This window comes from Macaca thibetana, chromosome 10 (assembly GCF_024542745.1).
Source record: "Macaca thibetana thibetana isolate TM-01 chromosome 10, ASM2454274v1, whole genome shotgun sequence".
Taxonomy (NCBI): domain Eukaryota; kingdom Metazoa; phylum Chordata; class Mammalia; order Primates; family Cercopithecidae; genus Macaca; species Macaca thibetana.
The window spans coordinates 52,110,615-52,592,927 of NC_065587.1; the positions used below are offsets into that span (position 1 = coordinate 52,110,615).

At 46.2% G+C, this 482,313-nt stretch overlaps 2 protein-coding genes and 2 non-coding genes across 13 annotated transcripts; 3 read left to right on the plus strand and 1 right to left on the minus strand.

Moving 5' to 3' along the window:
* The first annotated feature begins 42,304 nt into the window (after positions 1 to 42,304).
* Positions 42,305 to 172,677, plus strand: SULF2 (sulfatase 2). 5 transcript variants are annotated; one of them, XM_050745161.1, is made up of 21 exons: positions 42,305 to 43,366; positions 71,349 to 71,626; positions 90,658 to 90,897; positions 126,593 to 126,744; positions 139,227 to 139,396; positions 144,948 to 145,098; positions 146,362 to 146,537; positions 150,936 to 151,064; positions 152,625 to 152,681; positions 153,134 to 153,263; positions 157,383 to 157,578; positions 163,680 to 163,908; positions 164,043 to 164,139; positions 164,698 to 164,792; positions 165,817 to 165,876; positions 166,357 to 166,526; positions 166,768 to 166,910; positions 168,083 to 168,206; positions 170,361 to 170,394; positions 170,639 to 170,692; positions 171,706 to 172,677. In XM_050745161.1, the coding sequence occupies exons 1-21, from the start codon at positions 43,227 to 43,229 to the stop codon at positions 171,734 to 171,736; spliced, it is 2,856 nt and encodes a 951-aa protein (XP_050601118.1). In that variant the 5' UTR covers positions 42,305 to 43,226; the 3' UTR covers positions 171,737 to 172,677. The 5 variants fall into 5 exon arrangements, with proteins under 5 accessions (XP_050601118.1, XP_050601117.1, XP_050601119.1 ...); XM_050745160.1 differs by having other exon boundaries at positions 42,539 to 43,366; positions 170,370 to 170,394; XM_050745162.1 differs by lacking the exon at positions 42,305 to 43,366 and adding an exon at positions 43,389 to 43,585.
* A 531-nt stretch (positions 172,678 to 173,208) lies between these two features.
* NCOA3 (nuclear receptor coactivator 3) lies at positions 173,209 to 331,496 on the minus strand. 6 transcript variants are annotated; one of them, XM_050745124.1, is made up of 25 exons: positions 331,338 to 331,448; positions 244,728 to 244,806; positions 238,115 to 238,275; positions 236,516 to 236,603; positions 205,717 to 205,818; positions 203,927 to 204,099; positions 202,233 to 202,333; positions 200,220 to 200,394; positions 199,646 to 199,834; positions 199,372 to 199,473; positions 193,018 to 193,158; positions 192,456 to 192,603; positions 190,951 to 191,342; positions 189,903 to 190,774; positions 188,876 to 189,011; positions 187,466 to 187,660; positions 186,836 to 187,087; positions 186,607 to 186,733; positions 184,824 to 184,995; positions 183,410 to 183,703; positions 181,670 to 181,762; positions 178,861 to 179,149; positions 177,528 to 177,702; positions 177,031 to 177,172; positions 173,209 to 176,717 (listed from the first exon to the last, which is right to left on the minus strand). In XM_050745124.1, the coding sequence occupies exons 5-25, from the start codon at positions 205,797 to 205,799 to the stop codon at positions 176,706 to 176,708; spliced, it is 4,263 nt and encodes a 1,420-aa protein (XP_050601081.1). In that variant the 5' UTR covers positions 205,800 to 205,818; positions 236,516 to 236,603; positions 238,115 to 238,275; positions 244,728 to 244,806; positions 331,338 to 331,448; the 3' UTR covers positions 173,209 to 176,705. The 6 variants fall into 6 exon arrangements, with proteins under 6 accessions (XP_050601081.1, XP_050601083.1, XP_050601082.1 ...); XM_050745126.1 differs by lacking the exons at positions 236,516 to 236,603; positions 238,115 to 238,275 and adding an exon at positions 214,772 to 214,870; XM_050745125.1 differs by lacking the exon at positions 238,115 to 238,275.
* Positions 331,497 to 338,269: 6,773 nt separating this feature from the next.
* LOC126929976 (U6 spliceosomal RNA) lies at positions 338,270 to 338,377 on the plus strand. The gene has a single exon (XR_007717402.1). It is a non-coding gene; the product is annotated as a U6 spliceosomal RNA (small nuclear RNA).
* An 11,415-nt stretch (positions 338,378 to 349,792) lies between these two features.
* On the plus strand, positions 349,793 to 349,899 carry LOC126929982 (U6 spliceosomal RNA). The gene has a single exon (XR_007717407.1). It is a non-coding gene; the product is annotated as a U6 spliceosomal RNA (small nuclear RNA).
* Positions 349,900 to 482,313: the final 132,414 nt, after the last annotated feature.

Below are 482,313 nucleotides of genomic sequence, written 5' to 3' on the forward strand. Positions count from 1 at the left end.
TCACTCTGTTGCCCAGGCTGGAGGCAATGGTGCCATCTTGGCTTACCGCAACCTCCGCCTCCTGGGTTCAAACAGTTCTCCTGCCTCAGCCTCCTGAGTAGCTGAGATTACAGGCACGTGCCAACACACCCCGCTAATTTTTGTATTTTTAATTCAGATGAGGTTTCGCCATGTTGGCCAAGCTGGTCTCAAACTTCTGACCTTCAGTGATCCACTTGTCTCGAACTCCCAAAGTGCTGGAATTACAGGCATGAGCCGCTGCGCCTGGCCCAATAAAGCTTTATTCTATTTTAATAAAGCAAAAATGCGTAAGTGTGTAAGTGCGATAATATGCATGTATATTATCTTATAGGATCACTAAATAGGAAAATGTAAATGCTGCTTATCTTTGGTGTTTGAATCACTTGTGATTTAAAAGCTTGTTTTCTTCTATTTTTAAACACCTTTGAAATGAATTGTGACTTTGGTTATCAGAAAAAAATACTATAATAATTGAGATGGGAAAAAATCCCCACCTCTTGTTGAAACTGACTGGAGCTGGGAAAATGAGAGATTCCTCTGCAGGTGTCACCTCCCTGCCAGAAAAGTGGCCTTGCAGGACCATCCCCAAGCCAGATGTACCCCTTTCCCCTGGTCCCTGTACATGGCGTGAGGTCACAAGTCAGTGAGTGTCCTTCACAGAGTCTGACCTGCCAAGGTTGGGGGAAGCCAAGATCTAGTGACATTCAGAACCCGGGGGAGCTGAACAGCTGTGACTGTTCGTTTGCAGGGTGACCTCTCCCCTCAAAGAGCAAGAAATAACTCTCGTGCAATTTCTAAACATTTACAAGAGAGGATTTTTTAACTTTTCACTCCTTTATTCCAACTAGCACATTTGGAAGCATAAAGTGCACAAAGAAGACCTGCTATTTACAATCCTTTCCCCAAGCCAGCGTTAGATTCAAAAGCAGCAGATAAAGCTCATGGCTTTGATGAAAGGGGCACTTTTTTCATTGGAAACAATTAATACTGCTCCCCATTCTGGGGATAATTTAAAGAAAATAATTTGGAAGGAGATACGGCTTGATATGAAGCAAATAAACGATTTCAGATCACAAATGTAATCATTTGTTCTTGCTTTAAAACCAAAACTTTCAGAACAATCTGGCATCACATTCTCTTCTGAGTCTGTGAAACTCTGAATTCTGGTTTAGTCTGAATTCCCAAGGCAGGACTGAGGATAGAAAAGATTTGATGGCAGAACCCTGGTACTGTGGTTATCACATGGTTAAAGACGTAGGCTTGGTTAACCCACTGCACCTGCTTATGTATGAGGCTCACCTGAGAAGGTGATACTGACAAGCCCCTCCTATGGGTCTGAGGGCTCTTCACCAGGAGTGGAGCAAGGAGGATGGCCTCAGTGTCCCGTCTCTGAACACGTTTCGGGGGAGGGCTGTAGAGCCTGGACAGATCACCACTGGCTCCATGGGGAAAATTTCAGCAGCACTCATTGCCTGTGTCTGCTCTGTGCCAGGCTGTGCTCAGGGCTGGGATTTGGGATTCGCCAGGACACAAGGCGACGTGCCTCTGTCCTCACGGAGCCTCGGTGCTGGTGGAGAGGGACAGTGCAGATGTCAACCGCAAATGACAAGGCACTCGCAGGTAGGAGTCACCGCCAAGAAGGAAATGAAGGGTGCGTGTCGCTGACTGTGGCTCTGGTGGGGGCTACTTAAATAGGGCCATGGGGGAGGGCCTCTCTGAGGAGGTGACCTTTGAGCTGAGGCTTCACCAATCAGAAGGAAAAAGCTGTAAAGGGTCTGGGATAAATGCAACCTGAGGACTTTTAAAATAATGGAAGCTGTTCCAGCTCTTTCAGAATTTGTCCAGCACGTTTTCCGGTTGTCACTCCCAGGTGGGCTCGGGAAGAGGCATCTGTGCCCAGGTCGTGGCCTGTTTGTTGCACTTGGTTGGGGGATTCCCCATCTCCCACAGCCGTCTCCCCGGGGCCTGCTCCCAGGTGGGGTCAGGTTTTCACCAGAAAGCCCTCCATGCAAACAATAATAATAATAATAATTTGAACTAGTTGCCAACATTTACATTTTAGTTATAAAAATCTGTATTTTCAACTTCGTTGGAAAGTCAGACTATCTGACCAGGGCGGGCTGGGATCTGGTGGATTTCAGTTTCTGGTTAGGGAGGGTATTTGCGGGTTTGGCCCTCTAGCATCTGTCCCAGTGTGGAGTAGGGGTGGCCCAGGCTCAGGTGGGAGAACTGCAGTGGCCGAGGTCCTTGGCTGTCTCCAGACGGCGGAGGGACCCTGCCGCCTCCTGCTTGGGGTGGGCTGGGTTCTCTGCTGCCCCCCCTCCCAGCCCACACCCTCTTGAACTCCACTGAGACCACCCCCATGTGAGGCTGGGAAGGGAAACCTGCCTTCGTAAGTGAAATCAGGTGAAATCGGGCTATGAATGTGTCAGAAACTAAAAGGCCCTGTCACACTTGCAGCCAGGAAGACCGTCATCACAGCGGCGTGCAAATGACAGAGACACGTGGGACAGCGTCTGCCAAGAGACAAGTCAGGTGAGGGCAGGTCGTCGTGGAGGGAGGAGGGGCCCTCCCCGCAGCAGCAGCGCCATCCCGCAGAGAAACAGTCCCTTGGGGAGGGACGCGTTCTGAGGAAGCCCCGTGCTGTGCGGAGTGGGTGGTTTGAGGCCTGAATGCCGGGCACACGGAGCCGTCAGTGTCCCCATGGGAGCAGGGGTGCTCTCAGCCAGGAGATTGGGGTCCTTGGATGCTCAGCCCCTGTGTGTGTGCGAGGGGGTGGTCCTCTGCTCTGTCCCTTCTGAAGGCAGCCATAAGAGAGGGAGGCCAAAGAGCTCAGCGTCAGACGAGACTGGGTGCAGGTCCCACTTCCTGCCAGCCCAGTGCCTCTGAGCCTCAGTTTCCTCATCTGTATAGTGGGGCTAATCCCAGCCATCTATACTGCCTGCCTGCCATGTGCCAGGCCCTTTTTACACATCTTTGATTCCTTAAGGGCAGGGACTTTATTATCCTCCTTTAGAGTTGAGAAAGAAGAGGCACAGAAAGGTTAAACCACTTACCTGGGGTCACACAGCTGCTATTGCAGAGTAAAGTCTCCAGACTCAAATGGAGCAGTAAGCCCCGCCCTGGGCGCCAACAGGTGCTCCAGGAATGTCCGGTGCCATTTATCACCCTCATCACCTGCTGCGAGGGCTCGTCCCATCATGCAAACCCTGTGAGCGTGAAGTGAGGGGACATGTGCAGGATCGAGTGTACTGGTGGGTGACGTAACTAAAGTAATAACCACAGGATGATATTAACAACCCATATTAGTGCTACCAGCAGCCTCATCTGCCTGCTTCTCTGGGCCCAGGATTGTCTGCAAACTCCCAGGAGCTGGTCCTGAGTGGGTCAGAAGAAAGGTCTGAGGTTATGGGAAGGAGCAGCTTGCCCAGCTCATGGCCTGTTTTGTGCATTGGGAGTCCATGTCCCCACAGCTGTCCCCCAGGGCCTGCTCCCAGGTGGGCTCGGAAGACCCCAGGGCTGCATGGCTTTAGGCCAGGGTTCTGCTGGTGCTGTGTGTCTGTGGGAGTGACGCCCCCACTGCACAACCCTCTTGTCCTGCCAGCTGCTGGACACACAGGGCACGAACCCTGAGACCACGACCTCTGCAGGTCCCGGGAGGCAGAAGTTGCAGTGAACCAAGATTGCACCATTGCACTCCAGCCTGGGTGACAAAGTGAGACTCTATCTCAGAAAAAGAAACAGACATTTATGTGAGACAGTCTGTAGAGATTTGAAATGCAACATGATCCATCATGCGGAGTTTTTTATAGAGAATTAATTGTTTCAGTTCAGTGTCAAGGGACTTAAACTCCTCTCTTCACTAGAATTTTCCAGACCGCTAAGGGGACATATGTAATAGTCACCTGCATCACGTGTAATCAGGGGCCCATATGAAGAAGTGAAAGGTTCCTTTCTTCCATGATTGTTTTTGGTGAATTTAGCAGTTTTGTATTCATCATTCAAAATGCATAGGCCAGGAGAATGCCCCGTACCCGCGGCTGCCCACCCTCCCACTGCAACTAACGTAAGCCAGCAAGCAATGGCTGTTGATAAGGACACAACGGTCATCACCACATTTTAGGGGTTTTTGTTTGTGTGTGTTGTTTGTTTGTTTGTTTGTTTTGAGACGAAGTCTCACGCTGTTGCCCAGGCTGGAGGGCAGTGGCACCATCTCAGCTCACTGCACCCTCAGCCTCCCAGGTTCAAGCAATTATCATGCCTCAGGCTCCCCGAGTAGCTGGGATTACAGGCGCCTGCCACCACACCCAGTTAATTTTTGTAATTTTAGTAGCAATGGGGTTTCGCTATGTTGGCCAGGCTGGTCTTCAACTCCTGGCCTCAAGTGATCTGCCCACCTCGGCCTCTCAAAGTGCTGGGATTGCAAGTGTGAGCCACCACATTCAATCAACATTTCAGGGTTGGTTGTTTGTGTTAAAGACAGGGTCTCTCTCTGTTGCCCCGGCTGAATGCAGTGGTGTGATCACGGCCCACTACAGCCTCAACCTCCCAGGTTCAAGCGATCCTCCTGCCTCGTTCTCCTGAGTAGCTGTGAATACAGGCGCATGCCACCACTGCTAACTTTTGTATTTTTTGTAGAGATAGGGACTTGCCACGTTGCCAGGGCTGGTCTCAAACTCCTGGGCTCCAGCGATCCATCCACCTTGGCTTCCCAAAGTGTTGGAATTACAGACAATTCAGTTTTTTAAAAAATCAAAAAAGCATGACTGGATACAATCAGGATTTCAGCAGAAGCAGAAAATATGGGAATGTCAGTGAGCAAATAAGTGCAGAGAGAACAGGGGATGAGAAGAGGAATGTGGGAAGATAGGAAGTACTGGGCAGAGATGAGAATGGGGATGGGCTGGGGATTAGGTCTGGAGTGCAGGCTACAGTCAGGAAACCGAAAGCTGCCCAAAGTATTAAGATTGCCCAAACTAGAAGCACATGAGGCAGTTTTCAAGAGAATAAGGAGCAAGAAATCATTAAACTCACTTACCAGGAGAGACAAGAGACCGTGGGAGTAATTTAATGAGAGAGGCCTTGACACTGCAAAAAAATCTAAATTCATTCTTTGCCTGACTGTTCACCAGGGAGGAGGAGGAAGCGGTTGCCTTCAGAAACCATAATACATTTTTTCTTACTGAGGCAAAATTTACAGAGAGGAAGAGATGGGAAAAAGAAGAAACTGGGGTGATGGGAAATGGAGCTGATTTATTCTTGGTGCTGGAGCGGCAGTTTCTCTAACACAGATAAACTTTAAAAACCAGCTCAGACCCATCCCTTGAGCCCTTGCTGGTCCCTCTCCACAGGTCCCAGCCCATTCAGAGTTTTTAAGGCAGCTGCCAGGCTACTGTCAGCTTCCTGGGACCTGTGAGCCCCTCTTCGCCCAAGCTGGCAGAATCCCTGCAACTCATGGCTCCGTGAGATCTGAGTGCCTGCCTCCACTGACTGATTCCCTGGGTGGATTTTCTTCTGGTGGTCAGAAACATATATCAATCTTTTCCAGATTTCTGGCATTACGTTCTGTCATTTGGAGTACAGCTGATTCTTGAACAACGTGGGAGTTAGGGGCACCAAATCCCATGCAGTCAAAAATCCCCGTATAACTTTTGACTCTGCAAAAACTTAACTACTGACAGCCTACTGTTGACCAGAAGCCTTACTGATAACATAGTTTTCGTATGTTAAATGTATCATATACTGTATTACCACAATAAAGTTGGCCAGAGCAAAGAAAATGCTATTAAGAAAATCATAAGGAAGGGAATATACATTTACTCTTCGTTGAGTGGAAGAGTGGAAGTGGGTCATCATAAAAGTCTTCATCCTTGCCTTCTTCACATTGAGTAGGCTGAGGAGTGGGAGGAGGAAGTGGAGGGGTTGGTCTAACTGTCTCGGGGTGGCAGAGGCAAAAGAAAATCTACATATACGTGGTCTCTGGCAGTTCTAACCTGCGTTGTTCCAGGATCCATTGTATTTGTTACCCAGTGGGATGAAATTAAGACAAATTAAACACAGGTAAGTCCCATTTCAAGAAGTCCAATACATAAAAATCTGCCCATAGAATACTCAAATGAAACAAATGAAAGAGACCCAAGGCTTTTTGGATCCAATTTCCTCAACACTGAAGAGGAGAATGTGGCCCTCCGAGAGGCATTCAGTTAGACTCTGTGTGTACTGGGATTGCTGTTTCTTTATCTAGGGTCTGGGCACAGTTGTGTGTACCTGGTGAGGATTAATTGAAATTTACTCTTATGATCTGGCCACGTTTCTCTTCCTCTTCTTCTTCTTCTTCTTCTTCTTCCTTCTTCCTTCTTCTTCCTTCTTCTTCTTCTTCTTCCTTCTTCTTCCTTCCTCCTCCTCCTCCTCCTCCTCTTCCTCTTCCTCTTCCTCTTCCTCCTCCTCCTCCTCCTCCTCTTTTTCTTCTTCTCCTCTCTTCTTCTTCTTCTTTTTTTTTTTTTTTAATAGAGATGAGGTCTCACTATGTTGCCCAGGCTGGTCTCAAACTCCTGACCTTAAGTAATCGACCCACCTCGGCCCTCCAAAGTGCTGGGGTTACAGGCGTGAGCCACCACTCCTGGCCTGGGCACTTTTCTTATGTATGCTATAATTCAATAGTTTTTACTCCCAGTGGGATTTTGATTGAGGAAGAGCAAGGCTTTTTTTGTTTTGTTTTGTTTTTGAGCTGGAACCTCGCTCTGTTGCCCAGGTTGGAGTGCAATGGCACAATCTCGGCTCACTGCAACCAACGTCCTTGCACTCGGCATCCCAAAGTGCTGGCATTACAGGCGTGAGACACCGTGGCCAGCCTGAGCAAGGCATTTTTTAAAGGTGAGCCACCCCCCTGCGAGGGTGTTTGAGCCACTCCCTCAGGAACCACCCATTCCTGGTTCTTTCCCATGGGATTTCCTCCAGCCTCTGCTGCTCTGGCTTCCCCAGCTTCCCACTCCTGGCTCCTCTCCTACCCTCCTGCTTTGTCATGTCCCCTCCAGATCCCCCAAGGACCCTGCCTGGGCTGGCCCTCCCATCCCAGAGTCCCCTGTGGCCCCCACTATCTTGGCTCAGGGAAGCCTCTTTCCCAGACAGGCCTCTCCTGGCCACCACCCCACGCTCCCTCCCCGAGATGGCACACGTACAAGTTCTTCGCAGACCCCATCAGAGCCCAGATTTCTTTGGTGAAGATGTGACTTTGCACAGATGAACCCAATCTCTTGAAATTTCATTTCTGGGCTGCATAACCCAGAGGCAGGGCAAAGCTAACATCCAGACCCCCTGAAATTATTTAGAGAAGGAAAAGAAATCTTGGTCGGTCATGGTGGCTCACACCTGTAATCCTAGCACTTTGGGAGGCTGAGGCAAGCGGATCACATGAGGTCAAGAGTTCAAGACCAGCCTGGCCAATATTGCAAAACCCTGTCTCTACTAAAGACACAAAAATTAGCCGGAAGTGGTGTCACGTGCCTGTAGTCCAAGCTACATGGGAGGCTGAGATGGGAGAATCGCTTGAACCCAGGAGGCGGAGGTTGCAGTGAGACGAGATCATGCCATTGCACTCTAGCCTGAGTGACAGAAAGAGGCTCTGTCAAAAAAAAAAGAAAGGAAGGAAGGGAGGAAGGAAGGAAGGAAGGATCAATCTACCTTAGAGCCCAGGAAGAGAACAAGAACAGGCCAGGCGGACAGTGACCACTGGCATTCCCCGGTCAGTTTTCCACCCTGCGGCCTCCACGGTCTTTCTCCATCCAGCTCCACGCATGGTCACTCTACTGCGTAAAAACCCTCCAGCTCCTGAAATGGAAAACTACACTTCCAAAGCAGCGTGCTTCCATCACTAACTCCCCAAAAACTCCCTTCCACACCCTGTGCATATTCGATGCTGGCTCTTATCTTTAATTTCCTCTCCCCATTTTATCTTGGCTTATTTTGTTTTTCTTGTTTGTTTTTCTCCTATTTTTTAAGAACTCAGTACTTTTACCATCGCCCTTTTGAAACTCTGGAGCAATACAGGCGTTTAAGACTATAAATTTTCTTCTGAGTACAGCGCCAGCCGAGTCCCTCAGGCGCTGGTGTAAACTATTCTTGTTGTTTTCTAGAAACCCCATGCTCGTTTGGGTTTCTGCTTTGATCTGGGAGTTATCTGGGAGAGAATTCCCTCCCCAGTAAAAGGCACTGTTCTCAGTGTCCCATCAATGCGCTTTGACAAATGGGTCTACTCAAGGAAACATCATCCCAATCAAGACACACAGCATTCCTAGCAGGGCTATCTTCTATTTTATTTATTTATGTATTTATTGAGACAGAGTCTCACTCTGTCACCCAGGCTGGAGTGCGGGGGCATGCAATCTCAGCTTACTACCTTTGTTTCCCGGGCTCAAATGAAAGCTCCCACCTCAGCCTCCAGAGTAGCTGGGGCCACAGGTACACGCCCCCACATCTGGCTAATTATTTGTATTTTTGGTAGAAATGGGATTTCTCCATGTTGGCCAGGCTCGTCTCGAACTCCTGAGCACAAGTGGTCTGCCTGCCTCGGCCTCCCAAAGTGCTGGGATTACAGGCATGAGCCACCACATCTGGCCAGGGCTATCTCTTTACCATTTATTTTAATGTCATTTGTAATGATGAGAGTGTGGCCTATAACAATCTTTATTTTTAAAGTTTCATAAAGGTTTCTTTTGTATTCAAAGAAAGAAAAGAAGGGAATGATTTATTAAAAATTCTTAAGCATCAAATATCCTCACCCTTGTGTACATTTCCAGCTCTGTTTCTGTATCCCTTCCATGAACTTCCTCTTCACTGCGCTCCTAACCTGGTCTATCCGTCCTTAAACTATAGCTGTAATCATGCCCCAAACACTCCCCCTCTTTCAATAGATTGCGAGTAGCTGAAAGGTCCTGAGGCCACGTAGTTTCCATCTCTGTGTCCCTGCAGCTAGACCAGTGCTCAATGTGGCAGAGACGCTCCACCAACATTCACTGAGTACAGGTGAATTAAATACACCTGTGCCCTGGGGGACCCAGGCAGGAAGGCAGGTGGTTCAGAGAACCCTTCCTCTAGCTGCAGCCTCATCTCTACCTTGGCTCCATTCGCAGCAAGATATTTCAGATTCTTCTTCAAAGAGCCTGAATAATTAAGGGAAAACATTCTAACATTCACCTATTGCCTTCTCTGCCAAGCCCCAGTGGCTTGAAATAAGTAAATCATTTAAACCATCCCATCCTTGTGTCTCAGGGAAGGTGGTGATAGACAGGGAATCGATAGATTCAATCAGGGGAGTGAGAAGCACGCGGATAAAGGTCCCCAGCCAGGGCCTCGCTGGGGCCCTTGGGGCTGGAGATGCCTCGGAAATCCAATCAGGGCTCTTCACAGGGGACATCACCGCTGACCGTCTCCGCATTCTTACCCCTGAGCTGACTGAGGCTCCCTGCCTAGAGACAGACACGTGGACTCAGGAAATAAAGACTCTAAGTCTCCACTTACCCCAGAGCTCAGCCTCCGAGGGCTGTGCGGTGACCTGCTGGGAGGAAGGGACAGAGGCCACACTGGGGGTGGCACATGGGTGGGACCCGGTCCTGCCCGGCTGAATGTCCCCCATGCTTTTTCTTTTGCCTAGGCCACCTGGACTTTAAGGACACTCACATGACGCCCTCATGCCCCAGCTTTCCAGTCCGGCAGCACCCTTGACTGTGGCTGCCAGGCTCTGTGCCATCTGGCCCCTGCCTGCTCTCCTCTTTCACTTCTTCTGCCTTCCTGTCTCACTGGCTTCTCTCTGCTCCTTTTTTTTTTTTTTTTTTAAGACAGAGTCTCATTTTGTTGCCCAAGTTGGAGTGCAGTGGCTCAATCTCGGCTCAGTGCAACCTCTGCCTCCTGGGTTCAAGCAATTCTTGTGCCTCAGCCTCCCGGGTAACTGGGATTACAGGCGTGTGCCACCACACCAGGCTAATTTTTGTATTTTTAGTAGAGACTAAAGATAGTTAGGGTTTTGCCATGTGGGCCAAGCTGGTCTGGAACTCCTGGTCTCAAGTGATCCTCCTGCCTCAGCCTCCCAAAGTGCTGGGATTATAGGTGTGAGCCACCACGCCCGGCCTTCTCCTACTTCTTTGGACCAGGGGCCTGCTTCTCCTGTCAAGCCTGTGTGATGCTAGCCCCCCTGCCTGGAAAGCTCTTCTTCCAGCCCTGCATCAGCCCTCCTAGCTCAGGAACTCCCAGAGGATAAACAAGAGATGATTTGACAGAGCAAACGGGGCTAGCAGTAAGATCGCTGAATCCTGTAGTGGTTCTTTGCCAATTCTTCAATCACCTCAAAGAAAACACCACGATATGGTGCTGATGTGCCTTTAGCTCCTTTCCAGACCTTGCATTTCATCCTTTTGAACAAAGAAAGGACAGGCCCCGGGCTTCCTGCAGAATGAAGCACCTCTGTTTAGGTTTATTGCTTTTAGTTCTACAGGCATCATCCTTTTGCAAGCAAGAGATGCTAGTTTTCTATTTACTCTGGTGATAGAGTTTTCCTTTTGAATTAAAGTTTCTTAGTAAAAACAAAAATGGTGTTGCTAAGCAACATACACTGATGTTAGAGTTGGCAGAAGTGGCCAGAGGACCGGGGCATGGATGAAATCACACTCCTGGGTTGCTCCAAAGTGTTCAGTAGAATGTGCCTCTAGCAGCTGCTTGGGGATGTGGAACTTGGAGAGGTGAAAAGCAGAAGCAGCCCACAATGTGGTTGGATGGAGGGACCCTTGCAGAAGCGAGAAGGGCAGCTGTGAGATGCAGAGTGGAGAATTCGACCTCAGCAGAGGCCAGAAAAAAAGAGCTGGGAGGAGCAGGAAAAATGTCAGCTCCGTGAATGGCAGAAATCTTGACGATGATGATTTTGGACATCCCATGTGCCCAGGATTGAAACACTGGGGTCACATTAAGATTCTGTGGTCCTTTCAAGCCGGAATTGTTGGTCATGTGAACAAATTTGCAGTGAAAATAACAGCCACCGATAACTCAGGCAGGTCAGATCCCCCAGGCTATGGATAAACAGTCATGCCTGAGTCAGCCTCTTTCTTGAACTTTTTTTTCCAGTTACCTGAGCCAATAAATCCACCTTCGCCTTAGACCATTGGGGTTTAATTTTTCATCACTTAGCAGACAAAATAATCTTAACTTACAGAAACCACAGAACATAGGTACAATTACTCTTCCATTTTACAGAAGAGGAAACTGAGGCCCCACCTCCTTCTGTCTTGATCCTTGGATTTTTGAGACTGTTGCCTTCCGCTTCATCCCAGACATCTGACTCCTGTTTCCTCCCATCCAAAGAGAAGAGAAAAAGAGACAATGTTCACACCCCACTGGCCATGTTTTGGTCACAAGGAGGCCTGGGAAATGTAGTCTGTATTCTAGGCAGCCGGCCTCCCTGCTGCCAGGAGGGATACTGAGGTCATCCAGCAATCTCTGCCACAGCTGGGTAACCCCAGCCCTGTCCCTGTCCCCCATGGGGCAGGCTTGAGTGCAGGACAGAGGACCCGCAAGCCCCACACCAACCTGACAGGGCACCTTCATCACACGGCCTGGCCAGGTCATCCCCAGAGGAGGACAGCACGGAGGTCTGGGCAGGACCAAGGCTGTGGACAGGCCAGAGGGGAAAGGTATGAGCAGTGATGGGAGCAATATCCAAAAAGGCCCCACCCCTTTCCTGGGTGCCCAGAGAATCCCCGGGTCTCCCTCAGTGCTGCAGGTTCCTTCCCGCATCAGGCACCTGAGACAGATGCTGTGGTGAGAAGACCCCGTGGTCAGTCACTCTTGCATTGGATGGGAAACTCCTCCCTTTGAATGAAATGCTAATTGTAGCCTCCATGTATGCAATCTGTTACCTGCTAAAAATATGCTGTCTTATTCTTGTCTGCACAGGTGCAGCTGAGTTGGGGGAAATCATGCTGTTTTTAGCACTGGTGTAAGCAGACAACTGAATCCTAGACTTTGGGGACGGTGTCTGCCTGGGAACTTGTTTCTAGGAGTGTGACCAAAGTGAAGGGCCAGTCAGAAGAGGTGCCACAACCCCAGGGGCACAGCAGGGCAGCGCTAACGGTGGGAGGAAGCATCTTCCAACAGTGGTATCGGCCTCACAGTGGAGGCAGCCTCAGCTTCCAGGGCTGACAGACATGTGTCATCTTGGCAGGAGGGAGGCTATAAAACAGGCACTGGGGGAGCACAATGGGGCCCCCAATCCACCCAAGAAAGCCCAAAAACAGGGATGTTGGAATGGGATGGAGAGGAGAGGGTCCCGAAGACAGAGGAGGCAGGTATGGGGAAGGATTGAGAGATGTCATTCATTCATTCATTCATTCATTCATTTTACAAATATTTATGGAGTCCTACCACATGCCAGGCACTCTGCTAGGTTGCTGGGTTGAAAGGGACAGATAGATTGCTGCCCTCATCTTTATTACAATAATATTTCCACACATATTGAGCCAGAAACTGCCCAAGGCACTAGAGACACACATTGAACAAAAACCCCTTCCTGGAGCTAAAATTCTAATGGGGGAAGGGGGGTCTGATGTCCCCTCTCCCGAGAACAAATGAACACGGAAATGATGACAAGTTGGGGACTCCCATGGGACCCTCCCGTCCCTATCCCTGGGTCTCCAGTTCAGCCTTCGAGGGTCCAGGGGGTGTCAGCTTTCCCACCTGGCCACATCTGCTGCTCAGTTTGTCTCTCATGCTACTTAAAGGCTCAAACCAGCATCCTCAGCCCTGATGCGCCCCCTTACTCTGGTGGGAGCACAATCACAGGATGCAAGTAAACCAGATGTCGAGAAAGGTGAAGACCTCCTGGATCTAGACAAGAGGAATTAGTTGACTGAGCCAAATTTGCTCACAACACCTGCATGGGAAGCAGGTTCTCTGGGTTCAAATCCCAGCCCGCTGCCTACCACTTACTAGCCATGTGACCTTGGGCAAGTTATTTAAACCTCTCTGTGCCTGAGCTGCCTCGTCTGTAAATTGAGGATAATGATAGTTCCTGTTACATAGGATTATCAGACAAGTTAAGGCAGAAAATACTAGTGAAGTGCTCGGGGCGCCGTCTGCCCATGGGAGGCGAGGGTTTAAAATGTTAGGCATCATCACCCTCATTATGGTTGCATTGAATTTTATATTGATTATTGCCTTTATATTGACTAGTTCTTACTATTACTGACTGGTTTTATATTGAGTGTCATATGGCATCTGATCACATTCTCATGACCTTCATTCCTGGCCCCACAGTGTCATGTGTTTGTTATAATGGGATCAATTCCATTCCCTGGATCCGACCTTTCCCTGCAGAAACGCAGGCTGGGAAGGGAGCTCTGAGGTCATCCCCCAACTTTATCACAATCAGCAGCCACAGATGTCCCTGAGCCCAGGGCAGGTGCTGGCCCATCGTCCCACAGGTGGTTGCACTCTATGCTCTACAGAACATGTCCTTCTCATTCCAACTTCCAGCATCTGCTGACCCTTGCCCTGGCCTCCCCTCCTGCTCACGAGCAGCCCCTTCCCCACACAGCAGTTAGAGGAATCCTTCTCATGCTGAATCAGCCCCAGGCACCTCTCTGACCGCAACCCTCCAGTGCCCCCCTCACGGGACAGATGGGTCAGGCCCTGCCCCCCCCCAGCTCCTGTCTGTGCCCACGCTCCCCTCACACCTGCCCTCAGTCCCTCCAGCCTCCCTGCTGTCTCCAACCACCACCTCCTCTTACTCCCAGCTTGTCCCATCTCAGATCCTTCTACCAGGAGTGACCTTACTTAAATATGCCCGCTCTCCGCTGGCTCCTCCTCATCAGACAAAGCAGGTCAAGTGACACCACCTTAGGAGCCCTCCCAACTCCCAAGTCCAATGTCTGCTGCACTCTCCCATCTGCCATGTCACTCTCCCTTGCTTCATGGGTCTAAGATGGCTGCCAAACTCCAACCATCACACTGACATTCCAGATAGCAGGAAAGCACACAAGATAAAAAAGAGAATACCTCTCTCTTTAAGGACACATCGCTAAAGTTGCACATGATGCTTTTGCCTACTTTCCCACTGTCTAGGACTAAGTTCCCTCACCATGCTTAGTTGCAAGGGGGCTGGGAAATGTAGTCATGACTCTGGGTGACCATAGGCACAGCTGATAGTCAGCAGTAGTTCTATTACTAAGGAAGAAGGGGGAACAGCTGAGCTATTAGGAAACCACTTGGACTCCCTGCCACTGCCACCTACCGGCTATTTCACCTTGGGCAGGTTACTGGGGATCTTTGTTGTGAATATCAGATTTCACATCTGTAATATAAAATGCAAACTCACAAGATCCAGCCTGTTCCGTCCCCTGTATCTCCTTGCGGTCACACCTCTTTCCACTCCCCCGCCTGATTCACTTTGCTCCTAGAGCACGGGACTCCTTTGTCTCAAACGTGCCGAGCTCATCCCTACCACGGGGCCTCTGCGTTTGCTGCTCCCTAAGCAAGGAACTCTCTGATCATTTTTCCAAACTGGCAAATTACACACACAAATTAACCATCTTAACACTTAACAATTTCTAAGTGTACATTTCAGTGACATTGAGTACATTCACACCACTGTGCTGCTATCACCACCATCCCTCAACAGAACTTTTCATCTGGCAAAACTGAAACTCTGTATCCATTAAATACTAATCCATTCTCCTTCCCCTCAGCTCTTGACAGCCACCATTCCACCTTGTCTTTATAATCTGACTACTCTAGGTACCTCCTATAAGTGGAATCATACCGTATTTGTCCTTTTGTGACTGGCTTATTTCATTTAGCATAAAGTCCTCAAGGTTCATTCATGTTGCAGCATGTGTCAGAATCTCCTTCCTTTCCAAGGCTGAGTAATATTCCATTGCATGGATGCACATTTTCTTTATCCATTCATCTGTCAATGGACCCTTGGATTACTTCCATCTTTTGGACATTGCAAATAATACCACTATGAGCATGAGTGTACAGATACCTCTTCAAGTCCCTGCTTTCAATTTTTTGGGGTATATATCCAGAAATGAATTGCTGGACCACATGATAATTACATGTTTAATGTTCTGAGGAACGGCCATACTGTTTTCCATATGGGTATACAATTATACCCCCATGGCATACCCCTATGGTATAATTCCATAGGGTAGAGCCATAGGGGTGTACAAGTGACATTTCCATCAATAGTGCACAAGGGTTCCAGTTTTCCAACACCCTCACCAACACTAGTTTCTGTTGTCTTAATAGTAGACATCCTAATGAGCGTGAGGTATCTCATTGTGGTTTTGGTTTGCATTTTTCTAATGATTAGTGGTGTTGAGCATCTTTTCATGTGTTTATGGGCCATCTGTGTATCTTCTTTGGAGAAATGTCTAGTCAAGTCCTTTGCTCATTTTATAATAGGGATTTTTGTTGTTGTTGTTGAGTCGTAGGAGTTTTTTTTTTTTAAATATCCTGGATATTAGCCCCTTATATATATTTCAAACATTTTCTCCCATTTCATAGGTTACCTTTCACTCTGCTATATCCTTGGATACAAAGTGTTTAATATTGCTGTAGTTCAATGTATCTATTTTTTTCTTTTGCTCTCTACACTTTTGATTTCATATTCAATAAATCATAGCCAAATCCAATGTCATGAAGCTTCTCCCTTATGTTTTATTCTAGGAGTTTTATAGTTTAAGGTTTATGTTTAGGTCTTTGATCTATTCTGAGTTAATTTTTACATATGATGTAAGGTTCTTGTGCATGTAGATATACAGTTTTCCCAACACCATTTGTTGAAGAGACTGTCCTTTCTCCATTGAGCGGTCTTAGCATCTTTGTCAAAGATCATCTGCCCTACATGTGAGGGTTTAATTCTGGGCTGTCTATACTGTTCCCTTGGTCTACATGCCTATCTTTATGTCAGTACAATACTGTTTTGATTACTGTAGCTTTGCAGTAAGTTTTGAAATCAGAAAGTATGATATCTCTAACTGTTCTTCTTTTTCAAGATTACTTTGGCTATTTGAGGTGCCTTGAGATTCCATATGAGTTTTAGTATAAATTTTTCTATTTCTACAAAAAAATTAGAATTTTGATCGGGGTTGCATTGAAATCTGTAGATCATTTTGGAAGGTAAGGGCATCTTAACAGTATTAAGTCCTCTGATTCATAAGCATCACCACCTGGTGTCTGCAATTAATTTTGTCTGCTTTAATTTTTCAGCAATTTTTCTAGTTTTTTATAGTTTTTGGTGTACAAATCTTTCGCCTCTTCACATTTATTCCTGTCTTTAATTCTTTTTGATGCTATAGTACATTGAATTGTTTTCTTAATTTCCTTTCCGAATTGTTCATGTTCACTGATTTTTGCATGCCGATTTTATATCCTGCAAGTTGTCAAATCCACTTATTAGTTCCAACAGGGGGGATTTGTAGAATCTTTAGGGTTTTCTGCATATAAGATCATGTCACCTGAATACAGAGATAATTTTACTTCTTCCTTTACAATTTGGATGCCTTTTATTTACTGTTCTTTCCTGGTTGCTCTGACTAGGAGTTCCACTGCTATGTTGAACAGAAGTGGTTCTTCCACTAGTTTTCCCTCAGTAGATTCCTTCTCTGCATTCGAGTCTCAACTCAAACATGGTCTCCTAACAGAGAGCCATCCCTGATGCTTCCTAGTCCCCAGTCCCTTGCTATCACATCAACACACTTTATTTTACACCACTTAGTATGATCTGAAATTACACGGTGTATTTGTTTAATTGTTCATTTCCTATTTTGCCTCCTGCACGGAGGCTCCACGGGTACAGGGACCTATCCTTCTTGCATGCCCCATGCCGAGGATGGAGTCTGGCACAAAGACTTTCCTTGATAAATGTTTGTCGAATGAGTTGGTCAAAGATGGGACTGAGGCACCAGCAGATGTAGGCTCCCACGCCCCTGGCAATGCTTCCTTCTCTCAAGAGGTTTCTTCTCTGCCTGCCCACAAAAGGTCTTCATCCAAATAGGCTGATTCCTCGCCATCCTCTACAATGGCTCTGAGCAACTGCAGTCGGTCATCTGAGTGGGGATGCATAGCAGTGGCCCAGGATTGGAGGTGCAGAGGACATGCCTTTCTTATCAGAGATAGTCCTAATAATAATATCATATTTACAACCCACTTCACAGCCTGCATGTACTTAAGCATCTGCCATCCCTGAAAGAGAAAGATAAACAAAAATTGAGACATTTAGGCAGAAAATGAAGGGAAGATGAAAAGGTTTAAAAATGAGCAAGGGATGCATTTTCCAGCATTGAATGAGAGCATAGGTTTCTTCCTGGTTTCAAGATAAAAGAGGATACCTGAAGGAGAAAAACACTCAAAAAAGGTGATGCTTTATCCTGAAGATTAGCCCACAGCAGAGTGTCAGGGAATCTGTAGTAACGAAGACTCTGGGATAAATTCTTTTAAATTAAGCAGCAGCAGGAGAAAAGGCAGCAGCCCTGAGCCTCGACTTTGGAACGTCCTCCATCTGTCTGCGTCAGTCATCAGCTGGCAGAGTGGGTGCATCAGGGGGAGCCAGGGCCATCGTTCCTCCCCTCAGCCCTTTCTGCTCTCCGTTTAGGGATAACCAATGTTTTATGGCTTGTCTCTCAAGAACGATTAGAAGCAAAGCTGCCCATTACAGGCTAAATCTCAAAGCGCTCCTACAGAAATCTCACTTCCTAAGCCCAAAGCCCTGATTCCGGGCTGCGTTTTGACCAGGCTCATGTGTGACCCTGACCGGCACCAGCAGACGACGATGGGCTGACACACACAGCGCTTACCGCCAACCGGAGACTGCAGTTCTGAGCTCTCCGGGTGCATGAACTTGCTTAATCCTCACTGAACTCGATGATACTATTGGGATTCAGCTCACAGATGAACAGAGCCGGGCTGGGCAGAATCAATGCTCCCTGGGCCCACGGCTGCAGGACAGAGGAGCCACTTCCAGGACCCCTGGCCAGCACCAGGTCCACACCACTGACCACTGACCACTGACGGTGCTCTTGACAGAAAAGGGGCCTCGGTGACAGCCCCTGATACCAATATTGCTCCAGATGCCTCTTTCCAGGAAAAAGTCCTCTTCTGAGACAGTGAATCCAGTGAACCAGACTTTTCCAGAGCTCTCAGAATTTTGGCTGCATTCCCACAGTTAGAAGTGTTGGAACCAATTTGTTCTAAAGAGAGTATGGTAATCTCTATGAAAGCCATCTATAACCACCCTAACATGAAAGAGGGACATTCAAAAGGAGATTTCTAGGAGGGAATTAGCAGGAGGAGACACTTTGGCCCAAGACAAGGAGCAAGGCTTCAAGAAACCACCGGCAGAGGCTGGGCTACTCTCCAAGCAGGGCTACTCTCCAAGCAGGACAGCATCTCTCAGACTATTCTTCCCCAAGAGGGCTGGGAACCTCCGCAGGCAGAAGTGATGCTGGACTGGACCCATCTGCGAAGGGGTCTGCTGAGTGGGGGTTCCCTAAGGCTTTACATGGGGCAGGAATTGAGGGTGAGGTTTGCAATAAGGGGTGCATTCCCAGCATCCCAGTGTCTGAAAAGCATGCAGTATGGAGCCCCAGGGTGTCTCTGAATGCTCCTCTCCCCCCGCCCCATATACCTATTTTATGTCAGGTACCGTTGAAGCAGATCCTGAGAGGAGGACCTTCATGCAAGGACTGGATCTAGGATCTGCACCAGGGAAGATGAGAAAGGGGTGGGGAGAGGGGATCAGGAAGAGCAGGAAGCCGGGTCAGGGTGTGGCCTTAAACCAAGCCCCTTAGGGAGGGAGGCAGGCTTCAGCCCACCCTGCAGGGGAATCCAGCCCAGGGTGTGAGTCACAGCCACTCCTTGTCCTGCCTCAGGGCAGGGAGCTGGGCTTCCGGACACCTGCAGTTCCAGACACAACGAGCTCTCTGTTGAGGCAAGGCAGATCCAAGAGCCCCAGGGCTGTCCTCTCATGAGAGCCAGAGGTGCGGCCCATGGAGGGGAAGGAAGGTACAGCCACCAGGGCCAGGCGGTGAACACAAAATGAAGAAGAGGATCCCAGGGCATAGGGGCTGGCACCCCCGCTGGCCGCTCCTTATTTCTCTGCTCACTGCCTGTGGGACCCTCAGCCTGTCACGCGCCCTCCCTGAGCCTCAGTTTCCCCAGCTCCAGAGTGAGAATCGTCATAACTGCCCTGACCTCCAAGGGCTGCCATAAAACCAGGAGAAACTGGCCAGAAAACCGGGCACAGCTGGGACCAGCAGTGGGCTCATTAAGAAAGCTAAATATGCTGAAGTGGGAAATCCAAAAACAACCCGTTTACACTCACAGCTTTATGCAGTTAAAAGAAAACACGTAACTCTCCTATAATTGGCGAATATTTCCATGCCAGAGCTAATGACTTTCTTCATAATGTGGGCCTGCTGTTGGATTCTCCCATTGTCTTTGTTCTTTATATAATTCTACAGTGTTCAGTTTTGGCTTCTTTGAAGTGGAATGAGGGCATAAAAACACTTGCCACGCAATCTGAGTGCAGGATCCTTCCACACCGGCATTGTCCAATAGAAATAGAATGTGAATCACAAACGTAATTTAAAATTTTTCAGTAACAGCATTAGGAAGAAAAAAAACTAAAAAGAAACAGAATAAATTAATTTCAATGTTATATTTTATTTAACCCAATATACCTAAAATATTATTTCAATATACAATAAATGTAAAAATTAAGGTCCTTTACATTTTTCATTCTGAGTCTTCAAACTCTGGTGTGAATTTTACCCTTCCAGTGCACCTCCATGTTTATCAGATATACTTGACTTCTATTTCAATTTTGGAAATTTGACAGCTGAAACAGTGGATTCACACAAACCACTTTCCCCAAACATATTTAAAAGCTTTCCAATAATGGAATCACATATCAGTTTTTAATCATTTAAATTAATTACAATTGAACAAAATTAAAAATTCAGTTTCTCAGTCACATCAGCCACATTTTTTAAAAAATATTTTTTTAATTAGAGATGGAGGCCGGCGTGGTGGTTTATGCCTATAATCCCAGTACTTTGGGAGGCTGAGGCAGGTTGATCACCTGAGGTCGGGAGTTCGAGACCAGCCTGACCAACATGGAGAAACCCCATCTCTACTAAAAAATAATAATAATAATACAAAAAATTAGCTGGGCGTGGTGGCACACGCCTGTAATCCCAGCTACTCGGGAGGCTGAGGCAGGAGAATCACTTGAACTTGGGAGGCAGAGGTTGTGGGGAGCCAATATCGTGCCATTGCACTCTAGCCTAGGCAACAAGAGAGAAACTCAGTCTCAAAATAAATAAATAAATAAAATAAAATTAGAGATGGGGTCTCGCTATGTTGACCAGGCTGATCTCAAACTCTTGGACTCAAGCTATCCTCCCACCTCGGCCTCCTAAAGTGCTGAAATTGCAGGCGTGAGCCACCGCGTCCAGTCACATCAGCCACATTTAATGTGCTCAGTAGTCACACGCAGCAATGACTATTTCTTTCAACCCCTTTTTGTTGTTGTTTTTGTTTTTGTTTGAGACAGAGTCTCTTTGTTGCCCAGGCTGGAGTGCAGTGGCACAATCACGGCTCACTGCAACCTCTGCCTCCTGGGTTCAAGCGATTCTCATGCCTCAGCCTCCCGAGTAGCTGGAGCTACAGGTGGGTGCCACCACATCTGGCTAATTTTTTTTTTTTTTTTTTTTTTTTTTAGTAGAGATGGGGTTTCACCATGTTGGCAAGGCTGGTCTCAAACTCCTGACCTCTCAAGTGATCTGCTCGCTTTGGCCTCCCAAAGTGCTGGGATTACAGGCTGTCCCACCCAGGCTGGAGTATAGTGGCACAATCATAGCTCACTGCAGCCTCGAATCCCCAGGCTCAAGAAATCTTCCCATCTCAGCCTCCCAAGTAGTTGGGACTACAGTTGTGCATACCACACCCAGCTAATTTTTTTTTTTTAAGTAGAGACAGAATCTCCCTATGTTGCCCAGGCTGGTATTGAATTTCTGGGCTCAAGTGACCCTCTGGTCTCAAGTGATCCTCTGGCCTCAGCCTCCCAAAGTGCTGGGATTATAGGTGTGAGTCAGTGTGCCCAGCCTGCAACAATAACTATTATATTGGGCAGTTACTGGGCAGTTCTAGATATTTTTCCGATCTCTTTTTCAGCTTTTTGCCCTTAACAGATCTTTCCAGACAATTCAACTTGGTTTTCATAAAAACAGAGACTCTCTTTCTTTTTCCCCTCCTAATTATCAATTTGCTACATTTATTAAGTTTTGCAATTGCAATGCCAGGTACATCCAGAGTAAACAAGTTTGGGAACAAAACTCCTGAATTTCAGCAAGCAAAAAACATGATGGGCATTTCAGAGAGTAGCAGATAGCCCCACGTTGTGGGCTTGTCCATCTACTTACAGAGGAACGGAGGACTTGGAAGCATCAGGGGAGTGAGTTAAGGGAGCTGCACAGAGAAGATTCTACTCTGCATTTAAAGCTCCAAGTTCAGTGAGTGGCATGCAAAACATAATTGTTGTCATCTCTGCTAGTATAAAACCACACCAATCCACCAAAGCCCTGCTCAGATAGCTGCCTAACCAATATCCTTCTTCACATTCCACCTCCTGACAGAAGCCTGACTTTGTCCTGGTGTCTACCTGTTTCCCATGCAGCTCCTTGGTTCAGGGGATGCTGACATGGTCCTCAGCTTCAGGGTCATCCCAATTAGTCTACAGTGATTACATTCAGCAATCTCCTAGTTATTATCAGTGGTCCCAGAAGGGACACATGGCCCAAGATGGCCAATTGTACTGAAGACAAGGAGTACATCCCACACTTGAAGGAGTGATTTCTGTCTCAATGCCAGGGGACCTGTGATAGGGACAGGAGGCAGAGAAATTCTGGGCAGAAGAGGGCGGTCCCCAGCAAGGGTCCTACCCTCAAACCTGGAACCATGGCCCAAAGTGAGAACATGGATTCCTGTTTTCTGATTTGAATGTTGCCTTTTCCAAAACCACACACGACACGCCCACCCCTCACCCTGTGTCACAAAAACCCCAGGCTTCTCCAGCAGAGAAGAGAAGTAGCTGGATGTTGGAGAGAAGCAGCTTGACTTCAGAGGGGCGGCTTGACGGTGTTGCTTCGAAGAGGAGTCCCCAGCGGGGAAAGATTATCTTCCCTCTCCATCCCTTTTCCATCTCCCCTTTCATCGGTAATAAAATCCTCCATACTCACCGCCCTCCAATTCTTTCATGTGACCTGATTTTTCCTGGATGCCAAACAAGGGCTCAGGTGCCACAGGTGTGGACACTAAAGGCTGTCACACTGACCCTCTGTTCTCCCTGGTGGAGAGCAAGAACCTCATGCAAAAAGGCAGAGGGCCCACAGAGCTGTTTGACACTTAAGCCATCTGCGGACGGACAGCAAAGCTGAAAGAGCACTGTGACACCTCCTTGGGGCTTCCGGGTTTGCAGGTACTCCCCCTTACACGCTGCCATGGGGCCTGCACAGAGTTTGCATCTGCCAGCACCCAAAGGCACTCGCCGCAGCTCCTGAACCCGCTCACCTACATGCTCCCTCCCACAAGGGGTTGAGCGCAACAGCTTCTAGTGAGTAGAGTTTGCCCTGCTGGCACCGAAGTGGCTGGGTAGCTCCAGCCAGCCCCCGACACTCCAGATCCCACCTGTGAAGGGGTCGGGGAAAATTTCCTGCTTCACCTGGACAAGAAGACATGTGATCCCAGTTGCTGGTGGCAGCTACATTGTGACATCCCACAATAGGCAAGGGAGACTGGTGGTGTTGCAGAGCCACTGAATCAACCCACCCTGAAGTCCACCTCTCTCATGGGAGATAACATACTCCCTCACCGTGTAAGCCAGATTCATGAGGGGTTTCAGTCACTTACAGCCAATAGCAAGCTGACTCACATACAATCCCTCCTAAAAAGCCTTCTCTGACTCCCTTCTCTGGACCCTGGGACCTTTCTCACTGTACCAACCCACTGCATCCTGCCTGCCACTTATGTCTGTGTGTTTCTCCCACCAGCCATGGGCCCACTGAGAACAAGCTCTGTTTCTTCACTCTTCTCCTTAGCCCTGGGTTCTGTGCTTAGTAGGTGCTTTGTAAATCCCACTGCACAAAAACATATTTTATTGTAGTTGCTTTAGAAAGTTGGATAGATGGGTGGAAAGCACCCTTTTGTTTTCTGTTTTTCAGAAACTCACCGATGTGATGTAAACTGCTCTGTTAGACAATACTGTAGTCCTTCCATGCCAGTAAAGACAGGTTTTAAGATGCTTTATTTCACTGGGACAAACTGCATGTCCATAAAAGTCCCATCCGTCTTTCTCCCACTTGATGGTATGTGAAGACTCAGTGATTTCCTTCCTGCGATTAATATCCCTCTTTAACTTTCAAACTCCCTTAAACAGATGTAGTGCTCTCCCACAAACCCATCTGGACAGGTGGCAGCCACGTTAAATCTCCTGCATGGGCCTGCAGCACTCGGTATTCACGGAATCTTCTTCCATTCATTCTTTTTTTTTTGAGACAGAGTCTCACTCTGTCACCCAGGATGAAGTACAGTGGCGCGATCTCGGCTCACTGCAACCTCTGCCTCCCTGGGTCAAGCCATTCTCCTGCCTCAGCCTCCCTCTCAAGTAGTCCGGCTAATTTTTGTATTTTTAGTAAAGACAGAGTTTCACTATGTTGACCAGGCTGGTTTTGAACTCCTGACCTCAAGTGATCCACCTGCCTCGGCCTCCCAAAGTGTTGGGATTACAGGCGTGAGCCACCAGGACCAGCTTCTTCCAATAATTCTTTTTTTTTTTTTTTTTTTTTTTTTTTTTTGAGGCGAACATTCACTCTGTCGCCCAGGCTGGAGTGCAGTGGCTCTGTCCTGGCTCACTGTGATACAGTTCCAATGAGGGAGGAACACCAGGGCTCTTGTCTCATGTCGAATTAGATAAGATGACACAGACACACATGGAGTGGTTTTAAGGAGCAGAGAGTTTAATAGGCAAGAAGGGGCAAGAAGGAAGGGAGTAGGAAGAAGCTCCCCTGTACAGAGACAGAGGAAGGTGGGGGCTCCAAAGCTGAAAGAGGAGGTCCCCACCTGCATGGATACCAGCTAGGTATATATACAGAGGTTGGAGGAGGCGGTATCTGGTTTGCATCAGGTTCAGGGGATCGGTTTGACCAGGCATGTCATTCACAGCGTAGTCCACGAAAAAGATGGCCCTCCCACCCTAGTCTTGCAATACAGGGCCATGATGTTCTACACACATGGGGATGTGTGGGGGCGGCCATGTTGCCAGGAACAGGTCAGGAAAAGGCAAGAAGGCTCAGAAATCTCCATGTTTGGGTGCACCCACTTTCTAATGGCTGACATTTGCATATCAAAGGTTGCTGGCCTGGTTCTAAGAGCCCGGGCTTTATGAGAAACTTTTCCGGAGATGCTTTAAAAAATGAAAACTTCCCAAGGACCCTTTTTCCTTTCTATCTGCCTAAAATAATTTCTTAATAACTGCTACCACAACTGCAAACTCCGACTCCCAGTTTCAACCAAATCTCATGCCTCAGCCTCCCAAGTATCTGGGACTATGGGCGCATGCCACGACACCCAGCTAATTTTTGAATTTTTTGTTTTTTAGTAGAGACGGGGTTTCGCCATGTTGGCCAGGCTGGTCTCGAACTCTTGACCTCAAGTGATCCACCCACCCCAGCCTCCCAAAGTGCCGGGATTACAGGTGCGAGCCACTGCACCCGGCCCCATTCATTCTTTCCCCACAGGTGCTGCCCAGCCTTTCTAGACATGCACCCCCACCATTAGAATAGAATCCAGGTGGAGTCTTTAAAAGAGAAACTAATACTGCCCTGGGCAACTTTACGTTAGGGAAGAATGTCTTGGATTTAAATCAAAGATTAGTGTTTAGGGTCCTTTCTGCAGCTGGGCAGGGACCCCAGAGACTAAGGGTGGAGACACTGCTTGGCCTCAGGGTCACCCTTGGGCATCAGGGTCACATGGTGCACACTCCTGCAGGTTTCTGCAGGTTTCTGATGCCCCTTGTCTGCCCTCCAAGCCGTTCACTCCCATTTAAAAAAAAAAAAGGTGCCTACATCCTTCTGGTGATTAGGCCAAATCTTAGAGTTAGCATAACCCTCCTTTCTCTTATTTCTCCACATCCCATCCATCTACCAAACCTGCTGGCTTTAGCTTCCGACGATGGCCACCATGTGATTGCCTGGCCACACCACTCTGAATACAGAGGCCCAGGCGTCCATCATCCCTTCTTGACTGTGGCAGTCGCCTCCTTGCTGGTCTCCCTACATCGACTCCCTGCATTGATCCTGCACTATCCATGCTTACAGGCAGCCAGAGGGATCCTTTTAAAATATTAAGGCAAAATACATCAAGTCCTCTGTGCCAAACCACCCCCCATCTATCTCAGAATATGACCCAGATGTCTTTGCCATGACCCGCGAGGTCCTCCATAACCTCAGCTCGAGCTCTTCTCCTTGTTCCCTCCGCACTGATCCTCCTAGAACACACCCAGCACACTCCACCACAGGGCCTTTGCACATGCGGGTCTGTCTGCCTGGAAACTTCCTCCCCCAGATGTGCACACGGAAGACTCCTTTAATTCCTTCAGGCCTCTGCTCAAAGGGGGCACATCTCAGAGAGGACTTCCACACCCCCCAGTGTAAAGTAAACCCTCCAGCCACTTGATATTTCACGTATAGGTGCACATATGTCTATGTGACTGTACTTGCCGGGGCAGGCTATACTTGTTGTTCACTGCCCCTTCCACCCCGCCAGCTCCCCGAGAACAGGGCCGTGGTCTGTTTCATCCACAGTTGCATTGCTGGTGCCTAGGGCGTGCCTGGCATGTAGGAGCTGCTCTGCAAAGAGCTGAGAGTGCTGCCTCCGCGGAGACCTCGGGGAGACAGACAGAAGCTGCCTGGCCCAGGGCATCTGATTCCAGGGGCTGGACTTCTTGTCTGGTGTCCCTCCAGGAAGAGTCCCTAAGAGAATAAGTTGTACTTTATCTTCTCAGCACAAAGGATTTTTCTGTAATTCCCTGGCCATGGGAACCGTTCCAGAAGCCAGAATCACCAAGCTTGGCCGCACTGAATACACTTCCTAGAACAAGATTCAAATGGTCGGGTCTGCCTGTCTCCAGCAACCCAGTTCCTGGACAGTCGCCACAGGCAGCTCCCCTGTCCATCAGAACAGAGCTGGACAATCAGGGTGGGGAGCTTGGTGCATCTGAGGGTTCATCTCGGGCCACCCCCGCTCCAGTGAGGAACCTGCAGGCCAAGGAGGGGACGTGACTGGCCACTGAGGGTGTTGCAGGAAGATCCAGGCCAGGATCGGCTTTCTCCCAGGCCAAAGTGCTTTCCTGATGGAAGTTTCTGGAAGCCTTCATCCAATTCCATTCTCTCACTCTTCTTGCAAGTCAGCAGGGTAGAAGCAGGGGCAGCAGTGCCCCACTTGGCAAATGAAGAAACTGAGGCACAGCCAAGGTCAAGGACTCACCTTTCTTCAGAGTTCATTACTGTGGGGCCCCCAGTGAGCGGTTACAGAGTGGGTCCTGAGCCATGGCCTGGGGTGGGTCCTGGCTCTACCACTTTCAAGCTGAGCAAATTGCTCACCCCGTGTGCCACCGTTTTCCCATCTGCAGAACAGGTAATAAGCATAATTGACCCGTGGCTTTTACGATCACAATGAAACCCAGGCATCACCAATGGGAGGATCCCAGCCCTGGAGGCAGATGCCAGTTCCACCCCATCCGGCCCTCTGCCCGCCCGCCAGCTCTGAGGCTCCCCTACCCCTCTGCAGACGGAGGTAGCGGCAGTGCCTCCCACACAGGGCAATCGTGAGAATTCATGATGGTGTTTTGTTGATTCGATGTGTTTTTGATGCTTCTTGTTTTGTTTTGTTTTGTTTTGTAAATCAACTAGAGCAGTGCCTCCACACAGCAAGCACAATGTAAGTATTTGTTAAATAAAAATATAGAGAATACATGTAAGGTGCTTAGACCAGTGTCTGATGTGAGTGATGCTTGGTGAGTTTCAGCTGCTCTGACTTTTAGTGACAAGGACCAGAGCATGAGTCGTCCTGACCCTCCTGCTTCCCTCCCATCCATGGTAACCCCAAGGCCACATCTCAGGCTCTCAGGATCGCCCAGACACCGTTTCTTCTTGAAGATCACCTTGCTGTCTCTGCTCCCATATCCCACTGCCTGCCTCCTCCGGACACTGTGTCTCCCACACACACACACACTCTCATGCCCACACATACACACTCTCACACACACACACACATACACATTCTCACACACACACAGGCTCACACATTCAGTCTCACACATACACACACACACACAGGCTCATACACACATATATACACACAGGCTCACACTCACATATACAGGCTCACACACATACACAGGTTCACATACACCTACACTCACACACATTCACACACACACATTCACACAGGCCCCAACACACCTACACTCACACACATTCACACATACAAACAGGCCCCAACACACCTACACTCACACACATTCACACACACATACACACAGGCCCCAACACACCTACACTCACACACACATACACACATACACACAGGCCCCAACACACCTACACTCACACACATTCACACACACATACACACAGGCCCCAACACCTACACTCACACACACATACACACATACACACAGGCCCCAACACCTACACTCACACACACACACACATACACACAGGCCCCCAACACACCTACACTCACACACATTCACACACACATACACACATACAGGCCCCAACACACCTACTCTCACACATACACACATTCACATGTGCATACACACAGGCTCATACACTCACATACACACATTCACACATGTACAGACTCACACACACCCTCACTGTCATGCACACAATCACATACACATTCATAGGTGCACATATACGCACACTGTCACCCTCTCACACGCACACGCGGCCCCTGAGGCACGTGCTACCCACTGTGTCCTCTCTGAAGCTCCCCCCAACTCAACTCACTGCCCAGATGCTCAGCTTGGGGGCTGCCTGCACTGCCAGGACTCGGCTGACGCCCCAGCCCAAGGAAGCTGCTGGGACCCGCCCCTCTGCTAGAAGACAAAACGGGCTGCACAGGCTCCTCATGGTCTCCCTGCCCCACCCACTCCTGGCTTTGTGCCCTTCCCAGCAGCCATAACCAACCCCAGCTGTCTGCTCAGGCCTCTGGTGCCTCCCCAAACCCAACCCAGAGACCCTGGCAGTGCTGTCACCCTGTAACCAGGCACTCAAAGCAGTGTAGAACTGCCCCCAGGCAGGCTGGACTCTGGTCTCAGTCAGAACCCAGAGAAAAGGTGAACGCCACAGACTCCACAGGGCAATGGAAAGAAATGGATGGACGAGTGCAGCAGCTAAAAGGGGGCAGCTCCCACAGTGCAGCCTGAGCCGTGGAAGGACAAGGGCCACAGTCACACCCGTAATCATCCTTCTCTCTGCTGGAACACCTGCTTGTCCAGAGTCACTCGAGGGGTGTCAGGAGTGCCGTGGAGGAGGAAGCTGCCGTCCGCTCTGCTCTTTCTCTGGCTCAGTGCAGACCATGGGGTCTTCTGAGACAGCACCAGGCCAGGCTCAGAGAGGGCCAGGACTCTGTTCCCACAAAGCACTGGGGCTGGTGGTGGACCACCCTGTCAACAGTCAATAGCACAGCACCAGGATGAAATAATCCTGGAGTGGGGGCAGCCCCAGCAGGAAGCCCTCAGCTCCCACTGGGAGTGGGGGCAGGGTGGGGTTGGGGACTCCGGTGGGGTGGGGAGGTGGTGTTGGAGTCAGGCCTCCAAGCATGAGCAGGACATTGAAAACAAAGGAGGGAGGAGGGGTGGGGTGGGAACAAAGCCAGAGCCAAGAATGTACTTAGTGGGAGTGAGAAGGGGACTTTGGTGGATGGAGTGGACAAGGAGAAGTGAGAACCAGGTTAGAGAGAGGCTGGAACCCAGGGGGCAGAGGCCTGAGATGCCCATGGCAGAGCGTGCACAGTGTCCCCTTGATTTAGGCATTGCCTGCTACCTGTCTCATGGACGGCAGCCTGGGATGGCATTGAACACTTTAAAGATCAATTTATTTTTTAAGTATATAAATTTATTTTAACAGCAAATTTTATATGCTTAAGTTTATTGGAAAAAATTAAGTAGAAACCAAAGCAACATCATCAATTGCAGCTAGGTACATACAATTGCCTACCGAAGACTCTAGGCCGAAGGCTGGCTCTTTCTTGGTTCCAAATGGAGATGAACAGTGTTGGAAAGGAGTTAAGACATATTAGCACCAAACTGTGACTCTTCTCCTTGAGACGATGGGCTGGCTTTCTAACCGTGTGTCTCCATGTTACATCAGGAAGATCTGAGTCACATAGTGTCACTTATCATCCCCAGGGGAGCGGGTGCTGTTTGTGCCCTACACATAGCCTGGAACACTCCAGCAGGCTCAGAGTCACTTCTAACTGCCAATATCTTCTTATTTTTGCCTGCAGGCTTTTGTCCATGACCTCAGCAGGCCACTCTACCCACACCTGTGGCAGGTGGGAGGTGCCAGGGGATTAACACTCACCTCCAGCAACCCTCAAATAATAACTCATAGGAGTTGGGGTATAAATACCCCCGCTCCCTCCCTCCTGGAATTCCTCTGTTGTGTGTGATTTCTCCATGGGACTAAACTCCAGCTGTCCTCTGCACTAGCTGGCTTAATACCACGCCCTGAATTGGCCTCCTCCCTTTCCTGTCACACTTCCTAAAGCCCTGCCAGAGCTTCCTGAGGTCACCTCTCAAATAAACTACTTGCTCTCAAATTATTGTCTGAGTATGCACCTGGGACAACCCAAACTAAGGCATCAACCATCAGTGACATTTGTCCCACCCACCCTCAAAGTCAGACCCCAAATCTGAGAGATTCAGTCCAAAGAGACCCAGAGGGCAGCTTGGCTCTTATAACTAGATGAGAAATCAACCCAGAAGTAGCCTGCATGGCAGTTTATAATGGGAGGGGCTGGATTTTTCTGTGAAATATTTTCATATGGCATTGATTACTGAGAGTGAAACTCGAACGAAATCAATCAGATCTACAGTTGGAAAAGCTCACTCTGGCTCCTGCCGTGGAACGTGGATGTGGGTGGTGCTCTGGTCTGCACAGGGAGCTGGGTCAGGTACCACTGCAGTTGTCAGACGTAACACTGGAGGAGACTGGCAGGGGTGGCCGCCCTTGGCAGGTATTTAGGAAGGACAATCACAGGGAATTTGAAATGGATTAAGCCAGGGGAGGAGATCGAGGAGGAGGTGATTTCTGACTTATAATGGATAGAAGTGGCAGTTACTCCAAAGACAAACACAGCAGGAGAAGCAGGTTTAGGAAGGAAGGTCAGGAGTTCAGACCCAGGAACAATGACTTGAGTTGCCTTCAAAACACCCAGGTGGAGATGTCAAGAAGTCTGTTGGATAAATGAGACCAGAACTCAAAGGAGAGACAAGAACAACAGTGACCATCAGCCTGCAGACATAAATGAGGGAAACAGTGTGGATTTTAAGAGGTGCGTATGTATGTTTCTTTTTTCTTTTTATTTATTTATTTATTTTTTGAGACAGGGTCTCACTCGGTCGCCCAGGCTGGAGCACAGTGGCGCAATCATGACTCACTGCAGCCTTGACATCCTGGGCTCAAGCAATCCTCCCACCTCAGCCTCCCAAGTGGATGGAGCTACAGGCACGTGCAACCATACCCAGCTAACTGTTGGTTTTGTATTTGCTTTTGGTCAAGACAGGGTTTTGCCATGTTGCCCAGGCTCAAACTCCTGAACTCAAGTGATCCACCAGCCTTGGCCTCCTCCCAAAGTGCTGGGATTACAGGCGTGAGCCACCAGGCCCAGCCATGTTTCTTAAAAAAAAAAAAAAAAAAAAGTTTAATTAAAAAATAGTTTATTATTTCATTTGTATGGACATGGAAAAAAATGTTGAGTTATGATAAAATACACAAACATAAAATTTACCATCTTAAACATTCATTTATAGACACTTGAGTTGCTTTCACCTTTTGGCTATTGTGAATAATGCTGCTATGAGCACAGGGGACAAATCTCTCTTCAAGTCCCTGTTTTCATTCTTTGGGGTATATACCTAGAAACTGGACGGCTGGATCATATGGTGATTCTATTTTCAAGTTTTTGAGGAACTGCCATATTGTTTTCCACAGTGGCTGCCCTCAAACGTTTTACATTCCCGCTAACCGTGTATAAGAGTTCTAATTTCTCCACATCCTCACAAACACTAGTGATTTTCTGGTTTTTGATAGTAGCCATCGTAAAGGGTGTAAGTTGGTCTGGCCAAGGTTTTTGAACTGCGGATGTCACAAAGGTACACGGCAAGAAAAGGACTTACGTAACATCATCATGAGCCAGGGAGATGTTCTGGTCGTACCTACATCATTATCAACCTCGCGAACCTGGATCAGTTGGGGATGCTCTTGGCTACAAGTAGCAATGTTATGAAAGCATTTGCTGTCTTATTAATAAGAACTCCCTGGGCTGGTTCTTTTCTGCTCAGTCATGCTCAGCTGATTGGTGACAGTGACATTGGCCTTCCTGGCCATAGGTTGACTCTTCAATGCCATGCATATGTGCACCCAGGACCACACATAGAGCAGCAGCAAGGGGGCATGAGGCAGGGTCTCCTCCTTCCAAGATTCTGGCCTTTTTAACAGGAAGAAAACAACTTCCCCAAAACCCAGCAAATACTTCCTGACATCTCATTGGCAAGAACCAGTCAAGTGCCCACGCATATGACTGGTACAGGGTAAGAGGTGCTGGTTACAACAGAGATGGCTGGGCCCCACCCACAGAGTTTCTGATTCAGTGGGACTGGGAGGGGGCCCAAGATTTGGCATTTCTAACAAGTTCCCCGGTGATGCAGATGCTGCCAGTCCAGGGACGACACTTCGAGGACCACTGGCTTCAGTGATCTTGAGCTGGGTACCTGACCACCCAAACCAATCGAAGGGAAAAAGGAGGTAGGTGGTGGTAAAAGTCAAGACTTTCTGTCACAAACTCTGTGGAGCTCACTTGTATCTTTTTTGCCCACTGGACTCTAGGCCCCCTGGGAGCAGGGGGTCACGAAGGTCACCTTTTTGGGCCTTGGGGTCTTGATACAGTTACTGTGACTTGGTGGCAACTTTAAACAAACTTTTCAGATGAGTTGATAAATGAACACCTCACCAAAGATGTCCAAGGCTGCTGCACCCTCAGGTCACCTTGATCAAAACACCTTCCCGGAGCCCATGCAGGCAGCCTCCAAAACACAAAGCAGGCTGGGCGCGGCGGCTCATACCTGTAATCCCAGCACTTTGGGAGGCCGAGGTGGGTGAATCATGAGGTCAGGAGTTTGAGACCAGCCTGACCAACAGGGTGAAATCCCGTCTCTACTAAAAATACAAAAAATTAGCTGGGCGTGGTGGCAGGCGCCTGTAATCCCAGCTACTCAGGAGGCTGAGGCAGGAGAATCACTTGAACCCAGGAGGTTGCAGTGAGCCGAGATCGCACCACTGCACTCCAGCCTGGGTGACAGAGCAAGACTCCGTCTCAAAAAAAAAAAAAAAAACCCACAAAGCAGCCCCTTCCCTACCAGGATGGCAGCTCCCCTACAAAGCAGCTCATGTGTTTTCCCTGTCAGCCCGTCCTCCAGGAGAGTCTGGCTCCCTGCTCTGCAGTGACACTGCAGGGTCAGAACTCAGCCCATGGATAACCCAAGAACAATGCCTGTTTGGGGGTCTTCACTGCTGACACAGAGAGCCTGTGACCATCGATCCCAAATAGTGTCTGTTAATTGCCCACGGGGATGTGGTCCCTTGTTGAAGTCAAAGAAACGAGCCCTTAATTCACTAATCGTCTAAACAGACACCACCAGCTGAGAACTCCTATAGCCCGGCGTGTGATGCCTTATGACCCTGAGTGAATGCAGCTGCAAACAGGCAGTACCTGTTACATATCCCTTATCCACAGGGGAACCTTCTGGAAAGTTGCTAGCATGGAATATGATTAATGAAGAAGAAAACACCTTATCCTTCTGTTCTGCATTCACACTCATATGTGATCCACACAGTGGTCCTGAAAGACTCCAAGGTTGAGGGAGATCTGGGAGCCCGTTTACCGGTGAGGATGTACTATTCAGAGCTGATGTCCCGTATATGTGCAGTGAATATTCAATCAGCAGGAGCTGCGATACTCATAAATCGCTCACTCTGAGGTGAAGGGGAACAGACTAGGATAAGCCAAGTTCACCCTAGAGGCCTCTGCTGCAAGCCTGGTTGGCAGCCCAGCCCTTGTGGGTACCAGGACCTGCCAGAGCCACAGACAACCGGATATAAGCACAAATTGATGAGTCACCCAAGAGCTATCGCAGGGTGAGGACAGACCTGGGTGCCAAGTGGGCAGAGATTCCACCGATGCGTGGCAAAGGACTGGGCTGTGATGGACAGGAGACACCTCTCAGGTCAGACTCACGTGGCAAGTCAAGGTCCTGCTGGAAGGCAGGCAAGGAAATGCTCCAGCGGGAGCCCAGCAGAGACCAGCCCTGGGTGCTGATCAGGACCAAGCTGGCCCCAGCCTCTCTCCAGGGTCTGCACAGGGCTCAGGGAGCTGCGCCAAGGTGGAACAAGAATAGAGGCCGGGGGCGGTGGCTCACACCTGTATTCCCAGTACTTTGGGAGGCCGAGGTGGGCAGATCACTTGAGGTCAGGAGTTCGAGACCAGCCTGGCCAACATGGCGAAACCCCTTCTCTACTAAAAATACAAAAAAATTAGCCGGGCGTGGTGGCATGCGCCTGTAATCCCAGCTACTTGGGAGGCTGAGGCAGGTGAATTGCTTGAACCAGGAAGTCAGAGGTTGTAGGGAGCCGAGATCACACCACCGCACTCCACCCTGGGTGACAGAGCAAGACTCCATCTCAAAAAAAAAAAAAAAAAAAAAAAAAAAAAAAAAAAAGAGTCGAAGCCCTGGGTCCTCTTTTCCCCTGGTTAGCCCTGCTGTGTGTTCTCGGGGGTGGTGCTTCACACCTCTGGGGACAGTGAGCCTCATGTACCTGACTCTGGGCCATGCAGTGGCCAGGCTGGGTCCCCTGACACCAACTGACTCCCCTCCAGCAACCCCAGTTCCCAGCCCCCATCCCCCCAAACTAACCAGGGTAGATAGGATGTGTGCACTGAGGAGTGGATACAGGGCTCTCTCCAGCCAGGTGGAAATGGGACCAACCCCTCCCTCCTTAACCCCTCCCCAGACACTACCTACAGCCCAGATGGGCTTTGGTTCACCTCAGCAGCTGGTGTCCCGCCCTCTCCCCACCACGGCAACCAAAACTGCTTCTGTGGATGCCTATTGGCATGTTTTGAAGTTACCTACACATTTATTTCGGGGTCAACTAGTCCTGAGCACCTCTGGGGAAACCTTATACCACTTCCCCGTTCCCCCAGGACTCCCCAGGGAGTGGGAGTTCTCAACCCTGGTGCAGGCTGGAGCCACCTGGGGAGCTTTGAAAACCACCCATGCCCATGAGGGATGGAATTGGGGTGATGAAAATGTTCTAAAGCCGGATTATGGTAATGGTTGCACAACTTGGGAAATTTAAAAATCATTCAATGGTACACTTAAAATGGGTGAATTTTATGGTATGTAAATTATACCTCAATAAACTTGTTTAAAAAAAAAAATACCAGGCCGGGCGCGGTGGCTCAGGCCTGTAATCCCAGCACTTTGGGAGGCCGAGATGGGCGGATCACGAGGTCAGGAGATCGAGACCATCCTGGCTAACACGGTGAAACCCCGTCTCTACTAAAAAATACAAAAAACTAGCCGGGCGAGGTGGCGGGCGCCTGTAGTCCCAGCTACTCGGGAGGCTGAGGCAGGAGAATGGCATGAACCCGGGAGGCGGAGCTTGCAGTGAGCTGAGATCCGGCCACTGCACTCCAGCCTGGGCGACAGAGCGAGACTCCGTCTCAAAAAATATATATATATATACCGAGGCCTGTGTCTGTCACTGAACCATTAAGTCAGAAACTATGATTTGGGGTCTGGACTGAGACTCCTGCTCTGGTGTCACCGTGGGGACATCTCTTTCCACTGCCACCATCACTCACTCACCCTGGGAGAACAGGAGTGACCCCCCCTCAATCCCCACCCTGCCCCCCTATTGATGGGCGTATCCATTTCCTAGAGCAGTTATAACAATAACCACGAACTGGGTGACTCAAAACAGCAGTAATTGACTCTCTCATAGTTCGGGAGGCCAGAAGTCCAAAATCAAGGTGCCAGCAGGGCCACACTCCTCCAAAGACTCCAGGGAGGATCATTCCAGCTGCAGGTGGCTGCCGGAATCCCTGATGTCCTTGGCTGGCAGCAGCATCACTCCAGTCTCTGTCTCCTCCTTCACATGAACTTCTTCCCTGTGTCTCTATGTCCCCACTTTCTCTCTCTTTTTTTTTTTTTTTTTTTTTTTTTTTTTTTGTGAGAGAGTCTTGTTCTGTCACCCAGGTTGGGGTGCAATGGCGCAATTTTGGCTCACTGCAACCTCCGCCTCCTGAATTCAAGTGATTTTCCTGCTCCAGCCTCCCTAGTAGCTGGGATTACAGGTGCACACCAAGCCCAGTGGATTTTTGTATTTTTAATAGAGGTGGGATTTCACCATGTTGGCTAGGCTGGTCTCCAACTCCTGACCTCAAGTGATTCACCCATCTTGGTCTCCCAAAGTGTTGGGTTTACAGGCACGAACGACCACGCCTGGCCCCCACTTTCTCTTCTTAGAAGGACACCGACCATTGGATTAGGGTCCCCTCTAAATAAGTATAATCTCATCTTCACCATCTGTATCTGCAAGGTCCCCAGTTCCACATAAGGTCACATTCTGAGGTTCTGGATTGGCATGAATTGGGGTGGGGGGACACTATTCCATCCAGTACAGTGGAAATGCTAGCCGAGTCAACTGTGTTCAAGCCAGTCATCCCATTACCTATATTACATACACACTTTCCTGGGTAGACTACCTTATTTATTTCCAGTTAAATGCAATTTTTATTGTCCAAATTTCCAACACTTCTCTTACTTTCCTAACTGGAGTGCAGTGGTGCGATCTCAGCTCACTGCAAACTCCGACTCCCAGGTTCAAGCAATTTTCGTGCCTCAGCCTCCCGAGTAGCTGGAACCACAGGCATGTGCCACCACGCCCAGCTAATTTTTGTAATTTTAGTAGAGATGGGGTTTCATCATGTTGGCCACGTTGGCTAAGCTGGTCTTGAACTCCTGACCCCCAGACAATCCGCCCACCTCAGCTTCCCAAAGTGCTGGGATTATAGCCAGGTGGGATTGTGAGCCACTATGCCCAGCCCTAACTCATTTTTTTTTTTAACGCAGCTTTAGCTGAAAAGCATCTTTACCTACATGCCCCTGCATATGGACATCCAGTACCAAATATTCTCTTTTAAAAAATGTACAGGCTGCTGGGTATGGTGGCTCATGCCTATAATCTCAGCACTTTTTGGGGCCAAGGCAGAAGGACTGCTTGAGCCCAGGAGTTCAAGACCAGCTTGGGCAACGGAGTGAGATATCGCCCCTACAAAAAAATCAAAAAAATAGCCAGGTGTGGTGGCCTGCACCTGTGGTCCCAGATATTCAGGGGGCTGAGGTGAGAGGAACATTTGAGCCCAGAAGGTTGAGGCTGCAGTGAGCCATGATTGCACCACTACACTCCAGCCCGGGCAACAGAGCAAGACCTTGTCTTAAAAAAAAAAAAAAAAAAAAAAAAAAACTACAGGCCAGTAATAAGGTAAAATTCACAACAGAGTCTACCTGCCAAAGTGGAGTGGGAGAGAATCCACAGAGTCAGACCCTTGGCAGCGGGTTCACTCTCATTTAGCAGAGAGAAGCCTCTGTTTGTCCTCTTCTCTCCAGGTTCCCTGCCTCGGCTCCTGTGTGAGCTTCCAAGGGCTGGTCTCAGGGGTGAGCATCAAAATGTTTAACCACAGGCCCTGACCCATTAGCCCAGATGCCTGCTGTAAACAACCAGAGTGTTTTCCAGGCAAATGTTGACCTAGCTGGTCTCACGCAGGGCAGCAGCGGCGCTTCCAAGAAGTTCTCCCAGGGGCGTTACGCTTGGAGACAGTTTCTGTGCGAGCCTGTGAACAGCCAGTGGTGCTTAAAATCATGGGCCTCTGGCCAGCCTATTCAACATTAATCGTAAGTGCTTAAGAAAGGTTGGCGTTAGATGCCAGACACTGTTCTAAGCTCTTAGTATATAAGCTCATTAATAACTCACAGCAGTCCTAGAAGGTGGAGAGATGATTGTCATTGTCCCTCTTTGGCAGGTAAGTTTAAGGGGCAGAGGCCCACAGTAACAGTTGGTGTGTGGTAGCACTGGGATTGAAGCTGTGTGGAGTTATCTCTAAAAACTAGGGTTTAATCCCTCCATTTTACCACCTCTTCTGTTTGAAAACATCACATGTAGGATATTCATTCATTCGTTTAACAAGTATCTATTGAATTCTACTCTATGCAAGACAATGTTCTGGTCACTGCAGCTACAGCAGTGAAGAAATGGACACAGCCCCTGCTCTCCTGCAGGTAGCGTGGGATGGGGAGTGGGGAGGGGGACATAGACCGCAGTCACAGACAGAAAATAAAAACAGAATTTCAGATAGCGGTATGTCATAGGAAGATGCTAAAATGGGGAAGGGAGGAGTGATTGGGAAGCATTTTTAGGTGAAACAGACAGGGACAAACTCTCCCAGGAGGTGACATCATGCTGAAACCTGAGTAGTGAGAGTTTTTGGAGCACAGTCTGGGGAGAAAAATGCCAGGGAGAGGCCACAGAAAGTGCAAAGGTCCTGGGGCAGGAAAAGGCTTGAGGAACGAAGTGAAAGATACCTTTGTGTTTCTGTGAGCAAAGGAGTGATCATGGAATTACTGTTCATTTCCTTTGGTGTGATAATAATAGGGAGGTCACCTGGGAAAACAACCGATTCTTAGGAGATGCCTGCCCAACTCCTGAGGGGTAATGTGTCATCATGTCTGCAACCACCTCTCAAATGTTTCTGCAATGTATAAAGCACACATGGCAAAATATTAGCAACTGTTGATTCTAGGTGGAGAGTGTAAGTGTGTCCACCGTACCATTCTTTCAACTTTTTCATGTGAAATTTTCATAATAAAAATGGAAGCAAGACAGCAGAGAAAGATGTTGGAGTGCCAGGCAGGAGCAGGATCACGTTTCCATCTAAGAGGAGGAGATTTTAGGCCTAGGAGTGACATGATCTGGTTTCCTTTGGCATCATTGCCTCCACTGCCCTGGATTTCAAAGTCTGGCTTTGCAGACCACGAAGTGTCTCTCTCAGGAGCACAAGACAGCATGTTTCCAATTCTGATTTAGTGAACACTCATTGTGTACCTTCCAGCCAGGCATCGTGTGTGCCTTTTACCTTTATCAATCTCACTTAATCCACATGACAGCCAGCAATGTCCTCGATATTATCCTCATTCGTAAGATGAGGAAACTGAGGCCTGGGAAGATCAGCCAAGGAGGGGCCAGACAGTGGAGGCATAGCCTAGGTTCGTTAGAAACCTCAGCCCTGGGGGAGCCCTAAGTCATCATTCCACTTTTACTAAATCACCATCAACATTCATCATAATTGATTAATTAATTATGATCAAAGCTTAAAGGTGATTTTTCTGAAATACGATTGCAAAACTAGACGCACTGTTCCAGAGAGAGCCCTAAAGTGAATTGCACTAATGGTCAAATGGATCCTGCTTTTCCCCCTGAGACAACTATCGTCCAACAGAGTTCCACACACTCTCCCTTGTCCACCGAGATCTGCAGCTGTGCTGCCTGGGGCCACATTACTCATTTTAATACTCAATTGCACATTTACTGATGCTGTCTGTGTGCCTGGATTTCATCACATCGCAAAATAGGTGGAACCCACATCTTTAATCTTTCTTGCCTGCTTATCCAAAGGAAAACCACTAGTGTTGTAAGCAACTAGACAAATTGTCCTGTTATCTGTGTTCTTAGAACAGTATCTTAACTGGAGGCAGCCCTACTGTCTTTCACTGGTAAGAAATGAGAATAAACATCATCATTCTTTGAAATCACTCATAAGCAGCCCCCAGGAGACTGCAATTATACCCGTTTATAATTCTCCTCCCTCCCAAACTAACCCTTGATTCATAAATGTGCACTTTTCGGCGTCAGGCGTTAGAATAAATTAGACTATACAATTATGTGTAATTAAAGGGGAAAATGGGTACCGTGCTGCAAAGATTAGCCGTGTTTTGCTGAAGTAAAGCATGTCTGTGTCAGCGTGCTGGCCCAGGGAGGCAGCATGAAATACAATTAATGTTCTTCTTACTTAATGGGGGTTTATGGTACTGTTTTTCATTATCACAGTATCTCAAGAAATATAAACAGTTTTTCTCTAACGCAACTGCATTTCTACTGACAACACAGCTTGGGTCTAAGTGAAAATTCAGCAGAATTAACCACAGATTTATATTGTTATGGATGATCCTGGAATCTGTATTTTAAAACCCATGCAAAACTCTCTGCACTCAGGAGCTGAGAAGCTTGATCTCAACCTCCTGAGAGTGGTTCTGCAGCCTCTTCTGCTCTTGTAGAAGCAACTTACAGCCAAACTTTTGTGCATTATTAAAGCCACCTGTGTCCCAGTTCTACGGCTCGCATTCCCAAGCCTCCCGTCTGCAGCCATGTTCCTTCTTCTAACGTTTCTCCTTTACACGCCAATTTGCTTGAGACATGTTAAAAGCTTGACTTTTACAACCCTCATAAAATCCCATCGACTCCAACCCAAATCCAGCCAGAAGTGCTCAGACAATCAGATTGAGTTTCAACCTCTTGATAGAAATAAAGAAACACATAGCAAGAATGATTTTTTTTTTAATTGTTACATATGAGTCAAGGGAATAAAACAGCAACTCCGGCCTTGCAAGGGAGATAGAACCAGACGGGCGTTCTGCACAAAAGAGCTGCCAAGGAATCTATAGAGGGAAGAAACGAGGCATGGAGGCGTCAAGAGAAAGGTCCCCCTGAGGTTAAATCAACAATGCTGGGGAGAATGGGGCGGCATGAGGAGCTTGAAAAGCTTGATCGTCCAGCTAGGATGGTCAGGATCATACCAAGAGATGTCATGGGGGATGAAGGACATGGGAGGAGAAAGGCTGTCTCGGTGTGGGTGGAGGTGGCAGGGGCTGGAGTATCAGGAGGCCGTGGAGGTGCCCAGGATTCTGCTGAGCCCCACCCAGACCAGGCTGCCAGGCTGGGGGACATGTGAGCCCTCAGGGCCCCTCACGTATCCCAGACACCCAGCTCTGAGCTCCGGAACGGGCCTCCAGTCCCACCTGCCTGGAAGGACCTGGAAAACAGGCTAAGGCCTTGAACCCAGAGGACAAGAGAGTTTGCTGGGAATTATGGGAAGAAACATGGCCAGAGGAGCTTTGCAGACCCTCTGACCTCATGGGTGTCTGAGCCAGTAAGTTAAGTCCAGACTAAAACACGTGACCCATAGCACCTGCCTACAATGAACACACACACATACATGCTCGGACACACAGGTACACATGCATGCACACGCAAAATCTGTCCCCATCTACTTAAGGAAGGATAAGGGGCCAACATAGACATTACCATGTTTGGTAATGTCCAGCAACAATGGAAACAACATATCCAAAAAGATAAGCAAATGCCACATGTCCGCCAGGCCCACAGCCCCAGAAAGGACTGTAAGCTTCCCCTCTCTGACTGGGATTACCTGATGAGCAGAGGAGGATGGAGTGAAACATTGTGGGCAGGATCCATATGGGTATGAGAGAGCCACGTTCAGGAACTCGAGGCCCAAAGGGCATAGTGTGGTAATGCAGTGGGTTTTTTTTAAACTTTTTTTTGCTGTGGAAATTTCCCCACCCCTGAAATATTCTCCAGAACCCAACATAAAAAGTAGGAGGGAGGCAGATCCCATTCCTGGGCCTCCCTCCTCCACCCCAGGCCCCAGATGCACCCCCAGGGGTCTCTGAGGACCCGGTAAGAAAACTGCTTCTGCAGTGGGGTACACGTCCCAAAACCAAGGACAGCAAATGAGGTGAAATCCCACTGGCCAAGTTCTTGACTATAGGCAAGGCCCTTTATCTCTCTGAGCATCAGTTTTCTTGAAAAGATTGTCAGGAGGATTACATGAGACGACCTGGTGGAAACAGCCATTGACCGCAGAACCTGCCGGAGTTGCACTGTCCAGCATGGGAACCCTGAGCCACACGTGGCTGGTCCCAGTTGAGATGCGCTGTGAAGTTTAGATTGTACACCGGCTTACAAAACTTAGTAGGAAAAAATAATGTAAAAATATCTCATTAATAATTTTATATTAATTATATGAAGAGAGCGATTTTGGATATTCTAGGTTAACTATATTATTAACATTAAAACTAATTTTACCTGCTTTTTTCAGACAGGGTCTCACTTTGTCACCTAGGTTGGAGCACAGTGGAACAATCATGGCTCACTGCAGCCTTGACCTCCCAGGCTCAAAGTGATCCTCCCACCTGAGCCTCCCGAGTAGCTGGGACCACAGGCATATGCCAATATGCCCAGCTTAATTTTTGTATTTCTTGTAAAGATGGGGTTTCACCATGTTGCCCATGCTGGTCTTGAACTCCTGAGCTCAAGTGATCCGCCCACCTTGGCCTTCCAAAATACTGGGATTACAGGCGTGAGCCACTGTGCCCCGCCCTCACCTGTTTCTTTTCACTTTCTAATGCACTACTAGAAAATTCTAAATTATATATATGTCCTTCTACAGAGATGAGGCGGAGGGAGAGGGGTCTCCATTATTTTTTGGTCTATGATGGTGAAGCCTGACATTCTGTCCCAAGGCGAAGAAGGTGGGAGCTGATCAGCCTTATCAGTGATGCCAATGGTAGGGCCAGCACCTGATTTGGAAAAGCAAGTTCAAGGTTTTTCTGATTTATTTAGGCTCTAACTTGATTGGGGTGGCTAACAGAGGTTATGGGGAGGAGCCTAGAGCCCCAAACCCAGACAGGAGATCCGATTTGAATTTCAGATTAAAAAATGAATAATTTTTTAGTACTAAGTTCCTCCCCATAGAGGTCTGTATTTGTTAAGTCTCTGACAAGTCTAGCATGGAGGATCACACCACAGAAAGGAGATGCTAGGTTGAAAAGTAAAAACATCCTAGGATTTAAGAGCATGAGCCTGGAGCTAAGGCCTCTTGGCTTCACAGGATCCACCACTTATAATTGTGCAATCTTCGGACAGTTACTAAACCTCTCTTGGTTTCCATGGTAAAACGGGCATAGTAACTTACTGTGTGAGATTGTCACAAGGTTTAATAAGTTACTGCTGCTTACAAGTGCTTTCCTACAGCGGCGTCTGTTTCCCCTTAGCAAGCAACTCGGCTGTGTGTTCTGCAGCTGCTGGTGGGTTCTCTGCTCGCTCTTTGCCCACCCGCGTCAGGCCGGTCCCCCTCCGGCCTCTTCTGTGGCGCGAGGGACAGCGGAAACCGCGGTAGACAGCACCCCCTTGAGTCGAATTCCTCCCCTTTCGGAAGAAGCCGGTTTCTCTTTTCTTTGCTACTCCCGGGCCATTTCTGGGCAACAGCTGCTATTTTCACTTGAGCCCAAGTTAGTTTCTCGGGGAGCTCTGGGGCGCGCACGGGCAGCTCGGTTTGCCCTGCGATTGAGCCGCGGGGTCGCGGCCGGCGCCGGCCTCTCCAATGGCAAATGTGTGTGGTTGGAGGCGAGCGCGAGGCTTTCAGCAAAGGCAGTCGAGTGTTTGCAGACCGGGGCGAGTTCTGTGAAAGCAGATAAAAGAAAACATTTATTAACGTGTCATTACGAGGGGAGCGCCCGGTCGGGGCTGTCGCACGCCCCGCGAAACACTTGGCTCCCTCCAGCTCCGAGAGAGGAGAAGAAAGCAGAAAAGAGGCAGATTCACGTCGTTTCCAGCCAAGTGGACCTGATCGATGGCCCTCCTGAATTTATCACGATATTTGATTTATTAGCGATGCCCCCTGGTTTGTGTGTTACACACACACACGCACACACGGCTCTGGCTCGCTTCCCTCCCTCGTTTCCAGCTCCTGGGCGAATCCCACATCTGTTTCAACTCTCCACCGAGGGCAAGCGGGAGCGAGAGTGTGTCGGGTGAGTGTGCGTCTGTGTTTCCCGGCGAGGGTGCGCGCTCGGCGCCGGGAGCGCGGCCAGCCGGGTCCGGAGGCATCCAGAGGCCGAGAGCCGCCGGGACCCCAGCTCTGCGTCCACTGCCCCGTCCGGAGCTGGACTTCGGGGCCGGGGCCGGGGCCGGGGCCGTGCGCCGGGGACAGGCAGAGCCGGGTCGCGGGCCGCGCGTCCCCCGAGCCGGAGGTAAAAGCGCTCGCGCGCGGAGGGCTAGAGGAGGGCACCTTGGCTGGGCCCCCCGCGCCCCGGGCCCCCGCCGTCCGCTGCTCCCGGCCCGACGCTCCCCGCCCCGAAGCGCGCCCGCCTTCCCTGCGCGGAGGCCGGCGGGCAGGGGGCGGCAGCGCCGTGCCAAGGGGCTGGCTGGGGCAGCGCGGCCGGCCGGGCTGGGGCGATTTAAGAGCGGTCCGGGCGGGGCGCGGAGCCGGACTTTGGCTTGGGCGGCGCGCGGGGCGGGGGCCGGGGGCGGCGGCGGCAGCGGCGGCGGCGCTGGGGGGCGGGGAGGAGGCAGGAGGAGGAGCAGCCGCGCTCGCCGGGGGATGCAGCGGCGGCGGCGGCGGCGGCGGCGGGGCGGCAGCGGCAGCGGCAGCAGCAGCAGCGGCGGCGGCGCGGAGTCCCCTGCGCCCCGCGGCCCGGCCGGGCTGCGGCAGAGGCGGTGGCGCCCCGCGCCTGGTGAGGCCGCCGGGACCGTGCGCGCTGGTGAGTGGGGCATGGGGGGCAGGTGGATGGCTAGGGGACGCGGGGCTCGGGCGGGGACTCCCGGCGGCCGGAGCCTTCCCCAGCGTGAGCCCGGCCGCTAGCGCCGCCCAGGTGAGCTGGGGCCGGTCCCGACCGCCCGGCTCCGGCCCCAGTGCTGCTCGCGGAGGTGGGACCCTGCAGGCAGGAGGGAGGCTCCGGCGCCGGCCGGCCGCAGGGGGATGACCTGTTTGACCCCGCTGGCTGGCTGGGCGGGCGAGGACTTCCCGCCGCGCCCCTGACCCGCGGACGCGCCACACCGAGCCCAGGCGGCCCCGGGGGAAGCGCGCATGGGCCCACCGTCCGCAGGGGCATGGCCTTGTTGACCCTTGGGGTTTAGACCCAAGGGACCGGCTAGAAGCCAGCCCACGTGGGGCTTGTCCGGGCAGGACTCGGGGAAGCAGTGGGCCGGATCTTCAGAGTAATTGGAAACTCGCAGACATCGAAAGGGCAAACAGGATCGAAAAGGCAGACTTCCTCCCAGGCCAGGGCAGAACCAGTTTCCATCGCCTGGCGGAGAGATGCTCCCCTCTTCGGCTCCTCGGGGTTTCAGAAGTCTAGCGGTGAATTCTAGGAGTGCACTTTTCCAAACAAACATTCCGTATAGTAGTTCGTTCATTCGTTCTACAAGCATTTCTGGAGCACCCCCTCGTGCCAGGCACCGCGTTCTGTTCCAGGGAAACGCGGCTGAACAGGATCTGGCTCCTGCGCGCCAGAAGCTGCCGGTTCACTTGGAGGGCAGCAGGGTAGAGAGATGCCGTCTTGGGGTGGAAGATGGAAGGGGAAGCCTGCAATCCTAGTTTGCACACTGGCCTCGGTCCGCAGCTTCCCACCTGCACGCTGTAGGCCCAGCACACAGTAGGAAGAGCAAGCTAGACCTGCCTGTGACGACCCCCTCCTTCTCCCCCTCCTTGAAAGCTTTGATTCATTCCCTGCCCCCCTTTCTGGACAGTCTTCCTGCAGCTTGTTTTAATCACTTTTTGAGTTAAAAGTCAATATTTAATTAACCAAGTAATTACATTCAGCTTACGTTTCAATCTGGGTATTCGCTCATCTGTGCATGTTGGGACTCCCGCCCTCTCGCTCCTCCATCTGTCCCCTGCATGTTTCCCACAGGGTCCACCCCCACTTTTGGTGCGGAGACGGAGAGGCTGCGCTGGAGCAGGTTCTCAGGGGGAGACAGGGAGCAGGTGAGAAGGGCTTTCTCTGGAGGACACCCCGGATCTGCGCGCTCTCCGGATTTCAGCTTGTAGTGAATAGTGAAGGGGATTTCTTGACTGAGCCTCCGCCTCCCATTACAGAACCACCAGAGGGTTCTAATTAAATTAGAGCCAATCGTTAAGTATAGGAAGGGGGTGGGGAGGACAGAATGAAAGCCCCTTCCCTATAAGAGATGTTCTCCCAGCTTCGCCTGTCCCACATCATAGAGAAGAGAAAACTCGTCCAGACAGCCTGTCAGGTGTGTAATTTAGCGTTCTAATAAGCAGCTTGAAAGGCGAAGGTGGTGGGCTTGGCGGATGGCATCTTGGACCTTTGTACATGAAGGCCTCTTCCTTCCCTGGCCAAGTTTATGTACATAAAAGCCGTGATGTTGGCATCACTGCTGCAGCCGAGAGTCAGTGTGGGTTTGGGGTTTGAGCTTTGTGTGTACTTCTTGGGTTTTTTATTTGAATTTATGGCTTTTTCTGAAACCCTAATAACATGTTAAAATTTCAAACTTGAGAGTAGAACGATGGGTTGATTGTAAAAGTCTGGTCTTGGAGGAGGACAGCATAGCAGTGTGTGTGCGTGCGTGCACGCGCATGTCCTCAAGTTCAGCTGCTGTCCAGAGAACCCAGTTGATACACAGTTTCACACCTGATTTGGGACATAACATTTCCTTCTCACTTTTTCTGGCACTGGTTAGTTTATCTGCTTGGACCTGCCTCAAGAGGGCAGCTGGGTTAACCAGGCAGAATATCACCCAACTCTGTCAAGCTTTGGCCATTATCTGATCTTAAGACTTCAGTCCTGCAGAAGGAGTCCAGAATCCTTGTCCTAGAGAAAAATATCAGCATTTCTGACCAGCTTGTAGTTAAAAGGTTTAGTCCAGACTTAAGATAATTGATAACACTTAAGTAGTTTTGTATGGGCCTGATCTGAGGCATTGATCTAAGCCCTGATATCTCACTCATTAAATCCACCCTATGAGGTAAGTACTGCAATTGTTACCATATTAAAGATGAGGAAACTGAGGCACAGAGGTGATTGTGACTTGCCTACAGCTGGTCACAGGTAGAGCTGGGATTCAAAAGGCCCTCAAGCTCCAGGATCCACTTGGAACCACTGGGCTCTCCTCCATGACCTTGGCCTTTGTCCCAGATGTAGAAGAAACACATATGCAGGGGAAGAAAACACCTTCAGACAGTCAAACTTTGCAAAGTCGAAGCCCTTCAACTTTCCATAAACCCCCACCGTTCACACAGAGAGTCACGGGTTTGTATTTGGGGTTTTTTGCCCCAAGGAAAACATGTGCCTGCCTGGTGCTTTTTCTTCTGCTTGTGAGCAGACACACTCTCCCCTCCCCCAGTCAGAATGCAAAGGGAACATCAAATGCAGCTGATGGAAAAGCCAGGGGAACCGAGATGAAGATTTCAGCCCACTCAGAGCACAGGGGCCAGAGGGCGAAAGCTCTCCTAGAGGTGAGACCTTCCTGTGGTTGGTGATGGAGTCTCACTGGCCTGGCCCTGGGGGTGGTGCCAGGGTGCTCTGTGTCAGGCCTGGGTGGATGTGGAAAATGGGGGCGTCTCAATGCTGACCTGCAGGTGAGGGGGGCCCTCCCTGAGACCTGCTTTCCCTGGGCCTCCTTGGAATGGGCCTTGGTGGAGATTCTACAGACACCCCTGGCCCAGCCGGATTGAAGGCACTGTCTAATTGGGAGAGCATTAAGATCATTATAATTAATTGGCATCCTGATAAATGGCATGGTTGCCTAATTGGGGTGGTTGCTAGGGAACGAGGACTCACTTGGAGCCTAAAGGGGAAGAGGCGCTGGGCTGGCCACAGTTGGGTGTCAGGGTACAGAGCCAGCGGTGAATGGACCGGAAGGGAGAGCAGTCCATCCGCGTTTACTGAGCAGCTGCTGTGTGCAAGTTGTAAATGGAATATCAGTTAGGGGTACTTGCCTAGAAGGACTGTAAAGTAATCATTTCTTTCCCTTACAAGCAACCGAAAAAGAGAAGAAAAAAACTCAAGCCAGATTAAGGAGAAAAGAAGGGGACTTACTGGTTTTCATAACCAAAAGTCCTTAGGTGACTAACGCTAGCTTCAGACACAGCTGGACCCGCAGCTCAGGTTTTGTCGTGAGAATCCATTCCTCTCCACCGCTCCTCTGCCTTCCATGGGGCTGGTGTCTCTCTCCAGCTCTGGGGCGGGTAGTCCCTGGCAGCTGTGGGCACCATGGCGAGGAGAGCCAGACTGCCTGGCTCCCTGCCCAGCAGTGGGATCTGGGGCGTGCTACTTAACCTTTCTGTGCCTTGATGTTCTCATCCAACAAATGATGATGATCATAGCACCTGTCTCCTGCTTGTGGTAAGCATGAAATGAGATGATCAATGTCAAGTGCTTAGCAGGGCATCTGACCCAGGTGAGCCCTCAGTAAGCATTGACTGTTACCGTAACTTAGGTGTCAGATGTCATGGAGCAGAGGGGTCTCATCCCCTCTAGAGTAAGCCCAAAAGGAAATAACAAGCCTCCGATCTGGCAACGCGCACCCGGGCCCCATGGTTCCCTCTGATGGGACTGTTTTTTTGTCCAAACCAGTCACTGGCTGAGGAAATGAGTTGCCAACAATCAGCTTAAGCCAGGCTCACAGGCCTCTCCCTGGAGCTGGATAGATGCTGATTGCTGAGACCCCAAACCCTGGAAGGAAACAGCAGGGGGAGTCCCCAGTGAAAGGGAAGCCTGGATGCTGGAGAGGCAAATGGCCAATGCCTATGATGGTGGGCCACTCATGTGAGCAATGCTGGCCAGATGGACCCATCTCCATTTTGGCCATGGTGGAGACCAGGGAAACACGCTGCCTGGGCAGTGCCTCTCCCTCCACCAGGGCCAGCAGACATCAAAAGCCTGACTTTTCTGCCTTACTGTCTGAAGGATAGGGCCTGGCCTTGATCCTGTGCTTTCTGGGGGCCAGGGGCAGTGTTTGTCCAACCTCCCACCGTGAGAATCATCTGGCAGTGTTTGTTTGAAAAGGCAAAGACCAGACCCTGTTGAATCAAACTTCCAGGGAGGGTCCTGGATGCTGGGGGGCATGACCAGTGTGTCACGTGTATATTCTATACCGGCAGGAGAGTTTGGGGAAGAGGGCTCTGGAGCGTGGGCCTCTGTCTTCCTGTCTAACGCTGGGGCTGTCAGAAGGCAGGGAAGATGCTATAGTCCTGGCATGGTGGCTCATGCCTATAATCCGAGCACTTTGAGAGGCCGAAGTGGGAGGATCCCTTGAGGTCAGGAGTTTGAGACCAGCCTGGCCAACATGGCAAAACCCCGTCTCTATGCCTGTAATTCCAGCTACACAAGAGGCCGAGGCACCAGAATCGCTTGAACCCAGGAGGTTGCAGTGAGCTGAGATTGCACTACTGAACTCCAGCCTGGGCAACACAGTGAGACGCAGTCTCAAAAAAAAAAATTTAAAAGAAAAATGACTGCATGATGTGATGGGGTGGGAGGCAACTTTAGGCAGGCTGTCAGGGGAGGCCTCTGTGAGGATGTGACCTTTGAGCTGTGACCTAGATTTTAGGAAGGAGTCCACCTTGGAAAGATCTGGGGGAAGAACATGCCAGGTAGAAGGAACAGCCAGTGCAAAGGCCCAGAGGCAGTGGGAGAGGCCTGTCCCAGACACCTGCTCCAAACACAAATAGAAATCAAGTGGGGTAGTCCGGGCGCAGTGGCTCACACCTGTAATCTCAGCACTTTGGGAGGCCGAGGCGGATGGATCACTGGAGGTCAGGAGTTCAAGACCAGCCTGACCAACATGGTAAAACTGCATCTTGGCTAAAAATACAAAAATTAGCTAGGCGTGGTGGCATGTGCCTGTAGTCTCAGCTACTTGGGAGGCTGAGACATGAGAATCACTTGAACCTGGGAGGCAGAGGTTGCAGTGAGCCAGGATCATACTTCTGCACTCCAGCCTGGGCAACAGAGTGAGACTCTGTCTCAAAAAAAAAAAAAAAAAAAAAAAAAAAAAAAAAAGTAGGGTAGAGGGTCAGGAGTAAGTGGGGGAGGGCACATCGGAGATGAGAAATACAGGCCTTGCTAAGAAATTTTAGACTTCATTTTTAATAAAATGGATAACTGTCTGGATGTAGTGGCTCACACCTGTAATCCCAACACTTTGGGAGGTCAAGGCGGGTGGATCACCTGAGGTCAGGAGTTCAAGACTAGCCTGGCCAACATGGTGAAACCCCATCTCTACTAAAAATGCAAAAATTAGCCAGGCATGGTGGCACGCACCTGTAATCCCAGTTACTCGGGAGGCTGCAGCAGGAGAATCGTTTGAACCCAGGAGGTGGAGGTTGCAGTGAGCTGAGATTGCGCCATTGCACTCTAGCCTGAGCGACAGAGCAAGACTCCCATCTCAAAAAGAAATAAAAAATAACATGGAGAATCATTGGAGGGTTTTAAGTCAGAGAATGATATGATTTGTGTTTCGAAAAGATCCTGCTGGCTCCTGTGAGAGGCATGCTATGCAGATGGAAGTGGGGTCACCAGGACTGTTAGGCATCTGGGAGGGCCCGAGAGTGGCTTGGACCGTGGTGATATCAATGGAGATGGAGTGAAATGGGGATTGGAGATGTATTTTGGAGGTAGGGCCCATAGGACTTCCTAGTGGATTGGATTACAGAGTGAGGGAAAAGGCTTTGATTCTCATCTGAGGGTGATTTTGACACCCAGGAAACATTTAGCACTATCCGGAGACAGTACAGGTTGTCCCAACTGGGACATCTAGAGGATAGAGGCCAGGGATGCTGCTAAACTTGCAATGTACAGGATGACCCCACAATGAAAAATGATTCAGCCCAAATATTCGTGGTGTATCCTGCCAAGGAATCAAAGGTGACTAGGCAGCCTGGTGCATGGTGATTGCTAAATAGGGAAGATAGGAGAGAAGGTTTTGGGGGGAGGAGTGATCTGGAATTCCGACGTGGAAATGTTGGGTTTGAGTTGAACCCCACCTGGGTGTCTGGAAGCTCAGTGGGTGGTGAATGTGGATGTCTGCAGCCGGTCGGGGCTGGTAACCTAAGTTTGGGAGTTATCAGCACATCGATGTTATTTTAAGCTGTGGGAGTGGACACAATCATCCAGAGAGAATGTGTTTTGTTTTCTAGTGTGGTTTTCTCCCCCCGACCTCTCCCCAGTGCCCGTCATGAATCTATTTGATGAATATTTTTAGCACATCCCACATGCTCACCTCTCTGACGTTTCTAAGAAGTTCCTGAAGGCTCGGGCTAAGCCTCCCCTTTTCTATTGCCTGGTTTCTCAGTGATTAACAGAGCTAAATATTCATTGCTCTGCCACAGATGCCCCTGGGAAGTTGCTTAAGGTCATGTGGGATCTCGGGCCTCATAGGCAGCACAATGCCTTCTGGGTAGAACAGCTGTTGGCGAGGCCTTCAGAGCTTCTCCTCCAGCCCAGACCAGGACTTCGTGGAATTCTCTAACCAGAATATTTTGAATTCCCCACGTTCTCTTAATATGATTCCAAAGCACACATTGCCCAGTGGCCCTGGCCTCTGCCATGGAACATCATCTTATAAAAGACCTGGCCCATTGCTCTGCATACCTGGGCCCAGCTTGCATCTTAGATGAATTCTATCCCAAACTCAGAGTTGTTATGGCTGTGTCTTGTGTGTGTAAGTTGGTGGACAGGGCAATCCCCAGGGACCAGGAATAGTACCAAAGATGTGTTTGGCCAGGTGGAAGCCAGATGTGTTAGGGGAAGAATGTGGCCAATAGCTTTTCTTATTGGCTCGTGGTCAGGACCCCAGTGGGTGACTTGACCCGCCCCAGTAGCCAGAGAAGAGGAGCTTTTTAGTTTTTGAGACAGGGTCTTACACTATCACCCAGGCTGGAGTGCAGTGGCCCAATCTCAGTTCACTGCAGCCTCAACCTCCCAAGCTCAAGTGATTCTCCCACCTCAGCCTCCCAAGTAGGACGGGACTACAGGCACAGGCCACCACACCCAGCTAATTTTTTTTTTTTTGGTAGAGATGAGATCTTGCTATGTTGCCCAAGCTGGTCTCAAACTCCTGGGCTCAAGCGACTGTCCAAAAGTGCTGGGATTGCAGGCGTGAGCCACCCTGCCTGGTCTGGAACTCTTTGAAAAGAGATTGAAAACACTGTCAGCTCACAGAAGCCTGGAGAAGTTTGTGTCTGGTGAAAATCAGACCATCTGAAAGCCACAGTTCTGGTCTGCCCTCGAGACAGATACTATCCACAGACTTCTGATTGCAGTCCACTTATCTGGATATTTCAAAGACCAGGAAAGCCTACTATAATTCTTAGTAGCTTAGAGTCCTGATCATTTGAATGTGAACTGAAATGGTTTCATTGTAAGGAATCACATTTCTGACTGACAGTGGCTTATGCCATAGAAACATTTAATTCTCACATAACACCAAGTCCAAAGCAGGGGAGTCCAGGGGTTGGTTTTTCAGTACAACAGTGTCATCTAAGGTCCCAGGATCTTTCAAGCCTCTGTTCTGTCTTCATCATGTCTTTGGCCTTGTTGCCTCATCGTCCCAATATTGCTGCCACAGCTCCAGATGTCGCATCTCCCTACAAAGTGAGACTATAGGGCAGGACTCCTTGCTGTCTCTCTTTTAACCGGAGAGTAAAATCCTTGCCAGAACACTCCCACCCTAGCAGACTTTGCTTTCTGTTTCATTGGTCCGGGGTTGGGTTTTGCTCTTACCTCTAAATCAAACACTGGGAAAGGGCCTGGCTCCTTCCGATCCTTTGGATCTCAGCTCAAATGTCACCTCCCTAGAATGCTGGAAGGACAACCCGTTTTATGTTGATAACACTTAGCACTCTCTGGAATTAGCCTGGTTTGCCTATTTGTCCTTTGTCCTCTCTCCCCTCACTAAAAAGTAAGCTCTGTGCTTGTAGGGACATCGTCTGTCTTGTTCATCCCTGTATCCGCAGTACTAAGAACCAGGGTGGCAATCTGGATACTAAGTAAATATTTTTTGAATGAAGGAAGCAAGAAGAGAAAGAGGCTTGGAGAGCTACAGGCAGATCTGGCTTGCGTGTTTGCTGGAAGGTGACTGCTCAGGGCAAGGATGTCAAAAACTGTTAGTCATTTGCAAAAAGCTAAGCGGGTGGCTGGGAGGATTGGTTTCACACACAGTCACTTGCTCCCCGGTGCCAGAGCTGGGGTTTTGTGCTAGCATTGCTTGCAGAGGAGGGATCGTCCCCTTTATGCCACAGCAGGGACCTCACGGCCTTGCAGAAGGGCTGGTGGAACCCCCCACTTCTGATGACTCTTGGGCCAAGCTAGTCTTCCAGGTCAGTGGTGTGACATTCTAATGAGGGCTCTTGAGTTGAATATTTCTGCATTTGCCCTTGAAAAGACAGCTCCCTTCCCTAAATTGTCCCTTCCTGAAAGAACAGCTGTCACAGCCCAGGAGACCAGCCTCTTTAATCTCCGCTCCCCAGCCTACCCTCCTGAAAGCTCACATTTACCGAGCACTTCCTACAGGCTAGTGGTGGTTTAGGTGCTCCATCCTTTGAATGTGTAACTACTCAGTGATGCGGGGTAGTTACAGCCCCGTTTTGTAAAGGAGGAAAGAGACACAACGAAGTCTCTCTTTGCTCTGCCATGCTGGTAGAACAGGACATCACAGGCCGGCTAACCAGGGGCTCTGTGCAGCTCACGGACATGTTTTGTTTGAACCTTTTAGAAAGTTGTCAGATTTTTAACAACTACGAGATTTCGCATTTTAAAAATCTGGATTTTCAGCTCCTCCTGAAAAATGGGGAGATGGGGTCCCCACCATTCCCTATAGCCTGAGATTGTGAACCAGTTCATTTGACTTTTTTCATGGCATTTTTTTTTTTTTTTTTTTTTTTTTTTTTTTTTTTTTTTTTTTTTTGTGTTGTTTTTTTCTTTCCCTTCTGTTTTTCTCATTGTGGAGCAATATTTCTCTGTTCTATCTCTACCGAAAGTGGCCAGATGAGAGCTGAAGAGGAAGGGGGGTGTGCGGTTTTCTTATGGGTCCACTTCACCCGATTACGTTACCTGCCCGGCCCGTGTAGGCATTTGGGTTCGTCTCCCATTGTGATACTTTGTACCAAATGGCTACACTTCCAGGGACATTGTTTTAAGTATCCCTAGACACTAACAATGTGCCTTGCAAGTGTGTAGTAATAATAATGTCTGATATCTACTGATTACTTTTGCCCAGCATTTCATCATCACAGCAAGCCTTTGAAACAGGGCCTAATATCATCTTCACTTTATAAGTAAGGAAACTGAGGCACTGTGTGTGATGCCCTCACTAGAACAGGAGGTCTTGAAGCTTGTTCATCTTTGTACCATTTGTGCTAGGCTTACTGGCTGTTTGAATGAATGATTAAAGGAATGAATGAATGATGTTCTCCTCCAAATGTTCTTTGGCCCAGGAGGTTGAAAGTCTTAACCTCATAGTCATTTGTGACATTTCTGTTGGGGGAATAGTCTCTGATCAGTGTCACTGAGGATTCTTGGGTTGTGTTTCTGCTGTGTAACAAACCACTCCAAACTCAGTGACTTAAGGTAGCAACATTTTATTTTGGACGATTCTGTGGGTTGACCAGGTGGTTCTTCAGCTATGATATCAGCTGGCAGATCTAAAACAACCTCATTCAAATGGCTAGCAGCTCTTGCTGGTCACCAGATGGGAGCTCAGTTATTCTCCATGTGGGCTCTGCCCTGTGGCTGCTTGGGCTTCCTCACAGTATGGCAGGCTCAGGGTAGCCTGATTTCTAAGAGTACAAAAATGAAAGCTGCGAGGCCCTCTTAAGGCGTATCCACAAAACTGGCACAGCATCACTTCTGCCACCTTCTCTTGGTCAAAACAGGTCACAAAGCCAGCCCGGTTTCATGGGGTGGGGCCCACACAAGGGTTTGAATACCAGGCAGTGTGGCTTTTTGGAGTCCACCAAAGTACTCATTCATCACAGACTGCAAGTAGCAGAGCCCAGCACTTGCTATCTCAAGCTGAAACAGGATTTACTGGGGGGCTCAGGAAAGGACAGGGCAGGAACTAAGGAAATTCTGGGGACCCTGGTGCACGAGTTACTAGCAGCCGCCCGAAGGAGGGTTTCCATCCCAATGCGACAAATGCACCCCTACTTTTTCTTTCTGCCCTTGACACTTTATTTGACAGTTGGGGACATGGTGAGAAAGTCTGACTGACTGACCTTGGTCACATGATCATCCCTTGGCAGAGAGGATGGGGGCATCTTGGCAGAGGGGAGGTAGGCCTCAAAAGGAAGCTGGGGTGCTGTCAAAAGAAGGGGACCAGATGGACAAAAATAGTTAGAAATCTCTGCACTGCCCCTGCATAGGTGACTTCACCCCTGGCAGAGCAATGAACATTTCAAAACGAATGAATGGACTTTGAAAGTCCGGTATAAGTGGAATGCGCAAATCTGTGTGGCAGCTTCTCCAGCTCCAGGGCCCCATAGCTCAGGTGCTGTTGGGGGTCTGGAAGCTGTTCTCCACTTTATGGGGCAAAGTCAACTCCTAGAACCCCTGCCATGCCTCGATATCCCCCTCCAGAAGATGGCAGTTTGCTTCTGGCTCCTGAGAGGAGAGCATGCGCAGTAATGAGGGACCTGGGCTCAAGGCCTGCACTCCCTCCTCCCAGACCCCGCCTCGCCAGTGAGACTGCCTTCCACCCCCACACCTGGTGACACCCAGTGAGTCCCCCCGGCAGGGGAGGCTGCTAGTCGGCAAAACTGATCCAGACTCATCCCAGCTCGCAGAGCCTCTGACCCAGGCTTTCCTCCCACTTGCCGGGCTATTTCCGGCCGCTAATTAGATTGCACAGCACGCCACGTTGGGAAGCCGACCTGTCGTTCCAAAGGCACTCCACTCGCATCTCCAAATGTAGCGGGTGATTTGGTAAAAGTTGCTTCTGACTCCTTCTCCCGGCTTCTGAAATAATTGTAAGCATCGGGCCGTTTCCAAGGTGAGCTAATGAGCAGCTCATCTGCTAATAGCAGGGGCAAGCTGGCTGAGGATGGCACGCTCGCCTGTGGATTGGGTGAAAAGGAAAGTAGTAATTGGATTATTAATACCGAGCCGTCAAAATACCTTTTATTCCTTTTATGTTCTTCTCGAAGGAAACGACAATCTCTAGAAACATAAATACATGTTCTGTGGGGGTAAGCAGGGCTAGGCTAAGAAAATGTGGGGCTGAAAAGGGGGAGGGGGTTAAAAAGGTAGAATTGTCAGTCCTCACTGTGGCAGTCTACACTGAGAACCAGCCCACAATTAGGCGTGAATAATGACTCTGTTCAAGTCCGACTTTATTGCTTTTGGCCAAAGGCCTTTTGCAGAAATAACTTTGTAACTCCCTGCCAGGGAAGCTTTTGTCCACAGCTGAGACAAAGGAACAAAGAACAGAGGTGGGAATTTCTGTATCTGATTTCTACTTCCTCTAAACAGCCAGAAAGGACAGCGGGTGTGGCCTACCCAGAAGGCATGGGCTGGGGCAAAGGGGTGTCCAGCCTCCTGTGGGCCACACTGCTGTGCTGGGCTGTACCTTGTTGGTTTCATTCTGCACATTTCCACCCCAGGGCCTTTGCACTTACTTCCTCCGTTGCGTAGAAAGCATTTTGCCCACAACTGGCTTCTTGCCCACCTCTGCTCTCAGCTCAGATGCCACTTCTTATGCCACCTCCTCATCCCAGAGAGGCCTTTCCCAATTTACTGTCCATCCTATCACCTGACAACTTCCTCCAAAGCTTTTAAGACAATCTGAAATTCATCTTCATTCATTCATGTTCTCTTCCACCAAGGTGTCACAGCTCTGTGAGGACAGAGGCCTGGCCTGCCTTGTGGCCACTGCTGTTTCTTAGCATGTGGCACATAGTAGGTGCTCAGGAAAGATTGGATAGCTTGGAAGAGTTGCACATAGCTCCCAGGCCAAGCTCCAGCAGGGCTTTATGGAGCCCACTCAGTGTTTAAAATAGAAAGTTTTTACTTTGGAAATGGCATTTCCCATGTAGACCAAGCTCCACCCCGTCTCTTATCCTAAATCTAGGCCACTTCACTCACTCAGGTCTCCTGCCCGACCCTTGTAGGCATTTGCATTTTTGTCCCTGCTTTAGACAAAGGCCACTGTAGACATATCTCTCTCCAAAGGTCACCAGACAACAGCCAGACTTCTTGCAATGCCAAGTCTTGTGCCAGACCGCTGGCCTCCACCAACCAGGTCCCACTGACCGGATCGAGGTGTAGTCTTCATCTTAGCAGTCCACACGCAGGGCGTAAATAGTGTTGATCTCATCATGTGCAGGTCATGGCGGGAGGAAGGTCTGGCAGGAGACCTGAGTGAGTGAAGTGGCCTAGATTTAGGATAAGAGACGGGGTGGGGCCTGGGCTCCATTGGAAATGCCATTTCCAAAGTAAAAACTTTGAACTTTTCCTTTTTCCCTTTTCTTTTCCTGGTCTCCTCCTAGCCTCTGGGTCATCAAGGGGGGAATCGCATGAACTCCTCCTTCATGGTCTTCAAGGAGACCTACTCCCACTGTAAAGGGAAGCTCAGAGGCCTTGGCAAGCAGGAATGTAACCACAGTGTCATTGCCTTTGCTTGTACTGTTGCCATCTAAATATGGCAGGGGTTCTCACCTAGGGGCAGTGTTGCCCCCTAGGGGGACATTTGGCAGTGTCTGGAGATAATTTTGATTGTCCCAGCTGGGGTGGGTGCTACTTGCATCTCATGGACAGAGGTCAGGAACGCTCCTGAACACCCTGTGATGAACAGCACAGTCCCCCCATCGACGAATGACCCCGCCCACAGGCCAGTAGTGCCAAGCTTAAGAGACCCAGGTTTATGGCAATGGGTGCTGGTTCCACCAAGATAGACTTTTCTTTCTAAATAAATTTACTGAAATAAGAAAGGGAATGAATGAATGAATGAATGAATGAATTTAGGCCCAGATTTGGGTATTCTACTTATACCAGACTTTAAAAAATTCATTTATTTGTCCTGAGACCCTGGCATATGGGAGGGAGCACAGAGGGTAACCATCAGCCCTGTCGTCCCTTTCGGAGCAGACCGGGCTGTACTGTTTGCCTCAAATCAGGAGCCCCTGCCCTGGAAGCCTCCATCTTGCCAGAAACTTCCTGGGAGCCGCCTGTAAAAAAAAAAACAACTCTAGCAGCAGTTGATTCTGGCCCAGGAGAAGCTGTGTTATCCCAGGCAGAGTTCTGGCAGGTTGGGAGATGTTTCCAGGTCTCCTGCCCAGCCAGGCATGATTAGCATCCTTCCAAGCCTGGCCCCGGAGCCCTGGCCCAGCACCCCCATTGGAAGCCTGCAGAACCTCATCATCACCGCGCCACCCCCGCCCCCCGGCCCCCTTGTGCCACTGACAAGCCAATACCTGCCTGATGAGAGGGGCTCCCAGGGCCAGCAGCCTTCCCTCCTGGACTCCAGGGCAACCTCCATGTTGACGGCGGCTTTGAGCACAGGGCTCAAGGACAGAGCCTGAGTTGGAAAATTTCTCGCCTCTGCAAAAGGGAAGAGCTAGGGGAGGTTGGGGCCTTTTCCCCAAATTAGATCTTATTCTTCTGTGGGGTTTTCTGGGTCTGTTAGGTGGCTTCCCTTCTACTTAAAAATAAGCTGGGGGTGGTTAAAAAATGGGAAGAAATGTTTCCAGCGCACACAGAACTGAGCAGATGTGTTCTCCAGAGTAAGGGGGAGAGGTTGTTGCTGCGACTCTGGCTCCCAGTACGAGCCCTTCATTTCACCCTTCTGCCCTGCTCAGAACCCCCTGGACCCGACATCGTGCCTTTAACCCCCTTGGGTCATGTGAGAAGGAACAGTGGGGTTGGGGCAATCTTCAGGTCACCCCAGGACTTTCCCAGGCTCAGGGATTCTTTGAAATGGGCTTGAGCACAAATGCCCAGCCTTGACAGCAGGGATGGACAGAGGCTGACTCAGATCAGGTTTCACTTCCTAAGAGGGAGGATGTACTACAGGGGAGGCCCATGTGGCCCCAGGCCTGGCCAGCCTCTGTGACCTAGCAGGACCAACTGTTTTCCAGGATGGCCACATGGTACCCTGCAGACTCATCCATGGTAGGACCTTGATGCTCCTCTGTTGAGAGGTGGGTCTGTGTCCCCTGTCCTTGAATCTGGCCAGACGTGTGTAGCCCTGGTGGAAGGAACACCATGGGACAGCAGAAAAGATGAAGATCACTGGGACCCTCGCTGTTGTGTAAGAAATCAGACCCTACTGCAAGGCCGCCATGCTGTGAGGAAGCCCAAGCCACACTGAGGCCACATGGAGGTGCCCACTCTACAGCCCCTCCCAAGCCCCCAACCGACTGCCAGCAACAACTGCCAGACAAGCCAAGGCCTGGCTCAGCCTTCTCAGCGGTGGCCTCAGATGTTACAAAGCAGAGACCAGCCCTTTCTGCCATGTCCTGCACAAGTTCCTGATCAGGAGCCTCTGAGAATAAAAGCAGGATTTTAATTCACTAAGTTTTGTAGTAAATTGTTACACAGTATTCTTAGTAACTGGAGCATTCAGCCAATTCCAGTGTTCCCACCGTGCAGTTATTCATTCATTCACTGAACAATACCCAGAGACTGTCCACCTCTCCCCTTACCTGCTCCCACCTGGTCATCTCAGTGGCCTCCCTGTGCCTGGCCTCATGCCCTGAAGTCTGTGCCCCTCACATAGTCAGAAGGATCCTGTTAAAACCTACATCAGGGCTGGGCATGTTGGCTTACACTTGTAATCCCAGCTCTTTGGGAGGCCGAGGTGGGAGGATTGTTTGAGTCCAGGAGTTCAACACCAGTGTGGGCAACATAGTGAGCCCTCATCTCTACCAAAAATTTAAAAAGTAGTCGGGCATGGTTGCCCTCACCTGCAGTCCCAGCTGCTTGGGAGGCTGAGGTGGAAGGGTTGCCTGAGCCTGGGAAATGGAGGTTGCAGTGAGCTATGTTCTTGCCACTGCACTCCAGCCTGGGCGACAGAGCAGGACTCCGTCTCAAAAAAAAAAAAAAAAAAAAGAAAAACTACACCAGATCACATCACCCACAGGCTAGAACCCCCAGCCCCCCTCACTCAGCTCCGTGCTGCCATGCTTGTCCCCTTTCCGGTCCCCGCTCAGGCGTCTTCCTACTTCAGGACAGTTGCACTTTCTGTTCCCTGTGTCTAGGATGCTCTTCCCCTAAATATCCACAAGGCATGTTCCTTCCCCTCCTGCAGGGATCCACCCAATTGTCGTCTCTCAGAGAGGCCTTTGCTGCCCACCCTATTTAAAGTTACACCCCCTCACCCCCTAGCACTCCAGCCTCCCTCTTTAGGACTTGATCTCCTTGGTACACATTGCCTCATACGCTGTGTAATTTATTTTGGTGTCTGATCCATGAAGAATTGTTTCTCCTGATTCCCAGCACTGAGAATAGGGCTGGGAGCATAGTAGGTGCTCAGGAAATCTCGGTTGACTACCTGGAAGAATTAGCACGTCGGCTGTGCCAGGAGCTGGGATCATGGCGTCGCACAACCAAGAGACAGCCCCTGCCCATGCAAGCTTCTGGTGAAGGGATGATCCTCTATAAAGTAAAACTCCGGCCAGGTGCAGTGGCTCACGCCTGTAATCCCAGCACTTTGGGAGGCCAAGGTGGGCAGATCGCTTAAGGTCAGGAGTTCGAGACCAGCCCGGCCAACATGGTGAAACCCCATGTCTACTAAAAAAAAAATATACAAAAATTAGGCAGGCATGGCCGGGTGCTCATGCCTGTAATCCCAGCACTTTGGGAGGCCAAGGCAGGCGGATCACGAGGTCAGGAGATCGAGACCATTCTGGCTAACATGGTGAAACCCCGTCTTTACTAAAAATGCAAAATTAGCCGGGCATGGTGGCACCTGCCTGTAGTTCTAGCTACCCAGGAGGCTGAGGCAGGAGAATCACTTGAACCCAGGAGGTGGAGGTTGCAGTGAGTCGAGATCATACTCTACTGCACTCCAGCCTGGGCGACAGAGTGAAACTCTGTCTCAGAAAAAAAAAAAAAAAAAGAGACAGATGTGGTGGTGGGTGCTTGTAATCCCAGCTACTCAGGAGGCTGAGGTGGGAGAATCACTTGAACCTGGGAGGTGGAGGTTGCAGTGAGCCAAGGTCACGCCACTGTACTCTAGCCTGGATGTCAGAACGAGACTCCATTAAAAAAAAAAAAAAAAAAAATTCTCAGGCCAGAGAGTAAATATGTTATGATAAGTTATGATAAGTGCTCTGAAGAGAGCAGCACTGGGACTGGGGTGGGAATGACAGAGCAGGGCCTGCTTCAGGGACGGAGGGCCAGGGAGAGCCCAAGTCATAGCCAGAGTGGCCAAGTCAGGTCCAGAGTTTGTGATTCCCACACCCAGGTTCCTTCCACTTTTCCACACCGCGCTGTTATCAGTTGTCAAAGAAGGATGGGCGAGTTGGCCCTCAATAAGGCAGAGAGTTGGGCACAGGCCGAGGAGGCCTAGCGTGGGCTGGCAGGCCGTGCCTTGAGGCCTCTGTTCACACAGGCACAAGGTGGCCAGGAAGCCACTTGAGTCAGCCGTCTGCCTCCAGCCTGCTTCCCCGTTTGGGTTCATTTGGTTGCAAGTGACAGAAAGAGCAACTAGGAATGACCTAATTGAAAAAAGGGAATTTCACTCCTGATCCTGAGTCAAAGTATAGGGAAACTGACCTACAAAGAAAACAGAAACTACTTAAAGAGGAATTTATTGGGCCTGAAACAAAGAACCCAACCCAAATCTTCCTCTTTCAGGCTTGGCTGGATCCAGGTGTCCAGTGCTGTTAAGTCCCAAGTATGTTGCATTTCACAGCACTGCTCTGTTCTGTGTGTTGGCTTCATTCCCGACCCCACTTAAGACAAGGTGGTGTCGCTGTCGTCCCTGATCCTCACATTGGAACCACATGGAGTGAGTTAGCCAGTTGTAAAGACTGGATGCCTCTTCCTGACCAGTCAGGCCAAAGCACCTGGATGACTCTGGCCCGTCACTGAGGCAGGGGGTGGGGAGGCTCTGATTGGCCCAGGTCTAGGATCCCACGATCTAGCCTTGTAGCTCCGGAACTGGAGCCTAATTTGAACTTTGTGGACCAAGGATGGGGAGAAAAGGATCCCCCAAGATTTTTTTTTTTTTTTTTGAGATGGAGTGTTGCTCTGTCGCCCAGGCTGGAGTGCAGTGGCATGATCTTGGCTCAGTTCTCCTGCCTCAGTCTCCCAAGTAACTGAGATTACAGGCACACGTCACCACACCTGGCTAATTTTGGGTTTTTTTGTTTTTTGTTTTTTGTTTTTGTTTTGTTTTTGTTTTTTGAGATGGAGTCTCGCTCTGTTGCCCAGGCTGAAGTGCAAGTAGCACAGTCTTAGGTCACTGCAAGCTCTGCCTCCCAGGTTCACGCCATTCTCCTGCCTCAGCCTCCCAAGTAGCTAGGACTACAGGCATGTGCCACCACGCCTGGCTAATTTTGTATTTTTGGTAGAGATGGAGTTTCACCGCATTAGCCAGGATGGTCCCGATCTCCTGATCTTGTGACCCACCCGCTTCAGCCTCCCAAAGTGGTGGGATTACAGGTGTGAGCCACCGAGCCCGGCCTAATTTTTGTATTTTTAGTAGAGATGGGGTTTCACCATGTTGGCTAAGCTGATCTCGAACTCTGAATCGCAAGTGATCCACCCGCCTTGGCCTCCCAAAGTGCTGGGATTACAGGCGTGAGCCACCAACCCAGCCTCAGATCCCCAAGAAAATTGGGAGCTGTTATAGAAAGGAGGTGAGATAATCCTGGGTGTCCCAAACCTAGCAGAGAACACAAGCCAGCATTTATTGGGCACTTGCTGCATACAGATCTGTTGCAAGGCTCCGTGCATGTTAAAGCATCCACTCTGTAGGCAAGTGCTGTAAGCGTCGCCACTTCCCAGATGAAGTCACTGAGAACACAAGAGGTTCAGACCCTTGCCCAATGTCTAGGTAAGTGGTGGAGCCGAGATCCAAACCCGGGCAGGCTAGCTCCAGATCGTACCCCTCTTCCTACTCAGCGTGTTTCCTGCTGCATTTTCCCCCAAGTAAGTATCAGGCTATTTTCTTGCCTCTGTCCACTTTGTCAGCTCCGTGAGAATCAAGAGTTTTGTCTGTTCTTTTTTTTTTTTTTTTTTAACGGATCATGAAATAGCATAAGGCAAGTAGCAGATGCTCAGGTATTTGAGGGTGTGAATTATATGGCCTGTCAAACATCTACCCACTTGACATACAAAACATTTTGGTGCTCAGCTTCCTAAGACTTGAATGTATTGTTTCTAAATTTCCTTTGTGCTCCGACTTTAATCCATGGCCACTCTGTTCACACAGCTTGCCTGTGGTTTGCCATTGTTTCCAGTCCTCTTTTCTGATCATTCTCACATGTAGCTGGAGTCTTTCAACTCCAGCTTTTCCTGTGTTGATTTAGAATATCACTTCCAGGAGGGCAGGGAATTCTCTTTTCACTGCTTTATCCACAGTGCCAAGAACTGTGCCTGGCACACACGAGCCTTCAGGCATTTCTTGTTACATCAGTAGTTAGGCAGGTAACTGGGTTCCTAAGCCCTGCATTTTTGGTCTACAATCTTTATGCCCCTAATTTCCTTTCCAGATCCTGAGCCTTTGTCTTGAAACCTGATCTTTCCGTCCCGCCTCTGAATGACCCTTCTACTGTCCCCTGCCCTGTTCTTGAAAGCCGGCTTGGTTCTCTGCCTCCATTTGGAATTCCAAGAACAGGCAAGGAGAGCCACCAGATGGCCTGGACCTAGGTAGGGGAGACAGGGAGAAGCTGTGGCCCGCAGGTTACAGGAGCTTCTGTGCTTTCTTTGACAGCCCCAAAGAGGAGAAGGCTGGAGAAAGCCTGGGGCCAGGAAGAAGGGGAGACACAGGGGAGTGTACGGTTTAACAGATGTGCGTGTGTCATCCCCTGTCTAGACAGCTTCTGGGTTTGTGAGATTTGGGACCACACTTCCCCACCCCTCCAGGGGCCTCTCTCTGTTTCCTCTGCCTGCTCTTTGCCCAAACTGCTTCTCCTGCCTGAAGCATCCTGTCTTCTACCCTCCTCTTCACGGGCTATCCAAATCCTGTGGATTCTTCAGAACTTTGCTCCTATTAGGCTGCTCAGAGTTTATGCTAAGTACTCCTCCAGGAAGCCCTCCCTGACTGCTCCAGGTCAGCAGTTTCCCCTTTCCTCTTCCTGTTTATGCAACACACTTAACCTCAGTCCCTTGTGTCATTTGTTGCTTTCTAAGTCAGCATAAGTGTCAAAAGAGTAGGCTCTGGGGTCAGAATGTCTGTGTACAAATAGTAATACTGGCTTGCTTGCTTTATCTGTCACTTGGAGGTGGCACATCTAAGTGAACCTCCCAGGGGACAGGGAAGAGTGGATTATTGTTGTAATTGGGCAGGATTCTCCTTTCACTGAACACTGTGCCTCACATATAGCAGGCCTTTCATAAATATTTGTAAAGTAAATGAAGGAAGAAAGAAATGATCAGGCTCTCTGGACCACCTGAGGAGGCCCCCATTTCTGTTGTGGGGCTCTGGCCCCAGCCCATGGGACGTATCTGCGCACCCACAATTTCCTTTCTTCCCACCTCTCGTAAGTGTTTCCCGTCTGACCAATGCCACCTTCTGCCTCTAGCCTGTTCTTCCTCTCCCACCACCTCAGCTACCTAATTATTACCAAACTCTTCTCTCTCCTTCTCTTATTGGATTTGGGGGTGGAGAGAAGATGGGAAGGGAGGACCAAAGGGACAGTATGCAGCACCCATGCTGCATGACACTGGGCAGGTTCTGGAGCTTGTCCGTGCCTTATCTTCCTTGTCTGTAAATGGAGCATCCCAACTCACAAAGTTGTTGTAAGGGTGACGTGAGTTCACACACTAAAAGTGCTTAGAATTGTGCAGGGCCTGTCATGTTAGCTATCCTTCATCGTTGTTGTTCTAGGGTGTTTCCTGTGTTGGTCGTATATACAGTAAGAACACCTGTGGCCTCAAAGCACTAATAGGGGTTGTTAGCAGGAGGCGGGAGATCATTCTTTGTTAAGCCGGTAAATATTTTGAATGCCTGCTATGCCCCAAGCACTGTTTTAACTGTTGAGGATATAGATCTGAACACAATGACAAAAACCTGCACCTTCATGGGGCTGATACTCTGCTGGAGGACACCCACAAAGAAAGAAAGGAGCTAGTTGTGAGAGGGGATAAGTGCTACTGGGGAGGGCATAGATTTCAGTTTTAACCTGCCAAGGTGAAATTTGAGCAAAGACCTGAAGAGGGGGAAGAAGGGATGATGAAGATAACGTGATGAAGGCTCCAGGCAGAGAAAGCAGCAAGTTCAAGGGCCCTGGGGTGGCGTGTGCTAGCATGTGCAAGGAATAGTACAGAGACCGTGTGACTGGAGCCAGGTGTGCAAGGGAGAGAGGGGAAGGCAATAAGGTCGGAGAGGTGATGGAGCAGGTTGGGTGGGTTCTTGTAGCCTCTTTGGAGGTTTTTTGGGTTTTACTCTACGTGGGATGGGAGTTCTTGAAGGCTGTTCAGTGGAGGAAGGCAGGCCCTTGCTTTTGTTTTAACAGGATCTGTCTGGCTGCTTGATGGAAGCGACGAGGTAGAAGCAGGGAAACCAGTTAGGAGGCTGTTGGAATCCAGGCAGGATTCTCCTATCACTGAACACTGTGCCTCATGGGAGGCCCTTTATACATGCTTGTAAAGTGAAGGAAGGAAAAGAGAAATTATCAGGCCCTCTGGACCACCTGGGGAGGCTGCTAGGTCTGTTATCGGGCTCTGGCCCCAGTGCATGGGACATATCTGCACACCCACAGTTTGCTTTATTCCTGCCTCTCGTGGACGTTTCCCGTCTGACCAGTGCCTCCTCCTGCCTCTGGCCCCTTCTTCCTCTCCCACCACCTCAGCTGCTTGATCATTCCCAAACTTCTCTCTCCCCCTCTTGTTGGATTTGGGGATCCTCAGAGGAAAACAGCCTATCTGGGTCTCTAAACCGGTCTGGATGAGGTCCCGGGTGTTTGTTCACTGCTGTGGTGTGTGGCATTGGGAAGGCGGGGGCATCAGTCACTCTGAGACCAGTTTCTTTCTGCAGATCGGCAGAGAAGTTGAGAAGTAAAAATGATGTTTCGAAATGCTCAGGATGTTAGGTGTTTCCAGAGATGTCTCCTGGGCTGGGGAGCCTTTGCCAAGGTCCCGGAGAAGATTCAGGATGGAGAGGAGGAGCCAGAGGGACCTGGAAAGGAGCTGGTGGGAAGGAGAGGTGTTGTCCACGGCAGGGAAGGAGTGGCAGGCGGCTGGTGCTGCATGGGTTCACTGGGTGCTCTCTCGGTTCAGCCACTTTGAATATTTTACCAAGAAGAAGGAAAAAAACAAGGCAGAATCCCTTGTGTCATCTTTAATTGATTTCTTCAGCATCCGGAGAGAGACTGGCACGAGGCCAGGAGAAGTCCGAGCCAGGGGAATTCATCAAAAATCGACCCACTGATGACTTGATCTGATGAAATAATTAGCTCCTGTTATTCTCTGGCTTCTGGTGCCAGAGCTTTGACTTCCATCCAGAGGATAGCGGGTGAGAGCTGCCCAGGAGTGGGGGGTGCTCTGAAACCAACATGGGAGCCAGGAACAAAGTCCAGCTGACTGTGCCTCGGGCTCCATCTTGACCCAGCCCAGGGCTCCCAATGAGAGACAGGCTTATGTTATTCATGGCTGTCTCCAGGCCTTGGCCCTTCCCAGCCCCCCTGTACCCTGGCATCACAGGCCCAGGGCCAAAAAGGCCCTCGGAGGGAACCTGGCCACCTGGCAAATGAGGAGACAGCCTGGAAGACTCTTAGGAACTTGCTCAAAGATCTGCTTCCAGGGGGTCCTGGTTGAGCTGCCCAAATCGGGCCAGACTAGGTTTGAACCCGTGCTCTGCCACTTACATACCCATATGATTGTGGGAAAGTGATTTTAACTCTGTGCCTCTGCTGCTTCATCCATAAAATGGGTGGAATACTGACGGCTGGGTGTGCATATTAATTGGGTTGACACCTGCAAACAGCTCAGAGCAGAGACTGGAGTGTGCTGCAAGCTTTCACAAAGCTCCTACGAGGATTGGTTTCTGGGTTCAGAGAGTTACTATTTGTAGGGTATCCCATCGGAATTCTCCCAATATTAGCACTGCACTTCTGTGTCTCTGAAGGAACGTGAATGTGCACGCTGGCTGGTGCACCCATAGTTTCAAGTGCAAAGCATGCCATAGTGTTTCCCGACGGAGGGACATGGGCCACTGATAATGTATTAGGCTGTTTTCACGCTGCTGATAAAGACATACCCGAGACTGGGTAATTCATAAAGAAAAAGAGATTTAATGGACTCATAGTTCCACGTGGCTCACAATCATGGTGGAAGGCGAAAGGCACGTCTTACATGATGGCAGACGAGGAGATGAGAATCAAGCGAAAGGGGAAACCCTTTGTAAAACCATCAGGTCTCATGAGACTTATTCACTACCAGGAGAACAGTATGGGGGACACCACCCCCATGATTCAGTGATCTCCCACCAGGTCCCTCCCACAACATGTGGGAATTGCGGGAGCTACAATTCAAGATGAGATTTGGGTGGGGACACAGCCAAACCCTATCGGATAAACAACATGGTTGGAGGATTACTCTGATTTGGGGTGGTTCAGGGACTGATTCAACGGCTAGAGCTTGTCTCCTTTTCAGCTGTCTCAGCCTCCAGTTACCTCCAGCAGAAAGTCTCAGATGGTGCTAATGTGCTTTGACTCCTTTCAACACCTGCTAATCTCACTTTAAAAGAGAGAGTGAGCACGGGGGCACGCGAAGCCTGGGACGCTATTTGAATCAAGTTCCACTGGTTCAGCTTTCTTTGACTTTCATTTGTACAATTAGCTCTACAGGGAAGCGATGTCCACTTTCCATGTATCTTTGGATAGGAAGTTTTCTTTTCCCAAAACATGTGTTTGTATTTTTATTTTGAAATGAGGCCATTTAAAGAAGCACATTAAGCAAATAATCACTGAAGGGCTCTGCAGATTCAGCAGAAATCAGGGCTGTGGTCTTTGAATGGAAAGAGTTGGGAAATCTGAGTTTCGTGATGAGAAGCCCACATTGAACGGTGAGGGAAGGCAGAATTCTCATCCCATCCCTGCCATCTTCTCTCTGGGTGGCCTTAGGACAGTCATGAAGCCTCAGTTTTCTCTGGAGCTAATAATAGTACTTGCAGGAGGGAGCCTTGGTGGAGGTTGAAGGAGATGCCACAGAGTGCCCAAAGCAGGACAACTGCAGTGGTAGGATCAATCTAATAATGGTTTACACTGTGGATTATGTATTCCAGTCAGTACCATGGCCAGGCTCTAGTCCCAGCACACTATATCAACACATTTAATCCTGCACACCCATTTCATAGAGGAGAAAACTGAGGCACAAAGGTGCTAAGTTACTAGCTCAGGGTCTTTCAGCAAGTAACTCCAAAGTCCATGTCCTTAACTCTCACACCACGTGGCACAAAGCAGGTGCCCAGCAAACAGTCGCCGAAGTGGCTCTGGCTGTCATGAGGTGTATGTTTCTGCAGATGAGAGATTGAGAAGGAAGCTGTTGTTCGCCCTCTGGTCCCGTGAAACTCACAGTTCTCATGTCAGACAACTGCACTGAGTGTGTCCCCAGCTCCCCTGAAATTGTGACTCTCTCTCAGAGCCATTGGGAAGGAGGCATTGAGCGGAGCCTGCTCCCTGCTTCCAGGGGAGGTGCTAGAAGGGAGACATGCTGTCCTGGCCAGCCTGACACAGGATACAGGTCCCTGAATGAAGTAAATTAGGATGCGCATCGGGGCAGCTGGGAGAGTTGATTGAAAGCACTATTTTCAGAGGCAGGTGGGCGAAGGGAGCAAAGAAATGATGCTGCACCCAGGAACTGGTAGCAAAAGGAGCCCTTACTTTCCCTAGACTTGATGGGGCAAGAGGAGGGAGAGGTGAACTCAGAACTGGGGAGACAGTAGAGCCTGGAGGTGTCCCCAGCAGGAGCTGCATCCACATGCAGAGACACAAAGACTACTGCCTGGGGAGCTACTGCGTGCGGGAGGGAGAAGAAATACACTGACTTCCTACACCTCCCATGCTGCAGCCTCCCAGCCGGAAGCCAGAGAGCAGGGATGTGCCAACCGCACCATTGATAGAGCTCAGCCTCCCAGGGTCCCAAGCAGAGTTGAGGGAGAAATGGAGCAGGAGGGACCCTTGCTGGGATTTTTCAACCATAGCACTGCCCAGAGAACACAGTGGCCAGCTCCTCGTTGGTGTTCATAGAGGGTGGCTGGGGCAAGGCATCACTGATGGACACCTCTGAGCCATGTAGACCCAAGGTATGGCATGGGCCTGCCAAGTCCAGCGTCCCTCACTCTGCAGAACTCAAAGGACCTTAACAGAACCTCCATTCCTTTATTTACCTAAGTATTTGTTTGTGCCAAGGCCTGGAGACAGCCATGAATAACATAAGCCTGTCTCTGTCCTCAGGGAGCTGACCCCCTAGTGGGGAAGAATTGGACAATGAATAAGAAATTGCAGGCCGTAGTAGTGATTACAAGAGAAATAAAACCGGTTATAAAATGCAGAGTGCCTGGGTTGGGGGCCCCGCTTTAAATGGGGTGGTCAGGGCAGGCCTCTCTGAGGTGATGACGTTTGCTCTTTTGACAGAAAGAGCCAGGAGTACAAAGCAGGAGCTTTTGTTGTTGTTGTTGTTGTTTTCGAGACAGTCTCACTCCGTCACCCAGGCTGGAGTGCAATGACATGATCTCGGCTCACTGCAACCTCCATCTCCCAGGTTCAAACGATTCTCCTGCCTCAGCCTCCTAAGTAGCTGGGATTACAGGCGTGTGCCACCATGCCCAGCTAATTTGTGTATTTTTAGTAGAGATGGGGTTTCACCACATTGGTCAGGCTGGTCTTGAACTCCTGACCTCAGGTGATCCACCCACCTCGGCCTCCTAAAGTGCTGGAATTACAGGCGTGAGCCACCGCGCCCAGCCGCAGGAGTTATTTTTTAAAAGAGCAGGTGCAAAGACCCTGGGGCAGAGAGCAGTTTGATTTGTCCATTCAGCAGAAAGAAGCCAGTGGGGCTAGAAAGGAGAGGTCGGGGAGAAGTGGGCAGGGGCCAGAGCTCACGGGCCCAGGCAGCCCTGTCGAGAAGTTTGCATTTTATCCTGTGAGCCATGAGCAGCCAGGGAAGGTGCGACAGGTGAGCACAGGACTGGCACTAAGGCGAGGTGAGTGCCTGGCACTTGTACAGCCTGGGAGTGAGCACCCCCTTCAGTCTCCACCTGCACGAGGCACGGTGCCCTCCCCTGCCCAGTGCTGGGATCTGATCTGTGTTTTAGGAAGATGCCTCCGGCTGCCCTGGGAAGAATGGAGGATGGGGGCAGGGAAGAGGGAGGCAGGAGACCCCTCAGGCCGCCTTGCAGTCCCCAGGAGAGGTGAAGCAGGCAGCACATCCCCCTGCCGAAACCGGAGCCCTTTCTGAGCCTCTGAGTCATGACTTTGAGCTGATGGCCGGGGTTCCTCCACGGAGGGCAAGGACAAACAGACCCTTTCAAGGTCACAGCGATACGGCTGCCCCCATGGCGTTTGGCTTCCTCCCGGCGCATCTGCAGGCTGTGGCTGTCTCACTTGCACTCTCGTTTTAAATAAATGATACCAGAAGTCTATATCTGGATAGGACTTGAAGGCTCATTTCCTCAAGAAGTGAAAAAATGACCGCAGAGAGCAAAGAGCAGGGCGAGATTAGAGACCTGCTCGAGCCAGAGTCGCGTCCCCACCTCCCTGCACCCACCTTTGCTGGTGACCTAGTCTGACCTGGGGCTGGGGGGTGACTGAAGGCACAGTGGCCCGTGGCAGGTCGTTCCCCTCCACGTGTTAGCGCTCAATTTTCTCTATTGTCATTTCGTTTATTCTGCAACTTAGGCTGGGCATAGTGGCTCCCACCTATAACCCCAGCACTTTGAGAAGCCAAGACGGGGATCACCTGAGTTCAGGAGTTCAAGACCAGCCCGGCCAACATGGTGAAATTCCATCTCTACTAAAAATACAAAAAATTAGCCGGGCGCGGTGGCGGGCGCCTGTAACCTCAGCTTCTGCAGAGGCTGAGGAGGAGACTCGCTTGAACCCGGGAGGCAGAGGTCGCAGTGAGCCGAGATTGCGCCATTGCACTCCAGCCTGAGCGACGAGCAAAACAAACAAAACAAAAAACTAATAGGAATACCTTTTTACCCAATTACAAGATCCCTTAACAAGGGGCTTTCAGGCACATCCCCAGCAGACTGAAATCTTACAATGGCCCTGTCTACCCATTTTATTCATGGGGAAACCGAGGTTCCAAACGGACTTGCTCACGGAAAAAGTGAGCCAGTGAGTGGAAGATCTGGCACTCAAACATGCCAGTTGTCCAGCCCAAAACGTCCAGCTCCAGGCTCTCATTTAAAGCCCTGATTGAATCCCCCACTGACAGGGAACTGCAACTTCATCTCCCTCACCTCCGTACCCCACGGTGTGGGCAGATACAAGAGGACGCAAATAGTCACTCCCTGAGACCAGCCCGCTGCTGCTCCTCTCCCTGGGGATGATTTGGTGGTGGAATTGGGTGGATTATTCAGAGACAGCTATTATCTGACTCGGGTCTTGGGCTGCCACCAACACATCAGAGGCTCACTGGGTCCAGGGAAGAAATTGTTTCTGCAGCAGTGGCCACAGAAGGCTTTTCTGCCCGTTTGTTGACCAAGCAAATTGTAAAGACTTTGCTAACTTCAGCGGAGTTGAGTTTTCACTCTGCCATAGCCACCCCTGTTCAAAGAAACTCCCATTGTTCATGCCAGCCACCGTACAAATCATTATGCAAGAATGAGCAGCCGGCAGCCTTGACGTAAATATTGACCTGATTCTTCCTCCTCCTCTAGATCTGCGAGTAAAGAGGGACGAGGGAAAAGAAACAAAGCCACAGACGACGCAACTTCAGACTCCTGCATACCAAAAGAAGCACCAGATCAGCCAAAACAGAAGATGGGTCCCCCGAGCCTCGTGCTGTGCTTGCTGTCCGCAACGGTGTTCTCCCTGCTGGGCGGAAGCTCGGCCTTCCTGTCGCACCACCGCCTGAAAGGCAGGTTTCAGAGGGACCGCAGGAACATCCGCCCCAACATCATCCTGGTGCTGACGGACGACCAGGACGTGGAGCTGGGTAAGCCTCAGGGCCCCAGGGTGGCACCTCGGCCTCTTGGCGCAGGGTCCCTGGGTTAGGCTGAGGCTCCTGAGGCGAGGTGGTGGTGTTGATTCGTAGTGGTCATTTTTGAGTTCGTTGAAACCAAGACATGGCACCCACACGTGTTTGGGGTCACAACTGGGTCCTCAAGGTTAGGGGTCTCTACCCTCCTCCAGTTGCAGAACCATTCCTGGATTTCTCCAAAGAGTTAAAGAGAACAGGCTGGGTGCGGTGGCTCACGCCCGTAATCCCAGCACTTTGGGAGGCCGAGGCGGGTAGATCACCGGAAGTCAGGAGTTTGAGACCAGCCTGGCCAACGTGGTGAAACCCCGTCTTTACTAAAACTACAGAAATGAGCCGGGCATGGTGGCACACGCCTGTAACCCCAGCTACTGAGGAGACTGAGGCACAAGAATCTCTAGAATCCAGGAGAAAGAGGTTGTGGTGAGTGGAGATCACTCCACGACACTCCAGCCTGGGTGACAGTGTGAGACTCTGTCTCAAAAAAAAAAAAAAAAAAAAAAAAAAAAAGGATGAAACATGAGCCTGGAACCAGATTTTGGAGGCTCTTGTGGGTTGTGGCAAAGACTGCCAATCATTGATCCCATGAAAGGTGGTCCCTCGGCCTCCATCCATTCTCAAAGGATAACAGCACGTTGTTGGTGGCAACAAATGTAAAGGTTGACTAGGTTAGCCTTGACAACCTGAATTTGTCTTTTGGCTACCAGCAAAAGGTAATTTACATAAAACCAAGCTGTTCCTTGCAATGCTTTGTATTAATGATCACAAGTATAGACTTTTTCCTCCGGGAGCTTCTCAGTGCAAGAAGAATTTGTAGCGAGGAAGCAGTCAGAGCCCAGAGCTTTTATTGACCATATGACACATAGGATACCTATCTCCTGGCAGCATTTAGAATGAGGTAGATTTGATAACTATGGGGAGTCTGCAGACTGTGGCCAGAAAGGTGTGTTTTGTTTCTTGCAGAATTTTGCAGAGAGGTCTGGCAGGCAGCACCTGGACCTCAGAGCTTCTTGATCTGACGTTGTGTAGCCCCCACACTGTTTCGGTTGTAGTCATGCCTAGAATTTCCGATGCCCTGCACGTTCGTTCATTCATCCAGCAGATGTTTATTACGCATTTGTTCCATTCAGTGCACTGTGTCAGGAGCCAGAGAACTGGGGGAGGCTCATTCCAGGTGGGGAGAACAGGAAATTCAAAGATACTGAGATAGAAATGAGCTCGGTGGTTTGGAGCCAAAAACAAAAAGTGCCAGGGAGCCGGAGTGGAGGGAGTGGGGCCATGATGGAGAGAGATGAGGCTGAGGAGCCAACTTGGCCCGGGTCGCACCAGGCCTTGTGGCCATGGTGGAGGCTTTGAGTTTGATTCTTGGTAAAATAGACATGGATGAGGGGGCCTTAAGAAGAGGAAGGCAAGGCCGGGCGCAGTGGCTCAAGCCTGTAATCCCAGCACTTTGGGAGGCCGAGACGGGCGGATCACGAGGTCAAGAGATCGAGACCATCCTGGCTAACATGGTGAAACCCTGTCTCTACTAAAAATACAAAAAACTAGCCGGGTGAGGTGGCGGGCGCCTGTAGTCCCAGCTACTCCAGAGGCTGAGGCAGGAGAATGGCGTAAACCCAGGAGGCGGAGCTTGCAGTGAGCTGAGATCCGGCCACTGCACTCCAGCCTGGGCGACAGAGTGAGACTCCGTCTCAAAAAAAAAGAAGAGGAAGGCCGTGACCTCAGTTAGGTTCCAACAGGATCCCCCCAGCTCTTTTGATGAAATTAAATTGCAGGGGTAAGGGCAGAAACAGGACACCCATTCAGAGGCCAATGTCGTGATAGGGCAGTGATGATGGAAGCTCAGACCTGGGCGCGGAGACCCGATCCCACCTGATGTATGTTTGGGAAATAAACAAATCAATGGGTTAGGTATGCGGGTTAAGGAAAAGAGACATTTCAAGGGCAACTCCTAGTTTGGGGCCCGAATCAACAGGTGAGTGACTGAATACCCACTCTTAGGAACAACACATTTTTGCAACATGATCCAGCTAAGTCTCATGTCTGAATCTCACTGAATTTTGCCTGTGACTTGTGAATAAAACCAGCAGTGTATCCAGATAAAAAGAAACCAACTGCATATGCAGATGTAAGGAAACCAACAGTGTATGCACATACAAGGAAAGGAGCCACGGATATGAAGTAGACACAGGAGCAAGGAGAACAAAGAAAGCCGCGGCTGACTTAAAATACAGAGATTTCTTCTCTCCATTTGACAGATGGAAAAACTGAGGCAGAGAGAAGCCACTTGTCCAAGTTTGCAAAGCTGGAATGTTATTAAACTTGATTTGAGCTGGGTGCAGTGGCTCACATCCCAGCACTTTGCGAGCCTGAGGAGGTAGGATCACTTAAGGCCAGGAGTTCGAGACCAGCCTGGGCAACATAGTAAGACCCCATCTTAACAAAAAATATAAAAATCAGCCAAGGATGGTGGCACATACCTGTAGTAGCAGCTAGTGGGAGGCTGAGGTGAAGGGATCACTTGAGCTCAAGAGGTCAAGGCTGCAGTGAGCCTAGGTCACACCACTTCTCTAGCTTGGGCAATAGAACAAAACCCCATCTCAGAAAAAAAGAGAAAAACAAGATTTGAACCCAGAACACGTGATCTTAGCCACTGCTCTGTTTAGTCAGATTCCTGGGGTGGATATTGAGTTGTTTTCAGATTGGTAGTGTGTGCGTTTGTTAGTTTTTCACTGTTACAGATATTGTTGCTGGAAATTTTAACAGGCATCTTTGCGCAGGCAAGGGAGTGCTTCTGAAGGATAAATTCTAGGAGGTGGATGCCGTGGGTTTAGAGCCCCTGGTGTTCAGTGGCCTGTGTCAGCTCTTGCCCAATAGCATTACACAGCATAGATCAGGGCCTGCAAGTCTTGCCCTCTGCAAACAAGCCAGACCTCTTCTACCAGCAGCACTGGGTTTCGAAGGAGACTGAGCCTCCTTCAGGAGGTGAGGGATGGGAAGGTGGTTGTGGGAGGAGCATGATGGGCTTTTTATAAACCACTAGACAGACCCAGATCAATAATGCATGCCCCAAAAAAGCCCAATACATTATCTCACAGTCTGCTACAACTGGCATGCAGCGGGTGGTCCTAAAAAATTTATCATTTGCTATTTTCTGCTCATCCGTGCAGCAGTTCTGACAGCCCTCTGGACTGGAGACTTCTCAACTGAGATAATCCCAGGATTCTTTCCAGTCCCAGGACAGAGAACAGACGTCCATCCTCATTAGGGTCCTGTTGGGAGGACTGGTGCCAGATACACAAGATGAGGGACTTGTTCTGTTTCCTAATTGCAAGGCTCGGGGGTCGGAACTGTACCACGTATATTCGATTTTCCTTTCCCTGCACGCATTTGATTCCCTGAGCTGTCTTTTGAAATTGTCAAATGCCCAGGGGAACTGCTTCCAGGGCCATACTAGTTTGTAAGTGGCCTAAATTATCATTACATGTTTAGAGTAGTTGGGGACATCCCTGTGTCTCGGTGACCCTCAGAGACCAGCGGACTTCTGCTGGCCTTCCGCTCCAAAAGAATAAGAGGGAAGCACGTGGAGGTGAAGGTCTCGTTTGCAGACGTCCTTTGTTCAGGGAGGCTGTAGAATCTGTGGGCTCTGCCAGGGTTTACTGGTTTAATTTGATCTAAACCTCTGGGGAGCCGCTGGGGCTCTGACAGGCTCTGAGACACCAAGAGGATTAAGACATGATTCTGGCCTGGAGCAAGAGAATTTTTGCAGCATCCCAGTTCTGATGTATGACTTGAGAATTTCTTTAACTGGACTTATTTTTGATGCTTAAATATTATTTTAAAAGAAACCTCCAAATTCTGACTGTAAAGGAAAAACACAATACACATTGCGTTCGGTAAAGGATCACTGCAAAACCAAACACAGTGAAAACCAAGTAGTGTTTTTAAATGTCAGCAAGATGCTGCCTCCCACAAAGCTGGTGTGGCTCTGCTGTAATGAGGGCGATGGGCAGTTTCAGAAGCAGTGTTAAAGGTGAAGTAGCACCTGCCAGACTTTCTTCTTGACCTGATCAGCAGGATAGAGGCTAGAAAAGAGAAGAACTTTCTCAAGCTTTTGATGTGAGAGCCCCACTTACATGGGCACCACTTGGTGGTGGCCCTTGTGTCAGAGGGTTAAGGATACAGCCAGACTCCAAACCCCAGAATATCGGGGTGGATTCCCTAGTGCTCATTTTCCTGAGTGTTCACACCAGGCAGAGATGGTTGCCTTTTAGGGGCCCCTCAGATGGTCAGATTTGAAGTGTGCCCCGCGAGACTACATGCAGTGTTTGCATTTCTTTTTTTGTGTTTTGTTTTTTTTTTTCTTTTTGAGATAGAGTCTCACTCTGTCACCCAGGCTGGAGTACAGTGGCGCGATCTCGGCTCACTGCAACCTCCGCCTCCTGGGTTCACGTGATTCTCCTGCCTCAGCCTCCCAAGTAGCTAGAATTACAGGTGCCTGCTACCATGCCCAGCTAATTTTTGTATTTTTAGTAGAGACGGGGTTTCACCATGTTGGCCAGGTTGGCCTCGAACTCCTGACATCAGGCAATCCGCCGTCTTGGCCTCCCAAGATGCTGGGATCACAGGTGTGAGCTACCACGCCTGGCCTAATGTTTGCATTTCAGAAGAATTCTTTGCCTTTCAGAACATCTTTATTTGTTTATATTTTTTGAGACAAGGTTTCGCTCTGTCACCCAGGCTGGAATGCAGTGGCGTGATCACTGCTTACTGCAGCCTCAACCTCCCGAGCTTAAGCAATCCTCTTACCTCAGCCCCCGAAGTAGCTGGGACTACAGGTGCACACCATCACATCACACCCAGCTAATTTTGGGAGTTTTTTTTTTTTTTTTTTTTCTCTTTTTTTTAGAGATGGGCTTTTGCCATGTTGCTCAGGCTGGTTGCAAACTCGTGAGCTCAAGCAATCCGCCCCCATGGGCCTCCCAAAGTGCTGGAATTACAGGTGTGAGCTGCTGCCCCCAACCTTTCAGAACATCTTTAAAGGAAAATACTCTGAGCAAAGTTGCAAGGGTAAGAGGCTGTCTCATTAGCCACTGGGTTCAAATCCTCACTCTACCATTGACTGTGTGCCCTTGGGAAAGACTTGCCCTCTCTGTGCCTCAGTTTACTCATCTATAAAGTGGAGATGATGATCCGTCTCCCTGGCATTCTTGTGAGGACTGAATACCTGGCACCTGTCATGTGTGACTGTTTGCTCTCACTTGGGTTGTTAAAGCCATCGTCTGTTAGAGCACCCTGGGCCAATGCCACGTGTTGTTTGTCTATAGCAAGCTTTACATATCAAAATGACATTAAAATCTAAGTGTCTCATGGCACTGAACAGCAACATTATGTTAGAGTCTCCTCTGGCTGACAGTGGGGTGAGTGCCGCCCACACTCATGCAGGTGAGCCGGCGCCCACTCTGCCAGGTATGTGTGAGCCTGGCATGGCGACATACCCCATAATTTGAGTGGCAGTTGTCCATCAAGTTTGCCATGGGTTCTTCTGCTGTTACTGCCTCTGCCGATGAACAGAGTTGCACCATCATGGCTTGCAAAAAGCAACTGAGTGGTGGTTTTGGGTCCTGCAAATGTACCAGGGGAACCAGCATTCCACTGGATGTTAAAAATCCCTGTGTCACAACCACTCTTTGTCAGCCTAGATTCTCTCAGTTACGAGTGATGTAAACTCAAGCAGGATTGAGGAAACAAAAAGGAGACTTTATTGGACTCATATAAGTAAGTCCAAGTATACACTGAGCTTCAGGTGCAGTTGGATCCAGAAGCTTTGTCTCTGGATGGCCTCTGTTCCTCCATCTCTCCCTGATCTCAGCTTTCCTCCAAGTCAGCTTCACTCTCAGGCCAGCTCTCCAGGCAGCGTTCCTGGCATTGCTAGACCCACATGAACACCATACAGGTGCAAACCATCCCTGTGGAAAGAGCTTCTCTCACCTAGAAGACGGTCCCCAAATTGAGTCTTTCTGGTCTGACACTGTCTGGGACTTCTGGTCAACCAGATTCAGGGGAATGGAAAACAATGGTTGGCCGGATGGAGTCATGTGCGCATTCCTGGAGCCAGGACTGAAGCCAACCCCACTTGAACCACGAGGACTGGGATTGGGATAGAGCAAGTTCCCTAAAGGAAAATTCAGAAGCTGGCGCCAGAAGAAGGCAGGTAGCTGGTGTGCAGTCCATTTAGAGAGATGCTTGTGACACCCTCACGTGGCACTCTCTGAAGCAGCTGCTCAAACTGGACCAGACTCATTCATTTAGCAGATGTTTCCTGAGCACCTACTGTGTGCCAAAGGAGATCCAACAGCAAACAAACTAAACAGAGCTTACATTCTTAATATAAGAGTTAACAAGACACATCAAATCTATAGTACACGAGAGAGCAGAAAGTGAGGAGGAGAATAAAGCCAGGAGGGGAAGCTAGGAGGGACGATCAACCAGAAGAAAGGTGGAGAAAAGAATCGCTGGGATTTTCTATAGGGTAGTCTCATTGGGAAGGGGAAATCTGAGCAAAGGAGGTAAGGAAACCAGTCAAGGGGGTTCCCTGGGGAAGAGCACTCCAGGCATAAGGAACAGTGTGTGCAAAGGCCCTGAGGCAGATACTGTGCCAGCAGGCTCAGAGCAGCAAAGAGGCCAGAGCAGTGTGCACAAGGACAGCAGGAAGAGTGAGCGGTAATGGGGAGGTGGTGGTTGGATGGACCGTGCAGGGCATGAGCCTTTGAATGGGAGGAGGATTTTGGCTTTCTGAGTGAGATGGACACAATAGAGGACATTGAGCAGAGGAGGAACACCACCTGATTTGTGTCTTCCAAGGACGCCTCTAGAAGAGTGGACTGAATAGGTGTAATGAGAGCAGGGTGTCCAGTAAGGAGTCTACTGCAACAGTCCACGTGTGAGATGAGCCCAGTGAGGAGTCTGTTGCAATGGTCCAGGCATGAGATGATGGCGGCTCAGACCAGAGTGAGGAAAGTAGTAAGTGCTGATCATAGTTCAAAGGTAGAGCTGATACAAGTGCTGCTGATGGAACTGATGTGGGATGGGAAAGAAGAGTTGAGAATGACTCCAAGGTTGTGGCCTGAAAAACCATGAGAATGGATTTTCTGTGTATACAGATGGGGAAAGCCATGGTTAGAAGCTCTGGGCCGGGTGCGGTGGCTCAAGCCTGTGATCCCAGCACTTTGGGAGGCCGAGATGTGCGGATCACAAGGTCAGGAGATCGAGACCATCCTGGCCAACATAGTGAAACCCCATCTCTACTAAAAATACAAAAATTAGTGGGGCCTGTTGGCAGGCGCCTGTAGTCCCAGCTACTCGGGAGGCTGAGGCAGGAGATTTGCTTGAACCCGGGAGGCGGAGGTTGCAGTGAGCTGAGATCGCACCACTGCACTCCAGCCTGGCAACAGAATGAGACTCCGTTTCAATCGATAAATCAATAAACCAATCAGTAAGTAAAGAAAGCTCCGTTCTGGACCTGGGAAGTTGCAGGTGCCTGTGAAAAGCCAACAGGAACTGTCCAGTAGGCAGCCACATCAGTCAGACGTTGACGAGAGAGGCCCAGGCCTGGGTGGGCTTAGAGTAGGGGGAGGGTGGGGATCGTATACAAACTGTGTGCTTATTTGTGCTTCGCTGAATCTGAGACTCTTCCCAGATCCTGAAAGTTGCAGGGATCCAGCCTGGAGACCTGTCCTGTGGGAGAGGCAGGCTTTTGAAAGAGAGGCGTAGCAGAGGTCTGGCCGGCCTCCTGTTCTCCACTTTCCATCTGTGAACACAAGGAAACCACACCCTGTGCCACTGACTGATATCCAGGAGATCAATTCCAAATCGCAGGCTCAAGTACTCTCTGTAGGGGCCAAATGGCTGGAAGCCCAGGACAACATGCCCAGATTCCAGATGCCAGATCGGTGCTAACTTCCAGCTCAGCTTCTCTGAGATCCCACCTCCTGGCCTTCCTGCCACTGATCACTAGAGGAGGAAAAACATGTGGATGCAGGTTATCTCAGAAAGAAGAGAGGCTCATTTGGACCCACACTGGTGTTCAGCTTGCCAAGCACATTCCTGTAAGATGATTTTTTTTTCAATTCAGCAACATTTGAGAGATCACTTGAGTTCTGGAAGTTAAGTGTATCAGGATTAGATTTGGCTGCATGTAAAAGCAAACATAAAATAACACGGCTTAAACAAGACAGAATGATGCAGATGTCTGGAGGTAGGCAGTCTAGGACTGGCTTGGTGGCTTCAAGGTTATCAGGGACCCAGGCTCCTCCTCTGCCTTTCTGTTCCATCATACTTAGTGCGTAGCTTCCATCTGCAAAGTCACCTTGTGGTTAGAACAGCTGCTGGAGCTCCAGCTGTCACAGCCACATTCTAGGCAGCAAGAAAAAGGAAGCAGAGGCAGAAGGGCAGGATACAGAAAGAAGAACCCACTTCAGAAGTCACATGCAACACGAATAGATCTTATTTACTTAGCCACTTGATCTCAGCAAGAATTATAAAGCACATGCAAATTTGAATCATTCAAAGGCGGTTTAAGTGTTTTTTGCTAAAGTGTGAGCAAGTGTGAGGAAACTACTAGGGCTAATGCAGTGTGCCCCAGGCTAATTAGCATCAGTGGGACAAGAGGTTACTGGAACCCAGAGGCACAGAGGGTCACCTCACAAGAGCTGTCACCCTCTGTTGGCACCACAGGGAGGAAGGTGGAGGAATCTGTCTGCCAACCTCACTTTCTTCTTTCGCTATTCTCCTGCCAGGGGCCCTTGTCAGTCAAATCCAACCCAGAGCCCAGGGAGTGAAGGGGCTTGTTGAACCAGCACCTCCAGGCCAGTGCCCTGGGGTGGAGAACTGGACAGAGGGCAGGGCTGGAAGGCCACAGGCAGACTCCTGGCACATCTTTGGCCATAAGGGAATCTGGGAAATGTTTCCTCGATGGGTGCATTGAAAATAAAGTCAGGGCCTGATCAGAGGAAGAAGGGGAAAGAGATACTGGTGGGCAACTGAGGGTCTCAGCCACACCAGAGATCAGGAGCAAGTGTCCCAGCGAGGACAGCTCCTCCAGCAGTGGGAGGCGTGGCTGTGCGGCCGAACACCGGAGAGACCTGCGTCATGAGGAGATGTTTAGATGTTCACGTGGAAACCCGAGGCAGAAGCACGGCACATACAAGAGCCCTGTGGCAGCAACAGGTTTGCCAGGACCTTGGAGGAGGGCAGCAGGACCTGGGAATGAAGGGGAGGAGGATGGGGAAGGGGGCAGAGAGCAGACAGGGGAGACCCGGTGGTCCCCTGCAGGCTGTGCAGCAGGGTCTGGATTTGATTGCAAGCCCGATGGAAGGACCCCGGAATGTTCTGAGCTGATCAGCTATGCGTGCGTGTTCTCAGAGGTACACCCCAGCTGTGGGTGCAGAGGGTGGCCCAGGGACAAGAGCGGAAGCAGGGAGATCAGGTGGTGGTTGCAGCGGTCCAGGTGGGAGATGCTGGTGGCACGGAGCAGGACGGGGCGCTGCAGAGCGAGAGGGGTGGGTGGATTCCGGCGCTGCTTGGAAGGTCGGCAGGGTTTGCTTGATGGATCGTGAGTGGGCGGGTGAGGGAATAGGAATCGGGGATGACTCCTAGGTTTTTGGCTGAGCCGTTGGGCAGATGGTGGTGCCATTTACAGAGATGGGAAGGCGGGGGCAGGAGGAACAGATTGGGAGAGGTGGGGAAGGGTGGACATTAAGCTGCTTTGCAAACGTCACCCACCAGGCCTCTGGCTGGGGGGCAGCTCTGCGTAGCCTCTTCTGAAAAGTGGGGAAAATACCCTGGAAGCCCTGCCCCACTGAATAAATATCCCCTCCCAGGGATGGTGATTGTAGCCTTTCGAGTTAGAGGAATATTTCTGGGTGGAGCTTCTCCGAGAGGAAATGACCAATCATTGCAGAGCCCCATCAATTACACCCAAGCCCTGCCCTTTCCCGTGTGTGCCCTGCCCTTTCCCATGTGTGCTCCGCCACCTCTCTGCTGTGGTTGACAATTACCGTAGCAGAATTTTCTCCCAGGAACTTCTACAACCAGAGGCAGCAGAAAGCAATGGAGAAAAAATTAACTGCATGGTCTCTCTGACAACTCGATGCTTATTAATAGAATCTCAGTCCTGCCTCTTCGACATCTGCTTAATTGATTTTGGGTTTAGGAACCGATTTGGAGGCTTGGCTTTTCATAGCTGAAACCAGCAATAACATTTGACTTTATTTTGTGACGTCCAAGAGTCAGGAATGGCTCACCTTTGCACCATCAAAAGAAAAACAGCCTCCTCTGAGCAACAGGTCCCCGGAATCCAGTGTCATTATTCTGGATTGAGTTACTGGCACAGCAAGAGTTGCCACCGGCAGCAGTGAACACATTACTAGGTGAAAAATAAGAGGTTCCCTTGCCCAAGTGTGGCTGCCGATTTCTGCTGTTTGTGCCCCAGGCTTTTCTCTCCCCTTTGCTAGAGACAGAGCTATTCTGGGGCAGTTGGTGAGGTCTGAGGGGCCCAGCCTGCTGCAGCCCTTTCGCACATGTTGCCTTGGGCATGGTAGGGAGCTCACAAGCTGATCCTACAGCATTGCAGACATTCCAGGGACACTTGAGGGCCAGGAGAGGGCTGCTGAATGAATTCCAGCCTGTTAGGTGGACACCAGTAGCCAGAGGACAGTGCAGGACACAGGTTCTTCCCCATCTGTGGCTCGACCTTATAGCCCTCTTCATCCCCTGCCTGTCCAGGTCAAGGCTCTGTTCCAACCTGTACCTGACCCCGCAGCCTCTCGGGAAGCCTCCCCACTGAATGCCTGTTCTCTGCAGGTCTCTGGGCCCCAGTAGACTATTACCTTTGCAGATTTATTTAGCTGCTCCCTTCACTTGGAATTGAATCAGCTAAGGGTTGCAAACTCCATGCCCACCGGGCCAGGGAGGTACTGGCAAGGAGGAAGCAGACATGGTAGGGGCCGTGGAAGACTGGAGGAGGACCTTCTCAAGTGGGCCTTCGCTACTCGGGTCCAGCCCACTGTGGGCCCATCAAAGCCAGATCTTTACATTTTTCAAGCAAAGCCAGAAAGCTGAATTGATGTGAAATCTCACAATTTAAGAAAAAGGCCATTCAATTTTTAAAATCCTTTCCTTTTGGGCAGACCTAAATCAAACACACATGCAGACAAGATTTAGTCTAGAGGGACTCTGTTTTTTAACTCCGTGTGAGACGATACTTGTTGAAAAGCTGACATGCGGCCAGGCGCGGTGGCTCACTCCTGTAATCCCAGCACTTTGGGAGGCCAAGGCAGGTGGATCACTTAAGGCCAGGAGTTCAAGAACAGCCTGGTTAACATGATGAAACACTGTCTCTACTAAAGATACAAAAAATTAGACAGGCATGGTGGTGGGAGCCTGTAATCCCAGCTACTTGGGAGGCTGAGGCAGGAGAATCACTTGAACCCAGGACGCAGAGGTTGCAGTGAACTGAAATCATGCCATTGCACTCCAGCCTAGGTGACGAGAGAAACTCTGTCTCAAATAAATAGATAAAGCTGACATGCATTAAGTGCTTTCTGTATGTCAAGCATTGAACTGAAAGCCATATATATATATACATATATATAATTTTTTTTTTCTCAAAACTCAGAACAACCCTGAGAAGGAGGCACTGTTATTCTCCCTGCTTTGCAGATGGGGAAACTGAGGTGCAGGGTGGCTAAATCATTTGCACAAGGTGCCTGATTAACAGGAAGTAGCAAAAATCAAGATTTGGACCACTCACCCCAAAGGCACCATCTGTAGCCCGCGTGTCCGCTAAGAATGTTTACTCTTCATTTACTCACACAGAAGCACCGGGAAGAGCAGCAAAAGGCAAGAAGGAAGGGGATGGCATGATTCTAATCAGCACAGTCCCGAGAAAGCCTTGCTGAGAAGGTGATATTTGCAGAGACCTGAAGGCAATGAGGGACTTAGTCTGGGCTGAGGAGTGGCAGGTGCAAAGGTCCTGAGGGAGGAACATGCTCGGTGTGTTCGAGGAACAACAAAGAGGTCAACATGACTGGAGCAGAGGAAGCTTGAGAGAGAGAGAGAGAGTGGTAGGAGTTGTAGTTGGAGCGAGTGAGTGTCCAGATCACTGAGGACCTTGTAGAACAGAGGGAGGACTTTGGTTTTTACCCTGAGTGAGGCAGGCGGTCACTGGAAGACAAAGGGCAAACGAATATGATGATCTCACTGACTGTTTTAAAAGGAGTCCTGGCCAGGCAGGCACGGTGGCTCATTCCTGTTATCCCAACACTTTGGGAGGCCAAGGCAGGAGGATCACTTGAGCCCAGGAGTTCAAGACCAGCCCGCACAACGTGGTGAAGCCCCATCTCTACAAAAAATACAAAAATTAGCTGAGTGTGGTAGGGTGTACCTGTAGTTCCAGCTACTCGGGAGGTGGAGGTGGGAGGATCACCTGACCCTGGGGAGGTCGAGGCTACAGTGAGCTGTGATCACACTACTGCATTCCAGCCTGGGCAGCAGAGTGAGACCCTGTCTCAAAAGAAACAAAGGCCTCTGGGCACCAAATGGAGAATAGAAGAACAGCTTAGGAGCCTACTGCAATAGTCCAGGCAGAGAAACCAGTGATTCGAATGAATTTAAGTCAATGTCCTGAGTTTACTGACTCTGCCTTTTTCTCCCTGCCCCATTCTTCCTTCCGCTGCTTTCCCTGGGAGGCCCTGCCATCACAGACTCTAATGATATGTCTGTAATTTTAAGAAACTAGTCATAGGGAGGATCATCTCATTAGTTCTACATCAAAATCACCCAAGTTGGGGGCTACAGGGATTTGTCTAGGAAGGGTGTGGGGTGCCCCTGCTCCCAGCTGAACCAGGCCTCCAGCAGATATGAGCCACCTAAGCCTCAGGAATGGCCAAAAAAAAAAGGAGGGGGGGGGGCGGCTGGGGTCATGTTTTAAATCCTGAAACTCCCTGGCACCTTGCTAAGTCCCCATAGATAGTGTTTGCTCTGACTTAGACCTTTAGAAGAGCAAATTCATTCAGCATTTCCTATGACACTGGCAACGTCATCATCTGTGGCAGGTCAGCAAAACATTGATTTTATCACTGATGGACTTACTGGATGGTGCATCAAAAAAAAAATATATATATATATATGTATATATATATAACTCGCACCTTAATTCTCTAACTCAACGTAGTTAACTTGGATTGAGATTAAAGGGTTTTTTCTTAAATCACGTTAAATAAAAATATCAAATGATAGCACAGGGGTACACAGGCCCCCAAAAAGCCACCTTGAATGGGGAGGCAGTTCAGGAGTGTCATGGGAGAAACCGCATTCTGGCCATTGGGTGGTTTGGGCCCCCAAATTTAAATCCCAACCGATGGGGGTGGGGGTGAGGCCTCTCCGGCCCATCGGAGTCACAGAGGTGTCAGAGTGAGCTCACCCTCTGCCCGGTGTAGTGGGAAAGTTTGGTCATGGAAAGAAACCGGGTCTGTTTTTGTCTGCATGTCCCCAGGTTTATGTTGGACGGAAGAAGTTGAGGTTGGCTGGCCCGGCTGTATTGAAAAGCTTGAAAACTGGCCTTTTCATTTCTGTGTGGCCGTGTCGTTCAGGTCCTTCCCTCCCATCGGAGCTGTCCTTCTGCATTAGGGCCGGGGCTGGGCAAGGCGATTAGATCATATGTTTTTTTGTGTTAGAGATGTGGGTTTACACAGCCTCGTCGCTATAGCAGCTTTAATAAAGCAGGTTACTGTCCCCGAGGGGAGGCTTAGCACATAACACTGCCCAGGCACAGATGCTGCTGTCATTCCGGGGCACTGTTGTCCTTTACTCGTGGATTGACGCAGCGCTCCTCCGCCAGCTGATTTGGGAAGGGTGAGTGCTGGCCAGGAGCACCCCACAGCTCGCTTCCTCTGGAATGAGGAGGAAGGAGATTTAAGCATTTCAAGACCCTGGATCTGAGCCCATTAAAAACAAGAAATGTCTCTGGAGGCTGTTCACTGTTTGCCAAGGCAGCACTGGGGGCTGTGGACTGCAGGTGATTTCATCAGGTGATGGCCTGCCCTGCGTTTCGTTCCAGGAGAAGGGTCTGACCAGTCGGATGGGTGGCCAGCTTTTGTCCTTTCTGCAGGTTCTGGAGACCGAGAGAGGCCGAGCTGTCACTACCAGCTGCTTCGTCCTTTCTCCTTAGCGTTTGGGACCAGAGAGCAAAGGATCGATTCCACTTGGGGTGCCCTGGACTCATGCATTTAAGAAACATTTATGAGCACCCGCTACGTGCCAGGCACTGTTCTAGGTTTTGGGGCTAGAACTGTGGAGCCATCAGAAGTCACAGGGGACAAAAGACAGGATCAGTAGATAAATACATAAAAGTATATCGTGTGTTAGATGATGAGTGCAGGGTTGAAAATGTCAGGCAAGGAAAGGAGTAGAAAATATTGGGGGCCAGGGAAGGCTCCACGGAGAAAGGAACTCTAAAGACAAGAAGGGGGTGAGAGCACCACTGGAGGGCTCTAGGGGAGAGGTGTTCCAGGCGGAAGGAACAGCAGGGCGAAGGCTCTGGGATGGGAGCACGCCTGGTCAGTCTGCAGACAGAGGGGAGGCCCCTGCGGCTGCAGAGAGTGGGCGGAGAGGGGGATGGGGTTAGGGAGGGAGGGAATTGGGTCCCACCACTCTCTGTGGATGGCCTGAAGGAGGCTCCTCTGAGTGAGCAGGAGCCCCGGAGAGTGTCAGGAGAGGAGACTCTGGCTGCACCATGGGGAATAAGTGACTGGAGTCCAATCAGGAAGCAGTTGGCCTGATTTCAGGGAGAGAGGATGATCGCCTGGCCCACAGGGGAGGTGGCAAGGGTCTGACCGTGGATGCTTACATTGAAGAGAGAGCAACAGGCTTTGCTGATAGATTGGATGTGGGAACTGAAAGATGGGAGGAACCGTAGCCAAGATGATTGCCCGAGTACCCAAAGGAAAGGGGAGTGGCTTTGGGAGGAGCTAGAGGGACGGTGACATCAGGGCTCGGCTGTGGGTGTGGCACTCGAGGTCTAATGGACAGCCAGATGACATCAGCGGATGTCAGGGTTGTACCAAGCCACATATCAAGGGATGTCAGGTCCCGGTTGTACCAAGCCAGTGATTGCTAAATTCTAATCATTCCCTCACAATTTTCATCATATATCTGTATGCCACTTGTACTATTACTTACTTTTTAAAAATTGGCTGTAATTGTTTGTTGTTGTTTTTAAAAGAAGGATTTCTACTACCCTAAAGGAAAAGCTGAGGTTACTTGCCCTAAATAGAAGGAAACCAACTCATGCAATTAACCTAAGTCAGTGCCACCCCCTGCCTGGAGCTCCAAGCGGCCTTTCACACCACCAGTGTCCCTGGTGTTTGGTGATGTGACTCTGTGCCGCCCCACCACTGGTGTGCCTGATGAAGTCACCACTAGGTGGCCCCCTTCTGGGTCACCAAGGGACCATTCTGAGCTTAACTGAAGCCAAGAGGGAACCAGGAGCATGGGGACCTCGCTGTACTTCCTCAGGACACTGTTACCACCTCCCGTGTGACAGCAACGTTTTGTGAATGTGAAACTCAGCACCCCACCTCTCCTGGGTTTGAGTCTTCTCTGCCTGCCCAGCTGTGCAGCCTTAGCCAGTCATTCAGCTCCCAGGTTCAGTTCCCTCTTCTGTAAAATGGGCCATTGGCAGAATTAAGTGATGAGTGTCTTCAGCCCTGCCATAAGCATTCCGCCAGTGATAGTCGCCACTATTAAGTATAATGATTATTGTTGGCATAGAAGACTGCCCTCTTCCCCAGGAATAAGTTGGAGCGCTCTCAGTTCCCTAGGTATACCAGAAGGTTGCAACACCCAAGCGTTCAGGGGTCAGGCAGGTAATGAGAGTGGGTTCAGGTGGCGTAAGACTGTAGGGAGTGCAGGGGAGTGTGGCAAACTGGAGAGCAGATATTCTGTGTGATGCTATTAATATCAAATTTTTTAAATCCACTCTATAAGACACCAACACACAGATCTGTGGACATCAACTGGTTTGGACTCCTGAGATATGAAAACCCAAGAGTGTAAGATAGTATTCGATGTGTTATTGTAGCTGCTGTCTGTTGAGCACATGATGTGCCAGGCACTGTGCTAGGCAGTGAACAAAGTAGGCTGAGTCCCTGCCCTTGTGGAGTGCTCTGCTGAAGGCAGCAACACACAAATAAGTGAAATCAAAATGACTTATGTTTGAGGACAGTAACTGCTATGGAGAGACACGGAGTGGGGAAGCAGAGTGGAGAGTGCTATGGGTTGGGGGAGGCAGTTTCAATACAGGCCAGGGAAGGGCCTCTCCAAGAAGATGGTGTCTGATCAATACTTTGAAGAAGACAGAGGTAGCCCTGTGACTGGAGGAGTGGGAGCATCCTAGGCTGGGGGTACGGCTGAGGCAGAGACCAGGAGGTGGGAGGGCAGCCAGTGTGCAATCCTGGGACCTCAAGGGCAAGACCTTGGTGCCTTGATTGGTGGTAAAAATTGAAAGTAGAAGCAGCTGATTGGTGAGCAGAGGGCCCTCCCCAGATCCCCAGGAGGCTGTGGTGGGTCTAATGTGTGTTTTCAGGTCTCTAGGGGGTTGCTAGGTGAGTGGGATCACAGCCTTCACATGCCTGGTAGACCCTGTTTTGGTTTCCCACTGCTGTCCTAACAAATCACAAACTGAGTGGCTTAAAACAACAGAAATGTACTCTCTCAACAGTTCTGGAGGCCGGAAGTCCGAAATCAAAGTGTTAGCATGGCTGTGCTTCCTCAGAAGGCTCTAGGGGAGAGCCCTTCGTTGCCTCTTCCAGCCCTGGGACCCAAGGAGTTCCTTGTTCCTTGGCTTGTATGTGCATCCCTCCAGTCTCTGCCTCCCTTTGAATGTGGCCTTCCCCTCTGTGCCTGTGCGTCTTCTCCACTTTGTGTCCTATGTGGACACTTGTCACTGGATTTAGGGCCCACCTGGGGAATCCAGAACAAATCTCACCTCAGTATCCTCAATTTAATTACGTCTGCAAAGACCCCCTGTATTAAGTCTGTCTTCATGCTGCTGATAAAGACATACCTGAGACTGGGTAATTTAGAAAGCAAAAGAGGTTTAATGGACTCAGTTCCATGGGACTGGGGAGGCCTCAGGATCATGGCAGAAGGTGAAAGGCACATCTTACATGGTGGCAAGCAAGAGAGAATGAGAACAAGCAGAAGGGAAAACCTTTATAAAACCATCAGATCTCGTGAGACTTATTCACTACCAAGAGAACAGTATGGGGAAAACCACCCCCATGATTCAATCGTCTCCCATCAGATCGCTCTCACAACACGTGGGAATTATGGGGGCCACAATTCAAGATGAGATTTGGGTGGGGACACAGCCAAACCATATCACCATCTTTCCAAATATGGTCATGTTCACAGCCTCCAGAAATTAGGACATGGTCTTATCTTTAGGGGACGGGGGCACCATTCAACCTGCTGCACACCTTAAGAACTGCAAGGAAAAGGGGAAAATCCAGGGATGGCCATAGAAGGAAGAGAGAGGATTTCCATGGAATGTTTCCATCAAATCACTAAAGGTCTGGGCACCAACCACAGCATACAATTGAGCATGCACTTGTCACACCTATGTTGAGTACACACTGTGTGTCACACGGCAGCAGTGCTGAGGATTCAGCACTGAGTGGAGCACACGGCCTTTGCCCTCCTGTGACTGTGGCCTGCACACAGTAGGGCTCCCACACACGTTCATTTGCTTCCTTCCTTCCTTCTTTCCTTTCTTCCTAAGTGTCTTGCTCTGCTTACAGCTTGGTTGAGGAACAAGAGCAGGCATGGCCAGACAACGTGGTTCATGACTGTAATCCCAGCACTTTGGGAGGCAGAGGCAGGCAGATCACTTGAGGTGAGGAGTTCAAGACCAGCCTGGCCAACATGGCGAAACCTTGTCTCTACTAAAAATACAGAAATTAGCCAGGTATGGGGGCTACTTGGGAGGCTGAGGAAAGAGAATCTCTTGAATCTGAGAAGCAGAGATTGCAGTGAGCTGAGATCATACCACTTCACTCCAGCCTGGGCAACAGAGCAAGACGCTGTCTCAAAAAAAAAAAAGAAAAGAAAAGAAGAGCAGGCATGACTGAAACCTCAAAGCCTGGGGTATGATCAGTACTCAGGACACATGCTGCAAGAGTGCTCAGGACACACGCTGCAAGAGTGCTCAGAGCTCTCAATCCCCGGCGGCCAGGGTGGTGCCAGAGGCTCCTTACGAGAGGTGTACTAGGCTGATGGGTTGGATTTGGGGTGAGGGTTGATGGGTTCCAGGCTCGAAGAAACATGTGGACAAGAGGCCAGCAGGGTCTGTGGCTGATGGCAGGGCACCCCAGCCAGGGAATACTCAGGGAGAAGATTTGCCACCAGGTTGGCATGACCAGATCAATAAGAGCAAACAATTCTTGGGAAGGTTCCAAAGAAAACAAAGTATAATCTCCCCTCAATTTACATGGTGGTTGGTTTCGGAAAGAAAAAACAAAAACAATGTTCTGTTTAAAATTTGTAGAACAGTTTGATTCCAGTCTCAGGTCATTTATAAACAGGTTTTTACCTGCCCTGCGGGTAGAGATGCAATTACAGTACAGGACAGTGACAGTACAGGCGCTTACAGTCACGCGCCTCCAGCACCATTGCAAAATCCTCCAGACTCCAGACCTGGACCGCAGGAGTGTCCAGGCAGACTCAGGACCCAGGGTCCTCCCTGATGGTGCCGGTCGGTCCCACCGTGCAGCAGTGGCCCCGTCCACAAATGCCACCAGTGGCCCCTGCCCCATAAGTCTGCAGAATGTGCCCGCTCCAGACCTAGGGATGCCACGGTGAGAGTCCCCCCAGTGCCGGTGCCCCCCGGGTCTCCTGCCCTGCGCCTCACTTCCACCTTCACCTTGCAGGTTCCATGCAGGTGATGAACAAGACCCGGCGCATCATGGAGCAGGGCGGGGCGCACTTCATCAACGCTTTCGTGACCACGCCTATGTGCTGCCCCTCGCGCTCCTCCATCCTCACCGGCAAGTACGTCCATAACCACAACACCTACACCAACAACGAGAACTGCTCCTCGCCCTCCTGGCAGGCGCAGCACGAGAGCCGCACCTTCGCCGTGTACCTCAATAGCACTGGCTACCGGACAGGTGAGCAGGGACGGGGGTGGGTGCAGGAAGGGAGAGACAGCCGAGGCGGGCATCCCTGGGTGTGGTCCGTGCGCCACTGCGGTACCCGAGATGATTGTGGATAGCCCCTAGAGCAACTCTCTTATAATTTCAGAGTTGTGCATTTATTTCTGTGTGTATTAGAGAAATATAGATGTATTTGCCTACAGTAGTGATGCCAAGTGACCTTGTCAAAGGAATTTGAGTTCCCCCCCAAAAAAGTGAGTCTTTTCAAAATATGAATTATAGTGCAGAGAGGCCACAAGGTGCCCGTGCGTGAGTTTGCATCCTCTGTTAATTGTTATTAAGCACATCAGGGACTGTTGTGTTGACTTCAAACCATCAGCTTGGAAGAAGGTTCCAAAATATGGGGGTGGGGGATGGGAATTCGTGGAGGGCAACAGATATGGGGCTGTGTGGTCACTCTCTACATGGCGGTAACCAAGGTGGTGCAGAAGCTGACGTGGTGGTTGACTGTCCACACACCCGGTAAGTGTCGTCCTCGGTGGAGGGTGACCTGGTTCCTGTTTGCTTATCCTGCAGGAGGTCTTTGGTGGGCTCTGAAGGCTCACCTACCAGGCTGGTTGTCTGAGGTAGAGATGCAATTACAGTATAGTCACTTACCTCCAGCCCTATTGCAAAACCCTTCAGACTCAATTAATTTAACTTGCTTTAATTAAAAATAAATAAATACTCCCCACCTTGGGTAAGAAGCTGCGGCAGTTGTGAAATCAGATACTGTGGTTCAGATGTTGCAACCCCAGGAAGTTGCATCCAAGTGACAAGGGGTTTGTTTGGGTGGGAGTGCCGCAAGGGAAGGATGGATGCCTCCTTCAGCCCTGTTCACAGCCCTGAACCTGCAGCCCTCGAGGCGGGGCAGCTACCTCTCAGATACACATTGTGGGCTGGCAGGGATGCTTTGGGGTGGGGAGCAAGCCAGTAAGGTGTGTCTTCTTACAGCCTCATCCCACAGCCAGAATCACCTAGAAAGTATGTTCTGCTGAGAACTAGGAAGGCCTCGTTCCTATACCTTGTTCCTGTATATCGTGCGTGCCATTGTGCAAAATCAACCACCTGTTGGTTCCCCTGAGCCTCTGCAGAAAGCCACATGTGTCAGAGGTTACCATGCCTAGATGGTTGGAGGGCCTGGATATTGCTAGCAGAAGCAGGGCAGGCAGGCCCGCAGCAGAGCAGTGGGCCCTTATTGAAGATGCACCGGCAACTTGGGTCCAGAAAGTACAGCCATGCACTCAAGAGTGACAACCTTGAAATGTTTTAAAGTCTGAATATTTCACTGAAAATATTATTTTAAAATATGCCGGCACAACTTACTTTCTGTTTAATGTATACTGGGGGCCAAAAAAAGTATGTCTGAGGGGTGAGTATGTGGCTCACAGACTCTCTTTCCACAACCTCTGGGTGAAAGGTCTATAAAGAAACCTTTCGTTCTGGATGCCGGCAGATCAGTAAAGACCCTAAACTTGTTCTCATCAATCCCCCTCATTTCACAGCCAGGGCCACTGCGGCCCAAAAAAGAGACCTGCCCAGAGGTGAGGTGTTTGTGGCATAATCAAAATGGAATGCAAGATCATGGGAACTCAGAGGGGGCGTGGAAATCGTATTCATCAGACTGAAAGGAAGCTCACATGTTCTGTGACATTCTGAGGGCCAAGGGTGGGAGCTTAAGGCTAGTGTTCCAAAATCTTACAGACAACTTGAGAAAACAAACCATCTGAAGAATAAACATTCTCTAAAGTGGATTTCCCAAACTTGTGCTTGAGTGTACGCAAGTCACCAAAAAGCTGTCTCCCTAAAGAAGTGCTTTTATTCAACTATGCTTCATTATTATACCCTCAAGAAGACTGGGAGCATAATGTCAAGTGTAAAGAGCCAGACACAGAGAACATTTACATGTTTGTAAAACTGCCGCTGAGAATTTTATTCATTATATTTAGAATGCCACTCTGTACAAGGAATCCCATCTTACTTTCAGAACTCAGGACCCTGAAAGCACCATTTAGTCTGATGAACTGGTGTACTCCTGGTTATTAAATAGTAAGTGCCACATACCCTGTAGACTTTCCCTCTTTGCCTTGGCAGCTAGGAAGCTCAGGTTTGAGTTTGATATTAGGTTGTTGTTTAAAGTGGAAATATTTTAAAGATCCAACTGTATGATATGTCATACTGATCAGTGTTGACTAAGAAAAATGACAAAAATCTATAACGACTTCAAAACCTTCTAGATTATTTTTTCCTTTTAGATTGATCTGTACATACATATTAGAATATATTGTAAATTTTTAATCCCTCAGGGACCAAAAATAAATTGTTCCTGCTGAGTCTTCAGCCATATTAAACCCTGTGTTCATGTGGCCACCTGGCAAAGTTGGTTCAGTTGGATTTAAGTTTGGCCGTGTGTGTAAGAGACCGGGAGTGTCAAATAAAATTCCAAGTTCTGGTGGCCCTGATCTATGAAGTGGTCAGAGACTCAGACTCCCTTTCTCCTTATTTCCCATTGGTGAGAAACAAGTCACATGGCCATGCATGGCTGCGAGGGGGCCTGCGAAATGTAGTCTTATTCTAGGTGGACATTTACCCTGATGAAAATTATTTTACTGTGGGAGAAGAAGCAAATGGATACTGAAGGACAAGTAAAGTCTAGGCCACCCTAACGGTTATTAGACTTTTGTGTTTGCGATAGTCATTTGAATAGAGGAGATCAGCCCAAACTAAGGAAGACTGACCCCAGAAAAATGCTACTTAAGTGGACCCACATTTCATAATAAATAGTGCTTTTAATGTACTTAGTAAGGTATTTGATCCAGAAATGAAACTACGATATTTCAAGAATAACTCTGTTATGTTACGTCTCTTTTTTTCTTTTTTTAAGACAGAGTCTTGCTCTGTCACCCAGGCTGGAGTGCAGTGGCACAATCTCAGCTCACTGCAGCTTCCGCCTCCTGGGTTCAAGCGATTATCCTGTCTCAGCCTCCTGAATAGCTGGGATTACAGACGCCTGCCACCACACCGGACTAATTTTTGTATTTTTTATAGAGATGGGGTTTTGCCATGTTGGCCAAGCTGGTCTCAAACTCCTGGCCTCAAGTGATCCACTTGCCTTGGCCTCCCAAAATGCTGGGATTACATGCGTGAGCCAACACACCCGGCCCTCTGTTAGGTTGTATCTAATGATATTTAACAAAGATTGGGCTCTAGCTGTAACTAATGAGTTGATTCTTTAAGCAAGTGAATTGATGAAGTGTAGGGAGGAATATAATGTGTTTCACAAATTTAAATGGATGGCACAAGATGATATCCTTTACTTCACCAGGGACATTTTTGCAAAAGTATTTGAGATTTGATCAGTTTTTCCAAGGGCCTCTCGTAATTCTTTGACATCTGAATCTTACCCTGTGAAGTGCATCTCATACTTCATCATCCTTTTCAATAGTCTCTTCTCCTTCATGTAGTATCTTTATAGACCAGGTAATTATTCGTCAGTGGATTTGCATGTGTTTTTTGAGCTATCTTCCAGCATCATCTTAATTAATTTCACAAACCCTGCATCTTTTAAAAGATTTGCAATTTCATTTTGCAGTGATCTTGCTTTGCATGGCCCCATGTTTGCAATGGAGATTGACAAAGGACAAAATGAGAGAAGCTAAGTTTAAGCAGGATAAATATCAATTTGTTCATGAATATTTCTCTGTATGGCTTCTTACAACTTGGGGGATTGGATCTCAGATATGAATACCCTTGGAAGGATCAATTTCATCCTCAGGTTTGTTTGTTTGTTTGTTTGTTTGTTTGTTTTTGAGACAGGGTCTCACTCTGTTGCCCAGGCTGGAGTGCAGTGGCACAATCTTAGCTCACTGCAACCTCCACCTCCTGAGTTCAAGCGATTCTTCTGCCTCAGCCCCCCCAGTAACTAGGATTACAAGTGCACGCCACCACGCCCAGCTAATTTTTTGTATTTTTAATAGAGACGGAGTTTCACCATGTTGGCCAGGCTGGTCTCGAACTCCTGACCTCAAGCAATCCACCCTCCTCAGCCTCCCAGAGTGCTAGGATTACAGGTGTGAGCCACCATGCCCGGCCACATCCTCAGTTTTTACAAAGGTTTTATAGTCATCCTTTAACACAGTTCAGCAGTTGAAGTGCCGTTGCCCCGCCTGTGATCACTTATATACCCGCAAGTCAAAGTTGTACAGTGTTCCCAGAATGAGACACCTCCCAGCTCTCTGCAGAGTGGTTGAGGGCATTAGCTTTGCCTGGGTTCGAATCCAGTCTCTGCTGCTTTCTGGCTGCATGAACTTGGACAAGTTATTTAGCCTCTGTGTCTTGGCCACCTCAGCCACAGTTAATAATGTCACTTAACTCATGGAGTTTTGTGAAGATGAAATATATTAGAACAGTGTCTGGTACAGGGTCATGGTAGGCACTTGGGAAATTTAGCAATGATGGTTGGGTGCGGTGGCTCGCACCTGTAATCCCAGCACTTTGGGAAGCCAAGGTGGAAGGATGACCTGAGGCCAGGAGTTTGAGACCAGCTTGGGCAAAACAGCGAGATCCCATCTCAATTTTTAAAAAACAACAATAAAAAAAAAAAATTTAGCAATGACGATGACGATTTGCACAATCACACAGCCCACCTCAGGCCAGTGTTCTGATTAATGTCACGGTAAGTTGCGCTCACGGATCAGCATGTGTTCAGCCTCTCTGGTAATCAGCAAAATGCAAACGCAGCCAACAGTGCATGATCACATCCCAGCCATGAGCACGGCAAATACGAAGAGACCCCATCGCACCACATGTTGGTGAGAATGTAGGAAAACAGGAAATCACATGCACTCAGCAGTATGATGGCAAATTGTTCCCTCCACTTTGAAGAGCAGTTTGCCAATTCCTGGCAAAACTGATAAAGGGCATCTCCTTCCACTCAGCAATTCTACTGTAGCTCTGTTCCCCTCGATTCTGAGGAGGTGATGTTGATGTGTGAGCTCTGCTTGAGCAAGGGAATGCACTTCCTGGCTGCCCTGTTTGCTCTTGAAGATGTGTGATGCTCATGGCAATAGATTGCCTTTAGATCCAACGGACAGGAACCCCGACTGCAGCTGGCTTCAAAAACATTGAATTTTTTGCTCCCTGAACAAAAGAGACAGGCCAGGCAAGGTGACTCACGCCTGTGAGCCCAGCACTTTGGGAGGCCAAGGTGGGAGGATCACCTGAGGTCAGGAGTTTGAGACCAGCCTGGCCAACGTGGTGAAACCCTGTCTCTACTAAAAGTACAAAAATTAGCCAGGCGTGGTGACGTGCACCTGTAATCCCAGCTACAAGGGAGGCTGAGACAGGAGAATTGCTTGAACCTGGAAGGCGGAGGTTGCAGTGAGCTGAGATCGCACCACTGCACTCCAGCCTGGGTGACAGAGTGAGACTCTGTCTCAAAGAAAAAGAAGGAGAAGATACAGGCGAGTATCAGGCAGAGTCGGATCTCATGGTTTATGAGTATCATGATCATATCACAAGGCTGGAGGTCTGGAGATGGTGGCTGGCACTCCAGCGGCTCTGTGCCTCCTTGTCCACGTCTGGCAGGAGCAAGAGAGCATCCTTTTCCAGAAGGCTCAAGGCATGAGATCCCTTCTGATTGGACCACCCTGAGTCACATGCGAGCCCCTGAGCCAGTCATCGTGGAAAGCACATGGATTGTACCAACTCGCCCAGCCTGGGTCACCCGCTCGGCAGCAGCAGGCTGAGTCCCTTTTTCCCCAGCACCTGGACTGCCAGGTAGAAATCAAGGGCTGCTGGAAAGGATAAGGAAAAGCATACTGGAGTGCCAATCACAATTTTACTACACTGCCTTTAGCAAAAACACAAAAAACAAAAAGTAACATCAGCTGGCCAGACACGGTGGCTCACGCCTATAATCCCATCACTCTGGGAAGCCGAGGAGGGTGGATCACAAGGTCAGGAGTTTGAGACTAACCTGGCCAACATGGTGAAACCCCGTCTCTACTAAAAATACAAAAATTGGTTGGGTGTGGTAGCAGGTGCCTGTAATCCCAGCTACCCGGGAGGCTGAGGTAGGAAAATCACCTGAACCCAGGAGGCAGAGGTTGCAGTGAGCCGAGATTGCACCACTGTGTTCCAGCCTGGTGACAGAATGAGACTCTATCTCAAAAAAATAAAATAAATAATAACAATAATAATAATAATAACATCAACAAAAAGCCAACCTTTTCCAGCCCTTTCTGGTGAACTAGATTGAAGTGCCGTTTTCTCCCCATTGGGATAATGCCTTTCTCCGTCCACACCTGAATCTGGCAGTTCTGAGATTGTTTCCCGACCCCAGCTTCTGCCATCTGGTCCAGGCTTTTGCAGAGATGGTGGCGGGCCTTCTGCCCTTCTGCATCATGTTCTGAAATGCACCACGGGAGCAGGGAGTACATCCTCCTCATAAGACCAGGCCTTGCCAGGGCTCTCGGAGCCTGTTTTGGGGTTTGGCCCTGAGCACCCCAGTTATTTTCACTCTTCTCACCCAAAGCTGGGTAGAGAGGTCGGCTGAGGACTGGAACCTGGCCATCAACCTTGGGCAGCTAACCTTCACTAGGGGCTGGGGGGCCTCTGTGCCCTGCTGACCCCTACCATGGTGGGACACGTGGGGCACCCCATCGCCCTCTCACGTGGGAGGATGGAAGGGCGCCTGCTGGGCATTTTGGCATCCCCAGCGAAAGACCTGCTGCCGTGTGTAAGTGAGACTTGTCTTTTCCCTAAAGTGGTTTCATTCAGGACCACAGGGGCAGGAGGGCTGCTGCGTGGGCCATCCTCCTCTGCGATGCTATAAAGGGGCCCCACGCCCCTCTTTCCCTGCCATTCTCTTGGGATCTGCCCTTAGCCCTTTGTCCTGAACCCCATCCACCCTGGTCGTTCTGCGTCCTGGCCATCGCCCCTGGAGCTCTCCCCGGCACGTCGAGCCTGAGTCCAGCATCCCTTCCTGGTCGTGCTCCCTCCTCCCCGGCGCCTCTTCACAGGCTTCTACCCGGCACCTCCAGTTTTCCAGTTGCTCAGGCCAAAACCTTAGTGCCATTCTTGATTTTTTTTTTCCTATTCCTTTCACACTCCACATTCAGTCCAGCAAACCCTGTCAGCTCTGCCTTCAAAATACGCCCAGAGTTCCCTCTGCTGCCACCAGCCCATCTGCATCACTGTCTTCCCCGCCTGCCCTGTTCCAGGTTTCTCCTGGGATTCCCCCAGCTTCCGCCTTTATGACCCCTTGGTCTGTTTTCAACACAGCCTAGTTCAGATGTTCTTTAACCTCTGGGCAGAGCTCTCCTTGGCTCCCACCTACTCAGGGTAGAGGCCCCCACAGCCACCTCAGGGTCCCAATGATCCTTCCCTTCCCTTCGAACCCTCTCAGCCTCCTGGTCTCCCCTCAGTCACTGTGCTCCAGCCACAGCTTCTTAAGCAGTCAGCCACGCCTGACACGCACACACTCATAGTACTTTGCACTTCTTTCCTTTTCTCGAAACTTCTGCACATCTGCACTTTCCTCATGTCTGTGTTCCAATGCTGCCTCCTCAGAGAAGCCTGCCTTGACTACCCCATGCCTCCTCTTTATCCCAGTTTTTCCCACCAGTGCCCCCGTCACCCCTGAACACCACTGACTGTGTATTCTGCCCATTTGTCTTGTTGATTGTCTCGTTTCTAAAATGCCAGCTCCCAGGCCGGGCATGGTGGCTCATGCCAGTAATCCCAACACTTTGGGAGGCTGAGGCAGGTGGATCACTTGAGGTCAGGAGTTTGAGACTAGCCTGACCGACATGGTGAAACCCCATCTCTACTAAAAATACAAAAATTAGCTGGATGTGGTGGTGCACGCCTGTAATCTCAGCTACTCGGGAGACTGAGGCAGGAGAATGGCTGGAACCAGGGAGGTGGAGGTTGCAGTGAGCCGAGATTGCACCACGACACTCCAGCTTGGGTGACAGAGTGAGACTCCATCTCAAAAATAAAATGCCAGCTCCCTGGAGGCAGGGGCCTCTGTTCTGTGCCCTCGTGGGTCCCCAGGCCCACCCGATCGTAGGTGCTCAGGAGACCTTCCTAGGATGAGTGGTGACTGAGTCTCCACATTCTGTCCCAGCCAGCAGCCCACCCCCATCTCTTCCACACTCCTTTCTCCTCTCCTGTTTCTCTCTCTCCACCCCTACTCCCACCATCTCAGCCTTTCCTCCTCTTTCTTCTCAGCCTCTCTGTACACCCAGGGAAGAGAAGACTGAAATTTTTCCCGGGATGCCGTCCCTGGGCCCCTGGTGCAGCTGTCCCTGCCTTCACAATGGCAGCCTTCTCTTTGCTTGGCTCTTCTCCTGGGTTTGCTCCCTGCTCTCTTCCTCTCCCCTCGAGTGCACACAAGTGTGCATGCACACACACACACACACAGCTCCCTTCTTCCCCCGGTCCAGCTGCCTCTCATCTGCCCATCTTCCCTCCCCCTCTCTGGCCTGTGGGGGGACAGCAGAGCCTCTCCATTCATCCCGTGGAGTGTATCCGCTGCTCACAGCAGGGAGCCTTCCTGTCTGTCTCTCTGCACCGAGGACCCAGCCATCCCCACCGTGGGGATCCAAGTATCCACGGGATTGCACAGCCCCTCTTGGGACCCAGGCTGACCCAGCATGTCCTCGACAGGCACGGATTTGCCACCTCTGTGCACATCTTCAAGAGAAATTTCTTCCTCTAATTTGATAGTCCCTTCCTTTCTCCAAGACCTCAGATTTCAAAATAAGTGAAGCGCTTGTTTTAAGCAAGAGTCTAAAGAATTAGACTCTGCCTTAAGCGCCCTTGTGACTTTGAGCTGAGACCTCATCCCCTCTGGGCCTCAGTCTCCATCTGTGCAGCAGTGTTGTGACATACAAGCACTCGTGACCCAGTGCCTGTGATAAGACGCCACCCTGAGCGACACATGACCTGTGCCCACAAACCCAGGAGGAGAGGTTCCCTGCGTCGTAAGAGGAAGTGGCCACAGGGAAAGAGGAAGCTGGTGTGAGGCCAATGGGGCAGGGTTTCCATTTGTTTCCAGCAACACCCTCTCTGACCCAGCCCCTTAGCAGGTGTATCCACTTTCCTAGTGGACCACAGACTGGGTGGCTTAGAATAAAAGGTGTTTTTCACAGTTTCGGGAGCCAGAACCCCAAAATCAAGCATCATCAGGGCCACGCTTTCCCTGAAGGCTTCAGGGGAGGGTCCTTTGCCCCTCGAGCTCCTGGGGGTTGCTGGGAATCTTGGCACCCCTTGGCTTGTGGCCGCATCACCCCAGCCTCTGCCTTCATCTTCATGTGGCCGCCTCCCTGTGGGTCCCTCTCTTGCTGTGGCCTGCTCCTCTCTGAATCAGTGTCCAAAGTTCCCTCTTCTGTCAAGACACCAATGATTACGCCCGCTCTGATCCAGCGTAACTTCATCTTACAACACCGTGTTACAAACACAAACACAAGGGTGAGCACTCTCACAGTTCAGGTACGTTAACCCCCCCTGGGCAAGCCGATGACTTGAGCATATCTCTTTTGGGGAACCCGGCAGTTCATGTGGCCGCCCTCATAAAGGCTGGTAGCCTTCCCTTCCCAACCATGGTTTCTCTCGGAATCTCCACCTGCAGTGGGCATTGAAACAGCTGCGGGGTCAAAAGTGAGGGAAGGGGGACTGTGGTGACAGACATGTACACCCTGTCTCCTGGGCCTCAAGAAGCTTCCAGGGGGTTTCAGAGTGCATGAGACCTTTTGCAGTCCTCTCCCGGGTGCTAGCTGCGATTCCCTGAACATTCTGGAATGAGTTAGGCTGGAACCACGTGAACATACAGAATGTTTCCATTGGCACAGAAAGGACTCTTGGACAGCATGAGAATAGAGTCTATGGCTGGGCCTGTAATCCCAGCACTTGGAAAGGTCAAGGCAGGAGGATCTCTTGAGGCCAGGAGTTTGAGACCAACCTGGGCAACATAGTAAGACCCCTATCTTTACAAAAAATTTGAAAAAAAAAAAATTAGCTGGACATGGTGGTCCATGCTTGTAGTCCCAGCTACTTGGGAGGCTGAGGCAGGAAGATCACTTGAGCCTAGGAGTTTGAGGCTGCAGGAAGCCATAATCACACCACTGTACTCCAGCCTGGGCAACAGAGTGAGACCTTGTCTTTAAAAAAGAAGAATAGAGCCTAATCAAACGAAATCTTTTGGGAGTAGGGAGTGACACAAAGCTTTGAGAAGGGGCAATAAAAATGCAGGAGTGGTGGCTGTCGAACTTTAGGCAAGTGCTTTCCATGATTCCTCATCAGTAATCCAATGTCTTCCTTGTCATCCCTGCATTCATTTCCCCTCATGCTCCCAGTACCTTGATCTGTCTTCCCAAACCTTCCCGGATCTCGGGTCAGGGTCTCAGGACAGGTTCCTGTTCTCCTAGCAGCAGGTACCATCCATCCTGGGCCCACAGGTCGTGCCAGCCCACACAGCGAGTCCTTTGGGAACCCATCTGTGCCACAGGGGATTTGAGCAAATGAAGGGAAACTGAGCTCCTACACGGAGGCTGGGAGTGGAGCTTCCTCTGCCATCCCTGTGTGAACCTGTTCCAGCCTGGGGGCTCCAAATGCACAGAGGGCTGGGCAGGTAGCCCAAAGCAGAGAGGCAGGCTGGGTGGAGAGGGGGTGCCCAGATTTCAACTGTAGACTACTATTCACTCTACTTTTTAAGAATGAGCAACTGAAAACAGGCAGGCCCTCAGCAAACACACCTGAGGGATGGATGGTCCTCAGGCTACCAGCTTGCAAACTTCTTTCTAAGCTGGTGGTTCTCAAGGGAGCACACCGCCCCCTAGGGGCTAAACTCTGTGACAGCATTGCCGGTGATGGTGAAGGATTTGACTTTGCTGGCTTCCTGGGGGTGGGGACTAGGAAGGACTTTGATGTCCTGCTCTGCACAGCAGAGCCCATGTGGCCCCCACATTGCATTGTATTCCACATAGCTTCTGAGTTTCCTACCACATCACTCATATGGGTAGATTGTTTTATGTTTATTGTCGCCTGAGCCTTGAACCTATGTCTGTTTTGTATGTAAATACTGCAGGGTTTTTGCATATTCCCAGGAATATATGGAACAAGAAAATGGAGTCAACATTATACTTGAGTGCAAAACTTTCCCAAGAGTCATTCCTTATTTCCGAAAGTCCCATCCCCGATGGCAGTGCTACCCCAAAGGATTTGAATGGCAAATGTCACCCGCCCACCCAGCTGCCCTTGTAACTGTCACATTCTCAGTGAATCTGTGTCTAGGTGCAGGCGTCTGCCTGACTACTCTGTTGTATCTTCTTGATGGATGTGCTGGGGAAATTTTATATTGAAATTTATCTTCATTATAAATTGCTTTCCTTTTATTTTTCTTGTAGATTGCAGTTAGAGCTTTATATTGATTTTCTGGAAATGACATGCATAGGTAGCTTTTGTTGCCTATAAATTTCCTTTCAAGAAAACAAGGTTGCTCTACAAAATATTTGTCATAGAAATGGGAGGTCAGTCTAATGGCGCTGAGAACAGCTCTTTGAAGGATCCAGGTAGTGTCAGATTCCTCCAAGGCGATAATTAAATATCCGTTGAGTGACAGGCCTTGTTCTGAGGGTCTGTTGTGGATTTTCTGCCCCCCTCTAGCCCATCTCTCTGAACAAAACCACACTTTAAAAGGCACAAGACAGATATTTAAGATACAGCTTGTCCTGGTGGTGACTCAGCAGGCAATAAAACCTGTCACTAGAGATGGAGCCCTCCATGCCCAGCTAATTGAGTTTCCAGGGAATGAATGGGCCTCGTCCTCATTTGCGGGAGCTGCAAGACCCTTCTAGGGAGCGGATGGCTAGGGCCAGCATTTAATTAGGCACAGGCAGTCCGCCCTCCATGCCACTGACACCCAGAGCTCCGCCTGGCCCTGCTACAACCAATCAGCAGGACCTTGGTGTCCTCTGCAGCCCAGTCTTCCTCGATAGCTACAGCCTTGCTAAAAACAGGCAGGTGGAAGACAGGAATGCATGGAGCAGCAAGACAGAAGCAGCTCTCGCCTCTCGCCCTGGTGATCTGCTTGTCCCTGTTTGTCCCCAGCAGCTGACCATTCCTTATCCCCACCCACAGCCAGAGGACACTTTTAAAAAATGTAAACCTAACCCATCGCTTCCGGCCAAAAACCTCCCATGGCTGCCCACTGCTCTTTGGGTAAACTGGCATCTCCTCGTCAGGGCTGCCAAGACCTTGCTTGGCCTGGGCCTGCTCACCTCTGTGTCCACATCTCCTACCTGTCCCTTCCTTGGTGACAGCACTCAGGCTGCCTACCCTCTTTGTTCCTCAGAACTTCCAAGGTCATTCCTGCCCCGGGCCCTTTGTACGTGCAGTTACCTGTCTGGAGCACCTGCCCACAACCTTTTTGGTACATGCAACCAGTTGCGTGGAGGACAGTTTTTCCACGGACTGGGGGTGAGGGATGTTTTGGGATGATTCAAGTGCATTACATTTATTGTGCACTTTATTTCTATTATTATTACGTTGTAATATGTAATGAAATAATTATACACCTCACCATAATGTAGAATCAGTGGGAGCCCGAGCTTGTTTTCCTGCGACCAGATGGTCTCACCCGGGGGCAATGGGAGACAGTGACAGATCATCAGGCATTAGATTGTCATAAGGAGCTTGCAACATAGATCCCCCGCATGCACAGTTCACAACGGGGGTCACGCTCCTATGAGAATCTGCTGCTGATCTGATGGGAGGCAGAGTTCAGGCAGTAATGCGAATGGGAAGCGGCTGTAAATACAGATGAAGTTCGCTCACTCACCTGCCACTCACCTTCTGCTATGCAGCCCAGTTCCTAATAGGCCACAAACCACTACGTGTCTATCTGTCTGCAGCCCAGGGGTTGGGGATCCCGGATCTAGAGCATTGTTCACACACCGCGGAGAACTTCCTCCACCCATTCTCTCTTCCTTCCTGCCCTTCCTGTGTCGGTTAGTACTCCTCACCCCCGTCGTTCTCGATCATGACACCCGGCTTTATGTTCTTAGGATTTCTCACGCCCTTGAAATTATCTTACGTGTTTGTGAACTTTTTTTTTTTTTTTTTTTTTGAGATGGAGTCTCACTCTGTCACCCAGGCTGCAGTACAGTGGCATGATCTTGGCTGACTGCAACCTCCACCTCCCAGGTTCAAGCAATTCCCCTGCCTCTGCCTCCCAAGTAGCTGGGACTACAGGCACCCGCCACTACACTCGGCTAATTTCATTTTTTGCTTTTGGTTTTTTTTTTTTTTTTGAGACAGAGTCTCACTCTGTCGCCCAACCTGGAGTGCTATGCCATGATCTCAGCTCACTACAGCCTCGACCTCCCAGGTTCAAGTGATTCTCCTGCCTCAGCCTCCCGAGTAGCTGGCATTACAGGTGTGTGCCACCACACCCAGTTAATTTTTATATTTTTGGTAGAGATGGGGTTTCACCATGTTGGCCAGGCTGGTCTCGAACTCCTGACCTCAAGTGATCCACCTGCCTTGGCCTCCCAGAGTGCTGGGATTACAGGCGTGAGCCACCACACCTGGCCAATGAACTTATTTTTTACATGTTTTGTTTGCTGCCCATCCAGAAATAGCACCAGGCAGGTATTGGGTACTCAGTAAAGATTTGAACAAGGCTAGGCACGGTGGCTCACACCTGTAATCCCAGCACTTCAGGAGGCTGTGGCGGGAGGATCACTTGAGCCCAGGAGTTCAAGACCAGCCTGGGCAACAGAGAGAGACCCTGTCTCTACAAATAATTTTAAAAACTGGCCAGGCATAGTGGTGCACACCTGTGGTCCCAGCTCCTTGAGAGGCTGAGATGGGAGGATCACTTAAAAGCCCAGGCTGTTAAGGCCTGCAGTGAGCCATGATTGTGCCACTGCACTACAACCTGGGCAAGTGAAACCTCAACTCAAAAGAAAAAAACATTGAACAAATGGAGAACTTTTGGGCCCTAGGCTTGAAGTAAGCAAGAAAATGAAAACAAAATGGAATTTAAATTACTATCTCATTTATCCAGCATGAAGAAACATAATTGAAATTAGTTCAGGCAAACTCCCAGGTCCCAGTGCACAAACGCTGTCAGAACCCTGTCTTTCTGCTTCTTGGGTTTTCTGTCGTTTGGGTTGGCTTTATTAGGAAGGTTCCCTCTTTGTGATGGCAAAATGGCCCCCACAGGTCCATCTCCCCAGTCTGGTGACCCCAGCTGAAAGACAGGCCTCTTTCCAAGGGCTCCAGCAAAAGTTCCAGGGAAAGCTCTCATTGGCTCATCTAGGGTCCTATGTCTCTTTCACCCAATCACAGCAGCCAGGCAAAAGGAGATACACTGATTGGCCAGGCCAACATCATGGGCCTGGTCCAGGAGTCAGAGCTAGAAAGGGCCTCATCAGAACATGTAAGGCTGAGAAACGGAAAAGGTTGGTTCCCTCCCTCTTTTTGGTAACTGAAGGCACAATTATGAAAAGACAAGAGAATGGATTCTGGGTGGAAAAATGAAACAGATATCCACTATAGAAACCCACATGCAGGCTGGGCACGGTAGCTCACACCGGCAATCCCGCACTTTGGGAGGCCGAGGCGGGCGGATCACTTGAGGTCAGGAGTTCGAGACCAGCCTGACCAACATGGTGAAACCCCGTCTCTACGAAAAAAATAAAAAATCAGCCAGGCGTGGTGGCACATGCCTGTAATCCCAGGTACTGAGGAGGCTGAGGCAGGAGAATTGCTTGAACCCAGGAGGCAGAGGTTGCAGTGAGCCAAGATCATGCCACTGGCGCTGCAGCCTGGGTAACAAGAGTGAAATTCTGTCTCAAAAAAAAAAAAAAAAAAAAAAAAAAAAAAGCTTCTCCTTAAAGGACAAGTGGGAGGAAAGCGTTTCTCCCAGCCCCCAGCTTGCTCTGTTTCCAACATAAGATGCCTCCTTCGTGCGGAATCATGACCCCACCTTCCTCATTTGTTTTCACACAGCTTTCAGTTCAGCAAGGTCCCATCTCTGGCATCCAGAACTTTTACAGCATTGATTTATCACTTCGTGCAGTGATTTGCATTTAGTGTTCTTTTTTTCAAAAGCAGAAGAACTCAACTCAGGCTGTAACCTTGCAAAGCAGCACAAAGTTAAAAGGATCCAGTTACAGAGTATCAGAAATACCCCAGCCCTGAGAGCTTTGGAGCTCTGGGTTTATTTAATGTGTTTCTTCTCAGCCCTGCCTCCTCAGCCAATTTGTCTGCCAAAAAAACAAAGACTTCAGTCCTGTGGCATTTCACATCTAATATTTATGCTGTTCTAGAATTTGCAAAAGGGCTTCCTTTTCATTTATCACTGTTCCTTAGGAGCCTCCAGCTCCCCTGCTAGGTTAATAGGATTGTTCTCTGCTGCCCAGACCAGGAGCCCCAAGAAGCCAAATGACAGATGGTCAAAGTGGCCCAGTGGAGGACTCTTCTACTGGTGTCAGGGTTAGGATCAAAACTCAGCCTAAACCAGCTCAGCTTCTATTTTGCAACCCTGGGGGCCAAATATGGATCTTGCAAAATGGCAGCTGGCAACCTGAGTCTACACTTCAACCCCAAATTTCTATCAGAGTTACAAGATGCTTTTTAAAATCTGGAAATTTCACCAAAAATATCCAGATTCCAAACTTCTCTTAAAAAAAAAAAAAAAAAGATGATGATAGGCCGGGCGCAGTGGCCTGTAATCCCAGCACTTTGGGAGGCAAAGGTGGGTGGATCACTTGAGGCCAGGAGTTCAAGACCAGCCTGGCCAACATGGTGAAACCCTGTCTCTACTAAAAATATAAAAAAATTGGCCGGGCGTAGTGGCGTGCACCTGTACTCCCAGCTACTCAGGAGGCTAAGGTAGGAGAATCACTTGAACCGGGAGGCAGTGGTTGCAGTGAGCCAAGATCGCACCACTGCACTCCAGCCTGGGTGACAAAGTGAGACCCTGTCTCAAAAAAAATATATATATATATATAAGGTCACGAGGTCAGGAGATCAAGACCATCCTGGCTAACACAGTGAAACCCCATCTCTACTACTAAAAAATACAAAAATAAAATTAGCCAGGCATGGTGGTGGGCGCCCATAGTCCCAGCTACTCAGGAGGCTGAGGCAGGAGAATGGCATGAACCCGGGAGGTGGAGCTGGCAGTGAGATTGCGCCACTGCACTTCAGCCTGGGCAACAGAGCAAGACTCTGTCTCGAAAAATAAAACAAAAATTTGAAATGATGATGATGATGATGATGATGACATTGCCATTACTGGTAACATTCCTGCATGGTGGGGGTCAGTAAACTGTGGCCTATAGGAGTCTGCTGCCAGGTTTTATAAATAAAGTTTTTTGGAAGACAGCCACCCATTAGTGTAGGTACTGTCTGTAGCTGCTTTGGCTCTATGGTGGCAGAATTGAATCGTTGCAATGGAGACCTGATGGCTGCATAGCTGAAAACTCTTATAGTCTGGCCCTTTGCAGAAATAGTTTGCTGAGCCCTCCTAAGTGGGGCTAGCCCACGGGATTTGTGTCACAGGTACCCTCAGGACTTATTAGAATATAGGTAGAGTTGAGGGTACTTCCGTCCCTAATTAACAGTGGTTTAGAGATGACAGGTGCTTATTTCTCTCCCATTTGACAGTTTGGGCATAAACAGCTTAGAGATGATGTGGCAGACAAGGTGTTGGCTCCCAGCCTCCTGATGGGTGATGATTGGACGGCGTTCCATCATCCTGTGTGATCGTCCTTATCTAAAGCCAGCATCCCATCCTGTCCGCATCCAGCCAGCAGGGCACAGAAACTATAAGAGAAGGCCACTTCCCTTAAGTCACGCACCACCTGGTGTACCCCTCCAGTTCACAGAAAATACAGAGAATTACAAAGGAAGCCAATTATATCAAAACGGTTGTCAAAATATTTTACAAACTGTGATATGTATGCTTCTTTACACATAAAATGGCACGATGAAGCAGTTATTTAATGGACAATTGATAAGTCTGGTAACTTCTATGATTTCGAAGTAGTGCTGACTCATGATATTGCAGGAAGTCCCATGTTGACTGCAAGGTGATAGGAAAATATCCGTGATTCCCATTGGTGACGGAGTCTCAGGGACCATCATTCATAATTGAAGGGGATGCTAGTTACAGGTGGATGGAAAAAAACAAATACGTACTTTTCCCATTCAATTTCAGGAAATTATATCTTGAGACAACCGATTAAGAACCTCTTCCTCGGGTGATCTGATTCGATTCCACGGCATTAAATGCCATCTAAATGCTTACAGCTCCTCAGTTTCTAATTCCAGCCCAGACCTTTCCCGTGAACCTGGTCTGTTTCCACCTGCATGTCTAACCTGAGTCTCAAGGTTAATGTGTCTGATTTCTTTATCAACCCCCTTCCCCAACTCTGCCCCTCCCAGTGTCCCTTTCCTAAATAAGGGCACATCTGTCCTCCTTGTTGCTCAGACCAAAAACCGTGGAGTTATCCTTGACCCTCCTTACTTCTTTCCCATGCTACATCAGCAAATCCCATTGGTTCCACCTTCAAAAATAGCCTGGAACCAACCACCCAAGCCCTTCGCCTACCGTGAGTCCAGTCATTACAGTCCGTCTCCTGAATGACTGTGAGAGTCTCCGACATTCCAGTTCCCTGCCTCGGACTGGCCTGAACTCTAGGACAGAAGCTCCAGGAAAGTGCAGGGGTTTTGCTGCTTTGATTTTTTTCTGTTTTGTTCACTGGTATCCCCAATGCCTAGAACCATCCCAGCCACATAGAAGTCCTCCTTTAATGTTTACTGATTGAATGAATGAATATATAACATCATGATCAATAATATTATAATAAAAACAATAACCATTTAGAGGCAGTTGACATATTTTCTCATTGAATCTTTCCCAACAACTTTGTCATGTAGGGATATTATTATTATCCCCATTTTGCAGTTGAGAAAACTGAGCTGGAAGGCAGAGGTAGCTGAACTTAAACCCAGGCTGTTGGCTCCAGAGCCCATGCTCAACCCTCAGCCCTGCCTGCCTCAGAGGATAAAAATCATTTCTGAGGCCAGGCCAGGTGGCTCATGCCTGTAATGCTAGCACTTTGGGAGGCCGAGGCGGGTGGATCACGAGGTCAGGAGATCAAGACCATCCTAATCAACTAGGTGAAATCCCATCTCTACTAAAAATACAAAAACTTAGCTGGGCGTGGTGGTGGCGTGTGCCTGTAGTCCCAGCTACTCAAGAGGCTGAGGCAGGAGAATCGCTTGAACCCGGGAGGTGGAGGTTGCAGTGAGCCATGATCGCACCACTGAACTCCAGCCTGACGACACAGCGAGACTCCATCTCAAAAAAAATTACCTCTGAAACCCTACACTTCTGGAAAAAGTGATCTGGATAATGACTGTGGCTCCTACCTGTGTCCCCCACCTATGCTTCAAGAAAGGCAAAGTGCTCGGGTCCTGAGAATGACCCTCCCTCAAAAACCCACAGCTGGATGAATTCTGGGAGGATGCAGCGTGGGAAGATAACCTCAGTGTGGAAACTCCCTTTGCCTAGAATTCTGGCAGAAAGCTCTTCGGGGATAGTCTGAGCCACATCAGAGAGGAAGAGCTCTCGAAGGCTGAGTCCCATTTGTGTGTGTCCCCACCTTTAGGCATAGGGCAGTCCCTCTGCTGTTCCCTCTTCCCTGGAGGGTTCCCTCCCCCTCCACATCCCCATGGATGGGACGTACTCTCGTCTGTGGTCACTGGAGTCCTGCTGAGAGGCTGAACAAGGTCGTCACCAAAAGCCAGGTGGAGACAGACAACCTGGGGTTGAGCCTCATGTCAGCTCTGACACTTGGCAGTTGTGGGATGTTGGGTGAAGAGAGGACTTTGCCTCTCTGTGCCTCAGTTTCTCCATCTGTAAAATAGGGACCAAAAAAGGATCTACATCACTGGGATGTTGTAGATCATCGTCTAAACCAGTGGCTCTCAAAGCGTGGTCCAGGATCTCTAGACTCAAAACTATTTTCATATAATACTAGGACACTATTTACCTTTTTACCCACATTTTCCTTCTGGTAGCCAGTGGAGTTTTCTAGCAGGTTCATAGCATATCTAGTTATCTAAAAAGGATTAAAATACCCTTCCCTTTTCCATCTGCATATCCATGTTATTTTATTTTTTAGAAATCAGGTCTCGCTTGTCACCCAGGCTGAAGTGCAGTGGCACAATCACAGCTCATTGCAGCCTCGAACTCCTGGGTTCAAGTGATCCTGCCACCTCAGCCTCTCGAGCAGCTGGGAATACAGGCACACACCACCACAACTGGCTACATATTTTTTTTTTTTTCAGTTTTTGTAGAGATGAAGTCTCAGTTTGTCACCCAGGCTGGTCTCGAACTCCTTCAAGCAATCCTCCTGCCTTGGCCTCCCAAAATGCTGAGATTACAGATGTAAGCCACTGTCCCTGGCCTCCGTCTGCATATCTGTGTGAGGCTGGATTTTTCATGTTAACCAAAATAACATATCTCAGCAGACTGAATGCCAAAACAGATGTAAGAATCCTGCTGCCTTCCAGTAAACAAGACATTGAAGAGATTGGCAAAAATGTAAAACAGTGCAACTCTTCTCATTAATTGTATTTTGTTTGGGAAAAATAAAGTTATTTATCTTTTTTTTTTTTCAGGATGGAGTCTTGCTCTGCTCTGTCACCCAGGCTGGAGTGCAGTGGTGCGATCTCAGCTCACTGCAACCTCCACCTCCTGGGTTCAATCAATTCTCCTGCCTCAGCCTCCCAAATAGCTGGGATTACAGGCGCCCACCACCACACCCAGCTAATTTTTGTATTTTTAGTAGAGACGGGGTTTCACCATGTTGGCCAGACTGGTCCTGAACTCCTGACCGCATGAGCCACCACACCCAGCCTCTATTTATCATTTTTTAAATGTATGCTAACAAGTAGTGAGTTTATTATTTAAATGAGTGAATGAATATGTTTTAAATTTCTCAGTTTTCATCTCTAATATAATAACTGTCACTAGATATAACCAACATAAACAAGACTCTGGGTTCCCTAATAAATTTTGACCATATTGAAAAGCACTGCTGTTGCCTTACACTGACCTTGAGTGCTTTTTTGGTTTTATAACGCACACCCACAAATGGAAGTCATGTCCCATGTGGGCCAAATAGATCCAGGTTCAGCCAACCAAACACCATACAATCAAATAGGAAGATAACAGTTTAACCATTCTACCCACTCCTCCACTCGCAGAGGGTGTGCACTGGATGATAAAAAAAGAAATCTACGTTCCCAGCCAGGCACAGTGGCTCACGCCTATAATCCCAGCACTTTGGGAGGCTGAGGCGGGTGGATCACTTGAGGTCAGGAGTTCAAGACTGGCCTGGCCAACATAGTGAAACCCTGTCTCTACTAACAATACAAAAATTAGCCAGGCTTGGTGGCGAACACCTGTAATCCCAGCCAGTCGGAGGCCGAGGCAAGAGAATCACTGGAACCTGGGAGGTGGAGGTTGCAGTGAGCCGAGATTGTGCCATTGCGCTTCAGCCTGGGTGACAGAGTGGGACTCTGTCTCAAAAAAAAAATTTTAAAAGTCGACATTCCCTCACTCAGCTATGCGTCCCACAGGCCTCCCATTACAGGGTGTTCGTTGGTTCAGTGATTTACCCATTTATTCCACAAACGTTCGTTGAGTTATCATTGCTGACCAAGCCCTGTTCTAGATGTGGGGACACAGGGGACAAGGGACGCAGCAGCCCCTGCCCTCATGGGGCTGGTACTCTTGTGGGAGAAGCACGTGATTAAAACTAGAAGACAGATAAATGTGACCGGTGAATAAATATGTGGAGAAGCCATGTCAGGGGAAAGGGGAGAGCCTGGGCAGTGTGGGGAGATGCCATTTTAATAGGAGGGTTAGGATTGAACCCCAGTAAGTTAACATTTGAGGCTGGACATGGTGGCTCACGCCTGTAATCCCAGAACTGAGAGAGGCCAAGGTGGGCAGATCATTTGAGCCCAGGAATTGAGACCAGCCTGGCAACATAATGAAACTCTGTCTCTCAAAAAGAAAAAAATACAAAAATTAGCTGGGCATAGTGGCTTGTGCCTGTGGTCCCAGCTACTTGGAAGGCTGAGGTGGGAAGATAGCTTGAGCCTAGAGAGGTTGAGGGAGCAGTGAGTCCTGACCGTACCACTGCACTCCAGCCTGGGTGACAGAGTGAGACCCTGTATTGGAAAAAAAATAAAAATAAAAAGCTTTGAGCAAATAGCTGGGAAAGGTGAGGAAGCAGCCCATGCAGGTATCCGAGGAAGGTGATTCTTCCAGGGAACAGCAGAGGCAAAGGCCCTGGGACAAGAATGAGCTTTGAGATTGGGGTGCTGGTAGGATAGAGGGAGACCATGGAACAGGAGGCCAGGGGGAAAGTGGGGGCAGAGGCAGTCAGGGAGCGGGACAGGAGACAGTTGTAGGACTTTGTAGGGCATGGCGTGGATTTTGGATTTTAGTTTAGGTGGATGTGGAGCCGTTGAAGGGCTTTGTAAGAGTTGGGGGCTTGAACAAATTTGCGATTTAATAGGATCCTTCTGGCTGCTGTGGAAGGTGGGCTGAAGGTGGAGGGAGGAGGCAGGAGGACCAGGGAGGAGGTTCCAGCAAGATCCAGGCAGAGGCAGAGGTGGCTTGGACCAAGATGGTGACAGGCGGATGATGGGAAGTGGTCAGACCTGGATGTGTCCTGAGGGTGAAGTTGCTGGGACGTATGTGAGGGAGGACAGAGGATCTGAAGTCCCCCCCGTGGTGCATAGCCTTGACCCACTGGCATTGACGGATGTATGGATCACAGGGTGAAAATCAAGAGGCCGGTGTGAAGTGCTGGTTTGACACCAAATGAAGTGATTTGAAGGAAATTACTAAGTATGCAACGGTCTAAATGATACATAAAAATGGCCAAACGTGCGTGAAAGGCACACGGACAGCCGGAATTTAGATGATGCCACGAAGGGCAAAGAGCCCGTTTTGTTTCCGCAGACTCTGTGCATGTGAAATAGCACGGGTCTGTTTCAGGAAGGATGGACTTTCCACAGGGTTCTGCTTCATTTTTCACCGACCTTTCTGAATTGCTTTGGCAAACACTGTTTATTGTCATTGGCTCAGCTCCACGCTCCGGCCCATCTCTGCTAATAGATGTGTGTCATGCTCAGCCGACTTCGCTGTGCGGCATGAACACTCCTCCCCAAGCTCATTACTGGAGTCTCGGAGGGGCCTTGCCATTTTCCAAAACGGTGTCACATCTGGTTTCTAACAACCATTTTTATTTCTCCAGAGGCCCAAGTTTTCATCCCCCTCCCTGAAAAAGGAAAGCAGGCTGGATTTTGGGAACTCACAGTTCCTTTTTTGGGTTCGTTTTTCTTTTTGTATTTTTATTATTTATTTATTATTGGGTTTTTTTGTTGGTTTTCGTTTTGTTTTGTTTTGTTTTGTTTTCAGAGACAGAATCTCACTCTGTTGCCCAGGCTGGAGTGCAGTGGCACGATCATGGCTCACTGCAGACCTGAACTCCTGGGCTCAAGTGAGCCTCCTACCTCGGCCTCCCAAAGTGCTGGAATTACAGGCGCCAGCCACTGCGCCTGGCCCTTTTTCAGAGTTCTTACTGCACAATCTCATTTGCTGCTGCTCCCATTTTATAAGAATTCACTGAGGCTCAGACAGGAGCACTCACTTGCCCAAGGAGTCAGAGTCCTCTGACTCTGTAAACCAAGCTCTTGAAAGCCACACTGCACCCCTGTCGTTACTGGCACGTTTGGACAACTTTTTAAACTGTGCACTTTACACAGTTTCACAACCTTGGCACTGGTGACACTTTGGGGCCGGATCATTCTTTACTGGGGGAGGAGGGCTGTCCCATGCGTTGGAAGATGGTCAGCAGCATCCCTGGCCTCTGCCCGCTGATGCCTGTAGCACATTCCCCCACCCCCACCCCCAGGTCATAGCAGTGAAAAATGTCTCCACACACTGCCCAATGTCCCCTGCAAGGCAAAATCACCCCTGGTTCAGTGTATTCTGCACACAGACATGTGCAGTTGGCAGCCCTACCTGCTCCGTTGACCCGTTTTTTTTCAGCACGCAGCACTGTCCTGCAGACACTATAATAGAAACTCCTTCCTTTCTTCTTCTTTTTCTTTCCCCTCCCTCGCCCCCCCAAGACAGGGTCTCGCTCTGTTACCCAAGCTGGAGTGCAGTGGCAGGATCTTGGTTCATTGCAGCCTCTGCCTCACTTCCTGGGCTCAGGTGATTCTCCCACCCCAGCCTCCCAAGTAGCTGGAACTACAGGCGTGCACCACCACACCTGGCTAACTTTTTGGTTTTTTGGTTTTGGTAGAAACTGGGCTTCTCCATATTGCCCAGGCTGGCCTCAGACTCCTGAGCTCAAGCAATCTGCCCATCTTGGCCTCCCAAAGTGCTGGGATTACAGGCGTGAGCCACCACGCCTGGCCTAGAATCCCTTTCAGTAAGACATGCGGTTGCCACCTCTTCTGCCCTCCTGGGCGAGGGGTGTGAGGCTTGCAAGAGGGCGCCGCCCTATCTTGCACGTCCTGTGTACCTCAATCAAGTCCACCTACCAGCCCTCCTGTCGGCCGCTGCTCACCGTATGCACACTCTGGGCCAGGTACTGGGCTGGGGCTACAGTGGCCAGGCACGGCTCCTGCCTTACGGACCCCACACCCTAGTTGGGGAGATGAGGATAAACAAGAAAACAAACGCATCTATAGGATGATTTCAGAGTGCAGAGTGCTGTGGAGGAAATAAACAGCCCGGTGAGTATAGAGGGATGGGTGGTCACAGGCAACTTCTCATCTGACCTGAGGCGCCACTGTGAGGAGGAGGCAGCCCGTGTGAGAGGGAGGAGCAGGTGCCAGTGCCCAGCGGGGTAGAGAGCTTGGCTCATAGGGAGCATGAGGCCTGGAGAAGTCGGAACAGGGTGAGCCCAGCAGCGCATCCCTGAAGGGAGATGGCCTGATGGCTCTTGGGCTCAGAAGGGTCCTCTGGCCATTTGGGGAAGTCGGGACTCTGGGAAGGCTGCGGAGGCAGAAGTCCAGTTGGAAGTTGGCTGTGAGAAGGAAACAGGTGAAGAAGCAAGATGCATTTCTGTCTTTTTGGGGATTTTATACCTTGTGTATATGTATATGTTGTGTATTCGTGTATGTGTGTATATGTGCTTTTATTGTATTTTCATGCATTGTGTATGTATGTACATGTATATTCATGCATTGTGTATATATGAATCTTGTATATCTATGCATGTGCGTATATGTGTGCCATATATTCATGTATATGTGTATTTTTATATGTCATATTCACGCATTGTGTATGTGTTGTGTGTTCATGCATGTGTGTGTATGTGGTGTATTTGTGCTTGTGTGTATGTATTCATGCATGTGTGTATATGTATGTGTTGTATATTTATGCATGTGCATAGATGTATGTGTGTGCTGGTTCCAAAATATGAGGACAAATTGCCAAATCAAAGTGAATAAATATTTAATGAAATGGTGTCGCATGATTCAGCGAGTCAGCTCTGGAACATTTGGACTCTTAGAGAGTTGTTTGTCAATTACCTTTAATGTAGGGTGTGGGTGGAGATGGTGTGGGATGAACATGTACCGAAAGTTGCTGATGTCCTTAAAAAAGCCCTGTTGATATTTCCAGCCAGATGGCCCGTCGTGGGGGAGAGAAAGTCCTCCGAAAGCAGTGCGTGCCGTCTGTCTTGCTGGCTGCCTCTTGGGAGGCCCCTAGGACAGATCAGGTCCTGTTTCACCCTTTGCATGCCTGTCAGCTCATCCACGTGCACAGCAGTGGGTGGGGGTGCACTGTCGACTCACTCATTGCCAACAACCACAGGGGACGAAGTCCTTTGTGGTCCCACAGCTAGGAGGTGGCAGATCCAGGATTCAAACCCAGACAGTCTGACTGCAGAGACACTTTGGCCGCTCTGCCACATCACCACCTGTGTTACTAGGAAAAGGGAGAACTCATGCTGGGAGGAACACCTTGTTCCTACGCCGGCCCGGCATGGCGGGGACATGTCTGCAGCAGGGAGAGGTGGCCGAGGTTCCCAGTGGTTTCTGGTTGCAGGAGCCCTCTTTCTCACCCATTGCCCTTGGCTTGCTTAGTATCCCCAATGATGCCTTGTGTGCCCCTGTGCCGGGTTTACCACCAGCTAATCTCAGTCCCTGGTCGCCACAAGACACAGCTTTCACAGACCACAAATGCAATTATTACAAGGCAATTTCAGTTAGATTTGGGGCTGGAAGAGAAAACAGAAGGGTCTCCTCCTCCCATCAGGCTCCGAATCGTTCCCCAGGAGCACTTAACTCAGACAAATGGGGAAGCAGCCGCGTGGAGCCTCCACCGCAGAGCTGCCTGCAGGGGAAGTGGCCAACCTGCTGGGCCATGAAACAGGGTGCAGGAAGGATTGGGGGAGCTAGTGATCCCCTCCAGGGGGGCAGAAGGACTCCATTAAGCCAGATGTTAACAGCAAGAAGTTGGCTATAACAGGGGACAGGCCCGTTGGTGGATAATGAAAATACAAACCTTAGTAGGCACTTGCTGTGTGCCGGTTCCAAGCAACGTACAGCCGTGTGTCACAGAACAATGGGGATACATGCTAAGAAATGTGTCGTTAGGTGATTCTGTCTTTGTGCGAGCATCATGGAGTGCACTTACGCCTGAATGGCGTAGCCTGCTACACACCTAGGCTCTGTGGTGTGACCTATTACTCCTAGACTTACAGACCTCTACAGCATGTGACCCTACTGAATCCTGTAGGCGATGGTAACACAATGGGAAGTATTTGTGTATCTAAACATACGTGAACGTATTAATAGAGTACAGTAAAAATATGGTGGGTATGGTGGCTCATGCGTGTATTCCCAGCACTTTGGGAGGCCAAGGTGGGAGGATCACTTGAGCCCAGGAGTTCCAGACCAGCCTGGGCAACATAGTGACACCCCGTCTCTACTAAAAATTAAAACATTAGGCTGGGCGCGGTGGCTCATGCCTGTAATCCTAGCACTTTGGGAGGCTGAGGCGGGCAGATCACCTGAGGTCAGGAGTTCAAGACCAGCCTGGCCAACACAGTGAAACCTTGTCTCTACTAAAAATAAAAAAAAAATAGCTAGGCGTGATGGTGGACACCTGTAATCCCAGCTACTTGGGAGGCTGAAGCAGGAGAATTGCTTGAACCCAGGTGGCGGAGGTTGCAGTGAGCTGAGATTGCACCACTGCACTCCAGCTTGGGCGACAGAGTGAGACTCCATCTAAAAAAAAATAAAAAACATTAGCCAGGGGTGGTGATGTGCATCTGGAGCTACTCAGTAGGCTGAGTTGGGAGGATCACTTGAGCCTAGGAGTTTGAGCTTACAGTGAACCATGATAACACCACTGCACTCCAGCCTGAGCAACAGAGCAAGATCGTGGCTCAAAAAAAAAAAAAAAAAAAAAAAAAGTATTATAATGTTATGGGACCACCATTGTATATACGGTCTGTCATTGACCAAAATGTCGTCTATACATATATTAGTTCTCATAGCAACCCTCTGAGGTAGATACTATTATTAACTCTATTTGACAGCTGGAGAAACGGAGGTATTAAGAGGTTAAAAGACTTGCCTAGTGACATAGGGCTTTCAATGTTGTAAAATATCTCCAGGAACTCCTTTAATGTAAAGGGTTTTCTTTTTTTGTCAGCAGCATTTCCTTAGGAACATCATCCTTTTCATCACAACTTCTTCTTCATTTATGTCGCATAAGTCTGCCTTCAGCTAAGCTCTTCTGTCTGTGTATAGAGTCTGTCAAACAGTGACACTGTCAACATTCCCACGGTCTGCTTCCATTTCTTTTACAATTCCAATTTACTTTAAAGTTTCCGTTTCAGCATCTTTTCATTTCTTTGCTGCACTTTCATCTCTGTTGGCCAGTTCTCTCCCTCACGATCCACTTTTGTAAACTGCCTTGTAGATGTGTTACTGAGTGACAAGGAGGTCACACCGCTACACATTTTGCTGTCTGTGCACGAACTGAATCACAGATGCACAGCAACCAAACACCTGTAACAGGCTTTGTGAGGAGCCACATGCTGGGCCATTGATCACAATGTGCATCGGTCATACACAGCAACCTGTGCACTGAAGGGTGAGCAATGGCATTTGTCCTTTATGCTGTTCCTCACAGTTAATCTACAGTAGTAACTAAGTTTAACCCGTGTTGCAGGGGACTGGTGTTATTGGACTGAACTGTGGAAGCTAAAGTTTGTGCTTATTGGAACCATGCAGAGCGAGTGATCCTCCCAACTCAGCCTGTCATTGGCTGCTGTTCTTGTCGTCATTGTCTTCCTCATTACCATCCTCATCATTGTGTCATTGTTGCTTTTCCTTTGCACCACAGAGCCCCATGCGCTATCCTACCCAGTTTAGAATCTACCTCTGCTTAGCTGTCATCACTTCTTCCAGGTTACCACTATCCTATTTGAAATTCCAAAGGGATCCTTTATTGCACACGGGGAATTTTGCTGTACACCAGGGGTTGGCAGGCCCTTTCTGCAAAGAGCCACATAGTAATTATTTTAGACTTGCACCCCCACCTCTGCCACCTCTGTTGCAACAACTCAACTGTGCCATTGTAGTGTGGATCCAGCCATTATGATGTGTAAACAAATAGAGTGGCTGTGTTCCAATAAAGCTTTATTTATAAAAGGCAGCAGACCAGATGTGGTTTCCAAACCCTGTGCAACACTAAGCATCGTGGGCCTTTTAATTGCAGGTGAAAGAACTCAAACTAAATTAAGCAAATAAAACAACACAAAAGTGTAGTGATGGGGTTTATGGATTTGCATAACTCAGGGTTTCTCAACTTCAGCACTAGTGATATTTTGAGTGAGATATTTCTTTATTATGGATGCTGTCTTATGCATTATAGGATTTCTACCAGCATCCCTGGCCTCTGCCCACTGAATGCCAGTAGCAGCCCTTCAGCACCAAACTGCGATAACCAAAAATGTCTCCGTTGCCCAGTGTTCTCCCTAATTGAAAGACACTGATAAACTGAAAATGCTAGCATTAGAAATGGTTTCAGGCCAGACACGGTGGCTCACGCCTGTAATCCCAGCACTTTGGGAGGCCGAGGTGGACTGATCACCTGAGGTCAGGAATTCAAGACTACCCTGGCCAACATGGCGAAACGCCTTCTCTACTAAAAATACAAAAATTAGCCGGGTGTGGTGGTGGGCACCTGTAATCCCAGCTACTTGAGAGGCTGAGGTAGAAGAATCGCTTGAACTCAGGAGGCAGAGGTTGCAGTGAGCCGAGATCACACCACTGCACTCCAGCCTGGGAGACAGAGTGAGACTGTCTCAAAAAAAAAAAAAAAAAAAAAAAAAAAAAAAAAAAAAAAAAGTGGTTTCAGGTAAGAGTGGATCCCCAGGGCCCCAAACCAGCATCTCTCTATCTCTTGTATCTCTGTATCTCTCTGTCTCTGTATCTTTCCCACCTCCACTTTTTTCCATATTGCTCACACACACACAGACTCCTCTTCCCTTTTGGTGGCAAGATGGCTGCCAGCAGCTTCAGTTATGTATCCCACCATTTCCAAGCCCTGAGGAAGAAAACCTTCTCTCTTCTAGTAGCTCCCTAAAAATCCCAGGGCTGACTCGCTGCAGTTGGCCCAGTTTCGGTCACATGCCTTTGCCTCGACTAACCAGTTTACCCATGATCACCAGGGGAGTGCAGTACTGATGGCTCAGTCAAGGATTTGCACACGTTCCTGGAGTCAACAGTCAAGCTCAGCCTGTGTGACTTAAATAAGGAAGTGCCAGTGCCCAAAGGATGACAGAGCCAGGCGGGTGAAGCCTCCACCTAGTGCCGGGCACACAGGAGGCAGTAAGTGCTCTGGCCTTTTAGCAGATGCCAGCCCTGGTACCCAGGGGCAGACACCAGCCAGCTCATTGTCAGTGGCCTTTCCTGGCCTGCCATTAATTCCGCTTAATTTGCCTGCCACATTGTCCCACCCCCACGCCAGCCCCCAGCTTGCCCCTCCTCTTGTGCTGTCCCCGCCTTGAAAGCTCAGCGAATCCGAGCTTCCCGGCACCAGCCACCTGCCACAATTTGGGCTGGGCTTTTAATCTTGGTTTTAATTCTAGCTCATTCTCTTGGCTGTATTTCCCAGCCCGGGAGCCCCAGGGCCCATGCTAATTTGCTTCTCCCACCTCCACTGGTGCCGGAATAACCATTTTTAAAAGTGCCTTGGGGAAATCTAATCAAATGAGAGCAAAATCTAATTTGGCACTAAAAGCCTCTGACTGAAACTCTGTTTTCTGGAGCCTAGTGGAGACTGAATAATACACCCTTTTGGGGCTTTTAAGGGTTGGGGGTTGGAGAAAGGAAAGAGACGTGAAAGGGGAGATTCTAGCAGAGGAAACAGCTTGGGACATGCTGACATCTGTGGCACTGAAAAGAATGGGCAGGAGTGAGCTTCCATGGGCAGGAGGAGGACCCGCACCCACTCCCCACGAAGAAATTCTCATCCCAGCAGCCAAGCCAAGAAGCTGAACTCTAGCATTCATCAGAAAGACCTTGGCCCAAGTCTTCAAGAACCAGTGGCTTCAGTGGGTGGGGACTTGGAAGATGTGGGAGTGTAGCGGGAAACCCAGTTCCGCAGTGGGGAGTTCAGTGAAGCTTTTTTCTCTGACTTTCGGTTCACTTTTCTGCAAACTGAGGGGGTGAAAATCTGTGCTTCTTAAATGACTTGTGGTCTGGGCTCCTTTCAGAATGTGTCAAAAGCTGTGGACCTGTTTCCAGGAAAATGCACAAAAGGCGAAATCTGGCATGCAATATTCCAGGAGAGGTGTGGACCCCGCCACTCCTCAAGACAGTCTCCAGGACCCTATGGGATCTGTCCCCTCTTCCCTGCAATGCCATTTCCTCCCTCCCTCACTGTCCCCTTGGGTTCCAGGATGCCCCCGCACTTGTACCGGCCTCAGGGCCTTTGCACCTGCCAGTTCCCTCTGCCTGGAGCAGTTTTCCTCCTATCCCCTCTGACTCGTGTTCTTCAGCCCAGCGGGGCCTCTCACAGCACCGTGTGGGGCCACTCTGTCCTGTCATTCTCCCTTATTTTCTTCATCGCATTTGTCACTGTTTCCCACTAGAACATTAGCTGCACGAGGGCAGAAGGGATCCTGGTGGTCTTGTTCACTCCTGTGATTCCAGTGCCTGGGACAGCTCCCTGCATACCATAGGTGTTTAATCAATACTTGCCGAATGGATATAGGCATGCATACCTTCCCTAGGGCAGTGAGACCTCAAATTCAGCAATTTCCAGTGCCACCATCATGATGTTTACCATGCCCAGTTACACTGATTCTATTAACGTTTTACTCCAGATTGTTTCACCCTGGACTTCAGTTGTTTCAAAAGGAATCTTTTACATCACTGCCAGTATTGTTTGCTCTGAGTAGAAAGTGTCGGGGCTCTGTAGGGGGGGGTGTAACCAAAACGCAGGTAGTAAGAGCGAGATCTGGTATAAGGAAAGTGATTTTTTATTCCAAAGCTAGCTTAAGGGAAGAAGTACAGTCTTCCTGCCTTAAGAGTACTGCTTTGCTTTTAGGAGCAGAAAGGAGGTGCTTTTAAAAGGGAGCCTGGCATGAATGGCACACAGGGGAGGAAGTGAGTGCTGGGGGGTCCGCATATCTCACTCAAGTACTTCATCCACCGGGAAGTCAGCTGACAGCCACTGGTGCCTTTGTGGGTGGAACTAGGTTCTAAGGGTGGCCAGAAGCTCTGCACCTGGGAGGGAGTTTCACAGCAGGCATACTTTGGGTTGTAGATGGACCATTGTCTCTCGAGGCAACCTCCTGGTGAGTAAGAGTTCCGCTCCGGAGCCTCTAAGCGGGTGATTAGATGAACTTGGCCTGAAGAGACTGTCTGGTGTAGGGGAGGTAAAAGGTTATAATTGCATTTCTAAAGGGCAAAGTGGGGCATAGGGGAAATGGAGAAAAAAGAAGAGTGAAAAATAATAAAACTCTGCCAGGCGGGGTGGCTCACACCTGTGATCCCAGCGCTTTGGGAGGCCAAGGCAGGCGGATCACCAGAGGTCAGGAGTTAAAGACCAGCTTGGCCAACATGGCAAAAACCTGTGTCTACTAAAAATACAAAAATTAGCTGGGCGTGATGGTCACGCCTGTAATCCCAGCTCTTCAGGAGGCTGAGGCACGAGAATTGCTAGAACCTGGGAAGCGGAGGTTGCAGTGAGCTGAGATCACACCAGTGTCCTCCCGACTGGGTACAAGAGGAAGACTCCATCTCAAAAAAATAATAGTAATAACAATAATAAAGCTCATTTTTTTCTTAGAAAAATGGGAATACCAATTTATGAGGGGGCTTATTTTACCCTCTTCCTTGTTGAGGTCCTGAGCCGATTAAGAAATCAAACCCGGGAGTCAGCAGATGCCAGTCAACACTGCACTCCGATGAATCTGGTGAAGGCTAGGTTTGAGGGCATGGCTTCCTTCTGAGGGCGTTTGGGCTTCCTGACTAAACTCCGAGTGTGACGGACTTTTTACTCATGCTGGTCCACACCTCTCCTCCCTACGCGGACAGGACAAGCCTCCTGAAAGCTAGCACTCCCTGGGGGCAGTTCAGTCCCCAGAGGAAAAGCACAGGAAGGATTGGGCTACCCATGCCCACTTTGGCCCTTCAAACCCACCAGACACATGCTAGGGGTTAGCAAACCACAGCCAGTGGACCTAACCAGGCCCTCCATTTGTTGTGGTAAATGAAGCTTTATTGGAACATAGCCCCGCCCACTTGTTTATATCTTGTCTGTGACTTTTTTTTTTTTCTTTTTAACAATAGCAGGGTTTAGTAGTTGTCACAGAGACCCTTTGACCCTCTGGACCACAAAGCCTAAAATATTGACTATCTGGCTTTTACAGAAAAGGTTTGGTGACCTCTGCTGTATATTGTCCCCCTCGGAGGAGGTGCAGGAGAGCATGGAGAGAGGCCAGGAATGTTACAGGAGTGGAGCCCCCCACATGGAGGGCAGCGTCAGAGGTGGGGGTCAAGGTCACTAGGCTTAGGAAATCTGGTTTCCTGACCTACATTTGGTCTCCAGGGGCCTTCCTGGCTCTCACAACATGGCTCTAAAGACCTGAAGGGTGAGATGCTAGAGGGTTGGACCATAGACAGGTTTATTTAAATAAGAGAGGGTTTCTCAGCCATGCACGATGGCTCACGCCTGTAGTCCCAGAACTTGGGGAGGCCGAGGCAGGTGGATCACTTGAGGTCAGGAGTTCGAGACCAGCCTGGCCAACATGGTGAAACCTCGTCTCTACTCAAAATACAAAAATTAGCCGGGCATCATGGCACACGCTTATAGTCCCAGCTATTCAGGAGGCTGAGGCAAGAGAATCCCTTGGACCCAGGAGGTGAAGGTTGCAGTGAGGCGAGATCACGCCATTGCATTCCAGCCTGGAAAACAGAGACCCTCTCTCCAAAAAAAAAAAAAAAAAAAAAAAAAAAAGGGTTATTGGATTAGGGGCTGCTGACATTTTGTCCTGGCTCAGTCTTCGTAGCGTGGGGGCTGCCATGCGCGTCGGCGAATATTGAGCAGCATCCCTGGCCTCCACCCACCAGATATCAATAGCACACCAAGTTGTGATGAAACCAAAAATGTTTCCAGACATTGCCAAGTGTCTCCTGGGGACAGAGATTACCCACCTTCTGGCCAAGAGCCACTGCTTTGAGGAGCTGGATGCATTGAGGCATCTCCAACATTCCAGGTGCCAGAGAAAGAGAAGTGCAGGCCTTTAGCTTGCCCAGGACTCTCATGCTGCCTCCCACTCCATCAGTGACTCCCTGACACCTAGCCAGGGACGCCCAGTCGCTGTTTAATTAGGCACCCACCACCTAATTACATTTCACTCTGTGAAAACTGGATATGACTCAGAGACTGCAGCCGGTTCCCCGCCTCCTCCTCTGCAGAACGCCAGGTTCTTCCCGTTTATTTTTGCTCCATCCTCCCACAGAAAGGGAGGTTCCATCCTGGACCTTACCCCTGAGGCTGCTAGGGGATCCTCCCTTCCTATTTTCACCTCTCCTGTGTACCCAGATCCTTCTAGGAGGTGTTTCATCAGCTCCTCCCTCTGGAGTGGTCACCTCCCAGCCCTGCATGGTGGGCGAGTTATTTAATGAAGTGCTCCCCTTTGCCTTGTATTTTGGGAGTTCCAGAATCCCGCTGCTTGGGTTCCTAAGGGGTCTTCCCCCTCCCGGAAAGTGTCAGACATCTCCCAGGTCACCAGGAAAACCCCTGCAGAGGGAGCCAGCTCCATCGCAGCTCTCCCACGGCCAGGTGGCTCTGTACTTTCTCCAGGGACACTGGTGGATGGGTTGTCCTCTCCTCTAGGGGCACCAGAGCCCCATCCCACCCACTGTCCTTCCTCTGGGGGTTCACCTCCCCGGCCTTTCTCTTTTCATCCTGAGTTCTTAGCTGAGTGCTCACATGCACAAGGCCCAGCGCCGAGCTTCTGTTAGCAAGATCTCCTTACATCCCTACAACTGCCTGGAACGCTCGTGTTCTGTGCTCTCAACAATACTCGTCAGAAATTTCAGAACCGTGGCGTCCTCATCTAGAAAGAGAGGACTAGAATAGGATTGCTGTCTCTAGTCGGCAGTTATTGTACATGCAAACCAGGCACCATGGCTCACGCCTGTAATCTCAGCACTTTGGGAGGCTGAGGCAGGCAGATCGCTTGAGCTCAGGAGTTCAAGAACAGCCTGTGCAGCATGGTGAAACCCCTTCTCTACAAAAACTACAAAAATAAGCCAGGCATGGTGGCATGCGCCTGTCGTCCCAGCTACTCGGGATGATGAGGCGGGAGGATCACTTGAGCCTGGGAGGTTGAGGCTGCAGTGAGCCGTGATGGTGCCACTACAGTCCAGCCCGGGTGGCAGAGTGAGATGTGTCTCAAAGAAAAAAAAATGTACATGCAAAATAAAAACAGAAGAAGACCATGAAGAGGACTTGTCTGTCTCCTCATCACAGAGAGTTTTTAGGCACATCCCCTTCCCGATGAATTAGGATGATTTTCTTTAAGCTTTGTTGTTGATGTAACGCATGCATGTGGAAAAGTGCACGGCTCCCAAATGTCCAGGCCAGTGAGGTGTCACCAAGTGAACCACCTGCTCTAGCAAGACACAGAACAAGACCATTCATTAAACACCCCTTGCTGCTCCCACCCACCATCCCCCCCGTCTCCAGGATACCCACTGTTCTTATTCTAACACCATAGGTTAGTTTGGCCTGTTCTCATAGATGAGGTCATATGGCATGTATTCTTTTGTATCTGGTTTATTTCTCTTAACATTCTTAGGTTGCTGAGATGCATCCCTGTTCTTGAATGTAGCACTAGGTCTTTCATTCAGGTTTCAATGCAGCCTTCCATTCTCTAAATACGCAACAATTTCTTTACCCATCCTTTTGTTGATAAACATTTCATTTGTTTCTACTTATTTACTATTACAAATGTGCTGTCATGTCTTACACCTGACTTTAGGTGAATGTACGAATACTTTTCTATTGGGTAAATACCCAAGATTTAAATTGCTTGGTAGAAGTTATCAATGCGTTCAAATTTAGCAGACACGGCCAAAGAGTTCCCCACCGTGGCTGGACCAGTTGGGGCAGCCACCCAGTGTGTGAGGGCTCAAGTTGTCCCATATCCCCACCCATACTTAGTGTTGCCCATTTTTTTAATGTTTGCCATTCTGGTTGCTGTGTAGTAGACAGAATCCAAGGGATCCACAAACTTCAATGGGGAAAAATAATTACAGTCTCATTTTCACTAACCTATAGCTGAAACTTAGCATTTGCTTCCAATATGAGCATAGGCCATAAACCACAGTATGTTGGCAGAATCTATAGCTTTGTCATCTGTAGAAACCAGTATTTTAATATCCCATTGCAGTTGTTGCAGATATCACAAAATCAAATATTTTCACTTGTAACTGTTTTGAAATGATCACAGTCTACAAGGTTTTAAAAGACACAGTAGGCCAGGTATGGTGGCTCATGCCTGTAATCCCAACACTTTAGGAAGCCAAGGCAGGCAGATCACCTGAGGTCAGGAGTTCGAGACCAGCCTGGCCAACATGGTGAAACCCCGTCTCCACTAAAAATACAAAAAATTAGCCAGGCATGGTGGCAGACGCCTGTAATCCCAGCTTCTCAGGAGGCTGAGACAGGAGAATCGCTTGAACCCAGGAGGCAGAGGTTGCAGTGAGCCATGATCGTGTCATTGCACTCCAGCCTGGGCAATAGAGCAAGACTCCATCTGAAATAAAACTCAAAGACACACCGTATAGCAAATGCTTTTGGTGTTTTGATAACCGTATTTCCAAACAATTGATTTTCTCTGTAACCCTATGTCTTGTATTCAATGCATGTAATAACATTGGAGAAGGGATCCATTGGCCCCGTGTGCCAGGGGGCTCCATGGCAGAGCAGGTGTGCATACTCAATACAATGGTTTAATAAACATCATCAGGCACTTTCTCACGTGGCCTCCTGATCCATCTCTCTCCACAGCTTTCTTCGGGAAGTATCTTAATGAATACAACGGCTCCTACGTGCCGCCCGGCTGGAAGGAGTGGGTCGGACTTCTTAAAAACTCCCGCTTTTATAACTACACGTTGTGTCGGAACGGGGTGAAAGAGAAGCACGGCTCCGACTACTCCAAGGTAAGCTGCGACCTTTCCGGCCTGGGAGAGACCGTGAGGCCCAGCAGTTAGGGGCCCAACTCGGGAGCCAGACTACCTAGGTTCAGATTGTGACTCAGACACTTAAAAGTGTGACCTTGAGCATTTTACATCCACCTCCTCATTCTCAGTTTTTTCATCTCTCAGCCAGGCACAGTGGCTCACACCTGTAATCCCAGCACTTTGGGAGGCCAAGGTGGGCAAATCACTTGAGTCCAGGAGTTCAAGACCAGCCTGGGCAACATGACGAGACCCTGTCTCTACAAAAAATACAAAAACTAGCCAGGTGTGGTGGCACATGCCTATGGTCCCATCTGCTGGAGAGGCTGGGATGGGAGGATTGCCTAAGCCTGGGAGTTTGAGGCTGCAGTGAGCCAAGATCTTGCCACTGCTCTTGGGCCTGGGTGACAGAGCAAGACTGTGTCTTTAAAAAAGAAAAGAAAAGTGGGCCGGGCGCGGTGGCTCAAGCCTGTAATCCCAGCACTTTGGGAGGCCGAGACGGGCGGATCACGAGGTCAGGAGATCGAGACCATCCTGGCTAACACCGTGAAACCCCGTCTCTACTAAAAATACAAAAAACTAGCCGGGCGAGGTGGCGGGCGCCTGTAGTCCCAGCTACTCGGGAGGCTGAGGCAGGAGAATGGCGTAAACCCGGGAGGCGGAGCTTGCAGTGAGCTGAGATCCGGCCACTGCACTCCAGCCCGGGCTACAGAGCAAGACTCCGTCTCAAAAAAAAAAAAAAAAGAAAAAAGAAAAGTGTATTCATTTCTCAAAGAATAGTCTCTGTTTCCAAGAGTTTGGTTTTTTAACATTTTGCCCAGACAGAATATTCTTACAGAAAGTACATATACAGAGTGTACCACTCAAGGGCTTGTTGCAAACTGAACGGACATGTGTAACGAGCACCCAGGTAGGCCAAGAAGAGAATGTCACCACCGCCCGCAGCAGTCCCCTCACGGAATTCCCCCCACTCGACAGCCCTCCCACGAGCATAACGATGATTCAGACTCTTAGCGTTACAGATTCTCTCTGCCTCCGGCTTCTCTTGCTTGGTATTATGTTGAGTTCATTCTTGCTGCCCAGCATTCCGTCATGCGCTTATACCGCAATTTGTTTATTTATTCTACTTTCATTGGGCATTTAGGTATTTCCAGTTTAGGGTTATTACACATAGTGCCGCTGAGCACCGTCTAGAACCTAGTTCCTGGTGAGCACAGGGGTTCGTTTCTGTTACACCCGCTCCTCACAGCAGCGTTGCTGAGCACAGGGTGTGTGCGTGTTCAGAGTGAGTGGTTCCTGCCTAAGCACCTGCTGAGGTGGCTGATCCTCAGTCGTCGTTTTTTCTATTTTTAATTTAAGATGAATTGACATGAGGTAGCACGCACAGATCTTAAGTGGACCGCTCAGTGAATTTTCACATACGTGTGCATCTGTTTCAAATATGCGTGCATCTGTCTCACCACGGCTCCGATCAAGACGTACAGCATTTCCGGAAGACTCCCTGGGACCCCTCTCCAGTCATGAACCCCACCCTGGGGATGGCATCTACTCCGACTTCTGTCACCGTGGATTCGTTTTGGCTGTTCTAGAACTGCACCTAAATGGAATCGTATAGTCTGTTCTCTTCTGCGTCTACCTTTCTTCACCCAGTGCGGTGTCTGTGAGATCTGTATTTATCCCTTCAACAACTCATGGATATTTGGTTGTCTCCAGTTTGGGTCTGTTATAAACTGCCATGAACATCCTTGTCCATGGCTTTTAGTGGACATATGTGCCCATTTATTTTGGTTACACGCCCGAAGAAGAGTTGCTGGGACATAGGATGTGTTAAGATGTTGCACCCGGCCGGGCGCAGTGGCTCATGCCTATAATCCCAGTGCTTTGGGAAGCCGAGGCGAGTGGATCACTTTAGGTCAGGAGTTCGAGGCCAGCCTGGCCAACATGGTGAAACCCTGTCTCCACTAAAAATACAAAAATTAGCCCGGTGTGGTGGCGAGCGCCTGTAATCCCAGTTACTCAGGAGGCTGAGGCAGGAGAATGGCGTGAACCCAGGAGGCAGAGATTGCAGTGAGCCGAGATCGCGCCACTGCACTCCAGCCTGGGTAACAGAGCAAGACTCCATCTCAAAAAAAAAAAAAAAAAAAAAAGGTTGCACCAGTTTACATTCCCAACCAGAAATGGGAGTTGCTCTGCATCCTTTATCAGCACTTGGTGGTGTCTTTTTTGTCAGGGCTGCTTTGCTGGGCGTGTAGTGGTGTTTCCTTATGGTTTTACCACAGAGGCTTTTGAGGATCACATGAGTTAATACATGTAGAACATTAGAAGCACCCCCTTGCACGTAGTAAATACTCAGTATGTAGTGGCTTAGATCAGGGCAACAAATATTTTCTGTAAAGGGCCGGATACTAAATATTTTAGACTTGACAAGGCTTACAGTCCTGTTACCACTGCTGAAGTCTGCCATTATAATGTGCAAGCAGCCATGGGTAATATGCAAACAAATAAGCATGGCCATGTTCTAAGGAAGCTTTGTTTCCAAAAACAGGCAGTGGACCTGCTTGGCTGTAGTTTGCTGACCCCTGGCTTAGATGAGGAGGAGGAGGAGGAGGAGGAGAGGCTGACGGTGAGGTTTCATCCAGATGTCCCATTTTAAAAGAAACATAGAAATGAACAAATCTTCCTGCCCCATCCGAATCATCAGAGTCAGCTCTGACATCCCCCCACAGCTGGTACATTCTTTCCCCAGACTGGCTGCCAAATCCATCCTTCTTTCTCTTTTCCCCTCCACACTGCCACCAGTCCTGGGCCCTGCCTACTGTGACTCCCCAGGTTAAAGTCACTAGAGAACAGGCAATCACTGAAAGAGGGTAGCAAGCCGGGAGTGAGTGGACAATAGGGACTGGTGGGGACTGTGGAGAAGGCGTCTGTCTAAAAGGGGCAGATCGGGCCCAGGTAGAACTGTGGACCCAGACGGCCAGTTTTCCTATTTTTCGGCAGAAGCTGCAAATTTGTATTTTTTACCTATGAAATCTCCTGATTGGTAAATATTGGCAGCTACTTCAGACTCTTCTAAAATCCTGCATGAATTGAGCACGCCTGACCCACAGGCCTGCGGCCCTTCAGCCCATCATGTCATTATTCTGCCAACACCCTCCAGGGACTGTACAGTGAGTTTCACATTTGGAGTCAGTGGGATCAAGCTCAGAGCCCCAACCTGGACACATATTACGTGATCTTGGACATGCTGCCTACTCCTAAGAGCCTCAACTCCCAAATCTGACAAACGAGCATACGCTTGCATACTTAGTCATGTGCACTTCCATTTACTGAGCACCTACTGTGTACCAGGCACCCTGCTGGGTGTTTAACATGTAGTACTTCTGATACTCAGAACAATCATATGAGGGGAGTGGACTAGTCAAACTTGATTCCATTATTCATTCACCACCCCCAACAAGTATTCATTGAGAGCCTGCTGTGTGCCAGGCACCATGCCAAGTGCTGGCTATTCCAGGGTGAATGAAAACAGACCCAGCCATGGTCCTCCTGGAGCTCACAGTCTGGCACATGAAGATGTGATATAAACCATTAAGTGATGTGCACACATCATTAATGCGCACACACACACACACACACACATCACACCCATCTATTTTGTCATCCCCAGTATGAGCCATTTCAACCTACAAGCTTGCTGGTTATTACAGTCATCTTAGTTGTTGTTTTTTGTTTTTGTTTTTGTTTTGAGACAGAGTTTTTGCGCTTGTTGACCAGGCTGGGGTACAATGGTACGATCTTGGCTCACTGCAACCTCCACCTCCTGGGTTCGTGTGAGTCTCCTGCCTCAGCCTCCTGAGTAGCTGGGATTACAGGCATGTGTCACCACGCCCAGCTAATTTTGTATTTTTAGTAGAGATGGGGTTTCTCCATGTTGGTCAGGCTGGTCTTGAACTCCCAACCTCAGTGATCCACCCACCTTGGCCTCCCAAAGTGCTGGGATTACAGGCGTGAGCCACAGCACCCGGCCACTATAGGGTAATTTTTTGTAATCAGACTAGGCGCTTGCAGTTGTTTATGAACAGAAATTTAACTCCCATTGGCTTAATCAAAGAGGAAATATATTCACCTGTTTAACTGAAAACCAGCTGTAGGGGTATCAGGCATGGGTGGATCCAGGAGTTCAAATGAACCCCTATGGAGTTGGTTTCCCTCTACTGTCAGCTCTGTTTTCTTCTGCTCGGCTGTATTCACAGACGCTCTCTCTCCTCCTGGTAGCAATGTAACCTTCCTTACATCCTCCCAGTTTCCTGGCCAGCTGCAGGCGTGGGAATCTGTCTCCCAGGATTCCCAGTGAGTCTCAGTGCATCTCATTGGCTCTGGATCAGTCCCATGTCTGTCCCTGAGCCAATCAGTGTAGCCGGGAGGACGACTGGTTCCCTGGACTATAAGTCACATGGTCCACTCCTGAGCCAGACGTGGGGGTAGCAGGAGCTCTACCCTGGAACCTTGGCTGAGAATAGAGCCCCACATAAGAATGGAGTTTCCACCAGGAGAAGGCTGACTAGGTGCTCAACGGCCAAAAAACACTCTGTCCCGCTTCTGTTCTGGAAACACCGGCACACATGGAGATCCCTCTGCCTCTGACAGGTCATCCTCGGCTTCCCATAAGTCTGATGGGTCCAGGCCCAGGGGGCAGAAGCCGCCTTCCGCCTGCCCTCAAGTCTTACTCTGCACATAGTAGGCCTGCGGCCTCCCAAGTGAATTAATTCCAAAGTTCTGATGAGGCAGTCCAGCATGGACTCCTTGGAATATAAATTCCAGTCCCAGGGCTAAGCACGCTGTTTCCCTCCTCCCAGCCTCAGTGCAGGCGGATTCTCTAAATATCCTGAAAAACACATTCCCTCCTTTTTAAAATTCTTCACCACATCCACGCCTCGTCTCAGAGCAGCCCAATAATCAGGTTATCCCGGGGTGCTCAGGGTTCTTTTGGGGCTAAGCATGGGGACATAGAACGTCCGTCCTTTTGCCCAGTGTCCCGCCCCCACACATCTCCTCGTGTGAATGAGAACAGCCCTGTGAGAGAGGCGTGAGAGGATTCCTGTCCACACCCCCCCAGTTACCAGGGGCCTGGGAACAGACGCTCTAACAGGGATGTGGTCAGAGGGCGGGACGGTGAAGTCAGAACTGGCTCGGGTCCAGGGTTCAAATCCTGAGGGTAGCAGTGGGCAGCAGGAGCCCAGGTGTCAAGGGAACAGGCGTGAGCCCGGGGTTCCAGCCGAGGCAGAGCTCAGGAGCCCTGTGCCCTGGGCCCTAGACTCAGGCAGTAAGATGCCTCTGGCAAGGCAGAGCGTCACTGCTGGCCTCGGGGAGGGGCTTGTTGAGAGGCCCAGGCAGGGAGGAAGCTCAGCCCTTCGTAAGCCCCCCTCAGAAGGCCTCTGAGGACTCTGTCCCAAGTCACTAATCCTCAGGTGGGTACATGCCACCAAAGGAGTCCAGATGTCAAGGGCGGACAGAGAGGCGGTGGTGATGAGAAAACAGTGCTACAGGACAAGCACTAAAGGTAGAAGAGGGTTGGAGAAGGGAAGACAGTTGTTGGTGGGAAGCGAAGTGAGAATGACCTAGGGTTGAGTCCCCCGAAGAAGCTTCCAGGTGGCTGGTCAAAGCAGGCCTGGGTGTTGGGTGACTCTGCAGGGAGGTGATGGCAGTGCACAGCCAGCCTGGGGGCAACCCGGCAGATTCTATGAACTTAAATGTGCCCCACCCCTTGCCGCAGCATGTACACTTCTCTGTCTGTCTGGAGAAGCCTCAGTCATATGCAGGAGATGGCGTGACAGAGCAGTTGGTTATAGCTTTGTTTGTTACTGAAAGAAATCGGCAAAGTCCACCAATACACGAAATAACTAAATGACCATGAAGCATCCCTCCCCTGGAAGATCCTGGGCAGGATGGGGCAGGTCTGCCTTATGTCCTGAGCCCAGCAGGCAGAATGGGAAAAGCGAGTTCCAGAACTCCGCAGGTCCTTAATGAAATGTCACCTCACTTCAGCCTTCCTGGACCACCTTGTATAAGGGCACCCCCACACACACTCCTTACTGCAACACATCACCATCTGACATGTTATACGCTGTGTATATTACTGATTCATTTGTAAAGTATCTGTCTCTTCTCATAAGAATACGAGCCCCTTGAAGGCAGGAATGCTCATTTGTTTTGTTCACTGCTGTATTGTCAGATAAATGAATATGTACAGTATGCTGCGATTAATAATATAAAAAGATGCATTAAGTGATACTATAACTTACCTAATAAAACACTGGAAAGGTTATTCTCAGTAGGGGACAGAAGAGCCAAGGTTATGGGGGTGGGTGGGGGGTCAGTAAGGAGTAATCTAATCAAATGAGACTTCACTGTCCTTTGTACTATTTTAATTTTCACAAAGAAACTGCAGGCATATGGTTCTTGGGGAATAATGACTAACACTCATTTAGACATATCATGTACCAGATACTGTTTGAATCATTTTACATAAATTAACCCATGCGTTTCTCACCATAGTCTGTGAGGTATATACTGTTAGTATTCCCAACTGTCAGATGAGAAAACTGAGCCCCAGAGAGGCTAAGTAATGTAACCAGGCCACACAGCCTAGTAAGTGATAAAGCAGGATTCGAACCCAGGCCATCTGGCTTCAAAGTCCATGCACTAAACCACAGCCCGTGGGCCCAGACTAGTGGTTTTTGTATGGCCCCTGAGCTAAGAATGGTTTTTAATTTTCAACTAGTTGAAAAACAATCAAAAGAAGAGCAGTTTTCACATGGTATATACAAAAAAGCAATGTTATTCAGCCTTTAAAAAGAAGGAAATCCGGCTGGGCGCAGTGGCTCATGCCTGTAATCCCAGCACTTTGGGAGGCCAAACCAGGTGGATCACTTGAGGTCAGGAGTTCGAGACTAGCCTGGCCAACATGGTGAAACCCCGTCTCTCTACTAAAAATACAAAAATTAGCTGGACATGGTGGTGCATGCCTGTAGTCCAGCTGCTTGGAAGGCTGAGGCAGGAGAATCGCTTGAAACCGGGGAGGCAGAGGCTGCAGTGAGCCGAGGTCGTGCCTCTGCACTACAGCCTGGCCGACAGAGCAAGACTCTGTCTCAAAATAAAACAATAAAATAAGGCAATCTTATGATATGCAGCAACGTGGATGAACCTTATATGCTAAGTGAAATAAACCAGACACAGAAGGACAAATACTGCATGATTCCACTTACATGAGGCAGCTAAATTAGTCAGACAATAGCAGCAAAAAGGAGAATGGTGGTTGGCAGGGCCCAGGGGAGGGGGAGCTGGGGAGTTGCTGTTCAAGATGTATGAGGTTTCAGTTATGCAAGATGAAACAGTTCCAGAGATCTGCTGTACGACATGGTGCTTAGAGTTAACGGTTCTCTACTTCACAGATAAAACTTTGTTAAAAAGCATACCGCTCGTGGTTTTTTACCACAATAAAGCTTTTAAGAGTAATTTTCATGACGTGAAAAATATATGAAATTAAAACTGCATCCATACATAAAGCTTTACTGGAGCACGGACATGCCCATTCATTTTCCCGATAGCTGCTTTCAAGCCACAATGGCAGTAATGAGTAGTTGCAACTGAGACGTGGGGTCTGCAGAGCCTAAATATTGACTATCCGACCCTTTACAGGAACGGTTTGTGCATACTTGCTCTAAACCACTATGTATGCTTCTCATTAATAATTTTATCTGTGTGGGGGAAAGAAAAGATGGACCTGACCCAAAAATACAAAGGCCTTGGCTGCAGCTCTGGATGTATGGCTTATTCGTTTGGGGACCTCACTTCCTTATCTGTAAAATGGGTATAATGTCCACTTGTGGAAGTTGCTGTGACGGTCAGCTGAGCTAAGATATTTCATAATACTAAGAGCGTATGTTCATTCGTTACAAGTTGTCTGGAGCCCGAGGAGCCGCTGCCACCCACACGTGCTGCCTTAGCCTTGGAGGGAAGCCCGGTGCTGAGTGCCCACTCGAGGGAAACACGCTTTTGCCTGGGGCTGAGGCTGGCAGTCTCCGCAGACACTAGCTGCTCAGTCGGTGAAGCTTGTGGATGCCTGCAGGAATCACCTGGGGCTCAGAGGGTGCCTGCCAGAGGGAGCCAGATGCACCTCGGGGTCCCGGCTGTGGCTTCTCAGCCCTGTGGAGCTGCGCAGGCCAGGAGCTCCTGGGTAGAGCCTGACTCCTGGGCGCCAGATTCTGGAAAACACGCCTGGGCCTGCGTGGCCCCCACCCGTCTCACCCTCCCGCTCGCAGCTCTGAATTTCAGAGTCCTTCCTCATGGCTCTCCCCAGGCACCCCAAACACAGTTTGCCCATATCTGAACTCGGCCTTTCGCCCAGCCCAGGCCTTCTCTGTACCCTTCCCTCAACTGCCCAAACCAGAGACCAGCAGGGGTGGGGTCACCTGCCCCTCCCACCCCCCACGTCCACCCAGTGGCTGTGTCCTGGCTGCCACTGAGCGTCACTGGATGCCACCCCTGCCACCCTGGCCCAGGCCCCCAGGTCTCTCCCTTAGATACCTGGGTGTGACTGAAGCCCTGTGGCTGGAGGGATGGGCAGCTTTTTTTGGCCCACCTGGCACTAACTGCCTGCCGGTGGAGCAGGGTGGCAGCTTTAGAGGCAGGTGTGTCATGTGGCATTGTGGAGCCAGCAGAGGTCGGGGAAGACTCAGCCAAGGAGTGGCCACTGAGGAGGACAGATAAGGAGGGGAGCTCTCAGACATGGAGAAAATCTGCCTCGCCACCAAGACAGTCCTGATTCTTAGTTGAATGGTGACAGAGAGCTGGCTGTGCACAGGACACTGTGGCAAGAGCTTCACATCTATTAGAGCTTTAACCCTCCTGTCAGCCTCGAGAGGCAGGTACCATAATCACGCCACACACACTTCCAAACATGAGACTCTGGGAGCCCCTGACCTACCCTCCTGGCTCTCATTTCTCCCCTGGCCTGAGCCATTCCCTGGAGGTAGCCAATATCCTGGAGCTTCTTCCCACACGTACCTTTATTATTTCATCCCATATGCAGATGTCTCAAACAATGTACAATGCTGTGTGTGTGTCCTTAGACTTTTCATGAATGATACCATATACAAATCCTTCCACAACCTGCTTTTCTCACCCAATATAACGTTGTAAGATTTATCCATGTTTGATCCGTGTTCATCCACGTAGCTCTGTTCTTTTTCACTGCTTTGTAATCCCATTGTGTATCTTCTCCTAGGAATGGAGGTTAATGGTAGCTTTATTTTTAAAAAAGTTTAACCACAGCCAAACAGGCATATAGTTCTAGGATGAAGTAGTGAAGATGAGTCTGTTATGAAGAGCAATGGTGGCTTCCCACCCCACCCCACTGGCGGGGGGCAGCAAGTGTCTACTACTGGCAGTTCCACCTCGTTCTCATGCCATTTCTTGATTTGACCCCTTCAGGCCCTGACTGTTGATGTCAGGGTACAGAGCTTTGCACCATTTTTAGATCCACTGTAAGTTACCTTTGTCATTTTAAGAACTTTTCTAATACCTTTAGATCATGTTCCAAAACTATAGCAGCAGCTCTTTGATTTATGTAACATGTATTATTTTTATGTAATACATTCTATAGAGCCCCCTTATAAAATTGTTTTTACTCCCCAAAATTAATCCATAAACAATATTCAAGGACCAATATATAAAGTAGCAAGTAACTTTCTCTGCTTCTCTCCTCTTCCCAGTCTTCAATCAGCATTTTGATATCCTTCCAGATTTTTCCTTGATGCTCAAAAATACATGAGGTTAGAGTTTGGTTTCTCCTCTTCACCCTCCCTTCCCTCTGCCCCCACAAAAAAAAAAGAATGTTTCTGGGTTTGACTCTGTTGCTTGCTCTTAGCCTTAACCATGTGTCTTGGACAACTTTACACATCCCTTTTTAATGTCTGCACAGCATTGCATAGTATGGAAGCAATGCCACCAGGTGTGTTGGCTCATGCCTTAATACCTACACTTTGGGAGGCTGAGGCAGGAGGACTGCTTGAGATCAGGAGTTGGAGATCAGCCTGGGCAACCACTTGCTAGCTGTATCTACTTGGGCTAACCACTGTTAGATACTCAAGACTGTCTGTAGAGACCCTGTCTCTACAAAATAAGAATAAAAATGAAAAATTAGCTGGGTGTGGTGGCACGTGCCTATAGTCCTAGCTACTCAGAAGGCTGAGGCAGGAGGATCACTTGAGCTGAGGACCTCAGGGTTACACTGAGCTATGATTGTGCCACTGCACTCCATGTCTCCTGAGCGACAGAGCAAGACCCTGTCTTTAATATGTACTTGTGTGTATAATATATATGCATGTATACTATTAAACATATATCCTCCTGCTGGTCACTGCAATGTTTTTGTTTTATAAACAATATTGCAGTGGCCATTCTTGTGCATATGGATATAGTGGATGAGTGTACCTGAAAGAGTGTCTGTAGATGTGTGAATACATCATAGTATATGTATATATGTTGTATACTTCAGGGTGGAAGCTGTAGCCACCTCTTCACCTTTTTTTCAGGAAAATGATCACTTTTTTAAAGTAATTGTTTTGGGCAGAGCTGCTTTCTAGCAGAGGGTATGTTTGAAGAACGCATTACCTTCAAGAAAGATTAGCAGCTAAATATTTACTAAATTCAGGAAGAGTTGTATGGGTGCTATGGCTTATGTCTGTAATCCCAGCACTTTGGGAGGCCAAGGTGGGAGGATCACTTGAGCCTGGGAGATGGAAGCTGCAATGAGCCATGATTTCACCACTGCACTCCAGTCTAGGCAACGGAGCAAGACCCTGACCAAAAAAAAAAAAAAAAATTAAGAGTTTAGGCAAATCTCAACTTCTTAGCAGAGCTTTTAAAGCCTCCAGTTCTGGCTATTTACTTTTTCTCCAACTCTTCTCTCCTCTTGCCCAATATGTAAGTCAGTTCCTTATTTTCCTGGAGACATTACTGCATCCCCATCCCTTTTTTTTTTTTTTTTTTTTTTTTGTGCTGCTCCTTATATCATTTCTGCATTTTACCCTCTTTCCAAGGAACCAGTTGCCATCTGCCCTCTTTTCTATTTTTAGGACACATGGCAAGCACATTCCTGCCTCAGAGCCCTGTTATCTCTGCCTGGAACTCTTCCCTGGATCAGTGATTCTCAATCCTGAATACCCATTAGAATCCCCTGGGGAGTTTTTTAAAAGTCTAATACCTGAGCCAAACCACAGGCCAATCCAACCAGAATCTCTGGGGGTGGGCCCAGGTATCAGTAAGCTCTCCAGGGGATTCCAGCAAAATCCAGTGACATATATCTTCCTATGCCCAGCTCCTTCTTATCATTCAGGTCTCAACTCAAATGTCACCTCCTCAGAGAGGACCTCCCTGACTGCCCCAGCTAAAATATGCCCCTCACCTCAGCTCCCAGTTACTCTTTGTTACATTTCTCTGTTTTATTATATTTCCTTCATCTGTCACACCTTTTAACTACCTTGGTTCTTTATTTATACACGTGTCTACTCCTGCCCCACTGTAGGCACCCCAGGAACTTAGGGATATACCCACCCTGCATGACAGTGTCCCCAGAGCCTTGAAAAAACTTCAGACTTATGAGCCAAGACTCTGTAGTGCTGGGTCCAACATTTACTAGCTGTGTGCCATTGGGCAATTTACTTAGCTTCTCTGTGCCTTAATTTCCTGTTCTGGTAAATAAGGATTATCATCATACCTACTTTCTATAGTTATGTCAGAATTAAGTGAGCAAATACAGGTAAACACAGAACAGTCCTTGGCACATCGTAAGCACTCAGTACTGTTAGCTATTATTCTTTTAATATCTCTTTTTTTTTTGAGTCAGCACCCAGGCTGGAGTGCAATCATGCAGTCTTGGCTCACTGCAGCTTCCACCTCCTGTGTTCAAGTGATTCTCCTGCCTCAGCCTTCTGAGTAGCTGGGCTACAGGTGCTCACCACCACGCCTGGCTAATTTTTGTATTTTTAGTAGAGATGGGGTTTCACCATATTGGCCAGGCTGGTCTCAAACTGACCTCAGGTGATCCACCCACCTCAGCCTCCCAAAGTGCTGGAATCACAGGTGTGAGCCATCCCACCCAGCCTATTCTTTTAATATCTATATTGAATGATATATTGCAATTCCTGCCCTGTTCTCCCTACCCACTTCTCTGCTTTATCTCCAATGAGCTTAGCACCATTTGCATCATTTGTCTGGCATTTCATTTATTTTACTTGCTTATTTCTTGTCTGTCTCCTCCCTAGACTGTCAGCTGCACAAGGGCAGAAATTGTTTTGTTCACTGTTGTGTCCCCAGTGCCTAGCACGGTGCCTGGCATATAGTGGACACCAGTATGAATACCTGGCTCCTCACCTGTTCTCCTTTCTCTCCTCACCCCCCAGGATTACCTCACAGACCTCATCACCAACGACAGTGTGAGCTTCTTCCGCACGTCCAAGAAGATGTACCCGCACAGGCCAGTCCTCATGGTCATCAGCCATGCAGCCCCCCACGGTCCTGAGGATTCAGCGCCACAATATTCACGCCTCTTCCCCAATGCATCTCAGCACATGTAAGCCTCAGCACTCTGCCTGCCAGAGGCACTGCTTAGCATGAAGGGGGAGGGTCAGGCTTTAGCAACAGTACTGTCACCACCATGACTTCACTGTGCCTTCTCTCTAATCCTCCTGGTTGAAAGACCCCAAGAACATGCTGCTTGTCCACGGTGAAACTGGGATGCCACTCCAGACAGCCTGGCCAACAGACCAAGGCAGGAGAATTTTTAACTTGGGGTACACGGCCTCCCACCAAGAGGTCTGTGGATGGAACTGTGTAGAATGGGTTTCCATTTAATGCCGTGTGTATTTTATTTAAGACATCTAAAAACATTCTTTTGAGTAAGGGGTCTATAGTTTTACCAGACTAATTATTTGCCACCATTTATTGAGCCGTGGGCTATGTAGCAGGTGCTGTGCTAAGCCCTTCACATTGTGTCCAGTCCCTGAATACTCACAATGACCCTTGGTGTACCAGTTATCTATTGCCATGTGACAAGTCATCCCAGAATCTAGCAGCTTAAAACAACAAACACAAATTACCTCATGGTGTCTGTGAGTCAGGAATCTGGGAGTGGCTCTTCTGAGCTCCTGGCCCAGGGTCTCCCGAAGTTGCAGTCAAGGTGTCAGCTGGGGCTGCAGTCACCTGAGGCTTCACTGGGGCTCAGTCCCATGGCTGGGCCTTGCCACATGAGCCTCTGTCCGTAGGATGTTACAGTGTCCTCACAGCATGATAACTGGCCTTGCCCACAGCAGATGATCAGAGAGTGAGGCCAAGAAGGAAGCCGCAGTGTCTTTTACAACCTAATCTTGGAAGTGGCACCATCACTCTGCCACATTCTATTGGTCACACAGACCAGTCCTCCTACAACATGGGAGAGTCTGCGCAGGAGTGTGAAGGCCAGGAAGTGGGGATCATCGAGGGCCATCTTGGAGGCTGCCTGTCACACTTGGTGTTCCCATTTTACAGATGAATAAACTGAGGCACAGAGAGGTGAGGTAACTTACCTGAGGTCACCCAGCTCTAAGTGGCAGAGCCAGGATTCAAGTCCAGCCCCTACTTCTGCTTCCCATGCCTCTGCCCACCCCTGCAGGCCTCCATCCAGCTGGCTGGGAAACTTCCTGGAAAGTTCTCCTGCTTCTCTCTGCCTCAGACCACCCCCAGCTTAGTGGTAACTCAGCAGCCCTTGCTGTGACATTCTGGGGCCTCAAGGATGGGGCGGTTTGGAATCTGCCTGAATATTCAGGTTGTTTAGCTTCATTACAATCGGAATACATTGCCCTCCTCAAGCCCCTCCTGTGATTACTTTTTGACAGCCCTCGAAGCAGCTCAGAGAGGGTATGAAAGGCGCTGTTCACCTTCCCATCCCGGTCTCTGGGAAGCAGGCTTTGACAGATGATGATGAGCTGGGTCCCAGGGGCTGCAGCATTGCTTCTGTGCACATCTGTCTGGCTCCCCCTCCAAACCCAAGCCCACTCCTCTCCCCCCAAGCAGGCCAGCCTCCCCCAGCAGCTGGCACCCTGCCCCATCCCCACTTAGAACTCATCCCTGCAGGGGATGGAGGCCACTCAGCCCTGTCTAAGGGAGAAGCCGTGGGTGGGGGAAGGGACACTTTGCTTTGGCAGCATCTCTAAAAGAGGTGCCAGCTTCACCCCAAGCAGCAGCGAGCAGCGCCGGAATTTTGTGGTGGAATTGTTTGACATTGCCTGTTGGTTTATTTTCCCTTTGAAATGAAAATTACAGAAATTGAAAACGAGCACTGTCTGCTCTTATGTGGAGAAACCCCCTTTGCCTTCTCAGGGGCATGTTTGGAAGGCTCTGTTATCTCTGGGGTATAATCATTTCCAGAAGAAACCAAAAAAAGAGAAAGTTCGGCAACTAGGATGTTTAATGATGACAGTCAAGAAGGGGTGGGCGGGGGACAGAGCCGGGGCACAAGGTTAGAGCACTGGATCTTTCTGTCAGGGGTCTCCTATCCCATCTCTCCCCTAGAAAGCTGGCACATGCCCTGTCCTGGCACAGGCCTTATGGATTCTGTCAAAAGTTGGTAGGTGGTGGTACCATCCACCCCACAGACCCCAGGGCCCTGCACCCTCCCCATGCACCCTCACACACACAGTCACATACATACGGACACACACAAAGACATGCAAATACAAGCACACAGAGGCATACCACACAAGCAGACACCCATGCAATGAAACACACGCAGTCCTGGGCAACTTAGTGAGACTCTCTCTCTACGGAAAATTTAAAATTAGCCAGGGGTGGTGGTGCACACTTGTAGTCCCAGCTACTGGAAAGGCTGAGGTGGAGGATCGCTTGAGCCTGAGAGGTCAAGGCTGCAGTGAGCTATGATTGTGCCAGTGCACTCCAGCCTGAGTGACAGAGTGAGACCCTGTCTCTTAAAAAAAAAAAGAAACATACACACATGCAGACACACACAGAAATACACAGTTACAGACACACACACAGACATACACACATGCAAACGCAGACATAGGCAGAAATACAAAGATACACACAGGCAGGCCCGCAGACACAGCCCACCAGCCCTCAGAGCTTCCCTGCAAAGGGCGCTGATTGTGGCTTCAAGGGCTTTGGGGCGAGGGGTGTCGGGGCTGCTGCTGAAGGCCGCAGACACACAGTGGAGGGGCTGTGAGCACACCACCATCTTTCACTGTTTCCCCAGCAGAAGGGAAGGGGATGCTCTCCTTCATGCCCTTTCGTGAATACACCAGACATTCCTGAGATGCTGGAGGAGGTGAAGTTTTCAGATCTTTGTTGAACGGGCAGCTGAGCCCATGGGAAGATGCTGACATCCTCCCTTGTGGAGCCTGGCTTGACACAGGCGACTGGCAAGCTGGCGTTGACCCCAAGCTGCACCCGGCTTTGCTGCCTTCTGGCCTCAGTGTCCTTCTCCAAAAGCTCTGTCTCAGAGCTGGGGCTGCAGGAATCGTCATCCTCTGAACAAACTCACCCCTCCCTGTTCTCAAGGGCTGACATCAGCCTGACTTCTCTTGGATTCAGGGATGATTGCTGAAAATTGCATCCTGGAATCCAGGCCCTTGGGCCTGCGGGACCAATTTTCCCACACGTTGGGCTGTGTGGGACAGAGAACATCTCTGTCCATCTGCTGCCCCCAGCAGCCTCCTTTCAGTTCCTTGGTGGGACAGATCTGAGAGGGGAGCTGAGCTCGTTCCTGGGAACGTTCTACATGGCAGTCAGGCCCTGAGACGGCAGAGCCAGCCCGCAGAGGAGCCTGGCCGTTCTGTAATGAAAGGAACGTGGGCCCTGATGGATTTAGTGGCGGGAGGCTGCAGATCAGCCAGGGGCTCAGAAAACCGAGTCCAGGGGAGCCTTGGAGACAGTGACTCACCTCCCGCCTTACATAGCAACGGTGTCCACAACTGCCAAGCTACCCCAGCGGCAGCGTCACAATGTCTGCCCTGGACGATCACGATATTTGAGACGCTGCTGAAGTCCCAACGAGCCAGGTCGGAGGGAGACATGTCTGTGTCCCTCTGACCAGGCTCGTTTTTCCTCTTCTTCTTTGCGGGAGCTCCTTGCCCCCGGAACACCCACTGTGAAAAGCGGTGGAAACTCAACCTTTACTTCAGCCTTGACTGAGAAGGGGAGCCAGATTTGCAGGGAACCTGGCCTTCAAGAACCGTCAGACCCAGGGCGAGGAAGCCCACTTTTTGTGAGGCCTTAAACAGTGCTTCCTGTCAGTGGTGCACCCCACCCAGGAGACCCCCACATGCTGCGGTTTTCAGTAGCTCAGATCCGGGGGCCCGGCATAAACCGAGGTGGCAAGGAGGTGCTTTTGGTTTGCTCACAGTGATTCCTCTGGTTTTGGTTTAATCTTCCATTGACTAACCAGGAAGCAGAGAGGGTCAGAGAAGTTTGGGGACCTGCCCGCTGTCTCACAGAGTGAGTGACAGACCCAGTGTACCTGACTTCTGCCGTGGAGTCACCTGTGATTACTAATGACAAAGGGATACACCAGTGATAACCTCTCGCGAGCAGTCATCACGCACTGGCCATGGTTAGAAGGGCTCCCCTTACAGCCTCTCCCTCAGTGCTCACAGCCATCCTGGGAACTGGCACTGTCTATATTCTCCTTGGGTAGGAAGTGAGGGAACTGATGCCTTGGGAGGGAACTAACTGGCCAAAGACAGAACTGGGGTTCAAACCCCAGCAGCTGGTATGGGTCACCACTGCTGTGATATCGTCATAGATACCTGCCTGGGGTCCCTCCCTCCCTCATGTCACAGGTGCTCAGACAGAACTTTGCCCCACACACTCCTGCTGCAAGATTAAGCAGCATGCCAGGCGCAGTGGTTCATGCTTGTAATGCCAAAACTTTGGGAGGCAGAGGAGGGTGGATCACCTGAGGTCAGGAGTTAAAGACCAGCCTGGCCAACATGGCAAAACCCATCTCTGCTAAAACTACAAGAATTAGCCAGGTGTGGTGGCACATGCCTGAAGTGCCAGCTACTAAAGAGGCTGCGGCAGGAGAATCACTTGAACCCAGGAGGCGAAGGCTGCAGTGAGCTGAGATCCCACCACTGCACTCCAGCCTGGACGACGGCGAGACTCCATTTCAAAAAAAAAAAACAGGCCGGGCGCGGTGGCTCACGCCTATAATCCCAGCACTTTGGGAGGCCAAGACAGTCAGATCACGAGGTCAGGAGATGAGACCATCCTGGCTAACACAGTGAAACCCCATTTCTACTAAAAATACAAAAACATTAGTCAGGCGTGGTGGCAGGCGCCTGTAGTCCCAGCTACTTGGGAGGCTGAGGCGGGAGAATCGCTTGAACCAGGAGGTAGAGGTTGCAGTGAGCTGAGATCGCGCCACTGCACTCCAGCCTGAGCGACAGAGCGAGACTCCGTCTCAAAAAGTAAGAGAATGTGGCGTGTCCCAAATGTACACATTCAGGTGCCTTCCTCACAATTCTGGCCTTACACATATAACTATAACTTATTTAATTTTTAAATCAATTTCTATTACTTCAAACTAAAATCTATTGCAAACGGATATTCTGTGGTCCTACCTTAACCACAATAACTGCCACCTGCCATTCCCCAAAGGTAACTGCCATCTACCAAAAATAGGTCCAAGGCACACAAAGCAATGTTACGGAATTCGAGTTGGGTGCTGGTTCCTGATGAAGGCTCTGAACTCGACTGTCTTCCGTTTTTTTCAAAAGGGAGATGAGCAAAGTCTAGAGAGGTGTTAAAGAAACACTAGCACCAAACTGAGACTTTGCCCTGAGAGAACCGACAAGGGACTGGCTGTCTCACTTTGTCGCTCAAGATCACTGAATGCTGTGCCTCTTAGGAGCTTCCCACATGCACACTTCACATGTGGAGAAACGCTGAAACAGGGTTTGGATAAGCCCCTGACATGCCAATGTCTCCTTTCCCACCAGGGCAGCACAGCTGGCCCTGGGCTGCAGACACAGCACAGGGTGGCTGCTGACCCGGGCGGATCTGATAGGGGCCAGGCTGGGTCCAGGCTGTCCCTGGCTTTGACTGATGCGTATGTCCTTGCCCACCAGCACGCCAAGCTACAACTATGCGCCCAACCCGGACAAACACTGGATCATGCGCTACACGGGGCCCATGAAGCCCATCCACATGGAATTCACCAACATACTCCAGCGGAAGCGCTTGCAGACCCTCATGTCGGTGGACGACTCCATGGAGACGGTAGGCGCCCACTGCATGCCTCTTGGTGGGCGTGGCTCCGAACCCCCAGCCAGGCCAGGGCCAGAACCTCCTGGCCCTTCAGGGTTTTCCTGGAGGAATGGAAATCAAAGGCAGAATGAAGGGACCGCATGCTAGACCTGGGGAGCAGCTTGGAGCGATCCAGACAAAAGCCTCTTCCTTCATGAAACATATTCTAGATCCGTGCTGCCCAGTACGGTAACCATGTATGCTAGTTATATTTTTTTCCTGCTATTTACATTTTTGAATACCTTTATTGGGATGTAATTCATATACCATACAATTCCTTCCATTAAAGTGTGCAATTCTGTGGTTTTAATACACCCAGAGTTGTATAACCATCACCACATCCATGTGAGGACATTTTTCTTACCCCAGAGAGAAACCTCACAGCCCTTAGTCACTACCCACTAAATCTCCCTCACCCCCAGCCCCAGACAACTGATGATCTCTTTTCTGTCTCTATAGATTTGGTGTTCTGCACATTTCCTATAAATGGAAGCGTACACGCTGAGGCCTCTGTGCCCGGTGCCTTTCTTTCACTTAGCGCCATGTGTTCCAGCTTCACCCCTGGTATCCCATGAATCCGTCCCCCTCATTCCCTGTTATTGCTGAATAGTACCCCGTTGTATGGGTATTGTCACATTTTATTTAGCCATGGCTATTTAAACTGAATACAGTAACATTATAAAGTCAGTTCTTCTGTCACACAAGCCTCATTTCACGTGCTCAGTAGGTTCGTGCATCTGGAGGCCACCGTATTGGACAGTGCAGACATTTACACGGCCACCAATGCAGAAAGTTCTGCCACACGGCGCCCTTCCAGATGGCAAGCTCCTGCCACAGGCTGCAGCCCAAGTTTCACTCATTTCATTCATTCACCCGATAGCATTTATTGAGTGCCAGTGTACGTGAAATACAGCAAGCAGGGAACAAAATGACAAAAGTTTCTGCCCTAATGGAGGCAGCATGGCATGCCAAGGCAGGGACACAGACGATCCACAGATAAGCAAAAGAGATGGAGGCCGAGAAGGGCTGCGAAGAACCGTGGAGGAGAGGGCAGGCCAGGGAGTGACGGGAGGCAGGAAGGTGCAGTGACAAAGGGGACAGCCCCTGGGAACGTTAAGCGAAGACCTGAAGCAGGGGAAGGATGGGAACTGAGATCTCAAGCCCCTGTGACCCCAGGTCGGAGACAGGTCAGGCACCCGGTCCCCACTGCCCCTTGCCTCCTTGCCTGTGTTGCAGATTTACAACATGCTGGTTGAGACGGGCGAGCTGGACAACACGTACATCGTGTACACCGCCGACCACGGCTACCACATCGGCCAGTTTGGCCTGGTCAAAGGGAAATCCATGCCGTACGAGTTTGACATCAGGGTCCCGTTCTATGTGAGGGGCCCCAACGTGGAAGCTGGCTCTCTGTAAGTATGGCATCCCCCAGGGATCCAGGGGGCCCCTGGGCCCAGCTCAGGGCTGCAACCGTGCAGCCCAAACCACACCCTGGGTGGCACACAGTTCTGACAGATGAACCCCAGGGCCAACGGAAAGCAATTATGTCATGCATTTCATACCCCTCTGCTGGGGAAAGAGAGGCCAGGGCCGTGAGCACCTGTGGAAGCAGATTGATTGTGGTGTGGCTGTATGCCAGGAAATCCAGGGAGCTGGGCTGTATATGTGTGTGCGCGCACACGCGCGTCACCAGCAGGTGGGAACGGCGCTTGGATTTCTGTTCCGGGCTGTATACGTGTGTGCGTGCACGCGCGCGTCACCAGCGGGTGGGAACGGCGCTTGGATTTCTGTTCCGGGCTGTATACGTGTGTGCGCGCACGCGCGCGTCACCAGCGGGTGGGAACGGCGCTTGGATTTCTGTTCCGGGCTGTATACGTGTGTGCGCGCACGCGCGTGTCACCAGCGGGTGGGAACGGCGCTTGGATTTCTGTTCCGGGCTGTATACGTGTGTGCGCGCACACGCGCGTCACCAGCGGGTGGGAACGGCGCTTGGATTTCTTCTGGGCTGGGCGGCCATTGGGCCTGGAGGTTGTCAGGGAGGAATCCCGGACCTCAGCACAGGCAGCTGGTTGTCAGCCGGGATCAGCTGAGCCAGCTCCGGGCAGCAGCACAAAGGGAAATGCTTTTCCCCGCCCATCCTTCCTGGAGGACCACGTGGGCCGCAGCCCTCAGCCAGCAATTCTCCTTGGGTTAACCTTTGAGATGACACGTTCTGGCAGCGAACATGCTGCGTCTGGGGCAGGGGAGCGGACAGGCCGCTGTTCATGGCAGCAGCTTCCTTGGATCGGCTGGGATATTATGGAGACTGGCTCAAATGGGGTTTTTGAAAAGCAGATGTGTTGCTATTAAGACTCTCATTTGGTCTGACTTCTGCCCATGCCCAGATGTGGGAACACACACCCAGCACTCACACAGGGCTGGCTGCAGAATTCCTTCAGAAGAGGCATTGACAGTGCAGTGTGGAATTCCAGACTGACATGTTCCCACTGCCTTGGACATTTTGCGAGAATTCCAGGAGGCAGGCTGCATGAGTTCAAGGCCAGAGAAAGTGATGACTGTCTGTTGACCTTATCAGATCATGCCCGTCTTTGGCTCTCAGCACCTCCCCCCGGAATAAGAGCTGTAATAACGAAAGCCCACGCGTATGGAGTGTCTACTCTTCAGGGCCTGGTCTAAGAACTACATAATGATTCACTGCAGGCCGGGCCCTGTGGCTCACGCCTGTAATCCCAGCACTTTGGGAGGCCCAGGTGGGCGGATCATTTGAGGTCAAGAGTTCGAGACCAGCCTGGCCAACTTGGTGAAACCCTACCTCTACTAGCTGGACATGGTGGCATATACCTGTAATCCCAGCACTCAGGAGGCTGAGGCAGGAGAATTGCTTGAACCCGGGAGGCGGAGGTTGCAGTGAGCCGAGATCATGCCACTGCACTCCAGGCTGGGCGACAGTGAGACTCCATCTCAAAAAAAATTAATAATAATTCATTGCAGCATCACAACAGCCCTGTGACGTGGATGCACATAGTGGCCCCGTTTTACACCCAAGGCCACTGAGGCACAGAGAGGTTAAGTTGCCTGAGGTGACAGAGCAAGTAAGGGAAGGGGCTGGGGCTTGAAGCCAGGCAGTGTCTATTCCCATGTGCCACACCTGTCAGAAACCTCAAACCATCCCTGAGAACAGAAAGCATCTGACCCACTGAGGGCTCTACAAACACTGACACTGGGGGTTTGGTCAGCCTTGGCATCTGTGATCTGACTCATAGGACCCAAAACCACATCCCACATGGTCAAGAAAAAGAGAGTGCTCATGTCAGGTTTGGGACCAAAGACACACAGTATCTGTCAGCCAGGACTCCTTTGGTTGCAAGCAGAAACGACCTTTGAACCAGATAAAGCATATAAGATAAAAAAGAACGCAGTAACTATAGTTGCTGAAAAATCCATGCACAGCTCCAGCCTCAGGCATGGCTGGATCCAGCAGTCTTACAATGCCACTGGGAAGCTCTCATTTCTTAACTCTCAATCCCACTTCCGCTGAATTGGCTTCATTCTCAGGCGGGTTTTTCTCCTTATGGCAGAGTCAGCAGCTCCAGATTTTCAGCCATCCTGTTTAGGAAACCAAACTGCTTTGAACAGAAGACCTGAGGCTGACTCCCACTGGCCTGACTGAGGTCACGTGTCCTTCCCTGAACCAATCACTGTAGCCAGAGGTGACAGAAACTGTTGAGTGACCAGGCTGAGTGCATTGGGCAGTGGGCTCTGAATGGGGTCAGGTAGTTCCTACAGAATGAGAAGCTGCGACAGAGCAAGGCATGGGTGCTGGCCAGGAAAAGTGACCGCTGTCCTCCTTCCCCTGAGCCTGGGGGAGCAGGACCACTGGACAAGCTCAGCCCCGTCGGCTGCTGGCTGCTAGGTTGGGCAGAGTGCCCGTCGCTCAGCAGTCTTCCCAGCTCCCTCGCCTCTGGATTCAGTTGTAGCAGCTCACACTTCGAGCCCCCCATGACACAGCTTTAGCCCATCTTCCCCAGCTGCACACATGCTTGGCAGCCTGCCCGATGTTCACAGGGCACTGGAATGGGGAGAAATGGGGGGTTAAAGATGTCAGAAACCCCAGGACCCAGGCCCTGCCCCGGTCCCCAGGGGACTAGCAGGGAAGGCACTCAGGCGCTCTGACGGGTCTGTCCACCATTCAACAGGTCCTGGGGCCTGTGCTGTGCACACCCCTCAAGTCCCTTACCCTACACTGGGAATGTCAGCCAGAAACAGGAGCCAGGAGAGGTGGCTCATGCCTGTAATCCAGCATTTTGGGAGGCCGAGGTGGACGTATCACCCGAGGTCAGGAGCTCGAGAGTAGCCTGGCCAACATGGTGAAACCCCGCCTCTACTAAAAGTACAAAAATTATGGGTGTGGTGGCACATGCCTGTAATCCCAGCTATTCGGGAGGCTGAGGTATGAGAATCGCTTGAACCCGGGAGGTACAGGTTGCAGTGAGCCGAGATCGTGCCACCACACTGCAGCCTGGGTGACAGAGCAAGACATCTCTCAAAAAAAAAAAAAGAAACAGGAGCCGGGAAAGGTGGCAGATGTATGGAACTCACTTAGCCAGTATTTACTGAGTAATGTGTGTTCTAAGGGTGTAAGTCCTGGAGATACAGAAGTGACCACCTGAGCCAGCCTTCCTGCAGCTTAGAGTCTACCTGGGCAATAGACAATAAGCCAGAGAAATAAGTAAGATATATAGCATATGAGACGGTGATGGGTCTTCAGGAGAAAGATAAAGCAGGGAGGGCAGGGAGGGGCGCAATTCCAAATAGGGTCCTCAGGAGGGCCTTGTGTTGGGTATCTGTGCTGCAGAACAAACTGCCACAAACTCAGCAGCTTAAGACAACACATGTACAAACTCACAGTGTCTGAGGGTCAGAAGCCGGGACCCAGCCCTGCAGGGTCGTCTGCTTAGGCTGAAATCAAGGTGCCGGCCAGGGCTGCGGTCTCATCCAGAGGCGTGACTGGGGAGCACCCGCGTCCCTGCTCACGGGGCAGGTCAAATGCAAGCAGAGGACTTGAACCCATGCAGTCTGCCTCCCAAACTGCTCACCGTCCAGCTGCTGATTTAGAGGGGCTTGCTTCTTCAAAGTCAGCAAGGGGAGAAAGAGAGACCAGAGCAAGACCACTAGCAGGATAGAGTTGACTATCTCATAACACAACCACGGGAGTGACAGCCCATCACCTTCACGTCCCGCTGGTTGGCAGCAGGTCCGGTTTGGTCCCCCAGGGACAGGGATCCCGGGGATCACTGAGGCCTGTCACGGGCCTCCTTGGTAATAGAGCAAAGAACTAAAGGGGTGAGGGACGGTGGCCCCTGATCTCCAGGGAAAGGACATTCCAGGCAGAGGGGACAGTAAAGAAGAAGGCCCTGAGGCTGGACTGTGCCTGGGCTGTCAAGGAACAGCAAGGAGCCAGTGTTTGCCCCAGAGATCCAGGGGAAGGGCTCGGGAAGGGCCAGGATTTGGGCTGGCTGTAAAGGCAGGTCGCCTTCACTCAGGAAGTAGGGACAGGGTGGGGCTGTCAGCTCACCGCATGGCATGTCTGAGACGCAGAAGCTAAGTGGGGGGCGAGCGCAGAGTGGGGATTTGGCTGAATCTGGGCCGCAGAGGGGAGCTGCTGAGGCTGAGGTGCCAGACTGCAGCTTCCATACCTGCAGATGTCAGCCCCCCACAAACTGCTGCCCACCTACCACCGCCCACCCCTCGAGCGAGGCTGAGGCACCACCACCCGAGTGGCTGAGTCCCCGATCTCCTGCCTCCCCCAGGAATCCCCACATCGTCCTCAACATTGACCTGGCCCCCACCATCCTGGACATTGCAGGCCTGGACATACCCGCGGATATGGACGGGAAATCCATCCTCAAGCTGCTGGACACAGAGCGGCCGGTGAATCGGTGAGGAAGGAGCAGGGCAGGTGCGGGGGACTGGGACACTGGGCTCCTGACCTGCAGGAACTCAGAGCAAAACCTTGTGGGTCTAGAACATGGGGTCTCCAAGGGTTGGGAGCTGGGGTTCTCAGGTCCCCCCAACCGCTTAGCTGCTGTGGGAGAGAAGCATTCCCCTCTCTGAGATTCTGTCTTCCTATCTGGAATGTGGCCAAGGTGACCAGTTGGGGACCTTCTCTGAACCAAAATTACACAAAGCTTGAAATGGTAGCAGCAGTGATCGTAGGAGTTGGTGCTAACTGCATGGCGATTGTGTGTGAGGCCCTGTTCTAAGTACTGTGCAGGGGATTCTAGGAGTTTGATTCTCACAGTAACCCAGCGAGGTGACGTTATCATCATCCCCATTTTGCCAGTTTGGAATCTGAATCCCAAAGCGATTGAGTGACTTGTCAGAGGTATCCCAGCAAGTCTGGATGTAGCTCTGGGAATTCAGATGCTGACTTACCACACCCCATAACTTTAATGCTGGAGGGTGTGATGGGAACATATTCCAGGTGTCAGAGTAGGAACCGTGAGGGTGAGCAAGTCAGACAGGTGGGAGGTGGGCTGAGTCAGGGCGGGGAGGCTGGTGTGGCCACAGTGACATCTGGTGGCCAGCACTCTAATAGCCACCAGGTTCCTGGCCTCCAGGTGCTACTTCAACTCCTGGCTTGCACCTCCAGCAGCAGAGCCCTTCCTCTGTGGTCTCCCAGAGGCTCCAGCCAGGCGAGCACTGTGTGCCCACATCTGGCTGCCCTCTAGGGGGACCGTGTCCATTGAGGCTCCTCCCTTGACTGTGAGGCCAGGCGAGCTGTAATGGTATAAAATGGACATGTTTGGGGACACTGGCCTGGGAGTCAGGACACCTGGGGGACAGGGGACAGGGTGGAGGCTTCTCCTTTCAGCTTCAGAGTCCCCATCTAGGAAATGGAAATGACCAGGTGGCACCGGATGAAACCCACAAATTACATACATGCAACTGCAAAGCACCAAAGAAGAAAATACCCCACAACCCAATGCAATGAACCCGACATCAAGACAACCACTGCGCCTGACGCTGAGCTCAAGACAGAGCTCAAGACGCTGAACCACTGCGCCTGACGCTGAGCTTGAGACCCTGAACCACTGCGCCTGACGCTGAGCTGGAGACAGAGCTCAAGACGCCAAACCACTGCGCCTGACACTGAGCTCGAGACAGAGCTCTTCCAGCTCCGGGAGTTGTTGGGCTTCCTGCAGGGGCGTGAGATGTGCGCGCGCACACACAGTTACTTGGGTGGGACTTACAGTGACTTTGACCTGGGTCATTTCTGCCCTGTGTGCCTCCAGACCCGAGTCTCTGGGGAAGGGGTGGCTCAACTCAGGAGGGTGAGCAAGGCTCTCCAGTGCCCGGCTGGGCGCACTCGCCACAATTGCTGTCCAGGCTGACTGTAAACCAAGGCTGACTCCTGGTGCCGTCCCTGCTCCTGGGGAAATAGGGGGTCGTGGGAAGCCCTCACGTTGTTGAGAAGCAGGATCCGTGCTTTTTTCCAGGTTTCACTTGAAAAAGAAGATGAGGGTCTGGCGGGACTCTTTCCTGGTGGAGAGAGGGTGAGTGCCGGGTCCTGGCAGGGACACCCCTGCCCACCTCCCTCCCTCCGCCCAGGGCAGCAGGGAGAATCGGGCTATGATGGTGCCTTCCAACAGTGGCTCTGAAGTTGTGTCCAAAGGCCCCTAAACACAGAGCCCATTCACTGCTCCTATAGACGACACAGAATTGGGGTCTGAGGTCACGCATACCCTTTTGGCATGTTTTGTCCAGCCTCTACAATGTCTTCAATTTATTTAAGTTATTGCCAACTCATGCGATTTGGGAAGTTTCTTATAAAATGCCAATCTTAAGTTTCCTAAACATCAGGAGACCCGGGCAGGGTGGCCCTGCATCCTCCACTGTGAGGATAAGCCAAAGCCGAGGGGGCACCCCTCTAGGTGGGCACACGTGCCTCCGGGGCTCCTCCAGAGCTGAGAGGCCGGCCCCGCGGCTCCTCCTCTCTGCCCCACAGCAAACTGCTACACAAGAGAGACAATGACAAGGTGGACGCCCAGGAGGAGAACTTTCTGCCCAAGTACCAGCGTGTGAAGGACCTGTGTCAGCGCGCTGAGTACCAGACGGCGTGTGAGCAGCTGGGACAGGTAAGAAGGCTCCCTTCCCTCCCGACCGCTCCCCCTCCTGACTGCAGCCAGCCCTGACCTGTGGGGCCCTGAGAGCCGCTGAGCCAGCAGGGCCAGGGCCTCCCAACGGGTAGCCCTTTGCTGTCGTGTGATGCCCAAGATGCAGTTTGGTGATGCAGGATGATGCTCATGATAAGTGATTGATTTCTCAGCAGCCTTTGGACCCTGACCGTGTCAGAGGCCAAGTGTCCCATGAGTATGCTGTGTGCCCTTAGCACCTCTCTAGCCCTTGCCAACCCCTCTTGCACTGAGGCCCCCGCAGGAGTTAAATTAGTTTATTTTCACCGTGTTCGCTTTGACAGTATTGTCTTTGTGACTGGTTTTCCTTTTACAGGAGTAATAAGACGTGGCTTTTTAAAATAAATATATGTAAGTTTTTAAAAAGTGAATTGGTTGCAAGAGAAATATTAAGGCAATTATGGCCAGGAACAGTCAGTGGCTCATGCCTGTGGTCCCAGCTACTCCAGAGCTGAGGCGGGAGGATGGCTTGAGCCCACATGTTGGAGGCTGCAGTGAGCTGTGATTGCACCACTGCACTCCAGCTTGGGTGACAGAATAAGACCCTGTCCCTAAAAACATAAGAAAAAAGAAAATAATCTGGGAAGTATTCAGAGGTAGCAGAAACTGACATGCTGGGAAAGCCTAAATGAGGCTTTTCTGAGGCTGGAAGGCCAGGGCAGGCTTGGAGAAGGAGGGTCAGGGGAGGGGCAACCCCAGCCAGGCAGGGTGGAGAGGGCAGTGGAGATGGTGAAGCTCTGCCTTGGCTGGCCCCAAGGGGTGCCGGAGGTGTGTCTCTGTCTTGCCTGTCAAAGACTGGGACTTTGAGCTGGGGCTGGAGTTGCGTGCCTGTTCACCAGTGAGAAAAAGCAAAACCAGGGCCCTGGTGTTGAAGGCCAAGGCCGGAGGTGGATGGGTTTCTGATGGACTGCGTTTGAATGACTCCATCTTATCAATGTACATAGAATTAGTACAGGCTCATACAGGCCTGACTGTGCCTCCTCACCCAGTGTGTGTAAACCACAGACCCCACTTAGTCACGGAATTAACCCGTATCTGCCAGCAGGCAGGAGCTGTGGATTTCATCCCTCCGTTGTACAGCATGAACGCGTACCTCTGCTTGCCAGGCGCTGTCCTGGCGCAGGGCTACAGCCTTCAATATGCTCAACAGAAACTCCTGCCCTCCCAGAGCTGACGTTCTGGAGAGAGTTCAGCCTTGACTTTGTACCGAGCTCCCAGAAGGGGTTCTGATGTTAGTTCTGGGCTAAAAGAAATGAAATGAGGAGGCCAGGAAGCCTTTGCTCCCACCGCCCCCCGGCCAGGGAACGCTGTCAAGTCCCCCACTGGTTCTTTCTGCATGTCTCCCCTGACCCAGATCAGCGCTTGGGCAGCCAAAATGACCTCTTTGCTGGGGCCAAGAAAGAGGAGGTATCAGCATTTTCCAAACATCAGAGCGCACCACTGAAACCAAAGGAAGACAGTGTGAGGGCGTGGTTTGGGCCACATAGCCTAGGCCAGCTGGGAGGCAGCAGCCCATGTGCCCAGACCCAGCCCCGGGGCTGTGGGGATCCCAGGCCCAGACCTCTGCCCGCCATCCCAGGCAACGGCCCTGCTCACAAGCCCGCACTCCCCGAGTGCCGTTGCCACATCTCTGCTTGTGCTGTGCTTCTGGAACGCCCTGCCCAGTGTAGAAGCTGTACCCTGTGGCCCGAGGACGCCTCTTAGGGGGCCTCACGCCCAGCCATAGCATAGCCTGGGGTACCTTTTCTGTGCTACCCCACGTGCTAGATGTTCGTTTGTCCTTCACTGAACAAACATTCCCAGGAACCAAGCTCTTGTGCATCTGCCTGTCTCCCGGTGACACGGGGACACTAAGGGCAGGGCCCAGCTGGAATTCATGTCATCATTCCTAAAGCCCAGATCAGGGCCTGGCCCGGGCAGGAGTAAATGTGCCCTGGACACCTCGTAATGACGACCATCACAGGCAACACTGAGTGTGAGCTCTGCCTCCAGCCACCCTATCTGGCAGGTATGTTCTCTACACGGGGGAAACCGAGGCCCAGGGCTTAGACAGCCTGCCCACAGCCTCACAGCTTCAAGTGGTGGAGCCAGGATTTGAACCCAGGTAGTCAGGTTGCAAGACCTTTGTTCTCAGCAGCTGTAGGGACCCAGAGTCAAGCCGACACTGGCCCAGCCCTGTGGGGCTCACACACCACCCCCCCCAGGAGAGCCTCGGGACAGGGCATGCGGACACGGCTTCTCCATGAGTAGTGCAGGAGCAGCAAACACTTTCCACACAAGGTCAGACCCGTAAACAGTTTGCGGTTTGCAGGCCACACATTTGTTTTTGTTCTTGCTTTTCACAACTCTAAAAATGTACAATGTAAAAACTGTTCTTGGTTGGCAGGCCATACAAAAACAGGCCGTGGGCTGGAGTTGACTAGAAAGAGGGCTGCAGTTTCCGACCCCTCAAGTCGTGCCCCGGCTGAATTTGTCAGGTTGGAAGGGAGAGCAGGCAGTGGGGAAGGAGAATTCCAGGCAGAGAGAGCTAAGTGGACGGAGGCTGCTCGCCAGTGTGTACAACTCAGGGCTTCACGCAGAAGTCAGAGCCCTGGCTTTTCTTGAAAAATCAGACCTGGGCCTCTGGGCCTGTGCTGCCCTCTGGCGACAGTCAGATGGGTATAGCCAGTCACAGTGCTCACTTTATCCTCCCCAGGTCCCCCAGTCCCTTCTGGGCCGGCCTCATTCAGGGCCATGCCTGCTGGCCCATCAGTCTCCTGCACTAAGGAATCCAGGTTGCTGGAAGGGCCTGCATGCGTTGAAGGGGGTGGGAGGGTGGCAGGGCGCTGTGAATGCAATCAGAGTCAGCCTCTAGGTGAGAACAGACGGCGGGGACGGGGACAAGATGAGCAGGTGAAAGGCAGCAGGGCCTTCAGCGGTGGCGGGGGGTGGGCTGTGTAGCAGAGAGTTGGGGGGGATGGTAGCACCAGATTCCACACTTTTCCTTACAGCTCTTGCACCTCCCAGTTGTGACCCAGGACGCATCTCTCTACCTCTGTGTGTCTCCTATTGAAGCAGCACAGTAATGACAGCACCCGCCTCGTACGGTAGTGGGAGGTGTAGTGAGCAAGTTAATATTAACACACGGTGCTTGGCGCATGCTGTGTTTTATGCTGGAGAGACGCAAGGGAATAGATCTGATCCGTGGCCTGGAAAGGTCACTTTGGCACAGAATAGGCCCTCAAGAGTCACTGGGTCAATGGGCTGGAGCAGGTGTGGACAGAAGGGAAGAGAATCCAGTTTACAGGTGGTTGCAGAATCCCACGAGGGGATCCAGGAGGCTGGACCCGGGGAAGGGAAGAGGAATCAACACGAGAGATTTGGACGGTGATTCTGTCTACATTCAGCTTCTGAGCACAGGCCTGGAGTTGAATGCACACGTGGAACCTCCGCACACAGCACTGACCGAGTCCGGGAAGGTGGTCGGGGAGACTCCTTTCGCTGGAGCAGAGATGGGAAGGAAGAGAAGGCTCCAGCAGCAGGAAGGGCTGGGGAAAAAGGCATTCTAGGCAGAAGGAGCAGTGAGCGCCAAGTCCCTGGGGCAGCAGCCCACGGGGGATACTGGAGAGAGGGCTGGGGCTGAGGGAGCGGAGGACTCACGGGTAGGCCAGGGCCAGATTGCAGAGGGTGTTCAGAGACTAGTATGAGGAGCTTGGGTCTTGTCTTAAAGACAGTGGGAGCCATTGAAGGGTTTTAAGTAGGAGAGTGACATGATCCAACTTGCCCTTTAAAAAGATTCCTCTGGCTGCCACGTGGGTGGATTTTAGGAGCAGACAGAAGCGGGCAACCGTGAGAGTGGGGGACCGTTGGAGGCATCTCGTGGGGGGATGATGGTAGCTCTGCCCAAGGTTCAAGCAGCGGCAGTGGAAAGAAGCGGCACTTGGAGACAGCAGACGTGGGGCTCGGTAACAGCTGGATGCAAGCAGGGAGAGGGATGTCTCCAGGGTGGATGGGTGTGGCAGGGGAGAGGTGGGTTTAGGGGAGCAGACGAGCAGCTGGCCAAGGCCCTGGCATGTCTTGCAGAAGTGGCAGTGTGTGGAGGACGCCACGGGGAAGCTGAAGCTGCATAAGTGCAAGGGCCCCGTGCAGCTGGGTAGCAGCAGAGCCCTCTCCAACCTCGTGCCCAAGTACTACGGGCAGGGCAGCGAGGCCTGCACCTGTGACAGCGGGGACTACAAGCTCAGCCTGGCCGGACGCCGGAAAAAGCTCTTCAAGAAGAGTAAGTGTCACAACCTGGCTGAGTGGGACAGCAGGAGAGAGAGACCGTGCCTGGGGAGCCCATTCATTCACTCAGACAATTCCACAGAGACTGTCGCCTTGCCAGGTGGTGGTCTAGGGGCTGGGGACACCGCCACACGTCCTCACAAGCCATGAATTCTAGTGGGGAGCGGTAGGAATACACAGATAAGGCCAGGCATGGTGGCTCACACCTGTAATCCCAGTACCTTGGGAGTTCGAGACGGGTGGATCACCTAAGGTCAGGAGCTCAAGACCAGCCTGGCCAGCATGGTAAAACCCCGTCTAAAAATACAAAAATTAGCCAGATGTGGTGGCTCACGCTTGTAATCCCAGCTACTTGGGAGGCAGAGACATGAGAATCGCTTGAACCTGGGAGGCAGAGGCTGCAGTGATCTGAGATCGCACCACTGCACTCCAGCCTGGGCAACAGAGCAAGATCCATCTCAAAAGAGAGATAAAAAAAGGAAGAAACACACATACAAGGTTCTGTATTGATTGGCTGGTGAAAATGCTAGGACCAGAGGTTCGCAGGAACTCAGCTGTGTGCTTCCCCTAGGAGCCATGGTTCAATGTTCAATTAGTTAGTGCAGTGTTTGTGGTGACTTTATAGAACTACTCTGGGCTGGGCGCGGTGGCTCACACCTGTAATCCCAGCACTTTGAGAGGCCGAGGTGGGCAGATCACTTGAGGTCCGGAGTTCAAGACCAGCCTGGCCAACATGGTGAAACCCCGTCTCTACTAAAAATACAAAAAATTAGTTGGGCGTGATGGTGTGGGAGGCAGGAGAATCGCTGGAACCCGGGAGGCAGAGGTTGCAGACAGCTGAGATCACACCATTGTGCTCCAGCCAGGGTGACAGAGACTCGGTCTCAAAAAAAAAAAAAAGTAAATAAACTACCCTGAAGAACAAGAATAGACTATACTTTAGTTGAGTGGGGAAAAGCCTCATCCAGCTAAAGAAGGGTCTACACCTTCATACCTCATGCTCGGCACGGGCCGGGGAGAGGACAGGCAGACGGAGGCCAGGGCGCAGGCGGAGGCCAGGGCGCAGGCGGAAGCCAGGGAGCAGGCGAAGTGGAGACAGGCTCTTCTAGACCCAGCCAGAAGGCCTGGCCGCCACCCTGGGCTATCACTTCACCATTCTGAGGCTCAGCTCCCACCATCAAATAGGAAGAATGGTCCCTGCCTGACTTTCAAACAGGAATGAGCCTGTGCCCTGAAAATGTGTGGAAGCGTCGGGGTCCGCCGGCTAGAAATGTGCCCTCTAGGGCTGGGCAGCTTCCCACACAGCCCATTTCTCTGGCCTAAGGACAGTCAAAGTCTGATAGATTTCAGGTGTTGTTTTAAAAACAATTATGGCGAAATACACATAAAATTTATCATCTTAACCATTTTTAAGTATCCAGTTCAATAGTGTAAACTATATTCACACTACTGTGCAGCCTGCTAAACAAACTTTTCATCTTGCAAAACTAAAACTGTCCCCATTCAATGTCGTCTCCCCATTCTCCCACCCTGCTCCCACCCCGTTCTCCCCCCCCTTCTCCCCTCATTCTCCCACCCCGCTCTCACCCCGCTGTTACACCGTTCTCCCACCCCGTACTCCTACCCCGCCGTTATGCCGTTCTCCCACCCCATTCTCCCACCCCCCTGTTATGCCATTCTCCCACCCCCCCGTTCTCCCACCCCGTTCTCCCACCTAGTCCTCCCACCCCGTTCTCACCCTGTTCTCCCACCCCGCTCTCACCCCGTTCTCACCCTGTTCTCCCACCCCGCTCCCATCCCGTTCTCCCACCCAGTCCTCCCACCCCGTTCTCACCCTGTTCTCCCACCCCGCTCTCACCCCGTTCTCACCCTGTTCTCCCACCCCGCTCTCACCCCGTTCTCACCTCGTTCTCCCATCCCGCTCTCACCCCGTTGTCACCCCGTTCTCCCACCCCACTCTCCCCCCCCACTCTCCCCCCGTTTTCCCACCCCGCTCTCACCCCACTCTCCCCCCGTTCTCCCACCCCACTCTCACCCCGCTCTCACCCCGTTCTCCCACCCCACTCTCACCCCGTTCTCACCCCGTTCTCCCACCCCATTCTCCCACCCCCTCCCACCCCATTCTCCCACTCCCTCCCACCCCGTTCTCCCACCCGGTTCTCCCACCCATTTTCCCACCCTGCTGCCACCCAGTCCTCCCACCCCGTTCTCCCACCCCACTCCCACCCAGTCCTCCCACCCCTTTCTCCCACCCCGCTCCCACCCAGTCCTCCCACCCCTTTCTCCCACCCCGCTCGCACCCAGTCCTCCCACCACGTTCTCCCACCCCGCTCCCCCACCCTGTTCCCACCCAGTCCTCCCACCCCGTTCTCCCACCCTGCTCCCACCCAGTCCTCCCACCCCGCTCCCACCCAGTCCTCCCACCCCATTCTCCCACCCCGCTCTCCCTGCATTCTCCCACCCCGCTCCCACCTGGTTGTCCCACCCCGTTCTCCCACCCTGTTCTCCCACCCTGTTCTCCCACCCTGCTCTCATCCCGTTCTCCCACCCACTCCCACCCTGTTTAACCACCCCACTCCATTCTCCCACCCGGTTCTCCCATCCCGCTCTCCCACCCCACTCTCCCATCCTGCTCTCCCACCCAGCTCTCACCCCTTCTCCCACCCCATTCTCAGCAACCACTCTTCTACTTCTCTATGAGCTGGACTGCTCTAGGGGCCTCATGTAAGTGGAATTGTACAGTATTTGTCCTTCTGTGGCTGGCTTTTTTCTCTTCGCATGTTCTCCGGGTTCATCCACATGGTAGCCTGTGTCAGAATCTCCTTCCTGACCGGGCACAGTGGTTCACACCTGTAATCCCAGCATCTTGGAAGGCCGAGGCAGGCAGGTTGCCTGAGCTCAGGAGTTCGAGATCAGTCTGTCCAACATGGTGAAACCCGTCTCTACTAAAAATACAAAAATGAGCCAGTCACGGTGGTGGGCGCCTGTAGTCCCTGCTACTCAGGAGGCTGAGGCACGAGAATGGCTTGAACCTGGGAACGGGAGGTTGCAGTAAACTGAGATCACGCCGCTTCACTCCAGCCTGGGTGACAGAGCAAGACTCTGTCTCAAAAAAAAAAAAAAAAAAAAATTCCTTTCTTTATAAGATGGATGATATTGTGCCACAGACTAATTAGAGATTGAGGATCGAGGTCTCCGACGGCAGACGCGGTGGTCTCCTCTGGGCCATCCGGCCAGGCAGCAAATGTCCTCATCGTGGAGCAGATAAGTCTCTTTCTGTAACAGCCCAGCCACTGCCGCAAACAACGCTTCCCAGCTGATGATCCTCTGGTACCTTTCCTCACCAGCTGATTAGGAACTACTGCATTAACTTTTCTAGCTGAATAGGATGATTGGTTTCCAGATTGGATTACACAGCCAGCATCTCCTTGCTTCAGTATGTGGCACAGTCGATAATCTTTAAATAATACAACATCTTGCAGGGAGAGATTCAGCTGTTTTCCCCCTTATTAATGCTTAGAGGAAAGAAAAATACGTAAAAGTAGCCGAGAGTCAGCTCAGCCCTGGTCAGAATCCTCATGTGAGTGTAATGTCAGAGCCGGGACCCGCGCCTCTCGGCGGCCCCGTGATCCTCACCTGTACAGAAAGGAGCAAGCCTTGTGACCAGCCAGAGAACAAGTGTCCTGAGGAGGAGGAAGATGAGGTACAAAGGCCCTGTACTCACAATGAGTGTGGGGGGTCCCAGCCACAGAGAGGTGACCGGTGTGGCCAAGAGTGGTGAGAAGCACAGTAGGCACGGGCAGCCACATCACACAGGGGGTCACTGGCATGGAAAGGCAGGGAGCGGGCGTAATGGTGAGGTTTCGGGGCTGCGCGGCATCACCTTAGGTGAGGACGTCAGCTGCAGACAGAGTCCCCACCCCCTGCAGTAGCTGGTCCATACCAGCTCATCAGGCATGAATGCTTCAGTAGTTCTGTTTCGTGCCATCCTCCAAGGAGCCCTTGTAGGGTAGGCACCATCCTAAGAAGTTACCCAAATCGCCGGGGCCACACATGTGCTCAGGGGTTTGCACCTCAGCCATCCGATTGCAGAGTCAAAGCTCTTGGCCACCGGCTTATGAAGTCCTGTCCCATGCCCTGTTGGTGTGGCAGGAAGGGGACCTCCGGGACTCTGGACATGGACACAGTGAGAGAGACAGGGAGAGCAGGTCGTGTGGCTTCGGTACAGGAGAGGAATCACACAGGACCGGCAGACCGCGGCTGTGAAGGGCCGGAGAGTAAAGGTCGGGGGCTTTGCGACTCAGCCCTGCAACTGCAGAGGTGTAAGTGAACGCGAGCCGCTGTACCCAGTGAAACTGTATTCGCAAAGACAGATGGAGGCTGGCCTGGGCCCTTAGGCCATGGTTTAGGGACCCCTGAGTCTAGAGCTGGGAGATGGAGGGTGGAAAGAGACAACGCCACTCACTCATAAGCTGACTGGGACTAACGGAGTGAAGAGGACACGCTGGGTCCATTTCCTGAGCCTCGGGGCAGGACCTGCTCGGCACAGGGAGCATCCTCGGCTCTTTGTGTACACGCGTCGAGAGACTCAACCGAGGGAAGGAAGTGCCCAGGAGAAAGGCCCAAGGCTTTGCCGGAGAGGGGAGGCCTCCCCTCTCCCCTTAGGATCCTTCGGCCCTTGTGACTATGATGCAAGGTGTCTGAGAATTAAAAGATACAAAACATCCCCCAAGAGTGGCCATGTGGGAAAGGGAGCCCTTTCCTTCCTTCTTCCACCGCCTTCCGCCACCACCTGCCTCCAGCTGGTCCTCCTTGGTCACCATCTTGGGGTCACTTGGGATCCAACAAAACCTGGGCCACTAACTGGCTCCAGGCCCTTCTCTTTAAATGAGGCACATCTGGAGAAGAATGACAACTGCAGTGCATGCATGCTGAGGCCACACTTGTGTCAGGTGGGCAGAGATTTAAAACAGAAAGGAGTGACGGGGGCTCTGGCCAACAGGGACGACAGTGGGCAGCCAGAGGGGCCACCCGTCTCCGGCCCGTCCTGACCATATGGAACTGTGGGCCTGTGAGACATGTCTCCTTTCCGGAAGCTGGAAATCTGGATCCCTTCATCACCGCCACCACCTCCCTTTTTCTTTAATCTCACCAACTCAGATTTGGTTTTGAGACATAGAAGATACAGGCTACCTGGGGTGTCACTTCAGCCTGCACGCCTGAGTTTTCAGGGTCGGAGCGTATGCAAAAGCCCCTCTCGGCCTTGTCGCCGGCCCACCTGGCACCTGCCTACCACCTGATGGGCAGCCTCCAGCTCCCTGGGACTCACAGAAGCTAAGTGGTTTCCCCAGTCCCCGTCCATATATACACAGAGACAGGCACTGCAGGGCCCCTTTTTCCCCTGTTTAAATCAACGTTTTTATATCCATGATATTTTTTTCCTTTTTAATTGAGGTGAAGTTCAGATAACATAAAACTTACCATTTTTACAATTGTATACAATGCAGAGACATTTAATAGGTTCACAGTGTTGCACACCTCTACCTAGTTCTAAAACATCGCCCCAAAAGGGAACCCTGTACCCACAAAGCAATCACTCCTCAACTGCCCTCTCCCCCAGCCTCTGGCAACCACCAGTCTTCTTTCTGCCGCTATAGATTTACCCATTCTGGGTAGTTCCTATAAATAGAATGTAACAATATGAGCCCACTTTGTGTCTGGCTGCTTTCTCCCAACATGCTTTTGACATTCATCCGCGCTCCAGCGTGAATCAGAACCTCACTTCTGGTTCTGGTCGCATATTCCGTCGTACAGATGATGTACCGCCATTTGTTTACCCGCAAGCAGCTCTTGCTTGAAATCCTCTAGAGTCAGTGGCTTCTTGGCTCCAGGACTTCAGTTTTGCCGGCGTGATCGCCTTGAGGCCCTCCCCTGCGGTCCGAGCAGGCGGGTAGATTTCACAACCCCTCAGGTCACAGGCAAAGCTGAGCCTCCTGCTTGGAAGCCCGGCCCTATCTTAATGAAGGACCCACTGCCCAGGGAGCCTGGCCAGCCTTTCCCGCCTCCCTAACTCCGCCACCCCTCTGATGCCCACAGAGTACAAGGCCAGCTATGCCCGCAGTCGCTCCATCCGCTCAGTGGCCATCGAGGTGGACGGCAGGGTGTACCACGTAGGCCTGGGTGATGCTGCCCAGCCCCGAAACCTCACCAAGCGGCACTGGCCAGGGGCCCCTGAGGACCAAGATGACAAGGATGGAGGGGACTTCAGTGGCACCGGAGGCCTTCCTGACTACTCAGCTGCCAACCCCATTAAAGTGACACATCGGTGAGTGTCCAGGTGGAAGTCGAGGGTGAAGGGGACAGGACAGACCTCAGCAGGGGCTTCCCACACCTCTTGAGCCCCTGGGCTGGGCCCCCTCCACCTCCTCTGAGCCACACGTGATCCCTTCTCTCAAGCAGGTGCTATATCCTAGAGAACGATACAGTCCAGTGTGACCTGGACCTGTACAAGTCCCTGCAGGCCTGGAAGGACCACAAGTTGCACATCGACCACGAGGTGAGTGGAGAGCGGGAGAGGAGCGTGCCGTCAGCCACCAAGGGCCTGGCAGGACCCCCGGCTTATGGTGGGAGGGCAGTGAGGCCAGACCCAGGGAAGGGGCTGGAGAGGTGAAGTGAGGTCCCCACAGATTCCTCCACCCAGGGATAGGCGTCAGTCCCAACATGAGACAGCTTGCTGCCCAGTCTGTCTGAGGGAGGATGGCTTAGCCACGTTGTCCCCCTTTTGACTTACAAGAAGTCTACGCTATGATGAGGCCTTTCATCAAGCCCAGGGGAGACACTGGAGCCGCCCTCGGGGCTCAGCAGGTTCCTCCGCAGGCCAGGCCAGGAAAAGGACTCGGTTCCCTTGCAAGGGCTGGCCGGAGGGGAAGGTGGGCTTCCTTCAGCAGGCAGAACAAGTCCTCCCCACCCAAACATGCCAGTGCTGGCCCTGGGGCCCGGGCAGGGCAGGCTGCCACTGCTGAGCAGACACGGCAGCGTGGGGGCGGTCACCAGGCCAAGCCTTTCTTGTCCAGCCGTAAAGGTTTCAAGGCCTCCTCTCCTGCCCCTCCCTCAGATTGAAACCCTGCAGAACAAAATTAAGAACCTGAGGGAAGTCCGAGGTCACCTGAAGAAAAAGCGGCCAGAAGAATGTGACTGTCACAAAATCAGGTGAGGCAGTAGCACAGGGATCTGAGACCCCACCCTCCTACAGGACAGTTCAGTTCATCCCCTCTCGTGATTGACCCCTTTCATTTTTTTTTTTTTTAATCTTTTTTAATCTTCTCCCCTCATGGCATTAAAAAAAAAAAATCCATAATTTACATCCCTATTGTCAGCCAATGTGGCACACGGAACCGTTCCTCAGCCAGGCTGGCGCCCAGATTCCAGTACTGCTGGCAAGAGACCCGTGCTGGCTGTGCAGAGCCGGCTCCAGGCCGGAAACGTGCCTCTGCCGATTGCCCTTTCAGAAATCCCCCACGTGGTCTGAGGTCCATGTTCCCGGCTCAGGGATCCCCTGGCCCAAAGGACTGAACTCTAGAACAGCTGTGTCCAGTAGAACATTCTGTGCCGATGGACACGGGCTATGTCTGCACTGTGCCACGCATGGCTGGTGCACACTTGAAGTGGTGGCTGGTGTCACTAAGGAGCCGAAATTGTTATTTTGCTTAATTCAAACTGAAGTAGCCACCTGTGGCCAGTGGCTCCCGTACTGGACAGCACAGCTGCAGAAGCCCTGCCGTCTTCCCAGAAAGTCTTGCAAAACACAGGCTCCCCTGTGCTGGCCCCGACCAAGCGTGAGTAGGCAGGGCGGTGAGGGAACCAACCTCACGATGCTGAGGCTTTGACGTGTACAATTAACCATCACAAAAGGAAAGGAAAAAGGATGCTGAGGCTGACGCACCTAAAGCCAGGCCCAGTTTCTAGTCGTGGCTAAATTACAACTAACCCGACCTTCTAAAGTCTAGCAAAATCCCAGGAAGAGTCCTGGCTCATGCCTGGAGAATGAAGCCACCCAGGCAGGTACCTGCTGCCCTGGGGATAGGGTTGTACCCTCCCCACTACCATCCCAGAAGGAGGAACAGGGGAGTGGGGCAGCAGCAACACACGGGAGTCCCAGAAACCACAGTTTGTACCTGCCAGCGGAGCCCTCTGAGCCACTCCTGAAGCCTGGGGCTGGGGGGGTCTGTTACAGCTACCACACCCAGCACAAAGGCCGCCTCAAGCACAAAGGCTCCAGTCTGCATCCTTTCAGGTAAGGGCAGCTTAAGGTCCTGGGGAAGAGATGCAGAGGCCTAGCATGAGGAGGTGGCCCTCCCTTAAGCTAAAATACAGAAGAAAAGGAAAGAAGTCCAGGCCCTTCCCTGGGAAGTCTGCGGTGGCCCTCAAAGAGGCCTTATTTCCCAATCAACACTGTAAACGGGGTTGCGGCAACTCCACCAAGCAGGGCAGGACACAGGAAGGAGGGGAAAGGGATGCCAACAGGAGTCCCAGTAGCTGCCTGGCTCTGTCCCCAGCTCTGTGCCCCCTTGGGAGTTAAAGTAGAATGACAGAAGATCCAGGTTCTAGTCCCGGCTCTGCCTTGGATCAGCACTGGGACTTGGAACCCTGAATTGCTATGCCCGTGGCTGTTGGAGAAGCCTCAGCCCAGCCCCTAGGTGGACAGGAAGAGCAGAGACACGGGGTCACTGATCCCTCAGAGGCCCAAGGCGTGTGTGGCCCTCTGCGCCCATAGGAAGGGTCTGCAAGAGAAGGACAAGGTGTGGCTGTTGCGGGAGCAGAAGCGCAAGAAGAAACTCCGCAAGCTGCTCAAGCGCCTGCAGAACAACGACACATGCAGCATGCCAGGCCTCACGTGCTTCACCCACGACAACCAGCACTGGCAGACGGCGCCTTTCTGGACACGTGAGCAAGCCCAGGGCAGAGGTGGACAGGCTGGGGCCCGGGGGGCCAAGAAACTTCTCCACTCAAGTGACTCAAACCTCTCTCAGAAAGGGGGTCCCCGACACCAGGGGTCCACAGTGCTTGGGACAGCCTCTTGGCATTTGATGAACTGGTTTCGGGGGCTGTCCCTGACGGGAATCACTGTTGGCAGATGGGGCTTCCTCCCGCAGGCACTCAGGACATGCTCTCTCTTCCTTGCCAGTGGGGCCTTTCTGTGCCTGCACCAGCGCCAACAATAACACGTACTGGTGCATGAGGACCATCAACGAGACTCACAATTTCCTCTTCTGTGAATTTGCAACTGGCTTCCTAGAGTACTTTGATCTCAACACAGACCCCTACCAGGTACAGACAACCCGAGCTAGAGAGATGGGGGTATGGGTTACCCCAGTGCTGCCAGGTAGGCCCCCCCCAACCTCAGGAAGTCATGACAAATTATCCAAGTCCCACTGAGTCCCTGAGCCACTGGGAGTAAGTTGTGAAGCCGCTGAGATTGGGGGATTCCATGTTCAATCAGCCTTTTTTGCCTCCATCACCCTGCGTTTTGCCTCCGTCACCCTGCGTGTGTAGTATATGTGGCTTCTTCCCTCTAACTTAACATGCAGCATTCAACCAGGCTTTGCCGGAACTTGTGAAGACTCCTAAAACTGTCAAGCCGTAGGATCAAGCCAGATATTACCCACTGCAGGGCCTGCACGGACCACGCGGCTAATAGTAACACACTGCACCAAGCACTCTGCTAAGTGCTTCCGTACAGTAAGCCATCTAAACACACACACGACTCATGTGGCTCAGGACCACACAAGACCAGAAGGAGCAGTGACATGTCTGGTCATCGGAACATGTGGGCCCTTGTACAGGGACAGTCACTGCTGAGCTCCAGCACTAGAGCTTTCCTGTCCTGTGGCCTTGGTATTGCCCAGGCTTTGACCTTTCAAGAAAAGCCTGAAATAATTTTTTAAATGAAATCTGATGTTTAAATATCAGCAGCACAAATGCTTTAATTACTATATAGGTGTCCAGTCTCCCTCCTTAGATAGGTTCACCCTCATACTTTACCAAAGGGGTAGGTTAAGTCCGTCACCGGTAGCTCCCAGACTACACAAGAACCCAAGTCACTTACCCATCCTTTCATCAAATGGCTGCTTTGCAATCAGGAGGATTGCAAATCTGAATGAAGGCTGCTGATAAAACCAAGACTTGGAAGGCTTTCTTTCCGAGCTTGGGAAGTCTCCTGACTAGTGGCTGCAGAACTCCAACATTAAATACAGACAGACATGGTGTTTATTCTCCTGAGTTTTCATTCTCATTGAGAGAGAACCTGGTGGGACTCGAAGCCAAAAAGTCACCTAACTCTTCCAAATGCTGGCTCTTGCAGAAGTTGAAGTTGGAGTAAGCAGGTCACCAGCCCCTAGCACCTTCCACCTGCCTGAAATATGTCCCCTGGTTGGTAGAAGAAGGGCACGGGGAGAGTCCCTGTACTTACCTTGTTGACAGACTACCCTTTTTGCAACTAGCTGATGAATGCAGTGAACACACTGGACAGGGATGTCCTCAACCAGCTACATGTACAGCTCATGGAGCTGAGGAGCTGCAAGGGTTACAAGCAGTGTAACCCCCGGACTCGAAACATGGACCTGGGTGAGTAGGCACCGCAACATAGGGCCTTTGGAGAGCAGGGTAACCAAAGGAAGGGACCCAGGAGGTGGTGTCTACCCCAAGAATGAGCCCGAAATCACCAGGCTTTGGGAGGTGATGCAGTTCCAGACGAGTCATGGGAGCCCCTGTCCATAGCAGGCAGATGGCCTTTGACAAGCTGTGCTTCCTGAGAGAGGAACACCTGCATCAGCTGTCCAGGAAACACACGGAATTCCCTCGTTTCATTTCCTCCCTTTTGTTCACTCATGCATTCAACAAACATTTCCTGAGAACTCAGACCTGAAACCATGGTGACTAAAGATGACCCCATCCTGGCTGACTTGTGTGGAGCCGGTGTTGTCCTAAGAAGAGCAGTCCACAGCGGGAGGCCTCTGGCTTGTATGGAAAGAGTAAAACTGGATGGTAGAATCCAGTGTGACTGGGGAAAGGCACCACTTAATAAAACCAGGGTCAGACCTCTGAACTGAGTACTGAAGAGTAGGACGCAATCGACCACTGAGAAAACGTGGAGGGCTGGCGTTCCAGGAAACTTGAAGTGTGAGGAGCAGAAAGCAGCCTAGGTGGTACAGCCAGCACAACTGAGGCCAGTGGAGAGTGGCAGGAGGGCATCAGGCTACCCTGTGAGAGGCCATGGTAGAGTTTAGATTTCATTTGAGGTGTATCAGGAAGCCAATGGAGGGTTTTAATCTGGGCACTGGCATTGCTAGGTGGAGAATGGGACTTTATGGGAGCAAACAGCGAAGATGGCACAGTTATCCAGGGAGAAATGATGGTGGCTTGGACTAGAGGTGGGAGCAGTGAAGATGATGGATTTCAGATTCAGGTGGTGAAGCCCCCCAGTAGAATATGGTGATGGGAGGTGCAGGATTAGGAGTCCCAGGTAAATCCTGAGTTTTGTTTGGGACAGGACAAAATCTGCAGTTTTAAATCTAAAATGCCAACTAGATAGAAATTTTAAGATGAAAAAAGCTGACCAGGCATGGTGGCTCATGCCTATGATTCCAGGGCTTTGGGAGGCTGGGGTGGGAGGATACTTGAGCCCAGGCGGTCAAGGTTACAGTGAGCTATGATAGCGCCACTGCACTCCAGCCTGGGAGACAGAGCTGTCGCCCCATCTCTAAAAATAAAAGTAAAAAAAATTAAAGCTAAAAGAAAAATGAAGTTCACTTACTGGTGAGAGAGAGTGGCCTAAAACCTTTGATATTTGAAGTCCCTTGGGGAAGGGACTGTGTCTAGGAGGACGCCTGGAGTTCATGTCAGGAACATGGCCACACAGCTTAGGAGGAAGAATTCAGATGCCACAGTCAGCTCTAGTTATGAAGAGGGCAGAGCTACTGTGTTTACAGAAGATGTTGCACTAATACTTCCTGGTGAGGAGCCTGATATGATTGGAATTTTCACTAGTGGCTTCCTAACCTCTGCCACTCAAGCGCTGCTACTCTTGTGATCAAAGTGCAATGACATATAAGTCACTGTGTGCCAGGCTGTGTGCTGAGCGTTTTACATGTGTTAGCTGATAAGCTTTTGAGGTGAATCTTCTTATCCTCATTCTATGGAGGAGTAAAGTGAACAAGGTGGGCTGACCCCAGAGCCCACACACTCGATCCTGCCATGTCCTCAGGAAAACTTCCCCAGAGCCCACACCACCCTTCATTTGTTCTCATAATGAGGGTGGCGGGGAAGTACTAATGCACCTTTCCCTAAGAAAACACTTGAATCCATTTCGTGTTTTACATTAATGCCTTGTCCAGTACACTGCTGTTCTCGCTATAATCTGTGCTTGGTAAACATGAGCTATTGCTCCCTCCTGCACTTGGTCAGGGCTCTTGGCTTTCTGTCCTCTGGAGCACAGATGTTCAGGCCCGCGTCTACCTCCCTCACCATGACTAAGGTCAGCACTGAATGAAGCCGTCAGGGTCCTGAAACTGATCGTGGTGACTCTGGATTTTAGGCAATCTACAAGGCTACCTAGGAGACTTAGGGCAGGTTCCCCTCATAATTCCGTCTACTCTTGAATAGGGAATACTATCAACATCATGGGATTGTGACAAAAAAGTGTAAGATGGTTTTCTGGTGTGTTGGGGTAGCTTTGCCTAAACTATCTGCTCCTGTTTTTATTATTTCTCCTTCATTTAGGACTTAAAGATGGAGGAAGCTATGAGCAATACAGGTATTTCTTTTTATTATTAAAGCCTAAACAAAGTTCTCCTATCTTGGCCCATCCTTCAGTCTCATCTCTGTGAGTCCGCACCTGTTATGTTGAGACACTGCCCTTCCTCTGGTCTGCCCGAGACCAGGATCACCCACCAAAGATAGCTGTCACCTAGGAGACCTTCTTTGTATAGTTCTTTGGGGACTTTTTCTTTCTTGGTGATGGTTAACATTCATTCTCCTTTTGACACTTGAAAACTTAGGCAGTTTCAGCGTCGAAAGTGGCCAGAAATGAAGAGACCTTCTTCCAAATCACTGTGAGTTGAGGAACCAGCTTACAAATAGAGATCTGGTTCTGACTGCTTCATTTTGCCAATGCTATTCTATTTGCATGCCATTTCTTACATACCATCCTTCATTTGTTCTCATAATGAGGGTGGCGGGGAAGTACTAATGCACATCTTTCCCTAAGAAAACACTTGAATCCATTTCATGTTTTACATTAATGCCTTGTCCAGTACACTGCTGTTCTCGCTATAATCTGTGCTTGGTAAACTTGAGCTATTACTTAGAGGTTGAGAAGCATTTAAATATTACAAACTGCCAGGCATCTTGAAGGCTATGGCTGCAAAAGTGCTAACTGGTATACAACATCAGCAGTAGGATGGCCTCATTAAATGGTTTCCAAAAAGCCCATGCTACAGCTACAGACTCTCACTCCAGTGCCATTGGAGGCTGGCAGGGACTGAGACTGGCAACCTGGAAAGTTCACCTCTATTCTAAAGGGAGCAGGCTAGTTTGCTCCCTGCAGGAATGGACTGAGGTTTGCCAGATTTTCTAATTCACTGACCAAATCCAAAAATGCAGGTATGTGTGAGAATTCTTTATCATTATCATCTCATTTGACATTAAGTTAACCATGTGGGCAAACTACCCTCCTTGGTGAGCTGCCATTTGCAACCTCTGGTCTACTCATTTATTCCTTTATATGCATATAAACCTGAGTGGCTTTAATAGGACATTAGTAACAGGCCACCTAAGCCTTTCTTTGGTGCTTCTAGAATTAAGGTACAGAATCTTTACATATCACAATCTCCTTAGCCACTATTCTATCCAGATCCTTAAATGCCATCCTTGCCAGGCATTGAGTGTATAAGTAAACAACTAAAAATTGAGGTGACTAGGTGGTAGCAATCCCTTTCTAAGTAACCTAGAAATATTCATTCTCAGCAGCCTTGAAGCAAAGCTTCCTCAGCTATAGGACTGATTAGGAAGTCATGATAAAGACCGTGATAGCTAAATGCTAAGATGAGTTTGTTTCGTTCTTTAGGGGACAACTGTGGGAAGGCTGGGAAGGTTAAGAAACAACAGAGGTGGACCTTCAAAAACACAGAGGCATCAACTGACTGCACAGGCAACGAAAAACCACGTGGGTGATTTCCAGCAGACCTATGCTATTGGCCAGGAGGCCTGAGAAAGCAAGCACTCACTCTCAGTCAACATGGCAGGTTCTGGAGGATAACCAGCAGGAGCAGATAGAACTTCAAGAAGTCCATTTTTGCCCCTGCTTTTGCTTTGGATTATACCTCACCAGCTGCACAAAATGCATTTTTTTCGTATCAGAAAGTCACCACTAACCCTCCCCAGAAGCTCACAAAGGAAAACGAAGAGAGCGAGCGAGATTTCCTTGGAAATTTCCCCCAAGGGCGAAAGTCATTGGAATTTTTAAATCATAGGGGAAAAGCAGTCCTGTTCTAAATCCTCTTATTCTTCTGGTTTGTCACAAAGAAGGAACTAAGAAGACAGAGGCAACGTGGAGAGGCTGAAAACAGTGCAGATTCGACAATGAGTCAGTAGCACAAAAGAGATGACATTTACCTAGCACTCTAAACCCTGGTTGCCTCTGAAGAAACTGCCTTCACTGTATATATGTGACTATTTACATGTAACCAACATGGGAACTTTTAGGGGAACCTAATAAGAAATCCCAATTTTCAGGAGTGGTGGTGTCAATAAACGCTCTGTGGCCAGTGTAAAAGAAAATCCCTCGCAGTTGTGGACATTTCTGTTCCTGTCCAGATACCGTTTCTCCTAGTATTTCTTTGTTATGTCCCAGAACTGATGTTTTTTTTTTTAAGGTACTGAAAAGAAGTTGATGTATGTCCCAAGTTTTGATGAAACTGTATTTGTAAAAAAAATTTTGTAGTATAAGTATTGTCATACAGTGTTCAAAACCCCAGCCAATGACCAGCAGTTGGTATGAAGAAACCTTTGACATTTTGTAAAAGGCCATTTCTTGGGAGTTTTTTGGTGTGTCTGTTTTTTTAAAGTATTCAAGATACTACCAGTCAACATCTTTTTGGAAGAAAATGCCTTTGGGTTTAGAAGATTTTCTTAAAAGGGGAGTAGATGGTTGTAGATTGACTAAAGTCTACCACACTTCAAGGGACTACAGGTAAGTCTCATAGTATACCAGCTTTGCTACTTCATTTTTTAAAAGTATTAATCAATTGCAAAGAAATTCACCTTGGCCAACCCTTCTTTGTATATCAGGTCATCTAACCTGATACAAGTAGTTGACAGATTTCAGCTATCACCAATCCAACCCATTTCTCATTTAACAGATGACAGAGATAATCCCTAAAGCACCCACATTTGTTTCAATGCCCCCAACAGGCCAAGGCTCTCTAGCAACTCCCTAGTGGCGTTTTTTAACTTCAGAAACTGTTACTATTATTTGAAATAGACTTCCTTAATCTTCTTTACCCTTAATCCAACAGGGATTTAAAAAAAAAAAAAAAAAAAAAAAAAAAAAAAACTCTTTAGGCTCCAATTTTAAATAGAAACCTTTATTTACAATGACATCCAAAATGGTCAGCAAAGCAGTCACAGCTCACCATCCCCCATAAGTCATTTCATGTGGTTTCGATTCTTTGCAGGATAAAGAATAATTTCTATTTTTTTTAAAGCAACACAATGTAAACTTGATTGAAACTGAATTCATTCTCAAGAGTATAAGTCAATTCCTGAGAATTTAAATATTGCTCTCATATTTCATTCTTCAAAATTCCATATATTAGAAAGGAAGAGAGAAAACACCTGCTCGTTTATTAACAGTGTGCCCCTGGAGTTGAAAACAATTCTTATTCCTCTGATTAAATCAGTCCTTGAGGTTTTGCTCCTATGAACCTAATTGTGAACAAAACTCACAGCTTCTGCAAATAAAAAGGGAACTGGGCAGGCATACATGTAACTGGCAATCCATTCTGTTTACTTTCAGCTGCACCTACCTCTGGATCAAAGAACTTCTAGGACATCAAGCCAATTATCTTCTGTAATACCCTACCCCTAATATAGATACCCCCAACTCACCTCAGATATTAAATACTGATAACTAAGTAGCACTGTTATTGATATTTACACCTTTCAATCCAGATGCAGTTTAGAAAAGTGGCATCATAATACGAACATTAACAATGTAACTTCCATTTATTTTTTAAAGGAAGAAACATGTATCTCCTTTATATCATTCTAATCTTTATAAAATATATATATTTTGTTTATATATCTTTGGATTCAGCAAAAAAAAAAAAAAAAAAGTAGGTACTGGAAATATCCCACATTCTAAAAGCAGATGAAAAGATTATACTGTTCACCCAACAGATACCAAGGTTTGAAAAAATGGGGGGGTGCTGGGGTGTGGAGAGGTAGCAGGAGTACAAAGAATTATCTAAAAAAGATAAAGGGCAATACAGGTAAAAACAAATTATCTCAAAGACTGCACCTATTAAAAGAAAATCAAAATCTTGAGTTTGCACCAAATGAACAAGTAGAAAATATAAAAACTTATAATAAACTTCATTTTTCTACCATATAAAAAAGGGAGTGCTGCCTTCCAGTTAGCCTGCAGCCAGGTCTGAGGAAAGGATTGCAAAAAAATTTATTATTTTTTTTTAATAATTTTTTTAAAGTCAAGAAAGGTAAGAGCACCATTCTGTTTCTCCCCACACACATCACTTAAAGAAGGTTCAGACACAGTTGAGCTGAAAAACACAGAGACAGACTGACTTGGTTGTACCTGTCTCCAAACAGGAGAGTATACTATCTGAAAAGCACAGGCCACTACAATGGAAGTTTCCAGATTTACAATCTTAAGATATATTTTGAAGTTGGTGGGGGGAAGAGGGCAAACTCATAATTGTCTATACTGCTTTGAAAATAAGATCCACTCTAGTGGTGGATCTGGAAATAATCAGGATTCACTTGTAAGCATATCAAAGATATTAAATGATCTTACCTTCAGAGACATCTAGAAAGACTGACTAAATGTGTGAAATTCTTAAAATTACCTGGCTCTCAGTTATTGCTAGAAAATGACACCAAGGCTAGCAGAGACCTCTGAAATTCACAGACATTCAGAAACCCAATTCCTTCAACTATCTGAACCAAATGAAGTAACCCAGATAAAGGGAATTAAACTTCATGTTTCCCTTCCTCCCAACTGACTAAAACAGGTGTCAAAGAGAGGCAACAGCGGAAAGTGGCAGGGGGCAGAAAAGGGAGGGGTTTCAAAGGTGCTCAGTTAGACTGTGGCTCTGAATCACAGTCAAACTGGCTGTTCTGGGTACTGAGTTCCTTAAGGAGTAACAGTGACACTATTCTAATCCACAGGGACATAATGAAAGCATCACATTAGTATAATGAGGGGACAGCTGAGCAGACACCAGAAACCACACCAAGGATTCTACTCGAGATCAATGTGGGATTCAGGTCTTAGCAACCAAAATCTGAAAACGCTCCTAAAGGGGATGAAAAGGTAACATAATTGAACATACACACACACACACACACACACACACAACTCATGAATTGCTATTATTTCGAACTGCTTAAAATCCAAAAGATTCTCTTCAATCAAATTGCTCGATTTTTTTAAATTCCTGATTTTTTTTTTTTAAGTTTATTTCCCCATATCTATTCTTTCCCCCCAAATTAACAAAGTGCTTAGTTCTGGTAGAGGAATTTTTAAAAAATTAAAATGCCTACATCTAAACAAATAATCTCTTTAAAAAGCATTTAGATTAAGAGATTGAAAAGCGAGGCATCTAAGGCCGGGGGGTGGGGAAGGAAAAGCTGGGGAGCACTACCTCTCCGCCAGGCCACGGAAGTCAAGGGGTGTCTCTTCCACTGGTAGCCTCTCCACACACAGCTTACTGCAATCAACAGTGTTAAATATTTAGCTTCACAAACTCTGTAAAAATGAGTTGTTGTGACCTACAAAAAAAGGTATATACATATTTTACATAATACAATATCTTAAAGGTCATATTTACAAAAAAGTCTATTCACAGAAACACTGCGAGATTCTGATTCAGAATGCAGTACCTGGCCTTGGGTTTTCAGAAGTTTATTTTCAAAAAGCATTATTGCTCTACCATATAGGCAAAGGGTGACACCAGTACTTTAAAAAAAAAAAAAAAAAAAAAAAATCATAGTTCTTGTCCAACACGTAAGTGTAGGCAAAAACCAGGAATGTGTTTCACTATTCCCTCAAGACCTCAAGAATATTGCATTTATCCATTACTTTTTAAATAAAGTGCACTCAGCTGCACATTAGCATGTGAAAAGTTTGCTACTGCTGCAATTAAATACTGTCATCTCATTTCCCTTCTGCAAAGCCATTTGGACATCCATGACAGTTCCTGGAGGTGAAGTATTACAGGACATGAACGGCAAATGAAAACCTTCATTAGGAGAAAACCTAGGACAAATAATAGGGACAGAGCAACTCAACACCATCAGTAAAGGACAATTCAGAATCACCAATTCCACTGGACAGAGGGTCAACACAGAACTACTTGGTAGTGACAAAAACACCTGAGGGCTGGGACTATGCTCTTTGTCCAATACTGCAACTAGAGAAACCAGATGTTCTAATCTCTCTTGATTTGTCCAATGTTCTCTGGCCCACCTATGTGTATTTAAGAGACTTTGGCTAGCAAGGCAGAAAAAAGTGACACAAAAGTTTTATGATCAGTAGGACTCCATATCTCCAGAATTATATCCCTAGGAGGTGGAATGCCAAAAAATATTTCTGTTTTGAACACCATGATACACAGCAGGAGGAGAGGAGAAAAAAAACAGGTAGATACTGCCGTTCGGCTTAAAATCCAGTCCTGCTCAAATGACATCACTTAAAATACCCTTGATGGAGCTCAAAGCTGGTCCTTTCTTCAAAGATAGATGCCTGGAACAATGATTCCTTCCCAATAATCCTAGTGCAGTGTCATTTGTACAGTGGTTTCCTTAAGAGGTCCTGGTGCAGAGATGTCAGCAGTATTTCTGTTAGCAACCAGAAAAACTGAGTAAAACACATGCTTTACACAACAAAAAAATCCATGCCCACATTCATGGCTTACAGTGCAGCTCTGGCTGAGTGATTCAGGTTCCTGAGATCCCATCTTACAATGCAGTTTGACTTACCAAAAGTATCCAATGGCCCAATGCCTTCAAACCAAGTTTTTTCAATTACTATATTTAAAGTTATACATTCAAGTTAAAATATACCTAGGACATTCTGATTATAGCTGAGGCTTTAGTTCTATCCAGAGAACAAGAAAAACTTTTTGAAAAAGGTAAGGAATCAATTTCATACCTGATCAGGGCCCATAGGCATGCCAGATATGGGCATGGGGTTCATGTTCATCTGTCCCATGTGACCACTGCTGCCATTCATGTGTACCATACTATACACTGCAGGATTCCCCTGGTGGGCAAACTGCTGCTGGGAAAAGGAGCTGTAAGTAAAGAAACGGTAATATTACCTCTGGAAGTCACTTTAGTGACAAAGGGCATGCCCACAGAAACTACTACAATTGTGTCAAACATTGCTATACTTAAGCTGGGAATGTCAGAGAGAAAACTCCCTGACAGCCTGTGATCCATTTTTCACAGCTTTCTGTACTAGATACCCTAATAGATAATGTGCATGCTTGAAGAACTCTCAAAATGGCCAAGCCAAGTAACACACCTTCTAATATGAACCCAGTCCTTTCAATCTCTCCATACAAAAAGGCTTGACTGAAAATTACAGTAAGTTCTTCGACTTCTGGGACTAAGATGTGACTAACTTTAGAAGTCACTGTTCTTTACCTGTTCCTGGCCAAATTTCCTGATGGCCAGCCCTTCATTTCTGAGGACTGATAGATGGATGCAGCCTGGGGGTGTTGCATCATGGGATTCTGGGAGGGACCCATTCTTGACGATATCATTGCACTGGGAGGACTAGACACTCGACCAAAGGCTGGATCTGGTTGTTGTCCCATTCCTTACAAAAATAAAACAGAAGAAATAAAAATGCCCAAATGCCTTCTCCTTAGAATATCAGATTTCTGTAGTAGTTTTATGTTTTTTTTTTAAAGCGGGGGAGGGTGGAGGGAAGTGGTAAGTATAAGATACAGAGTGCTATAAGATGCTGCCCCCAGGTATTCTAGATTCTCACCAAGATGACAACTAGAGTAACAGGCTTACTACAGAAAGGAGCACCATCTGGATCACTGAAAGGTCACAGTTGCTTCAATGGGCTTTCTGCAGAAAACAGACTCCGTATGAACTCACATCACTCCATCCCTCTTTAAAGGGCAGGGGAGTTACAATCCTCAGATGACAGGGCTCCCCAGTAGACACCTTTATCCCCACCATGTTCCTGGAACCTCTCAAAGGCTGAACTGAAGAGGTATCTGCATCACTGTAATTAATAATAAATCCAGGGCCCGGCACGGTGGCTCACGCCTGTAATCCCAACACTTTGGGAGGCCGAGGCAGGCAGATCACGAGGTCAGGAGATCGAGACCATCCTGGCTAACATGGTGAAACCCCGTCTCTATTAAAAATTCAAAAAAAAAAAAATAGCCAGGGGTGGTGTGATACACCTGTAGTCCCAGCTACTCGGGAGGCTGAGGCAGGAGAATCACTTGAACCTGGGAGGCAGAGGTTGCAGTGAGCCAAGATTGCACCACTGCACTCCAGCCTGGGTGACAGAGCAAGACCCTATCTCAAAAAAATAATAATAAATCCAAGTCACCTAGAAAATCAACGTAAAAGTCCACAAAGTGCATTCCTCTCACTGACTTGACCAAGCATTCAGAGATCAGAGAGTTCTACTATACTGGAACATGTAAGAAGGGGCAAGGGGGACAACTTTGCAGTGTTTCTTCCAAATTAAGAGTTTGGGGACTCTTAATGAGTGGGACTGAAAAAAACAACACCTGAAAAAAAATACTCAACTATGACAGGATACACCTGTCTCAATTACCTGTGTGCTGCAGCATTTTTGTTTTCCAATAGTTTAAATTAACTTTGTTTTCCTTGTGAAGTAAAGAGGGAGTGAATCGTATTTTTTTCTTTCATGTGCAACAAATGTAGTGAAGCTTATGTCCTTAGTAATGTTAACTTGGAGAAGGCATATTTACACCGTCAGATTTACCATAATTTGGTTGATATGGAAACTGTTGCGGCGGAGCTTGTGGCATTGCAGGTCCTGCCAAAAGCCCATCCATGCTGGGGGAAGCAGTCACATTAGGAGGTGGGCTGAAGGCCTGGGTTTGCTGCTGCTGCTGCTGCTGCTGCTGCTGCTGCTGCTGCTGCTGCTGCTGTTGCTGTTGTTGCTGCTGCTGCTGCTGCTGCATCATCATAGCCACCCTCTGTTGTCGGAAGTGATGACTTAGCAGCTCTCTGCTGCGTTGGGCGACCATCTGAGCATTAAGAAAACCCTGCTAATACCCAAGAAAGAGTGCAATTACATATACATAGCAAGAACCTGCCAGTTGCATACATACAGTACCCCCACAATACACCAGGTATAAGACAGAAAACACCCAGGGTCTTTTTTTTTTTTTTTTTTTTTTAAACAGGGTCTTACTCTGTTGCCCAGGCTGGAGTGCAGTGGCACAATCCTGCCTCACCGCAACCTTCACCTCCCAGGTTCAAGCGAGTCTCCTGCCTCAGCCTCCCAAGTAGCTGGGATTACAGGCATGCACCACCACTCCAGCTAATCTGTGTATTTTTAGTAGAGATGGTGCCTCACCATGTTAGGGAGGCTGGTCTCAAACTCCTAACCTCAGGTGATCCACCTGCTTCAGCCTCCCAAAGTGCTTAAATTACAAGTGTGAGCCACTGCACCGGCCAAAACACACAATTCTTTACATAAAAGCTTTTGGACCTGGTGCAATGGCTCACGCCTGTAATCCCAGCACTTTGGGAAGCCAAGGCGGGGGGATCACTTGAGGTCAGGAGTTCGAGACCAGCCTGGCCAAAATGGTGAAACCCTGTCTACACTAAAAATACAAAAACTAGCCAGCCACCGTGGTGAGCACCTGTAATCCCACCTACTTGGGAGGCTGAGGCAGGAAAATCCGTTAAACCCAAGGAATTGAGACTGCAGTGAGCTGAGATCGTGCCACTGTACTTCAGCCTGGGCAACAGTGACTCTCTCAAAAAAAAAAAAAAAAAAGTTTTCTGGCTATTGCAGGGGAAGGAGGGAGGGAGAACTGAAGAAGGACCTGAAAATTATTTGGGGTTAAAAGACAAAAGACAGGCCGGGCACGGTGGCTCAAGCCTGTAATCCCAGCACTTTGGGAGGCCGAGACGGGTGGATCACGAGGTCAGGAGATCGAGACAATCCTGGCTAACATGGTGAAACCCCGTCTCTACTAAGAAATACAAAAAACTAGCCAGGCGAGGTGGTGGGCGCCTGTAGTCCCAGCTACTCGGGAGGCTGAGGCTGGAGAATGGCGTGAACCCGGGAGGCGGAGCTTGCAGTGAGCTGAGATCCGGCCACTGCACTCCAGCCTGGGCGACAGAGCGAGACTCTGTCTCAAAAAAAAAAAAAAAAAAAAAAAAGACAAAAGACACACTGTCAAGCTTTAACATGACCAGAAACATTCCACAACGTGAGAGAACATTTAGAGGTAGAATCTGAAGACAACTTTTTCAGGAACTATGAAGGACAACTACAGGAAAATGAGGATTCAGTGTGTTGGGGTGGTGGAGGGCTAAAACATGAAACAAACAAAAAGATGGGGTTATACTTAGATAGCAGGGGTCCACCTCAGAAAATCTTGTACTTTCTTTAAACTTTCAGAAAGAGGTAGGAGGCAAGGAGAAGCTGTCTGGAGGTTCAGAAGGTGACATAACCAAAGTACAACAAGGAAGCTGATTTGGGCTCTACTAGCTACGGATCATCTCCAAAAAGCAAACTTTTATCATCTTTCTGTAGGGCATTCTAGCTCAGCTTCCACAAGAGGTTTCATTATCAAGAAAATGTAAATATCAGTACTTCCAAGTAGGCATAAGACAATGAAAATCGAGCATTTCACAGTTGTTTTTTAAAAAACAATTATAAACAATATTTCAAACCACAGTAGGGGACTGCTGTATGGTCATCTGCCTCATGCACATTAAGAAAACCCCTCAATACTGTCTCCACCACTGGCTAGAAGTAGAAGGGAATTTTAATATCCCCTCCTACTACAGGAAACAGGTCATCTCAGAGGCTATCACTGAGAACAGGATTATGTATTCTTTATTTTCTTCTTTATAATTTCAGAATTTTACCCAGTGTGCATGTTGTTTCATAATCCAGGAACAGAGGAACATTTACAGGTTATTTTAAATTCCTAAAAAGCCATGTGATAGCTGTTCTCACAGTATAGCAACCGATCACAAAGGGAACCAATTAAAAAAACACTAATCTATGGTTTTGTGTTTTTTGTTTTGTTTTTTTTTTTGAGATGGAGTCTCGCTCTGTTGCCCAGGCTGGAGTGCAGTGGCCGGATCTCAGCTCACTGCAAGCTCCGCCTCCTGGGTTTACGCAATTCTCCTGCCTCAGCCTCCTGAGTAGCTGGGACTACAGGCTCCCGCCACCTCGCCTGGCTAGTTTTTTGTATTTTTTAGTAGAGACGGGGTTTCACCGTGTTAGCCAGGATGGTCTCGATCTCCTGACCTCGTGATCCCCCCGTCTCGGCCTCCCAAAGTGCTGGGATTACAGGTTTGAGCCACCGAGCCCGGCCTAATCTATGGTTTTAATGAAGAAACCTCTCCCTCCTCTGATTCCTCCCAGTCACCAGCCAGAGAGAAGAATGGAAGAGTTGAAAGTCTTTAATACGACTGCTTTCTTACACAAGAAATTCAGAATTACCTTCATTTGTTTAACAAACATTTACTAAGAGTCAACCACAGGCCAAGCCCTGTCCTGAGCACAGAGCAATGCATGTGGAGAGGCTCATCATCCTCACCTGGGGCTGCATCATAGGCCTCATCACGGCAGCACCACCAGCAGTAGGGTTTTCCATTTTCAATTCAAGTGCCTGTCTGCTCTGATTCAAAAACTGAGGTGAGACAAGTTGGTTAGAATGCAAGGAGAACATGTCAGTCTGCCAACACAGCTTTCCAGACCCTCAGCACCAGCCAATGAGGTAATGATATCTCCAAACACAATAACCTGGCTAAGTCACATCTAAACTAGTACTTTCACAATGCAAAAAGGTCAATGTTGAAAAGTCTTAGGCTAGCATATGATGGGCTACTGTTTGGCATTGGGGAAAAAAAGGTAAAGTGCAATTTTGTAGCTTAAAGAATATCTCCACACCTGTAATCCCAGCACTTTGAGAGGCTGAGGTGGGCAGATCACTTGAGCCCAAGAGTCTGAGATCAGCCTGGGCAACATGGAGAAACCCCATCTCTACAAAAAATTAGCCAAGAGTGGTGGCACACTCCTGTAGTCCCAGCTACCTGGGAGGCTGAGGTGGAAGGATCACCTGAGCCTGAGAGGTCGAGGCTGCAGTGAGCTGTGACTGCACCACTGCGTTCCACCCTGAAACGCTGTATCAGAAAAAATAATAATACATAAATAAATTATATATATACACACACAGCAGAAACTCAAAAGATTTATAAAGTCAGGCTTTCTCTGGGATTATTCGGGCACATGGGGAAATACCTTTAAGTTCATCAGAGGAATTCTGAATAAACTCCATTAGCTTTCCCTAAATGACTTTTAGTGAAAAGAAATGGCAGAAAGTAAAATGAATGCACTAACACAGCTTTTCTGAGTACCTAAACTGACTTTTAAGAATACTTATGCAATGGAGAGTCTCTGGCTCTTTGGATTCCAAACTCAGGCATTTGGCCGTACACGGTGGCTCACGCATGTAATCCCAGCACTTTGGGAGGCTGAGGCAGGAGGATCACCTGAGGTCAGGAGATGGGCCTGGTCAACATGGTGAAACCCTGTATCTACTAAAAATACAAAAACTAGCCAGATTTGGGTGGCTCCCCAGCTACTCAGGAGGCTGAGGCACAAGAATCACCTGAACCCAGAAGGTGGAGGTTGCACTGAGCCAAGATCATGCCACTTGCACTTCAGCCTGGGCGACAGAGCAAGACTCCACCTCAAAAAAAAAAAAAAAAAAAAAAAAAAAAAAAAAACTCAGGCATTCATCTACTTATATGATTTGGTTCCACCACATTTAATAACTCAGTATGCTCAAGACATAAACAATTTATAAAAACAATTAAATTTTAAAACATTTCTTGGGGACTAAGAAAACAATATGGTAAGAAGTCATATTTTAGAATATTAAAAGACAGCTTTAGAAAGAAGAGGTTCCATTTAAAATGCTGAAATCAAGATGGTTTAAGTATTTGGTTATTAGTAATAAGGATTTTTTTCAAAAAAAACTTATCTACCTTTAAGACTACAAAGTCATCAAGTAACATTTTTCTTCCCCAAGAGCAATCCTTCCTGACTTTTTACTTTTTAATTTGTAAAATGGAATATTCTCATAGTATCGAATTCCAACACAACTACTCCTTAACAAGGAGCCATTTGTACAAACAAAACCTTACACAGAAGTAAAACAAAAATAATTTCTTTAGTTGACAGGGATAGAGTGCACCAGTAGTAAGAACACTGAGAAACACAGTCTGAAAACAACAGAAGGAGAAGCCAGAGGGAAGAACACATGACCGGTTACCTGCTGGCCCTGCAGCCTCTGCTGAAGCTGCATTCTAAGTTGCTTGGGGGTGTTTGTCCGGGGTCTCATGATGTTGGCTCGCGGGTGCATTCCTTGGAGAGGAAAATTGCCTTGCTGGTTCATCTGATTCATCATAGAGTTAAAAGATGGTGATTGTCCCTGAAGATGAAAGCCTCCTTGCATTGGAGGCCCCTGTGCTGGGTACGTCTGTCCATATAATCCTGCCTTCTGATCCATCATTACTGCTGCTTCTTGGCCTTGGAAAGCATCCTGTTTGGGTTCTAATGCCTGTCCCTTAAACACAACACATAAAAGAACAGTGAAGAACATCTACGAAAGCAACAGAAGTCAAATGCTCTAAAGAAGGTGCAAAAAAAAATCCAGGTTCTATGTCACTGGTATCCCCGAAGGTGTACACAAGAACTGCTCAGCATTTCCCATCTGCACTGTGACAGCATTTGCCGCATGGCAATGTACATATGTACATATCTATTTCCCCAACAACGACTGATAGCCCCTGATGATCTTTCCTGCTTACTGTTGAATGCACAAACCTATAGAGTGGCCCCTCCATAGCCTTTAATAAACAGTCATGGCCGGGCTCACACCTGTAATCCCAGCATTTTGGGAGGCCAAGGCAGGTGGATCACTTGAGGTCAGGAGTTTGAGACCAGCCTAGCCAACATGGCAAAACCCCGTCTTTACTAAAAATACAAAAGAAATTACCCGGGCATGGTGGCGGGTGCCTGTAATTGCAGCTACTCGCAAGGCTGAGGCAGGAGAATCACTTGAACCCTGGAGGTGGAGGTTGCAGTGAGCTGAAATTGCGCCACTGTACTCCAGCCTGGGTGACAGAGCGAGACTCCGACTCAAAAAAGAAAAAACAGTCACTACAGAATGTGTCTTTCAGAAATACAGATTTCTGAATAGCATGTTTTCATAAGGCTGGGTATGTAAACAGGAACAGGAAATGATGATGTTAGGATGTTCAGATTGGCCATTGTAAACAAGTATTGTTTAAACGAAAAAAAAAAGCTTGCCTCATCAGAATACACATGGCTTGGCTAAGTAGTAGAGAAAGATAGTTATAAAAATGAGAACTTTTAACATGAATAAAAGGTCACACTTTAGTAGTTTCACTAAATCATTTCTACAACTGCCAAAAATAGTGGGGTGTTGAAAGTAATATCACAATCATAAGTATATTTTCCATTTTAACATACTAATTGAGACCAAAAAAGTGTATTTTCCAAATTTAATGCTGGTGTCCACGAATGTAGTAATACAACACAAGTACTAGGAAAGAAACACACAGGTATTCTTGTTTGTGGCTTCATGAATTTGTACACACACACGCATGCACGCACACACACACAAATACACACTCTCCTACTTCCATGTTAATGCAACCTACCTGATTGACAAGTTCAGGGATTCCCAAAGCTCTGTCAATTTCTTCCAGGCCTGTGGCATCTGTGTTGCTGAGAAGAGTGTGCAGCTGGTCCAATAATGCTCTTTCATCACTCTGGCCTTCCAGGTTGGAAGGTGGCCCGACAAGATCATCCAGGGAATTCCTAAGAAGGGGCCTAGAAAAAGGCTTGCAATCAATTTCAATGGTGCTTTTTTGTTTCTAAGAGTAACAGATCACAGCAACCATGCATAATATTTTTAATGAACAGTAACTCAAATACTACAAACACAAATAATAAACCAAGTGGTAAAAAAGAGTGAATGGCATCAATTTAAGTTTAAGGCCCACAATTTAGAAATTGCACCAGGCCACTTTAGACCACCATATATAGCTTAAACCCCCAATCCCACCACCAAAATGTAATTGCCAAACCCTACGCATCTGGGATATAGCAGAAATGGGGGCCAGGGGAGGGTAGGGAAGGATGGGACAAGATACTCCTCACGAAAACAATGAAGAAGGAGGTAGTAATTATAATACTTGAAAATTAGCAAAATCAAACGAGTAAAAGAAAGGATAGAAATGTTGAGCTATCACTGACGTGAGTCTGCAGAAATCCCAAAATCACTTTGTCACACTTGGCCCAGAGCTCATATTGGCAAGTGTAACACAAACCCCATACACCCACAGCAAGTTGCCTCAGTTCTCCAACACATACAGGGGCATGAAGTTAAACATTTATCCTGCCTCAGAAAAGTTCTGTTAACTTGAAACTATTTGCTCTCTACTGACTAGAGAAGCATTCAAATAAATTCATATAGTTACATCACTGTCTGCTCAATAGATCAGTTCATTTTAGTTTCCTTGCTTAACTTACTGTAGAATTCCCGTTAGAGCTGACATTGACAGTGGCCTCTTGCATGCCACTTAGTAAATAAGTTACTAAGCTAAATAAAAATAAAATATCAATGAAAAATAAAAATGAAATACAATCTACAATTTTTTTTTTTTTGAGACAGAGTCTTGCTCTGTCTCCCAGGCTGGAGTGCAGTGGCGTGATCTCAGCTCCCCGAGTAGCTGGAATTATAGGCACCCGCCACCACGCCCGGCTAATTTTTTGTATTTTTAGTAGAAACGAGGGTTCACCGTGTTAGCCAGGATAGTCTCGATCTCCTGACCTTGTGATCCGCCTGCCTTGGCCTCCTAAAGCACTGGGGTTACAGGTGTGAGCCACCACACCCGGCCTACAATCTTTATTTTATGAAAAATTTTAAAGATGCTATATAGTTCTTTCACTGTCGTCACTGAAATGTTTAAAATAATTTTAGAAAACAATTAGCCAATCCTTAAAATAATTTTCTCAACAGGCAGCAGGTGGTTGGGGAGAAAAAAAGGTTTAAAAAAAAAAGTGTAATTTTCTGGAAAACTGAGGCTAACCCTCTGAAGAATATAAAACCACCAGAAACACATACTTATCTTTTTTCCCCTCCTCATGGGACTAGAGAGAGAATCATCTCACAGAGAGGCTCTCAGATGTTTGGCCACTGAATGGCCCTAATGGCTGGACAACATGGTTGTATCTCCTCCCTCTCCTGTGAATGCCACATGCACTGCTTACTGCCTCAGCCTCATTTTTACACAGTTACATGAGAAATGCCCAGCTGGCAACCAAGTACCTCAATTACAAGGAATTCTCATTCTCTCTCACGTTTGCTCCTGTGCTCCAACTCTTTTCTAAACTACCCAATGCTGAGATTTTCTACAGAGTTACAAAATAACGCCCCACCTATTTTGAGTGCCATGAGGAACTTGTTCTATTGACAACATGCCATCGGGCCAGGAACCCAGTTGGTTAGATGCTGCTGCTTGGCCATAGGGATTAGCCCCCATTCCCATGGGGAGTTCACCAGGCCCTGGGGGAGCAAAAAGAAAGCACAAATTATCAAATAAGAGCAAAAATTATCCTGAAACATCTAACTTTCTTTCTTCATGAAGGGAGCAGGGGGGACACTTACTCATTTGAAGCATCTGTTGCTGTTGCTGCGGCTGCAATATTGGTCTTGCACCTGGTATGCTATTAGACCGAAGAGGCAACGTGGGCATAGAGCCACCCACTGCAGGTCTGGGTAAAGAAGTATTATAATCTCCTCCTGGTCTTCCCATGGAGTTTGAATTCACAGGTTCCATTCTGCTGGCCTTTGAGTTTGGTAAGCCCCAGTCTCCTGAGGAAGGAGTCTGAGTCACAGTCACATTTCTGTTTGGTCCACCTAAAACAGGTAGCCATACTTAGGTCTTTTCCATATTATAATGAAATCCTTCTTATACCATATGAGTACAGCCATTATACACAACATCAGCCTTGACAAAACAGTACTTTGTCATGGTAAGAAAAGGGCTGGCCAACTGTGGAGACATAGGCCACTATTCTCATGTATTCAATAGGTTGGAAAATGTCATAGACCAAAAGACTCTTTAAGAGTTTACATAACCAAGACATAAAATAAATGAAGGATACTCATGGAAGAAACATACTAACGTTATTCAAAAAGTTATTATTTACTCCCAATTATTCAGATGGCTTAAAGTATTTTAAAGATGCTTTTCCCAAAATAAATTAATCATAATTCTAATTAGAAATAACATACCCATACTTGAGCCATAATTTTCCTGACTATCCATCATTCTTGGATTCCCACCTAACATGGGTTGCTTTGGTAACATGGGGAAAGCACTGATATTTTTCACTGGAGGACTTGAGCCAACAGAAACAGGACTATCCAGAGACACTGCTCGGTTATATGGAGGACGAATAGACTGCACAGACTGTGGACTTTTCAAACCTGTTGAAAACACAATACAAAAATATTTATTGGTGATTTAATACATAAATAATCAAGTACAAAACACAAATACCACCACGCCCCACCCAAGAATATCTTTCTTACAAAAACAAACACTGTCTTCCTTTTACAAAATAAGTACCAGCCCTCACCCAACCACTACCACCCTCCCCCCACCACCAAAAAAAGGTCTCATATTCCAAATAAATTAGAAACAACAATTCTCCAGGTCAGCTGAAGTACTGAGAACTCTTCTGTAGCCTGATATGGTCACTGATATTCTGCTTCACTTAATATTAAAAAATTCACAAATGTTCCAAGCTCCTAAAGGTTCTTGCATATTTGTACTTAAGTATACTGTTTATAATTTTATAATCAACTTAACCAGATAAGTTGCCTTCTGATCAAAAAGAAATAAAATGTAAAATTCCCTTCTAACCTTCTTTTTTTCCCCCCACTCTAACTGATCTATCCATTCTAGTTTAGGAAATAATGCTACTGAAAATGAATAATGACTATTCTGAATGATTGTGAGTGCCGCCTTTTCAATTGATACACACAATATATCTTTCTTTCTTTGTGACAGAGTATCACTCTGTCACTCAGGCTGGAGTGCAGTGGTGAGATCTTGGCTCACTGCAACCTCCGCCTCCCAGGTTGAAGCGATTCTCATACCTTAGCCTCCCAAGTAGCTGGGACCACAGGTGTGAGCCACCACGCCCGACCTACCTTTGTTAAATAGATGAAGTAAACACACAGCAACAGGAGAGGGGCTAGATAAGAACCAGCAAACACCAAAGAAGAAAACTATCTTAATTAAGTGACAAGATTCTGTTAAAACACCAAGGGACAAGTTTTAATCTAGAGTTTGAGTTGCTTTTTAATCCAATTCTCTATGGCTAAGAAAAATATATGCCCTAGTACCTACACTACTCACCTGGAATAATCAAAGATGAACATTTTTCTGTAAGTGCCATGATTACTGGCATATTAGTTAGAAGTGGGAAATTTATTTTAAAGTAATTTTAAAAAAACAGGAAAATGTCCAAAAAGCTTTCTAAAGCACATACAATATAAATTAGTACAGAAAACAGAGGCAGAATACATGTTCTGAAGTTATAAGTGCTATTTATAACCTGGTCTTAGTGTAAGAGTGTTTACAGATACGCAGAAAAGTTTCAAAGGCGGCAAAAACAAAACCTAGTTCATTCTTACCCACAGAATTAGTTCCTTGAAACACCTGTTGCTTAGTCCCCAGATGACTACCATTTGAGGATATGGAATTATTGTAAAAGTCAGAACTAGTCAGATCACCAAGAATAGCATCTAGATTATCCAAGTCTCCAGATCCCTGAAAATAAAGTTTTAAAAATTAACCTGTGTACATTACTAGACACACAGGTATAAACATACCCATCAGAAAAAACGATATATGAAATAGAAGCAAGTAAAATACAAAAATTACCTACAATGATAATGCCCACCTTAAAGGCCAGTTTATTATGACCCCCATCTCTAATCTTCCTCCTATGAGATTAAATCACTCAATTTGGTCCTTTCAAAGGGGCATTTTTTAAATTGACACAAGACATTTAATTCTCAAACTGTAGAATATTTTGCAGGTAACATTCACTAGCAATGCATTGATAATTAGCTAACAGATATCTGCATCTACATATACCTTCTGAAAATAAGTGTGATTAATAATAAAAGGGGCAAGCTGAGATGTTCATAGGCATGCTCTAACAAGGACTTCGGTCAATGAATTTGGTGAACACTAGGTTAAGCCCACATTCTAACTTTAAGCCTTTCATTTGCTCAAGTGCATATTAATATATCCTGTAAGTTTGGGAAATGCTTATACAGAATGTCATCTTATACATGAAACTTGATTTTACCTTAAAATCAAAATTATGCTGCTTAATACAAGTTTGTTTTTTTTTTCCTGATTACTTCTATCATTCTCTTAATGACCCAATCTGCCCATTCCAGCAATAAACACCTCCATGACAAAATTTCATAGTGGCTACTAAAGAGTTATATTCGCATCTTAAAACATACACATCTGTTATTTCTAAATTACATCATAATTTTACTGACACCCAAAATAATTACAAAGAAATGGCAGCTAAAGATTTAACTTTCTTTAAATAAACCTAAAATCGAAGAATTTGTATATTACATTAAATTTCTAACAGAAAAATGATGAAATATGAGCTGAAATATACAGAAAACAAATTACCTCTTCACTTGTCTCTGTCTTAATTTTAGGGTCTTTCTCTTGACTTGAGCTAGGAATGGTGGAGCTGGTGCACTGACTTATTTTATTATCCACTCCTTCCACTTGGGGCTGTAGTTCTTTAGAGAATGCATCACTAGGATCATCCCTGTCCAGCAGGTATCTAAGAAGTGCATTATTCTCCTTCTTCTTAGGACTTAGCTGCTCCTGCTTGACAACATTTCCGTCCCCACAAGAAGTTATACTGCTGGTGTCTTTCCCAGTGGCTTCTGCAGTAATCTTGGCTACTTCAGCTGGTGAATTCCCATTCTGCAGCAACTTGTGCAAAATCCGGTGCTTCTCTTGTAACAGTGACCCATGCATATTGGATGTAGAGGATACTCCTCCAGATGTAGAGGAGGAGACTCCAGAGGGGCTGGTGACACTAACAGAAGATTCTTTACAACTTGAATCTAGCGGGGAGTTGGTCAAGGAGGAATGACCCCGGTCATCAGAAGAACAGGTAAGTAACTGCAGTAATTTTTTGTGACCTTTGCTTTCCAAAGGACCCCTTTGATTCTCTGACCCCTCAACACTGCTCTCCTTACTTTCTTTGTCACTGAGGTGATCTCTGCTATTTGACTGACACATTGAACTCTCCACTGGATTTTGGTCGCAATAAAAGCCCAGCGGACTCTTGGAATCCTGATTGCTTACTTTACTTGGTTGGGTTATATTCATATTGGGAGAGTTATCCAATTTGGGGCCTGGTGATGACAGAGTAGATAAAAGAGAAGTCCCTACACCCTCACTGATGGCTTGCAGGGCACTGAGAGAGCTGCTGGAAAAGCTGTGGTTCCCACTATTGCCAGAAGATCCCATGGGAGACTGCACACCTGAATTTGAAAAAAATTTAGGAAAATAATTAGACTACCAGTCACTGTAACAAAATACAACTTAATTACTCAAAGTTTATATTATAAAAGAGATTAACTTTACAAGAATTACAGTAGTATGGAAAGAAGAATTACTTAAAAAGAAAAAAAAACAAAGGAAATGTCAACATAAATACCTGCAACAGGAGAAAACTGATGTGAGGCTATCTTTGGACTCCCACGATTACGAGGAGAAATCATGATATTCTGCTGGTTTGGGGCAAGACCAGGACTTCCATGTGGGGGGCTACTCATGCTGAGCCCATAGTTGTTGTTCTGGTAGGAAGATGGTGATTGCATGCCTGGCCCAGGGGTCAATGAGGCTATTGTACTGGAACCCCCATACCTAGCTCCACTCATCTGCCCTGTGGTGCTAGGGTCTGCCAAGCCATAGGCCCTGCTGCTCGGCATCTGTAAGCCTTGGTTTGGCGACATACTCATGCTGCCTACTGAACTGTTGCATCCAGCCATAGGTGGTCTAATCCCTTGTCCAACAGGATTTGGGTTTGGTCTATATCCATTCTGTTCTCTGCAAAACAAACATCAAACTTTTACTAAAAAATTATAAGCATGCATAAAAGCCTTTCATCAGATTTAAAATAAAATAAAATTTTTAAACACCGGCCAGCTACAGTGGCTCACACCTATATTCCCAGCATTTTGGGAAGTTGAGGCAGGAGGATCACTTGAGCTCAGGAGTTTGAAACCAGCCTGGGCAACACAGCAAGATCATGTCTCTACTAAAAATTTAAAAATTGGCCAGGCATAGTGACACACATCTGTAGTCCTAGCTACTCAAGAGGCTGTAGTGGGAGGATCGCCTGAGCCCAGGAGTTCGAGGTTGCAGTGAGCTGTGATGGCACTACTGCACTCCAGCCTGGGCGACAGATCAAGACCCTGTCTCTTTTTAATAAAAAAAAAAAAGAAGAAGAAGAAGAAAGAAAGGAAGGAAGGCAGGGAGAGGGAATTTAAAAAATGGGATGAATTAACTACCCAGGAACTTAACTTTTTAGGCAACATTCCAATACCTAGTGACAATTCCAGTCTACGTATCGATCAATTATTTACCTAATAACATTTTTCAGTAAGCCACAGAATCTATATGACTAAGACCACTGTAGTATTATGAAAGACCAACAGCTATGTTAACTGGAGTTTCAGGTGGGCTTTATTAGAGTTGCCACATTATCTAGGGCTTCACCTGGAGGTACCTGCAAATTATTCAAGATAATTAATGGGTGAATATCCTCCCCTTCATGCATTTCTTATTTGCCACTACCAACACTGACAGTAACTACCTTTATTCTTAAAATGTAGCCTCAAATTTTAAATGCAGTCCCCAAAGCAAAACACATCATCAGAAATGAATGGCAAGACATGTAATCAGATTTTATATGCTCTTTTATCCACCCTTTAGCCTTCCCATCCCCTAACTTTCCTGTAAAGTATTTAATAAATAATCACTTTCACATAAAAATAACCTTAAACAAATCATAATCCAGGAATCTAAACTCATTTCATCAAACCCAATAACCTTCCTAAGTTTTGTCTCATTTTGTCCCTTCCTTTTTTACTTTAATAATAAAGCATTTTGAGAACACTGCTGCATTTCATATTACAATACACAGTAATCTATCATTACCTCTGAAGAAAGTGGGTTGAGACAAAGCCATGTCGATCATTTGTTACAGGATTTCGGAAGAGTTTGCTTTTTGTCTGTGCAGTCACTATAGTTCCATCAGCCAACGAGAATCGATATACTGGGGTTTCTGCATGGCCATTAAGATAAGCTGTTGGGGAAAATATCCCATCACTGGTAACTACAGTCAGCAAAACAAATATATATAGGAGGGGATAGGGAGGAAATATACTTCAAGTACAACATTTCTAAAAATCCAAGGAAAGACTGGATCTGCACCAAAATTATCAACAGGGTGAAATAAGAACACTCAGGAATCATTTTTCTACCCCTCACCAACAAAACAGCAGCAACTACAGCCATGTGTATACCAAACATAATGACAAACAAGATCAAGAATCAACCCCAAAACCAGGTATGGTGGTGTGCACCTGCAGTCTCGGCTACTCAGAAGCTGAGGCAGAAGGATCACTTAAACCCAGCAGTTTGAGTCCAGCCTGGGCAAGATAGCAAGGCCCTGTCTCTAAAGAATAAAATGATAAAAAAGAACCCCAAAATTCTTTACCTTCTTGATAGTGACGTTTCTGGGACCATGACTGCCCATCATTTAGACTAAAAAATCTCTGAATACACCTTCGGATTATATCTTCAAAGCCAGGCCTCATGGAGGATCTTAGTGAATTTGTATCTATATTGACAACCTTCCCTATTAAACAGAAAAAGGAAAAAAAGAGTTATATCCAGCCCACAAGTATTTACCGGCTGCCTACACATGGCTTAGCACTGGAGAATAAAATAAAAGATATTAAATCTTTGCTCCACCTTCTCTGATCCAAATTTCTACTACATCCAGAGCTTTTCTCCTTAAGACATAGCACCACAGGATTCTCCCTACAAGTTCTGCTAAGGAGTATAATAATACATTTGGCCTTTGTCAGATTTCTAGCACAGAGCTCCTATCTAAAATCCTCAGAATTTCCTGAGTAATAAAAGTATTTTCAAGTTATTCATAAAGAGCCCCTTCGGAACACACCTCAATTTATGCTAATGAGGTGACTTAGGTTGGGGTCTCTAGATCACCTCGGGATGGAGCTGGTATCAGAAAAACCAAGTAATTAAAGGATTGGAGGCCGGGCGCAGTGGCTCAAGCCTGTAATCCCAGCACTTTGGGAGGCCGAGATGGGCGGATCACGAGGTCAGGAGATCGAGACCATCCTGGCTAACACGATGAAACCCCGTCTCTACCAAAAAAATACAAAAAACTAGCCGGGCGAGGTGGCGGGCGCCTATAGTCCCAGCTACTCGGGAGGCTGAGGCAGGAGAATGGCGTAGACCCAGGAGGTGGAGCTTGCAGTGAGCTAAGATCCGGCCACTGCACTCCAGCCTGGGCGACAGAGTGAGACTCCGTCTCAAAAAAAAAAAAAAAAAAAAAAAAAAAAAAAAAAGGATTGGAACTTTCTGTTAGTAGTTCCACCTACTAACCTCCAGGAATGGGGGATGAGGGAGGAAGGAGAGCCTGGTGATTAAATTCTATAAAAAAAACTCTTGGCCGAGCACGGTGCCGCACACCTGTAATCCCAGCACTTTGGGAGGCCAAGGCAGGTGGATCACGAGGTCAAAATATTGAGACCATCCTGGCCAACATGGTGAAACCCCGTCTCTATTAAAAATACAAAAATTAGCTGGCCGTGGTGGCGCGTGCCTGTAGTCCCAGCTACTAGGGAGGGTGAGGCAGGAGAATCGCTTGAACCTGGGAGGCGGAGGTTGCAGTAAGCAGAGATCACGCAACTGCACTCCAGCCTGGTGACAGAATGAGACTCTGTCTCAAAAAAAAAAAAAAAAAAAAAAAAAAACTCTTGGGCCAGGAACAGTGGCTCACGTCTGTAATCCCAGCACTTTGGGAGGCCGAGGCGGGCAGATCACAAGGTCAAGAGTTCGAGACCAGCCTGGTCAACATGGTAAAACCCCGTCTTTACTAAGAATACAAAACTTAGCTGGGCGTGGTGGTACGTGCCTGTAATCCCAGCTACTTGGGAGGCTGAGGCAGGAGAATGGCTTGAACCCGGGAGGCAGAGGTTACAGTGAGCCAAGAAAGTGCCACTGTACTCTAGCCTAGGCGACAGAGCAAGACTCCGTCTCCAATTTAAAAAAAAAAACAACAGGCCGGGCGTGGTGGCTCAAGCCTGTAATCCCAGCACTTTGGGAGGCCGAGGCGGGTGGATCACGAGGTCAGGAGATTGAGACCATCCTGGCTAACATGGTGAAACCCTGTCTCTACTAAAAATACAAAAAACTAGCCGGGCGCGGTGGTGGGCGCCTGTAGTCCCAGCTACTCGGAGGCTGAGGCGGGAGAATGGCGTGAACCCGGGAGGCGGAGCTTGCAGTGAGCCGAGATCGCGCCACTGCACTCCAGCCTGGGTGACAGAGTGAGACTCCGTCTCAAAAAAGAAAAAAACAACAACAACAACAACAACAAAAAAAAAAACTCTTGAACAAGAGATTTGATGAGCTTCCAAAGGATGAACACATTAAGGTGCTGGGAAGGTTATAAGCCCAGAAAGGGCACGGAACCTCCAAACCTCATCCCCACCCCCTAATACCTTGTCCTATATATTTCTCCCATTGAGCTATTCCTGAGTTGTATCCTTCATAAGAAACCAGTAAACCTGAGTAAAGCATTTCCGGATTTCTTGAGCCATTCTAGCAAACCATCAAACCTAAGGAGAGGATCAGAGGCCCAATTTATAGCCAGTCAGTCAGAAGTACGGAAGGCCAGGACTTGCAACTGGCATCTGAAGTGAAGTACAGGCAGTCTTGTGGGACTGAACCCTTAAACTTATAAGATCTAATGCTAAACCCAGGTAGAAATTGTCCAAACTAAAACTGTAGGGCACCCTGCTTATGTCAGACAGAGCACTGGTTTAGTGGAGAAAAAAATACATCTGGGGTCAGAAGTGATGTGGGAGTATAGAAAAACAGTGCTTTCCCAAATGCTGTACAGAATTTATGAGTATATCACACAAACTCCTTTTACTTTCTGAATGTAGTGACTATAACATGTCCAGATAACCTTAAGTTCATTTTCGTGTAAAGGAAAAAAATAACATCTATGAGGACAGTTGTTTGTCCAAACAGATTCTGTCCCTACAACTATGAAGCAAGAGAAAACACCTGCTTAAAGAGCCAGCAGGGACAATTCTTTGCATCTGAGATATGATCGCATTTTTGTACACTTAATACCTAAACTTAAGAGGGTTAACCAAATACTCATTTCTACAATGCTGGACGCTTCTGACAACTTTTGCTTAATATCAAATACAGTGAAGACACCAAATATACATACTCAAAAATACCATGGAATTAAAGAAGGTTTCATGACAACAGATGGTCCTTAAAAAATGTCTAGGCCTTTTCACTCTAAGCAGCTGGCAAAAGCAAGTGCCTTACAAAAAGTCGCAGAATGGGAGCAAAGAAGAAAGTGGTTAATCCATTTTCTAAAAAAGACTGGTATGATGTGAAAGCACTAGCTATGTTTAATTGGTAACAAACTAGTCAAAAGGGCTCAAGGAACCAACATTGCATCTGATGGCCTAAAGAACTGTGTTTTTGAAATGAACCTTGCTGATCTGCAGAATGACGAAAGTGTCCTTAGAAAATTCAGACTAATTACTGAGGATACACAGGTCAAAAACTATGTGACCAGCTTCCATGGCTGGTCTTGGATCAGCTTCAAGGCCTTTTCTGTATCTTTGAATGCAGACAGAATGATCCAAGCCATAATAACTGGTCACACAGTTTTTGACCTGGACATCCTCAGTAATCTTTTCTGTGACAAAATATGCTCCATGGTTAAACATGGCAGACTTCACATGAAACTCCTGCTGATGTCAAGATTGCCAATAGTTATCTGTTTTGTCTGTTTTGTGTAGGTTTTACAAAGAAATGCAATAATCAGATCTAGGCAATCTCTTATGCTCAGCACCAACAGATATGCCAAATCCCAGTGATGATGGAAGTCGTGACCCAAGAGGTACAGACAAATAGCTTGAAAGAAGTGGGCAATAAACTGATTCCACACAAATCAGGAAAGACATAGAAAAGGCTTGCCCAGGCCAGGCGCAGTGACTCACGTCTGTAATCCCAATACTTTGGGAGGCCGAGGTGGGCGGATCACGAGGTCAGGAGTTCGAGACCATCCTGGCTAACATGGTGAAATCCCATCTCTACTAAAAATATAAAAAATTAGCCAAGTGTGGTGGCACGTACCTGTAGTCCCAACTACTCGGTAGGCTGAGGCAGGAGAAAAGTTTGAACCCGGGAGGCAGAGGTTGCAGTGAGCCGAGATCGCACCACTGCACTCCAGCCTGGGCAACAAAGCAAGACTCCATTTCAAAAAAAAAAAAAAAAGGCTTGCCCATGTATTTATCCTTTCTATGACATCTTCATTAGAAAGGTAAAAATACGGAAGAAAACCAAGTTTGGTTTGGGAAAACTTATGGGGCTTCATAGTGAAAAGTAATTCTGCAAAAACTACTGGATATTTAAAAGGCACTAATATTGATAAACCACCAGTCCAATAATCAGTTTAAAATTCAGAATTTTAATGGTGACCAAAAATCTTATTAGTAGCAGGGGGAGAGCAGGGAAAAGGGACAAATGCATTCCAGGAAAGAGTAAATACCTGTACACTTGTGCCCAAAATAGAGAAGATTTGTCCTCAACCACCTCCCCTGAGTTTAGCCCTGGGCCACATGACAAATACAAAATAGATGTTCATAAAAAGTTTATTATATGAAACACATCAGGGACAGAAGATAAAATATATCCAGAGGTCAAAACATGTATTGTGTTGAGTGCAGTAAGCCTCCTATAATATAAGAGATACCCGTGGAAGGCATTAACTGTAACTACGGTAAGTAGGATCTCAGTTTTAAATGATGTTAATCACACAAAGCATTTGATCTTTCTTGCTTGGTAATATTTTTCTTCATCATGTCCTGTTTTCTTTCATGCTTGGTAATTTCTAACTTTTGTAATAAACATGTATTGCTTTTATATACTAATGAGATAATTTTCAAAGATGCTAAACTGCTTAAAGATGTTTTATTTAGTATTTTCAGTAACAAATGTAAAACATGGCTATTCAAGTAGAAAATTAACACTGCCAAACCATAAGACATGCAGAGAAAGACCCACTCTAAAAACATAAAATAATATATAAAAATTGCTGTCACTATGTTTATCTGAGGTGAGTTAATACAGAGAAAATGTTCAAATATAAAGTAATATACGGCCGGGCATGGTGGCTCATGCTGTAATCCCAGCACTTTGGGAGGCCGAGGCAGGTGGATTACCTGAGGTCAGGAGTTCGAGACCAGCCTGACCAACATGGTGAAACCCTGTCTCTACTAAAAATAGAAAAAATTAGCCGGGCATGGTGACAGGCACCTGTAATTTCACCTACTCGGGAGACTGAGGCAGGAGAATCGCTTGAACCCAGGAGGCAGAGGTTGCAGTGAGCCGAGATCATACCACTGCACTCCAGCCTGAGCATGACAAAGCAAGACTCTGTCTCAAAAAAAAAAAAAAAAGTAATATCCATCAGCGTAAACAGATTGTACTTTGAATTGTCAAAATAATTCTTTGCTACTTCTTTTTAATTGTGAAAATTAATCTCAAAAAGCCTGAAGATAAGTTACTGAGTATGGCATAAAATGGCTGAATGACTGCAAAAATAGCAATATTTCTTTAAAAATATTCTGTATTATGTATATTATATATGCATATTACAAACATACACATACATATGTAATAGCGATAGCTATGTTTTATGTTTATGTATACCTACTCCAGTTTTATATCACTTGGTAAAGGTCCACATTATAAAATTAGTGTTACACAAAGCAAAGAATACAGGCTAAGTCAGGCAGACAGAGCTATAAATTTTCTTATTAGCCATGATCTTGGACAATAACCCAATCTCTGTTACCAAGCCTCTGTTTCTTTATCTCTGAGATGGGGCATATATGACAAACCCTTGGCATCCTCATTTACACTTAGGTGACCATAAGAGTAACCCCGAAGGTAAATAAAAATAATATTGCCACAGTGCTTAATTTCATTAATGCATCTTACCAATCACAATGTCTTTAATTTTTTATTTCTATGATTAAAAAAGGCAGACCAAGACTGAAACTCAGGTTGACGTCAAGAATGACTCCCAGCCAGGCACAGTGGCTCACAACTGTAATCCCAGCACTTTGGGAGCAGAGGCAGGCGAATCACTTGAGGTCAAGAGTTCGAGACCAGTCTGGACAACATGGTGAAACCCCATCCCTACTAAAAATACTAAAATTAGCCGGGCATGGTGGCACGTGCCTATAGTCCCAATTGTTTGGGAGGCTGTGGCAGGAAAATTACTTGAACCCAAGAAGTGGAGGTTGCAGTGAAGTAAGATCACACCATTGCACTCCAGCCTGGGTGACAGAGCAAGACTCCATCTCAAAAAAAAAAAAAAAAAAAAAAAACTACTCCCAATAATTCTCATTAAATTACCTGTAATTTTTTTTAAACATGTTTCTTTATGACAAATAGGCTTGAAGTTAGAGTAAAGAAACACTAAATTCTGATGCAAAATGCCATTTGGAGAGAAAACCAGGTGCCCCTAAATTTGTTTTTTTTTAATTTATTTGGGGGATTTAAAGTGCCAAACATACCCAACTCAAAATGCCAAGAATTTTAGTGAAATTCTTTTAGGGTTGCATAAGAAACATGAAAAATGATACACATAAAGCACTCATTGTAGTAGGTATACATTTTTATGATAGTACAGATTAAAAATAGTAACATTTACAAAAATTTCCAAAATAAAAATGTACGTATACACACATACAGAGAGAGGGAGGGAAAGAGTTTTTACCTGAAAGATCATGTCTGGTAATAAAGCTCTCAGGGTTTGATGGAAATGCTCTTTCACCTGTAGTAATGCGGCGTGCCACACAGATCATACAAGATTGCAAATCTATAATAAAAAATTCACCCTGATAAGGATTATGCTTAACTTTTGGATATGTATGTTCAATAGGCAAGCAAGGACATGGAATTCAGTAAGAAGAGTTATAACAGAAGTTTCAAAACTCCAAGTACGGCTACTATTTGTTTCCTGAACATCCCAAACATATGATAGCTCTTACCTTCCCCTTCCTCCATCATAGCTCGTGGCTGAGACAGGGCAAAGCACTGCATTGTTTCATATCTCTGGCGCATTTCAGGACTGGCGTTTATGTCTTCCAGAATATCATGTGGTGTTTTCATCAACATACGGCAATTAAATGTATGGCTTTTTTGTCTCTGGGTCTCATTTGTCCAGGAAACTCCATTAACTTTGGAAAACAAATTGAAATGACATTTTAAAAAGCTTGTAACTCATTCTATGACCATTATCAAGAATTCAAGCTGCATTTTCTCATTATGCATGTTTTCCATAGTTATATCTATACTAACATTTCAGGCTGGCAATATACAAAACATATGAATAATTTCAACTTTAACAGAAATCTCACTGCATATTTTGTAACTATATGCCTCTTAAAATGTATACCAAATTTTTAATTCACTGACACCATATGTCAAAATTTTGCTATTAAATCACATGCCTTTCTACCCCTCATTTGATGGCTGGACTTCCTAAAAGATACATTCAATTTTCTAAGAAATGGTCAAGGAAAAAAATTTAACCTATTTAGAAAATACACATTAAAAGCCTACCTGTAGATTTTGGTAAATTTTTAAGAAAATCCTTTCTGTCTTCTTCATGTAAGATATTGTAAACACTTGTGTTAACCAGGTCCTCTTGCTTATATTGCAGGTATTGTGTGACATTTTCTGACACAAATACAATGTTTCCATCTCGATTCACCACAAATAGGAAACCATCCAATGCCTAAAATAGGATATGTTAATACAGGCTGTTATTAACTGAATTGTATACTCCTTCCTCTAATTCTTAAATTGAAACTCCAACCATCAACATAACTGTATTTGGAAACAAGACCTTCAAGGAGGTAATTAAAGATAAATGAGGTCATATGGGTGGGGACCCTAATCCAATATGACCGGTATCCTATAAGGGGAGAGAAAGACACCAGGAATGTGCATGCAGAGAAAAGGCCATGGGAGAACACAGTGACAAGAAATGGAGAATCCAATCCTGCCGACACCTTGATCCTGGACTTCCAGCCTCCAACACTGTAAGAAATAAATTTATTTGGTTTAACCTACCAAGTCTGTGGTATTTTGTTACAGTAGTATCAGCAAACAGCAGCCATAGTAATAAGCAAAATGTGTAAAAACTACTGCTGACTTAATTACTGCAAACAACTATAAGCCACCATTACTACTAACATTAGCACCATTATTACAGGCCTTATTGGGGGGGAAAAAAAAGAAGAATTGGGGGTGGCAGAGTGTGTACATAAATATGTTCAGCATGAAATCTGAATTAATGTCTAATCTAATTTTTAAAGAATTATATCTTCAAAGGAGCTTTTAAAAGTGAGAAAAGCATCCTTAGCTCTTCCCATTTTTTCCATTTGATGCCAAGTCAAGCTACAGAAACTGCTACAGCATTCCTTAATGAGAATTTACAAAGACGAATTTCACAACTGATCAACTAAAAGTAGTTGGAACAAACTACCTGAAACAAAAAGAAGTTGACAAGTTAACTTTATGAAGGGCTTCAGCCCCTAAACAAATACAATGCACATATTTAAGTGTTAACAATTCCTCAAGAATATAAAACCAAAGCGTGCCATGTGATTAATCATGCAAAAATTCACCAAAAATGTCTGAGCTAAAACGTACAGTCATCATCCCCCGGTATCTGTGTAAGATTGGTTCCAAGACCTTCCAAAGACGGCAAAATCCAAGGATGCTCAAGTCCCTGATATAAAATGGTGTATTTGCCTATAGCCTATGCATATATATTCCAATATAATTTAAATCATCTCTAGATTACTTATAATACCTAATACAATGTAAATGCTATATAAATAGTCATCACACTGAAGTATTTTTTTATTTTTTTTTTTTTTTTTTTTTTTGAGACTGAGTCTTGCTCTGTCACCCAGGCCAGAGTGCAGTGGCGCAATCTAGGCTCACTGCAAGCTCCACCTCCCAGGTTCACGCCATTCTCCTGCCTCAGCCTCCTGAGTAGTAGCTGGGACTACAGGCACCCACCACCACGCCCAGCTATTTTTTATATTTTTAGTAGAGACGGGGTTTCACCATGTTAGCCAGGATGGTCTCAATCTCCTGACCTCGTGATCCACCCGCCTTGGCCTCCCAAAGTGCTGGGATTACAGGCGTGAGCCACTGCGCCCAGCCATATTTTTTATTGTTTTAACATTATTTTTTATTTCTTCCCCAGCCTCCAAATCTGCAGTGCAAAACCCATGGATATGAAAGGGCCATTTGTACCCAAATATCTCTGTGAAATTACAGGTTACCTTTCCTTTCCTGCTTCTTTATATTTTTATGTTTGTATATGTGTGATTTCTCAATTTGCAACTATATTTTTACTAGGGGGCCAAGGCTTCCTGAATTATGTATATTGTAAATTTAAGAGCATTTTACCATCATATTCAGAATACTGAATTGTCTCAAAGAAAAATGTTTTCTTTTTGTTCTCATTTCCTAACCAAAATTTATTCTTTTTTTATAACTTTATAATAAATCAAACTGCAACACAGCTTACTGGACAGTTAAAATCTTTATACTTGCCTGAAGTAAAAGCGGTCCTAAGGAGTCTTTATCAATAACTCCCTGCCCTGTAGAAGATACATCGGCTTTTTGAACATCATCATCATTGGAAATAGTTTTTCCTGAAAAGACAGAAGGTGGTATAACAAATAACACACTTATCAGTTATAGATTAAATCATCTTGAAATAGTCCCCAGAAGAGACATAAAGATACACATGCACATGCCCATACATACATACAAAACGTTTCCTCATAAGAGAATGATGCTACAATATTATAACATCAAAACTAAACTTCATAGTTACCCAGGAAGCCAGAAGATACCTAAATTGTTTCACTACTAAATGTACTATCCCACAGCTTCCTGAAAGGGAACTAACAAATGACAGGGAATTGTCTGTTAACCATTTCTAAAGAGCATAGCTGGGCCGGGTGCGGTGGCTCAAGCCTGTAATCCCAGCACTTTGGGAGGCCGAGACGGGCGGATCACGAGGTCAGGAGATCGAGACCATCTTGGCTAACACGGTGAAACCCCGTCTCTACTAAAAAATACAAAAAACTAGCCAGGCGAGGTGGTGGGCGCCTGTAGTCCCAGCTACTCGGGAGGCTGAGGTGGGAGAATGGTGTAAACCCAGGAAGCGGAGCTTGCAGTGAGCTGAGATCCGGCCACTGCACTCCAGCCTGGGCGACAGAGCAAGACTCTGTCTCCAAAAAAAAAAAAAAAAAACCATAGCTGGAGGCCTGGTGCAGTGGCTCACGCCTGTAATCCCAGCACTATGGGAGGCTGAGGCAGGTGGATCACCTGAGGTCAGGAGTTTGAGACCAGCCTGGCCAACATGGTGAAACTCCGTCTCTACTAAAAATACAAAACTTAGCTAGGCGTGGTGGCGGGTGCCTGTAATCCTAGCTACTTGGGAGGCTGAGGCAGGAGAATCTCTTGAACCCAGGAGGTGGAGGTTGTAGTGAGCTGAGATCACACCACTGCACTCTAGCCCGGGTGACAAAGCGAGACACTGTCTCAAAATAAATAAATATATAAATAACAAAAAGCACAGCTGGTCAACACATTTGTCTACTCCCATACTTGTTAGCCTCTACCAGTTGTAGTCTCTACCCAAACAAAGGAGCAAAAAGGCAAATATAGCAACAAGTCCCTTCTAAAACAGGGGTCCCCGACCCCCAGGCCATAGACAAATATCAGTCCATGGCCTGTTAGGAATGGGGCCGCACAGCAGGAGGTCAGCAGTGGGCAAGTGAGCAAAGTTTAATCTGTATTTACAACAGCCCCTCCCCATCGCTCACATTACCACCTGAGTTCCACATCCTGTCAGCTCAGAAGCAGCATTAGATTCTCACAGGTGTGCAAATCCTAATGTGAACTCCGCATGCGAGGGATCTAGGTTGTGTGCTCCTTATGATTCTCTAATGCCTGATGATCTTGTCACCCCCAGATGGACCCGTCTAGCTGCAGGAAAACAAGCTCAGGGCTCCCACTGATTTCTGCATTATGGTGAGTCGTATAATTATTTCATTATATGTTACAATGTAATCATAATAGAAATAAAGTACACCACAAATATAATGCACTTGAATCATCCTGAAACCATCCCTTCTACCACGTCCATGGAAAAACTGGCTTCCACAAAACCAGTCCCTGGTGCCAAAAAGGTTGGGAACCACTGCTGTTTTAAAAGACATGAATGTTTTTATTACCTTGTTCTTTTATTTGACGTATCTGTCTTACTGTTTCCTTCAAAATCGCACATTTATCTGGTTTGACATTGAAATTGTCAATATCACTAAGATTGGCAGATATCAGCTCAGCCAATTCTTCAATATATTTACTTTCCTGCTCCCGTCTCCGCTTTTCACCACTGCAGGTAAGACTAAGGGAAAAAGGGTAGAGAGGGAGGAAAGGAGACATAATACATATCACAAAAGAGCTGTTAGCAGAATCAGCCCCTATACAACACTATTACCTTTTTTTTTTTTTCCTTGAGACGGAGTTTCGCTCTTGTTGCCCAGGCTGGAGTACAATGGTGTGATCTCAGCTCAATGCAACCTCTGCCTCCCGGATTCAGGCGATTCTCCTGCCTCAGCCTCCCTAGTAGCTGGGATTACAGGCATGCGCCACCATACCTGGCTAATTTTTGCATTTTTAGTAGAGATGAGGTTTCACCATGTTGGTCAGGCTGGTCTTGAACTCCTAACCTCAGGTGATCCACCCGCCCTGGCCTCCCAAAGTGCTGGGATTACAGGTATGAGCCACCACACCCAGCCTATTATTTTCATATGTAAACAAACTAAACTCAGCCAATGTAAACTATCAAAAATGCTGTCTTGGAGAAGCAGTACAACATAATAGAGATTCACGTAAACCTAAATCCAGTTCCATCTTTGTTAGCTAGGTGGCCTTGGGCAGAGTTAGCCTCAGTTACTTCATCTAGAAAATATGAATAAATAATCTTTACTTCTTAGAGATAATAAAACAACTAACAAATAATAACAAAAACACTGGTAGCTACTTACTGATGATGAAGTTTTATTCATCATAGATTGATATTTTTCAACTATCACATTAAACCTCAATTGACACTGACTTTGGCAAATACTTTAAAAGCTATGGAGTAGTGTTGTATAGATTACATTATTTTGTTTCTAATTTTTAAGCTTCTCATTTCACTTGGTAAAAAAAGGATGCAACCTAACAAATGATAAAATATCAACTTATAACCCATTCTTAAAAGACAGCAAAGATTCTTACTTATAATAACTGTCAGGCCTCTGAGCCCAAGCCTGCATGTTTACATCCAGATGGCCTGAAGCAACTGAAGATCCACAAAAGAAGTGAAAATAGCCTTAACTGAGGACATTCCACCATTGTGATTTGTTTATGCCCCACTCTAACTGATCAATGTACTTTGTAATCTCCCCCACCCTTAAGAAGGTTCTTTGTAATCTCCCCACTCTTAAGAAGGTTCTTTGTAATTCTCCCCACCCTTGAGAATGTACTTTGTGAGATCCACCCCCTGCCCAGGAAACATTGCTAACTCCACTGCCTATCCCAAAAACCTGTAAGAACTAATGATAATCCCACTACCCTTTTGCTGGCTCTCTTTTCGGACTCAGCCCGCCTGCACGCAGGTGAAATAAACAGCCTTGTTGCTCACGCAAAGCCTGTTTGGTGGTCTCTTCACATGGACACATATGACATAACCTTGGTCATCTATTTGTAACTCCTACCCCGCCCTCCATTCAGAAATTCTTATAGTATCACAAATTGTTAATATTCTACCTTCTATCTGAATCAGCAATAAAAAAAAAAACTTCTATTACATCAGAAAGATGTCCATCTCATCAGTAACACTCTATTTACCATGAAGTGAAACCACCAAAAAATCTAACCAGAGAATGTAAATGACCAGAAGTTAAAATGTTATCCTTAAACAAAGGCAGAGGGAGGAGAACAAGTGTGGTAAAGCACCAGGAAATAAGTCACCTACCCTTGTCCTGGAGCATCACATGGCAATTTGTGTTTTCGTGAATCAGTGGCCAGTGGATCCAAGTTTTCTCCTAATCCACTCATCTTGAATATACATCAGCAACTAAGAATAATTAGAAATAAGATAAGCACATTAAAAAATATACATGACTCTATGAAGGTGTTTTATGACTGAATGCATCTTGTAATTCAGAACTACTTTCTTTAAACAGATAATTCCCAATATTCTTTTTCATAAATGCCTATACTGAAAACAACCTCAGATTTCACATTCTAATATAACTATGCAGAATGTATGTACAACTCCAAGTCAGAAATGTTCCTCAAGTCCTACTAAAAATGTGTCTCTTGCAGGGAATGGTGGCTCATGCCTGTAGTCCCAGCACTTTGGGAGGTCGAGGCAGGTGGATCACCTGAGGTCAGGAGTTTGAGACCAGCCTGACCAACATGGTGAAACCCCATCTCTACTAAAAATAAAAAATTAGCTGGCCATGGTGGCGGGCGCCTGTAATCCTAGTTATTTGGGAGGCTGAGGCAGGAGAATCACTAGAACCAGGAGGTGGAGGTTGCAGTAAGCCGAGATGGCACCACTGCACTCCAGCCTGGGTGACAAGAGCTAGACTCAAAAAAAAAAAAAAAAAAAAAAAAAAAAAATTGACTGATGGAAAAATAGGATGCTTTGGTTAAAATTTCATTGATGAAGAAGATAAATGTAGAGTACTTCTTGTTGAGAAAGATGAGCAGGCTTTAATACTCAGTAACAATTTAAGACATCTACTAAGCTCTCATTTGCTAAGAATTTTTTCTGTACTAAACTCTTGTTTAGAATAAGGCATTCACTGTTATAAAGAATTACATGTCAACCAACGAACCTCAACGATTCTAAACTATTTTTTACTTATTAAAATGCATCTTGCGTTCCAGCTAAATTCTGAGACATATGTTGGAGGACATAAATTTCCACTAGGTGGCAGAATGCTACCAGGAAGGAAGACAGATTTATAAAAATGAAAATTTACTCAAGATGCTGATCAAACTTCAAATGTGTAGCTTTAAAAAAAAAATCAAAGCAAAAAAACACAAAAAAAATTAAAAATTAAAATCACAATATAAATCAGAAAATCTAGATTGTAACATTGTCTTTACAGATGCACTAAATATGTATTAATTACCAAGAAAATTCATTCTATAACTTTGGTTGTAAAACGGAAAGGCTAAAAAGCTGAGATGATTTCAATATTTGCTTTTTTCCCCATGACAAGTTTAAATGGAGGACAGAAAAATACTTAAAATAACCTTTATTAGTAGTGGCTCACTATTATGACTTTAAAGCACAGTCAGATCACACAATCTTGGGGGTATTGTATTTTAAAAAAGACAAAGAAAGTCTGTAAACAGTCCAGATTTTAAAGGAAGCTATAAGAAAATACAACTAAATGCAATATTTGATCCTAGACTGAATCCTGTGCTGGAGGTAAGAAAATGCTATAAAGAATATTATTGGATCAACTGACAAAATTAGAATATGGACAACTGACATAAAAGTATGTTGTCAATATTAAATATACTTAAGTTGATAAATGAACTATGGTTATTTAAGAGACCAATATTCTTAGTATAATATTTGGGGTAAGAGGGTATTACATATGCAAATTATCCTCACATGGTTAAGAAAACTTGCATATATAATGAGTGAGTTGAATAAACCTGGGAACCAGGACAGGCAGGGCAAGGATGAGGAAGGGAGTTGACACTAGGTGAATCCTGATGAGGGGATAAACTGAAAAACTCTTCATACTATTTTCTTGCAACCTTGCTTTAGTTTAAAATTTTCCTCAAATAAAAGAGTTTTAAACTTAAAGGTATGTTCAGTTTTGATTTTCCAATTTTCATATTTAAAAAGAGTATCTCAAGTAATCCCAGTGCTTTGGGAGGCTCAGGCAGGAGAATCACTTGAGTTTGAGCCCCATCTGTTCAACACAGTAACACCCTGTCTCTACAAATTTTTTAAAAACCTAAGCCAGGCATCATGGTGTACACCTATAGCATTAACTACTTAGGAGTAAAACATGAAGACTGCTTGAGCCCAGGAGTTTGAGACTGCAGTGAGCTGTGATCACGCCAATGCACTCCAGCCTCGGTGACCAAGTGAGACTCTGTCTCTTAATAATAATAATAAATTAAATAATTAAAAAGAACCAGGCACAGTGGCTCACAACTGTAATCCCAGCATTTTGGGAGGCTGACGCGGGTGGATCACAAGGTCAGGAGTTCGAGACCAGCCTGGCCAATATGGTGAAACCCCGTCTCTACTAAAAATACAAAAAGTAGCTGGGCATGGTGGCATACGCCTGTAGTCCCGGCTACTAGGGAGGCTGAGGCAGGAGAATCGCATGAACCCGGGAGACAGAGGTTGCAGTAAGCTGAGACCCAGCCACTGCACTCCAGCCTGGGTAACAGAGAGCGACTTCATCTCAAAAAAATAAATAAATAAAATAAAAATAATAGTGATTCCATTCCTTAAGTACAAAAATAGAATAATTCTTGCTATGTCTCTATAATTGGTTTTATATTTGTTTCATTCAAAGGTTATTTTTAAATTGAATGGCAAACTATCCATTGAGTAACAACTTTTTTTTTTTTTTTAAGACAGGTTCTTACTGTGTCACCCAGGCTGAAGTGCAGTGGCACAATCTCAGCTCACTGCAACCTCGGCTTCCCAGGCTCAAGCAATCCTCCTGCCTCAGTATCCCAAGCAGCTGGGATAACAGGTGAGCACCACCACGCCCAGCTAATTTTTGTATTTTTTGGAGAGAGGGTCTCACCAAGTTGCCCAGGCTGGTCTTGAACTCCTGGGTTCAAGTTATCTGCCTGCCTCAGCCTCCCAAAGTGCTGGGATTACAGGTATGACCCACCACACCCAGTCTACATTTCTTTATTTTAAATATGTAATTTATTCCACATTCTAGATATTATTTCCTTACTTTGGCTTTTGTCTATAAGCTGAATCCCTGAAACAAATGGATAAACTATTCGGTGGATAACAGCACTTCTTTAATTTGAAATATATAATTTCGCCTATATTCTCAATATTATTTCCTTTCTTTGGTATTAAGTTGGTATTAAATATAAGGGGTCTACCACGTAATAGGTGGTCAATAAATGTCTTGAATAAATATTGAACACATATAAAAGCAACATTCAACCTACTAAATCATAGTATAGAATTTTCCTTTATTCTGATCTATAACAATCATTCAGTGCAATCCTACTGCTTTAAACTCTTTAAATGTTTACTTCTACAGTTGATATACAGTGTTATAATAAATTCTGGCAGCATAAATTAAATCAATAGAAAAACTAAGCCATGACAATCTCTTAATATGCAAAAAAATTAATAAGTACAAATATCAGTTTAAACCAGAAACGCAGATCATTTGTGTTAAGTCAATGTTTATGTGCATATAATGAAACCTAAATATGTCTACCTATATCCATAGACACATGCAGCTTTTTCTCTTGATCTCACAAAACAAGCTACACTGTACACATAAGCCTGTGCCATCTTCCTGCTACCAGACTTACTCCTTCACAGAGTCAAACCTAATTATCCAAAAAGGTACTAAGGGAAGGCTGGCAGGGGTGCCTCATGCTTGTAATCCCAGCACTTTGGGAGGCCAAGGTGGGCGGATCACCTGAGGTCGGGAGTTTGAGAGACCAGCCTGACCAATGTGGAGAAACCCCATCTCTACTGAAAATACAAAATTAGCCAGGGACGGTGGTGCATGTCTGTAATTCCAGCTACTCAGGAGGCTGAGACAGAATTGCTTGAACCTGGGAGGTGGAGGTTGCGGTGAGCCAAAATCGGGCCTGGGCAACAAGAGTGAATTCTGTCTCTCAAAAAAAAAAAAAAAAAAAAAAAAAAACCTAAGGGAAAATAACTTAAAATCATGAAAAAGGTGCTTACCCAAACATGAAGGTATAATTATTTAAGATATAAAATATTTCTATCTTATTTTTGTTTTGTTTTGTTTTGCTTTTGAGACGGAGTCTCACTTTGTCACCCAGACTGGAGTGCAGTGGCACGATCTCAGTTCACTGCAACCTCCGCCTCCCGGGTTCAAATGATTGTCTTGCCTCAGCCTCCCGAGTAGCTGGGATTATACGTGTGTGCCACCACACCTGGCTAATTTTTGTATTTTCAATAGAGTCAGGGTTTCACCAAGTTGGCCAGGCTGGTCTCGAACTCCTGACCACAACTGATCTGCCCGCCTCAGCCTCCCAAAGCGCTGCAATTACAGGCATGTGCCACCATGTCCAGTCTCTATCTTGGTTTTTCAGGAATAGGTTGGGTAGATTTGTAGTTCTTAATTAGACATGGACAAACCTTAGGTACATTACTGTATAACTGTATAAGACACCACAATGTCTAAGAATAAATGACAAATTGTTTTACAACAAAAAGCGAAGTAGAGCAAACATCTCCTGAATTTCATTAAACTAAAGAAAAAGCTCAATATGAGAAATAAAAAAGCATTTTTGGTCCCCAAAGTAATAATTTCAACATATACAATATTATATTCCTGAGCACAAATGACTATGACAAACCCTTCAGGTAGTTTTCTATTTGGTATTAATCTTAGTTATAAACAAAAAATCAAAAATGGCATTTGTTTTAGTTGCCATACCTGTTGTCTCCTTCTCATTGGGGGGATGTTAGTTTGGTAGATTACTCATTTTAAGATATAAAAGGTAAATGTCTAGCACACACTAGATCTAGATCACTTTCAGTCAACAGTCAAGAATGAAGATGAGAGAGGGGAGCAAGGCATGTACCAAGACCATGAAGTTCTTAACCGGTAAGAAACATGGATCAATAACTGCCTGAGACTAGCTTACAGTTTTACATCTTAAATTACAACCCATCTAGTTTGGAGAATATATGGAGTTGATAAAATCCATCTTCAAAGGGGAAATAATATAGCACAACAGTCTCACAGTAAGTTTGATTATAAGAACAGTCTAGGCCAGGCGCGGTGGCTCACACCTGTAATCCCAGCACTTTGGGAGGCCGAGGCGGGTGGATCACCTGAGGTCAGGAGTTCAAGACCAGCCTGGCCAATATGGTGAAATCCCATCTCTACTAAAACTACAAAAATTAGCTGGGTGTGGTGGCATGCACATGTAGTTCCCACTACTCGGGAGGCTGCGGCAGGAGAAAAGCTTGAACCCGGGAGGCGGAGGTTGCCAGTGAGCCAAGACCGCTCCACTGCACTCCAGCCTGGGTGACAGAGTGAGACTCTGCCTAAAAAAGAAAAAAAAATAACAGTCTATTAACATAAAGTCCCTTCTTAATTCTGACTCCCTACAATTAGATATTATCACCGATAGTTGAATATAAAAGAAATTAGGGCCTATACTTGCCCCCAAGTAATCTGTCCTCCTGAAGTTATATCATACATCCAACTGTGAGATGCATCCATATTTTGAAGTTTCCACTGCACCTCTAATGCACTTCCAAGAAGATACACAATCCAGTCTCAGAAGCCTTTTCAAGCCCCTGGCCCCAAAGTATTGAAAAGAACTAGAAGGAGGAACTTCTCGTTTTATCAGAATTCAAAGGCTAAAACCGAGTCAATCTTTCAATATAAACTCTACTACCCAGATCCATAAGCCATTTTTACAACTATTTTCCTTATCTAAAATGTTTCTACTAAAAAAAGTTCTATGCTACACTACTTAAATGTATTAAATATGGTAATGCACACTAAGACTGCATTTTAAAAAAGGCTGGGCGGGGTGGCTCACGCCTGTAATCCCAGCACTTTGGGAGGCCAAGGTGGGCGGATCACCTGAGGTCTGGAGTTCAAGACCAGCCTGACCAACATAGTAAAACCCCATCTCTACTAAAAATACAAAATTAGCCAGGCGTGGTGGCACATGCCTGTAATCCCAGTTACTTGGGGGGTTGAGACAGGAGGATTGCTTGAACCCAGGAGGTGGAGGTTGCAGTGAGCAGAGATTGTGCCACTGCACTCCAGCATTGCACTCCAGCCTAGACAACAAAAACGAAACTCGGTCTCAAAAAACAAACAAACAAACAAACAAAAACCTGCATTTAAGCAATATATTCTATGCAATTACTTTTTTTTGGAAGGGGGGTGCAGTGGTGCAACCTCAGCTCACTGCAACCTCCACCTCCCGGGTTCAAGCAATTCTCCTGCCTCAGCCTCCCAAGTAGCTGGGACTACAGGCGCCTGCCACCACCCCGGCTAGTTTTTGTATTTTTAGTAGAAATGGGGTTTTACCATATTGGTCAGGCTGGTCTCAAACTCCTGACCTCAAGTGATCCACCTGCCTCGGCCTCCCAAAGAGTTGGGATTACAGGCGTGAGCCACCGCGTCTGGTCACAATTACTTTAATGTAGAATAGTAACAATTAGAATACCTTTCAATGCTATCAAAATCTAATGCTATTTCTATATTATATGAAAAAGTTCAAAGTATATCCATAAGATTTAAAATGAACAAGTATCTTAAAACAACTGGATAGAATGTTTCCTATAAATACTATAGGCCTTTCTATACGTAACATTCAAGCTATGGAACATGCTGAAGCTTAGACATCAACGGAATATATAATAAATTGCTAGAAAATGAACTTTCATGGAATAACTAATTAAAGCTAAAAAGCAGCAAAGGATTATACCTGCTAGCTCAAAAACCATGAAAATTTTGGTATTAGGCTTAGCAGCACTTATCAGCTTTCCTTTTGGTTATTTGGGATTAAGACAGGAGGGAAAAAGTTTGATTATACTCAGCAAATTAGCCAAATGGACAAGGATACAGGAAATACTCCAGGTCCAAAAGGAAAAGATATCAATCAACACTACCAGTGTTCATTAGGCATGCAAGAAGTTATTTTGGGGGACCTAAGAAAAGCTATACTGTGCCAAAACAGGAGATGGGTTATCCAGTAAATCTAAATTGACATAGGGACCAACTAAAATGGTTTACTTTTCCTGAATTAATAAGGGAGAAATGAGGAGATAATTTTGTGGTAGTACAATGCTAGGCATCTCACATACACTGGATAATTTATTTACCAGGACCCTCCAGAGTATGTATTACTACAATAGTCCCATTTTACAGATAGGGAAATGGCTAAATAACTTTCCACTAGATCACACACAGACTCTGGATGGCAGAGCTAGAACTACAATATTTTTTCAGACTTCATAACCAACAAAATATGTATCAAATGTTTCTTGGGCATTTTATTCCACCCCCAAACACCACCAAAACAAGCCATTTATACCACTGAATCACACTATAGCCAACCAGTTAGCCAGAAAATTTCTCAGCTTATCAGTAAGAACACTGAGAGGTTATGACAGCCATAGTTTAGGGGCATGCAGTATTAGGGACAGAGGCAAGGAGTTGCTCAAGCTTAGCAGATACTAATGCTCCCCTCAAGCACCTTACCTAACCATTACCCTCCAAAGTCACTAAACTGCCCTTTGTGGTGTTCTAATATTACCCATGACCCTTACTTCCACTTGAGATGGTCAATGGCTCACATAGCAAAAGGAAAATTTGAGATCGAAAAGTACAAACTATACCCTAAAATGGTCAGTCAAGTATTGTTATTCTTTGGTTTGCTATGATGAAATGGTGGAGCTACTTGACTATCCCAGCAGCAATTTAGTTTATCCATGAGGCTTGTTTCCCTAACTTATATAAGGTATGATTAAATACACTAATTAGAGAGAGGTTTGGTGTATTTCTTGAGAATCACAGTAACTTAGGGAAATTTTTTCAAACAGCTATGGATCTGAACTGGTTTATTAAAAACTGCTTCAAGCAATATGTAAAGCAGAGACTGCTCAAGTCAATCAGAAAAACAAGTTCTTGAGAAGAATGAGACAGTCATACATAAAAGTTCTACCCAAAACTCAAATTCCAAATTCTCAAATTCCTAATTAGGCAACTTAGAAAATAACTACCACTAGTTAACACAAGGGCTTAATTTTACAAGGTTTTTTTCTCTACCCTAAAAATATCAGTAAGTTTCTTAATCTTCTTTCAATCCGTCATTCATACCCTTACAAATAAAATAAGAGGAGCTCCCAGAGAACTGGTACCATGGAGAAAGAACTGAAGACAAATATAACATGTGTGTGTAAGGGACAGGAGAAGGCAAGGAAGAGACAAGTTCATAAACATGGAACTGTTATAAAAGCTTCCTCCTCAATTGGATGACTCTTCCAGTTAGTATCTCCTATCTTTGTTTCCTTTCAGTTCTGGTAAGGAAGTTAAGAGCTCTGAGGAGATAAGCAGGAGAGGAAATAAAATTTTTTTTATTTTTTTATTTTTTTTAAGACAGAGTCTTGCTCTGTTGCCCAGGGACAGAGCAAGTGGCAGTGGCACAATCTCAGCTCACTGCAACCTCTGCCTCCCAGGTTCAGGCAATTCTCCTGCCTCAGCCTCCCAAGTAGCTGGGATTACAGGTGCCCACCACCACGCCCAGCTAATTTTTATATTTTTAGTAGAGATGGGGGGGTTCACCATCTTGGAAAGGTTGGTCTCGAACTCCTGACCTCATGATCCACTGGCCTCAGCCTCCCTAAGTGCTGGGATTACAGGCGTGAGCCACTGAGCATGGCCTACTTATTTATTTTTCTTTTGCTTCCTCATCCTCTGCCAGAGAGAGTGAAATTTTTTATATCCTTTTGTTTTGTGGCTAATTTGCTATAATGTTTTGTAGGATAAAGTATAACAACACAATCCTTTTTTTTTTTCCCCAATTTAATTCCATTTCAGCTCAAACATTTTGCATGCCCAGAATCATTTTAGGCCCAGAAAACAGAGATAAATGTCACTACCAACTATGAGAACTCTCAGGCTAGCAGAACAGGAAAAGAGAAAAACAATTAAATTGGATAAGTGTTTAAAAAAAAAAAAAAAAGGAATCGTATGAACACAATGAATAGCAAAGCTAGGAGCCTACAGTTTTTAGAAACAAAACATAAACATGGTATCTACAAGAAGAACTACCTTGGTGGAGACATATACAAGAAAACAGTACAACCTCAGTTCTTGGTAATTTCTTCTCCACTATCTTTCCTTTATAATGTCAGCATATTGGGTGAAGGGCTAGCAAGAAACAATAAAACATCCAATTTTTAATATATAAATTGAACAGAAAAGCATCTGAATGTAAATTATTTTATGCACAAGGTTCCATTCTCTCTTCCTTTTTGCTTATTTATGTTCCAGTTTAAACCTGATGACGTTGAATTCAAACATAAACTCCCCAGAGAGTAGAGTGCCAGAACTGGGCATACCAATTAGCCAACTCAGGTGTTAGTTGCAACTGGAAGCTTGCTGCCAAGAGACTTCTCAACCTCTACGTGAGCAACAGAGTTGAAGTTCACAGATATACACTGTACAGAGGGAGTTAAGGAAGCCAATTCCATCTAAACCTAAATCAAATTACCCTCTCCTGACAGCATACTAACTAGCTGGGTAACTCTTGTTTTAAAGGTTCCACTGACTTCTACAATTTAATACACTGAACCTATCTCATATACAAGAACAGACTTAAGTCTGAGCTTCATAAACTTGAATTTGGCTTCAGTTTAATCAACCTGTTACCAGTCATACTTCTTCCTCATCAATCACCACCAGCAACCACCAAAATGATTTTTATACTAAAAGTTTTTAATAAAGGTAACTGAAACATTTCCTTTATTTTAACCTTAAGTCACTGTTTTTTTTTTTAAATCTTTCCCACACCGCTTTTCCATCTAGAATATTCTTGCCCTTCAAGATTAATTTGCACCTCTGGTAAAACCATCCCCAACTCTCCCAATTAGACAAAGTTTTCCCTTCTTTATCCTAAGCATTTTCCATACTTTTACTATAACATTTTATATATTACACTATTTCTGTCTCTGCTTCCTACCTTGTAAGCTCTAAACCATTGTATAAACTTGTATGTAACTCTATTTTATTACAAACTCTTTTTTTTCACTACCACCATTCCTCTTCTCTTTTCCAACTCCAGTTCTCTTTTGCCTTCCCATCAGCTATACTTTTGACTAACTCCATATCTTCTTAAAAGACACAGAAGGTTCTCCTTTTACAGAGTTAAAAAGAGGTAATTTGGCTGGGCATGGTGGCTCACAGTTGTAATCCCAACACTTTAGGAAGCCAAGATGGAAGGGCAGCTTGAACCCGGGACTTCAAGACCAGCCTGCGCAACATGGCAAAACCCCTTCTCTACAAAAAATACAAAACATTTAGCCGAGCATGGTGAAGCACACCTGTAGTCCCAGCTACTCAGGAAGCTGAGGTGGGGGTATCACCTGAGCCCAGGAGGCAGAGGTTTCAGTGAGCCAAGGATCGCACCACTGCACTCCAGCCTGGGCAAAGGGAGTGAGACCCTGGTCTTGAGGAGCAGAAGGAGTGGGGCTTGTTTTGTTTTGTTTTTGAGATGGAGTCTTACTCTGTCGCCCAGGCTGGAATGCAGTGACACAATCTTGGCTCACTAAAACCTCCGCCTCCCAGATTCAAGCGATTCTCCTGCCTCAGCCTCCCAAGTAGCTGGGATTACAGGCAGCCACCAGTATACTCACCTCATTTTTGTATTATTAGTAGAAACGGGGTTTCGCCATATTGGCCAGGCTGGTCTCGAACTTCTGACCTCAGGTGACCCACCCGCCCCGGCCTCCCAAAGTCCTGGGATTACAGGCATGAGCCACTACGCCCGGCCAAGGAGGAGATTTTTAAAACCCCAGTATTGTGTACCACTTTTTACCTCTGGGGTTTGTAGTTTAATTTTCCTTCGACAGACATAAATATCTCTACATCAAAAGTAGTATTTATACCTAAGTTTGTCCCTGTGGCATATAATGAAAATATAAACAGCAGAGGAAGAAAGAGAGAAATAAAAATCAAAGATTTTAGCCATGCTAAGGTAAGTGAGAAAGAACTGGATAAAGAAGAGTGGTGGGGAGGGAGAAGTGGGTATGTGCACAGAGCAGAAATGAAACCTGATATAAATTAAATTAATAAGCAATAAAGATGTAAAGGAGAGATGATCACAGCATGTGCCCCATTCTCTTCTAATCTATTCTTTCCATCTACCTCACAGAGGAAAAGACAGTATTGAGAAATAAATGTTAAAGCTTAAGAGGTGACAACATTAGCCACCTGGTAACCAAACAGCTGAGAGCAGCAAGGATGGTACATAAAGTGTACCATGGTACACTAAGTAAACAATGAAGAGGGGGAATGGTAACCATGGTCAAAAGCAAGACAGATAAATACTCCTAAACCAGAGTGCTTGTAGAGTAAAAAACAAAATAACACACTTCCCCCTATAGTACTAAAGTTAGCCCTGTCCAGCAATATCAAAAATAGAGGATACAATGAGTTTGCTTACCTGCAACACTGATATTACAAAAATTACCATTGTAGAAATAAATGTAAAGCTAATAAAAGACTTTTGAGTTAATTTTTCAAAGAAAATATACTGAAGGTAGAACACAGACAGAGATGTCCTTCTTATAAAAGCAAAGAGGTTGGAGCAGATCTGTAACTCTAGCAACACAACATGGCAAGTCTGACTCACAAGACTTCCTGAATAGGTCATCATCTGTACTGCTGCTTAGTCTGTGGCTCAGTCCTTTCTTTCCTGACCTCACAGCTTGTTACTCTTCAACAATTATTAAATAACTTTAAATTCAAAATAATCCTTTTTTAAAAATGTTTCCGGGCCAGTTTCAGTAGCTCACACCTGTATCCCAGCAATTTGGGAGGCTGGGGCAAGAGGATTGCTTGAGCCCAGCAGTTTGAGACCAGCCTGGGCAACACAGTGAAATTCTGTCTCTGCAAAAACACCAAAATTAGCTGGGCAGCATGTGCCTGTGGTCCCAGCTATTCAGGAAGCTCAGGTGGGAGGATCACTTGAGCCCAGGAGGTCAAGTCTGCAGTGAACCATGATCACTACACTCTAGCCTGGGGGACAGAGCAAGACCCTATCTCAAAACAGTAACAATAATAATAGTTTCCACATCCCTAGAAGTTACGTGTCTGATAACAGAATTTGTCTTTTCAAGTAAATCTCTAAAGCCATTATTCATCTGATGACAACAATACAAATAATGAATAAGAAAATATATATCAAAAAGTTAAAAAATAAAAAAAGCTTTCAACATTATTTGCTTTCTGGAGGGTGAGTAAAAAGGTTAAAAGGTATCAAAACTGAAACTCAATAAAACACTTGACCCTCTCCATTCCTCTCTAAAAAATAGCTACAGTCTTATGTGGAGCTAAACATTTACACCATTAGGTCAAGATTGCTTCAGGGAAGAAATCTGCAGAAACTAAAAATATAAAATACTGAAAACAGGAGGAGAAGTACATCATTCAATTTTTGTTTTTTCTTGTTGCTATTCAAATGTTAGTTTCATGATCCACAACTTTTTTTTTTTTTTTTTTTTTTTTTTTTGAGACGGAGTCTCGCTCTGTCACCCAGGATGGAGTGCAGTGGCACAATCTCAGCTCACCGCAATCTCTGCCTCCTGGGTTCAAGGAATTCCCCTGCCTCAGCCTCCTGAGTAGCTAGGACTACAGGTGTGCACCACCATGCCTGGCTAATTTTTTGTATTTTAGTAGAGATGGGGTTTCACCATGTTGGCCAGGATGGTCTCAAACTCCCGACCTCGTGACATGATCCATAACTTTAAAGAGCTTTTTTTCTGTACTTCACAAAACCTGCCTATCCATGTCTAGTAAATGAAGCTGGGGGCACCTCATTGCTGTTAGAGAATATTTGAGGCAAGAAAATATTATGAACTTCTATAAAAGCATCCATACACCTAAACTGGTTAAAACCAAAACCTGCTTCACCAAGTATCTTAAGAGTGGTCACTGTTCAACATATTGGGTGTCATCCACATAGAAAAAAGAAATAGTATCCCCTATGCTAAGTGCTTGGTGTGGATGAATTGTTGATCAAAACAGGTATTTTTGCCTTCAAGGAGCTGATGACTCAGTGTCAGGAATTAACAAACTAGTAAGTAGATCATCAGAAATTGTACTATATGCTACAAAACGTCTTTATTTAAAATTAATGGCTGATCTGTGACTCAGAAACAGAAACAACTGAGTACCAGACAGAGCCTATAATGTTATACAGCTGTTCAAAGTCCTAAATCTCTATAGTAGGTATGTTTCTTACTAATAAAAGAAGTATATTCAGGTTAACAACTAAATGCCCCTGAAATTGGCCAAACTTCAGATTGGTTAGCTCAGACCTCCTCTGTATTTAAGCAGCACAGAATAGAGGCAGTTGTAGCAGGAACTGGGTGTGCTATAAGACACCAAATACAAGGTGAAAGGTTTAAGTCAATTGCTTCTAGAGTTCCAACCAAATTAACTAGATTTCAAGCCTTTTGATCTCAGGATTCCTTTACCTCTTAAAAACTGGAAACCTGTAATAACTTCTGCTATATGGGTTATGTCAGTATTCACTAATATTAGAAATTAAAACTTAGAAGCATTTGAAACATTCACTTTTTTTTTTTTTTTTTTTTTTTTTTTTTTTTTTTTTTTGTGGAGACAGGGTCTCAGCTCTCACCCAGGCTGGAGGGCAGTGGTGTGATCACGGCTCACTGTAGCTTCGATCTGCTGGGCTGAAGTGATCCTCCCACCTCAGCCTCCCAAGTAGCTGGAACCACAGGCATGTGCCACCATGCCCAGCTGGGTTTTTTTTAATTTTTAGTAGAGACAAGGTCTTGCTATGTTTCCCAGGCTGCTCTCTAACTCCAAGGCTCCGCCTTGACCTCCCAAAGTGTTGGAATTATAGGGATGAGCCACCACGCCAGACTCATTCACTTTTTTTGTTTGTTTTGTTTTTTGAGATGGAGTTTTGCTCTTGTCACCCAGACTGGGCTGGAGTACAATGCCGCAGTCCTGGCTCATTGCAACCTCCACCTCCCCAGTTCAAGCGATTCTCCTGCCCCAGCCTCCCAAGTAGTTGGGATTACAGTCGCCTGCCACCACGCCCAGCTAATTTTTGTATTTTTAGTAGAGACGGGGTTTCACCATGTTGGCCAGGCTAGTCTCAAACTCCTGACCCTCAGGTGATATACCTGCCTGGCCTCCCAAAGTGCTGGGATTACAGGCATGAGATGAGCCACTACACCTGGCCCTCATTCACTTTTTAAAGCCCATCGTATATTAACGTAAGTAACAATTTTTGCCAAAAAAAAAAAAAAAATTCTGAAACAATGAGAATTACACTGTTTACATATTTGCAAATAATAACCTGACTTACTAGAAAACAGTTATTTACTTCTGCATTCAATCTGGCACAATGTTATCTCAATTTAAGGATATAAAGAAAATCTGGCCTCACAAAGACATGTACTTGTAAAAGGAAAGACTATTTTAATAACCTTTTATAAGTAATTATGGATATTTCTTGATATTACACTAAAACAAGTGGTAATTTCTTAAAGATGAGTTTTATAGGAGAGAAAAAAATAATTTTTCCTCTACCCTATCTGAGTTCCTAGTTGGGTCAGACTCCTTAACAAAAGACAAAATAACAAGAGAAAATCAGAAATATAATAAATATACCTCACATATCCATGAGAGATACCCAGAGAAATGAGTAATGTCTTTTCATTTCTAAGAGGTGGCTTAGAATTCAGACTTCAGCTGAAACAAATAAAGAAGGGCACAGGGGCTGGGGAGCAATGGTTATGGAGAGGTGACCAACACCAAGAAAAGCATGGTAAACAACAGTAAGGCTTGTTATACAGATTTAAGTCTATGCCTTCTCCATTAGTAAGTTTCTAGTGATTGAGTCATCCTTTTCCTGGTAATGAGGAAGACACCCTTACAAGGGAGATTTCCTTTATAGATATAAATTTTCCCTTACAAAAGCGTAACTTCTACTCTGTTTTCAGAACTTCTCCTGTGTCTGCTTCTCAAAATAATGCTTACACCAAACAGGCATATTTTAGGGTGGCATATTCTAGTCTCCTACAGTTGCAAAGTAGAATCTGAAACCATATAAATGAATTTTCATGCTGTCTCATTAAAATGCACTGGGATCTAACTTGCACTCTGAACAGATCTTTAACCCATGCATCACCGTATAATCAAACACTGGGTCATTTAGATAATACTGGTTCACTGAGTTAAAGTAGATCTTCCAAATGCTGGTACATCTCATTACACAACTTTTTAAACCCATATTCATTAATGTCATCACCCATCTCATCAGGAAAGTAATAAAATGCTGTCATGCTCAGGGTGGCAGACTGAAGTTTACTTACTTATAATTTCACTTGAAGCTCAAATGTTATCACTGTCAACCAATACAGTCAGATGTTTTCCCTGTAGTGATAGGTTCACCTCACTCAGTTTCAAGACAGTCTCCAAATAACCAAGACTCAATAGCCATGGTTTGTCAGTCATTCAAGTAAAAATGGTGTTCCATGAAAAAAGTGGATACTTCAGTTCACAATGCAAACAACTGCGCAAGTGCTGTTCCTGGAGACAGCCATCATACTTTGGTAGGCAGAAGTCTTTGTGCACATTTTCCATTCTCATCACACAGAACATTAAAACAACAGTACTTAAAGGTACAGTGAAAGGTACTTAAGGAAAAAAGTGAATGAGGGCCAGGTGTAGTGTTGTTGCTTCATCATGGACAATCCTCAGATCCTCAGTGGAAAACTGATTTTTTTTTTCTTTATGAGCCCATGGCAGTGAAGAATGCAATGTCTACCTAAAAGCAGAGTCTGGTGCCACTGCCTTAATTCATGGTAAGGTGTCAGCAATTTTATGCATCACTGCGTTTCCACCATCAGTGCAAACACCAACAGGATGAAAATAGCAAATAACACATTAGCGTTATTATGAGAACAGTCCTAACCATGTAGACCCCTTAAAAGGTTGTCAGAGACTACCAGGGGTCCACGCACCACACATTGAGAGCCACTATATTAGATTAAGGTTGGGGCTGAGAGCCTGAGACTGGGTCTGGCTTCTCCAAGATACTCCACGTTCATATAATAAATATTTTAGGGCCAGGAGCAGTGGCTCATGCCTGTGACTCCCAACACTTTAGGAGGCTAAGGTAGGAGGGTCACTTGCCAGAAGTTCAAGACCAGCCTGGGCAACGTGGCAGGACCCTGTCTCTACAAAATACAAAAAAATTAGTCAGGTGCGGTGGTAAGTAAATAAAGCAAGTAAGTAGATAAGTAAGTAAATAAACAGATGCTTTAGTATCTACTATCTGCAGGTCTATATAAACAAGCCATGTTGTGAGATCAAAAGAACATGAAGATTTCCTGACAGGATGACAGAGAAATGCTGTTATCAATCAGCAACACCTTATCCCATTGCTCCAAATATAATAATGACAGATAAAACACGAATTCTGTATTAACTTCAAAAGACACAGTTATGCTCAAACATGACAAATATATTTGTGGACCACGACAGAGGGGAAACATAAAGCAATAAATTAGTAACTCCATGAACCCAACTGAGCTCCAAGACAAGAAACAAGCAAAGGCAGTCAGGAAATCAAATTATGCACAAGATAAGAAAACCAAAAGCAAGGCTCACAGGTAAAACGAAAAAATCTCATAGGTAGAAACCAAACAAAAAACTCATGAAAGGAAGGTGAAAAAAGGTATTATCAATAGCTAAAGTTATTATTTCAAACTGCCACAGGCAGTTGGAGAGGAAATAAAAAGTACTCTAAATAAAAGGTACTCTATATATATATACATATATATGTCTCATACACATACACACACACACACAAACAAAACCTAACTAATGCATATCACTGACATTGCAATAATACCTCAGAATTAGAATCCTAGATCTAGACTGAAAGCATGGTGGAAACGTATGAAGGCAACAAAAACAGAGGTATAGGTGACATACAGAAAAGAACACCAAAATAAAGGAAAAAAAATTAATTTCCCACTCAGCATATAAACTATAGACTAAATTTCTAAAGTGTATTTAAAAACAACTAATGGGCCGGGTACAGTGGCTCACACCTGTAATCCCAGCACTTTGGGAGGCCAAGGCAGGCGAATCACAAGGTCAAGAGATCAAGACCATCCTAGTCAACATGGTGAAACTCCGTCTCTACTAAAAATACAAAGATTAGCCGGGCGTGGTGGCACGCTCCTGTAGTCCCAGCTACTCAGAAGGCTGAGGCAGGAGAATCGCTTGAACCAGGGAGGTGGAGGTTGCAGTGAGCAGAGATCTCGCCACTGCACTCCAGCCTGAGCGACAGAGCAAGACTCCGTCTCAAAAAAATAAATAAAATAAAAATAAAAAATAACTGAACTAAGGAAGATAGTCAAGAAATTCATCAATATCAACAGATGAATTCAATGCTCACTAAAAATCTTGAAATTAGTTTAAAATAAATGTTTATGATCCTTAATGAGATAAAGAATTGGCCAGGTACAGTGGCTCAAGCCTACAATGCCAGCACTTTGGAAAGCTGAGACGGGAGGCTCACTTGAGTCCAGGAGTTTGAGACCAGCCTGGGCAACATAGCAAGCCCCCATCTCTATTTTTATAATAATAATTGAAAGCTATTAAAAATGATAAAAAGAAACAGAAGAATGGATGTTAAAAGAACTTATAAATAATTTGAAAAGATGGTATCATCAATTATCTGTGGCCAAACTCTAGACAGACATGGGATACTTGTCTGAAACTAAGAATCAATAGACAAGGTTAATTCCTAGACTGGACACACAAACACACATCATCAGTGAACAAGAAAACGACGGATCCAACTCAAATGAAGCATCGTGAAGTAAACAGGGAAAAAGAATACAGACTTGACAGCTGATTTGAGCCCAGCATGATCTTACCAAATTTACATCTCTGAACCTCAATTTCATCTTCTCTAAAATGGACATCCATCACCTTTACAAAGTTGTTGAAAGGATTAAAAACCATAGATAAAACAAAACCTCAGTGATGTCTGGCAAATGGTAGGCTCTCGAAAAATGGCTCCCTCAAGAACCGTATGATTTACAAACAGAATCAAGGTTATTAAGAAAAATGGAATTTGGCCTCTTAACTACAAAGTAACTAGGCCTACAACCTAGTTTACAATAAAAGATATTCATGTTTCCTAATTCCTATATTACTGATACGGACAAGAGACAGGGAAATAATGGGTAGGAGGCGGTTCCCTGGCAAAGGCCCTACTCAAGTCTGAAAACCCATGACCCCTAAATGAGAACTAGCATTCCTGTTTTCATGCCTAAAAGTTGCTTTTTGATCCACCACGCCCCCACATAAACCCCAAGCCCCTGGCTCCACAAGGAGACAAACAGAAGAGCAGAAGAACCGCAGAATGGCGCGGCAGAGAAAGAGAGAAGAGAAGGAACATCTGAACACTAAGAGGAGTTCGGCTGAGGACGGTCAGAGAGGATATGGGCCACTGGATGGCCAAATTCCAGGGGAAGATCATTTTCCCACTCCATCCACTTTCCAGCTCCTCATCCATTCCACTGACAGCCAGCTCCATCACTCAATAAAATCCCCACATTCACCATCCTCAAGTCCATGTGTGATCTGATTCTTCCTGGATGCTGGACAAGGACCAGAATACCAAGAAAGCTCTGAGCTGTTTAACACTTAAGCCGTCCATGGTCAGCAAAGCTAAAAGAGCATACTGTAACACATGCTCACTTGGGCTTCGGGAGTTGCAGACTCCCACCCCTGGACACTCCCATGAGGACAGAGCCCAGAGGCACTCGCCCCAGATTCGGCACCTGCCCGCATGCATGCTCCTCCTCCCAAAAGGGGTTTGAGAGCATGGAACAGATGAGCCACAGCCCTGTCGCACGTCCTGTGAGGGGGGTCAGGGAACTCTCTCATTAGCTGAAAAAATTAAGCAAATTGTCTAAATTTTGGTGCCTACAAGAGAATTCAAGAGATGCCTCATGCTAAGATCTTCAAATAAAGTTTTGGTAGTGGTCTTGAATTGTTCTTATGTCAGGCATTTAAAATGTTTTCTAAAAATCTCTCTGATATCATACATTTCTTTGTCAAAAGAATTTGTAGAAATGGAACTCTTATTAGGAAAGGCATTTTGGTTACAAGTCACTAAGGATTACTTCTTCCTCAAAAAATCATGTTAACGTTCATAACTGATCGCTCTGCAATTTTTTTTATGTAAAGACACTGGCAATTTAGCCTAAAAAAAGTCTCTTCACTATTCATCACTCTTAATAAGATGGCTTCCTTTCTAACCGCCAAAAGGAAAATGGAAAGAAACTCAGGCTTCTCATATTTCAAATAAGAGAGAGCTACTTATGGAAACACCAACAGTTTAGATGGTACCTTCACACCACAAACTAGACTTATCAAAAACCTAAGTAAAAATTCTCATACACAAAAATAAATTTCAACTTTCTTCTCAGCGCTTAGGAATCAAAGCCTTAAACTACTGAATCATGTCTAGAAATGAAAAGACAGTAGGATTACAGCTGTGCATGGCCAATTTATCTTCTGAAGTCAAAGCATGTCTCCTGTTACCTTGCAGCAAGTCAACGTGATCTGCATATCAATATATCAAATGATCACAGTATCTGAAACCGATACCAACCACAAAAGGTGTTATTTTAATTAACAAGTTGGCAACATTATGAGCTTTACAGTTTTTTCCTACAATTCTTTTTGAATTATCACAATTTAAAGAAAATTTTTAAAGGCTAAGAACCCAGACTTACAATTATGCCATTCCAATTCTATTTATGTCACCCTCCAGTAAAACAGCCCTATAAATAGCTTTGCAAAGAGAACAGCAATATACTAATAGTTGGCTTAGAAAAAAAGTTAATTTCTACAATTTAGTTTTCTACAATAGGACAAAATTTTATGGTAATGAAATTAAAGAAGGGCCAAATCAAACATTATATAACAAAAGGGCTATCTGGAATGTGTTACATTATTTGTAATAGCACAGAAACTATAAAAGATAAATTCCACGTAAATGAATTAAGTAGCCTACACTGCTGATCTTCCAAGTGCTTGTGTCCTCACATAAGTTTAATATATTGAGCTCACTAAAGATTTACACTTAGTTTTTTGTATTAATGACAAGCAATACATGATGGAAAATATATTTAAAGCTTAGGAACATATGTTGAGCATGTGTGCACATGCAAAGCTTTCAAAGTTGCTTTAAAATGTGAAAATGAATATGGCTCCCCCTGTTATCCTTGATAAATGTCAGCTGTCATGTACTCATGTCCAATACATACTGTTTTTCACAGAGCAGAGACCCAGAAAAGGCAATTTTGAACCTACCAGCTGCATGTAATGGTTATACATAAGCAAATTCTATTTGAGGTCAGAAGTTTAAAGGTTTTCAGTATCAACTTCTAAATAATGCAGGCTTTATATGTTAAACATTACACAGATTCAAAAGCATACTCTAATTAGAAGTTTTTGGAAACAGACAAAATCGTAAGAAGGCAATTACTCTAAAAGTTTGGCACATGAGAGACAGGGTTATTTATAAGAGTGATACAAACTGGACTATTTGTACAGCAGTTCACCTTTTATTAGATTATTGAGCTGATATTTAGGCCAATTCTATTTCTTAACTAAGTTACAAATTAAGTACTATAAAGCTATATTATTACCAATCTAACGATTTTCATGTCTATATCTGAAAGCTTAGCAGAAAGTAAACCGCCGTAACCTTTGGTCTTTGCTATGGTTTGAATATAGTTTATCTCCACAAAACTCATGTTGAGGCTTGGCCCCCGATGTTGTGGTATTCGGAAGTGGTGCCTTTAAGAGGCAATTAAGTCATTAAGATGGATTAATGCCTTTCTCACTCCCTTGAGTTCTTGCTCCCACAGGTTTGGACTAAAGAGTGGGTTGTTATAAAGTGAGACCCCGTCTTGTGTTAGTAACTTTGCACATGTCTGCTTCCCCTTCCACTTCTCCACCGTGGTGTTACGACATGGCACAAAGCCCTCACCAGAAGCTGACCAGATCTCAGACCTCCCAGATTCCAGAATCATGTGCTAAATAAACCTCTTTCTCTTTCTTTTATAAACTACTTAGTTTCTAACCCCAGAACACCAGAACACTAGAACACCAGAAAACAGACTAAGACATTCTTTGACTTTAATAATAAAATACAACTATCAATAGGAATTGTCTTTTGAAAGCATCCCCTGTAGAGTATGTGACCTATACTCAAAATAAATTACCTTTTACAGTAAGTTGTCATATGAGCAACACTAAATTCAAGATAGAATTTTTGCTTTTTTTTTTTTTTTTTTTGCCGGGCACAGTGGCTCATGCCCATAATCCCAACACTTTGGGAGGCCAAGGAAGGCAGATAGCTTGAGCCTAGGAGTTCAAAATCAGACTGGGCAACATGGCAAAACCCCATCTCTACCAAAAATACAAAAAATTAGCTGGGTGTGGTGGTGTACACCTGTAGTTCCAGCTACTTGGGTGGCTTAGGTGGGAGGACTGAGCTTGGGAGGTGGAGGCTGGAGTGAGCCAAGATCACATCACTGCACTAGAGCCTGGGTGACAGACTGAGACTCCATCTTCTCCAACCCTCCCCCCGCACCCCTGCCAAAAAAAAAAGACATTTAAGCTTTTAAAATTATAAATGCGGCCAGGTGCGGTGGCTCACGCCTGTAATCCTACCAGTTTGGGAGGCTGAGGCGGGGAGACTGTCTGAGGTCAGGAGTTTGAGACCAGTCTGGCCAACACAGTAAAACTGTCTCTACTAAAAATACAAAAGTTAGCCAGGTGTGATGGTGCACGCTGGTAATCCCAGCTACTCGGGAGGCTGAGGAAGGAGAATCACCTGAACCCAGGAGGCAGAGGTTGCAGTGAGCCAAGATCGTACCACTGCACTCCAGCCTGGCAATAGAGTGAGATTCCATCTCAAAAAAATAAAAAATAAAATAAAATAAAATAAAATAATATATATATGCATTAATAATCTCCTACATACTACCATAAAAACAAGTTACCTCCACATTTTAAATACAGTATCACTAGTCAGCAGTCTTCCTGCCATAGAAGATGACATTCTTAAAAGTTTAAAAAGTATATACAAAGGAAGTGAGAGAATTAGCCATCAGATCATCTCAAGTAAAATAATTGGAGCTTTTCTACTTGTAACTACTGCACTTAACTAGTACTAAACAGCAGATCTACCACGATTATGAATTTTTTGGTGAATTTTTCTAAAACTGTAGTTATAAACTTGAGAGCAAAAATTGATTTCTGGAGGCACTGCGCAAGATAGCCATAAGTATCTCACAAATGTTTAGTGGACAAATAGGAAAGTGGAGATGGATCGGGCATGGTCTTTTTAAGAATACAATCTTTTCAATGTAAACTTTCTTGACAAATGAAAAATATATGCTGCTGGAATTCAAATTGACTGTATAATTAAAGGATGACCTCTATAAAAAGACTGAATAAGGTTCTTTAAAAATTGAAGTAAGTGCAATTAACATGTTATTTTTGAAATCTAACAACGTTTGAGATACGAAATATTTTGAGATCAGTGTCATGAGGAAAGTAACAATATTTTTCTGTAAAATTTCTTTATGAAATCATAGTGCTCTTAGCAGTTTTGCATACATCAGCTAGATTCTTTAACAGCTTTACTGAGATACAATTCACATATCATATGCTTAAAGTGCACAACTGGCTTTTAGTATATTTCAAAGTTGTGTAACTCTCACTGTAATCAATTTTAGAACATTTTCTTTATTCCAAAAAGACCTCAACATCCCTCAGCTGTTACTACCCCCTGCTCCCATTCCCACCCGCTCAACCTCATATAACCCAATCTTCCACCCATTCACCCCTGCGCTTGGCAACCACTTACGTATTTTTGTCTTTATGGATTTACCTATTCAGGACATTTAATATAAATGGCATAACACAATATCTAGTTCTTTGTGACTGGCTTCTTATACTTAGCATAGTGTTTTCAAATACATCGACATTGTAGCACATATCGGTTCAGTCAAGCCTAGCTTAATGACAGGGATACTTTAGGAGAAATGTGTCTTTAGCCCATTTCATCATTATGCAAACATCACAGAGTGTCCCTTAACAAACCTAGATAATACAGCCTAAATCTAGGCTATACAGTATAGCCTACAGCTCCTAGGCAACAAAACTATACTGCATGTTAATATACTGAATACTGCAGGCAAGTGTAACACAATGGTATTTGTGTATCTAAGCATATCTAAATATAGAAAAGGTACAGTAAAAATACAGTATTATAATCTTATGGAACCACTGTCATATACATGGTCCTAATTCTTCACTGACTGAAACATTCACTGTTACATGCTACATGACTGTACTTCATTGCTTTTTATTTCTGGCTAATACTTCACTGTATGGATACACCACATTTTATTTATCCACTTATCAGCTGATGGAAATTTAAGTTGTTCTGCTATTACGAATACTCTTGCTATGAATATTTGTGTATAATTGTGTGATTATGTATATTCTTAAATGAGAAATCATGAGCACTAATAAAAAAATAGGTTTCAGCCAGGTGTGGTGGCTCATGCTTGTAATCCCAGCACTTTGGGAGGCCAAGGTGGGAGGATCACTTGAGGTCAGGGGTTCGAGACCAGCTTGGCCAACACGGTGAAACCCTGTCTCTACCAAAAACACAAAAATTAACCAGGCATGGTGGCATGCACCTGCAATCCCAGCTACTCAGGAGGCTGAGGCAGGAGAATCACTTGAACTCAGGAGGTGGAGGTTGCAGTGAACCGAGATTATGCCACTGCACTCCAGCCTGGGTGACAGAGCGAAACTCCATCTCAAAATAAAATAAAATAAAAACAGGCTTGATTATATATGCCAATGATGCTTCCAAAGTTCTCTAGCAAACAGTAAAGAAGCCAGGTTCTCTTTTTTTCTTTTTTTTTGAGACAGAGTCTCGCTCTCTTGCCCAGGCTGGAGTACAGTGGCACGATCTTGGCTCACTGCAAGTTCTACCTCCCAGGTTCATGCCATTCTCTTGCCTCAGCCTCCCAAGTAGCTGGGACTACAGGCGCCTGCCACCACGCCCAGCTAATTTTTTTGTATTTTTTATTTTGTATTTTTTAGTGAAGACGGGGTTTCACTGTGTTAGCCAGGATGGTCTCGATCTCCTGACCTCGTGATCCGCCTACCTCAGCCTCCCAAAGTGCTGGGATTACAGGCATGAGCTACCACGCCCAGCCAAAGCCAGGTTCTTTAAAAACATTTATTCTAAAAATCTAAAAACCAACCATGGAATCTTAACTATGATTAATATATTAACGGGCTCTAATGGTGAAAGCAGACAACACGCAAGAAGAGATGGGTAACGTAAGCAGAGAAATGAAAACTCTGAGGAGGAATCAAAAGGGAAGGTTAGGCCAGGAGCAGTGGCTCATGCCTGTAATCCCAGCACTTTGGGAGGCCAAGGCGGGTGGATCACCTGAGGTCAGGAGTTCAAGACCAGCCTGGACAACATGGGGAGACCCTGTCTCTACTAAAAACACAAAAAGTAGCTGGGCATGGTGGCGAGTACCGTAATCCCAGCTACTCGGGAGGCTGAGGCAGGAGAACGGCATGAACCAGGGAAGCGAAGCTTGCAGTGAGCCGAGATCACGCCACTGCACTTCAGCCTAGGCAACAGAGCGAGACTCCACCTCAAAAAAAAAAAAAAAAAAAAAAAAAGGACAGGTTAGAATCAAAAACACTAACAGAAATGCAAAATGCCTTTGATGGGGTCATCAGTAGACCAAACATAGGAATGGAGAACAGTGAGCCTTAAGATCAATACAAACTCCCAAAATTGAAAAAGAAAGAGAAAATGAAAAAGAAAAGAATATCCAAGAATAGTGGGACAATTATAAAAGGTGTAACGCACACAAAAAGGAAATACTATTCATATGAAATTTTAGAAAAGGTAAAACAGTAGTGACATAAAGCAGACCAGCTGGAGGTTTCTTCTGGTTGCTAGGGACCAGTGGAGATGACTGATTGCACAGAGGCACAAAGAACTTTAGGGAGTGGTAGAAATGTTTCATATCATGACTGTGGTGATGGTTACATTTGTCAAAACTTATTAAATTGTAAATGTAAGGTTGGTAAATATTTTGTATGTATATTATGCTTTAATAAAGTTTTTTTGAAATCAAGTACTTAAGGAAAATTACAGTGCTTATTGCTAATCCTATGATAAATAAAAATTGGTATGAAATAACTTAGCTAATAAAACAAGAAACAACATATAAAACATTTCACTAAGAAAATTTACTTTTGGCTTAGCATGGTGCCTCACACCTGTAATCCCAGCACTTTAGGAGGCCGAGGCAGGTGGATTGCTTGAGCTCAGTTCAAGACCACCCTGGGCAACATGGCGAAATCCCCATCTCTACCAAAAATATAAAAATATTAATTAGCCAAGTGCGGTGGCAAGTGCCTGTAGTCCCAGCTACTCGAGAGGCTGAAATGGGAGGATCGCTTGAGCCTGGGTGGCAGAGACTGCAGTAAGCCAAGATCATGCCACTGCAGTTCAGCCTGAGTGACAGTGTGAGACCCTGTCTAAAATTTAAAAAAGGAAAGAAAATTTACTTTTTCTAAAGTAGTACCACTACACTGAAAGTAAATATATTAGCAGTTAAAATCAAGGTTTTAAAACTTTACAGCAATAAAAATATTTTAAACAAGATACAAAAAATGATCATTGCAATGCTGTTCATACTTCAAAAGCTAGATGAAAATCTAATGTTTATCAATTGCAGATTTGAAAAATGAATTCTAATGAAGCCACGCAAAATAATACAATACAGTGGTCGTAAAAATGAATTATACACAACATGGCTGGATCTTACAATTTATAAAGCCACCACATTACATCCATTTTATTTTTTTAAAACTAATAAAACAAAAAAAAACTAAACATTGTTCAAGGGCACATCCAAATGAGACTTTTTCAAAGTTTTTAAAATAAAGTTAATTATTAACTCAAAGACAGCTGTGACTTCAAAGATAGAAGCAGGATGACTTCAGGGAGAAAGATTCAGGGAGCAGGTACACTGAACAAACTGACCGTCCCGTTCTTCAGTTCCAGTAGTGGGTTCAAGAGTAGCCTTCAAAGTATACTTCATAATTCAAATAATATATACTCTTTATTTATATAAAATAATGCAGAATTTTAGTGTTTAAAGTAAAAAAATCACTATGTGAACAAATACTTAATCTAACATCTGAATGAGGTATTGTGATAAATGCATTCCACTTATTACTCCCATTTAATCCTCCTTACAGCCCTATGAAATGCAGAACAGTGAGTAGATGAAAGTACACTTCAACATTATCCCTACTTCACTGGAAAACACTGAGAAATAGAAAGGTAAACTCAACCCAAAGTCATACATCTAGTAAGTGGTGGAGCTAGAAATTAAATCGAAGTCATTCTAACTTCAGAGCCAAGCTTTTAACCAGTCCCACCAAAAAATAAAAAAAAATAAAAAAAATAAAAGCCTTATGTCATGGCATCAAATGTTTTACTTTTTTCATGGAATCTCAGTAAAGTCACATCACTTACAGCTATTCTAACAGTTTGGATAGAACTGGCCTTACTGGACTTCCCAACAATAAATCACTGTTTTCCAGCCACACCAACTGGAAGCTCCCACCAGTCTAAAAAATTTTCAAACAGTTATAAATCACGGTCCTTTGCAAGTAATCGCCAGCCAAGGACTGTAGATTCTTGATCTATCCCTATAGACATCTCCTTTAAAAAATCATTTTAAGGCCGGACGTGGTGGCTCACTCCTGTAACCCCAGCACGCTTTGGGAGGCCAAGGCAGGCAGACCACCTGAGGTCAGGAGTTTGAGACCAGCCTGGCCAACATGGTGAAACACCGTCTCTACTAAAGATAAAAAATTAGCTGGGCATGGTGGTATGCGCCTGTAGTCCCAGCTACTCAGGAAGTTGAAGCAGGAGAATCCCTTGAACCTGGCAGGCGGAGGTTGCTGTGAGCCAAGATGGCGCCACTGCACTCCAACTAGGGCAACACAGTGAGACTCGGTCTTAAAATAAAATTAAAATTAAAATTAAAATAAGTCAGTTTTTTTGTGTTTTTTTTTTTTTGAGGCGGAGTCTCGCTCTGTCTCCCAGGCTGGAGCTCACTGCAAGCTCTGCCTCCCGGGTTCACTCCATTCTCCTGCCTCAGCCTCCAAGTAGCTGGGACTACAGGCGCCCGCCCCCTGCCCGGCTAATTTTTTTTTTTTGTATTTTAGTAGAGACGGGGCTTCATCGTGTTAACCAGGATGGTCTCGATCTCCTGACCTCGTGATCCGCCCGTCTCGGCCTCCCAAAGTGCTGGTATTACAGGCATGAGTCACCGCGCCCGGCCTAAAATAAGTCAGTTTAAAGGCCGGGTGTGGTGGCTCACGCCTGTAATCCCATCACTTCGGGAGGCTGAGGCAGGCGGATTGCCTGAGGTCAGGAGATCAAGACCAGCCTGGCCAGCATGGCAAAATCCTTAATCTACTAAAAATACAAAAATTACCCAGGTGTGGTGGCAGGCGCCTGTAATCCCAGCTACTCAGGAAGCTGAGGCAGGAGAATCGCTTGAATTCCGAAGGCAGAGGTTGCAGTGAGCTGAGATCGCACCACTGCGCTCCAGACTGGGCGACAACAGCAAAACTCTGTCTCAAAAAAAAGTCAGGTGTTCTGCCCGCCTCAGCCTTCCAAAGTGCTGGGATTACAGGCATGAGCCACCGTGCCCAGCAATATCATCATGTTATAAAGACTTTTATCTTTTTTTTTTTTTTTTTTTTTTTTTTTTTGAGACAGAGTCTCCTTCTGTTGCCCAGCTTGGAGTGCAGTGACACAATCTCCACTCACTGCAAACTCCGCCTCCCAGGTTTCAAGCGATTCTCCTGCCTCAGCCTCCTGAGTAGCTGGGATTACAGGTGGCTGCCAACACTCCAGGCTAATTTTTTTGTATTTTTAGTAGAGACGGGGTCTCACCATGTTAGCCAAGCCGGTTTCGAACTCCTGACCTCAAGTGATCTGCCCACCTAGGATTCCCAAAGTGCTAGGATTACAGGCACAAGCCACTGTGCCCAGCCAAGACTTTCATCTTCTATCTGACTGGTTATCATGCATCTTGAGTGGTGTAGTAGCAGTTACCAGATAACTAAAAGGTTCTGTAATGTAGAATCTGATACATCAATCGTAGAAAACTAAAGCTGGAAAGAACCTGAGATTATGTGTAAAACAAGTGAACTGGTCATTATGAAGAAAATGATGCCAAGATAAGACTACTACTCTTTCTAGTTCCCATCTGGCAACATGTGTTTTCTGGCTTTAAATATGAGAGGTGTTATATCCAAGGCAAAATTAACAAATGTTGATTTTTATACATAAGACAATACAAACCTAAAAACAATTCACTTAAGTTGTTTAGTTTTTAAGCAATCATTGCTTTATAAGATTTCTATTATTTTGGTTCATATTTTAATTAGAAGGCATGAATGCAGAATTTATAATTAAAATGTTTATCTTTAAACTTTAGAAATTTAATTTCAAAATAAACTGAAGGAGAAATATAAATACAGTTATTACAACTAACAATGTCATTCTTATGCCAGTAATTCTTTTTCCATACTAATTCTCTAATAAGGTTATAACAGAACTTTAGAAATTAGAATTTTAGGAAAATGTTTATATAAAGGCACTTGATAATTATCCTGGCTTAGTAATGCTTTCATTCCTTTACCAAACTTTGTAATGTTCTTATTTTAACTAACATGACACAAAAACTGGTTTTAAAATTTGTCAGGAAGTTAAATCCATCAACTCAAGAGGAGGTACTCCAAAGAGTTAATTTCCAAGACAATGAATGATACTGCAGTCTGGGATTCCAAAGTCTTGATTTTAAAACGTCTGTGGTGGCCATCTGTGGTGGCCGGGTGCAGTGACTCATGCCTGTAGTCCCAGCACTTTGAGAGGCCAAGGTGGGTGGATCACCTGAGGTCAGGAGGTCAAAACCAGTCTGGCCAACATGGTAAAACCCCATCTCTACAAAATACAAAAAATTGGCAGGGACATGGTGGCAGGCGCCTGTAAACCCAGCTACTTGGGAGGCTGAGGCAGGAAAATCGCTTGAACCTGGGAGGCAGAGGTTGTAGTGAGAGGAGATCACACCGTTGCACTCCAGCTTGGGCAACAAGAGCAAAACTCTGTCTCAAAAAAACAGTCTGTCATTAGAATTAAATTTTTCTGTTGGGTAACCACAGACATACTTTCACTGCTGGAGGAATGTCATCTAAAAAGTTAGTTCAAGGTATTACTGACTTCAGGATACTTAAATTCTTCAACTGAAACCCATTTTTTAAATGAGAAGAACTTCAATTTTCTGCAATTCGACAATGTTGTTAATTAAGTAGCATCCCCTACCAGGACCACCACTCACACCAGTAACAGTATGAACATTTTAAATGACAGCAACTTATTAGAAGATAAAGTTCACTGAATTATGGAAAGAAAATGGTCTGTAGTTTGTAAATAATCGAGTTAGGTTCTAATTTCAGTTTTGCCACAAACTAGGTATATAACTTTAATAAACCTGTTACCTTTTCTGAAGCCTCTATCAACCCCAACACAGGGCTGTAAGAATGAAACAAGAGGTAAAAGTATTTCACTGTTGAATAGTGCTTAGAAATTGAGTTGGCAGAGAAAGTCACTGAACTTGAAGGGATATCAAAAGAATTATCCAATTTGAAGAAGAGAAAGAAAAAAGACTGAAGAAAAATGGGTAGAACTTTAAGGACTCATAAAAATATCAAATGGTTGGCTGGGCATGGTGGCTCACACTTCTAATCCAAGCACTCTGGGAGGCTGAGGCAGGGGGATCACCTGAGGTCAGGGGTTCAAGATCAGCCTGGCCAACATGGCTAAACCCCATCTCTACTAAAAATACAAAAAAAAAATTAGCCAGGTGTGGTGGCAAGCACCTGTAATCCCAGCTACTCAGGAGGCTGAGGCAGGAGAATCACTTGAACCCATGAGGCAGAGGTTGCAGTGAGCTGAGAGAGCACCATTGCAACTCCAGCCCGGGGAACAAGAACGAAACTCCACGTCAAAAAAAAAAGCAAATCAAATGGTCTAACAAGTATGATTGGAGTCCCAGAGGAAGGAGAATTAAATTGAAGCAGAAAAAGTACTTGAAGAATGGCCAAAACTTTCCGTATTTGATGAAAACACAAATTTACAAATCCAAGAAGCTCAAAGAATACCATGCAGGATAAATACAAAGAAAACTAGACCTAAATACATAGTCAAACTATTTTAAACCAAACATAAAAAGAAAATCTTAAAAGCATCCACAACAAAAAAAGACCACACATACTGAGAACAAGATTAAAAATCACCTCTTCAAAAAAAGGGGCGGGGGGGGTGGTTACAACACAACAGAACAACATCTTTAAACTGCTGAAATAAAAAAATCATCAACCCAGAATTTTCTATCCAGTGAACCAAACCTTCAAAAATAGAGTGAAAGAGAGACATTTTCAGATAAATAAAAGTTGAGACAATTAGTGATAAACAATTCTGGAAATGAAATTATATCCTTCAGGCCAAAGGGAAAGGGGCATCAGATGAAAATGCACATCTATAAAGATGAAGGAAGAGTACCAGAAATGTCTTACTGTCAAATGGGTGACGGCTTCTGCTACTCTCTGTCTTCCTTTGAGGACGCGTATGCTATAATTTGTCTTCAAAGGACAGTCGAAGATTCTCATGGAAAAGACTATACAAATCAAAGTACCTTTAAATATTGATAATTTATGAAACACTCTGGACAATGAATTACTGAGCTAACATTTTTAAGTTTTAAAACTATACTAAAGGACAAAATGTCTGGGTATCTTATACATCTAAGCAGACAACTTAAAAGTGACTACAGAATAAGACTAAGAAAAACAGAATTAACTGCACAGGACTAAATGAACTAGTGAGAGAAATTTAACCAGTGATTTGTTTCACACTACGGTTTTTTTCTTTTGATTTTTTGTTTTTTGTCTTGAGACACAATCTTACTCTATTTCCCAGGCTGGAGTGCAATGGTGAGATCTCAACTCACTGCAGCCTCTGCCTCCCGGGTTCAAGTGATTCTTGTGCCTCAGCCTCCCCAGTAGCTGGGATTACAGGCACCCGCCACCATCCCCGGCTAATTTTTATGTTTTTAGTAGAGAGGGATTTCACCATGTTGGTGAGGCTGGTCTTGAACTCCTGACCTCAGGTGATCCACCTGCCTCAGCCTCCCAAAGTGCTGGGATTACAGGCGCGAGCCACCATGCCCAGCCGTTTTTTGCTTTGTTTTGAGGCAGGGTCTTGGTCTCTTGCCCAGGAGGGAGTGCGATGATGCAATCACGGCTCACTGAGGCATCAGCCTCCCAGGGTCAAGCGATCCTCCCACCTCAGCTTCCCCAGCAGCTGGGACCACAGGCATGTGCCACCATGCCCAGTTAATGTTTTTATTTTTTATTTTTGTAGAGATGGGGTCTCACTATATTGCCCAAGCTGGTGTTATTTTTTAATATTCTGTTTTCTGATGGCTATATGAGGAAGCCCTTTTCCTTTCTTCTTCATCTACCTCTAGCTCACAATTTAATATGTTATGTTTTTGTAGGAAAATTTTTAAATGGCATTTGAGTGTGGTGGTGCATGCCTGTAGTCCTAGCTACTCAGGAGGCTGAGGCAGGACTGCTTGAGCCCAGGAATTCAAGATTGCAATGAGCCACGATTATACCACTGCACTCCAGGTAGGTCAAGAGAGTAAGACCCCGCCTCAAAATAAAGTAAAAATTGAGTCTATTTTTCATGTTATTAACGTTATTTGCATATGCTTAATCAAATTCCATCAGGACAAAGGTAAATAAAATTTACCAGAATGACTGGACAAATCGTTGTACAATCAAGGTCATATACTATGTGTTATAATTAAGAAGGATATAATGATATAATGTCACATAATTATAATATAATGGTATGACAAGTCCAGCAATATAACAAAGACAGTAGGGCAGGACACAGTGGCTCATACCTGTAATCCCAGCACCAACACTTTGGGAAACCAACGCAGGGGGATTATTTGAGCCCAGGAGTTCAAGACCAGCCTAGGCAATATAGTGATGCCTCACTTCCACAAAAAAATTTCAATAAACATCTTATAAATTAAAAAAATTTTTAAAAAGAAAACAAAGATTGTATATTATACAGGAAGTCAATGCCTATGGGCGTGGTACCTGTTCTTGGTTTACAGGAACTAGCTTCACAGATGGAAGGTCACTTAGTAGCAGCCAATGACTCAGTAAATTTAGGGAACCTGGACAAGAGATGACTTCATCCAAATTCATAAGTATTCCAAGTGAAATCTGGTAGACAGGGTATTATATTTGCTTCCTAGCTTCGGGATCAAAGAACAAATAAAAGAGGCATTAAAAGTTCAAGTCAGCCAGGCACAGTGGCTCATGCCTATAATCCCAGAACTTTGGGAGGTCAAGGAGGGTGATCACCTGAGCCAGGAGTTTGAGACCAACCTGGACAACATGGCAAAACCCCATCACTACTTAAAAAAAAAATTAGCTGGGCATAGTAGCAGGCACCTGTAATCCCAGCTACTCGGGAGGCTGGAGCAGGAGAAACACCTGAACCGGGGAGGCAGAGATTGCAGTGACCTGACAGTGCACCACTGCACTTCAGCCTGAGTGACAGAGCGAGACTCTGTCTCAAATAAATAAATAAATAAATAAAGTCCTGTAATCAGACAACACATATGGGCATAAGGATGGCACTGAATAGAGGCCTGAGACTTTGGCAAATATGGTCAATTAATCAAGTTACCAAAGCAAACCAAGAAAAAAGGAACATCTTTTTTACAAATAGCTCTGGAACTGGATATCTATAATTTAATCAAAAGTTGGTCCTCTGGCTGGGTGCAATGGCTTATACCTGTAACCCACACACTTTGGGAGGCCAAGGCAGGTGGATCACCTGAGGTCAGGAGTTTGAAACCAGCCTGGCCAACATGGTGAAAACCCGTCTCTACTAAAAAAATACACAAATTAGACGGGCATGGTGTTGGGCACTTGTAGTCCCAGATACTTGGGAGGCTGAGGCAGGAGAATCCCTTGAACCCGGGAGGCAGAGGTTGCAGTGAGCCGAGATTGTACCACTGTACTCCAGACTGAGAGACAAGAGCCAAACTCTATCTTTTAAAAAAAAGGTATATTTTATGTTCTGTAAATGTTACTACAATTAAAATGAATGGGAAAGATCTCTTTGGCATGACAGGGCATTATTTCCAGGAGATATCAGTTAAGTAGGGGAAAAAGCAAAGTGCAAAAGAGTATATATAGTATGCTATCTTTTGTATAAAAAATAAATAAAACATACAGATATCATCAAAAAAAAGAAACAGGAAGGATAAGACAGAAAACGTTTACGTTTGTTACCTAAGAAAACTGAAGAAAAATGGCATGGAAGAGATACAAAAGCAATGTATGCCTTTTGTATAATTCTGACTTTTGAAAGCATGTTATTATTCTATATATTACAAAAATAGAAATCAGAATGAGAGGCAGCATAAGCAAACAAGTAAATAAATTTAATTTTGTTTCAAATGAATACCTTAACTAGATTATACAGAAAGTAAGGTGGGAAGTAAAAGTGGGGAGGAGGTCGGGCGTGGTGGCTCACTCCTGTAATCCCAGCACCTTGGGAGGCAGAGGCAGGCGTATTGCCTGACATCAGGAGTTGGAGACCAGCCTGGGCAACGTGGTGAGACCCTGTCTCTATTAAAGATATACAAATTAGCTGGGTGTGGTGGCACGCACCTGTAGTCACAGCTACTCAGGAGGCTGAGGCAGAAGAATCCCTTGAACCCAGAAGGCAGAGGTTGCAGTGAGCCGAGATGGCACCACTGCACTCCAGCCTGAGCAACAGAGCGAGACTGTCTCAAAAAAAAAAAAAAAGTGGGGTGGAGAAGGGGTATGGAGGGCTAATCCAAGCAATTTAAATTTTAACTATTTACTCTCTGTCTTGGGTAAAATTGGGAGGTGGAGAAGAATTACAGACAAATGCTCCACTCATTTTCAGTCTGTTTATTGTAGTGAAATGAAAAAACCAATTCTGAAATTATTTTAGATATATTAGAGGATTAGGCAAATGAGTAAACGTACCACATAATAAGAAGGGACATAAAAATAAAAAATGGGGTACAAAGAACCCTGCAGACATGGAATAAAGAGGTACATACTGATATAAACTCATGATTTCTAAAATACGTATATCAATGTTTCAATGAACACTTGTGCAGTCGGCCCTCTGTATCCATGGATTCTGCATCCACTGATCAAAAATACTCAAAAAATAAATTGTAAAAAACAATACAACAATAAAATACAAATTAAAAAATACAGTTTAACAATAACCTACACAGTATTTACTCTCTGTTACATTCTTTTAAGTAATCTAGAGATGATTTAAAGCATACAAGAAATTGAACATGGGTTACATGCAAATACAATTGCTACTTGATAGTTTAAAGAACTTGAGCATCAGCAGATTTTGGTGCACACAAAGGGTCTTAGACCCAGTCACCCTCAGGTACGAAGGGATGACTGTATGAGTATGTATATGTATGTGTATGTGTATAAGCATGCATATTATTTTCTAGCTCTATCCACTAAAAAGGCCAAGATGAGAAAACAGCCCAGAATTAGTGAGGACAGCTAGCACTCAGAGAGATCCTGGTCTCTAAAACTTTTATTCCCCACAAGGACACAGCGGCCCACTTACAGGAGTTTCACTAGGCCAAACTTCTAGGACAATTTGAGCACTAAAATAATTAAGCAGGGTAAGTGAATCATAAACCATTCAAAAAATAGGAATTCATGAATCCATAACCAATAGATAGGGCTACTGATTACGGAATACAGCCAAGAGCTGACAGGTAATGTGAAAGGAATGCTGGAAAGAAAAAAATGACCATTTTGCAATCATCACAATAAAAGGCTGGATCAGACAAGAGTCAATGAATGCTAATTCTAGAAGAAACTGTGAAAAGAATCAGAATATCTACATTGTTTCCCCACAGGCTGTTTACTGCTTGGCAAAAGAGAGGGCGAAAAAACCATACAGTGGAGAAATCTGGCAACACCTTGGCCAAGGGATCAAAATTTGCATCACAATAAGGGACAGATGGACGTCATATGACTCCATCTCAGAGTATCACATTACCGATGTAGTATTCCTGCCAAGAATATGTAACATCTTCATCTAATCACAAGGAAATTTCAGACCAACATAAAATGAAGAACATCTCCATTGAAGAGAGTAAGGGGGTTAGGGAAGGGTTGTGTTCTCAAAAATGCCAATGTCATAAGAGATAAGGAAAGGCTGTGAAAATATCCCAGGAAAAAAGAGGCTAAAGAGAAATAATAACTGAATGCAGAACCTGACCCCAGACTGCAGTCTATACGGGAAGCATAGAAAATGCTACAAGAGACTTCCTTAGGTCAACTGACAAAACTGGAATATGGGCGATAGATTTCATCAATGTCCCATTTATGAAGTTATTAACTGTACCATGGTTATATAAAAGAATTACCCTATTTGTAGGAATACAACAGAAGTATTTGGGGAAAGAAGCATAACATATGTAATTTACCCTCAAATGGTTAAAAAAAAAATTGTGTGTTTATGTGTATGGAAAGAGAAAAGAGAGTAGGACGGCACAAATACAAATAATAAAGCAAGTGGGTAAGTCTGGATAAAGGATATCCAGATGTTCTTTACACTATATTTTTGCAACTTTTGTAAATGTATACTTCCAAATAAAAGGAACTAAAAAAAAAAAAAATTGGCCGAGCACAGTGGTTCACACCTGTAATCCCAGCACTTTAGGAGGCCAAGGCAGGTAGATCACCTAAGGTCGGAGTTCAAGACCAGCCTGACCAACATGGTGAAACCCCATCTCTACTAAAAATACAAAATTAGCTGGGCATGGTGGCGGGTGCCTGTAATCCCAGCTACTCGGGAGGCTGAGGCAGGCTTGAACCTGGAAGTGGAGGTTGCAGTGAAACAAGATTGCACCACTGCACTCCAAGCTGGGTAACAAGGCAAGTCTGTCTCAACAACAACAACAACAACAAAAGAAATCTGTGGAGATAGTTCTCTGCTATGTTCAGAAGAATGGGTATATATCACAATTAACTGAGGGATTTCATAGGGAAATTACAAGACCTAAGGCTGGTAACTTGGATAGATTCTCAGATAAAGTACCATTGGAAATGTCAGAGAAGGGAGTTTGTACTTTTTTTTTCTGTAAGCCAAGGAAAGGTAGCACAAAACTTAGAGCACAACATAAGCTTGGCTAAAAGTATAAATTTAGGAAAATCTAGCAAAACTTTGAGTGGACAAGGAAGCAGTAGAGACAAGGACAAACACCCTCATGAAATTATGGGGTCTTGGCCTCAGAAGCTAAAATTAGGAACAGAAAGTGCAACAAATACAGGACATATGAAACTAGAAAGCCAGATAAAGCCTGCTTACCAAATGTATCAGAGTGTGGTGGGATTCAAAGACAACTCAGATTTCAAACCTAGCTAACCAAGAAAATGACGAGATTACTAAAAGAAATTTAGCTAAGCAAAGCATGATTGCTTTCTCGGCAACCAGGCAGCTTTTTCTATTCTCATTTTTCCTATTCTGATATAATATTAGAAGTTAAGAAAAGGGGCAGATGCAGTGGCTCACGCCTATAATCCCAGCACTTTAGGCCAAGGCAGGCATATCACTTGAGGCCAGGAGTTTCAGCCTGGCCAACATGGTGAAATCCCATCTCTACCAAAAATACAAAACTTAGCCGGATGTGGCAGTGCACGCCTATAATCCCAGCTACTTGGGAGGCTGAGGCATGAGAATTGCCCAGGAGGCAGAAGCTGCAGTAAGCCGAGATCACACCACTGCACTCCAGCCTGGGTGACAGAGGGAGACTCTGTCTCAAAAAAAAAAAAAAAAAAAAAAAAGTTAAGAAAGGGGTTAGATGAAATGTTATTTGCCGCACAAGCAATCTGGGGAAATTTGTCTTCACAAGGTGAAACAGTAAATATAAGTTGGGGCTAATTCAGATGTTTGACTAAATGCCATTAAAATATTCACACATAAGGAGGGAGGATTTCTTCTCTTCCCCCAAAATTATGTTTGTATATGTATGTATATACATATATACGAATACCATCACCCTTTGTATGACACATTGGAATTGCACTTGTTCTGTTACATGCAGATTTTTCTCTACTTCTGCCATGCCTAAGACAGTAGGACCAACATTTCCTCTTCTTTCTCCTCCTCCTCAAGCCTACTCAACCTCACAAGAAGAATGAAGACCTTTATCATGATCCACTTAATGAATAATATATATATTTCCTCTTCCTTATGACCTTTTTTTTTTTTTTTTTTTTTTTAAGGGATGAAGTCTCGCTCTGTTGCCCAGGCTGGAGTACAGTGGCATGATCTCAGCTCACTACAACCTCCACCTCCAAGGTTCAAGTGATTCTCCTGCCTCAGCTTTTCGAGTAGCTGGGATTACAGGCACACGCCACCACGCCCAGCTAATTTTTGTATTTTTACAAAAATGACCATGTTGGCCAGGCTGGTCTCAAACTCCTAACCTCAGGTGATCCACCCACCTTGGCCTCCCAAAGTGCTGGGATTACAGGCACGTGCTACCACGTCCGGCCATGACTTTCATTTTTAATTATTTATTTATTAACTTATTTTCTAGAGACAAGGTTTCATACTGTTGCTCATGCTGAAGTGTAGTGGTGCAATCATAGCTGACAGCAGCTTCAAATTCCTGAGATCAAGCAATCTCCCACCTCAGCCTCCTAAGGTAGCTAGGACTACAAGCGCACACCACCTTGCTGGCTAATTCTGTGTGAGTTTTGTAGAACTGGGGATGTTGCTATGTTGTTTAGGCTGGTCTCCAACTCCTGGCCTCAAGTGATCCTCCCGCGTCCGACCCCCAAAGTGCTGGGATCATAGTTGTGAGCATATAAGTGAGCTACCATGCCCAGCCTCCTCACAATTTTCTTCATTTTTTCTATTTCTTTTTGGATACAGGGTTTCATTCTGTTGCTCAGGCTAGAGTGCAGTGGCACAATCACAGCTCAGGCGCTGCCTCAACCTCATGGGCACAGGCAGTCCTCCCACCTCAGTCTCTCTAGTGCCAGGGACTAAGGCACAGGCCACTATGGCCAGTTTTTGCATTTTCTGTAGAGATGGGGTTTCGCTGTGTTGCCCAGACTGTTCTCCAACTCCTGGACTCAGGTGATCTAACCACCTCAGCCTCTCAAAGTGCTAGGATTATAAACATGAGCCACCGCACTCGGCCATGATTTTCTTAATAACATTTTCTTTTCTCTAGCTTACTTTATTATAGGAATACAGGATATAATACATGTAACATACAAAATATGTGTTAATCAGCTGTTTATATTATCAGCAAGGCTTCTAGGCAAGAGGAGGCTATTAGTAGTTAAGTTTGGGGGGAGTCAAAAGTTCTGCACATTTTTTACTGAATCAGTGTCCCCAGTCCTCAGTTGTTCAAGGGCCAAGTGTATATATATACATATGTATTCACTCAAGTACTCTAAGCTCATTCAAGGGCCAAGTGTATATAAATACATACGTATTCACTCAAGTACTCTAAGCTCATTCATTTAATAATCATTAAAGAGAAAAACATGAAGCATAAAGTTTTAATTAAATCATATATTAAAGAGGAGGGTAGTAACTTCAGAAGGTTGAAGACAAAAAATTACAAAGGATCAAATCAAAGTCAAGCTGAATTACCTGGCTAACCCGTCAAAGGATGTCCAAGCAGTTTATTTTTATTGGTCTCTGAGTCCACCGTCCAGCAAGTATTTTGATCCTGAGGACAAAAAAAAAGAAGAGGGATTGAATTTCTGTCTTTTCTTCATTTAAGCATTATGATTAGTCACCCACAAATTAAGTCTTCCGGCCAGGTATGGTGGCTCATGCCTGTAATCCCAGCACTTTGGGAGGCAAGGCAGGCAGACCACTTGAGGTCAGGAGTTCAAGGCTAGCCTGGCCAACATGGCAAAACCCCAACTCTACTAAAAATACAGAAATTAGCCAGGTGACGTGGTATGCGCCTGTAATCCCAACTATTTGGGAGGCTGAAGCAGGAGAATCACCTGAACCTGGGAGGCAGAGGTTGCAGTGACCTGAGACTATGCCACTGCACTCCAGCCAGGGTGACAGAGCGAGACTCTTTCTCAAAAAAAATTAGGTGTTCCCATTTTTCCCTTCCCTGGACATACGGAACAAACAAAAGCTATCAAGTACACCACCTCTTCCTAGAAATTTGAGTAGATGTCTTACTGTACCATAAAATCACTACTTCTGTTTGAAAAGTCAAGCATAGGGTCAGGCACAGTGGCTCATGCCTATAATCCCAGAACTTTGAAAGGCTGAGGTGGGAGGACCACTTGATGCCAGGAGTTCAAGATCAGCCTGAGCAACATAGCAAGACACCATCTCCACACACAAAAAAATAGAAATTAAGAAATTAAAAATAAAAGTCAGGGCCAGGCACAGTGGCTCATGCCTGTAATCCCAGCACTTTGGGAGGCCGAGGTGGGTGGATCGCATGAGGTCAGGAGTTTGAGACCAGTCCAGTCAACATGGTGACACCCCATCTCTTCTAAAAATACAAAAAAATTGGTTTGGCGTGATGGCATGCGCCTGTAGTCCAGCTACTCGGGGAGGCTGAGGCAGGAGAATTGCCTGAACCAGGGAAGCAGAGGTTGCAGTGACCCAAGACCATGCCATTGCACTCCAGCCTGGACAACAAGAGCGAAACTCCATTTCAAAAATTAATTAATTAAAATAAAAGGCATGGCATATATAATATATACTCTGTCAGTCTGTAAAAATGGATAATGCAAAATGGAGGTGGTGGAGACCAGATCTTGAAAAGTGATCAAAACAGATGGGTACTCTGACCTTGTGGGGGTATTCATTTGTACAAAATGAGTGCTCAACAGAGAATAAAGACAACATTAATACCCTGGCAGAAGCAAATGTTTCAATGCCCTAGTCCAAAAATTATCAGATGAGGGAGGGATGGATAAAGCAAACAAGCAAGAGCCAGAGGAACGGCTCAGATGTTTTCTTGCCTTGTATAAAAGGATGCATTTTGACCACCGAAACAAAATATTAACGGGGAAATGAGAAACCGTTCTTCAAAATAATCTGCAATAAAACACATGAACATATAAACAGCAGGCTTTTGCACTTGAAGAAATGGTATGCAGGTTCTGCTGCGATAAATAAGTGAGCCAGTAAGAACATTCACTTTACCTTATGAATTTCCAAATTTAACAATAAAGCAACAATCTGATTGCCACTAATTCCAATGGTATCAAACCAAGATAACAACCATAATTACGGCCTAAAGTTAAGAGCTTTCATGCTGGAATTGGTAGATCTGTTGGTATGGGGGAAAGGAAAAATGATATATTCACAAGTTACAAGTAACATACATATTAGAGCCATGGCCATTCCACGTAGTGTAGTCTGCAGACAGTGTATGGGGAGAGCCACCCACAATCTAGCTGCATTATGGAAAGGTCTGTTGTACTTCTGAAACTAAAATTAGAGGGGAGAAAATCAGTGAGCAAGGAATGGGAGGCACATTACATGTGGCTCACAAAGGAAAAAGAGAACTCTAGGTAGTGCCGGGTGACTATCCCTTATGCAAAACGCTTGGAAGCATAAGTGTCTTGGATTTTTTTTTTCAGATTTTTTAAATATTTGCATATGCATACTGAGATAGCAAGCAGAAGAAACCCAACTCTAAACATAAAATTCATTTATGTTACTTATACACACAGCCTGAAGGTAATTTTATATAATTAATATTTTTAATAATTTTGTGCACCAAAGTTGTAGCTTTTTTTTCTTCTTTTTCTTTTTTAGACAGGATCTCACTCTATGCCCAGGCTGGCTGGAGTGTGGTGGCATGGTAATGGCTCATCTCAGCCTCGACCTCCGAGGCTCAAACAATACTCCCACATCAACTACCCAAGGAGCTGGGACTACAGGCACACACCATCATACCCAGCTAATTTTTATATTTTTTGTAGAGACAGGGTTTCACCATGTTGCCCAGGCTGGCCTCGAACTCCTGAGCTCAAGTGATCTGTCTGCCTCAGCCTCCAAAAGTGTTGGGATTACAGGTGTGAGCCACCATTCCCGATCGAATGTGATGTTTTTTTAACTTAAATTTTTATGTTATCCAATTTAATTCGTGTAAGATGAAGGGAGAAAAGGTAGGCAGAACTTCTGTAAAGCACTTCTAAGATCTTCTGGCCCTGTTTTAAATCAGGTTTCACTTCTAAAATGGTTCTGTTTTTTCCTTAATTAGGAAAGAGGAAGGAAGGTCATGGAGTGGGGTTAGCACCTAAGGAACAAGAGAGGTGGGATAAGGAAAAGATTTTTGGGGGAGATGGGGGTGGAGGATGGAGTTTCACTCTGTTGCACAGGCTGGAGTGCAGTGGCATGATCCCAGTTCACTGCAATCTCTGCCTCCCAGGTTAAACGATTCTCCTACCTCAGCCTCCCGAGTATCTGGGATTATAGGTGCATGCCACCATGCCCAGCTAATTTTTGCAGAGAAAGGGTTTCACTACATTGGCCAGGCTGGTATCAAACTCCTGAACTCAAGCAATCTGCCCACCTTAGCTTTCCAAAGTGCTGGGATTACAGGCATGAGCCACCATGGCAGGCCAGGAAAGGAATTTGAGTCAGAAAGTATCTAGTAGCATAATGGACCTGGGATAGCCAGGCGCGGTGGCGGGCGCCTGTAGTCCCAGCTACTCGGGAGGCTGAGGCAGGAGAATGGCGTGAACCCCGGAGGCAGAGCTTGCAGTGAGCCGAGATTGTGCCACTGCACTCCAGCCTGGGCGACAGAGAGAGACGCCGTTTCAAAATAAATAAATAAAATTAAAAATAATAATAATAATAATAATAGACCTAGGAAACAATTACTGCTGCCTAGTGCAGAAGGTGATGAGAGGGCCTAGATTAATACTCCAGTGTTACAGTGCTGGTTTTCACACTTCTCAAAGGAAAGCTGACCCTGCCAATCTGCACCCTTGGACCCAAATTTTAACTGCTGGACTCCCAGGTGGAAGATCATGTAAAGTCAGCATGCCCAAATGAACCAAGAATGCAACCATGGGTGGAATCTAAATGATCAAACTGAAGAACAGCGAATGAATGAGAGCAGACACCACATGGCAAGACAGAAGATCCAACCAAATCAAGCCTTGACATCACCCCACGGCAGGATCCACTCAGATCACACCTCATTACTCTCCAAATATAAAACCTGCACCCAAACTCTAGCTCAGAAAGGCAGATTTGAGGCCAACACCTGTCTCCTTACACAGCAGCCTTGCAATAAACTTTTCTTCCTACAAAAACTTGGTGCTCAGTGTTCAGCTTTCCGTTGCATACACAGGAAAAGAGACCCAGTTCAGTTCACTAACATAAAGACAAGCCAGGTACAAAATTCTCCCCTCCGAGGAAGTGTATAGTTAAACCAGAGAGATTGGCAAATAGTCACAGAACAATGATTGGCTTGCCTACCAGGAACCTGGAAAGGTGTACTACTATATACCAGGATCCTGTAAGTATGGAACTATTAGTAAACTTGCTGGTGAGTTAAACTTGTCTGGAAAAAAGATTCTGCAAATGCAACAATCCTAGCAGATTTCTTAGGACAGTATTTTTTTTTCTTTATCAAAAACAAGATTATCCCTTTTCACAATTCAGATTTTAGTCAATCACACATACAAAAACCAAATCATACTGACATAAAACTAAATGTGACAAGTTCCAGAAACATTAGATATCTGAGAAGGTGACAGAGACATTAAATTTTCTAGTAGAATTAACAGTTTACTGATGAGATCTACATTACCAAAACCTGCATCACCAGGCCAGGCATGGCAGCGCACACCTGTAATGCCAGCTACTTAGGAGGCTGAGGCAGGAGGATTGCTTGAGCTCAGGAGTCTGAGTCCATCTTGGACAACACGGCCCCTGTTTTAGTTTTAGGTTTTTGTTTTATTTTAAACCTTCATCACCAGAGACCTAAAAGGACATGGGGGGAAATCAAACATCAAATTAAGCCTTGTTAATAGCTAGTCTGAGAAGATGTGCCTCAAGGCCAGAACAAAGAATAAAACTGGGGGAGAGGAGTTGATACACAGGAAAATCCAAACTATGTAATATATAATGCTTGGAAACACCAACAGGGCAAAAAGCAGCCACTGAATATTATAAACATGTTTTTCTTTTACTGTTGAACATGGAAAGGGGCAAGGATTCCACAATCATATTAAACCCATTGTTCTTTCCAAGCTCCTGCTGGCACTGCTCCCAGGATCACCTTCCTCACTTCCCTAAAATCATAGAAAAGGGGAACCACTGTCATTGGGAAAAGTCAGCTGTTGCCCAATAATCTTCAAAGTACTACAGAGTAGACTGGTTCACCAAATGAATTTCAGGTTAAAGATTGCATAATATTAGCGTTAAATTTAACATCAAAATCCAACACTTTTGCGATTGGGATTATTTATCAACTGATAAATATCTTCGATCAAAACTCTGACCACAGCTTTCACTAGTAACAATCAACTACAGCTAATCTATAGCTATAATGAAAGGAAAAGACCAAATGCAAGTTGAAAATCATATGAACATTTCAAGTTATATAAAACGGGGCTGGGTGCAGTGGCTCATGCCTGTAATCCTAGCACTTTGGGAGGCCAAGGTGGGCAGATCACCTGAGGTCAGGAGTTCAAGACCAGCCTGGCCAACATGGCTAAACCCCACCTCTACTAAAAATAGCTGGGTCTGGCGGCAGGTGCCTGTAGTTCCAGCTACTCAGGAGGCTGAAGCAGGAAAATCGCTTGAACCTGGTAGGCAGAGGCTGCAGTGAGCTGAGATCGTGCCACTGCACTTCAGCCTGGGCAACAGAGCAAGACTCTGTCTTAAAAAATAATAATAAAGTTATATAAAATGGACCACATTTTTTGAAATACATAAACTTAACTCAGTTTAAGAATTTTTTTCTCAAGCCTGTAATCCCAGCACTTTGGGAGGCCGAGGTGGGTGGATCACGAGGTCAGGAGATCGAGACTATCCTGGCTAACATGGTGAAACCCCGTCTCTACTAAAAATACAAAAAACTAGCCGGGCGTGGTGGCGGGCACCTGTAGTCTCAGCTACTTGGGAGGCTGAGGCGGGAGAATGGCGTGAACCCGGGAGGCGGAGCTTGCAGTGAGCCGAGATCACGCCACTGCACTCCAGCCTGGGAGACACAGCGAGACTCCGTCTCAAAAAAAAAAAAAAAAAAGAATTTTTTTTTCCCATTACTTAGTCCATTATTCTATGTTCAATTAAGTAAAAATGTATTTGCTTCCCAGGAGAACATTGGTAAGACATTTATTACAATCTTTTTTAAATACTATAATCTTCTTGATAAGGGAGTGGGGGACAAGGAATTATTTCAAATTACAGCATATGCATGTCTAGTAAAATAAGGACAGGTATTATCACGTATCTTGAGATATATACTAGAAAGAATCAAGCTGACTTATAATTTATTCTACATATTTAATAAATTAAACATTTAGTTCTATACCGAATCAGCCTGAAAATTCACAATAACACAGTGAAAACAGACGCCTTGGCTTCTGAAAACCTAGATTTTGTAAAGTCCTGCTTCTTGAAATGATCTTGTGTTAGACTTTAATTTGATTTCAATTAAACGCTTGCAGTGTATCTATTAGATGTCAGGCACTGCACTGACACTTGGAAATTAAGTAAATCACGGTCACTGCCATCAATTAATTAGGAAAAGGGAAGCAGGTATAAACAGACACTAAAGTTCCTAAAATGAAAACTATGTTCACTCAGTAAGCATCTGCTAAGCATCCATGTGCCACATTGTGCTAGACACCATGGATAAAAGGAATAATTAAAAAGACCCGAGTCCCATGAAAGCATAAGGAAAGAATAGAGAAAAGCTACCCTGCCTTTTTCATGGGGTTGTTGTGTTAAGCACTATTTACATGTGAAAGCAAGAAAAATCCAAAACCATTTATCTCAGCCAAAGGGGGAGGTATTAATTGTACAATTTCTGCAATTATATCCAGAGTTGTCATAACCAAAATGCCATTTGAGTTTCTTTATAATAAAAGGCAAAGGAGAAAAAAACTTCTATGAAATGGCCATTTGTGTAAAAATTACATAGGGATACAGGAAACATAAATGGGGTATTTAAAGGTAGTTAATACTGAAAACTTATTTTTAATTCAACACATCCAGGAAATCACACCACATATTTTTGCTTATACAACGATACTATCCACTGATGAACTATGGCACTAAACTAGCCTAAATTTTATTTAATTCGCTTTAGATTAAGGAGAAAACTTAAAAATCTGGTTGGCAGATTAGTATAACAGGCCCGGTATCTTTGGCTGAGTTGAAGTTACCAAGAGTTACCAAAACAGGCATGCAAGCAAGCTGCTTGCTTGTGCTTGTTCTGCCTCTCTCTCCCCGCCACTTTGGAAAAACTGCATGCAGTGCTGCAGGATCACACAAAATAAATACAGGAAAGAGGGTGGGAGGGTTGGGTGGGGAAGTGAGCAAAGCTCTGGGCTCCACCAGTGGAAGGCGTTCCACAAGAATTGCTACAGGGTCAAAAGTTTACAGTGGTTTCAATTTCACCTTTTAGCAGCCAATCAGGAAACACAGGCTGCATGCTGACCCCTCCGGCTACAAATGAACATTAACTCATTGGCTACCAGGATTGCACATTTTCCTTTTCTTATAAGGCTTTCCCTTCTTTTTCTTTTTTTTAAGGGCAGGGGAGTGGAGAAGGCAAAGAACATAAGTTCAAGGTGACAATTTTATTCAAGACAACATATTTTACACAGGTGTTTGAGGGGAGAAACGATCAAGTAATTATCTTCTTTCTTCTTAAAATCTGAGTTTATCCTGTAGTATCTAACAAACCAATTATTAATGCTAGTATCAAGACAAAGAATGAATTGAGGCAGGTAAAGAAGATGGATTTTCCTCCATGAGGCTGCAATTCTACGAACAATTTATAGGATGGTAAAAGATAATACTGGTTGTGTATCCAGTAAATGCTTTAAAAGTAACTCAGATAAGACATCTAACTTAAGGATTCGCCTATACCCCAATTTTCTTATTTGCATAGATTCCCTACCCTCTCCTCAAACCACTACTATACACATGCGATGTTCCTCTATCCTTTTCATAATGTGGATCCACAGAAAAATAGGCAGAGCTCCTAAGGTTTAAATTTTTTTTCTTCTATTTCATTACCTGGGAGTAACTATATGATAAACTCAGGAGTGAACCATTTGGCATAGGTACAACTGCTCCCTATTTATGTAAATTTCTTCAAAATGCAGAAACCAATAAACTAATCCATTAAATAATATTTTCAACACTCTATATTTAACATTGAGCAAGGTTAAAATGAAAACCTCTACTACATACACCTTAACCAGACTACATTTAAAAACTAGATGCCTTTGAAGCACCACAGGATAAAAGTGAAATCGCTGTATTAACTGCTCTCCTATCAAAATGATTAGTCAAATCCTAATGAACACACTGTGAATTTGTAGTTAGCAATATTTCTCTCTCTGACACAATAGGCAGTTGAATTTTAATGGACTCATCGACTTAAATTTACCTTTACGTTTAGAATACCCTGTAGGCACCATCATTGCCTAAGAAAACGATTTCATGTAAGATATTAGTTCTTATCCAAACCAGCAAAGTAAGACCCCCGTTCTTTCTGAATACAGGAAAGTAAGCAAATATACAGAAGTGTGTTACTTAATACAACTGCTGAAGGGTTCCAAAATAACTTCAGTGTTTAAAGTTTATAAAGCAATATAATGTCAGTTAAGATAGTAAATAAACTCGATGCTGATAGTTTTTTCTTAATTCAGCATTAAAAGAAGAAATTTTCTAGTAACAATTTCCAAGCCTTCGTGATTTAAAGTTTATGCATATTTGGCAATAAAAAGTCTACTTTAAAACAGACCTAGTTGTTTTTTCAACATGGCTTGCAAAAGCTTTCCATATATGTATATATAGATATATATTAAATTAGGGGTTTTCTGTATATCTTTTTACAAAATGGCCTCATTTTGAAGGAAAATGGATGCGATAAAATTTTACATCAAGTCAGCATGTTAGCAAGAAGCTTTTTTGTGTGTTCTGAATTTGATTAATACAAGCCAAGGTCACTTCCTGAAAGATGCCTAGCACTGCAGCTGCAGGCAAACTAGGCTCTAGCATAAGGCTGGGGGAAGGGAATGGGTGATGGCATTATTATTAACACTCAGATAGGATTCCATCTCCAGCAGCAGCTACTGGGGGGAGTGGGGAGGTTGGGGAAGATCCCAGAGTTCCTAGTATATTAACATTAAAATATTTCCATTCCTTAATACTTAAAAATAGAAATGTAATTAAATATATAATGCTAATGTCAAAATTGTATCAGATATCCTCACTGCTACAATGTACAAGAACATTTTACATAATACTATGCAAATCATTTAATGCCAGACATTGTGTTGAATGCTGAGTTTACGCTAAAGCATTCAGTTTACACTGAAATAAACTCAACATTCAACACAATGCTAAGCATGACCTGTACTTGTTATGCAAAGCGTATACAAAGGAAGATACAGGCCCTTGAAGAAAACAGAATCAGATTCAAATTTCAAAAACCAAGGGTGGCATAAAAGTTAATGAAGGTAGAAACTTAAAACACAAAAGCCTATATTGGAAAATATTTGATAAAGTTTTGTTCTGAAATTCAGTTTAAATTTTCATTTCACCAACATTAATACAAACATTACTATGCCTCTATGCTAAAAAATCAAAATATACATAGTAGCAACTAGAAAAAACCACTTCCCTGAATAATTAATAATTAATAATTTATTAACTAGCTACAATGCAGAGCTAGGAAACCATAGTAATTACTTTGTTGTACTCTGAGGTTGTTTACACATTTCAATTCATTGATAAAATACCAGGTATAGTCAGGAAATCTACATGTTCCTTGTAATTTTATATATGTAATCTTAGAAACATTAAATTAATTTTGTGTGCCTTTTTCCTACGCACCAAATGGGGGTTATACTTTAACCATGATATTCCACAGAGACAGAGAAGCAGCAAGGCACTGCTGTATTTTTAATGGTTGTATGACAAATGCAAAATGTGGCCTTTTTATCTTGTCTGTATGTTCAAATTTGTTGTTTCTATTTTCTACACAACTTAATAATATAATTTTGTCACTCTGTTGTGCTCCCCACCCTTTTTTTGAAGTTTGATTCAGTAATTTCAACAAAAAAACTGAACAAATGATGTTAGATGCTCAAGTTCAAACAAACTGACCACTTGAATTTTGGAGGTCAATGACTGGCAGGAAAAGGGTTGTTATTTAATGGCTAAGGAGCATTCTGTATGTGCAAAGGACTTCTTAAATCATTTTTAAAGAAAAGGAAGGCAACAAAGTAAAAACATACTGTGAGAAGTCCCTGAATTCAGATAATCTAATCGCTAGGTGTGGCTAAGAAAGGCACTTCAAAAAGATCCCATCACATGCTCTTTTGAAATAGGACAAACCTGAAAGACAAAGGGTAAAATTAAATTAGTTTTTCATACTCCCTCTCCCCAAGACACCTGTGAGGCAGTGAAGAGGAATGAATTTTTCTTCAATTTTTCCTGGTCCCTACAGGCATACCTCATTTTATTGTGCTTTACAGATATTGTACTTTTTACAAATTGAGGTTTGTGGCAGCCCTGCTTCAGATAAGTCTACTGGTGCCAATTTTCCAACAGCATTTGCTCACTTTGTATGCCTCCCTTACATTTTGTTGATTCTCGTATTATCTCAAGAAGGTTTTTCATTATTATTATATCTGTTACAGTGATGTGTGATCAGTGATTTTTTTTTTTTTTTTTTTGGGACTGAGTCTTGCTCTGTCACCCAGGCTGGAGTGCAGTGGAGCTCACTGCAAGCTCCACCTCCCGGGTTCACGCCATTCTCCTGCCTCAGCAGGAGTAGCTGGGATTACAAGCGCCTGCCACCACGCCCGGCTAATTGTTGTATTTTTAGTAGAGACGGGTTTGACCGTGTTAACCATGATGGTCTCGATCTCCTGACCTCATGATCCGCCCACCTCGGCCTCCCAGAGCTGAGGCTACAGGCGTGAGCCACCACACCCGGCCTTCCTTTTTTTTTTTTGGAGACAAGAGTCTCGCTCTGTCACCCAGGCTGGAGTGCAGTGGCCGGCTCTCAGCTCACACTGCAACCTCCACTTCCCGGGTTCAAGCAATTCTCCTGCCTCAGCCTCCCCAGTGGCTGGGGTTATAGGCACCTGCCAGCACACCTGGCTAATTTTTGTAGTAGAGACAGGGTTTCACCATGTTGGTCAGGCTGGTCTTGAATTCCTGACCTCAGGTGATCTACCCACCTCAGCCTCCTAAAGTGCTAGGATAACAGGTGTGAGCCACCGTGCCCAGCCTGTGATCAGTGATCTTCCATGTTACAATGGTTCATTGTTCTGGGGCACCATGCACTGTGCCCATATAAGATGGTGAACTTAATCAGTAAATGCTGTGTATATTCTCACTGCTCCAACAGCCATTCCCCATCTCTCTCCCTCTCTTCAGGCCTCCTTATTCCCTGAGACACAACAATATTGAAATAAGTCCAAATAATAACCCTATAGTGGTCTCCAACTGTTCAAGTAAGTAAAAGGAAGAAATGCACATCTCTCACTTTAAGTCAAAAGCTAGAAATGGGCCAGGCGTGGTGGCACACACCTGTAATTCCAGCACTTTGGGAGGCCAAGTCGGGCAGATGACTTGAAGTCAGGAACCCGAGACCAGCCTGGCAGGTGAAACCCCATCTCTACCAAAAATATAAAAATTAGCCGAGTGTGGTGGCGCAAACCTATAACCCCAGCTACTTGGTGCGCTAAGGCATGAGAATCGCTTGAACCCGGGAGGCGGAGGTTGCAGTGAGCTGAGATCGTGCCACTGCACTCCAGCCTGGGCAACAGAGCGAGACTGTCTCAAAAAAAAAAAAAAAAAAAAAAAAAGGCTAGAAATGATTAGGCTTAGTAAGGAAGGCACATCAAAAAGCTGAGACAGGCTGAAAGCTAGGACTCTTGCACCAAACAGCCAAGTTGTGAATGCAAAGGGACAAATACTGTTTTTATTTTTATTTTATTTTATTTTTTACTAGATACTGGGTCTCATTCCATGGCCCAGGCTGGGGTGCAGTGGTGCAATCACATCTCACTGCAACCTTGAACTGCTGACTGTTCAAGCGATCCCCCTACCTCAGCCTCAGAAAAAGTTCTTAAAAGGAAATTAAAAGTGCTACTCCAATAAACATAGGAATAACAAGAAAGTGAAACAGCCTTATTGCTGGTAAGAATAATGTTTTACATGATCTGGAAAGATCAAACTAACCACAATATTCCAGAAGCCAAAGCAAGACCGTGACTCTCTTCAATTCTATGAGGGCTGAGACAGTTGAGGAAGCTGAAGAAAAGTTAGAAGAGGTTGCTTCATGAGGTTTAAGGAAAGAACTCATCTATATAACATAAAAATGAAAGGGCCAGGTGGAGTGGCTCACACCTGTAATCCCAACACTTTGGAAGGCCAAGGCAGGCAGATCACTTGAGCCCAGGAATTAGAAACCAGCCTGGGCAACATGGTGAAACCCTGTCTCCACAAAGAACAAAAAACTAAGTCGAGCATGGTGGCATGTGCCTACAGTCCCAGCTACTCAGGAGACTGAGGTGGGAGGATTGTTTGAGCCTGGAGGCAGAGGTTGCAGTAAGCTGAGACTGCACTACAGCACTACAGCCTGCAGTCTGGGTGACAGAGGGAGATCCTGTCTTTAAAAAAAAAGAAAAGAAAGAAAGAAAGAAAAAAAGAATTACACTGAATCTATTCTGCCTATGCATTATAAATGGAACAATAAAGCCCGAATGACATCTGTTTACAGCATAATTTACTGAGTATTTTAGGTCCACTGTTGAGACCTACTGCTCACAAAAAAAATTCAAAATACTACTGCTGGCAGGGCACCGTGGCTCACGCCTGTAATCCCAGCACTTTAGGAGGCCGAGGCAGGTGGATTGCTTGAGGCCAAGAGTTTGAGAGCAGCCTAGGCAGCACAGTGAAACCTCATCTCTACTAAAAACACAAAAATTAGCCGGGCATGGCGGTGTGTGCCAGCAGTCCCAGCTACTCTGGAGGCTGAAGCACAAGAATCACTTGAACACAGGAGGTAGAGGCTGCAGTGAGCCAAGATCACACAACTGCACTCCAGCCTGGGCAACAGAGCCAGACTCTGTCTCAAAAAAAAAAAAAAAAAAATTAGCCAGGCACGGTGGGTCACACCTGTAATCCCAGTACTTTGGGAGGCTGAAGTGGGTGGATCACCTGAGGTCAGGAGTTCCAGACCTGCCTAGCCAACATGGTGAAACCCTGTCTCTACTAAAAATACAAAAATTAGCCAGGTGTGGTGACACACGTCTGTAATCCCAGCTACTTGGGAGACTGAGGTAGGAGAATTGCTTGAACCTGGGAGGCAGAGGTTGCAGTGAGCCAAGATCATGCCACTGCACTCCAGCCTGGGTGACAGAGCAAGACTCTGTCTGGAGGGAAAAAAAAATAATTAATACACACACACACACACACACACATATATATTACTGCTCATTGACAATGTACCTGGTCACCCAAGAGCTCTGATAGCAGTGTACAAAGAGATTAATGTTGTTTTCATGTCCATTAACATAACATCCGTTCTGCATTGCAAGGATTATGGAGTAATTTTAACTTTCAAGTATTACCATTTAAGACATATTTCATAAGGTTACAGCTGACACAGATAGTGATTCCTGTGATGAATATGGGCAAAGTGAAATCTTTCTGGTAAAGACTTACCATTCTAGATGCCATTAAGAACATTTCCGATTCACGGGAGGAGGTCAAAATATCAACACAAATAGGAGTTTGAAAGAAGTTGATTCTAACTCTAACGGATGACTTTGAAGGGTTCAGGATTTCAGTGGAGGAAGTAACTGGAAATGTGGTGGAAATAGGAAAAGACATGGAATCTGAAGATGTGACTGAATTACTGTAACCTCAAGATAAAACTTCAACAGATGAGGAGTTTCAAGGAGTTGCTCCCCCTTTTTTTGGAGACAGGGTCTTACTCTGTTACCTCGGCTGAAATGCAGTGGCGTACCACAGTTCACTGCAGCCTCAACCACCCACGCTCAGGCAATCCTCCTGCCTCAGCTTCCTAAGGAGCTGGGACTACAGGCATATGACACCACACCTGGCTAATTTTTGTATTTTTTGTAGAGATGGGGTTTCACCATGTTGCCCAGGCTAGTCTCAAACTCCTGGGCTCAAGCGATCCACCTGCTGGGATTACAGCTGTGAGTCACCACACCCAGCCTTAAGGAATTGCTTCTTACAGATGAGCAAATAAAGTGGTTTCATAAGATGGCATCTACCCCGGTGAAGATTCTGTGAACATTGTTGAAATCATAAAAAAGGGCTTAGAATATTACACAAACATAGTTCTTAAAGGAGCAGCAGGGTGTTTCTTTTTTTTGGGCGGGGGGGGTGGTTTTGAGACACAGTCTTGCTCTGTCAACCAGGCTGGAGTGCAGTGGTGCGACTCGGCTCACTGCAACCTCTGCCTCAGCCTCCCAAGTAGCTGGGACTACAGGTGCCCGCCACCACGTCCAGTTAATTTTTTGTATTTTTAGTAGAGATGGGGTTTCACTGTGTTAGCCAGGATGGTCTCGATCTCCTGACCTCGTGATCCCGCCCTCCTCGGACTCCCAAAGTGCTGGGATTACAGGCATGAGCCACCGCGCCCGGCCAGGAGTGGCAGGGTTTTGAGAGGATTGACTTTTGTTGTTGCTGTTGTTGTTGAGACAGGGTCTCTCTCTGTCACCCAGGCTGGTGGCACAATCTCAGCTCACTACAACCTCCACCTCCCCAGTTCAAGCAATTCTTGTGCCTCAGCCTCCCAAGTAGCTGAGATTACAGGCGCCTCTGCCATGTCTGGCTAATTTTTGTATTTTTAATAGAGACAGGGTTTCACCATGTTAGCCAGGCTAGTCTCGAATCCCTGACCTCAGGTGATCCACCCACCTCAGCCTCCCCAAGTGCTGGGATTACAGGCATGAACCACCGTGTCTCCAGCCTTTAAAAAAAAAAATTATTTATTTTTTATTGGGGGGCAGTGTGGGGTGGGGAGACAGGGTCTGGCTCTGTTGCCCAGGCTGGAGTGCAGAGGCACAATCTTGGCTCACTGCAACATCTATCTGCCTCCCAGGCTCAAGTAGTCCTCCCACCTCACCCTCCCGGGTAGCTGGGACTACAGGTGCATGCCACCATGCCCAGCTAATTTTTGTAACTTTTTATAGAGATGGGGTCTTGCTGTGTTGCCCAGCTTGGTCTCAAACTCCTGGGCTCGTGATCCTCCTGCCTCAGCTTGGGAGGCTGCGGCAGAAGAACTGCTTGAACCCAGAAGGCAGAGGGTATAGTGAGCTGTGATCGTGCCACTGCACTCCAGCCTGGGCGACAGAGCGAGACTCCGTACCCAATGCATTCCTCACTTGTCAAGGAAAGTAAACTCAACTGGAGCCACAGCAGCTTGTTGCCTGGTCTTCTCCCAGGACCAATGCAGCTTCTGTGCCAAAAATAGAACTTGAAAGGAAATACTGACTATAAAACAAAAGGAAACAAAATAGTGGCCTGTATGTCTTCTTGTTCTGCCAGAGTTGTTTTTAACAAAAGACTTAAAAGCCACCAGGTATGGTGGCTCATGCCTGTAATCCCAACCCTTTGGGAGGCTGGAGCAACACTTGAGGCCAGGAGTTCAAGACCAGACTGGGCAACACAGAAAGACCCCGTTTCTACAAAAAGAAAATAAAATAATTGCCCGGGCGTGGCGGCTCACACCTGTAATCCCAGCACTTTGGGAGGCCAAGGTGGGTGGACCACCTGAGGTCAGGAGTTGGAGACCAGCCTGGCCAACATGGTGAAACCCCGTCTCTACTAAAAATACAAAATATTAGCCAGGCACGGTGGCAGGTGCCTGTAATCCCAGCTACTTGTGAGGCTGAGGCAAGAGAATTGCTTGAACCCAGGAGGCAGAGGTCGCAGTGAGCCAAGATCGTGCCATTGCACTCCAGCCTGGGCAACAACAGTGAAAATCAGTGTCAAAAAAGAAAAAAAAGAAAAGAAAAGAATTAGCCAGGTGTGATGACATGAACCTTTACTCCTAACTACTTGGGAGGTTGAGGTGAGAGGATCACTTGAGCCCAGGAGTTTGAGGTTGAGTGAGCTGTGACTGCACCACTGCACTGCACTCTAGCCTGAGCAACAGTATAACATCCCAGCTCTTAAAAAATAAAAATAAATAAAAATAAATAAAAACTCAAATATTTTCTGTTACATCAAACGGGATAGACTGGCTATCATATAATTTTAAAATTCTGTTTAAAAAAAAAACAAAAAAACAAAGTACAACCAAGCGCAGTGGCTCACGCCTGTAATCCTAGCACTTTGGGAGGCCGAGGCGGGTGGATCACAAGGTCAAGAGATCAAGACCATCCTGGCCAACATGGCGAAACTACATCTCTACTAAAAATACACAAATTAGCTGGGTGTGGTGGCACACACCTGTAGTCCCAGCTACTCGGGAGGCTGAAGCAGGAGAATCGCTTGAACCCAGGAGGCAGAGGTTGTAGTGAGCCGAGATCACATGACTGCACTCCAGCCTAGCGACAGAGACTCTGTCTCAAAATACATACATATATACATACATACATAGTACTATACCATGTAAACTGTTAGTATTAACAACATATGCATATGTTTACTCCTTTTTTTAATTTCTACTTTTTCTTTTTTGACAGTCTGCTATGTTGCCCAGGCTGGCCTCCAACTCCTGGGCTCAAGCAATCTTCCTGCCTCAGTCTCCCAGGTACCCAGGACTACAGGTACACACCACCCTACCCAGCTGTGCTTACTCTTTAAAAAGCACATTAGGGCTAGGCGCAGTGGCTCATGCCTGTAATCCCAACACTGTGGGCAGCCAAAGCGGGTTAAGTGCATGAGTTCAGGATTTCAAGACCAGCCTGGGCACATGGCAAAACCCTGTCTCTGCAAAAAATACAAAAATCAGCTGGGCGTGGTAGCACGTGCCTGTGGGCCCAGCTATTCTAGAGGTTGAGGTGAAAGGATCGCTTGAGCCCAGGAGGTTGAGGGTGTGGTGAGCTGAAATGGCACCACTGCACTCCAGCCTGGGAGACAGAGCAAGACCCCATCTCAAAAATAAATAAATAAATAAATAAATAAATAAATAAATAAATAAATAAGGTGATATAGATAAGGGGGAAGAAGAGGGAGAAGAAAGTAATTTCAGGTCTGGGAAGGGCTCTAGAAGATACAACATTTAATCCAAGAGCTGAAAGGAACTAACCACACAGACTGTTCCAGACAGATAGCACTATTATCTATTCATGTTAATTATTGTTAATCAATTATCTATTTTATTATCATTATGTCTATGTCCAATAGCCCCAACCTTCTTCCAAATTCCACCCTGGGACTCACACTGTAGACCAATGAGAACTGGGAACAAAAAGGGAGGGGTGGGAGAGGCCAGGCACAGTGGCTCAAGCCTACAATCCTAGCACTTTGGCAGGCCAAGGCAGGTGGATCACTTGAGGTCAGGAGTTCGAGACCAGCCTGGCCAACGTGGAGAAACCTCATCTCTACTAAAAATACAAAATTAGCCAGGCATGGTGGCACACGCTTGTAATCCCAGCTACTCGGGAGGCTGAGGCAGGAGAATCCCTTGAACCCGGGAGGTGGAGGTTGCGGTAAGTCAAGATTGCACATTGTACTCCAGCCTGGGCAACAACAGCAAAACTCCATCTCAAAAAAAAAAAAAGAGAGAGAGAGAGAGACATCCAGGGGCCTCCCCCTTATCTGTCTTATTTAAACTCAACTCAATAGATGGCACGTATCTGGTTTCCCAACCTCACAACAAATTAAAAGGGAGAGACTATTAGAAGCAATAAAGTACTGAAAACAGCAACAAAGTACAGCTAACTGACTAGCAAACAGTGAAGGAAAACAGGAAAAATAAAATAAAAAGCAAACACAATCGGGAGGCCAAGGTGGGTAGATGACTTGAGGCCAAAAGTTCAAGACCAGCCTGGCCAATATTGTGAACCATATTGAAAATAAAAAAAAAAATTTTTTAAGTAAAAAATAAATGGCTGGATGTGGTGGCACACGCCAATAATCCCAGCTACTTGGGAGGCCACTGCACTCCAGCCTGGGTGACAAAGAGAGACTCTGTCTCCAAAAAAGGAAAGCAAACACAAATATTCTAAATTACATTTAGAGAGCTAGACTCAAGTTATTTCCACCTAAAAAGAAATAATCCTGTTTAATTCATGAGGTACCAAAGGTGTCCCCACTGTGGGAAAAACAATGCTCTTCATTTGTGAATCGTTCAGAATAGATTAGGTATACTTAGACAAAGTGTGAATATGCTTAAAAATGTCCATTTCCATGGGTTAAATTTTTTTTTTACAAGTGTTATGCCTTAATGGTTGTGGTTTTAGCTATCCACAGCAACCATTTCACTATGGACTTCTCTGTACCTTTCTCCTCTATTCTCTACTACTCCCCAGTGTGGTGCTTATAAGCAGGGGAATGGTCAAAGGGCAAGCAGCAAAAGTTAAAAAACCATGGGACTTAGATGATCAACAATGTTTAATGGGATTTAAGGTAAGAAGTAGCTTCTCCAATTATGACACGAAATCCAGACACCTAAAGAGACCAGTACATTTGAATACCTTTTTTAAAACAGCATAGGTTTCATATATTTAAAAAATCATACCATAAACAAAGTTAAACATCAACTGGCTAAATATGGCACAATTTAAACATCAAGATAATAATTATAACCTATCCAATAAACTAAAAATTCATGAGTCCACAATAAATATGAAAATATATACAAAGATTAAGTTCTTGCTTATAGTAGAAAGTCAAATAATAAACACAGAAGGAATAATGGAACTAGAAAATCCCCCATTTGTCCAAAATACTAACAACTGAATCAGGAGGCAAGAATAATCAAAGGAATCTAAACTAGTAGGTAAACCTTTACAGAATAAGTAGCTTGTTTCCCTAATCAGTCAAAATGCCACAGGATACTTTACAGTATCTATCCACAAGTAACTTTATAGTGGAGAAAGTAGCAGACACCACTTCAGTCAAAGTTAACATTGCCAGTAGCAGGACTAAACAACATGGTGAGATGGACTGAGAAGCACACATCACGTCTATGTGTTTTCTGACCCCAAAATGCAGAACCTGAATCTAAACATGAGGAACACCACACAAGCATGGAGGAATTTTCATAAAATAACTGATCTCTACTCTCCAAAAGTATCAATGTCATGAAACAACAAAGATCAGAAAATATCTCAGATTAAAGACCAAAGAAACAGAATGATGGAATGCGTGAACCTGGATTTCTCTTCCTATAGAGGATATTATTAGGACAACTGGTGAAATATTATCTATAGAGTAGATTATTGCATCAATATTAATTTCCTGATTTTTATAATTGTAATATGATGAGTATTTAGAAATAAAGGGGCATCCTGTCTGCAACTTAGTCTCAAATGGTTCAGAAAAACATAATTTTATGCATATATTTTTTAATCAAGATAAAAAGAAGGCAAATGTAGTAAAATGTTAACATTTGGCGAATGTGAGTAAAGGGTACCCAGAATTATTTATATAAATGTCATGCAACTTTTCTGTAAGTTCCAAATTAAGGAAAATAAAAATTTGCTTAAAAAAAAAACCTGGCCAGGCTCACGCCTGTAATCCCAGCACTTTGGGAGGCCACAGCGGGCAGATCACAAAGTCAGGAGATCGAAACAATCCCGGCTAACATAGTGAAACCCCGTCTCTACTAAAAATACAAAAAAATTAGCCGAGCATGGTGGTGGGCACCTGCAGTCCCAGCTACTCAGAAGGCTGAGGCAGGAGAATGGCGTGAACCCGGGAGGCAGAGCTTGCAGCAAGCCAAGATCACGCCACTGCATTCCAGCCTGGGCAACAGAGCGAGACCCTCTTAAAAAAAAAAAAAAAAAACTTTGCAAGGCCAAGGTAGGCAGATCACCTGAAGTCAGGAGTTTGAGACCAGCTTGACCGACCAGACTGACATGGAGAAACCCCGGCTCCACTAAAAACACAAAATTAGCTGGGCGTGGTGGTGCATGCCTGTAATCCCAGCTACTCTGGAGGCTGAGGCAGTAGAATTGCTTGAACCTGGGAGGCAGAGGTTGCAGTGAGCCGAGATCGTGCCATTGCACTCCAGCCTGGGTGACAAGTGTAAAACTCCTTCTCAAAAAAAGAAAAAAAAGAAAAAGAAAAACACCCTATAGTTATGTAAACATATAGAAAGAAAACATCTCTGGTGTATAAACATACAACAAATTAAAGGTTACGCTATGTAAGAGCTTTACAAATTAGTTAGAAAAGACAATCTACTAAGAAAAATAGATAAGAAAAGACAATCTACTAAGAAAAATGAACAAAGAAGCAGAGTAGGCAATTTACGGTAGTACAAATGGCCAGTAAACACATGAAAACATGCACAACCCTTCCAAGCATTCAGGAAATGTAAAATAAAGAAAATGGCACTGTGGCAAAAATTGAAAACTTTAAATGCATATATCCTTTAGACTCAACAAGTCCATGGCTAGAAATATAGCACAAGTACATTAAGACACAAAAGATGTAGACACCACTGAGGCTTTAACAAAGATAAAAAAATGTAACAAGGATATTCACTACAATATTCTACCTTAAAAAAAAAAAAAAAAGAGGGGAAATAAATAATGAGCATCAATAGGGGAATATAAACTCCAACTTGATGCAAGCTCCTTGAGGTGAGAGATTTCAGTTCGTTCTGTTTGTTGAATATATCCCCAGTAACTTGCACATGACAGGTACTCAATAGTTCTTTGCTGAATTAATAGATAAATGACTAAATAAAGGACATCCAACAACGGTATATTATATAGCCGTTGAAAATAGTGCAGTAAATGTCCATATACAATCACCTAAAAGGATGCTGATGCTACAATAACTGAAAAATAAATGCAAGAAAAATAACACGATTCTTTTAATGTGTGAGAACAATGTTTATATAGATATATCTGCTTATACTTGGGGGAAAAAATGGAGAAAGGTGCATGCTTTTTTTTTTTTTTTTTCCATTTTTTGAGACAGGGTCTCGCTTGTTCCCCAGGCTGGAGTACAGTGGCACCATCCACTGCAGCCTCACCCTCAGGGGGATTCAAGCAATCCTCCCGCTTCAACCTCCCAAGTAGCTAGGACCACAGGCGCATGCCACCACACCTGGCTAATTTTTGTATTTTTGTAGAGACAAGGTTTCATCATGCTGCCTAGGCTGGTCTCAAACTCCTGAGCTCAAGTGATCCTCCCACCTCAGCCTTCTTTTTTTTTTTTTTTTTCAGATGGAATCTTGCTCTGTAGCCCAGGCTGCAGTGCAGTGGCACCATCTCGGCTCACTGCAAGCTCCACCTACCAGGTTCAAGAGATTCTTGTGCCTCAGCCTCCTGAGTAACTGGGTCTACAGGCACCCGCCACCACACCCAGCTAATTTTTTTGTATTTTTAGTAAAGATGGCATTTCACCATGTTGGTCAGGCTGGTCTGGAATTCCTGACCTCAGGAAATCCACCTGCCTCGGCCTCCTGCTAGGATTACAGGCATGAATCACCGTGCCTAGCCCCACCTCAGCCACTTAAACTGCTGGAATTATAGGCATAAGCCACCACGACTGGCCTGCACTCAAATTTAATATGCAACTGAATTGAGGGCATGGTTTAATTACTGTATCACTTTTTTCCCTAACTTCTTAGAGCAGTTTTAGGTTCACAGCAAAATTGAGCCCAAGTACAGAGACAGCATATCTATTCCCTCTACATATGCATCTCCTCCCCGATCATAAACACCCCCTACCAGAGTGTTGAGTTTGTTACAACTGGTGAAACTACACTGACACATCATCATCCAAAATCACTGACTTTTAAGTGGTAAAATTACAAATAATTTTGCATTGTAATTTTTAAATAAAACAAAAATGATGCCATCAAAAAACTTTTTAAGTTCTACAAAATGTTAAACTCCTTAATGTAATATAAAAAGGATACATTAGGAAAACAATTAGTAACATCCAGCAGTAGTCTCTGATCCAGAATCTACTTCCAGTACTCTAAACAAAGAAGTATGAGAAATGCAGACAAAGCTTGTGTATCCAATGCTCACATAAACATTACTTTTAGCCAGGCGCGTTGACTCACGCCTGTAATCCTACCAGTTTGGGAGGCCCAGTGGAGAGGACTGCTTGAGGCCAAGAGTTCAAGACCAACCTGGCCAACATAGCAAGACCTCATCACTATTAAAAAAAAAATTACTTTTAATAAAAGTAGCCTCTAAAATATTATTAAAAGTTCTGCACAATTACATGTAAAAGGATACAGAAACATATGGAGAATATATAGAAGAAAAACAAGAATTTAGAAAATGTAACAAAATGTTAATCCCCACAATTACCAGTAGTACTTTTTCCTGCTTTGAAAGTATCCCAAATTTTCCAACGTGATTGCTATGCTTTTATAATCACAAAATAATAAAAGGTTTGTGGCACAGTTGTGATTTATCACTCTATATAAACATTCCTAGGCCTTTTTACATTCAAAATACCAAACCCTAACTAACTCCTTAAAGCTAGATCCCAAATCCAATTCCTCACCCTCATTTGCCAACACAAATTAAAAAAAAAAAAATCAAGACAGAGAGACAGATGGCAAACAAGTATATTAAAAGATAATCCACATCATACGTCATCAGGGAAATGCAAATTGAAATGATGATACTAATACACACCTGTTGGAATGGTCAAAATCTAGAACACTGACAATACCAAACACTGGAAAGTATGTGAAGCAACAGAAATTCTCATTGATTGCTGGTAGGAATGCAGAAGCCATTTTAGGAGACAGTTGGGCAATTTCTTAAAAAACTAAACATATTCTAACCAGCAATCATGCTCCTTGGTGTTTTACTCAAAGTTGAAAACTTACATCCTACACACAAAAACCTACACACAGGTGCTTATGGCAGCTTTATTCACAATTGCTAAAACATGGAAGCAACCAAGATGTCCTTCAATAGGTGAGTGGATAAATTGTGGCACATGTAAAAAATGGAACCTCATTCAGCACTGTAAAGAAATATGCTATCAAGTTATAAAAAGACAGGGAGGAAAGTTAAATGTATATTACAAGGCAAAAGAAGCCAGACTGAAAAGGCTACATACTTTATGGTTCCAACTACATGACATGTCAAAAACAAAGCAAAACTATAGGGACAATAAAATGATCAATGGTTGCCTGAGATTGTAGGGAAGCGGGGAATGAATAGGTGCACCATAGGTTTTTTAGGGTAGTGAAACTACTCTGTTTGATATTTTAATGGAAGGTCACTGTAAATTTCCCTAAACTCACAGAATATAGAACATCCTATGAATTAACCCTAATGTAAGCTATGAACTCTAGGTGATGATGTGTCAGCGTAAATTCATCAACTGTAACAAACCCACCACTCTGGCAGGGAGTTGTTGATAATGGAGGAAGATATGTATATATGGGAAATCTCTGTACCCTCCTCTCAATTTCCCTATAACCTTAAACTGCTCTTTAAAAACATAGCCTAAGCGAAGTGCAGTGGCTCATGCCTATAATCTCAGCACTTTGGGAAGCTGAGGCAAGAGGATCACTTGAGGCTTGGAGTTTGAGACAAGCCCAGGCAACACGACAAGACTATCTCTATGAAATAAAAAAAAAAGAAAAAAAATAACTGGGTATGCTGGCACAGGCCTGTAAGTCCTAGCTTCTTGGGGAAGCTGAAGCAAGAGGATCACTTGAGCCCAGGAATTTGAAGCTGCAGTGAGCTATGAACATGCCACTGCACTGGAGTCTGGGCAACAGATCAAGACCGTGTAGCTTTAAAAAAAAAAAAAAAAAGTCCACTTTAAAAAAAAAAAAAAATTGGTCAGTCCCAGTAGCTCATGCCTGTAATCCCAGCACTTTAGGAGACCGAAGCAAGCAAGCAGATCCCTTGAGCTCAGGAGTTCGAGACCAGCTTGGGCAACATGGCGAAATCCTGTCTCTACAAAAAATACAAAAAATTAGCCGAGAATGGTGACTGCACACCACTCAGGAGGCTGGAGGCTGCAGTAGGAGGATCGCCTGAGCCCCAGAAGCCAAGCTGCAGTGAGCCAAAATCACACCACTACACTCCAGCCTGGGTGACAGAGACCCTACCTCAAAAAAAAAAAAATGAGGGATAAGACTACATATTGGGTACAGTGTACACTGCTCGGGTACACCTAAAAACTCAGAAATCACCACAAAAGAACTCATTAATGTAACCAAAACCACCTATAACCCAAAAAATTTTGAAATAAAAAATGTTTTTAAATCAAAGCAAGCCGGACTATGAGAAAAATGTTTAACACATCAAGAATTTACATTCCAAGATATACAAAGAGCTCTTCAATGACAAAATGGTAACACAAGAGACCGGTTAAAAGATGGACAAAAGACACCTCATTGAAGATATACAGATGGCAAATAAGCATACAAAATGCTGAACATCATCTGTTATTACAGGACTGCTAATTAAAACAATGAGATACTGGCCGGGCGCGGTGGCTCAAGCCTGTAATCCCAGCACTTTGGGAGGCCGAGACGGGCGGATCACAAAGTCAGGAGATCGAGACCATCCTGGCTAACACGGTGAAACGCCGTCTCTACTAAAACATACAAAAAACTAGCCGGGCGAGGTGGCAGGCGCCTGTAGTCCCAGCTACGTGGGAGGCTGAGGCAGGAGAATGGCGTGAACCTGGGAGGCGGAGCTTGCAGTGAGCTGAGATCCGGCCACTGCACTCTAGCCTGGGTGACAAAGCAAGACTCCGTCTCAAAAAAAAAAAAAAAAAAAAGAGATACTACGACATACCCATTGGAATGACTAAAATCTAAAAAACTGACAATACCAAATGTTGTGAGCATGCAGAGTAACAGGAACTCTCATTCATTGCTGGTGAGAATACAAATGGTACAGCCACTTCGGAAGACAGTCTGGCAGTTTTTCACAAAGCTAAAACCTAGTTTAACCATAAGATCCAGCAGTCACACTTCCAGGTATTTATCCAATTGAGTTGAAAACATGTCCTCATGGCCAGGCACAATGGCTCACATCTGTAATCCCAGCAATTTGGGAGGACAAGGTGGGCAAATCACTTCAGGTCAGGAGTTTGAGACCAGTCTGGCCAACAGGGTGAAACCCTGTCTCTACTAAAAATACAAAAAGCCAACCATGATAGCGCACACCTATAATCCCAGCTACTAGGGTGGCTGAGGCAGGAGAATTGCTTGAAACCAGGAGACAAAGGTTGCAGTGAGCCAAGATTGTGCCACGGCACTCTAGCCTGGGCGACAGAGCGAAATTGTCTCCAAAAAAAATTAAGGCCAGGTGTGGTGGCTCACTCCTGTAAAACCAGCACTTTGGAAGGCCAAGGTGGGTGGACTGATTGAGGCCAACAGTTCGAGACCAGCCTGGCCAATATGGTGAAAGCCCATCTCTATTAAAAATACAAACTTGGCCAGTGCAGTGGCTCACGTCTGTAATCCTAGGATTTTGGGAGGCCGAGGTGGGAAGATTGCCTGAGTTCAAGAGTTCGAGACCAGCCTGGGCAACAAAGTGAGACCCCCGTCTCTACTAAAAATACAAAAAATTAGACAGGTGTGGTAGGGTGCACCTGTAGTCCCAGCTACCTGGAAGGCTGTGGCAGGAGAATCACTTGAACCTGGGAGGCAAGAGTTATAGTGAGCTGAGATCACGCCACTGCACTCCAGCCTGGGCAACAGAGCAAAAAAAAAAAAAATTACCCGGCGTGGTGGCGCATGGCTGTAATCCCAGCTACTCGGGAGGCTGAGGCAGGAGAATTGCTTGAACCCGGAAGGCAGAGGCTGGGGGAGCAGAGATCGTGCCAATGCACTCCAGTCTAGGCAACACAGTGAGACTCCGTCCAACAAAACGTAACATAAATAAGAAAAACATGTCCACACAAAATTTATATGCAAATGTTTATAGCAGATTTACTTATAACCACCTCAAACTAGAAGCAACCAATATGTCCTTCAATAGGTGAATGGATAAGCTGTGGTACATACATACAATGGAATATTATTCATCAATAAATAGAAATGAGTGATCAAGTCAAGACACGGAAGAACCTTAAATGCAAATTGCTAAATGAAAGAAGCCAGTTCAGACTGGCTATGTACGGTATGATTCCAACTATATGACATGTGGTAAAGCCAAAACTGTAGAACCAATTAAAAGGCCAGTAGTTGCCAGGGGTTCCAGCGGGGAAGGGAGGAGGCATTGATTGGTCTGAAGTACAAGTAACTTATTGAGAGGTGAAACTATTCTGTATGATACTGTAATGGTAGGTATATGATACTATGCATTTGTCAAAGCCCACGGAATTGTAATACAAAAGAGTGATCTTTAATGTAAACTATCGAGTTTAGTTAATATTGTATTGTATCAGTTCACTAATTATAACAAATGTACCACGTACCACGCTAATCCAAAATATTAACAGTAAACAGGAACTCTGCACTATCTGCTCAGCTTTTCTGTAAATATTAAATTATTTTATAAATAAAATCTATTGATTTTTTTAAATCATGAGTGGCAAACAAGATCCACTTGATAAAGCAGTATACAGCACACATTAAGTCATCAACTTTTATGATTTGTTTTTATAAATGGGTTGGATTTCATAGAACTTTCAAAATTAAAGATGCAGAATTCTTACACCACATATTTATTTCTATATCTAATGTCACCCAATGCTCCCAAGAGGAAAAGTAAAATGAAAATTCTTCAAAGACTTAATGCAATCTCTGGGTCATTAACCCAAACATGTCTGGTTCTCAACTGCACACTTTAACTTGCTCTTTTTTATACTTAATCAATGCTGGTGTTTCTTTCAAATTCTCATACAGGCCAGGCACGGTGGCTCACGCCTGTACCAGCACTTTAGGAGGCCAAGGCAGGTGGATCACCTGAGGTCCGGAGCTCAAGACCAGCCTGGCCAGCATTACTACTAATATAAAAATTAGCCAGGAGTGGTGGCGCACGCCTGTAATCCCAGCTACTTGGAAGGCTGAGGCAGGAGAATCGCTTGAACCCAGGAGGCGGAGGTTGCAGTGACCCGAGATCGCACCATTGCACTCCAACCTGGGCAACAAGAGCAAAACTCCTTATCCAAAGACAAAAAAAAAAAAAACCTTTATCATCAAATATATAAGTATCAGACTGAATATATAACAATATTCTGAAATTGACTTGATTATGCAATGAAAACCTCCTTCCATAAACTTGCCTTGACAACTATACTAACTTTGATATCACCAAAACATGTTAGAGTTACAGACTGCTGGCAATTCACATAAAAATCATACAGCTATCTTACAAAGAAGTAATTTATCTTGTAAAATTGTGAAGTATTCCGATATTTTTGGATTAAATACAAAAGGCACAAATATATAGCAAAAATGAAACAATAACCTTATTATCAAGAATTAGGAAAGAAAATATTTTAAACCAGTTTCACAGGTAGCTCCTTCTTCCCATGGATAACCTGACAGGCAAGGTGGGGTGCCTCAGAGGCCTGTAATCCCAGCACTTTGGGAGGCCAAGGCAGGAGGATAGCCTGAGGCCAGGAGTTTGAGACCAGCCTGGGCAACACAGCAGGATGTCATCTCTACACGGAAAAAAAAAAAAATGTATTAAGTAATAAAGCATAATTTGACAGTAGCTGGGTAGATTCACAAATAAGGAAAGCAATATTGACCCTGCCAATTTCTAATAATGACAAAATCTGCAAGTACTAGGTGAGCACTTAAAGTACTGTCACTTATTATACCAGTATCTTTTGAGATACATGTACAAACAGAAAAATGGCACTTTTAGCACAGGTTTTGGAGAGTAGAAAAACTTGCACTGAGGCCTTTTTTTTTTCCTATTTTCTTTTTTTTTTTTGAGATGGAGTCTTACTCTGTCACCTAGCCTAGAGTGCAGTGGCACAATTTCGGCTTACTGCAGCCTCTGCCTCCTGGGTTCAAGCAATTCTCCTGCCTCAGCCTCTGAAGCAGCTGGGACCACAGGCATGCACGCTCAGCTAATTTTTGTATTTTTAGTAGAGATGGGGTTTCACCATGTTGTCCAGGCTGGTCTCGAACTCCTGACCTCAGGTGATCCTCCCGCCTCGGCCTCCCAAAGTGGTGGGATTACAGGCGTGGGCCAGCGCACCCGGCCAAGGTCATTCTTTAAAGCTCCAAAATGGGAAAGTACGTTCAGGCTTTTAAAGAACGGCACTAAAAACAATCTCATATGAATCTCATATGGCAATAACACTTAAGAGTTTTGCAGTAAAATAAAACTGTTAATTACAGTAAAATACCATTAAGTTATCAGGAAAGCATTTCATGACACAGATAAGGAAGAACTCTAGAAACTGTGACTGTCCACTCTGATGAAGCACACCCTCAAGTTTGTTAAGATTCCACTTGTGACAAGCAGGAAATCTTAGCATAATAAAAATATTCTAAGCAGAATTAAATCAATCAGGCTATTTAGCTAAATTAGAGCCAATAGATTCATTCAGATAAAAACCCAGGAAAAAGCCAACCCTCTAAGTTCTATAACATTTTAAATAGAAATAAACTGGTTAACAAAAGCCATTTACAAACAAATCAATGGAAAGCAACAGCAAAATAATAATATTCAAAAATAAGAAAACCTCAAGTTGAATGATACTGAACCAGTACAATTGTTTAGCATGTAACATATCCCATAATCAGGAATAGCCCAAAATCAACTTGCTTCCTTTCAAATCACCTAATATTTGCTTATCCCTATAATTTAAAAGTTTATACCATACCTAATGTAATCTGGTTAAAATCTTTTCTTCAGCAACCACGATTTACCAAAAAGCTTAAACCATTTTTTTAACCAGAACTGTTCTGTTTGAGATCTAGCTTATATTCATTTTTAAAAAGGAAGATAGAGTACTTGTCCAGAAAGACTTTATTCAGTGTTTCTCTAAAATGCCTTATATCAAAATCTAGATTAAGAAAATCTGGGCCGGGCGTGGTGGCTCACGCCTGTAATCCCAGCACTTTGGGAGGCCGAGACGGGCGGATCACGAGGTCAGGAGATCGAGACCATCCTGGCTAACACGGTGAAACCCCGTCTCTACTAAAAAATACAAAAAACTAGCCGGGCGCAGTGGCGGGCGCCTGTAGTCCCAGCTACTCGGGAGGTTGAGGCAGGAGAATGGCGTGAACCCGGGAGGCGGAGCTTGCAGTGAGCTGAGATCCGGCCACTGCACTCCAGCCTGGGCGACAGAGCGAGACTCCGTCTCAAAAAAAAAAAAAAAAAGAAAAAAGAAAATCTGGGTAGAACCACATATTAACTAATTTTTATTAGATGAAAGGTTGTGCTTTATAAACAATCCCAAATAACTTCTACCCATTTTGTCACTCCAATTATTTTCACTCACCACTTTAAACCCAGAAAAACATGTTATTTAAATTACTCTAAACTAGACCCTACCATAAAGAGAAAGAAAGGAACAAACATTTATTAAATTTCTAAGATGCACACCATTTCATTGTCCATGGATGAGAACTAAAGTTGAGTTAGAATAATTTGCTCAAGGTCTCTCAACTGATAGAAACAAGAATCACAACTCAGAATAGCTTAAATTCCAACTTCATAAATTGTACTATCCTCCCTCCTAATTTTAATTGTACTAATCACTGTGATTATATAAATTTGAATTCTAAAATTACCCAATAGCAACTATTTTGCAATACTGGGGAAAGAAGGGACACAGGCAGAAAACAAGTTCCCAACAACTATCCAGAACTAACCTTTTCAAATATGTAACCAAGGAATCTTAAAAGTCAGGTCCTATCTCCTTTTTTTGAAACAGTTGTGCTCTGTCGCCCAGGCTGGAGTGCAGTGGCGCAATCTTGGCTTATGCAACCTCCACCTCCTGGGTTTAAACAATTCTCCTGCCTTAGCTACTAGGGTGGCTGGGATTACAGGCACGCAGAACATACCAAGACCCAGTCTCTTTTTAATACTTTTTTAAATCAAAAAATAATAAAACCAATTCAGTTAATCCGTCCTTCCTATAGTTTAGTCTAGAATGATGCCTCTCAAAACTAAGAAGCAGAAACACCTGGGGGTCTTGTTAAACATATTCCTGGGCCCAAAACCCAGAGATTACAACTCAGCAGGCCTGAGGTAGAACCCAGGAATTTGAATTTCTAGTATCATCCAGATGATACAGATACTGTAAGGAAATAGACTACACTTTTGAGTAGCAGTGGTCTAGAACAAATCCTCCGATAGCTCTCAAATATCCCAGCCTGAAAAACACTTCCACCCTTTCTCATACTTACTACTTGCTCACTGAGAGTCTCTCAATCCACAAATACTTTTGAAAGTTTCAACTAGTTCTGTCAACTCCATTTCTCAAAATATACCAACTGAGGTTAAAGATTCAAATAAATCATATTTAGAGCAAAATATTACAGAATAAAGTCTTCAAAAGGGATTGGATAAGCCTTTAATATAGTTAAATATGATATGTGGCCACAAAAAAAGAAAAAATATCCTATAAGACACCAAGAGCAACACTGAGTTGACAGAAGACCTGGATTCTGCCACTTCCCATCTGACCTTAGGAGAAAACATGAAGTAATTTCACAATCTGTCTTTAACAGCTTTTTGTACAGACTTATATGAAAATTCCATATTTATGTTCTCATAATGGCAATCCCCAGATGACAAAAAAACATGTAAAACTGAGAAACAGTAGGTTAGGCTTATAAACTCTATCAGTACCAAGATTATCTATTTTATTCATTTATACATTCAACAAATAGAGTTGGCCCTTGAAAGACACAAAATTAAAATGTGCATATCCAGGCAGACACAGTGGTTCACCCCTGTAATCCCAGCACTTTGGGAGGCTGAGGCGGGTGGATCAACTGAGGGAAGGAGTTCAAGACCAGCCTGGCCAACAGGGCAAAATCCAATCTCTACTAAAAATACAAAAATTAGGCCAGGCACGGTGGCTCATGCCTGTAATCCCAGCACTTTGGGAGGCCGAGGCAGGCAGATCACCTGAGGTCAGGAGTTCAAGACCAGCCTGGTCAACACGGCAAAACCTCATCTCTACTAAAAATACAAAAATTAGCTGGGTGTGGTGCAGTCTCACTCTGTCACCCAGGATGGAGTGCAGTGGTGCAATCTCGGCTCACTGCAACCTCCACCTCCCTGGTTCAAGCAATTCCCCTCCCTCAGCCTCTCCAGTAGCTGGGATTATAGGCGCAGGCCACCACGCCCAACTAATTTTTTTGTATTTTTAGTAGAGACGGGGTTTCACCATGTTGGCCAGACTGGTCTCGAACTCCTGACCTCAAGTGATCCACCCGCCTCAGCCTCCCAAAGTGCTGGGATTACAGGCGTGAGCCACCACGCAGAGCCTGAAAAGATTTTTAATGCAGATGAAAGTGCCCTATTCTGGAAGGAAAAAAAGACCACAAAGGACATTTATCTAGTAAGAAAGAGAAACAAGCATCAGGATATAAGGCAGGAAGAGACAGGCTAACTCTACTGTTGTGTACAAATGCAGTAGGGTTTATGATCAGGACTGCCCTCATCTAAGCTGCTGCTAATCGCCACCTCCCTCCCCTGTCCCAAACATTGAAGGGAAAAGATAAACACCAGCTGCCAGTCTTTTGGTTGTATAAGAAGGCCTGGAGTATAAGAAGTCTTTTTCTGGATTGAATCCATCAATGCTTTGTCCCTGAAGTCAGGAAATGCCTTGCCAGTAAGGGACTGCCTTTTAAAGTTCTTTTACTATTGGACAATGCCCTGACCACCCAGAAGCCTATGAGTTCAACAATGAAGGCATCGAGTTGGTTTACCTGCCCCCAAACATGATAACTCTAACTCAGTCTGAAGATCAGGGGGTCATAAGGGCCTTTAAAGCTCATTACACATAGTGCTCTATGGGAAGGATTACGGATGCTATGGAAAAGAATCCCAATAGAGAAAACATCGTGAAAATCTGGAAGGATTACACCATTGAAGATACCATCCGTGTTACAGAAAATGTTGTGAAAGACATCAAGTCCAAAACAATAAATTCCTGCCGGAGAAAACTGTGACCAGATGTTGTGCATGACTTCACAGGATTTACAACAGAGCCTATCAAGGAAATCATGGAGGTTGTGGATATGGGGGGGGGAAAAAAGTGAAAAAAGTAGGGAGTGAAGAGTTTTAAGATATGGATCTTAGAGAAGTGTAAGAGCTAAAAGACATCACACACCAGAGGAATTAACAGAAGATAACTTCATAGAGATGAGGGCTTCTGTGCCAAACAATGAGGAAGATGACTTAGAAGAAGAGTGTCAAAAAAGAGAGACTGACATTAGACAATCTGGCAGAAGGGTTTCAATTATTCAAGACTGCTTGTGACTTCTTTTACTGATAGGGACACTGAAACTGATGCAAACAGTAGAAGAACTGGTAGAGTTCTTTGCATCCTGCCAAATTTCATGTTTTAAACCTAACCCCGACAATGTGACTGTATTTAGAGATAGAACTTTAAAGAGGTGATCCTATTCAAAATGAGGTGACTAGGGTGGCCTTAATCCAATATGACTGGTGCCCTTGTAAGAGGAAATTGAGGCCGGCGCGGTGGCTCACACTTGTAATCCCAGCACTTTGGGAGGCCGAGGCAGGCAGATCATCTGAGGTCAGGAGTTTGAGACCAGCCTTCTCGACATGGAGAAACTCCATCTCTACTAAAAAAAAAAAAAAAAAATCAAAATTATCTGGGCGTGGAGGCACGTGCCTGTAATCCTAGCTACTCGGGAGGCTAAGGCAGGAGAAATTGTTTGAACCCGGCGGGGGAAGGTTGCAGTGAGCCAAGATTTCACCATTACACTCCAGCCTGGGCAACAACAGTGAGAATCTATCTCAAAAAAAAAAAAAAAAAAGAAGAGAAGAGAGAAGAGAAGAGAAGAGAAGAGAAGAGAAGAGAAGAGAAGAGAAGAGAAGAGAAGAGAAGAGAGAAGAGAAGAGAAGAAAGAAATTTAGACAAAGCCATATACAGAGAGAAAACCATGTGAAGACACAGAGAGATGTCAGGCATCTACAAGTCAAAGAAAGAGGCTTTAGAAAGAAGCAACCCTGCTGACACTTTTGATTTTGGGATGCCAGCCTCCAGAAGTGTAAGAAAATAAATTTGTTGTTTAAGCCACTCAGTCTGTGGCACTTTGTTATGGCATCCTTAACTAGACGGGTTTGTAGACTAAGTAGTATATTTCTAGTTGTAATCATTAGTTCAAGTTAAACATGAAACCACTAAGGATTATACTCATTTGAAAAGTCAGAAACCTAAACATCTAAAGCCAGAGTCAGAAATTATATCTCATACATAACTTTATCAATAAACTGAATTATCTATATTGTTCTGGCTATGGCTGATTTGAAGGACTATTAAGTTTCTATGTATTATCTGACTATATCACTTAATTTGAAGGAAAAGATGTACTTCTCAATTTGTATATATGCACCTATTTACAGATGGTCCTCTCAATATTAGAAACAGTCTTGATTAAGAGAAACACAGACTTTGGAATCAGACAGGTGGCGGTTTAAACCCCAGTGTGTTACCATTTACTAGTTATGCAGCCTTAAGCAAGTTATTTCACCTCTCTGACCCTCAAATTCCTCAACTGTAAATGGGGATGAAAATAATCTTACAGGATTATCAGGATTAGAGAAAGTCAAGTTAAGCACCTGACACAATTCCTAACACATGGTGGGCACTCAATAAATGGCTGCTATAAGATCATCATCCAAAGAAAATAGGCATGAGAAAAGTAGGTGTCACTGTTGACAGGACTGTAAGCTATTAAAGCTTTCTGAAAAGCAATTTTTTTTTTTTTTTTTTTTTTTTTTTTTTTGAGACGGAGTCTTGCTCTGTCCCCCAGGCTGGAGCGCAGTGGCCGGATCTCAGCTCACTGCAAGCTCCGCCTCCCGGGTTCAGGCCATTCTCCTGCCTCAGCCTCCCGAGTAGCTGGGACTACAGGCGCCCGCCACCTCGCCCGGCTAGTTTTTTGTATTTTTTAGTAGAGACGGGGTTTCACCGTTTTAGCCGGGATGGTCTCGATCTCCTGACCTTGTGATCCGCCAGTCTCGGCCTCCCAAAGTGATAGGATTACAGGCTTGAGCCACCACGCCCGGCCTAAAAAGCAATTTTGAAATATCCAACCAAATATGAAAGATATCCCTTGGACATCCACAGACCCAAAAAATTTGACTTTCAGGAATCTGTTCTATGAGAATATTTGCAGGAGTGGGTAAAGATGGGAGAAAAACGATGTTCTTTGTGGCACTGTTTTAACAGCAAATAGCTGGTTTATTATTAGACTATATGAATATATTCATATAGTCTAATAATTCATATTTGCCATTATTTTTTAAATGAAAAAGATCTCTATGTACTGACAAAAAGATGGCAATGGCAGAGTAAGCACAATGTGAGCCAACAAAGTAAAAACTGTGTGTTTGTATATGCAAGGAAATGGGTATGAAAGGATTTAATTCTAAAGCTTTCACTTTTCACATATATTCTACTTTGTAAACGTTTAAAAACAATGTTTTAATAAACAATGATGTCCACCATCTTTTGAGACTATAATGCTTTCCTAGGCTATAAAATGGGACATGTTAAAGAAAACTTCACCAGCCTGGCCAACATGGTGAAACCCCATCTCTACTAAAAATAAAAAAAATTAGCCAAGCATGGTAGCAGGCGCCTGTAATTCCAGTTTCTCAGCAGGCTGAGACAGGAGAATCACTTGCACCCAGGAGGTGGAGGTTACAGTGAGATCACACCACTGTACTCCAGCCCGGGCAACAGAGTGAGACCCCATCTCAAAAAAAAAAAAAAAAAAAAAAGGGAAAAGGAAAGAAAACTTCAAAGAAAAATACACCACACATTAACCCTCCCTTCTCATTGAAAAAGTCCAGAGTCTACATTAAGCCCAGGTTCAAAATACCGCAAAATCAATTTCTACTCTATATTCTTTCAGCAGCTATTTCTACAGTCAATTCTAACCTTATAGAGTTAGTCACAAACATTTTAAAAACTGCTAATTATTTGCCACATAAACAGTCCCATCATAAAAACTCTTCCCCTTCTTGTTCCAAAACAGCCTGGTTAAATATACATGTGGAATACAAAATAACTTTAATAGGCTTGGCATAGTGGCTCATGCCTGTAATCCCAGCACTTTGGGAGGCCGAGGTGGGTGGAATGTTTGAGCTCAAGAGTTCAAGACCAGCCTGGCCAACATGGTGAAACCCTGTCTCCAATAAAAATCCAAAAATTAGCCAGGCATGGTGGTGCGTGCCCATAGTCCCAGCTACTCAGGGGGCTGAGGCAGGAGAATCGCTTGAACCCAGGAGGCAGAGACTGCAGTGAGCCAAGATCACACCACTGCACTCCAGCCTGGGCAACAGAGGAAGACTCTGCCTCAAAAAACAACAAAAACAAAAACAAACAACAACAACAACAACAAAAACTTTAATAGTACCTAAGGAAAAACAAAATAAATCTGCAACCAAAGTCAAAGGAATCAGTTTGAAAGCTTCAGCATTTTAGACTGGTATGAACTACAATTCTCCCCATTACTGAAGATAATCCAAATTTTACTACACAGAATACTGACACTGGAATTATGGATGGTCACAACAGAAATGGAAATACCTTGTTTTACAAATGAGAAACATGAACCACAACAAGTGACTTCACCAAGTTCACACAGTAAAAGAAAGATGGAAGATCAGTGCAAGGGCCCTCGCCTCCCAGTCCAATATTCTTTTTTCTAGATCATGTTGCCTAACATCATAGCTTACAGAGTTTTAGATCTACACCTTTTTCCAAATAAATTAGCAAATATAGCATCAGATAAGATACTTGGCCTCATAAATATGCAAAAATGAAACAAACATTAGCTGGCATATACTACCTCGCATATTTGCAACAATATCTATAGAGCTTTGCATTCATTGAAATTTCAAGAGTGTACGCATGTTCTCACTCATAGGTGGGAACTGAACAATGAGATCAGTTGGACTCGGGAAGGGGAACATCACACACCAGGGCCTATCATGGGGAGGGGGGAGGGGGGAGGGATTGCACTGGGAGTTATACCTGATGTAAATGACGAGTTGATGGGTGCTGACGAGTTGATGGGTGCAGCACACCAACATGGCACAAGTATACATACGTAACAAACCTGCACGTTATGCACATGTACCCTAGAACTTAAAGTATAATAATAATAATAAAAGAAAAAAAAAGAAATTTCAAGAGTGTAAAAATATCTCGATCAGACATTGCAAAGGTGTCTGCTCTATAGAAGCAGAAATGAAAATGCTTTGGGAGAACCAATTCATCCAATTCCCCTGAAAGCAGAGAAACTAGTTAGATTCTAATTAGCTAAAAGACCAAATTTTCAGGCCAGGCGCCGTGGCTCACGCCTGTAATCCTAACACTTCAGGAGGCCAAAGCGAGTAGATCTGTTAAGCCCAGGAATTCAAGACCAGACTGGGCAACATGGTAAAACCCCATCTCTACAAAAATTAGCTGGATATGGTGGTATGTGCTTGTAGTCCCAGCTGCTCGGGAGGCTGAGGTGGGAGGGTCCCTTGAGCCCTGGAGGCAGAGGTTACAGTGAACCAAGCACTCCATCCAGCCTGGGTGACAGAGCAAAACCCTGTCTCAAAAAAAAAAAAAAAAACTAACCATGTATTTTGAAAAGCATGTTTTTGTTTCAATCACATTTTTCCTTTTTACAGTAATGCTTTTCATCTCTGATTTCAAAGTCACCTTTCATCCTAATGAAGACATATAGCTCTGATTTTTCTCTCTAGAACAAGACCCAGATGAAATATAGACTAATGCAAAGGGGAATTTCTTTTCATATTTTCCTTTACTGAAAACTGGTTTGATAATAACAACAAAAACCTTTAATGAACAGCTTTTCTGGTATAATGTTTGTATATAACAAAAAAAAAAATTGAAACCTAGAAAGTAAGAACAAGGAAAATTAACAGCAGTATGAGACAAAGAATAGATGAAATAAAAGCTAGGTAGATAGTAGATCTCTGCAATCTGGTTTGGGGAAACATAATGATCATCCTATTCTTATATGGACAAGGGCTTAAGCAACTGGCAACTTCAAGCTAAGTTTACTAGAAGAAAAAATAAATCCTAAGAAATCTTTGCTCTTAAATCAAAAAGCAAATATTGAGGGAAATATGTTTAGATATCTTCAAACATAACCATAATAAAATTACGCTGCTGCATTTTTAAAAGTCAGAAATGGAATAAAATCAAAGTATTACAATATGGGCTATGGCTAATTTATAGATTTTCCATTAGCCTTCTAATCTGGCAGGTTAAAACTCAATATTCAAAAAAATACAATTTATCAATACTGACACAAAATGCTGTTTATAAGTATAATTTTGCTAGATTTGCTTCAGTAACGTGATGTGATAATTAACTTCATTTTATCAATTGAGTGTTATTTTTCCCTTAACAAAATCCAAATATTCAGGGCTATGAGTGATGAGTGACCTTGAGACAGCACTTGGCAAGCAGTCACCATGGCAACATTACCACAAAAGTGCCTCATCCTCAGCAAAAGGGCCAACCTGGTGCATTAGGATTTAAAAACCTAGAGATATGGAGCTTCCTTAAAGCCCAAAAAACAACAGTAAAATTAAAATTTTTTAAAAACCTAAAAATTTAGTTTTAAAAAATATTTACATTAACCTTTCTATTTTAGCCTTCCTATTTATTCCTCATGGAAGGATACATACATATTAAGTTATCTTAACGTGAAATATTGAACCATATAAAAATTCTTCTTTTCCCTTTGTTTCCTATGTGGGCAAAATAAATTGCTATGGCATAAACAAATGATGTTTTTCCATTTTTTTAAAAATACATGTTTAAAATTTTTCCAAAGAATCACCACTGTTTTAATCATCTTTTACTCACTGTCAAAAAGAAACATTCATCTTAGTTGGAAAATTTCTCTTCCAGCCTGTACTTTCATAAAGAAACATATACACACCCTGGAGGGGAGGGGTCTTAAAATTTCAAATACAAAATATGCATTTGTAATTCTGTTTATAAAAACAAGAAATGTAAAGATCTTTAGTGTGTACAGTTATATGTCTTTCCTTCAGACATAAATTAAGTCGGTTGCTGTAGAAAGTCTACTCCTTGAAAGACAGGAATGTGTCAATTCAGGGAACGTGTCATTACATCACCAACGCAGCCAGCACAGAGACTGACAACAAACAGGTACCAAAGGACTTGAATGTTTTTGCTCAAGTACCTACCAGAAGATTCTTGAAAAACTATGGGCCCCAGAACATTTGCAAGTTGACATTTAAATTTTTCATCAATTTAGTTACAAAGCAGTCACTTCCAAGATATTATGAGTATTAGCATTTTAATAAGCTGTTATATCATTCTCATGTATTGAAAAGAACCTAGATCACCATCTTAGTCAGAAATTTTACAACTCTTCCTTTTTCCTGAAATATAAAATTTCCATTCTTCTTCCCCAGAATTTAACCATGAGGAAATGCCATTTTACACTTGAATGTATTTTATTATCCTATATCTGAAAAAAAGATATATAAACTGAAATAATTAAATTCCACCTGATCATGAGGTCTAAGTGTTGAAAAACATCTTATTCTGAGTTACTATGATCATTATTAGGATGTAATTGTTCAAAACATAAACATATTACAAATTTGGGTAATATATACATAAAAAATACACTTTTCACTGTGAGTGAATCTGTTCAGCTACAACGGGCAAGGTGTTTTGTCCCTCTCCCACCACCAACATGCATTCATTTTTTGTAAGATTAAAAAAATGTGCTGACATGAGTAGATTAAATACATGGAAGGAGTTATGTGAAAGCAATGTCGTTCAATTCTTTCAGTATAATCTTAATTACAAGATAAAAGTCTCAGTGAACTACCATCAAAAATTATGTTTTCATGATCTCTCAGAGAGCAATTTGATTAACTCCCACCTCAATTCAGATAAAAACACACTTAGAAACCAACTAATAGGTCGTTTGTTAACCAGCCATTGAGAGTCATTCACTTTTTAAACTCTGACACCAATATTTCCAATTGCCCATGTGTTTCAAACCCCCCTAACTTTTTTTTTTTTTTTTTTTTTTTTTTTTAACTGAGACAGAGTTTTGCTCTTGTTGCCCAGGCTGGAGTGCAATGGCACGATCTCAGCTCACAGCAACCTCCGCCTCCCAGACTCAAGCAATTCTTCTGCCTCAGCCTCCCGAGTAGCTGAGATTACAGGCATGCACCTCCACAACCGGCTAATTTTGTATTTTTAGTAGAGATGGGGTTTCTCCATATTGGTCAGGCTGGTCTCAAACTCCTAACGTTAGGTGATCTGCCCACCTCGGCCTCCCAAAGTGCTGGGATTACAGGTGTGAGCCACTGCGTCTGGCCTTCAAATCCTTTAAAAAAAAAATTGAAATACAACACAGTAAAATGGGAGACTTCTTACTTTCTTTTGGCAGTTAGAAGAATAATTGTAAAAAGAGACATCTGGAGAATAAGGCTCTGCAAGCTTTCTCAGGCCAACTTAAAAATTTAAAAGAACAGCCAGGCACAGTGGCTCGCACCTGTAATCCCAGCACTCTGGGAGGCCAAGGTAGGCAGATTGCTTGAGCTCAGGAGTTTGAGACCAGCCTGAGCAATATGGTGAAATCATGTCTCTATAAAAAAAATTACAAAAATTAGCCAGGCATGGTGGTGGCATGCACCTGTAGTCCCAGCTATTTAGGAAACCTAAGGTAGGAGGATTACTTGAGCCTGGGAGGTCGAGGCTGCAATGCCTTGATTGTGCCACTGCACTCCAGCCTGGTGACAGAGGAAGACTCTGTCTCCAAAGAAAAAGAAGAAGAATTTAAGAGAACAAAAGGTTGTGAATCTGAAAACCTGGAAACTGATCTCATTAAATCATCTGTGCTCAAGCCTCTAGATCCAACCACCACCAATTTATAGAAAATACAGAAGATAGACATAGATATAGATATACTTTTTTTTTTTTTTTTTTTTGAGACAGAGTCTTCACTCTGTTGCCCAGGATGGAGTACAGCGGACAGATCATAGTCTGCTGTAGCCTCAACCTCCTGGTCTCAAGTGATTGCCATGTCTCAGCCTCCCAGGTAGCTGGGACCACAGGTACCTGTCATCCTGTGCCCAGCTAATTTTTTTTTTTTAACCACACCATGCCCAGCTAACTTTTTAAAAATTTTTTGTCAATACGGGGTCTTGCCATGTTGCGCAGGCTGGCCTTGAACTCCTGGGCTTAAGTGATCCTCTCACCTCAGCCTTCCAATGTGCTGGCATTTACAGGCAAGACCACAGCACCAGGCCTAAAAACTTTTTTATTACAAAGTTAATACATGTTCTCCACAGGTGATAGAAAAGTAAGGCTAGGCGTGATGGCTCAGGACTGTAATCTAACACTTTTGGAGGCTGAGGTGGGAGGATCACTTGAGCCCAAGAGCTCGAGACCACCCTAGGCAACGTGGTGAGACTCCCATCTCTACAAAAAATTAAAAATTTTTTTTAAATAAAGTTTTTACATCTTTGAAGTTTATGCATTACATCCAATCCAAACAAAGAAAACACTAATTTAACAAATGTTCTCAATAATAACTCACTAATAATTTTTATAATTCATTAAATGGTATTTTTAAGAAGCCCTTTAAAATGCTAATTGATTTTATCATAGTCACCAAATGAAGACCACACAGATATTATTTCACATCTTGTGCCTAATAGCATTACGCAGAACACAGTGGCCCTTCTTGGGGAGACTACACAGTAAACTATCATGACATAAATCCTTTCTAGATTACTGCAACTCTCTTGATTTGCTGAAACAGAATTATAAAAACATTGACATAATATAGACATACACTTTTTTAAAGGCATTTGTCAATTGCATGTTAATGTCTATTGACATGTGCCACGCCTTCTCAAACTGCCACTGAAAAATGCAGTAAAAGAGACTATTTTATTTTATTTATTTGATTTGATTTGATGGAGTTTCACTCTTGCCACCCAGGCTGCAGTGCAGTGGCATGATCTCAGTTCACTACAATCTCTGCCTCCCAGGTTCAAGTGATTCTCCTGCCTCAGCCTCCCGAGTAGCTAGGATTACAGGCGCCCGCCACCATGCCCAGCTAATTTTTTGTATTTTTAGTAGAGAGGGGGTTTCGCCATGTTGGACAGGCTGGTCTGGAACTCCTGACCTCAGATGATTCGCCTGCCTCGGCCTCCCAAAGTGCTGGGATTACAGGTCTGAGCCACCATACCTGGCCTAGAAATGAATTTTTTTTTTTATTTATTTATTTATTTATTTTTTTTTTTTTTTTTTTTTTTTTTTTTTTTTTTGAGACTGAGTCTGGCTCTGTCGCCCAGGCTGGAGTGCAGTGGCCGGATCTCAGCTCACTGCAAGCTCCGCCTCCCGGGTTCACACCATTCTCCTGCCTCAGCCTCCCGAGTAGCTGGGACTACAGGCGCCGCCACCTCGCCCGGCTAGTTTTTTGTATTTTTTAGTAGAGACGGGGTTTCACCATGTTCACCAGGATGGTCTCGATCTCCTGACCTCGTGATCCACCCGTCTCGGCCTCCCAAAGTGCTGGGATTACAGGCTTGAGCCACCGCGCCCGGCCCTGAATTTTTTTTTTTAAAGGAAACTTTTTTTATTAGGCTCAGAGAGTAAGGAAACAAACAAGAAATTATCTTACATATATGACAAGTGGTAACTCACAATTCCTCTACATTAATAAACCACCCTAACTTTATTCAACCAATTTCAGAGTCAACTTCCATCTTAAATGGATTTCCAGAAACAGTCCTAGCCTAAAAACACAGGAAGCTAAAATAAAACCAACAAAGGCTGAGCGTGGTGGCTCACACCTGTAATCGCAGCACTTTGGGAGGTCGAGGCAGGTGGATCACCTGAGGTCAGGAGTTCAAGACCAGCCTGGGACTAAAAATTAAAAAATAAAAAATAAAAAAAATTATCAGGGGGTGGTGGCAGGCGCCTGTAATCCCAGCTACTCAGGAGGCTAAAGCATGACAATCGCTTGAACCCAGGAGGTGGAGGTTGCAGTGAGCTGAGACCATGCCACTGTACTTCAGTCTGGGTGACAGAGTGAGACTCCATCGTAAAAAATAATAAAATAAAAATAAAACCAACAAAGACTAGGAACTTTCCTAATGTACTCCCACCACAGGGTTTAAAAAGAAATGACATGCTATGACACAGAAAAACATCTTAACACCACAGACAGGGATGGGAGAATGGCTTTAGGAGGACATCATCCTTTCAAGGAAATACAGGGTATAGTTATTCACTAGACAAACGAATGATGAACATCTACCATATGCCAGGCACTTAGATTTAAGTGTTTGAGATATATCAGTGAGCAAGGGGGACTAGGATTCTTGTTCTTGTGGAGCATATGCTTTATAATTAAACACAATAAATAAGTAAAGTATTAATATGTTAGAGCATTCATGCTATAAGGTCAGAGGCTCCAGTATTAAATAGGGTGGTAAGAGTGGGCCTCATTAAGAGTGTAAGAATTGAGACTTTAAAGAGATGAGGAACTTAATCAGATATATGACAGAAACAACATTCCAAGAAAGGGCATACCCAAAGGCAAGAATGTGCCTGCACTGGATGAAGAACAATACTGGATCAAGAATGAACAAGGAAGACAGGAATGATAGGTGAGATCAGAGATACAACAGAGGCAGCCCAGGCGCGGTGGCTTACGCCTGTAACCCCAGCACTGTGGGAGGCCAAGACAGGTAGATCACCTGAGGTAGGAAGTTCGAGACCAGCCTGACCAACATGGAGAAACCCTATCTCTACTAAAAATACAAAATTAGCTGGGCGTGGTGGCGCATGCCTGTAATCCCAGCAACTTGGGAGGCTGAGGCAGAAGAATCATTTGAACGTGGGAGGCAGAGGTTGCAGTGAGCCAAGATTGCACCACTGCACTCCAGCCTGGACAACAAGAGGGAAAGTTGGTCTTTAAAAAAACAAAACAAAACAGAACAAAACAAAAAAACAGAGGCAAGTCACAGAGTCTCATGGAAACAAAGTAAGAACTTTCATTGCTACTCCGGGTGAAATAAGAAACCTCTATGTAGTCTAAAAGAGAGGACTGACAAACTAGTTTAGGATTGTAAAAGATCCCTCCAGCTATTATGTTACTAACAGGCTGTAAGGAAACAAGAGTAAAATGCAGGAAGACCTGTTAGGATGTTATTACAATAACTCACAGAAAATGTTGGTTCAGTGGAATTATTCAGATGTGGCCAGACACTAGATATATCTTAAAAATAGCAAGGAGATAAAAGAGTAGTCAAGGTTTTTAGGCCTAAGCAACAGCAAGAATGAATGACCAACAATGAGAAAGAAAAGGCTTTAGTGAAGATCTTACAGGGAAGATGATGAGATTGGTTTGGGACATGTTGTGCTTCAGCTGTCCATTAGAAATCTAAATGAAAAGGTTCAGAGGACAGTTGGTTATACAAGTGAGGAAACAAAAGAGAGGTTTATCTCACATAAACAATATACAGACCTGGTGCAGTGGCTCACACCCATAATTCCAACACTTTGGAAGGGTGAGGTGGGAGGATCACTTGAGCTCAGGAGTTCTAGACCAGCCTGGGCAACATGGCAAAACCCCACCTCTACAAAAAATACAAAAATTAGCCAGGCATGATGGCATGCACCTGTAGTCCTAGCTATTCAGGACACTGAGGTAGGAGGATCGCTTGAGCCCAGGAGGTGGAGGTTGCAATGAGCCATGATCACACCACTGCACTTCAGCCTAGGCGACAGACCAAGACCACATCTCTATATATATACCACATATGATCCAACATATGTACAGTAGGAGTCCCAAAGAAGAAAACCAAGGCAGTAAGACAACAAAAACAAAAAGCAAAGAAAAAAAACCCAACACTAAGAAAACCTTCATGACATCGAGAAAAAGACAAAAAGAAGAGGGGAAGGAAGCTTGAAACTATTAACACATATTGAAAAGAGACCACCAACACCAATAAGACTACAAAGACTACACCTGTAATCCCAGCACTTTGGGAGTCCAAAGCAGGTGGATCACCTGAGGTCGGGAATTTAGCCAACATGGCAAAACCCTGTCTCTATTAAAAATACAAAAATTAGCTGGGCATGGTAGTACGCACCTGTAGTTCCAGCTACTAGGGAGGCTAAGGCAGGAGAATCCCTTGAACCTGGAAGGCAGAGGTTGCAGCGAGCTGAGATCCTGTCACTTCACTCCAGCCTGGGCAAACAAAGTGAGACTCTGTCTCAAAAAAAAAAAAAAAAAAAAAAAAAGACTACTAACAAAAAAATCCTGTGGACATCTAAACAATGACAAAAAAAAAGGCTACATTGCTCAAAGAAAAACAGGTCGACATGATACCGTAACAGCTATGCTCTGTGCCAGAAGACAGTGGAATGACATATTTCAAATACTGTGGAATAGAATTTTATCATCACCAAGCCAGACAAACTTTTTAAACATAGTGGAACACAAGGAATACTGTTCCCATAAGCTCTTCCTGAGGAATTTATTAGAGAAAATGAATTCCAGATGACCCAAATAACTGGAAAGTCCATATCAACATAAAAATGGTAGTGGGTATTAAATAAATATTTATCTGTAAAAACCTGAATGGGGGTTCTAAGTGACACATTATACTACATAATGACTATATGTTCCAACAATGTAGAGAGCACAACTATCCAAAAACTGAAGTATGAAGAGAAAAAAAAAAAAAAAAAAAAAAAAAAAAAACTGATTACTTGATAGTAACTGAAAGAAAAAGATATTACTTTAAATCAAATGCCTGGGAAGAAAAAGTTACTAGGTAATTTCAATAGTATTCAAAGTAAGAAACCAACAGAAAATAACCAAAAAATGTGGGGAGGGGGGTGCCCACTAAGTCTATTACATAAGAATTTTAATATAAAGGCAACATCTAAAACAAAATACAAACTTCGTAAAATTTTTTAAATACCCACAACAATGAGTCAGGCATGCTGACACATGCCTGCGGTACCAGCTACATAGGAGGACCACTTAAACCCAGGAGGTTGAGGCTGCAGTAAACCTTGTCAGCACAACTGCATTCCAGTCTGGGTGACAGTGAGACCCTGCCTTAAAAAAAAAAAAGTAGTATTGAATAAGGACAAATAAAGATATATTATCATGGACATGCTACACCTAACTGAAAAAAAAAAATACTTGAAAAATTACAAAATAACTCCCCCCCCAAAAAAGGGAGAGATTAATAAAGAATAGAATTGGATCCTGGAACAGAAAAAAAAAAAAAACACAATCGTGAAAATTTGACAATATGTGCTACTTAGTTAACAGTATTACACCAGTGTTAGCCTTAGTTTTGATCACTATAACATGGCCATGCAAGTTATTAAATTGGGGAAACCTGGGTGGAGTATACAGGAAAACTCTACTATTTTTGCAACGTTCCCAAAAGTCTAAAATTATTTCAAAATAAAGTTTTTTTAAAAACTTTGAGAAAAAATGGTTCTTTTAACACAGGAGAATACTAGTAAACCAACTTGTTATTTTAAATACTAGTAAATAAAGAGAGTCTAACATAATCCCATCTTTCCTATGTAAACTGTACCCACACGAGGTAACCAAATACTTGATTAGAAAAAGTTTTTCTTGGCTGGGCACAGTGGCTCACCGCCTGTAATCCCAACACCCTGGAAGGCCAAGGCAGGCGGATCACGTGAGGTCAGGAATTCGAGACCAGCCTGGCCAACATGGTGAAACCCCATCTCTACTAAAAATACAAAACTGAGCCAGGCATGGTGGTGCACACCAGTAGTCCCAGCTACTCAGGAGGCTGAGGCAGAAGAATCACTGGAACCCAGAAGGTGGAGGTTTCAGTGAGCAGAGATTACACCACTGCACTCCAGCCTGGGCAACAGAGCAAGACTCTCTCAAAAAAAAAAAAAAAAACAAAGAAAAAGTTTTTATTTACAGTATCTGCTAATATTAACAACTCAAAGGAAAACAGGTATGTGTCTTCTGATAAACCACACTCCCTGGGAAGTAGTCTCACTGTAGTAGCCAGCACCAAGATGACATCGCCAGCGACACCCATCTCTAGGTATTGATGAACTTAAGCAGTCCCCTCCCACACTGTATCAAAGTTGGTCTATGTGACCAAAAGAAAAGTGACAAGCTGTCACTTCTGAGGTCATAAAGGCATTTCAAATTCTCTCCTCCTTTTCTCCTTCTCCCTGATCACTAGCTCTGGCAGTACCTTTAGGACACTCAGGCAGAAACTGAGACCTCCCATCAATGGCCACTGAGTAAGCCACCTCGAAAGCAAATCCTCCAGCCTTTGTTAAACCTTCAGATGACTGCAACCCATTGAGAGCACTAAAACCAGAACCACCCAGCTAGGCTACTCCCAGAGTGCTAACCTTCAGAAACTGTGGAAGATAATAAATACTAAGGAGTTTGGGAGGTTTGTTTTGTTTTGAAACAAAGTCTTGCTGTCACCCAGACTGGAGTACAGTGGTATGTTCTCAGCGAACTGCAACCTCCACCTCCCAGCTCAAGAGATCCTCCCTCCTGTCTCAGCCTCCCAAGTAGCTGGGATTACAGGTATGTGCCACCATGCCTGGATAATTTTTGTAGTGTTTGTATAGATGGGGTTTTGTCATGTTGCCCAGGCTGGTCTCAAACTCCTGGGCTCAGATGATCCACCTACCTGGGCTTCCCAAAGTGCTGGGACTACAGGCGTGAGCCACCATGCCTAGCCAATTTTTATTTTTTAGAGACAGGGTCTTGCCTAGGAGTTGCCTATTCACAGGTGCAAACACAGCTCACTGCAGCCTCAAACTTCCAGGCTTAAGCAATCCTCCCACATCAGCCTCCTGAGGTGCTGGGACCAATAAATGCTGGTTTAAGATGTCAAGATTGGAGACAATTTGTTACGCAGCAACAGATAATTAATACACTTGTCAAAAATAACTGAACCAGAAACTGATCAAGACTTGAAAGCTAACTACCATTTTAAAAAGAGAGAGAGAGAGGACAGAGGGCACAATGAAAGACCACCATAAAGATATACTCCACAAAATCCAGACAGTAAGAAACTCTACAGGAAGCTAGGCATGGTTACTTGTACCTCTAATCCTGGCACTTTAGGAGGCCAAGACAGGAGAATCACTTGAGGCCAGGAGTTTCAGAACAGCCTGAGTAACAAAGCAAGAGCCCGTTCTCCACAAAAAAGAAATTTTAAATGTAGCTGGTATGGTGGTATGCACCTTTAATTCCAGCTACTTGGGAGGCTGAGGTAGGAGGATCGCTTGAGCTGACGAGTTTGAGACTACAGTGAGCTATGATCACAGCACTGCACTCGAGCCTGGGTGACACAGCTCTGCCCCTCCCAAAAAAAAACTCTACAGGGCAAAAAATAATTTGATAAATTGGAAGGAAAAAAGAGATGGAAGAGAAAACCTATACTAACAGAGACTTAGGATGCATAAAAACCAAACTGCAATGTCTGCATCTTGTTTGAATCTGATTCCAACTAATTAAAAAATGAGAAGAGAGAACTAGAAAACTGAATAGTGACTGTGTATTTGACACTACTAAGAAATTAATGTAGTTTTTCTAGATGTAATAATGTATAGTTTGCTTCTTATGACAGGTGTATCTTTTATAGATACTTAAGGAAATTATATAATTATATAATGACTAGTCTTTGCTTCAAAATGGTATGAAGGATTACTGCCAGTAATCCCAGCACTTTGGGAGGCCTTGCAAGGCAGGAGTTCGAGACCAGCCTGAGCAACAACCTAGAAAAGCCCCAACTCTACAAAAAAATTAAAAATTAAACGGGCACAGTGACACACACCTGTGGTCCCAACTACTCAGGAGACAGGTGGGAGGATCCTTTGAGCCTGAGGAGACAGAGGGGAGAGGAGCAGGGGGAAGGGGAAGGGGGGAGGGAAGCGGAATAGGGGAGGGGAGGGGAGGGGAAGGGAGGGGAGGGGAAGGGAGGGGAGGGGAGGGGAAGGGAGGGGAGGGGAGGGGAGAAGGGGGAGGGGAGACAGAGAGAACATTAGTGATACAAAGGGGATTAATGCTTGTTTCCACCCTTTAGAAGTTAATCATGAATGCTGAAAGTCACAAAAAGTAACCTTGGCAATGACTCACAAAGTACAACTGATTGTAAAAGTGGCGAGAGTGACACTCAAGGAATTTAGGGACAGGGAGTTCCCCTTTCTTTTCACTCAAAGATTTTTCTTCTAAAAATGAATACTTTCTCCATCTATTTGATACAATAGAAGCAAACACATGTAGAAAGCATGATCTCCTTTTCTCCGGGGTAGTAGCTCCTGCACTCTCATATGGAGAGTTTAAAAAATTAAGATACAACAGTTCACGTTCAAACAGTTTGCAGTTCCATTTGTAACAAACATTAATACGATTTTAAAGGTAAAGTAAATAAGCTCACTAACTGAAAATATCTCCCAGGAATTCATTTACATCCTTCCCTAGATTACCCCAGCCCCAAGCAATCATTTCTTCCTCTGAACTCCAAAAGCAATTATTTGTACAATTTATTTGGCAATTAATCCTTCATTGCCTTGTTAAACCTCTTGCATTATTCTCTGAAATGTTATTTAAATCTTCTCTAGTTATCTAACTTTCATGTTTCTTTCTCATCTCCCCAAACAGACTATAAATTCCTTGAGAAGAGATAAGACCTTATATTGTTTTGTATACACACAGACACACAGAGTAGCTAGCACAGAGTAAATTCAAAGATATTTGAGGTTTTTTTATTTTATTTTTTTTTTTTATTTTTTTTTTTTGAGACAGAGTTTCATTCTTGTTGCCAAGGCTGCAGTGTAATCGTGCTGTCTCAGCTCACTATAAACTCCACCTCCTGGGTTCAAGCGATTCTCCTGCCTCAGCCTCTCAAGTAGCCGGATTACAGGCACCCACCACCATGCCCAGCTAATGTCTGTATTTTTAGTCGAGACGGGGTTCCTGACCTCAGATGATCCGCCCTCCTCGGCCTCCCAAAGTGCTGGGATTACCGGCATGAGCCACCACGTCCGGCCAAGAAATTTGATTTTAAGGAAAAATAGGAAAAATCAATTACAAAGAAAATGCTTAAAGACATGCCAACTAAGTATCTTCAAGCCAAAGTTGACAGGCCAATGTACTATTTTATTTCCTTGACTCCTAAGGCAATGTAGGGTGGTAAAAAGGGCACGGCCTCTGAAATCTGAGAGACCTCAATCTGGATCCTCTACGTGGACAGCTTATGTAATTAACCCATGGGCTTCAAGTTCCTCCTCTCTCAAATGAAGATAGAAACCTCTAGAAGGTTTCATGATTGCTAAATGAGAGTTTATGTAAAACTAGTATCCCTTAAATATTTGGGGGTTTGTTCATATTTTTACATCTTTAAATTCAGAATATGTCATGCTATTGACAGTATCCAATTATTTATTTGGCAGTTTTACATTTTCTTTCCCAGTAGTACATAAAATAGGCCGGGTGCAGTGGCTCACACCTGTAATCCCAACACTTTGGGGGGCCGAGGCAGTGGATCACTTGAGGCCGGGAGTTTGAGACCTAGTAATACGTAAAATAATGTTGTGTTCTATAATTGATGGTATCCTAAACTTGATGAAATTTAGTAATAGCTAGCAGCATCCTCAACAACTCTGGCTTCATCTCCTCCTTCTTCCCTCACACCCACTGATAAACTATCATATGGACAGCAAACAAGCTATAATATGGAAAAACCACCAAATCCATTCAAAGAGCTTAGTACTTTGCCATTCAGTGTGTGCTCAATAAATAAAAACCTGCTACTGCTACTCTAAATTTATTCAGCAAATATTTGAGTACCTACTCTGAGTCTGCCACCATTCTGAGCACCAAGGATACAGCAGTAAACAAAACAGATAACTCCCAGCCCTCAGAGTTTATGTTCCATTAGCACAACTTTTATTTTATTTTTTCCTAGAGACAGGGTCTCGTTCTGTCACCCAGGCTACATGCAGTACGATGACATGACCATAGCTCACTGCAGCCTCAAACTCTTGGGATCAAGCTACCTCCTACCACCTTATCAAGTAGCTTATCAAGCCCTTTATCAACTAGCTGGGACTACAGGAACATGCCACCACGCCTGGCAGCACATACAAATTCTATGGCACAAGAAATGAAAAGCCAAAATTCACAACTAAGTCAACAGATTGTCCCAAAGGCTGAAAAAACTAAGCAACCCAAGAAAGATACTAAAACACAACTTAGGCAAACCACTAAGGAAAACCTTACCCAAAGGCAAAGTGAAGTCTTGAAATCAATTCATCCAAGGTTTTGCTCTAAGTAAAAGGTTCAGGAAAAAGTAAAACAGCCAGAACAGATGCTGAAACTTAACAGGGAAGAGGGAGAATATAACATCTTCTCCAGTTTCTGAAAACTAAACATCTCTCACATTCATCTGAAAGAGAAGAATAGTGGCTGGGCGCAGGGGCTCACGCCTGAAATCCCAACACCTTGAGAAGCCAAGGCGGGCGGATCACAAGGTCAGGAGTTCGAGACCAGTCTGGCCAACATGAGGAAACCCTGTCTCTACTAAAAATACAAAAATTAGACCAGCATGGTGGCACACGCCTGTAATCTTGTAATCCCAGCTACTCAGGAGGCTGAGGCAGGAGAATCACTCGAACCCAGGAGGCAGAGGTTGCAGTGAGCTGAGATCACACCACTGCACTCTAGCCTGGGCGACAGAGTGAGACTCTGTCTCAAGAAAAAAAAAGAAAGAGAAGAATAGTAATAATGCTGGTTATTTACGAAACACAAACTTCTTTCAGGAGGCAGAGAAAATTATGTTTTTAAAAATTATCTTACATGTTCACAAATCATTTTTCCAAAGCTCTTCCAATTGCAGTTACAGACTGGAACATCAAACTCTCTTAAACAGAATGTTACAAGCTCGGGTTCACCACTACTCTCTAACCCAAATAAATTAATATTATTCTTGCTTCTAATGTGGTGCCTTAAAAAACCACATCATGAATTACTATAGCAGTCCAGACCCAAAGACTGTGTCAAGTCAACTAAAGATCATCTAAATGGGACATTTTTAATCATCTTGGGTTTTTTTCCCCCAGAGTTGGAGCTTAAAAACCTATTAGTCCAGGCGCGGTGGTTCATGCCTGTAATCCTAGCACTTTGGGAGGCCAAGGTGGGTGGATCACCTGAGGTCAGGAGTTCAAGACCAGCCTGGCCAACATGGTGACACCCCTGTCTCTACTAAAAATACAAAAATTAGCCAGGCATGGTGGAAGGCGCCTGTAATCCCAGATACTCAGGAGGCTGAGGCAGGAGAATCACTTGAACCTGGGAGGTAGAGGTTGCAGTGAGCCAAGATCGAGCCACTTTAGTCCAGCCTGCAAGAAAGTGAAGCTCTGTTTCAAAAAAAAACAAAAAGGCCAGGCACATTGGCTCACATCTGTAATCCCAGCACTTTGGGAGGCCGAGGCAGGCAGATCACAACGAGGTCAGGAGATCAAGACCATCCTGGCTAACATGGTGCAACCCAATCTCTACTAAAAGCAGAAAAAATTAGCCGGGCGTGGTGGCAAGGACCTGTAGTCCCCAGCTACTTGGGAGGCTGAGGCAGGAGAATCACTTGAACCTGGGAGGCAGAGGTTCCAGTGCGCTGAGATCGTGCCAACTGCACTCCAGCCTGGGTAACAGAACAAGACTCCATCTCAAAAAAACAAAAACAAAACAAAAAAAATCTATTAAACTCTTTGGTTTTTATAGGTGGTCATTTGTTGAAGTAGCTAATTTGACAGTTTTACATTTTCTTTCCTAGTAGAATATAAAATAGGCCAGGTGCAATGGCTCACACCTATAATCTCAACACTTCCCCCCAGATTATCATAAAAATGTTTGAGTTACATTCTATAACCTTTCTATAGAAAAACACTCCATTACGACGTAGAAGTGGTGACCACAGGCAAAAGTAAATACACTCAATTTACTTCTCAGATAAGTTATTTACAACTCTACAAGTAAAGAACTTAACTGAAAAGCACTACTTTTACCAACTTTCCTTCTCCTTGTCTAAAAGATTCAATCCCTTCCAGACCAAGGAAATGTAGAGAACTCAGTTGTATACGGATAGATACCATATCCTATAATCCAGACAGCATCTATAAATATGAAGAACTTCTTTGCTGAAAACAAAACATGCCGGGCGCAGTGGCTCACGCCTGTAATCCCAGCACTTTGGGAGGCTGAGGCGGGTGGATCACAAGGTCAGGAGTTTGAGACCAGCCTGACCAACATGGTGAAACCCCATCTCTACTAAAAATACAAAAAAACAAAACTAGCCAAGTGTGGTGGTGCACACCTGTAATCCCAACTACTCAGGAGGCTGAGGCAGGAGAATTGCTTAAATCTACGAGGTAGAGGTTGCAGGGAGCCGAGATTGCGCCACTGCACTCCAGCCTGAGTGACAGAGCAAGGTTCTGTCTCAAAAAAAAACAAAAAACAAAACAAAACAAAAAAAAAAACAATGAGGCCAGGCACAATGGCTTCATACCGGTAATCCCAGGATTTTGGGAGGCCCAGGCAGGAGGATGGCTTGAAACCAGGAGTTTGGGACCAGCCTGGGCAACAAAGTGAGACCCATCCTATTTTTAAAATAAATAAATAAGAACTCAAAGCAGAGACATCAATCATCACTTAATAAAGAGGCAAAGAGCCCCTACAAGCTTTAGAATGACAAAGGCATGACAACAATTTGTTTTGCGGTAAATGATAACACAATATTATCCTGTAAAAGGAGACAAAATATATAGTCTCCTATATATAGGATATATTGTCTGCACCAAAAAATAAGCTCCTTTTTGGGCAGGAACCTTTTCTTGCAAAACTTTCTATCTCCTAGGGTGCTTTGCATATACCAGGTAAGCATTAACGTCCATTGGCCAGATGGTGGGGAGCTCATGCCAGTAATCCCAACACTTTGGGAGGCCAAGGCAGGAGGATCACTTGAGACATGGTCAATGTAGCAAGACACTATCTCTACAAAAAAAATTTATCATATTAGCTGGGCATGTAGGTGTGCACCTGTAGTCCTGATACAGGAGTAGGGCAGGGAAGTAAGTGCTGGGTAGAGAAGGGTAGGGTCCACAGTGAGGGCTCCACCCTCGGGCCTGTGCTCACGGACCTAAGTGTGAAAAAGCATTTCTGTTTTCGCACCCAAAAAGTTGCCTTTTGGCCTGCCATGCCCCCCATCCTGTGCCCATATAACTTTAAGCAGACACACACACAAGCGGCTGGACATCGAGAGGAACAGAGGAGCAGAAGAGTACACTAACAGACACCAGCAGACGCCAGCCAGTCATCTACATTTAAGTTGATGTGGAATTTGGTAGGGGTGGTCGGAGTAGAGTCCGGCCACTGGGCAGCCCAACTCCAGGGGAATACCAGCTTCCCACTCCATCCCCCTTATGGCTCCCCATCCATCTGCTGAGAGCTACTTTCACCATTCAATAAAACCTTGCACTCGGCCGGGCACGGTGGCTCATGCCTGTAATCCCAGCACTTTGGGAGGCCAAGGTGGGCGGATCACAAGGTCAGGAGATCAAGACCATCTTGGCCAACATGGTGAAACCCCGTCTCTATTAAAAATACAAAAATTAGCCGGGTGTGGTGGTGCATGCCTATAATCCCAGCTACTCGGGAAGCTGAGGCAGGAGAGTCGCTTGAACCTGGGAGGCAGAGCTTGCAGTAAGCAGAGATTGCGCCACTGCACTCCAGCCTAGCAACAGAGCAAGACTGTCTCAAAAAAAAAAAAAAAAAAGCCTTGCACTCATTCTCCAAGCCCGTCTGTGATCCAATCTTTCCAGTACACCAGGGCAAGAACCTGGGATACAGAGAGTCCTCTATCCCTGAGATAAGGCAGAGGGTCTAACTCAACTGATTAACACAAGCCACCTACAGACGGCGAAACTGAAAGAGCACACTGTAACACAAGGCCACTGGGGCTTCAGGAGCTGTAAACACTCAACCCCAGATGCTGCGGTGGGGTCAGAGCCCAAAAACACTCCCTACCACCTGCCCGTCTGCATGCTCCCTCTAGGGGTTTGAGCAGTGAGGCATGGAAGAAGTGAGCCTAGCTACTTAGGAGGCTGAGGTGGGAAAATTCCTTGAGCCCAGGAGTTTGAGGCTGCAGTGAGCCATGATGGTGCCACCGCACTACTGCACTCAAGTCTGGCAAGAAAGCAAGACCCTGACTCAAAAACTAGTAATAATAATGCTCATTATTTTAAAAGAAAAAAAAAGAAACAAGCCTGGGCAACACAGCCAGACCTTGTAATGATTCTTACACTGGATGTAAGGAAAATAACTATCCAAACATCTTTTTTTTAATAATTAAAAAAAAAAGAGATGGAGTCTCACTCTGTCACCCAGGTTGGTGCAACGGCGTGATCTCTGCTCACTTCAACTTCCATTTCCAAGGCTCAATCAATCCTCCCATCTCAGCCACCTGAGTAGCTGGGACTACAGGTGCACGCCACCACACCCAGACAATTTTTTGTATTTTTGGTAGAGATGGGGTTTTGCCATGTTGCCCAAACTGCTCTTGAACTCCTAAGCTCAAGTGATCCGCCTGCCTCAGCCTCCCAAAGTGCTGGGGTTACAGGTGTGAACCAGCTCATCTAGCCCAAACACCTCATTCTCAAAAGACATCAGTCATCTAAAGTAAAAGCAGACAGTTACTTTAGATGGCTTTGAGGTTTTTTCATATCTTGTTCTTAAGCCGGAAAAACGTACAATCAATAGACATTTTCTGAATGTCCACAATGTACTCAGAAAGTTACAGGTCCCTGAAAAGATTCAAATTCAGCATGATCCAGTAAAAGGATGCTCACTACCCAGTTAGGGAGACTAATGCTAGTGAAACACTTGTTATATATAGTATCTTGTGGTGGGTACCAAGTACCAAGTTGGACAGTACAAACTAGAAGCCTGGTAAAAGAAACAATCACAAGTTCATGCTTTGGTTTCTCTGTAGAGCAAATAAATCTTTTGCCTTTTATTTAAAAAAAAATCACGAGTTCAAATGGACAGGAAGGAAACAACAAAGAGCCTTGGATGGGTAGTTTGACAAGAAAATGAAGCCAAACAATTCTGGCTGCTCAAGCCAAAAACTTTTGAATTATGCTTGATTCTTCTCAGGGATAGCTCTTTCCCCCTCTCCCCCACTGAAACCATCACAAAATCCTGTTGGCTCCACCTTCCAAAGAAGATACATACAATCTGATCACTTATCATCTCTCTTGCCATAATCATAGCCTAAACCAACATGGATTACTCTAACAGCCTTCTAATAGGTGATCCTGGGTTTTTTTTTTGGTGTGTTTTGTTTTTTCATTTGTTTTTGGAGAGAGGATCTTGCTCTGTTGCCCAGGCTAGAGTACAGTGGCATAGCCACAGCTCACTGCAGCCTCAACCTCCTGGGTTCAAGCAATCCTCCCAGCTCAGCCTGCCCAGTAAGCTAGGACCACAGGCACCTGCCACCATGCTCAGCTAATTTCCCAATTTTTCGTAGAGACAGGATCTGTGTTGCTCAGGCTGGTCTCAAACTCTTGGGCTCAAGCAATCCAACCTCCTCAACCTCTCAAAGTGCTAGGATTACAAGTGTGAGCCACTGCACCTGGCCTAGCTCTCATTGCTTCTACTCTTGCACTCTACAGGCTACTCTTCATAAGACTGCTAGAGGGTCTTATGAAGACCCTGACAGAGTTCATTTGCTCTCTGCTAAACCCATATACTGTACAAGGTACTGCGTATGTGTACAAGAACGAAGAAAAAAAGACTGGAAAGATATACATACATAATCCATAATAATGGATGATGCGGTTACTAGTAATCCTTATTTTCTTTGTACTTTTCTGGATTTTCCATGTTTTCCACATAAACATGAATTAATCACCTTCATAACCAAAGAAAAAAGAAAAGCTTTAATTTGAAGAGGAAAAAGAAAAAAAAAATCAATGATTTTCTTGTTTTTTGTTTTTTATTTGAGATGGAATCTGGCTCTGTCACCCAGGCTGGAATGCAGTGGCATGTTCTCGGCTCACTGCAACCTCCACCTCCCAAATTCAAGCGATTCTCCTGCCTCAGCCTCCTGAGTAGCTGGGATTACAGAGGTACCCACCACCACACCCAGGTAATTTTTTTTTCTTTTTTTTTTTTTTTTTTTTTGAGACAGAGTTTTGCTCTGTTGCCCAGGTTGAAGTCCAGGGGCACAATCTTGGCTCACTGCAACCTCCGCTTCCCGGGTTCAAGCAATTCTCTGCCTCAGCCTCCTGAGTAGCTGGGATTACAGGCGCCTGCCACCACCTGTGGCTAATTTTTTTGTATTTTTAGTAGAGACGGGGTTTCACCATGTTGGCCATGCTGGTCTCAAACTTCTGACCTCAAGTGATCCGCTCGCCTCAGCCTCCCAAAGTGTTGGGATTACAGGTGTGAGCCACCGTGCCCAGCTAAAGGATCTTTCTGGAATAACCAAAAATACAATTAAAAACCTGCAAGAAGCCAGATATGGTAGCTCACACTTGTAATCCCAATACTTTGGGAAGCTGAGATGGGAATATTGCTTCAGGCCAGGAGTTCAAGACAAGACGAGGCAAAAAAAAAAAAAAACAAGACCTTGGCCGGGCGCGGTGGCTCACGCCTGTAATCCCAGCACTGTGGGAGGCCGAGGCGGGCGGATCACAAGGTCAGGAGATCGAGACCATCCTGGCTAACACTGTGAAACCCCATCTCTACTAAAAAAAAAATGCAAAAAATTAGCCGGGCGAGGCGGCGGGCGCCTGTAGTCCCAGCTACTCGGGAGGCTGAGGCAGGAGAATGGCGTGAACCCGGGAGGCGGAGCTTGCAGTGAGCCGAGATCGCGCCACTGCACTCCAGCCTGGGCGACTAAGCGAGACTCTGTCTCAAAAAAAAAAAAAAAACAAGACCTGTCTCTACAAGAAAAAAAAATTTCTTTAATTAGCTGCATGTGTTAACACTCACCTGTAGGCCAAGCTACCCATAAGGCTGAGCTGGGAGCCCAGCAGTTCCAGACCAGCCTGGGCCTGGGCAATATAATGAGATCCCATCTCAAAAGGAAAATAATGGAAACCATGCATTTATATGCTATTATGCTATTTTTTTTTTAATGATTTTTTTTTTAAGCTGAAGTCCTTACAACTGTCTGCAAGGCCTCACTGTTACCTCTCAGATTTCTCTTGCTACTTACCTCTTTGTTCACTGTCCTCCAAACACTGTGCTCCAAAACACTGGTCACCTTGCTGCTCTTCAAATTCACTAAGAATGCTCCTAACAAAGGGCCTTTCCACAGGTAGCTCTCTCTACACAGAATGCTCCCCATCCCAACCTTACCCCAACCCAATATTCTCAGGGCTTACTGACTTCCTGGTGTCCTTGTTTAAGTATTGCTTACTCAGCAAAGCTTACCACGATATCTAAAATGTAAACCCTCCAATACACACAATACACACACACAACACACACACACACACAAGTCCCCCTACAAAGTTTTTTTCCCATAGCCATTCTGGTCACTGGTATATTCCTAACATCTACGGAACAGCCAACACATGGCTAGCACTCAATAAATCTTTGCAGAATAAATTAAAGCATGGAAGAAGAAATGAAAGTTAAAGGATTTTGAAGAGTGTGAGGATGTACATGTTTGAGGGGTCAACGACTAAACAAAAATCAATCTGACAGTAGCAGAGAACACATGCAGAAAAGAAGCTTCCAAAGGTAAAGAAAAGACTTGGTTAACAGTGAGAAACCAGAAAAAGTGAGGGACCTGAAGGATGGAAAGTTGACAGAGGTAAAAAGGTTACAAGCCAGATAGAAATTTAGGCTGAGGGAAGGGATAAGACAGTTGCAGACTGAAGGAAAGTTGAGAAGGGGAAGTGCATGAAGAGGTCAAGAGAAAAGTTATAGATACAGGAAAGGTCAAGAGGAAGGATGATACTGTACAAGGGAGGAGCAGATCACAGGGAAGGGGTGGAGAACACTGTTATGTCACAACACTGTTCTTGCTCAAATCTAGCCCCTGACAGTCCAGAAGAGAGATACTTCTGCATTAATATGGCTTTACTTCCAAAATGTAAGTGATGTGCAAGTGTAAAAACACACAAAGATATCTATAATACATCTGTTTCATCACTTTCAACCCTTAAATTCCTCTCTGCAAAAGTGCAGTTTAAAGGCTAATTTATAAATCTTGAATTACTCAATTTCTTTTTGTTTGTTGGTTTGTTTGAGACAGTCTCGCTCTGTCGCCCAGGCTGGAGTGCAGTGGCACAATCTCGGCTCACCGCAGCCTCTGCCTCCCGGGTTCAAACGATTCTCCTGCCTCAGCCTCCCAAGTAGCTGGGATTACAAGCGCCCACCACCAAATCCAGTTAATTTTTGTATTTTTAGTAGAGACAGGGCTTCACCACGTTGGCCAGGCTGATCTTGAACCCCTTACCTCAAGTGATCCGCCTGCCCTCAGCCTCCCAAAGTACTGGGATTACAGGCGTGAGCCACTGCACCCAGCCAAATTCCTCAATTTTATTCCTTAATACCACTGTTAGGCATTAGCCATGGAAAAGATGAAAGATGAAACAGGGTAGATAATCACAATGTATTTGTAATCTACTCTTCACCTTACTGCTATGCCAGTTTACAGATCTAGGCAACCTGGACTTACATCATTAGAAAAATTGGATAATACCATGTTTGCCTTTAAATTTCAAGGAGCCAAACAAAAACACAGTATCAATTTTAATATAAAGTCTACTGACATTTTAAAAGATTAACAGGAACCTAAAGTAGTTAAAATTGTTGGCCGGGCACAGTGGCTCACACCTGTAATTCCAGCACTTTGAGAGGCCAAGGCGGGTGAATCACTTGAGGTCAAGAGTTCGAGACCAGTCTGACCAACATGGTGAAACCTTGTCTCTACTAAAAATACACAAAAATTAGCCGGGCATGGTGGCGGGAGCCTGTAATCCCAGCTACTTGGGAGGCTGAGGCAGGAGAAATGCTTGAACACGGGAGGTGGAGGTTGCAATGAGCTGAGATCGTGCCACCACCCTACGGCCTGGGCGACAGAGTAAGACTCTGTCCCAAAAACAATAAAATAAAATAAAATAGTTAAATCATTAAAAATGTATTGAATCAAACCAAAATATTGAGCTATGCAAATCTTTTTAAAACTTTGTTTCAATTTTTTCCTCTGCTGGGCGCGGTGGCTCACGCCTGTAATCCCAGCACTTTGGGAGGCCGAGACGGGCGGATCACGAGGTCAGGAGATCGAGACCATCCTGGCTAACACGGTGAAACCCCGTCTCTACTAAAAAATACAAAAAACTAGCCGGGCGAGGTGGCGGGCGCCTATAGTCCCAGCTACTCAGGAGGCTGAGGCAGGAGAATGGCGTGAACCCGGGGGGCGGAGCTTGCAGTGAGCTGAGATCCGGCCACTGCACTCCAGCCTGGGTGACAGAGCGAGACTCCGTCTCAAAAAAAAAAAAAAAAAAAAAAATTTTTTCCTCTATACAAATCCTTTTAAAACTTTAATTTACTCATCATTCTTCTGTAGTATAAAACCCTGTAAAATTTTATGTATGCAGCACTGTAACTAAAAGCATGATTATATATCTTCTCAGATACATAATCTACTGAAATAAAACAATCAAAATCATCTAAAAACAATCAGGAATTTTGGAATCAGAAGTTTTTAAAATAATTTTACAATTTCAGTGTTTACGGCCACACTATTCTGGCAGAGATGAAACAAACATACAATACCTTGGATGTGAAAATACATGCACTGCTCATTAAAAGCTGGCCAGATGCCATTTTATCACTGACAGAGTAGCTTCAAATTCCACTCAGAGTGCAACTGCAGTTGCAATGAATCCAGCAGCATAAGCATGCCTGCATGTTATTATGGGAAATAGTGGAAAATTTCACAGGCTGACATCCAGAATGTCTGCGGTTCTTTTTCATATTTCTTTCTTCCTGCAAAGCATTTAATAGACCAGAAATTAAGTTTTTTTAAAAGGTGGAAATTTCCACTGTTTCTTTTTAAAGTAGCCTTCTTAAATGTAAGTTGTAAAATGTTTCAAAATTCCAGAATGAGAGAAAGAATAATTCAGACAGAAAAGAATTGTTTATCATCTTCACCTTTGGGTGAGGGGACTGTTAAATAAATTGAGGTAAGGCCAGGCGCAGCGGCTCATGGCTATAATCTCAACACTTTGAGAGGTTGAGGCGGTGGATCACTTGAGGTCAGAGTTCGAGACCAGATCAGCCAACATGGCAAAACCCCACCTCTACTAAAAATATAAAAATTAGCCAGGTGTGGTGGCATAAGCTTGTGGTCCCAGCTACTCGGAGGCTGAGGTGCAAAAATCAATTGAACCCAGGAGACAGAGGCTGCAGTGAGCCAAGATCGCACCACTGTACTCCAGCCTGGGCGACAGAGATTCCATCCCAAAAAAATTTTTTTAGAGGCTGGGCGCGGTGGCTCACACCTGTAATCCTAGCACTTTGGGAGGTCAAGGTGGGTGGATCACCTGAGGTCAGGAGTTCGAGACCAGCCTGGCCAACATGGTGAAATCCGGTCTCTACTAAAAATACAAAAATTAGCTGGGCGTGGTGGTGCCTGTAATCCCAGCCACTTGGTAGGCTGAGGCAGGAGAATCACATGAACCCAAGTGGTGGAGGTTGCAGTGCTGAGACCATACCACCGCACTCCAGCGTGGGTGACAAGAGTGAAACTCCATCTCGGGGGGGAAAAAAAATTTAATAAACAAACAACTAAAGTGAGTTGAGTATCACCCTGAGTAAAAAAAAAAAAGTGTCCGGCCAGGCACGGTGGCTCACACCTGTAATCCCAGCACCTTGGGAGGCCAAGGCGGGCGGATCACCTGACGTTAGGAGTTCGAGACCAGCCTGACCAATGTGGAGAAACCCTGTCTCTACTAAAAATACAAACTTAGCTGGGCGTGGTGGCTGTAATTCCAGCTACTCGGGAGGCTGAGGTAGGAGAATTGCTTGAACCCAGGAAGCGGAGGTTGCAGTGAGCTAAGATTGCACCATTGCCTGGGCAACAAGAGCGAAACTCCATTTCAAAAAGAAAAAAAAAGAAAAAAGAAAAAAAGTTTCCAGGTAGATACTTAGGTAATATAGTGTTACAATAATTTAATATAAATGCTAAATGTGACAAACAGCACATTGTAAAGCTGATTTTTTTTTCTCATTAGCTTATACAGCAAGCATTCAAAAACAGTAGAACAGTTACCCATAGAAAGAATAAAGAGAAGACAGTATGTGTACATACTTGATGCAGAAAGAATATATTCTACACTAATACAGGTAAGCCATAAAGATTGAGTTTTTCACTGAGGGTTAGAGAGGGAACAATAGCAAAAGCTCGTAGGCAAGATTAAGTGTTTTTTTTTATTTTGGTAACTTTTCATTAGGTTTATACCAGACCAATATATTCACTGTTTTTCATTTTAGTTTGTAATAATAAATAATGAAACAGACAAGGAATTATGTATTCATTTTTATTAGAGACATAAAAAGATTAAGCTCTAAGCCATTTAAATAAAGAAGACCTTATCATGTTTAAGAATGTACATGGCCGGGCGAGGTGGCTCAAGCCTGTAATCCCAGCACTTTGGGAGGCCAAGACGGGCGGATCACGAGGTCAGGAGATCGAGACCATCCTGGTAACACGGTGAAACCCCGTCTCTACTAAAAATACAAAAAAAAACTAGCCGGGCGAGGTGGCGGGCGCCTGTAGTCCCAGCTACTCAGGAGGCTGAGGCAGGAGAATGGCGCAAACCCGGGAGGCGGAGCTTGCAGTGAGCTGAGATCCGGCCACTGCACTCCAGCCCGGGCTACAGAGCAAGACTCCGTCTCAAAAAAAAAAAAAAAAAAAAAAAAAGAATGTACATGCTCCAGATTAACAATCTAGATTTTCCTTTCCATATATATGGATTAAAGAATGCAGTTTGTAGTATATGTTTGCATAACTATTATTTTGAGCTTTAAAACACTTGCTATTCCTCAAAATATACATAAGACCAAGAAATGGAGCATTACTACAAAGACTCAGCTGATCAATTAGGATCGTACCACCAAAGCCTAGGAGAAAATATCTGCAAACCATATCTAACAAAAGATGGATATGGAGAACATCAAAAAAAAATGAGTTTTTTTCCTAAGAACTCAGTTTTTTCTAAGAATTCAGGAACAGAAAAGCAACCTGATTTTTAAGACAGAGGGGAAGGAGAAAAGGAAAGGAGGCAAAAGATTTGAACAGACACTTCACCAAAGAAGCTGAATGAAATTTCAAACTAAAATCACAATGGGATACCACTACATATCTACCAGAATGGCTAAAACATAGGAGAATATTAATACCAAGTGTTCGTGAGATTATATAACTGAAACTTGGCTATATTGCTGGTGAGAACACAAAATGGAACAGACAGGTAAACAGTTTCACAGTTCCTTATAAAGTTAAACATACATTTACCATATGATCCAGCAATTCCACCTCCTAGGTATGTGTCCAAGAAAATGAAACCTTCCACCCATGCTAAGGTTTATATGCAAATGTTCACAACAGTTCTATTCATAATAGCTAAGAAATGTTGCTCAACTGGTAAATAAACTGCCATATATATTGTCTATATACTATATTGTATACTCAGAAATAAAAGAAGAACTCCTTATATATGCAACAACATGAATGAATCTCAGGAAATTAGACTAAGCAAAAGAAGTCTGACACAACAACAAAAAAATACATAAAGAAAAAAAGGAAGCCTGACACAACATACTTTATGATTATAATTACATGAGATTTATATGAAATTCTACAAAAGACAATAATATACTAAAACAAAGCAGATCATCAGACCTGTAACATTTTAATACTTGCCCTGAACATTGAGAACAAAACAAAGATGTCTACTCAATACTGTACCAGAAGTACTCGCCATAAAATACAGCAAGAAAAAAAAAGGTATACTGACTGGAAAGGAAGGAATAAAACTGTCTTTATTCACAGACATGATCACCTATATATATAATCCTAAACTCACTACATAAAAGCTACTAAAATTAATTTAGCAAAGTTACAATACATTAGACAAAAATACAAAAATCAACTGCATTGCTATATACTAACAATAAATTATTCAAATTGAAATCTAAAAACCAATACTATTTATAATCCATTAAAAAATATGGAACTGGCCAGGAGCAGTGGTTCATGCCTGTAATCCCAGCACTTTGGGAGGCCGAAGCAAGTGGATCACCTGAGGTCAGGAGTTCGAGAGCAGCCTAGGCAACATGGTGAAGCCCCGTCTCTACTAAAAATAAAATTAGCTGGGCATGGTGGTGCATGCCTGTAATCCCAGCTACTGGGGAGGCTGCAGCAGGAGAATGAGGCAGAGGTTGCAGGGAGCCAAGATCGCGCCACTGCCCTCAAGCCTAGGCAACAGAGCAAGACTCCGTCTCAAAAAAAAAAAAAAAAAATATATATATATATATATATATATCTTACTGATAAATCTGACAGAAGCTTGATAAGATCTGTACACTGGGGGAGACTCCTCTTTTGGCTTTGGAGCCCCCTCCCTCTGTCTCTGTACCGGGGAGCTACTTCTTTCTTCTCCCTTCACTTCTCCCTTCACTTATTGCCTATTAAACTCTCTGCTCCTTAAAACCACTCCACGTGTGTCCATATCATTTTATCTAAACTGGCAAGACGACCAAGAACCCTGGTGTTCCCCCATTCATCAGAGCCGTATCATTTTGGTGCATGGGCCAGGAAAGGAAATTTAATCATCAGAGTGGTGAGTATGGAATGGATTTCAACTTTAAATCTGTCCTTTAATTTCAAGGCTCTCTTCCAGCTACCTTGTCACCAAACTTTCTTTCTCTTTCTATCCTCGGTCTCTTATCCTCTCTCTGTGTGTCTAACACGCAGGAGTCCTTACAGTTCAGGGAAACAGGTATGTTAGAAAAGATCGCCAATCACGGCAGGCAGTAATTCAATAAACGTCTCTCTCTCTACATTCTGGCGAGCACATGGTATTTCTAAGCTACCTAGTAGAAATCAGGCTCTAGGCCTCTTCTGGGAACAGCAAGTTTCTGCTTTTACCAGTTAGGAGTAAAATGTCTTCCATAGACAAATTTTAGTCTCAATATTGTCCCACTGACAGGAAAATGACCATTCGGTTCCTACGTTCCTTTAGGCCATCTATTCTGGCTCCTATTAAGACAGTACTTAATTAGTAAGGGGATTTTAAGTTCTGAAGTTAACCGGAACCGTTCTTCTTTGGGTAAATGCTTTAGCATGGGCTATGGAAATTACCTACCATAACACACTTGTGGGAATTGCTGTCCTCACTCTACTATTTGCAATAGGGTTATACATGGTAGCACCTTCTAACTGAAATATTACAGAGTTTCCACTGCTGTAGTATTTTGCTTAATTATTATCCTTGAAGCAGGGATAATAGTTGACAAAAAAGGAAGCATGAAAGTTTTATTATCGCTGAGTCCGCTAAGACTTTTTATTGGGTTTAGTAATGTAGTTTTAAATGAAACATGCTACTTTGGGATTAACACCTCTAGTAAAGTAGAGGAAAATCTACAGGTACTTAAAAATGAAAATTGACAGGCTCAGGGAAAATGCTGGCTTCAGCCCCGAGTGGCTACAACCCCCCTTTAATAAATTCCAGTCTTCTTTATGGAATTGGTTAACCCCTTCATTAAGCACTCTCTTGCTTATACAGTCTTATATTGATACTTGGACCCTATATACTTAATACTATAACTCGAATTGTTTCTTCTCGCCTAGAAGCAATCAAAGTCCAAATGGTGCTGTAAACTGAACCACATATGGACACGCCAGCCATCTTCCAAGGACCCTTAGATCAACCCCAGGAGGAGCCCTAGCTGCTGTTTCCCATTCGACGCCCCTTTTCAGCAGGAAGTAGCCAGAAAGAGTCATCGCCCAAAACCCCCTAACAGCAGTTAGTGTGGCATCTCCACAGGGGATAATGTTGTAGGAAAAGGGATCCTTGGGAAGTGTTCGTGGGGTTTTTTGTTTGTTTGTTTTGGTCTTTTTTTTGAGACGAAGTCTCGCTCTATTGCCCAGCCTGGAGTGCAGTAGCGCGATCTCGGCTCACTGCAAGCTCCACCTCCCGGGTTTACACCATTCTCCTGCCTCAACCTCCCAAGTAGCTGGGACTACAGGCATACGCCACCACGACTGGCTAATTTTTTGACTTTCTGTATTTTTAGTAGAGACGGGGCTTCACCATGTTAGCCAGGACGGTCTACCCATTCCCTGACCTCGTGACCTGCCCGCCTCGGCCTCCCAAAGTGCTGGGATTACAGGTGTGAGCCACTGCGCCCAGCCAAGTTTTCGTTTTTTTTAAAGCATCTCTGGAAAAGTTTCTTGTAAAGCCTCAGCTCTTAGAGCCAGGCCAACAACCTTTGATATGCAAATACAGACCATTAGAAACTGGGTCCACCTAAACATGGAGATTGCCTCAGCCTTCTTGCCCTTTCCCCACAAGTTCTGGCAACATGGCCTCCCCCACATATCCCCATGTGTGTAGAACATCATGGCACCCCTGTATTTGCATATTAAAAGGCTAGGGTGGGAGGGTCAGCTTTTTCACCGGCTATATGAATGACCTGTCTAGTCAAACCAATCCCCTGAGCCCTATGTAAATCAAACACTGCCTCCTCCAGCCGCTGCATATATACCTGGCTGGTATCTATGGCAGGCGGGGACTTCCTCTTTTGGCTTTGGAGCTCCGCCTCCCTCTGTCTCTGTACGGGGCAGCTTCTTCCGTCTTCTCCCTTCCTTCTTGCCTATTAAACTCTCTCCTCCTTAAAACCACAAACAAATTAAAAAAAAAAAAAAAGGCCAGGCACAGTGGTTCATGCCTGTAATCCCAGCACTTTGGGAGGCCGAGGTGGGCAGATCACGAGGTCAGGAGATCGAGACCATCCTGGCTAACACGGTGAAACCCCGTCTCTACTAAAAATACAAAAAATTAGCCAGGAATGGTGGTGGGGGCCTGTAGTCCCGCCACTCGGGAGGCTGAGGCAGGAGAATGGTGTGAACCCAGAAGGTGGAGTTGCTGTGAGCCAAGATCGCTCCACTGCACTCCAGCCTGGAAGACAGCGAGACTGTCTCAAAAAAAAAAAAAAAAAAAAAAAAAAAAAAAAAAAAATCTGTACACTGATAACTACAAAACACTGCTAACGGAAACTAAATAAGACCTAAATAAATAAAAAGATATACAAGGTGTTCATGGAAACAAAGGCACAATACTGTTAAGATGTCAATTCTCTCCAAATTGATCAACTGATTCAATGCAATCACAATCAAAATCTCAACAGGTATTTCACAGAAATAAGCTGATACTAGCAATTACATGGAAATGCAAAGGGCCTAGAATAGCCAAAACAACTTGAAAAGGAATAAAGTTAGAAGAATTACTCTATCTGATTTCAAGACTTCCATAATCTATATGGTATGGTACCAGAGTGTTGGATATAAGTTCTAAATTTCTCTTCAAAGAAAATGTCAGTGTGTTCAATTCTTTGCCTTCTACTTTTAAACTTAACTTCCTTGCAGAGCAACTTTTTTCAATCACCTGCTCCACTCTGACTCACTCCGATTACCTGCTCCACCCTGACTCATTCTCCACCTTGACTCATTCCTATTTCCTGCTCTGCCATAGCCATTTTTCCCGCCAAACCACTCACCCCATCTCTCTCTTTAAATTAGCCAATCGGAATTAATTTAGCCTGTGCAGTCTAACCCTAGCCAATAGGGGAAGGACACAGCGGCAGAGGCCATGTGAGTCAGGAATAAGAACCCCTTCCCCTCCCTTGTCCAGGTGTGCGCTCACCATTGCTCCATCTGTGAGGGTGCACCCTTCTATAAGAGTAAATTGCCTTGCTGAGAAAAAAAAAAAAAAGAAAATCTTATATTCGAGTGCTGTTTATTTTGTGGCACGGAAACTTTATACCAATTTGGGGGCTCGGCCGTGATTATATTCCCCTCCAGGGGCAGTCTCTGGTTCTCTCTTGTGAGGAGGTGCACCCCACCCCCTTGTGGCGGCCTCAGGGGTGAGAAATCAGGACCCACCCAGTGCAAGGAATAACCCGGGCTTTCAGCAACGGAAAGAAACTGGCCGGCAACCTAGGTAAAAGATCCTCACATACTGCGGCAATAACTCTGTGCACAGACAAAGGAAGGAGAAGCTGTGGGAGCCAGTAAAGTACTTCCTTGGTGGTCAAATTCTGGAGGGCTAAATGTATGTGTGCGTGAATGATCACAAACAACCCTACTTGCGGTATTGTTCGTGTGGATGATGACAAATCCAGACGGAGTGAGTGGGTACCCTCCGCGGTTCCCTAGCTACCTCATATGGCTTAGGGCAGATCCTGCTGTGGGATTTATACCAGTACGCTAACGCTAAGAGGGGCCTAATTCTCCCTTGAAGGAGCAGCCAGAGAGGACAACACAAGTGCGAAGAGCGCAAGGGATCTTCAGAGGGTAAAAGGGAGGAAACAGGTCAGCCTTCCAGGGCAGCAAGGTAAGACACCCCCTAGATTGAGGGGTTGAGCCTTCCAGGGCAGGCAAGGCAAGAAATCCCTGGTTTGAGGGGTTGAGACTTCCGGGACAGGCAAGGTAAGACATCCCTGGTTTGAGGGGTTGAATCTCACACAAACTTCTGGTAGTGAGGAAAATATTCAGAACTCCCCTTTCCTTTCTTCTCAGGGGAAGAAAGAGTAGCTCCACTCCCACTGGTCCCTCCCCTAGGGGAAGGAGAAGGAGAGGGGAGAACAGTGGCTTAAGTGGCTGTCAGAGGCAGGGAAAGACCAGCAGAGAGGAAAAAGAGAGAAACAGAGGCAGAGACACAAAGAGACAAAGAGGGAGTCAAAGAGAGAAAGAGAGAGAAGTAGTAAAGAGAAAACAGTGTACCCTATTCCTTTAAAAGCCAGGGTAAATTTAAAACCTATAATTGATAATTGAAAGTCTTCTCCCATGACCCTGTAACGCTCCAATACCACCTTGTTGTCAGTGTAAACAAGGGCATAATCCAAAAGCACTGAAGCCACTGACAACCCGTGGCCTTTTCTTTTTTTGGCCGGGCACAGTTGGTCACACGTGTAATCCCAGCATACTGGGAGGCTGAGGCCAGCAGATCACAAGGTCAGGAGTTTGAGACCAGCCTGACCAATATGGTGAAACCCAAGCTCTACTAAAACAAACATTAGCCGAGCGTGGTGGTGGGCATCTATAATCCCAGCTACTTGGGAGGCTGAGGCAGGAGAACTGCTTGAACCCGGGAGGCAGAGGTTGCAGTGAGCAAGATTGCGCCATTGTACTCCAGCTTGGGCAACACGGCGAGACTCCGTCTCCACAGAAAAAAAACTTTTTTTTTTTTTTTTTGACACAGAGTCTCGCCGTGTTGCCCAAGCTGATCTTGAACTCCTGGTCTCAAACAATCCTCCCAAGTGGGCTCACAAAGTGCTGGAATTACAGGTGTGTGCCACCATGCCCGGCTCCAAATTCCTTAACCTGATACTCAGTTCTTATCACCGTCTTTTTATCAGTCTTTCAGACTTTTTTCCCTTGGTTTCAGACATGCTGTTTTTTCTCCGTCTTCTCCCTTGTTTCTCCACTGCTTTCTAGTCTAGCTGTTGGGCCCATCTCAGGTACCATCTCATGTAAGTAAATTTACCAGAACACAACTACTAAAAATATCATTTCTTTTTTGTTTTTTGAGACGGAGTCTCGCTCTGTCACCCAGGCTGGAGTACAATGGCACAGTCTCAGCTCACTGTAGTCTCCACCTCCTGAGTTCAAACGATCCTCCTGCCTCAGCCTCCCGAGTAGCTGGGACTACAGGCGCGCACCACCACACCTGGCTAATTTTTGTATTTTCAGTAGAGACAGCATTTCACCATGTTGGCCAGGATGGTCTTGATCTTCTGACCTCAAGTGATCCGCCTGCCTCGGCCTCCCAAAGTGCTGGGATTACAGGTGTGAGCCACCGCGCTCAGTTTTTTTTTTGAGATGGGAGTCTCGCTCTGTCACCCAGTGTGGAGTGCAATGGCACAATCTCGGCTCACTGCAACCTCCACCTCCTAGCTGCAAGCGATTCTCCTGCCTCAGCCTGCTGAGTAGGTGCCTGCCATCACGCCCGGCTAATTTTTGTAATTTTAGTAGAGACAAGGTTTCACCATGTTGGCCTGGCTGGTTGCAAACTCCTGACCTCAAGTGATCCGACTGCCTCAGCCTCACAAAGTGCTGGAGTTACAGGCATGAGCCACCGCGCCAGTCATTTCTTATATGAATCTTAATCATGTGCGTGTGAGTCAGTATTTATTGATTGGTAGGGTGGATTCAAATTGTCTATTTCTTGAAGGTAAAGAGCAATCCTTTTATGAGCTTTAAAAATCCTCTACTGGCCAGGCGCGGACTGGTCAGGAGTTTGAGACCAGCCTGACCAACATGATGAAACCCCCTCTCTACTAAAAATACAAAAGTAGCCAGGCTCGGTGGCACATGCCTGTAATCCCAGCTACTCGGGAGGCTGAGGCAGGAGAATGTCTTGAAAACCTGGGAGGTGGAGGTTGCAGTGAGCCGAGATCATGCCAATGTACCGCAGCCTGCACAGGCAACAAGAGCGAAACTTTGCCTAAAAAAAAAAAAAAAAGAAAGAAAGAAAGAAGAAAAAGAAAATCCTCTATTATTTTTTTCAATTATGTTTCCTTTTTTTTTTTTTCCCCCAGTTATGTTTCTTTTAGGTGCCCCAAAATGCTTGGTGTTTGGATGTGAAAGTTCTAATTTATTTATTTTGAGGCAGGTTCTCCCTCTGTTCCTCAGGCTAAGTACAGTGGTGAAATCATGGCTCATTGCAGCCTGGAACTCCCGAACTTAAGCGATCCTCCCACCTCAGTCTCCTGAATGGCTGGGATTACAACAGGTACGCATCAGCATGTCCCGTTAATTTTTTTTTTTTTTTTTTTTTTGGCAGAGATGGGGTCTCCCTGTGTTGCCCAGACTTGTAATGAACTCCTGAACTCAAATAATTCTCTCACCTCGGCCTCCCAGAGTATTAGGATTACAGGTGTGAGCCATCATGGCTGGCCTGGATGTGAAAGTTTTTAGAATTCAACTCTCAAGTCAGTTTTTCTACCTGGAAATGGAGTTAAAATTAAATAATCCTAGGGATTTGTTTGGGACCCGTGTCTCCCTCATACAGTTGTCCCAGGAAAATCATTTCAGTCTTAGTGTACATTCCATGTTTTCTAAATTACCCGAGGACTGGACAATCCTTCTTTAAATCATTTAAATGTTTTTATTCAGTACCACTGTTTTTCAAAGAACTGTGCTAAGTATTGTGACTGTTAGAATCCCTTTGTGATCTAGAAGTTTATAATCTAGTTGAAAACTAAGTATAATTGGCCAGGCGCGGTGGCTCACGCCTGTAATCTCAGCACTTTGGGAGGCCGAGGCAGGCAGATCACCTGAGGTTAGGCGTTGAAGACCAGCCTGGCCAACACAGCAAAAACCTGTCTCTACTAAAAATACAAAAATTAGCCCGGTGTAGTAGCGAGCGCCTATAATCTCAGCTACTAGGGAGGCTGAGGCAGGAGAATCGCTTGAACCCGGAAGGCAGAGGTTGTAGTGAGATAAGATCACACCACTGCACTCCAGCCTGGGCGACAGAGCAAGAAAAAAAAAAGTGAAGAAAATATAATTGCATCAACATAAGCAGGTGGTTCAGAAGTTCAGAGAAAGAAAAGTCCTTTTCAACTGGATTAGGGAATACTTGGAGAAGATGGAATAGAACTAAAGGAAATTGACTGCTGCTTCAGTTTCTTCTCTTTCCCATCTCTTTTTACTCTGTACTGTTTCACTAAAGTAAAACAAATTATAAGGTAATTTTTTTTTTTGAGATGTAGTCTTGCTGTCACCCAGGCTCGAGTGCAGTGGTGCTATCTCAGCTCATGGCAACCACCGCCTCCAAGGTTCAAGCGATTCTCCTGCCTCAGCCTCCCGAGCAGCTGGAATTACTGACATGTGCCACCACGCCTGGCAAATTTTTGTATTTTTAGTAGAGATGGTGTTTCACCATGTTGGCTGGTCTCGAACTCCTAACTTCAAGTGATCCGTCCGTCCAGGCCTCTCAAAGTGCTGGGATTATAGACGTGAGCACTGCGCCTGGCAATTTTTTTTTTTTTTTTTTTTTTTTTTTTGAGACAGGGTCTCACTCTCGCCCAGGCTAGAGTTCAATGGCGTGATCTTGGCTCAACCTCTGCCTCCTTGGTTCAAGCAATTTTCCCACCTCAGCCTCCCAAGTAGCTGGGACTACAGGTGTAGTCCATGCCTGGCTAATTTTTGTATTTTTCTGTACAACAGGGTTTCACCATGTTGGCCAAGCTAGTCTTGAACTCCTGACCTCAAAAATGATATGCCTGCCTCGGCCTCCCAAAGTACTGGGATTACAGGCTTGAGCCACTGCGCCCAGCCTGCTTGACTGCCTGAAATCTCTCATTGTTATCTGTTGTCTAAAATTCGAAACTAAACTTCGCATTGGGCTCCCAAAGATTTTCATAATCTGACTCTAATTTTCATTTCAACCATCATCTTTCTAATTCTATGTGTGTATCTTATTTATACTTCAGTTGCTTGATAGTCTAGACTCTTGCTCTGTCTTCTACCCTCTTATTCCAGTAAAATTCTCTTCCCTGTGTCCTGATCTACATACATTTCAGTTCCTATTCCTGGGTATAAAAGATAAAAGCTGCCATTTGTCTTTTAATACTTTATTTTGTTAGAGCTATTTTAGGTTCACAGCAATATTGAACAGAAGATACAGAGATTTGCCATATACCTCCTGCCCGAACCCACATGTAGCCTCCCCTATCACCATCCCCCCACCATGTTGATACATTTGTACCTACATTGACCCATCATCACCATCCAGTGTACAGTTCACATTAGAGTTTACTCCTGGTATTGCGCATTTTATGAGTTTGGAACAATTTATAATAACATATATCTACCATTATAGTATCTATCATACACAGTAGTTTCATTACCCTGAGAGTACCGTGCTCTGCCTACTCATTCTTTCCTCCCCACTAAACTCCTGGCAACCACTGATCTTTCTAGTGTTTCCAAAATTTTGCCTTTTCTAAGATGTCACAGTTAGAATCATACAGTATGTGGCCTTTCCAAATTGGCTTCTTTCACTTAGTACCGTATATTTAAGTTTTCTTCACATCTCTTCATGAGTTGATAGCACATTTCTTTTTAGTACTGAATAGCATTCCATTGTCTGGATGTACCACAGAAAAGCTACCATTTATTGATTGATGATAATATTGGTATTAAGGCTGAGAGCAATGGCTCACGCCTGTAATCCTAACACACTGGGAAGCTGAGGTGGGCGGACCACTTGAGGCCAGGAGTTCAAGACCAGCCAACATAGCGAAATCCCATCTCTACTAAAAAATAAAAAATTAGCTGGGAGTGGTGGTGCATGCCTCTAGTCCGAGCTACTCAAGACACTGAGGCATGAGAATCACTTAAACCCAGGAGGCAGACTGCAGTGAGCTGAGATCATGCCACTGTACTCCAGCCTGGGTAAGAGTGACCCAGTGACCTGTCTTAAAAATAAATAAATAAAAACTTGGGTGCGGTGGCTCACGCCTGTAATTCCAGCACTTTGGGAGGCTGAGGGGGGTGGATCATGACATCAGGAGTTCGAGACCAACACAGTGAAACCTCATCTCTACTAAAAATACACAAATTAACCAGGCATGGTGGCACAAGCCTGTAGTCCCAGCTACTGGGGAGACCAAGGCAGGATAATTGTTTGAACCCAGGAGGTGGAGGTTGTGGTGAGCCAAAATCATGCCACTGCACTCCAGCTTGGGCAACAGAGTGAGACTTGGCCTCAAAATATATATATATATAAAAAATATGTATATATATTTATATATAATATGTATATGTTTATATATATAATATGTATATATGTTTATATATAATATGTATATATTATATATACATTATATATAGCTATTAAAAGTTGCTATTTGTGTGTCTGTCCCTGGGTATATTAAGCATATTAAATGCTTAATATACATTATATCATTCATAGTCCCAGTTTTCCAAACCTCTTTTGCTGTAGAATTTTTTTTTTTTAACACAAATGAAATCTTATACAAAACACTATTTAAACTACAAGAGGACAGGTGTGGTGGCTCATGCCTGTAATCCCAGCACTTTGGGAGGCTGAGGCAAGCGGATCACCTAAAGTCACGAGTTCAAGACCAGCCTGGCCAACATGGCAAAACCCTGTCTCTACTTAAAATATAAAAATTATGGCCGGGCGCGGTGGCTCACGCCTGTAATCCCAGCACTTTGGGAGGCCGAGGTGGGTGGATCACAAGGTCAGGAAATCGAGACCATCCTGGCTAACCCGGTGAAACCCCGTCTCTACTAAAAATGCAAAAAATTAGCCGGGCGTGGCGGCGGGCGCCTATAGTCCCAGCTACTTGGGAGGCTGAAGCAGGAGAATGGCATGAACCCTGGAGGCGGAGCCTGCAGTGAGCCGAGATCGCGCCACTACACTCCAGCCGGGGCGACAGAGCGAGACTCCGTCTCAAAAAAAAAAAAAAAAAAAAAAATATATATATATATATATATATATATGCCAGGCATAGTGGCACGCACCTGTAATTCCAGCTACTCTGGAGGCAGAGGTTGCAGTGAGCTGAAATTGCACCACTGCTCTTTAGCCTGGGTGACAGAGCGAGACTGTCTCAAAAAAAAAAAAAAAAAAAAAAAAAACAGCACGCCTGTGATCCCAGCAGTTTGGGAGGCCGAGGTGGGCCAGATGACTTGAAGCCAGGAATTCGAGACCAGCCAGGCCAACATGGCGAAACTCCATCTCTACCAACAATACAAAAAAAAAAAATTAGGTAGGCGTGATGGCACATGCCTGTAATCCCAGCTACTCTAGAGGCTAAGACATGAGAATCGCTTGAACCTGGGAGGCAGAGATTTCAGTGAGTCGCGATTGTACCACTGAACTGCAGCCTGAGCAACAGAGACTCTGTCTCAAAATAAAAAAAAAAAAAAAAAAGATTTGTTACAAGTTTATTTTTGAAATCTATACTGTTTCTTCAGTATAAATTTCAGAGAATGAGACTGTTGTGATATGTAGAAAATTTGAAATTGGGTTATGAAGAACTGTTATGGATCTAAACCCATCTCTGCCTCTATTTCTATATTAAGAAAATATTAACTTAAAGAGAGTTGCAAATGGTCTCAGTTAAGAAAATATTTTTTGAAATAAACTACAGGTACACATCAGATCAATTTAAAAGTTATCAAAGGGTATACAGTGGCTTTCTTAGCTGCCTCCTCCCCTGCACTGCAACCATTGTTACCCTAGTCTAGGCATACATATATAGAGAGAGAGTTTAAAGTTTTTAAGTTTAAGCATTTCTGGCAAACTTTAAATTGACGTAAAACATATAGTTGCTTAGAAATTTCTAATAATTACACTGCATTCCATTGTATGGTTATATCATGATTTATTTAGTTTCATATTATTTCAAACAAAACTGGAAGTAAATATACTCATATGTATTCGATGGTAAGTAAGCAGCTTCTCTGCACATTTGTGTACAGGGTAGTGTGTGGACTTAAGCTCGTATTTCTCTTGGGTGGAACCCAAAAGTAGAATGGCTAGGTTATATGCTAGGTGTATAATATTTACAAATTTATTTTATTTTTTAAAAATTTTTTGAGACAAGAGTCTTGCTCTGTTTCCCTGGCTGGAGTGCAGTGGCAGGATCTCGGCTCACCGCAACCTCTGCCTTCTGGGCTCTTCTCATGTCTCAGCTATTCTCATGCCTCGGCCTCCCGATAAGCTGGGATTACAGGCACGCACCACCACACCTGCTAATTTTTTGTATTTTTAGTAGAGACGGGGTTTTGCCATGTCGGCCAGGCTGGTCTCAAACTCCTGACCTCAAGTGATCCCCCTGCCTCAGCCTTCCAAAGTGCTGGGGTTACAAGCATGAGCCACTGTGCCCAGCCAATATTTACAAATTTAAAGAAACTGCCTACTGTTTCTCAAAGTGATGGTACCATTTCACATTTCTACTAGCCACGTATCCATGTATGATACAGTTCTAGTTGTTCACATTCTTAGCAACAGCTGGTATGGTCAGTCTTTTTAATGTTACCCCTCATAGTGGGTGGATAGTGGTATCTCGCTGTGGTTTTCAGTTTCCCTAATGGCTGATGTTGAGCATCTTTTTTCGTACTTACTTGCCATTGGTGTACTTTTTTTCTGTGAAGTCTCTGTATATATTTTTGCCTTTTTTGTTTGTGTGTGTGAGACAGAGTCTCGCTCTGTTGCCAGGCTCGAGTACTGTAGCGCTATCTCGGCACACTGCAACCTCCGCCTCCTGGGTTCAAGCAATTCTCCTGCCTCAGCCTCCTGAGTAGGTGGGATTACAGGCGCCTGCCACCACGCCCGGCTAATTTTTGTATTTTTAGTAGAGACAGGGTTTCACCATGTTGGCCAGGATGGTCTCGATGTCTTGACCTCGTAATCCGCCCACCTCAGCCTCCCAAAGCGCTGGGATTATAGGCATGAGCCACCAAGTCCAACCTCTTTTGCCTATTTTTAAGTTTGATTGTTTTTATCTTATTGAGATGTAAATTAGTTATTTTTTCTAGATGAAAAACTTTTTGTGTGTTTATATTTTGTTTTTTGTAAAAATTATTTATTATTTCCTTTTTTTTTTTCATAGGATTGGGTCTCACTACATTGCAAAGGCTAGTCTTTAACTTCCAGCTTTAAGTAGTCCTCCTGCCTCAGCCTCTCAAAGTATTGATATTATGGGCATATGCCCCAGGACCCAGCCTGATTTTTTTTTTTAATTTGTATAAATTTATGGGGTACAAGTGTAATTTTGTTACATGCATAGATTGCCTAGTGGTGAAGCCAGGACTTTTAGGGCATCATTTACCCAAATCACATACATTGTACCCATTAAGTAATCTCTCATCATCCCCCTCCTCAACCTTCCAAGTCTCTTGTCTGTTATTCCACACAATAGGTCCATGTGTAGCATAGTTCCCACTTATTTTATTTTTGGAGATGGGCAGATCATGATGCCAGGAGTTCAGATCAGCTTGGCCAACATGGTGAAACCCCGTCTCTACTAAAAACAAAAAAATTAGCTGGGTGTGGTAGTGCTGCCTATAACCCCAGCTACTCAGGTGGCTGAGGAAGGAGACTCACTTGAACCGGGGAGGCAGAGGCTGCAGTGAGCTGAGACAGTACCACCGCATTCTAGTCTGGGTGACAGAGCGAGACCCTGTCTCAAAAAAATATATAGATAGATAGATAAATAGATAGATAAATAAATATGTATCTATATGTATATATCTCAAGATATACATATCTAGTACCACTGCACTCTAGCCTGGGTGACAGAGAGAGACTCCGTCTCAAAAAAAAAAAAAATTAGGCATGGTGGTGTACACGTGTAGTCCCAGCTACTTGGGAGGCAGAGGCAGGAAAATTGCTTTAGCCCTGGTGGTCAAGGCTGCAGTGAACCATGATCATGCCACTGCACTCTGGCCTGGGCAACATAGTGAGACCCCATCTCAAAAAAAATTTTTTTTAAATGTTTAAATCTTATTCTTCAACGTGCTGTACCCTGATGGCCTGGATAAGTAGTAGTCCCTTGCCTCCTCTGAACTTCTCTACAATCTCTATAGGCGAAACCAACTTATCACTGATTGCCTTGTACTGAAGGGATGTGAGTACCTGATTGATTGTGCACACTTGGAGGTCACAAACTTTGTTAACTCTCACAGTTCCTTAAATAGTAAAAGCATAATAATCACTGATTAAGTATGTCTGTGCATTGATGAGTAGGTAACAACCACCAAGCAGCCGCAAATTAAAGATGATTGAAGTTTAAGGCCTCAAGACTTAGAATAGTGGTATGAAAACTCAGTTTAAGAAAACTCACTATGCTGGGCACGATGGCTCATGTCTGTAATCCCAGCACTCTGGGAGGCCAAGGCAGAAGGATTGCTTGATCCCAAGAGTTCAAGACCAGCCAGAGACACACCCTCTACATGAAACAAAAACATTCGTCTACACAAAACTTAAAAACATCAGCCAGGAATGGTGGCATGTGCCTATAGCCACAGCTACTGGGAGGCTGCGCTGGGAGGACCGCTTGAGCCCAGGAGGTCAAGGTTGCAGTGAACTGTGATGGTGACACTACACGCCATCCTAGGATGACAGCAAGACCCTCTCCAAAAATTAATTTTTAAAAGTCACATGTAGATTACTATATTGTGATTTGGGGAAAAGAAAAGGGAAATTGAAGGTTACTGCGCAAGTTCATGCTTATAGTTTTGCCAAATCTTAGAACCCATACACTCAAGGCTTCTACCATTCTACATATGATCATGTACTCTTTTTTTTTTTTTTTTTTTTGGAGCCTTGCTCTGTCACCCAGGCTAGAGTGCAGTGGCGCAATCTTGGCTCACTACAACCTCTATCTGCAGGGTTCAAGCGATTCTCTTGCCTCAGCCTCCCAAGTAGCTGGGGTTACAGGTGCCCACCACCATGCCCAGCTAATTTTTTTTTATATTTTTAGTAGAGACGGGGTTTCACCATCTTGGCCAGGGTGGTCTCCAACTCCTGACTTCATGATCCACTCACCTCGGCCTCCCAAAGTGCTGGGATTACAGGCGTGAACTACGGCACCTGGTCATTATTGTGTACTTTTAAAGTCGCTTTCCGGATTCCATTTTACTGACTCCTGATGAAAGTAGTTTTAAACTTAATATGGTAACCGTCCTGTCTTCTTATATGACAAAGATATCACTGACCCTCCAGTGATGTAAGATGTGTGGAGTTATTTTTCTCACTGGTGGAGTTTCCTCACTGGTAGATTTTCCTAGATGCAGTCAAATACTATTCCAACTGCGGTGAAGGCAACTACCTCAGTTGAAATTAACGCATTGTCATAAAACACAATTACCACCAAGCAAGCAAAAGGAAACAGATGAGCTGGGATGGAACACAGAGTGTGTAGTAGACTAAAGGGACAATTTGATAAATAGTACTGAGTAAATCTTATAACATTTTCAAATAAAATTGCCAGATTTTTTAAATAGAGATGGGGGTCTTGCTATGTTGCCCAGGCTGGTCTTGAACTCCTGGGCTCAAGCAAGTCTCTGGTCTCAGCCTCCCAAATTGCTGGGATTACAGGCATGAGCCACTGCACTCAGCCCAAAAATTGCCAAATTTCAATCTGGAAACAAACTCAAGCTGATATAGCTACTCTACAAGATGACTTAAATTCAATAATCCATTTCAATGACAGCAATTTCACTGAGAGTAAAGAAAATTACATTTGCTTTTCTTACACCAGAAGGAGGGGGCTGAAAATCTCTCTCTCTCTCTCTCTCTCTCTCTCTCTCTCTCTCTCACACACACACACACACACACACACACACACACACACACACTTTTACCCACTTATAGCATATACTATGATGAAGTCAGGAGATTAAAGTCCCTTTTGAGACAGGGTCTCATTCTGTCACTCAGGCTGGCGTGCAATGGCACAATCACAGCTCATTTCACCCTCGACCTCCTGGGCTCAAGTCATCCTCCCAGTTCAGTTTCACGTGCGGCTGGGGACACAGGCGCACATCACCATGCTCGGCTAATTTTTTTCCTATTTTTTGTAGAGACAGGGTCTTACTTTGTTGACCAGGCTGGTCTCAAATTCCTGGGCTCAAGTGATCCTCCTCTCAAAGTGCTGGGATTACAGGTGTGAGCCATGGGACCCAGCCTCTAAATTCTTTATGAGTCAGCACTGAAAGCTGCATCTAACTTCACACCATTATCTGGTATAAAGAGCTTAATTCATTTACGTTCAATCAATAAAATTTAAATAAAAGACCATTGTACATATCTATATAATGCCTTAAGTTTATACAATTGTATAAAATAAGGAATCTTGGAAGATCATACAGAACACCCTTTGTTTTAAAATTTTAAAAACTGGCCTAAAGAGATTGATTTGCCCAAAGCTTATAGTACATGCTTACAAATTACTCTCAACGCTGCCCTAGGTAAGTTTTTTCAAAGTAACAAGCTAACAAAATATATTGATCAGGTACCAAAAAGGAAAAAAAAGAGTTTCACTGTAGATTTCTTTTTAATTCAAAGTTCTGTTTTGAAACTGAACATATGATCATGCTGCTCTTTCCACCAACAGCAATTAACTTTCATTTACAAAGATGTCAGTTAGGACATTTAGATTATGATACACATTTTCTTTCAACGTAAAAATAATATGGCTTTAGATTTCATTTAAAACAGAAGGGCAAAGAATATTTACTCCAAAAGTGCCCCCTTTTTTGTTAAAACCCTTTCTTCCCCTCCCCATGCTTTCTCCTCTTTTGTACTAAAGTTCACAAATGCATGAGATGGAGGAACAATACCACAATACAACTGCAGGCTTCCTGCCTACTAGTCAGTCATTATTCTTAAGTCTTGAGAATTTTCAAAACACTGCTTGGGTTGCTTTGAAATTCCTTCTTTCAGATTTTCCCTCTTTCATGGAACATCTATTTAAAAGAATGACTTCAAAAATGTCTTGCTGCACCCAATCGAAATTCTCTAAACAAACTAAAAATGCCAGCCTTAGATATGAAGGTGGGATGTAAATACCTGAAGCTTGGCAAACACCAATCTAGTTAAAAGTACAAGACAGAAAGAAGTATATTTCTGGCCAGGCATAAGAATAGTCTTTTTCTTATATGTATATAAATTAAGCTTGTTTCTGAAAAGTTTCATATTTATATGCATAGTATCACAAAGTTAAAAACTACATCATTACTATCCTTTTTTAAAAAAAATACAATTTATAGACCTAAAAATCTCAAACTACATTGATAGCTGAGGAGAAAAGAGCTAAGTCAATTATTACTGACTTAAATTTCAAACGAAAATAATGTACATTCTTTTGTTTTGTTTTGAGGCAGAATTTCGCTCTTTTTGCCCAGGCTGGAGTGCAATGGCGCGATCTCAGCTCACCACAACCTCCACCTCCCGGGTTCAAGTGATTCTCCTGCCTCAGCCTCTCGAGTAGCTGGGATCACAGGCATGCGCCACCATGCCTGGCTAATTTTTGTATTTTTAGTAGAGACGGGGTTTCTCCACGTTGGTCAGGCTGGTCTTGAACTCCCGACCTCAGGTGATCCACTCGCCTCGGCCTCCCAAAGTGCTGGGATTACAGGCGTGAGCCACTTTATTTTTTTAAAGTTGTTGGCCAGGCACAGTGGCTCCCACCTGTAATTCCAGCACTTTGGGAGGCCAAGGCGGGTGGATCACCTGAGGTCGGGAGTTCAAGACCAGCCTGACCAACATGGAGAAACCCCGTCTCTACTAAAAATACAAAATTAGCTGGTGTGGTGGCACATGCCTGTAATCCCAGCTACTCCAGAGGCTGAGGCAGGAGAATTGCTTGAGTCTGGGAGGCAAAGGTTACGGTGAGCCGAGATCATGCCATTGCACTCCAACCTGGGCAACGAGAGTGAAACTCCATCTCAAAAAAACAAAACAAAAAAAAAGTTGTTGGGTGCTCTGAGGATCAGGGTTTAAAAAAAAAAAAAAAAAAAGCCGGGCGCGGTGGCTCACGCCTGTAATCCCAGCACTTTCGGAGGCCGAGGCGGGCGGATCACAAGGTCAGGAGATCGAGACCACGGTGAAACCCCGTCTCTACTAAAAATACAAAAAATTAGCCGGGCGCGGTTGTGGGCGCCTGTAGTCCCAGCTACTCGGGAGGCTGAGGCAGGAGAATGGCGTGAACCCGAGAGGCAGAGCTTGCAGTGAGCCGAGATCGCGCCACTGCACTCCAGCCTGGGCGACAGAGCGAGACTCCGTCTCAAAAAAAAAAAAAAAAAAAATGTTGTTGGGGACAGAAAAAATTAATAGCACCAGTCACCTGCAAACCTGGGGAATTTCCCATTCTTCTGACCACACTTCGATGGTGGTAGTGCTCACTAACAAACTTATTAGGTTGTTGACATAAACCAAGAGCTACTCAAAAACATGGTGTGGAGGGGGTGATATACATGCTCTGCCACTGCCCAGCTCAACATGCGTTCTTTCCTTTTTAAAGGTAAAAGCATTAAAAAATGGAAGGTTCATGAACAACTTGCCAAATTGTTACAATAAATTGAAATTTTTTGAAAATCTCTAACACCTCTAACAAAAAGACTGTTTTAAACAATATTTAATAAAGTCTAATCCCAGTACAACAAAATAATTTGGCCAGTCCCCCTGGAGTTCGTTATAATGGGATTTAACCTGTATACTCAACATTCAATTAACCATAAGGCTTATCCTAATTGAGGATTATGCTGACTTCTGCAGTCCTTTCCCATCTATCCATCTACCACTCCAACTCAGCTGCCATAGCCACCAAAAGCAAAGCCCCAGGGAGCAGATTATCCATTACTGTGTGATACCCAGGCCAATATTCCCTTTTCATCATTATGTGGCTATCAATAGTTAAATTCAGTAATCTAGTCACCCTGGTTTCCAAAAAGTAAAGCTGCATAACCCTCACTCATAGCCTCTAACCAAGGAAATTAAACATTTCAACAGAATACCTTTTCATAGGAGTAACAGATGAAAAATGTCACACCCTTTCCTAGAACATATCAATAAAAAAAATTAAGAGAAAATTTTTAAAAGACACAGATGTTCCTAAAAAAATATTTAAAAAGCCAAACAATTGCTCTTAGAATATTATTTTAAATGGGTAAAACCTGTTTGCCAGTCAGGTCAGACTCCTTTCCTTTGCCTTTAGGCCACAAAGTTTACTACACAGTTAGTTAAATAAACCCTATTACTGTGCCCCCCACTGTAAATTGACCTAGGCTGGCAGTACCTACCAAACTGAGTTAATGCTAACATAGGTATTGGCAGTATGCAGCCTAAGAAGATTATCCAGTTTGTGGATAAATCAGCCTTCTACACACTGCAGGTCTCCCATTCTACTCCTGCTGTGTATCTTCTGGCCATTTTCCTGTTCATTTAAAAACTCTCCACCAGAAGGTAGGAAAGGGAAGGGCAATTAAATTCAATTCCATAATTTGTTAAGGGGCTGAAAATAAAGTTAGGCTCTGGATAAATTGCATCTTTAACCCAAAATAATCTTCTCCCAGAAACCCTCTCAGAAAAACGACGGACAAAATGAATTTACCTAGCAAAAACACGACCAAACTCATGGCATATGCCTCATTACCGCAAAGCCCCTCCTCCACCTTAACTCAGACATGTTTATTTTGTAACCCCTCCCCAACCCCAAGAAGCACTCATAAAATGGGAGAAAATGGGCCGGGAGCAGTGGCCCAAGCCTGTAATCGCAGCACTTTGGGAGGCCAAAGCGGGTGGATCACCTGAGGTCAGGAGTTCAAGACCAGCCTGGCCAACATGGTGAAACCCCATCTCTACTAAAAATACAAAAATTAGCCAGGCATGGTGGCAAGCGCCGATAATCCCAGCTACTCGGGTCGGGGCTGAGGCACGAAAATCGCTTGAACCTGGGAGGCAGAGGTTGCAGTAAGTCAAGATCACCACTGCACTCCAGCTTGGGCAAAAGTGAGACTCCGTCTCAAAAAAAAAAAAAAAAAAAAAAAAAGAAAAAAAGGAGAAAATGCCTACACTTTACTGCAGCACTCAATCTCAAAGCTATTCCTGAGAATCCAAACCAACATATAGTCCCCTTGTTTTTCAATCTTTTGAAGTATGAGAAAAAAAGAAGAAAAAGTTAACATATATTTCCAATACTAATTTTCTGCTCTCAGAGCTTTAACTGCTCAATAATGCTTAAAAAAAAAAAAAAAAAAAATTATACCAAGGATGCAAACCAAACTGGTACAGGTAATCTCTTCAATCATGATCAACAAGTCCCGTTTTTTGTTTTTTTTTTTTTTTTGTCCTAGATAGCTTTACAGGGTAACAACTGTATTAAATTGTGACAAATTTGCTGTTGTAGACCAAAAGTCACTGGCCGCTATATGCATTCTAAACTTGCAACAAATTAAAAGTTTTCAAAAGTACTCTACCTCCTCTGGCCAAAGTGTGAAATTAAATAGTTTTTAAAAATGCAGGCTGGCGTGATGGCTTACACCTGTAATCTCAGCAATTTGGGAGACCAAGGCAGGTGGATTACCTGAGGGTGGGAGTTTGAGACAAGCCTGGCCAACATGGTAAACCTTATCTCTACTAAAAATACAAAAATAGCGGGGCGTGAGGGCGCACGCCTGTAATCCCAGCTACTCAGAAGGCTGAGGCAGGAGAACTGCTTGAACCCAGAGGTTGCAGTGAGCCAAGATCATGCCACTGCACTCCAGGCTGGGCAACAGAGCAAAACTCCATCTCAAAAAAGAAAAAAAACTATCCCTGCCTGCAAAAACAAACCCCAAAGCCATTTATTTTAACCATCAATTTGGGATAGGACAATAGCAGAGTTTTTTAAATCTTACCCTATTGTCCAAACTAAAAATTTATTTTTAAATTATTTTTTAAAAGACTTTTCAATTACAGTACTCCAAGTTAAAAGGAATTATTCCAGAATCATACTGTTAATGCACAAGACTGAATTTTTTTTTTTCTTGCAACAGAGTCTCATTCTGTCGCCCAGGCTGGAGTGCAGTGGCTCAATCTCGGCTCATTGCAACATCTGCCTTCCCAGTTCAAGCCATTCTTCTGCCTCAGCCTCCTGAGTAGCTGGGACTACAGGTGCTCGCCACCACGCCCGGCTAATTTTTGTATTTTTAGCAGTAACGGGGTTTCACCGTATTGGCCAGGCTGGTCTCAAACTCCTCACCTCGTGATCCACCTGCCTCGGCCTCCCAAACTGCTGGAATTACAGGCCTGAGCCACTGCGCCCAGCAGGAAGAACTTAATTCATTAAAAAAAAAAAAATAAAGAGAGAAAGAAAGAAAGAAAAGCCACACTTAGCTTTTATCTTTAAGAAACTGCAAGAAACCTTATTTCTTATATCCCTGCAAGAAACCTTATTTCAAAAGACCATCAAGAAGACATTAGTAAGCAACCATTTTTAAACTACTTTTTATTTGCATATCGCCTAGAAAAAGGGTCCCAGGTGCAACAGTACTTCACTCCTTACTGAATTTGAATTTATTTGCTTAGGAGGTGGGTGGCACTTTTTAGAAATAATTTGTATACAAAGAAGGAAATGCACAGCATAATCATTTTCAAAATATAGTGAAATTATTTAATATAATCTTTAACAACCTAGCTCTAATATCACTGAATTTCCTTAACAAATTGTTAGTGTTGGCAAACTGTTAAAACAACGATTCTGAAATATAAAAATATAAATACTGCTATTGATGCTCAAGTCGTTGTACATTTTCAAAGCCTTTGTAGTTAAATACGGTAGAAACATCTCCTATAATTGCTCTAGAAATATTACAGCCTCCTGCTTAGTCCACAATCCCCATCTTCTATGTGGGAAAAGCTGGTATATGCCTCTTTTATTTTAAATGCTGATTGGACAATTAAGTCATTTCTATCTATATATAAAATGCCCCTATAATTTAGGATCACAGGCAATTTAGATTACTGCTCATTTAAATGCAGAACCTGAAGCAACCTCTAGTGACAGGAGCTATAGTGTTCAATATCATTTTACATGTTACAAGCAGAGGCTTCATTTTACATACAAACAATGAACCCTGGCAGAGTTCTTTATCCTAAAGCCCCACAGATTGTTATTTCTTTAACGGTATTAATAGATAAGGTGACATAAAGAGTAAGTTCAGAAGAGCTTTTTCCAATAGCTGTCAACATTTTTTTTAAGAGAGCAAAAACAGTATTCCCACATTTTCTGTTTCTTCTGTTCATTTTATTTCCCTGCTTTTGGTATCCAACAGAAGTGGTTTCAAATGAAAATCTTAAAATAATTATTCCAAAGACCAAGGATATTCTAAAAGCCAATAACAGTCTTCGCCTCTGAGAAGGGGAGGTTTGGCGTGAAAGAGATTTCACTTTTCAGTGTGTTTGTACCTTTCCAATTGGATATCATGCGGTAGAACCGTATTCTTAATGAGCATACATTTAAAATATTTCCAAGAACAAACAATTCACAAACTTACAGGTTTCCATTAACATTTTCGTTTGTGCAGCATTCGCTGAAGACCTAAGCTTTTTATTCCTCCAATCACCTTCTCAACAACCTGCTGCAACAAATACTGAAGCTTTTTTGCAGCCAGGGATCAGTCAGGCAGATCCGAGGCCAGGCATTTAAATCAAAGAGATGCAGCAATCTTACTCAATACTACTACCACTCTCACACATCTCATTCAACTCCATTTCTAACCACTGCAGCAAGACAGCTGGTACTCTCCTTCCTGTTTCTTTACCGTACAGGTTTCATAACAAAAACAGGTTGGTTTTGAAGCCCTGCTCAAATACTGCAAAAAGGAAGTCTTCGCATTCGGGAGGGGGGAAAAAAAAAGTTTCGACTTCGAGAGAATCTCATAGCTTCCCTGTCATTCCATTTGGGAATCCCAAACTCCTGCTAGTGAGGTAGATGCTCGCTCTCTCACGGCTGCTCTCTCGGTTAACTTTCCCACCCTAGATGCCCTCAAACTGCCTAGGAAGCCACTAAGTCTCCCAACGACCCATGGCTAGTTTTGTTAAGGCAGGTACAAGACAAGCAGTTTATTTAAACCATGACGAACTGAGTCGATGTTCGTAAAATAAGAGACGGGGAGCAAAAAAAAGTAGTAATAAAGACAGACAAACCCCAAATTTAATCAACCAACTTCCCACTTGCCATTTCCCAGCCTTCACACCAGAGGTAGTAAAACGCCTTTTTACCGAGAAAACTAAGAACCTACCCGAGCCCAACATGAAAATTCCGCGGACAATTCGTGTTAAAATATTTTTTAAATGCCCAAGTGCAGGAGGAAACACAGCAACCAAATCTCACCCGGCTGGGAGGCTGGGGTTGGGGGGGGGTCCCCGCGGCTTCTCCCTCCCGTGCTTCCCAATAGCTGCTAAGGAGCCGGGGCAGTAGGAGGAGGACGCGGGGAGCTTTCAAAAGGGCTGCGGGAGGCAAGAGGAAGAAAAAACTTTACGGACAGAAGGGGAAAGTGGGCCCCTGCAGTCCCCCCGCAAACTCCTCGGGTGACCCCTCCGCGCGGGGACCCCCTCGGATCCCCAAGCCGGCTGCCACCCAGCCTCGTCTCCCATCGACCGCCGCGGGCCGCCCCCCGAGCTGAGGGGAAGCGGCGCGGCCCCGACACCCTGAAACTACCTCAGTGCGTCCCCCGGCCGGCGCGCCCCTCAGTGTCTCGGCAGATCTGAAGCCGCCGGCTCTGGCAGCCTGGGGAACTCGCCCCTCTTCCCTCCGCCTCGCACTCCACGCCCTCGCCTGCCGCCGCCTCCTCCTTTATCTCCACTCACCTCCCGCCGCCATTTTCCTCGCAGCTCAGCTTTAAATCGGAAACTCGCCGCTCAGCCCGCAGCCGCCGCCGCCGCCACCGACTCAGCCGCCGCCGCTGCCGTCGCTGTGGAGGGGCTGAGGCGGCAGCTGAAGTCGCCGCGCGGGGGCCACTGGGATATGTAGTCCCGAGGCCACGCCCAGCACTACCGGTCCCAGGGGGCCTTGCGCGGCCGGCCCAGGGTTCCAGCGTCCCCACCCTGGCTTCCGCGGCGGAGGGCGTGGCCACGTGGGATCGTGCGGCAGCTTTCGTCCAGCAGAAACTGGGAGCTGCCTCGGGATCCGGAGAACCGGAATGCAGCCCTAGCCCTGCCCTTAATTTTTTTCATATTTGCCTTCGTCCAGTAATACCTAACATTTGTGGAGCGTTTCTGGTATGCCAAGCACGGATCCTCAAAACAAGCATCCCTTAGGGACCATGATCATCCTCATTTTTCAGATGAGCGAACTGAGGCACAAGGTCGGAAGCCACGAGGCTGTTCCTTAGCTGCTGAAGTCGCTGGATGAAATGTTGTTGGGCAGCAGTATATTCACGGTATATTTAGTCCCGAAGTATCATCCCACAGCGTATTTATGACTTACAATAAAGAACAGCGTATTTATGCTTTAAAATGGAGAGATCTGGCAGGCACCCCCTTACCCAAGTGATGGAACTTAGCACCACCAGTAAATGGGTCAGGACTGTTGTTATGTGTCTCCTAATATGATGCAGTGAGGAAAGCATATTGCTACCTCTGTCGTATTCTTGCCACATACACACACACACAAAGCTAACCTTAATCTAACCATGAAAAAATAAACGAATTCAGAATATGGGACATTCTACAAAACATCAAGCCTGGAGTCTTAAAAATATGACAGCATGAAAGAGGTGAAAACCAAACGCAATAGGTGAGACTTGATTGGATTCAGGATGATTTTTTTATGTAAAAAGAATCTGGGGGGCAATTTCAATGTAGACCGTGTGTTAGATAATATTGAATCAGTATTAGATGTGTTGAGTGTGAATAAAATAAAATAATCTGACCACTTACCCCCTCCACGGTCAGCACCACCATTTCCCACCTGGACCGCTGCAGCAGCCTCCTCGGTGTTCTCCCTGCTTCCCTCTTTCCCCTTAGAGACTATACTCAACACAGCAGCCAGAGGGATCCTGATAAGAATCAAGTCAGTTTATGTCCCTCCTGCAAAATTCTTGCAGTAACCTGCAAAGCCCCGTACAGCCTGTCTCTTGCCCTCCCCTTCTCTCTCTAAACTCATCACCTTCTTCTCTTCCACTCACTTCTGTAATTTAGCTACAGTGGACTTCTTGGGCCTCTCCAATGTGCTTAGAACACTCTGGCCTTAAAGATCGTGGACTTGCTATTTCCTCTGCCTAGAACACTATTTTCCCAGAAAATTCAAATAACGCATTCCCTAATCTCCCCACGGTCATTGTCCAAATGTCACTTCTTCAGTGAGGCTTTCCCTAATTGCTCTATTTAACTTCCCGCCCACTCTGATCCCAGCTTTCCCTACTCCTATTCCTTTCTTCCTTTTCAGAGCATGAATTACCATTAAAATCACGATATATTTCTGTTTACTTATGTTATTTAAAATATCTCATTTCCGCCAGGAGCAGTGACTCATGCCTGTAATCCCAGCACTTGGGGAGGCCAAGGCAGGCAGATCACCTGAGGTCGGGAGTTCGAGACCAGCCTGACCAACATGGAGAAACCCAGTCACTACCAAAAATACAAAATTAGCTGAGCATGGTAGTGCATGCCTGTAATCCCAGCTACTCGGGAGGTTGAGGCAAGAGAATCGCTTGAACACGGGAGGCAGAGGTTGCGACGAGCCGAGATGGCACCATTGCACTCAAGCCTGGGCAACAAGAGCGAAACTGTCTCAAAAAAAAATAAAAAATAAAAAATAAAATAAGTAAAAATTTAAAAATTTAAAAATAAAATATCTCATTTCCGGGCCTGGCACGGCGGCTCACACCTGTAATCCCAGCACTTTGGGAGGCCGAGGCGGGCGGATCACCTGAGGTCAGGAGTTCCAGACCAGCCTGGTCAACATAGCGGAAACCCCGTCTCTACTGAAAATACAAAAAATGAGCCGGGTATGGTGGCAGGCGCCTGTAATCACAGCTACTCGGGAGGCTGAGGCAGGAGAATCACTTGAACCCAGGAGGCAGAGGTTGCAGTGAGCCAAGATCATGCCACTGCACTCCAGCCTGGGCCACAAGAGTGGAACTCTGTCTCAAAAAAAAAAAAAAAAAATCTCCTTTCCACCAGGGCACAGTGGCTCAGGCCTGTAATCCCAACACTTTGGAAGGCTGAGAGATTGCTTCAGCCCAGGAGTTCAAGACGGGCCTTGGCAATATGCAGAGACCCAGTCTCTACAAAAAATTTTAAAATTAGCTTGGTGTGGTGGCACCTGCTTGTATTCCCAACTACTCAGGAGGCTGAGGTGGGAGGATTGCCTGAGTAGGGGAGGTCAAGGCTGCAGTGAGCCATGCTTGCACCACTGCACTCCAGCCTGAGCGACAGAGTGAGACTCCATCTCATATATATATATATATGTGTTAAATAAAAATAACAAAATACTGTGTTAGATGCTGAGAACCCAGAGATGAAATGCTCACACCTGTATGGCCTTTTGCCTCAGCAACTGCACCTGTCTCCTAGCTACTCTCCTTGCTTCTCTCCCATTGGTCCTCTATAAGGCACTCCCTATACAGTAGCCAGAGGGATCCTTGAAAAATCATGTATTACATCATGTTACTTCCAACCTAGGCCAGGTGCGGTGGTTCACACCTGTAATTCCAGCACTTTGGGAGGGCAAGGAAGCTGGATCACTTGAGGTCAGGGGTTTGAGGCCAGCCTGACCAACATAGTGAAACCCCGTCTCTACTGAAAATACAAAATTAGCTGGGCATGGTGGTGCACACCTGTAGTCCTAGCTACTTGGGAGGCTGAAGCAGGAGAATCTCTTGAACCTAGGAGGCAGAGGTCGTAGTGAGCTGAGATCGTACCACTGCACTCCAGCCAGGGCAACAAGAGTGAAACTCCATCTCAAAAACAAACAAACAAAAAACAAAAAACTTCCAAACTAGACAGCTTCGAATGGCATCCCATTGCATTTGGGATGAAACTCAGACCCTAGCTGGGTGTGGTGGCCCACACTTCTAATCCTAGCTACTCAGAAAGCTGAGGTGAGAGGATTGCTTGAGCCCGGAAGTTCGAGGCTGCAGTGAGCTATAATTGTGCCAGTGCACTCCAGCCTGGGTGACAGAGTGAGACCCTGACTCCATTAAAAAAAACAAACTACTCTGACCCTAATTGATTTGGTCTCTGCTCCCCTCCCTGATCTCAAGTGATATATCTCTCCCTATTTCTCACCCCCTGTCACACTAACATTCCTGAACACACCAAGCACATTCCTGCCTCAGGACCTTGCACCTGTTGTTCCTTTTATCTAGAATTTTCTTTCCTCCTGGCTTGCTCTCTATTGCCATTCAACTCTCTGCTGCAATGTCTCGTCCTCACATAGAACTTCTAAAGCACTAAACACACACACAGACACAAACACAGTCATATTACCCTGCTTTGTCTTCATAATGATTCATACCATATACCATCTGAATTTTTTTTTTTTTGAGACGGAGTCTCGCTCTGTGGGCCAGGCTGGAGTGCAGTGGCGCGATCTCGGCTCACCGCAAGCTCCGCCTCCCGGGTTCACGCCATTCTCCTGCCTCAGCCTCCCGAGTAGCTGGGACTACAGGCGCCCGGCACCACGCCCAGCTAGTTTTTTGTATTTTCAGTAGAGACGGGGTTTCACCGTGTTAGCCAGGAGGGTCTCCATCTCCTGGCCTCGTGATCCGCCCACCTTGGCCTCCCAAAGTGCTGGGATTACAGGCACGAGCCATGGCGCCCGGCCACCATCTGAATTTTTTTAGAATTTTTTCTTTTTTTTTTTTTGAGATGGAGTTTTGTTCTTGTGGTCCAGGCTGGAGTGCAGCGGTACAATCATGGCTCACTGCAACCTCCGCCTCCCGGGTTCAAGCAATTCTCCTGCCTCACCTCCCAAGTAGCTGGGATTACAAGGCATGCGCCACCACGCCTGGCTAATTTTTGTATTTTTAGTAGAGACAGGATTTTACCACTTTGGCCAGGCTGGTCTTAAACTCCTAACCTCAGGTGATCCGCCCGCCTTGGTCCCTCCAAGTGCTGGGATTACAGGTGTGAGCCACCACGCCTGGCCATACTTGAACATCTTATCTGAAACCAGCAGTAGATCTGGAGAAGATCAATCATTTTATCCTGTCCTCTCATTACCCTATTCCAAGATTCAAATTCCGAAAAGTAATCTATTCAATTGATCTAGCTTGGGTCATATGTTTTATATGAAAGGAACTCCAGACAGGTAACAATGGTAACTAGCCTGCTTGCAAATTACTCTCAAATGATTTAGGGAGAAGAAATGCACACACACAGGAGAGAGAGTACAGGTGAGCAAATGTGGCAAAATATGATCAATTAGTACATTTAGGTTTAGGGCACATAGGTTTGTTTTTTTGGGGTTTTTTTGTTTTTGTTTTGTTTTGTTTTTTTGAGGTGGAGTCTCACACTGTCGCCCAGGCTGGGGTGCAGTGGTGCGATCTCTGCTCACTGCAATATCTGCCTCCCAGGTTTAAGTGATTCTCCTGCCTCAGCCTCCCGAGTAGCTGGGATTACAGGTGCCTGCCACCAGGCCCGGCTAATTTTTTGTATTTTTAGTAGAGACGGGGTTTCACTATGTTGGCCAGGCTGGTCTTGAACTCCTGACCTTGTGATCCACCCGCCTCGGCCTCCCAAAGTGCTGGGATTACAGACATGAGCCACCTTGCCCAGCCTTTGTTTTTATTTTTTTGAGATGGAATCTCGCTCTGTCACCCCGGCTGGAGTGTAATGGCACAATCTCGGCTCACTGCAACCTCTGCCTCCTGGGTTCAAGTGATTCTCTTGCCTCAGACTCCCAAGTAGCTGGGATTACAGGCGTGCACCACCACGCCAGGCAAATTTTGTTTTTAGTGGAGACGGGGTTTCACCATGTTGGCCAGGCTGGTCTCAAACTCCTGACCTGAAGCAATCCGCCCGCCTCAGCCTCTGAAAGTGCTGGGATTACAGAAGTGAGACACCGTGCCTGGCTGATTTTTTTTTTTTTTTTTTTTTTTTTTTTTTTTTGAGACAGGGTCTCACTCTGCCACCCAAGCTGTAGTGCAGTGGCATGATCACGGCTCACTGCAGCCTGGACCTTTTGGGCTCAAGTCATTTTCCTGCCTCAGTTTCTGTCCCTACCGCTGTCTCCCACATTCTCCCCTCTTTCATTGTGTGAGATATAGCGAGATACCCTAGTGCTTAAGAGTGTGGGCTTTCCAGGAGTTCAAGACCAGCCTGGGCAACAAAGTGAGACCCCTGTCTCTACAAAATTAGAAAAATGATGGCCAGGCGCAGTGGCTCTGCCTGTAATCCCAGCACTTTGGGAGGGCCAGGTGGGCAGATCACTCGATCTCAGGAGTTTGAGACCAGCCTAGGCAACATGGCAAAACCCTGCCTCTACCAAAAAAAAAAGCAATTAGCCGGGTGTGGTGGCATGCGCCTGTAGTCTCCCAGCTACTCAAGAAGCTGAGGCGGGAGGATCACCTGAGCCAAGGAGGTTAAGGCTTCAGTAAGCCGAGATCGCGGGGCTCACTGTCTCAAAAATACATACATACATACATACATACATACATACATACATACATAAATTAACCAAGTATGGTGGTGTGCACCTGTAGTCTCAGCTACTGGAAGGCTGAAGCAGGAGGCTCACTAGAGCCCAGGAGGTCAAGGTGATTATACGCCACCCTGGAGTCTAAAAAAAAGAGAGAAAAAAGAAAATGTGGGCTTTGACACTCACTACCTAACCTGCTAAGCTGGTTCTGCTACTTACAAAGCTGTGTGATAGTGGATGGTTACTTGAACTTTCTGTGCCTCCATTTCCTAAAGTGAGAACACTGATAATGATAATAATAACAACAACAATAATGCTTATGTCATAGGGTATTAGGATTAAATAGAACAAGATAGTGAAAGCTCTAAAAGCAGTGTCAAGCACAGAGCACTCAAATGTTAATAATGATAATGTATGGCAGTTCCAAACTTGCTTTGTAGGGGTTAATATCCAAGGGTTAGTAACAATGTTCTCCTCCCTCACCCCACACCACATTTTGCTTCATTATAGTAATTACAGTGTGAAATTTCCCTGCAAGTGAAAATAGATTCCTTGGGTAGAAGCCTAAACCCTGCACATGCCTAAAACTCTGTTTCAAAATACCTAATCTGAAAACGAACTGGCACAGCCCCAAGCTCCACCCTCAGACTGTACTCTGAACCATTTTCTCCCTGGGAAGGACACACAAATGAGGGGGAAAGAGCAGAAGAGAGAGATCAAAAAATGCAATTTAGGGTAAACAAATACTTGACTTCTTGTTTTGCTTAAAAGAGGAGAAAAACACCCCTGAGAAGAATCATATTTAAGGCAAATTTTTGGTGGTAAAGAGCAGCCTGAGCTTTACAACCCAGAGTCGCCTTGTTCATGCCTCTTCCTTTAAACTCAAATCAGGGTTTGGCGACCTGTGATTTTTGTGCCAGAGATGACACATGAGCCCGTTGGAATTGGCACCTGGCCTGACTGCAACAGACTTGTCCTGCTCCACAACCTGCAAATGACTCTGCAGCTGGAAGAATTTGAAGCCCAGCTCATTTTTGTTTTGTTTTTTCTTTCTAGACTTACATATTAAACATATTTGCTTTGGAAGAAAAAATCATTTGCTATCAAATGCTTTAAAAGCACCCATTGTAAGAGGGCTAAAATAAAAATAAGCGCTATGCTCATGTTGGCAGCACTTACACTAAAATTTAAACAATACAGAGAAGATTAGCATGGTCCCTGCACAAGAATGACACGCAAATTTTGTAAAGCATTCCAGTTTTGGGGTTTTGTTTGTTTGTTTGTTTTTTGAGATGGAGTTTCGCTCTTGTTGCCCAGGCCGGAGTGCAATGGCGCCATCTCGGCTCACTGCAACCTCTGCCTCCCGGGTTCAAGCCATTCTCCTGCCTCTGCCTCCCAAGTAGCTGGGATTACAGCCGCCCGCCACCACGCCTAGCTAATTTTTTGTATTTTTAATGGACATGGGATTTCATCATGTTGGCCAGGCTGGTCTTCAAATCCTGACCTCAGGTTATCCGCCTGCCTCAGCCTCCCAAAATGCTGGGATTACAGGCGTGAGCCACCGCGCCCAACCCCAGTGTTTTTGTTCTTTTTTGTTTTGATTTTTTAAGTGTTAACAACAATGTAGAGAAATTGAACCATTTGTACACTGTTGGTGGGACTGTAAAATGGTACGCCATTTTGGAAAATTATTGGGCAGTTCTCCAAAGTGTTAAACAAACAATTGCCATATGACCCATCAATTATACCCCTAAGTATATACCCAAGAGAATTGAAAACATATGTCCAGGCCGGGCGCGGTGGCTCACGCCTGTAATCCCAGCGCTTTGGGAGGCCGAGGCGGGCGGATCACAAGGTCAGGAGATCGAGACCACGGTGAAACCCCGTCTCTACTAAAAAATACAAAAAATTAGCCGGGCGCAGTTGTGGGCGCCTGTAGTCCCAGCTACTCGGGAGGCTGAGGCAGGAGAATGGCGTGAACCCGGGAGGCGGAGCTTGCAGTGAGCCGAGATCGCGCCACTGCACTCCAGCCTGGGCGACAGAGCAAGACTCCGTCTCAAAAAAAAAAAAAAAGAAAACATATGTCCATGCAAAATCCTGCACAGTAACATCCTTAACAGGTTTGCAATGTAATTGATTGATAATAGCCACAGGGTTTTCATTTTTATTTTTTTAAAGCTAGAATCTTAACTTACCTTATACATTCACCTCTGGCATAGATACTGTTTTCATGCTGCAACATGTCTACTCCTTCCATGTTCCTACTCTGTAAGTACTAAATCATTGGAAGAGGGTTTAGCCTCTCCAATAAGCTTACTGTCATCACTTTAAAACACTCTTTTTTTTTTTTTTTTTTTTTTTTTTTTGACAGAATTTCACTCTGGTCGCCCAGGCTGGAGTGCCATGGCGCAGTCTTGGCTCACTGCAACCTCCATCTCCCAGGTTCAAGCAATTCTCCTGCCTCAGCCTCCCAAGCAGCTGAAATTACAGGCACCCACCACCATGCCCGGCTAATTTTTGTATTTTTAGTAGAGATGGGGTTCCACCATGTTGGCCAGGTTGGTCTTGAACTCCTGACCTCTGGTGATCTGCCCGCCTCGGCCTCCCAAAGTGCTGGGATTGCAGGCGTGAGCCACCGCACCTGCCCTCCAAATTCATGTTTTAAAAAAGGAAGTGTTTTATTCCAGAGCTGGAATCAGCCAACCTCTATATGATGGGATACCATGAGTCGGCCAAACTCTATATGATGGGATACCATGAGTCAGCCAAACTCTATATGATGGGATACCATTTAGCCAGTGAAACATTATGAAGCTGCTTAACATTCAGCAGTTAAAAAAGATCTCCTAGGCCGGGCGCGGTGGCTCAAGCCTGTAATCCCAGCACTTTGGGAGGCCGAGGCGGGTGGATCACGAGGTCAGGAGATCGAGACCATCCCTGGCTAACATGGTGAAACCCCGTCTCTACTAAAAATACAAAAAACTAGCCGGGCGTGGTGGCGGGCGCCTGTAGTCCCAGAGGCTGAGGCAGGAGAATGGCGTGAACCCAGGAGGCGGAGCTTGCAGTGAGCCAAGATCGCGCCACTGCACCCCAGCCTGGGCGACACAGCGAGACTCCGTCTCAAAAAAAAAAAAAAAAAGATCTCCCAAATACTTTACTTTTTTAAAAAGTTGTGGATACATTGTAGGTGTCTATATCAATGGAATACATAGGATGTTTTGTTACAGGCATGCAATGTGAAATAAGCACATCACAGAGAATGGGGTCCAGACATTTTAAGTTTAAAAAAAAAAAAAAAGGTAAAGCAGTGTGTACAACGGGCCTTTCTTTGTGTTACAAAAATATATATATATAGGCCAGACACAGTGGCTCACACCTGTAATCACAGCACTTTGGGAGGCCGAGGCGGGCAGATCACCTGAGATCAGGAGTTCGAGATCAAAACTTAGCCGGCCATCTTAAAAAAAAAAAAAAAGGCCAGGCACAGTGGCTCACACCTGTAATCCCAGCACTTTGGGAGGCCAAAGTGGGCGGATCACGAGGTCAGGAGATCAAGACCATCCTGACTAACACAGTGAAACCCCGTCTCTACTAAAAATACAAAAAAATTAGCAGGGCGTGGTGGCGGGCGCCTATAGTCACAGCTCTTTTGGAGGCTGAGGCAGGAGAATGGTGTGAACCTGGAAGGTAGAGCTTGCAGTGAGCTGAGATGGCGCCACTGCACTCCAGCCTGGGCAACAAGAGCAAAACTCCATCTCAAAAAAAAGAAAGAAATACAAGTGTCAATACTGAATCACAATGTGAAATATATTTGTTGCTGTCTGTGATTCAGTCAAAGGCTTGAAGACACTGAGCTAGGAGGGTGAGTCTTTGGCCCCCACATTCTTTTTCATGACCTCAAACCTCTGGGCCAGGCTTGGTATATAGAACTGCAATCCCAATTCGTCTCAAGGGTAAAGTCAAGAGAGAAGTACTGCCAGTGGGAAGGCCATGGCTTCTGAGGTGTCGTTTCTGAGGAACTGACTTAACCCTTGCCTTTTCCTAGAGACAGATAAATGTGAGGAGTTGCCATTCTTCAGCAAATATCTTCCCACCCTGGCTTAGGAGCTATTACATTTTCTCTCTTTTTTTTTTTTTTTTTTTTTGAGATGGAGTTTTGCTCTTGTTGTCTAGGAGGGAGTGCAATGACACAATCTCGGCTTACCGCAACCTCTGCCTCCCGGGTTCAAGCAATTCTCCTGCCTCAGCCTCCCGAGTAACTGGGATTACAGGCGTCCACCACCACGCCCGGCTAATTTTGTATTTTTAGTAGAGACGGGGTTTCTCCATGTTGGTCAGGCTGGGCTCAAACTCCTGACCTCAGGTGATCCACCCGCCTTGGCCTCCCAAAGTGCTGGGATTACAGGAGTGAGCCACCACTCCCAGCCCATTTTCTTTTTCTTTGACAGAGTCTTGCCCTGTCACCCAGACTGGAGTGCAGTGTTACGCAATCTCGGCTCACTGTAACCTCCGTCTCCCAGGTTCAAGTGATTCTCATGCCTCAGCCTCCTGAGTAGCTGGGATTAAAGGCGTGTGCCAGTATACATGGTTAATTTTTGTTTTACCATGTTTGCCAGGCTGGTAAGGAACTACTGACCTCAGGTGATCTGCCTGCCTCAGCCTCCCAAAATGCTGGGATTACAGGCATGAGCCACCATGCCCAGCCAACATTTTCTTTCCTTTCCTCCTCTTTTCCTCTTTCCTTTCTTTTTTCCTCCTTCCTTTTAATTATATTATTTATTAATTTTTTATTTTTATTTTTTTGAGACAGAATCTCAGTTTGTCACCCAGGCTGGAGTGCAGTGGTACAATCTTGACTCACTACAACCTCCACCTCCCAGGCTCAAGCGATTCTCCTGCCTCAGCCTCTCGAGTAACTGGGATTACAGGCACATGCCACCATACCCAGCTAATTTTTGTATTTTTAGTAGAGATGGGGTTTCACCATGTTGCCCAGGCTGGTCTTGAACTCCTGACCTCAGGTGATCCACCCGCCTCAGCCTCCCAAAGTACTGGGATTACAGGCGTGAGCCACCACGCCTGGCCCTTTTTTTATTGTATTAGAGACAAGGTCTCACTCCATCACCCAGGCTGGAGTACAGTGGTACAATCATAGCTCACTGCAGCTCAAACTATTCCACTGCTTCTCAGGCTCCTGAGTAGCTGAGACTACAGGTGCATACCACCACGCAGAGCTAATTTTTAAAATTGTTTGTAGAGACAAGATCTCACTATGTTGCTCAAGCTGGTCTTGAACTCTTGGCCTGAAGTGATCCTTCCACCTTGGCCTCCCAAACTGCTGCTCACACTTTGATTACAGGCGTCAGCCACTGCACCCAGCCTCTTCATTTATTTTTAACTTCTACAAAGGAAATGAGATATAAGTCCCTCAGCCACTCACTTCCTCTTCCAGAGGAGCCACCATTGCCAGTTTCTTAGGTATTATTTAAGAGATGCATTTACAAATAAACACACACACACACACACACACACACACACACACACATATTTATATACATTCTTTTTTTTTTTTTTTTTCTGAGATGGAGTCTCCCTCTGTCACCCAGGCTGGAGTACAGTGGCGTGATCTCGGCTCACTGTAATCTCTGCCTCCCGGGTTCAAGCAATTCTCCTGACTCAACCTCCCAAGTAGCTGGGATTACAGGCGTGTACCACCATGCCCAGCTAATTTTTTGTATTTTCAGTAGAGATGGGCTTTCACCATGTTGGCCAAGCTGGTCTTGAACTCCTGACCTCAAGTGATCCACCTGCCTCGGCCTCCCAAAATGTCAGGATTACAGGCATGAGCCACTGCGTATGGCCTATATATATACATTTTTGTAACACAAAAAAGGCCCATTATACACACTGCTTTACCTCTTTTTTTTTTTTTTTTTTTTTTTTAACTTAAAGTATCCGGACCCCATTCTCCATGATGTGCTTATTTCACATTGCATGCCTATAATGACATCCTATGTACCCCATTGATATATACACCTACAATGTATCCACAACTTTTTTAAAAAGTAAAAGTATCTGGGATCTTTTTTAACTGCTGAGTGTTAAGCAGCTTCATAATGTTTCACTGGTTACATGGTATCCCATCATATAGAGTTTCGGGGGCATTTAAAGGTTGGCTGACTCCATCCCTGGAATAAAACACTTCCTTTTTTAAAAAATGAATTTGGGGGTTAGGTGCGGTGGCTCACGCCTGTAATCCCAGACTTAGGGAGGCCGAGGCAGGTGGATCACCTGAGGTCAAGAGTTTGAGACCAGCCCGACCAACATGGTGGAACCCCTGTCTCTACTAAAAATATAAAAATTAGCCAGGCGTGGTGGCAGGTGTCTGTAATTTCAGCTACTTGGGAGGCTGAAGCAGGAGAATTGCTTGAACCCCGGGAGGCAGAGGTTGCAGTGAGCCAAGATCATGCCATTGCACTCCAGCCTGGGCAACAAGAGCAAAACTCCGTCTCAAAAAAAAAAAGAAAAGAAATAGTGTTTTAAAGTGATGACAGCCGGGCGCGGTGGCTCAAGCCTGTAATCCCAGCACTTTGGGAGGCCGAGGCGGGTGGATCACGAGGTCAGGAGATCGAGACTATCCTGGCTAACATGGTGAAACCCCGTCTCTACTAAAAATACAAAAAACTAGCCGGGCGTGGTGGCGGGCGCCTGTAGTCTCAGCTACTTGGGAGGCTGAGGCAGGAGAATGGCGTGAACCCGGGAGGCGGAGCTTGCAGTGAGCCGAGATCACGCCACTGCACTCCAGCCTGGGAGACACAGCGAGACTCCGTCTCAAAAAAAAAATAAATAAATAAAAATAAAAATAAATAAATAAAGTGATGACAGTAATCATTATTCCAATGATTTAGTGTTTACAGAGTAGGAACATGGAAGGAGGAGACATGTTGGGGCATGAAAACAGTATCTATGCCAGGGGTGAATGTATAAGGCAAGTTAAGATTCTAACTTTAAAAAAATAAAAATAGGCCAGGGGTGGTGGCTTACACCTGTAATCCCAGCACTTTGGGAGGCCGAGGCAGGTGGATCACCTGAGGTCGGGAGTTCAAGACCAGCCTGACCAACATGGAGAAACCCCGTCTCTACTAAAAATACAAAATTAGCCAGGGTGGTGGCGCATGCCTGTAATCCCAGCTACTCCGGAGGCTGAGGCAGAATTGCTTGAACTCGAGAGGTAGAGGTTGTGGTGAGCCGAGATCACGCCATTGCACGGCAGCCTAGGCAAAAAGAGGGAAACTCCGTTTCAAAAAATATATATATATAAATATATTTTATATATATATATATATATAAAACCTTCTGGGTTGATCAATCAACTACATTGCAAACCTGTTAAGGATGTTACTGTACACGTCAGTCATGATGTCTGCCCTACTTACCCACAGACCCTTCTAAAAACAGGGCAGAAGTCACCTTCTTTGGTACCATGTGACTGGCAACTTCTGCTCACACCACAGCTGATTGAGTCAGACATGGGCATCAGCCCCAGGGGCAGCCAATGCATGGGCAGGGCAAGTGATTTATGAGATGGCTGGACCCAGAATATCTGGCCCAACAGGAACCAGGTTGACCTGTGAGATGGCCACTTGGGATGAATTTAAATTAGAAACTCTAGAGTAAATCAGCTAGTTAACAAAAGGATTTGAAGCTGAAGGAATAAAAGATATATAAGATAGGAGGGAGTAGGGTGGGAAATGAAAGAACAGAAACTGAATTTTCAGAGCTAGGAGGCAGAGAAAATATACTAAAAAAAGCTCAAAGGTGGTCAATTTCCAGCAATACAGCAGATTAGATAGCCTGAAACACTTAACCCCACCCGCAAAAACATCTGGAAATTCTGAGTAAAAGATAACAAGTACTCTTTTACACGAATCACAGGGTTCACAGGAAAGTAAGGGAAATCCCCCATGTCAAAAAACAAGAATGGAACTGAAACCCAACTGGCAGTGTGAACTGATACTATACCAGGGGAGGAGGTGTCACGGGTCTCAGAAAGCAAAGACCTCCGACTGAAATGCAAATACAAGGGCAGGAAATCAGGCCTTGGGGCTCATATAATCCGAAATTACAGCACAGAAACCATCCTTCTGGAGCTAGGAGTCAATTCACCAAGCAAAGGTGTAGCTTCAGATAATAGCATGTTTGCACAAAAGCCATCGAAAGATGAGCTAATAATTATTAAAGATATAAAAGAAGGTACCAAAATATGCAAACAGAATAATATTATCAAAAAAAAAAAAAAAAGAAGCAGGTTTGATAAAGAACCACGCAGAGGGCCGGGCGCGGTGGCTCACTCCTGTAATCCCAGCACTTTGGGAGGCTGAGGCGGACAGATCACGTGGTCAGAAGATCAAGACCATCCTGGCTAACACAGTGAAACCCCGTCTCCACTAAAAATACAAAAAATTAGCTGGGCATGGTAGCAGGTGCCTGTAGTTCCAGCTACTCGGGAGACTGAGCCAGGAGAATGGCCTGAACCCGGGAGGCAGAGCTTGCAGTGAGCCAAGATCGTGCCACTGCACTCCCCAGCCTGGGCAACAGAGCGAGACTCTGTCCACACCGAACAGAGGCCGAAGGAAGCTGGGAAGAGGGAGGAAAGCAAACAAGAAGACCCCTGGAGAAACAAAAATAGAGAAAGTAACTGAGTTCCATTAAGGGCGGAGCTTTAATTTTGCTGAAGGTAGAGTGAAGTGCTGCAACCTTGCTATCAAGGCAACAGAGCTCCGGGAACCACCTTAGAGTCCCCAGCAAGCCTTTTTCTTTTTCTTTTTTTTTTTTTTTTTTAACTGAGTCTCATTCTGTTGCCCAGGCTGGAGTGCAGTGGCACGGTCTCGGCTCACTGCAACCACCGCCTCCTGAGTTCAAGCGATCCTACTGCCTCAGCCTCAGCCTCCCAAAGTGATGAGATTACAGTACAGGCGTGAGCCACCACACCTGGCCAAGCCTTCTTCCTCACTTGTCTGTTTGACTAGTGCTTACTGAATGATGTGTTTATTTCCAATTGCTGCTGTAACAAATCACCATAAATTTAGCAACTTAAAACAATGCAAATTTACAGTACTGGGTTGGGCAAAAGTCTGAACTGGCTCTTTTTTTTTTTTTTTTTTTTTTTTTTTAATTGGAGACAGGGTTTTCCTCTGTTCCAGGTTAGAATGCAGTGGTGCAATCATGGACCACTATAACCTTGAACTCCAAGCGATCTTCTCACCTCAGCCTCCTGTGTAGTTAGGACTACAGGCACATGTCACCAAACCTGGTTAATTTTTCTTCTTATTTTTTGTAGAGAGGAGATCTCATCCAGGCTGGTCTCAAACTACTGGGCTCAAGCAGTCCTCCCGCCTCAGACTCCCAAAGTGCTGGGATTATAGGCATGAGCCACTTAGCTCTCCCAAAGTGCTGGGATTATAGGCTTGAGGTACTTTGGTAAATGCAATCGAAGAAATAAAACAGGGTGGTGTAAGAGAGACTAGGTGCTGGTGGGGCTACTGTAGCATATCAGGTCAGGCTCTTGAGCATTTGAGGTAACAAATAAATTATGAGACGATGGTAACCCTCCAAATGTCTGAAGAAGGCCGGGCGAGGTGGCTCACACCTGTGATCTCAGTACTTTGGGAGGCTGAGGTAGAAGGATCACCTGAGCCTAGGAGTTCCAGACCAGCCTGGGCAATATAGCAAGATCCCATCTAAAAATGACCTATAATGGCCGGGCGCAGTGGCTCGTGCCTGTAATCCCAGCTCTTTGGGAGGCCAAGGCAGGCAAATCACCTGAGGTCAGGAATTCGAGACCAGCCTGACCAACAAGGTGACCCCATCTCTACTAAAAATACAAAAAATTAGCCAGACACGGCGGCGTATGCCTGTAGTCTCAGCTACTCGGGAGGCTGAGGCAGGAGAATCACTTGAGCCCTGGAGGTGGAGGTTGCAGTGAGCCGAGATTGAGCCACTGCACTCCAGCCTGGGGGACAGAGTGAGACTCAGTCTCAAAAAATAATAATAATAAATATAAAATAAAATATAAAAATGGCTTATGAGAACCAAAAAGGGTTGGGTACAGTGGCTCACACCTGTAGTCCCAACATTTTGGGAGGCCAAGTCAGGCGGATCAGTTGAGCCCAGCAGTTGGAGACTAGCCTGGGCAACATGGCAAAACCCTGTCTCTACTAAAATACAAAAAATTAACCAGGTGTGTTGGTGCACACCTGTAGTCCCAGTTAGGAGGCTGAGGAGGGAGGATCACTTAAGCCTGGGAAGCAGAGGTTGCAGTGAGCCGAGATCGTGCCACTGCACTCCAGCCTGGGCAACAGAGTGATGTACCGTCTGAAAAAAAAAAAAAAAAAAATCAAGGAGATCAAATGTCAATTGCCCCATAGAGATAAATCACAAAGAATAGATGAATATGCCAGGCATGGTGGCTCACACCTGTAATCCCAGCACTTTGGGAGGCCAAGGCAGGCAGATCACGAGGTCAGGGGATCAAGACCATCTTGGTCAACATGGTGAAACCCGGTCTCTACTAAAAATACAAAAAAAATTAGCTGGGCATGGTGGCACACGCCTGTAGTCCCAGCTAATTGGGAGGCCGAGGCAGGAGAATTGCTTGAACTCAGGAGGCAGAGGTTGCAGTGAGCCGAGATCATGGCACTGCACTGCAGCCAAGGGACAGAGCAAGACTCCATCTCAAAATAAATGAATAAATACATAAATAAAATAAAAACTAATTTCTTTCTCTTTTTTTTCTTATTTATTATTACTTTTTTTTCTAGAAACATGGTCTCACTCTGTAGCCTAGTCTGGAGTGCAGTGGTGCAATCATAGCCCACTGTAACCTCAAATTCCTGGGTTCAAGGGACTCTCCAGCCTCAGCCTCTTGAGTAGCTAGGACTACAGGCATGTGTCACCATGCCTGACTCAGGACTCATTTATTGAATGACACTATGTATCAGACCTGTCCCAAGCACATGCCAATGCAGTTCCTATTATGAAAACTTACAGTCCAGACTTGACAAATTCCCAAATGACTACCCTGGAAAATTTCAACCCCTATCCTGGGCCTGTTTCTACATTTGTGAAATGAGCAATTTAAACTCATTATTTCCCCAAGTGTGGGTAAGATTATTTTTGGTAAAATATTTGGGCACCATTAAAAAGCACTGTGGAAAATAATCTTTTTCATTTTTTTTTAATAGAGATGGGGGATCTCACGATGTTGCCCAGGCTAGTCTCAAATTCCCGGCCTCAAGTGATCCTCCCATCCCGGCCTCCCAAAGTGCTGGGATTATAGCCGTGAGCCACCACACCCAGCCAGTCACCTCTCTTTCTCTCTTTCTTTTTTTTTTTTTTTTTTTTTTTTTGATGGAGTTTGGCTCCCGTTGCCCAGGCTGGAGTGCAATGGTGCGATCTTGGCTCACTGCAACCTCTGCCTCTTGGATTCAAGCAATTACCCTGCCTCAGCCTCCTGAGTAGCTGGGATTACAGGCACCACCACCACCCCTGGCTAATTTTTTGTATTTTTGGTAGAGATGGGGTTTCATCATATTGGCCAGGCTGGTCTTGAACTCCTGACCTCAGGTGATCCACCCATCTCAGCCTCCTAAAGTGCTGGGATTACAGGCTTAAGCCACCACGCCCGGCCTCAGTCACCCCTTTTTCAATCCTCTTCTAATTTTACCTCTAGTAGGAATCTCAATGTGGTGCAATCTCCTTTTTTGTTTTTGATTTTTTTTGAGTCAGGGTCTCACTCTGTTGCCCAGGCTGGAGTGCAGTGGCACAATCATAGTTCACTACAGCCTTGACCTCCTAGGTTCAAGTGATCTTCCCACCTCAGCCTCCTGAGGCAGGTGCCATTACACCCTGCTAATTTTTTTTTTTTCTTTTTCTTTTTCTTTTTGTAGAGACAAGGGCCTCCCTATGTTGCCCAGGCTTGTCTCAAACTCTGGCCTCAAAATATTCTCCTACCTCAGTCTCCCAAAGTGCTGGAATTACAGGCATGAGCCACCACCTCCAGCCCAATCTCCTTTTTGACAGAGGACAAGCAGATCTGGACCCTAAAGCCTGTACAGGCAACAGTCTCTAGCCAGCATATAATTACATTGTGTTGTTTCACTGTCTTTATTTTTACTTCTAGCTCCCATTTATGGCAAGAGGTATAGGTGTTCTGCTTATGTATTGATACAACGTTTCCTTTTGAAATAAAATTTATATAGCTAAAAATAAGTGAACCAATGCAAGAAAAATGCTAAGTAAATAACATAGATGGTACAGATATAAAAATGCTAAATAATATAGATGATATGGCAAAACTCATAAAGATAGAACAGGAACAACTCAAGTTAGGCAAACTGAGATCTATTTCACTCAGCCCATTTTGCAGGCATGAAACCTAAGGCCCAGAGCAGGTAATAAAATCTCAGCATTATCTCACTGACTCCGACATGGCAAGGAAATTGCAGAGGATGGGTATGCAGTCAGAATTCGTTAGACAGTCATGAATTTCAGGAGGTTCCAAGCCAGCAAGCAGGTCTGCCGGTCAGGTATGCAGATCCTGAATCTACCAGTGATTGTATTGCACCCTCCTTTCCACCTTGTCCCCACTGGACAAGATTCATTCATTCAACAAATACTTATGCTCCCTGCAGCAGTACATATACTAAAATTAGAATAACACAAAGAAGATTAGCATGGCCCCTGTGCAAGGATGACATGCAAATTCATGAAGTGTTTCATATTAAAAGAGAAAAAAAAAACCAGCCAGGCACAGTGGCTCATGCCTATAATCCCAGCATTTTGGGAGACCAAGGCAGGAGGATCATTTGAGTCCAGAAGTTCGAGACCAGCCTGGACAACATGGTAAAGCCCCATCTCTATAAAAAATACAAAAATAAGCTGGGAGGCCGTGTGCAGTGGCTCATGCCTGTAATCCCAGCACTTTGGGAGGCTGAGGCAGGTGGATCACCTAAGGTCAGGAGTTCGACACCAGCCTGGCCAGCATGGTGTAAACAATAGTTAGCTGGTCATGGTGGCATGTGCCTGTAGTCCCAGCTACTCTTGAGGCTGAGGCACAAGAATCACTTGAACCCAAGAGGCAGAGGTTGCGGTGAGCTGAGATCGTGCCACTGCACTCCAGCCTGGGAGATAGAGCAACAGACTCAGTCTCAAAAAAAAAAAAAAAAAAAAAAAAGAATTAGCTGGGCATGGTGGCACGTGCCTATAGTCCTGGCTACTCAGGAGACTGAGGCTGGAGGAACACTTCAACCCAGGAGTTCCAGGCTGCAGTGAGCCGTGATAGCGCCACTGAACTCCAGCCTGGGCGACAGAACAAGACCCTATCTTTAAAAAAATATATATATATATATACACACACACACACACACACACGCGCACACACACACACAAATTAGCTGGACTTGGTGGTGGATGCCTACAATCCCAGCTACTGGGGAGGTTGAGGCAGGAGAATCACCTGAACCTGGGATCGGGGTTGCAGTGAGCCGAGTTTGCGCCACAGCACTCCAGCTCGGGCAACAGAGCGAGACTCTCTCTCCGGAAAAAAAAAAAAAAAAAAAAAATCCCAAACAAATATTTGTTGACATCCTGCCATTTACCAGGCACTGTGCTAATTCTTAGGAATGTAATGGTGAGACACAAAGAGTAACAGTCTCTCCTCTCAGGACTTTGTAATCCAGTGGGGACAGGGACAGAAAATCAGTTAACACATACACGAAAGCAAGAGAATTACAGATTGTAATCAGTGCTACAAAAAAAAAAAAAAATAGCTTATGACAGGTATGGAATAACCACATAAGTACTTATTTAACTAGTTAGGCTTGATGGTATTTATTTGTTAATTTACTTTGACCAAGTATAATGTGGTTCAAAATTCAAAAGGTACAAAAGATTTCTGGTAAAAATCTTTTTTCTACTCTTCCCTAGACATCCAGCATCTTTCCCTAGAGACAACAAGAGTTAACCATTTATTGTGTATCCTTTCAGAGGTATTTGAATCATGTACAAGCAAAGGGCTATATACCTCCTGTTTTTTACTTAAATGGTAACATAGAGGCCAGGTGCAGTGGCTTTTGCCTATAATCCCAGTATTTTGGGAGGCTGAGGTGGGAGTCACTGGAAGCCAGAAGTTTGAGACTGGACAATATAGCAAGACCTTGTCTCTACAAAATTTTTTTTTTTTTTTTTTTTTTTTTTTTTTGAGACGGAGTCTCACGCTGTTGCCCAGGCTGGAGTGCAGTGGCGCGATCTCGGCTCACTGCAAGCTCCGCCTCCCGGGTTCCCGCCATTCTCCTGCCTCAGCCTCCTGAGTAGCTGGGACTACAGGCGCCCGCCACCGCGCCCGGCTAATTTTTTGTATTTTTAGTAGAGACGGGGTTTCACTGTGGTCTCGATCTCCTGACCTTGTGATCCGCCCGCCTCGGCCTCCCAAAGTGCTGGGATTACAGGCTTAAGCCACCGCGCCCGGCCTGTCTCTACAAAATTTTTAGGCCAGGTGCAGTGGCTCACGCCTGTAAACCCAGCATTTTGGGATGCTGAGGTGGGCTGATTACATGAAGTCAGGAATTCAAGATCAGCCTGGCCAACATGGCCAGGGCTCGGTGGCTCACAGGCCAGGCTGGATTACAGCCTGGCCTGTAAGCCCAGCACTTTGGGAAGCCAAGGTGGATGGATCACTTGAGGTCAGGAGTTCAAGACCAGTCTGGCAAATATGGCAAAACCCCGTCTCCACTAAAAACACAAAAATTAGCTGGCATGGTGACACGTGCCTGTAATTCCAGCTACTTGGGAGGCTGAGGCATGAGAATCGCTTGAACCTGGGAGGCAGAGGTTGCAGTGAGCCGAGATCGCACCACTGCACTCCAGCCTGGGCGACAGAGAGAGACTCTGTTTCAAAAAAATATAAATAAAAATGAAGAATAAAAATACTGCGGCTGGGCGTGGTGGCTCACACCTGTAATCCCAGCACTTTGGGAGGCCCAGGCAGGCGGATCACCTGAGATCAGGAGTTTGAGACTAGCCTCAACATGGAGAAACCCTGTCTCTACTAAAAAAATACAAAATTAGCTGGGCATGGTGGTGCATGCCTGTAATCCCAGCTACTTGGGAGGCTGAGGCGGGAGAATTGCTTGAACCTGGGAGGCGGAGGTTGCAGTGAGCCGAGATCGTGCCATTGCACTCCAGCCTGGGCAACAAGAGTGAAACTCCATCTCAAAAAAAAAGAAGGCCGGGCGCGGTGGCTCAAGCCTGTAATCCCAGCACTTTGGGAGGCCAAGATGGGCGGATCACGAGGTCAGGAGATTGAGACCATCCTGGCTAACACGGTGAAACCCCGTCTCTACTAAAAAATACAAAAAACTAGCCGGGCGAGGTGGCGGGCGCCTGTAGTCCCAGCTACTCGGGAGGCTGAGGCAGGAGAACGGGCGTGAACCCAGGAGGCGGAGCTTGCAGTGAGCTGAGATCTGGCCACTGCGCTCCAGCCTGGGCGACAGAGCGGGACTCCGTCTCAAAAAAAAAAAAAAAAAAGGCCGGGCGCGGTGGCTCAAGCCTGTAATCCCAGCACTTTGGGAGGCCGAGACGGGCGGATCACGAGGCCAGGAGATCGAGAGACGATCCCAGCTAACACGGTGAAACCCCGTCTCTACTAAAAAATACAAAAAAACTAGCCGGGCGAGGTGGCGGGCGCCTGTAGTCCCAGCTACTCGGGAGGCTGAGGCAGGAGAACGGCGTAAACCCGGGAGGCGGAGCTTGCAGTGAGCTGAGATCCGGCCACTGCACTCCAGCCTGGGTGACAGAGCAAGACTCCGTCTCAAAAAAAAAAAAAGAAAAAAAAAAATACAAAAATTAGCCAGGCATGGTAGTGCACGCCTGTAATCCCAGCTACTTGGGAGGCTGAGACAGGACAATCGCTAGAACCTGGGAGGCAGAGGTTGTGGTGAGCTGAGATCACGCCACTGCTCTCTAGCCTGGGCAACAGAGTAAGACTCCATCTCAAATAAATAAATAAATAAATAGGTAACATGTGTACAATACATACTTCCCACCTTACTTTTTTCACCTACCAGCACATCTTAGACATTTCTTCACTTTCTTTAGGTAAGTGGATAGAAAAGGTAGCCTTTTGTCAAGCACAGAGTTCAGGCTGCCAGTGGGGTACAATCCAGACAATTACAAGTACCAAGAGTTTGACATGCGCAGAAAGAGGAAGACGCCAGTGTACCTGGGCGTGATAAGCAAGGCTCAAGAAGCAACGAGAATGCCAGACAGAGAGGCAGGGTCTGGGCATGCAGGTTCTTGTCAGTCACAAAAGAAGTTTGCCATTTATTCTAATTGCAGTAGCCACCGGATGTGTTTTTAACAGAGTGACACGATCTAACTTGCATTTTCCACTGATAACCCGGTGACTGTGTAGGGAGATGGGTCAAGACTGGGAGAGGATACCAGATGAGAAGTGGCTGTGGTATTCTAGGCCAGAGGGGATATGAGCTTGGGCTAAGATGATGTAGGAGAAAGGATGGGGGTTCAGGGTATATGTTGAAGCTAGACAAGAAAAACTTCAAAACAGATTAGATGTGGAGAGCAAGAGAAAGTAGAGAATTGAGCCCCTGGGAAGTGGATATGGTTAGGGTTTATGGGTGACATCATGTCTGTAACTTGCTTTACAATACTTCAATATAACCAGTTTGTCTGTTTTTGTTTTTTGAGAGAGTCTCACTGTCTCACTGTGTCACCCAGGCTGGAGTGCAGTGGCGGGATAATGGCGCTCTCTGGCTCAATCTATCCTCCCACCTCAGTCTCCTAAGTAGCCGGGACTACTGGCACACACCACCACACCTGGCTATTTTTGTATTTTTTGTAGAAACGGGGTTTTGGCCAGGTATGGTGGCTCACGCCTGTCATCCCAGCACTTTTGGAGGCCAAGGCAGGCAGATCGCTTGAGCTCAGAAATTCAAGACCAGTCTGGGCAACATAATGAGACTCCATCCCTACTAAAAATACCAAAAAATAGCCAGCATGGTGGTGCACACCTGTGGTCCCAGCTACTCAGGAGGCTGAGGTGGGAGGATTGCTTGAGTCTGGGGGAGAAGCTTGCAGTGAGCTGAGATTGCACCACTGCATTCTAGCTTGGATGACAGAGCAAGATCCTGTCAAAAGAAAAATAAAGGAAAGAAAGGAAAAGGAAGGAAGGAAGGAAGGAGAAAGAAAGCAAGAAAGAAAGAGAGAAAAAGGAGGGGAGGGAGGGAAGGAAGGAAAGAGAGAGAGAGAAGGAAGGAGGGAGGGAGGGAAGGAAGGAGAGAGAGAAAGAAGGAAGGAGGGAGGGAAGGAAGGGGGAAGAAGGAAGGAGGAGGAAGGAAGGAGGGAAGGAAGAAAGGAGGGAAAGAAGGAAAGGAAGGAAGAAGAGCTGAGAATTTGTATTTCTTTCTTTTTTTTTTTTTTTTTTTTTTTATAATGGGGTTTCACCATGTTGCCCAGGCTGGTCTTGAACTCCTGAGCTCAAGCAATCTGCCAGCTTCAGCCTTCCAAAGTTCAAAGTTTACAGGTGTGAGCCACTGCACCCAGCCTAATCAGTTTGACATTATATAAATGTCAGTTTAAGCCAATGATTTTTTTGGTTTTCTTTTAACATACAGGGTCTCCCTCTGTTGTTGCACAGGCTGAAGCGCAGTGGTGTGATAATAGCTCACTGCAGCCAAATTCCCGGACTCAAGCCGTCGTCCTGCTTCACCCTCCCAAGTAGTTAAGACTACAGGTGCATGCTACCATGCCTGGCTAATTTTTTTTTATCTTTAGTAGAGATGAGGTCTTGCAGTGTTGTCCAGGCTGGTCTCCAACTCCTGACCTCAAGGGATCTTCCTGCCTTGGCCTCCCAAAGTGCTGGAATTATCAACACAAATCACAACACCAAGCTCCCAGTGATTCTCTAAGTGTTGTCAGTGGACAAGCATCACTTGATTAGATTAGATTAGATTAGATTAGGTTAGATTAGGTTAGAAATACAAATTCTTGCCCAGCACTGCAGCTCATGGCTGTAATCCCAGCACTTTGGGAGGCCAAGGCAGGCAGATTACTTGAAGTCAGGAATTCGAGACCAGCCTGGTCAATATGGTGAAACTCCGTATTAAAAAAAAAAAAAAAGAAAAGAAAAAAGAAATACAAATTATCGGCTCCTCCCCAGAGCTACTGAATCAGAAATTCTGGAGGTGAAGCCCGCAGCTAGTGTTTTTAAAAAACCCTCCAGGTGATTCTGATGCATGTTCAAGTTTTATAAACTTTGGTTTAATCCATAATTCTGGAGATGGTCGCTAACTGGCTATTAACTGGGCACAGTGGCTCACGCCTGTAATCCCAGCACTTTGGAAGGCTGAGGCTGGCAGATTACGAGGTCAGGAGATCAAGACCATCCTGGCTAACATGGTGAAACCCCGTCTCTACCAAAAATACAAAAAATTAGCTGGGTGTGGTGGCGGGCGCCTGTAGTCCCAGCTACTCGGGAGGCTGAGGCAGGAGCATCACTTGAACCCGGGAGGCAGAGGTTGCAGTGAGCCGAGATCGTGCCACTGCACTCCAGCCTGAGCAACAGAGCGAGACTCCGTCTCAAAAAAGAAAGAAAGAAAAAAAAAAAAGAATGTAGAATATGAAGACAATTAACCACCATCTTAACAGTAATGGCCACACCAGCAAACTAAAATAGAAGTAAATTCCAGCATGTTTTGGAGACAGGTAAGAAACAAAGGGAGTGTTCTCAACAATGGAACCTTATCAGAAAAAGGGAAGCAATGCTAGACTTGTCTGGAACAGCCTCTTCTAGGTGTGGTTCCCCAGAGCCCTGGGAAAAAACAGGCCTTATCTTGAAAAGAGGAAGGAATGGATGCAAGGAAGTTTGAAGCAAACAATAGCAGTTCAGGCCTTGTTGGAGAGAACTGAGTTGTGTGCAAAAGTAATAAGGGAAAAAGGTTTTTTAAGCAGAGTTCTGACCACAGAAGGCATGCTGTAGGTGGGGGGAGGAAAAAGTTTGTTTCTAAGAACAGAGAAGACAGAAGAACATATAGGTACAGAGAGACAAGGAGACCAGGATTAGAGTCTGGGGTCACCAACTGAAAGGCACATATGACCTTCGGCAAGGGATTTCACCTTCACCTTTTAGTATTTCACTATATTCCCACTCTAAGAAGTTGTAAATTCTAAGAACTCTAAGCACTAAGAACTCTAAGCCCTCTAAGAAACTGCTGTAAATTTAAAAATCATTCCCCAAGGCCTTTCTCTTTCTACCATCTTGGAGCCTGTCTGCTTGACAGGGCTTTTTTTTTTTTTTTTTTTTTTTTTGAGACGGAGTCTTGCTCTGTCGCCCAGGCTGGAGTGCAGTGGCACAATCTCGGCTCACTGCAACCTCCACCTCCTGGATTCAAGTGAGTCTCCTGCCTCAGCCTCCCGAGTAGCTGGGACCACAGGTGCATACCACCATGCCTAGATAACCTTTTTTAGTGTTTTGTAGAGATAATATCTCCTTATGTCATATTTAGAGATCCAGGCTGGTCTCTAAATCCTAGGCTCAAGGGATCCTCTCTCCTTGGCCTATCGAAGTGCTGGGATCACTGGTGTGAGACCCCCCGCCCAACCAGGACAGGACTTCTTAAAGGCAGATATGTCTGGAAGGCTGTGGTCTAAGACCATTTTTCGTTTTTCTTTTTTCTTTTCCTTTTTTTTTTTTTCTTTTGACACAGACTTTCACTCTGTCACCCAGGCTGGAGTGCAGTGGCACAATCTCGGCTCACTGCAACCTCTGCCTCCTGGATTCAAGTGAGTCTCCTGCCTCAGCCTCCCGAGTAGCTGGGATTACAGGTGTGTGCCACCACGCCCAGCTAATTTTATATTTTTAGTAGAGACAGGGTTTCACTATGTTGGTCAGGCTGGTCTCGAACTCCTGACCTCAGGTGATACACCCGCCTTGGCCTCCCAAAGTGCTGGGATTACAGGCGTGAGCCACCACACCCGGCTTTATTTTCTTTTTATTGTAGAGACAGGGTCTCACTATGTTGACCAGCCTGGTCTCGAATTCCTTGGCCTCGGGTAATCCTCCTGCCTCAGCCTCCCAAGTAGCTGGTATTACAGGCACCAGCCACTGCACCCGGCTAATTTTTTCTCTTTTTAGTAGAGACAGGATTTCACCATGTTGTCCAGGCTGGTCTGGAACAACTGACCTCAGGTGATCCACCCACCTCGGCCTCCCAAAGTGCTGGGATTACAGGCGTGAGCCACCACGTCCGGCCAAAAGTAAATTTATTAAAACGTAGTAATAAAAATCATTCCCCAAGAAGGACACACACAATATCACTTTTGTAGTATTTTTGTCAAAAATATTCAACCTGAATCTAAACCTGTGGACACAATCAGACAAGTTCAAATAAAGGTGCTGAAAAAAGCCGAACTGCAAAATATTTAAAGAGGTTTATTCTGAGCCAAATATGAGTGATGATGGCTAGCAGAAGACTTTTGTTGTTGTTTTTTTGAGGCAGGGTCTTGTTCTGTCATCCAGCCTGGAGAGCAGTAGCATAATCTCAGCTCACTGCAACCTCCACCTCCCCCTGGGCTCAAGCAATTCTCCTGTCTCAACCTCTGGAGTAGCTGGGACTACAGGTGTGTGCTACCACACTCAGCTAATTTATTTATTTATTTATTTATTTATTTATTTATTTATTTATTTATTTTTCATTTTGAGACGGAGTATCGCTCTGTCACCCAGGCTGGAGTGCAGTGGTGTGATCTCAGCTCACTGTAACCTCCGCCTCCCAGGTTCAAGCAGTTCTCCTGCCTCAGCCTCCCAAGTAGCTGGGACTACGGGCCCACGCCACCATGCCCGGCTAATTTTTGTATTTTTAGTAGATACAGGGTTTCACCATATTGGTCAGACTGGTCTCAAACTCCTGACCTCAGGTAATCCACCCACCTTGGCCTCCCAAAGTGCTGGGATTACAGGTGTGAGCCACCGTGCCTGGCCTAATTTTGTATTTTTAGTAGAGACGGGGTTTCACCATGCTGGCCAGGCTGGTCTCAAACTCCTGACCTCAGGTGATTTGCCTGCCTTGGCCTCCCAGAGTACTGGGATTACAGGCATGAGCCATCGTGCCAGGACTTGAGGTTGGTTTTATACATTTTAGGGGAACATATCAATCAATACATGTGAGATGTACATTGGTTCAGTCCAGAAAGGTGGAACAACTCAAAGTGAGCAAGGGTATTTATAGGTCACAGGTGGTTTCAAAGATTTTCTGATTGGCTGAGAGTTAAGTTACTATCTAGAGATCTGGAATCAAAAGAAAGGAGTGTCTGGGTTACAATAAGGGGCTATGGGCCAGGCGTGGTGGCTCAAACCTGTAATCCCAGCACTTTGGGAAGCCGAGACGGGCGGATCACGAGGTCAGGAGATTGAGACCATCCTGGCTAACATGGTGAAACCCCGTCTCTACTAAAAGTACAAAAAAAAATTAGCCGGGTGAGGTGGTGGGTGCCTGTAATCCCAGCTACTGGGGAGGCTGAGGCAGGAGAATGGCATGAACCCGGGAGGCAGAGCTTGCAGTGAGCCGAGATCCGGCCACTGTACTCCAGCCTGGGCGACAGAGCGAGACTCCGTCTGAAAAAACAAAAAAAAAAACAATAAGGGGCTATGGAGACAAGGTTTGTATGAAGTAGATGAAGTCTCATAGGTGGCTGCCCTTAGAGACAATAGAGGACAAATGTTTCTTATTTGTTGTGTGGGCATGGTAATTCGTGCCTGTAATCCTAGCACTTTGGGAGGCCAAAGCGAGAGGATCACTTGAGCCCAGGACTTCAAGATCAGCCAGGGCAACGGAGTGAGACCCCATCTCTGTAATTTTTTTTTTCTTTTTAATGTTTTCTAGTCAGACCTTTATAGGATGCTAGCTTCTCAGTTAATCTCACCAGGATTGGGAGAGCCTGGAAGAGGAAAAATCTAGTTATGTTCATAGAAATTCTTTAAAATGAAAATTTTCGGCCGGGCACGGTGGCTCAAGCCTGTAATCCCAGCACTTTGGGAGGCCGAGACGGGCGGATCACGAGGTCAGGAGATCGAGACCATCCTGGCTAATATGGTGAAACCCCGTCTCTACTAAAAAATACAAAAAAAAACTAGCCGGGCGAGGTGGTGGGCACCTGTAGTCCCAGCTACTCGGGAGGCTGAGGCAGGAGAATGGCGTAAACCCGGGAGGCGGAGCTTGCAGTAAGCTGAGATCCGGCCACTGCACTCCAGCCTGGGTGACAAAGCGAGACTCCGTCTCAAAAAAAAAAAAAAAAAAAAATGAAAATTTTCTCCCACAAAAGAAGCCTTTGTAGGGCCATTTTTTTTTTTTTTCCTAATGGGGTGAGGGGAGTGGGAGAAAGGAGGAGGCTCCTGGGGCCATTTCAATATATGGCAAGGTAACATTTTTTTTTTCTTTTTGAGACAGTGTTGCTCTGTCGCCCTGGCTGGAGAAAGAAATAACCATAAAAATAGCTAATCAGCAGCCCATGCTACTGCTCTGCCTATGAAGTAGCCATTCTTTTATTCCTTTACTTTCTCTTTTTTTTTTTTTTTGGAGATGGAGTCTCGTGCTCTCCCTCAGGCTAGAGTACTGTGGCGCAATCTCGGCTCACTGCAGCCTCTGCTTCTTGGGTTCAAACAATTCTCCTGCCTCAACCTCCTGAGTAGCTGGGATTACAGGCATGTACCACCACACCTGGCTAATTTTTACATTTTTTTAGTAAAGACAAGGTTTCGCCATGTTGGCCAGGCTGGTCTTGAACTCCTGACCTCAAGTGATCCACCCACCTTGGCCTCCCAAAGTGCTGGATTACAGGCGTGAGCCACTACCCAGTACTGAAATGTTGCTTTTTTTTTTTTTTTGTCTTTGTTTTGTGGCTGGGTGCGGTGGTGCACACCTGAAGTCCTGACTACTTGGGAGGCTGAGGCAAGAGTATCCCTTGAGAAGTTCAAGGCTGTGGTGAGCTACAACTGCACCACTGCACTCTTGTCTGGGTAACAGAGTGAGACCTTATCTCAAAAAATGAATGAATATATCTTTGTCTTTTGAAATCTACCCTCTTCTTCCAAGTCTGGCTCAGGGACTAGTTGGACGAGGGTGACTGATTTCTCTTCGTTTGCCCAGGACTCTCTCAGTTCTAGTTATTTATTTTTTTGAGACAGAGTCTCACTCTGTTGCCCAGGCTGGAGTGCAGTGGTGTGATCTCAGCTCACTGCAACCGCTGCCTCCTGAGTTCAGGTGATTCTCTTGCTTCAGCCTAGTGAGTAGCTGGGATTACAGGCGTGTGCCATGACACCCAGCTAATTTTTTTTTTTTTTTGAGACAGAGTATCACTGTCACCTAGGCTGGAGTGCAGTGGCGTGATCTCAGTTCGCTGCAACCTCTGCCTCCTGAGTTCAAGTGATTCTCCTGCCTCATCCTCTCAAATAGCTGGGATTACTGACATGCACCGTCAAGTCCGGCTAATTTTTGTATTTTTAGTAAAGATGGGGTTTCACCATGTTGGCCAGGCTAGTCTCAAACTCCTGACTTCAGGTGATCCACCCGCCTCAGCCTCCCAAAGTACTGAGATTACAAGCGTGCACCACCACACCCGCCTGGCTAATTTTTGTATTTTTAGTTGAGACGGGGTTTCACCATTTTGGCCAGGCTGGTCTCAAACTCCTGACCTCAGGTGATCCATCTACCAGTAATCCCAAAGTTCTGGGATTACAGCCATGAGCCACCATACCCATCGACTCTTTCGGTTTTAGCACTGCAAGTCCTACAATCCAGAAACCTCCCTCAATCCCAGGAACATCATGATAGTTGGTTACCCTAAAGGGAGACCCAAGTCCTCTCAGCTGGGCATAAGTCTCCCTACAAAAATGAAGAAACGAGGCCGGGCACGGTGGCTCACGCCTGTAATCCCAGCACTTTGGGAGGCCGAGGTGAATGGATCACGAGGTCAGGAGATCAAGACCATCCTGGCTAACGCGGTGAAACCCCGTCTCTACTAAAAATACAAAAAATTAGCTGGGTGTGGTGGCGGGCGCCTGTAGTCCCAGCTACTCGGGAGGCTGAGGCAGAAGAATGGCGTGAAACCGGGAGGCGGAGCTTACAGTGAGCTGAGATCGGGCCACCTTACTCCAGCCTGGGCAACAGTGCGAGACTCCCTCTCAAAAAAAAAAAAAGAAGAAGAAGAAGAAAGGAAAGTATTTCCATTAGAAGCCACCATTTACCCTCCTCCTGACCTAGGAAAGTTTCTCTAGGCTCAGGTCTATACTTACCTGAAAACCCTTGGGAGATAAGCAAAAGATAACATTGACTGTGCTAATTTTCCAGTTGCAAATGTGGCTATTAAAGTCAGGGGACTGGCCAGATGCGGTGGCTCACACCTATAATCCCAGCACTTTGGGAGGCTGAAGTGGGTGGATCACAAGGTCAGGAGTTCAAGACCAGCCTGGCCAAGATGGTGAAACCCCATCTCTACTAAAAATACAAAAATTAGCTGGGCGTGGTAGCAGGTGCCTATAATCCCAGCTACTCGGAAGGCTGAGGCAGGAGAATCACTTGAACCCCGGGGGTGGAGGTTGCAGTGAGTCGAGATCGCGCCACTGAACTCCAGCCTGGGCAACAAGAGTGAAACTCCGTCTCAAAAAGAAAGAAGGAAAGAAAGTCAGGGGACCAGAGATACTTAGGTCCTGAAACTTTGTTAAATTCTGGTAAACTTTTTAAAGCCCTATATCAAATTGATTCAAATTAATGAGAAATTTTAGCTCTGTTCCAAGCATTATTCATGTAACAAAACAAATGATCACAAGTTAAATCATACTATTCCTTCTAGCCCTCAAAGAGAAGCCCTGTTATTCAGCTGCTAGCTCTCTTGTGTGCTTATCTCAGTTTTCAGTTCCTCTGGGTGGGTGGGTGTGTGTGTATTTGAAATAGAGTCTCACTCTTGTTGCCCAGGCTGGAGTGCAATGGTGTGATCTCGGCTCACTGCAATCTCCACCTCCCAGGTTCAAGCGATTCTCCTGCCTCAGCCTCCCAAGTAGCTGGGATTACAGGAGCCTGCCACCACGCCAGGCTAATTTTCTTTTCTTTTCTTTTCTTTTTTTTTTGAGGCGGAGTCTTGCTCTGAATTTTCATATTTTTGGTAGAGACAGGGTTTCAAACTACATTGGCCAGGCTAGTCTGGAACTCTTGACTTCAGGTGATCTGCCTGCCTTGGCCTCCCAAAGTGCTGGGATTACAGGTGTGAGCCACCACGCCCGGCCGAGTTCCTCTGTCTTGAACTGAGAAGTAAGATTCTCTTTCGAGGAGGATTGGTTAAGAGGCAGCCCCTAGAGCCATATTGCTGAGTTCAAAACCTAGCTCAGCTGTGTGACTATGAGCAAATTACTTACTTTGTGCCTCAGTTTCTCCCTTTGCAAAATGAGGATAACAATTATATAGGGATGTTGTGAAAATTAAGATTAATAAATGTTAGGTGCTTGGAATAAGGGTTGGCAAACTTTTTCTGTAAAGGGCTGGAGAGTAAATATTTTAGGCTGTGGGTCCTAGGGTCTGTGTTGAAACTATTCAACTCTGAGGAGCAGTCATAGACAAAATGTAAATAAATGGCCATGGCTGTGTTTCAATAAAACTTTATATAAAAACAGGAGGCAGAACCAAAGACTGGAATTAGCCCAGATGTGCTTCAACAAGTAAATAGTTAAACTAGTACATCCACACCATGGAATACTACTCAGCAATAAAGAGAAATGAATTATTGATTCATGTGACAGAAAGAATCTCCAGAAAATTATGCTGGGGGGGGGAAATAAAATCCCTTAAAATTACATACTGTATGGGGATTGGGTATGCTTCCGACTGTGTAAGTTTGTGTGTATGTGGAGGGGAGGGGGCAGAGTCTGCTCTGTTGCCCAGGCTGGAGTGCAGTGGTGTGATCTCAGCCCACTGCAACTTCTGCCTCCCAGGTTCAATTGATTCTCCTGCCTCAGCCTCCTGAGTAGCTGGGATTACAGGTACCTGCCACCGTGCCCGGTTGATTTCAGTATTTTCAGTAGAGACGGGGTTTCACCATGTTGACCAGACTGGTCTCAAACTCCTGACCTCAGGTGATCTGCCCACCTCGGCCTCCCAAAGTTCTGGGATTACAGGCGTGAGCCACCACATCCGGCTTGTAACATTTTTGAAATGACAACATTTCAGAACTGGAGGACAGATTAGCAGTTGCCAGGGGGAGAAGAATGAGGGCTGGGAGTGCAGTCTGTGGGAGAGAGGTGTGGGTGAGGTTACACAAAGGCACAATGAGGGATCCCTGTGGTCTTGAAACTGTTCAGTATCTGGGCTGTGGTAGTAGACACACAAGACATATGTGATAAAATTTTATAGAACTTAATACACACACAAATGAGTACAGCTAAAAAGAGAAATCTGGTCAAGCACTGTGGCTCATGCCTGTAATCCCATCACTTTGGGAGGCTGAGGTGGGCAGATTGCCTGAGGCCAGGAGTTCAAGACCAGCCTGGCCAACATGGCAAAACCCCATCTCTAAAAATAAGAGAAATCTGAATAAGATTGGTGGGTCATACGAATATCAACATCCCGAATGTGGTATTATACTATACTTTTGCATAGTTGGAGGAAAATGGACAAAGTGTAAAAGAGATCCCTGTATTATTTCTTACAAGTGCATGTGAATCTGCAATTATCAAAATTATTTACTTCTCATTTTAATTTGTACAGATGGGATCTCCCTGTGTTGCCCAGGCTGGTCTCAAACTCCCAGGCTCAAGCAATCCTCCCATCTCAGCCTCCCAAGTGTGGGGATTACAGGTGTGAGTCACCACGCTTGGTCCAAAATTTTTTCAATTAAAAACAAACAAACAAACTGTGAGTTGGCCCACTGCCTGTTAGCAGTCCCTGATCACTGACTTCATGCCTGGCAAATGCTAAGTACCACATAAGTAGGATGACCAACTCCTTCTGGTTTGTCCAGGACTTTCCAGGTTTGCAGTGTTAAAATCAGGAAAGTCCTAGTCAATTGGGTTGAGTTGGATGCCTGCTTATACTTTTTTTTTTTTTTTTTTTGAGATGGAGTCCCCCTTTGTTGCCCAGGCTGGAATGCAGTAGTGCAATCTCAGCTTACTGCAACTTCTGCTTCCTGGGTTCAAGTAATTCTCCTGCCTCAGCCTCCCGAGTAGATGGGATTACAGGCATGCGCCATCATGCCCAGCTACTTTTTGTATTCTTGGTAAAGATGGGGTTTCTCCATGTTGGCCAGGCTTGTCTGGAACTCCTGACCACGGTGATCCACCCACCTCAGGCTCCCAAAGTGTTGGGATTACAGGCGAGAGCCACCATGCCCAACCATTTTTTAAATACATTTTTAAAAGACAGGGCCTTGCTATGTTGTCCAGGCTGGACTGCAGTGGCTTTTCACAGGTGCAATGATAGCATACTGTGGCTATCATTCACTGCTGGCCTTGAAACTGCCTCTGCCAAATTATGACAGTAAGATAAATTTTACATAGTTGACCCCATCTTGCTTCTGACCTCCAAACTCCTTGGTCATTCCTGGGCATAGGCCAACCTAACTTTGGGAGGAATTTAGTTTACAGCTTTACCTTAAAGCGAAAATGATAATAGCCCTCCCCAAAACTAAACCACCTTTGTAAAACTAATGAAAGGCCACAAGGTTAGGAGGATGAGAGGGAACTGAATTCTGATAAAATAGGCACAGTTTCTATAATCCTTTACTGCTTGGGAGTCATGTGGCCAGAGGTCACAAGATTTGTGATTTTCCCAATTGCTCCTATAGATAACATCATCTGTAGAACCTAAGGTTGTGCTTTTTTGTTTTTTGTTTTTTGTTTTTGAGACAGAGTCTCGCTCTGTCACCCAGGCTGGAGTGCAGTGGCATGATCTTGGCTCACTGCAAGCTCTGCCTCCTTGGTTCACACCATTCTCCTGCCTTAGCCTCTCGAGTAGCTGGGACAACAGGCACCCGCCACCACACCTGGCTAATTTTTTGTATTTTTAGTAGAGTCGGGGTTTCACCATATTATCCAGGATGGTCTTTATCTCCTGACCTCATGATCTGCCAGCCTCGGCCTCCCAAAGTCCTGGGATCATAGGCATGAGCCATCACGCCCAACCAACTTAAGGCTGGTTTTTAAAGATTTTTTCACACTAACCCCACCTGGACTCATGACTCAGTTGATCTTGTGACCCCACCCAGAACATTTTCCACACCCCTATGAATTCATCTCCAACCAATCAGCAGCACCCATTCCCTAGCCCCCTGCCCACCAAATTGTTCATAAAAACCCTTACCTCAACCAGGCGCGGTGGCTCAAGCCTGTAATCCCAGCACTTTGGGAGGCCGAGACGGGCGGATCACGAAGTCAGGAGATTGAGACCATCCTGGCTAACACGGTGAAACCCCGTCTCTACTAAAAAAATACAAAAAACTAGCTGGGCGAGGTGGCGGAAACCCGTAGTCCCAGCTACTCGGGAGGCTGAGGCAGGAGAATGGCGTAAACCTGGGAGGCGGAGCTTGCAGTGAGCTGAGATCCAGCCACTGCACTCCAGCCTGGGTGACAGAGCGAGACTCTGTCTCAAAAAAAAAAAAAAACCCTAACCTCCAAGCATCTGGGGAGCCTAATTTAAGTGACAATTCCAGTTGTCCTGTGTGTGCTGGCCTTGTGTCAATTAAACTCTTTCTCTACTGCAATGCTGTGGTCTCAGTGGATTGATTTTGTCTGTACAGTGGGCAGGAGGAACCCATCAGGTGATTACAGCCTCAAGCAATCTTCCTGCCTCAGGATCCTTTGGAGTAGCTGGGACTACAGACATGCACCACTGCTCCCAGCTTTCAATACCTACTTATTAAGTATCACATCCTGGAAAATCCCTCGGTACCAAGAAAGCGAAAACAGTTGATCGAAGCAAATGTGTTACTATTTTCTACACTGTTATTATCATTTAATAAGGATCACACATATGCCACATGTATATGAACTCTGAGCTCTGCCAGATCTTTTTTGGGAGGCGACAAAGTCTCACTCCGTCACCCAGGCTAGAGTGCAGTGGCACAATCTCGGCTCACTGCAACCTCTGCCTCCCGGGTTCAAGCGATTCCCCTGCCTTAGCCTCCCAAGTAGCTGGGACTACAGGCGCCCACTATCACACCTGGCTAACTTTTGTATTTTAGTAGAGACAGGGTTTCGCCATGTTGGCCAGGGTGGTATCTAACACCTACTTCAGGTGATCCACCCAACTCAGCCTCCCAAAGTGCTGGGATTACAGGCGTGAGCCACCACACCAGGCCCATACATGCGTTTGGTTTTGTTTGTTTGTTTGTTTGTTTGAGATGTAGTCTTGCTCTGTCGCTCAGGCTGGAGTGCAGTGGCGCGATCTGCCTCAGCCTCCCCAGCAGCTGGGACTACAGGCACCCACTACCACACCTGGCTAATTTTTTGTATTTTTAGTGGAGACGGGGTTTCACTGTGTTAGCCAGGATGGTCTCGATCTCCTGACCTCATGATCCGCCCACCTCGGCCTCCCAAAGTGCTGGGATTACAGGCGTGAACCACCGTGCCCGGCCCATACATGTGTTTGGGTTTTTTTTATTTGTTCGTTTGTTTGTTTGAGATGGAGTCTTGCTCTGTCGCTCAGGCTGGAGTGCAGTGGCGCGATCTGCCACAGCCTCTGAGGCAGATCGTGATCCACCCAACTCAGCCTCCCAAAGTGCTGGGATTACAGGCGTGAGCCACCGCGCCCAGCCCATACCTGTGTTTTAAATAATCTGAATGAGTTGTCAGTATTTGAATATTGGTAGATTTCACATAAAGATCTGAATTTCTGTCAATTTCTGGCTTCTTTTGAAATATGTATATTAAAGTATGGAAAAGAGAGTCTACTTTCCTGATGGCTGATCTGAGGACCTGGAAAGGAGCATGGGCTCTCCAATTCACCATGGTACCCCCTATTCCCTGATGCCTTCCAGACACTGAGGCCAGTGAAGATTATAGGTTATCTTACTTAAGCCAGCTCTATTCATTGCATCTTAAGTGTCTGTTATGCATTTCTGTTTGTTACTCCTGTCCGGAAATTAAACTCCATCTGAGTTGACATTATTTCTGTTTTGGTTTCCATTATATCCCCAGCATAGTACCATAGGACATACTTAATAAAGTTGAGAAAGAAAGAAAAGAAGGAAGAAGACCGGGCATGGTGGCTCACGCCTGTAATCCCAGCACTTTGGGAGGCCGAGGTGGGCGGATCACGAGGTCAAGTGATTGACACCATCCTGGCCAACATGGTGAAACCCCATCTCTACAAAATACAAAATATACAAAAATTACAAAAATATAAAAATTAGCTGGGTATGGTGGCACGCGCCTGTAGTCCCAGCTGCTTGGGAGGCTGAGGCAGGAGAATCGCTTGAACCCGGGAGGTGGGGGTTGCAGTGAGCTGAGATCGTGCCACTGCTCTCCAGTCTGGTGACAGAGTGAGACTCCATCTAAAAAAAAGAAAAGAAGGAAAAAAGGAAGGAAAGAAGGAAGAAAGGAAGGGAGGGAGGGAGGAAGGGGGAAGGAGGGAGAGCCTCCCTCCCTCTGTTGTTTTCTCCCTCTGTTGCTCTGTTATTTGATCAGAGCAACCCAAAAGGACTAGTATGGGTTTCCTTATCTTTCATTTCCAGATGTAGAAGATAAAACAAGAACATTTGCAAGGGGAATTAAAAAAAGGTCAAATAATAGGGTTGAAATAAGAAGAAAGAAAAAGAAACAAAAATGACCCCATTAGCTGGGCATGCTTGCACGCACCTGTAGTCTCAGCTACTCAGGAGGCTGAGGCAGGAGGATCGCTTGAGCCCAGGAGTTCCAGGCTGCAGTGAGCCATGATTGCGCCACTGCACTCCAGTTTGAGTGACAGAGTGAGATGCTGTGTCAAAGAAAAAAAAAAAGGAAAAAAATGACCCCATTATTTAGACCTAGCAACATATTGCTGTTTACCAGATTTAGCAGCCATGCTATGAAATAAAGATGTTTTTAAATAACAAAACATGCCTTTTCTTTATCAGTTTTCACTTTTCACTGAGTAATACAAAAGAGGCGTGTGTTTTTGTGGGGTGGGGAGGCACTGATGCAAATTGCGGTAGCGAAAACATGCTTGAACTTGCCCCCTCTGGGTTTAGTCGGCACTCTCTATGCCCTGTCAAACCCTTCTTGAATTGAACATTTGATGTTCTGGGGGCAAACCAAAAATAACTCCAAGGTGACATGAGCTGCAGACCCTTGAGATTATGTGTTTGTAATTGTATGAGATAAAAAAAAAGAGGAAGCAGAAACACACACATACATACACATGCAACCTTTCTACAGCTGGGCGCGGTTTCTATCAGCCTGTTCAACAAAGCCAAGCTTTCTGTAAAGAAACAAGCTGGGATCTTTCAAGGCCTTGGGTTCTGGGTGCCACTCTAAGGTCCTGCCTGTGCACTTGACTTTTACACGTCTGTTTTGCAAGACTTCAAAACCTCAGTGGTCTGGCCACTCGGTTCTTGCAGCTGGCAGTTGGCACATTTAAGGCCTCTCCCCAAATGAAGGCCTTTGAAAACATATTTGAAAAATGTAGCCCCCACAAGTTTAATAAGGCTACGAATAAAGACCGTTTGAACTTTGAAACTCCACCTGAAGGCAGCAGTCCTTGGAAAGATTCCAAAGATTCCTTAGAAAGATTCCTTAAGCTGGGCATGGTAGCTCATGCCTGTAACCCCAGCACTTTGGGAGGCCAAGGCAGGAGGATCATTTGAGCCCAGAAGTTCAAGAGTAGCCTGGGCAACATGGCAAAATCCTGGCTCTACAAAAAACTGCACAAAAATAGGCCAGGCGCAGTGGCTCACACCTATAATCCCAGCACTTTGGGATGCCGAGGTGGGCAGATCACGAGGTCAGGAGTTTGAGACCAGCCTGGCCAACATAGTGAAACCCCATCTCTGCTAAATATACAAACATTAGCTGGGTGTGGTGGCATGTGCCTGTAGTCCCAGCTACTCGGGAGGCTGAGGCAGGAGAATTGCTTGAACTTGGGAGGCAGAGGTTGCAGTGAGCTGAGACTGAGCCATTGTACTCTAGCCTGGGTGACAGAGTGAGACTCCATCTCAGAAAAAAGAAAAAAAAAAAAACCCCACAAAAATCAATTAGCTGGGTAGCTGGTTGTGCGCCCACAGTCCCAGCTACTTGAGAGGCTGAGGCAGGAGGATCACCTGAGGCCAGGAAGTTGAGGCTGCAGTGAGCTGTGATTACATCACCCAGTGCCAGCCTGGGTGACAGTGAGACCCTGCCTCAATCAATCAATCAAAGAAAATATTCCTCTAGCACCAGTTTTCATGCAAGATAATTTTTGTTCAGTTTGGTTCAGCCAAAGTCTGGTCTGGGTGTATCAGAGTTCCCCAAATTTCAGTGACTCACGTAACGCCTTTGAGATTTTTGCCATAGCCACAAACCACGTTTTTTTTTTTTTTTTTTTTTTTTTGAGACAGCGTCTCGCTCTGTCACCCAGGCTGGAATGCAGTGGTACAGTTGTTACAGTAGGTAGCTAGTCAGACACCAACACAGCAAGAGACAGTTTCCCCCACAACACACACACCCCAGGAATGTCAGGTGACCACAGGCGACCATCAGGTGATGCTCAGGCGGTTGTTAACTCTCTCTAAAATAATGATTGCTCTCAGCCGACACCAGGGAAAGGCAGTCTCCCAATAAACAGAAAAAAAAACCCTGAAACTGGTGATCAGCAGCTTCCCAGTAAGATCTCAGGACTGGGTAAATGGGCTCAAGCATGGCAATTAAGAGGCAAAATGGCAAAGTTTAACTGATGACCATCTAGGGACGTTCAACTGGTAAGGGAAGAATGGCTCAAGTGAGCACGTACACAACTCCAGTAAACACACTGCACGTTCAGACAGCCCATCGCCAGTGAAAAATCACGGGAGAAGGAAGTCAAGATCCCGGAAGTATGTCAGCGTATAAAACCCCGAATCACAGGTGAACCAGGGCGCTTGATTTCTCAAGTCGCCAGCCTGACGTTCTTCCAACATAGAAAGGCCCTGTTTCTACATAAAATTTAAAAAATTAGTCAGGCGTGGTGGTGCACACTAATCTCAGCTACTTGGGAAGCTGAGGTGGGAGGATCACTTGAACCCAGAGTTTGAGGCTACAGTGAGTTACGATTACATCACTGTATTCCAGCCTGGGCAACAGAGCAAGACCTAGCTCAAAAAAAAAAAAAAAAAAAAAAAATAGGTTTGGCTTGGCCAGTTAGAATTTTTCATTCGTTCTGGGTACAGTGATTGGTTCAAGAATGGGGTTGTGATCCAAGCCAAGTCTTTGAGGCTCAGTTCTTAAACTTTTGTTGCAACAGTTGCCTAAAAGATTCCTCTGGAATTGCTAGCTCGGTAGGAAGTAAGTCTATAGTTGCTGGAGCCACCACTTGGTAAGATTCTATCTGAGAATAAAGCAGAGATGAACAATGAAAAGAGAGACCGAATAATTATGACACTGTTGCCCAGGTCCAGCCATGCCTGAAGCTGGGAAACTCTGAACTTTCGAGTTGTGCCAACCAATACATTTCTCCCCAACATCTTTTTTCTTTTTGTTTTTTTGTTACTTGCAATTGACTGATATAATATATATACCAATATATATCACAAATGGCAGGATACGTAGCAGACACTATTGTTGGCCTACTCAAAAATCTTTCTTCCTTTTTAAATGAGAATTCTGGCTGCCACCAGATGTTCACCTTTCTCCTGCTGGCCATGTTCTTCCAGGGAGATGGATCCCAGTCCCAACCCCAGCCTGAGGGATAGATATTAGGGATAGATATGAGGGATAGATAGGTGATCCAGACTACTTGTCAGTGGTTGGTTTAGGCTTATCATGTGATGCCCTCTAGCCAATAAGACAAGAAAAAAATTCCGCTGCATGCTGGGAAAGGTTTTTCTCATTAACAGAAACATGTTGTTACGACTTGAATGTCTGAAATGGTAGGCATTATCGTGGCATCACCAGTGAGAATATCTAACACACTAAGAGAGGCAGAGAAGAACTGCAGAAAGAATTTAGGTTCTGACAATATTTGAGCCCCTGAGAATTATCTATGCCTATGGATCCTTGACAACTTGCAAGAATTGCTCTCTTGGTGGCAAAGTGACTGTAGTAACTGAAGCCTCCCAAACCGACACCACCACACAGGAGAAGAGCGTATGCTCAGGGCTTTCTCTTGAAAGGGAAGAAACTGCTTTCCTTCCGCCTGTGTCCCAGATAAAACCTTGTATCTCATTGCCTCTCACTTTGTTATGCATTCATCTGTGAACCTAACAAGAAAGCTAGGGAGGCCAGGCGCGGTGGCTCACGCCTATAATCCCAGCACTTCGGGAGGCCGAGGCGAGTGGATCAACTGAGGCCGGGAGTTTGAGACCCGCCTGGCCAAACATGGTGAAAGCCTGTCTCTACTGAAAAAATACAAAAAATTAGCCATGCATGGTGGCATGTGCCCGTAATCCCAGCTACTCAGGAGGCTGAGGCGGAAGAATCACTTGAACCCGGGAGGCAGAGGTTGCAGTGAGCCGAGATTGTGTCACTACACTCCAACCCGGGTGACAGAGTGGGATTCTGTCTCAAAAAAAAAGAGAAGGCCAGGGTGAAGAAAATACTTTGATTGACGTAAGCCAATCAGAACCCAACTCTGGAGCATGGGGTAGAGTAAATCCTATTCCAAAACACATGGAATTAGAGTGTGGAAGTTGGTGTTCTGTGGTTCCATTAATGGTGGGTGTCCTGGAAAGATTAAAAAAGAACACTTACGTTCTCTTCCAACCCAGGAAGCCATAGGACTTTGGGGGCAGGCATGGAAGGAGAAAGAAAGAAACATGGCATTTGCTCAACATGGTACTTAGCATTATAGAGGATTAAGAAAATGTATAGCACATGATCCCTGCTCTCAGAGAATTTACAAGTGAGATTAACTGCCCCTTAATATATCAGTTTGGGAGATCTGCCCTTCAAGGACAAGATTTTTTTGTTGAATACTCTATTAGAGTAACGCTAGCCACTATACAAATAACGCTCACATTTCAGAGGCTTTCATAATAGAAGTTTATCTCCTCTAGCACTGTGTTGCCAGTTGACTGACAGCTCTCCTCCATCCCTGGGGCCTCATTGTTGATGTCTGCATCCAGTGGTGGCAGGGGAAGGAGAATGGAAAAGGCGCACACGTTTCTCAGCTGCTTTGTGCAGAGCTAATACACATTGCTTTTGCTCACATTCTATTTGCAGAATGAATCACAGGCTGTACCCAGATGCAAAGGGGATTGGGAAATACTGTCCCTGGCCGCTTTCCAATGACAACTCTACATCCTGAGGATAACTAGCCATCTCTGTCACTCAAAAATTGCCTGTAATAATGGCAAGTACCCACAAGGATGCAGAAATGCCTTGATCATGTTTAAGCAATTTAAATCATATACCAACATTTCTCACTCTCAGCCCGATTGACATTTCAGGCCAGATAATTCTTTGTTTTGGGGTAATCCTGTGCATTGCAAGATTCAGTGTAGCAGCATCTCTGGCCTCTACCCACTAGATGCCAGTAGCACCCCCCACCACCAGTTGTGACAATCAAAAACCTCTCCAGACAGTGCCAAACATCCCCTAGAACACAGAACATTTCCATCCCCCAGAAAGTTCCCTCTTGCCCCTTCCCAAAACAAGATAACCACTATTCTGACCTTTATCACCCTTAGTTTTGTCTATTCTTAGACTCCACATAAATGTAATCATACATAATGAACTCTTTTTTTTTTTTTTTTTTTTCTTTTTTGAAACAGAGTCTCACTCTGTCACCCAGGCTGGAGGGCAGAGGCATGATTTTGGCTCACTGCAACCTCCGCTCCCTTGTTCAAGGGATTCTCCTGCCTCAGCCTCCCGAGTAGCTGGGATTACAGGTGCCCGCCACCACACCTGGCTAATTTTTTTATTTTTTGTAGGGACATGGACTCACCATGTTGGCCAGGCTGGTCTCAAATCCCTGACCTCAAATGATCCACCCACCTCAGCTTCTCAAAGTGCTGTGATGACAGGCGTGAACCATTGCATCCAGCATGAACTCGTGTATTTGGCTTCTCGCACTCAAATAATGCTTCTCAGACTGAGTCACGTTGAATGCCCCAGTAATTCTTTCCTGGCTATGGTTGAATTGAATTCCATTCTGGGACCATCCATCATTTGTTTACCCTCTTCTTGTTGGGCACTTGGTTGTTTCCAGTTTGGACTATTATGAAACAAACTTCTATGAACATTCTGGAACAAGTTTTTGTTTGTTTTTTTTTTTTGAGACGGAATCTTGCCCTGTCGCCCAGGCTGGAGTGCAATGGTGTGATCTCAGATCACTGCAACCTCCACCTCCTGGGTTCGAGCAATTCTCTTGCCTCAGCCTCCTGAGTAGCTGGGACTACAGGCATGCACCACCATGCCCAGCTAATTTTTTCCTCAGGTGATCCGCCCACCTCGGGCTCCCAAAGTGCTGGGATTACAGGTGTGAGTCACCGCACCTGGCCTGGAACAAGTATTTTTATGGACATGGGCACACATTTCTCTTAACCCCAAAGTGGAATTACTGGGTCAGCGGTAGGTAAATGTCAAACTTTGTTAGGCATTGTAGTTAACCTATATTATTTTTAAGACATATTTATTTATTTTTATTTTTTATTTTTTGAGACAGAGTTTCACTCTTGTTGCCCAGGCTGGAGTGCAATGGCGCGATCTCGGCTCACTGCAACCTCTGCCTCTCGGGTTCAAGCGATTCTCCTGACTCAGGCTCCCGAGTAGCTGGGATTACAAGCATGCACCACTACGCCTGGCTAGCATTTATTTATTTTTTAGAGGGTCTTGCTATGTTGCCCAGGATGGTCTCAAACTCCTGACCTGAAGTGATCCGCCTGCTTCAGCCTCCCAAGGTGCTAGGATTATGAGTGTGATCCACCACACCCGGACTTCTCCTTGTACCCTTTCCTTCACCCTTCTTCAGAGGTAACTACTCTGAGCCTTTCTGCTCTGTCCTTCTAGAACATTCTTTCTATTTAGGGAGCTAGTTTATAGCAGTTAAGAGCTTAATGTGGCCTTGGGCACATGTATGAACTCTCTGTGTCTTCCTCATTCCTAAAAAAGGCATTTTGTTTGTTTGTTTGTTTTTTGTGACAGTCTCACTGTGTCGCCCAGGCTGGACTGCAGTGGCATGATTTCAGCTAATTGCAAACTCCTCCTCCTGTTTCAAGTGATTCTCTCACCTCTGCCTCCTGAGTAGCTGGGACTACAGGCAGGCGCCACCACACCCGGCTAATTTTTGTATTTTTAGTAGAGACGGGGTTTTGCCATGTTGTCCAGGTTGGTCTTGAACTCATGACCTCAGGTTGTCCACCCACCCGGCCTCCCAAAGTGCTGGGAGTATAGGCGTGAGCCCTTTCATCTGGCCTGTTTGTGTTTTTTTGCACATTTCTATCTGCTGTGGTTTGACTGTCCCCTTGAACATTCATGTTGAAACTTAACACCCAGTGTGGCAGTACTAAGAAGTTCTGCCTTTAAGAAGTGATTGGGCTGGGCCCAGTGGCTCACACCTGTAATCCCAGCACTTTGGGAGGCCGAGGCTGGCAGATCACCTGAGGTCAGGAGTTCAAGACCAGCCTGACCAACATGGTAAAACCCTCATCTCTACTAAAAATACAAAAATTAGCCAGGCATGATGATGTGTGCCTGTAATCCCAGCTACTGGGGAGGTTGAGGCAGAAGAATTGCTTGAACCAAGGAGGCTGGAGGTTGCAGTGAACCGAGACCGTGCCACTGCACTCCAGCCTGAGTGACAGAGTAAGACTCTGCATCAAAAAAAAAAAAAAATCAAGCCTATAATCCTAGCACTTTGGGAAGCCGAGACGGGCAGATCACCAGGTCAGGAGATCAAGACCATCCTGGCTAACACGGTGAAACGCCGTCTCTACTAAAAAGTACAAAAAACTAGCCAGGCCAGGTGGCGGGCGCCTGTAGTCCCAGCTACTCGGGAGGCTGAGGCAGGAGAATGGTGTAAACCCGGGAGGCGGAGCTTGCAGTGAGCTGAGATCCGGCCACTGCACTCTAGCCTGGGCGACAGAGCGAGACTCCGTCTCAAAAAAAAAAAATCCGAAGTGATTGTGTCATGAAAGTTCTCATGAATGGATTCATCCATTCATGAATTAATAGATTAAAGGGTTAATGGGTAAATGGATTAATGAGTTGTCACAGAGTGGGACTTGTGCCTTTAGAAGAAGAGAGACCTGAGGTAGCATGCTCAGGCCCCTCTTCATGGAATGCCCTGTGCTTCTCTGGGTCTCTGCAAAGAGTCCCCAGCAGCAAGAAGGCACTCATCAGATGCAGCCCTCCGAGCCTGGGACTTCTCAGCCTCCATAATTTTAAGAAATAATTCCTCATATATGTACCTACTATGTACCCACATAAATTAAAAATTAAAAAAGAAATAACTCCTTTTATTTATAAATTACCAAGTTTTATGTATTCTGTTATTTCTGCTATAAACAACCAAAAACAGACTTAAGACGATATTATTGAACCTTCCAGAAAGGTCACTTCTGTATAAATTAAGGGACGACTGTACTTTCTTTTGTTTGGAACATTACCAAAACTTGTTCACTGCTTTAGAAAATCATGTCATTTCTGGCAATGCAACTCAATAAAACTCAAGGGAGTCTTCATCACCAGTAATCACCCCTGTGTGGGCCCCACATTCAAGGCTGTCCCCTCACAGTGAATGTGCACACCTGACCTCTCCGATGCGTCCTCAGTTAGATGGGGCTGAACACACTCATACCAAAATCTCTGTGTTAGGGCATCATATGGTGGGGGGGGGGGCGTTCAATGACTAAAGGAAGAAGGGGAGAAGAGATGCTGAACAGACATTAAGAAGAGTTGGCCAAGACAGGCAGATAGCCTGAGCTCAGGAGTTCGAAACCAGCCTGGGCAACGTGGTGAAAACCCATCTCTACTAAAAATACAAAAAAAATTAGCCGGGTGTGGGCGGCATACGCCTGTAGTCCCCGCTACTCGGGAGGCTGAGGCAGGAGAATTACTTGAACCCAGGAGGCGGAGGTTGCAGTGAGCTGAGATCCACTGCATTCCAGCCTGGGTGAAAGAGTGAGACTCCGTCTCCAGAAAAAAAGAAGAAGAAGAGTTGGACTTGCTGTAATTATTCCCATTTCATAGGCGGCTAATGCAAGGCATAGAGAGATTCAAGTGGTTGAGGAGAGGACCCAGTTGAGGAGAGGTAACCCAGTTACCACCACAATTTACTTACTGCCTATGTTAGTCAGGGTTCTCCAGGGAAACAGAACCAGTAGAATAGATAGATGATAGATAGATAGATAGATAGATAGATAGATAGATAGATAGATAGACAGACAGACAGACAGACAATATATTAATAGATAGATTAATAGAAGATAGATAGATCGCTTCTCGGCCTTTTGGCTAAAATCAAGTGTAGATTGATAGATGATAGGTAAGTGATAGATAATAGATGATAAATAGATGATAGGTATATAGGTACATAAATAGATGACAGGTAGATAGATGATAAACAGATGATAGGCAGATAGAGCAATAGATTGATTTATAATAGATAAATAATAGAAATAGATTAATAGATGATAGATTGATAGATAATAGATTAATAGATGATAGATAATAGATTGATAGATCATAGATGAGACAGGTGATATATACTAGATGGTAGGTAGGTAGATAGATAGATAGATAATAAATAGATAAATAGATGATAGGTAACGCCCATAATCCCACCACTTTGGGAGGCTGAGATGGACAGATCACCTGAGGGCAGGAATTCGAGAACAGCCTGGGCAACATGGTGAAACCTCATCTCTACTAAAAATACAAAAATTAGCTGGGCGTGGTGGCACGTGCCTGTAGTCCCAGCTACTTGGGAGGCCAAGGCAGGAGAATCACTTGAACCCAGAAGGCAGAGGTTGCAGTGAGGCAAGATCACACCACTGCACTCCAGCCTGGGCAATAGAGTGAGACTCCATCTCAAAAAAAAAAAACAAAAAAAAACCATCAACGAAAGGTAGACAGATAATAGGTAGGTGTGTAGATAGATAGATAGATAGATAGATAGATAGATAGATAGATAGATAGATAGATATGAATAGGAAGAGATTTATTACAGGGATTGATTCAAAGGATTATGGCGGTGGAAAAGCCCCACTATCTGCCATCTGCAAGCTGGAGGCCCGAGAAAGCTGGTGATGCAGTTCCAGTTCCAATCTGAAAGCCTGAGAACCAAGGGAGCCAACAGCATCCGTCCTGGTCCAAGTCAGAAGGCCTGAGATGTCCAAGGGCAGGAGAAGGTGGATGTCTCAGCTGAAACAGAGGAAGAATTCACCCTTCCTCTGCCTTTTTCTTCCATTGAGGCCCTCAAGGATTGGGTGATGCCCATGCACGCTGGCAAGCAAGGTTCTTCTTTACTCAGTCTATTGTTTCAATGCTAACCCCTTCTGGAAACGCCCCCCTGGAAATGTTTTACCAGCTACCTGGGCATCCCTTAGCCAGTAAATTAACTATAACACTGTCTATGTGCCACATAATTTTCTGGCAACAGTTCTCATAAATTGCTGAAAAATTGCATTGATAAATAAAGGTAAATACAGGCTCTACTGTTCCTTGTGTTCTCTGACACAGCATCCAATCGCTGGACGTCAGGGAGTGAGTCCCAATGTTACAGGGTACAGAGAGTTCAGCAAAGAAATGCTCTCAGCTGGGAAATTTGAATATATCAAATACCTGCATATTTGATGACATTAGGAATTATTGTTAATTTTTTTTTTTTTTTTTTGAGACAGAGTCTTGCTCTGTCACCCAGGCTGGAGTGCAGTGGCACAATCTCAGCTCACTGCAACCTCCACCTCCCAGGTTCAAGCAATTCTCCTGCCTCAGCCTCCTGAGTAGCTGGGATTACAGGCACACACCAGCACACCCAGCTCCTGAGGCCAACCTTGGCCTCCCAAAGCACTGGGATTACAGGCATGAGCGATCGTGCCCGGCCATTGTTAACTTTTAAAATGTATGATATTAGAATTGTGATTATGACCAAAGTCGAGTCTTTATTTTTTAGAGATACACACGGAAGCATCCACAGAGTGGTGTGATAACTGAGATTTGTATCCAAGTAATCCAAGCAGCAGGGAAGAGAGTGGAGAGAAAGATGAAGCAGGATTGCCCCTAAATTGCTCATTATCAGTATTGTTTTTATGTTTTCATTTTTCTTTTAGAGATGGGATCTTGCTTTGTTGCCCAGGCTGGAGTGCAGTGGTGGGATCATAGCTCATTGCAGCTTCCAACTTTTGGGCTCAAGTGATCCCCATTCTGCTTCAGCCTCCTAAGTAGCTGAGACTACAGGTGTGTGTCACCACGCCCAGTTGATTTATTTTTTATTTTATTTATCTTTTTTTTTTGAGATGGTATGCACCCAGGCTGGAATGCAGTGGCGCAATCTTGGCTCACTGCAACCTCTGCCTCCCAGGCTCAAGTGATCTTCCTGCCTCAGCCTCCCAAGTAGCTGGGACCACAGACATGCACCACCACACCTTGCTAATTTTTGTATTTTGGGTAGAGATGAGGTCTCACCATGTTGCCCAGGCTGGTCTCAAACTCCTGAGCTCAAGTAATCCACCTGCCTTGACCTCCTAAAGTGCTGTGATTACAGGCATGAGCCACAGTGCCCAGCCCACCCAGCTAATTTTTAAATTTTTTGTAGAGACAGGATCTCGCCATGTTTCCCAGGCTGGTCTTTAACCCCTGGGCTCAAATTATCCTCCTGCCTCAGGCTACCAAAGCACTGGGATTGTAGACGTGAGCCACTGTGCCCAGTTGAGCTGATAATTGTAGAAACCGGATAATGGACAAGGGAGTTGAATTTTCTCTCCTTTTGTGTGTTTGATTTTTTCATAATAAAATAATAATAATAATCAATAAAGGAAAGCTCCTGCTATAATTTTTCATTTTTTTTCTTTCTTTTTTCTTTTTCTTTTTTTTTTTTTGTTGAGACAAAGTCTTGCTCTGTTGCCCAGGCTGGAGTGCAGTGGCATGATCTCGGCTCACTGCCACCTCTGCCTCCCAGGTTCAAACGATTCTCCTGCCTCAACCTCCCAAGTAGCTGGGATTACAGGCGTGCGCCACCACGCCTGGCTAATTTTTGTGTTTTTAGTAGCGATGGGGTTTCACCATGTTGGTCACACTGGTCTGGAACTCCTGACCTCAAATGATCCACCTGCCTCAGCCTCCCAAAGTGCTGGGATTACAGGCCTGAGCCACTGCACCCAGCCTTATTTTTCGATTTAAGTCTGTAAAGCTGACTTCTCCATAATAGGCATTCTAATTCCTATCTATTGATAGAAAGCCAAGGTTAACAATCTATATACCATGTATGAAATTAGAAGTAGATGAATTAAAGCTATCCAGTCATGAACTGCTTTCACTCTTGCTCAGAGTTCATCTTGATGGCTTCCTAATTCCCTGAAGACTGTCAGATGAGGCAGAGAACAGTATCTCCCAAAAGTTTTTGTGGTATCTGAAGAAAGTGACTCATTGGAAACTCAAAGTCAGGGCCTGTGGGTTACTTATAATGATAGTTAACGCTTACATAACAGTGACTGCATGCCCATCTCTCTTGTTAGTACTTGACAGATATTAACCCATTTAATTTTTATCAATCTCAGTAAAGAGGTACTATTATTAAGCCTACTTTACAGATAAGGAAACAAAAGCATAGAGCATTTAAATGACTTGTCCAAGGTCTCATAGCTAGTAAGAGGTGGGGCCAGGATTTGAATGCAGGCAAACAGATTCCATGACTACATTCTTCAATATGGTTTCGACCACCTCCGTATTATTTTGGTAATGCATCTCTGACAGTTTGCTGAGCATCAGGTAACAGCGAATTGGGGGTAGGTTGGGGAAAACAGTAAAGATTAGTGTTCAGGCCAGGCGCGGTGGCTCAAGCCTGTAATCCCAGCACTTTGGGAGGCCGAGATGGGCGGATCACGAGGTCAGGAGATCGAGACCATCCTGGCTAACATGGTGAAACCCCGTCTCTACTAAAAAAATACAAAAAACTAGCCGGGCGTGGTGGCAGGCGCCTGTACTCCCAACTACTCGGGAGGCTGAGGCAGGAGAATGGTGTAAACTCGGGAGGTGGAGCTTGCAGTGAACTGAGATCCGGCCACTGCACTCCAGCCTGGGCAACAGAGCGAGACTCCATCTCAAAAAAAAAAAAAAAAAAAAAAGATCAGTGTTCATTCTGTGCTAACCTGAAGTATTCCTAGAAATAGAAAATAACCGAGGCCTGCGCGGTGGCTCATACCTGTCATCCCAGCACGTTGGGAGGCCGAGGCGGGTGGATTACTTGAGGTCAGGAGTTGGAGAGCAGCCTGGCCAACACAGTGAAACCCCTGTCTCTACTAAAAATACAAAAATTAGCTGGATGTGGTGGCCCGTGCCTGTAGTCCCAGATACTCGGGAGGCTGAGGCAGGAGAATCACTGGAACCCAGGAAGCAGAGGTTGCAGTGAGCCGAGATCGCACCACTGCATTCCAGCCTGGGTGACAAAGCAAGACGCTGTCTCAAAAAAAAAAAAAGAAAAGAAATAGCGGAAATTTTACATTATTTATCTCCCCTAGGAAAGTTATAATAATAAAGTAGCCACCATTTAGGGAACCACTGCTGTGAATAAGCTGCTTTGCTCACAGAAAAATACACTACGATAATCTCAGTAGCCATCAATAAATATTCTGTGTACCAGGCTCTGTTCTAGGCACTGAGGATACAGCACTGAAAACACCAACGTGATTTAAATCCACGTGGAGCTTCCTGGGACCTGCACTGATCAACATAGTGGAGCAGAAAAGACGCTGCACACATCTAGAGCTTATACCTTGAAAAACTTTGCAACTTCCATTTTCACTCTTTTGGAACTCTGCCCTGAGACCACCACACCAGAAGAAACCCTGAAAGAAAACCCACAGAATGAGAGAGACTTAGCCACCTGGCTGTCCCGGCTGAGCCTTCAGCCACATGCAGCTTCATGAGCGAACCCAGGTGAGACCAACAGAAGGGCCATACAACCACCCAAAAACTCATAAGAAATAACAGGCCGGGCCCAGTGGCTCACGCCAGGAATCCCAGCACTTTCAGAGGCTGAGATGGGCAGATCCCTTGAGTCCACGCCAGGCATAGTGGCTCACACCTGTAATCCCAGCACTTCGGCAGATTGAGGCAGGCAGATCACTTGAGGTCAGGAGTTTAAGACCAGCCTGGCTAACGAGGTGAAAACTTGTCTCTACTAAAAACACAAAAATTAGCCGGGCGTGATGGTGCACGCCTGTAATCCCAGCTACTTGGGAGGCTGAGGCAGGAGAGTCGCTTGAGCCTGGGAGGTGGAGGTTGCAGTGAGCTGAGATGATGCCACTGCACTCCAGCCTGGGCGACAGAACAAGACTCCATCTCAGGGGTTGGGGGGAGATCCCTTGAGTCCAGGAGTTAGAGGCAGCCTGGGCAACACAGTGAAACCCCGCCTCCACGAAAAATTAGTTGGGCATGGTGGCACAGGCCTGTAGCCCCAGCTACTGGGGAGGCTAAGGTGGGAGGATCGCTTGAGACTGGGAGGTGGAGGTTGCAGTGAGTTGAGATCACACCACTGCACTCCAGCCTGGGTGACAGAGAGACACCCCATCTCAAAAAATAAATAAATAAATAGTGGCCATTTATTGTGTCAAACAAATTCCCAACACATCATTCAGTGTCCAACTTGGGGTGGGGGTGTGTTTTTTTTGGGGGGGGGACCTAATTTATCTCAGATCACAGAGATTCAAACCGAGATCAAAAGAGCTGGTGGTTGGTTGTTGTTTTTGAAAACTCATAGCTAGACCCTCAAAAGTTAATAAATGCAACAGGACCTAAAACTCAGCTTTGTTTTTCTTGGTGTGTTACGAAAGAATACAAGAAAAAAATTGCATTTCATCACTCCTGTGGCTTAAGAAGAAAGCGACCAAACAAGTCAATTAACTTGTAAGTGAGGGCCCAGTCACGTGGTGGAGAGACTTTCTTGCCACGCATAATCACTTACAGAGGAGTGGAGTCAATAACAGCCAAAGATTTCAGCTGATAATTGTCAACATGTTTACACCATTACAGTATGCAAACAGGACTTTATCTTCAGCTCCAAGCACATCAAAACTGCTGTTTTAATTCCAGCAGCTTATGCTTTCAAAGGAGTATTGAGTGAAGGTATACAGGGATGGGCCGAAATCTACACCTTCCCCTGGGCAGATCAGCAAACCTTTCCGCTGGGCTGAATCCAGCTTCTGAACTTTTGTACAAAATCTGTAACATCCACTGTCACAAAAAACTGAAGACCTGTCTTAGGAGCAGGGATGGATCCAGGTTTTGTGGTACCTGAAGCTTAGACAATTTGGGGGAGCCTTCTTTAAAACAAATACAAAATTTTAAGTACAAAATTAGGTCTAAAAGTGAATGTTTAGGCCAGGCGCAGTGGCTCATGCCTGTAATCCCAGCACCTTGGGAGGCCGAGGTGGAAAGACGGATTGAGGCCAGGGGTTTGAGATTAGCCTGGGCAACATATGAGACCCTGTCTCTATAAAATTTTTTTTTTTTTTGAGACGGAGTCTCGCTCTGTCGCCCAGGCTGGAGTGCAGTGGCCGGATCTCAGCTCACTGCAAGCTCCGTCTCCCGGGTTTACGCCATTCTCCTGCCTCAGCCTCCCAAGTAGCTGGGACCACAGGCGCCCGCCACCTCTCCCGGCTAGTGTTTTGTATTTTTTTAGTAGAGACGGGGTTTCACTGTGTTAGCCAGGATGGTCTCGATCTCCTGACCTCGTGATCCGCCCATCTCGGCCTCCCAAAGTGCTGGGATTACAGACTTGAGCCACCATGCCCGGCCGACTAAAGATTTTTAAAAATTAGCCAGGTGTGGTGGCATGTGCCTATAGTCCTAGTCACTCAGGAGCTGAGGCGGGAGGATCGCTTGAGCCCAGAAAGTTGACACTGCAGTGAGCCGCGATTGCACCATTGCATTCCAGCCTGGGAGACAGAGTGAGTCCCTGTTTCCTCTTTCAAAAACATAAATAAAAAAGAAGAAGAAGAAAGAAAACAAGAAGGAAGGAGGAGGAGGAGGACGAGGAGAGGAAGAGGAGGAGGAGAAGGAAAAAAGTGAATATTTAAAGTGAGAACAGGGCCAGATGCAGTGACTCACACCTGTAATCCCAGCACTTTGGGAGGCCAAGGCAGGCAGATAGCTTGAGCTCAGGAGTTCGAGACCAGCCTGACCAACATAGTAAAACCCTGTCTCTACTAAAAATATACACACAAAAAAAATTTAGCCAAGTGTGGCAGTGTGCACCTGTAGTCCCAGCTACTTGTCGGGGGCTGAGGTGGGAGGATCACTTGAGCCCAGGAGGTTGAGGCTGCAGTGAGCCAAGATCGTGCCACTGGACTCCAGCCTGGGTGACGAAGTGAGATCCTGTCTCAAAAAAATAAATAAAATAAGAAATCACAAAAAAGCCAGACTCCAAAATGCCCTCCAGTGACCCAACGATCCTTTGCTCCTGGTGTGCCCACCTCGTGCAGTGCCCTCCTGTATTGCACCAGGGTGGTCTGTGTGACAGGTAACATTTGGCAGAAGTGATGGTGCATCATGACAATACCGCTTCTGTCTTGTTGTTTTTTCTCTCTCTCTCTTTTTTTTTTTTTTTTTTTTGAGATGGAGTCTTACTCTGTTGCCCAGGCTAAAATGCAGTGGCACCATCTTGGCTCACTGCAACCTCCGTCTTCTAGGTTCAAGTGATTCTCGTGCCTCAGCCTCCCGAGTAGCTGTGATTACAGACATGCACCACCATGCCTGGCTAATTTTTGTATTTTTTTTTTTTTTTTTTTTTTTTTAAGACGGAGTCTCGCTCTGTCGCCCAGGCTGGAGTGCAGTGGCGCGATCTCGGCTCACTGCAAGCTCCACCTCCCGAGTTCACGCCATTCTCCTGCCTCAGCCTCCCGAGTAGCTGGGACTACAGGCGCCCACAACCGCGCCCAGCTAATTTTTTGTATTTTTTAGTAGAGACGGGGTTTCACCGTGGTCTCGATCTCCTGACCTTGTGATCCGCCCGCCTCGGCCTCCCAAAGTGCTGGGATTACAGGCGTGAGCCACCGCGCCCGGCCAATTTTTGTATTTTTAGTAGAGATGGAGTTCACCATGTTGGCCAGCCTGCTCTCAAACTCTTGACCTCAAGTGATCTGCTCACTTCAGCCTCCCAAAGTGCTGGGATTACAGTTGTGAGCCACCACACCAAGCCCCTCTCTCTTTCTTAAAACTTCTCTCTTGGTTTCTCTCTCTCTCTCTCTTGCTTAGTGAGGGAGCCAGCTTCCATGTTAAGAGGGACTGAAACCTTCTGACCACAACCACATGAACAAGCTCAGAAACAGATCCTCCGGCCCCAAAGAGGCTTCCAGCAGCTGCAGCCCAGCCAACAGCATGACTGTAAACAGGGGACATACCCTGAGGCAGAACCACCCAGCAAAGCCACTCCTGGATTCCTGGCTCACAGAAACTGTTAAATAAATGTTTATTGGTTTAAGCTGCTAAATTTTGAGGCAATTTGTTACACGGCAATAGATAGCTAATACAGTGGCCTTCAGCGACTCATGTTCCTGTCTTCTGAGATGGTTTAAGTCATTATTTATTTACTTACTTACTTATTTTTCTAGACGGGGTCTTGCTCTGTCTCCCAGGCTGGAATGCAGTGACTCAATCACGGCTCACTACAGCCTCAAACTCCCGGGCTCAGGAGATCCTCCCACCCCAGTTTCCTGGGCAACTGGGACTACAGGCACGTGCCACTGAGCCCAGCTTTAAGTAATTTTCCAGAAGCCTTCACATACAAATGCTTTCTCTTTGCACCCTGGCTTCCATCCCTACTGAAAACTCCTTCCAATGTCCAGCACTACTGAATCTCTGCTTCCTAGAGGTGTGTGGAACACCGAGTAGGAACTCAAGCTATATTTGTTGAATACATGGATATATAAGAGCCTTGCAAGAGTGGTATTTCATCCTTATTTTTTAGATCAGGAAATGGAAACTCAGAGACATTAAGTAACTAGCTTAAGATCACACAGCTGGAGACCGACTAAGTCTTAATTCCTCAATGGAAAGTTTTTAGAACCTGTAGTGTCAATTTCTTTGATGCTTTCCGTAGGACCAAGTACATACTAAATGCTTAATGCAGATTGACTGAAAAAGTTAATGGTGTGAGATGGGTGTGGTGACTCACACCTGTAATCCCAGCACTTTGAGAGATTCCGTGGTTGGATGGCTTGAGCCTAGGAGCTCAAGAACAGCCTGGGCAACATACTAAGACCCCACTTCTGCTAAACGGTGTGGTGGCTTATGCTGCACCTGTGGTCCCAGTTACTTGGGAGCCTGAGGTGGGAGGATCACTTAAGCCAGGTAGGTCAAGGCTGTGGTTAGCTGTGATCGTGCCACTGCCCTCTAGCCTCAGTAAGACCCTGTCTCTAAAAAAAAAAAAAAAAAAAAAAAAAAAATTAAGTGAATAGCATGGCACGTCTTTATTTAGTTAGGTAAATGTCTCTTTAATATAGAAACAAGAGGCTGGGCACGGTAGTTCATGCCTGTAATCCAGCGCTTTGGGAGGCCAAGGCGGGCAGATCACTTGAGGCTAGGAGTTGGAGACCAGCCTGGCCAATATGGCAAAACCCTGTCTCTACTAAAAATTAAAAAAATTAGCCAAGCATAATGGTGCACACCTGTAGTCCCAGCTACTTGGGAGACTGAGGCAGGAGAATTGCTTGAACCCAGGAGGTGGAGGTTGCAGTGAGCCAAGATCGCAGCGCGGCACTCCAGCCTGGGTGACAAAGCAAGACTCCGTCTCAAAAAAATATATATATATATGTGTATATATATACACACACACACAAATATATATATATACACACACGTATATATATGTGTGTATATATACATATATATGTATGTATGTGTGTATATATACATATATATGTATGTATGTGCGTATATATATGTGTGTGTATATATAATGTAAACAGGAACCCCATGGTGGGGTGGTGGCGGGGGCAGAGAAAATAATGTGTTATTATACTTTCTTTCTCACAAACAGTAATGGAGCAGTGGCAGTATTTTATGAAAAAAAAAAAAAACTGACAAAACCACTTCAAAAGTGTCCAGACACTAAAATTTAAAATAATAAAGGGTTTGTATTTCATTTCATGAACAATATTAAAAAGTTAATTTTGTTGGTTTTAAAAGCCTGTGTACAACCAATTAATTTGTGGTTCATGTCCCACTCTTTTGAACAATAACAACATCTCCAGATTGACGCACACAGTTAGGGGTCTAGCCACCCAAGAGTAACCATGGGCAATCCTGGGATGGCACTTTCTTCCCTTCAAACGGTCACTGGAGTTGGTCAAGGTCAAAAGTTAACCAAGTGTTCCAGCAGCCTGGGGGTTGTGGTGAATCGCGTGAGTGCCCTGCTTTCCTTTGAACCCCCCAATTCTCTGAAATTACAATGATTTAGAAGGAGTGCGGAGATTCTAATTAGGCCATGTGAAATTTAATTTCATAGTGGTGAAATTTGCAAGGTCTTCTAAATGTGTACGGAATAAACATGAAGTCTTTGAAAATTCATGGACTTGTTGGTTGAGTTATTCACAAAAGTCTCTTCAACTCCAAGCACAAAGTCTGGGACATATTAGGTGGTCAATAAATTAATAAAGTTGACATGAATGGGAGTTAATTGGATATCTAAATGAGAATCGATCACTCAGTATTTCCAGAAACTCCATCTCTTTTATCAACAAGGCCTCTGGACTCTGCTGTCTGGTCACAAGGATTTCATTCTCCTCTTTGCCTAGGAGAGTCAATATCTATTGACTCCAAATATCTGTTCTCCTCTTCTCTGGAAATAAGTCCTTAATTTATTTCTAGGATTCTATCCCTCCCATCCCTAATCCATGTGTTTTGTTTTGGTTTGGAAGACAGGGTCTAGCTCTTTCACCCAGGCTGGAGTGCAGTGGCACGATCATAGTTCACCGCAGCCTTGAACTACCCGGTTCAAGCAATCCTCCCACTTCAGCTTCCTAAGTAGCTGGGACTACAGGCACATGCCACCACACCTGGTTAATTAATTTAATTTTTTTTTTTTTGAAACAGGGTCTTAGTATGTTGCCCAAGCTGGTCTTGAACTCCTGGGCTCAAGCAGTCTGCTTGCCTTGACCTCCCAAAGTGTTGAGATTCCTGGCATGAGCCACCAAACCTGGTCTCCATGTGTTTTGGAGAGCTGATTCCACTCCTGGCTCCAGAGATGAGCATGTACCTGAACATGACTAACCAGTGTGCTCCATTCCTCTGGCCACATTCATTAGAACAGAGACACATGACCTAAGTTGATCCATTCAGGGCCAATCCCCTCTCCTTTTAAAAAATAAACTATAGGCAAGGCACAGCAGCTCACTCCTATAATCCCAGCATTTTGGGAGGCTGAGGTGGGTGGATCACCTGAGGTCAGGAGTTCGAGACCAGCCTGGCCAACATGGCAAAACCCCATCTCTACTAAAAGTACAAATAAATTAGCTGGGCATGGGGGTGGGTGCCTATAATCCCAGCTACTTAGGAGGCTGAGGCAGGAGAATCACTTGAACCCAGGAGGTGGAGGTTGCAGTGAGCCCAGATTGTGCCCCTGCACTCCAGCCTGGGCAACAAGAGCGAAACTCCATCTCAAGAAATAAATTAATTAATTAAAATTAAATTTTAAGTAGGGCACGGTGGCTCACGCCTGTAATCCCAGCACTTTGGGAGGCTGAGGCGAGCGGATAATGAGGTCAGGAGATCAAGACCATCCTGGCTAATATGGTGAAACCCCATCTCTACTAAAAATACAAAAAATTAGCCGGGTGTGGTGGTGGGCACCTGTAGTCCCAGCTACTCAGGAGGCTGAGGCAGGAGAATGGCGTGAACCCTGGAGGCGGAGCTTGCAGTGAGCCGAGATTGCACCGCTGTACTCCAGCCTGGGCGACAGAGCGAGACTCCATCTCAAAAAAAAAAAAAAAAAAAAATACCAATATGGGCCGGGCGCCATGGCTCACACCTGTAATCCCAGCACTTTGGGAGGCAGAGGCAGGTGGATCATTTGAGGTCAGGAGTTCAAGACCAGCCTGGCCAACATGGTGAAACCCTGTCTTTACTAAAAATACAAAAATAAGCCAGGTGTGGTGGCCCACACCTGTAATCCCAGCTACTTGGGAGGCTGAGGCAGGAGAATCACTTGAGCCTGGGAGGCAGAAGTTGCAGTGAGCAGAGATCATGCCACTGTCCTCCAGTCTGGGTGACAGAGTGAGATCCTGTCTCAAATAAATAAATAAATATACTGGGTGCCATGGCTCATGCCTGTAATCCCAGCCTTTTGGGAGGCCGAGGCAGGTGGATCACCTGAGGTTGTGAGTTCGAGACCAGCCTGGCCTGGCCAACATGGTGAAACCCCGTCTCTACTAAAAATACAAAAATTAACTGGGCATGGTAGTGCATGCCTGTAATCCCAGCTACTTGGGAGGCTGAGGCAGGAGAATCGCTTGAACTCGGGAGGCAGAGGTTGCAGTGAGCAGAGATCACGTCACTGCACTCGAGCCTAGGCAACAGAGTGAGACTCCATCTCGAAATAAATAAATAAATACAATAAAAAAAATATGGAGAGTTCCCATATACCCAGTCTCTTCACATGCACAGCCTCCCTGACTATCAACATCCCGAACCAGAGTGGTATATTTGTCAAAATTCATGAACCCTCATGACCCCTCATTATGAATTAACGTCCATGGTTTACATTAGGGTTCACTCTTGGTGTTATGCAGTTCTATAGGTTTTGACAAATGTATAGTAAAACGTAAGCACATTATGGTATCAGACAGAATCGTTTCATTGCCCTAAAAATCCTCTGTATACCACCTATTCATCTCCTCCTTCCTAACCCTTGGAAACTGCTGATATTTTGACTGTCTCCATAGTTTTGCCTTTTCCAGATGTCATATAATTGGAATCATACAGTTTGTAGCCTTTTCACATTGGCTTCTTTTCATTTGATAATAAGTATTTTAGGTTTGCTATGGCTTAAATACAGTTTGTCCCCACCCAAATTTATGTCCTGACTTTGTCCCAGTGAGGTAGTGTTGGTAGGTGGTGGCTTTAAGGGGTGATTAGGTCATTAAGATGGATTAAGGTCTTTCTCATTTCCTTGAATTCTCGATCCCATGGGATTGGATTCATTAGCTCCGAAGCAGGTTGTTATAAAGCGAGACTGTGGGCCGGGCACAGTCTCATCATGCCTGTAATCCCAGCACTTTGGGAGACCGAGGAGGGTGGATCACCTGAGGTCGAGAGTTCGAGACCAGCCTGATCAATATGGTGAAACCCCCGTCTCTACTAAAAATACAAAATTAGCCGGGCTTGGTGGCACATACCTGTAATCCCAGCTACTCGGGAAGCAGGAGAATCGCTTGAACCCAGGAGGCGGAGGTTGTGGTGAGCCGAGGTCATGCCATTGTACTCCAGCCTGGGCAACAAGAGTGAAATTCCGTCTCAAAAAAAAAAAAAAAAGCAAGACTGCTTCTTGTGTTGGTCATTTTGCACATGTTTGCTTCCTCTTCTGTATCATGTTATGACACAGCACAAGGCCCTTACCAGAAGCTCAATTTTTCTTTGTTCATTCATTTTTTGGTTTGGTTTTGTTTTTTGAGTCAGAGTCTCGCTCTGTTGCCCAGGCTGGAGTGCAGTGGCGCGATCTCAGCTCACTAAATCATCTGCCTCCCGGGTTCAAGCAATTCTCCTGCCTCAGCCTCCCAAGTAGCTTGGATTACAGGCATGCACCACCACACCTGGCTAATTTTTGTATTTTTAGTAGAGATGGTGTTTCGCCATGTTGGCCAGGATGGTCTCAAACTCCTGACCTCATATGATCTGCCCACCTTGGCCTTCCAAAGTGCTGGGATTACAGGCATGAGCCACCACACCAGTCCATTCATTTGTTTTTGAGACAGGGTCTCACTCTTTCACCTGGGCTGGAATGCAGTGCCATGATCATGGCTCACTGTAGCCTTGACCTCCCGGACTCAAGCAATGCTCCCACCTCAGCTTCCTGAGTAGCTGGGACTACAGGCATGCACTACAATGTCTAGCTAATTTTTAAATTTTTTGGTAGAGATGGGGTCTCACTATGTTGCCCAGGCTGGTCTTGAACTTGTAGGCTCAAGCGATCCTCCCACCTTGGCCTCCCAAAGTGTTAGAATTAAAGGCATAAGGCCGGGCGCGGTGGCTCAAGCCTGTAATCCCAGCACTTTGGGAGGCCGAGACGGGCGGATCACTAGGTCAGGAGATTGAGACCATCCTGGCTAACACGGCGAAACCCTGTCTCTACTAAAAACACAAAAAATTAGCCGGGCGAGGTGGCGGCGCCTGTGGTCCCAGCTACTCGGGAGGCTGAGGCAGGAGAATGGCGGGAACCCGGGAGGCGGAGCTTGCAGTGAGCTGAGATCTGGCCACTGCACTCCAGCCTGGGTGACAGAGCGAGACTCCGTCTCAAAAAAAAAAAAAAAAAAAAAAAAAAAAAGAATTAAAGGCATAAGCCACCATGCTCAGCTTGCTTGTGTTTTACAGACAGGATCTTCCTGTTACCCAAGGCACCATCACAGCTCACTGCAGCCTCAAACTCCTGGGCTCAAGCCATCGTCCCTCCTCAGCCTCCCCAGTAGCTGAGACTGCAGGCCACCATGTCCACCTAATTTTTATTTTTATTTTTATTTTATTTATTTATTTATTTATTTATTTATTTATTTTTGAGATGGAGTCTCACTCTGTTGCCCAGGCTGGAGTGCAGTGGTGTGATCTTGGCTCACTGCAACCTGTGTCTACCAGGTTCAAGCGATTCTTCTGCCTCAGCCTCCCCAGTAGCTGGGATTACAGGCATGTGCTACAACACCCAGCTAATTTATTTGTATTTTTAGTAGAGGTGGGGTTTCACCATGTTGGCCAGGCTGGTCTCAAACTCCTGACCTCAAATGATCCCCCACCTCGGCCTCCCAAAGTGCTGGGTTTACAGGCATGAGCCACCATGCTCAGCCATTTTATTTATTTATTTTGAGATGGAGTTTCACTCTTGTCGCCCAGGCTGGAGTGCAGTGGTGAAATCTCAGCTCACTGCAACCTCTGCCTCCCAGTTGCAAGCAATTCTCCTGCCTCAGGCTCCAGAGTAGCTGGGGACTATAGGCGTGTACCACCATGCCTGGCTAATTTTTTTTTTTATTTTTTTACTTTTAGACCTAGTCTCGCTCTGTCGCCCAGGCTGGAGTGCAATGGCGTGATCTCCGCTCACTGCAACCTCTGCCTCCCAGGTTCAAGCAATTCTCCTGCCTCAGCCTCCCTAGTAGCTGGGATTACAGGTGTGTGCTATTACGTACTGCTAACTTTTGTATTTTTAGTAGAGACAAGTTTCACCATATTGGTCTTGAACTCCTGATCTCAGGCTCTCCACCCGCCTCAGCCTCCCAAATGCTGGAATTACAGGCATGAGCCACCATGCCTGGCCTAATTTTTGTATCTTTAGCAGAGACAGGGTTTCACCATGTTGGCCAAGATGTTCTCCATCTCCTGACCTTGTGATCCGCCCGCCTCAGCCTCCCAAAGTGCTGGGATTACAGGTGTGAGCCACTGTACCTGGCCCATTTTATTTTTATTGTTGTAGAGAAGGGGTCTTCCTATCTTGTCCAGGCTGGTCTCAAATTCCTGGCCTTAAGTGATCCTCCTGTCTCAGCCTCCTGAAGTAGTAGGATTATAGGTGCCAGCTATGGAGCCCGGCCAGAAGCTCAATTTTTAAAAGCTGAATCCCACATCCTGCAGATCTTGGACAACCCAACCTCCAGAATCTTGAGCTAAATAAACCTCTCTCCTTTATAAACTACCTAGTCTCTAGTATTCTGTTATAGTAACGGAAAACGGACTAAGACAAGGTTTCTCCACATCTCTTTATATTTTAGCAACTTATTTCATTTTAGCACTGGATAATTTTGTTTTGTTGTGTTTTGTTTTGTTTTGTTTTGTTTTTTGAGACAGAGTCTTGCTCTGTCATCCAGGCTGGAGTTTAGTGGTGCAGTCTTGGTTCATGGCAACCTCTACCTCCCAGGTTCAAGCAATTATCCCACCTCAGCCTCTTGATTTAGCTGGGATTACAGGTGCATGCTACTATGCCCAGCTAATTTTTTTTTTTTTTTTGTATTTTTAGTAGAGAAGAGGTTTCGCCATGTTGGCCAGGCTGGTCATGAACTCCTGGCTTCAAGTGATTGGCTGGCCTTGGCCTCCCAAAGTGCTGGGATTACAGGCATGAATCACTGTGCCCGGCCAGTACTGAATAATGTTCTATTGTCTGGATGTATCATAGTTTATCCATTCACTTACTTACTGAAGGACAGCTTGGTTGCTTCCAAGTTTGGCAATGACGAATACATTTGTTACAAACATTTGTGTGCAAGTGTCTGTGTGGATGTAAGTTTCCAGTTCACTTGGGTTAAATGCCAACGAGTGCAATTGCTGGATCATGTAGGAAGAGCATTTTAGTTTTAGAAGAAATCGCCAGACTGTCTTCCAAGGTAGCTGTGCCATTTTGCATTTCCGCAGCAATGAATGAGAGCTCGTGTTGCTCAACACCTTCACCAGCATTTGGTGTTGTCATTTTTAAAAATTTTAGCCATTAGTCATTCGGCCAGGTGTGGTGGCTCATGCCTGTAATCTCAGCACTTTGGGAGGCTGAGGTGGGAGGATCACAAGTTCAGGAGATCGAGACTATCCTGGCCAACATGATGAAAACCCATTTCTACTAAAAATACAAAAATTAGCCAGCCGTGGTGGCGGGCACCTGTAGTCCCAACTACTCAGGAGGCTGAGGCAGGAGAATTGCTTGAATCCAGGAGGCAGAGGTTGCAGTGAGCCAAGATCTCGCCATTGCACTCCAGCCTGGGCAACAGAGAAAGAAAGAGAGAGAGAGAGAGAGAGAGAGAGAGAGAGAGAGAGAGAGAGAGAGAGAGAGAGAGGAGGGAGGGAGGGAATGGAAATGGAAATGGAAATGGAAAAGGAAAAGAAAAGAAAAAATTTTAGCCATTCTAGGCCAGGCACGGTGGCTCATGCCTGTAATCTCAGCACTTTGGGAGGCTGAGGCAGTGGATTACTTGAGCTCAGGAGTTTGAGACCAGCCTGGGCAACATAGAGAGACCCCCCATCTCTACAAAAAATTTAAAAATTAGCCAGGCATGGTGGCATGCACCTGTAGTCCCAGCTATTCAGAAGTCTGAGGTGGGAAGCTCTATGTTGGTCAGGCTGGTCTCGAACTCCCGACCTCAGGTGATCCATCTGCCTTGGCCTGAAAAAAAAAAAAGAAAGGAACAAATGGGGCCTGTAATCCCAGCACTTGGGGAGGCCATGGCTGGAGGATTGCTTAAGCCCGGCCGTTTGAGACCAGCCTGGGCATCACGGCAATAAACCATCCCTTAAAAAGTTAGCTGGGTATGGTGGCGCACACCTGTAGTCTTAGCTACTTGGGAGGATGAAATGGGAAGATTGCTCAAGCCTAGAGAAGTGGAGGCTGCAGTGAGTTATAATTGCAGCACTGCACTCCAGCCTGGATGAAAGAGCCAGACCCTGTTTGGGAAAAAAAAAAAAAGGAAGAAAGAAAGGGAGAGAGAGAGAGAGGAAGAGAAAAGAAAGACGGAGAGGAGAAGGGAGAGGAGAGGAGAGGAGGGAAGGGGAGGGAAGATGGTTCACAGACCCAAAACCCCACAAATGGCTCAAAATCTACAAAAATAAGATCAGCTCTTATCAGAAATGAATTTAGGGCTGGGCGCGGTGGCTCAAGCCTGTAATCCCAGCACTTTGGGAGGCCGAGATGGGCGGATCACGAGGTCAGGAGATCGAGACCATCCTGGCTAACACAGTGAAACCCCGTCTCTACTAAAAAAAATACAAAAAACTAGCCGGGCGTGGTGGCGGGCACCTGTAGTCCCAGCAACTCGGGAGGCTGAGGCAGGAGAATGGCGTAAACCCGGGAGACAGAGCTTGCAGTGAGCTGAGATCCGGCCACTGCACTCCAGCCTGGGCGACAGAGCGAGACTCCGTCTCAAAAAAAAAAAAAAAAAAAAAAAAAAAGAAATGAATTTAGAACTATGAAATGACACTACTTTTTCACCTGTCAGATAGGCTAAATGAAAAAATAACCGATAATACAGCATGTAGCCAGGGCTTGAGGAACATGGCACCGTCAATCAGACTCAGCTTTGGATATAGTAACAGAGACAGGACAAATTGGTGGCTTCAATGAGATAAAAGTTTATTTCTCTTCTCATGTAAAAGAAGTCTATGGATTAGTTCTCCAAGGCTGGTATGGTGGGTCCTCTTTTTTTTTTTTTTTTTTTGAGACGGAGTCTCGCTCTGTTGCCCAGGCTGGAGTGCAGTGGCCAAATCTCAGCTCACTGCAAGCTCCACCCCCGGGTTCACGCCATTCTCCTGGCTCAGCCTCCCGAGTAGCTGGGACTACAGGCGCCCGCCACCTCGCCCGGCTAGTTTTTTGTATTTTTTAGTAGAGACGGGGTTTCACTGTGTTAGCCAGGATGGTCTCGATCTCCTGACCTCGTGATCCGCCTGTCTCGGCCTCCCAAAGTGCTGGGATTACAGGCTTGAGCCACCGCGCCCGGCCGGTGGGTCCTCTTTCACCAGAAATCTTGTTGCTGTCTGTCTGCTTCATCTAGCACTCCATTCTTAAATCCACATGACTCAGGCTAGTGTCTGGAATGCCATCCATCAAATCTGCGTTCCTGGAAGCAGGAAGCAGGAAGGGAGAAAAGGCTTCTGGAAGCCTCCACTCATGTCAACTTACATCTCATTGGCCAGAACTTAGACATATGACTAAGCTATAAAGTGACACTACTTTTTCACCTATTCCTAACTGCAAGGGAAACTGGGAAATTTAACCTTTATTCTAGGTGGCAATGTGCTAGAATAAAAATTGGAATCTGGCCAAGCACAGTGGCTCATGCCTGTCATTCCAGCCCTTTGGGAGGCTGAGACAAGAGGACCACTTGAGCCCAGGAGTTCGAGAACAGCCTGGGCAGCATAGTGAGACCCAGTTTCCACCAAAAAAAAAAAAAATTAGCCAGGTGTGGTGGCACGTACCTCTGGTCCCAGCTACTTGAGAGGCTGAGGTGGGAGGATGGCTTGAGTCCAGGAGACTGCAGTGAACTGTGATTGTACCACTTCACTCCAGCCTAAGTAACACACTGATACCCTGTCCCCCCACCAAAAAACGAGAAAAAATTGGAGTCTCTTAACACGGAGAAGGGTGAAAAATGGATGTTGGGAAAGAACTGGCCATTCCTGGATGGGTTTTTTTTACATTTTTTTTAATTTTTATTTATTATTTTATTTTTATTTTATTTATTTATTTATTTATTTATTTATTTATTTATTTTTGAGACAGAGTCTCACTCTGTCATCCAGACTAGAGCACAGTGGCATGATCTTGGCTCACTGCAACCTCCACTTCCTGGGTTCAAGCGATTCTCCTGCCTCAGCCTCCCGAGTAGCTGGAACTACAGGCGCTTGCCACCACACCTGGCTAATTTTTGTATTTTTGTAGCAATGGGGTTTCACCATGTTGGCCAGGCTGGTCTCAAACTCCTGACCTCCAGTGATCCCTCACCCTCGGCCTCCCAAAATGCTAGAATTACAGATGTGAGCCATCGCACCTCCCAGACAGTGTGTTATTCAAGTTATACAAGTGACAAAAATCACGATCAAATTGGTTATGAAGAGAGAATTCACAGACTCACCTGATAGCAAGGGTACAGTTTGTACCAGCTTCAGGTATGGATGGACCCAGAGAATAACACAGTGAGATCAGTACTGTTTCCCTATTTCTTGATTCATTTCCTTTGTGTTAGCTTCATTTTTGGGGTTTTTTTTGGGGGGGGTGGTTTTGGGTTTTTTTCAGACTGAGTCTCTCTCTGTCTCCCAGGCTGGAGTACAGTGGCGCGATCTCAGCTCACTGCAAGCTCTGCCTCCCGGGTTCACCCATTCTTCTGCCTCAGCCTCCCGAGTAGCTGGGACTACAGGCACCCGCCACAATGCCCGGCTGATTTTTTGTATTTTTAGTAGAGACGGGGTTTCACTATGTTAGCCAAGATGGTCTCGATCTCCTGACGTTGTGATCCGCCCGTCTCGGCCTCCCAAAGTGCTGGGATTACAGGCGTGAGCCACTGTGCACGGCCCCCACTTTTTCTTTTCTTTTTTTTTTTTTGAGATGGAGCCTCACTCTGTTGCCCAGGCTGGAGTGCAGTGGCACCATCTCGGCTCACTGCAACCTCCACCTCCGGGGTTCAAGCAGCCTACCTCAGCCTCCTGAGTAGCTGGGATTGCAGGCACGTGCCAGCACACCCGGCTAATATTTGTATTTTTTCAGTAGAGACAGGGTTTCACCATGTTGGCCAGTCTGGTCTCGAACTCCTGACCTCTGGTGATCCTCCCACCTCGGCCTCCCAAAGTGCTGGGATTACAGGCGTGAGCCACCGTGCCCGGCCTGTGTTAGCTTCATTTCTTATTTTTATTTTTATTTTTTTCAGGGACTATAGGAAAGGTAAATGCTTCATTCTTAGGCATTTCCCATATGGTAGCCCACCGAGGCTCACAGTCAACCTTACATCCCACCACAAAGCAATCATGGTAGAAGAAGAACATCTCTTTTCCAGTATTTCTAGAAAACATCTCAGAACTGACTCTCACTGGACTCTCTTAGGTCACATGTCCATCTTTCGGCCAATCACCACAGCCAGAGCTGAGCTATGTTGGTGTCCGGGTTGACCTGAGTCACCTGCTCATTCCTGGAGCCCATGGGTGGAGGTCTGCCTCTCCAGGACCACAAACACCAAGTGGGTGAAGGAAACCCCACCCAGGAAACCTAGAGCTGTTTCCAGAAGGAGGAGGAGGGGTTGCTAGGTAGACCGAGCTACAAACATCTACAACAGTCATGCAGGGAACTTAGGGGAAGGCCACCCCAGAAGCCCACAGTTTCCTAAGGCGCAGCTCACTGCGCACGCAACTACCCTAGCTCTTTCTGTTGCCTAGGAACTCATGTCTAAGAAATCACAAAATGTAAACACGGACTAAAGGAGAAGTCATCAGAGGAGAAGAGTATGCGAAGGGAAGAGGTTCAGAAGGGTGGGAAAACATCCACCTCTTGGACTTTGTTACCATATTCACCTTGTCAAAAAGTTTCTAAACCTGATGAATGACATTCCAGAGGACTAAAATAATTGGCACATGTGACAGAGGAAATGCTGGCAGTAATCTTCGAGAAAGTGTGGAGAGTGGGAACAACTGGAAGATTGGAGTTGGGCAAATGTATGTAATTTTTAAAAGCTGAATCCCAAACCCTGCAGACTGATTGGTTTGGGTGGTTATTCTTCTGCTTCCACTTCCTCTTCCTCTTTTTTTTTTTTCTCTCTCTCTCTTTTTACTTTTTTTTTTTTTTTTTTTTTTTGAGATGGAGTCTTGCTCTGTTGCCCAGGCTGGAGTGCAGTGGTGTGATCTTGGCTTACTGCAACCTCTGCCTCCTGTGTTCAAACAGTTCTCCTGCCTCAACCTCCCAAGTAGCTGGGACTACAGTCGCACGCCACTGCACCCAGCTAACTTTTGTATTTTTAGTAGAGACAGGGTTTTGCCATGTTGGCCAGGCTGGTCTCGAACTCATGACATCAGGTGATCCACCCGCCCTAGCCTCCCAAAGTGTTGGGATCACAGGCATGAACCACCATGCCTGGCCTTTCTACTTTTGCTGCTTCTTTTATTCCTTTCTCTCTTTTTTAAAAGACAGTTTTATTGCTATGTAATTTACATGCCATGAAATCCACTGCTTTTGTGTGTATAATTCGATTATTTTTAGTACATTTTTAATATAATACAGCTTTTTCATCACCTCAATAGGAACTCTCGGCCTACTTATCCTTATCTCTGATCCCACTCCCAGCTCCAGGCAACCACTAATCTACTTTCTGCCTTAATAATAGGTTTGTCTTTTCTGGCTGGGCATGGTGGCTCATGCCTGTAATCCCAGCACTTTGTGAGGCTGAGGCGGGTGGATCACGAAGTCAGCAGTTCAAGACCAGCCTGGCCAATATGGTGAAACCCCGTCTCTACTAAAAATACAAAAATTAGCCGGCAGCAGTGGCGCACACCTGTAATCCCAGCTACTCGGGAGGCTGAGGCAGGAGAATCACTTGAACCTGGGAGGTGGAGGTTGCAGTGAACCGAGATCACTCTACTGCACTCCAGTCTGGGCAACAGAGTGAGACCCTGTCCCCGCCCCACCCACCCACCCCCCCAAAAAATATATATCTATAAAAATGAAAAATAAAAATAAAAGGGAAGGTGGGTTGTGATACATTTTCATTCTGATGGCCTCACCAACACAGTGTGCAGTGAGACCCAGACAGATGGGATAAGTGCTTTATTTTTGTTTAGAGACCACAGCTTTTTAAAATATTCTCTAAGAAGCAGCAAGAAAATTCACAATTTAATTTTGAGTTATCTTAAGCCATTTCATTTTTTAAAGTCCTCATGGAATGGTCATTCAATATTAAATATGAACTTTCTATTTCTAGAAGCATGTGAAAGATTGTTTTTGTTCTTTAATTAGAACAACAATCTGTAAACTGTTTATGTAAAGGACCAGATAAATATTTTAGGCTTTTTGGGCTCCCCGTCACAATGACTCAAGTCTGCCAGTGTAAGGCAAAGCAACCACAGACAGAATGCAAATGAATAGGCAGGGCTGTGTTCCATTACACTTTATTTGTGGACACTGAAATTTGAATTTCACATAATTTTCTTTTATCACAAAATATTCTTTTTTCCCCCACCCCCTTCTCAAAATATTATTCCTTTTTGGGTTGTTTTCAACCATCCAAAAATGAGAAAACCCGGCCAGGTGTGGTGGCTGATGCCTGTAATCCCAGCATTTGGGGAGCTGAGCTGGAGAATCACCTGAGGCCATGAGTTCAAGACAAGCCCGGCCAACATGGTGAAACTCCGTCTCTACTAAAAATACAAAACTTAGCTGGGCGTGGTGGTGCATGCCTGTAGTCCCAGCTGCTCAAGAGGCTGAGGCAGGAGAATCACTTGAACCCGGGAGGCAGAGGTTGCAGTAAGCCGAGATGGTGCCACTGCACTCCAGCCTGGGCAACAGAGCCAGACTCCATCTCAAAATAAAAAAAAAAGAAAAAAGAGAAAGAAAGGAAGAAAAAAGAGAAAGAAAGAGAGAGAGAGAGAGAGAGAGAAAGAAAGAAAGAAAGAAAGAAAGAAAGAAAGAAAGAAAGAAAGAAAGAAAATTTGCCTTTTTGAAACCAGCCAGAGCAACAAAGTGAAATGCCATCTCTATTAAAAACAAACACACAAACAAACAAAAAACTGAACTAAAAACCATTTGTACTCACTGGCCCGGCAAAGTAAAAGTATGTGGTAGGGAAATAAATTTACTTACCTTTTCACATTTTTATTTTGTTTTCTGAATGGGTAATAATTTCAGCTTGGTTCAGAATTCAAAAAGCACAAAGGAAATATTTTCCGACTGAGACACTGAGGCACACGGTTTCCTATCCCAGAAATAAGTAATGGGTCCACTTTCTTATGGATACTTCCAGACATCGGCTATAAATATACAAATAATTATTTATATAAATTTATATATTTTTTTGACAAATCCATACTGTTCTGAATCTTGCTTTCTTCCCTTAATCTTAGAAGTCACTGTGGCACAGAACATAGCCACCTCACTAATTTTTCAGCTCATAATATTCCATTGAATAGATCAGGGATCAGCAAACAGGGTCATGGGCCAAATCTGGCCATTGCTTGTTTTTTGTAAATAAAGTTTTATTGGAACACAACTATGCCCATTCACTTATATATGATGTATGATGTATGACTACATTTTTTTTTTTTTTTTAAATGGAGTCTCGCCCTGTCGCCCAGGCTGGAGTGCAATGGTGCGATCTCAGCTCACTGGAACCTCTGCCTCCCAGGCTGAAGCAACTCTCCTGCCTCAGCCTCCCGAGTAGCTGGGATTGCAGGTGCCCAGTACCATGCTGGCTAATTTTTGTATTTTTGGTAGAGACGAGGTTTCGCTATGTTGACCAGGCTAGTCTCAAACTACTGACCTCAGGTGATCCATCCGCCTCAGTCTCCCAAAATGCTGGGATTACAGACGTAATCTACAGCACCCAGTCTGTATGACTACTTTTGAGCTACAACTGCAGAGTTGAGTCGTTGTACCAGAGCCCTCTGGGTCTGCAAACCTAGAGTACTTACTATCTGGCCCATTATGTAAAAAGTTTGCTGACTCCAAGTATAGATGTTCTTCAGTGTACTCAAACATCACTTGATAATGAACAGTTAGTGTTCATTCCAAATGTTTGTGGTTACAGATAGAGCTGTGATTCTTACCGTGTCCATGTGTAATTGTCCACGTATGCAACTTTCTCGAATGTAGGATAAATCCTAGAAGCAGAATTACTGGGTCAAAAGGTATGTGCATTTGTAATTTTGATAGAAATTGTCAAGTAATTTCTAGAGGTTATATCAGTTTACATTTACTCCCACCAGCAGCAAATCAAAGCAATCAATTTCCCAACACATTTTCTGACTTAGTCTGTTATCAGGCTTTTTGATCTTTGTCAAAGTGGCAGGTTAAAAATGGCATGTAGGTATAATTTTAATTTTCATTTCTTTTATTGTGAATATATTTGTGTCCTAGGGCTGCAATGACAAATTATCAAAAACTTAGTAGCTTTAAACAACCAAAACGTGTTATTTCGCAGTTCCAGAGACTAGAAGCTCAAAATCAAGATGTCAGCGGGGCTGGACTCCCATCTAAACCTCTAGGGAAGATTCCTTCCTTGCCACCTGTACCTTCTAGAGGTTGACAGCAATTTTTGTTTTTCCTTGGCTTGTAGATGCATTACTCCACACTCTGCCTGCATCTTCACCTGCCTTCTCCCCTTGCATGTCCATATCTCTGTGTCCCAATTTTTCTCCTTTTTCCTTTTTTTTTTTTTTTTTTGAGACGGAGTGTCACTCTTGTCTCCCAGGCTGGAGAGCAATGGCACAATGTCGGTTCACTGCAACCTCCGCCTCCCGGTTCAAGCGACTCTCCTACCTCAACCTCCGGAGTAGCTGGAATTACAGGTACATGACACCACACCTGTCTAATGTTTGTATTTTTAGCAGAGACAGGGTTTCACCGTGTTGGCCAGGCTGGTTTTGAACTCCTGACCTCAAGTGATCCGTCCGCCGCGGCCTCTGGGAGTGCTAGGATTACAGGTGTGAGCCACGGCGCCCAGCCTAAATTTTAAAATATTAGACATCAAGTATGACGTACTACTCAGCCTTTGATTTCAGTTGCTTATTAAGTACATTTACACTATTTATGACACCAGCCTTTTCTTTCTCTTTTTCTCCCTTCCTTCCTTTTTTCTTCCTTCTTTCTTTGCTTTTCTCTTTCCTCCCTCCCTCCCTTCTTTCTTCCCTTCCTTCTTCACTCTCTCTCCCTTTCACTCCCTCTTCTTCTCTTTCTCTTCTTCCTCTTTTTTTTTTTTTTTTTTTTTTTTTTTAATGCTCCACTTCCTCAACATTCTTCCTTTACCCCAAGTTGCTGTTTCAGATCAGGAAGATTAAGAGGCCATAGATAACCTTTCTTAACTTTTCTGTAAATTATTATTATTTTTTTATTTTTTAAGACAGAGTCACTCTGTCGCACAGCCTGGAGTGCAGTGGCGCAATCTCGGCTCACTGCAGCCTCCGCCTCCGGGGTTCAAACAATTCTCCTGCCTCAGCCTCCCCAGCAGCTGGAAAAACAGGCGCAGGTCACTATGCCTGGCTAACCTTTGTACTATTAGTAGAGACGGGGTTTCGCCACATTGGCCAGGCTGGTCTCGAACTCCTGACCTCACATGATCCACCCACCTTGGCTTCCTAAAGTTCTGGGAGTACAGGCGTGATTCACCATACCCTGCAGTTTTCTGTGAATTATTATTCTGCAGGAAGTTCAACTTGATCAGATCCCGTTTGTCAGTGCAGAAGCCAAAACGAACCAATACACAACACACACCAGGGTTTCTTAGCGCAAAGATGAGTGACAGAGCTCTCTCAACAATCCTTCAATAAAGAGATACTATACAGAAAGTGTTTAAGCCACAGCTTTAAATAAACAGTGAGCAATTGATCATCTCCCCTACTGTTTTTACACAATACATGATGGTTAAAAAAATTAGAGTGTTTCTTGAATAACTGGAAGTCGAATAATGTACTTATGTGTTACAAGAGTTTCCAGTTTCAATGCAAGAAAATATACCATAAATCGGCCGGGCGCGGTGGTTCACGCCTGTAATCCCAGCACTTTGGGAGGCTGAGGCGGGCAGATCACGAGGTCAGGAGATTGAGACCATCCTGGCTAACATGGTGAAACCCCGTCTCTATTAAAAATACAAAAAAATTAGCCGGGCGTGGTGGTGGGCACCTGTAGTCCCAGCTACTCGGGAGGCTGAGGCAGGAGAATGGTGTGAACCCGGGAGGCGGAGCTTGTAGTGAGCTGAGATGATGCCACTGCATTCCAGCCTGGGCAACAGAGTGAGACTCCGTCTCAAAAAAAAAAAAAAAAAAAAGGAAAAAAAAAAGAAAATGTACCATAAATCCATAATTATATTTTCCTTTTAAGATATGATACACAGGGCTAGGTGTGGTGGCTCACCCCTGTAATCTCAGTGCTTTGGGAGGCTGAAGTGGGAGGATCACCTGAGGGCAGGAGTTTGAAACCAGCCTGGGCAACATAGTGAGACTCCAATATGTACAAAAAATTAAAAAATTAGCCAAGCGTGATGGTGCCTGTTTATGGCTCCAGCTACTCAGCAGGCTGAGGTGAAAGAAGGAGTATCACCTGAGCCCAGGAGTTCAAGGTTACAGTGAGCTATGACTATGCTACTAGTCATAGTAGCATATGGAGACCTTGTCTCTAAAAAAAAAAAAAAAAGATACAATGATACATTTTCAACATTTACATATAGTTCCATGACTTGAACCTGGTTGACACTGACCAGCTTAAGCTGACCAGTTTAAGATGAAGAGCATCCAATTGTTTTACATTCCATTATTTTTTGATGTGTTGGGAGGGAGAGGGGAAGACAGGCTTTCAAGATCTTCCTAATAAATGCATTCAGTTGAATAAATGTGCTCTGAGTTAGAACCACACCTTCTGAAAATCAAGAGCAGTCACGCAGGCTGGAGTGTCTCTGCCTGTGTGACTTTGAGTAAGTTACTTAGCTTCTCTGTGCCTCAGATTTCTTACCAGTAAGTAGGTGAAATAACAGTATCTGCCTATTGATACATGATATATAATGTTATTTTATATTTATAAATATGTATGTATCTATACAATATATAACAGTAAATACAGTAATGTAATATACAGTACACATGCATCTATACAGTATATATACTATATACAGTAATATAATGTTAATATTTTACTATTAACTATTACATATATTATAAAATATACGTATAATAGGTATTAATATAGTATATATTTAATAATACATAAATATATATATAAGTAGGTAGTGTTTAATTTATAGCAATGGCTCAATTAATATTTATTATTCTTTTTTATTTTTATTTTTTATTTTATTTATTTTTTTTTTTTTTTGAGATGGAGTCTCGCTCTGTCACCAGGCTGGAGTGCAGTGGCACGATCTTGGCTCACTGCAACCTCCGCCTCCCAGGTTCAAGCGATTCTCCTGCCTCAGTCTCCCGAGCAGCTGGAACTACAGGCATGCACCACCACGCCCAGCTAATTTTTGTATTTTTAGTAGAGACAGGGTTTCACCATGTTGGCCAGGATGGTCTTGATCTCTTAACCTCATGATTCGCCCAACTCGGCCTCCCAAAGTGCTGGGATTACAGGCATGAGCCACCACGCCCGGCCTTTATTTTCATTTTTTAACAGGACAGCGTCTTGCTATGTTGCCCGGGCTGATCCTGAACTCCTGGGCTTAAGCAATCCTCTGGTCTCAGCCTTCTAAAGTCCTGGGATTGCAGGCACGAGCCACCTCACCCAGCCTAATGTTTATTATTATTATTGGCATAGCAAGAGTTCTCACACCAGATCACAGCATTCTAACCTCCGTAACTGTCCCATGATGTTAGAAATGGACCATCACACTGAGAAATGACCTTGTCGCAACCACATACTTGTATGGGCCCATTATCTCACATCCATACTTTTATCAAAAAACAAAAACAAGGCTGGGCGCGGTGGCTCAAGCCTGTAATCCCAGCACTTTGGGAGGCCGAGACGGGCGGATCACGAGGTCGGGAGATCAAGACCATCCTGGCTAACACGGCGAAACCCCGTCTCTACTAAAAAAAATACAAAAAACTAGCCGGGCGAGGTGGCGGGCTCCTGTAGTCCCAGCTACTCAGGAGGCTGAGGCAGGAGAATGGCGTAAACCCGGGAGGCGGAGCTTGCAGTGAGCTGAGATCAGGCCACTGCACTCCAGCCTGGGTGACAGGGCGAGACTCCGTCTCAAAAAAAAAAAAAAAAAAAAACGGTGGGAGGATTGCTTGAGCCCAGGAGTTCAAGACCAGCCTGGGCTATAGTGAGACCCCCATCTCTATGAAAAACAAACAAACAAAAAAGTTTTCTGGCCAGGCACAGTGGCTCACACCTGTAATTCCATCATTTTGGGAGGCCAAGATGGGAGGCTCACTTGAGCCCAAGAGTTTGAGACCACCGTGGACAACATAGTGAGACCTTGTCTCTATAAAAAACAAAAATTTTTTTTTTAAGTTTTTTGAGCACAAAGACCTTTATACGATCATGTTAGATACTGGTAGTTGAAATGTCTACGTGTTTGAACTTGCTGGCTGTCAACCAGTTGAGAGAATGCAGACAAGGACATCTACAAGGTATATTGCTTAAGAACAACAAAGGAAGAGGGCTGAAGTTCATGCCACTGGGTTGCACATTCTATGAATTTTTCTTCTGTTTCTTCTGTTATAGAAATGCGCATGGGGTAGGCAAGGGGGTTGAAAAGTCAGAGATCAAGGATAGTTGTATGCCGGGTGCAGTGGCTCACTCCTGCAATCCCAGCACCTTGGGAGGCCAAGGTGGGCGATCACTTGAGGTCAGGAATTTGAGACCAGACTGGCCAACATGGAAAAACAACGTCTCTACTAAAAATACAAAAATTAGCAGGACAGGCTGGGCGCGGTGGCTCACTCCTGTAATCCCAGCACTTTGGGAGGCTGAGGTGGGCGGATCACAAGGTCGGGAGATCAAGACCATCCTGGCTAACACGGTGAAACCCCGTCTCTACTAAAAATACAAAAAAAAAATTAGCCGGGCATGGTGGTGGGCTCCTGTAGTCCCAGCTACTTGGGAGGCTGAGGCAGAAGAATGGTGTGAACCCCTGAGGCAGAGCTTGCAGTGAGCTGAGATCGCGCCACTGCACTCCAGCCTGGGTGACAAAGCGAGACTCCATCACACACACACACACGCACACACACACGCACACACAATTAGCTGGACATGATGGTGGGCACCTGTAGTCCCAGCTACTTGGGAGGTTGAGTCAGGAGAATCACTTGAACCCGGGAGGCAGAGGTTGCAGTGAACCGAGATCATGCCACTGCACTCCAGCCTGGGTAACAGAGCAAGACTCTGTCTCAAAGAAGGGAAGGGGAGGGGAGGGGAGGGGAGGGGAGGGAAGGGGAGGGAGAAAAAGATAGTTGTGCTCAGCAGAGCCCAGTAATAAGGCCTTGAAGCTCGATGCTTATGAGCATCATTCATGGAGTGAGGAGAAAGGTCACAGTCTTAGCTCCACATACAACCTGCTGTGGCACCTTTGAAAAGCCACTTAACCCCTCTGAGCCTTCATCTTGGTCTGGGGTCAGTGGTCCCACAAAACAGTCTCTGGGAGGGAGATTTGTACTAGAATATTTATTGGAGAGTGCTCTGGAAAACAACACCTATGATGGGACGAGGGAAGGAGGATTGGGCAGAGAGGAATTTGTGATGCAATCTCAACGAAGGCTGAGATGGCCCTCAGAGATATTCCAAACTGAGGTCAGGGGTCTGGGCCTTTGTGCTCCTGTATTAACCAGGCACTGGATACATCAGTGGTTCCTAATGCAGGGAGGGGGAGAATTTTGCCTCCCAGGGGATATTTGGTGATGTTCAGAGGTTCAGAGATATTTTTGGTTGTTGTAATAGGAGAAGGGGTCCAGCCTGGCCAACATGGTGAAACCCCGACTCTACTAAAAATACAAAACTTAGCTGGGCGTGGTGGCACACGCTTGTAATTCCAGCTAATTCAGAGTCTGAGGCAGGAGAATTGAATTGCTTGAACTCGGGAGGTGGAGGTTGCAGTGAGCCAAGATCACACCACTGCACTCTGGCCTGGGGGACAGAGTAAGACTGTCTCAAAAAAAAAAAAAAAAAAAAAGGAGGGGACTGCTAGCATCTAGTGGGTAGGACTGCTAGCATCTAGTGGGTAGAGGCCAGGGATGCTGCCATGCATGCTACAGGGCATAGGACAGTTCCCCCAACCCCTGCTACAAAGCAGTGATGTCAACAGTGCAGAGGCTTCTCAAGCAGAAAGGCTGTTGAACAGGCAGCTTCCTTCAGCTAAGAGCAATTTCTGAAGAGGGACTCATCAGAGTGTGAGGCAGCAGCAGCCAACACTCCTGTCAGCTGGGGGAATGCATGCTGTGTCCTGCAGAGGGAAGGTGGACGGCGGATCACAGCATCCCATTTTTTTTTTTTTTAAATCAGGCAGCCTCCCAGACCAGAATAGTTTCAGAGAGACTCCTCCCCGCCACATCATTTTTTTTTTTCAGTCCTTGTTTAATTACACAAATAATACTTGAATCCTATCTGCTTATAAAAATTGAAATAGGGAGGCCGAGGCGGGTGGATCACAAGGTCAGGAGATGGAGACCATCCTGGCTAACACAGTGAAACCCCATCTCTGCTAAAAGATACAAAAAATTAGCCGGGCGTGGTGGCAGGCGCCTGTAGTCCCAGCTATTTGGGAGGCTGAGGCAGGAGAATGGCATGAACCCGAGAGGCAGAGCTTGCAGTGAGCCGAGATCTCACCACTACACTCCAGCCTGGGCGACAGAGCGAGACTCCATCTCAAAAAAAAAAAAAAAAAATTGAAATGATCCAGTTTCTCAACTTCAGTACCATTGCCATTTTAGGCTGGATAATTCTTTGTTGTGGGGGCTGTGCTAAGCATTGTGGACGATTTTGCAGTATCCCTGGCCTTGATCCACTGGATGCTAGTAGTACCCTCCTCCATCTCAACCATTTGTGATAACCCAAAATATCTTCAGACATTGCCCAATACTCCTAGAGAGCAGAATCAACTACTTTGGGCACACTGCCTATGGAGTAGCCCTGCTCTGCAAAAAGCAAGAGAAAAAAAAAAAAAAGTAGAATCACCCCCACCTGAGAATCATTCTAGGTAAATCTGAAGTAGCCTTCAACTACAATTCCCAATCTCAGGCCCTTTCCCTGAAGTAACCACTGTCGTAGGTTTTAGGTAGATCCTTCCAAAAAAAAAATTTTTTTTTTTTTGAGACAGGATCTTGCTTGGTCACCCAGGCTGGAGAGCAGTAACGTGATCTCTGCTCACTGCAACCTCTGCCTCCCACGTTTTAGTGATCCTTCCACCTCAGCCTCTCAAGTAGCTGGGACTACAGGCGCTTGCTACCACACCCAGGTAATTTAAAAAAATGTTTTTTGGAGAGATGAGATCACATTATGTTGCCCAGGCTGGTCTTGAACTCATGGGCTCAAGCCATCCTTCTGCCCGGGCCTCCCAAAGCACTGGGATTACAGGTGTGAACCATTGTGCCCAGCCTCCAACATTCTCAGTACACATTTACATAGGTACATAACTGCCCAGTAGGTTCTCCTTGCCCACTGCCCAGATAGAGCCAATTTATTTTTTTTATTTTTTTTATTTTTTTTATTTTTTTGAGACGGAGTCATGCTCTGTCGCCCGGGCTGGAGTGCAGTGGCCGGATCTCAGCTCACTGCAAGCTCCGCCTCCCAGGTTTACGCCGTTCTCCTGCCTCAGCCTCCCGTGTAGCTGGGACTACGGGCGCCCGCCACCTCGCCCAGCTAGTTTTTTGTATTTTTTAGTAGAGGCGGGGTTTCACCGTGTTAGCCAGGATGGTCTCGATCTCCTGACCTCGTGATCCGCCCGTCTCGGCCTCCCAAAGTGCTGGGATTACAGGCTTGAGCCACCGCGCCCGGCCAGAGCCAATTTATTAAGACAGGAGAGTTGTAACAGAGAAAGAGTTTAATATGCTTAGAGTTGGCTAAGCAGGAGACTGGAGTTTTATTACTACTCAAATCAACCACCCCCAAAATTTGAAGGCTAGGGTTATTCAAGGATAGGAGGCAGGAGGCTAGGGAATGGGTGCTGCTGATTGGTTGGGGATGCAATCACAGGCTGTGGAAAACAGTCCTTGTATACTGAGTCTGCTTCTGGGTAGGGGCCACAGAGGAGTTGCTCATCCAGGTGGAGTTACCTGCTGGTCAGAAATGCAAAAATCTGAAAAGATATCTTGGAAAGTCAATCTTAGGTTTTTGTTTTTGGGGTTTTTTTTGTTTGGTTGGTTGGTTTTGTTTTTTGTTTTTGTTTTGTTTTGTTTTGTTTTATTGAGACAGGGTCTCACTCTGTCACCCAGGCTGGAGTGCAGTTGTTGATCATGGCTCACTGCAGCCTCTACCACCCAGGCACAAGCGGACCTCCTGCCTCAGCCTCCCAAGTAGCTGGGACCACAGGTGTGCACCACCACGACTGCTATTTTTGTTTTGTTTTCTGTAGAAACAGGGACTCCCTATGTTGCCCAGGCTGTCTTGAACTCCTGGACTCAAGCAATTCTGCCTTGGCACACAAAATGCTGGGAGTACTGGTGTGAGCCACCCCGCCTGGCTCCAATCTTAGGTTTTATAATAGTGATGTTATTTACAGGACTAATCGGGAAAGTTACAAATCTTGTGACCTCCGGAACAATGGCTGGTAATTATTTAACTATGCCTACGTTTTAGCAGAATTCAGACCCCTTTTATAGTCTTAAACTTGCGGCTTTTTATTAGTTTTATAAAGGCAGTTTAGTTTAGGGAAGAGCTATTATCATTTAAACTATGAACTAAATTTCTCCCAAAGTTAGCTCAGTCCACACTCAAGAGTGACCAAGGGCAGTTTGGAGTTTAAAAACAAGATGGGGACCAGGCGTGGTGGCTCATGCTTGTAATCCCAACACTTTGGGAGGCTGAGGCGGGTGGATCACAAGGTCAGGAGTTTGATACCAGCCTGACCAACATGATGAAACCCTGTCTCTACTAAAAATACAAAAATTAGCCAGATGTGGTGGTGAGCACCTGTAATCCCAGCTACTCAGGAGGCTGAGGCAGGAGAGTTGCCTGAACCTGAAAGGCGGAGGTTGCAGTGAGCAGAGATTGTGCCACTGCACTCCAGCATAGGTGGTAGAGCGAGACTCCTTCTCAAAAAAAAAAAAAAAAAAAAAAAAGGGGATGGGGCGTGGTGACTCACACCTGTAATCCCAGCACTTTGGAAGGCTGAGGCAGGCAGATCACCTGAGGACCTGAGGTCAGGCATTCAAGACCAGCCTGGCCAGCCTGGCCAACATGGTAAAACCCTGTGCCTACTAAAAATACAAAAATTTGCCAGCTATGGTGGCCCATGTCTGTAATCCCAGCAACTTGGGAGGCTGAGGCAGGAGAATCATCTGAGCCTGGGAGGCAGAAGTTGCATTGAGCCAAGATCACACCACTGCACTCACTCAAGCATGGGGGACAGAGCGAGACTCTGTCTAAAAAGAAAAAAAAAAAGCAAGATGGGGTTGGATAGGTCAGATCTCTTTTACTGTCATAATTTTCACATTGTTATTATTTTTACAAAGGTGGTTTCAGATAGATATGTAGTCCATAGTAAGTATAGAATGTCTTTTTTTTTTTTACATAAGTGTAAAAATATAAATACCATACATATCTTTTTCTTTCTTTCTTTCTGAGACGGAGTCTTACTCTGTCACCCAAGCTGGAGTGCAACGGTACAATCTCTGCTCACTGCAACCTCCACCTCCCCAGTTCAAGTGATTCTCCTGCCTCAGACTCCAAAGTAGCTGGGATTACAGGCATGCACCACCACATCCAGCTAATTTTTGTATTTTTCATAGAGAAAGGGTTCACCATGTTGGCCAGGCTGGTCTTGAACTCCTGACCTGAGGTGATCCACTGCCTTGACCGCCCAAATTGCTGGAATTACAGGCATGAGCCACCACGCCCAGCCACATATATTTTTCTATAGATAGTTTTTCATTTAAAAACTTGTGATTATCTTTTTTTTTTTTTTTTTTTTTTTGAGATGGAGTCTTGCTCTGTCACCCAGGCTGGAGTGCAGTGGCGCTATCTTGGCTCACCTCAGCCTCCACCTCCTGGATTCAAGTGATTCTCCTGCCTCAGCCTCCCTAGTAGCTGGGACTACAGGTGCAAGCCACCATGCCTGGCTAAGTTTTATATTTTTAGTAGAGATCAGGTTTTGTCATGTTGGCCAGGCTGGTCTCAAACTCCTGACCTCAGGTGACCTCTGCCTCCCAAAGTGCTGGGATTACAGGTGTGAGTCACCACATCCCCCTTTTTTTTTTTTTTTTTTTTTGAGACTGGGTCTCCCTGTGTCATCCAGGCTGGAGTGCAGTGGCATGATTATAGCTCACTGCAGCCTCAAACTCCTGGGCTCAAGCAATCCTTCCAAGTTGTTGGGACTACAGATGCATGTCACCACACCCAGCTTGCTCACTCTTACAGATACTGAGGATACAGACATGAACAATACCAGACTTCTACACAGGGAGGGTTTTGTTTTGTTTTTTGTTTTGTTTTGTTTTGAGACAGAGTCACTTTGTAGCCCAGGCTGGGAGTGCAGTGGTGGGATCTTGGCTCACTGCAACCTCTGCCTCCCAGGTTAAAGTGATTCTCCTGCCTCAGCCTCTGAAGTAGCTGGGATTACAGGCACGCACTACCATGCCCAGCTAATTTTTGTAGTTTTAATAGAGACAGGGTTTCACCATGTTGACCTGGCTGGTGTTGAACTCCTGATCTGAAGTGATCCGCCCGCCTTGGCCTCCCAAAGTGCTGGGATTACAGGCGTGAGCCACTGGGCCCGGCCGTACACAGAGAGTTTTAATTCTTGCGCAGTAGATAACATAAATAAAATACAAAAGACAATTATAAAACATAATTTTGACCAGGCACGGTGGCTCCCGCCTGTAATCCCAGCACTTTGGGAGGCCAAGGCAGGCAGATCATGAGGTCGGGAGTTCGAGACCAGCCTGGCCAACGTGGTAAAACCCCGTCTCTACTAAAAATACAAAAATTAGCCAGGCATGGTGGCACGTGCCTGTAGTCCCAGCTACTTGGAAGGCTGAGGCAGAAGAATCGCTTGAACCCAGGAGGCGGAGGTTGCTGTGAGCTGAGATCGTACCACTGCACTCCAGCCTGGGTGACAGAGCGAGACTCTGTCTCAAAAAAAAACAAAAAACAAAAACCATAATTTTGTAAAATAACAGAATGTCATATAACATACTAACATAACTAACATAACAATATATACTACATGATAATGCAACTATTAAGTCTGTGGGCAAAATGATTGACTTTTGCCAGTCATGGTTTTCTGGACCCAAACCTCTTGCTGCTTGAAGGCCCTTTTTTTTTTTTTTTTTTTTTTTTTTTGAGACAGAGTCTCACTCTTTCACCCAGGCTGGAATGCAGTGGTGCAATCTCGGCTCACTGAAACCTCCACCTCCCAGGTTCAAGTGATTCTCCTGCCTTAGCCTCCTGAGTAGCTGGGACTACAGGCGTGTGCCACCACACCTGGCTAATTTTTGTACTTTTGGTAGAGACAGGGTTTTACCACGTTGACCAGGGTGGTCTTGAACTCCTGAAACTCCTGACCTTAGGTGATCCCCCCGCCTTGGCCTCCCAAAGTGCTGGAATCACATGCGTGAGCCACCGCTCCAGGCCTGAAGGCCCTATTTTCTAGGACGAATTCAGTTGAGAAATCTGAGTATAGATAGCCCTGCTTACAAGAAGATCAAACATCCAGTTGCTTACAGCAGCCTTCGGGTTATGTTTCAGGATGTGACTGCAGGTTAAAAGCCCCAGGGAAGGTGAGATTTCCATGTCAGGTTATTAGCACTTGTTAGCAGTCTCCCTTTTTACGAAAGTGCCCAGGGAATGGCTTACTAACTCCCTCTTTCATTAAATCTGATCATCACCATTAATTAACATGGCCACTATGGAAATATAATCGGAGCATTTCAGAATCAAAGACGGATTGAAACAAGTTTAAGGAAAGGCTTTCAGACTGGAAGCCTTAATGGCTGAGAACGCACGGCCTTTACTCTAAGATGACAGGAAAATATTAATTCCAGGAGGGAACTGGTTTGGAAGTGGAGAAGGTTAAGCCAGGGCTCGCCATTCTGTTATGTTGAAAGGTATCAACATATGTCTAGGTCTGTTGCTTATTGCTTGTAATATATTACATTTTTCTCCAGGCTATTTAGCTCTTGACATTTAAAAATAGTTTAGTTTGCTCTTTTGCCTGGAAAACAATTGTGCCATCCAATCAATTTTTTTATGTTTCAGAACGTATTCCTCCGTTCTCCCCATCAATACCATCAATATTACCCATGGTATTATTCAGGCCTTAATTGTTGTTGGAATTTTAAGTGTCATAATAAGCAACATCCTCTTCCATCACCTGAATTCAGAATAGATTGAAAGACAAATGCTTATCTCAGAGAGAGAACAAATGATCACCATTATCCCCAACAATGCTGGCTGGAGAATATGGCTTTTGGTGTGTGGACAAGCGAGCTTGCAAGCATTCCACCCCAAATGTGACTTACCTTGTTCATCATTTAGGGTACTGCCAGGGTCATGGACAGAGAAGCTCCAAATCTTGATGGTTTGATGCAATCACTTAATTCTTGCTCCTATAAATTTCACAATAGGAGTTCCTGATCAATGGAGCTCCTCCTCCACCAGGTACAGATTCAGGGATCCATGTTCCTGAACACCTATCTTGTGGCTCCACTGTATAACATTTGGCTTCCAAGGATGCTTATCTGTACCAAGCCAGAAAGTGTGTGAGCCAGCGGGAACTCTGGAGAGAGAGTGTTCTGGGCAGACAGAGGGAAGTACAGGTGCAAAGGGAATGTGTGCAAGCCAGCAGGAGACAGCGTGGGTGGAGTAGTGACTGGGAGGGTGGGAGGAGGCTTTTAGAAGGATAAGACAGAAATGGTCCCTGACTTCTCTAGAGGCAAGACATTGACACTGAACTAACACAAGGAGTGAAATGCACCAAATGGGGACCCAGAGGAGAACATGGCTCTATTTAAAAGAGGCAGTCATGGCCGGGTGCGATGGCTCACGCCTGTAATCCCAGCACTTTGGGAGGTGAGGCGGGTGGATCATGAGGCCAGGAGTTCAAGATCAGCCTGGCAGATATGGTGAAACCCCGTCTCTACTAAAAAAATAAAAATTAGCTGCGTGTGGTGGCATGCACCTGTAGTCCCAGTTGCTCGGGAGGCTGAGGCAGGAGAATTGCTTGAACCTGGGAAGCGGAGGTTGCAGTGAGCTGAGATTGTGCCACTGCACTCCAGTCTGGGAGACAGAGTGAGACTGTCTCAAAACAAATAAATAAAATAAAAAATAAAAAAGGCAGTCACTTCTCATTTCAACCAAGAGCTGCAAGGCAGGGACGTGGGCCCAATGTGGCCCGATCCTCTGATTTTCTTAAGATTAGAAATTCGGAGGAGACAGGTCTCAGAAAGTCATTTGTGACCGGGCACAGTGGCTCACACCTGTGATCCCAACACTTTGGGAAGCTGAGGCAGGCACATCACTTGAACCCAGGAGTTCAAGACCAGCCTGGGCAACAAAGTGAGACTTCATCTCTACAAAAAAATAAAATAATTAGCCAGGTATGGTGGCATATACCTGTTATCTTAGCTACTAGGGAGGCTGAGACTGGAGGATCACCTGAGCCCAGGAGTTCAAGGCTGCAGTGAGCTGTGTTCACACCACTGCACTCCAGCCTGGGCAAATTAATTAATAATTATTAATTAAAAATTTTTTTTTGAGATGAAGTCTCACTCTGTTGCCCAGGCTGGAGTGCAGTGGCGTGATCTTGGCTCACTGCAAGCTCTGCCTACAGGGTTCACGCCATTCTCCTGCCTCGGCCTCCCGAATAGCTGGGACTACAGGCATCCACCACCACACCCGGCTAATTTTTTGTATTTTTAGTACAGACAGGGTTTCACTGTGTTAGCCAGGATGGTCTCGATCTCCTGACCTCGTGATCCACCTGCCTCGGCCTCCCAAAGTGCTGGGATTACAGGTGTGAGCCACTGCACCCGGCCAATTAAGTTTTTTTGAGACAGAATCTCACTCTGTTGCCTAGGCTGGCATGCAGTGGCACAATCTCAGCTCACTGCAGCCTCTGCCTTCCAGGTTCAAGCGATTCTCTGCTTTGGCCTCCTGAGTAGCTGGGATTACAGGCACCCGCCACCACGCCTGCCTAATTTTTGTATTTTTAGTAGAGATGGGGTTTCACCATGTTGCCCAGGCTGGTCTCAAACTCCTGACCTCAAGTGATCAGCCCGCCTCAGCCTCCCAAAGTGTTGGGATTACAGGCGTGAGCCACTGCACCCAGCCCTAATTATTAATTAATTTAATAAATAAAAGAAAGTCATTTGTGGCCGGACACGGTGGCTCATGCCTGTAATCCCAGCACTTTGGGAGGCCAAGGTGGGCAGACCCCTTGAGGCCAGGAGTTCAAGACCAGCCTAGCTAACATGGTGAAACCCCGTCTCTACTAAAAATACAAAAATTAGCTGGATGTGGTGGCACACACCTGTAATCCCAGCTACTTGGGCGGTTGAGGCAGAGAATTCATTTAACCTGGCTGGCCGAGGCTGCAGTGAGCCAGGATCACGCCACTGCACTGCAGCCTGCGCAAAGGAGTGAGACTCTGTCTCAAAACAAACAAACCCGTAGTATCTTCTACCTTTCCCTGCCTCATTTTCTCCTTCCTCCACTGGGGCCTGCTGGAACCACTTCCCACATGAACTATTGCATGGAGTCTTTGTCCCTGACCAGCTTCTGCAGGAACTCAACCCAAGACACCACCTTACTGAAGCTCCCACCTGCCACCCCAGCTGGGGGCTGAAAGTAGGAGCCAGAGAGAGGCTGCGGAGTGGGAGGAGGTTGGACTTTCCCAGCTGAAAAGCAGATGCCCACAGCACCCAGGGCCTCTCAGAGGATGAGAGAAGCCCAAGGCACTTCTGGTTTTTAAAGTTCTCACTTAATGAAAAAGAAAAAAGCAGAAAAACCAAATAGGGTTCACCAACACTGTGGGTTTTTTTTTTTTTTTTTTTTTTTTTTTTTTTTTTTTTTTTGAGACAGAGTTTTGCTCTTTTTGCCCAGGCTGCAGTGCAATGGCATGATCTCGGCTCACCGCAACCTCCGCCTCCCAGCTTCAAGCGATTCTCCTGCCTCAGCCTCCCGAGTAGCTGGGATTACAGGCATGCGCCACCACCCCAGCTAATTTGAGACAGGGTCTTGCTTTGTTACCTAGGCTGGAGGACAGTGGTGGGACCACAGCTCACTGCAGCCTCGATTTCTCAGGCTTAAGCAAACCTCCTGCCTCAGCCTCCTGAGTAGCTGAGACTACAGGTGTGCACCATGACACCTGGCTAATTATTTTGTTTGTTTTTTGTAGAAATGGGGGTTTGGGGCCGGGCACGGTGGCTCACGCCTGTAATCCCAGCACTTTGGGAGGCCGAGGTGGGCGAATCACCTGAGGTCAGGAGTCCAAGACCAGCCTGGCCAACATGGTGAAACCCCCATCTCTACTAAAAATAGAAAAGTCAGCTGGATGTGGTGGCAGGTGCATGTAATCTCAGCTACTCAGGAGGCTGAGGCAGGAGAATCGCTTGAACCCAGGAGGCGGAGGTTGCAGTGAGCTGAGCTCACTCCACTGCATTCTAGCCTGGGCAACAGAGTCAGACTGTCTTTAAAAAAAAAAAAAAAAAAAAAATGAAATGGGGGTTTTGCCATGTTGCCCAGGCTGGTCTCGAAATCCTGGGCTCAAGTGAGTTTCCCACCTCAGCCTCCCAAAGTACTGGGATTACAGGCATGAACCATTGCTCTCCCAGCTCTGAGATCTTATTTCTAGTCCCTCTGTGCAGAGAGGGAGTGCTCAGAGAAGTGCAGCAGGAGGGACAGGGAAGATAAGGGTGCTGGAAATCATTCCTCCTCCTCTCTGCTTGCCCTTCCTTCTCCTAGGCCCCTCTAGTTTAGCATCTTAATCTGATTCTACAGAGTAATGTAGTTAGGGGCATCCCTCTCTTCCTGCACCAGGTCTCCCAGCACACATCTTTCCTGAAATTGACAGAAGGAAGCAAGAGCCCATCTGGGACACAGGGCAGAAACGCACAGTGCCGTCTCCATGCAGACAAGCAAAGCCACCTGGTTTGAGTGGCCTTCGTGGTCAGGAACCACCCCTTCCCTGTATCTCATAATGTAAGCGGCCATTTTAACCCACCTGTAAGATACTGGTTAACTCATTTGGGAAACCCAGTTTGCTGCTGTGTTCTCAGCTGTGCCTGGAACAGCCCCTCTCTTCAGGTGATGACAGACGGTGGTAGTTTGGTTTTATGGCTCTGATTTAAGAACTGCTTAAACTGATGCCTGCTTTCTCCCCAGCACCGCCTTCCTTTTGAGCTCCTACTACGTGGGGACAATTTGCATATTAAGAAAGAGGTAGTGTGGGCACAGCAGCTTATGCCTGTAATCCTACCACTTTGGGACCCAGAGGCAGGAGGATCTCTTGAGGCCAGAAGTCCAAGACCAGCCTGGGCAACATAGTGAGACCCCTGTCAATAAAAAATTTAAAAATTAGCCAGTTGGCTGGGTGCGGTGGCTCAAGACTGTAATCCCAGCACTTTGGGAGGCTGAGATGGGCGGATCACGAGGTCAGGAGATCGAGACCATCCTGGCTAACACGGTGAAACCCCGTCTCTACTAAAAATAGAAAAAACTAGCCGGGCGTGGTGGCGAGCGCCTATAGTCCCAGCTACTCTAGAGGCTGAGGCAGGAGAATGGCGTAAACCCGGGAGGTGGAGCTTTCAGTGAGCTGAGATCCAGCCACTGCACTCCAGCCTCGGCCACAGAGTCAGACTCCGCCTCAAAAAAAAAAAAAAAAAATTAGCCAGTTGTGGTCAGGCGCGGTGGCTCATGACTGCAATCCCAGAACTTTGGGAGGCCTAGGAGGGCATATCTCCTGAGGTCAGGAGTTCGACACCAGCCTGGTCAACATGGTGAAACCCAGTCTCTATTTAAAATACAAAAAAAAAAAAAAATGCCAGGCGCTATGGCTCACACCTGTAATCTGAACACTTTGGGAGGCTGAGGTGGACAGATCACGAGGTCAGGAGTTGAGACCAGCCTGGCCAACATGGTGAAAGCCACCTCTATTAAAAATACAAAAATTAGCTGGGCATGGTGGCTCGCACCTATAGTCCCAGCTACTTGGGATGCTGAGGCAGAAGAATCACTTGGACCCAGGATGGGGAGGTTGCAGTGAGCCAAGATCGCACCACTGCATTCCCGCCTGGGTGACAGAGAGAGACTCCATCTCAAAAAAAAAAAAAAAATAGCTGAGCGTGGTGGCAGGCATCTGTAATCCCAGCTACTAGGGAGGCTGAGGCAGGAGAATCGCTTGAACTCACGAGGCAGAGGTTGCAGTGACCCGAGATCACGCCATTGCACTCCAGCCTGGGTGACAGAGTGAGACCTAGTCTCGAAAAATAAATAAATAAAAATTAGCCAGTTGTGGTGGCACATGCCTGTGGTCCCAGCTACTCAGGAGGCTGAGGTGGGAGGATTGCTTGAGCCCAGAAGGTCAAGGCTGCAGTAAGCTGTGATCATACAACTGCACTCCAGCCTGGGTGACAGAGCGAGCAAGATCCTGCCTAAAAAAAAAAAAAGAAAGAAAGAAGGAAGAAAGGGAGGGACAGAGGGAGGGAGGGAGCATTTAACAGTGCAGGGCTGAGGGCAGGCTGGCCAATGAGAAAGTTACCTGTGAAGAAAGAAGGGAGGGAGAGATTCTTGGTCCTGTCTGATGGTCTCAGGGCTAAGGGAGGGAGGATGCTGGGAATTAAATGGAAAGAACATCTTGAACTAGAAACATTTTATTTCCTGGATTTTCACATCAAGTGTGCATGATAAAAAAAATGTGGATGATTATTCTTGCTGTTATAGGAACCGGAGTTCACAATAAAATGAGGCCAAACTGCCTCTTTACCACCTCCATGAATACTGTCATCAATAAATGTGGGGATTTTTTTTTTTTTTTTTTTTTTTTTTTTTGCTTTTCCTGATCACTGTGTCATTCCTTTCCTGGGGGCATAAAGTGATGACTGTTGAGGCAATGCAGTGAGTGGTAATGTACATGGCAATGTTACTGTGCCAGAATCATAAAGGATTTGATTTTTCCTTGGAAAGGTAGTAATTATTGTGGCATGAATCATCTTTTTCTCGAACTTTTGCCTAATATTTTGGGAGGCTATTTCATACTTTTCCAAATGTTTGTATTCATTTTCCTATTTGATCCCTACTGCAAATAGGGAGAAATCTTTGTCTTAGTATAATATTCTTTGACCTCAGCTCTAGACAAAAGCACTATCCTACCAACCAGTGCATTTAACAAAGATCAGCGAGCGTTAAACAAAGACCAGCCAGCACCTTATATGATTCAGGGTCACTACCCTCATAGTGCCTTGGCTTTACTTCAAAGGGATCTGTACTTGGAGAGAAAAGTCAACTACCTAGACCTCTGTTCCTTCCTTGACAGAACAAGTTTCTCCTTCTGCCCAAAGCCAAGCCTTGCCTGTCTGTCTGTCTCTTTCTTTCTTTCTTTCTTTCTTTCTTTCTTTTTTCTTTCTTTCTTTCTTTCTTTCTTTCTTTCTTTCTTTCTTTCTTTCTTTCTTTCTCTCTCTCCTTCCTTCCTTCCTTCCCTCCCTCCTCCCCCTTCCTCCCTTCCTTCTTTCCTTCCTTCCTCCCTTCCTTCCTTCCTTCTCTGTCTTTTCTTTTTAACAGGGTCTTGCTCTGTCGCCCAGGCTTAGAATGCAGTGGCACAATCTAAGCTTACTGAAGTCTCAACCTCCCGGGTTCAAACAATCCTCCCACCTCAGCCACCCGAGTAGCTGGAACCACAGGCACAAACCACCACACAGATAATTTTTTGTATTTTTTGTAGAGGTGGTGCTTCACCATGTTACCCAGGCTGCTCTCAAAATCCTGAGCTCAAGAGATCCTCCTGCCTCAGCCTCCCAAAGTGCTGGGATTACAGGCATGAGCTGATTTCTTGGGGCTAGTTGTCAGTGCTCTTTGACCTCTGACTAGAGGAACTTTTCAAACCCCTCTTTGGCAGTTGTGTGCTGATAAACAGGCTCTCCAAGGGAAAAACAAACAAACAAAACAGGCCTGGTTTGCAGCATTTGCCAATTCCTGTGGTGTAAATACTTCCACCATGGCTAATTTCAAGCTACCTACAGTGTACAACTGACTTAAGATTCCTGACTTTTTAGGAAGTGGCTCTCGGAGCAGGGACAGGCCTATTTTGGCATTCTACTGCCTAGGTCTGAAGCATAAGCAAGGTTTTTCTCTACTCTTTTTTTTTTTTTTTTTTTTTTTGCAACAGGGTTTCACTGCAGCCTCAAACTCTTGGACTCAAGCAATCCTCCCGCCTCAGGCTTCCAAGTAGCTGGGACTACAGGCCCACTACACCTGGTTAGTTTATTTATTTTTGGTAGAGATGGGGTCTCACTGTGTTGCTCAAGCTGGTCTCAAACTCCTGGGCTCAAGGGATCTCCCCGCCTTGGCCTCCCAAAGTGCAATTTCTTATTAATAGGCAGCTGTGCCACTTCTAATCTTTTGCCTGCTCTACTAAAGCTGTGAAGAATAACCTTGCTGTCACAGTGAAAAGGGAGTGAAGGGTGCTCCAGGCAGAGGGGAGGATATGTACAGAGGCCTACCATGGACACCTGTTGTTTTTGCTTGCCTGCATCTATTTCCCTTCTTGATTGCCAGTGTTTGTTTCAAATGGGGCAGATTCCCCAACCAGTGCTGGTGGGAGGGTGACTTACCCAAGGCTGACTGGTCATTGAAGGCTACTGTACTGATCACAGTGATTGGTTCAGGGATGGTTGTGTCACCCCAGCTGATTCAATGAGCCTTATCCACAGGACCTTTTTCTTTTTCTTTTTTTGAGAAGAAGTAGTCTTGCCCTGCAGCCCAGGCTGGAATGCAGTGGCACCATCTCAGCTCACTGCAACCTCTGCCTCCCAGGTTCAAGTGATTCTCTTGCCTCAGCCTCCCAAGTAGCTGGAACTACAGGTGTGCACCACCACGCCCAGCTAATTTTTGTGTTTTTAGTAGAGACGGGGTTTCACCAGGTTAGCCAGATGGTCTCAATCTCCTGACCTCGTGATCCACCCGCCTCAGCCTCCCAAAGTGCTGGAATTACAGGTGTGAGCCACCGCACCCGGCCCACAAGACCTTTTTCTAGAGCAATAAAGAGGAAATGAGAGTCCTCTTTCCACCTGGGTGGCTAATTAGGCTGCAAGCTTAGAACCATCCTTCCATCCCCTTGGGAGAGACTGAGAATGAAGATAATGCGGTGGAGACTAGGGGCAGCCAAGGGAAACTAGAACCATCTACATCTGAATCCACCTTCTTGGGACCTACCTTTCTCTTTCTTTTCTCTCTTTCTCTCTTTCTCTCTTTCTCTTTCTCTTTCTCTCTCTCTCTCTCTTTCTCCCTTTCTCTCTGTCTCTCTGTCTCTCTCTTTCTTTCTCTCTTAGAGTTTCGCTCTTGTTGCCCAGGCTAGAGTGCAATGGTGTGATCTTGGCTCACTGCAAACCTCTGCCTCCTGGGTTGAAGTGAAGCGATTCTCCTGCCTCACCCTCCTGAGTAGCTGGGATGACAGACGCGCACCACCATGCCTGGCTAATTTTTGTATTTTTAATAGAGACGGGGGGTTCACCATGTTAGCCAGGTTGGTCTCAAACCCCCATCCTCAGGTGATCCACATGCCTCAGCCTCCCAAAATGCTGGGATTACAGGCGTGAGCCACCGCACCTGGCCTTCTTGGGGCTTTTCAGTTGTATAAGCCCAATACACTCTAAAGGCTTCGGCCAGTTCGAATTGGGTTTCAGTCACTTGAAACTGAAAGAGTTCTGACTAACCCAGTACGAGGCCGGAAAGGGCTTGGCGCAACTTGGAGGAAGTGAAAGAAGGCGCAGAGACCAAGGGGAAGAGCGGTACCAGAAAACTGGCTACAGGCCAGGTCACAGAGGAACTTGTAGACCACGATGAGCATTTTGGTTTTTAACTCAGTGAACTGGGAAGCCATGGCCTGTTCTGAAGCAGGAAAGTCACATGAAAATGGCTTCTTCAGGGACGCAGGGCATTGAAACATGTAGTTATTAGCTTATCGGAGCCAACAAACATTCTAGCTTTCAGCGTGTCAGGTTGAAATTCTGCTGCGAAGAGCACCAGCTGCTGGGATTTTTGTGTCCAAACACCTGCAGTGATCTTTCTTTGGATATGAGCCATCAGAAAAAGGGCAGAATAATACAAAAGTATTTCAGGGATAATAGCTACAGGAAATTGCTGATCCCATTCCTGTTCTTTTGTTTTTGTTTTTAAAGAAAGGACAGAACTGTGTGTGTGTATTGATTATTGTGTTGATTGGACTATTACACTAAACTGGTAACAGTAATTGCAGTAGAAGAGTGGGCTTTCTTCTTTGTACATTTCTTTTTTTTTTTTTTTTTTTTTTTGAGACAGAGTCTTGCTCTGTCACCCAGGCTGGAGTGCAGTGGTGCGATCTTGGCTCACTGCAACCTCCACCTCCCAGGTTCAAGCGATTCTCCTGCCTCAACCTCCTGAGAAGCTGGGATTATAAGTGCATGCCACCATGCGTTGCTAATTTTTGTATTTTTATTAGAGATGGGGTTTCGCCATGTTAGTCAGGCTGGACTTGAACTCCTGACCTCAGGTGATCCACCCGCCACGGCCTCCCAAAGTGCTGGGATTACAGGCGTGAGCCACTGCACCCAGCTGTCTGTTAGAATTTTTAAAACATATACCTTTTTCCCTTTCCATAATGTAGGTCCTATATGATAGAGCAGAGGTTAGCGAACTTTCTCTGTAAAGGGTGCCAGAGAGTAAATATTTTAGGCTTTGTGGGCCATGCAGTCTCTGAATGACTCCATTTGGCTGGGGTACTGCAAAAGCAGCTACAGACATTATGTAAATGAATGAGTTTGCTGTGTTCCAGCAAAACTTTGTTTACAAAACAGGTGCCAGGCCAGGCAAGATGGTTCACACCTGTAATCCCAGCACTTTGGGAGACCGAGGCAGTTGGATCATCTGAGGTCAGGAGTTCAAGACCAGCCTGGGCAACATGGTGAAACCCCATCTCTACTAAAAATGCAAAAATTAGCTGGGTGCAGTGGCATGTGCCTGTAATCCCAGCTACTTGGAAGGCTGAGGCAGGAGAATCGCTTGAACCCAGGAGGCGGAGGTTGCAGTGAGCCGAGATTGCACCATTGCACTCCAACTGGGGCGACAGAACCAGACTCTGTCTCAAAAAAAAAAAAAAAAAAAAAAAAAAAAGTGCCAGGCAAGGTGGCTCACGCCCGTAATCCCAGCACTTTGGGAGGCTGAGGCAGGTGGATCACCAGGTCAGGAGTTTGAGACCAGCCTGGCCAACATAGTGAAACACCATCTCTACTAAAAATACAAAAATTAGCCGGGCATGGTGGCACGTGCCTGTAGTACCAGCTACTCGAGAGGCTGAGGCAGGAGAATCACTTGAACCTGGGAGGCAGAGGTTGCGGTGAGCCAAGATCACACCACTGCACTCAAGCCTGAGCAACAGAGTGAGACTCCATCTCAAAAAAAAACAAAAACAAAAACAAAACAGGTGCCAGACTGGGTTTGGTCTTCTGTAGGCCTTGGTTTGCTGACCAGTGTTATAGAAAAGACAACATATAAGGATATATAAGGTGACTGGGCATGGTGGCTCACACCTATAATCCCAGCACTTTGGGAAGCCAAGGTGGTGGATAACTTGAACTCAGGAGTTCGAGACCAGCTTGGGCAACATGGTGAAACCCCCTCTCTACCAAAAATACAAAAAATTAGCCGGGCATGGTGGTGCATGCCTATGTTACCAGCTACTTGGGAGGCTGAGGTGTGAGGATGAGGTTACAGTGAGGGAGGTAGAAGCCGAGAAGGTGGAGGTTGCAGTGAGCTGAGTTTACGCCGCTGCACTCCAGCCTGGGTGACAGAGCGAGAACCCTGTCTCAAAACAAACAAACAAAGGATATATAATTTTATATTATAAGGATATATTTACCAAGATGTTTGTTGCCGTTTTTTGTTTTTTTGGGTTTTTTTTTTTTTGAGACAGGATCTCTGTCTGTCTGTATGATTGATGGAGGTCTGTTGTTTTTCCCATTCGGCAGCTATTCACCACCCAAATCCTGACAACAGCACCCTGATTTCCCTTCCCCACCTTCAGTCCCTGTGGAATGCATGGGGTGCCTCAACTGCCTCTGCTCAACAGGAGACACATGAGGCAGCCACGTGTTTGAGCCGGCTCAAACTGGCTCACTAGAGCTGATGGGACATGATGAGATTTCTGTAAACCGGTTGACACTACACTGGTAATTGAAACCAGCTATGGTTTCAAGCTGATGGGGGTACTTACATCATAGAAATCAGGAAACACTACGAATCAAAGCTTTTTTTCTCAAAAAGACTATTGTGAGACATTTATCAACACACCACTGCGTGTAGCTCAGATCTGGTCAATCAGAGGGCCACAGCTTCCTGGCCATAGAGCAGGACTGGGCACAGAACTCAAGTCAGGCCATGAAAGTCAGCTCAGGTGTTAGAAAGGGTGCTCTGTTCTACTGGGGCTCCTGGACTGGTAGGATTAAGCCCACAGTTGTGACAAGCCACTTACAGAGGATATAAGGTGTAAGGAACTAAAAGATGGTGAAAGTTCAAGTCCTGTTGGCATTATTTGAGGCCCTTGATTCAGCATTGCCTAAAACTAGAACGTCCCCTGTGCTACAAGCCAGTACATTATCTTTCTAGCATATGCTGTTGGTGCCCTATAGCAAATCCCCTTGGCTTGCTTCTGAGATCAGCTACAACTATGATGCACAGGCTGGAAGCTCCCACCTTACACACCTGTTTCTCTTCTTCTTCTTCTTCTTTTTTGAGAGAGTCTCACTCTGTCACCCAAGCTAAACTATAGTGGCATGATCTCAGCTCACTGCAACTCTGCCTCCTGGGCTCAAGTGATCCTCCCACACCAGCCTCTTTTTTTTTTTTATTTTGAGATGGAGTCTTGCTCTGTTGCACAGGCTGGAGTGCAGTGGGGCGATCTCGGCTCCCTGCCACCTCCACCTCCCAGGTTCAACGGATTCTCCTAACTCAGCCTCCCAAGTAGCTGGGATTACAGGTGCAAGCCACTACGCCCGGCTAATTTTTGTATTTTTGTAGAGACGGGGTTTCACCATGTTGACCAGTCTGGTCTTGAACTCCTGACCTCAAGTAATCCACCTGCCTCAGCCTCCCAAAGCGCTGGGTTTACAGGCATGAGCCACCGCATCTGACTTCTTTTTCTTTTCTCTTGCAACGAAGTCTCACTGTGTTGCCCAGGCTGCGTACAGTGGCATGATCATAGCTCACTGCAGCCTCAACCTCCTAGACTCAAGCAATTTTCTCACTTCAGCTTCCTGAGTTGCTGGGACCACAGGTGCATGCACCACCCCTGGCTTTTATTTTTTTATTTTTTGGTAGAGCCAGAGTCTCCTTATGCTGCCCAGGCTGAACACCTGTGTCTCTTAACCCAAGAGCTGTCTCCAGCACAGGATGCAAGACAGCCCCCAAAAAGTGTTAGGGACTTAAAGTCACCAGACGCTGTTCTTAACCAATGGAATATAGCAGTCAATGGGTAAGTACCCCAGCTTCTCAGTCCCCTGGAGGGACAATTCTGAGTTGGGTTTTTTGGTTTTATTTTTCCTACCTGCATCAAAAGAGGAATGCAGAAAATATGTCCACTATATATTCTATAGTTTGGGGATTTTTTTTTAAGACTGGATGAGGGCCAGGTGCGGTGGCTCACGCCTGTAATCCCAGCACTTTGGAGGCCAAGGCGGGTGGATCACGAGGTCAGGAGATTGAGACCACCCTGGCTAACACAGTGAAACCCCATTTCTACTTAAAAAAAATATAAAAAATTAGCTGGGCATGGTGGCGGGCACCTGTAGTTCCAGCTACTTGGGAGGCTGAGGCAGGAGAATGGCGTGAACCCAGGAGGTGGAGCTTGCAGTGAGCTGAGATCATGCCACTGCACCCCAGCCTGGGCGACAGAACGAGACTCCATCTCAAAAAAAAAAAAAAAAAGAAAAAAAGACTGGATGAGGCTCTCTAACCCAGATGCATGCTAGGTTTTGAGGCTCAGAGCTTAGTGTAACTAAGCCTTGTGTCCCACAAAATTCTGATGCTCATGCAAGAAATGTCCAACTGGAGAGGATACACTGTCCATGGATGATTTGCCCAGGCACAAATTCAGGCTGAAAATAGCAAACTAAAGTTAGCTGAGATGTTCTGCCTTGTGGCCTCCTTCAGGAACATCCTGTCCAGAGGAAAGGATATTTAAGGAGAAAGGAAACAGCACAAGTTCGACTCAGCCAAGAAACAGAGGAAGGACATCCCAAGCACGAAGTGGGGCTCCGGTGTGTGTTCCAGCGAGAGGTGTGGGATAAACAACCACAAAGCATCTACTGAGTGTGTGTATATTCATGTATTTTACAGATCATTCTCTTCTCTCACTTTGTCCTTTATGTTTTTAATTTTCTTTAAACTTCTTTTTCTCTCTGTTCACTTACACATTGTTTTTTTGTTTGTTTGTTTGCTTTTGTCTTTGTTTTGGGACGGAGTCTTGGTCTGTCTCCCAGGCTGGAGTGAGGTGGCATGACCTCAGCTCACTGCAACCTCTGCCTCCTGGGTTCAAGTGATTCTCCTGCCTCAGCCTCTCAAGAAGCTGGGATTACAGGTGCCTGCCATCACACCTGGCCAATTTTTGTATTTTTAGTAGAGATGGGGTTTCACCATGTTGGCCAGGCTGTTCTCCAACTCCTGACCTCAAGTGATCTGCCCACCTTGGCCTCCCAAAGTGCTGGGATTACAGGCATGAGCCACTGCGCCCGGCTTACTGACCCGATCTTGGAAGCACAGTTGGTCAGTGCATTTTGCTACAATGATTTGGGGTTTGTATTAGGAAACTCATTTGCAAGAAATATAGGCACATCCTAAACTAGCCTGAACAACAAGTTTGGAGGTCAACCTGAACCCAGAGGCTCAACAACATTTCTCTATCATCTGTCAGTGCTTCTCCAAGTCGGCTTTCCTCTCCTGTAGCTTTGCCTACATGCTGGTTCTGGGGTTACTTCTCACCAGCACAGCAATACCAATGGAAAGGGAAAATACCCCTGACAATAGTTCCAAGAACAATCTGAGGAGGGCTTCATTGGCTCAGTCTGAGTTACCATAAGCCAATCACTTAGCCAGGAAGATATAATGTTTTGGTTTTTGGGTTTTTTTTTTTTTTTTTTTTTTTTGGTGGGGAGACAGAGTTTCACTCTTGTTACCCAGGCTGGAGTGCAGTGGCGTGATTTCAGCTCACTGCAGCTTCTACCTCCTGGGTTCAAGTGATTCTCCCATCTTAGCCACCAAGTAGCTGGGACTATGCCACCACACTCAGCTAATTTTTCTTTCTTTCCTTCCTTCCTTCCTTCCTTCTTTCCTTCTCTCTCTCTCTCTTTCTTTCTTTCTTTCTTTCTTTGTATTTTTAGTAGACATGGGGTTTCACCATGTTGTTCAGGCTGGTCTCAAACTCCTGACCTTGAATGATCCACCCACCTCGGCCTCCCAAAGTGCTGGGATTACAGGTGTGAGCCACAGCACCCAGCCAAACCATTTTAAAGTATACAATTCCGGCCATATATGTGTCATAATTTGGCCATATATGTGTCAGTATCAGCTGGACTTTCTATTCTCTTCTACTAACCTATTTGTCTATCCTTCTTTATTTTATTTTTTTATTTTGAGATGCAGTCTTTCTCTGTCGCCCAGGCTAGAGTGCAGTGGTAGAATTATAGCTTACTGCAGGCTTGACCTCCTGAAGCAATCCTCCTGCCTCAGCCTCTCAAGTAGCCGGGACCACAGGTACGTGCCACCACACCCAGCTAATTTTGTGTAGAGATAGCATCTTGCTATGTTGCCCAGGCTGGTCTTGAACTCCTGGGCTCAAGCAATCCTCCCACCTCAGCCTCACAAAGTCCTGGGATTACAGGTATGAGCATCGTGCCCTATATATCTTTCTGTTACCTTTTGAAATATGTAAATTGTCCATGGATACCCAATCATACAACACAATAGCCCTTGTTCATACAAGTATTTTCTGAGTCTAATCTGTGCCAGTCATTGGGCACACAATGGTGCTCAGGACCCAGCACCTTCCCTGGCCTCATGGAGCTTGGGGTAGTAAACATCTGCTGGTTTTGCCTGCTCAAAATCCCCCTGCTTCAAGCAACAACTTCCCCCTCTCCACTGGGAAGCCACCTTCCAACTACTCTCACCCCACGTGTTCAGAGAAGGCTGACCTCAACATTCCCTTCAAAAGGTGGATGCATAGGCCAGGCGCAGTGGCTCATGCCTGTGATCCCAGCACTTTGGGAGGCTGAGGCTGGCGGATCAACAGATCAGGGGTTCAATAACAGCCTGGCCAACATGGTGAAAACCCGTCTCTACTAAAAATACAAAAATTAGCCAGGCATAGTGGTGCATGCCTGTAATCCCAGCTGCTCAGGAGGCTGAGGCAGGAGAATCGCTTGAACCCGGGAGGCGGAGGTTGCAGTGAGCCGAGATCACGCCATTGCACTCCAGCCTGGGCAACAGAGTGAGACTATCTCAAAAACAAACAAACAAAAAGAGGTGGATGCATGACCCAGGTTTGGCCAGTGAGCAACATCACTGTTGCTTATTGAACGACTTTTGTCTAGACCTACCAGGAAGATGTAGTTTTCTATACTCTGGTTTTTGAAGTTGGGGCGCTACAGGGGGCACTATTGCCTGAGATTCTCCTCCTGAGAAGCCAACATGGAGGACATCAGGGTCTCCAGGTGGAGATCAACAGGTACTTACCCTGTGGCCATTATTCCGGCTGTGCCTGAAGCTCACGAGGCTCCTGGGATTTCCAATTCTATGAGTCAATAAATTTTGTTATAGTTATAATTCTGTTTATCTTTTTGCTTTTTTTTTTTTTTTTGAGACGGAGTCTCGCTCTGTTGCCCGGGCTGGAGTGCAGTGGCCGGATCTCAGCTCACTGCAAGCTCCGCCTCCCGGGTTTACGTCATTCTCCTGCCTCAGCCTCCCGAGTAGCTGGGACTACAGGCGCCCGCCACCTCGCCCAGCTAGTTTTTTGTGTGTGTGTGTTTTAATAGAGACAGGGTTTCACCGTGTTAGCCAGGATGGTCTCGATCTCCTGACCTCGTGATCCACCCGTCTCAGCCTCCCAAAGTGCTGGGATTACAGGCTTGAGCCACCGCACCTGGCCTTTTTTTTTTTTTTTTTTTTTTTTTTTTTTTTTTTTGAGACAGAATCTCACTCTGTCACCCAGGCTGGAGTGAGTGGCACGATCTCCACTCACTGCAACCTCCACCTCCCGGGTTCAAGGGTTTCTCCCTGCCTCAGCCTCCCGAGTAGCTAGAACTACAGGCACATACCACCATGCCTGGCTAATTTTTGTATTTTTAGTAGAGATGGGGTTTTGCCATGTTGGCCAGGCTGGTCTCGAACTCCTAAGCTCAGGTGATCCGCTTGCCTCGGCCTCCCAAAGCGCTGCGGTGTGAGCCATTGCACCCAGCCTTATCTTTTTACTTAACACCATTTGAGTTGAGCCTACTTGCCCTCTGCTCCATAGAAAAGAGTTAATGCAGGCAAAAAGGACAAACGCTTGGTCAACATAGACATCTCGGGGCAATTCCTTGGCCAACTTTTGAGGCAATGGTTATGAATTCCCTCCTTTGGAGGCCTCTGTCTAGCCCCTCTATCCAATCAAATAACAAGTCCCTAGAGAACAGTATCTTTCACACTGAAGATTATGACCCACTAGTGAATCATGAAATGAATTTATTGGGTTATAGCCAGCACTTTTTAAACCATGAAATAGAAAAGAATACAAAAAAATAGAAAATATCAGAGGGCATTCCATGTTGCAAGCCTAAGTATTATTAATAAAAATTTTTCTGTTGTGTGCATGTGTGTACTGAGTCACCATGTAAAATGTATTTGTTACTGTGGGATACAGTTGAATAAACTGGAAAACCTCCACCGTAGAGCAATCCGTGGCAGACCCTGTGGGCTGCCCACCCAATGCCCCTCCCTGCCTTTCTCCTTGCCGAGAGAATTATTATTTTGTTCAGGAATGGAAGCAGCCATGTGTTTAGAGGGAGGTTGAGCTGTGTGGAATTATGGATGGGGGCTAAGCCTCTTTATAGCCCAGGGAGTATTGTTGATGTTGTTGTTGTTGTTGTTGCTGCTGTTGTTGTTGTTGCTGCTGTTGTTGTTGTTGTTGTTGTTGTTTTGAGAGAGGGTCTTGCTCTGTCTCCCAGGCTGGAGTGCAGTGGCGTGATCATAGATCACTGCAGCCTCCACCTCCTAGGCTCAAATGATCCTCTCACCTCAGCCTCCCAAGCAGCTAGGACTACAGGTGCACACCAACATATCCAGGTAATTTTTTAATTTTTATTTATTTTATTTTTTATTTTTTTGAGATGGAATCTCGCACTGTCACCCAGGCTGGAGTGCAGTGGCACAATCTTGGCTCACTGCAACCTCCACCTCCAGGTTCAAGCAATTCTCACGTCTCAGCCTCCCAAGTAGCTGGGATTACAGGTGCGTGCCAACACGCCCAGCTAATATTTGTATTTTTAGTAGAGACAGGGTTTCACCATGCTGGCCTGGCTGGTCTCAAACTCCCGACCTCAGGTGATCCACCCGCCTCGGCCTCCCAAAGTGCTGGGATTATAGGCATGAGCCACTGTGCCTGGTCCTGAGACAACCGTTTGCGAACACTGACCTAAGCCACTCGTGCTTGCTTCCTTCTACTTGCCAGTGATTTTATTAGGAATGTGATGCAATTCTAGTAAATAAGATTTAAAGTTAGCTGAAGACTTCCAAGGAAGTTTTCCTGCTAGAAAATTTTTTAAAAGAGCAGCATGGGAGAAAATAAGTTCTCTTCTACTCCACTGGGTTAATGTGTGTGTGATGTGCCTCCTGGAACAGTGGCAGCCATATTACAACTATGAGGTTACAAGGTTGAGAAAAAAGCCGACACACTGAGGATGGCAGAGTGAAGAGATGGAAAGGATAAGCTTCCTTGAAGACAGTGTTGAGCCTCTGTATCCACCAGTCCAGGACCACCTATCTCTGGATTTCCCGTTCTGTAAGATAATGAATCTCTCCCCGCAGATCGTAAAATCTATAAAGCCAGAGTTTTGCTTGGATTTTCGAGGGCGGTGGCGTTGGTCTGTTTTATTCATTGCCATATCCCCAGCACCTAGAACTGTGCCTGGAACATAGTAAGTGATAGGAAAATGTTTGTAGAATGAATGAATGACTCCTTGAAGATATTCCTTGTTGTATTTTGTTATCCTTGTCACTTATAGCCAAAACACCGTGTGTGTGTGTGTGTGTGTGTGTGTGTGTGTGTGTGTGTGTGTGTGTGTCAGGATCTTGTTATTTCACCCAGGCTGCAGTGCAGTGGCATGATCATGGCTCACTGCAGCCTTGACCTGCTGGACTCAAGCAATCCTCCTGACTCAGCCTCCCAAAGTGCTGGGATTACAGATGTGAGCCACCACTCACAGCTCAAAACATCTTTAATTGATTCAAACGTCCAACCCTACTCCAATTTCTGCTTGTAAGAATTCTTTTCGGCCATCCTCCTCAGTAAGCCTTTCATCAAACAGTGTCTCAGCCCAAGTTGAGCATGGCCTAACTTTTTTTTTTTTTTTTGAGACAGAGTTTCGTTTTTGTTGCCCAGGCTGGAGTGCAATGGCGCGATCTCAGTTCACCACAACTTCTGCCTCCTGGGTTCAAGCGATTCCCCTGCTTCAGTGGAGTAGCTGGGATTACAGGCATGCGTCAACACGCCCAGCTAATTTTGTATTTTTTTTTTTTTTTTTTTTTTTTTTTTGAGACGGAGTCTCGCTCTGCCGCCCAGGCTGGAGTGCAGTGGCCGGATCTCAGCTCACTGCAGGCTCCGCCTCCCAGGTTCACGCAATTCTCCTGCCTCAGCCTCCCCAGTAGCTGGGACTACAGGCGCCCGCCACCTCGCCCGGCTAGTTTTTTGTATTTTTTAGTAGAGACGGGGTTTCACCATGTCAGCCAGGATGGTCTCGATCTCCTGACCTCGTGATCCGCCCGCCTCGGCCTCCCAAAGTGCTGGGATTACAGGCTTGAGCCACCGCGCCCGGCCTAATTTTGTATTTTTCGTAGAGACTGGGTTTCTCCATGTTGGTCAGGCTGGTCTTGAACTCCTGACCTCAGGTGATCTGCCCGCCTCAGCCTCCCAAAGTGTGTGAGCCACCGCGCCCGGCCAAGCATGCCCTAATTTATAGCCTTACAACACCATGGGGTTATCTCTATTTCAGAACTTGTCACTGTTTTGGGGGAGCGGGGGGCGGAGAGTAGCTGTCTCTTTGGTCTACTTCACTAGAAGTGGAGGTCAAAGGCTTATTAGTTTGAGTAAAATCTAGGCTGCTATAACAAAGAGACCTTAAGTTTAGTGGCTTACACAAAATCAAGTATACATCTCTCTCACTAACAACCCAAGTTAGGAGGTCCTAGGGTAGCAGGGAGGCAATGACCAGCCTCAACACACAGCTTCAATCTCTGGGTCCGAGGTACCTGCTCTAGGTCCTGCCATCACACCTGCATCCTGGCCAGGGGAAAATGGCAGAAAAAAGGGCAAAGGGAGAACATATCCATTCCTTTTAATAGCATGACCCATTAAGTGATGATAAAGTGTGTCTGAGGAAAAAAATAGCATGACCTGGAAGGAGCATTGATCATTGTTGCTTACATCTCACTGACCAGAACTCGGTCACATGAACACTTAGATCCAAAGCAGGCTCAGAAATGTAGTCATCGGGCCAGGCACAGTGGCTCACGCCTGTAACCCCAGCACTTTGGGAGGCCAAGGCGGGCAGATCACCTGAGGTCAGGAGTTCGAGACCAACCTGGCCAACATGGTGAAAGCCTGTCTCTAGTAAAAACACAAAAATTAGCCGGGCAGGCTGGGCGCGGTGGCTCAAGCCTGTAATCCCAGCACTTTGGGAGGCCGAGACGGGCGGATCACGAGGTCAGGAGATCGAGACCATCCTGGCTAACACGGTGAAACCCCGTCTCTACTAAGAAATACAAAAATCTAGCCGGGCAAGGTGGCGGGCGCCTATAGTCCCAGCTGCTTGGGAGGCTGAGGCAGGAGAATGGCGTAAACCCGGGAGGCGGAGCCTGCAGTGAGCTGAGATCCGGCCACTGCACTCCAGCCTGGGCAACAGAGCAGAGCAAGACTCCGTCTCAAAAAAAAAAAAAAAATTAGCCGGGCATGGTGGTGGGTGCCTGTAATCCCAGCTACTCAGGAGGCTGAGGCAAGAGAATTGCTTGAACCCAGGAGTTGCAGTGAGCCGAGATCACACTGCTGCACTCCAGCCTGGGTGGCAGACCTAGACTCTGTCTCTTAAAAAAAAAAAGAAAAAGAAAAAAAAAACGTAGTCGTCAGGGGCCGGGCATGGTGGCTGACCCGTGTAATCCCAGCACTTTGGGAGGCCAAGGTGGGCAGATCACCTGAGGTCAGGAGCTGGAGACCCACCTGGCCTACACGGTGAAACCCATCTCTACTAAAAATACAAAACTTAGCCGGGCACAGTGGCCGGCACCTGTAGTCCCAGCTACTGGGGAGGCTGAGGCAGGAGAATCACTGACCCGAGGTGGAGGTTGCAGTGAGCCGAGATTGTGCCACTGTACTCCAGCCTGGACAACAGAGTGAGACTCCGTCTCAAAACAAAACAAAAAGAAATATCATCATCAACTGGATAAACATGCACCCAGCTAAAACTGGTAAGTTCTGTTATTAAAGAAAGAAGGGGAAAAAAAGAGACAGTAGTGCTGAAACAGCTATATCTGCATAATACTCAGTTTGATTCATCCTTGTATCCTCAGAGCCTCAGACAGGCTTGGCACATAGCTTTGAGGAAATGTTTAATACGAGAAGAACAAATGAGAAAGAACGGAACCCAAGAATCTTGCTTTTTTTTGGAGGGGGCGGGGGGATAAGGTCTTATTCTGTCACCCAGCCTGGAGTGCAGTGGTGCAATCACAGCTTACTGCAGCCTCGACCTCCTGGGCCCAAGCTATCCTCCCACTTCAGTCTTCTGAGTAGCTGGAGCCACAGGCATGCACCACCACGCCTGACGAATTTTTTTTTTTTTTTTGAGACGGAGTCTGGCTGTCGCCCAAGCTGGAGTGCAAAGCCGCGATCTCGGCTCACTGCAACCTCCGCCTCTCGGGTTCAAGCGATTCTCCTGCCTCAGCCTCCCGAGTAGCTGGGATTACAGGCACCCGCCACCACACCCGGCAAATTTTTGTATTTTCAGTAGAGATGGGGTTTTACCATATTGGCCAGGCTGTTCTCGAACTCTTGACCTTAAGTGATCCACCCACCTCAGCCTCCCAAAGTGCTGTGATTACAGGTGTGGGCCACTGCACCTGGCATTTTTTTTTTCTTTTTTCTTTTTTTGGTGGAGATGGGGTCTCTCTATGTTGCCCAGGACCGTCTCAAACTCCTGGGCTCAAGTGATTCTCCCAATTAGGCTTCCCAAAGTGTTGGGATTACAGGTGTGAGCCACAGCCCCAGGCCAAGAATACTACTCTTGATGGATATACCATTAATCTGGAGATCAAACAGAAACCAGATGAGACAACATTATCTCATGAACACAGCCAGTCGTGTTGGCTCACACCTGCAGTCCTAGCACTTTGGGAAGCAGAGAGAGGAAGACCACTTGACCCCAGTAGTTCAAGACCAGCCTGGGCAACATGAGAAAAACTCGTCTCTACAAAAAAATACTAAAATTAGCCGGACGTGGTGGCATGCACCTTTAACCTTAGGCACTCAGGAGGCTGAGGCAGGAGAATCTCTTGAAACCAGGTGGCGGAGGTTTCAGTGAGCCAAGATCGCACCATTGCACTCCAGCCTGGGCAACAGAGAGAGACTGTCTCAAAAAAAAAAAAAAAAAAAATGACATTGTGCACTTTAAATATATCCAGATCCTAAGATCCTAGCACAGCTGGAGCCAGGTGCTCAAAGATGCCATCAGAATCTTCTAGTCCTTCACACTCTCAGCGTCTTCTGTGAGGCTTCACTCTCAATGTGGTGGGAACGGCCAGCAGTCTCAAGAAAGGTGTGTCTCTGACAGTTTCAGCAGGAAGTGGTAGAAATTAATCCTCTGATTGGTCCAGTTTGGGTCATGTGCCCAGACTTGACCAATCACATTGGCCAGATGAATGAAGTCCTCCTACTGGCTAGGTCTGGGTCACATGTTCACACCAAGAGCTGAGAAACCCAGATCTGGAGTAGAAGAACGAAAGTGATTGGCAAGGGCCTGCTCAACAGGAAAAGCTCTACTGATCTACTCCACAGCTCCCTCTGTGCTGTTTCATTCTCCCCATTACAAAAATCCAGGGAAACTATTGGGCAAAGGCAGAGTCTCTTCCAAGGGCCTCAGTTGCTGGGCAGGCAAAGACCGAATGCTCTTTTCTTTAAGGGAGTGGGGTGCTATAAGCACTTATATTAATTATTCAGCCACATAAATTAACTTCCGGGACTCCGGATATATTTCGGGGGGGAGATTCTAAATAATTCATATTTGACTCATAATACATACATATTCTAATACCAAATAATTGGAAAATTATACACTAGAAATACTGTTCATGCAAATATGCGTTGTTACCCTCTGCATAAAGGAGGCATCACAGGCATAATTAATAATGATGATGCCACAGTAAGTTTAATTCTATGTTAAATTCTGTTTGATTATAATGCATTAAAAGTAAGTGTATGATTTAACGGTTTTATACATGTACATGCCCATGCATATAATTTTACATAAAATCACAAAGGTGATCATATATATATTGAAGGAAAGAACGTTTCTTTTTTTTTTTTTTTTTTTTTTTTTTTTTTTTTTTTTTTTTTTTTTGTGAAACGGAGTGTTGCTCTCGTCTCCCAAGCTGGAGTGCAATGGCACAATCTCGGCTCACTGCAACCTCTGCCTCCCAGGTTCAAGTGATTCTTCTGCCTCAACCTCCCGAGTAGCTGGGATTACAGGTGCCCACCACCACGCCAGGCTAATTTTTACATTTTTAGTAGAGATGGGGTTTCACCATGTTAGCCAGGCTAGTCTTGAACTCCTGACCTCAGGTGATCCACCCCCACCTTGGCCTCCCAAAGTGCTGGGATTACAAGCGTGAGCCAACATGCCCAGCCAGGAAGTTTCTTCTACAGAAATCTTTTTGGTTTTCTCTTTCTTTTTCTCTTGGCTTCTCCTTACATATTTCTCCTTTTTCTCTCTCGTTCTCACCTCGGATTTGTATACTCCCTTCTTTTTCTCCGTGCCTAGGTAATTTTATACAAATACACATATACGGCCAGGCTCAGGGGCTCATACCTTTAATCCCAGCACCTTGGGAGGCCGAGGCAGGCAGATCACTTGAGGTCAGGAGTTTGAGACCAGTCTGGCCAACGTGGTGAAACCCATCTCTACCAAAAATACAAAAATTAGCCAAGCGTGGTGGTGGGCTCCTGTAATCCCAGCTACTCAGGAGGCTGAGGCAGGAGAATTGCTTGAACCAGGAGGTGGAGTTGCAGTGAGCTGAGATTGAGCCACTGCACTCCAGCCTGGGTGACACAGCAAGACTATATCTGGGGGAAAAAAAAAGGGGGCCAGGTGTGGTGGCTCACGCCTGTAATCCCAGCACTTTGGGAGGCCGAGGCGGGCAGATCATGAGGTCAGGAGATCGAAACCATCCTGGCTAACATGGTGAAATCCCATCTCTACTAAAAAAATACCAAAAAAAGGAAAAAAAAAAACCCACCTCTACTAAAAATACAAAAAATTAGCTGGGCATGGTGGTGGGCGCCTGTAGTCCCAGCTACTTAGGAGGCTGAGCTTGCAGTGAGCCAAGATCGCGCCACTACACTCCAGCCAGGGCAACAGAGCGAGACTCCGTCTCAAAAAAAAAAAAAGTACACATATACATACATATTTGGATACACATACCTGTATATGTAAATATAGACATGCAAACATACATATATATGAATTGAATACACGGGGGTTTATATAAATAGCTTCATGTTATACTCATTTTTCTGTATCCTGCTTTTCTCATTTAACACATCACATTGACATCCCTCCAGGCCACCTGGCAAAGAGCATTTCAGTGGCTGTGCAATATTCTGTGACATGGCTATACTGTGATCTCTTCAGAAACTCTGTACGGATGGATATTTACTTTGTTTGCCATTTTTGCCAAGATGAGCAATATTGCACAAATCTTCTTGCAGACATATTCTTACACATTAGTTCCCAAGAGTGGAACTTACCCCATGGAAATGTTAAAAGGCCTTGCCCAAAGGCTGTAACAATAATGTATTAGGGTTGCCGGGGGCGGTGGCTCACGCCTGTAATCCCAGCACTTTAGGAGGCCAAGGCGGGTGGATCACATGAGATCAGGAGTTTGAGACCAGCCTGGCCAACATGTTGAAGCCCACTCCGTACTGAAAATACAAAAAATTAGCTGCGTGCGGTGACACATGCCTGTAATCCCAGCTACTCAGGAGGCTGAGGCAGGAGAATCTCTTGAACCTGGAAGGCAGAGGTTACAGTGAGCCGAGATGGCAACATTGCACTCCAGCCTGGGCAACAAGAGCAAAACAATGTCTCAAAAAAAAAAACCACAATAATGTGGAGGCAGGCGCAGTAGCTCACACCTGTAATTCCACCACTTTGGGAGGCTGAGGTGAATGGCTCGCCTGAGGTCAGGAGTTCGAGACCAGCCTGGCCAACATGGTGAAACCTCACCTCTAGTAAAAATACAAAACATTAGCTGGGCATGGTGGTGGGCGCCTGTAATCCCAGCTACTTGGGAAACTGAGGCAGGAGAATCGCTTGAACGCGGGAGATGGAGGTTGCAATGAACAGAGATGGCGCTATTGCACTCCAGCTTGGGCGACAAGAGCAAAACTCCATCCACAAAAAAAAAAGTATTAGGGTTTTTTTTCCATATGGCCACCAGCAATAACTGTTACGGTTCTTTGATTTTCTTTCTCTCCTTCCCTTCCTCTGCCTTCTGCGTCTCCTGTCCCTCTCCCTCTTCCTTTTCCTTCTCCTTCATTTAAATTAAGGTGAAGTTCACATAAGGAAAAATTAACCAAAGTGGTATTTACCACATTCACAATGCTGTGTAACCACCACCTCTATCTAGTTCTAAAACATTTTTAGCACCTCAAAAGGAAACCCCATACCCAATTCAGCTATTCGTGCAAAGGCAAGGTCATTAAGCATTGAGTGGCAGCCAGAAGGACTTGGCAGAATACAGGCATGGATAAATTGGCTAATTTTAGTTCACGAATGCTGCATTTTAATAACCCTTAATAACTCACATAGTGAATTACTATTAAGTCGCTTGTGGATGCATATAGACCTGAAATGAGTTCTGGCGGTGTCTGTCATTCAGGGGCAAGAACTGAAAGGAGGACAAGAGATTTCAATATTCTAGAACACTGTGGCTTCTATGATCTTTCTTGTGACAGATACACCCTCCTAGCTAAGCCAACTACCATCCCTAACCTGTGACTCTTTTCTTCTTCCTATTTTATTTATTTTATTTATTTTTTGAGACGAAGTTTCGTTCTTGTTGCCCAGGCTGGAGTGCAATGGCATGATCTCAGCTCACTGCAACCTCCACCTCCCGGGTTCAAGTGATTCTCCTGCCTCAACTTCCCGAGTAACTGGGATTACAGGCATGCATCACCACGCCTGGCTAATTTTGTATTTTTAGTAGAGACGGGGTTTCACCATGTTGGCCAGGCTGGTCTCAAACTCCTGACCTCAGGTAATCAGCCTGCCTCAGCCTCCCAAAGTGCTGGGATTACAGGTGTGAGCCACCATGCCCGGCCATTCTTCTTCCTATTTTAGAAGCTGGAAAGCTTCACATTTGTTCTCCCAGGTTCCTTTGCAACTGCAGTTGCCAACTATGCTGTTGGATTTCCAAGAAATGTTTGCTTTCCTGAAAAAAGGGAGAGACACAACTGGCTCCAGCCCTTTTCCTGCCTCTTCCTGCTTTGAATACTCACGTGATGCCTGGAGCTGCAGCAGCCATCTTTTTTACCAAGAGAGAAAGCCAAGATGATCACAGAGTAGCCAGTACTGGTATTGTTCCGCCAGCAACAGCAGATACTTACCTCCAGATTTTGGGGGGGAAAAATGTAAGCCACTCTTTTTCTCCTTTCTTCTGTTTTTTGTTTGTTTTGTTTTTGTTTTTGTTTTTATGAGACAAAAGTGAATCACAGATGCAAAGGACGCTAGCCTGTCAAAAATGTCCTGTGTTGGGCTTGAATTGTGTTACTCAGGCTGGAATGCAGTGGTGTGAACATGGCTCACTGTAGCCTCGACCTCCTGGGCTCAAGTGATCCTTCCCACTCAGCCTCTCGATTAGCTAAGACTGCAGGCATGCACAACCACACCCAGCTAATTTATTTTTTGTAGAGTGTAGTCTTGCCATGTTGCCCAGGCTCATCTCAAATTCCTGGGCTCAAGCAGTTCTCCTACCTCAGCTTCCCAAAGTGCTGGGATTACAGGCATGAGCCACTGTGCCTGGCCATGTAAGCCATTCTAAATCATAGTTTCTGCTATTTAAAGCCCGAAGCCCAAAAAGTTCCTAACTGCTTGAACCTGGGAGGCAGAGGTTGCAGTGAGCCAAGATCGCACCATCGCACTCCAGCCTAAGTGACAAGAGCAAAACTCCATCTCAAAAAAAAAGCAAATCACAGGTAAGAGATGCAAAGGACACAGGCCTGTCACACATGTCCTGTGTTGTGCTTGAACTCTGGTAATTTTATTTACTTTATTTATTTATTTATTTATTTATTTAGAGACAGAGTCTTACTGTGTTGCCTAGGCTGGAGTGCAGTGGTGTGCTCTCCAGCCTGGCCAACATGATGAAACCTCGGCTCTACTAAAATACAATAAGCCAGGTGTGGCCAGGCGTGATGGTGCATGCCTGTAATCCCAGCACTTTGGGAGGCCGAGGCAGGCAGATCACCTGAGGTCGGGAGTTCAAGACCGGCCTGACCAACATGGAGAAGCCCCATCTCTACTAAAAATACAAAATTAGCTGGGCATGGTGGTGCATGCCTGTAATCCCAGCTACTCGGGAGGCTGAGGCAGGAGAATCGCTTGAACCCAGGAGGCAGAGGTTGCAGTGAGCTGAGATCACATCATTGTACTCCAGCCTGGGCAACAAGAGTGAAACTCCATCTCAAAAAAACAAAAAAGAAAGGAAGGAAGGAAGGAAGGACGGAAAGAAGGAAGGAAGGAAGGAAGGAAGGAAGGAAGGAAGGAGAGAAGGAGAGAAAGAGAAGAAAGAGAAGAAAGAAAGGAAGAAAGGAAGAAAGGAAGGAAGGAAAGAAGGGAGAGAAAGAAAAGCAAGCCAGGCATGGTGGCAGGCACCTGTCATGATCTGATTATCTGAAAGCAAAAGGAACAAAACTGAAGTGCAATGAATGAGCTCACATGTGTCTTGTTTAGCCTTAGAATTTATATTTAGCAAAATAAATAAGCCTGTGTTCCTCACCTGAACTCCTGGATAACTCACTGTGGGTATTTACACATCACTGGGTAGCTGTCTCTCATGTCTCATTTATTCCCACACATGAACTCATTCATTCATGCAATAAACATTTGCAGACAGCCCCTTCTCTGCTGTGCCGCCCATTGCTTTTGTGCAGTGTATCTTCATACTTTCTCTAATAAATCTGCCTTTCTTTACCAAAAAAAAAAAAGAAAAAACAAACATTTGTCCTGTGACCTACGGTATGCCTAGCACCAGGATGGGTGGGGTTAGTCTGACTTCTTTTGCCTCTGAGTGACCTAAGCCCAACTCAAATTGGTTTATGTAAAAAAGAATTTGGCTGGACACAGTGGCTCACACCTGTGATCCAGCACTTTGGGAGGCCGAGGCAGGTGGATCACTTGAGGCCAGGAGTTTGAGACCAGCCTGGCCAACATGACAAAATCCCGTCTCTACTAAAAATACAAAAATTAGCTGGACGTGGTGGCACACACCTATAATCCCAGCTACTCGGGAGGCTGACGTAGGACAATCACTTGAATCTGGGAGGCAGAGGTTGCAGTGAGCTGAGATTGCACCACTGCACTCCAGTGTAAGCGACAGAGCGAGACTCCGTCTCAATAAATAAATAAGGAATTTATTGGCTTATGTAACTGAAAGCTCTAGAGCAAGTCGCCTTCAGGCTTGGTTGGTTCCGGGGCACAAATCACAGTATGAGAATTAGCCTCTCTCTTTGTCTCTCAGCTATGCTTTCTTCTGCAGAGGCCTGTTTCACCATCAAGTAGCTTCTCCTCTGAGATGGGAGCAGTCCTGGCCTCCACCCGCTCCAGCTTAACCACCCACAGAGAAAGGGAAAGCCTTTTTCCCAACAGTTCCAGTAAAAGTCCTGAATTGGCTCTAATTTGATTCAGTTTGAGTCACATGCTTTCCCTGGATTGACTGGGAGGTGCTAGATGGTGGTTGGCCAGTGTGTCGTCACATGGTCACACCAGGAAGTAAGAGACTCAGTCCCATCTGAATCACATGGATTGAGAATGAGGGAACAGGTAGTTTCCTAAAATAATGCTAGGGCACAGTGACCAAAAAAAGGAAGAATGGATGCTGGCCATGCAAAAAACAACAGATGTCCAACTACAGACATGACAAAAATGAATAAAATACCTTTCATGGGACTCTAGAACCCCCACATGCACCTGGCAGGAGTGTGGGCTGGCAGCTGCTATGTGGGAGAGCAACCTGGCAGTGTTTTGCACCCACATAGCCTATGTCCCAGCATCTCCTTCCTGGGGAGAAGAGGCAGTGATGTGTGTGGAGGCGGCCATATGGGGGCCATTGCTAGGAGAGTACTTTGATAAAATATGGTGACTGCACAGAAGATGGGGAAGCCGAAGAAATGGACTAGATATTTACAGAGACCTGTGTTGAGATCTTCAAAACAGAGTGAAAAGAGAAACCAAAGGAACTCTGTAACAGGAGGCTATTTGTGTAAATGTAAAACGCATGTCACGGTGAGTAATCAAAATAGCATTGCCCTTGGAGGATGTGACTAAAAGGAAGCACAGAGCTACCCAATTATTACATTTCCCAGCTTTCTTTGCAACTAGGTGTGGCCACATGACAAGGTTCTGGCCAATGGGATGGGAACAGAAGTAATGTAGGCAACTTTCTGGACCAAGACCATGAGCGGAAAAGAGAATGCCCTCCCTCTGTCTTCCTTTCTTTCCTGCAGGAGCTAGAGTGACTCTCTTGGTCCCTAAGGTGGAAGCCATGTGTTGAGGACACTGAGCAACAAGATAGGAGGAGCCTGGGGCCCAACCAAAGAACAGGAAGTCACCCAAATAGCTCTCAATCCCTTATAGATGGACTACTAAATGGGAAATAAAGTAGATTGTTCTCTCTTGATCTTTGTACAGAATCTATGTGCTAACTAATATAGTGTTCATTGGGAGGCCAAGACAGGAGGATAGCTTGAGCCCAGCTTGAGCCCAGGAGTTTGACACCAGCCTGGGCAACATAGCAAGACCTCGTCTCTACTTAAAAAAAAAAAAAAAAAAAAAATTTGCAGGGCTACTCGGGAGGCTGAGGCAAAATGATGGCTTGAGCTCAGGAGCCAGAGGTTGCAGTGAGCTGATATCACACCACTGTACTCCAGTCTGGGTGACAGGGACCCCATCTTAACAAAACAAAACAAAAAAACCATAGTGCTCAATAGGTTGATATTATCATGACTTTCTCTTCAGTTGTCATTATGATGATGATTATTTTATTGACCTAAAGCATTATGTACAGTTCAGCAAAGTCTTGTGGTGCCTTAACAAACAATGGAGGCAGTAACCCTTAGAGTTCTTGAGTTGCAGGCGTAGGAAACCACTGCTGACTCAAGGAAAAATATTGGTAGAATATGGTGTCATTTATTGACTCAGAAAAAAGGCTGGAAGCCAGGTGCGGTGGCTCACGCCTGTAATCCCAGCACTTTGGGAGGCCAAGATGGGCAGATCACCTGAGGGCAGGAGTTCGAGACCAACCTGGCCAATATGGTGAAACCCCGTCTCTACTAAAAATACAAAAATTAGTTGGGCATGGCTGCACACGCCTGTAATCCCAGCTACTCGGGAGGCTGAGGCAGGAGGATCACTTAAACCCAGGAGGCAGAGGCTGCAGAGAGCCGTGATCATGCCCTTGCATTCCAGCCTGGGCAACAGAGTGAGACTCTGTCTCAAAAAAAAAAAGAAAAGAAAAAGAAAAGGCTGAAACTAGGCTTCTGGAAGGCTCAGATCTGGGGCAAGGTCTGGAATCCAGGTGACAGGAACTCATCAGCATTGGAGTAGTAGAGATCTTCAAAACAGAGGGAAAAGTAAGTATAAATAACAGGAGACTATTTGTGTAAATGTAAAACGCATGTTGTGGTGAGTAATCAAGATAGTACTGCCCTTGGGGAATGTGACTAAAAGGAAGCACAGAGCTGCCCAATTAAATATTACATTTCCCAGCTTTCTTTGCAACTAGGCGTGGCCACATGACAAGGCCACATGTGGATGTGGGGCAGAGCGGGCAGGGAGGTTGTGTTTGCACAAAAGCATCCACCTGTGACATTTAAGTTGCGATGGATGAAAAGAAACTGGCCATGTGCGGGTATCGGAAGACAGAATCCCAAGCAATACACCGTTGGAAGGGAATCTTAGTTTGAGAAACTCAAGGGTTGCCAGTGGTGGGGGTGGTGTGGGTGTGGCAGGGGATAGACTCTTGGAGAACAAAATGATGAAGAAGGCAGAGAATGTCTGAGATGAAATCAGAGGCCAGGAAAAGATCATGGAGTAACTTGGAGGCCACTGCAAAGAGTTTGTGGCCGGACACAGTGACTCACACCTGTAATCCCAACTCTTTGGGAGGCTGAGGCCAGAGGATTGCTTGAGCTCAGGAGTTCAGGACCAGCCTGGGCAACATAGGGAGACCCCTATCTCTACAAACAAATTTAAAAATTAAAAAATTGTCCAGGCGCAGTGGCTCACACTTGTAATCCCAGCACTTTGGGAGGCCAAGGAAGATAGATCACAAGGTCAGGAGTTCAAGACCAGCCTGGCCAACATGGTGAAACCCCGTCTCTACTAAAAATACAAAAATTAGCCAGGCATGGTAGCAAGTGCCTGTAATCCCAGCTACTCGGGAGGCTGAGGCAGAGAATTGCTTAAACCCAGGAGGCAGAGGTTGCAGTGAGCCGAGATCATGCCACTGCACTCCAGCCTGGACGACAGAGCAAGACTCCGTCTCAAAAAAAATAATAATGGGCCAGGCGCGGTGGCTCACGGAGCACCAGGACGGGTGGGGTTAGTCTGACTTCTTTTGCCTCTGAGTGACCTAAGCCCAACTCAAATTGGCTATGTAAAAAACAATTTGGCTGGGTATGGTGGCTCACGCCTGTAATCACAGCACTTTGGGAGGCCGAGACGGGCAGATCACCAGGTCAGGAGATTGATTCCATCCAGGTTAACATGGTGAAACCCCATCTCTACTAAAAATACAAAAAAATTAGCCACGCATGGTGGCAGGCGCCTGTAGTCCCAGCTACTTGGGAGGCTGAGGTGGGAGAATGGTGTGAACCTGGGAGGCGGAGCTTGCAGTGAGCCAAGATCACGCCACTGCACTCCAGCCTGGACAACGGAGCAAGATTCTGTCTCAAAAAAAAAAAAAAATTAGCCATCATGGTGGCACACACCTGTAATCCCAGCTACTCGGGAGGCTGAGGCAGGAGAACTGCTTAAACCTGGGAGGCGGAGGTTGCAGTGAGCTGAGATTGTGGCATTGCACTCCAGCTCAGCCTGGGCGACAAGCACAATACTCCCTCTCAAAAAAAAAAAAAAAACCTCAGGCGTGGTGGCAGACACCTATGGTCCCAGCTACTTGGGAGGCTGACGCAGGAGGATCCAGGCTGCAGTAAGCTGTGATCACACCACTGCACCTCAGCCTGACTGACAGAGCAAGACCCTATCTAAAAAAAAAAAAAAAAAAAAAAAAAAAAAAAAATATGGTTTTTCATTCTGGTTGTCCTGGATAACAATGTTGAATTTTAAGTAGAAAACTGGTGTGACTTGATTTACTTTTTCAGATCTGCCTGACCACCGAGTGGAAAAGTGATACGTGGGCCAAGGGTGGAGACAGAGAGACTAAAAGATGGGAGCAGTAGAGATGGGGGTGAGGGTGGGAGCTCACAATGCTTGCTAATAGCCTGGAAGCCAAGTGGGAGGAAAAAGAGAACAAGGGCCACTCCTTACTCTCATGCTTATGAAAGCCATATGGAAGGGGCAGAGGGTGGGCCAAGAGGCAGTCAGGAGTTCTGTTCTGGACAATTGATGGCTGAATACACCAGCCAGTCTGTAGATTTGGATGTGTGTAGGAGACAGGAGACCTGAATGGGGAAGTCATCAGCATGGAGATGCTATTTAAAATCTTGGCACTGAACCAGATTATCTAGAAACAAGGCAAGACCCAGGCCCCAAATCCTGGGACCATACAAGGTGTCAACATGCACTTAAATTTTTTTTTTTTCTTTTCCAAGACGGAGTCTTGCTCTGTCACCCAGGCTAGAGTGCAGTGGTACAATCTCGGCTCACTACAACTTCCGCCTCCTGGGTTCAAGCAATTCTCCTGCTTGGGATTACAGGGGCCTGCCTACCACACCCAGCTAATTTTTGTATTTTCAGTAGAGATGGGGTTTCACTATGTTGGCCAGGCTGGTCTTGAACTCCTGACCTCAAGTTATCCACCCACCTCGGCCTCCCAAAGTGCTGGGATTACAGACATGAGCCACCACGCCCGGCAAATCTTACTGTCTCACCTAGCTAGACACCTCTAGAGATGTCATTCCACGGAGGGTCCTATTTCTCTACTCCTTTGTTTAGTAAAAATTCTCAAAGGCATGTTTATCGCTACCATCTCCCCTTTCTCTCCTATTCTCTCCTCAAGGGACTCTATCATGCTGAAATAAGTATTTGAGGTTGGCCGGGCGCGGTGGCTCAAGCCTGTAATCCCAGCACTTTGGGAGGCCGAGGCGGGCGGATCACAAGGTCAGGAGATCGAGACCACGGTGAAACCCCGTCTCTACTAAAAATACAAAAAATTAGCCGGGCGCGGTGGCGGGCGCCTGTAGTCCCAGCTACTCAGGAGGCTGAGGCAGGAGAATGGCGGGAACCCGGGAGGCGGAGCTTGCAGTGAGCCGAGATCGCGCCACTGCACTCCAGCCTGGGCAACAGCGTGAGACTCCGTCTCAAAAAAATAAATAAATAAATAAATAAATAAATAAGTATTTGAGGTTTTTCTTTTCTTTTCCTTTTTTTTTTTTTTTTTTTTTTTTTGAGACAGGGTCTGGCTCTTCCTCTTAGGCTGGAATGCAGTGGTGCTATCACGGCTGTCTGCAGCCTCCACCTTCCAGACTCAAGCGATCCTCCTGCCTTAGCCTCCCTAGTAGCTGGGACTACAGACATGTGTTACCACACTGGGCTAATTTTTTAAATTTTTAGTAGAGATGGAAGGTCTCACTTTGTTTCCTAGGCTGGTCTTGAACTCCTGGGCTCAAGTGACCTTCCCATCTCAGCATCCCAAAGTGCTGGGATTTCAGGTGTGAGTCACCATGCCTGGCCTATTTAGTTTTAGTTTTTTTTTTTTTTTTTTTTTTGAGACGCAGTTCCGCTCTTGTTGCCCAGGCTGGAGTGCAATGGCACAGTCTCGGTTCACTGCAACCTCCGCCTCCCAGGTTCAACCAATTTTCCTGCCTCAGCATCCTGTGTAGCTGGGATTACAGGCGCTGGCCACCACTCCTGGCTAATTTTTGTATTTTTAGTAGAGAGAGGGTTTCACCATGTTGGCCAAGCTGGTCTTGAACTTCTGACCTTAGGAGATCCCCCTGCCTCGGCCTCCCAAAGTGTTGGGATTATAGGCCTGAGCCACTGGGGGGATCTCCTGAGGTCAGAAGTTCAAGACCAGCTTGGCCAACATGGTGAAACTCTGTCTCTACTAAAAATACAAAAATTAGTTGGGCATAGTGGTGCACTCCTGTAATCCCAGAGCTACTGGGGAGGCTGAGACAGGAGAATTGCTTGAACCTGGGAAGCAGAGGTTGCAGTGAGCCAAGACCACACCACTGCACTCCAGCCTGGGTGACAGAGCAAAACTCTGTCTCCAAAAAAGGAAAAAAGTGAGTTTATTTCAGGCCAGGCGTGGGGACTCACACCTGTAATCGTAGCACTTTGGGAGGCCCAGGCAGGAGGATTGCTTGAGCTGGGGAGTTCAAGACCAGCCTGGGCAACATAGCAAGACACTGTCCTATAAACAAAAAAATAAAACAAAATGAGTTGATTTAATAAAAACTGTTGAATTAATTACAGGGTAAGTGGTTCTTGGATATGAAGAGATACATCCCACTCTATCATCAAGAGTCTAGTCTGGGCCAGGCGTGGTGGCTCACACCTGTAATCCTAGCACTTTGGGAGGCAGAGATGGGAGGATCCCTTGAGCCCAGGAGGTCAAGACGGTCCCCAGCCTGGGGAACGTAGAGAGACCCCATCTCTCTTTTTGGCGGGGAGGGGAATGGAGTCTTGCTCTGTCACCCAGGCTGGGGTGCAGTGGTATGATCTCGGCTCACTGCAACCTTCCCTTCCTAGGTTCAAGCGATTCTCATGCCTCAGCCTCCCAAGTAGCTGGGATTACAGGCCACCATGCCCCACTAATTTTTGTATTTTTAGTAGAGGGGGGTTTTCACCATGTTGGCCAGGCTGGTCTCCAACTCCTGACCTCTACCTTCCAAAGTGGTGGGATTACAGCATGAGCCACCACGCCCAGCACCATATTTATTTTTATTTTTTTTCTTTTTTTGAGACAGAGTTTCATTCTTGTCACCCAGGCTGGAGTGCAATGGCACAGTCTCAGCTCGCTGGAACCTCCGCCTCCCAGATTCAAGTGATTCTCCTGCCTCAGCCTCCCAAGGAGCTGGGACTACAGGCGCCCACCACCATGCCCAGCAAATTAGTAGAGATGGGGTTTCACCATGTTGGCCAGGCTGGTCTCAAACTCCTGACTTCAGGTAATACACCCCACTAGGCTTCCCAAAGTGCTGGGATTACACTTATTTTTTTAATTAAAAAAAAAAAAAATGCTGGGCTCAGTGGCTCACGCCTGTAATCCCAGCACTTTGGGAGGCCAAGGCGGGCGGATCACAACGTCAGGAGATCGAGACCATCCTGGCTAACACGGTGAAACCCCGTCTCTACTAAAAATACAAAACATTAGCCGGGTGTGGTGGTGGGCGCCTGTAGTTCCAGCTACTCCGGAGGCTGAGGAAGGAGAATGGCGTGCAAACCGGAGCTTGCAAACCGGAGCTTGCAAACCGGAGCTTGCAGTGAGCCGAGATCGCACCACTGCACTCCAGCCGAGGCCACAGAGCGAAACTACCTCTCAAAAAAAAAAAAAAAGAACTCAAACATGTTAGACAAACACACCCACGCCCCGGGGTCTTTGCTCTTACCATTCTCTTTGCCTGGAACACTTCTTCACCAGATATCTGTTCTTTCTCCTCATTCCAGGTTTTTGCTTAAGTGTCATCTCAATGACATCTCTTTATTAAGTGTCATCTATTTTTCTCCATGTGTTCTACCTATTGATTTATTCATACATTCACTGTTCTAGGGCAGGAGGGCATCCGTGAAGGCAGAGATTCTGTCTGTTCTGCTGATTTCTGTGGTCCCAGCACCCAGAATAGTACTGCACGCAAAAGCGTATCTGTTGAATGAATAATGTGTGAACGAATGCACCAGATTATGAATCGGCACCGGCATTCAGGGAGCACACCGACCTCTCATCACAACACTATAGCTTTAGTCCTGAAAATTCCTCCGCCAGGAGCGCCAGCTCACGCCTATGTAATCCCAGCACTTTGGGAGGCCGAGGCGGGTGAATCACCCCAGGTCAGGAGTTTGAGACCAGCCTGGCCAACATGGCGAAACCCCGTCTCTACTAAAAATACAAAAATTAACTGGTGCACGCCCGTAATCCCAGCTACTCAGGAGGCTGAGGCAGGACAATCACTTGAACCCGGGAGGCAGAGGTTACAGTGAGCCGACATCACGACCTTGCACTCCAGCCTCGGCGACAAAAGCGAAACACCGTCTGAAAGAAAAAAAGAAAAAAAAAGAAAATTCCTCAGCAGAAGTCTTTGGGAAGGTCAAAGATGAAAGTCCGGATTGTTCTCAGCTGTGCTTTAGCCATTCCAGCCCCCTGAGGGCCCCAAGGCCTGGTCCGCCGCCCTTCCTTTACATTCCTGAGCTCTGAAGTCCCCACCTCCTTTCAGCACCCTGAGTTCTTTCCTAGGATGGAATGGACTGAATAATATTTTCCATGTTAGTGATGGGCTCCAAGAATGCCCATGACGCATGAGACAAGAGCTCCCAGCCCGGGGAATGGAACGCTGCTCTCTCTGGAGCCACCAGGGGGCGCCATTTCTCCACGGAGTTTCGCAAAGGCCGCGCCGCAAGAAACTGCTTTCCCAGCAGGAGGCGAGGCTCTTTGCTTGCTGCAGAGTTGGGTGGGTCGGAAGGATTTGGATGTGCTCAAGCAGGTGGTGGGAGAGCTTGCTTTGATGCTCCCAGAGAAATTGCCCAGGTTCTCTCCTGCTTGTAATTAGACCAGTGTTCCAACCCAGACTTTGGCTGCAGCTGCGTGACCCTGGACAGTTCACTGTGAATGTTGCAGCCTTGGTAACCTCATCCATAAGAACACTGGGACCCCATGGGATTGTGTGAGGACCCGATGACATGAAACCTTGCAGGCACCAACCATTGCTCTGAAATGGGAGCCAGTGATGGGATCAGAGATTGTTAATTATACTCGTAATCAACTGAGCCCTGGTTCTCAAAGCCTGTTCCCTGGATCAGCAGCAGCACCTGCTGAGTTCTGATGGAATTTGATAGAAATGCAAATTCTCAGCCCCACTTCCCCCAAGCTCCTTGATTACGTTTCTTAATCTGCTGGGTGTGGTGGCTCACGCCTGTAATCCCAGCACTTTGGGAGGCTGAGGCGGGTGGATCACCTGAGATTAGGAGTTCAAGACTAACCTGGCCCACATAGTGAAATCCTGTCTCTACTAAAAATACAAAAATCAGCTAGGCATGGTGGTAAGCACCTGTAATCTCAGCTACTCGGGAGGCTGAGGCAGAAGAATTACTTGAGCCCGGGAGGTGGAGGCTACCGAGAGCCGAGATGGAGCCACTGCACTCCAGCCTGGGAGACAGAGTGAGACTACGTCTCAAAAAAAAAAAAGTTTCGGCAAGGCATGGTGGTTCATGCCTGTAATCCTAGCACTTTGGGAGGCCGAGGTGGGCAGACCACCTGAGGTTGGGAGTTTGAGACCAGCCTGACCAACATGGTGAGACCCTGTCTCTACTAAAAATACAAAAATTAGCTGGGCATGGTGGCAGGCCCCTGCAATCTCAGCTAGTCAGGAGGCTGAGGCAGGAGAATCACTTGAACCAGGGAGGCGAAAGTTGCAGTGAGCCGAGATCACGGCATTGCACTCCAGTCTGGGCAACGAGAGTGAAACTCCATCTCAAAAAAAAAAAAAAAAAAAAAAGAGATTCTTAATCAAAAGGCCTGAGAATTTCAAGAAATGTAGATTCTCAAATCTTTTGATTAAGAAACTTAGGGTGGGGGTGAGTCCCTCAATCAGTGTTTAGCAAGCTCCCCCACGTGCTTCTGATGCCTGCTCAAGTCTGCTTAGAGAAGTAGGGACTTCTCCTGTAGGCGTTCGGAACACAATACCCCAAAATGCGGCACTTTGGCAAACTGAGCATTTGAAGCTGAAGGAATTTGAGGACGCCATAGAAGCAGGAAGGTCACTCTCTGACCTTCTCCTGCCTTCCTCTTCTGCAGTGGGCCACTCAGGTTTTCTCTGACCTGCCTGTCCTGAAAGTCGGCCCCATTCCAGAGGGATCCAGTCCTGTCCCCGGAGACCATGAAGACTACACACACGGACCTTGCTGAGTTGCCACCGTGTACTACATCACAGGATCAAACCCTTCTGTCCTGCTGTGACGCTGCTGCATGACTGTCCATAAAAACACAGGTTCCCTGGGTCACGGTTCTTCACTTTGGAAGACTCCTGAATCACCCAAAACTTTGGTTTTTTTGTTTTTTTTTTTGAGACAGAGTCTCGCTCTGTCGCCCAGGCTGGAGTGCAGTGGCCGGATCTCAGCTCACTGCAAGCTCCGCCTCCTGGGTTCACGCCATTCTCCTGCCTCAGCCTCCCGAGTAGCTGAGACTACAGGCGCCCGCCACCTCGCCCGGCTAGTTTTTTGTATTTTTTTTTTAGTAGAGACGGGGTTTCACCGTGTTAGCCAGGATGGTCTCGATCTCCTGACCTCGTGATCCGCCCGTCTCGGCCTCCCAAAGTGCTGGGATTACAGGCTTGAGCCACCGCGCCCAGCCAAAACTTTGGTTAAAGAAATTTGTTATGCTCATCTCTTGTTAATCTGTCTTCAGGGGTGTCAGCCATGAAACTTGTGATGGATGAGGAAAAGATACTTTTTCGTCCCTACAACCCTAAATAATAGTTAGGAGAGGAGCTGAAATTGAAAAAAACAAAAAAATTAGACTTACTGCCTGCAAAGCTGCAACCCAGGATATGGTGTGCGTATGCGTATATATACCATTAGTGATGGACATGCCAAAATGCCGCCCCTCCCCCAGCCTTTTTTTTTTTTTTTTTTTTTTTGAGATGGAGTCTCGCTCTGTCTCCCAGCTGGAGTACAGTTGTGCGATCTTGGCTCACTGCAACCTCCTCCTCCCGAGTTCAAGCGATTCTGCTGCCTCAGCCTCCCAAGTAGCTGGGATGACAGGCGTTTGCCACTGCGCCCGGCCAAAATGCCTCTTTTTGTTTTAGTTTAAAGCTTGTAGTTTTCTAGAACAGTGGCTCTCAACCGTGGCTAAACATTACAATCAGCTGGGGCTCTTTAAAAACTATATCAGGCCGGGCGCGGTGGCTCAAGCCTGTAATCCCAGCACTTTGGGAGGCCGAGACGGGCGGATCACGAGGTCAGGAGATCGAAACCACCCTGGCTAACACGGTGAAACCCCGTCTCTACTAAAAAATACAAAAAACTAGCCGGGCGAGGGGGCGGGCGCCTGTAGTCCCAGCTACTCGGGAGGCTGAGGCAGGAGAATGGCGTAAACCCGGGAGGCGGAGCTTGCAGTGAGCTGAGATCCGGCCACTGCACTCCAGCCTGGGCGGCAGAGCGAGACTCCGTCTCAAAAAAAAAAAAAAAAAAATAAAAATAAAAATAAAAAAATAAAAACTATATCAAGCTGGGCGTGGTGATCACGCTTATAATCCCAGCATTTTGGGAGGCCGAGGCAGGCGCCTATAATCCCAGCTACTTGGGAAGCTGAGGGAGGAGAATTGCTTGAACCTTCAAGGGGGAGGTTGTAGTGAGCGGAGATCACACCATTGCACCCCAGCCCGGGCGACAGAGCGAGACTCCAACTCAAAGAAACAAAACAACAACAACAAAAAAATCAAATGCTTAGTCCTCTCCCCAGACCAATTAATCCACAATTTCTGGAAGACCCGGTGCTTTCATAAATTCTTTTTTTTTTTTTTTTGAGATGGAGTCTTGCTCTGTCGCCCAGGCTGGAGTGCAGTGGTATGATCTCAGGTCACTGCAACCTCAGCCTCCCAGGTTCAAGTGATTCTTGTGCCTCAGCCTCCTGAGTAGCTGAGATTACAGGCGCTTGAGAGCCAGTGCCTCCTTAAGTGCCTTCCAAGTTACTTGGGTAGTTCTCATTCGCTGAAGGAGGACCAGAAACAGGCAGGCTTGTTAAAAAACCAAAATTGGCCGGGCGGGTGCAGTGACTCACACCTGTAATCCCAGCACTTTGGGAGGCAGAGGCAGGTGGATCACCTGAGGTGAGGAGTTCGAGACCAACCTGGGCAATGTGGTAAAACCTCGTTTCTACTAAAAGTACGAAAATTAGCCAGGCATGATGGAAGGCACCTGTACTCCCAGCTATTTGGGAGGCTGAGGCAAGAGAATTGCTTGAACCCGGGAGGCGGAGGTTGCCGTGAGCCAAGATCACAGCAATGTATTCCAGCCTGGGCGACAAGAGCAAAACTCCGTCTCAAAAAAAAAAAAGCCAATATTGTGTTACAGCAACAGAATTTTCTAAGCAGAGAACAAATTAATATATGAAAATAAAAATGCATACCAGAAAGTTAACGATTCATGAACAATTACAGAGGGCTGGTAGTGTGGCCACAGAAAGAAGTTTACATATTGGGGCTTCAAGGCAAACTGTTCGAAGTCTACACCTTGGCTGGCCCGAAGGCAGTGAGTTATCTCAATTGATTGTTCACAGTCAGTTACAGATGGACCTTTTTTTTTTGAGACGGAGTCTTGCTCTATTGCCCAGGTTGGAGTGCAGTGGCGCAATTTCGGCTCACTGCAACCTCCACCTCCTTGGTTCAAGCGATTCTCCTGCCTCAGCCTCCCGAGTAGCTGGGATTACAGGTGTCACCATGCCCGGCTCATTTTTGTATTTTTAGTAGAGACGGGGTTTTGCCATGTTGGCCAGGCCACTCTCCAACTCCTGACCTCAAGTGATCCGCCTGCCTAGGCCTTCCAAAGTGCTGGGATTACAGGCATGAGCCACCACACCTGGCCTGGAGGAGCTATTTTAAACAGAGTAGGCAGGGAGGAAACACTTGAGTGGAGACTTAAATAAAATGAGGGGAAGGGTGCCAAGAAACACAGAAGGAAGTGCATTCCAGGGAGAGCAAATGGCAAGTGTAAAGGCCCTGGGGCCCCGAGTGCTTTGCTGAGAGAACAGAACAGAAGGAAGTGCCTCGAGGTAGTAGTACTGGAGTGAGCTAGGGGAGAATGGAAAGCAAATGAAGTCAGGGAAAAGTGGCTTGGGGGACAGATGTTTGGACCTGGTGGATCACAGTGAAGGGGGTGTGTGTGTCTATTTATTTGTTTTGAAACAGCATCTCCCTCTGTTGCCTAGGCTAGAGTTCAGTAGTGCAATCACAGCTTACTGCAGCCTCAACCTCCTGGGCTCAGGTGATCCTCCTGCCTCAGCCTCCCTACCAGCTTGGGCTACAGGTGTGCCCCACTATGCCTAGCTAATGTTTTTTATTTTGTAGAGATAGGGTCTCCCTATGTTGCCCAGGGTGGTCTGGTACTCCTGGACTCAAGAGATTCTCCTGCCTCAGCCTCCCAAAGTGCTAGGATTACAGGTGGTAACCACTGTGCCTGGCCTAGGATTTGTTTGTTTTGAGGCAGAGTTTCACTCTCATTGCCCAGGCTAAAGTGCAATGGCACCATCTCAGCTCACTGCAACTCTGCCTCCTGGGTTCAAGCAATTCTCCTGCCTCAGCCTCCCAAGTAGCTGGGATTACAGGTGTGCACCACCATGCCTGGCTAATTTTGTAGTTTTAGTAGAGATGGGGTTTCACCATGTTGGTCAGGCTGGTCTGGAACTCCTGACCTCAGGTGATCTGCCCGCCTCGGCCTCCCAAAGTGCTGGGATTATAGGCGTGAGCCACCGCACCCAGTCGGATGTTTTTTAAAATTGTAGCAAAATAGGCCAGGTGCAGTGGCTCACACAGGAAGCTGAGGCACAGGAATTGCTTGAACCTGGGAGGCAGAGGTGGCAGTGAGCCGAGATCGCGCCATTCACTCCAGCCTGGACTACAGAGTGATACTCTGTCTCAAAAATAAATTTTAAAAAATTGTTTTTAACTGTGGGAGGCCGAGACGGGCGGATCACGAGGTCAGGAGACCGAGACCATCCTGGCTAACATGGTGAAAACTCGTCTCTACTAAAAAAAAAAAAAAAAAAAAAAAAAAAACTAGCCGGGCGAGGTGGTGGGCGCCTGTAGTCCCAGCTACTCGGGAGGCTGAGGCAGGAGAATGGCGTAAACCCGGGAGGCGGAGCTTGCCGTGAGCTGAGATCCGGTCACTGCACTCCAGCCTGGGCCACAAAGCGAGACTCTGTCTCAAAAATAAAATAAAATAAAAAAATAAACTGTGGTAAAATATGCTTGTAGTCCCAGCTACTTGGGAGGCTGAGGCAGAAGGATGGCCTGAGCCTAGGAGGTTGAGGCTGCAATGAACTGTGATTATACCACTACTACTCTGCAGCCTAGCGCAGTGGGGCAGGGGTGGGTGGAGAGAGAGAGAGAGAGAGAGAGAGAGAGAGAGAGAGAGAGACTGAGACTGAGACTCTGTCTCTAAAAATTAAAAAATACAGTTGTGGTAAAATATACATAGGATGGAATTTTCCATTGTAACCTAAAGTTTACCGTTCAGTGGCATTAGGTACATTTATGTTGTCGTGCCACCCTCACCACCATCCATCTCCAGAATTTTTCATCTTCTCAAACTAAAACGCTGTAGTTTCATCTTCCCAAACTAAAACTTGTACCCATGAAACAGTAACTTCCCGTTATCCGTCACTCCCGCCTCCCGGCAGCCTCCATTTACTTTGTCTCTGCATTTGCCTATTCAAGGGACCTCATATGAGTAAAATCATACAGTATTTGTCCTTTTGTGTCTGGCTTATTTCACTTAGCATAATGTTTTCAATTTAATCTGTGTTGTCGCCCGTAGACTCTCAGGCATTTGACTGAAAAATATATCCACCCGCTGGGGTCTGAGCACTTGAGTGTTCCCTTCCTGGCAGTGACCTCCTTGTACTTCTGATTTTCTAAGTCTGTTCTGTCCTTCCCAGCTGGAGTCTCACCAGTTCCAGGAGCATTTCAGGTGGGCTTTGATATCAGAAGGAACACCACTCACATCCTGATCTGGCTGGGTTCTTTTGTTTTGTTGTTGTTGTTGTTGTTTTTTTTTTTTTTTTTTTTTTTTTTGAGACGGAGTCTCGCTCTGTCGCCCAGGCTGGAGTGCAGTGGCCGGATCTCAGCTCACTGCAAGCTCCGCCTCCCGGGTTCCCGCCATTCTCCTGCCTCAGCCTCCCGAGTAGCTGGGACTACAGGCGCCCGCCACCTCGCCCGGCTAATTTTTTTTGTATTTTTAGTAGAGACGGGGTTTCACCATGTTAGCCAGGATGGTCTCGATCTCCTGACCTCGTGATCCGCCCGTCTCGGCCTCCCAAAGTGCTGGGATTACAGGCTTGAGCCACCGCGCCCGGCCGTTGTTGTTGTTTTCTGAGATGGAATCTCGCTCTGTCACCCAGGCTGGAGTGCAGTGGTGCGATCTCGGCTCACTGCAAGCTCCGCCTACCGGGTTCACGCCATTCTCCTGCCTCAGCCTCCCGAGTAGCTGGGACTACAGGCGCCCGCCACCTCGCCCGGCTAGTTTTTTTTTTGTATTTTTTAGTAGAGACGGGGTTTCACCGTGTTAGCCAGGATGGTCTCGATCTCCTGACCTCGTGATCCGCCCACCTCGGCCTCCTAAAGTACTGGGATTACAGGCGTGAGCCACTGCGCCCGGCCCTGATTTGGCTGTTTACTTGCAGGGGGACACTGGATGAGCCCCCGTGAGCTTAGGTTTCCTCACCTGTGGATGGAGACAACAATTACTCCAGTCTTGGAGGTTGTTCTGACATTTACATGAGATGACACTACTTTGCTCAGTGCCTGTTACTACCAGAGAGAACAAATGCTACCTATTACTCTTAGCTTGGACATCCAAGCTTATCCACTATCCTGTAAAAAACAAACAAACAAAAAACTCAGGGCCAGGCACGGTGGCTCACGCCTGTAACCCCAGCACTTTGGAAGGCTGAGGCAGGCAGATCATTTGCAGTCAGGAGTTTGAGACCAACCTGGACAACATGGCAAAACCCCATCCCTACTAAAAATACAAAAATACTCCGGGCAGCCGGGTGCGGTGGCTCATGTCTGTAATCTCAGCACTTTGGGAGGCCAAGGCAGGTGGCTCACGAGGTCAGGAGATTGGGACCATCCTGGCTAACATGGTGAAACCCTGTCTCTACTAAAAATACAAAAAAAATTAGCTGGGCATGGTGGTGCACATCTGTAATCCCAGCTACTTGGGAGGCTGAGGCAGGAGAATTGCTGGAACCCGGGAGGCAGAGGTTGCAGTGAGCGAGACTGTGCCGTTGCACTCCAGCCTGGCCAACAGAGTGAAACTCTGTCTCAAAAAAAAAAAAAAAATTAAATTAATAAATAAAAATATTAGCTAGGCATGGTAGTGTGTGCCTGTAGGCTCAGTAACTTCGGAGGCTGAATTGGGAGGATGGCTTGATCCCTGGAGGTTGAGGCTAGAGCAAGCTGTGTTTGCACTACTGCACTCCAGCCTGGGTGTGGGAGTGAGACCCTGTTTCAAAAAAACAAAAACAGTATTCTATATCTGTTACCTGTTAGTAGTTAGCATAGGGACATTTTTACTGTTCTCTGGCTTGGAATTTTATCTCTCTCTCTCTGTTTTTTTTTTTTTTTTCTTATTTTTTGAGATGAAGTCTCACTCTTGTCCCCCATGCTGCAGTGCAATGGTGTGATCTAGGCTCACTGCAACCTCCACCTCCTGGGTTCAAGTGATTCTCCTGCCTCAGCCTCCCGAGTAGCTGAGATTACAGGCGCCTGCCACCACGCCTGGCTAATTTTTGTATTTTTTTAGTAGAGACGGGGTTTCACCATGTTGACCAGGCTAGTCTCGAACTCCTGACCTCAGGTCATCCACCCACCTCAGCCTCCCAAAGTGCTGGGATTACAGGTGTGAGCCACCGTGCCCTGCCTATTTTTATTTAATTGAGATGTGGCTTTGTCATGTTGCCTAGGCTGGTCTTGAACTCTTGGACTCAAGTGATCCTCTTGCATAGCCTCCCAAAGTGCTGGGATTTCAGGTGTGAGCTACCACGCCTGGCCTGCAATTCTATTTATTTATTTATTTATTTATTTATTTATTTATTTATTTATTTATTTTAGATGGAGTTTTCGCTCTTGTTGCCCACTCTGGAGTGCTGTGGTGAAATCTCTGCTCACTGCAACCTCCATCTCCCAGGTTCAAGTGATTCTCCTGCTTCATCCTCCAGAGTAGCTGGGATTACAGGCGTGCACCACCACACCCGGCTAAGTTTTTTGTATTTTTAGCAGAGATGGGGTTTCACCATGTTGGTTAAGCTGATCTTGAACTGCTTATCTCAGGTGATCCACCCTCACTGGCCTCCCAAAGTGCTGGGATTACCGGTGTGAACCACCACCCCCGGCCAAATTTAATTCTTTGTAGAGATTTAACTTCATCTCCAGCTTGAGTTTTCTTCTTCCACTGGGCTCTAGGTTTTGTTTTTTTGTGTGTTTGCTTGTTTGTTTTTTTCCCTGTTCTCAGACCTCTCAAGAATGAATGGGCTCTACGTTTTTGAGGATTATCCTTTTGCATGCTCTAAGGGCTGAGCCCTGAGCCAGAACTGTATGAATGTGATAAATATATTTTCTGCTAATGAACGATTAAATCCTGTCCTTCCTCCCATCTTCACAGCAGGCTGACCCCAATTCTATCACAGGGAGGGGCACCTATTCCTTGGAATGCCCAGTCCCAGGCTGGAGACTTCCTCCCCAAAGTCTCCCTGAGACGTCAGGTCTGAGGCATTGTTACCCAAAATGTCCCACCCAACACACACGAAATGGAGCTCCTAAAAAATTACATTCACAGCCACGCACAGTGGCTCACACCTGTAATCCCAGCAGTTTGGGAGGCCGAGACAGGCAGATCACTTGAGGTCAGGAGTTCAAGACTAGCCTGGCCAATGTGGTAAAACCCTGTCTCTACTAAAAATAGGAAAATTAGCTGGGCGTGGTGGCACATGCCTGCAGTCCCAGCTACTCGGGAGGCAGAGGTGAGAGAATTGCTTGAACCTGGAAGACGGACGTTGCAGGGAGCCAAGATCAGGCCACTGCACTCCATCCTGGGCTACAGAGAGAGACTCCATCTCAGAGAAAAAAAAAAAAAAGTTGCCTTCACATACTTTGTCTCCTCCATACATAGTCAAGAAGCCTGCACATGTCATGTGGCCATTCTATCGTACTTTAAACACAGAGATACCCTTACATATACTTACACCAATGCTTTAATATACAGAGACCTATTGACCCAGCAATTCCACTTCTAGGAATTTTTCCTATAGATAATCCTTGCCCAAGACAGATGAATTAGGAGATGTATTGTTGCATTGCTCATAATAGCCAAAGACTGGAAGCAATCCAAATGTCCATCAATAGGAGATGGTTAAATAAATGATGATGCAGCTGCTTGGTGGATAGGACTCTATAGCCACTTAAAAACAATAAAACAGCTCGATGTGAATTGATACTAAGCAATTCTCCAGATATACTGACGACTGCAAAAAAGCAAGGAGCAGAACAGTGAGCACGGCATGCCAGTATTTGTGTCAACAAAACCAGGAAAGGCACGGTACTGTGCTTCTGCATGCACGGGCCATTTCTGCTACCTGGTAATAGTCATTGCTTCTGGGGAAGAGTATCAGAGGATCATGGTGGGAGGCAGACTTTGTTTTTCCATGTATAAATTTCTTTTCTTTTCTTTTTTTTTTTTTTTTTTTTTTTTTTTTTGAGACGGAGTCTCGCTTTGTTGCCCAGGCTGAATTGCAGTGGCGTGATCTCGGCTCAGTGCAAGCTCTGCCTCCTGGGTTCAAGCCATTCTCCTGCCTCAGCCTCCAACCTTGGGACCACAGGCGCCGAGTATTTTTTGTGCTAGGGACGTGTTAGCCAGGTGTCCCGCCACCTTGTGATGCCCGTCCGGCTCCCAAAGTGCTGGGATTACAGGCTTGAGCCACCGTGCCCGGCCTTTTTTTTTTTTTTTTTTGAGACGGAGTCTCGCTTTGTTTCACTGAATTGCAGTGGCGTATCTCGGGATGGTCTCTGGGTTATTCTCCTGCCTCAACCTTCCGAGTAGCTGGGACTACAGGTGCCCGCCACCATGCCCGGCTAATTTTTTTTGTATTTTTAGTAGAGACAGGGTTTCACTGTGTTAGCCGGGATGGTCTCTATCTCCTGACTTTGTGATCCGCCCGCCTCGGCCTCCCAAAGTGCTGGGATTACAGGCTTGAGCCACCATGGCTGGCCCTTTTTTTTTTTTTTTTTCTGAGACGGAGTCTTGTTCTTGTTGCCCAGGCTGGAGTGCAATGGCGCGATCTCGGCTCACTGCAACCTCCGCCTCTCAGGTTCAAGTGATTCTCCTGCCTCAGTCTCCCAAGTAGCTGGGATTACAGGCGACCACCACCACGCCCAGCTATTTTTTTTTTTTCCTCGAGACAGAGTCTTGCTCTGTCGCCCAGGCTGGAGTGCAATGGCTTGATCTCAGCTCACTGCAACCTCCACCTCCCAGCTTCAAAAAGTCCTCCTGTCTCAGCCTCCCAATTAGCTGGGATTACAGGTGCCTGCCATCATGCCCGGCTAATTTTTTGTATTTTTAGTAGAGACAGGATTTACCATGTTGGCCCGCTGGTCTTGACCTCCTGACCTCGTGATCCGCCTGCCTCAGCCTCCCAAAGCTCTGGGATTACAGGTGTGAGTCACCACGCCCAGCCCCATGGATATGTTTCTATGCCATTTTAATTCTTTAGTACATGCATGTTTTTTCTTTTTCCTATAATTTTTTTTTTTTTTTTTTTTTCTTTTTTTTTTTTTTTTTTTTTTTTTTTTTTTTTTTGAGACGGAGTCTCGCTCTGTCGCCCAAGCTGGAGTGCAGTGGCCGGATCTCAGCTCACTGCAAGCTCCGCCGCCCGAGTTTACACCATTCTCCTGCCTCAGCCTCCCGAGTAGCTGGGACTACAGGCGCCTGCCACCTCGCCCGGCTAGTTTTTTGTATTTTTTAGTAGAGACGGGGTTTCACCGTGTTAGCCAGGATGGTCTTGATCTCCTGACCTCGTGATCTGCCCGTCTCAGCCTCCCAAAGTGCTGGGATTACAGGCTTGAGCCACCGCGCCCGGCCAATTTTTTTTTTCAGATGAATATGCTATATGCATTATGTCTTGGTCAGGAAGTGGTACGGTCTTGGCCCTCAATCTAACAGGGTGCACAGCTCTTGAAAGGTTGGAAATTCTGCATCTACTCTCTGCTGAATGATGTCAGCAGAAGCTGTGCGACCTTGAGCTTTTATTTCAGTAGTGGTGTTCTTATAGAAATGCTCAGTCGGCAATCACCCCTGATCCTTAGAAGCCACTTCACAGTTTACAAAGCTGAGAGGCTCTTCACTTGTCGTGACCTCATCTATCCTTGACGACAGTGTCATGGGGTAACTGGGGAAGGCAGGAACTTGTCCAAGGTCACACAACTGGAAAATGCCCAAGCTGGGTTTCAACCCACATTTCCTTCTCTGCTCCTGTTATGTGGCTTGAAGGAGCAATTTTCTTTTTTTCCCTTATTTTATTGTTTGAAACAAAGTCTGGCTCTTTCACCCAGGCTGGAGTGCAGTGGCAAGATCTCAGCTGACTGCAAGCTCCACCTCCCGGATTCAAGCCATTCTCCCTGCCTCAGCATCCCAAGTAGCTGGGATTACAGGTGCCTGCGACCACGCCCAGCTAATTTTTGTATTTTTTAGCAGAGATGGGTTTTTGCCATGTTGGCCAGGCTGGTCTTGAACTCCTGACCTCAGGTGATCCTCCCACCTCGGCCTCCCAAAGTGCTGGGATTACAGGCGTGAGCCACCGTGGCCGGCTGTCATCTTTGTTGGTTCATTCTCACAGCCAAATGTACAAGCTGTGGAGAGCATCAGGGACTGGCCCTTGGACCCGATTCTTTCCCATCACCCAGAGTTCTAGGTGATCTCAGCCCATATGCGTCATGGCTTTAAATTCCGTCTAGATGTTGCTGCCTCCCACATTTATACTTCCAGCCCAAACTTCCCCTGCACTCCATCATCCAACTGCCTCCGTGACATCTCCACTTGGATGACTAATAGCTAACCCCCGCATTCATCCTCCCAGAGCCTGTTCCTCCCACTGCTGTCCCCATCTCAGCCCACACCAACTCCAGCCCCCAGCAGCTCAGGTCAGAAGATATTGAAGTCCCAGCACTTTGGAAGGCTAAGGTGGGGGGGAATCACTTGAGCCCAGGAGCTTGAGACCAGCCTAGGAAACATAGAAATACCCTGTCTCTACAAAAAATTCAAAATATTAGCTGGGCATAGCGGTGTGTGCTTGTGGTCCTGGCTACTCAGGAGACTGAGATGGGAAGATCACCTGAGCTTAGGTAGAGGCTGCAGTGAGCCGTGATGGCACCATTGCACTCCAGCCTGGAAATAAAACAATCAAGGCCAGTCGCAATGGCTCACGTCTGTAATCCCAACACTTTGGGAGGCAGGTGGATCACTTGAGGTCAGGAGTTTGAGACCAGCCTGGTCAATATGGTGAAATCTCGTCTCCATTAAAAATACAAAAATTAGCCAGGCATGGTGGCACGCACCTGTAATCTCAGCTACTCAGGAGGCTGAGGCAGGGGAATCACTGGAAACCAGGAGGTGGAGGTTGCAGTGAGCTGTGATTGCGCCACTGCACTCCAGCCTGGGCGACAGAGGGAGACCCTGTCTCAAAAGCAAAGAAACAAACAAAACAATAGCAACAACAAAGATCTTGAAGTCATCCATGCCTCCTCTTCCTCCCTCCCACACTCCACAAACCCTGCATACTGGATTTCCCAAGTTGATCCAGAATCCTGCCCTTCTGTCCTCCTTCACCCTGCTCTGAGCCACCTGCATCTCAGGCCTGGAACATTCCAACCATCCCCACTGGTCTCCCTACGTCTGCCATGGCCCCCTTCAGTCGATTTGCAACCCCACGGCCAGAGTGATCTTTGTGGAACTTGTCAGCCTGTGTCTCTTCTCTACAGAAAGTCTCCAGAGAGTGAAACATCCCAGCAATGATCGCCTTGCTATTCCTCCACCTCTCTTCTCCTTCTTTTTCTTCTTCCTCCTCTTCTTCTTCTTCCTTTTTTTTTTTTTTTTTTTAGACAGAGTCTTGCTCTGACCAGGCTGGAGTCCAGTGGCACAATCTTGGCTCACTGCAACCACCGCCTCCCAGGTTCAAGCACTTCTCCTGCCTCAGCCTCTTGAGTAGCTGAGATTACAGGCGCATGACACCATTCCTGGCACTAATTTGGGTATTTTTAGTAGAGATAGGGTTTCACCATGTTGGCCAGGCTGGTCTCGAACTCCTGACCTCGTGATCCGCCCATCTCGGCCTTCCAAAGTCCTGGGATTACAGGTGTGAGCCACCGTGCCCAGCTGGCTGGGCCATTCTTTGTTATGGGGCTGTTCTGTGTGTTGTAGGATGGTTGGCAGCATCCCTGGCCTCTGCCCACTGGATGCCAGGAGCAACTCCCTGATATTTCCAGACAAATGTCCCCTGGAGGGCAGAATCACTCGTGCTGGGAACTGCTGTTCAACCCGTACTGCTCTCCCCCAAAATCCCCACGCCTCCTCCTTGATCTTATTCAGGCTCAGCTGTCACCTCCTTGGTGAGGCCTCTGTCTACACTGATGACCACTGTTACCCACCCCAACCCCCACCATCTCCCTTCTGCTAACACACTACCTATTTTATTGTTCTTATTTATTGGCTATTATTTACTTATTGTTCTTATTTATTATCTATTTATTGTTTATTACCTGTCTCTTCTTACTAGAATGTAAGCTTCAAAAAGCCAAGGCTTGGCAGGGTGTGGTGGCTTACTGTGTCTGTAATCCCAGCACTTTGGGAGGCCAAGGCGGGTGGATTGCCTGAGGTCAGGAGTTTGAGATCAACCTGGGCAACATGGTGAAACCCCGTCTTTACTAAAATACAAAAAATTAGCTGAGCGTGGTGGCGCATGCCTGTAGTCCCAGCTACTCAGGAGACTGAGGCATGAGAATTGCTTGAACTCGGGAGATGGAGATTGCAGTAAACTGAGATCGCACCACTGCACTCCAGCCTGGGCGACAAAGTGAGACTTTGTCTCAAAAAAAAAAAAAAAAAAAAAGGCAGGGCCTGGCATAGTAGGCACTCAACGAATAGTTCCTGAAGGAAGGCATAAATGCCAGCCCTTGTAACAGATGCATGAACATATGAACATGAGACCTCGGCCTCAAGAGACCTGCATTCCATCCTGGGTGCAGGGAGTAAACAGGTAAATAAATGTGTGCAGTGGCAAGTGGCTATCAGAGCAATAAAGAAAAAGAAAGCAGATGTGTCCGTTTCCTAGGGCTGCCGAAACAAAGCAGCACAACTGGGTGGCTTAAAACTATAGAAACATATTATTTCACAGTTCTGGAGGCTGCAAGTCTCAAATCAAGGTGTGGGCAGGGACATGCTTCCTCTGAAACTTGTAGGGGACAGTCCTCCTTACCTCTTCCTATTAGCTTCAGGTGGTTGCTGGCAATTTCCAGCATGTCTTGGTTTGTAGATGCATTGCTCCAGTCCTCTGTCTTCACGTTGTCTTCCCTCTGTGTCTGTCTCTGTGTCCAGATTTCCCTTCCCTTCCCTGCCCTGCCCTGCCCTGCCCTGCCCTGCCTTGCCCTGCCCTCCCCTTCCCTTCTTTTTCTTTCATTTTTGAAACAGAGTCTTGCCCTTTTACCCAGGCTGGAGTGCAGTGGTGCAACCTCTGCCTCCCGGGTTCAAGCGATTCTTCTACTTCAGCCTCCTAAGTAGCTGGGATTACAGGCACACGCCACCACAGCCTGGCTAATTTTTGTATTTTTAGTAGAGATGGGGTTTTACCATATTGGTCAGGCTGGTCTCAAACTCCCGGCCTCAGGTGATCTGCCCGCCTTGGCCTCCCAAAGTGCTGGGAATACAGGCGTGAGCTACCAATGCCTGGCCATGTGTCCAGATCTTCTTTTTTGTTTTGAGACAAGGTCTCACTCTGTCACCAAGGCTGGATTGCAGCCTCAACTTGCTGGCTCAAGTGGTCCTCCTGCCTCAGCCTCCCAGGTACATGGAACTACAGGCACACACCACCAACCTCTGCCAATTAAAAAATTTTTTTTCAAACAGGCAGAGTCCTGCTATGTTGCCCAGGCTAGTCTTGAACTTCTGGGCTCGAGAGATCCTCCTACCTCAGCCTCTCAAAGTGCTGGGATTACAGACATGAACCGCTGTGCCTAGCCCAGATTTCTTCTTCTTCTTTTTTGGCAGCAGGATCTTACTCTGTCACCTAGGCGGGAATGCAATGACACCATCACAGCTCACTGCGGCCTCAACCTCCTGTGCTTAAGTGATCCTCCCGCTTCAGCTCCTGAGGAGCTGTGTGCCACCACACCTGGCTAATTTTTGTAATTTTTGTATTTTTTGTAGAGACAGGATTTCACCATGTTGGCCAGGCTGATCTCAGACTCCAGGGCTCAAGTGATCCACCCACCTCAGTCTCCCAAGTGCTGGGATTACAGGCGTGAGCCACCGCACCCAGCCTCAGATTTCTACTTTTTATAGGAACTTCAGTCATACTGGATTAGGGCCCACCCTAATGGCCCCATTTTAACTTGATTACCTCTGTAAAGATCCTTTTTTTTTTTTTTTTTTGAGACAGAGTCTCACTCTGTGACCCAGGCTGGAGTGCGGTGGTGTGATCTCGGTTCACTATAACTTCTGCCTCCCAGGTACAAGTGATTCTTGTGCCTCAGCCTCTCAAATAGCTGGGATTACAGGTGTGTACCACCACACTTGGCTAATTTTTGTATTTTTAGTAGAGATGGGGTTTCGCTATGTTGGCTAGGCTGGTCTCAAACTCATGACCTCAGGTGATCCACCTGCTTTGGCCTCCCAAAGTGGTGGGATTACAGGTGTGAACCACCGTACCTGGCCTCAGATTTATTCGTTGTATAAGGACATCAGTCACATTGGATTAGGGCCCACTTTAAGGACCCCACTTTAACTTGATTACTTCTATAAAGATCCTATTTCAGGCCAGACACGGTGGCTCATGCCTGTAATCCCAGCACTTTGGGAGGCCGAGGTGGGTGGATCATGAGTTCAGGAGATCAAGACCATGCTGGCTAACACGGTGAAACCCCATCTTTATTAAAAATACACAAAATTAGCTGGGCGTGGTGGCACATGCTTATAGTCCCAGCTACTCGGGAGGCTAGGCAGGAGAATCCTTCGAACCAGGGAGGTGGAGGTTGCAGTGAGCCAAGATCGCGCCACTGCACTCCAGCTTGGGTGACAGAGTGAGACTCCATCTCAAAAAAAAAAAAAAAAATCCCATTTCTACATAAAGTCACATCCTGGGGTACTGGGGGGTAAGACTTTAACATATCATTTTAGAAGAGACACAGTGCAATCCTTAACCGCAGGATATGGATTAGGGAGTGATGCTGGGCACTCCTTTAGGGAGGGGGTCAGGAAAGGCCTCTCTGAGTTGGTGATATTTGAGCAGAGACCTGCATGTAGAGAAAAGTCCTGCAAACACCGGGGAAGAGTGTTTCGGGCAAAGGGAACAGCAAGTGCAAAGTGGCAAAATCAATGTACCTATGTCACAGTGCTATAAGCATTCAATTACCAAACAGTTAATATAAACCATTATTATTATTATTGTTCTTCTCCTTTATCCTTTTTGTTGAAGGCTCTGTCTGACTCAGTGGCTCCACGTGGGCCTGGTTGCCTTCTTGAGGCTGGGAATCCACCGTGAATAAGCCAGACAAGGCCCTGTTGTCATGCTGCTGACAGTCGGATGACATCTGTCATCTTGGTTGCAGAGATCAAGAGACCAACAAGTTAAATATAAAGCAACAGGCCAGGTGTGGTGGCTCACACCTGTGATCCCAGCATTCTGAGAGGCTGAGGCGGGCGGATCACTTGAGGCCAGGAGTTTGAGACCAGCCTGGGCCATCATGGGGAAACCCTGTCTCTACTAAAAATACAAAAATTAGCTGGGCGCAGTGCCACAGGTCTGTAATCCCAGCTATTCAGGAGGCTCAGGCAGGAGAACCGCTTGAATCCAGGAGGCGGAGGTTGCAGTGAGCTGACATTGTGCCACTGCACACCAGCATGGGCGACCAAATGATATTCTGTCTCAAAAAAATAAGACTGGGCACGATGGCTCATCCCTGTAGTCCCAGCACTTTGGGAGTCTGAGGCTGATGGAACACTTGAGGTCAGGAGTTCAAGACCAGACTGGCCAACATGGCAAAACCCCATCTCTACTAAAAATAAAAAAATTATCCAGGCATGGTGGCACGTGCCTGTAGTCCCAGCTACTCAGAGGTTGAGGCAGGAGAATTAGTTGAACCTGGGAGATGGAGGTTGCAGGGAGCCGAGATTGCACCACTGCACTCCAGCCTGGGCGATAGAGTGAGACTCAGTTTCAAAATAAAATACATTTAAAATAATAATAATAATAATAAAGTAACAGGGTGTGATAGTTGATAGTCAGGAATCCTCATAGGACAATACAACAGGTAACCTCATAGAAGGTGACTGCTGGGCAGGGCTGGGTGTGAGTGTCCTCTAGATAAGGCAATCAAGGAAGGCCTCTTTGAGGAGGTGACATTGCAGCTGAAGTATCTCTTCAGGCGTTACGGGAAGTTTATGGAGAAAAGTCCGCTGGATCAGGTCGAGATCCATGACTGGGCTGGCATTGACCGTGGGGGAGATGCATCAAAGGTGAGAACCTGATGAGCCTATTAATTCCCAAAATCACTTCCCATTTATAAAGAGTATAGGCCCTGATCAAAATGGTCTTGAAGTCCAAACTTCTCTCACCATCCCCATGGCCACCCTGTTCCTATAACTGAATAAAGAAAACATAAGTAAGAAATGGAAAATAACTCCTCAGTCAGATCCCAATGTTCATTTCTGACCGTGGGTTCAGGCAGAAGCAATTAAAAACAGATACTGGTGGACGCCCCTGCTCTACCCGCTGGACAACCCTCAAAGAGAGTTAACCAAGTGGCTCCATGTTCTCCGAGGGTTGTTTGGGTTAGAGTCAGCACATCTCTTCAAAGGCCCTAGAAAATCCTTTTCTTCGGGGAATTCCTTTACGTTGTAGTTGTTTCAGGGCGATTTGCCAGTAAATGGGAGCTTACGTTAGGTGTTTTTTTTTTTTTTTTTTTTTTTTTTTTTTTGAGACGGAGTCTCGCTCTGCCGCCCAGGCTGGAGTGCAGTGGCCAGATCTCGGCTCACTGCAAGCTCCACATCCCGGGTTCACGCCATTCTCCTGCCTCAGCCTCCCGAGTTGCTGGGACTACAGGCGCCCGCCACCTCGCCCGGCTAGTTTTTTGTATTTTTTAGTAGAGACGGGGTTTTTTTTTTTTTTTTTTTTTTTTTTTTTTTTGAGACGGAGTCTCGCTCTGTCACCCAGGCTGGAGTGCAGTGGCCGGATCTCGGCTCACTGCAAGCTCCGCCATCCCGGGTTCACGCCATTCTCCTGCCTCAGCCTCCCGAGTTGCTGGGACTACAGGCGCCCGCCACCTCGCCCGGCTAGTTTTTTTTGTATTTTTTTTTTAGTAGAGACGGGGTTTCACCGTGTTAGCCAGGATGGTCTCGATCTCCTGACCTCGTGATCCGCCCGTCTCGGCCTCCCAAAGTGCTGGGATTACAGGCTTGAGCCACCGCGCCCGGCCAGAGACGGGGTTTCACCGTGTCAGCCAGGATGGTCTCGATCTCCTGACCTCATGATCCGCCCGTCTCGGCCTCCCAAAGTGCTGGGATTACAGGCTTGAGCCACCGTGCCCGGCCGTTAGGTGTTTAAGGAACGCTGAATGCAACTGTGTTGAATCAGATTCTATGAAATCTCCTCTTCCTGGCTAGAAGAAAACGTGGCTGTTTTGACATTTCCATGATCATGCTGCTTTCCTTTTGAAGCTACATTTGTTATTTTGCTTCATTTGGGGAGAAAAGCCAGAAATCTGCCTTAAGCGTCATCCTCTCCTTCTCCCCACCATGTAGCCATGTAGTTGGGGCTATGGAGACAGCACAGAAAGACAGACCTGGGTTCAAGACCCAGAACATGGGACAGGGTAGATGGGTGCAGGGCAGAGAGATACAGAGAGAGAGAGAGAGAGAGAGAGAGAGAGAGAGAGAGAGAGAGAGAGAGAGATTGAGAGAATGGGCCTGACCACAAGTGTGTGCTCTATTATCAGGTCGTTGTGGAGACTCTGGTGGATTTGTATTCGTTCTGCAATTCTTTCTTTCTTTCTTTTTTCTTTTTTTGAGACAGAGTTTCACTCTGTCGCCCAGGCTAGAGTGCAGTGGTGTGATCTCGGCTCACAGCAACCTCCACCTCCCAGGTTCAAGCGATTCTCCTGCCTCAGCCTCCTGAGTAGCTGGGATTACAGGCACCTACCATCACGCACGGCTAACTTTTGTGTTTTGCTTTTTTTTTTAGTTGAGATGGAGTCTCGCTCTGTCACCCCAGCTGGAGTGCAGTGGCATGATCTTGGCTCACTTCAAGCTCCGCCTCTCAGGTTCTCACCATTCTCCTGCCTCAGCCTCCCGAGTAGCTGGGACTACAGGCACCTGCCACCATGCCCATTAATTTTTTTATTTTTTTATTTTTAGTAGAGACGGGATTTCACCGCGTTAGCCAGGATTGTCTCGATCTCCTGACCTTGTGATCCACCTGCCTCGGCCTCCCAAAGTGATAGAATTATAGGCGTGAGCCACTGCGCCTGGCCAACTTTTGTGTTTTTAGTGGAGACGAGGTTTTGCCATGTTGGCTGGGCTGATCTCGAACTCCTGACCTCAAGTGATCCACTTGTCTCGGCCTCCCAAAGTGCTGGGATTACAGGTGTGAGCCACCACCCTTAGCTCCTCTGAAATTATTTCCGGAGCACCTAGTAAGCGCTAGAGCACTGTGCTGGGATCCAGGAGTCCATCGGTGAAGCCACAATTAACCTGCCCTCATGTGGCTTATAGTTTCCTGCACATTCACATCTGACAGACTCAAGAAGAGCTTTAGCAGCAGAATCCCAAAGAGCAGGACTTTTCTTCTTGGCCCTTCCACCAATTAGCAAGCCCTCAGTTTTCCGCCTCTCTGAAAAAGGTTCAGACATCCATGCCATGTATCTCACAAGGACTTGCGAGAGGCCCCTAGGTGACCATAGAGTAGAGGATGGCTGTATGAAGTTGCTTTCTATGGAGAGTGTATTCTGTGCTAAGCACTGGGTAGGTTGCCAGGCGCGGTGGCTCTGTAATCGCAGCACTTTGAGAGGCTGAGGTGGGCGCATCACAAGGTCAGGAGTTCAAGACCAGCCTGGCCAACATGGTGAAACCCCATCTCTACTAAAAATACAAAAATTAGCTGGGCATGGTGGCACGTACCTGTAATCCCAGCTACTTGGGAGGCTGAGGCAGGAGAATCACTTGAACCCAGGAGTCGGAGGTTGCAGTGAGCCAAGACCATGCCACTGTACTCCAGCCTGGCGACAGAGCAAGACTTCATCTAAAAAAAAAAAAAAAAAGAAAAGAAAGAAAAAGAAAAAAATAACTGGGTAGGTCATTTATTTTTCCTTTTTTTCTCAGATGGGGTTTTGCTCTGTCACCCAGGCTGGAGTGTAGTGCCATGATCATAGCTTACTGCAGCCTTGAACTCCTGGGCTCAAGCAATCCTCTTTCCTCTGCCTCCTGAGTAGCTGGGACTACAGGTGTGCACCACCAAGCCCAGTTAATTTTTAAAATTTTTCGTAGAGAAGACATCGTGCTGTGTTGCTCAGGCTGGTCTGAAACTCCTAGCCTCAAGGATCCTCCCAAGTCAGCCTCCCAAAGCACTGGGATTATGGGCTTCGGCCACTGTATCTGCATTTTTTTGTGGGGGTGGCGGTCCTTACCCCACCCTGTTTGGCTGGTGTTGGTTTCTCCCTTACCCAGAGGTCAGAGGGGGCCAGTTTATCTTCCCAGGAGGCTCAAGACTCTGAGCAGCAGAAAGGTAACTGTGAAAGGACATTGCTGGGGAGAGTATGAGGGGAGCACACAGGCAGAGGTGCCAGATTGATACAGGATATACTTACACTAAAAATGATTCCTTGTTTATCTGAAATTCAAACAGAACTGGGCATCCTGTATTTGTATTTGTTAGACTTAGCCACCCTACAGAGTTTCCGACATCAGGCTGGTGGTGGCTTGGGCTGTAGCTGGGATGAGAGGCATTGGAGTGAGTCACTCTGTTCTCAAGGCTGGTGAGCCGAAGGGTTGGGGGCAGGCAATTCGGGTAAGAGAGCAGTGAGCAGGGGCAAGGGTGGGATGGATTCCTAGAATCTGGGCGATGTCTGTAGCTGGAAGCCTCCCGCCCCCAGGGTAATCCACCACTTCTGCCTTCAGCTTCGGGCCTTTGGCCTTCAGCTCCCTGTGGAATTCGTCCCTCTCCTCTCTTTGTTTGAGCTGCTTGCTCTGAATACCAAGTAGTCAGCTCTTAGGCTAACCCAGCCCCTGCACTGCAGCTCTCTGGGCCACGCTCCCAGTTTTGCTTTACATTGGAATCACTGCAGCTTCCTTTTGTAACCCAGTTACCCCCAGCGGGCTTCAGTTTTTCTGCACCCTCATTAAAAGCCAATTTTTCTAATTCTTTAACTTGAAAATTGGGGATTTGGGCTTCTCTGCAGCTGATTCATTCAGCTACTCTCTTGTCCAATATTCACCAAATTATTTTTGACCACCTACTATGTGCCAGAGTGACACAGAATTGAACAAATCAGACAGTAAGAACTCGACCATAGGAATTTATATCCGCCCGGCGCAGTGGCTCACATCTGTAATCCCAGCACTTTGAGATAGTTCAAGGCAGGTGGATTGCTTGGGTCCAGGACTTCGAGACCAGCCTGGGCAAGTGGCAAAACCCCATCGCTACAAAAAATACAAAAATGGCCGGGCGCGGTGGCTCAAGCCTGTAATCCCAGCACTTTGGGAGGCCGAGACGGGCGGATCACGAGTTCAGGAGATCGAGACCATCCTGGCTAACCCGGTGAAACCCCGTCTCTACTAATATACAAAAAAAATTAGCCGGGCGAGGTGGCGGGGACCTGTACTCCCAGCTACTCGGGAGGCTGAGGCAGGAGAATGGTGTGAACCCGGGAGGCGGGGCTTGCAGTGAGCTGAGATCCGGCCACTGCACTCCAGCCTGGGCGACAGAGCCAGACTCCGTCTCAAAAAAAAAAAAAAAAAAAAAAAAAAAAAAAAAAAAAAAACACAAAAATTAGTTGGGTATGGTGGCGTGCACCTGCAGTCCCATCCCAGCTACTCAGGAGGCTGAGATGGGAGAATCGCTTGAACCTGGGATGGAGGTTGCAGTGAGCCAAGATGGCGCCACTGCACTCCAGCCTGGGAGACAGAGCAAGACTCTGTCTCAAAAAAAATAAAACAAAATTTGTACCCAGTGATTAAACATATATAAAGTATTAAATTATGATTGCCATGGGCACTATGAGGACACCATATAACTGGAGGATCTGATTTTTTTTTTTTTTTTTGAGACAGAGTTTTGCTCTTGTCGCCCAGGCTGGAGTGCAGTGGCGCGATCTCCCTCACTGCAACCTCTGCCTCCCTGGTGTAAGCAATTCTCCTGTCTCAGCCTCCAGAGTAGCTGGAATTACAGGCGCCCACCACCACACCCGACTAATTTTTGTATTTTTTAGTAGAGATAGGGTTTCACCATGTTGGCCAGGCTGGTCCTGAACTCCTGACCTCAGTTGATCCACCCACCTCAGCCTCCCAAAGTGCTGGGATTACTGGCGTGAGCCAGCGTGCCCAGACTAGGATCTGATTTTTTTGGGAAATGAGTCTGAGAAGGTTGTCCTGAAGAAATGAATTTTATGTTGGGTTTTGAAGGATGAGCAGGAGTTACCTGATAGCAGTAACAATAGCAATAGCTAACTGGGTGCCAGATGCTGTGCGGTGGCACAGTGAGTGAAAGGCAGAGACAAGACTTGAACCCAGGCAAACTCGCTCAGTCTTCGAAGCTGGCTGGAGCTCAGACCTGAGCAAAAGCTGGAGAAGAGAAGCCTACAGGCCCCCTAGGGCTCGGTGAAGAATTTGAGACTTTGGCCTGAGAACAATGGGAAACCTGTGAAGGGTTTTAGTGGTGGGGGTTGGGGGATGGGGATGTGATTTGGTCCAAATTGAAATTTCAAAAGATCCTACCAGCTGCTGAGGGTGGAGGATGGGAGCAGAGTCAGGGTGAGGAGGCTGTTCCCTTCCAGCCCAGATAGCAGATAATGGTGGCTCTGGAGCCGAGCACCTCTGCAGAATGGAGCTACGCCGCCGCAGTCGGCAGTGGAAGGCGCTCAGAAGGTGAAGCCACAGGGCTTGGGATGGGAGATGGGGAAGCGGCGGTCAAGGGTGATGTCCAGATCTGGGGCTTGAGGAACCAGGTGGATGAGAAACACAGGGAGGTTTGGGGGGGCCTCAGAACACGAGATGAGCTGTGATTGAATCGCCCTTTCTGGAATTTCTGTTTGTGTTTGGTCTATTTTTTGCTGCTGTTGTTGGTAAATTGGTTCCCGATCGCCTGTAAGTGTTGGTTCCCTTTCTCCATAGTTTTAGCTTCTTGAAATTTTTGAGGCCAAGTGGGCTGAAGTTTCATTTTTCTTAGGAATGTTTTACTTTTTTCAGATATGTAAATTACTTGATCTCTCTGCACCTCAGGTTTCTCACCTGTAAAATGAGGGTTATCCTTGTACCTGCCTCATAGGGTTGTTGGAGGGATTAAATTAATTAATACGTAAACTGTGTTTGGAACAGTGCCTGGCACATGGCACCTCAATAAGTGCAAGCCACTCTTCCAAGGTAAAGATGAGGCGGAGGAAATGTCGTCATGACAACGAGGAGGGCGATGGAGGTAGTGGTGGCAGCAGGAGGAGCTAAAGCCCATAGAAGTCACTCCAGGAACTTAGCAAGGCCACATTAAGCCGATTGTACCCAGTATTAAGCAAATTGTCTTAAAGCATTTGTACTGAGTCCCCAGGAATTGACGTTCCTTCACTCAAATCAACATACTCCCCTGTGCAGGACCTACTCTAGGCTTTGGAGATGAACAGTCTTATCAAGTGCTTATAAGATTGCTGCCCTGAAAAGCAAATATAACGCATAATTTTTTTAATTTTAATTTTTATTTGTTGAGACGGAGTCTTGCTCTGTCGCCCAGGCTGGAGTGCAGTGGCGCCATCTCAGCTCACTGCAACCTCTGCCTCCCGGGTTCAAGGGTTTCTCTTGCCCCCCTGCCTCAGCCTCCCGAGTAGCTAGGGTTACAGGCATCCGCCACCACGTCCGGCCAATTTTTTGTATTTTTAGTAGAGATGGGGTTTCGCCACGTTGGCCAGGCTGGTCTCAGACTCCTGATCTCAGGTGATCCACGCGCCTCAGCCTCCCCAAATGCTGTGATTACTTGTGTGAGTCACTGCTCACGGCCAAAATATATTATTTTATTTTATCTTATTGTATTTTATGTCTTCTTTTTTTTTTTGAGTCTCCCTCTGTCACCCAGGCTGGAGTGCAGTGGCGCGATCTCAGCTTACTGCAACCTCTGCCTCCCGGGTTCAAGTGATTTTCCTGCTTTCCTACCTCAGCCTTCCAAGTAGCTGGAACTACAGGCGCGTGTCACCACGCTCGGCTAATTTTTTTTTTTTTTTTTTTGAGACGGAGTCTCGCTCTGTCGCCCAGGCTGGAGTGCAGTGGCGCCATCTCGGTTCACTGCAAGCTCCACCTGGGTTCATGACATTCTCCTGCCTCAGCCTCCAGAGTAGCTGGGACTACAGGAGTCTGCCACCTCACCCAGCTAATTTTTTGTAGTTTGTTTAGTAGAGACGGGGTTTCACCGTGTTAGCTAGGACGGCCTCGATCTCCTGACCTTGTGATCCACCCGCCTCGGCCTCCCAAAGTGCTGGGATTACAGGCGTGAGCCACCGCGCCCGGCCCCGGCTAATTTTTGTATTTTTTGTAATGATGGGGTTTTCACCATGTTGGCCAGGCTGGTCTCAAACTCCTGATCTCAAGTGATCCGCCTGCCTTGCCCTTCCAAGGTGCTGGGATTACAGGCGTGAGCCAACGTGCCTGGCATTTCCTTTTTTTTTTTTTTTTTTTTTTTGAGAGGGAGTCTCGCTGTGTCGCCCAGGGTGGAGTGCAGTGGCCGGATCTCAGCTCACTGCAAGTTCCGCCTCCCGGGTTTTTACGCCATTCTCCTGCCTCAGCCTCCTGAGTAGCCGGGACTACAGGCGCCCGCCACCTCGCCCGGCTAGTTTTTTGTATTTTTTAGTAGAGACGGGGTTTCACCGTGTTAGCCAGGATGGTCTCGAACTCCTGACCTCGTGATCCGCCCATCTCGGCCTCCCAAAGTGCTGGGATTACAGGCTTGAGCCACCGCGCCCGGCCTCCTTTTTTTTTTTTGAGACGGAATCTCGCTGTGTCGCCCAGGCTGGAGTGCAGTGGGGCAATCTCGGCTCACTGCAAGCTCTGCCTCCCGGGTTCACGCCATTCTCCTGCCTCAGCCTCCCGAGTAGCTGGGATTACAGGCGCCCACCACCACGCCTGGCTAATTTTTGTATTTTTAGTAAAGACGGGGTTTTGCCATGTTGGCCAGGCTGGTCTTGAACTCCCGACCTCAGGTGATCGCGAGGTATTTTCATATCTATTAATTCATTTACTCTATTTACTATACAACCCTATGAGATAGAGAGTAGTATTCCTATTTCATACGTGGAGGATCAGCTGTAGAGAGTTATGGAAATTATTTGGGGTTCTGGAGCTACACACAGTGCAGAGTCACAGTCCATCTTAAGCTTGTGTGTACATGTCTAGCTACCCTTTTATAGGGCTGTCATTTGGGGTGGGTTCAGGGATGGTGTGGATTAGATGTGGAGGATAGTGGGGATGGGAAGGTAAAGAACGTTGTGGAATATTTTGAGTCTTAGTAATGGAAAGATGGTAGAGGAAATGGTGACCTTGTCTCTGACCTTATCTCCATACTTAGGTCCTCTCGATCTTTTTCTTTTTTTTTTCTGAGACGGATAGAGTCTCTGTCGCCCAGGCTGGAATGCAATGGCGGGATCTCAGCTCACTGCAACCTCTGCCTCCTGGGCTCAAGCAATTCTCCTGCCTCAGCCTCCTGAGTAGCTGAGATTACAAGAGCCCACCACGCCTGGCTAATTTTTGATTTTTTTTTTTTTTATTTGAGAAGGAGACTCGCACTGTTGCCCCGGTTGGAATGCAATGGCGTGATCTTGGCTCACTGCAGCCTCCTCCTCCTGGGTTCAATCGATTCTTCTGCCTCAGCCTCCAGAGTAGCTGGGATTATAGGCACTCGCCACCAGGCCCAGCTAATTTTTTGTAGTTTTTACTAAAGACGAGGATTCACCATATTGGCCAGGCTGGTCTCAAACTCCTGACCTCTTGATCCACCCGCCTCGGCCTCCCAAAGTGCTGGGATTACAGGTGTGAGCCACAGGGCCCGGCCAATTTTTGTACTTTTAGTAGAGATGGGGTTTCACCATGTTCACCAGGCTGGTCTCTAACTCCTGACCTCACGTGATCTGCCCGCCTCAGCCTCGCCTCCTAAAGTGCTGAGATTACAGATGTGAGCCACCGTACCTGGCCTGGTCCTCTGCGTCTTATGATTATTATTATTATTTTATTATTTATTTATTCTTTTGAGACGGAGTCTCGTTGTGTCGCCCAGGCTGGAGTGCAGTGGTGCAATCTTGGCTCACTGCAACCCCCGCCTCCTGGGCTCAAGAGATTCTCCTGCCTCAGCCTCCCGAATAGCTGGGACTACAGGTGTATGCCACCACACCCAGCTAATTTTTTGTATTCGTATTTGTATTTATTTATTATTATTATTTTTTATTTTTTAGACTGAGTTTCACTTGTTGCCCAGGCTGGAGTGTAGTGGCACGATCTTGACTCACCACAACCTCTGCCTCCTGGGTTCAAGCGATTCTCCTGCTTCAGCCTTCGTGAGTAGCTGGGATTACAGGCATGCACCACCATGCCTGGCTAATTTTGTATTTTTAGTAGAGACAGGGTTTCTCCATGTTGGTCAGGCTGGTCTTGAACTCCCGACCTCAGATGATCCGCCCGCCTCGGCCTCCCAAAGTGTTGGGATTACAGGCATGCACCACCGCGCCCGGCCAAACACAACCACCCTTTTGTATTTTTAGTAGAGACGGCGTTTCACTGTATTAGCCAGGATAGTTTTGATCTCCTGACCTCATGATTTGCCCGCCTCAGCCTCCCAAAGTGCTGGGATTACAGGCATGAGCCACCATGCCCGGCCACTTTATTTTATTTTATTTTATTTTTATTATTTTGTTTTGAGACGGAGTCTCACTCTGTCGCCCAGGCTGGAGTGCAGTGGCGCGATCTCAGCTCACTGCAAACTCTGCCTCCCGGGTTCACGCCATTCTCCTACCTCAGCCTCCCGAGTAGCTGGGACTATAGGCTCCCGCCACCACGCCCGGTTAATTTTTTGTATTTTTAGTAGAGGCGGGGTTTCACCGTGTTAGCCAGGATGGTCTTGATCTCCTGACCTTGTGATCCGCCCTCCTCGGCCTTCCAAAGTGCTGGGATTACAGGCGTGAGCCACCGCGCCCGGCCTATTTTATTTTTTGAGACAGAATCTCACTCTGTTGCCCAGGCTGGAGTGCAGTGATATGATCACCACTCACCGTAGCCTTGAGTTCCTTGACTCAAGTGATCTTCCTACCTCAACCTGTTGAGTAGCTAGGACTACAAGTGTGTACTACCATGCCTGGCTAATTTCTTCTATTTTTTGTAGAGATGTGGTCTTGCTTTGTTGCCCAGGCTGGTCTCGAACTCCCGGGCTCAAGCAGTCTGCTCACCTCAGCCTCCCAAAGCACTGGGATTACAGGAGTGAGCCATGGGACCCAGCCTCTTTGCACCTTATTTGGCGTAGCCATACCTGGCCTTTTTTTGTTCCTCTGAAACATCAAGCTGCCAAACTCAGCCCAACTTAGAGCCTTCCTACTTCCTGTTCCCTCCACCAGGAAGGTTCTATGTTCTTCAGCTCCAATGTCACAGCCTCCTTGAAGGGTCTCCCCACCTCCTGCCCACACTATCTAAAGCAGATACCTGCAGGCACTGTGGCTCATACCTGTAATTCCAGCACTGTGGGAGGCTGAGGTGGGAGGATCATTTGAGCCCAGGAGTTTGAGACCTGCCCAGACCACATAGCAAGACCCCTGTCTCTTACAAATAAAAAATTAAGTCCGGTGCAGTCGCTCATGCCTATAATCCCAGCACTTTGGAGGGACGAGGCGGGCGGATCACAGGGTCAAGAGATTGAGACCATCCTGGCCAACATAGTGAAATCCTGTCTCTACTAAAAAATACAAAAATTAGCCAGGCATGGTGGCGTGCGCCTGTAATCCCAGCTTGGGAGGCTGAGGCTGAGGCAGGAAAATTGTTTGAACCCGGGAAGCAGAGGTTGTAATGAGCTGAGATCTCGCCACCACACTCCAGCCTGGCGACAGAGCGAGACTCTGTCTCAAAAACAAACAAGCAAAACACTAGTAAAAAAAAAAAAAAAAAAAAAAAATTAGCTGCGTGTGGTGGCACACACTTGTGACTCCAGATACTCAGGAGGCTGAAGTGGGAGGATTGCTTGAGTCAAGGTGGTTGAGGCTGCAGTAAGCTGTCATCTTGCCATCACACTGCAGTCTGGAAAACAGAGTGAGGACCCCCTCTCTTAAAAAAAAAAAAAAAAAGCCAGGCTTGATGACTCATACCTGTAATCCCAGCACATTGGGAGGCCGAGGAGGGCAGATCACGAGGTCAAGAGTTCGGGTCCAGCCTGACCAGCATGGTGAAACTCTGTCTCTACTAAAGATACAAAAATTAGCCAGGCATGGTGGCATGTGCCTATAATCCTAGCTACTCAGGAGGCTGAGGCAGGAGAATCGCTTGAACCCGGGAGGCAGAGGTTGCAGTGAGCCAAGATCATGCCACTGCACTCCAACCTGGGTGATAGGGTGAGACTCCGTCTCAAAAAAAAAAAAAAAAAAAAAAAAAAGAATGGGACTGTTAGTCCCGACCTCAGTTTACTCATCTAGGAGTGGGGTTGATAAGTATAATGGCTCCTGCTTTATAGTTCTGAGGATAAATGGATTAGTTCATGTGAAGTGTTTAAAAATCATATCTGATGGCCAGGCACAGTGGCTGAAGTCTGTAATCGCAGCACTTTGGGAGGCTGAGGCAGGCGGATCACTTGAGGTCAGGAGTTCGAGACCAGCCAGGCCAACATGGTGAAACCCCGCCTCTACTATAAATACAAAAATTAGCACGGCATGGTGGCACGCACCTGTAATCTCAGCTACTCTGGAGGCTGAGGCAGGAGAATCTTTTGAACACAGGAGGTGAAGGTTGCAGTGAACTAAAGTTGTGCTGCTATACTCCAGCCTAGGCGACACAGCGAGACTCCATCTCCAGAAAAAAATAAAATTAAAAAAAAAAAAAAAAAAAAGCCGGGCGCGGTGGCTCACGCCTGTAATCCCAGCACTTTGGGAGGCCGAGGCGGGCGGATCATGAGGTCAGGAGATCGAGACCACGGTGAAACCCCGTCTCTACTAAAAATACAAAAAATTAGCCGGGCGCGGTTGTGGGCGCCTGTAGTCCCAGCTACTCGGGAGGCTGAGGCAGGAGAATGGCGTGAACCCGGGAGGCGGAGCTTGCAGTGAGCCAAGATCGCGCCACTGCACTCCAGCCTGGGCGACAGAGCGAGACTCCGTCTCAAAAAAAAAAAAAAAAAGAATTAGCCAAGAGTGAAATAGTAACAGCAACTAAATGAGTGCTGACTCTGTGCAGTGTTGCTGCAAGCTCTTGGTAGAGATGATTTATTCAATGATTCCAGGTACTTATTATTATTGTTCCCATTGTACTGATGAGAAAATCAAGGCACAGAGAATTTAGTACTTCAAGCAAGGCTGCACAGCTGGCAAGTGGGGTGGCTGGGATCCACCCCTCTAGAGTGTGGCAGCAGCAGCCACACACTCAATCACTGCACAGTTGTGCTTCTTGATGTGGGGAAGAGAAAGGAAAAAGGTTACAGGTGCAAGAGAAATGGGGCTAGTTGTTAAGCCAGGGCTCAAATGGGAAGACATCTGATGGAGGGTGCAGCAGGGGAGACGCCTTGTTGGCTGTGGGGAGTCCTTTCAGAAGCAGGAGGGAAGATGCAGACATGTTGAGGCCCCGCAGAGGAAATGGCTTGCTGCTGGGTGGTTTGGGGAAGTGGGCAGATCTGTTGATTGTAGGAAGGATCAGAGTAGAAGATCAAGTACCACGGCTCCAAGGAGAAGAGAACAAGTTAGAGAATGGAAGGAACAGGTGGATGATCTGAGTGGCCGGAGCAGAGCGAGCCGCAGGAGGGTGGAGGGAGATGGTCAGAGATCAGAAGGGCACAGCGCCATCCGGGAGGCTGGTGGGTCATTTTCCGGACTTGGGCTGTTACTGAGAAATAGGAGTCATTGATGGATTTTGAGCAGAGGAAGGACAGGAGCTGACTTGTGTTTTGAAAGGATCACTGGCAGGCTGGGCACGGTGGCTTACGCTTGTAATCCCAGCACTTTGAGAGGCCAAGGTGGGCAGATCGCTTGAGCTCAGGAGTTCCTGACTAGCCTGGCCAATATGGTGAAATTTGAAACCCCATCTCTACTAAAAATACAAAAAAAAAAATTAGCCGGGTGTGGTGGTTCGCACCTGTAATCCCAGCTATTCGGGAGGCTGAGGCAGCAGAATCACTTAAACGCAGGAGGTGGATGTTGCAGTGAGCTAAGATGACACCACTGCACTCCAGCCTGGGCGACAGAGTGAGGCTGTGTCTCAGAAAATAAATAAATAAATAAATAAATAAATAAACAAACAAACAAACAAATAAATAAAGTAAGTAAGTAAGTAAGTGGCTGGGCACAATGGCTCATGCCTGTAATCCCAGCACTTTGGGAGGCCAAGGCAGGCGGATCATGAGGTCAGGAGATCGAGACCATCCTGGCCAACATGGTGAAACCCCTGTCTCTACTAAAGACACAAAAAAACTAGCTGGTGTGGTGGCATGTGCCTGTAATCCCAGCTACTTAGGAGGCTGAGGCCGGAGAATTGCATGATCATGGGATACGGAGGTTGCAGTGAGCTGAGATTGTGCCACTGCACTCTAGCCTGGGCGACAGAGTAAGACTTTGTCTCAAAAAAAAAAAAAAAAAAAAAGGAGTGAAAAATAAAATAAAATAAAAGGATCATTGGCAGCCTGGGTGGTATGGTGCGTATGTGTGTGTGAGTGCATGTGTACAAGTGTTTGCAAGGGCAGAAGCAGAGAGCTCAGGTAAGATTCTTGCAACCATCCGGATGGGAGATGGCGTTCTACTGAGCTCTAATATATGTCAAGTGCTGTGTTCGACTCTTGAGGGCATGATGGTGAAGAATTCAGACAAGGTCCTTCCTTGCCTTGTGAAGCGCTCAGCCTGGTGCACAACTTCTCAGCCTCTGTACTATTGACATTTGAGGCTGGCTAATTCTCTGCTGTGGGGTCTTGTCCTGTGCATTGTAGGATGTTTAGCAGTACTAGATGCTAGTAGCACTCCCCACTTGCCTGAAAGATCTTACAACCCAAAATGGAGACAACCCAAAATGTCCCTAGACATTGCTAAATGTCCCCTTGCAGGGGCAAAACCACTGGTCTAGTGGGAGGGAGAAACACAGCGAATAAATCTATAGTCTTCTGCCCATAAAAGTAATTGCTAGGAAGAAAAAAGAGTAGGGCCTGAATTTTCCTGCTTTTATTTTCCTTGTGCTCCTGCATCCCTTGCTCGGCGCCTCACCCGAGCTGTGGCCATCTGCCTGATGAGGCGCGATCATTCACCGCCTGCCCTTTCCACCAGCCCTTTTTGTTTTCCCTCCCGCCATTTGCCTAATCCTGCCAGTCCCTCCTAGAAAGAGGTAAAAAAACAAAACAAAACAAAACAAAACCCCACACCCCTCTCCTCGTAGGCATCTTCAGCAAGGGAGGGAGGCTCCTATCTGCCTCTTTGTGGCTGTAACATGTGTGGCTGTAACATGATGCAATCAGCTCCGGGCTCTGAAGGTGAGCCCTTCTGACACCGTGCCCGAAGTTGGCCTCAGTTCTAATTGGCCAAAAAGGAACAAAATAA

Excerpts from the sequence above, each read along its gene's own strand:
- SULF2 (XM_050745161.1), top strand. The coding sequence starts at position 43,227 with ATGCCCCCTGGTTTGTGTGTTACACACACACACGCACACACGGCTCTG. Across the intron at positions 90,898-126,592 it reads TAGCACTGGCTACCGGACAG|CTTTCTTCGGGAAGTATCTT; the intron begins GTGAGCAGGGAC and ends CTCTCTCCACAG. Across the intron at positions 166,527-166,767 it reads GACGGCGCCTTTCTGGACAC|TGGGGCCTTTCTGTGCCTGC; the intron begins GTGAGCAAGCCC and ends CTTCCTTGCCAG.
- NCOA3 (XM_050745123.1), bottom strand. The coding sequence starts at position 205,799 with ATGAGTGGATTAGGAGAAAACTTGGATCCACTGGCCACTGATTCACGA. Across the intron at positions 187,661-188,875 it reads TCAAGGAACTAATTCTGTGG|GTTTGAAAAGTCCACAGTCT; the intron begins GTAAGAATGAAC and ends TGTTTTCAACAG. Across the intron at positions 186,734-186,835 it reads GCAACAGATGCTTCAAATGA|GGCCTGGTGAACTCCCCATG; the intron begins GTAAGTGTCCCC and ends TTGCTCCCCCAG.